The 576,716-nt window shown below is 40.6% G+C and overlaps 1 protein-coding gene and 2 long non-coding RNA genes across 5 annotated transcripts; 2 read left to right on the top strand and 1 right to left on the bottom strand.

The window, feature by feature from the left end:
* The first annotated feature begins 13,748 nt into the window (after window positions 1-13,748).
* On the top strand, window positions 13,749-17,708 carry LOC135187651 (uncharacterized). 2 transcript variants are annotated; one of them, XR_010307397.1, is made up of 3 exons: window positions 13,749-13,846; window positions 16,160-16,237; window positions 17,655-17,708. It is a non-coding gene; the product is annotated as an uncharacterized LOC135187651 (long non-coding RNA). The 2 variants fall into 2 exon arrangements; XR_010307398.1 differs by lacking the exon at window positions 17,655-17,708 and adding an exon at window positions 16,945-17,028.
* Window positions 17,709-118,329: 100,621 nt separating this feature from the next.
* Window positions 118,330-485,044, bottom strand: CNTNAP5 (contactin associated protein family member 5). 2 transcript variants are annotated; one of them, XM_064157679.1, is made up of 24 exons: window positions 484,656-485,044; window positions 390,516-390,626; window positions 383,801-383,994; window positions 325,486-325,633; window positions 314,493-314,696; window positions 311,629-311,813; window positions 308,268-308,411; window positions 294,376-294,640; window positions 291,289-291,438; window positions 289,707-289,878; window positions 269,362-269,468; window positions 251,352-251,471; window positions 233,463-233,660; window positions 190,481-190,637; window positions 181,235-181,362; window positions 180,835-181,005; window positions 177,843-178,061; window positions 165,436-165,675; window positions 163,704-163,928; window positions 141,671-141,801; window positions 140,200-140,284; window positions 126,206-126,424; window positions 120,268-120,339; window positions 118,330-119,157 (listed from the first exon to the last, which is right to left on the bottom strand). In XM_064157679.1, exons 1-24 carry the CDS (start codon window positions 484,729-484,731, stop codon window positions 118,961-118,963), a joined length of 3,918 nt encoding a protein of 1,305 aa, XP_064013749.1. In that variant the 5' UTR covers window positions 484,732-485,044; the 3' UTR covers window positions 118,330-118,960. The 2 variants fall into 2 exon arrangements, with proteins under 2 accessions (XP_064013749.1, XP_064013742.1); XM_064157672.1 differs by having other exon boundaries at window positions 233,463-233,663; window positions 484,656-485,043.
* On the top strand, window positions 144,969-145,856 carry LOC135182995 (uncharacterized). The gene is made up of 2 exons (XR_010305374.1): window positions 144,969-145,150; window positions 145,290-145,856. It is a non-coding gene; the product is annotated as an uncharacterized LOC135182995 (long non-coding RNA).
* Window positions 485,045-576,716: the final 91,672 nt, after the last annotated feature.

Raw genomic sequence — 576,716 nt, 5'->3', positions numbered from 1 at the left:
TTTTAAGAGATTATTTCTCACTTCATAGGAGGTTGTGAGTACAAATAAGTTTATGTATAATTTCTTCCTATTTCCTTACTCCTCCACAAAAGCTTGAATTCTATCTGCTGCATTTAGTATTAGCTATCTTGCAGAGCTGGGTACAATGTATAACACTTTTTTTTTTTTTTAATGAGATTTTATTTTTCCCTTCTGTTTGTGAACTGTTGGTGAACAGATTACTGTTTTTCATCATGAGAATAATTACAGACATTGAAGCATGAAGTGGAAATGGAAGGATGATTAGATGGCTGTATATAACTTCTTTAAGGGTGGTGTTTACCAAGAACTGAGATTCAGCATTGTGGTAGAGCATCACATAGGCCCCAAATGGCCGTGTTTACAAACCTATTCTTGCCCAGGCATGTTGTCCCCCCCCGAAAGGTGTTGTTCTGACCAAACCTGGGGAAAAAAAAGGGGGACAAAGGAGCACAATAAGCCTGGTGCTTTCGAGTCTGGGCTGCCTGCTTGCAAGGTTGAAGTAAACATGTTATGTAAGCTCACACACCCAGAGTGGGGATCCACCTGAGCCCTCTCCATATTTGGGGGTACCGGACCCATGGATTTCACTTTATTTGGTATGTTTTGGCCTGCTGCCAGACCCTTATTGGACAGAATTGTGGCCAAGGACCATCAATATCGGGCTCATATCATAAAAGAGGAAATTCAGTGTTCCTGCCACCCTCCTCCACCCACTGCCTCCAGCAGCTTTGCCGCTTTGGGACCATCGCCACTGCACAATTTCAACCCATGGTATTTCGCACCGGTCCAGGGGAAAATTCGGCCAAGGCGCTCTCAGCCAGCCGCTGCCCCAGCCCGCCGCTGCCCCAGCCCATCATTCCCAGCTTGACCGTACCTGTGGAGCCTCCTCAGACAGCGCACCCCAATATAATATGTGAACTGTCCAGGTCCACAAGGATCAACAGCATGGCCATTGCCACACGTATCTGGGACCACAGAGGCCATGACTCCAGCCAGTGAGTAACTGAGCAATCTTGATTTAAACAGGCATAGACTTTCAGTGACTTTACCTGTGGCACCTTTATTTATGTTACAAGACTCTCTATCCAAAATCTTTTCAAACCTCTACTAAATTTTCTGATTCTTGCTGTAAATAGACATTCTGTAAAGTAATTTCACAACTGCATACAAAGGACTGGTGTGGGATGACTGTAGATAAGTTTTGGGGGTGGGGGAATTCTATTTGTATATAATATTAAAATATTTAAACCCTTTTAAATTCGGCCTCATATTTAGTTCCCCAAAACCCAAACAAATCCCCTTCACAACAAACATTCATGCCTGCATCGGATTCCCTAACTTCAAGGATTTGTTTCTTGTGATTGAATAGTAAGAAATCTGGAATCAGCATAGCAGAAATTTACTAAAAAATAATTGCTCTCTGCATTAAATCTGAAATACTCCACAACTGAATTTTTGAGTTAAAAGTGAGCCCATGCATGAATTTGTCAGAACTTGGTGTTGTGACTTCTAGAGGTTTATGAATATATTTAAAGATGCTTATTTAAATGTTTGCTGGAAAATGTGCAGAACATATTTTTCCCAAGCTAATCCCTGGTTTATTGATGAAATAAATGTTTCTACAATTTTCAGTTGTTGAGGAAACAAATCCAAAAACTAATCAGGAGCCAGTCTACTATTAGGAGTATTGGTAATTAGATTTGCCAAATCTGTTTGTGAAGAGGTATGGAACTGAGAGAGGCAGTTTGTGCTGCCTCCATAATCCTTATCTCAGAGCATAGGCCCATGGGCTTCCTTTGAAAACTGCTTTCAAAACTAAGTGTGGGAGGCTGGGGCAAAGTGTGAGGCTTAACACTCAGCACATAGGGGTTTGCTGCCATTTGGACTGTTTTAGGATATCTGAGGACCTGTGTGCAGAGACATGAGGGGAAACAGGATCTCCAGTGTACCAGAACCTCTCTAAAGGAGCAACTAGGTGTCACATAAGCATATCCTGTATCTCTAGAATTACATTAAACATTCTTTTATAGAATCACAGCACTACTTAGATTGGAAACAACCTCTGGAAATTGCCTAATCCAAGCCCCCTGCTCAAAGTAGGGACAACTAAGGCAGGTTGTCCACATTGTACAACCCAAGCTTTGGAGACAATCATGATTGTACTGCTATGCATTAGTCTTTTGACAACAATACAGGCTTTAATTGACATAGGCACGCTCTGCAAGTATGCATTATCAGCATGACTTGCAACGTCTCAAGGACTATAGATCGTGAGAACTTGGTAAACAACTTTAGTGAAACTAAGATCCAAATAGAATAGGGAAGTAACTGCTTACTGTAACCACAAATAGGAAGACCATGCAAATGTAACTTTTTAGGCTTTAGCCAGTTAGCATTGTACAAGTGTGCATATCTTAATCAAATTGTGTAAGAACGCTGTGCTGCCTGAATAAACTTGCACTCACCTGGTAACTTATATTGAGTCTGCGGTGTCTTTCTTTATTCCTTTCTCCCGCAGTGATTCACTTCCCTTCCTGAGGATGCAAGTTTTTTGCCTGAGATTCATTTAGATCAACCAAGTCACACTGAGAGGCCAAAGGTACAGTACTATCAGGAGTGCCTGTGCCCAGCCAAAAGGCCTACTTTTATCTCACTCTGGGTTTTGTTTTAAAAATACTAATAAAGTTTGGACTATGGCTGTAGTCATGCCATGTGTAAGTTGGCATGGTAGTCCCATGGCTAAAGGTTTGCATCATATGCTATTCCATTCTGACTTCGATTGTGGTTTAGATTCTGGCCTATGGATGTCATTATGGAGCTGTCACACTCATCAGGGAAGTCTGAGTGGCCTCTGTTCCAGCCCATCTCTTATGACATTCTTAATTCACTATTTCCTGGACAAACTCACTCCAGGTAAGTAGGTTAACTTGCTGTCGAGGTGACTGTGCTTCCACTGCAGTAGTTTTCACAGTGTGATCCATTTGTATGTAATCCTGAGGTTATGATACATGTATTTTTATACTGTCTGTAAGGCCATGAATGAGAGAAATTCATCTGACTGGATCAATGGAAATTAGCATTGGGGATCATTTTAATACACCTCTCAAATAGATCACTTGTATACATGCTGCCTTCTGCACAGAGGCTGATAGACCCAAGAAGCCTGAAGGTCTTAAAGACAAGAGGATCTTTTCTCTCCTGTGGGTCTATGTACTCAGTCCAATAGGAAGCTTTGGTAGTTAATTAGTATTTACAAATACTCTAGGTCCCCGTTACCCATCTGCCTCTTTCTCACTCAAAATAACCCAGTCTCTGCTTGTGAAGAAATCCATCACATATATTCTGTTTCTGATTCCTCCAAGTACCTGGAATTTTTTTTTCCTGGAATTTAGTAGGGGATATGGGGATGGTACATATGGTTGTGAGGGCTTCTCTGTGTCCCTCATCAGCATCCTGATCTCCTTTTATGATCAGGTTACCTGCCTGGTGAATGTGAGGAAGGCTGTGGATGTAGTCTACCTGGACTTCAGCAAAGCCTTTGACACTGTCTGCCACAACAAGCTCCTGGCAAAGCTGGTATTTCATGGCTTGGACAGATTCACTCTGAAATGTGATGTCTGGATGTGTTCCTCTGTGATCTGTGTTAGATAGTATTGTCTTACTCTGGCATGAGGGTTGGTCTCGATGTTCTCCTTGGGTCCCTTCCAACTCCTAACATCCTGTGATCCTGTGAAATGGGTCAAGAACTGGCTGGAAGGCAGAGCCCAGAGAGGAGTGGTGGTGAATGGTGCCACATCCAGTTGTCAGCCAGTCAATAATGGTGTCCCTCAAGGATCAGTGCTGGGCCCAGTCCTGTTAAATATCTTTGTTGATGATCTGGACGAGGGGATTGAGTCCAGCACCAGTAACTTTGCAGATGACACCAAGCTAGGAGAAGTTGTCAATCAGTTGGAGAGTAGGAGAGCCCTGCAGAGGGACCTGGACAGGCTGAATGGGTGGGCAGAGGCCAATGGGATGAGATTTAACAAGGCTAAGTGCAGGGTTCTGCACTTTGGCCACAACAACCCCAAGCAGTGCTACAGTCTGGGGACAGAGTGGCTGGAGAGAAGCCAGGCGTGACCGGGGAGTACTGGTGATAGTAGGATGAACATGAGTCAGCAGTGTGCCCAGGTGGCTAAGAGAGCCAATGGCACCCTGGCCTGTATGAGGAACAGTGTGGCTAGTAGGACAAGAGAGATTATTCTTCCCCTATACTCAGCACTGATCAGGCCACACCTTGAGTACTGTGTGCAGTTCTGGGCTCTTCAATTCAAGAGAGATGTTGAGATACTGGAACGTGTTCAGAGCAGGGTGATGAAGCTGGTGATAGGCATGGAACACAAGGCTTATCAGAAGAGGCTGAGGGAGCCAGGGTTGTTTAGCCTAGAGAAGAGGAGGCTCAGGGGTGACCTCATTGCTGTCTACAACTACCTGAAGGGAGACCGTAGCCAGGTGAGAGTCGGTCTCTTCTTTCAGGCACCCAGCAACAGAACAAGGGGACACAGTCTCAAGTTGTGCTGGCGGAGGTATAGGCTGGATGTTAGGAGGAAGTTCTTCCCAGAGAGAGTGATTTGCCGTTGGAATGGGCTGCCCAGGTTGGTGGTGGAATTGCCATCCCTGGAGGTTTTCAAGAAAAGACTGGATGAGGCACTTAGTGCCATGGTCTAATTCAGAGGCCCTCAAACTATGTCCTACATGCTGGATACAGCCCCCCAGGATCCTTAATCCAGCCCGCCAGTATTCACAGAACTGTCCTGATCCCCCCCCCCCCTCCCCACCCCAGTGGGGGTTGGGGGAGGGGAACCAAGCAGCCACAGATGACTTTCTGCTACTTAATCTGCACGCTGGCCTCCTCAGCCTGCAAGCACCCACAGGAGCTGGGCTGGAATCAGCGCCTTGTCCTTGACCTGCCCCGCCATGGGGTGCCTCTCGGCTACAAACTGCACCGCCACTGCCCCATCCTCCTCCTCCTCCTATTTCTCATTGGCACTCCACAAAAACAATGATGTTCGTGATTCTGCACAACTTCTAATTTTCATTCATGGGACAAATGATTCTTTCGATTCCACAGAGGAGCTTGCTACACTGAAAAGCATCAAAGGAACAACTACAGGAGAGGATGTCTGTGACAAAATTTGACATACTATGAATGATTTGGAGCTGGACTGGGGTAAACTATTCGGTGTGACAACTGATGGTGCTCCTAGCATGGTGAGGTCCATGAAAGGAGTGGTTGCATGCATTAACAAAGAAATGGACAAACACAACCATTCACATCCAATAGCCATACACTGCATTATCCCCCAAAAAGCACTGTGTTGTAAATTACTGAAGCTGAACTCTGTCATGAAAATTGTGGTTTCTTGTGTTAACTTCATTAAAGCTCATGCACTAAACCACAGACAGTTTCTGGAATTTCTGTCTGAGCTAAATGTTGCCTATGAAGATATTCTATATCACACAGAAGGCTGTTGGCTGAGTTGAGGGAGAGTTTTGAAACTAATTTATTACTTCCACAAGTTTATGATTTTATGCTTTCTAAAAACAAATAAGTACCAGAGCTCAAAGATGCAGAATGGAAATGGCACCTCAAGTTTCTGACAGACGTAACAGAGCTACTCAACAATTTCAATGTCCAACTTCAAGGAAGGGGGAAGCTCATCTGTGATATGTATTCACATGTGAAAGCATTTCAAGTCAAATTAGACCTACTCATTAACCAAGTAAAGGAGGAAAACTTCTGCTATCTCCCCACAACTCAAAACTTGTCTGCAGAAAAACCAGCAGTTGCATTCCCAAACAAAACATGTATGGATGTACTAAAAATGTTGCAAAAGGAGTTTCAAATTAGATTTAAAGAGCTTCGTCTCCATGAACAGGACATACAGCTTTTCTGGAACCCATTTTCTGTTGATCTGATTTACCAATTGGAATTGGCTGAACTACGGACTTGTGACTCTTTGGAAGATGCATTCAAATCAAGCAGCCTTACTAATTTCTATGCATCTCTCCCCTCAGAGACATATCATAATCACAGGAACCATGCACTCAAAATTGCAACCATCTTTGGCAGCATCTGTGTCTGTGAGCAGACTTTTTCCCGAATGAAACATCTGAAAGCTCCATTCAGATCCAGACTAACTGAAGAACACTTGCATCACTTGCTAAGATTAGCAGTGACAAATATGGAAACTAACATTGACCATCTCAACCAAAAGCAGGTCCACAGTTCATGCTGAAATATTATTTGGTTTTGTTGATTAATTGTTCTTCATTTTAAATATTGCATTCTTTTTTCTGATTTTTGTGCACTACTACAAATAAAATGTGTTCAGTGTGCATAGGAATTAGTTCGTTTTTTCCCAAACTATAGTCTGTCTCCCAACAGCATCTGAGGGACAGTGAACTGGCCCCCTGTTTAAAAAGTTTGAGGACCCCTGCTCTAGTTGGTTGAACAGGGCTGAGTGATAGGTTGGACTGGATGATCTTGGGAGGTCTCTTCCAACCTGTTTGATTCTATGATTCTATGAATTCCAGTGGAATTCATAGAATCATTCATATGATTCTATGAATTAATGGTGGAATATGTAGGGCTGCTGGGATAGTTTCTGAGTCCTCTTCTAGATCATATCATCATAGCTAGTCTCTCAATATTTCATTTCAGGGTCCTTACAGATGTGCCGGACTAAACTAGAGAGTGATCTGTGTAGGATTTGATTGGGTAATTTATCTAACCTTTCTTGCACCTGTCTGTCTCATCTCTCTGCTACAACGAGGAGTTTTTCTAATTGATCATTTGTACTTAAAAGAGAAGCATTTTTATTTGAAATAAACATCTACTTGTTTTTCCAGTTTCCCTTGTGTCTCTTTCTGAAAAGCCAGCCATGTTTTAAGTACTTCATTTTCTGACTTCAGAGTTGTACAATCTACATTTTCAGTCTTTTTAGGGGATGGGAAACTTTTGATTTCTGTTTCCATACAAGAGAAGTGAGCCCCCAAAACTGCATGACTCTACTTCATGGGGGTTCCCTGCAACAGCAGGAGGAGACAAGGGCTAAACCAGCCCGGCAGGATTTATGCCTGCCCTGGAGTCCTGTATACCCCTAAATTCCTCTCCCTCTGTGGTTTGAATGGGAGAGGAAAAGGCACAAAAAGACCTGTTTCTCCCCCCTGCCCTGCAGGTGTGAAGGAGCAAGGGGCTCTTCTGGCACGAGGGGTGCCCGTGCAGTGCCCACGCTGGAATCGGGCTGGGGATTGGCTGTGGTCTTCGTGCCTAGGAAGTGGTAACTCTGCTCTTTGTCTAGGAAGGGTATAAATACTGGGGCACTTCCCAACTTGGGGTTCCCACCTTAGAGTTCACCCCCACCTGAGCATTCGTGCCTGCCTAAGAGTTCTTCCCCCCACCTGGATAGATCCTGCAGAAGGAGCCACCGGCGCTCTGCTCCATAGGACCGTAGGACAGGCTTCCCACCATTAGCACCCTTTAAGCAGGCTCAATAGGCCTTAACGACCCTCGGACAGCCTCTGAAAGAGAGCGAGGGGACAGGCGGCTGGACCTCCCTTCTTTCAGCCAGCCTGACTCACCTGTGAGTAAATTTTGGCTCAGCTTTATTATTAAATGCTATCATTTAATAGCTCAACAAGCCTTTTCCAACTTCTGACTTCCAAAATAGTCAAATTACTTATGGTATCCTTGTAGATCTTCTCAACCTAACTGAATCTGCTAATTAAAACTAAATTAATTTCTGTATATAGTTTTGGGGGCAGGTTTTTGGGAAAAAATAAATAATTCTATTTTCATATAAAATTCCTGACTCAGCTGCATTAATTCCCTGCCTCCACAACAGTGCCCTACCAGAACAGCAACATGTTCAGAAACCATGGTGGAGGGACAGTCTCTGTGCCTTCTTTCCATGAGCAGTGTGGACAAGATTCCTGCAAAAATACTTGCTACAAAAAGCTGAGGTTGATGTTTGATGTACTGTTTGCACTTGGTGTTTCCCAGAGATGAAGACTGAGTGCACTGTGATGGCAATGGCTTGGCATCTTCCTCTGTACCTTCAGGATGGGTTTGGTGGACAATTCAGATACATCATTTTATATTGGCATTATGTTGCATACCCTTTCACTACTAGCAGAAAGCTCTCAAACTATTTACTATGTTAAAAAGAAACTTTTTTTGGTGCCTTCATGTAAGTGACATGCCTTTGCCTTTTCCCTGGTTCTACATCTATTCTACGGACTAAAAATTCAGTTAGGCTAAATCATATTCAAGATACTGATATTCCATTACAGAAAGTTTCAGCTGTGTGTCAGTTACATATATTGAGGCTTTTTTTTTTCAATTGTATTAAGAAGCAGATGTCATGTCTACCCCAAGATGATGTAAAAGTTCTTAGATCCCAATAGATTATGAGAAATCAGAGAAATGTGAGGGTTCTTTTAATGGCAATAAAAATCTAGTTTGATTTTTATGGATTTTTTTATCATTTCAAAGAATTTAATTTGCACTTAAGTCAGATTTTCTGTCTTCAAAATCAAAAGGAATAAAATACACTTAGAAACAGTAAATAAGTAAGGAAAGGAAAATAAAGGCAGAAGTCCCAACTTTTTCAGTGCTGTTGGGCTTAAAATACCAAATATATTGAAGTGTGAGTTATGAAAGCCAGAAATGCCACAACTTTGTCTGGAAAAATGAAATGTCATTGAATGGCATATATCTCACATCTCATTAAAAGAAAATAAATCATTCATTCAAGAAAAGAATCATAAATATCAATCAACCACTGTTATTCCAGTTGTATGTGATTATTAATTTGTCTTTATTGGATTTTTTTTTACATATACATATATGTATATATATGTGTATGTATGTATGTATGTGTGTATATATATATATATATATATATATACGCACAGACTGCTTCTACTGAATGATTATGTTTAACCTCAAAGAACCATAAAAATTAGTCACTTTGTAAACCATTCATAAATACTAGGGGAAAACTAGTCTGTGGCAAAAATTACCCACTTTTTTTGTACTATTATTTTGTATTTAAGTTACTAGAAGTCCTTATTGCAGCCTTTGTCTTTTGTTCTGATGAATCCACCTCTGTCTTTCTTTGAATGGTATAACACAAAGGCACATAATTTAAAATATTTCAAAACTCTTTCTAGACATTTAATTTTGGTTTATTTTACTTCTGTCTTTGTTTCTAAGTTGCTGCCCTTGACAAGCAGTCAATCTTCAATACAAGCTTTCTGATTTATAGCGCATACAACTGGAGCAAAAACATTGTGAGATTCAGGTGGTTATATCTGTCTTCTCCACAACTACAGGATATAAATAAACATAGAAAATCTAGGCTGAATGAGACAACAAAAAGTCACATCTTGACTTGTGTCTTTAGCTACTAAAAGGTGTGCAAGAACATTTAGTATGTATAGATATTTCAACTCTTAAACAGAAAAAAATATTTATTGATTAACTGATAGGTGTAAGACTACTACAAGTGTGAACAAACAAAACCAATAATGAACTTAGATGCTACTATGAAACTCATTCCAAATGTGAAACTTTACAGTTTGGAAGAATCCATAATGTCCATCAGCTTAAAGACTTCATCTACTCTCCTTTATTTTAGACATGTGAAGCAGTTTTACATGAAACAGTGGTTCTTCTGCCTTCTTGGGACTCATTTATCCCTGTCCCAATGGGTTCTGCCCTATTTCCCATGCTGGGTATCTGTATAACTGTGTGGTACCCTGGTAGTAGATAGGCTAGTACTAGCAGAAGATGAGGAAGAGTATTATGACTTGAATGATACATATTTTCATGCACTTGTTTTGAGCAAAATAAATAAGCTGATAAGAAAAAGGCAATATAAAAGGGTAGTATGTAAGGCATGTCTACTGTTATTTGGCCTGGGACATATATGGCCATAAGTACCATCTTTCTGATACATTTTTTCAAGTACAGTTAGTCTTAGACAGTGATAGCTCTAGAATTCTTCCCTTCACATAAGCAAAGGTCAGATTAATTTCTATAGAGTTCTAGACCTGAAGAATACAGATGTGGCAAAAATGTTAGATTTTTTTTTTTTTTGGGGGGGGGGGGGTTGAGAGAACAGAGGGAAAAAATCTGAAATTTGAATAACATTTTTTTAAAAATTTTTTTTTGTAGATGAATCTCAAGAAAAATTACACTCTGAAATACAAAATTGAGATTTGTTTCCATCTTACTCCTTGCCAACATGTCACTTACATCTCTTAATCTCTTCAACTGTAGACTTCTCTGGCCTGGAAAATATTGGCTGAGTCCAGAAAATTGCCCTTTGGGAAGCTTTGAAGCTTACACACTAGAAAGTTAACACAGAAAGGCATCTGAATGAATGGCAGGAACGAGCCAAGTGGTCAATTTCCCTTTTTAATTCTTATCTAAACTTCAACAAACCTGGTAAGTCTTGGATGACCATTCCCAGTCAGTGGAAATATTCCATGTTTATGGAAATTTTTGGTCATTTATGGTGACTTTAATGGCTCTTGTTACAGTAGGAACCTTTAGGGAGCAGAGTGTTGAAAAGGGAAAAGTAAAGAAGAAGGCTGTATTTCTGCATTAGCTGAATTCTCTAAGCCATTTCCCTCACAAAATACCATTATGTTTTTTGCTCTAAAATGTCTCATCTCAAAGTGTTTGGAGCATGTATACCTGTTGGGAAATTTTGGGAGAACTGAGTCTGTTGGCTGGATTCTACTTTCTTCAAGTTGCTGAATTGCAGATGAGAAAAGTGTTTTTCTATTAAGACTTTTAATCACATGGAATTCAGAAGCTATTAGAAATAGCAGATAAAGAAACAAAGAAAAGTGAGTAGTAAAATACCAATCAAGAATCTATGACTAAGATTTTTCTCTGACAAAATGTCTCTGTGGAGAAAGTAGCTTTTTTTACAGAATGTATTTGCCTAGCATGTTTAGATTTCAGTATTTTCATATCTCTTTATTTTTAATAGGCATTCTTTTTAAGAACTGGTGGAAGTGGTTAAATTTTTTTCTACCTTGGAGAAAGAAGCTAATTCCATTGTATTTATATCTCTCTAACAGAGGTTGAACTTGATTTACTTAAAAAAATAAAGAGAGAGAGAAATAAAAGCTTCTATGGTCTCTCTAAACCTTTTACTTTTTAAACTTTCTGACTTCAAGGCTTTTATTCTATGGCAGATTTAAATCTGACATTTGGAGTGAATTTCAAGAGAGCTCAAAAAATTGTGAGCTTACAAATCTGTGGTACCCTTTAAAATCTAACATCTGAGTCACTCACTTAAGATCTGCATTAAAGAAAACAGAGATGGGTAATCTGATGTTCTCAGACTTCAGATTTGTGAACTATTATTGTTATTAATAATAACATAAAGAATTTGTCTATTCTGCAACACTATCTCTGCCACCCTAATGTAATAACAAATGTAGGGCTTCAACGATATAGAGCAATTTTATTTACCTATTGTAATATGAGTATCATAAACAAATTACAGTAAAATAGCAGTATGCCAACCCATGCAGACTATCTACCCTCTAACCAAGTCATCAGCATGTTGTAACAGCCTTTCCTCTTCCTGTAAGCTACACAACATTTTGTACCCCTTCCAGATCCCTCCATAACCTTAATCTGTTTCTCCAGTGCAATCTCTGTGACTGATCCCATGCCTTCTTATCCAGAAAATATTCTTGCATTTGCTTTTAACACAGACACCACAGACACCTTTACAGCAGCAAATGTATTCCATTACTATTTTTATTTAAAACTTTCCTTATTCATTCCTCCTTCTCTTGTGCTTAGTGTTGGACTTATCCCAGTGCATATGAGGCTTTTTCTTTGGAATGACTATAATCTCACAGTTTGACACAATTACTAAACCAGTATAGTTGCAGGTATATATGGTTCTAGGCTTACTCTAGGTTTTTAATTTTTTTTTCATTCAGCTGATTTGTCACTGAAAATTGAAAGAATAATGCCTTGTTCGGTGACTTGTTTGTACTTTAAAAAGTGAAAATGCTATAAGAGAACTAGATTTGTTTATGATTACTATTCTGGCTACTCTCAGTACTTTTACTGCATTGTGCTTTGGAAAATTTGTTTTTGTTTGTGTATCTGGATAATTATCCAACTATCTGCAAAACCAGTATTTAGGCAAAGGAAATATTGATTAAAAATGTGTTTGTTTTTTTCTGCTTTGTTTTTTGTTTTGTTTTAGTTTGACTTTTGTATTCATTGTCTCACTATCTTTTCAACAAAGATTTCTTAGCTTACTTGTCTGTGAGTAAAGATGATAATTTTTCCACACTGCTATAATTCAACAGAAGAGAATTTTGCTTTGTAGTAAGAACAATGCATATGCAATTTAGGGGATGACAGAATAAAAGATAGGAGACTAAATTGGAAAAACATACCAATGTCCTCATGCAAAACACTGTATTACTGCATACCTCAGTTTCCACAGCTATCAAAATCCTGTGTGCTGTTTTCCCCTTTTTTGCAAATACTGCTTACAGCAAAGGTTAAAAACTTATAAATCCATTATTTGCAAAACACGGAGTCAGAGTTGTGTGTTTTCTTTAAGTTAAACCTTTAAAAAAGCTGAGTAATTTGACATACTTGGTTACAAATCGCAGAAGTACAATGAATGCTCCTTTTCATTATTTTTAAATCATTTGCTTCAGCTCAGAAAACATCTCTCCTGTTTACACTTGACCATCAGGTTATCTACCTTTCATTTGCAATTTTTTCATTTTATTGCTGTGGTAAATGCAATATGCAGTGCACCTGTGCATTTTTGATTACTGTTCAGTTGATATCTCAGAGGCCAGCAGAGGTGAGAACCTTCCCCATGTAGAAGATTGATCTTTTGTTGATTTGATATCACACTGTCATGGTTTACAAATGCATGAAGTGAAGGCCTGTGTTTAGCCTGTCATGGCTGTTTGTAGCTGGAATCCTATGTCATTGCGGTTGGTATTTGAGGTTGTATGCTCTTCCATCAAGACAAGTCAAACACAGATTACCAGCTGCCTGACACTCCCTTCACAAAAATAGAATTGCATCTCAGTAATTAGCTTTGCTGCAGATTCTGTGAGCCCCTTGTCAGACCCAAAAGTTGGATTAGAGTTACATTTATAAGGACTAAAGGTCTTACCTGATATGTAGGACTTGTGCTGAATGTGTTCATGGGGATTAATAGTGAAATGAAAACACAGGTCCCTGTGGTGAATAGTCCCAAAGGACATAAAATGGGCTTAAGCATGTCCTGTCTTATTTACCTGCCTGTCTGCATTGCAGCCAGAGGCGGGAAAACAGGACAAAGAAACCCAGGCAACTTAGTCTGGTTTAGTCTGGTTGCCTGAGAGGGGTTTCATGGGGACTACTCCCCTGTCACATGCAAGGCGTAAGCACCCCCCATTTTTGGAAGACAACAGCCTGTGGGTTCTTCCATTTTTGGGTCTACTTGGGTGATCGCCAGAGGTGATTGGGTGATTGTGTGGCCAATGAGACCATTAGCCTCATCCATTACCCTATAAATGGGGGTGAACAGGTGAATAAGGTGCTGGCGTGCTTGTTCATTCCTCAATCACCTGCCGCTCGCCCGCCACCTCAGCCGCCTCAAGACACCTCAAGCAGCCTCAGCCAACTCAGCCAGCAGCTGATTCCACTTTGCAGCCCAAGTGGAATTTGCCACAGGACTTCTGTTGAATGTTTTCCTGCCTATGTTTGGGGCCGCGGACATTAGGACTAGTGAGTATTCTTCATTCTTTGTTCAAGTTGCTAAAGGATTTTAATCAACCTCACAAGTGATGAATTAAGCCACCAGACTCTCTATTAAAGTCATTTTCTGAAATCTTTCAAAATTCATTGTGTAGAGACATTCTGTAAAATAGTTCCGCTAATCGCATCAAAGAACTTGTGTGGATAGTTGTAAATAAGTTTGGGGTAATTATTCTGTGTATATTAATAAATTATTTAATAACTTTTAAATCAGCCTCATTGCATTTTACCCCAAACTCAGATTTCAACTAGTCTCCTTTATAACAGTCCCACAGAGGCACGTAAAAAATTGAACTGTTAAAAAAAATCTAAGAAAAATAGGACCTTTCTAATCATGCCTACAAGAAAAAAATGTCTCTGTAAGTTTTACCCCTAAAAACTGGTAATGGAACATTTGGAGTTTTTATTTTTCCTTATTTTGCACCCTGTATCTGACCTGTAGTTATGCACAGTTAGATAGATAGATAGATAGATAGGAACCAGCTTTGGATGTGTGTACTCCATATTACTATCTTATCTAGAAAGATGCTAATACAGATCAATGTATTTAAATAAAAGAATTTTCTTACAGGTTTGCAATGAATGTAAGTGTAGTGTAGATGTGATAAATAGTGCCATTTAAGGGAATTACAATGAGAATCACAGAATTTCAGATTGGTAGAGGTTGGAAGGGACCTCTGAAGATACAGTCCAGCTTCTTGCACTTCTTATTTCACCAATAATCTCTCTAGGAGGTCTGTTCCAGTGCTCTGTTAGTCTCAAAGTAAAGAAGTCTTTCCTCATATTCAGATGGAGCTTCCTGTGTTCTACTTTGTGCCCATTGCCCTTGACCTACCACTGGACCCCAATGAAAAGAGTCCAGCCCCATTGTTTTGACCCTTGCCCTTTAGATATTTATAAACACTGATACTATGCCCTCTTAGTATTCTCTTGTACAGGTTGAAGAGCACTAGATTGTTAGAGCCTCATCCTCATAAAAGAGATGGTCCAGTCCCCTAGTGAAAATAGGCTTGTTGAAATGGCCAATATGTTCCAAAAATTCTTCATCTTCTTTGGAAGTACAGAGATGACTAATCCACAAATAGAAAAGTTTCTTTTTTACTTCCCTAATCACTTACAACAAGCACCAGCTGCCTACTGGGTGAGTGGGTGGAGGAAGTATTCTGAAAGCCCCTAAAAATCGATTAAAATATTTTAATAAATTCAGTAGATGTGGAATCATCTGCAGTGAGCTCTGGAGGGGGAATGGTAAATCAAACCTGCTTAGGAAAGTTGTAAAATAGGCATTACTCTTCAGAAGTTCTTAGATCTCTTTCACATTAAAATTCGTCTTGTTTCCATATGGAATATCTTAGAAAGAAAGCATTTAGTGCCTTGCACTAAGGATAACAATATTTTTTCCTTATCCAAACTATTTGTCTAGAACCAGGTGTGCAGTGGAGACAGTCCAGAAGAGGACAAGAATGTCTAAAGCAATAAAATAATGGAGGAAAGAAATTTGATCTTTTTAGTTCAGAGAAAGAAAACGTATAGGAAATTGCTGTAATATTCCTCAAATATGAAAAAGATCACTGAAAAGGCAAAGAATAAACCAATTTCTGTGAATAGTTTGGGTAGCCACAAACTTATGCTGATTCAAATTACATGCAGGTTAGACACTCGGGAAAGCTTTCTAGTAGCAGAAATCAGGAAGCAATGAGGGATTGCCAAGGTGACACAGAGGACCCAAAAACACTAGACAAATGTCTATCAAGGGAGAGTTAGATAGAGAAAATTCTTCTCAAGTGTTGCCTCTTTTATCCTCAAAATGAAATGGTATATCTGTTGACTTGCAACACAAATTTCTTTTGATTGTTAATTATCTACTACCTACCCCTGAATTTTAAACAGCTTACATGTATTATTTTCACATTCATCTCCTATACTCAGTTTTATGACTGCCTCTGTATTGTAAGTTACCTGAATCTTCATTAACTAAAGGTAATCTTTACCTGCTTGCTTTCTTTTTTCTTTTTTTTTTCCCCTGAAGTCTGTACACAAATTCCTAATCTCCTTTTTATTAAATATTGACCCTGCAAATTCAGACAAGCAATAATGTTGTAAAAGAATTTTTGCCACCCTTCTCTCACTGAGCTTACTAGCTTGTCAGTTCTGGATTTGGTTATAATGCTGTTCAGTGAAGGTAGTTGACCTTATTTTTATAACTTTATATTCAAATTTTCTTTTCAAATTCTAAAGTAATTCTCATTTAATTTTATACATATTATTCTCTTTGGCTACCAGGAAGTAGGCAAAGAAGATTAATCCTCCAAGAGAAGAAAATAAAAAAAGGAAAAAATTAGTTCTGGAAGCTAATATCAGGTAACATGTATATTAATTCCAAACTCTGTTATAGCTCAAAGTGAAAAGAAAATATAGTATCTAGTGCTTCCTAACAAGAATGGGGTCTCTTGAATGCATTAAGTTATGACAGTAACAAGATAGCATTTTACTTTTTTTCTTCAATATCTTAAATATTGCTAAGTATTTGAAATCTGGGATGCATATAATTTATTCTGAATTCACGTTGCTGCTTGACAGAGGCAATAATCACCTCAGATCCTCCAAAGCAAAAATTCAAAACCAGTAGTAAGGAAAGCAGTCAAAATGATTTAACTACTTTGCATCATGGTTTAGTTTTATTGACACGTAAACTATCAGACTATCATTTAGAACTCTTTTATGGTAAAGATGATTTGTTTTTTGTTTTTCTTTCATAACATCATGTTCTAGTAATCTTTATTTTTGCTTTATAATCATTAAGAAATAAGAATTGCATTTTTTAATTCATTCATTTGATTTAATTAGAAGCACCTAGGCATACCTCCCTATCGGGGAGTGTAAGAGGGAAGAGTTGGTATGTGTTTTGATCAGAAGTTACAACAGGCAGATAATCACTAGGTTAATAGAGATAAGAAATGAGTTTTGCAAGTACGCACATGAGCAGTAGGGAAAGATGGCATGTAACAGATTCCAAACTAAAGAAGCTCTGTCCCAGCCTTCTGGAACATCCTGGCCATATGTCACAGAATTCTGAACCCACATATACCAAGAGCCTAGGTGGCTGGGTTGGAGCAGCACCAGTCTTACCATCGTGATGGTGTAGTTCCCAATGGGACACTTACCTTAAGAAGATAAGTGCCTGCCAGCCCTGTGATCTACACATCGCAGGAGTTTTGCTGGTCAGTTGGATAAGGTGAGTATAACATGCTTGTTGATCAATATTGTTATTCGGCATTCCTTGTCATATATCTTTCTCTCTATGATTTTAGTATTTGAGCTATAAGCATTGTAGTTTCCAGCATACTTTTCTTTTCATGGCTTTAGTATTTGAGCTATAATTAAATGTTGAAACTGTACCCAGAGGCAGTTACCCATGTATGTGATCATTCCCTGGCCCCAAGGAACTCACTGGAACAGGGAGTCAGGTCTCCTAAAAAAATGATATTCTGATTCCTGATAAAACATTTGAAGAGGATAAAATCCAATTTACATCTTCTAGGAATTCAGTCTAGTAGTGACTAACTCTCACACTGGATTTCCTAAAACTGTCAGCTCAACAGCAGAGAGCCACAATAGGTAAATGAGCCAAAACATGGTCAGGCAGGCCATTTGCCTTGAGAAGCATTGCATTGAAACTTTGTGCTTCCTTTGCCCTATGGTTTATTTTTTTTTTTGTTTTTGTTTTTTGTTTTGTTTTGTTTTTTTTTGTAATAGTATATCACTTGTACTCTTTCAGGAGATACTGCCAAAATTCTACCCAGTTCATACTGTTCTCAACCTGTCAGTAAGTCTCTTTAAAAAATCCTCAGTGGAATGTTTTGTATGTGAGAGAAATTGGCATTTATCAAAGACCAAGAAACCAAATGAAAAAAAAAAAAAAAAAAAAAAAGTATGACTTAAGTAAAGTAATAGTGTGAGGATTGCAAAATAACATAGTTATCCCATTTTTTGATTCCAGGCATGGGAAACAAAAATATTGACCTTTCAGGATGTTCCTTTCAACTCTACTGGAAGTCAAATTCTAGTGTAAAATATATCCTTATTTTAGAATTGAATTTTTAAATCAATTTTCTTAGGAACAGCACTGCTATGACTGACCTTGAAATGTTTGTCTCTCTATAAAACTTACTCTCATCCTGCCACTTCTGAGTCCCTGCCTGGAACTGAGATGTACCATTGTTAGTTTTTGGCATTATCTGGTCTGTAGAGTGAACTTACTGTGTAATTATATCTAGCAGTACCAGTAACTACCACCAGCAACAACTCAGACAAGACTACAGGGGAAATTAGTCCTTCATAGAAGTCTAACTTAGTTGTTCTTGCATTGAATCACTCTGTTCCTTCCAAAAATATCCCACAACCAATTACCTGCTGCTTCCTAATGGAAAGGGAATTATCGCGGACGGGGTATTCTGCCTGTACGCCGGTTGTGGCGGAGGCAAGAAATTAATTAACACGAGAGGATATTTATAAAAAAATATATATATTTATTAATTTCCAATATTTCAACTCTCACCACTCCCAACCACTGAACTTTAATATTAAATTGTTCTTTACACAGTTATGATGACATTATGGGAAAATATATCTACAGAAACTTATTAATAACTAGCAAACATAGAATCATAGAATCAACCAGATTGGAAGAGATATCCAAGATCATCCTGTCCAACCTATCCACCAGCCCTATCCAGTCAACTAGACCATGGCACTAAGTGCCTCATCCAGGCTTTTACTGAACATTTCCAGGGACGGTGCCTCCACCACCTCCCTGGGCAGCCCATTCCAATGGGAAATCACTCTCTCTGGGAAGAACTTCCAGCCTATACTTCCTCCAGCACAACTTGAGACTGTGTCCCCTTGTTCTATTGCTGGTTGCCTGGGAGAAGAGGCTACCCCCCACCTGGCTACAACCTCCCTTCAGGTAGTTGTAGACAGCAATGAGGTCACCCCTGAGCCTCCTCTTCTCTAGGCTAAACAGCCCCAGCTCCCTCAGCCTCTCATAGGGTTTGTGTTCCAGGCCCCTCACTAGCTTTGTTGTCCTTCTTTGGACACATTCCAGCACCTCAACATCTCTCTTGAATTGAGGAGCCCAGAACTGGACACAGTATTCAAGCTGTGGCCTGACCAGTGTTGAGTACAGGGGAAGAATAATCTCCCTTGTTCTACTGGCCACACTGTTCCTGATGCAGGCCAGGATGCCATTGGCTCTCTTGGCCACCTGGGCACACTGCTGGCTCATCTTCAGCCTACTATCTATCAGTACCCCTTTCCTCCTGGCTGCTCTCCAGCCACTCAGTCCCCATCCTGTAGCGCTGCTTGGGGTTATTGTGGCCAAACCCTGCACTTGGCCTTGTTAAATCTCATCCCATTGGCCTCTGCCCACCCATCCAGCCTGTCCAGGTCCCTCTGCAGGGCTCTCCTACCTTCCAACAGATCAACACCTGCTCCTAGATTGGTGTCATCTGCAAACTTACTGATGCTGGACTCAATCCCCTTGTCCAGGTTATTAATAAAGATATTGAACAGGACTGGGCCCAGCACTGATCCCTGGGGAACACCATTAGTGACTGGCTGCCAACTGGATGTGGCACCATTCACCACCACTCTCTGAGCTCTGCCATCCAGCCAGTTCTTGATCCAGCACAGAGTGAATCTGTCCAAACCATGAGCTGCCAGCTTGGCCAGGAGCTTCTTGTGGCAGACAGTGTCAAAGGCTTTGCTGAAGTCCAAGTAGACTACATCCACAGCCTGCCCCACATTCACCAGGTGGGTAACCTGATCATAAAAGGAGATCAGGTTGGTGATACAAGACCTGCCCTTCCTAAACCCGTGCTGGCTGGGCCTGATCCCTTGGCCATCCTGTAGGTGCTTTGTGATGGCACTCAAGATGACCTGTTCCATCACCTTGCCTGGCACTGAGGTCAGGCTGACAGGGCTGTAGTTTTCTGGCTCCTCCTTACGACCCTTCTTGTGTATGGGAATCACATTGGCCACTTCCAGTCTTCAGGGACCTCTCCAGTGAGCCAGGACTGCTGATAAATGATGGAGAGTAGCTTGGCCAGCTCAGCTGCCAGCTCTCTCAGCACCCTAGGATGGATCCCATCTGGTCCCATGGACTTGTGGGGATCCAAGTGTCTCAGCAGGTCCCTTACTTCTTCCTCATGGATTACAGGCAGACTATACTGGACCTTGACTCCATCCACCACTTCAGGAGTCCAGCTGTCCTGGAGACAACCTGTCCCACTATTGAAGATTGAGGAAAAGAAGGTGTTAAGCCCCTCTGCCTTTTCCTTATCCTTTGTCACTATGTTTCCCTCTCTATCTAATAAGGACTGGAGGTTGTCCTTGGCCCTTCTCTTGCCATTCATATATATTAAAGAAACATTTTTTATTTTCCTTGACAGCCGTGGCCAGCCTAAGCTGTAAATGGGCTTTAGCCTCTCTATTTTTTTTTCTACAAGACCTAGAAACTTCCTTGAACTTCTCTTGGGACACCTCCCCTCTTTTCCAAAGGTGATACACTCTCTTTTTAATCTTTAATTCCTTCAGTATCTCCCTGCCCATCCAGTCTGGCTGCTTCCCTCGTCAGCTCATCTTCTGGCTCAATGGCACTGCCTGCTCCTGTGCCTTTAGGAATTCTTTCTTGAAGTAGGTCCAACCTTCCTGGACCCCTTTGTTTTCAAGGGCTTTTTCCCAAGGAACTTTCTGAGTTAGTTCCTTAAATAGGCTGAAGTCTGTCCTTCGGAAGTCCAGTGTGGAGGTTCTGTTGATGTCCCTCCTGGTTTCTCCATGTATTGAAAACTCTATAATTTCGTGGTCACTGGACCCCAGGCAGCCTCCAACCACCACATCCCCTACCAGCCCCTCTCTATTTGTGAGCAGCAGGTCAAGCAGGGCTACTGAAGAGGCTGTAGCCATTGATCACAGCACTCCAATCATGCGAGTCATCCCACCACGTTTCAGTGATGGCGACAATATCATAGTTTTCCTCCAGCACCAGAGCTTCCAGCTCCTCTTGTTTGTTACCCATACTGTGTGCATTGGTGTACATGCACTTCAGCTGGGCTGCTGCTTGTACCCCTATCTCTAGCCTACCATCCTCAATTTCCTTTGATTTATCTCTAGTGCTGTCATGTTTAACCCCCTCCCCCTTCCACTATAGTTTAAAGCCCTCTCAACAAGCCCAGCCAGCTCATGTGCCAGGGACCTTCTCCCCCTCTGCATCAGTTGCATCCCATCTGTTTCTTGCAGACCTGTGGCAACATAAAGTTCCCCAATATCAAAGAATCCGAAGTTTTATTGGAGGCACCAGCCTCTGAGCCACTTGTTCATCAAATATGCTTTGCTATTCCTCTCTTCATTCCAACCTGTGACTAAGGGTAAAGATGAAAAGATTACCTGTGCCCTTGCTCCCTCAACTGCTTTTCCCAGTGCCTTAAAGTCCCTTTTGATAGCTTTTAGCCCTCTGTTATCAACATCATCATTCCCTGGCTGTATAATTAATAAGGGATAGCAATTAGAGGGCTTCACTACAGTAGGCAGCCTCCTGGTAACATCCCTGACCCGGGCCCCAGGGAGGCAGCAGACCTCCCTGTGGAAGGGGTCTGGCCGGCATATGGGGCCCTCTGTTCCCTTCAGAAGGGAATCACCAAGGGTACTTGTTCTGATGCAAGGGGGCAACTGTTTTGTTTCAATTGCCCTCCCAGCAAACTATTAACAGAGAGAGAGTTTTACCCGTGGCTTAATGCCTCTCGGGGTCTTACACTATAATCTGCTTTCTGCTTTATGGCAGAGGTAACAGAAATTACAGAGGCATTCAAGTATTTACTCACAATTCGGATTAATAAGAAATCACCCTCCGGGCTATGTCACAGCCTACTGCAAGTGTCCAGTTCTTCAGGGTCTCTGCCTGTGGACTTTGAGGCTGGAATCCTCTAGTTTAAGGGGAAATGGCAGTCTCTGATCATGCTGCTGATTTCTGATGGTGGCTCTTTCTCCAGGAGTATGTAGGCAAGATCTCCAGGTGCAGAGGCAGGATGCCATGCAGTCTGAGCACGGGTCTAATGCTAACTAAAGGCAGGCATAAAGGTGCAAGGAAGTACGCAGGCAGGCAAGCAAGCATGTGCCACAAGTAATGTGGGGAAGGCTGCACGTGAGCCTGTGCACCCCCATTTATTAAATGTGGGATGAGAGTTAATGGTCTCATTGGCCACTCAAATGACCAATCAGGTTGGCAGTCAGCCAAACCTTACCATACCAGGTAAAACCCACAGGCCTGGACTCCAAATATGGGAATCACATGGGCCCAGCACCAGGCAGGCATGAGCTGGGCATGTGGGGACTTACACAGTCAGGTGTCCTGGGCAACTGACTTTATGGCCCTGGTCTGTTGTGCCCCTTTGTGCTCGTTTACCCCTATTGCAGGCAGAGAGACATGTCCAGGCAGAGCAGGCATAAATAAGCCTGCTTTCGGGCCTACAGGCCCTCCACAACAGGAATTCACAGCCACAGTGGTTTCTAGATAACAGAGAAATGATGGCACTATCGTCTTTCCTGCAGGTATTTTCCAGGCTCCTGCGATCCTTGAAAATATGTGACACATTAGTATGATCTTTAGCAAGTGCTGATAATACCTTGTTTACAGTATAAAGATGCCACTGGGAAATCTCAGAGATAAGCAGCAGTTAAACTCATGATGCTTATTTAAGGGTCATATGCATTAGGTGTAGTGTCCATTGACTTTTCGGCCTAAGTTTTTCCTGTGATTACTGCATAAATCAGTAGTACATAAAAGGTAGTATTCCCAGGTTTGTCTATGCTACCAAAATGTGCACGTGTGATGCCTTTGAGCCAGTACTCTGTTCCTTCTTGTATGAATGTGAGGCGAATTTATACCTGGAAAGGACTACTCAAGCACATCAAAATTCCAATGCAGATACTCCAGCATACTTCAGCTGCCAGCTGTACTCATTCACTACCAAATGCCAGCATTGAACTTAGGTAGCATGAAGCATTCAGCAAGTAAAATGCTAATTTGAGAAGAAGAGCTCTCTATACATTTTTCTAAAGCTTCTTTAACACTGATAACACTGGAATGCTCAGTGAATTCAGCATCCAAATACCATATAAACAATTTAAGAGATACTGAGGAACACATTTAATATCCAGACACGCTAGCACATATACTGAGAGTGTATATTTCCTGTATCAAGGATATGTGTACCTTTAAGTTTTCTACTGTGCCAGATGCACACATGATTCTTGATAATATTTAAATACCAACACAAGCAGTATCATAGAATCATAGAATGATCTGGGTTGGAAGGGATCTCTAAAGGTCATCCAATAGTTCTGATATGATTTTATATAAGGCAGGTTTGTTCTACCAGATATTTTCAGGGATGAAAAATATAAGAATGCTTGCTGTTCTGTGTCATAGCAGTGGAGCTTTATTTGGTTATGCATGTAAGAATAGCCTAAGGAATTAACAAATGTGTTTGATCTGCATTAAGTGAAGAACCTTAAGAACCATAGCAATCAGCAACAAGGAGAAACATGTTAATACAGCAAGCAATTAGTAGCTGCTGTGTAGTTCTCTTTCATTAATACAAAGTCATCTTGTCTGAAAACCAGATGGTTTTATTTAGTTCTAATATGATGGCAAATCCATGAGCTGCAATCAGAGATAGAGTGGAGATCAGAACATTTTGTTGACTACAACCAATAGCTTCCAGGTCCATAGAATCTGTGAGGAAAGATTTTAACCACATTGTTTTTTCAGCCATACTCACCTCCTGATACTTCTGAACACAGTTTGCATTGCTTAATTTGTATACAAATATCTCAAAAGCCTATATACTTTGCTGTGTCACTCCAGGACAGTTCTCTCAATGGGAAATTAAAGATAACTCTGGCCCAAACTTTGGAGTATTTATTGACTGTCCTCTGACATTTCAGAGTCTGAGAAATGATTAAAGAGGGACTTGTATCACATCCTTGGAAATTCTTATTGAGGATGGTGGATCAGAAATTATATTGAACATGGATAATAAGTAGTCATCATATATCACTGAGGTTTAATCTCTTTTTTCAGAAAGAAGAAAATATTGATCAGAATCAGAATGCTTTAAGTTATGTACACCTTAAATGACAGTATTGACACCTAGACATGTACCAATAAGGATATTTTAATGTGTCGTATATTATTCTGTCCAAAGTATTTCACTGGCTCTTCTATCATCCTTCTAAAAACCTATTGATCTCTTATTTTCAGTTATTGGGTTTTTTTATGACAGGATGTTCTTTGTCGCATTTTCAATTATGCTTTTTTGTAGTGTTGTTGGAGTATCTCTGAGTTGGTTATTTGTCAATTCTTGGGTATAAATGCATAATGACTCTAATGGACTTCTTGTTTTCAATCTCTGTGCCTCTAGGTCTCCAGTGTAGCTGTGAAAGTAGTCTTACTTGGAAGTACTAGAATTATTATAAAATCAAGGACACTTCTTTCTAGTTTTAGAGCAATGAGGGACAGAGGAAAAGTGATTTTGTACTATATTCTACATTAATCTTCACAATTTTTGGCAATTTACTTGTTTTCAGAGGTGAACTCTTCTCATTTTCTGTCTTGTTCTTTGCTCTGATTAACATGAAGAAAATTGTGAGAAAGCACTGTTGTGTATAAGTTTCAAACAGCCATGAACATTAATTAAGTGTAAATGCAGAGGGGATATTTCTGTATTTCATCATTTGCAATTGGAGACAAAACAACTGTAAACTGTTGAAAAGGATATAACTCAGTTTTGTACTGTTTATGTTCCCTTTGTTCAAATGAAAATTTCAGCCTCTAGAAAATATCTCCAAACCTTCACATACATAAAAGTTTCTGCTCTTAATGTGTTAACAATATCTTCCTGCCACCAAAGGTGACTCATAATAGAAACAGAGGCTGGCTGAATAGACATTTACATATTTATGGGCAAATTTACAGATTTGCCACTTTAAATAGATCCATCTGGTATGGAATATATTTTGTAGAAAAGCTGCATTGTGGAGTTGGGATTTTTTTTATGGGTTTGTTTTTGGTTTTTTTTTTTTATTATTTGGGAAGAGTACTTCATTTATTTATTTTGGAGGGTGTTTTTTTGTTTGATTGGCTGGATGGGGTTTTTTAGTGGTGGTTCGATAAAGAAAAACAGAGCTTCTTCCATTCAATTTGTTTCATTTGAAAATCCCCTTGTAGATCAATCTTCAGAGTGATCATGTCCCAATTGCTAAATGTACCCTGTAAATATCATTGTTAATACAATACCCTGCTTGATTACACACACACAGAGACAAATCTTTTGCAGACAGGCTGCTTTCCTCATTTTGTATACAAATTTGTGGTACTGCAGGAAAAGGCTGGAGAATGATTGCTTTGGATCTGAAGGAAAAAAACCCTCAGAACTCACATTTTTAGGGTGAACAGGTGAGAATCATTGTTCACAGTTTGCTATTTAGTATTCCAAGACAGATATTGTAATTGTTCTTATGTCACTGGAAAATTTGCAGCTATAAACTGCTGGTTATTAGGCTGATAGCACAACTGGCTTGCTAAATCTGCATCATTTTGGTAATAATGGCAGAACAGCAAGAATCTGGTATTGTATGTATGATGTTATATCTTTCAGCAAACTAGAACTCTTTGGATATTAATTATGTTCCAGTGTCACTCACAATCTGTTCTAGAGCTGTTTTCTCTGAAGAAAAACAAAGAGTATTCAATTCTTCTACCATCTGTGCCATGCAGCTAAATTCACATAGAATACTTCAGGTCATATGCTCCTGTTGTGGTAGGCCTCATAAGCCCAAAATAGGCTTATACATGTTCTGCCTTGCTTAGGCATGTTTTTCTGCTCCACCAGAGAGGCAAGTGCAGGAAACGGACACAAAAGGATCTGGAGCCACTGAGTCTGGCCTGCCCAGGGCCCTGTGGTGTAAGGTGCACACACTTAGCTTGTGTCTGCCTAGTGCAAGGCCTGTGCTTTTCTCAAATTTGGGAAAAGCAAGCCTGTGGCTTTGCCTAATATGGTAAGGTTTGGCTAACTGCCAGCCTGATTGGTTATTCTTGTGTCCAAAGGGCAATTAATCTTGGCCCACATTGATAAAAGAAGATACGCAGGTGAACAACCTGCTTTTTCTTCCCTGCTCTTTGCCGTGCTCTCTCTGCTGTGCCCATTCATGCTGCTATTGCACACTGCCTTATTGCTTGCCTGGTAAACTCCACTGCTGTGAGTTACCAGGAGCAGACTCTGGATGTCTGCATGTGATCAGCCTGTGTGGCCAGCGTGACATCGTGCTGAGACTGCACCACATCCTGCTTTCCGCACCTGAACGTCCTGCTTAGAATTCCTGGACATATGTATATATCATCCAGAAGAAGCCAGGAGAACAAGGTCAGAGATTGTCTGCGTCCTTTCCCCAGAAGCCGGGAAGATTCAAGCCTCAATGTCCAATGAGACAGAGTCCCTTGAAAGTATTTGGACACTGTCTGGACTGTGGCTAGCCTCCGCGAGGGTAATAATAATAATCTGTGAGTAAATGTTTAAATGCCTCTTTGTAATTCTCTACTGCCTTCTGCCATAGAGCAGAAAGAGCTTGGGCCCATCTACTGGGCAAATGGCATATTTGCCACAAGTGGAATTTGACTGCGGGAATAGTCTCTTCCAGTTCAATTAATGTTTATATGTTTTGCTGGTTATATTAGATGTCATATAATGTTTCCATAACCATGTAAGAACCAAAACATTATTAAAATCAATGGTGAGAGTTCTGAATATCAAAAATAATTTTAAAAAATTAATTTTGGAAAATATCATCTTGCATCAATTAATTTCCCCTCCCCAACAGCTCCTTAAAGCATCAAAGTCAGAATGCTAGTATAACTTGCTGTTTGCCACTGCTGTTGTTTTTCCTGAAAATCATCCTTTCATGCAGACTGACAATTCTGATGAAATCGGAAGAAATCACAGATCCTGTACCAAGTTCCATTTTAAGCTATGTTTCTGTAATCTGTTAAACAAGACATAACATGCTTTGAATTGCTGCCTTTTAAATGAAACATTTTCTAAGATGCTATACTAATGTACTCTGTGATGGAAAATGGATGAAATTTAATTCTTTGGAATTGCCTTTGCAATAGGATAAATGAACTCACATGTCATCACAGAAGTCTGAATTACACATTGTATTGGATTCAGTTATGAACCATCAATTATTTGCACTTCAGGTAATTTTTTTTTTTTTAATTAGTTAGGAATGTCTCAACTCAACTGAGTATTTCTTGTGTACAATTTATGACACTGTGTTATGAAGGGGTAATTAATTAATGTGTGTTGCGGAGAGCAGGAATTAATATGTGGCCTAGTCAGGAATTTATCAAAAATAGTTATTTTTTATTTTCCAAAAAAGTTTAATAAGCAGATTCAGTCGCATGAGAATTAAACTACAGGGATACTATCAACAATCTGACTATTTTAGAAGTCAGAAGTTGGAAAAGGTTTTAGCTATTAATTAATAGCGGTTTATTACTAAATTAAGCTAAGCCAAATAACTCGCTCAGGCTGACTCGTGTGGTCTGTTTCTCTCTCTTGCTCCCTTTCAACGGCTGCAGTTGAACCATTAAGAGGTTGTTAAGGGTCGTTAGGTACACAAAGGCGTCAATAGGAAAGCAAATCCTTTGAAGGTCTCTGCAGTCCAGGCTGGGGGGGTGTGTGAGCTCAGGCAGACACATACGTCCAGGCACAGGCAAAACTCCAAAGCGGGAACCCCAAAGATGGGAAGACCCCCAATATTTATAACCTTCGCTAGACAAAGGGCAGAGTTACCACACCTTAGGCGTGAAAGCGCACGGCCAATCCCAGCCTGGCTCCAGCGCGGGAACTCATGGGGCAGTCCTCCCCCCCTTCACGGCTGCAGGGCAGGCGAGGGGGGGGGGAAACCAGGCGGCTTTTCCCCTTTCCCCCCGAAGTCCGGGCAGGAGAGGAATTTAGGGCTACAGGACTCCAGGCAATGTGATACTATATTTTTCAACAATTTTTATTAATTTTGATATTCAGTAATCTTGTCCTACTAATTTTAATAATAACTGGTTCTTCGTATGGTCATGGGAACATATGGAGGAATAACTAGATCTAGTAATAACTAGCAAAAAATAAAATAATTAATTGAACTGAGTTGAACTGGAAGAGAAGCTTCCTGAAGTCAATACATCACTTGCAGTCAATATACCGCTTGTCCACTAGATGGACTCAGGAACCTCCTTTCTGCTTGTGTCAGAAGGCAATGGTAAATTAGAAGAGGCTTTAAATATTTGCTCACAAAACATCTCCTGACTCATGGGGCTAGCTACAGTTTCAAACAGTACCCAAATGCTTTCAGGGAATTCTGTTACTGTCTTGTCAGCCACTAAGACTTCTGATTCTTCCCAGGCTTCTGGGGAAAGGAGGCAGGCTATTTCTGACCTGGTCCTCTGGACGATCTGTGTATCCAGGACTTCCTGTCTTGACAGGAGACTTTCAGGTGTAGACAGGGTGTCTAGCAATGTGCAGTCTTAGCACAATGTCACACTGGCTATGCAAGCCAATTGCATGGAGGCATCTGGAGCCTGTTCCTGGTAAACTCAAGGCAGGCAGTTTCCAGGCAGCTCAGGATACAATAAGGCATTGAGCAATAGCAGCAAGCAACAGCAGGCATGAATACAACAGCAGAGCACATTGTGTTGTTCTGGGGTATCCCAAATTCCTTTCTTCTCTACCCTGCTCCCTCTCGTCCCCCCGCCCCCAGGTTTGAATGGAAGTTCAAAACAAATGAGGTGGCTGGGCACAGCTGCAATCCTGGAGAGATGAATGGTACAGGCAAGCCCTATCTCTAAGGATATACAATGCCACCTTAAAGCAGCTAGAAAATTAGGAGCTAAGAAATTTGGTGCTGTGCATTACAAACCAGTCTGGGAATATGGCTCATAAGTCCAGCTGCAGTCACAGGAACCTCCAGGGTGGTGACTCATCTTGTGATCATGACTCGCATAGCAACTGCGGCAGGCGTAGAAGCGGCAGCCAGCCCATGGTGAATTCTGCCGTGTCTCCAGGCAAAAAGATTAACTCTTCCTCATCTTCCTGACAGAAAGCAAAAAATTGAGGCAGTGGCTGTGTCAGGCCCCTGTCACCGCTTTGTAATGGTCTGTCAATGGTCTGATAATTATGAGTCTTTTATATTAATCTCAACTGGAATTTTTAATTGACATGGGTGCTCAAACTAGTGTCCTAAATTCAGAATTGGCAAACAGCCTGAGAATACAGCTATCTTATAAAAGGATAAAAGTACTAGGTGTTACAGGGGCACCTAGTATCTGCTATCTAGCTAAAACAAGGGTGTGGCTCCCAGGGGACAAACACAGCACCTTGGTGAAAGTTGCCTTAAGCCCCTATGCAGGGAATATATTGGGATTTGATGTGCTGGCTGGCAAAAGATGATATTTTCCAAATGGCTTTATTTGGAGCTTCAGCTCCTACGGGGTGGAGTCAAAGAGGGTGAGAACAGCCAATGTAAATACCCTACAGATGGCTCTAGCATTACCCCAAGCTGGCAGTACCTATGTGTCTCAATACCCCTTACCTTCAGCAGCCAGGCAAGGCATCACTGAGGTGATTGCTGACCTGGAGAGGAGACAGATAATCTGTAGGACTCACTCTCCATACAGTTCCCCAGTCTGGCCAGTTAAAAATGCTAGATGGGCATTGGAGGCTGTCGTGGAGGGCCTGTAGGCCTGAAATAAGCTTATTTATGCCTTGTCCTGCCTGGACATGTTTTTCTGCCTAAACCAGAGGAAAACACATTAAATCGATAAAAGGGACACAACAGGCCTGGTGCCATAAAGTCCGGTCTGCCAGGACCCCTGTCTGTAAACAGGTTGTGTAAGCCCCCACACACCCAGCTCGTGCTTCCCTGGTGTAAGCTCATGTGATCCCCATATTTGGGAAGTCCAGGCACTGAGGCTTTTGCCTATTATGGTAAGGTTTGGCTGACTGCCAACCTGATTGGTCATTCTAGAGGCCAAGGCACCATTAATCTCAGCCCACAGTCAATAAATAGGGGCACACAGGTAAACAAAGTGCTCGGATTCCATTGCATAGCTCAAACTCCCATGCTTAGACCCTCATGCTCTGACCCACTTGCAGCGTGGACTCTCCCTGCATAGCTCAGATCCTGTACATCGATTGCCTGCTGTGTACCTTAGTTGCAAAGCTCATTTAAGCCTGCCTCTGTTTGTATATATGTGGAGCCTATAGTCTCCAGCCAGCTGTGCACATCTTCACGCCACTGTGTTATCAGGACCAGATCCTGTATTGCCTGCCTTACCTATGGAGCACAGTCTCCTGAGCAGTCATGCACACCTTGCATGCCTGCTGCCCTATCATTGCCTGGTAAGTGCCACTGTTGCTGACAGGAAGCAGACTCTGGATTGTTTGCACACAATTGGCCTGCTAGCCACGTGAAAACCTTGCTGAGACAGCACGACATCCTACTCCTGCATCTAAGATCCTGCCTGCTAAGAATCCCTGAACAGAGCATCCAGAAGAAGCCAGCAGCACAAAGGCAGAAATTGCATCCTTTGCCAGGAGAATCAAGTCAGAGACCATCGTTTCCCCACAAGCTGGGAAGATTCTCCTTTCCCCTCAAGCCGGGAGGATTCCAGCCTCAAAATCCACAGGCAGAGATCCCCTGAAGTTTGGACACTAGGCATAGGCTGTGACATAGGCCCAGAGGATGATTATTGATTAATAAGAATTGTAAATAATTGCTTTAATACCTCTGTAAATATCTGTTGTCTCTGCCATAGAGCAGAATCAATCTCCAGCCCACTCTGCTGGACAAATAGTGTATAGACCCCAAACGGTATTTGCTGCAGGGAAAACTCCTCTCTCTGTTTATAGTTTGAATGTTTGCTAGTCAATTAATAAGTTACTGTAGATATTTTATCCTAGAATGTTTTCATATCCGTGTAGAACATTTTAATATTAATATACAGTGGTTAGGGGTGGCAAGAGTCCAGAATATTGAGTTTAATAAAGATAATATTTTAATATAATATTATCTTGTCCCAATTAATTTCTCCCCTCCTCCAAAATCGGCGTCGGTGGAAGAATACCCCTCCATGACAGAGGCTTACTATAGATTATAGGAAGCTGAATGCTATCAGTCCTACCCTTGCAGCTGCAGTGCCTAGCCTAACCTCAGTGGTCACAGCCATTCAGGCTGCATCTCACTCGTGGATGGCTGCCCTTGATGTCTGAGACTTTTTTCATGATTCCACTGAGGGAAGAAGATAAGTCTCAGTTTGCTTTTACCTCAGTAGACTTTTAATTGTTTACTTCCAGGGTACAAGCACTCCTCTACAATTATCCACAATGCACTGGCCTCACTTCTGGACACCATCAAGGTCCCAGAAGGCATTGTCATTGGTGGATGGGGACAAGAAAGACCAGATAGGCTAAGTAGCAAAAGCTATCTGAGAAACGCTGACCCAGAACAGGTTAGACATCCCTTCTGCCAAGTGCCAAGGCCCAGGACAGGAAATCAAACTTCTTGGGGCCTGGTGGGTAGCAGGAACAGTGGCAGGGCCAGCTGATACCCTGGAGGAAATTGAAAAGGGCCAAATCCCTGACAACAAAAAGGAGCTGCAGAAATTACTGGGGACCCTGGGATACTGAAGAAAGCATATTCCCAGCTTCTCAGTGATTGCCAGGCCATTGTATGATTTGTTTAAAAAGCACAAGGCCTGGGATTGGACTGCAAAGCATGGTGAGAGTCTTAAAACCCTTAAGGATGAGTTAAAGACCTACCAGAAATTCGGCCCACTACATCCAAAGGACTCCTTAAAGGCAGAATTGGGCTTCTCCAAGCATGCTTCTCATTGTGGTGTTTATCAGAAGGGACCTAAGGCCTCACTAGAGCCCTCTTGTTTTCCTCTACAGTGTTTAAGGACACTGAAAAGAGGTAGTCTGAATGGGAAAAGGGGGTACTTTCCCTTACAAGGGCTGTTAAGGAAGCAGAGAATCTTAGCACTGCACAGCATATTGTGCTTCAAGGACCTTTCCTCTTGCTTAAGCTGATTCTCAAGGGATCCCCTCCACCAGAGGGGATAGCCCAAAAATCCACTCTAAGAAAGTGGTATGCATACTCAGAGGGAATTGCCCAGCTTATACCTCTGAGAGAGGATCCAGCCAAGGTGTCTAAGATCCAGCAATCAGTAAATCCAGATATAGCTTCACTGGGACAGCCCTACAAGCCATCTACAATAGATGTAGCTCCAGAGATAACCACAGACTCTGACGCTGAGGCAGAGTGGTTCACAGATGCCTCTTCCCAGAGAGTGGGATCACAGTGGCACCACAAAGCAGCAGCCTTGGAAATTAGTACAGGCAGGACTGTTACTGAAGAGGATGAAGGCAGTGCTCAAGTGGGTGAACTGCAGGCCCTCCTGTTAGCTGTGGAAAATGGTGCCAAAGCCATCTAACAGATTCCTATGCCACCTTTAAAGGAGCTACAGGGTCAGGCTAGTGGCTGGCTGGGTTTTCATGCCCAGTATAAAATGGTAAATGGACACTTTGTCTAGAAAAGGATAAATAGAGCAAAGGAGAACAGGAAAAGGTTCTCACCTTGAGAGTTCCCCACCTTGAAAGAGTTCCTCACAGAGTGCCCAACAGGACAGGTTCTTGCTGTGACTGCACCATTCCCACTTTTGGATGGCTCCAACCTTTTGTACAGCTTTCGGTTTTAGCCCATCCCTGCTTTTGGACAGTTGTCATGACTTTTGCACCCTTCTGTGCAAACCTGCAGGCTTGGCAAGCCCTGGGGTCCTTTGAGAGAGCTGCCAGTGGCATCTGGACTGGCCCCTCTCAGACCGTATCAGCAGACAACTTCCTGATTGCCTCCCAAATTGGGAAGATGCTGCACAGTTTGGCTCTCCTCTGCCACTGTTGAGGTAGCATTGTTCCGTGATCGTCCCACTCATGGAAGAAGTGCTCAAGACATTTCCAAGTTTGGCGGCTCTCCACTTGCCTTGGGCTTCTGCTGTGTAGATCTATACCACTGGATATTGCCTGCAGCATCAGAAGGCTGCTCCTCTGCAGAAGGCTGCTCCTGCAGAGGAATCCTGCAAGGAATCACTGTCAAGTACCTGTCTCACCTCTGTGAGTAGGACTCACTGTTCCCTTAATTCTCTGCTTCAGCCTGATTGATAGTGGGATAAAGCTGTGTTTAAAGCTTAGCCTTTTCCATTTCCTGACTTCCAAAATATTTAAATTTATATATAATATCCTTTTTGGAGAAATGACTGATCAAACTGAATCTGTAAATAATCTAAAATAATGTCTGTACAAAATTTGGGGGCTGGATTCAAGGAAAATAAAATAGTTCTATTTTTATAATTCTTGACTCAGCCACATTAATTCCCTTCCTCCATGACATGTATTTACCTGCTCATCTCTTTTTATCAATGTAGCCTGAGACTAATGGGCTGTTGGACACAGAATAGCCAATCAGAATGGCAGTTAGCCAAACTTGACCATATTAGGTTAAGCTATAGGCTTGCTTTACCCAAATCTGGGAAAAGCATATGTCTTGCACAAGGCAGGCACAAGCTAAATGTGTGTATCTTCTTTACCACAGGATGCAAACAAGTCTGGGCAAGCCAGAGTCCTTAGACTCAGTGGCTTCAGGTTCTTTGTCCTTTTTCCCATGGTTGCTTCTCTCCATAGCAGAAGGAGGAAGAGCAGAAGAACATGCCTGGGCAAGCCAGAATATGTGTAAGCCTATTTTGGCCTACTCAGGCCTATCACAACACACAGCTGCAAATTTATGGCTGTTTGAAAAAAATTACATTGAAGCAGCAATTTCTGCTACACACTTTCAAGCTGGATCCTTCTCAGCACAGAAGTGGTGTAGTGGTGTTTGATTTTGTCTGTTGCCCTAAAGACTTTGTCTAATACAGTAGCACTCAATCCCCTAATCCAGGTATGCTTTCAGGTACTGTAACGTTTTTTCTTTGGATTTCTCTTATAGAGGCAGAAGTTTTGTGTGGTCATCAGTGACTTCAAAGGGTATGGCAGAGATAAATTTTCATCATCTCCTTGCTGTCTCCTAGTAGTTTGCACAGCTTGTTGTGCTTTGCTGTTTGTAATATCCAGGAAGAAGTCAACTTTGCTTTACCACTGTCATCATTATCTGTTGTCTACTAATAATCTCTCACTTCTTGTCATGGTTCCCACACAAATAAGTTTATAAATGAAGAAGGGGCAGTCATTCTGCACACTCATTATTATTCTTCTACACAGATTGCCACAGGCTGGCTGGTAGGATCTGCACCTAACAGATTTAGTCTTAGTCCATTCTCACTGTATGCTTCCTCTGGATGTGCCAGCAGTGTTTCTGAACTACATGGCTTCAACTTTGCAAATCTCCATGCTAACACATCACTATGGCTTCCAGTCCTATGGCAAAATGCCTAGGAAAACAAACGGACCATTGCATTCAACACCTTGCTCTTCTTTGACCAGCCTTGTGTGGTGAATGCTCTGTACTCCTCAGACTTGTGTCATCAACTGTACTTCTCCTCAAACTATTGTCATCAACATTGTCATTGTGTAGCAATTCTACACAAGTTATACCTATCATAGCTCCATTCATAAATACATTACTGTTTGCAATCTACATATGCTCTTGTTTAGATGGGCTTTGAAAGCTTCAGAGAAGTCTTATCAGAAGATGTGGACAACAGACACTGAACTTTTTGCTATACACCCCAGTCACTGACTTGGTAAAGAAGGCAAGAGCAGTTTAGGGTAATTCCTGTGATCTGGACACAACTGAACTCAAGAGAAAGGATCCTTTTGCATTAACATTTGGATCAGGTCTCTACCTAAGTCCAGCTGAAGAAATAATCACCAAAGCTTTTCCATTGGCAAAATGTATTAAAGATCACTTGTGTTGTGGAGGGCCCATAGGCCCCAAAATAGGCTTATACATGATTTGCCTGGACATGTTTTTCTGCCCACACCAGAGGTAAGCACATTAAAGGAACACAGTACACCTGGTGCCATAAAGTCTGGCCTGCCCAGGCCCCAGGTTGTGTAACATGGTTGTGTAAGATACACACACTTGGCCCGTGCCTGCCTAGTGCAAGTGATTCCGATGTTTGGAAGGTCCAGACCTGTGGCCTTCGCCTAATATGGTATGGTTTGGTTAACTGCCAAGATGATTGGTCGTTCTAGTGGCCATTAATCTTGGTCCATATTTGATAAATAGAGGTACACAGGTAAACAACTTGCTCTTCTTATGCTTATGCCTGCCTGCCTACCTGCCTGCTCACCCGCAGGGCTTACTGCCTACCTTTATCTATGGAGCTATGGAGCCCAGCCAGCCATGCACACTTGCGTGCCACTGCAGCGAATTACCAGGACTAGATCCTGTATTACCTGCCTTTATCTACAGAGTTCAGTCTCCCGTGCAGCTGTGCACCCTATTGCATGCCTGCTGCCTTACCACTGCCTGGTAAGCTCCACTGCCACGATTTACTAGGAGCAGATCCTGGATTATCTGCACATGATTGGCCTGTATGGCCAGTGTGACAGCGTGCTGAGACCATACAGCATCCTGCTTCTGCAGCTGAGGTCCTGCCAGAAGAAGCCAGGAGAACAAGGTCAGTGATTGTCGGCATATCTGCATCCTTTCCCCCTGAAGCCAGGAGAATTCCAGCCTCAAAGTCCACAGACAGAGTTACCTGAAAATTGGACACTTGTATAATCTGTGACGTAGCCCTGGAGGGTGACTGATAATAAGAATTTGTGAGTAAATGCTTTAGTGCCTCTGTAATTCTTTACTGCCTTCTGCCATAGAGCAGAAAGAGCTTGGGCCCATATACTGAGCAAATGCTATATTGACCCCAAGCAACCTTTGGCTGTGGGGAAATTCCTCTCTCTGTTTATAGTTTAAATGTTTGCTAGTTATTAATAAGTTACTGAGTGATATTATTCCTAGGATGTCTTCCATAAGTGTGTAAGAATAAATATTAATATTAAAATTCAGTGGTTTGGGGTGACAAGAGTTCAGAATATTGAAATTAATAAATTACATATTTTTATAAAATATCATCTTGCATCATATTAATTTCCCCCTCTCTGCAAGAACTTGTTATATTGCTATCCTCTGTAGTTTTTGTTCGATAGGAACAAAATGCAGCCTGTTGAACTAGGCAAGCAGTCTGAAGATAGACTTCAGCCATTTAGGCAGGAAGTAGAAGGAAAGATCCATATGTGTTAGTTTGAAGCAAGCTAGAATGTTTTGGTAAAAGAACTAGATAACGGGCAGTGAAATGAAAAACAATTGTGTCTCCTTCTCTCACAGTCACGCTGAGAATTCTGGGAAGAAGAAGTAAACATTCTCCATTTTGTCTTTTCATTCTGCCTTTGCCTTCAGACCTAGTCACATCTCATTAACCTTGCTCCCACTAACCCTGCTCCCTAACCTCTTGGCTGCACCTCTCTTCTTCCTGAGAACTGGGGTACGGTTGAGAGGGGCCGGGGAAGGTGTTGGGGTGGTTTGAGAGCCCCTCCTGGGGACTCAGGTTTCTGGGAGGGGAGTTGTGCTTCTGTATTGTTTATCCTTTGTACATTTCTGTATATAACTGTATATACTGTAAATAGCTGCCTGTATATTTGCTGCTGTAACATAAATAGCTTCATTTATATTCCCAGAGGCTGTCTGAGTTAGCTGGGGCAAATTCAAAAGTGTGGGGGGGTGGGTAAGAGCCCAAACCATCACACCATATTATCTGGTTAGTTCATAGTTTGTGACAGTCTCTATCATATGAAGATGCTGAATAAATATCACAACTTTTAAAACAATAAAGGAATTCTTTTGATCCCACTATGTGACCTCTCTTATAATTCAGGTGGTACAGTTCCTCCACGTCTTTATCATGACTACCATTTCTTCAGCTGCACAGAAGTGAATCTGGGACATAACTGTACTATCAAAACATCAGATGTGGATGTCTTCATCTGCCACAAAAGCTCTTCTCTTACTAACAGAGTTTTTCTCTGCCTTTGGCTACTCAGTCCTCTGTGTTTCTGTTTTTGTGTATCTTTTCCATTTCTACAAATGAGGGGAAATCAAATTGCACAGTGACTGTATAAAATTTGCATGCTATGCATACTGTAGTTTCTCCAAAGGCAACATATCATCAGCATCTGTAAGTTATTTATTTGCAAAAGGTGTGAGATGAATTCCAGATGAATCTGTAATGCTAGGAAATAACTCCCTCCTCTAACACACACCAGCTGCTTCCCTTTTTCACCAGTGTTTGCATCATGTCACCACCAGACACCATTTGCCCTTGGAGGCTCCGTGAAGAAATAGAAAGGTTGTCATGTTAATTAGAGGAGAGTGATAAAAGCTGATGTTTTATTTATTTTCTTGAAGAGGGAGATGTGTGCCTTATCTTGTTTTATGGTAATATTTTCTAGGATTTTTTTTTTCAAGTTTAGTTCAGAATCAGTTCCCTTGAGGAACAAGTGCTACAGCAAATTACAGAGGCCTCCAATGCTTGAGATTTCTCATCAAAATTAGCCTATCTCTGACTACAGTTAGCAAAGAGTCATCACATCCTCAAGGACCCTAATTTAGTGATGATGCAGGTGGAATTAGACTTATATGCTATTGAAGCATTTATCTGTAATGATTGAAATGGGAGCCCATACTGTGATTAAACTCAGTAGTTTAGAAACACTGCAAATACCAGGAGGTTGTAGCAATTCATGCGAGGAAATGTACAGATTTACTTAAATTCATCTCACACAGGTTCAAGATCTGAACAGCTTCATGGATCTTGGCCCACGGTGGGTCTTCAGCCAGGTAAGGATCAACACTTGTGCAAAACTGAGTTTGGAATAATTAAATGCCATCAGGACCTGTGGGATTTGTTGTTGTATTGCTAAAACTGGTCATGCTTTAATGAGATAAGTCAGGATAAGAAGTCTGGTCATGGGAGTACCCCATTCAATTAAATTAGCATAGCGTTCCTCCTGGAAGAGAGCTGAACTAGGACCTATGGGGCCTAGAAAGACAAGAGTAAGACAGAGAAGAGTTTTCTATGGTCTCATGTTTATCATAGATCAAATTTAGGCTTCAGAGGAACAGATTAAACTGCCATACAAAATGCAGCATTTGTTGTCAATCAAAGTTTTTATTTCTTTATTGTGTCCAGAGAAATTAAGTTGTTAACAACTAAAAGTCAAATACCTGACTTTTATAGATATTTTGCTTTAAAGATCTACTTTGTGTTAAATAACTTGATTGAACCAATCCACACAGCAACCTTGGTATTCATATTATAACAGTACCTAAAAACTCCAACCAGAAAGATATTGTGTATAACTCAGAAAGATATAATTTCCACAAGCATTTATAACACACATAAAAAAAGCCTATTTAAGAAACCAAAAAGCCCAATAATAGAAAGACCATTTAACACGTACTAACATTAAGGGCAGATTAAAATCAATCAATATTCAGCAAACTACTTAGCATTTGTCACACTGAATTTAGCTCATCAACTATTTGGGCAAACAGTGTTTTACACTTGGGTAAACAGTTCACCTTAGAAGGATTCTAGTTGAAACATTTACAATATGAATGACAACAATGCTACTAATATGCCTCATTAATTCCAAAAATTACCTAAAAAAACACTTTCTCCCTATTCCAGAATTTATGCATTTTATTGTGGTTTCTGCTGAACTCCTGGATTTACCTTTGAGCTCTTTACCCTGGCTATGATTTTAATAAGGGGAAGGCTGGTTGTCTTATGCCAATTACATTAGCAACTTGCTGTCTGTACTTGATGTACTGCTAATAAAGTCACATATCATATAATGAAGTTAATAATGAAAGCAACTCTGTCATTTTCATTGTCTATACCACTAGTGCACACAGTTGAATAGAGACTGCTGTGATTTTGGAAAGACTCGATCATATACCAGGTATGGGAGGCTTAACCCATCAGATGTGGGAGCCTTTTTCCATAGTCTAGAACTCCTCTCCAAGTACATTGCTTGCTAAAAGTCTACTTTTAGAGTCTATTAAACCTTTTGTTTAATAGAAGAAAATGAGTCAATCCAAAGAAAATGCTATATTGGAAATTAATAATAGTTATGCTTTATTAATATTATTTTTTGTATTAATGGTTTTTATTAATATTCAAACAATCAGGAAAATTCCCTGATATTCCTTGGATTTTCAGTTGACAGGAAGTAATTGCACAGAATTAAACAGATCAAACAATCAGAACTTCTTGGTATTCACTCCAGCATACTCATGATGCTTTTGGTCACTGAGTAAGTCTCCTGTATCAATGACGCTTTCAAACTCACAATAACAATCCCAGGGTAAAATATAAAATATTCCAGGCAGAGGGGAAGGAGTTGCTGCTAAGCTGCTAGTGTTAGCTGCAACATATGGCTGCCTTTAACAAGCCACAAACACTGAGAGACAGGATGCAGAAAGGCATGGTTTCTAAACCACCCCCCTTTAAATTCTTCATTTTGAAAATCAAACTGGCCAATAGGCACTGGCACCATTGTTCTGGCCAATGAATTCAAAGCTTTGTGCCTCATTTGACCATGTAGGCACATCGAGGGCAGCACAAGACAACTGACACATGGTGTAAGCCCCTAGCCCTCAAGACTTTGCTCATCTGACTCAACTTCCCAGGAATTGCCTACAACAGGAGGAGAAGAGCAAGGGCTAAGCTGCCCTGGTAGGATTTATGCCCTGCCAGGACAATGGTACAAAGACTCAGATCTTGTTCTAAATGTCATGGATTTGAACAGTGTGTTCTTGCCATAAATTTAAATGCATCATTTTGTTAAATTGCTTATGCAGCATTTGAATTATTTGGGAAAAGTTTTATGATGATGATGAATATGTGAGACACTGCATCACAATAGGAAACCTATCCAGCCTCTGTTGTTTATTTTATTGTTGTTGTTTGGATGGTACACAATTTAAGAGCAAAACCACCTTCTCTCAATAAGATTTCAGTGTCTTTTTTTAGGTTTAATCTCAGCTCATAATTTTGAGATGTGATTATGTTTTTGAAATGGTAATTTACATGCATAATACTTTAGTTACCTGCACTTCATAATGAGCAGTTGACTTTATAATATACATAGAACTAATTTTCTTGCATTTAGGCTTGTGAGCTGTGTACTCAAGATATATGCTATAGTATTTCCTTGAAACACTTTCAGTTAACACTGACTCAGGACACACACTGACAACAGCTGTGGCTTGATCTGCACTGGAATAGCCCTTGCAATCAGAACTGCCTGTGTTTGTTTCTTTTTTTTCTCAAAGCTTTGTAGTGCTGTGAATTTTGACAAAATTTTGTCCTAATGTGTGTTTCCACCCTTTTGAGATTCTAGAAGGAATCCAAAGTACAATATAAAGCATAAAACCCTGTTGATCTAACTTCCATAGATCTAACCTAGTTAGACTTCTGTGAAGCTTGTCACGGTTCACTATAAGATAATTAATTCATTAAGACAAAAAACACCAGGGTTACTAGGAGGTCTGTAAGGTATCTATGAAACTGAAACACGAGAAGAGAAAATACTAGGCAGAGGGGAACTTTGTAGCTGCGATTCTCAAACTTCTATCTTGTTTGGTACTGTCCATTGCACTAGTTATTATGACTATAATAAATATAGGTGCTTTTGAAAAGTACTAATATTTCAAATGTAGAATGGATGCCAATAAAGAATAAGAATCCAAGTACCATACAGAATTTGCTGAGTGATCTTGAGGACCTGCAGTAATGGAAACAGAATGTCATGAATGCCAGAATTAATGCAAAATATTGGACACTGTCAATATTTAGCACTAAGAGGGAAGGAAAATGACCTGGGTATTTTGTTCAATCACAGTACGACCCTATAAGACCTATGGAAAAATGTAAATATTACTCTACCATGTCTCAGGAAAAATGTATGCAACAGAAATAGCAAAGTATTAACAACCCTATGCAAAGCCCTTATAGTTCTTATTTTTATTCCCTATACATTTTAATGCTCACTTATGTTAGAGAATGAATTCATTCTGAAATAGGTGCAGAAAAAAATCAAGGAGCTATTGACATCAAATTCAAGAATGAAAGATTTTAATTTTTTAACCCAATAAACTCAAGACTATGATGTCATGTATTAATGAATTTCGTTTGGAAATCAGAGGAAAAAAAACAACCACATTTTCAGAGCTATGATAGGATATTCTTTACTGAATGATGAGTAACAGGAATATGTAAGCACAGATAAGCACATGGCTACATTAACAGAAGGAATTATATCAAGTGGCATCTGTTGACAGGACTTTGATAGCCTGTGAAGGACCTGATGATTTGAGTGAATTGTGACTAGCTTTACACATGCCTCTTTTCCTGTGTGTCATGCTCTGAATATGACTTACTCTTGTGACCTTCCATTTTAGTAATTTCCCTATCATTAAAATGAGTTGTGAAAAGAGATATTTTGCTACAGACTGTCACCTTGTAAAATTTTGTGCTTCAGAAGTAACAGAAGAGATTATTTTTGATGGAGAAAACAGTAAGTTCCAGAAAAATCATAAGCATCTTTTTGTTTCTTTAGGTTTTGATTTTTCCTCACAAAAATGATTAAATTAGTAGATTTCCTATAAGAAATAAATGAACACATAGTTCTGATTTGGGCCAAAAGAAACTCTATACATGCATTAAAATGAGACACCTGACACTGCCTTGCTTATCAATAATGCCCCAGGTTTCAGGATCACTTCAGATGACACTGCATGGCAGCAGGTATATTTATTTTCCTCAATAGCACAATTAAGTTCTGGCACATAGAATCAATGAGGTTGGAAGAGATATCCAAGATCATCCAGTCCAACCTATCACCCAGCCCTATCCAGTCAACTAGACCATGGCACTAAGTGCCTCATCCAGGCTTTTACTGAACACCTCCAGGGACGGTGCCTCCATCACCTCCCTGGGCAGCCCATTCCAATGCCAATCACTCTCACTGTGAAGAACTTCCTCCTAACACCCAGCCTACACCTACCCTGGCACAACTTGAGACTGTGTCCCCTTGTTCTATTGCTGGTTGCCTGGGAGAAGAGATGAACCCCACCTGGCTACAATGCCCCTTCAGGTAGTTGTAGACAGTAATAAGATCACCCCTGAGCCTCCTCTTCTCCAGGCTAAACAGCCCCAGCTCCCTCAGCCTCTCCTCATAGGGTTTGTGTTCCAGGCCCCTCACCAGCTTGGTTGCCCTTCTCTGGACACGTTCCAGCACCTCAACATCTCTCTTGAATTGAGGGGCCCAGAACTGGACACAGTACTCAAGGTGTAGCCTGACCAGTGCTGAGTACAGGGGAAGAATAACCTCCCTTGTTCTACTGGCCACACTGTTCCTGATGCAGGCCAGGATGCCATTGGCTCTCTTGGCCACCTGGGCACACTGCTGGCTCATCTTCAGCTTACTATCTATCAGTACCCCCAAGTCCTTTTCCTCCTGGCTGCTCTCCAGCCACTCAGTCCCCATCCTGTAGTGCTGCTTGGGGTTGTTGTGGCCAAAGTGTAGAACCCTGCACTTGGCCTTGTTAAATCTCACCCCATTGGCCTCTGCCCACCCATCCAGCCTGTCCAGGTCCCTCTGCAGGGCTCTCCTACCTTCCAACAGATCAACACCTGCTCCTAGATTGGTGTCATCTGCAAACTTACTGATGCTGGACTCAATTCCCTCGTCCAGGTCATCAATAAAGATATTGAACAGGACTGGGCCCAGCACTGATCCTTGGGGAACACCACTAGTGACTGGCTGCCAACTGGATGTGGCACCATTCACCACCACTCTCTGGGCTCTGCCATCCAGCCAGTTCTTGATCCAGCACAGAGTGAATCTGTCCAAACCATGAGCTGCCAGCTTGGCCAGGAGCTTCTTGTGGCAGACAGTGTCAAAGGCTTTGCTGAAGTCCAAGTAGACTACATCCACAGCCTTTCCCACATTCACCAGGCGGGTAACCTGATCATAAAAGGAGATCAGGTTGGTGATACAGGGCCTGCCCTTCCTAAACCCATGCTGGCTGGGCCTGATCCTTTGGCCATCCTGTAGGTGCTTTGTGATGGCACTCAAGATGACCTGTTCCATCATCTTGCCTGGCACTGAGGTCAGGCTGACAGGTCTGTAGTTTTCTGACTCCTCCTTATGACCCTTCTTGTGAATGGGTATCACATTGGCCAGCTTCCAGTCTTCAGGGACCTCTCCAGTGAGCCAGGACTGATGATAAATGATGGAGAGTAGCTTGGCCAGCTCAGGTGCCAGCTCTCTCAGCACCCTAGGATGGATCCCATCCGATCCCATGGACTTGTGGGGATCCAAGTGTCTTAGCAGGTCCCTTACTTCTTCCTCATGGATTAGAGGGCAGACTATACTGGTCCCTTACTCCATCCACCACTTCAGGAGTCCAGCTGTCCTGGAGACAACCTGTCCCACTATTGAAGATTGAGGCAAAGAAGGTGTTAAGCCCCTCTGCCTTTTCCTCATCCTTTGTCACTATATTCCCCTCTATGTCTAATAAGGACTGGAGGTTGTCCTTGGCCCTTCTCTTGCCATTCATATATTTAAAGAAACATTTTTTATTTTCCTTGACAGCCGTGGCCAGCCTAAGCTCCAAGTGGACTTTTGCCTCTCTAATTTTTCCTCTAGAAGACCTAACAACTTCCTTGAACATGTCCACCAATGTACAAAAAAGGTGAACTGTCAGAGTTTTGTGATTCAGTAGAAATATCTAGGGTCAAATCTTGTAAGACTAAATAATGTAGAAAGTATTAGAGGCTAATCAACCACCATTAACCACCCAGCATTTGGATTTACCAATTACCACACTGTTCTGGCCATGGACCTGCTTGCTGTTGCTGACAACATCACATTAATGAACCTCAAGTCTTAACCTCATTGAATTAATGAATAACAATTTGACTCCATGTAACTTAATTACTATGAAACGAAAACTTTACATGAGTCTAAACATTGGTTATGAGGCTGAGATGAAAGACAATCCTACTCCATCACTGGTAATTTAGACTCATATAAACCCAAGCACCTGTCACAGTGATAAATGGGTTTTCTTGTTATCTTGCTGTCGATATCACTTCCAAGTCGGATTCCTATCAAGCACCCTGATAAGACTGTGGAAATGAAGGTACAATTGTCTTAATTTTATTTCTCTTTCTGAGTAATGGGTAAAAGTCACAAGAATCTTATAAATGTGATTGATTTCATTTTCTTTGAGTTATTCCCAGAACAGAGATTAATTTATTTGTATATACAAGCATAGGATTTTTATAGTCACTAAAGAATAAAGAGCTGTTTGTTATTTACTGACTCTGAGCTTAAGCCACAATTACCTTGAATCAGGAGGCACCCCAGAGGTTTACATTTTTCAAACTCCATTTAGCTGTGCATGGTTAAGGAAAAATCAAAATCTTAGTCTTTTTTACTTTAGGTCAGTGCCTCAAAATGTTGAGGGTGTCCTCAGCCTGAGGAATGAAGCCGGAAGTATAACTTGAACAAGCTTCTTCCTTACAACTCCAGTGTGTCCTCTCCTGCTTCCAGACATGTCATATTTTTCCTACACTTCTTAGTTCATTTTACTTTAAATCTTTTTGTTTTCAGCCCCTCTTGTGTAACAGAAGCAGAAAAGATGTAGGAAGGAAAGGAGGAAGAAGAAAAAAACCAGCTCAGTATTAAAAAACATTAACCTTGAAAGAATTATCTGTCTTGAGTTAAACAAGAAGTCTGAAGAGACAATTATCATGGACATTTCCGAATTTGGAAGGTACACACAAGCTGTCACTTGATATCTGTGTGAATTAATGGTCTCATACTGACCTATCTGCAAGTTTTTTTTATTAGCTTTATAATACTGCAAAGTGTTTTGATTCTTTTACATTTTCAGTGCCATACAACCAGCATGATTATAATGAACTGTCATTCTCTCTTGCTGGATGGTTATCTTAAAATGTTAACTTATACGTTTGTGGATTTTATTAGCAGTTGCAAACAATATCTTATGAAAATGGAATGAATCCTCCAGAGATTATAATAATACTGCTACTTTCTTTTAAGGTGTAGCTGAAGAAGGAGGCAGTAATTATGATTTTCTCTCTTTCATAGAAGTCATGAAATAAGCAGAAGACTCAAGTTCTTTCAGTCTCTACTTGTTGCTTTTCTGTACTTCTTCTCTCCCTGGAGCAATACAAATTGCGTACTATAGGTTGGTCTCTTTTGAAGCTGTCTCTGTGAACAAGAAAATATTGATACCATTTGATTATGAAACAGGTGGTGAGAGAAAAAGATTTTGCCTGACATTTAACAGGTCTCTCTCCTGTGAGAAGGTATGTTGGCTTTAACAATTGGTTCTGTATTTTAGCTGCTGGTTAAAGACATAAAAATCCTGGAGAAGACATTAAGAGGACCCTTTTCAAAAGGAGAAGTTAGATTGTTTATACATTGACAATAAAGTGATCCAATACTGTGTTCCTCAGGACAGTCCCCCGTGGGGGGCACAGCCTAAGGCTGGCAAGATGTAGCCAAGCCTCGCTGCTCTTTGCCAGAGCCTTCCAGCAATAGATGTGGCAGCTCTGCTGCAGTCTGTACAAGCAGCAAGCAAATCCAGCACCAAAAATTTGGAAGTGGAGACAGGGAAGTGATGAGATAACAACACAGTAAGTGCCAAATTGTTTTACTATAGAGTTTTTCTAAGACTTGAAATTGAGTGATGTCAGACATTGCAGAATATTGAAGCCATTTCTCAAATGAACCCTAAGTGTCTGTGCATCCAGGGCAAGCATGTGATACTTCCCCCTCTAGCTAAGTTTGGAAAGGAAGAACAAGGTGTGCTAAGGTCTTTGAAAAAAAAAGATCTTGTAAGACAACATTTTGGAAGCATGCTTTAGGCTTCAGTCTGACAGGAAGGGGGTTAAAAGATGGCTTTTCCATCTGTCATATTGCCTAAGATTTTCCTCTATGGCATGCTGTCTACTGTGTATCCCACCTGAGCATTTGAATTTTCTTTAAGATCTCTGTAAGAATTCAAATCCAGGTTCCTACTAGTTAGCTATTATAAGGTAATTAGTGAAATCCTTTACTTAATTGCATCTTGTGTGATTTATTATGCTGTGAAAGCCAACACAAAGAATAAAATATGTATGCCTATATGTTTCTTCAGCTTTCCTTTCCTCTTGTATCAATGGTCACACTAGGTAGTCCGTTATAACCACGACTCTTTTGAGATGCAAAAATGAAATTTAGCTGGAAATGGGTGCTCTCAGTTAATTGATTTTGCTCTTAGTTAAGTTGAATGTCATCCTTTCTTTGAAGAAGACAGAGAAAACAAGTAAGGAAAGTACAGTTTACCCACTGTATTGACATTTGGTTTTGGAAAGTACAAAAAATACATGAAATGCATATGCTATTAATGTTTAAAAAAATCCTCTCACAAGGTCTTTATATTAATCTCACAAGATTCAGCTCCTGGCTGCATAATGAAGATCTTACATATTTAATAAGAAAACTGAGGTATGCCTAAATGAGTGAACAACATTGCACTGTAAAAAGAAACAGGAAGGGGGAATGCTTGTCATATGAAGTGGCTGAGAAAAACCCTGATAATTTTATGTCTCTTATCAAATTTCACTGTGAATCGAAAGTGGAATGTCTTGAGCGGGGGGGGGGAGGGGAAATGCAGCAAGTTTCTATATAACCTGATGAATGTAACTCTATTGTTTCCATCAAATCATATTAAAAGGTCATCACTCTATGTATGAAAATACCAGGGCAGTTGCTCTATTGCTCTTTCAATTTGAAATAGGCACTTGAATGTCATCCAAGAGAAATAGCTGATATTCTAGAATGAAAAGTAGATTTTGATTTACAGTGGGGAAGATGATAAAAATGGATACTTACGTTTTGCTGATGTAGACACGCAGCTTATTCAGGAGTAAGAGAAACTTCCTGAGGATGAAGGGAAAATATGATTAAAATGTCTGGAGTATGAAAATGTGTATATGAAAGAAACTAAAAAAAAGCCCTGTTCTTGTGGTGCTCTGCAAGTAACTCCTTTGGGTAAAGCCTTTGCCATAGCAACAGATAAAACCTTTAAGAGGCTCAAAGTTTTGCTAAGAAAATGAAGGGGGTTTATAATAGTTCACCTGATGTCTTGAAATTAAGTCTGGCACGAGTATTTTGTGAATTATTGCCAGTTTAAAGGTACAACTTTAAAATTTATAGCAACAGAATCAGAGGTGCTTCTAGGGAACAAGGTGCAAAAGTGCTGCACCTTCCTGCTGGAGATGCAAAGCAGAAATAAGAACTCAAATGAACAGTAACTTCAGAGAATCATTGAAAGTTAGGGGCTGGAAGGGACCTTGAAAGATCATCTGGTCCAGCCCTCCTGCCAGAACAGGATCACCTATAGCAGATCACACTGGAACGTTGTCCTGGAGTCCTATATACCCCAAAATTCCTCTCCCTCCGTGGTTTGAACGGGAGAGGAAAGGCGTGAAAAACCTGTTCCAATCCCTGCCCTGCAGGCGTGAAGCAGGGGGAAAAAAGGGCCCTTCTGGCATGAGGGGTGACCTGTGCAGATGCCCTCGCTGGAATTGGGCTGAGGATTGGTTGTGGTCTTCGCACCTAGGAAGTGGCAACTTGACTCTGTCTAGGAAAGGTATAAATATTGTGGTACTTGCCTCCTTGAGGTGCCCTCCTTAGAGTTCTCCCCAGCCTGGATAGTTCCTGCAGAAAGAGTCCCCTGGCTCTCCGAAGGACAAGCTCCTGAGGGACAGAACCGTCCCTGCTTTGGATGGCGTTCCACCATAAGCACCCCCTTTATGCACACTTGATAGGCCTAAGGAGCCTCAGATGTCTTTTGAAAGAGAATGATCTGACAAGCACCTGGACGACCCTTTCTCTCAGACAGCCTAACTTACCTGTGAGTAAAGTTTTGGCTCAGCCTGCTTAATAGTGGGGAATGCTATGTTTAGTAGCTTAGCCTTTTACATCTCCTGACTTCTAAAATAGTCAAATTTATCTATGGTATCCTTGTAAGATCTTCTTAATCAAACTGAATCTGCTAATTAAAAGTAAATTAATTTCTGTATATAGTTTTGGGAGCTAGTTTCAGGAAAATAAAATAATTCTATTTATATATATATATTCCTGACTTGGCCACATTAATTCCCTGACTCCACAACAAACATATCCAGATGGTCCTTGAATATCTCCAGAGAGGGAGACTCCACAACCTCCCTGGACCGCTGGTTCCAGTGGTCCATCACCCTCGCACTGAAAAATTCTTCCTCAGTTTCACATGGAACCTCCTATGCCTCAGCATCCACCTATTGCCCTTTGTCCTGTTACTGGGCATCCGTATTGCAAATTAATAGTTGCCTATGAATTATTAATATTTCTGTGTTTTTTTATTATTACTGTTCGAAATTCAGGGAAAATCCCTGAGATTCTTTGGACTTTTGGTTGACAGGAAGTAATTGCACAGAGTTAAACAGTTTAAACAATCAGAACTTGGAAAACAGTAATGAGACAACAGGAAAAATTCTAACTATGCTCATGGAGTCTTGGCATTCACTCCAGCATATGTACACACAACATTTTTTGTCCCTGAGTATGTCTCTTGTATCGAAGATGCTTTCAAACTCGTTGATAATGATCCTGGGGTAAAATACAAAATATTCCAGGCAGAGGTAAGGAGAGCTGAGTTGCTGCTAAGCTGGCAGGTGCGAGCTGCATACAGGTGGCCTCTTTGATTCCCAGTTAAGAAGCCACAAATGGCAGAAAGGCAGAGAAGCTCAGTGTAGAAAGGCTGAATGCAGAAAGGCATAGTTTCTAAACCACCCCCTTTTAAATACTTCATTTTGAAAATCAAACTGGCCAATAGGCACTAGCACCATTGCTCCGGCCAAAGAATTCAAAGCTTCGTGCCTCATTTGAACATGCAGGCACCTTGAAGGGCAGCACAAGACAAATGACATGTGGTGGTAAGCCCTTAGACCTCAAGGCTTTGCTCATTTGACTCAACTTCCTAGGGATTCCACACAACAGGAGGAAGAGAGTAAGGGCTAAATTGGCCTAATAGAATTTATGTCCTACCAGGACAGCATCACTGAGAAGAGGCTGGCTCCATCCTCCTGGCACTCACCCCTAGTATATTGATAAGCATTTATCAGGTCAACCTTTAGTCTTCTCCTCTCCAAGCTAAAAAGCTAAAACCCCTCAGTCTCTCCTCATAAGAGAGATGTTCAACTTCCTTAATCATCTCTGCGCTGGACTCTATCAAGCACTCCTTGTCTTTCTTGAGCTGTGGGGCCCAGAACTGGACACGATACTCTAGGTGAGGGCTCACCAGAGCAGAGCAGGGGGAAAGGAGAACCTCTCTCAACTTACTAACCACACCCCTTCTAATATACTCCAGAATGGCATTGGCCTTCCTTGTCACAAGAGCACATCGCTGGCTCATGACCATCCTTCCATCTACCACAACTCCCAAGTCCTTCTCCCCTTTACTGCCCTCCAGCAGGTCAGTCCCCAAGCTATACTGATAAGTGGGATTGCTCTTTCCCTGGTGCACGACTCTACACTTGGCCTGGTTGAACTTCATTAAATTTCTCCCTGCCCAACTCTGCAGCCTAAGGCTCTCTGAATGGCAGCACAACTCTCTGGTGTGTCAGCCACTCCATCCTGCTGGGTGTCACCAGCAAACTTGCTGACAGGGCACTCCATGCCCTCATCCAGGTCATTAATGAATACATTGAATAATACTTGTCCCAGTACTAGCTCCTGAGGAACTCCACTAGTTACAGGTCTTTAGCTAGACTCTGTCCCATTGACCACAACTCTCTGACTTCTTTCCTTTGACTAGTGTTGTGGTAGGCCTGATAGGTGCAAAATAGGATTATATATGTCCTGCCTTGCCCCTTCTGCCCCACAAGAGAGGCAAGAGCAGAAAAAGAACACAAAATAACCTGGAGCCACTAAGTCTAAGGACTCTGCCCTGGCCAGGGTCCTGTGGTAAACAAGGTACACTTAGCTTGTGCCTGCCTTGTGCAAGGCCTGTGCTTTTCCCAAATCAGGGTAAAAGCAAGCCTATGACTTTACCTAATATGGTAAGATTTGGCTTACTGACATTATGATTGGCTATTCTGCATCCAAAGGGCAATTAATCTCAGAGGTACACAGGTAAACAATGTGCTTCTCTGTGCTCTGCTGTGCTATTCATGCCTACTGCCTTATTGTTTGCTGGTAAACTCCACTGACGTGAGTTTACCAGGAAAAGGCTCTGAATGCCTCTATGCAATTGGCCTGCATGGCCAGCATGACATCATGCTGAGACTGCTCATCTCAAGACACCTGAAAGTCTCCTGCTAAGGCTGGAAGTCATACACAGATCGTCCAGAGGATTCAGGAGACAAGGTCAGAGATTGTCTGCCTCCTTTCTCCAGAAACCTGGGAAGAATCAAGTCTCGACAGACATCAGGACAGAGTTCCCTGAAAAAGTTTGGGCACTGTCTGGACTGTGGCTAGCCCTGCAAGTCAGGTAATGATAATTTGTGAGTAAATACTTAAAAAGCTTTGTAATTCTTCATTGCCTTCTGCCATAAGCAGAAAGAGCTCCTTAAGTCCATCTACTGGGCAAGTGGTACATTGACTGAAAGTGGCATTTGACCACGAGAATCTTCTCTTCCAGTTCAATTAGTGTTTATATATTTTGCTGGTTATTACTAGATCTAAATATTATCCATGACCGTGTAAGAACTTAAATATTATTAAAATTAGTGGTTGGGGGTGGCAAGAGTTCTGAATATCAAAATTAATAAACAAGATTAATTTCAGAAAAAATATCATTTAGCATTAATTAATTTTCCCTTTGTAACAACCAGTTCTTAATCCACCTCACTACTCCATCACCCAGACCACACCTCCTCAGTTTAGCTATGAGGATGCTGTGGAGACTGTGTCAAATGCTTTACTGAAATCAAGGTAAAGCACATCCACCACTCTTCTATCATCTGTCCACCTGGTTACATTCTTGTAGAAGGTTGTCAGGTTGATCAAATATGACTTTCACTTTGTAGAACCAAGCTGACTGCTCCCGATAACTTTCTTGTCCTTGATATAGCTAAGCACAGTGCCGAGGATAAGATGCTCCATTATCTTTCCAGGGATGGAGGTGAGGCTGACCAGTCTATATTCTATGATTCTGTATTACCTGGGTCCTCCTTCTTACCCTTTTTGAAGATTGGAGTGATGTTTGCCCTTCTCCAATCTCCAGGAACCTCTCCCATCCACATGACTTACCAAAGATGATGGAGAGTGGTCTGGCAGTGACCTTCATCAACTCCTTTAGCACTTGCAGGTGCATACCATCAGGATCCATGGACTTACATATGTTCAGTTTACTTAACTGTTCCCTAACCCAGTCCTCATTAACCCAGTCTCCATCAACCAAGGAAGCCTCTTCCTTAACCTTGTCTTCCTCCATGACCTCAGGAGTGTGGGGGTCCTGAGTACAGACAGAGACAGAGAAGGCATTCAGCAACTCTGCCTTATCCGCATCCTCTGTCACCAAGGCAACCATCCCATTCAGCAGTGGACCTATGTTGCCTCTAATATTGGTTCTGCTTTTTGCTTTTTTGCTTCCATTCTCTTTTTGGAGGATTTTTAGCTCCTGCGTATTCTCTATAATTTCTCTGGATAGTCTAAAATAGAAATTTTCTCACTCTGTGCATTCTTATGAAAGCTCTTAAAGGCAAATCTACAAATATCTTTGTTGTGTCATCATCCTTTACACTGGAGGGCCTTAGCTCTTCCCAAGATACAGACAACTATCTCAGAAGATTAGGATGAGTCATAAGAGGATCCTCTGATTGTCTGACAGTCCTGGGAGCTTCTTGATATTTGTGTTCTTGGAATTTAAACTGCCAGATTTTCCTCAAACTAACCCAAAAATCACATTCTGTTTTCATCCTTTTTTTTTTTTTTTTTTTTTCTTTGCCATCAGGAGCATTATTTTGTGAATGGAAATGCTCTACAAATTGCTGAAGACTTTAACAAATGCCCCTTCTCCTTTCTGTGTTTCATACCCTTGGCTGTGTAGTTATTTCTTCTCTTTTGCTCTTTTTTCATTCCTCCTTGTATGAGGGATATGTCTTGACTCTGTGGAACTAGGGCTGCAAGATTGGGCTGACAATATGTGAAATGGAAATTTCTATCACTTTACAATAAACACTCTGCAATGATCTTTCTTGACTGCTATCAAATCTCTGAGCTACACTTCTATCAGATAGTCTGCACTTTTAAAAATTTATTTATTTCATCAGCTTGGTCCTCAAACGCTTTTTAAAAGCTGACAGGTCAGCTGAGCTTTCTCTCCTTCCTGTCTCAAATACAAATGCTCAAGGATTAAAGAAAGCATTGAAATGGAGCTCCAAATTCTGGGTCATGCTTTTGCACTGTGTTGGCAGTCCTCTGTATGGAAGAGCCTTCCCATTCACTGTCTGTGGAAACAGATGAACTCTAGGGAGAGCAGGGCAAAATGTGGCTTCACTTGGAGATCATCTCAGTTTGCTACTCCTCAGCATTGCCTTGTGACTGCGAGCAAAACCGCAACACTACCCTGCCCTTAAACTGGTTTGTGGGAAGTTTTGACTGACATGCAAACAGTCACAGCACAGGAAGAAAAGCCTACCTAGAAATTAAAACAAAATTACAAAAATATAAAAAGAAGTTATCAAAAATCCTTTCAGCCATTCCAACTCAAAACATCTCTTCCTTGCAAGTGTTTAAATATCCTATATGCTCTCTGTTTCTGAAAACATTGAGGTGTGTAATGAGACTTACTTTTCAGGGTAATTTTGGTATTGAAATACCTAATCTACTGCCTCTGGCACTTCATTTTAGGAAAGGAAGCAGAAAAGAAAATAGAAGTAAAATCAATTAAATGAAAAAAAAAATTTGTTCTTCAGAAAGCCATTTTTAAAAAATTAATCATCATATGATTTATTTCACTCTGGCAGGTGTGTAACAGTGAGGAGGGTAAGGTTGCTGATTCCTGGCTCTTTCTATTCTTCCAGTTCAGTGCAGACAAATACAGTTACTTATTTGTCCTACTTACATGCATACAGCCACTTGCCATGCTAGGAAGTGTGCATGGCTTTTGTCTGTTTGACTGTGTTTGGATTTATATTGTTATAGATATTAATAATTTGCCTCTGAATAAATAATTCATTCTTTCTCTAAACAATTACAGTGATTCCTAAACATTTTGTATGCATTACAACAGGTCTGAGATATGAAGGCTAAAAACCTGCTTTTTTATGTTCAAGAACAGTATCGAATGAAATTCATTCATGTCCCAGGGCAGGAAATTCTAGATTTCAGTCTTCTCACACAATATTGAGTATATTATTTTTTTATATGAGCAGTCTAATTTACCTTTTGGAACAATCAGTGGAATGACTACTGTTGACTAGACAGATAAGGAGCTGTCTGTGGATCAGGTAAGAGGATGTTGTACCCTCTGCTCTGCTGAATGCAACATGAGACAAGATAAAAGACAGAAGTGTGAGTTTCCACTGCCTAATAAAAGGTGTATATAGCACAGGGATTTTCTCTCAAATTCTTCTTCCTAGTGTGCACAGGACCTCATGTTTTTCCTCTGCAATAGAAGATTTAATTTATCTTCTTTTATGCAGGTGCATGGGGATCCTCTTTCTAATTCTCTCTGAAGGTCAGAGCTCTGAAAAAGGGCCTCGTCTTCCCTCTTCTCATAGGCAATTCCTGGAAATGGAGTGAGGTAAGCAAAACACAGCACCTGCAGGTGTGCATTCAATGAAAATGTCAAGGCTATTCAATGGATTGTTCTCTAGAGCAATTAGTAGCCCTGCATGTCAAACAAAGACCACCACTTAATCTTCAATTTTCTTAACATTGCACCATATGTTCAGTCTTTGATGGCTTGGCAAACAAGACTCTTATCACAAAAATATGGGCCATGTCTAGGCTTCAAAAAGGTCATCTGAACCTGCCCTGGGCTTGGATCCTCCAATTCTAAGGATGTTCAGGCAAAAGCCCTGTGGAAGCAAAAGAATCTGAAGCCAGATTTCTTTGGTCTCAGGGTACTGCTTTTATTTTTATTTCTCATTCTACAATGTTATGAATTGAGGTTTAATTATGATTTAGGAAATATTAATAACATTATTAAAATTTTTATTAGTGCAAACAAAATTTCCTGAAATTATTTACAGGGTCTTTCACATTCAGTTGTGCAAATAGTTTACATAATTAGCAAAATACAACATTAAGCTTTTGGAAAGAGATTCTTGTGGTGCAATATGTTACTCGCCCTCTAGGGGAATTTGAGAGGCTCCTTTCTGCCAAGGCAGAAAGTGCAACAAGTTACAGAGCAAACAAAATCAAAGCAAAGAGCTTTAATTGCAAAGCAGCTTTTTAGAATATTTACTCACAAATTAATATCTCTGGATTTCTGGGGCTGCATTATAGCACCAGACAGTACCCAAACACTTGGAGGGGTGCTGTCAGTAGTATGATACCTGTTGGAAGCTTTTGGACTTTCATCAGGATTCTGGCAGGGTGCTGGGGCTTGCATAGTCTCTGATATTGTCTTGGTGCCTTTTGTGGCAGATAGTGTCCTATCCAGGCCTCCAGGTGTGGTACAAAGGTTCCCAGGTGTGTAGGCAAGCACAATGTCCTGCAGCTTTGCCAGTAACCTGCCCTCCCTCACCACATAGGCTGCAGTGAGGTCTCACAGGAGCACTTGGCTTTCCTGATAAACCCCTTCTGGGTAAACCTCCTGCATGGTCTAGGCTGTCATTACCTGCCAGCGGGGTTGTTCACATTAAGGCTGGCCATCTTGGGTGGTTTTTGGTAATGATTCTTGCCTACACCATGAAGACACTTATTCCTCTCCCTGGTAAATGGATGCATGGCAAAGTTTCCAGGTAGACAAGCCTGAAGTGTCAAAGCTTCTTGTTAAACAGCAGGGCTGTTTTGAAGCTGCAAGGCTTCCTAGTACTCTAGGCAAGCAAGACAAAGAATGGCATGGCAAGGTGAACCGAGGCAAGGCAGTATAGCATGGTGAGTTGTCTACAACTTCTGGCCATATTTACCAACTGAATCTTCATTGCTCCATTGGACAACAGAGGTTCACCACTCAGAATGACACTTTGCCATAACTAACCATATTAGGTGAAGCCATGGGCTTGCTTCACCCAAATTTGGGAAAACATGGGCCTATGCATGAGACAAGTGTATGTATCTTGTTTACTACACAGTGTAAACAGGAGCAAAACAAGTCTGAGCAAGTCAGGTACTCAGACTCAATGTCTCCAGGCCTTTTGTCCTTTCCCTGCCTTGTTCCCACTCCAGAAGCAGGAGGAGAGTGAGAGATCATGCCTGGACAATTCAGGACACATGTTAGTTCTATTTTGGCTTTGCATGATATATGCATATCCTCCAAGGTTTTACTGAGCACACTTCTCATTATCTATTATATACTGCCATTGTAAATAATAGCTGAAATGCTTTCCTTACAGTTCATCCTTAACTGTACCAATTAGGCAATATTTTTACAGTGGTCACTGCTTTATTTGGTAGTATTTGGTGCTTAGCAAGCTCTGAGCAGAGCTCAGCCCTGGCTGAGATGTTCAGGCATATTCAGCAAAAGGCAGGATTCCCCATGCTGCCTGTGTTCCTGTGCAGCATGTCTGACATCTCATATGAAATATCTTCAGTTTAGTCAGTTAAGCAAAGGTACAGTATATCTCTTTGAGTAATACCTGTGACATCGTAATTTTTTTATGCTATTGAAATATGCCTAATAAGGCTCTGATTTTTGGCATTTGTGTCTCAGCAGAAGCAGAACTTAAAGTCCCTGGGTTTATGTATTTATTTAGTTTTGTCTAAGCAATGCTTTATTATGAGTGATGATTTAGTGTTTTCTGTTCCACATAAACTCTTCTAAGTGTCAGTGAATGAGCAGTTCAGCAAAAACAACTCAGGGTGTCACCTTTGTTTGAGAAATCTCAGTTTGTGTCTCACCCTGAGGATCACCAATCTTTGTGGTCAAACTAAAGGGAAAATCTAATAGCTCATCTTCCTCTGTGTGGTTAGAACTTTAGGCCTTTTGTTTTAATTTGCTTTTGCTGTGCATTTTCCAATATTGTTTGGGAACATGCAGGAGAAAAGACTGGGTTAGTTTAGTCTTTCAGATGAAAAATCCCTTGGCACTGACAAAACCTGCTGTGCTTGTGCCAGATTTCTAACAGCTTGAAAATCAGATTAGGCACAGAATTATTACAGATGCTGTTTGCTGTCAACAACCTGGAAAGCAAACAAACAGAAACAAAACCCTAAAAGGAAACAAAAACAAACAAACAAACAAACAAACAACAAAACAAACCGGGAAAAGCCTTTTCCATAAATCTTAGTAAGAATCATGATTCCAAACCCATTTGCAGTTTCTCACTACAGCTCAGGTGTTCCCTTTTTCCAGGTAACTAGGTCTGAAACAAGAATTGCAAAACAATGTTTTAAAAAGTAATTTTAAAGTGTAGCAGAGAGACTACATGCCCGCTTGAAAGTATGGCAGCAAGAAATATCTGAACTTGACTTGCTGGTGAAGAGGAAACCTCACTGGATTCACTCCTGATTGAGAAGGAAGGAAATGTAATATCAGTATTTGTCATATTTTCTTAGTGCAGTAGACTGTGCTGTGCAGTACAGCATTTTCTCATGGGGAAGCTGAATGCAAATGTATTGAAGGTACTTCAGCTATGGACATCCTTCTTGAATGTAAGACAAGATGCAATTAATCAGAGCAAAACAGAAAATAGCAGGCAGCAGCATGTGAGTTTGAAATTTCAATTTCAGAATTTTTCCCTTTTCCTCTTCCCAATATGCCTAAGCTGACTTGTCACATTATGTTGCTTGGATTTTTTTTTTTTCCAAGTTGTAAATGTAGTCTTGTCAATGTATGTTTACTGCTCCCCAACAGGAATGTAATGCAGACATTGTCAGTCGATGCAGAACTTGAATTTTTGTGTTGTTTTAAGAGAAAGAATTAACACTAAAAATAAATCTAAGAACAATAAGTTAATATTGAGCAAGAATCTTGGAGAAATATTTGTAAAACCTCAACTTGCCTCCTTGAAGTTTTTCAACTCTTAACTAGGTAGAGAAGATATGATGAAATGGAGCTTCCAAGTACGAATAAAGTTTGTAATTTTATGTTGTCACTCCCTTCAACATTTTGCATCTTTTCATTGTGTCATGTTGAAAGGAAAGTGTTTGTTTTGATCTCTATTTTTTCCAGCACAGTAGGCGGCTTGTTTTTTGCAATAGTACTTAATGCCTTGCAGGAAATCCTGTTGAAGGCTTTCAAATGCCTCTTGTTCAGTGACAACAAAAAATAGTTGGAAGAAGGGGTAGCACAGTTAAAAAATGAGATGAAGGTGAGGAAAATATTTCTAAAAAGAAAATTGATGAAGGTATAAAGGAATACTGAATGTTATGCTGTGGGTCATTTAAAACTGGGTAGTACAATATATCTATCAAAACATGAACTTGCTTTGGGCTTGAGGAGTAGATTAAACACTATGGTTGGCATTGGGGATAAAGTTTCAAAAGCAGTTAAACTACTTTTTTCTATTTAAGTGGTAATAGTGTTCTGCCAGCATTCAGCATGTTTTGAATATCCCAGGATTTGTCTCTGGTTTTATAAGCTGAATTTTTGGTTCTTTATTAAACCAAAATACCATGAACCCAAAGACAGGTTGCAAATATACATTATTACTTTGTAGTGTTTGAAAACCTGTCAGAGAATCCCATTTTTCTTATGTTCCTTGTATCACTGATGAACTGTGACCCTAACAGTCTATTAGGGTCAACTATCTTGTTTCCTTAGGGGTCCTCTTGTTGGACTGACTCTTGAAGTAAGATTACCCTGATAAATTGATCAGTGTTACTGTTGTGAACATCTGCATTTGTTATGTTTTCCTCTGTCTGTCAGTGGAAAGGTAGAAAAGAGCCTACATTTAAAACATTCTCATTTGATCACTCTTAACAAAAGGAAACAAAACTTTACAAAGACTCACTTGATTTTAGTTGAAGAAGAGATGGGAATGTGCTGTACCCAGCCTTCAGCATGTGCAATGTAGGAGAAAAGTCACGTGTACATCACAGCATTTCCTATCCCCGGCAAGCTCTACAGCATCCAATTGTTCTTTTCTTGCTAAATATTCAGCCTGAACCAGTTATAGCAGATGTAATTCTGAAGACAACTTTGCTGGGCTAAAAGGCTGGACTGAACACCTCCAGAGGTCCCTTCCAGCCCAAGTTTCCCTGTGACTATGATGTTTGAAGTAAGAGTCCCTTCAACCATGTTCTCCGCTCCTGTTATGATTCACTGAAGTTCTGTGTCTATAGTTACAAAACCACCATGTCTTCTAGGCTTTTTCCAGGCCTGGAAGTCTTTACTGCCCTACAGATGGATCCAAATATTTTCATATGCTGTATGTATTTCTTTTTAATTGAAGAGTTGAAAGATCTCCTGCACTTTTCCCCCTCAGGTACTTTCTTTGTTGTTGCAGCTCTGACTCGAACAAGCATCAAAGTACAATTTGATGGAGCTGAAATAAGACAGATATGAATTCTTAAGTATCTGTCAGATCTCTGAGAAATAGCAAAACCCAACAATCTACTGGGTATAGCTGAAGCACATAGCTTACGTGCAGCCCCACAGATGACACTTTCACCTTGTAAACTATATATTAACAAAGTTTGAATGAAAACAATGAATATCCAGTTTTATGCTTTTTTTTTTCCCTTTAGCATGATACCACATTCTCTAAACTGGTTATGTGCTTCTTTCTAGATTGCCTCTGGAGAGGGAAGAAGTCTGAATGTTTAAAAGACTGATAAGAGAGTAATCATTGGTTCATGCTGTTTCCCTCCAAGCAACATGATGTAAGGAAAAGCAACAGAAAAAGTAAATATACAAGACAAAGAAAGAAACAGCCTGAGGAGAAAACATAGTGTCATTTAGATGAACTATGAAGTTATCTCTCAACACATCTATTTCACAAGCATGTTTCTTCTCAGCCTTGTATTCATTTTCTGTCTTTCTTCATTACATTGGTGATACTTTTCCCTTGTCCTACTCTGACTGCAGTGTGAAAAACCTGCTTATTTTTTGGCTGTATTAGCCAGATTGTTTGTATTGCTATCCCGCAGCTGACCTAGCAGCTCAAACGAATAACACATATTTTATTGTCAACATCTTACTCTCCAAGCTTGTTGAAGATGTTTTAGATATGCAAACTGCAGTGATATATTCTGGGAATAACAACACAGAAGTGGAATTATTACCTTCTGGACCTATCTTTTCTTGCAACATTGAACTGGTCTAGATAAATGGTTTTATCACCCATCTTCCACTTTGTTTCAAAACTTCTGAATTTAATTATGTTGAGTTTCTTCCAGAACTCTTAGTCCGTTTTTCACGTTTGTTTCACTTGGTTTGTTTCCATATAGCAAGGTTTGTTCTCATATAGAAAAACCTGCAAGTTCTGGTTCTAACTAAAAATAGAATAAATTGAGATATTCCAGTATCACAAAGTTATGATTGGTTTCATTTACATTGCAAAGTGCCTGAGGCTCAGACATGCATTTGTAGGGTACCTATCATAATGAGGCTTCTCAACTAGAATGAGGAAACTGGTCTGTGCTTGAGATTTCTGGCACACAATTGAGGTAGAATTTTTTTTTTATATCCCACATTTACCTTATCACCAAACTTGAAGGAACATTGTACCTTCAAATCTGTGACAAATTTGATTGTTGAAAACCTCCAGTACAGCCAAAGCAACTGGACACAGGTCAGGATGCTCTTTTCCTTCTTGGCCACCTGAGCACAGTGCTGGCTTGTGTTCAGCTGACTGTCAACCAGCAGCCCAAGGTCTTTTTCTGTCAGGCAACTTTCCAGCCGCTGCCTCAAGCTATGGTATTGCATGAAATTGTTGTGACTCAAGTGGAGGACCCAGCACTTGGCTTTGTTGAACATCATATAAGTTAAGTCAGCCTTTCCCCATTAATCCAGTCTCTCAGGATCCCTTTGCAGCCTTCCTACCCTCAAGTAGATCAATGCTCCCACTCAGTTTGGTGTCATCTGTAAATGGACTGAAAGTGCAGCCAATTCTCTTGCCCAGTTCATAGATAATGAGATTAAAGAGAACTGGCTCTATATTGAACCCTGGGCAGCACCACTTGCGACTGGCCACCACCTGGATGATTTTGAATTATTTCTTTTTTTTAATGCTAATGCTGGACATAACTAGTGTTTTTATTTGGTTTTAATGTGGAGAAGCAGCCTCTAGTCACATTCATGCAAAAATAAAATAAGTTTGAAGTTCAATTACAAACCATTAGCATATCTACTCTAATTTGAGGGGTTTAAAACATGCAATTAACCTGTGTAGTTAGGCCTAATCTTGTAGGGTGCTGGTTTGTTTTGCTACAGTTTTCCACCAGTGGTTCAGGCTGGTTGTTTCAGATAAGGTCTGTATGAACATGTTAGCTCAGATGCTGTGCCTTGCACTCCATCTGGTTAGCCACACCACACAAACTGCAGCTCCAGTCTGAGCATCCCAGCTGTAATGTTATCATTCTGCTTGCTGGCTCCATCCCAGCTATCTGTGTGGTTACAGATGACTCCAGACATTGGCTCTGCAGACTCAGACATAGCTTCCTAGTCCTAGGTAGTGTAGATAAAAGTGTTCATTTCCCTGATAGCAGGGATATGAAGAAGATGAACTAACTATTTCCCCAAAGAAGCAAATCATACTTGATTTCTTTAGCTTAAAAAAAAAAAAAAAAAAAAAAAAAAAAAGAAAGGTGGCAACCCAGAAGGCACAATGATGGTGGAAAACCAAGTGTGTTAATATTATTAAAAATGGACATAAACTAGCTCTGGCTACACTTAAAACAGGGTTTGGATGATGGTTTCTGACCTTCAGAGGAACTTCCTTTGAGTAGCTGAATAGCTTTTAAGTTACCTGATTTGTTTTAGAAGAGTATGCATCCCTTTTTAAAGGTACTCTGAATAGCTTAATAATTTCCATTTTTCAACTGAGGAATAAAATTCACTTCACAGCAAACATTGTGAGGAAAAATTAATAAATGGCTGTGGGATGCTGTAGGCCCGAAAGCAGGCTTATTTATGCCTTACTCTGCCTGGACATGTCTCTCTGCCTGCACCAGAGGTAAACATATTAAACAAGCACAAAGGGGCATAACAGACCTGGTGCCATAAAGTCAGTTGCCCAGGACACCTGACTGTGTAAGTCCCCACATGCCCAGCTCATGCCTGCCTGGTGCTGGGTCCATGTGATTCTCACATTTGGAGTCCAGGCCTGTGGGTTTTACCTAATATGGTAAGGTTTGGCTGACTGCCAACCTGATTGGTCATTCGAGTGGCCAATGAGACCATTAACTCTCGGCCCACATTTAATAAATAGGGGTACACAGGCTTACTTGCTTGCTTCCCCACATTGCTTGCCTGCCTGCATATATACTTGCAGAGATCACTTGCGCCTGCCTTTCTATGATTACCTGGTGTGTGTCATTGCCACAAGTTGCCAGGAGCAGACTCACTTCTCTGCACATGATCGGCCTGAGTAGCCAGCTTTAGACTGTGTTGAGACAGCATAGCATCCTGCCTCTGCACCTGAGATCCTGCCTATGTATCCCTGGAGAGTGCATCCAGAAGAAATCAGCAGCGCAAGGTCAGAGACTGCCATTTACCCTGAAACCGGAGGATTCCAGCCTCAAAGTCCACAGTCTTCTCTCAGGTGGCCAGTACCAGAACAAGAGGACACAGCCTCAAGCTACGCCAGGGGAAATTTAGGCTTGAGGTGAGGAGAAAGTTCTTCACTGAGAGAGACATTGGATGCTGGAATGGGCTGCCCAGGAAGGTGGTGGAGTCGCCATCCCTGGAGCTGTTCAAGGCAGGATTGGACGTGGCACTTGGTGCCATGGTCTAGCCTTGAGCTCTGTGGTAAAGGGTTGGACTTCATGATCTGTGAGGTCTTTTCCAACCTTGGTGATACTGTGATACACAGGCAGAGACCCTGACGAATTGGACACTAGGCATAGGCTGTGACATAGCCCTGGAGGGTGATTATTGATTAATCAGAATTGTGAGTAAATTAATGCCTCTGTAATTTCTATCGCCTCCTGCCAGTTTTCAGCCCACTCTACTTGGCAAATAGTATACAGACCCCAAGCAGCATTAATCCGTGGGGAAAAATACTCCCTCTGTTAATAGTTTGAATGTATGCTAGTTGTTATAATAGTTAATGTTTGATATATACCCATAATGTCTTCATAACCATGTAGAACAAATATTAATACTAAAGTTCAGTGGTTGGGGGTGACGAGACCTGAAATATTTAAGTTAATAAATATATATTTTTATAAAATACTCTCTTGCATCAATTAATTTCTCCCCTCCATCACAACTGGCATAGGTGGCAGAATACCCCTCTGTGACAAATGTATGTGAGCCAGAGCATAGTGAAGAAGATAAGAAATAGTATTTTTCACACTCAGTGGATTCATGTAGGTAAAAGGAGCCATAGTATTTGAAATTACAAAATCATTAATATATCTTTGCATATGTTTAGCTGTTAATTTATATTCATAATTGAAGCAAAAAAATATGGCAAGAAGCAGATGACAGGTTTTCACCAAAGTGTCTTCTCCAATCTTTTCTAATGATAAAAGCATTTAGAGTCTAAAAGATGAAACAGATTTTCTGATCAACTGAAACAAGTATGAGAGTTAACAATGTGTGGAACAGGAAGAGAGGTTAATTTAGTGCACTTCAGTATAAAGGTTGAGATTCTTACAACAAAAAGATGTTTGTGATCAGTGAACCTGGCTTGACAAGTGGCTGAAAGAAAGAGTCATGTGAAGAGAAGACGGGTCTGTTTTGGTTAAAACTAATTAAGCAAGGGTTAAAAAAAAACATAGCCATGCAGCTTCAAAACATCACAGTATCACAGTATCACCAAGGCTGGAAGAGACCTCATATATCATTAAGTCCAACCCTTTACCACAGAGCTCAAGGCTAGACCATGGCACCAAGTGCCACGTCCAATCCTGCCTTGAACAGCCCCAGGGATGGTGACTCCACCACCTTCCTGGGCAGCCCATTCTAGCATCCAATGTCTCTCTCAGTGAAGAACTTTCTCCTCACCTCAAGCCTAAATTTCCCCTGGCGTAGCTTGAGGCTGTGTCCTCTTGTTCTGGTGCTGGCCACCTGAGAGAAGAGAGCAACCTCCTCCTGGCCACAACCTCCCCTCAGGTAGTTGTAGACAGCAATAAGGTCACCCCTGAGCCTCCTCTTCTCCAGGCTAAACAATCCCAGCTCCCTCAGCCTCTCCTCTTAGGACTAATGCTCAAGGCCTCTCACCAGCCTCATCGCCCTTCTCTGGACACACTCAAGCATCTCAATGTCCATCCTAAACTGGGGGGCCCAGAACTGAACACAGTACTCAAGGTGTGGTCTAACCAGCGCAAAGTACAGGGGCAGAATGACCTCCCTGCTCCTGCTGACCACACCATTCCTGATGCAGGCCAGGATGCCACTGGCTCTCTTGGCCACCTGGGCACACTGCTGGCTCATGTTCAGGCGGGTATCAATCAGCACCCCCAGATCCCTTTCTGTCTGGCTGCTCTCCAGCCACTCCGACCCCAGCCTGTATCTCTGCATGGGGTTGTTGTAGCCAAAGTGCAGCACCCTGCTCTTGGAGCTATTGAATGCCATCCTGTTGGACTCTGCCTATATGTCCAGGCGGTCAAGGTCCCGCTGCAGAGCCCTTCTGCCCTCCAACCCAGCCACATCTGCCCCCAGCTTGGTGTCATCTGCAAACTTGCTGATGACTGACTCCATGCCCTCATTCCAGATCATCTATGAAGATGTTAAAGAGGATGGGGCCCAGCACTGATCCCTGAGGTCACTGCTAGTGACCGGCCGCCAGCTGGATGTGGCACCATTCACCACCACTCTCTGGGCTCGTCCCTCCAGCCAGTTCCTAACCCAGCACAGAGTGCTGCCATCCAAGCCATGGGCTGACAGCTTAGCCAGCAGTTTGCTGTGGGGGACAGTGTCAAAGGCCTTACTGAAGTCCAGATAAACCACATCCACAGTCCTCCCCACATCCACCAAGTGGGTCACCTGATCATAGAAGGAGATCAGGTTGGAGAGGCAGGATCTGCCCTTCCTAAACCCATGCTGGCTGGACCTGAGCCCTTGGCCATCTCTCAGGTGTGCAGTTATTGCCCTCAAGATAACCTACTCCATCAGTTTCCCTGGCACTGAGGTCAGGCTGACAGGTCTGTAGTTTCCAGATTCCTCCATCTGACCCTTCTTGTGGATGGGGACCACGTTGGCCAGTTTCCGGTCTCCTGGGACCTCTCCGGTGAGCCATATTTTGAAGGTTATAGTACCAGGGTAAAGACCTCTCTCTAATTTTAATATTGACACCCCTCAATATGATAATGAGTCAGGGAAAGTACATGCTAAACATACATGACTATGTTACTCAACTCTCCACCGAAATCATGCTAAATGTCACACAGAGAAGACAGAAACAGACAGGATTTGGATGTAAAATAACATGGGAGGAGCAACTCTCTTGTGTAGTGGAGATGAGGTCAACAGAGGGTGCTCCTTGTCCTCCACCAAAGACAAGGATTCCTTCTCGATAAGAATTGCACGTTCAGCATATTACAGCTTAACTTCTGCTACCATTACCGTTTCTACTATATTAGTGCCGTGTGCATCCAACGTTGCTGGTTGTTAGCCAAGATTTATTAATTTGAGTTCAATCACTTGTAGTTAGTGCATTTATCACTGACAATTCTGAATCTGTTATATCTATCACTTTAATAAATTAAACCTATCAATTATTTTAGCTTTATGAACATGTGCCAGTGAACATCTTTATCAAGAGACTGGAACTGCTAATTTTGCCAAACATTAGGTTCTGTAAGAGTCCTGGGGCTCTAAACCAGCAAACATCAGGATCTTACCAGTAATGTGATACCATCTCCCTATGTTCATGGATATATATATATATATATGGATATCTGTCTATCTATCTATGAAAACCCAAAGCAAATAGCTTTGATGTACTCTAAGCTCTTTTTTTTTTTTTTTTTTTTTTTTTTTTGGGGGGGGTGATTGCATTATACCAGCTTATGGGTATTCTGTGAATCAAAAGTCTTTAGAAATGTGCAAATCTAATACCTTCCTAATAAACAGAAAGTGATAATACTTGGTTTCAGGGATCTCTACTGGAAGTCGGGGATTTTCCCTTCTCAGTCAATAAAGCTGTGTCTTCAGAATGTATCAAGTAGACATGGGAAAAAATAAATAAAACAAAAAATAAAGTGGTTTCTGCAGCATGAAAACAGATATTCTTAACAGGTGTAAGGTGATAATATTCTAACATGCCCTGCAATTACAACCCAACCTTCTCACTGTCTCCATAATGGTTAGCATTTTAACCATTCTCATAGGATTTCTTATCCTAATCTGAGGACAGGGAAAATGTTCCCAATGGGTTTATATTTGGTGGCAGATTGTGCTGTGGGCACCAGCCATATCTCACTGCATACTCTAGAAAGAAATAAAACCAAGTTGTTGCACATGAGTACTCATTCAACATGAAATTTCCATCTCATCAGGCACAGTGTTGGTGCCTTGAATTCTAAGCATTTGGCCTTCTGCTGCTATAAAGTTCTATGTGAGCCCTAAAGCAAACCAATTCATATTTTCCTTGTGTCAGTGTTTCTCCTTATTCTTATACCAAGATAATTTTTAGTGAAGTCACACAAGGGGACATTTCACCTTTAAGGAGCTGCTTCAGAGCTGACTGCAGAGCTCCAAAATTTGAACTGTGGCACTGATTTTTGTTTCTCAACAGGAAAGGGGGAGTTATGTGGAAGGACAAGACTTATTTTACTTCTTGTATCTTCCTGGCATCTTGAACAATATTGAATATGTCCATGCATTTGTGTAAAAGTACACAAGACTGAACACCTATGCCTTGTGACTAGCATAAATTAGGTCCGTATTTGGGTATCCTTCTCAAAAGCCTCCTTTTAGAAGAGTCAATTGCTGTTTACTGTCCAGGTCACAGAATTACAGAATCACAAAATTAACCACATTGGAAAAGACCTCTAGAATTGTTGTGAAGGTGTCTTGCTGGGGTTCAGCGGATTGATTATGAGGCTGAATTTAAAAGGGTTTAAATAATTTAATATTATATATGCAAGAATTTCCCCCCTTCCCCAAACTATATACAGCTAACCTACACAAGTCCTTTGTATGTGATTGTGAAATTACTGTAGAGAATGTCCATTTACAGCAAAAATCAGGAATTTAGCAGAGGTTTGAAGAGGTTTGGGTAGAGAGAGTCTAGTGGCATAAACGTGACACTGGTAAAGTCTGAAAGTCTATGCTTCTCGAATTAAGGCTGCTCAGTTACTCACTGGTTGGAGTCAGTTCCAGTGATCCCAAATATGTGCGGCAAAGCCACATTGTTAACCCTCGTGGGTTTTAATAGTTCAGTTCAGGGATTATTGGGGTGCGCTGTCTGAGGGTTCCATGGGCATGACCAAGCTGGGAACGGCAGGCTGGGAGCGGCGGCTGGTGCGAGATGCTGTGGGTCAGAATCATGCAGCAGCAATGGTCCCAAAAGTGGCAGGTGGAGGAAGGGAGAGGAGAGGTGGAAGGAACACTGAATTGTCCCTTTTATAAGATATGACCCCGAGATTGATGGTCCTTGGCCACAATTCTGTCCAATAGGGGTCTGGCAGCAGGCCAAAATACACCAAATAAGGGGAATTCCGCAGGTCCGGTACCCCTGAATATGGTGGGCTCAGGTGGATTCCCCACCCTAGGCTTGTGAGCTTACACAACGTGTTTACTTCAACCTTGCAAACAGGCAGGCCAGACTCGAAGGCACCAGTGTTATTGTGCTCCTTTGTCCCCCTTAATTTGTTTTCCCCAAGTTTGAGCAAGGCAACACCTTTCAGGGGGACAACATGTCCAGGCATAAATAGATTTGTAAACATAGCCATTTGGGGCCTGTATGTGACCCTCCACCACAAGGATCATCAAGTGTAACCTATCATCAAACCCTTCTAATTAACTAAACCATGGTATGAGGTGCCTCATCCAGCCTCCTCTTAAACACCTCCAGAGATGGTGAATCCACCACCTCCATGGGCAGCCTGTTCCCATGGGCAATCACTCTTTCCATGTAGAATTTCTTCCTAATGTCCAGCCTAAACCTGCCCTGGTGCAGTTTGAGACTGTGTCCTCTTGTTCTGTCACTGTGTGCCTAGATGAAGAGACCAACCCCCACTTGGCTACGACTTCCTTTCAGGTAGGTGCAGAGAGCAATAAGGTCTCCCCTGAGCCTCCTCTTCTTCAGGCTGAACAACCCCAGCTCCCTCAACCACGCCGTGTAGGGCCTCTGACATCAAAAGAAAGAATCAGAATCTTCATTGTTTCTTATTACTGTTGTAATCATGGATTTACTCATCTCTAAATTATTAGGAGTATGTTGTAGAGATCATTACATTTATCACTCTTGTGTTTAGAGTGGCTAAGCTACTGTATAGCAGCACCTGAGCATGTAAAGGATTAAAAGATAAACTCAAAACTATTTTATAGTTCTCTTCTAAGTAGACTTCATAATTCAGAAAATTACTTGATGCCTGTCTCAGTTACTCATCTATGATCAAACTATTTTGTTTGATTTGGTTTGTTTTGGACTTTTTGAGCAATGTAGCTGCAGTGGCATTTGATATACACAATGATTCTGCAGTCTTTCAAAGTTTTCTATAGCTGGAGGAACAGCTAGATGATAAGCCAGCTTCTTTGTTGTCAACCCACAGCATAGGCTTCCAAAGTGAGCTTGGCACTGTTTTCTTTCTTTGTTCCATTGATTTGTGAATCCATACTCATAATAAACTGTGATTTTATTCTTATTTCTCACACTTCCCCTGAGCTAACTGTAACTGCTATTGTATTTTGGATTTGGCTTCAGGTTCCAACTGAGATTTTATACCTTTGATATAGAGTGTAAATTAAAAGAACAGCAAAAAAAAAAGACACACCAAAAAAACCCTAAACCAAAACTGAAAACCTAACCACAAAAAAACCCAACATGAAACCAAACAAATGAACAAAACCAAAACAAAATTAAAAGAAACAGAAAAAACAAATTAAAAACAAGCAAACAAAAAACCCTACCCGAACCCCTTAAAAACACACAAAAAAAGCCCAAAAGGTGGCCATTTATTAGTCTAGTCTATAAGACTTCTTACATCATGTCTTATCCCCAGAGTAACCATGAAGTTGTGCACTTCATTTCATTAATATGGATTGAAGGGTGCACATATAGGAGAGTTCAGCTGTTCTGTAACCAAACTCCTTTCTTAGTGCAGGGCATTGTATTGTGTGTCCCTATGTCATTGTGCCATAATGTCTGGTTTTACTGATTGAAAATAAAGAGGAAGGAGAGGGACATGGGTGAAGCCTGGAATTCAGGAACAGGATTTTGGGGATTCTCTCCAGCAGGCTTCCCCTGCTTGATGCCTCTATTCCTCTATAAATATGAAAATCATTGCAGAAAACCTTAAACTTGGGAAAGTGTCAGGCTTCAATCTCCCTCAGACATGGAACTGAAAGATGTTTTTACTTTTGGAGAAGTGAGATGTTACTATGGAATCTAAGGGTTATACCGAATGGGAAATGATTGGATATTAGAAAGACATTAATGCTTATCTTCAAATAAATAAAGTTTATTCACTATATTCTATATGAAGTTCTTAGGCTCAATTCAGATCTCTGAGTGTAGCTGTGGGAAGCCAGAAACTCTTGTCTTATTTCTTTTAATGACACAATATCCTCACTATCTCAGTTTCCTTAAGTCTAAAATTGAAATAATCTATCTTCTAAGAGACAGCATGATGATGATTTGTTTCATATTTCATTTTAAAAAGTCATATTAGTATTAATCCATTACTTCTTGCAGTGAGTGCGTGATGATAAGGAATTGCAGTACCTTTAAGTAAAGGCAAAACATGAAACAACAGTTGCTGCTTTGGCATTGTTGAATTAACTTGGCTTGTTTTGCATCCCAAGCTATCCAAATTGAGGAACTTAAAATAAATAGCTCACATTACATTTCTCTGAGATTTCACCCTCTACTATGCCCTGGTGGTACCATACCTGGAATACTGTGTCCAGTTTTGGGCTCCCCAGTTCAAGAGACAGGAATCTGCTAGATAGAGTCCAGTGGATAGCTACAAGGATGACTACACTGCTTGAGTATCTCTCTATGAAGAAAGACTGAGAAAACTGGGGTATTTAGTCTTGAGAAGAGAAGGATTAGAGGGGATTGCAGAAAGGAAATTAACTAACGCAAGATGATTTTTTTCAAAATGAATATTGTTTATTAGTTTTGATATTCAGAACTCTTGCCACCCCTGACCATGAATTTGAATAATATTTAGGTTCCTACACGGTCATGGAAACATTCTATGGATAATATCCAGATCTAGTAATAACCAACAAAATATATGAACAATAATTGAACTGGAAGAGAAGATTCCCATGGTCAAATGCTGCTTGTGGTCAATATGCTGCAGAAGGCAATGGAGAATTACAAAGAGGCTTTTAAGCATTTACTTATAAATTGTTATTTCCTGACTTGCGGAGCTTAGTCAAAATGCTTTCAGGAGACTCTGTCTTGTTAGATACTGAGACTTAATTCTTCTTGGCTTCTGAGGAAAGGACACAGACAATCTCTGACTGTGGATGGATTTCTTGCTAACAGAGGACATGAATTGATAAACATGAGCAACCTGTGCTGCAGTGTGTCCTTGAGTCTATCCTGGAAGCAGGAATGAAGATGGTGGAACAAAGCCCCCCACATGCAGCTGCACGGAGGCAGTCTGCTGGCCACAGGAGGCTGACCCTGCAAGTTGTTTATATAAGCTTAACCTATCTGTACCTCACACATAATCTTAAGCCTATCTGTACTTTCCACATGTACCAATCCTAACTAAGCTAGCTATGCATGCCTCTTCCAAGTTGGCATATAAGTTGTTGTATCACTGCAATAAAGGAGATATTTGGAGAACAATGATACAACTATATAGGTGCTCAAATTGTTACGCTGAGGTGCAACACTGGCAAATGGCACCCGAACAGGGACAGCCTGAGTCAGGAAGGACCGAAGTATTGCTGACCGGCAGCATTCAAGACTGCAATTTTACAGGCCCGGGTCTGGAACACACCTACAGGACCACAGATATTTCGAATCAAAAATAAATGTCACCAGCAACACTGGACGGAGGGCACTGCAAAAAGGAGATAGTAGCTGGGAAGCCTGGACCGTAGACGGGGACTCTGTAGAAGCAGGTAAGGCTGCAGTGGAAGTGTAAGCATCTCTGCATTTACTGCCAAGCATACTCTATAAGAGAGGGATTGCGTCAGACATGAAAAAGCTCCATGAGCTGATCAAATGAGCTGAAAAGAAGGGCTTTATGAAGCAGATCTATATCATTTTTAGGCCAGAGAGCTGGAGAGAAGTAGGAGATGCAATGTAGGTGTGGTGGAGGGGCTGCAGCCCCAAAACAGAGGTTTCTCTATGCCTCTACATGCCTGGACATGTTTTTCTGCCAGGACCCATGGTAGTAAACAGGTTGTGTAACACACACACACCCAGTCCGTGTATCCCTGGGGTTTGCCCAGGTGATCCCCATATTTGGAAGGGTCCAGGCAAACAGCTCCTGCCTATTAAGGTAAGGTTTGGCTTACTGCCAACCTGATTGGTCACTTTAGATGGCCAAAAGGGCCACGAATCTCAGCCCACAGTCTATAAAGAGGGGTGCAAAGGTGCATCACGTGTTCAGACTTAGTTGTTCAGACTCAGCTCTCTGATCCACATTGCAGCTCTGACCTGCACCCAAAGCACTCAGTCACTCACACCCACATGCTTGGAAGCTAAAGCACTGCTCCGATGCGCACAGAGGCTTTAGATCTCTTATTTTGATCTCAAGGTGCAGTTAACCTGTCTGGGTACCTTTAGAAGCAGAGCACATTCACGCCTGCACTCGATACATATATGGGGAGTTGATAGTCCCCTGCCTAGAGCTAGCCATGCATATCAGCCAACTATCTTGATTTATCTACAGAGCTCAGTCTCCCAGCAGCCTGGCACACGCTGCATGCCCGCTGCTTTAGCCTGGAGAACCAGGACAGCAGACCTTCTAGATTGTCTGCAAACCCACAAACACAGCCTGCTAGCTGTGAAAGGACCGTGCCAGAGATTGCACGGACAAATCCTTCTCCTGTTCCTGGAATCCTGCCAGCTGACCATCCCTGGACACGCAGTATCCAGAAAACCAGCAGCAACGAGGCAGAGACCACCTCACACCAGAAGAGAAGGTTAGAGAAACCCTATTTGCCCCAGAGACTGGGAACACTTATCATTCCCCTCACAAGCTGGGAAGATTCCAGCCTCACAGAGATCAAGACAGGGCACAGGCTGTGACACAATCCCGGGAGGGTGATTAATAATTAGTGGCAACACATCTAAGTAAGCTTTGATTCTTCTGCAATATAAGTTACCTCTGTCTTAGAGCAGACAGTTTCAGCCCCTGCTGGACAGACAGCATAGTTGTTAAGAGGCATTAAGCCTGAGGGAAATCTCTCTCTGTCTATAGTTGATAATTTGATAGTTCATAATCAAATCCCTGTATATATATATATATACATATATTATATCCTAATTGTTTTCCTAATCTTGCACTAGAACTTATTATTCAGTGGTTTGGGGTGGCAAGAGTTTGTAAATATTAATTTTAATAAATAATTTTTATAAAAAATTAATACCGCCTCAATTTCTCACCTCCCCCTAATAAGGGAGGAATAGAGAAACCCCCTCCGCAACAGTAAGATTCAGTCGTTACTGATTGTAAAGACTCTAAAATCTGACCTTGTCTCCTGGCTTCTTCTGGATGACCTGTTATGTCCAGGACTTCCGAGCAGGACTTTCAGGTGTAGAGGCAGATGTTGTGCAATGTACAGTTTCAGCACAATGCCACACTGGCCACATAGGCCGATCACATGCAGGCATGCAGGGTCTGCTTCAGGTAACTCGCAGCAGTGGAGTTAATCAGCAAACAATAAGGCAATGTACAATAGCAGCAGGCAATGGCAGAGCATGACTGAGCACAACAGAAAGCATAGCAAAGAACAAAAGCACATTGTTCACCTATGTATCTCCTTTTATCAATGTGGGCTAAGTTTATTTGCCCTTTGGACACAGAATAGCCAATCATAATGGCAGTTAGCCAAATCTTACCATATTAGGCAAAGCCATAGGCTCACTTTTACTCAAATTTGGAAAAGCACAGGCCTTGCACTAGGAAAGTGTATGTACCTTGTTTACCACAGGACCCTGGGCAGGCCAGACTCAGTGAGTGGCTCCAGGTTCTTTTGTTTCCTTGTCCCACACTTGTCTTGCATAGAGCAGAAAAACATGCCTGGGCAAGGCAGGACATATATAAGCCTATTTTGGGCCTATCAGGCCTACCACAACAAGAGTCTTACCAAAATCTCTAATTAACTGAGGGGTAGGTGTCAAGATGAAGGTACCAGTCTCCTTTTGATGGTGCTCAGTGATAGGTCTAGGAAAAAAAGTTACAAAGTAGAACACAAGTTCCACCTCAACGCTTTTTTGTGGTAAGAGCGATGCAGCACTGGAGCAGGCTGCCCAGAGATGTTGTGGATTCTCCTTCTGTGAAGACTTTCAAAACCTGCCTTGACACATTCCTAGGTGATACTGCTTTGGCAGGAGTGTGATGGACTCTGGAGGTCCCTTCTAACCCCTAACATTCTGTGATTCTGTAATTCTTCAATTCTTGTAATAGAGCTCCTTTGCAGAGTTAATTATCAAACTTTAGTTTGGAACTATACAACATACTTTGCAACTTGACTGAAGTATTCCCATAAATGTAGTAGGTGATAAAAAGAGTTGGTTTTCATACTATTTTGAAAGGCTGAGATCATATCGTTATTCACGATTGAGTAAATAAATTTTTTATTCCAGGTTACTAACTGCACTATAAATGCTCACTTTAAGAGTTCTGGATCTTACCTAACTCTCACAGAAGTTGATGAAAAAAGTGTATCTTAATAGCCATGATATTTCTTTACCTAGGATGACTGTAATTTACCTTTTATTGGTCATTTGGGGCAGTATTTTCAAAACTGCCTTAAAAGAATAAGTTATTAAAAACCAGATGTTATTTGCTCAAAAGTTGTGTCTCTTTTTCTCCCCCCTGCAGTGAACTGATGGAGTGATTGTTTAAATGATACTGATTGTTGTGCCCCTTGTCTCATCTATTACAAAGGAATGATAAGACAGATCTTCTTTATAAAGTCCAGTAAATCTGTCAATGAATAACTGCTATGGAAGAGTTAGATATAGGATATACTGTGGAAGCTCCTATTCACTTTCATTTGTCCCTGACACTGTGCATATAATTGTGCCTCATGAGTCCAGAAACTCAGTTGGACAAAGCCATCTCCTGGATTTCACCTTGTGACTGCAAAACACCTTTTTAAAGTAAAAAGCACTGACACTGGCAATGCCCTGGAACAAGTTGTTTAAACGCGTTGTCCGTTTTCCATCACTGAGTATTTGGAAGAGGAGGACATAGAAACACCCACCAAGAAGAAAACCATTTTCATTGGTAACAAGCAGTAGAGTAGAAAGCAAGCTGAGGTCTCCACTGAAGAACAATGATTTTTTTCATTAAATTTCAGAAATAGCTTGAGACAAAATAACAGTAGTTCTATAACAAAGACCATTTTGTTGCTTAAATTGATGTTATTCTCACTGGTATTAATTCCAGCATTTGGGAAGTACTTGATGACAGGTGTTACTTTGGAAAAAAGTAGCATTGCAAGGAATGACTCCACAGTCCACACCCGATAGTACTGAACAGGAAGTCTGCCCTGCAGCTGTTCACCAGTAGTTACAAAGGATAAGGGAAGAACCTGTCAGGGAAGGTCATTCCTCTCAATCTCCAAGTTATTTTATTAGCCTTTTGTGCTAGTTTGAAGCAAGCTGGAATGTTTTGGTAACAGAACTAGATAACGGGCAGTGAAATGAAAACAATTGATGTCAACTTCTCTCACAGTCTCGCTGAGAGCTCTGGGAAGAAGAAAGACTTTTTCTCCATTTTGTTACTCACTCTTGCTTTTGCCTTAGACCTGGTCACATCTCATTAACCTTGTTCCTACTAACCTTGCTCCCTAACCTCTTGGCCGCACCTCTTTTCTTCCTGAGAACTGGGGTAAGGTTGAGAGGGCCGGGGGGAGGTGTTGGGGTGGTTTGAGAGCCCCTCCTGGGGACTCAGGTTTCTGGGAGGGGAGTTGTGCTTTTGTATTGTTTATCCTTTGTATATTTCTGTATATAATTGTATATAACTGTATATATTGTAAATAGCTGCTTGTAAATTCTGCTAGCTGTAAATAAATTGCTTCATTTATATTCCCAGGGTCCGTCTGAGTTAGCTGGGACAAATTCAAAAGTGTGGGAGGGGCGGGGTTACCCCCAAACCATCACACCTTTGCACAAGTCTAGTTGCAGGTCTCTGACTGTACGTGCAACTAGGTCTGATCAGAGCCTCAGTTATTTCTTTTCCTTGTGTCACAGTGGTGACACACCATCTAAGCTAAGAGCACATCTTAGAGCACCTAAGCTAAGTCACCACTGACACAGGACTTACCTATGTCATGGAAAGAACAACTTCAGCAGGGTTCCCTGAAGGAGAAATCAACTTTAACTTAGTCATTCCTTGCAAAGCTTTGTCTATTTCTTCATTTGGGCCACATCATAGAGTACCCTAGATAATATCTGAAATTAATCAGGAATGTACCATATATATTGGACTGGATGATCTTGGAAGTCTCTTCCAACCTGGTTGATCCTATTCTATTCTGTGTCTGTGTATGCATGTATATATAATGCGTATAAGTATCTCTGTAGAAACAGGGATGTCTATTTGTATGTGTGCCTTTATGTACACACTATGTATGGCCAGTGAAACTCCTGCAAATAAATGTCTAACTCAAGTTAACTAGTAAAGGAAGATGATGCTAGTTGTGGACAGTGCTTTTCTGTCAGGAAATGTCCAATATATCATTCTGTCACTAGACTGTGGACTGGAGTTCACAACATCTCTGAATATGTCCACTGCAAAATGTTGTCTCCTACAGATAAAAGTTGAGTGTCTATATCTGTGGAGGAATTTTGTCTCACTGAGCACAGATTTGGGACATGGCTGCACTTATGTGGACCTTGTTAATAGCATTTCTTAGATCATACCAGAGAGACTTATGACCTTCATAAAGCCAAGGACAAACAATGCTGCTTTAAAAGCTTTTAGAAAGTGGTCATTTTTCATGCCCACTTGTCTGTAACAGTTACAGTAAATTTGCTGTTCTCTGCATGGCTCCAAGATAGACTTCTCTTATTACAGACCCTCAACAAAAAACACTGTAGTAATGTATGATTCTGGCGTCAAATGCAGCTGTATTGCTTTTATTAATTTCCATTTAATTTAGTATTAACTGCATGCAAGCAGTTCTTCTGCCTTTAGAAGCTGACATATAGAAGTCCACAGAAAGGAAGTTTTTAATTTACAGTTTTCATAAACTCACATGTCCCTAGAAGTATTATTTTTGCTGCAGTAATTAAGTGCTCTTGTCATAATCCAGAATACTTTTTGCTCTGTTCTGCATATGTACTAAGGAAAAAGTCCTTGCACAAAGTCTTTACACCCTCAAAAAGTATATGATTTCTAGTAATTTTATTATCATTACTATTAATATACTAAGTAGCATGGTACTTCTCAGTCTTTGGATTTATTAGACTGGAAATGAATTATGAAACAGAAAATCTTACTGTCCCAGAAATAGGAATCCAAAGGATTTATCTAAACCATATGCAGACAGAAGAGTGCTTCTCTAACACCAAATATGTTATTATTTAAAGGTAAGACAAGATGAAATAGGTGCAGAATCCATGGAAACAAAAACAGTCTCACAGTAAACTCTTCTGAAAGCTCAACAGAGTTTGGCTTGATCTTTCTTATCAGTGCTGAGACATAAATAATTAACACTTTGGTACAACTGCCCTTCAGGTAGAAATACATAATTAAGTTGTCATTAACTTTGCTATTCTCTTCTTTTTTAAGAGTTTCCAAAACTGGTATTTGTGTTCCCTCTTTTAATGAATGGATAAGGAGAATTTATCAGGCAAGAAAGCACAAGCTTAACCATGCAGTAATTCCACAATGTTTATTTAGAGATGATTTGACATACTTTAATTTGTTTGTGTAGCAGTGGAATATGTTTTTGGTGCTGTTTTGTTTTGGTTTTTATTGATGTTAAACATTAAAAGTAATTGAAAAATATTCTCTCTTAGGAGTACAATTATGTGTAACATATTACAAACAAACAAAAACAAACTAACAAACAAAACAATAACAAATGAACAGAGGAACAAAGTTGCAGAAAGCAGGCCATTTTCTATTAATTTTGATAGCACTTATTCTCAAGATCTATTTAAACAGGATATATGGACATTAGGAGGTAGTACAGTCTGTTACAAAAAAACAATAAAGCAGAGAAAAATGAAAAGATTTTTTAAACTTCCCCCCCCAAAAGAAACCCATCAAAAAGCCCCAAGCAAAAAAACTCCAACCAAACAACAAACACAAAAAAGAAAAAAACCCTAACAAACAAAAAAACCTTGAAATCCAAAATCCAACAACAACAAAAAAATCTGAAACCAAAACCCCAAACCAAAAAGCTCCAACTCATAGGAGAGAGAGGAAAAAAAGTCACTTATGATATCTGATTTAGCATAGCAAAAGGGGGTGAGAAGCAACCTAGTCATTATAAGAATAAACTGTAAGAATACAATTTCTGTGTCTGTAGTGCTGTGTGTGCCCCTAATTCATATTTCCCAGTTAAGTAGGTCACAACCCTTTGAAGTAAACCTGGGGCTGTGGGCTGCAAAGGAGCTGCCCACAGTGGTGGTATCCTTAGTTTGCCTGACCAAAGGACCAAAATCCAGATACATTTGCTGTAGAGGTATAACTCAGGCAATGAAATACAAGGTAAGAAATTAATAAGACTATGAGATTTAATTTTTTTGAAAAAGGGAAGAAGAAAAACATCTGGTGTCTTTTTTTTTCCCCCTTGTTTTCTATTTTTGGAATAATAATGTTAAACAAAATAAACAGCCTGACTGCACAGACACTTATTTTCTTTCAGAAACAAGAAACATAGCTGAGCATTTCTGCAAACTGAGATGCTAAATGCGGCAAGAATCACAATAAATTATTAAGAGGTGGTAATTCTAGAAGATTTTGGAGCTGAAGGAGATGAGACCTATGACATGTGAGCCTTTCCTGCAAGTTCAGGATCATGACACTTATATACTTCACTTCACCAGGGAGGAGAAAATATTTTCTTTACAAACTGTGGATGGAACAAATATTCTATAGTTCAGTAATGATGATTCACAATGCAGTATCCAATATTAATGTTCTATAGGACATCTGGAAAATACTGACTGGAAAATTAAGATGAGATTAATGTTCCTTCTGATGTTTTTATCCTCTTCATGCCTCATCATCATGCCTACTGTACCATGAGATCAACAAGATTAAATATCTTTGAAACCTTCTCACCAGCAGAATGTGATATTCAGGCTGAGGTAAGAAGTACAGAACATCTGACCTGCATGATTAAGGTGACAAATGAGATGTCCAGCTGGACATCTTTGTTCTAAATAAGTGAGGTATGAATCCATGATGCATAGATGTGTTAACTTCTCCTCAGCTGAACCATAATTCATAAAAGCTAGAAACACAGATTTTGTTGCTGACTGCTCATGGTTCAAGGGACAATGAATAATATTGGTCAGCACAGAAGGAAGTGGAAAAGACAAAAAGAACTTTGAGTAAATAAAAGTAAAATGAAGATTAAATTAGGTATACATTAATTATATGGTATATTATAATATATGGTATATAAATAGTACATGTATTATATATGTATATGTAATATAATACTGTTTTTAACATATCATGTGCATATGCAAAAAATAACATATTTGCAGAATCCACATATAAATATAATAATCAAATAACCCATTGCCTATCTTCCTGGCTCAAGAAGTCATAGGCTCAAATTGCAGCTTTATAGACAACAGGAACAACTAACAACTACGCTTGTGGGTCACAGATCACAGGATCACAGGATGCCAGGGATTGGAAGGGACCCAAAGAGATCATTGAGTCAAATCCCCCTGCCAGAGCAGGACCATACAATCTATCTCAGGTCACAGAGGAATGGGCCTTGAAAGTCTTCAGAAAAGGAGACTCCACCTTTCTGAGGAGCCTGTTCCAGTGCTCTCTGACCCTTACAGTAAAGAGGTTCCCCCTTGTGTTGAGGTGCAACCTTTTGTGCAGCGGTTTATATCCATTGGTTTCTATGGTGTAGACTAGTTTACATTGCTGAAAACAAGTATGAATAGGATGGACAAATATTTGTCAGTCTTGATATTGCTATTTTTTATCCTTAAGATTACTTTTCAACATTCTGCCAGTCCTATGATTCTATATCCATCTAGACGTTCTAACTGAACATTAGTAATGTGTTTAACCAAATTGCTGCATCACTGAAAGAACAAATCCCTTCTTTGTTATATGTGTCATTAGAGGAAAAAAAGAAAGAATGAAAAAAAGGCTATTTAATGAAGAACATATCTTTGTGACCACTAGAGTCAGTTGCTGCAGGATGTATCCAGACGATAGAAACACAGAAACTTGAGAGGCGGTGCATTATGGAAGTGAAATAAAGTTTGGAAATGGTCATTGTCATCACTCCTGAGATAGATAGAAGGGTGACAAAAAAAAAAAAAAAAAAAAAAAAAAAAAAAAAAGGAAAAGAAGGAAATGCTGAATTACAAGATGTATTATGCTAGTAATTAAAGGTTTCATAAAATATAGGTTTTAATATGACAATGGGAAACAACTAAGAGACTTTCCTCTTCCTGGTAATTACTGGTTGTTTATTGCTCAGTGTCACGGAGGGGTATTCTGCCACCTATGCCAGTTGTGGCAGAGGGGAGAAATTAATTGGTGTGAGATAATATTCTACAAAAAATACATACATTTATTAACTTCAATATTCCGAACTTTCACCACCCCCAACCACTGTATTTTAATATTTATTCTTGCACAGTTATGGATGACATTATAGGAATATATCAAACAGTAACTTGTTAATAACTAGCATATTCAAACTATAAACAGAGAGAAGAGTTTCCCCACGGCTTATACCACTTGGGGTCAATATGTAGCTTGCCCAGCAGGTGGGCTGAACGCTCTTTCTGCTCTATGACAGGAGGCAACAGAAATTAGAGAGGCAATAAAGCATTTACTCACAAATTCTGATTAATCAATAATCACCTTCTGGAGCTATGTCACAGCCTATACAAGTGTCCAGACTTCAGGGGACTTTTCACCCGTGGACTTTGAGGCTGGAATCCTCCCAGCTTTAGGGGAAAGGAGAATCTTCCCAGCTTCTGGGGAAAGGACAGTCTCTGACCTTGTGCTGCTGGCTTCTTCTGGTGCTCTGTCCAGGGATTTTTATGCAGCACCTTCAGGTGCAGAGCCAGGGTGCTGTACAGTCCCAGCACAATGTAATGCTGGCCATGCAGGCCGATCATGTGCAGACAATCCAGGGTCTGCTTCCTGGTAACTTGGTGGCAGTGGAGCTTACCAGGCAATGATAAGGCAGCAGGTGTGCAACAGGATGCACGGCTGGCTGGGAGACTATGGGAGATTCTGTCTCCATAACAATGGCAATGCAGGCAGGCATAAATAAAAGCAGTGCTGGTGAGTATAAGCGAACACATGGTGGAGCCTGAACACTTTGTTTACTGTGTACCCGCATTACCATAGTAGGCAAAGGACATAGGCCTGGACCTCCCAAATATGGGAGTCACACGGGCCTAGGCCATGTGAATCACACTAGGCAGGCACGAGCTGGGCATGTGGGGGCTTACACAACCACCTTACACAATCAGGGGTCCTGGGCAGGTCAGACTTTATGGCACCAGGCCTACTGTGCCCCTTTGTGCTCATTATGTGTTTACCTCTGGTTATGGGCAGAAAAACATGTCCAGGCAGGACAAGGCATATGTAAGCCTATTTTCGGGCTTATGGGCCCTCCACAATACTCAGAAATGCGGAGTTACACAGGCACCTATGAGGAATATATCAAACCTTCTTTATGGCAGCCTTCAGAATACTGCAGAACATTCAGGATCATAGAATCATTCAATCAACCAGGTTGGAAGAGACCTCCAAAATCATCCAGTCCAACCTGTCACCCAGCCCTACCCAGTCAACTAGACCATGGCACCAAGTGCCTCATCCAGTCTTTTCTTGAACACCTTCAGGGATGGTGACTCCAGCACCTCCCTGGGCAGCCCATTCCAATGGCAAATCACTCTCTCTGGGAAGAGCTTCCTCCTAACATCCAGCCTATACTTCCCCTGGCACAATTTGAGACTGTGTCCCCTTGTTTTGCTGCTGGTTGTCTGGGAGAAGAGACCAACCCCCACCTGGTTACAACCTCCCTTCAGATGAAGAGGAAGCTGTTTGGAAAGGGCACCACTAAATAAATGCATGCTAAAATAAATGTTAAGTAATTCAATCAGCACAATGTATGAATAGAACAAGCTCTGAAGTGAAATGCAGTGACCAAAGAAATTAGTGGAGCCAAGTTGCTAAGCAGAGATAAATAGGGATATAATTGGTTTTATACATCTCAATTGAGGTACTTATCCAAGCGCAAAAAACTCACAACATTAAAAATAATTTGATTTAGAAATTGTTTTCATGGAAAGCATTCTATATGAAGTTTCTGTATCAATGTAATAGAGTGACAGCAGAGGAGAAGATATTTCTGATTAAACACTTGAAAGGTTCATAGTCATAAATTAGTCAGTAGGCAATGAGTTCACATGAACTGTGGCTCTGAATGGGAAAATATGTTCTTTTCGGAAAAATTAGGCAACTGAATAATATAAACATAATCTTCAAATTCTGATAGGTCAGTAATTATCTTTGTAGTCAAATGGAAATTATGCTTTTTAATGTTTATCTGCTGTCTTCTACTGGCAGATATAAATGTAGCTCTAAATTTTGGGGTGTCCATATAACTTAGGGAAGCAAGAGAAGTATTGTACATCCCTTGTCAACTACCTATTTAATATTATTTTTTATCAGTCAAAATCAGTTTGGGATGCCATTACACAGAACTTACCAATGGCATGCAGATAAAATAAATTAACTGGTAGATAGACTATCCAGTGTCATATCCTAATTTGTTTGCATTTTGGTTATTGGGTATTTTTGTTTGTTTTTTTCTCTTCTTTCCTTCTTAGCTCCTTCTTGCTGCTCAGTGGAACAAGAGGTAGTAACAGCCTATTTAATAACTGATGTTGGATGGGAGCCTCAAACCTGTTTCCACAAGATGAAGTTACACCCAGATATCTTACTGGATGAGGTCTTCTGCTGATAGAGTTTGCAAGGTTGTTTGAACTTGGTTATGGAAGGAGTCTCTGCTAGTCAGTGTGTGGTAGCTGTACTCTGACCCAACCTACTCCTTCACTGTATGCATGCCCTGACTGCTGTCACTTTGATACTTCATGGTCTTGGCATCATCAACGTGAAAGTTAATATACTGCATCCAAAAATGCTTAGCAGATGAGCATTTACTTTTGCAGGACTGAAAATCACAGGATTTGACCTCACTAGTGGGGAATCTCAGCTGTTGGCTACTCCTCGTTGGATACGTGTGAGCCATATTTCTGAATTCATCTGAACATGCTCAGATGAAGAACTGTAGCACTTAGAGTTCACCACAAGCTTCCCAGTGAGTTCAGATTCCAGCTTGGGTTTATATACTTCCAAACTGTCTGCTTATATTTCGCATAAAGAACCCTGTGGACACAAAGACCCTGTATTCATTGTAGTTTCAAGAATTACAAATAAGTAAAAATTCATCTCACTGAGGTAGTTAGTTTACTGCTAAAAGAGTCATGATTAAAGCAAAGGTTCAGTAATGCATTTGCTGAACCAGTCTAAAATGAAGTCAAACACTGACCTTTGAGATTATTTCTTAGATGGAAGCAAGGAACCGATGGGTGCTGCTCTATGCTGGAACTTAATGAAACATCTATAATTCAATGGAAAGAAAACAGTCTTCCAGTTGAAAAGCATGCTTTCAAGACAAAGAGATATGTCATACAAATGCTGACGTCAGTCATTTTTGAATTTTGAAATATTAAGCTTTAATTAAAATTGTATTTCATTTAATGGAAGGTTGTAATAGTTCATATAAAAAATTAACACTGAGATCTTTTCTAAATGGAAATTAAGCATGTTTCATAAAATTGCAACAAAGTTTTGAAATACATAATTTTGTTTCTCAAAACACACCAAAAGTTTTGTTCCTTTGAATATTCTGAATATACGTGTAAAGATTTTTATCTTCTGTATAATTTCCATTTTATGTAATACCCTGAAGTCCTCTTAGTAAGGAAAAAGGTATGTATAAACATATCTTTGGCAGGTCCATGTAATGAATACTGAAAGACAAGTATTATGGAATATAAAGGCTTTCCTTTTGTTATTTTGTTTTTCAAATGAAAGTGTATCATAGACCAGAAAGAAAGGATACCACTGTGGAAGTCCTATGGGTGTGGTGAAGACGTAGACTGATTCATCATATCTCACTTCAGAGTTTTGTACTGTGCACAGCAGAGGATTTTCCCAACTGAAGAGATGGAGGACTTTTTATGAAGTTTAAAATTGTTTTTATTACAAAAGTACCAAAGGGCAGAGACTGTCAGAAAGCCTACTATTTGAGACAAGAGTTCAACTTTCTATAGGTTACCTCTTATGCTTCTATTGTTTCTGGGTTTCATAGCAGAGAAACAATCAGCAAAAGACTGTTTAATTTGTCCACGGAAAGAACTAACTCAATACTCTATTTTTTTTTAACCTGCCCACCCTTAAATTTCATCAACAAGGGACTGTGACCCCCCCCTCCTTTGGGAGTCTGCTCCCTTTGCCTGAATTAACACAGCTATAGACAGTTTTTCTACTCATGTTTCAGAAAGGTTTATTGGTTTATTTCTCAAAAGTCAGAAATAGACGGTTAGCTGCTTTTAAAACTTGTGGAGCTCTGTAATTGGAATACTAAGCCATTCTGCGCACAATCCCCCCTCAGTTGCTACTCACTCACGACATATACAAAATTTTGGGAGGTTTTTATTTCTTTTTCTATAGAAAATGTATAGAACACACACTTTATAGAAAAATTACATTTTCTGAATAAAACAGAAAAACAAACAAACAAACAAAAACCCACTTTGTTTTTTTTCTCCAGCTTGATTTAGTGGTTCTAAAGCATGTATTTTTTTTCCTGCGGTTTGCACTGAACTGACATATTTTGGCCTCCTCTGCAGGTTTAATGTTGAATATATTCAGCAGGATCAGAGTTACTGTGATCTGAAAGAATGTTATATAGGATCTGTGCTTCATAATTAACATAATGGTTATCAGAGTTAAACAAAATGTTGTGGCTAAACAAGTATTTAGTGGAGTGTGATATACTTAGTCCATTGAACTGGATACATATTTCTTTAAAATTCTCTTAAAATACAAGATGGTGTTAACAGCCTATTTATAATTTCATGTATATTGTATATACATGTGTCATGGAGGGCCTGTAGGCCCAAAAATAGGCTTATTTATGCCTTATCTTGCCTGGGCATGTTTTTTCTGCCCAAATCAGAGGTAAACACATAATGAGCACCAAGGGGTACAACAGACCTGGTGCCACAAAGTCTGGCCTGCCCAGGGACTATGTTGTATAATGTGTTTGCAAACATGTTTGTGTAAGCCTCCACATGTCCGGCTCATGCCTGCCTAGTGTAAGGCCCATGATTCCCATGTTTGGAAAGTGGCTTTTGCCTATTATGGTATCATTTGGCTAACTGCCAAATCCTGATTGGTCATTTTAGTGGCCAAAGGGCCATTAATCTCAGCCCACGTTTAATAAACAGGGGTACATAGGTAAACAACATGCTCAGGACTCCCCCGATCACTCTTTATTAGACTCACCAGCACTGCTTAAGCTTGCTTGCTTTGTTGTTATTATGGAGCGCAGTCTCCCAGCCAGCTGTGCACGCTTGTATGCCACTGCGATGAGTTATCAGGACCAGATCCTGTATTGCCGTCCTTTACCTATGGCGCTCAGACTCCCATGCAGCCGCGTATACTATTGCACACCCACTGCCTTATCATTGCCTGGTAAGCGTGCCACTGCCGCTGAGTTAACCAGGAGCAGACTCCACTTGTCTGCACACAATCAGCCTGCTAGCCAGCGTGAGGCCGTGCTCAGACTGCACGGTGCCGTACTCCTTCTGCACCTGAGGTCCTGCCAAGAATCCCTGGACAGAGCATCCAGAAGAAGCCAGGACACAAGGGCAGAGATTGCATCCTTTGCCAGGAGAACAAGGTCAGAAGCTGTCATTTCCCCAGAAGCCTTTCCCCTAAAGCCGGGAGAATTTCAGCCTCAAAGTCCATAGGCAAAGACTCCCCTGAAGTTTGGACACTAGTAATAGGCTGTGACGTGGCCCCAGAGGGTGATTGATAATTAAAAAGAATTGTAAATGAATGCTTTAATGCCTCTGTAATTTTTATTGCCTCCTGCCATAGAGCAGAAAGAGCTTTCAGCCCACCTGCTGGGCAAGTAGCATATAGACCCCAAACAGTATTTGCCCAAGGGGTAAAATCCTCTCTCTGCTTATAGTTTGAATTGTTTGCTAGTTGTTAAAAAGTTATGGTTTGATATTAATCATAGAATGTTTTCATGACCGTGGAGATCCTTTTAATACTAATATTCAGTGGTTTGGGGTGGCAAGAGTTCAGAGTATTGAAGTTAATAAATATATATTTTTATAGAATATTATCTCACACCAATTAATTTCTCCCCTCCGCCACCATCGGTGTAGGTGACAGAATACCCCTCTGCAACAAACTGGCATATTGGCAGGATAGCCCTCCGTGACAACATGTAAATATCTCTTGGTGTGTGCATGTGTGTGCTATATAATATCCTCTGAGGCTAGCTAAGTTATAATTAGAGAACATCTTCAGAAAATGTATCTTGCATTAAAAGTTTTTGAGATGTTGAAACAAATTAGCCACTTAAAAACCACAATGTGTTCTAAAGCTACTGACTTTGGAATACCTCATACCAAATAATTTATAATCTTTCTTGAGGGCATATGTTAATTTTCTTACAAGAACTAGAGCCCAGCTTCTTAAAGGTATTTAATTTTCTAATTCCCAGTGAAATCAGCATGGATTAGACACTTAAATTGGCATTAGACTTTTAAATATATGGATATAGTCTCTTAACCACAATTTATAGCAATTAAGACAAATAATATGCAAATTATAAGTATGAAGTAGTTTACATTATTAACTAAAACTTATCTCTGTCAATACAGTTAAGGAAGGTGCTCCTAAATATGGAAGTATTTGGCTTGTGTATGAAAGATAATGGAATTGAGCTGTAGTCAACATCCTAAAAAAGGTCACCTGTTAGAAATAAAGAGATTTTTTCAGTATCTGTCTAATAGCTCCTTGGGGACCTAGCATATGTCATTAAACAGTGCCTAGTTGCAGACCTTAGCACTGCCTTAGTTATGCAGATGAGTAGATTAAAGGTCAGTTGTCCTGATCCTGTTATAAGGCACCTACTTGTCCCAGCTTCCCATATTTTCATTTAGGTGTTGCATGCTGTTATGTTTTTGCTGGCATTTTCTTGCCCTGCAAATATTTACTCCATGCTACTGGATGATTGTTCTCTTCTGCCCCCAAAGTGGCTAGATTCATCTTTGCAGTGGCTGAAATAACTTCTGAGCAGTATTTGTGTTCATAAAATATTCGTCAGTACCTGAGATGAAAGTGATAGATACATTGTAGAGGGAAGATAGTATTTTTCTCCCACCCAGCTATACAGGTGGCTGAGTTATGCTAGGTGGTGTAAATATACATATATATGCACACAGATATATTTATATAGCTTATGAAGAGGCCACTTTCTTACCAGTCCATTGTATGTTTTTTTCCATTTCAACTAATTTCCTACAAGAGTTCCATGCATTTACTCCCACAATCACTTTATTAATTCATTAATTCATTCATTTATTTATTTATTTCCAGCAATTGTCCTTTTAAATAGCTGCTGCTAATTAAACAAACTACAAATATCCAGATTATTGTGAAAACTGGTGATAGTCTATGGATTAAATGAATAAGGACAAATAGAAGTTAAGCTCATTAAGGCTTACAGGGGTTAACAAGCAGCAACATTAGGAATGTATTGCTGAGAATTGTAAAGAGGGGCTTCACTGGCATGTAATTTAATGCAAAAGCTACTTTTGACAAGGTGTATGGGGGCATGAATAAAATATCACAAGTGAGGATGAAGATTTGCAGAAATCAGCTACTTCGCAGCTGCTTTTATAGAATGGCCAGAATGTTGTGAAAGTGCACAGTAGCTCTTCCTGTTAAAAGGATGAGTAATGTTAACTGTCTGGTGCAGTGCCTGAGAGTTGTGGACATTTTTTGGAGGCAAATCTTTTGCATGGAGGCCAGGCACATCCCAGCCAGTAGAGCAGCCAATCACAAATGTTTTTTGCATGATGGAAAAGTCATGAGACTGATGCCAACTATCCAGGTAAGCCAAAGTAGCAGCTGGTCTCTTGTCACATGCAACAAGTCATAGGACAAGAGGAAATGGCCTCAAGTTTTGCTAGGGGAGGTTCATACTGCATATTAGGAAGATATTTCTTCACAGAAGAGGTTATCAAGCATTGGAACAGGCTGCCCAGGGAGGTAGTGGAGTTGCCATCCCTGGAGGTATTTAAAAGATTTGTGGATGTGGTACTTAGGGTCATGGTTTAGTAGTAGTGGCTTAGTGTAGTGGTAGGATTGTGAGCTCTAGACGAAAAGTTGGACTTAACAATTTCAAAGGTCTTGTCCATCCTGAACAATCCTGTGGTTCTAAATCTTTTGTGGGAGCTCAGTATTGCCTACACAGAGGAACTGTTGCAATACACTGAACTCTTGCTGCTTTAATGATGTATCAGTTATACATGAAACATGGGTACACCTTGGGCTACTTCTGCCTATGTCACATATATATATACACACACACACATATGTATGTAAAAATCATGCAAAGTTTTAGCTAACTGCTGAGTTTATGCTCCATGCCACACTATGGTACAACACAGAATAGGCAAACAGTACTCTGAATGTCCAAAACATCAGCTGCTGTAGTCTCCAGGTCAGGTTACTTAAACTAAATAAACAAAAAATCCTAAACCAAAACCAAAAGCAGCCCCCTTTCCTTGCTATTTTGGACAGATCCAACTAAATCTGATGGCCCACGAGTTAATAAATATTTAATGGATGAGTTCAGTCACACAAATGCTCTAAGTGAAATATCCAAGAGAATTTCTATTCTACAGTGAAGTGGCCACTATTTTTTGTAAGGCAACAAAACACACTTGCATTGGCAGGAGGTAGGCAATAAATGTCACTCCAATTCCCCCAGATTTGGATAATAAGAAGTAATATGAGAGTGGCTGGGAAAAGGACTAACAAACCTAGTGTGCTAGTTTGAAGCAAGCTGGAATGTTTTGGTAAAAGAACTAGATAACAGGCAGTGAAATGAAAAACAATTGTGTCTACTTCTCTCAAAGTCACGCTGAGAACTCTGGGAAGAAGAAGAAAACATTCTCCATTTTGTCTCTCACTCTTGCTTTTGCCTTAGACCTGGTCACATCTCATTAACCCTGCTCCTACTAACCCTGCTCCCTAACCTCTTGGCTGCACCTCTTTTCTTCCTGAGAACTGGGGTAAGGTTGAGAGGGCTGGGGGGAGGTGTTGGGGTGGTTTGAAAGCCCCTCCTGGGGACCTAGGTTTCTGGGAGGGGAGCTGTGCTTTTATATTGTTTATCCTTTGTATATTTCTGTATATAATTGTATATAACTGTATATATTGTAAATAGCTGCTTGTAAATTCTGCTAGCTGTAAATAAATTGCTTCATCTATATTCCCAGGGTCCCTCTGAGTTAGCTGGGGCAAATTCAAAAGTGTGGGGGGGCGGGGTAACCCCCAAACCATCACATTTTTAATTGGCTTTCCCAACGTGGGGCTAGATAGATATTTGAATGTTTGGGAAATCAGCTCTGGGAATTAAGATGAAGCTAATCAAGCAGCTATTGTATTTGGTTGGTGCATTGCTCTGGTCTGGTTTTGTTTTCTTGGCATTTAGTTGGTTAAAAGGTCAAATTGTTGCTTATTTCATTGATCTGGCTTATAATAAGGCTAAAGCTAAGGTTTCAGATATGTTCTGGAGCTGGGGTGATTTTATTCTTGGTTATGCTGGTTTTAATATCTCTGAGAATATTACCAAGGATATTACAGGAGCTCTGGTCAATAATGTGACAATCAATGGAAATTCTGCTTTAAATATGGCTCTAATGAGAGTTATTCAGCCTAAGACAGGAATTCCAACTGTTTGTATAGGCACATGCTCGTGTAAAACTGTTTTTCTTCTCACAGTTTTTAATATTTGCCTCATGATTTTGATATTCATATTAATTTTGGCATTATTGGTGAAAAATTCAAAACCAGCTTCTGTAAGAGCTAGGAAGAATTCTGTGTCTCAGAAGCAGTCTCTTTCACAGCAAAACAAGGGAACACAGTTATCGGCTTCCCCCTTGCCAGCCTCTGCCCCTCCTTCTCCAAGTGCTGGGAACACAGCCAATGTTCCTGCCAATAACATAAACAATGATAACAAAAACAAAAACAAAAACGGGCAGAGTTCGGTAGGAGCCTCAGGAGGACAGGCAGGTACCCAAAATCAGAATGTTCCCAGCAAAAATGATAACACCTCAGGGTTGGCAGGCATCCCAGGAGGACAGGCAAACAATCCCACTAGTGCTAGTAACGCTAGCCCAGTCAGTCCAAATCCTAATGACACCAGCTCAGCCAATTCAAACCCCCAGCCAGCAGACCAGAACCAAAATCCTCCTGTTAAAAGCAAGGCAGATTTGAACTCACAAGCTCCAGGTCAGACCCCTAAGGATACAAATGCTCCAAGTCAGACCTCCAATAATTCAAATGCTCCAGGTCAGACTCCTAAGGATTCAAACCCTTCAGGTCAGACTCCTAAAGATTCAAATCCTCCAGCAGACACATCCAAGTCTGTTGCTGCTCAGGCCCTTCTGGCACCTGCTAAGGCAAAAGCTAAGACAAAGAGTGGTTCGCAGGAGGATGTAAGAGATGGGACCTCTGGTGATCAGCAGCAAGAGGAGGAAGAGGAGGCAGTTAGTCTGCGAGACCTTGTAGATGTGCTGAGACAACAATACTCAAGTGAGAGGAGTGCTGTGAGGTTAGCTGCCAAGAGAGAGGATGGTTCCAATGAGTTTAGGAGTGCTATGAGGAAGATTGTGTTAGGCCCGGCACCACCAGAACAACAGGAAGAGGAGGAGGAAGATGACATCCAAGGCTCCAAGGATCCACTCAGAGAGGTCAGGGAAGTTAGGAAGGAATACACAAGGGAATCAGGTGAGCCAATCCTAAGCTGGCTAGTGAGATGCCGTGGCATTGGTGCTAATGCTCTGCAGGTAGGAGACAAGTCTGCCAAGCAGCTGGGACCACTCACTAAGGAGAGTGGAGTGGACAAACACCTAGCAAGTCCTCTTGGTAGGGTTAGCTTGTGGACACGCCTTCTGTTGGCTGTGGCTATGAGATATCCTTCCCGAGATGATTTGCCATGGGCTGCCAAGAAGTGGAACACTGTTGAGCAGGGAATTAAGCTTCTGAAGGAGTTTGCTGTGAAGGAAGTGCTTTATGGAGATCATGGTACTCATGAGCCTGACGATATTCCTTTGGGAAGAGGTCTCATGAAGAAGCTGATTAAGCTTGTTCCTTCATCCTATGCTAACATCTTGGCCAGTAAGTTTCTAGCAAGGAGTGATAATGGAAGATCTTTCACTGTTGGTGAATTCACTGACCAGCTCAGGCAGATTGAGGACAGCTTGTCACATTCTGGTATAATCTGTGCCATACAAACTATGACTGCTGAAATAAAGGGCATGAAAGATGGCTTTGAGAATACCATGAAAGAACTGAAGGAGGACCTTACAACCTCAATTTCCAATCTGGTAAAAGATACCATTCCTGCATCATCTGACTGGGTGCATGTTTCTGCAGTCCGGAACAGACGCCCACCTCCTGCAAGGCAATTCCAGCCCAGGAGGAGACAAATTCCACCCAGACAGCAGCAATCACGTGCGTCACTGTGGATACTTCTGCGTGACACATACGGTGAGAACATGAACAAATGGGATGGTAAACCTACTTCAGCTCTTTCAAAGAGAGTCAGGGATCTGCAGAGTGGCAGAAACAGAGGCAGCAATGCTAGAAAAGTAGCTGTCACTTCTTCAGCTCCCGAGAGCAACTGCAACTGTTCCAACAGTTGCAATTCCTCTTACAACAACACCAATCACTGTGTACACCCTACATGCCATGTTCAGCATTAGGGGTGCCCTGCCTCCAGCCAGGAGGAGGAAAGGGATAGTGGAGAGAACCGAATCTATTGGAATGTATTCATTAGGTGGCCTGGCAGTTCAAGAGTTCGGAAATACAGGGCTTTAGTTGACACAGGTGCTCAGTGTACTTTATTGCCATCTAATTGCAAAGGGACAGAGTCCATTTCTATCTTTGGAATCACAGGTGGATCTCAAGAGTTAACTAAGATACAGGCTGAGATCAGTTTAACTGGTAAAGAGTGGAAGAAACATACTATTGTAACTGGTCCTGATGCGCCTTGCATTCTGGGAATTGACTTTTTGAGACAAGGTTGTTTCAAAGATCCTAAGGGTCACAAATGGGCTTTTGGAATAGCATCTGTAGAGATTGAGGATGATAAATTGAAATTGTCTGTTAGACCTGAACTTTCTGATGAATCTGCAGTTGTGAGACATCATGACATAGAGGACCTGGAAGTGCCAATTGCAACTCAAACTGTTCATCATAGGCAGTACAGAACTAACCGTGACTCTTTGTTGCCCATTCATCAGCTGATTCGTCAATTGGAGAGTCAGGCTGTCATCGAGAAAGCTCATTCACCTTTCAACAGTCCCATCTGGCCTGTGCGCAAACCTACGGGCGACTGGAGACTGACAGTTGACTTTTGTGCCCTCAACGAGGTGACACCACCCATGAGTGCAGCTGTGCCGGACATGCTGGAACTCCAGTATGAGCTGGAATCGAAGGAGGCTAAATGGTATGCAACCATAGACATTGCTAATGCTTTCTTCTCTATTCCCATAGCAAAGGAGTGCAGGCCTCAGTTTGCATTCACCTGGAGAGGAATCCAGTATCAGTTCAATCGTTTGCCTCAGGGGTGGAAACACAGCTCAACCATCTGTCACTCAGTCATCCACAATGCACTGGAGAAAGGTAAAGCTCCAGAGCACATCCAGTACATCGACGACATCATTATGTGGGGCCAAACTGCTGAGGAAGTCTTCGAGAAAGGTAACAAAATCATTGACATTCTGTTGCAAGCAGGTTTTGCCATTAAGAGAGACAAGGTCAAAGGACCTGCCAAAGAAATTCAGTTTCTGGGAGTGCGGTGGCAGGATGGTCGCCGTTACATTCCTCAGGATGTGATCAACAAAGTCTCTACCATGGCAGTTCCCACCAGTAAGAAGGACACACTTTCTTTTCTTGGTGTGGTGGGATTTTGGAGACTACACATTCCTGGTTTCAGTCAGATTGTCAAACCTCTGCATGACGTAACTCGTAAGAGAAACAATTTCAAGTGGGGACCTGAACAACAAGCAGCCTTTGATCAAATTAAACGAGAAGTAGTCCATGCAGTGGGCTTAGGACCTGTGAGATCTGGTCCGGACATTAAGAACATTCTGTACACGGCTGCCAGTGACAATGGCCCAACTTGGAGTCTTTGGCAGAGAGCTCCAAATGAGACACATGGTCGTCCACTTGGTTTCTGGGGACGTTGTTACAGAGGTTCAGAGACAAATTACACTGCAACTGAGAAAGAGATTCTAGCAGCCTATGAAGGAGTGAAAGCAGCTTCTGAAGTGATTGGAACTGAGTCACAGTTACTTTTAGCTCCTAGACTGCCAGTTCTTAACTGGATGTTCAAGGGCAAAGGTTCATCACCACATCATGCCACAGATGCAACCTGGTCTAAATGGATGGCTTTGATAACCCAACGAGCACGAATGGGTAATCTTGACCAACCTGGTCTGGTGGAGGTGATCACCAACTGGCCGGAAGGCACAGACTGTTCCAAACCTCCAGAGGAGAAAATAACTCGTGCTGAGGAAGCTCCTCCCTATGGTGATCTCTCTGATCAGGAAAAGAACTATACTTTGTTCACAGACGGTTCCTGTCATCTTGTTGGGAACAAGCGAATATGGAAGTCAGCGGTTTGGAGTCCAACCAGGAGAGTTACCGAAACGAAAGATGGCGAAGGAGAATCCAGTCAGTTCGCTGAGGTAAAAGCTGTTCAACTTGCTCTTGATGTGGCTGAACGTGAGAATTGGCCTATCCTTTACCTCTACACCGACTCGTGGATGGTAGCCAATGCTCTATGGGGTTGGCTGAAGGACTGGAAGAAGAATGGTTGGCAGAGGAAAGGAAAGCCTATTTGGTGTGCTGATCTATGGCAGGACATTGATGCACGGCTGGAGAAAACTCCAGTGAAGGTGCGGCACGTAGATGCACACATGCCTAAGAGCAGAGCCACTGAGGAACATCAACATAACCAAAAGGCAGATCAAGCTGCTAAGATTGCTCAAGTTGATACCAACTCTGAACTTGACATTGACCTTGATTGGAAACACCGAGGTGAGCTGTTCTTAGCTCGGTGGGCCCATGATTCATCTGGACATCAAGGCAGAGATGGAACATACCGATGGGCTCGTGATAGGTCAATTGACTTGTCCATGGACGCTATCACCCAAGTCATCTATGACTGTGACATTTGTGCTGCTATTAAGCAGGCTAAGCGAATCAAGCCCTTATGGTATGGTCAGAGATGGTCAAAGTACAAGTATGGTGAAGCCTGGCAGATTGACTACATCACTTTACCTCGATCTCGTTCTGGCAAGCAGTGTGTGCTAACGATGGTAGAAGCCAGCACTGGATGGTTGGAAACCTATCCAGTTCCACATGCTACTGCACGTAACACCATTGTTGGTTTGGAGAGACAGATCTTGTGGAGACATGGAACTCCAGAGAGAATCGAGTCAGACAATGGTACTCATTTCAAGAACAATCTTGTAAAAAACTGGGCCAAAGAGCATGGTATTGAATGGATCTATCACATACCCTACTATGCACCAGCTTCAGGGAAGATTGAACGCTACAACGGTTTGCTGAAAACCACCCTAAAAGCCATGGGGGGTGGAACTCTGAAAAACTGGGACAAACATTTAGCACAAGCTACTTGGTTGGTAAATAGTAGAGGTTCAGTAAACAGAGCAGGACCTGCACAATCAGATTTGGTCCAAACAGTAGACGGTGATAAAGTTCCTGTTTTACGTGAGAAGAATCTGTTAGGGAAAACTGTTTGGGTATTTTCTCCTTCGGGCGAAGGGAAACCTGTCCGAGGGGTGGTTTCTGCTGAAGGTCCTGGTCACACATACTGGGTAATGCAGGAGAATGGTGAAATCCAGTGTATTCCACAGAGAAATCTAACCTTAGCTGAGAGAGTTTAAATTCAAACTGTTAGGAGTTTTTCTGTTCTAGGTAACATCGGCGCCCAACACTGAGAGAATCTACGATAGAAATCTACAGTACGTGAGCACGATCCCAACATCACCTGGGAGTCCCTGTTCTGAGCTTTTGAATCACCTACATCTGATTGAAGTGTGAAGTGAACTTGTATATATTGTTTTAGTGTAAATATTGGTTTAGATTAGATTGGATAATTCTCAGCGATACTCTGAGCGAAGTAGACAGGGGTGGATTGTGCTAGTTTGAAGCAAGCTGGAATGTTTTGGTAAAAGAACTAGATAACAGGCAGTGAAATGAAAAACAATTGTGTCTACTTCTCTCAAAGTCACGCTGAGAACTCTGGGAAGAAGAAGAAAACATTCTCCATTTTGTCTCTCACTCTTGCTTTTGCCTTAGACCTGGTCACATCTCATTAACCCTGCTCCTACTAACCCTGCTCCCTAACCTCTTGGCTGCACCTCTTTTCTTCCTGAGAACTGGGGTAAGGTTGAGAGGGCTGGGGGGAGGTGTTGGGGTGGTTTGAAAGCCCCTCCTGGGGACCTAGGTTTCTGGGAGGGGAGCTGTGCTTTTATATTGTTTATCCTTTGTATATTTCTGTATATAATTGTATATAACTGTATATATTGTAAATAGCTGCTTGTAAATTCTGCTAGCTGTAAATAAATTGCTTCATCTATATTCCCAGGGTCCCTCTGAGTTAGCTGGGGCAAATACAAAAGTGTGGGGGGGCGGGGTAACCCCCAAACCATCACACCTAGGCAGAACTATAGGTGAAAATGGCAACAAGGAATTGGAAAAATTAAGTCAAATGAGGCCTAACAAGAGCAAAGACAGAATACATAATTAGAAATGTTTGCAGTTCTCATCTTTGTGTTCAGTACTGGGCCTCTTAAAAAATGTTTGATATTAGCACTCAGTCTGAGGAGACGTTGGTGGTTCTAAGAACCTGTGTGAGAAGGAGCTTAAACTACCTGTGTTAAAGACTCAAGCTCGGAAATACCAGAGGAACCAGGAGTCATTTGCTTCAGGTGTTAACCATTCTTTAAGCATATTTGACTACTTCCTGGTAGAAATTCTGCAAGGGCTAGAGTGTATTGATTATTCTAGAGGAAGCTTACCCTAGTAATCATCTGAGAAAGAAAACAAATTGCTGATGACTTGCAAATGTTCTGGATTATCCTTAGTCTGTTTAGGTATGCTGGAGTATGCGGTCTCTGAGGCTCAACAGTTTCTTCCAGATTTCTCTGGGACCCAGAATTAACAATACACCCCAACAGGACCATACTTTTAATCTTAGCTGACCTCTCATACAGAGGTGTGCTGTTGCTGTTCTACATTGGTGATACTATCTTCTGTGCACAACATTTCCATGGGAAGGAGCACTAACAATATTTTAAAAATAAAAATATCCATTCAGTTCTCAGCAAAATGATTGCATTTGAAATTGGATTTGATGATTAGCACGTAAACAGGAGAAACAAATTAACCTTTGTGCAGCTCTTTTCTGTGCATCTCACTAACCTCCAATATGGAGAGAAATACAGCTGAATAAAGATGCAAAAATTTGGGTACTGAGGGATGCTGTGGCAATTAGTTTTGTTTGGGGTCTGAGGAACAGAGAGCAGCCAGTTTGAGTAACACAACAATATTATAGAAAGTTCCTCTCAAATAGTAACTTTCTACATTGAATTGCAGTATAAGATTGGGACCTCTGCAAGTGGCACCATCTTTGCATAATCTAAGACAAATTTTCTGTCCCAAAATGCTGTATCAAGATGGAACAGTTGGCAAATGTTTTACAAAGACCACACCAAAAGCCAGAAAATCTAATTTATCTGCAGGAAGATACCACATTTCTGATAAGCCTGAGTCATGACCCAGCCTATCTTGAATCCTAAACTGGAAAGTTCATTAGCCACAGGCCAACTCTCCCCTGCCTACAAGGGCTCATGATAAAGAGAACGATTGCAAGGAGCAAGAACTGAAGGGCCGCATTTCTAGGGTTTATTTTATTTTTTTCTTAGTAGTAGCTGGAATTTCTCACAAGCGACAAAGCAGGAGAGAGCTTTGCTTTGGGCAGAGTATTGTGGAAGCCTGAACCTTTGGCAATGATTTTCACAGAGATCTCTCCCCTCAGTGAAGTAACAGGTTCCTGAGTCTGTAATTCAGATAATTTTTCCCCACTTTGTGATTTATTCTTTTCCTTCATGCAAAATTACTTTTAAAAAAAATATATATATAGTTCAGAACCATAACTGGTGCAAAAATCGTCTTTTGAGATCTATCTGTTTTGCAGATATTTAAAATCTGGGGCAGAAAGATTCTGCACAGAAAACTCATCAAATTTTGGGAGTCATTACATAAGAACCTAGTGATCTTCAGTACCAAGATTTATTTCAAGTTGTAATTTCTTTAACATGATTAAAAACCACTCATTCCATTTTATAAAGGTCTGTGTAAAAAATATCCAAAGCAATGGTTCAAACCATATTTCACAGACAGTGCTTGCAGATATTTTGACTACTAGGCAGGGCATTATGCCTTTTTATTTTAAACTACTTTGAAGGCTATTATTACTGAGGGGAGATGAAAGTGTGCAACGTTTTTGCTTGGCTGAAGTAATCAGTCTCCTGATCAATGTGTGGGAGCTGTGGGTGTATGAAACACGGATGTTACCCACCTGCTAAGTGTCATTATGACTTGGTAACAGCAGTGATCAACACCACTAACATTGTGTTATGGGTCAGGAATATCATGTAAGATGACTTCTGCTAGGAAGCAATTAGTCTTCAGAAACTAGGAATGTGTTATCACAATGACTTCTGAGACACCTGCTACTGAGGCTCTTAACACTTTAGGAGATGCTCTGAGGTACTTCAATGTATGGAAATCTCCAGGTGAGAGATCTGGGATGGTATCTTCAAAGAGATATTTCAGAACTTACAATATCCAAAGGTACCTCAAAGGAGTCTTTAAACCTAATCTTTTACAAGTAACGGTTATCTTCTGCTTAGATATCAAAATTGTTAGCAAAAGTCCTTGACATTAAGCACATTTTGGACAGAAAAGATGAAAAGGTTCTTTCTTAAAACTAACTTTTAAAATGGAGGGAAGACAATTAGGAAAGGGAAAAAGGGACAAAAGAAAAGGTTTTGACTAAAACTGAATAATACATATCCTATTAATTAATCTTACAAATGATAACGTAGAGAATCAACCAACTCTAGTGTGTGTTCACAAAAATGTAACATTTAGGGAGCTTTTGTAGAAAATGATATGCAGACTCTGGGAATCAGTATCACAGTATCACAGTATGATCTAGGAGGTCTTGGTTTACAAAATATTCTTGTAAAGATTCAAGACTTTTCCTTATATGAGTGAAGAAATTGAAGCAAGCAGTTCCACAAGCAGAACACAGTAAGTCCTATTTCATGTGGCTTTGGATGTTGTGACTGAATTCTCTGCTCTCATCTAATGAAAATCTGGCTGAAGCTTTTCCTGGAGATGGTTCTAGCAGGTTCCTTTCCCCAGGTAGCAGAGTTTTCCTGTCTCACTGTCAAGGAGGGGTTTGAATCTGCATTAGGAGTGAATTGTAATGAGGCAAATATTAAATAGTTTATTAATTATGCAAAGAAGACTTCCCCAAACTTATTTCCAATTAACACACACAGATTCTATGATGCAGTTGGTAAAACTGTTTTGCAGAATGTATACAGTCAAATTAAATGATTTAGGAAAAATCTTTAAAAATTTTCATAACTAGAGAGACTTGCAGCACAAACTGCCCCTGAAAAGTTAAGCATAAACTTTTACAAAGTTGAGTAAAGAGAGTCAGGGTACTCACTGGTCAAAAGTCTCAATATTTGCACTCCAAAAGCATAAACAAGAAAATATATGTGGTGAAAGCCAGGTGATGGACTTCACGTGGTAATGATGCGATGCAGCTTTGCTGCTTGTTCAGTCCAAATTGAGCACACCGTCTGAGAAGGCCCACAGACATGAAAGAGGTCTTCCGTGGCTCCCAGGAAGTCATCGGGTGGTCAGCAGCCACCGGGGCAAAGCAGGGTGCCAGGTTTGCGGGCTGGAGCAGGCTGATCGAGTGCTGTGCTTTGCGAGGAGTCAGCCCTCGGGCTGGCACGGCGGGCTGGAGGGGCGGGCCGGCAAGTCCCAATGTCCAAACTGGTTGCTAGGTCATTGCAAGCGTCTTTGACCAATAGCAACAGGTAAAACCACCTCTAGAACCAATCCTGAATTATTTATCCAAAAAAGGAAAATGCACATGCCTAGGATCGTGACCTGTGTTTATCACAAAACAAAGCAAGCTGCAAAACAAGGCCAAATAGGGGGTCTGTGATAGCCTGAGAGGTGCCAAAGCTTTCCTCTGTTTTCCTGCTTCTTCCACCCGGGAAGAAAAAGTGGGAGGGGGGTGCAAAATGGGTATTTGGGCAGGTGTTTAGGCCATGTGATGAATATGTGTTCTAGGCATAATTTGGACCTTCCACCACACTCACACATGACTCTGTTATCTTGAAACTCATAGGAACACAAAACTGTTAAAAATGCACCCTGCCAAATACAGAAATAAAGGTTGTTACTGCATGTATAAGTAGATTCCCCGTAAAACACCAGTAGATGGCTCTTAAGAATCTGTAGCCCTGCTCCTTGTTTCTGCAACAGAAGTCCTCTTCCAGTCCACCATGAGGTATTTTGTCAGTGGATTGCTTTGTAATACTTCCAGCAGGAGCTGCCTCAAGGAATCTCCTGATGACTGGAAGCATCTGCACTTCCCAATTAAAAGTCACCTGCAGCTGAGGTGGGTGAAAGCATGTTGGTACTGTTAGGGGGTGTTGCTTTTATTTATGGATATTGTGTTTTCTTTCAAATACTAAAAGATGAATTGTTGGAATGAGAGAACACAGGTGTGCTTTACAAAATGGGCAAGCATACATCTGGTAAGTGAAGAGAAAGTCAATTACATAAGCTCCAAATGACACACAATGCACAGCCTAGCCTAGCTGTGCCATAGAGCCACTGCAGTGTGTCCTGGTAGGCCTGATAGGCCCCACATAGACTTAATATGTATCCTGGCTTGCCCAGGCATGTTTTTCTGCTCCACGAGAGAGGCAAGCATGGGAAAGGAACACAGGGGAACCTGGAGCCGCTGAGTCTGAGGACTCTGGCTTGCCCAGAGTCCTGTGGTAAATAAGGTACACACACGTAGCTTGTGCAAGGCCAGTGTTTTTCCCATATTTGGGTAAAAGTAAGCTTATGACTTTGCCTAATATGGTAAGGTTTGGCTAACTGCCATTCTGATTGTCTGTTCTGTGTCCAAAGGGCAATTAATCTTGGGCCACAGTGATAAAAGGACATACACAGGTGAACAATTTGCTCCCCTGTGCTCAGGTGTGCTTTCTGCTATGCTCTGCCGTTGCCTGCTGCAATTGCCTATTGCCTTATTGTTTGCTGGTAAAACCCACTGTCTCAAGTTGCCTGAAGCAGAACTTGAATGCCTTCATGTGATCAGCCTGTGTAGTCAGCGTGACACCATGCTGAGATTGCACATCGCACAACATCCTGCCTCTACACCTGAAAGTCCTGCTTAGAAGTCTTGGACATACACAGATCATCCAGGGGAGCTAGGACACAAGGTCAGAGATTGTCTGACTCCTTTACCCAGACACCTGGGAAGAATCAAGTACCATGGCCAACAAAACAGCATTCCCTGAAAGCATTTGGGCACTGTCTGGACTATGGCTAGCCCTGTGTTGTGGAGGGCCTGTCAGCCCGTACAGAGGCTTCCTTATGCCCCTACTTGCCTGGACATGTTTTTTCTGCCAGGACCCCTGATTGTAAACAGGGTTGTGTAACAAGCACACACCCAACTCCTGTATCCCTGGGGTCCACCCATGTGATCCCCATGTTTGGGAGGGTCCAGGCAAACAGCTCCTTCCTATTAAGGTAAAGTTTGGCTTGCTGCCAACCTGATTGGTCACTTTGGATGGCCAAAGGGCCATTAATCTCGGCCCACAGTCTATAAAGAGGGGTGCAAAGGAGCACCACGTCTTCAGATTCAGCTCAGTTCAGACCTGTTTAGATCAGCTCTGACCCTGTCTGCAGCGCAGCTCAGCTCTCTGATCCACCTGCAAGGATCAGCTATAGTTCTGACCTGCACCTGAAGCGCTCAGCCACTTATACCCACATGCTCAGAAGCCAAAGCATTGCTCCGATGCTTTCTGAGACTTAGACATCTTACTTTGATTCAATTTGCAGTTAACCTGTCTGTGTACTTTAGATGCCGAAGCTCATTTGAGCCTGTACCCATTCATACTTATAAGGAGCCGATAGCCTCCTAAGCCTAAAGCCAGCTGTGCATATCTGCAAACTATAATATATATCTACAGAGCTCAGACTCCCAGCTTTTGCCTGGTAAGAGAACCAGGAGAGCAGACCTTCTGGATTGTCTGCCCACACACACGGCCTGTTAGCTGTGCAGAGGACCGTGCCAGAAACTGCACGGACAACATGCTCCTGTTCCTGGAATCCTGCCAGCTGATAATCCCGGACATAGCTTCCAGAAGGAGACAGCAGCATTGAGGCAGAGATTGTCCCTTGCCAGGAGAACAAAAGGTTAAAGAAACCTGCTTCTGGGAAGATTTATCATTTCCCTCTCAAGCTGGGAAGATTCCAGCCCCACAGAGTCCACAGGCAGAGCCCCTGGAAGTCCGGATATTGGGCACAGGCTGTGATACAATCCCTGGAGGGTGATTAATAATTAAGAGCAACACTTACAAGTAAGGACTCAATTCCTCTGTAATATAAGTTATCTCTGCCTTAGAACAGACGGAGTTTTCAGCCCCTGGTGGGCAAATAGCAATAAGCTCCCAAGTGGCATTAAGCCAAAGGGAAATCTCTCTCTGTTTATAGTTGATGTTTTCCAATTATTAACCAGGTCCCTGTATATATTATATTTCTAAATTGTTTTTATAACTTTTCACTAGATGTAAATATTAATACACAGTGATTGGGGGAGGCAAGAGTTTGTAAATCTTAATTTTAATAAATTATATTTTTATATAAAATTAATACTGCCTCAAATTATTTTCTCACCTCCACCAAAGAGGCGTAGGCACTGAGAACCCCCTCCACAACACCCTGCGAGTCAATAGTAATAATTTGTGAGTAAATGCTTAAAAGCCTCTTTGTAATTGTCCATTGCCTTCTGCCATAAGCAGAAAGAGCTCCTTGTGAACATATTGACCTCAAGGAGCATTTGACTACAGGAATCTTCTCTTCCAGTTCAATTAATGTTTATATAATATATTTTGCTGGTTATGACTAGATCTAGATATTATCCACAGAATGTTTCCATGACCATGTATGAACCTAAATGTTATTCAAATTAATGGTCAGGGCTGGCAAGAGTTCTGAATATCAAAATTAATAAATAATATTAATTTTGGAAAATTATCATCTTGCATTAATTCATTTTCCCCTTCGCAACACAGTGCCATGGAACCTTCCTCTTCTATGTTGAGCCTTCTTGTGTCACACCATGCAGAAGCATGTAGGAATCAAAAAAAGGAGTCAGCTAAATGTGATAAATGAGGTTTCTCTGGAGCACATCCCTGTGTACCCTTGACACAGTAAGTTTGAGGTTAGAAACATAGTAAACTGGTATTCTTGCTTTGTGTAACATTTGCATGGAAGCAACATAACTTAGAACAAAGAACTGAAAGTAGCCTGTGCCAAGATAGCCAGCACCTCACTGTTATCCAATAAGAATGTTAAAAACAGTATTTTACCCAATTACTGTATTCCATAACTCGTACAATTACCACAACTTGTAGCATGGCATATAAAAAAAGACTGCTCTTACAGTAATAAACAGCTTCAGCTACAGCCTTGACTTCAGCTTCAGCTACTGTGTTTACATATTCTTGTGTTGATGTTATTTTGTCCATCACTAATTAATATATACATTGACATTAGCTTATCACCCTTCATTTGAAAGAAAGTTTGAGTTCAAGTGAAATATCACAATATGGTCCAAGATAACATCTGGACACAACTATCTTACAGTAATGTGATAATCTGTCACAACAGAAAGACACAAATCCTTTTTCAATGCACCCTGGTAAGACCTGATTCTTCATACTACCCTTCCTATACAGAGATCCTTTTGCGACTCTTGAAAGACAGACAATGGGTTTTATAAGCCTTAGCGGAAGATACCTGTATAATGGTACCTTCACCTCCTTGCAGTGGTGTTTCCTCCTCTTCTGGTCAAGTCATACTCCCAGCCTCTTCAGACAAACACTGCACTGGAAAAATAACATGAGCAGAATATAGACTTCAGAGAGTGGTGTCAGCAAAATAACATTAAATTAGGACCATTGATGGTCATGGGAATCAATACTGAAGCAGCCATACCTCCTCTGTGTGCTTCACACTGACATTTGAAGAGATCACAGGTATTTTGCAGCAAAACATGCTGGGTGGCACTTCAATGGCTGATAGAGTTCTGCCTGTTACAAGTAGATCTGATGCTCTGTTTTACTGCTCTGAATAACAGGCTTTAAGAAAGAGCAGAAAAAATGTCTACTGCCCTTGTTGATACTGTCCCCACACTTTCTCCAAAGCTCTGCAGCCAGTACTGTAATGCTGAAAGGCTTTTAAACTGGTTTGCTTAGCCTTTTTACATGTTACTTCTGTACTACAGAAGTCTAGTAAGTTAAATGTCTTGTAGCTAGTTATGCCTTCATCTGACAAAGGCAAGGATATTTATCTGAAAAAAAAAGGGGAGGGGGGGGGAGGGGAGAAAGAGAAGAAAATCAGGTATGTATGTATGGAATGTATGGATTTTTTTCATATATATGTGACTTACCATTTTCCTAGAAACTCTAAAACAAGGGACTTCAGAGCTTTATTTGGAGGCAAACACCATGTCTTAATGTGAGAGAGAAACTCTGCTAGCAGTTTGACAGAGTAATGGGCAAGATTATGCATTTTTATCTTCTGTAAAGGCTGGTGTTACAAAAGACATTTTGTCTCAAATGAGCACCTGAATGATATTTTAACAACTTATCGTGAAGAAAATGTACTATTTCTGAGAAGAGTTTTGTTTTTCTTTCATGTATTTGCATGCAATTTCTCCTTTACTCCATTGCCAATTCATCTGAGTACTCTTTTCTGCATTGATTAATATGGCATACTTCATATTGTGTAGAAGATTTTTAATAACATACTCATGAAAATACTGATGAAATTTTCACATTTCAGCAAACAGTTTATATGTAAATAAATTGATGGTTTTCCATTAAAACTACCTCCAGAATTCTTGTTATTACCCAGATTTACATTTGTTTCCTATAAGCCTTCTCTTGTAAGGTGGTTTTTAGAAACACAAATTCATGGAACCTTGCAACCACTCTTGGTGACTCAGATCAAAACGTTGTAATGCCTTAGAGTATTGGTTCAAAGAGAACAATATCAGCCAGAATATTTCCATGAATAAAGTTCAGACACAGACCCTTAGGAGTGAAGGGCCTGGTGTTCTACTCATTGAGACTGGGGCAATATTCCTACTGGCTTCAGCTTTTGTAGAAGCAGGTACTCCACATTTTTCACACAATCAGTCAGTTTTAGTATAACAGATTTCAAGAGTTATGCTATGCTACTACATCTTCATGCATTCACATAATTTAAATCCTGAAGAGTGATTGAATCATCCACTAACCTCCCACAATAAGGCCTAAAATATTTTATAAGATTTAGAGCCTTCTCCTTGCAGAGAGGTCAAATGGTATATGGTGACAAAAGGATGAAGGAGAAAAAGAGAGTGAGATCTTATTTAGGTCTAGTTGACCCTTGGGTACAGAATTAAAAATAAATAACTGCAGAAATAAGCAGCTATAGATAGAGATATAGAAGATTTTATGTCTCTGTGGGGGATGAGAATATACACTTGAAGGTGAGAATATATGTCTGTTACAACACAAAACACTTCCCAGTGTTCAGAGAACACCCAACTACCATTCAGCAAAACCAGAACACTTGTGGAAAGATGAAAAAGTGATAATCCTTCCAAAAAACCCAAATTTGTGTGTAAGCTAAGAAGTTGTCTGGGGAAAATCCTGCTGAGATATTGCGGTAGTGGTTTAGGCAATACAATAACTGTAATACCACACAGTCTGTGTAGTAATAACAAGGGATGTTAGCTCTGGGATAAATGCCCAGCTGAGTTAACAAACTGCATCACTATCTATTATTTGGTGGAGAAAAATATAAGCATGCAGTAGTAGGTGGAAGGAAAATAAAAAAATCAAAGAAAACCCAAACTGGATTTCTCTGAGGTCTCCAGGGATAAGGAAATGGAGGAGATAGAAAATAATTTGTTATATTATGTCATTTTATTTCAGCCAGAACTTTGTCAGAGTGCTACAAAGTGTGACTCAGCTTTAATCAGTGCAAATTCTGAGCATGATTCATTTTTGAGTAGCATTAAATTTCATTTGGTTTATACTGATATAAATGCAGAGCTCTCAAGGTGATCTAGTCTTTAATAGTTACTATGGATCTTGGCCTGAACATTGCATTAGTTAAATGTATTATAAAGATGCTAATGAAGTGAAGGGTTAGTAGGCAATTCTTTGCTAGCATAATTCCAATGAACTATGAAGGAATTTATCATAGTGTAATTTGTTTGTTCTGAATAGCTTGGTCTGTGTTACAAGTTAGTGGAAAGACCTTTGGCTGAGCAGAAGTAGTTAAGGCACCTGATTAGCAGTAGAAGGTGTTGTTTTTTTAATAAAAAAAAAAATAATAAAACCCAATCATAAACACAAGCATAAACATAAGCAATGTAAAAATAAAAAATCAAACACAATGACTCCATAAATGCAGATTTCAAGATGACAAAAATCTGAAGAACCTGAAAGAAGTGAGCTGGCCTGTTTGATGCTTCTGGCTAACAGTAGGAAAGCCACTGGAACAACAGCAATGGGAAAAGTTGAGCTTCTCTCTGACTCACTCAGCAGATATTTCTGACCTATTGAAGTCAAAGGAAAAATTCCTGTTGATTTTCTATGGGCTTTGACTTTGATAGCACATGAGCAGCAATTGGATGGAGTGGGAAGTAAGGCAGGGGGACAGTTTTGAGATTAGTTATTGGAGTATTCTGACAGCCCAGATGCAAGTGTTTGGAAAAGTAGTCAGCTTCACTGATTCACCTGAATGTCAGTAGCTCCAGCCTGTATAAAGTGAATATTGTCTGGAAAACATCTGTTCACATTTTTTTTTAAAACTACGTTGACTGTTTTTAGTTCAATGTTTCTTTAAACCTGAACTGCTGCCTTATCAACATACCTCTGAGAAATCTGCCTTCTGGCATTTCCACTTTGAAATTTGGGTTTTTTTTCTTTATCAGGTGCAGATGTTTAGCAGCAAACCTGGTTTTGTCCCTTACACTGAGACCACAAAAAGAAACTTCTTCCAGATTTCATGCTGTTCAAAAAGTCAGAGGGTTATCTGGCAAACTTAAGACTCCACCAGCTTTCCTGCCTGTGTGTGAGGATGTACAGGTTTGATTAAAATGGGCACTTGCTCTACACATCTCTGTACATTGCAGGAGATCATGCTTTGAAAGTGTGCAAAGGTATATGACATTGCATATGCTCCATGTACATGCACACGCACATAGATGCAGTTTTGCAGCTTGACATTGTGTTGGAGGAGATTCAGCTTGCAAAGTAGGGTATCTACATTTATTTGTTGAAGAGTTAAGGGTGACATCTGTCTGCATGCATACTGGCATCTGGTGCCATTGTAGACATTTTTTTATACAATACTTTTCTACCTACTATTTGAATCTCTCAAGAAGTTTTCTATCAGATCTGTCAACCATGTTTGTGCTGGTTATCGCAAACGGCAGTAGAAAATCTGCTGAACCCTTAAATTAGCTACTGCAACCTGAAATTGAAACTCATCCTTGTCAAAGTCAGAACAGATTTTTAATGTCACACTCACTTTTAACTTGCCAAATAGAGAACAGTGTCTAACCTTACAAAAGCATCAGTTTATACTTAATCATTAGAAGGACTCCTGTGTTGGCCTTTTAATTTATACCTCATGAGCACTGGTACTCTGTTACCTTCTCAATAGATGTATGTCCTTTCTAGTCTGACTGTGTTCCCCAACCTGTGCGTCATTTGGAGCTTATGTAAGCTGTAAGTCTGTGCTTGGATGCTCAGCTGGGTTTTATGGTGCATCTTACAAGAAAGCAGAAACTGTGTGAGTATGAGAACTAGATTTTCAAAGTATGTGTGCTATGATTTGCTGGTGTAAAAGACATGTTTTTCTGCATTATGCGTAATGTTAAACCTGCAAAGTAATACTGGTAATGACACTAATGTTTCTGAATATTTAGTGTCAGGCTCTCTTGCACTGAGCTCTCAAAAGCCCATAGAAGTGAATAATGTTTGTGTGGTTGCTGCCTACCAATTATGACCAAATAGATTAAATTAGTGCAACACTGGAACTTTAAATTTTAACTCTTCTGCACACTATGGGAATTTTCTCTGATTGAAATCCTTGCAGCTGAACATTTCTTTTCAGTCCTCATTCTGAATCCCTTTCAGATTTGTGGCACAAGGTGTATGTGGCACCTATGTTCAGAGGCCAGAAAAAGCTTGTTGTCTCTTTGTATTTTGGCAGACCACAAGTTAACTTGTCACACTTTTTCTCTAGAGACCTCTTCTTGTACAAAGATTCTACAATAAGACCAAAGTAACAGAAGTTGTAGTCTGAGACAAGCAAATATTGACAGTTTTTTGGCACAAGATAGTGGATGTCAATAGATGAGACAACATCATGAAGGTTTGGACCCCAAATACATAAAGTCTCAAAAGTATTCCGTCAATTAGCAGTCTTTTAACAAGATTTTATTATTTTATGAGAACATTGCCAAATCTAGTGCAAATTTAAACCTAGTTAATTCCCTACCAGGTTATCCAACTCCTCTGTTGTTTAGTTACACAAATACATAAACACTCTGAGCCTGAAACATAATGCTTACCCAGAATATCCATGTCAAATACGGATCCAGGTTCAGAAACCTTTCTTTGGTGCATGTAAGTAGCACTGCTGTGAATGTTTCCTACTTTCTGTCCTGGGAGAGATCCTGCCTGTGTGACTGTTAACTATGCCTTACTATGGCTGACAAATCAGCAAAAAAGCTGTTCCTGGTTCTGTCACACTCCAACAAAATTTGAGAGGTGACCTTAAAGAATAGAAAGTCCTCAGTAAGACAGTGAAAAAAAGAATCTTTCTGTCACTCCAGCAGCAGCAGTTGTCAGGGTTACTATATTCTAGGCATCAAACTCTAGGACTACCACCAAGCACTGATATCTTTATAAAAGCCCATTGTACATTTCATTTCTTTTGTTATCACTTCTATTCCTATCCCAAGGCCAGTACTGTGCCCAAGTACACAATCCTTCATTCAGGAAAAAAAGTCCTTCCATTTAACTACATGAACTTTCTAGCAGACTGCTAGGTTAGGTTTTTGAAGCTGAATTATTTCATCCTGAATCTTTCATTTGTTATGTAGCAGTTTGTTGCCCTTCGTACATTCATCATCCAAATATTACATTAGATCCTGTTCATTTCCTGCTCTGTCCCATTTGTTACACATTATTTTACAGTGAAGCTTGTAACACACAAAATATTCAATTCTCTTCCACATTAGAGATCTTTTTTTTACTCTGTAGTTGTAGCTTAGCAATGAACTCCTTATTAAATGAAGGATAAAGCAGATACCTTCTCACAAACCTAATTTATTCTTAGTCTGCTATTGCTCAACACCTTGCAAAGCAGGAATGAATTAAGAAGTAGTCTTTTGGACCACTGGCCACCCTTTTGTATTTCCTAGTGAGACAGAAGAACTGTAATCCATCACGTGGTGGATTTCTTGATAGAATAACACTTGGTGTGCCTAAGCTGCTTGCAGCAAACTCTAAATCATAGTACTATTGCCAGAACACATCAGTGTTCTGGCTTTGCTGCATGGCTTGGCCCCCATCACTGAAGAAGCCTGATGACAATTTTTTAGAGAAGGACTCAGGGAGTAGGGCTCAGAAAAATAAATTGGGGAGAGAAGAGAAGAGAAAAAAATATGTTCTGTAGAATAGCTACGTGACAGTGAATCCTGACCCACTGAGTGGTAAAATTAAGCATTGGGCTGCTTTTCTGTGCAAACAAGGAAGGCAGACATATGGAGCTGGAAGGATAAGGCATGGCAGGAAGGGATCAAACTGTTCTTTCCACTCTCTTGGGAATATAACAAACTGCAATGGGCTTAAATTGAGGCAAAGTCTATTTACTTGAGGCTTTGAAAAAGACAGCAAGGATCTCAAGCTAAGAATAGTTAAATACAGACAGCAATGGTGTAGGGTAGGTGGAGAAAAAAAAGACCTTGTATGGATGTTTTTGATGATTTCTTGCTAGGCTAACAGATATAGAAAAGTAAGCACTGACTGCAGCAGCCTAATACACACACTGTGGGGGAAGAGCAAAACAGCATCATAGCTAACTATAGCAGGGCTTCCCTGCATTTCTTTCACAGCAGTGCCCACTTAATGGTATTTGTCTATATACATTTGTCACTGGGCCTTTGGTTGAAGGAATACAGTTTTAACACAAAAGACTCACTGCTGATGCTGCAAATAAGGTGATTCTTTTTTCCACTCTGATAGAAAAGGCCAGCAGGTGCTGAGAAAGAGGGAGATTTGATGACAACTCATGACAACACCTTCTCCCCTCTTCCAGACATTGATAACTAGCCATAAACTGCAATTAATGATGCTTTGTCAGGCTGCCAAATAGATATATGCATTTCCATTTTGCTAGTGCAACTATTTAATGCAACCTTCTGAATAATGTCTTCAACTCATCACATGGGAGTTCAGGAAGATAGAAGCATAATGAATTAAAATAAAGTAAAATTTTAAAAGCATCTAGGCAGCTGAAACAGCCAACTAAAATGCTAAAGAAAAAAGTTCTCTCTGTAGTCAGAAAATCAGAAAACAAGTCACAGTGGCATTTCTAGACTCTAAGCAACACAAATTTAATTTCCAAGGATTGGATTAAAAATCAAATTATAGGAATCAGTACTTTCTATACATGCCTTTGCAGGGGTACTGTTCCCACTCCATTAGGTATGAAGGAAGGATGCAAGATTTACTCTTTCTTGCTAAGTATTTTCTTGAGAAAACTAACATGGTATGGAATGAATTTTAATACTGTTTCTGCTGTGTCAAGTGCTATCTAGCGCCCTCTCCTGCACACAGAAGAAACAAGGGGATACCAGGAGTGAGCTGTTCTGTACCTCCACACTGCATGCCTAGTTGTGGGCTAAGACACCTGTGATGGGCTGGATCAAAACTGCAAGGTTCAATCCCCAAGTGCAAAGCTGTCCTGACATGATAGTGTACCTCTACTCAGGACATGTTAACTCAGTTTTCCAGATGATAGTTAATCCAGAAAGGAAGTGGAAAACCCCAAAACCTCATAGAGAATTTCCTAATATAATGAGACACATCTTTGCTAGTATAAAAGCCTTCAGATGATTGAAACACAGAATGTGCAAGCACTGAGAGTGGGGGGTCACACCAAATCCAAGCATGTGAAACTCGTGAGAAAGAGTCCTTCTCTGTGAATTTAATATACTTTTCTATTTTCTAAATCGGTGTTTACTGATTCTTGGTCAATAGCATCAAAGACTGAGATTTTTAAAGTAGACTAAGAGATTATGTGCACAGTCCACATAGTGGGTTCCTAGTAATCAGTGGGATTGAAAGATTCTGCTAGGGAAATGCGTGAAGGTAGCAGTGTTTGAATGTGAACCCTGTGATAGCCAGAAGTGCAGTTGTGGCATGAGAGGATGTGGATGAAACAGGACACGTTTGCTGTTTATGTATGACAGTCTGGGGAGAGAGTGTATATGTGTGTGTTTGCACACATGTGTGCATGAGTACCTAGAAAGCTAGACAGTTGTAGACATGTTTCCTAACCACAGCTAAAGCATATCTCCAACATAACATTTAACTCCATAGGCATCTCTGCCCTTATACACCCCAAGGCAGGTTAACCAGTTATGCCAGGGATGTGAATGATGACCAAGTATCTTCAGAAAATTACTTTTAACCATAGTTGACATCAATAAATCCAGGTTAGTGGGCACTTCAGCTTTTATTAATATAAAGTGAGATCAAGTGAGTTGTTGTAGAGTTAACATGTGAACACCTGAAAATTAGGACTTTTTCAATGTCCACTCAGTTACAAGATAAAATAAAAACTCAGGAGGAGGCATTTGTCTTCCACACAAAATCATACAAAAAGTCTCTTTTTATTAAATATACATTATTTACAGTTTAAGTCTTTCTTCTGTACAACAGTAACCATAGAAAACCAAAGAAGCTAAGGCTAATTTTTTTTTTTCAGTCCCCTAACAGTGTATTAAGACATGTTACTTTGTCTACAAAACTGACTTGGACTGAGGCAACTTCCCATGGAATTCTCTTTAGAAAACCAGATAGTGAAAGGGGGATAATCTAAATCTTCATTTTGCTTTTTAATGTAACTGAGAGACTCTTGCATTATCCTTGAACAGACCATTAGCAGGAGAAAAAAAAAAAAGCAAGCTTGTTCGGTTGGGTTTTTTTGTTTGCTTCTTTTTTGGCTTTGCTACTGAAATGAGCAATGTTCTGAGAGATTTATTTAATATAATTTGAGTAGAACAAAGTAAAATGAACTATGAAGGGCCTGTATGTAGAAAGATCCAATCTTATATTATTACAAGTATTTAACCTGAGCAAGCTTTCATATCTTGTGAAACTGCCCTTCTTGCTCTTTTTCAGGTTTCTTTTGGGTGCTTTTGAGTACAATACAGCTCACCACAAGCCACTCAAGAGACTCTGTCTCCATTAAAATCCCATAAAATTGTCCCAAAATCAGTGGGTGGGCATCCAAGTTGGTTGGCAACACACCACCCACAGACCACAGTTCCCCATATATTTCCAGAAACTCCTGAAGGTGACTTAAGTCATATCATGGGCTTAAGTGGAGCTGAAATTCTTTGTCTTATGCCAACTTTTATCTGCAGTTCTGCTAGAAAACACATACACAACTGCAGTGAATGCAACTCTTGTTGACAACAGTAGGGGATGATGAACCTAAGGTCCTGACATGTATTCATATGTGTTGTGTGAGCCTCAGTTTACAGGAGATCATCACTGCCTTTGGCAAGAGCAATTCAAAACTAAATTAATCTGTGATGAATCCAACACTGATCTCAGCAGGACTATAACCAGGTATGAATCTGTCTGTTTCTTTCATAAAGCGGGTTTCAAAGCAGGGCAGGTACTACACTGTTTAGCTTTTCACTACCACCTAGATACAGTGGTCTATGTTAAATATGTAATTTGTAAAACTCACAGAGATTTTGATGGCTGAAGTGTTGGAAAAAAACACAACTAAAAGTTCATGTACCTGATTGTTCTCCTAACCTCTATCTGAAATTTCATGGGGATGGTTGGGTGTCTGAGTATCATAGATAGGACATGAGGCTGTGATTGGCTGTGTCTAAAATTTACTTCAGAAGCAATTAATTTTCTTTCTTAATGCTATGTGTGCTCAGCACTGGCAGCAATGACAAAACACCTCAGAAAATGGTTTGTCTAAATGATGCAAGAAGGAACTGTAAAGGGCATGAAAAAGTGACTAAATTTCTCATGCAAAAATTGTGTCAGATGGACTGTCTCTGAAATTTTTGACCCTTTGAATCCTTTGAATGAGGTTTAAAGTCATGAAGCAGGTAACAATGAGAATATCAAGAAGGAAATGGTGCTGCAATGTGTACAGCAGTCAGTAGTTTAGAATAAAACTGCCACAAGTCTCTTAAGCGAAGGAGAGATGAGGAGAGGAGCATCCCTATGCAGACAGTGGTTGGGATCACCTGTTGCATCCAATATTTTATGAAATGTTACAGCTGTTTGTGGGAAAACATCCCAGACTCTTCTTTGAAATATTAGGTAGAGCTCTAGTGAAACAGATGGAGAGATTCAGATTAATGTTGGCTAGCAGTTTGAAATTATTTTGCACATTTGAAGCCTATCTCTGGTACTTTACAGATACTCAAGACAATTAAGGCTGTGTTTTGGCAGGCTAACTAGCAATTCATTCCATGGCAAAAATGAATCATGGAAAAAGACCTGAAACCTCATATCTGATTGACAGTTACCATGCATGGTTTCCAACAGCATAACTGTTTGCCTCACTGCAACTGTAATTTGGAGAGTTAATGTCCCCATTCCCCCACAGAAGTCACCACTTCTAGGTGGCTAAATCTTCATGGGGGAATGCAGTCTCCCTTGGGGCTGAATGCCCAGCTGGCATTTTGAAAATTAAGCAATTTCTTTGAATTTTTGGTTTCTGTGACTGTCAGGAGAAAAATCATAACCTTAATCAGAATAGTAACACGAGTTACACTTCCTCCTACCACTAACATGACGACCCCACATGCTAAAGCAAAAAGGAGATAGAATGAAAGTAGTAGTTTACTAGATGTGGAGTGACACAGTTAACACAAACTGTTGCCTTAATCCTTCTTTAGCTTGGCTTGTAGACTCAGTACATTACAAAAAACAAACAACGAGCTTACAAGTTACAATAGTTCACCAGAAAGTGTGCTTTTTCCCCCCTAGTTTTGCTTTTTGTCAGAGTAACTTAGTGCAAAAGATCACAAAAGTAAGTACCAGTACATTGAAATGCCCAAACTGCTATGTGTGTGAATCAGAATAAACAACCAAAGGAAAACAGCTACTTTGGACCCAAAAGAAGAGTGTGTTTAGAAGTTTCATGCACAAAAGGAGCACAGATGAGGGGGCCGCCCACACCAAAAGGGGATGTGGAGAACTTTTTCATTGAAAAAGGAAGTGCAGCAAAGTATAAAACCAAATGGAACAAATAATTTTAAACTTGTGATGGTAACTTGTGAATTAAAAACCCAAAACCCCAAAAGAGCAAAGCCAACCAAGAGGCCTCTCACCAAAGTCAAAAGACTGTGGATAAGGCCCTTGGTGTGGCAGGGATGGAACCATATCACTTGACTTGCATGAAAGCTTTGAAATAGCAGTTGTCTTAGAGATCCTCAGAAGGTCTCAGCTTTTGTTCAAGTCTTTTACAAAACATTTCTTTCTGAAAAAGAAAATACATAAACATTTTTAGAAAACTCTTTGCATCTGAAAAGCTGGCAGTGCAGAACAATACCTAAACAGGGTCTTCAGTGTAAGCTGTCTGTAGGTGAAGCCAACAAACAATGGCGTGAGATGGTGGCACACAAGGGGGTCAAATTCTGCCTCCAGTTACACTGTTGTTAAGCTGAGGTGAATTGTTTGGCTTATACTGATGGAAGGGAAGTTTATTTTTTTCAGAAGATTTTTTTTTCCCAGCTGTTAACTCACCAAGAACTTTGGAGTTTTGGATGAGCACTTACTATAATTTGAATAGTCAACAAGTATCAGGCATTTCTGCTAGGGACTAGCAGTTATGAAACATGACAGAAGACTTGTGACCTTACTGAAGCTGCAGAAATACTGCTGAGGCAACACCTGAAACACTTTGCACTCCCCAATTCCAGAAAGACAAGGATCTACTGGAGAGGGTCCAATGAAGAGCTATGAGGATTATTAAGGGACTTAAGCATCTCTCCTATGAAGAAGGACTGAGAGAACTGAGACTGTTTAGTCTTGAGAAGAGAAGGCTGAGAGGAGATCTTATTAATGTCTATAAATATCTGAGGAATGAGTGTCAAAAGGGAGAGGACAGGCTTTTTTCAGTGGCACTTGGTAATAGGACAATGAATAATGGCTATAAGGTAGAACATGGGAAGTTCCACCTCAACATCATGAGAAAATTCTTTACTGTGATGGTGACAGAGCAATGGAACAGACTGCCCAGAGATGCTGTGGAGTCTCCTCACAAGCCTTTCAAAACCAACCTGAAGGTGTTTCTGTGTGACTTGCCCTAGCTGATTCTACTTTGACAGGGAGGTTGGACCTGTTGATATCTGGAGGTCCCTTCCAGCCCTTGACATTCTATAATTTTGTAATTCAAATGGTACCAGACACACTAGCTTTGGATTATGAAATCTGTGTAGATCTGCCTATGTGTATGCTACCTGGCAAAGCCTCCACATGAGGCAATGAAAGGATCTGGGATGCTGATTATAGAATGGACTGGAAGGAGACATATGTTAAATACGATGGATTAAGTCTGGCAAGATTAGGTTTTAAATCAAACAGAGAGAAAAACCCTCGTGTTTACATTCTGGCTATCAGTTTTAACCTAAATGTCAGGGGAATCTCATGACTGAACACAATACAACAGCAGTACAGACCTAACTAGCTTTTCACAGCTTTTCACACCTGGTTCACCCAGATGAGTTCTGGCTTAACCAATGTGAGTTAAAGACCTGTCTTTCATCTGCCTTTGTTTTCACTGCAGACATACCCAAAGTGCTTGGCCATGGCAAGAACAAGAAAAATAAATAGAAGTATACCTGTTAATAATGTTCTGAAAACACAATGTCTTTGTGAATAGGAACAGATGAAATACTGAAAATGACATAGGTGACTTATTTAAGATCGATATTTTATTTCCAAAAGAGAAATGAAAATGAAGTTTCAAAGTTATTTAAATATCTTGCACTATTTAAAAAAATTCCAAAGCATGGGTGAATTGGAAATCCAACTGAAATGAATTTCAGTCAAGTGCTCATCTTATTTAGTCATTTAAGAACTGCTACACCTCCTCAGGAGACTTAATTCCTTTGAAGGCCCACACGTCACTCAGACTGTAGCCTGTGTCATGGAAAGTTAGTGGGATTTTGTTTTCTGACAGACAGTCTTAATTTGTTTTCTATAGCCAGACACCAGAGTTCTCAGACAGTCTTTCCAAGCATTCAACTCAGACTTTGCATGACTAAATATCTTTATAAGTATAGCTGTTATTGGCCAAGTAATTTCTGTGAAATAGGAATCTGCAGGACTTAAATGCATATCTAAGTAAGTGACTCAGAAATTTCACAGCCTGAAAATCCCCAGCTAGCAATACTAAGTTCAGAAGTCACATACTATAGCACAGGGGGAATAAAAGACTTGGTAGCTCTCTGCTAGCCTGTTGGGTTTGTTATAAAATTTGTCTTAGGAGAAGAAAGAAGATTCCAAACCCCAAACAATGCTTCCAAGCAATTCTTTTGCACTTTCATGTTTTTCATTAAAGTAAATCCCAACATTTTATACATAAAAAGGTATCTCCCCCTGTGTCTACTGAAAAGTGTTATCTAGAATGATAGCAAAAAAACAAAAAAGACTCCTCCATTTAAAGAGCAATAAAAAAAAAAAAAGGCAGAAATACATGGGATGTAACACATAGGAAAAAAGGTCTAAGTTGAAATGTGGAAATGAAAACAATTTAAATGCAAGTAGTTAAAAAATATTTATAATTGCCTTCAATTGGTGCTGAAGTAATTCAAATTATGCCCTCAATAAAGAAAGCATTAGAAGAAAAACAAAAAAAAAAACCCAAACAAAACAAAAACCCACAAGAAACACCCAAAAAACAACCCCAAAACCCCAACAAAACCTACAAACAAACAAAAAGCCAACCAAAGAAAGAGCTACTATAGCTAGTATTATGGTACTTCAAATAGTACCTTTTAGCTACCTTTCAGTAAGAATATTGATACCTCAATTTAGAAGGTAGGAGTTTAAATGCTAAGTCCATACAAATGTGTTGGACACATTTGTCTTTAGCCCTGCAGCACACATATTCACACCTCATTACCTCCAGTGGTATAGATGCAGCTCTTTCTGTATACACAGAATGCATACTGATATAACTAAATTTGAAATTTCTTCAACTTGGGTTGCATTAAACTAGCACAAACAAAAATGGACAAACGAACCACTTAGACTGTCTTCCCAGGTCTAGGCTTGCACACAAGCATGTAGTTACTCCTGTTCTCTGGCCCAGGACTGAGTCACTACGCTGCATCTAAAATGTTTGCAGCAGCATTAATCACACTTGGCGATGGGAATTTGACCCTCCTTGAGAAATTTCAGCATCTTGTAGAATCAGACCCTAAGAGGGCTGAAAGGAATTTAGTAATTTCAGAAATGAGACGTTTCATTTTTCCAGCTACTCTCATGTTGGAGCTGCTTTGCACTTCATGGTAATTTCTCTTCTTCCTATTCCATTCTTTCACAAAGTTAGTTAAGCATACTAGGACTTCAGAGATGTTTGCAACACAGAGGCCATTTCAGAGATGACTCAAATGTGAGCAGAGCAGCTCAAGTGCTTGTTCATTCTTCCCCTTTCACTGTGCCAAACAAAGCACCTTTATTTAGGGAAAGGGAAGGGAAGAAGAAGGGAAGAGGGAAGGAGAAGTGAAAGGACAAAGGGAAGTGGGAAGGGAAAGGGGGGAGGTGAAGGAAAGAAAATAATAGGGAAAGGAAAAAAAAGAATAGGGGAAGAGAATGAAATTGCTTTGCCAGGATTTCACTGCAAAAAATAAAGTAACATAAAGGTAAACCAGCTAATGAGTGTATCATTACACATCTCATCATGCAGAAACACTCTCAAGTAATTATGTATCATGCAAACAACCAGCATGAGACAAGAGGGCTATTGTAACCCACACGACAGGGATATCATTCCAAGTTTGCTTTCTCAGCACCAGAATCTGCTTCTCATAAAGACTGCAAAGGTCTGTCAAGGTATCACCATATCCAAACTATCATTAATTTTTTTTTCCTTGTCTGTCCCCTCCTCCCATCACAAAACAACCAGCAACACACATTTACAATACACTGTCTGGAAAAATGGCACCTGCTGCATATGCAACCTCATCCTAGTATGCTGTAGGTTGTTAACTCATATTGCAATTCTCCAATTGTAATCTGTGTGAGAAGAATCATAAAGTGGAAATTCCAAGATGACTGCAGAAGGGTATAGGAGGCAAAGAAAGAGATTCATCTGCATAATTAATTGTCCTGAATTCATATCAAGAATATTTTTTCATTACTTTTTAATCAATTCCATTTCTAAGAGAAATCTTCAAGTCTGGCAGCAAATTCTACACACTCTTCAGAAGCCCTGAGAAAGCAGTGTGTCACACAGACAGAAGTAGGGTGTAAAAAAACTTCCTCAGGGGAAATTGTCCACTTTTTTCTGTCAAGATGTCTGTGACTGAAAAGAGGTTTTTTCAGCCTCACACTAAAACCATGCAGCAGAAGTAAAATGGAGAAGATTCAAGTGTTTAGCATTGTTCCCAATCAGGAAAGGACTGAAGACTTCATAAAAACAGAAAGGGCAGAAGACTTTAGAAAAAAAACAAATCAGAGTAATTTGGATGTTTTAAAATTTGTTTCCCTAACGTTCTGCTTATGATGATCGAATAACAACAATGATGATCAAATAATAACTTTTAAAGATCTAACATCAGACCTCTACTTAGCTTTGGAGAAGATACTCCAACTTCTACAAACAGGAAATACTCATCAATTTTTCATGCAGTTTTTTGGGGGGCGAGGGGGTGTTGAGCAGTTGGATTTTTTTCCTTTATTAGAAGAACTGGTAGAAAGTATGACTCATGTTTAAGATTAATCTTTGTTTGCTTTTTTTTCTTGTCTATGTACTTTTTTTTGCCACAACGTCAATAATGTTTAACTTCAGTGTGTGATTATCCTCCATCTAGCATGAACAGGTATATGCTGCATTTCTAACATTTCAGACAAATATAGAACACCTAAGTCCTAGCAGCCTCCTAAAACCCTTGGAGATTCAAGCTACTATTTTCCATGCTTCAGCTATACTTATGCTAGAGTATGTTGGGTCTACACAGTCAGCCTTATGAGATGGAGTGAAAAAGGTGCATGAGAATGACATTTATTGTTAATATGTATATTGCTGGAAAAGTACTGATAAGCCTAGAAGTTACAATAAAAGGACAGGAAGTTGGGAGAAGGAGCTTAATAAGGACAGTTTTATTTTTCCTTGCCTTATACCAGCTTCTCAACTAGTATAAATTAAAGTAATACCATTGAAATCGATAGATACATATCAATTCATATCATTTGAGAATTTGGCCAGTTCTTTATGATTGTTGTAAATAAGCCTGTAAAATAAGTCAGGAATTTTGGTCTTATTATTTCCCTCTATCCTGCCCCAGTATCTGTAGAAGCTACGTGTTCAGCTACATTACCTCTACTTCACATAGTCCAGTTCTAATGCAAAAGCAATGAGTTAAACGGCTCTCAAAAAAAACCCACAAATAAATGTTGGGACTTTGAAACATCCAGGAACCCATAGCAGAAATCAGGTGTGCATGTGCATCTTATTTTGTGCAGGGTGGGATAACAGATCTCTTGAGCTGCAGAAGTAAACTCTGACTGCCAGGTTCATTGTGCAGAGAATGAGGCACTGTGACTGTTATCAGTGTTTCCTGTACAGGGCGGTCTTTTCCAAATGAAAGTCAACAAAAAATGAATGATTAAAAGAAAATTACCAAATTTAAAAAAGGAAGGGAAAAAAAGAATAAAAGAAGGAAGGTTCGAGGAGTAAGAGCAAGAAGAAACTGCATTTTCCATCAGATGAAATATTCCCGTTTGCACTCGCTCACTGTGTTCTGCAAGTCTATGTCCGCTTTAAAGGAGCTCTCAAGGTTTTCTGGGTATTCTTTCTCCTTTGTCTGGCTACTCCGGTGTGCTTGTTTGTGCTGATAGAGGAATCTGCTCATGATGGCAATGATGCAAAAGATGATGAATATCACAACTGCTATTACACCTGAAAAGGGGTGAAACAGGAAGGAATGATAAAAAGAGTAAAAAACAAACCCAAATCCAAACCCCCGATGACATAAAAAATACATTACTAGTGCACAACAACTAATGGATATGACAGTCTGTACACTATAATCTGCTTTTATCACACCTTTCCTAGTAGTTTTTGTTTTTATTTTGTCTCTTTAAGTAAGAACTATAGCAGCAAGCATTGATGTAATTTATCTTCTAATTTCAGGCAGATTCTGCTTTCACTGGAGGTAAAACTTGGTCAGTGTGTTTGTTTAAAAAAAAAAGATCTATATATTCACTCAAGTTCTGGCTCTGTCATATTTTCTTGCATGTTATCTCTGGAAACCTTGCATGAGCCTTGTATACTTTGGTTTATAGCTTCTAGATACTATCAAAGGCAGCTCCCTGCAGGGCATCCTATAAAGTAAATAGAGGTAAATTACCTTCCAGGTCGTTAAAGGAAATAAAAACATACATGGAGATATGAGGACAATTTTCCCCAGTATATAAATGCTTCCACATAACCTAGTGAGTCACCATGACACTACCAGCTTGCAAAGAGAGAGCTCAAGAAATACAGGATATTGTGAATGCTGTGTTGAGGCTCTCCTAAAGTGGTATGTAAAACAGTTACTAGTTAGCATAGTCTTAGATCACTAAACTGCATTGAATCAGAGAATAGTTGAAGACAGAAGGGGCCTCTGGAGGTCAACTTTTCCAAATGCCCTGCTCAAGCAGGCAGGCAGACAGAGAAAGACTGGTTATATTTTAAAACACTCAGGTTGCCAATGAGCATTTTCTCCCTGTGGTGCGGGGACTGGAACTAGATGATCCTCAAGGTCCCTTCCAACCCAAACCATTCTATGGTTCTCTGGCTTTCTTTGTGTGCTGTCCGACATCACATGCTGCCGCTGTTGGCTTCACCCATAACACAGGTGCCTGTCTAGGTGGCCTGACAGACATGTGCTCATAAATACAGTAATTACTAGACCTGCATTAGATTACAGAAAACTTAAACTAGATTTTATGTGGTCCAGATTTAAGTACTGTTGATACCTTGACAGAATTATTTTTCAATTGTAATCTTTAAAAATGAACTTACCTCCAATCACCGCTGAATCGCTTCTGACTGCATTGGTGAGAGGTTCTCTTTCATCTGTCTTCCCAAAAGGATCTGCAGTTGGTTAAACAAAACAGAACTTATTTTTCTGTATCAACTATATTCATTTTTCCTCTGGCTTAGATAGAAGCATCCTCTTACACTTATGAATTCTAATCTGTTTTCAAAAGATGTGATTTAGGGGACTGGAGAATCAAACCAGAAAAGCTCTCAGAAAAAAAATAAAGTGACCTTGCAGGACAATTTTCTTCTACATCTTCAGGAGCAATGTCAGTTAAGGGTATATTTAAAATCAAATAGAAATGCTCACAGTAACATCTGAAATTCTGAAATTGTTCTCTCAGTTTATGGTAAAAGAATCAGACAGACATTCTAACTAAATAGCCTACTGGGAGCTTATCTCAGATTTTTTCTTCTGGTTTTTTTTTTTTTAATTCACTTAAGAAATTACATCAGAATAAAAGCAAAAGGAAAAGAAGGTTAGACAGAGTTAAGCCTGACCTACGTTTGTATATGTAGATATAAAAGTCAAATTTAATTCCATAAAAAGAAGCAGTCTCTGCTTGATATAGCTTCCTGTAAGGGATGTTTTGCTCTGTGTTGCAGAAATGCAGTGGTGAAACTGGATTCAAAACAGACAGGAGTCAGAAATTAATTCCTGTATTAAAAGTTCTTCAATGTTGGATGACTTGTACCCTCCCATAAATAACCTCTGTCAAAACACTGGACCAGAGAATGTATATAATGGCAGTTTCAAATTTGGGTTTACAAACTTGGGAGGTCAAGCCCTCCCTGAAGTCACTGGAATTCTAGCAGTGTACCTACTTTAGTCTTGCAAGTTTCACAATATGCAGTTTTTTTACTGCTAGTTGAATCCAGCTTTCCTGCACCTTCACCTTTCTTTTTTTCTTTTCCCTTTCAGCTTACCTTCTCTTTTGATGAGATTCCTATCTGTGCTCCCCTCCTTTACAAGCCTCCAGACTATTATACACAGAATCTACGTGAGTTACAGATGACTGTCTCTGACATATATTGTGTTGCTTTGCCAAACTGATCTTTCTGATGCAAGAGGTGGAAGCCTAACTGAGAAATACAGTGCTGCAAGGTTTGTTTTAATTGAACGGCCTTGCCTTATTAGCTAACTCAACTATATTTTGGTATCTCATTGACCAAGATATTTTTCATTGAAACAAGCAGGAATTTTGTATTTGTGTGTCAGGAGATAGAATTTAGTTTCCAAAAGGGGGAATTTTTTTCTTATTCTCTAAATCATTGATACCAGCCCTAAAGATGAGCAGAAGCCATCAGTGTTTTCATGATTTTAAAGATGTAACTCTCCTGGTAGCTCTAAGAGTGAGATTTCTCATCAAACACACACATACTGAAAAAATATGGTTCCCCAGTTCTGCAGTTCACTGACTGAGCTACTAGCGCAAATGGAACTTCTGTGGCCACGGGAACAACTCCTGCACATGCATTATCAATGTGACTGATGATTTCCAGTGACAAATTTGGACATTGAGGTTGAGACTTACTTACAAGAGGCCCCTTGCTTGGATATTGTGTGTCTACAGTGATGTCACCAAGAAACAAATGGCCATGACAAAGATTCACCCAATTTAATACATCTGTGGAACTGGGATGGGGGTTAAAATTGTTGGTTTACACATAAATCCATTTAATATCTTAGAAAATGTTAGGTTTGAAGGGAAATCTGGGTGTTATTTAGCCTAATCTCAAGCCTTTGAGCCTGAAATCAAAGCACAGCAAAATTCAAAATTCTAAATCAAATTCAGGTTGCTCATAATTTTGTACATCATGGGTAGGTTCATCTCCCTTATTTTTCAGTATCTCAGAGTTAGTTATATAAATCAAAAGGAGTAACTAAAAACATTCTTTTTATTCAATAAAATGGAGCAAAAGGGACTGCAGATACTTTATACACTAAGTTAGCTGTCAAAGATGGACAGTGTGATTTGCCTATTCCCACAAACTATAGGAGGACAGTAATCATTATTTTAGACCAAAGATGATTTAACTTTCAGATACTGGAAGTTTGTTGAGATATTTTCTACCCCAGCACTCAGCTGGCACAAGTGAAAATAGTTACAGTAAAATTTCACATCTGTTGAACACTAGTCTTCCTATATTAGAGAAAAATTTCCAGGTGGTATCTGGTGCATAGTATTGGTAAATAGAGTCATGAATGACTATTAATGACACATTAAAAAAAAGCATGAAAATAAATTTCTACCTTAAAAATTAAATAAAACATCATTCACACCCAAAAGATTATGTAAGATCTAGCAATAAATGTTATTCATAGAATCATAGAATCAACCAGGTTGGAAGAGACCTCCAAGATCATCCAGTCCAACCTATCACCCAGCCCTATACAGTCAACCAAACCATGGCACCAAGTGCCTCATCCAGTCCTTTCTTGAATACCTCCAGGGATGGTGACTCCACCACCTCCCTGGTCAGCCCATTCCAATAGCAAATCACTCTCTCTTGTGAAGAACTTCCTCCTAACATCCAGCCTGTACTTCCCCTGGCACAACTTGAGACTGTGTCCCTTTGTTCTGTTGCTGGTTGCCTGGGAGAAGAGGCCAACCCCCACCTGGCTACAACCTCCCTTTAGGTAATTGTAGACAGCAATGAGGTCACCCCTGAGCCTCCTCTTCTCCAGGCCAAACAACCCCAACTCCCTCAGCCTCTCTTCATAGGATTTGTGTTCCAGACCCCTCATCAGCTTTGTTGCCCTTCTCTGGACATGTTCCAGCACCTCAACATCTCTCTTGAATTGAGGAGCCCAGAACTGGACACAGTACTCAAGGTCTGACCTGACCAGTGTTGAGTACAGGGGAAGAATAACCTCACTCATCGTACTGGCCACACAGGCCAGGATGTCATTGGTTCTCTTGGCCACCTGGGCACACTGCTGGCTCATATATAAGAATATAAGGAGAGGAGTGCTTGTTACAGCAGAGCAGATGGCATGTGATGGCAGAACCATCTCTAGTGGGAACACAAGAAACTTGAAGCTAAGGAAAAGCAATGCTGTGTCTTATATGAAATCTTAACAGGACATCCTTCTCCTTTAAATAAAATTGATGATGTTACAGTGTGAATCACTGCATTTGGAAGCACTGCTGAAGTCAGAAGGCTCTTCTGGAAATTATCAGTCAAGTCAAGATCTACTGCAGCAAGTTTCCCAGAGCTTTATCCATTTGGATTTTGAATATATATCATGGATGAAGACTTAACATCTCTAGCCCTCCTGCCACTTTTGCTTCATTTCCCATTTCCCATTGATGGACCTTTTTTGAACTTGGAGAAGGTGATCCTTGAACCATCTCTCTGGGAGTGTTCTCATCAACAGAGTGATTCTTCCAAGCAGGTCCATGACCAAGTCAAGTGCTCTCCTGAAGTCTGGGGTTGCAGTCATACTTTCCATTTTTTTTTTAACTTCTTTTCAGGATCTCAACCTCTCTCATCTCATATTTGCTACAGCTAAGGCTGTCTTGGCATATGCATGGTCAGTTCCTCCTTGTTTGGAATTACCAAGTGCAGCACAGCTAGCAGAGTGAGACAGGGGCTTGCAGTGTTTAAACTGCCTTTCAGAAGAAAAGTTTTTCTGTGCAGTTTCTGATTTATGAAAGTTTTTGGCACGTTTTACTTTCAATGCATGATAACCTGCTCTTCAGCTAGAGTAGACAGATAGCTTAAGACTCCATCATTTCATATAGCTGAATCTGCTCTGGACTTTACAATATTTGAATATTAAAAAACAAACAAACACTCCAACTCTCCCAAACTCAAAACCATAGAAAAGTTCATTATCTCTATGCCATCAGTGTAGAATTCAGAATACCAAGCCCTTTACTTGTACCTTGGCAAACATGAAGTTGATTTGAAGATCTTTGTTAAATATCAGAACCACAGTAAGTTATCTTTTATTTTATGTTTCCTAATCAGAAACAGTGTGCCTGGATAACTGTGCTGTGAGTGAATGGATTTTATTCCCTATCTGTCTGCTAGGAACCTCTCTTGAAGACAGCAAATACTCCTTTCCAAAGGAAAGTTTTTCAATTGTTTTCATGTTATAAATATAGAAAGCCTTTTTCGCACATTTCCTAGAGGGCTTTTTTTTTGTATCTGTACATTAGAAAATCGACACAGACATGCACAGTCAACTTTGAAGTTCTATTTTTCTTCTCAGACACTAAATAATGAGAAACTGGGAACTGAGGAATTGAGATATGAGCAGTAAATTTGAAAGTTAATCCTTAACTGTCTTTTTATTTCTTCAAATGTGTCTTTTCCATGTATAAATGTAACTCTCAAGTACATCTATACAAAGTATAATTTGCTATAAATTGGATTTTTTTACAACAACAATCTACTGCCAAGTGCTCTTACTACAGCATAGAAAGACATGAAGTCTTCAGAACTAACTTGCTTGAAAGATCTTATTCAGGCTTTAATCAAATACAGTGTGACTTGTGAGACAATAGTGTCAGCTAATTCATCACATTGAGAGGCAATAACATTTTAAAGCAGAGAGTGGCAAAGATAGGCATGAAGTTTAATAAGAAGTGTGCATTCCTGATATAACAGTGCTTAACCTTCACAATCGGGTGTAACTTATTACAAGCTTTAAATATTGAAGTCCAAAGATGCTACACTCTGCTCTATGTTCTGCCCCACAGTTCCAATCCTCAGGTTTTCCTGTATTCAAACTCTAGAAAAATTAAATCAATGAAGTAACAGATCACAAGAAGGTCATATTTTCAGTATCATTGCCCATTTGGTATTTCAAGAGATTCTTCTGAGATCAGATATCTTAGATAACACTGGGTAGTGAGGAGAAAGTTGGCAGGGGGGTGGGGAAAAGCATAGACACAAACACTGGCAGCCACTTTCCATAGAGTAATCAGCAACTTTTTCTGTATGCAGAATGCTAAGAGCATTATTTGTTTTCTGTTGAATATCTTAGGCAGAAGCTGCAGGAAATGGGGATTTGATGCAAGTACAAATGTCAAAGAGATTATATTATTGTCTAAAACACAGTTTTATTAGTTATCATAAAAAAGAAAGTAGCTTCACAAGTTAAGGGGCAAAAAAATAGCCTTTAATTTGTACCCCTTTCTGGTCATTAAGAATTCTGCCATATCCACTGGTTAATAAAGCAGCAACTTGATTGCATTTATTCTTGGTGACAACATTTGCAACTGCTCTGAGTTTCCTTCTCTGCATACAAATTCACATATGAAAAATACTTAAGATTCCCAGAGGATAGTTTTGGTATTGAAAAAAAATAAATTAACTATTCTTGCTAGTACCACTCAAGTAGTGCTCCTTCTGTTTAACCTGAGAGAAAAAAGTACAAGCAATCAATGAAAATCATGCACACGTGTCAAGGGGTTTATTCAAGCAGTTCCTGTTCATTTCTACTAGAAAAGAAGAAATTTGACTTTTTTGTTCTTTGACTCCTATTACTTCATCACCACTGGGACACAGAAACTGTCTAACATCTATGTTTTCCTTTGAGATCCACAACACTGGAACTCTACAGAGTGGACAGGAATGGAAAATCAAATGCATAGCCATACTTCCAATGCCATTTCTGCTGTAGCTTTGGGATTTCTTTTGTTGTTGAAGGCATATTTTAGACAATCTAGGAGCTTAGGCTGAAAACTTTGGTTTAGTACAATGACTGTTAAAGGGATCTTGGCAAATCTTAACATCCATCCTCAGCACTCATAATTTTGACAGAAAAGGCAACTTCCCAGTTCTGAGTTGTCACAAGTGCATTTCAGGGAAAAAAAAAAAGGGAAAAAAAAAAAAAAAAAAAAAAAAAGGAAACCTCATTGTATAGTGTCCTTTAAATTCTTTGTTCCCCCTTGACTGTACATACCTGATGAGGAATATATTGATGTTACTGTGTTCACATCAGCTTCCATTATGGATGCACAGCTGGATTCAGTCAAAGAGCCTTTGACAGTCACAGGAGCAATGCTTGGATGGCGTAAGGCAGCTTTGAGGGGAGCAATGTGGTTGTACTGAACAGAGGACAGGCAGCCAGTGAAACCATAGGCATTTGCCTTTGATACTTCAGGATCCAGTGGCAAACTATCTGCATGACAATAGAAAAACACTCCAGGAATTATCTGGCTTAGAAAGACATTAAGAAATTAATCCTTTTTTGCCTTTCCACTTATTTTACTTCTCTTCATCCTGTCTCAACTGTTCAGGTTCTCCTTTAACAGTCTACAAGTCCTCATTGGCATGACTCATGAGGTTCCCATTCTCAGTCCCTCCTCTTCAGTGCCACTTGCTTTGAATCAAATTGGCTCAGATATAAAAGTCTGCATTGCAAACACAGAAGGACTTGTTGGGAAATGTAATGACTGGAGGCTGTCCTGAACACAGAGATCACAAAATTATTGTTAGTGTTCTCGGTTATTGAAGTAAAGAGGCAAGTCAGTAGAAGTGCACCATGGACTTCAAGCAGACAGACTTGGGCCCGTTTTAGAGACATGCCAACAGACTCCCTTGGGGGGGCAGTGCTGAAGAGGCAAGAAGGTCAAGAAAGCGGGACATTTTTAAAGAAAGAAGTTTTAAATAGTGAAATCCCCATCCCCATGTACTGAAGTATGAATCTGAGGAGAAGAAGGCTGGCCTGGCTGAATACAGAGGTTGCAGCTTAGAGAGAAAAGGAGAGCCTACGGTCATTGGAAGAGGTGCAGACCACACAGGAGGACTATAAAGTTAGTGTGTGACTATGCAGAGAGAAAATTAGAAGGACGAAAGTCCAACTAGAAATTAATTTGGCTTTGTCTGTTAAAGAGAACAGGATATACTTCTACTAATATATTAGCAACAAAAGGAGGCTAAGAAGAATCTCTGTCCTCTATTGGATGCAGGGAGGAATATAATGTCCAAGGATGAGGAAAAGGTACTCAATACTTTCTTTGCTCAGTCTTTAGCAGTAAGATCAGTTGTTTGCTGTACACTCAGTCTGCGATCTGGAAGATAAGAACTTTGCCCCTATAATCCAAGAGGAGATGGTTAGCGATCTGTTGCACCACTTAGACACACACAATTCTGTGGGGATGGATGGCACACAACTGAGGGCTGGGAATGAAAAGTAGTCACCAAGTACTTGAGGAAGTGCTTACCAAGCCACTTTCCATCACTGTCAGCAGGTCTATCTAACAACCCCATGCAAATTTACAGGCTAAAGAAAGATTTTTTTCTGGAAAGCTGCACAGCAGAGAAAGACCTGGAGGTGCTGATCAGCAGCCATCTGAACATGAACCAGCAGTGTGCTCAGGTGGCCAAGAAAGCCAACTGTATCCTGGAGTAGTGTGACAAGAAATACCAAATGATTGTTCCTTTATACTCAGCACTGCTTATGCCATATCTTGAACACTGTGTTCAGTTTTGGGTCCTCACTACAAGAAAAACACTGTTGTGCTGGAGAAGATTCAGAGAAAGGTGGTGAAGCTGGTAAAGGGTCAGGAGAACAGGTGTTAAGAGGAGCAGGTGAGGGAACTGTTTAGTCTTGAGAAAAGAAGGCTGAGGGGAGACCTGCCCACTGTACAATTACCTCAAAGAAGGATGTAACAGGGTGGGTGTTGATCTGTTTTCCCTAGTAACAAGCAAAAGGACTAGAGGGAATGATCTAAAGTTGCACCAGAAGAGGTTTAGATTGGCTGTCAGAAGAAACATCTTCACTGAAAGGATTATCAAACATTGGAATAGGCTCTACAGGGAAGTGGATGAATCCTTATCCCTGGAGGTGTTTGAAGGATTTATAGATGTGGAGTTAAGTAACATGGTTTATCACCAGACTTGGTAGAGTTAGATAATGGTTACACTTGATGACCATAAAGGTCTTTTCCAGCCAAAACAATTCAATGATTGTGCTTCACTCTTCATGCATTTTCTCTACTGTCTGGACAATATCTAACACATTGTAGGTGCTGATCATGGCAACAACTATAAGAATAACAAACAATAAAAATAGCAACATCAAATATCACAGGATCCTTGAAGTGATGCTCTTCAACTTTTTTTTTTTTTTTTTTTTTGTATCTGTCAACAACATCAGTTTCACAGATATGGAGCCTATCTTCAAGGTATTTTACCTCCACCACACTTTTAATGAAGGAATTTGCTATCTATTGTCTATTATATAATGTTTCATGTGACATAATACAGAATATCTTGCTAATATGGGCTCCCAGTCTTCTTAAAGAATTTATTATTCAGCTTACTTATGTGATGCTCTCATCCATGTTACTCAATTTTCATATTAAATGTTCCTAGGAATCTTCCTAGTTATGAGCCAGGCTTTATTCTGCTAGTCCTACTCCACCAATAGAACAAAAGTCAAACCTGTAGGTGTTCTTATCCAAATCAAAACCAGTATCTCCATGCTATTTTTCAGCCTGAATAGAGATTATGCAATAAATTTATCTGTTGTTCTATGTCCATTTAAATTTTACATAGAGAAGGTTGGTTCAAAGGTAAGTGTGGGTATTTTTATTTATTTTTAAATTTAATTCCACAAGATTTGATACCAAAGATTGTTTTGGAAAGTCAGTGCAGGATGGTGAAGCTATCTTTTGCTTCCTTCAAGCTCTCATTTATTGACTTTCTAAAAATTGACAGTCATACTGCTCAAAGGTCTGTAACATGATGTGTCTTTTATCCAGGTCAATCAAACAAGAAAAAAAACGCACACCAAAGACATCGAACAATAAGAATTCCCAGTTTCTCAAGTTTATTTTTAAAGCCTGAAAGAGTATAATAGTAAACTTCAAAATAAGGTCAATTTTTTCTAGTTTAAAACACAATGACTTCAGAAGGTCTCAGACAAAAGGATTTAGGGAAAAAGTAAATCTTTTCTTAAAACTGCCATTCCTACCTGTGTTACATAAACTTCTTTTATGTATATGAAAAGACAAAGAAATCTCAAAACTAGCACAAATCACACATTTATTGTTATTTTAGTTTGGAGATCAAGATCTGTGACTCTTGTGTGATCCAGTCAGAGGGAATTAGCAGAGAAAGTGTTCTAATTACGTTTAAATGTCTTCACAGAAATATAATGTGGAAAACTTTGGCTATTCCTCAGCAAAGCAAGGTCCAATGTGAGTTTGCTCTCTAAAGGATCATACAAGAGAGACGCTCAGTTTCCAGAGCTGTCTTGAGAAGACCATCTGGGTTGCAAGTAATTGCAAATAAAAGAGATGGAAAAGGGAAACAGGCTTTGTCACTGGAAAAAATGTAGCCTTACAGAGATTGACATCTGCTCGTCACAAAGTGAGTCGGAATTGGCTGCAGTTAGGTTTTTAATGAGATTTTGGCAGGGATGTTATAAAACAGACAAAGAATTGTTTCCAAGTTCTTGCAAAAAGGCTTATACAAAACTAAAATGCTGATTTACAGCATTTGCCATCTCTGTTGAATTTATAAAACCCTTTGTAAATGTTCATAGTCTTAGTCAGTTTTTTAGCCCTGATACAAATGGTGCATTTGTTGGTATCTTTTAGACATCAGGAAATCTAAATTGCTCTGTTCTGCCCCAACGTGCAAAAGGTAAAGTCTAACAAATAATTCTTTTTTCTTGGTGGAATAGTTTGAAAAGTCTAAGATACAGTACTTTTGAAGGCTTCTTTAAAAAAGTCAAATTAAGGGCCAATTCCAAGAGCCTTTTGTCAAAATTAGCTTTGCATGAATAAGAACTAAGAGATTTGCTGTTGAAAGGCTTTGAAACTTGAAGGAACAAAAAAAAAAAAAAAAAAAAAAAAATCATAGAACAAACCAAAACCAATCACAGAGAACTCTGTTAAAAATCCCAGTAGCACAGGTACAGATTGCTTTATTATATGGTTTAAGTGCCTTGTGTCTTTCAGAAAGTGGAGATTCCACCATTCTCAACAAGAGATCTGCATATCTTAGCTGTGCACAATTTGTGCTCCACTATGAATTCTTGAACAGATATGTAAGTCCGTGATTATGACAGGGTTACCCCTGTGAAGGCTTATTAAAGGCCATTCTGTCAGTCTTTAAATTATGACAATATATTTTTCCAAAAGTTATTTTCACTATATGACACAGCCCACAGTTAGGGAAGCAACTTGGTGAAGTTTCAAGGTCTGTGTTACAGCAAGGTCTTCCTCTGACCTGGTTATTATGCATTTGACCAGCCTGTAAAATGACACTGAAATGCTGCTGATGTCTCAGTTTGTTCTTCTGACATTTCAACACTGCATTTTTGTTCTTGGTACTGGAGACCAAGTTACTTGGGATGATTTCAACAGTGGGGGTGACAAGGCAATACTTTTAAGCTTTTGAGTAACTTAACTAACCATTTTCCACATATTAAGTTTACCCATCTTTTTAGAAAGCAATTTTAAATCTTCAAGTTTATGCCAGTTTTACTTCCTTGTTTTCCATGTATTTGCAACCAGAGCATTTTCTGTTATTAAGTATAACCCAGAGTTGTATTTTTAAAAATGTTATTGATTGTATGAAGATAATTCTGATGATTAATTCCTAGTTACCAAAACAGACATCTTGTTCTATTGCTGTTTCTTTGTGCATCTCTGTCACATACAACACATTTGTTTTATGATCTTAAATAAAGCAATTTTAAGTCTTAATATCTCAGTAATGAGGAATTAATTTTCACCATAAAATTAATTTTCACCATTCCACCAAGAATTCTCTAGAACCCAAAATTAAGCAGTGTATAAGCAAATTGACATAGTAAGTGATAACTAACAGGACAAGGAACTGGAATCAAAGAGAAAGCAAGTGTGATTTTTGTGCTGCAAGAGTAGTTCCAAAGGCCTTCTTTCAAAAGACAGCACTGTGGAAAATGGGATCATAAGCACTATCACTTATCTTTTTGCTCTTTCTTTATAAACATTAATTTCATGTCACTCAGAAACTTAAATGTGAGCCCAAGGCTTATTTGTGTGTTACTTATACCTATCACAGATTTTCTTAATGGAAATTTATTTTCAATGTTGGTGAGAGCAGGCATAGTCTTTTTTAAATGTCTGTGCCCTAATTAATTAAACTAAGTGAATTGCTAGTAGAAGCACAAAGGGTAATTTACTCTATATGCTGAAGCACTGGTTGTCCTTTTTTGGGTCTTGAGAAATAGAAATATGATTTTTATGGGAGTTAAAGTGTATCTATCACCTCATTTTGTCAAGGCACTGAACAGCAATGGCAAGATTACTTCATGGGCATCGTCACTAGATTGGAACCCATGACCTTGAAATAAAAGTCTTGTAGTCTTCACACTGCATCTATCTCAGAGAGTTGACTAGTGAGTATGCATAGTTACCTCAAAAAATATGCTGCTAAGTCCTTTGGCAAATTCAGTAAATATTACTTATGCTAAATTATTAATTTAGAAAAAAAAAAAAAAAAAAACAAAAAACAAAAAACCAGAAAACTTGTCTTGCATTAGAATGGAATCTACAAAAAGGCATGTTTGGAATAATCTCAGTTCCTGCTGTAAGCCTGCTACAAAAGCAGTGGAGTGAAAAACACAGACTTTTTTCTTGGTTAGAACCAATGAGCTCAACTTGTTGGGATCTTGCTTTATGATGTCTGAACATAACACAGGCTCCAGGCACCCCCAAGACACTTCTGAAAAAGGAAGGGGCAGCAAGAGCAAAGCAAGAGTACTTTTTCTTACAAGTTTTCCCAGGAATGAGCAGAAGGCACTAGGACTTGTTTGCTGGCAACTGACCTTTTTGTGCCATGTGGAACATTTGAGAATTCCTGTTTCATTGGTCTTAGCAGAGACAATTTCAGATACGCATTTACTAAGTTTTCTTAAAGACAGTTTGTCATTGAAAATGAAGCACTGCTTGGAGTCGCAACGTGAAATTTGTTACATGTCATGGTTTTTGACATTTGAATCCTAATTTGTCACAACACAGCCACTCCTGTTTGATTTTGCATGGGCTCAAAATACAATCTGTAAAATCAAAATGTAAGAAGGTGAAGAGACAAAGTGTAAAATGTACAATGTGCAAATTGTGGTCAACCTTTGCTTAACTGCTGCCAAATTAATAAAAAATTACTCTCCTCTTTTATCTTAAATAGTAATTTCCATTTTCCTTAATGCTTCACTAGGTTATAAGGAAGTAAACGTTAGGAAGCTATCTGTGAGAATCTAAATCGTCTCTCCCTTGTTAATCAACAAAAATAAAGATTGCCATTGTCTCTCTCTTGTAAATTAACAAAGATAAAAGTTGCCTTTTTTACCCTCCCAGACTCAGCCAAGGTTCCTGGCCAAAAGCTCAGGGATGCAAATCAACAGAGATACAGTGCCTTTGTGGACTTCCCGGACCTCAGCCTGGCTTCAATGCCTAGGATGTGCACACCTTATATCAGCTACCTTGAAGAGAAAAGGCTTATATGTGTTTGGGGTATGTACAGATAAGCAATGCAGGGAGGGGATGGAGGCCTTCCCTGGTGCCGCCGCCGGACCCCTGCAAACGCATGAATACACAGGAAGATTTCCTGGGAAGCTGCACCTGGACACTGATCTAAAAAAAGGTTTAAAAAGACATGATCAATGCCCGTGTGCTAGTTTGGCACTAGCTAGAGTGTTTTGGTGAGAAGGACTAGATTACAGGCTGTGTAAGGAAAACAGTGGTAATGTCTACTTCCCTCATAGGCTTGCTGAGATATATAAGAATAAGAATCTTAACAATGATAAGGCACTACGCAGATAAGGCACTAAGCCTGCTGGGGAGCTCCAAGCTGCAACTATCTCTCTAGCCTCTCTACTGTTTTGTCTGATTAATCCACCTTGCTTCCTAAGCCCCTGGCCAAACCTCCATTCTTCCTTGGGACTGGGGTAAGGTTGAGAGGGGTAGGGAGAAGGTGAAGGGGTGGTTGGGAGCCCCTCCTGGGACTCAGGTGTCTGGGAGGGGTGTTGTGTTTCTGTATTACCTTTTACCTTGTGTAGTTCTGTATATATTTATATATACTGTATATACTGTAAATATCTGCTTGTATATTCTGCTAAGCTATAAACAATAAGCTTCATTCAATTTCCAGAGCTGGCTGAGGCTAGTCTGGGTGATTTCCAAAGTGTGGAGGTCAGGTAACACACAAACCATCACATCTTTTAATTTGACGCCTAGTGTGGGGCAAATTGATTTTGAGTGATTGTTAATTAACTCTGGCAATCAGAATGAAGCTAATGAAGCTATTTTACTTAGTGGGGGCTATTTTGTAGCCTATCTTCTGTTTTCTTGTTTATAATTGGATCAAGGCACAAATTGGTTACTTTTTATTTAATCTAACTTTGAAGAAGATCAAAGCTAAATCTGCATCCATTTTTTGGAGTTGGGGAGATTTCATCCTTGGCTATATTGCATTTAACATTACTGAGTCTTTTAACAGTAACATTACAGGGGCACTTACCAGCAACACTACAGGAAATGTACTTCTTCTGCTTTATTTACAGCCCTAATGAGAGTGATCTTACCTAAGACTCCAGTGGCTGACCCTCGTTCAGAATTTTATTCACATCAGACTGTGGTATTTCTGTTATGTGTGATCTTAGGTCTTAGAATTTTTGATTTTATAATAATTTTAACATTATGTGTGAGAAACTCAAGTGTGATGCCTTTAAGAAGTAAAAAGAAGAGGCTAGTGTCCTATACGAAAGGTAAACAGAGTGAGATAAATGGCAATCCAACTCAAAAGAGTGATACCTTGGGGGCAGAGCAAGGGGGGGGGCACCACTACACCTCTTTCCATAGATTCTGGGAAGGCTGCCAATGTTCCTACCAAAAATGATATCATGGCAGAATGCCCAGGAACACAGGGAACTACCCAAACTTGAGATGTTCCTTCAACTAATAACTAATTCAGCCAGTTCGACTCCCCAGGCAGCAGAAAAAAATATATCCCTAAGGCAGATTTGAACTCACAGGCCTCAGGCCAGACCCACAATAGTTCAAAACCGCTAGTGGAGTCGTCAAAGCCTGTCTCAGTTCAGATCGTTTTGGCACTGGACAAAGCCTGAGTTAAGATGAAACATTTGACAGAGTCAAAGCTCACCTCCACCAGAAGAATTTGAGGAACAACTCCAAAAGAAGAACTCTTGATGAACTCCATGGAACATCCCTGGGCCACGCACACACCTTCGTCTGATGGTAATATAATCCCTGCTCTTTTCCTTCCCTGCTTCTTCTCTTTTTCTCTGTTATTGCCTCTCTCTCCCTCCCCCCCCCCTTCTCTTTTCTTCAACTTTATCCTTTCATAAAGTTTTGTGGTGATACATGGTCTCGTTTGCACCTTAGTTTCACAACACAGAAACCTATAAAAACAGATCTTACTCCTCTGGACAGAGATACTGTTAATCTCTGTTCTCTGGACCTTGACAGTACCCCATAATGCACACAAGAGATTCTTTTTTGGAGCACAGTCCTTCTAAGAAATAAGTATTTAGAGGGAGTCTGCAGCAAAGAGCTTTGCAGTGACCAGTATAGTCCAGCCTACATCTTTTGCAAACATAGACTCATAGAATGGTTTAGGTTAGAAGGGATGTTAAGGATGATCTAGTTCCAACCCCCTGCTATAGGCAGGGACACCACCCACTAGAGTAGGTCACTCAAGGCCTCATCCAACCTGGTCTTGAACACCTGCAGGGAGGGAGCATCCACAAACTCTCTGGGCAACCTGTTACAGTGTCTCACCACCCTCACTGTAAAGAACTTTTTCCTAACGCATAGTTTCAATCTCCCCTCTTCCATTGCTGTATTGTTAAAAAAACCTAAAGTACAACATTACAAGACTGTATTTAAATTTCTCAAATAAATTTTAAACTTGTGAGCTTAAAAAAATGGAATGACTTTCTATTAAAAAAAAAAAAAAAAAAAGGACTGAAGTCTTTTCCATAGAAATCCTCTACAAAGTGGTGCTTTTTCAGGGAAGATTTTGTATCTCAGAGTTAATGTCAATTTAACCCTTCTGATTTAATCATCCCATCATCATCTCCCCCAGTATAACATCACTCTTGGATGCACTGCAATCTTTCAGTGTGTAGATTCCATTTTCTTCTTGTCAACTTTTAATAAGAAAAGCTATTGTGGAAACCATACTGCACCTACATAATTATTTTAATAAAGTTATTTTCCAGATAAATTTTCTTCTCTGTATACTTCATACAAAAGCTGAAAGACTTAGTGAAAAGGCTCCCACAACAGAGTGTGTTTCAGCTCAGGCTTTTAGAAGTAAAGGTATCATGACCACATGCTAAACTACACAGTTCTTCACACTGTCAGTGTGGGAAGGTCTGCTAGCTCATTGAAGACATGCACAAATCAGGTCAATATGAATAGGTGCTAGCAATATCTTTGCTATTTTTTCCAGGGACTGTAATGGTGAAAGATTTAGACCTGTTGGGACACGGTTAGAAGTTTTCAAATATTCATTAAAGTTAATCCCCAAACAAACGAATTATGTTTTCTATTGGGATAGCAGCTTTTTCTAGGCAAGGTCTAATAATATGCAAACATGTCTCTGAGATCAGAGAGTTACGGAATCATTTAAGTCGAAAGACACCTCTGGAGGTCAAGCAGTTCAATTCCTTGTTCAAAGCAGAGTCAGTTTCAGAGTTAGGTCAGGTTGCCTATAGAGTTCATGTGGTTAAATACAGTGGTATGATCTCTGCAAGGAGTACTTAAAGTAAATGAACTTTTTATGGCTTTGCCATAAACTGTATGACCCCTTTGAAGCCTGAATCCAATATTCATTTAAGTCCATAGAAAAATTTCCCTTGATACTGATGAACTTTGGGTTGGTCTTTTTTTTTCTTTCCTTTTTCTCCCCTTTTTTTCCTGTCTTGGTTCTCTATTAGTGAAGTAAAAACGACAACAAGAGACAGGACAATAATATTTTTCTATTGCTGTTGGCTACTGTGAGGATGAATTCAACAAATGTCCACCGGCTACTTGATTGCTTCTTCTTTTTACTCCCTTGTCTTCAAAGCCACACTTATATTTAGATTGATCTTTCTAAGGCAGCTATATGGCCCCATTACTGTGGATCTGAACAGCTCACAGCCTTTAATGCTTTTATCCTCCTAGCACCCCTCTGATGTAGGGATGTTCTATTATCCATGCTTTACTGATAGAGAACAGAGATAGTAAAGCTCAGACTGGTTCCACTGGGAATACAATGCCTGCTTATCTTTATAACTGCACATAAATGGCTTGTCCAAGGTCATTCAAGCAGTCTGTGGCAGGGTGAGTATCCCTATGTTTCACATTCCAGGCAAGCCTACTCTGCCTTAATGGAGGGGTTTTGCCCCAGAATTCAAAAAACAAAGCAGATTCCAGAAGCAGAAAAGATATCTGAGTTTAAGTAGTTTTTGATCAAAGTACAATAGGGCTGGGAGTGAGTAGTAGAGTGGAAAGCATTACTATTAAAAAAAAAAGGCTACTGTGTAAAAGTTCACTTTTCAAAACTTCCAGCTGTGCTAAAAAGGTCATCATAAGAAAATCTGGTGAGGAAAATACTTCAAACTTTCATGATGTGAGTGGGAAATAAATGGAGGAGTAGAGAGAACATGGTATAATCACTTGGTTAAGCAGCTAGGATCAGGCTATTAGAGCAGACAAATAAGAAGTGGTGTGACAGGAAGGAAGACTGACAGATTTGTAGAACATTAACAAATTTTCAGAAGAGCACAGCACGGATATGTAGGCCATGTAGAATAGAAAGTTTTTTATATGGTTCTATTTCAGTGGACTCTTAAATTTTTTTAATGAAAGCCTTTAGGTACTTAAATCCCAGTGGCATCCAAAACAAACACTAAAGCTGTCGGGGTACGGAGGCTGGTGAGAGGCGAGATCGGGGTACTGACGACTCGAGACAGCAGCTTCTAGGCATCTGTGCATCAGTACATCAGTACCACTTTATTAGGGTAGTGCAGCGTCTTATATAGTGCTCAGAGGAGGTGTTTCCAGCCAGCCTGGGGCTGGCAGAAGTGGACAGTACAGATTGGCCCCAAGTTATGTGTAAGGCAGAGATACGTTTCCTGTGGTAAACAACCTGTGAGTACCACCCAGGGGGGCTGGCCAGGGTCAGCCCCCCTTGGGGCTGCGTCCGCCCCGGGGGCCGGCAGATTCCACCCCCTGACAGCTGTGCGTGGGTTGCTCATGGTTGCCAGCTTAGGCCCCTGGGAATCAGTAAGACCCAAGGACACTTCCCATCACAGGGCCTGATGTTTACATTTCATGCTCCGCTGCAGGAGAAAGCTTCCCACATAAAGCAATTCTAGGTCTTCTCTGAAGCATCATATGCCTCTGGGAGCTTACGCTTTGCTGAGGGCATGAACAATAGCAAGGCATAACATGGAGAACAGTATTCACTTTCTGATGAGCTATTATTTTAAAAAGTCATAGACATTCCACCCATACAACATCAGTTCTACATCCCTAAAATGACACGGTCCAGCTCTCCTCTGAATACAAGGAGGCAACACTCTTGACTTTGCAGCAGTAGGGGTTTTGTGGTTGTTTTTAATTCATTTGTGGTTTGTGGTTTTGCTTTGTTTTGCCCAGCATGGGACAGTGTGCAACCTCAGTAAGTTTGGAGATGATAGAAAATTGGGAGGAGCACTTGGTTGATGAGATAGCTGTACCACCATTCAGAGGGGCATTCACAAGCTAGAGAAATAAAAAACAGGAACTTGACGAAGTTCAATAAAAGAAACACAAAGATCTGCACTTGGTTTCACCAATACTGATGGGACTGACCACCTGGAATGCAGAGAATGTTTGCAGAGAATGACATGGGGGTCCTGGTGGACAACAAGTGGACCAAGCACCTTTGGAGCAAAGGCAGTGTGGTGGAGAGTTGCACAGGCCTTAAATGACTATATTTACATTTTTATTCATGGCCGGACATGTTGTCCCCCCAAGGGTGTTAAGGGGGACAAAGGGACACAATAGCCTTGGTGCCTTCCAGGCTGGGTTGCCTCCTCGAAGGTTGAAGTAAACACCTTACATAGGCTCACGCGCCTAGGGTGGGGAACCCACCTGAGGCCTCTCCATATTTGGGGGTACCGGACCCTCGGACTCCACCTTATTTGGTGTGTTTTGGCCTGTTGCCAAGCCCTCATTGGACAGAATTGTGGCCCAAGGACAATCAATCGTGGGGCCAAAACTCCTAAAAAGGGACAATACAGTGTCCCTGCTACCTACCTACCTTTCCCTCACATCTTGCCTCTCACTCCTTGCCACCCTCTACCACTCATCTGCTGCTCCTAGCCGCTTCTAGCCGCTTTTGGGGACCACCGCTGATGCATGACTACAGCCCTCAGCACCAGCCCAGGGAAGCTGACCAAGGCGCTCCCGGCCAGCTGCCGCTCCAGCCGCCGCTCCCAGCTTGACTGTGCTCATGGAAGCTCCAGACAGCGTGCCCCAATAAACCCTGAATTATTCAAACCCACGATATTTGGGACCATCAAAACTAACTCCAGCCAGTGAGTAACTGAGAAACCCGATTTAAGCCAGCATAAACTCTCAATAGTTTACCAGTGGCACTCTCGTGCCACAGACTCTCTTCCTAAATCCTTTCAAACTTTTGCTAAATTCCAATTTGTTGTACATAGGCCTTCTGTAATATAATCTTGGAACCGCATACAAAGAACTTGTGTGGGGTAGTTGTAAATAAGTTTGGGGAGGGGGGATTCCTTGTGTATATAATATTAAATTATTTAAAGCCTTTTAAAATTCAGCCTCATATTTCATTCCCCCAAAACCCAGACGAACTTCTCCACGACAGGCAGTCAACAATATTCTTTCATCCAAGGTTGCCACTGGAGTGATGATTCCAGTTCTGGCTTCCCCAGCAGAATAAAGACATGAACTTATTCCAGTAAATCCAATGAAGAGCTGCAAAGATGACTAAGAGACTGAAGCTGAAGAATGTTAGCTCCTCATATTTGTATGCAAAGGCTTCCAAGCTTTTGCAGATTGCTGCATTGTGAACCAGCAGTAACTCTAAGGGGAAAACAAGTTCCTGCCCTTGATGTACCTAGTAAAACATGATGCAGGGTACACTGACGTCATTATATACAATCATATTGCAGAAGTAGACTTTAGAGAATGTCTGTGGTTTCTGTCTAGCTACCCATTCCACAGGACTTGTGTGCTATTAATAAAACAAATAACATTCTAACAGATGTCAGGCTTAACATGGAGGTCAAATTCTAACAAAGGACAAAAATGTCTATATCCAAGGGGGTAATTAGAACCTTACTGGAAATGTGTAAGTCTCTTATGTAAAAATTTATTACATACTTGGCTACAAAACCACAGAGAAATTCTAATTTCCAAATTTCAAGTGAAGTTTTTCTGTTCTTGTAATGGCTTTGTAAAATGAAAGGCTGAAGTCCTAGAAAGTCCATGAATGGAGCGTGCAGAATTGTGGCCTCAGTTCTATAAGTAACACAGATATTCTCTACAAAACTGAAATGGAAAAGGACTGGGAGAGGATGAAGGTTCACATTTCTGTTCTTATCATTAGGATACAGAGATAGCTTAAGAAAAGTAAGCTGTAGTCAGCAGTTATACCATTAGGCTACAATGCCATCCTGTGCAGCCACACAGGCACTTTACTGCGAAGAGCAATGGGAGAAGTTCATGTTGCTATCAGCGCAAACAGGTAAAGCTGACAAATTTGCATTGATGAGATACATAAATAGGACTACTGGAATGCTCAGGTCAACTCCTAGAGTAAAAACAGACAAACAAAACCCCAATCCTATTAAAAACCCAACACATAGCAACCCACCTCCAGCACTATAACAACTGAAGAATCAGAAATATTTTTAGCAAAACTTACCTGTGACCTTGCCCAAGGTGAGTGATTTGATGGCCTTAAAATCAATCTCAGAAAAGTTGTGTTTAAGTTTGAGAACTTGATCAACCTGGAAGAGGTCAATAAAATTAGTTCATTAGAAAGCATGTTGACACTCCTAGATCTCTCCATATGGCAAATGTCTGGGAATGCTCTCAGCAACAAATCAGTTAATTCTGCCCCCAAGTGTGATTCAGTTTCCAAATATAGCAAAGTGAATGTGCTTTGATTTTAGCATGAGAAGCTGAAAGGTACACCATAACAGTCATACAAAGTGCTTTGAAGAAAATCCTCCTGCAGAAAAGCTTAAAATGTTCAATACTGAAATCCCCCTGCTTCCCAAAAACCTGTGTAGTCACTTCAGAATGAACTCAAAGGAGACCTCTGTAGAAATGTATTGTGAAGAATTAGTTCTCTATAGAAGAAAATCACAGTGCAGCAGACAATAGAAGACTGGTACTTGAGGAAAACCCTAGCTTTTAGCAAAAGATTCCTTCCTAGATAATCAGGCCTACCCAACCTAGCTACATGCTAACTGTATTATTATTTTACCACTCAGACATGGAAACTGTGGGGAAACTGTGTTTCTGTCTCCTTATTCTGTCCCTTAACACACAGCTTCTGTGTAGACTCAGACACCCTTCCCTGTCAAATAACCGCTGTCCAAATTAGCCAATTTGTTTGGTAAGATGAACTGCTGTAATTAACTTCAGAAGGAAAGCAGAAGGATCAGTAAGATGGTCATCTTCTCCCTGCCCTGGAAAAAAATGGAAATGCACGAAAACAAGACAGAGGAACATTCTTGTCTCCCAATAAGTTGTAACATTCAGGATAGATTGATTCTAGTAAAAGGACAGGGCACCATAATGCATACACATGGTGACTGTACCCTGTGTTACATCAACTCTTCCTTTTCTGTCACAGGATAAGGCAGTTGGGGTCACATTTTCCTTTGGAACACATACCCTAAATGAAACTACAGAATCACAGAATTAACCAGATTGGAAGAAACCTCCAGGATCACCAAATCCAACCTATCACCTAACCCTTCCAATTAATTAAACCATGGCATTAAGTGCCTCATCCAGCCTCCTATGTTCCTAGGTGTTCAGTCCTAATCTATTTTTCTCCCTTTGGCAGGTTTTCAATGATCCATATTGTCTGGATCCTCTGGGAGTACAGGTTATACAGATATCTCTAAGTCCCAGAACCACTTCAAAGGTCCAGACTAATTTCTGGTGAAAGGTTCTTACCTAATTTACAGGTTGTCAGAGACAAGGGAAGGATCATTGAACAAAAAACACCATAGTTGGGTACTTTTTGTAGCAGGATCTGGATGGAACTTTGACTTAACCTACAAGGTTGCTCTGCTGCTGGTTGTACCTGACTTATGTGAAACCTGTGACTCCTGCTGGTGATAAGGCATGAATATCAGTGGGTTTGAGACACAGCATACCTGAATGATGAGCTCTCTGCCTTCTCTGTTAATCTTCACATGGTGCAGCTCTCGGTTGGCAAAATTTCCAGAGTCAATGGTGAAAATGAGGAGCCCATCCTTATTCAACTTGTATCGGACTTGTAAACTTCCTTAAAAGTAGAGCAAAATTCCATATATAAGACTTATGTGACAATGAAGAGATGCGGTTCAATATCTCTACACAACATATTGTCGCGGAGGGGTATTCTGCTACCTACACCGCTTTTGGCAAAGGGGAGAAATTAATTGGGGTGAGATAATATTATATAAAAATATATATTTATTAAACTCAGTGTTCTGGACTCTCACCACCCCCAACCACTATATATTAATATTAATATTTGTTACACGGTTATGAAAACATTCTAGGATAAAATATGTATAGAAACTTACTAATTAACTAGCAATCATTCAAACTATAAACAGAGAAAGGATTTTCCCCTGCGGCAAATACTGTTTGGGGTCTATATACTATTTGCCCAGCAGAATGGGCTGAAAACTGATTCTGCTCTATGGCAGAGGAAACAGATATTTACAGAGGTATTAAAGCTTTTACTCACAACTTTCATTAATGAATGATCACCCTCTGGTGCTATGTGACAGCCTATGCCAGTGTCCAAACTTCAGGGGATCTCTGCCCATGGACTTTGAGGCTGGAATCCTCCGGGCTTAAGGGGAAAGGATGAATCTCCCCAGCTTCTGGGGAAATAGTGGTCTCTGACCTTTGTGCTGCTGGTTTCTTCTGGATGCTTCTGTCCAGGAATTCTGAGCTGGCAGGATCTCAGCTATAGGAGGCGAATATCGTGCTGTCTCTGGCACGGTTGTCACACGGCTGGCAGGCTGTGTATGCAGACAATTCAGAGTCTGCTTCCTGGTTGACTTAGCCGCAGTGGCACACTTACCAGGCAATGACAGGCAGCAAGTGTGCAGGATGTGCACGGCTGCTGGGGGCCTGAGCTCTGTAGGTAAAGGTAGGCAATGCAGGATCTGGTCCTGATAACACAGTAGCATGCAGATGTGCACAGCTGGCTGGAGACTATAGGCTCCACGTATATATATATATAGGCAGGCTTAGGTAAGCTCTGCAAGAAAGGTATGCAGACAGGTGAGCTGCAAGTGAGGCTTCGAGTGTGAGCAATGGCGTCTGAGCAGCTGAGCTATCAAGGCAGCGTCTGAGTGGCTGAGAATGTTGTTTACCTGTGCAGCCCTATTTATTGAATGTGGGCCAAGATTAATGGCTCCTTTGGCCACTAGAATGACCAATCAAGTTGTCAGTCAGCCAAACCTTACCATAACAGGCAAAAGCACTTGCCTGGACTTTCCCAAATATGGGGATCACATGGGCTTACCCCAGGGAGACACAAGCTGGGTGTGTGGGGGCTTGCACAACCTGTTTATAACCAGGGGTCCTGGCAGGAAAACATGTCCAGGCAAGGCAAGGCATAAATAAGCCAATTTTTGGGCCTACAGGCCCTCCACGACACGTAGAACTCATTTTCATCTTATTGTAGTGGTGTAACAAGGTTGAAAAATCAAGGACTTCAAACTGTAACCAAACAGTGTGAAAAGAAATGTACTGGAAGAATTCCTCTTACTAGCTAACAAACTCTGCTATGGAGAAATATAACTTAATTGAGCAACTAAGTATATCAAAGGAGAGTGTGTCTGTCTGCAGGTCAGATGCTGGCACAAAAGCTCATCTACATTAGTCTTAAGGATCGCTTCCACTAGAGGGCATGCAAGTCTTGCACTATTCTATTCAATTTTGGTGATTTTGCTACTCCTTTTCATCAAAATATAACACACAATGCAGAAGACGGTGACAAATGTGAAAATTATAACTTAATTTCAAAAATTGTAAGGCCTAGATTTATTAGAATTTATATGCAATAAACAAAAATATATATTGTAAATAATTACACAGAAAAATATTTTTACTTTGGTGCTCTAACATATTTGAAGAAATAAATATAATTCACTAAAGATGAAAAACAAATTCTCTAAACTTTTGGACCTCCAGTAGCCAAAATACGCCAATTATCAGTTATACCATAGAGTTAAAAAGCTCTTCTACTTTGTTACTGTGTCCAAGTAGAAATCGAATGCAAGTCACCACAACCCTGAGCAAAGAGTTCTTAATTTATACCCAGTTTTGTAAATCATAATAAAACCACTCACTCTCTTTCCATTTCAGCACTTCTTTAGCAATAATTCAAATTATTCCATGTATCACTAGATTTTGTAGAAGGCTACAGGAACATGTCACCTATGCTGAATGATAGAAGCTGACTGACTGTTTTGTCATAAAGGATGGATGTGCTCTAGAACCAGTTTCAGTGTCTGAAGAGGCAACATTCGTATAAACATTGTGTGGCAGCACCATGTCAGAAAAGTCCATGATACAACTGGAAGTGTGGTACACTAAACTGTTATTCAGAAGCAACTCTGACCCTCAAAAATCATAGAATCGTAGAATCAACCAGGTTGGAAGGGACCTCCAAGATCATCCAGTCCAACCTATCCACCAGCCCTAGACAATCAACTAGACCATGGCACTAAGTGCCTCATCCAGGCTTTTCTTGAACACCTCCAGGGGCAGTGACTCCAGCACCTCCCTGGGCAGCCCATTCCAATGGCAAATCACTCTCTCTGTCAAGAACTTCCTCTTATTATTCAGCTTATGCCTCCCCCGGCACAACTTGAGACTGTGTCCCTTTGTTCTGTTGCTGGTTGCATGGAAGAAGAGACCAACCCCCACCTGGCTACATTGTCCCTTCAGGTAGTTGTAGACAGCAATGAGGTCACCCCTGAGCCTCCTCTTCTCCAGGCTAAACAACTCCAGCTCCCTCAGCCTCTCCTCATAGGCTTTGTGTTCCAGGCCTTTCACCAGCTTCATTGTCCTTCTCTGGACACCTTCCAGTATCTCAACATCTCTCTCGAATTGAAGTGTCCAGAACTGGACACAGTACTCAAGGTGTGGCTGGCTGCATGTTCAGCCCTGCTTGGCTCCTATATTCAGCTGCATTAATGCTGCAAGACTGATTGCAGGTCTCAAGAGAGGACATACCTGCTCCTTTCAGCCTTTTGAATCCTCCCTCAATAAGGCTGGCTCTTGTCTACAAGCAACTGTAAAACAACTTTATAAAAAGTTTATAAAAATACATAAATTTCCTGCTGAGGGGAAATTTTGCCACAACTCATGGTGAAGTTGACAGTCCTTCCAGATTGGACCCAGACTCTAGTTCAGATCTTCTCTTTTCCTGTTTTGTCACCAGGATGTTTGGCTGCTCAGGCTCTTAAGAGCTCTACTTCTTGTAACATTCATTTTACTCCAGATGAAGACTGCTGCTCCCTGAGTTTTGGAAGATAGAAATGAAGCTTCTAAAAACAAGAAGGAAAATGGAGAATGAGCTACTTGGATGAAAGCTTTTCAGCTGATTGATAAGGCTGTTGGATTAGGTGAGCTTTTAAATGAACTTTTTAAAAAGAAATGTAAAAGGCATTTACTTTTTCACATATAGTCATGGATGTTAGAGGGGAATTTGTGAAGAGATCAAGGTCAGTAACAACTACTAAATTATTCACTGTCACATTACAGGGCTTGATTCAGCTGCTCTGAAACATATTGCAAAGCTCCCACCTCCTCAGGACATAGCCAGGACATGGAACTTCTGTCCATCACCATCAATGTCACACTTAGGATTCAAGCTTAAATCACAATCTTATTTTCTAGTAGTGATGGAAGATCCATCAACAGAGATTATCAGTAAACATCTTACAATTGCTTTACACTAGAAAGGCATGAGAAAAGAAGCCCGAATACAAGGAAGTTAAGGGACCTTCTTCATGCTTCCTTGTTAGGGCAGTGGGAGACATGATAACATTGCCTGACTCTGCACACCACAGCTGAGGTGACCACATAAAATATGCTAAAACTAAGATGCATTTAATACCAAAATTCATCCTGTTTTTAGTACAGAAAAAGTTGTCTGGCAGATTACATTGTTATTTTGCTACTTGACAGGCAAAATAAATGGATTATTAATTAGGACTATTATTAAGAATTTTTTGTTGTCCTCTGAATTTTGATTATCTGGTCTACTGACTTTCACCATCTCATCAGCCCGGTGTCACTAACTGCAAATAAAAAGCTGTATATAAACCAGCTCCATTTTCCTTATTCTTTATTCTCTCTCTATTTTGCATCATTTCTGTCTCATGATAGGGATTCATACTAATCATGAGCTGTGTAATTTTTGGTAATCTTGTGGCAGTCATGCCTGTCATCCTCTTTTCAGTTCTGTGTGTCTGACAATGCACACCTGGATTGCCATAATGCTCAAGCAACACATTGCCTGTCGTGTTTTCTTCCTTCTCTCATGTATGTGGAATTGCTGAAGGCAATTTCTATTAAGTCCATAAATGAGGAGGGAAGGAAAGAGAAAGGTATCTTGTTTCTGGCCTTGAGCTGGAAAATTTTATTGGGCACTTTAGCAGTTTTAGGTAAGAGTAGATTTACACTTGATTATTATATTAATCCATTTTAGTTTCAACTTCTATACAATGCAGACCAGCATGGCATTATGCTGTGCTAGCTCCACAACAGCTCAGGAAGGGAGACATAGGTTAGCCTTAGTGTTATAGACTGTAACATGGCCTCTTTTTAACACTTTGAAGGAAATGAGCCCATGTAGGCTCACATCCTACTATGATGAGACCACTAGCAGTATCAAAGTTGACTTGATACATATGACTATGGGCTTCAGCCTGTAATCTGCAGTAATGTAATCCATGACTATAAATAGAGATAAATGACATCTCTGTGCTGATATTATATATAGAACCATTTTCACACTCTTCCAGTTCTGGAAAATAGCAAAGGGCAATATTTATTGCCATGCTCTGCTGGTGACTATGTTGAGGATCACTCCACTGAAACAAAACACTTCCAGAACATTCCTTCAGTGGTCATGGAGGCCAAGGTTAGTACTTGCTATCAGTGTACAACAACTAGTGTAACCAATCCCCAGGCAGCTACAGGAATAGCATGATGTATTTAAACTGCTGCTTTTTGCTGAGGGCAAGAAAGATGTAATAGCAGCTCTTAAGACTAGCGATGATAAGGACACTAAATGAGAAATTTCAAAGTACTCAGCCTGAAGGATTAAAATATAGTCCCTAATATCAGAGTGTGAAGAAATATCTTGGCCATGATGTTACATATTCTATGTAAAAAAAAATTCTGATTGAATGTGTCAACAGGAATTTTTTTTTTTTTTCACTTGTGGAATGTCAGAAAAACTGCCCTCTTGTAAGATATCACCCTGTGTTACATTATTTGAGGAAAAGGGTTAAAGAAGCTCTGCAGAAAATAAAAAGTGGATTCCAGGATTTTGGTCTAAAACTCCATCATTAATAAGCAAGGTTCCTCTTACATAGGCCATCAGGACCACAAGTCTTGTGTTATTTAGTCTTGAAGAACAAAACAGCAAAGAAGGGAATGACATGTACTTGGGAGTCTGAGACTTCTCTACAGGACCCTCATTTACATAAACTGGTTTAAAATTAGTCATGATTGAACCCAACATCTCTGCCAACTTCAATGGCACTTTTTAATTACTTAAACTGGCTGAAGCAGCTGGCAAGACATCTTGAATCACCTGATGAAGTTGAGGTTAGTTCAATGAGCTCAGGGATAGTACACTCAAAACATACAACTTTATCACCATCATGTTATGTCAGGAAAAGTAATTTCACTCAGGGCACTCAGGGCAGCTGACAATTCTGATTTGGGAAAGATGTACATGTACAGAATAATGAAGCACCATATTAAGAAATGAACCACAGACTACCTCTCTATGTCCCCTTGCTTCAAAGGCACCCAGAAACAAAGGTGTTTGAGACCAACAGAACCACTTACTGCTGTCTCAGAGTAGTAGTCACCCTCGTCAAATTGCAAGGTAAGTATAGAACTGCATCCATCCTAGAACTCACCCTCAAAACTCATCTGAGCTAAAGAAAAAATAATTAAGGCACAACAAAACAAATAGGCTATTGATGCTACTATTATTAAAAAAAAAAAAAAAAATAGATCAGAAAGCCATTTGCAGCTTGTAATGTAGAAAATGCTTCCTGAACACAGAACAGCAAATGAAAGTTTATGGTTATCTCTGTGACAGAATATCTCTCTGGCAACTTGTACAGCTTTAGCATGACAGTGTCCCTTTTCATAGCCTAAATATTTTTAAATGAACTACCATTTTCTTGGTTTAGAGCAGTTGGCTAAGAAAATTGCTCTTTAATTAGCATCTTCTCCCCAGGGATATTTGCTCAGTAAATTTACTCTTCAGTGAAGTGCTGCTACTGATTTGAAAGAACAGAGCCTATCTCTTCAGTATCCAGTGGCATTTAACTGAGATAGTACTCACACATTTTTAGGAGGTGACTCTTGCTATTTGTTTTGCATGGAGAAAATGAGGTGAAACTGATGAACATGTTTGCTGAACATATGATTACTCAGCTACTGCATTTGCTCAGATGACACTGTTAGATAGATTAAAAAAAAAATAAACACCTCCAATTTTTCATAATCTTTCATAGCAGTGAAAAGCAAAGATGTCTATTTCTTATTTCCACCCACTCAGTGCTTGAGACAGTCAAGATTTAAGGATCATATTCAGGTCATGCTATATTTAAAAAAAACCAAAACCCACAAAACATTTCATGTTGCATTTCTTCAACTTTGAAAAAAACACACCCCTTCAAGCCCCTAAAGGAGCTTATCTGGAGACCCATGACCTCAGTTCACTTTGCAATCCCACTAAGCAGTTGGACTCAGATTGAGTATGTCACTTAAGTGTCAACAAATGTAGCTAGTTCCCTTACATGACTGACAAATGTGTTTAACCTTCACAGACATCTCATTCCCACCAGTTAGCTTAACACAGGCTGACCAGCAATTAAAAAGGAAGCGGCAGATGGTTTTTCTTGTTCTAGAGCTAGAAAATACTGCAAGTCTAAAAAGTGACTCAGAGGACCACAGTCATAGAGCTCATTATGCACATAGTAACTGGCTTAAATGTAGAGCTTATTCCAGTGATTCTTAAAGGAACAGTCATCTAAACAAAACCAGTGCATGTCCATGATGATGTGGCTGGGCCTAAAACAGGAATAGGGCTGAACCATAGACATAGGATAATACTGAACACTGTCTCTCCAGTTCATGGGTAAGCATACACAGTGGTGTATTTATGGAGGTGATGGCACAGCACTAACACAGTTTGCCATCTACCAGCATGATGATTGCTGACAAATTGTCTTCCTTCTTTATGTCAGTGTATCTGTCAGTGAAATAAATGGATGTTAACATCCTGTGGAAAATAAAAGGAAACCTCTGGGTGAACAGCAATTTAAAAACATACTCTTAGTCATCATCAATATCTCTCCTTTCCTAGGTAATTCTTTTTCATGAAGACAATGATAAGTGTTATTTTTACAAAGAGATGCTACATTAATTATAGTTTTTCCCTGAAAGTGACTTGTGGGAGAATTTTCTTGCTAACAGGACATGTGATGATAAACATGAGCACCCTTGATGCGAAGCGTCCTTGAGTCCATCTCGAGGCAGGACGCTAGGTGGTGGGGGCACCCCCCACATGTAGCTGCAGGAAGTGGAGTGCCAGCTGCAAGGAGCTGGGTTAGCCAGCCCAAGAGGTCGACCCAGCAGGCTGTCGACATAATGCTGCCAATCTGTACTTTCCACTTGTACCAATCTCAAACTAAGTTAGTTGTGCACGCCTCTTCCAAGTACCATATAAGCCGCTGTACTGCCTAAATGAAGCATACTGCTTGCAGCTAACTCAGACAGTGAGGGCTCGTCAGTACCCTGATCGATCCTGCCTCCACTGGATTCCTGTGACCACAGTGACTGAATGTAGAGGTGAAGGAAAGGGCTAGGGGCATCTGATGCAGCTAAATGTCCTTGAAATTACCTGCTCTCTGATGATTAGTTTAATTCTGGTAAATTTAAACCTATATCTTTTCTACATATTCTTTGGAATAAGTGTCATTCTAAGATCCTTCATTAACAAAAGCTACCTGCATGATACTATTGGATCTGATGCTCAGATCACTCCTGCTGTGTTTGAAAACACACACACATGCACTGAATGCCATTAGTCTTCCCATAGTCAAGACATTCAGTAGGCTCTATGGTTTACTCACTATTGTATGTAGAAGAACTTTACCAGGTTTTCATCTCTCACTGTACTTTTCATTTAAAACAAATGTGCTAGTTTGAAGCTAGCTGGAATATTTTGGTGAGAAGAATTAAATTATAGGCTGTGAAAAGGAAACAATGGTGATGTCTACTTCACTCATAGTCTTGCTGAGATGCATAAAAACAAGAACATAAACATAGATGACACAGCTGCTGTCTGTCTTTGGCTGCCTGCATTTTTCTCCCTACCCTGCTGTCTGTGTAAATAATCCTTCTCCTTTCTAACACCCCTGTCTGGCCAATCTTCCAAACTCGCCTTGCATATAAGTCAAAGTCTGGGATAAGGCAGATGGGTGGAAAGGAGGTGAAAGAGTGGTTGGGAGCCCCTCCTGGGCACTCTGCTTTCTGGGAGGGATGTTGTGGTTCTGTATTACTTTTTTAACTTGCATATTTCTGTATATAGCTGTATATATTGTAAATACAGTATATACAGTAAAGATGCTGGAAGGCCACTATAAGGTCTCCTTGAAGCCTTCTCTTCTCCAGGCTGAAAAGCCCAAGCTCTTGTAGCTTATCCTCACAGCAGAGCTGCTACAGCCCTCTGATCATCTTCGTGGCCCTCGTTTGGACTCACTCTAATAGTTCAATGTCCTTCTTGTGCTGGGAGCTCCAGAGTAAAGGGGGAGAATTACCTCCCTTCCCTTGCTGGCAATATTTCTCTTGATACAGCCCAGGACACAGTTGCTGTCTGGGCTGCATGTGCACACTGCTGGCTCATGTTGAGCTTTTCATCCACCCAGACCCCCAGGGCCTTCTCCTCAGGGCTGCTCTTCAGCCATTTGTCACCCAGCCTGGATTTGTGCCTGGAATTGCACTGACCCAGTGTCGTGGAGGGCCTGTAGGCCTGAAAAGAGGCTTATTTACACCTTTCCCTGCCTGGACATGTTTTTCTGCCAGGACCCCTGGTTGTAAACAGGTTGTGTAAGCCCCCACACACACAGCTTGTGTCTCCCTGGGGTAAGCCCACGTGATCCCCATATTTGGGAAAGTCCAGGCAAGTGGCTTTTGCCTGTTATGGTAAGGTTTGGCTGACTGCCAGCCTGATTGGTCATTCTAGTGGCCAAAGGAGCCATTAATCTTGGCCCACATTCAATAAATAGGGGTGCACAGGTAAACAACATGCTCAGCCACTCAGATGCTGCCTTGATAGCTCAGCCGCTCAGATGCCATTGCTCACACTCGGAGCCTCACTTGCAGCTCACCTGTCTGCATACCTTTCTTGCAGAGCTTACCTAAGCCTGCCTATATATATATATATATATATGCAGAGCCTATAGTCTCCAGCCAGCTGTGCACATCTGCACACTACTGTGTTATCAGGACCAGATCCTGCATTGCCTACCTTTACCTACAGAGCTCAGACTCTCAGCAGCCATGCACACTTTGCATGCTCGCTACTTAGCATTGCCTGGTAAGTGTGCCACTGCCACTGAGATAACCAGGAAGCAGACTCTGAATTGTATTCACACACGGCCTGCTAGCCGTGAAAACCATGCCAGAGACAGCATGATATTCTTCTCCTATACCTGAGATCCTGCTAGCTAGAGTCCCTGGACAGAAGCATCCAGAAGGAGCCAGCAGCACAAAGGCAGAGATTGCATTATCGCCAGGAGAACCGGGTCAGAGACCACTATTTCCCCAGAAGCTGGGAAGATTCATCCTTTCCCCTCAAGCCGGGAGAATTCCAGCTTCAAAGTCCACGGGCAGAGATCCCCTGAAGTTTGGACACTGGCATAGGCTGTCACATAGCCCCAGAGGGTGATTAATAATTAATAAGAATTGTGAGTAAATGCTCTAATGCCTCTGTAATATAAGTTGTCTCTGCCATAGAGCAGAATCAGTTTCAGCCTGCTCTGCTGGGCGAATAGCATATAGACCCCAAACAGTATTTGTCGCGGGGGAAAAATCCTCTCTCTGTTTATAGTTTGAATGTTTGCTAATTAATAAGTTTCTGTAAACATTTTATCCTTGAATGTTTTCCTAACCATGTAAACATATATTAATATTAATATACAGTGGTTGGGGGTGGCAAGAGTTCAGAATATTGAGTTTAATAAATAATATTTTTATATAAAATTATCTTGACCCAATTAATTTCTCCCCTCCACCAAAACCAGTGTAGTGGCAGAATACCCCTCCGTGACACCCAGGTGCAGGACCTTACACTTGGCCTTGCTGAATTTCATGAGCTTGGCCTGGGCCCACCTCTCCAGCCTGTCCAGGTCCCTCTGGATGGCATCCATGCCCTCTAGCAATTCGACTGTGCCACACAGCTTGGTATCATCTGCAAACGTGCTAAGGGTGCACTTGATTCCTCTGTTATATCATTGACAAATATGTTAAACAGCACTGGTCCTGGTGCTGACCCCTGAGAGACACCACTTGTTACTGGTCGCCAGGTGGACATAGTGGGCATTGATCACCACTCTCTGCATGTGACCATCCAGCCAATTTCTTATCCAGTGAGTGGTCCACACATCGAGTCTGTGCTTTTCCAGTTTGGTGACCAGGATGTCAAGTGGGACAGAGTCAACTGCCTTACTCATAGGTATGGCAGCGGATCTCTGTCACAACTAGTGCCTGTACTTTTCTCCCTTGTCTGCTTTTTATGTCACTAATCCTTCTGCTTTCTAATCCCCCTGGCCAATCCTCCAAACTCTAACGATGGTAGAGGCAGACAATGGCTCTCATTTCAAGAACAATCTTGCAAAAAACTGGGCCAAAGAGCACGGAATTGAGTGGATCTATCACATACCCTACTATGCACCAGCTTCAGGGAAGATTGAGCACTACAACTGTTTGCTGAAAACCACACTAAAAGCCACTGGGGGGGAACTCTGAAAAACTGGGACAAACATTTAGCAGAAGCTACCTGGTTGGTAAATAGTAGGGGTTCAGCAAACAGAGCAGGACCTGCACAATCAGATTTGGTCCAAACAGTAGATGGTGATAAAGTTCCTGTTGTACTTGAAAACGATCTGTTAGGGAAAACTGTTTGGGTATTTTTTCCTTCGAGTGAGGGGAAACCTGTCCGAGGGGTGGTTTCTGCTGAAGGTCCTGGTCATACCTACTGGGTAATGCAGGAGAATGGTGAAATCCAGTGTATTCCACAGAGAAATCTAACCTTAGCTGAGAGAGTTTAAACTGAGAGTGTATGTTACACGCTGTTAGGAGTTTTCTGTTCTGGGTATTACCTGGCATTCAATAAGACAGAATCTACATGGCAATCTATAGTATGTGAGCATGAACCCAATGTCACCTGGGAGTCCCTATTCTTGTCTCGTCTGTGAGGAGACAAACTGTTTGCTGTTTTCTGAGCTTTTGAATCACCTACTCCAAGATAGCTGTAATGAAGTGTGAACTGAACTTGTAATATTCGTTATTGTAAATATTGTTTTAGATTAGACAGTTCTCAGCAAAACTCTGAGTGAAATAGACAGGGGTGGGTTGTGCTGGAATGTTTTACTGACAGAAATTAGATTACAGGCTGTGAAAAGGAAACAATGGTGATGTCTACTTCAGTCACAGGCTTGCTGAGATGTATAAAAACAAGAACATAAACATAGATATGGCAGTGGCTCTCTGTCACATCTGGTGCCTGTATTTTTCTCCCTGGTCTGCTTTCTGTGTCACTAATCCTTCTGCTTTCTAACCCACTGGGTGATTCTCCAAACTCACCTTGCATGTAAGGCAAAGTCTGGGGTATATATAGCTTAGTCTTTCCCTTTTCCTGACTTCCTAAATATCTAAATTTATCTATAATATTTTTTGGGAAGATATTCCTGATTGAACTGTATCTGCTAATAAACTAAACTAATTTTGTATATAGTTTTGGGGGCAGGGTTTCAGGAAAATAAAATAATTATATTTTTTACATTTCTTGACTCAGCTATGTTAATTCCCTGCCTTCACAACAGTGATTTCTTAAGAATGGGGGGGGCAGGTAACACCCAAACTGTCACACTATCCTTTAGCTTTCCTAACCTGAGCTCTGGTTGCATGAACACTTTGTTTTTGTTCATCCCAGGTTACCTGTGTCCACTCTGTGTAGGCTTTCTTCTTACATCTAAGTGTGTCCAGGAGCTATCTATTCATCCATTCAGACCTCCAGGCATTCATACCTGCCTTCCTCTTTTCTCGGATGCATTGCTCCTGGGCCTGGAGGAGGTTATCCTTGAACACTGACCAGTTTTCCTGGGCCTCACTTCCTTCCAGAGCTTTTTCCCATGGCACCCTGCCAAGGAGGTCCATTGGCATACAAAGAATTGACTCATGTTCTTAAGCCATCTGATAGCTTTCACTTATCACTTGTACCTACTACAAGAACCATATAACAGTAACATTGTTATTAATCTTCTGTAGTAAAATACATGCTTACACACACATGCTTTCACTGCTTCACCTTCAAGTGTGTACTTCTGCAATCTTTCACAGAATCATAGAATGGATGAGGTGGGAAGGGACGTCTGGAGGTCATATTGTCTAACACCACCATTCTCAGGCAGGGACACAGACAGCTGTCCAGGACCATATTCAGGCACCCTTTGAATATCTTGAAGGAGGGAGATCCTACAATGTTCTAGGTAAGATATACCTATCCTCTGTCACCCTTAGAGTAGAAAAGAGAGTTTCCTGATGGTCAGATGAATTCATGTGTTTCAGTTTGTTTCTGTTGCCTATTGAGTGGCCTTGCAATGACGTCATCTTTCTTAGCACTTCGTACGTGCATCCTGTCAGGGATCATGGATAGATGTATGCTGAATTTGCTTAAACATTCTCTGATCTGATCCTTTTGCACTAAGCATACATTTGCCTTGCTCCAGACTTCTCTCTTGATCTCAGCCTGGGATTCCTGAAGGCCTCCCTGGCTTGTAAAGACTCAGGCACAAATGCCTGATTGCATCAGGAGAGAAGGACAAAGTCACCTTTCCAATATCCAACCGGCATAACTGATATGTTATGGGAAAAAACAGCATGCTAGTAAGGACACTACAAGCAAGATGGAGAACAGTTTGCTTGGAGCCAGGCTGGCTCCTTTGGGTATTATTAACTTGGGCTCTACATTGTGTAGAAACAGATACACTGCTCGCAAGGCAGCACTTGAATCAGCATTTCTAATAGGCTACACATCTCCCTACACATCCCTCTATGTCCATAATACACATAATTCACAACTGAAGAATAACTGAAAAATGACTGCTATCAATCCTCAGGGCTAAAGACTTTGGTAAAATGGGCTCTGGAGAGATCTTCATTTCAGAATTATTGAAAAGCATATCTGTAGGTCCAGCATCCATTCAAACATAGGGGCTTGTGACCCTCTGTCCTCCCTTTCCACTCCTTTCCGGACAGTTACACAAAAATCGAATAATAAAAATGATTGTTCAACTGCAAAAAGCAAGTAAGGTACTTAAGGCTTCAAGGAGATAAACATCTTCTTCAAGCAAATGGGAACATATGTTTTCTTCTTGGCTGATTATCTGCAGCCAGTGTTCTGAGGTTTTATGCCAGATACCACTAAGTTCAAAGACAGTCTGTATAAATGCAGAGCACATAGCAATTATTAACTGCATGCTGAGCCTTTCCTGCTCAATGTAATCCAATTACAGTTCTTTTGTTTTTCTCTCATGGATCTTCAGAACATTTCTTGACCCTTTGGTATGGCAAAATGATCTTCATGAGTACAACCATGTTCATGAATTCAGCTAAAGAGACAGATCTTTCAGTGCTCTCCTCTTGGAAAGCAGACAAAGAAATCTGCCGGAGTTCTTGGCTGAGTATTATAGTTGCTTCTCCTTTCATGTTAGTTTTGCACACTTTAAGAGTTTCCATATGCGAAAACAAACAAAAAATATATATAGGCTTTGAGTGCCAAGTCCACCTCAGAGGGTTTTTAGTGCTGGATTTCAAATGAAAATTCTAATCAGCATTGCTGTTTTCTGTGAAGCATGCTTGCATCAGGGAATCATCCAAGGGGCCAGAGATGTTTCTAACCAAAATAGTTTCTCTGTTTACATAAATGAACTGATTGGGAGATCTCCTGGCACCCCAGACCTTTCTACTTAGGGTGCCACAGACAGACTCCCATTTACAGGCAACTGCAGAAAATTTCTTTTACATTCAACATTCCCAATCAAACTTTCACTGGCTCCTCATTTAGTAAATAACAACAACTGCCTGAAATTATAGAGGATACATATTCCTATGTTATATGAAATAATTTAATGACAGTGAACCAGAGGTAATTTGGGAACAATTCTCAGTCATTCATAGAAAGTTGCTTGAAAACTAATATCCTCAACAAAGTTGTCTCCCACACTTTCCAACATTACTCACTTTCCTGATCCTGATCTGTTAAAAATAACTATACATGAACCTTGGCACCATTTTCAGTCACAGAAAAGGTGCAGATTGTTCAGTGAGTGTGGAAAGTCTATAAGACAGAAGGAATTCTCAAAAGACAAGACAACTGCACTAGCAATTGCACAGCTTAGAAAGTCTTTCCACAACAGTTAGTTACACCCTGTGGTACTCACTCCCTAAAACTACAATCTTCAAGGTTGTAAAGTAGAAGAACCAGTAAATTGACCCCTCAAATCCACCCCAGTGCTTCAGTAACTCCTCCTTTCCCTGTGAGGCTAATGGGACTTTGCCTCATTGAACTCCAGAGTGCACAGCACAAACAGAATCAAAAGATTCTTTACCTCAAAGGCTGAACTTTTTTTTTTTTTGTCTTTTTTTACTACTGAATGACAAAAGCTTTGGTTTTGCTCAAGAAAAGTTATTGGAGATGTAGCTCAACAGACTTCCAAAGCAAAACCAACATGGACAATTTATGTGTCTTTAACAGAAAGGATTCTTTTGACTCAAGACAGAAGGAGATTGTGATAGATTTCTAGTTTATTAAAAATATCAGTAGCTTCTCACTGATGACATTTACTTCTTTCTCGCAGAGTATTCATTCAGCTCACCTATACTACAAGTTTTAGTTTTTCTTCCTATTAACTTCAAATATCAGCTGATTTCAAGACCTTTGAGGACAGGACAGTGGAGTTGATCTAGCTCCTACTAATATATTCTGAGACTCAAGACCTAACAGAAGAATTACTCAAGCTGTTTTTATGTATACTTTTTGGTTTTAACTGTACCTTTTCTGTTGTCTTTAATCTCACCTATGACATTCCAGAGTCTTACTTCCCAAAAGAAATTGAGAATAGAGCTCACTGGTGTGGAGGGATTTTTGCTAACAAGACATGAATTGATAAACATGAGCAAACCCGTGCTGTGAGGTGTCCTTGGACTCAGGATAGCCAGGCAGTGGGTGCTGGCCTCCCACATGCAGCTGCAGGATGTAGAGTGCCAGTTGCAGGAGGCAGGGTCAGCCAGCTGCCAGGGGGCTGATCCTACAGGTTGTTGATACAATGTTAACCTATCTGTATCATGTACATAACCCTGGACCAATCTGTACTTTCCAGATGTACCAATCTTAAACTTAGTTAGCTGTGCACACCACTTCCAAGTAAGCATATAAGTCACTGTAACACAAAAAAAATTGGAGAACGACCATCTAACCATATTGGTGGCTCAAGAGTTGTTTTATCCCAAAGTGCAATGCTGGCACACTGGGATGGCAGTAAGTACTGTGCAGAAACAACCAAAAAGAAAAGGACTCAAATTGTTTAGTTTCTTATGATATCAGATAATAAATACAGATAAATTTTAAATCACTCTAGGATAGTTTGAGATTCTATCTTTTTACTTTGATGGTAGCTATCTGCTGTTTTTCCATATTAGGAATCATATTGTTTCCATGGAGAAAGCCAACAACACTGAGAATCAAAGTCCTGGCAAAACATTTTCTATATTATATATTTCATCACATTCATATCACATTTGATCACTTGCAGAGGGGAAGAAACATGCAGAAAGGAGAAGCACTTACAGTTTCTCTCAATATTTTTCTGCCCCATTAATTACTGTCTTTAAGACAATGATACTAATAGTGAGATACTGGTAACTTGGTAACTTGGTGAAATCATGTAAATTAAAAAATTTACAGTGAAAATTTAGCCTGAGAAAGAAAAGAATTTTTTTTTTGGCAGTAGCTTCCCATGACGTAGACTGACACACTGAAAAGGCTGATTAGATATATTTAGCCATTTTATGTAGCTTAGTAATGGGTACTAACAATATGAAAAATTTCCAGCACTGATATTAAAACTACAGTGCAAATTATTACATTACTGTTAATCTTTCAGAAGTGGAATCAATGAGACTATGAAAACTATATATACATAACCATCTATATATAAATATGCATTCCCATCTACATATAATACATACACGTTAATATGTATGCACAGTTTAAACACGAATAGGTATAATGTGCAAGATTGTAGAGAAGGGGACAATACTAAGTTATTACAAATGATTTTGAAAGATATATAGGATTTATAAATGTATTAACCAATGGTGGAAAGAATACCCAAGTGATCTTTAAAAACATTACATTTTTAAAACTTACTCATAGGCTGCCAGGATATGAGATAATTGATCAGAGGTAAGAACAACCTTGTGATACAGGTAAATTCTTTGGGTGGGAATTGTGTCTAGAAATATTAGCTGCTAGACACAACTGAGCATCGCCTGCTGTAGAAGGAGGACATCTGAATAGGTCATAGAATCATACAATCAGTCAGGGACCACAAGGATCATCTACTTCCAACCCACCTGCTATGGGCAGGGACACCCTACCCTAGATCAGGCTGGCCAGAGTCTCATCCAGCCTGGCCTTAAACAGCTCCAGGGATGGGGCCTCAACCACCTCTCTGGGCAACCCATTTCAGGCTCTCACTACGCTCATGATGAAGAACTTCCTCCTCGCATCCAGCCTGAACCTACTCATCTCCAGCTTTGCTCCATTTCCCCTAGTCCTGTCACTATCTGTTATCCTAAAAAGTCCCTCCCCAGCTTTTTTGTAGGCCTCCTCCAGATACTGAAAGGTCATCTCGGAGTGTCCTCTTCTCCAGATTGAACAGCCCCAACTCTTTCAGTCTGTACTCATAGCAGAGGTGCTCCAGCCCTATGATCATCCCAGTGGCCCTTCTCTGGACATGCTCCAGCACGTCCACATCCTTCTTGTAATAGGAGCTGCAGAACTGGATGCACTTCTCCAGGTGGGGTCTCACCAGAGTGGAGTAGAGGGGGAGAATCACCTCCCTCGGCCTGCTGGCCACACTTCTCCTGATTCAGCCCAGGATCTGGATGGCTTTCTAGGCTGCAAGTGCACACTGCTGGCTCATGTTGAGCTTCTTGTCCACCAGCACCCCAAGTCCCTCTCCTCAGAGCTGCTCTCCAGCCAGTCACTACCCAGCCTGGATTTGTGCTTGGGATTGCCTCGACCCAGATGCAGAACCTTGCACTTGGTCTTGTTGAACCTCATGAGGTTGGCTTGTGCCCACCTCTCCAGCCTGTTGAGGCCTCTCTGGATGGCATCCCTTCCCTCCAGCGTGTCTGCTGCACCACACAGCACTGTCATCAGCAAACTTGCTGAGGTTGCACTCAATGCCACAGTCCATGTCACTGACAAAGATGTTGAACAAGACCGGTCCCAGGACTGATTCCTGAGGGACTCCACTTGTCACTGGCCTCCACTTGGACATGGACACATTGACAGCCACTCTTTGGGTGTGGCCCTCAGGCCAGTTCTTTATCCATCTAGTAGTCCACCCATCAAACCCATGTTTCACCAGCATGGAGATCAGGATGTGGTGTGGGACAGTGTCAAAGGCCTTGATCAGGTCCAGGTAAATGACATCAGTTGCTTACCCCTCCTCTATTAATGTAGTGACCTGTTCATAGAAGGCCACCAGGTTTGTCAGGCAGGATTTGCCCATTTGCCCTGAGTGAAGCCATGCTGATTATACCCAATCAGGTCCAGAATTGTAGTTTCTAAATTGACATATGGTGACATCCAACATCTATTATCACTTTACCTCCCTCATGAACCATCTTCCCTCTGAGGCTCCATACACTCAAAGAGCTTTCTGTGTGGGCAGCATTGATCTGAATGGGTAAAATCATGAGTGGGAATGAGGCAATTTTATTTCCTTTCACAGACCTTACACTGGCCTGTTAGTTAACTCTAAATGAATCATTTTACTACCACAATTCTAGTGTCTCAATCAATGTGTACTGTATTTTCTAATGATATCACCTTTTTTACAGACTGATAGTGCAAAATGTGCCTGGGTTAAATTTATTAAGTTTACTGAAACTGATTGATTTTACAGGAAATATTTCACACCTGACTGGATTAGACCATATCTGCCTATACAAATTCACTCTCATAAGCCCCTTTTATTATAGTCTAAGTATGAATGAGCCTTGCAGACACTTAAACCTCTTTTATGGTAAATATTTAACATGGGAAGTCTGTCTGAATTACAGGAAACATTATTCTTATTGTCACTTTTATTAACTAATAATTTGCCTGGTTATTTTGTGGATAATAGAAAAGAGGAATAAGTAGTTTGAAAAATACATATAGATGTTGTACTGGTGTCCTGGATACCCAGTTTCCTCCCATCCAGTGGTTTGAATGGGAGAGGAAAGTTACAAAAAAACTGTTTCCCCCCTTGCCCTGCAGGCTTGAAGGGGAGGGAGCAAAGGGTCCTTCTGGCACAGAGGTGATCAGTGCAGATGCCTACGCTGAAATCAGGCTGGTGATTGGCTGTGGTCTTCATGCTGAGGAAATGGTAAAGTGTCTCTTTGTCTAGGAAGCTGAAAGATATTGGGGTGCTTCCCACCTTGGGGTTCTCCCCCACCTTGATAGTTCCTGCAGAGAGAGTCCCCAGGCACTGTGAAGGACAAGCTCCTGAGGGACTGGACTGTCCCTGCCTAGGATGGCTCCCCTACCGTAAGCACTCTTTTGTGCAAGCTTAACAGGCTTAACGAGCCTTGGATATCCTTTTGAGAGAGAGAGAGCTGACAAGCAACTGGACCACATTTCTCTCAGACAGCCTAGCTCACTTTGTGAGTAAACTCTTCTGCTCAGCTTGAGTTATAGTGGGGAAAGCTGTGTTTGTAGCTTAGCCTTTTCCATTTTTTGACTTATAAACCAGCCAAATTTATCTATAGTATCCTTTGTGAGATAGTCTCTATCAATCTGAGTCTGCTAATTAAACTAAATTAATTCTGTATATAGGTTTGGAGGTGGGATTTCAGGAAAATAAAATAATTCTTTTTTATATATTTTTCTGACTTGGCCACGTTAATTCCCTGCCTCTACAACAGAGGTGAGGTATCAAAGTATATAGACTGTTCCAATATAGTTTCTAAACAAGTGGAAAGGGTTTTGAGATTATGGCAAAGCACGTTACCCCTCATGACTTAAGTGAGAATGTCCATTCCTATGTTACCTGGGGTACAGCCTTTATTTAACCAATCAGTTATCCAGCAGGGACATGCTTAGGCCCTATTATACATTGCCAGACTCAGCAAGATTGTTTGAAAAAGAGCCAGTAAGAGAGCAGGAATTGTGCTCACTTTCAGTGCTACAAAGGACATTGTTATTCATCGTTCAGTAACTTTATTGCAAGCATAAACCTTTTGGAGGAACAAAGAGTAACATATCTGAATGTCATTCTCATTGGAATAATTTCAATTCCAACAAGACTAAGAAACAAAATGACATGAGATTAAAACAAAAAGATGATTACAACTGGGACAAATATGCATGACTGAAATGACTGTCTTAAAAGAATGACATAGAAGCGTGCTCAGTGTAACCCTGAAAGAGACTTTCAGGAGTTAACCAAGGTCAGCTTAGTAATTCTTTGTGCATAGTGCTACATTTTATAGTCTAGAGTTTTGGAACCTGACATCTCACCAAACCTCTGTTTTGGTGTTTGTTGGTTTGGTTTGGTTTGGTTGGTTGGTTGGTTGTTTTTGGTTTTGGTTTTTTTTTTTTTTTTTTTTTTGGGGGGGGGGGGGGTGGTGTTTGGGTTTTTTGTTTCTTTTTTTTTTTCTTTTCTTTTTTTTTTTTTTTTTACAAGTGAGTAAATAGAAGTACAAATCTGAGAAAAAGCACCACTGCTTCAGTTGCTTGAGTGTCCTGAGACACTTTACCTCCAGGAGTAGGAGACTCTCTGTCTCTATCTGAGCCAGAGATCTGCAGATGGTGCAACTGCCAAAAAGCAAAGTTTTTATCTCTGTTCCTGCTAGCATGCTACAACAGATCCTAGTGTCCTGACTCCAACCCTGTTCCCAGCTATCATTACTTGTGCCCCTTTCAGAATTTTGCAATTAAAGCCAGCTTATGATTGTATTTCATCAATAAAAGTCAATTGACTCATGTTTCTAAGGTTATTTTACACTATTCTGACAGCAGTAAAGGTGATTTAAATGAATATTACATTTCCAGTCACTTTAGGGCTATTTCCAATTGCCTGAGTGTCATCAAGAGACCTGAGCATAACTGAGAAGCAGATTCCAATGTCTGACCTCAGCAGAGGCTAACTTCTGGCACCATGGAGTTACGTACTGGAAAATTCATATATCTGAAAATCATAAACACTTGCATTTGAGACCAAATAAGAGATAGAAATCTAGTATTGGATAGGAAAGCATGGAGTTTCCTCAGTAGTTTCATTGCCTGGCTGCAACTTCACCTTGGGGTGATGGGTCTAGGCTGATGTTTTCCCAGCAGCCTCTACTGGGGATTTGGGTAGCCATCCCATGCAAGCTGGCGCATCAGCCATGTGGTATAATCAGGAGATAAACTACTAAAAAGCCCAAGTAGAGAATAAAATATTTTTACTTGTTACCTTTTTTTGTCTTCTTCTAGTTTCATTTGACTGGTACTTGAAAGCCTCCTTTTTTTGGGATTTACAAGGCTTCAGAATAATCTGGGTCGTTTGGTCAAATGTACATATCCAATCATGTAGCATTCATTTTCAATTGTTCTTCCAGAGGCTAGTGACTCAACAACATGCTTACTCATCACTTCCAGTGCCTGATAATTCTTCAATAATTCAAAAGTCCCCATTTGTCTAGGATGATATTCATCTGGAGTGAGTTTTCTGAAAGCACTGCAACAACTCTGAAGCCAGTCTTACTGAGAAGGCATAGAACCTATGCCATCAAAATCTTGGCATATCTTTAGAAAGGCCCCACATTGTCTGACTTTTAATAAAAAATGGATTTGCAGCTCATGTTTTCATCAGTGAATCTAGAACACTTTTACATTTTCTGGCTTTAATATTCAGGCATAATGGTCATATTCCATTGAAACAACCCAGTGAAGACCAACACATGTGCCAAGATAGAATGCAACAGAAAAAATGATATATTTCTGCACCAAGAGTTCTTGTACATTCATGGTATTTCTCATTGCCTTATCTTAGAGGCCTAATGGATCTCAGTGTGGAATAAATAGCAAAGGATTGCTATTGTACAATCTTGCCAAATGAAACTCAAAGCACATTTTAAGATCCAACAACATGATTATTCAAAGACTGAATAGGCAAGTGCAGCACTGAATGCCAAATAAAGGGCTATAAACAAGAGTGATAGCCAGTTGTGTGAACTGAATACCATCAAGTTAATAATGTTGCAGACACTGAAATGATCTTAAATCAGTGCAGAATTCTATACTATTCTCACAAAAAAAAAAAAAAAACCCTTAGCACAGCCACCCTGGTCTCTCTTTGGTAGCAAATCAAGAGCACTTACCATTCTTGGAGAGAATTACAGCCAAATATTCATGAAGGTAGGTGTTGATGTACAGCAGAAGGCTTGGAGTATGTGCAGTGAGAAAGCTAAATGCAATATTTTCCTTGGACATGACAGCATCCACATAAATGGCAGAGCTTGAGGTGCTTGCATTTTTTGTGACAGGATAAGGCTCTTGGAAAATATAGGTAATGGAAGTGCCAGCTTCAAATAATGCAGAAACCTCTGAAAGAATACATAAACCAAGGGAATAATTTCAGTTGCTGCATTTTCAGATATCACAGACAGGCATGGACATGAGCACACTGCCTCAGAAGCAGAACACTGCAAAACTCTTTGATCCAGCTGACGTCATTGTTCCTTATTTGGATGAGCAGTACATCCTTCCTTATAGTCTATCTGTGCAGCACAGAGAAAGATAGTGTATGGACAGAGATCTCTAAATTAAACTATTTTAGTGCTAGAAGCAGAGCTCCACAAGGTGGAATAGGCCAAGAGGTCTGTCAGCCAAATAAAAGCCCGGTTCACTATCTTCTGACAGTTGACATGTAAGGCAATATTCTCTATTTCCCCCCCACAAGAAAGAGAATATATTTGTGCTTTCCAGTCTCTTTTTTTAAACAAAGTCATTATTAAAGCAACACATTGAACAAAAGCCAACCACTAAGGGAAGCTGACTTTGATGACTCCAAAAGAAAAGAAACACCTTGTGCATACTCAGATTCCAAGAACTCCTTGCTCATGTTTTCAGTGCAGTCTGGCCATGACGTATGCAGGTGTGATAACACCTTCTTTTTCCTAATGTGATTAAAGTCAAGTCAAGATGGCAGCGTCTCCAGCTACAGACTGACTGCAACTGCTTTCTCCAGTACAGCATCTTCACCTCTACAGCAGTATCTAACAGGACACTGTGGTTAATATGCCTCTTTTGGCATTGGTGCAAATCCTCAGTTCATGTGAGTGAGCATAGTTCCATGGACTGCAGTACAACTAGGCTGATTTACACCAGTAGATGAAGTGACCCTCTTAATGAGGTAAGCAGCAGCCACAGTAAGTAAAACCCTTGCTGCTACTGAGCATGAGTTTTACTATTTCCTTCCTTTTCCAAAGCACGTGCTATCTAAATGAGATGCTCTTTATTTGCCCCACTCCTTTTTCTGGTGTTGGCAACATCTACAAGCCAAACAGAAAGGTTCATTGTGGACGCATTCAAGAGACTGAATGCTTAATGATTATTTTTAAAATCTCTTAACTTCTGAATGGGTTGTCACAGGAATGGTAAAAAAAAATAAAACTTGAAAGTTCACCTCTTCTCATAACACCATTGCTCAAAAACTCTGGAAAGAAAAGCCCTCAAGATCTTAAGGTGGGCAAAGCTGGATGAGGTTTTAAGAACAGGAAAAGTAAATATTCAGACATGGGCAGACAATGTTATGAAAAATTACAGCCCTGTTTTCTGATGTCTGGGCCAAGATACAGACAATTCAATACTGGTATCATAGTGGCATACAGTTACATTAATAGTACAACTAACAGCATTCTAATTTCTGAGGCCATTAATGGAGTCAGCAAAAGGAGGAATGACAGCCTGCTTAAAACAAACAGTAGTACTGAAGGGTCAGCTGATATTAGAGCATCTCCTTGTAACATGAGCGACATCAAGCTGACATGAGTCAAATTGTGCTGCAGTTCAGAGACTACTAAGAACCTGCAATCAAAGCTTGCTGCCTACCTTCCTTGCAGAAAGGTCCTTCATAGGCTGAGTTGGTGCAATCACAGGAATAACCATTATACTTCTCCACACATTTTCCTCCATTATGGCAGAGGTTACCATAACTGCTGCAATGTCCTGGACATCCAGGTTTAACACCAGGTGTCATTTTAGCTCTCTCTTCGAGGTCAAGTTTCTGTCCATTTATATGTAGAGAACGAATGCATCCCAAAAAGCCCTTAAGTCTGGAAGCTGTTCCCCCTGAAAAAGAGAGAAAAAAGGACATGCATTCATTGGTGAATTTGCACAGTAATCAAAGTTCTGATGTCCAATCCAGGGGCACAAGTATGAATCCATGAATTTTAAACCCCAAAATCCATTACATATCAATGCATACAGTGTCAAAAGTTGGCAGACTGACAGATCTGAAAACTAAAGGTCTCTATTTATCTGTATGAAAGGACTAAAAAACTGTATGAGACACATTCTTGTTGCCATTCTTCTCTTTTCTGCCTTATCTTTTGCCCTGTCTGGCATTTAAACTGCAAATTCATTTGGGAAAAAGATTAGCTTCTTTATCATATGCCTGCATATCACCTAATGCATGAGATATCTAAACCTAAAATGCTTTCTGTTTTATATTTTTTGCCATAGTACAGAGCATAAATAGCATCCTAATCCCAACAGTAGGTGAGTTACACACTCTGATGAGTCCAGATAGCAGGGATGAATCATGTTCAGCACCAGGCCTGCTGTCTGAAAGGAAATGATTTGAGTCCGAATTTATGCATGACTGCCCAACCTGCTGTTGTATATGAATGGTTGTTGCAGCCAAGAAACACGACTTCAGGTCACAGTTGTGTTATTTATTACAATTATTAAATATAATTGTGTGTCTTCCCGAAGACAAGAGCTATGATGATCTACACAAGACAGCAATTCAGTCTCTGCAAGCTAACTTATCTGCCCAATGAAACTGCTAACAGTGTTACAATGAAGACTTTTTTTTTTTCTGCAAGAGGTGATCTCTAGTAATGAGAATAATGATGGTGGTTAGAGTACATCATGAAAATACCACCACTTTTCTTATAGTAGGCTTTGTTTTGTTTAGCAGTTGCCAATACTTTGCTTTTGAAGACACTGCAATTTTGATTGTTACTAAGAAATCTAATTCTGGTTCAAGAGTTATCAGCATTTGCAGGCTCTGAAACGCTAGATTCACTGCAATGGTAGTACAAATAACGTTAATGACTCTTCTGCAGAAATTGGTTCTACACTAAGGTGCATGAGATAAGAGATTACAATATTTTAGTAAATCCTTGCAGAATAGCATCTGGGGTTTTGGTATTTGGTTGTTTGGTTTATTGTTGTTGTTGGGTTTTGTTGTTAGTTGTTTTTTTTTCCCCATAAATTGTTTAATAAAAAGAAGAGTTCAGCAAGCTAAGAGAATGAAGCAATGGTCTGAAAAGAACCATCTGTTGTGGAGGGCCTGTAGGCCCAAAAGCAGGCTTGCTTATGCCTATGCATGCCTGGACATGTTTTTCTGCCATGACCCCTGGTTGTAAACAGGTTGCGTAAGCCCCTACACACCCAGCTCGTGTCTCCCTGGGGTAAATCCATGTGATCACCATATTTGGGAAAGTCCAGACAAGCAGCTTTTGCCTATTATGGTAAGGTTTGGCTGACTGTCAACCTGATTGGTGATTCTAGTGGCGAAAGGGGCCATTAATCTCAGCCCACATTCAATAAATAGGGGTGCACAGGTAAACAACGTGCTCTGACTCACCTGCATGGCTCAGACCCCTGCACAGCTCTGACCCTCACTTGCAGCACTCAGCAGCTCAGACCCCCACGCTCAGATGCCATTGCATAGCTCTGATGCTCAGAGGCCCAGACCTCCTGCTCTGACTCATTCGCAGCTCACCTGCCTGCATATCTTTCTTGCAGAGCTCATTTAAGCCTGCACATATATATCTATATGAGGAGCCTATAGTCTTCTAAGCCAGCTGTGCAAATCTGCATGCTATTGTGTTATCAGGACCAGATCCTGCATTGCCTTTACCTACGGAGCTCAGACTCCCAGCAGCTGCACACTTTGCATGCCCGCTGCCTATCATTGCCTGGTAAGAGCCGTTGTTGCTGAGACAACCAGGAAGCAGATTCTGGATTGTCTGCACACACACACGGCCTTCTAGCCGTGAAGAACTGTGCCAGAGACAGCACAGATATTCTTCTCCTATACTGCAGATCCTGCCAGCTGAGAATTTCTGGACAGAAGCACCCAGAAGAAGCCAGCAGCACCAAAGGCAGAGGTTGCCTCTTTGCCAGGAGAAAAAGGTCAGAAACCTATTTCCCCAGAAGCTGGGAAGATTTATCATCTCCCCTCAAGCTGGGAGGATTCCAGCCTCAAAGTCCATGGGCAGAGATCCCCAGAAGTCTGGACATTACACACAGGCTGTGATGCAGCCCCGGAGGGTGATTAATAATTAGTAAGAATTGTGAGTAAAAGCTTTAATACCTCTGTAAATATCTGTTGTCTCTGCCATTGAGCAGAATCGGCTCCAGACTGCTCTGCTGGGCAAATGGCATAGGGACCCCAAACGGCATTAAGCCACGGGGAAAAACTCCTCTCTCTGTTGATAGTTTGAATGTTTGCTAGTTAATTAACCAGTTTCTGTACATATTTTATCCTTGATTGTTTTCATAAACGTGTATCAAAATTTAATATTAATATACAGTGGTTGGGGGTGGCAAGAGTTCAGAATATTGAGATTAATAAATCTATATTTTTATATAAAATTATCTCACTCCAATTAATTTCTCCCCTCCGCCAAATAGGCATAGGTACTGAGAACTCCCCTCCGTGACACCATCTCACCAAACCCATGCAGTTCTGTTAAAACATTCTAGTACATTTTGCTTTCTGGTACACTAATAGCAGAAATATTTGACGTGAACTAGAATAAATGAACTAGAGGTAGTACACATGAAACAGGTTTATTTTTAGCTAATTTTATGATGTCTTTCTCAAAGGGGAAAAAATATTTTCAAATTCCTCTCTAGCTAGCTATTCTTTTCAGGTAAGCAAATGTTAGCTCACTTATTTTAAAAGCCCTTTGAGGACCATAACTGGGCCCTCGCATTTGCTGCACTGTGCACACATAATCCTTTTATTTGGGGATTTTGCTCCAAAACCAAACATACCATACAAAAATGTTCTGTAATGTCCAAATCAGTAGAAATGTGATTTTCCCCTTTAAGGTTTCTGATTACTTTGGTTTCATTTCTGTGGGAGGTAATCATAAATATTACAAGCAGAAATGATGAACTATTGCTAACTATTCCACAAATGTAGAATGTCATGTTTATTGCATTACTTATATTCTTATTGCTCTCTAAAGCACTTTGTAAAGCCATGTAAAGTAAGCTCCTCTCTCTTTTAGTAACTGGAGACTATAGGGCTTAACTGAGATCATCAATATGATCCTAGATCTACATAGTATTAAGTAAGTATGTTTATTACTTGGACAGATTTCTTCAACTGACTAGATCTAATCTTCAAATACATTCCCATGAAGCAGAGAAAAACTCAAAACAAACAAAGAAACCTCCTTTCCAAACTAGGTTTTGCAGATTCTTCCTATTCCAACTGACCTGTTGAACTGGACAATTCCATGCATGTAACCTAGAAGTTTTATTCAGGAAAACAGTCTTTAGAATAAACCTCAGGACCATAAGCACCAAGGTTAAGGGGTGCTCTTTGCTGAGTGGAGGCAACAATCAAACGAGCCAAATCCTTTTCAGCAAGTTATTTATGCAGTTTTACTGAAAAGCTTTGGGGCAAGTCTGAGAGGAAGGGCAAAAAGCTCATATCTGACCACTGACAGCATAGCTTGGTGGTATAACTGGCTAAATTATTAACATTCTATTGATGAACTGAAGATTTGCTTTAAAAAGCAAAATACTTTTTCTTGCTAAGAACTGGATTAGGGAGGCTAAAGCAGTGTGAATAACTATCAGGAGCATTCTTGCTTTATGTAACCCATACAAAGAAAAGGAAATGTCATGGGAGTATAAGAACCATAATTATTATTACTCAGCAGGAGGAGAACCTGCTATCGCATTCCTCAGAAAACATCCAAGTTGCACTTGTTTGTCTCAAACTGAAAGTTGCACAAAGTAGTCAGGATACACAAATGAGCACTAGTTCCTCCTTCTGGCCTCTAAAACATCCTAAAGTGTCAATAGATCCCTTTAAAAACAACAATAAACAAACTACACTCTCTTTTTCTCTCTTTTTTTCTGTCTCCCAACAAAGTTTCTCAGATGTTGACTCTCTCTGGGGTATACTGCATTTCTACAATACAGAGAGGATAGTCACTAAAGGATTTCTTGCTCCCTTGATCCCCAAAAAAACAGGTAGCCAGAAACTTATCTTTGCCAGTCTCCCTTAATATACCACATAAACAGCACAAAAAAACTCTCATCAAGACTTTATGCATGAAATTAACATTTTAGGATTTCTGTTTTGCTTCCTGAATGTTACCAGTCTGAGTGGAAATCCTCTTCTCAAAGAGGTCTGTGAAGACTCTTATCATGCCCTGTCTCATGTTGAAGTATTATGGCCATGCTTTCTCCACTAGATAAGAGTTTCATTTCAGACTACACCATGACCAGAGGTGATAACATACCTCCTCCAAGACCAAAACGATGTACCAGGGGACAGCTGCAGTATCTAGAAGGATGTCACTCCTTTTGAATTAATCCATTGATGTCTGTCCCTTCAGAGCATGTAATATGTCAAACTTGCTTGTTGCTGGACATTTATTTGGTCAACTGGTATTATCTAGCCTGTACATTTGTTTGAGGATTGCTCCTTAAACTGTAATATTTTTAAATAAACAGAAGAAGCATCCAGGTGCAAGAATATCCATGTTGTGACCCAGGATGGTAAAGCAGTTAGATGCCCAGGACCCACTAAAAGGAAGTAAGAAATGGGTTTTTTTTTAACTCCTTTCAGCTCTTTTAAAATACAAGCTTGTTTGATTTTGAGTGTACTGGCAATGAAAAGCCAGCTCTGCCTCCCACTATGTGCACAAAGAGAGCTATCTCAGAAGCCTGCCACATACTTCATGCGTGCCAGTGTCAGCCTTAGACAAACTTTGTTTTTAAGCTCTTGGAAAAAGAGCAGACAGAAAAAAACTCTTTCTGTTAATGCATAGATAAATACACAGTCAAGTACATATTTAACACAACAGCTAATCATACAAGCACTTCTTAATCTACGCTCTGTCTCTTACTGAATCTGCAGCACTGTTTCTTCATAACAGTGAGAAAACATAACTGGATATTATCAGGTATTTGTAGGAAGTATTGGAATAAAACAAGATTTGAAAATGTGATTCCTGTCACATTGGGTTGCTATGGATGAGGAGATAAAAGGAGAGGGATTAGATTAGAACACCTCCATTTTTACTTCTCTCCTTTTGTTTTTTATCTTCAGACAGATCTGTTTAAGAAGGTAGCCAGGTTTTATGGTCCGTTTTGAACAGCATGTGTAAGATACCATTATTGCAGTAAAATTCTTGGAACATCAATATATTACAATATCTTACACAAGCTATTGTGGCATTCTGGCCAGAGCTGATGTTTGGGTTCTGCTCCCTCAAGGACAACATCTCCCAAAGATAGACATTCAAGGCAGACATATCAGCATGATGAAAGAACAGCCTTTGAAACAAACACAAAACAGAGCAGTGAAAGGTGGCAGGGCAGAAATGGATGGAAAACAGGTAGTATGGAAAGAAATTACATCCAAATTCCAGAATTTCTGTGATAAAAATGAATAGTAAGAGCATATGGGAAGAATATCTGATTCTAGCTCTGTCAACTTCCTTTATACATTATTGAGATATAAAAGAGACTTTGAGGTAAACAAAAATCACTACATGAGTGCATTTTTCCAAAAGATATTAAACTTTTGTGAATTTCTCTGCCTGTGGGGATGTACCAGCTCCAAAATGAAAGTATATTTGGGTGCAGGTAATGAATTACGCCTACTTCATTGTTATAAAGTCCAGCAGTGAGGAAACTTTCTCACAGATAGTACTGTTAATGTAGGTACTGTAACGTGAGTTCAAGCCCAGTAAGACATGCCTAACTTTCAGACAAACTCCACAGAAAATGCAGTTTAAAAACATTAAATACACAGTTACATCTAAGTACAAAGACCAAGATGAAAATGGATTTTTATCCTAGCAATGATGCAGATAGCCTTAAGTTTAAAAACGTGCACAATTCAAAATTAGCAAAGGTACAATTTAAGTCACAGTGAGACTTCCAGGTTCTACCATAGTCTCTGAAACTCTAGATTTCTCTGCTGTAATAAGCAATCAGAACATCCAAACATTGAATTCACTGTCATTACTGTCATGAATTGATTTGGACCTGCTGCAGTTATCCATACCATCCTGCAGTCATGCCAGCTTCAAAAATGAAAGTGCTAACTGGAGCAAAGTATGGGACTTGAACTTCAGATTGCAACATAAAAGGCTTCCTGTTCCAATTGCTGCTTCAGGGTTCCAGGTTCTTGCATGTTGACTTTTTTTCTGCAAACATGGCAGCAGAACAAGTGGGAGTCAGCTAATTGCTGGGTGTGGTTTTCTGTTTTATGCTGGGGTTTTTTTGTGTGTTTTGTTGTTGTTGTTTTCCCCCTGTGTATTTCACCGTGTTTCTTCTGCAAACAGGTTCAGCTAAGGTAATCATGCGCTGTACTTTTAGATTAATTAGATTATTAGCTAAGGTACTTAATCATTGTGCTTATGATATCTTTGGCTATATTAAACTGTTACCTCTTTATCTCAATCCTGATTTTTGTGTGTTACTCTTCCTCTCACTTTTGTGTTGGGGGAGCAGGCAGGTTAGCCCTTGCACTAAGCCATTACAATTGCCTATCAGTTAGTATCGCCCTGAGACAGCTCAAGCTCATGCTTCACATTCTACAGGACACTGATTTATATTAGTTTACAATCAGTATTTTTTCCACCTAAAATGACTAGGCTTCTGTTGTTATTTGGGTTTTGTAATTTGGTTTCTTATGGAAAAGGATATCTGTTCATTCATGTGGCATATTTTTACTTCTGAATCCAATCCTTTTAAATTCCTTGTCCAGATTTAAGAGAAAGAATATCATATCCTCTCATATTTCAGTTAAATTGGTATAAGGGTTAAAAAAGAAAGAAACAGCGTCAAGGTCTCCACTCAGGAAGACAGAAGTGTGAATTCATCTCTGACTGGACGTAAAAGCACCTACAAACACAATAGGGAAATTCTTCTCTGTGTTTAGTCACTGGAAAATATTCAGTAAAGCCCAAATCTCCCGAAACAGTCAGTCAGTCTGCAGACAAAATTCAAGGAAAGTCAGGTCTTCTTAACTCCTGTTCGTACAAAGTATTTTCAGACTGATTAACCTCCTCACAATGTGCCAGTATCGCCAGATCAGAAGTAAATGAATCACAGCTTCATGACTGCCTGCAAGTGACTGTGACCATTGCTGGAGAAGGCTTCTGTTTGACTTTCCTTTCTATAAATAATAGAAAATAAAGTCTGACAGGCCAACATTTTAAAACAAACAAATAAACAAAAACCACACTAATGTAAAACTTCCAAACTATATATAGCTATACCTAGCAGTCCCAGAGATATCTGGGGTTTAGGTTCACAAGGAAAAATCTGTCCAAAAAAGAAGTAAATAACTTCACAAAACATGCAGACACAGCTGAGAAGGAATTAATTGGTCCAAACTAGCAGAACCCTTTTAAAATTATATTATATGCCTAGTGTCTCTGTGATTGCATTTTACAAATTTCCAGATTTATTTTATATGTGTGATCTCCTGTATTTAACTCCCTAAAAGACAATGACACAAACCCACCTCATACATACGGCATACAGGCTGATATCTCTGAAGCAACAGGAAAACTGTAGTTTGAAAGCTACAGTTGGTCTCCATTTCCATCATCATAATGCTACATGATACTAATATAGATCCTTTATCCCAGAGGATCAATAAATCCTTCCAGAAGATAAAAAAACTACAATTAAATTTTGACATTGAGTCTTACTTATGAGATTTACAAAATATGTGAATTGATTCTGGAGAAAAATCAAGATTAAAACAAAAAGATTTTATCTTAATGACTGGCTACCTCTGATATGAAAAAACCCTCCCATGTTTAAATGCAAAGAAACAGGGAGATTAAATTAAAATATTTGGAACATTTTAAAATAGAAAGTCCTGTTAGTTATATAGGTTATTAATTACAAATATGCATACTAATGGTGGAAACCCCAAAAATACTGCCAGTATGCAGAATGCTGCAGAAACAAATACATTGAGGATTACAAGGGAAGTAGGGAGCAGTGTTATGTGATGCTCCTTCTTTCCTTTTTCTGATGTTGCTTATGCATTTATTTTTCAGATAGGATAAAATTCACTCTGCATGTCACAGAGGGGTATTCTGCCACCTACGCTGGTTGTGGCGGAGGGGAGAAATTAATTAATGTGAGAGGATATTTCTAAAAAATATATGTATTTATTAACTTCAATATGTTCAACTCTTGCCACCCCCAACCACTGAACTTTAATATTAATATTTGTTCTACATGGTTATGAAGACATTATGGGAATATATATCAAACATTAACTATTATAACAACTAGCAAACATTCGAACTATTAACAGAGAGAGTATTTTCCCTGCGGCTTAATGCCGCTTGGGGTCTGTATACTATTTGCCAAGTAGAGTGGGCTGAAAGCTGGCAGGAGGCAATAGAAATTACAGAGGCATTAATTTACTCACAATTCTGATTAATCAATAATCACCCTTCAGGGCTATGTCACAGCCTATGCCTAGTGTCCAATTCGTCAGGGTCTCTGCCTGTGGACTTTGAGGCTGGAATCCTCCAGTTTCAGGGTAAATGGCAGTCTCTGACCTTGCGCTGCTGATTTCTTCTGGATGCACTCTCCAGGGATACGTGGGCAGGATCTCAGGTGCAGAGGCAGGATGCTGTGCTGTCTCAGCACTATGTAATGCTGGCTACTCAGGCCGACCATGTGCAGACAAGTGAGTCTGCTCCTGGCAACTTGTGGCAATGGCGCACACCAGGTAATCATAGCAAGGCAGGCATAAGTGAGCTCTGCAAGTATATATGCAGGCAACCAAGCAATGTGGGGAAGCAAGCAAGTAAGCCTGTGTACCCCTATTTCTTAAATGTGGGCCAAGAATTAATAGCCCATTGGCCACCAAAATGACCAATCAGGTTGGCAGTCAGCCAAACCTTACCATTCTAGGTAAAACCCACAGGCCTGGACTCCAAATATGGAATCAGGTGGGCCCAGCACCAGGCAGGCACGAGCTGGGCGTGTGGGGACCTACACAATCAGGTGTCCTGGGCAACTGACTTTATGGCACCAGGTCTCTTGTGCCCCTTTGTGCTCGTTCAATATTTTTACCTCTGGTGCAGGCAGAGAGATCTGTCCAGGCAAGGCAAGGCATAAATAAGCCTGCTTTTGGGCCTACAGGCCCTCCACAGCACTGCATTTTTGAGGTATTAAATCAGTTGTTTTCTATTAGAGGTTGGAATGAAATCTTCAGTAGAGACAAATTATGCCACATCTTTGTATTGTTGGATTTCTACCATCTTTCCCTCAAGCACCTGAGGACAAACAGTGCCAGAATCAGGAAGTTGCCCAGGTTTCCATCTCTTCTCTTAGGAAAACTCAGGAAGTCACAAACAGGTTTGGCCCTCAATATGGTAGAGCTAAGGGTCAAAAAAATAACTCCTAGAAACATTCAGTTTTGTGTCCTTTTTAGTCAGGATTCAATAGAAGTGTGGATGGACAGTTGAACACCATCCAGTTACTGCATGATGAGAACTTTTCACCTCTTTGTTGAGACTCAGTAACTGTGTCCTAGAGTTTGCTTTAAATATTAAGTACAATCAGAAAAAAATAGGCAGGAAGTTACGGCTTGAGATCAGCCGGTCCAACCTGTTCCTAAAAGGCATGGCTATATAGGGTACAGATACAGGCTATATAAATGAGGTACAGATTCACTTCTCAACCAAAATCAGCAGGACCTTTGCTGCAGAGCTGCTGCCCACTCAATCCCCAGCTTGTGTGGTGCAAGATGCTATTCTGCCCCAAGTGTAGGGCTTTGCATTTGTTTTCGCTGACATGAGCTCCTGTGAGCACATTTTCTGTTGAGGTCCTTTGCTATCATGCAATTCAGTGATTATGTCACTTTATAACCACCATCAAGTTTATTCAGTTAACCTCTTTATTTTGGTGAGGCAGAGAAGCAAGCTTATAAGCAAACACATCTCACAGAGGTGAGATGGTAAGCGTTTAATATATATAATGTATTTAGTCATAGAATCATAGAATCATTCTGGTTGGAAGAGACTTCTAAGATGATCAAGCCCATCCATGAACTAGCACTGCCAAGTCACCACTCAACTGTGTCCCTCATTTCCACATCTACACAGCTTTTCAAGCTCTTCAGTGGTGGGGACTTCAGCACTTCCCCAGGCATCCTGTTCCAGGGTTCCAACAAGCTTTGCAGGGAAGACATTCTTCCTAATGTCCAATCTAAGACTCCTCTGGTGCAATCTCAGGCCATTTCCCCTTTAACTCTCATTCTGAGTTGGAGGACCAGACATATCCTCAGATTCTTTCTAGTCTCAGTGTTACTATGAGTACCTAAGCTTTCAAAGTGTTCTAACATGCAACAAATACTGTAGGCTGGAGTTCTCATCCTGCTACACATCACCAGAACTGGTGACACAAGGAGTTCACTGCATTACTGGATCTTAAATTACCTCTTTGATTTGAATGAGATTTTGCTAAAATAATACAGAAGCAAACATTTGGGTATTACCAGTAGGGGGCTTGAATTTCTGATGGATGACTTATGATAAATATTTAATTTTTACTCCTTTAAAAAGACAAACCCAGGATTTTTAAAAAGTCTATCCAGTCATTAAATTCTCTAAGTTTTCTAATTAGAAACAGTATCTTGGCTGGCTTTCCCTGATGTTTCTAATACGTCTAGCAGCTCAACACTGCTTTCTGGTCTGGTCTCCTGCAGAACATGTGCTTAGAATCATCTTAGCATTTGAGAAACAAGATACTAGCAGCATGATTCATACCTGAAAACAGAAACCTTTCACTGTGACAACCTTAAGTCACCCTTCTGCGAATTCTTCAGTGAACTTTCCTCCAAGTAAGTCTATCACGGTCATTTTAGGTATAAATCAATAGCTATGTAGGAAGAACTCCTGGCCATTGATGCAGCTATATATTTAATTGATTTATTCCTAATGTTCAGAGATGAGTAATTAATGCCTATTACTGTAAAAGGCTCAAATACAAAATCTTCTTAAACCAAAAGGTGCATATGTATGGGTAAACAAGGAATAATGAATACAAAACAGAACACAGGAGGGGAAAAAAATCTTCACTCTGAGGGTGGAAGATCACTGTAATAGGCTGCCCTGAGAGGCTGTGGGCTCAGTCTCTGGAGGCATTCAAAACCTTCTTGGGCATGTTCTGTTCCTGTGTGACTTACCCAGCTGATCCTGCTCTAGCAGGGCAGTTGGACAAGATAAGTCCCCTCCAACCCCCACCATTCTGTGATTCTGTGACAGTCTGACGTTTGCTGCAGAATTTCAGCTAAACAAGAAAACTCATTTTAAAGAATGAACCAGTAGATAAGTGAGTGGTCCTGAATAAAAAGCAGCTTGCAACTTACTCCATCACTGAGCAGATTACTCAGGACAGCAGTTGAATAAAGAAAAGGAGGAAGTGCCTTTGTATTCCCTGATTATATTATCTAACACAAACTGGCCTCAATGTATTTTTTCCTTTAAAAGATCACCTTCAGTTAAAATAACTGCGTTTGTTTTAACTATGTTCATAGTTCTTTCACACAAGCACTCTACGATCAAGTAACAGTTTTGGGAGGCATGCTGAAGGAACAAACTTTAAGACTATATTGTCATCAAGGTTTACCCCAGAAGTGTATATGGTGAATTTGTGCCTTTTACATTGCATCTGAAATGATAGATCATATTTACTATAGCTACATGGCCAGTGCTGCATAAGAAGAAATAATAGGAATTCTTTGGCAATAAATATGTTTCAAGAAATCTTAGATCCTAAAAATACAATCTAGTATAATATGATTAAGCTATGGTTAGTTCTTTGAGTGTAAAGGCACTAGTTTAGACTTACTTTACGCAGGAGTGGAAGATAAGAAAGCAAAATCAGGTCACCACACGCAAGTTCAATGGTAAAACAATTGCATTACCAAGGTATGGACATAGAAATACTGTACATATCTACAGAAAGCCTTAAACGGTCCTTACCTACAAATAATTGGCTGTTCAGCTGCAAACGGAAGTGCCCCTCATTAGGTGCCTCCAGGACCTTCTTGGGGAGGCTATCCACCTGGAGAGAGGTTTGCTTGAGGTTCCTCTCTGCTCGGATGTAGTGCCATTGGTTGTCATTCAGAGGTATGGGAGACTGCACAGTGACTTCTGTGGGGCCATTCCCAACATCTATGGAGAAGGTAATCTCTTTAGGAGCTGGAACAGATTAGCAAATGTGAAGAGGAAGTGAAGGTCTGAATTAAATCACAGTTCTGACATCAAAAAATCTTATATAAATATCGGGTCCGTTAATTTTTATGTCAGCAAATAGAACAGCATCATTTACCTCCCACACAGCAGCTTATACATAAATCTAACCCTGCATCCTCCCTCTTTGATCTCTGCTATGATTATGCTTGGCTGTGAATACTCCTCTTCTTTTTCCTGTAACAATTATAGACCTCTAGAAACAGTAGTCCTCTTTTTGAAGTAAAAGTGCTTCACACAGTGGTAGCAAAAGATTTTGGATAAATAAAGATGGGAGAAAAGATGAAGAAGCTCTTTCCGATTCTATCTTCCAAAATGCATGTACTCAACAATTACAAAACTTGGCTACATATGGTAGGAGAGAATTCTACAAGCATTTGTTTGCCTGAATAATCCTGACCCATGAAGCAAGGAAAAAATAGGTGAGCAGAACTAGTTCAGTGGTGATCTTAAACTAAAGAGGCCTATGTAACAAATGTCCAGAGATAGTAAGGCTCCTAAAAGTAATTGTAAGATAATTGAAAAACAACAGTCATATAAAGAAGTCCATCTTGCTCAGCTGGAAGCCAAAAAGGGGCTAGAACTTCTTAACGTTCTTGCTACTGATCATTTTTCCTCCTCCTAAAATGCTAAATACACCACAAGGACCAAGAACCAGGTTCACAGACCACAAAATCAGAGATGTATGGATTGAAAATTCATAACCCCCTGATATTTCAAGCCCAATAAAATGGATAGGTTTGGAAGCTCATTCTTAGATAGTTAAGATAGGAAACACTCCACAGAGATAAACAAAGATCTATACTGAGCCCTTGCATCTGCTTAAAGGCCGTCTCCTTTTGAAGCAGCTGGGTTGTGGATCTTCATTGATATAAGGCCTTTAAGCTGGAAATTCCATCTGGCAGCAAGAAACACAACATCAAACTACTAAATTTGAAAAACAAGACTTCCCCTAAACTTTCAAATAACTAATTTATCTAGGAGTTCATATTTAGCACACATGAAAAAGCTTCCACTGAACAATTGTCTTATCAGTTTACAGTATTGTCATGTTTGGTATCAAAATGTCATTTTTACTTCTATAACCCTGAGAATGAAATACACACTGAAGTACAACCAAATTGGACTTTGATGTGCAATTAATAGTACCTCATTACCTTGTGAAAATGCACCATGACATTAGCCATTGGTTTAATGAATCAAAGGGCCTTGGGGCCCTGTTTTATTAAATGTTATGTTTGGGCTATTATAAGCATATTACAAAATGTGTAGCAATCAGGGTTTTTTTTTTTCTGATGCTTGACAGAATTTGGAATATAGAAGTCATATTTCATGTCAAAACCACAGTATTTTGTCACTAATAAATATTTGAGCTCACCTGAACAGGAGTAAGACAAAACCTTCAGTAATTAAGTTCCCTGCTACTCTCCTTTATATACTGTGTAGCAGTTACACTGCAGTCACTATATTTTGAAGTATTCAAGATCATTACAGTTTGGGCTGACTTATCTTGCATTAGCATCATGACCCTCATAGACTTTCATCTTAAAGCTGTACCATTGTCCTGGAGTCCTGTACCCCTAAATTCCTCTCCTGCCCGGACTTCGGGGGGAAGAGGGAAAGCCGCCTGGTTTCCCTCCCCCCTTGCCTGCCCTGCAGCCGTGGAGGGGGTGAGCAAAGGGGTCCTGCCCACACGAGGACTGCCCCGTGCGGTGACCGTGCTGGAATCAGGCTGGGATTGGCTGTGCGCTTTCGCACCTAAGGTGTGGTAACTCTGCCCTTTGTCTAACGAAGGTATAAATATTGGGGTCTTCCCTCCTTTGGGGGTTCCCGCCTTGGATTTTATCCCTGCTTGGACGTTCATGCTTGCCTGAGAGCTCCCCCACTCTCCCCTCGCCTTGGATGCAGAGAGATATTCAAAGAACTGCTTTCCTATTGACACCTTTGTAAGCCTAATGACTCTTAATGGCCCACTGGATAGCTGCTGAAAGGTGAACGACAGAGGCAGACCGGGAGCAAGTCAGCCTGATCGTGAGTTATTTTGGCTCAATTTATTAGTAAGAAAAACACTATAATAGCTAAAGCCTTTTCCAACTTCTGACTTCCAAAACAGTCAGATTATTGATAGTATCCCTGTAGTTAATTCTCATGCGACTGAATCTGCTAATTAAACTAAATTAATCTTTGTATATATAGTTTTGGGGGTGGTTTTTTTGGGAAAATAAATTACCTATTTTTGTATGAAATTCCCGACTCGGCCACATACTAATTCCTGCCTCCACAACAACCGTACACACAGTTCTTCTGAAACACTGTGGCTGCATCAGCCTGGCTATGATGCTGATGCAGGAAAAAAAAAAGTAGTAACCATCAGAATGCTTGTATTGATATTTTCATCTTACAACCAAAACTACAGTCTAGTGAATATAATCGGTAGCTTTCTCTCCAAAAAGAAAAATATCAGTGTTAAAAACAGTAAATTCTATCTACTGTTTAAGAAAGATAAACTTAGACATAACAAGATTAAGTATAATGATGAAGGTGATACAGGGAAATTCTGACAGGAGCAATAGATAAAACTAGATTAATGAGCCCTTATCTCTCCATGTTATCCTCTTCAGGCACCTCCAACCATCTCAAGACAAGAAAATACATCCTTCTCATTTCCCTGCACCTGGCAAACTGGGCAAATACACCAAGATTTCTTGGCAGTGAAACTTACAGCTCATTTCAACTTGTATGAAGTCTTTAATTCCAAGGTTTTCCAAGAATACCCCAGAGATGGCAGTAGTTTTGAAGAAGAAGGAGATATCTGCGCTGACCTCAGCATGGAAGGTAGGGAAGTGCAGGAAGGAGGCCTCCGTGTTGAAGGAAGCAGCGTTCCAGAACTGCCCTGTGAACACAGCCCCCTTCTCTATAGTTAATTGGCACAGGATAGCAGCTGCAAACTGCATTGTGAAAAGCCACCTTTTATCAGATAAATACATTTAAAAAAACAGCAAAGAAACAACAACACAAAAAAGGCCCAGACAAACAAAAACAAGCAAAAAAAACCCACACAAAAAAACCCCAAAGAGAGAACATTCTGTACCTATGGAAACTGAAAAGAGCTAGGTACTTACTGTCTCCATAGCAACGCAGAGCGCCGATCTTCCAAGCAGCCTCAGAATTTGATCTGTTTGTGTCAGTGATCACTATCTGAGTTACAGGCAAATGGTCTTTGAATGCAAGGAGGCCAGTATCATTTGCCCTGGATTATAACAAACAGAAAGAGACAGATTAACCACAGACAAAATCCCCAACGTTCCTTATGCAAGGCAATATTTGAAAGACGCTTCTGTAAAGATAAAAGGCCTTTCACAGGATTACCCAGAAAGATTGTGAGTGGCACACACTGCTTAAGATATGTATGTGCACATGCATACTCTATGCTCATACATGGTACTGATGACTGAAGATGCTGTACTTGGACACATGATACCATCTGGTGCCAGGAGGATGCCCAGTGACAGGTCAAGGGGCAATGGGTGGAAGCTGAGGCATAGGAGGTTCCATGTGAAACTGAGAAGGAATTTTTTCACTGTGAGGCTAATGGAGCACTGGAACAGGCTGCCCAAGGAGGTTGTGGAGTCTCCCTCTCTGGAAATATTCAAGAACCATCTGGATGCATTCCAGTGTGATCTGCTCTAGGTGATTCTGCTCTGGCAGGGAGGCTGGACCAGATGGTCTATTGAGGTCCCTTCCAGACCCTGACATTCTATGATTCTATGACTGTAACTGCTCGACTTGTGCAAAACAATTGTGAAGCTGAGGCAGAGTGCTGCCATTCTGCCCATTAACTTAAACTGGGCTCTAGCAGGTTTCTTCAGCAGGAGGAATTTGATGTGGATCACTTTTAAATCCGTATATGCATCTCTGTTAAGCTGGCTGGAGACAGCTAATGGCATTTATGCTGGCTTTATGCTTTACCTGAGCAGAAAGAGGACACTCAATACCAGATTCAGCATACTGTTATCATGGGGCAGGCAGACAATACTTGATAGAACTTCAAGATGGCTGCTACACAACTGACTCAGCACACTGGGAAGATGACTGAATTGTCAGACAGAGATTGGACTGCATCAGCTCTTTGCAGTATATGCCTGTGGAAATTTTGTTCCAGCAACTGAAATACTGAAGGCTGATTTATTGCAATTGCTAAACTACGATCTCTTATCTGTATCAGCTGGGCTTATTCTTCAGCTGCAACTAACTTAAACACAACTGCTAGAAAGCAAGATGAAATAAAACTCCGAAAGGATCATTTCTATATTTTTACTCCTAGTGTGCTGGACAAATTGTTATCTTGAAAATGCATCATTGTGTTTCATGGCAGCCCTTTGGTCCCTAAACTGGTTCAGTAGCTTTGGCTCTGGCAGGAAATACAGATAAGTACTCATCCCACTGAACTGAATCCCTCAGGTATCCAGCCCTGACCTTGCGAGAGCTAACTGCTCTCTGGAGGTATTTCTCTATCAGTTGATTATACAGAGGTGAGTGCTACTGTATCTTATCTCCACAGTGATGATCTTTCTCTTCCCCTAGCTCTTTTTCTTCTCCCAGCTCTCCTAGGTCTGATGTGCATATGAGCAAATAAGCCTAGCAGAGCATCCTTTGTGGAGCCGAATCTCACTAGTTCTGGAGAGAAGGATACCTACCTCTGCACAGCCCAGCAATCCACATGCAGAGTCTGGACTTAACTCATCTGGCAGAGGTGAAAGGCTCCATTGCTTATTGCTCCAAAATGCCAATAACACCAAATTAACACCTACTGCTCTTTCACGGGGAGATGACACGAAGTCCAGGAAACAGGTATCACTTTTTGAGTGATACCACTGCCAATTAGTCTCATACCTTAGCAGGATCCCAGATTATCTATGCCACCTTCCAAAAATGTATCTCTCACTATAGTTCCAGCTGTGGAAAGGGAGTCAGAACTTGAGAAAAGAAATAATAAGCAGGATGAACATTGGAGCTATGCTTTGACACACAGCCTTGGATGTTTGCTTAGCTAAGTGCTCCACTCTGATTAATGTTAGAAAAAAGTAGAAGGGATATTTTTATCTTTTTTATACAGGCTGCATATATTTAATTTATTTTTCATTGTTTCTAATTGCATGCAGCACAGTTAATTGTCTCATAATTCCAAGGGGAAATGTAGAGGTAATCTCTCCAACCCTAAGATTTTTCTTGCTTCAATGAGTGTCTGACATGCAGATAATTACAGACAAAGTTCACCACGACAAAATTCCAAAGCATGAACCAGAATGATGCTTTTAGTCCAGACTCAGAAGGTAAAATACTATGAATCACAAGTACATAGCCTCTAAATCTCTTCACAGGTCTTTCTCAGCAGCATGCTCATCGAGCTTATCGTGTCAGCCTCAGAAAATTAGTGTAAATGCTCTCAAGAGACTATAAAACAGTTATAATAAATGCTGAACTATTTGATTATTTCTTAAGAAGATAATTAAAGAAGGTATTTCAGTGGGTGGGAGAAGGAAGAGTAGGGAAAATTAATAAAACAAAGGCAGAATGATTCAGAAAATGAGTAAACAAAATATGTGATATATACATGAAAAACTAAGCTGGAATTTACTTTAGAAAACAAATAAAATCATAAAATATTTAGGGAGTTTTCCCGCAAATTTACTTTAATTCAAAATAATAATTCAGTCTTTTGACTAGGTATGATCAGTATTAAAATAAAAATCAGTATCTTCCAACAGCCACTACTGAAGGTATCTACAGAAAAATGAAATGGTGACATTTTAAAGATACCTGCTCCATATCTCTGAAAACTGCATTGCTTATTAGATATTCTTTTATACTGCATCAAGTTCTTTTATATTAAATTTTATGACTCTCGAGTTTTCACTAGTTATATGCCAGTGTCAGAAAACTTTGGTAGCATAGCTGAGCTGCAAGAAAGAAAAATATTCTAGAACTAATAAAAATCTTCACTTTTATGTTAATGCCTTGAAAACTCAATCAAATTTCTCTTGAAGCTCATGAAGCACATTTTATGTATTTATTCTCTCACATATGGAAAAAAAAGTCTTATGTAAGGCACTGATATAAAACCTATTGGAAAAGCATCTTGCTCTTCAGAGAATGTGCTAATGACAAGAACAGTGTGGCTATTGTTGCAGTTTATTATTATTATTTCATGGTAGAAAATCAAGTTTTTGGTGAAAAAACAAGACCTAGCATGTTTCAGCTACGAAAAGTTTGAAGGTTGAGTGTCCTACATTCTTGGTATTTTTCAGACTCCATTCCTCACAAAGCACCATGATTCCTCTTCTTTTCATGTGGTACACATGACAGCCCCTCACATATAGTACATTACGTCTCAGAGAGGAGCAAGAAAGCTTTATGTACCTGTCTTATATTTTCCTGGAGGCACAGCTGTGCCACTACAAAATACAAATATTCCAGGGTTTGGAGAAAACATTTTGAATTTTGCCTGAAGAAGGCTTGGGGATCACTTTTATTGTACAGTTTTTGAATAAAAAGAGCTATTTTCTGATAGGAAGCAGTTGCACTATAATGTCTTTTTTTAATCAAAAATAAATCTTTGTTAGGTTAATTATTTTTGTATTTGTTCCCAGAGCTGTTTTTTTTTTTTATGTAGAGGTATTTTAATTTAGCAGTTTACACACAAAACCAGACTATATTTTTTCCACAGCTACTTCTCAAGATAGCCAAAACCACAACTTTATTTCCCTTAGTGGGTTTCACATCGATTCTGAGCACTTCCACTAAGCATGTCTTCTTGCGGTAGTTTAAAACTAACCCTTTATCCTGGTTCTAAATTATAAACATAGAATAAGAAAATTCCAAAGACATTGGATTAAAAAAAAAAAATAGTAAAAGGTAAATAAAATAGGGTATTGGATGCAAAAGAAAGATAAGAAATAAGTCTGTATCATTCTGTTTGCTTGCTGGTTTAATATATAATTTGCTGCACAAACTATTCTTCCCTTCCTTTTCCCTTCTTCACTCTGGCTACTGTCTAATCCCTATTTATGGCTTTGCTGACCTTGGCTGAGACTCTTGTTTATGGCTAAGTAGATAGTGGCCACGGGGCCTGATCTCCCTCTGGAGAGAGAGCTATTCTCTTGTTCCCCTGTCCAGAGGGGTGGGTTTGTTTTTGTGTGTCATTTCTGATTTGTAAATAACTGTAAATATATGTAAATATATTTTGTACATATACATTGTATTTCATGCTTTTAGATTTTAGCTTGCTTGTAAATAATAGCTTCATTTTGCTTCCAAACTATCTGAGCTAGCCTGGTGATTTTATTTTGGGGATAAATTCAATCTATCACACTTGTGTACCATGCTATGCCCAACTTCTCAGTACTGAGAAGTACACGTGGGTTCTGCCTGCAGGAGAAGTCCTGGTGGATGATGCTCTTTGGCCAGGAATATAGATTAAGTCCTGATTTCACAAAACTCAAAGCAGGTTTTGCCCCTTTCCTGAAAGACATCCAGTACCTGCAGAAAATGGTACAAATAAACTAATAAATTTGGGAAGTAGACCTTCTGCTTACCTAACTTGGCATTCAATTCACCAAATAGATGAAAAACTTAATGCTTTTCTGAGGGTGGAAGGCACCCTCAATGAACAGATGTTTCACTGAGTTCTTAACATAAGGAATTATATCAATTATTGCAATGAAAAAAAAAATCAACAAAATCCCCCAAATCTATAATGCCCTTTAAATTAAATCACTGAAATATTTTTAGCCATGGTCATTAAATACAGTTGGATATCATCTATTTATCCATGTCTGAAGATTAATGCCTATCTACTGGTAAGACTTCCTCGATAAGCTGTGAAGCATGTTACACATCACATGATCTATATATTTGGGGAGGTGAAAAGAGAAAAAAAAGGGAGAAATAAAGTTTGCTGCAAGTGCAGTAATGCTAAAGGTGATAGCACAGTAACTGGATACTTTAATGATGCAGTGCAGGCAATCTTTTCATTGGATGACAAGTAACGATGTTGATGGTAACTATGAGACTTTTTTTATCTTCTTGGATACTAATAAAAGCATGTTAAAAAAATCTCACTCTATGGTGCCCTAACAGTGTAAGACACCATAAACTGGTAATCTCTAGGTAGTTGTTTACATACATTTTCCAACAGATGGTAAAGCAGTATATAATTTCTTCTCATATGATCTCCTATTGGTATGCCTTCTCTTACATTAAGGAAAACTTTGGTAGGGTCTGAGCCTCAGTAGCTCAGATATTCATGATGGATTTTCACAAATACAGAACTCTGGAGGAAAAGAACACTGTCATCAGCAGATATCAATGAACTGCTTGAGAAACGGGCCAGTGAAACAAGCCTCTATCAGAAAAAAGTTTTGAGCCCTGTGCAGAAATATCATTAATAATCCAAAGGAATACATTTTAGTTTCTATCTTACCAACTAGCTGCATCAAAAAATGCTTTATTGGCTACAATAATGTAGAGAAACAATAAAGAAAAAAGCAAAAGCAGAAGGGGACACTTCTAATAGTTGAAAGCAAGATGCAGTGGCTATATTTTCTCAAATTAGAGAGGAGGTATAGAGAAAAAAATTGGTAATCATAGTAATGATCAGATTCCTGACACCTCAGGGGCCTGCTACAGTCATCTCTCTGTAGGCAGCTTTTCTAGTCTGTTGATAAATGCAGTCACAAAGGCAGATATCCAAGACAGCTCTGTATAGGCCAGGTCATGTCTGGCAAGGTTTATTTATGAGTTTTGCAGGCTCTGTGGAGTTGACTGCACTGCTTCTAGGGGAACAGATTCAGTATGGGATAGTGGCTGAGCATGCAAGAGCTGTCAAATCTGGGCTTGTCAGCTGCTGGGTTTCACTGACCTACTCCTCAGGTCTTCCAGTTTTAGCACTCTGGCTCTGGCATAGCTTTGCACAAATATAACTCATCTAAGGAGGGCTTCATTCACTTCCATGTGGCTTTGCTCCTATGCAAAGAATGGTGGATATTTGTCTAAGAAATGCAATAATAGCCCCCCTTTCTACCACTTTGCCTCTACTTCCAGAGATGCCACTCTTTCTGTACTAAATAAAACCCTTAAGTTCTCCAAATTCACAGGGTTTCCAGGTGAATGTAGTCAGTAAGAAATAGGTTTGGTTTGATGATTGGCATCAATCAAGTGTTTGCATTTTAAATGGAAAATGGATTCCAGAAAGAAAGACCAAAGCAGCAAATGGACTTCAGGACAGTCATGCACCACCATGGCATGAAAGAGGTTCCTCCCATTTAAATGAAAGGTTTGGTAAGCAGCAAGGCTTTCATTGCCAAGGAAAGAGAATTTTCCTTGAGTTGAAAGACAGCCTGGAAGAAGTATTTGAGGATCTGTAGGATCTCTAGAATGGACTTAGCATAACACATCCCTCTGTGCATTTCAGAAAGGCTTTAATCTTTGGGTCAGTTTATCACGTTTCCCCAATAATGTCTGCATGAAGAATGCACCTTCTGTTTGAAGTAGTGAATAACTTTTGAAAGACAATGATGAATCCATCTCTTCTATACATAACTTGTCCCAATAACTATTCTTAGTGTTGAGAAAGGGGAAGAGAAAATAAAAACATTTTCTGAACTAGATTTAGCTTCAGCTTGCAGCCACTGGATTTCTATGTACATTTCCACCAACTAGCAATAGCTTTCAACAGTCAGAAATCTCTTTTTTAGAGGTAGGCATAAACTACAGTTAAGTCATGCTCATCACCCTCCCAGACCCCAAAAGTGACAACTTGTGACTCTGCTCCCTCAGCAGAGGTCTTCTCCCATTCTCCAACAAATACCATGAAAATGCTCCACTATTCTGCAGTGACAGAATTAGCTGTCATCCTATTGTAGATTTTGGAAGCACAGTGAGGAGACGAATAGAAAGATATTTTTCACTAGAATGTATTTTTAAAACAGAAAGGTGAAAAACATACAAAAGCCTTCTCCATACAGCATGCAACAAATTATATTCCTGCTCATCTGGTCAGCATAATTCCAGGAGGACAAAACTGGTGCCAAGAAAAGAGCCCAGAGATAGCAGCTGGCTGAGGTATCTACTTAGATACAATTTTAAAGTCAGCATGCCTAGAAGTGCCTATTATATGATGCCAAACATCTGGCTCAGGAGTTCTTTAAGGTCTGCTTTTTCTTGTTTCTTCTGTTTCTTTTGCTGCTCTGAGGATTTAGTACCTCCTCTTGCACCCAAGACTTAGCCTTGGGAAACCAAGTCAAAGCAAAATGTTAAGCCTGTGTCCTTTTCAGAGGGATACTACAGCTATTCTGGTGAGTTTCTACCTTGAAGCTGCAGTAAACGGCCTGATTTATTTCAAAGGAGCAAAAATTATTTTCTGGTTTTCCACTCTGCAGCACCCATTTTATTTCATGCTGAGGCAAATAAATGCATCTATTGCACTCTTGCTCCTTCCATGATAACGTATAGCAGGTTAAAGTCACAGTTCAGATCTCAGTGGGTTTCAGATTCAAATGCTCATTATATATCAGGGGGTCAGTGTTCCAGTAGAGAAACACAAAAGCAGTGTTCAAGCGGCATGAAATTTCTTATGTTTAGAAACTCTTTGTAAAGGTCAGAGGATTTTAGCTCTTAAAAAGCCAACCTACAATTTAGACTACTACAAAAGTCCAAATTTCACAAGGATTAAGAATCAAAACAAAACACCTGAGGAAACTTACATCTTGTTATTATAATGAAATTAGGAGAAGCTATAATCTAATAGAAGTGTATGCTTCCTAACTTCTTTCTTGTGGGTTTTAATTGGCTTTTTGTCCTCTGCCTGGCACAAATTTTCATAGAATGTGTGATTTCTAATACCTTTGAGATTTCTCCTTCTCCATTAAAGATGTTTGAAATGTATCTGCTTGTTCAAAATCATTGGGTGTGGGGGGAAAACTGAGATAAACACCTGGAGCACCCAGGTAAACATCCTGCTCACGCTCACTCACGTTCAGGCTCATTATTAGACTTAGACTCACCAGCTTCTTGCTTATGCCTGCTTAAGCCTGCATTGCTTTGCTGTTATTACAGAGACAGAATCTCCCATAGTCTCCCAGCCAGCTGTGCATATTTGCATGCCACTGTGGTGAGTTATCAGGACCAGATCCTGTATTGCCTGCCTTTACCTAGAGAGCTCAGACTCCCGTGCAGCCACATACACTATTGCACGGCCGCTTCCTTATCACTGCCTGGTAAGTGTGTCAATGCTGCTGAGTTAACCAGGAGCAGACCCCAATTGTCTGCATGTGAACGGCATATGCAGCCAGCATGAGATTGTGTTGAGACAGCACAGCATCCTGCCTCTGCACCTGAGATCCTGCCTACGTATCCCTGGACAGAGCATCCAAAAGAAACCAGCAGCACAAGGTCAGAGACAGTCATTTCCTCAGAAGCCAGGAAGAATCTCCTTTCCCCTCAAGCTGGGAGGATTCCAGCCTCAAAGTCCAAGGACAAAGAGTCCCCTGAAGTTTGGACACTGGCATAGGCTGTGACGTAGCCCCAGAGGGTGATTGATAATTAATAAGAATTATAAGTGAATGCTTAAATGCCTCTGTAATATCTATTGCCTCCTGCCATAGAGCAGAAAGAGTTTTCAGCCCACCTGCTGTGCAAATAGTATATAGACACCAAGCAGCATTAGGGCACAACAAAAGTCTGAATCCGAGGAAGGTTTTGAATCTTCACAATCTAAGTCTGAAATTTCCCATGGAGACTGAACAAAACCTACAGAAGCCAAAGTAAGTCTTTCCATTTACATTAAAGACCTTAGTGCCAAATGTAAAAGCAAACTGAGGAATGTACAGATATTCTGTTTCAGAAGAAAAAGACTAAATTATATTGATAGTACATATTTCTTGTTCTTTTTTAATTGTCTGTACCTGAATTTTGCTGTCCATGACTCAACTTACAGCTCTGCTATGTACTAACCAACCTCTTAGAGCTTTTATTTGTGCAATGAACCAGTTGCATCATTGGACATTTTCAAACAAATAAAACCCTGGATTTGGCATTTAACAACTTTTTGAAGATGTCCCATCCCAGCAACTTGCTTCATCCAGATAACTCATCTTTGGTTCAAATAAGAAATTAAGATTAAATTAAATAGGAAATTAAGATGAAATCAGAAGTCCAAGTTCTATTTTGATTTTTTTTCTCATTTGATCATACTCAATCCATTCAAGCCTCCTGAGATGCAAATCAGAAAAAATACTTAAACCTTCTTGCCTTAGTTCATATTCCCAGCTCTCAGGCAGACACTACTATACACATATTAAAATAATTACCATTCTTCTCTATCTGCATCACAGTTGCAAAAATATCTCATATCCAGACAACTTTCTTCTAGTCCACATGCACACTGTTGAATGCCTGGAAGAGATCCTCCCCAGTAAAGATGCTTTTCATTGGCACGGCCAACCCACCAAGCAAATGGCATTCCATCTGGATGAAAGGGAAAAGAGAAAGAAAAAAAAGAGAAATGAGAAAAAGAGAGAGAAAGAGAACCTGGTAAGCAAATTGGATTCTGTGAGAATGAGAAAAAGAATGGAAGTGAACATCTTAAAAAATACTGAAATAAAAGATGCAAACTACAGATGAAGTATCAAACCACAAGCTTTGTCCAAGTTGCATTTTATGGAATACACACTGAGAAACCAACAGCTCTATGAAATCCCATATGGTTTGAGGAGCAGATGTTTTCCCCATAGGGTCTATGTGCCAATCACCAATGAGAACCTTGGCACATTTCACCTGAAAAGACTTTTGACATGCAAACCCAACACCCTTGACTGCAAGCTGTGTCCATTTTTTGTGTGTGATGCTAGAGGGGAGATCTGATCACTGCAGGAGTCTGAAAACAATTCTCCTGCCATGATTCATACTGCACAGCTAATGGCTAATAATCTCTCAAGATTCTACCCATCATGAAAGAGACTTTAGATCTTAGATTAGGATTTTTTACTTTTAAGACTCTCATTTAAAGGTACAACTTTTCAGAATAACACACAGGCTGACCTATTACTATGAGCTTAACGCAGTTCCTCTCAAAACTAAGAACAAAATTTGTATCAGTTTTCTAGGGGAACAGGAGTAGTAACTGTAATGTGTTCTCCAAGGGTGGAATTTGCCAACACAAAACTCCAAAAGATATCAAAATATCCTAGATTAAGGATTCAGGTAGGACATAAGTGGGGGGGAAACATTCCCTGCTTGGGAATTAATTTGTCTCTCTATGAATTTATTTTATATCTACAGGAGCTCTAAGATCTATGTATTTATATAAACCAAGATAGCTTGTGTTTAAATTTCATAATCCATTACACATCAAGAATTAAATATTAATAGTTAGATACAGTAAGCGGATTCAGATGTAATGAAATTCACGGATTAACATTTTTGCTAAGATTGACTTTGTCTTCCAGCTCAGTTAATTTTTCATTGACTTCTTAATCCTTAAATCAGGAAATGGAATCAGTTACACATTCAGGTAGATGGCAAATTTTAGCAAAATTGACATATCAAGACTTTTTGATCAAAGGAGACTGGAAAAATAAACTGCACTGCTAATGTAGGAAAATGTATCAATTTATTCTTCTGTTTTACTAACATTATTAGTAGGGAGTATTCCTCATTATACAAAGCAAGAAAGTGAAATGCAATCATGGTTAACTGCAGAGTGTAAGGGATTAATTAAAATGAGTTTTGGAATCACTTGCCAAAATTAATTCAGATTTGTTTTCCTTCTAAGTTTAGACTGATGAACTGTAAAATTGTGGAAAAAAAAAAAAAAAAGGAAAATAAAACTAGGGAGAGTAACTCCATTCTCATGATACCAACAATTAAGATATGACAAGTTCGACCAATACCCAGTGGTACTCATTAGAAAAGCACAATGCAGGAACATCTAAGGATTCATTTTACAAAAATGTGCACACTTATTTCAGGTCTCAAATTATTGGCAATGCATTTATGTTTTCTTCCTTTTTAGTTGTTTTCCTGTAGAAGTTGATTGTTGCAGCCAGCGAAACAGCTCTATACTAAATTATTGGGAAATTACTTGGTAAAGCTTGGAATAGTAAAGTTAATTGAATAAAAGGGTTATCAGTCTTGGAGTTGAAATAGATATTACACAGAAGTGTTTAATCTCATTTTGAAAATGCCCATTCTGGAAAAAAATATTTAGACCAAGATAAATCCTTCAGGCCATCAACAAATAATAGTATTCATTAATCAAATTCAACCTGTGTCAGACATTTCTGCAAGACATCATCATGTACTTAAACATTACAGTGAAATAAGCAATCATTCACAGTAACTAAGCATGAGCAGTTTTCTGATGTCTTTTTCAGATCTGTTGTTACTTGCTTTATCAAGCAATATGAAATGAACACATACACACGTGGATTTATGATGTAGACTGGGGAAGTGGTAGAAGCACCACAGTTTGAGTCATTTGCAATGAAATTAAATACAGTACTAAAAAATAGAGCATTCAATGTTATAAGTTTAGATTGTCAAAGGAAAAGACATAAAAAAAGTTGTCTTTAAAAAAATCTATTTATTAAGCAAGGTTCTGCCACCCTTTACACAAGTAAATTTTTCTCCCTAGCTAGTCCCTTAGAAATCAATTGTAGTATTAAAGAATACTGCACCTTGATTCTTAAAAACTCTTTTCCATGTGCTTAATTTTTAACACATGAGGAATCACAGAGCTATTAAGCAAAGCTTTTAAATATAAAGTACTTCAGCAATATCTGAAGTGCTTAGGAACTACAGAAATATATATTGAATGTTGCATACCTGTAATACTTAAAAAAAAAAAAAGCACTATTTCAGTAGGAATGCAAATCAATCTGTGTCTGAGCTCTTTCCAGATAGTTTACACCATTTCTCCTTGGCAGAGCTAGAGGTGTCTTGCATTGCAATTGAGTTTGGCCAACAGGTGTGTTGATAATTATCCTGCTAAGCCTGTAGATCTTTTGGCAATATCTTCACTTCTGTAATCACAGTATTACCCTTTTCCAAAGAATTATCAATTCTCCACCATGTCAGAACAAAATAATATCCCTCTTGTCATGAAGTCAACAATGTTAATCAAGGAGTTAATGTGGCCCCATAAACTACTGGGCACAGAGGCCAGTAGAATTCTTTAACATTTCTAAGCTAAAAAGGTCCATTTAATAAAATGTGCTACTAATTCTTCATTCTGTGCTTCCATTGTACTTCGTAACACATTATTTAGTCCAAAAAGGTAATCAAACACCTACTGCAGAACTAGAAGCATTATTTTCCCACATATATTTGTCCATTTAGAATGGGGAAGAAAAAGATCTGCTATAATGAATTTATTAAGGATGACTTTAAACTCCATTCTATGGGTCTGAAGGGAAACATGTGTGGAAAAATTCCCAAACGAAGTAAAACAAAAAGCTTCAAGTGAGTGAATTCATCAGTAAAAGAACAGAGACCAGTTTCTTTCAAGTGATTTCTTCCTGCACTACTCAACCTGCAGTTTTTAATTTTCACAGCAAAATCCACAAAAAAGGCAAAAACTTCTACACCATGCAGAGGACAATATCCTTCTGTGATTATTCTGTCTGGAAGCTTCTACAAACCACAATTTAATATGGTATTGAATAAAAGAACTGAGCAGGCAGAGAGTATTTTGTAACAAACCAGGTACTGCTACTCATTCACACTACCAGGCTCAGGATGCAAAAAGGTTGCATAAGTCTTCTGAAAGCAAAGAATAAGGGGTTTTATCTTCAGCTGATTGTCGTGGAGGGCCTGTAAGCCCAAACATTGGCTTCTTTATGCCCCTACATGCCTGGACATGTTTTTCTGCCAGGACTCCTGGTAGTAATCAGGTTGTGTAACACACACACCCCCAGCCCGTGTATCCCTGGGGCAAACCCATGTGATCCCCATACTTGGGAGAGTCCAGGCAAACAGCTTCTTCCTATTATGGTAAGGTTTGGCTCACTGCCAACCTGATTGGTCATTCTGGTGGCCAAAGGGCGCATTAATCTCGGCCCACAGTCTATAAAGAGAGGTGCACAGGACAGCCACGTGTTTAGATCTGTTCTGTTCAGCTCAGCTCTGACCCTGCCTGCAGCGCAGCTCAGCTCTCTGACCCACCTGCAAGGATCAGCTATAGTTCTGACGCTCATACTCACATGCTTGGATGCCATTGCATAGCTCTGATGCTCTCTGAGGCACAGACCTCATGCTTTGATTCAATTAACAGCTAACCTGTCTGCATACCTTGGACGCAGGGCTCATTCAAACCTGCACACATTTTTATATATATGGAGCCGATAGTCTCCCAAAGACAGCTGTGCATATCTGCAAGCTATAGCACTTATCTACGGAGCTTGGACTCCCAGCTTAAAGCCTGGTAAGAGAACCAGGAAAGCAGACTTCTGGATTGTCTGCCCACACACACGGCCTGCTAGCTGTGAAAGAACAGTGCCAAGAGCCAGCACGGATATTCTTCTCCTGCTCCTGGAATCCTGCCAGCTGATAATCCCTGGATGCAGTATCCAGTAGACAGCAGCATCAAAGCAGAGATCGTCCCATGCCAGGAGAACAAAGGTTAGAGAAACCTGTTTATCCCAAAGACTGGGAAGATTTACCCCTGGAAAGAGACCCCTGGAAGTCCGGACATTGGACACAGGCTATGACACAGCCCCAGGAGGGTGACTAATAATTAATAGTAAGATTTATAAGTAAAGTTTCAATTCCTCTGTAATATAAGTTATCTTGGCCTTAGAGCAGACAGTTTCAGCCCCTCTGCTGGGCAAGTAGCACAGTTCTCAAGCGGCACTAAGCCAGAAGGGAAATACCTCTCTCTGTTTATTGTTCAAGTGTTTTGCTAGTTATTAACCAGATCCCTGCATATATTCTGTCCTAAATTGTTTTCATAACCTTGCACAAAGAACTAAACATTGATACACAGTGGTTGGGGGTGTCAAGAGTTCATAAATATTAATTTGAATAAATTATATTTTTATATAAAATTTATATTGCCTCAAATTAATTTCTCACCTCTGCCAAATAGGCATAGGCATAGAGAACCCCATCTGCAACACTGATCACCTTGATTATTTCCCTCCACCTATCTCCAGAAGCTGGTTCTTTTGTGATCTGTTGGTCTATTCAACAGCTACTGCATGTATGTATCTGAACAGGTAAGCAAGGCTTTGGGATCCCTGGATAGGGGCACAGAGAATAAGCTTCTCCAGAAGTCAGTTCTTCAGCAGATCTCCATAAATTCTATCAATGTGCTTAACTAAACTTTCTTTGCTAGTTTTCGGTATGAAATGTTTCAGCAGAAGCAAGGCTGGCACAGGCTGTACGGTTCACAAACACAAGGACTGAGGACTATGAAAATAGCAGATATGCAGAGGTGGTTTCCAGTGATCCTTAGAAGGAGATGCAGATTGAGATCAAATTCATCTGCAATGCGTATCTGGCTGTTCTACTGACATGAAGGGCCAGACGTATTTGGTGTCTTTCTACCAGCTTACAATAAAATGCCTATTTTCTTCTGCCTTGTGCTAACAGTTCTTTCATTTTCTGTATCAGAAGGCATTAGCAATTAAAGCTGTCTTTAAAGGGTTCAGACTTCCTCTAAATAATAGAGATTTTTTTCAAAAATTATTTGCATAGTCATTCAGATGCTGAATGAGAGGGTAAAGCAGCATATTCCAAAAGCATTTAAGACTAACTTCTGTGGACTCAGTTTACTTCTATGTAGGCAGAAAGTCCTGGCATTAGCTCTTTGTTTATACAGCATGAGTTAAAACAAAGCCATGCATTTTTAACAGTATTATATTTAAAATGTTTGTCAAAATAAATCTGCATCATTTGTCAAGTCAATAATCTAATGATAGGAATATAACAAGATTAACTGGATCCTTTGTTAAACTCCTGTGCTCCTAAAGTCTGACTCAGTAATTACATAAACTTAACATACGTAAGGCTTTTGGGGCATGCAGGACACTGAATCAGGTCAGTTAAAGGTCTCCCACTATCAAAAGTCAATTTATTTATATCTGTCCATTGAAATGATACAACCACATTGCATTAAACCAACATTCTCCAGGCAGTCTTCTTGTTCAGTGTTTGTCTCCAAAATCAAATAGAGTTAAGCAGAATGGAATTTGTTAAATGTTACACCTACACATCCTATTGGTGAAAAGGTAGATTCATTTACGTGGGCACTGTTTTCTCTTAAAATGACAGTGATCACAATCAAGAGACGATAAAAACGACAGAAATATTGATTGTAGAACTGCATAAAGCAATCAAAGCGAATTCTTTGCTACTACACTCAAAAGCACAAAATATCTGTTTGCACAATACGAAATCCCACACACAGCTCACCTGATACACATGCTGTGAAATAAGCAGTTAGCATACATCTATCTGTACAAATACACACTCATCTGTGTATGAGGCAATTTCAACCTGAATAACTGAATCCAAAGGCAAATCCAATGTACACATTATGATCTCATATAACCCATTTTTAAAAGGGTCTTGAAAAAACTGAGGGAGGGGTTAAGACACTGAGAACAAGGGAAAACTGTGACACTTTTTTTCCAAGAGTTTATGGGGATCTTGTTTCACCATGCTTGATGTTTTCTATCACAACATTTTTTATAAGAATTTTAAATATTTACTTGAAGTAAAACTAATTTTCCCCCTTTGGCCTTTTCAATAGGGAAAAAAAATACACTTTTGATAAAGCAAAGAAGAGTTTATAATAATTCTGGACAAAGCATTCCCTATTTAATGAATAACACAAAATAAACATGTATTTAGAGTCTCTTTGTTGAGTGAAGAACCCTATGATGTTATTGACTGAATCTGTATTGCTCTAAATGACACTCAGACCTCTAGGAGAATATACTAGTAACACAAAGCACGGTGAATGCAGGCTGTGTTGCTCTAAACCTGTATGTGCTTACCCATTCTTTATAGTGCATGCTAGTACTTACCAGTGAAAATCATTTCTCTTTGATTTACAGCCCCCAGGGAGGGTCTTGTGGTTCTGCCCCAGCCAGAGGGAAGCAACAACTGCCCTCCAAGGCAGCAGGCTCTCTGCAGTTCACAAACAAAGCCCTGTTTTTAACTCAAGATCGGGTTATGTTGGAGAAATTGAATGTATGTAATATGGCCCAGGGGAAAAATGAAAATCCCCAGTGACACGGTTCCTCTGGACATCATTCACTGAGTGAGTCACCAAGTCATCCAGGTGCTTTGTTCCACATTATTTTGCTTCCATGTGGACACACACCTTTTTTATGCTTGGTTCCTCTCTTTTCAGTACAATCATAACAGCCATCTAACTCTTTCTCCCTTTTACTCAACACTTTCCTTGTGGCAGTTTACAATTTTTTGACTGTTCAGTTCTCTTTCTTAAAACTAGCTCACATACCACTGTCCTGATTTTCAGAGATGACAAACATGACTGCATTGGAAATCATAGTTGGTCAAACGCTATAACACTATGACAAGACAGATGGTACAGTTTATTTAGCAATGGTGCCAACCAGTGTTGTTAAAATACACACTTGAATTTTATTTCAATTTCTGCTCAGATTCTGTACCCCTTATTCAAAGCACTAATCTGGAAGTGAAGCAGTCCTCCTAATGTCAGTGGAGTTATTCCCTGGGGAAATGTTACTTAGTCATAAAATCCGTTCATCATTTTAAAAGTGTTTTGTTGAGTGTGGTTAGAAAAAGGAGAAAGTCAATACATTCTGACACTTTTTTTTCTTGATGTTATTCAGCTTTGCTGTCAAAGTGCACTACTTTCATACAGAGTCCCAGAATGAAGTAATTGTTTGGAAAAAAAAACCACGATGCAGCAGCATTTGTCTGCATCTCTTAAGTAGAGAAACAGCATTGCCTTCTGGAGCATCTGTTACCACGGTGTGCTCTTTTCTTCCAGGGACTGTTAAAAATATTCTCAAAGATGAGAATGGGCAGGGAATAAAAAGGTAAATAAACATGGACCTTTGCTGCTTCTGTATTTTAAATGAGCAGAACTGCTGAGCTTCAATGACAGAATTGTGCCAATGCACACTAACAGTTCTTCAGTAAAAGCAAAATCATCACCAACCCTTTGAGCAACAGATTTGAAGATGGGCCTAAGGGTTTTAGATATAAACACTTCTATCATAGAATCATAGAATCAACCAAGTTGGAAGAGACCTCCAAGATCATCCAGTCCAACCTAGCACCCAGCCCTAGCCAGTCAACTAGACCATGGCACTAAGTGCCTCATTCAGTCTTTTCTTGAACACCTCCAGGGATGGCGACTCCACCACTTCCCTGGGCAGCCCATTCCAATCACTCTCTCTGTGAAGAACTTCCTCCTAACATCCAGTCTATACCTCCCCCAATATGTTGAGGAAGACTGAATCTACATTCAAAATAAAATTTTAAGCCTTGTGACTGTCTCTGTTGAAGGCAAAAGAAGGCTGAAAATATTATGACTACTTGCATTCTGCTCTGCCAGCTCAGGCTGGGCTGTTTTCTCAATACATTTCTGGCAAAGTGATAAGTTTCCTGAAAGATGCAAGTGGGACTCCAGGCAGCAAGAGAAACTATGGGAACAGCTGAAGGCATGCAGGTTAGGAAGAAAATGCAACAATAACAACAAATAAACCCCAAAACAAAAAATGCAGAAAAGGTTTATGGTTTTCAATGACAAATGACAAAATCTTTGGAGTTTTGCTGAAGATAGACTGGATGTCTAAACCTACTGAAAGAAACAAACAATCTTATTTCCTTTACCTTATTCATTTCACCTCAGCTTCACTTCAAACCTGTCCTTCTTGCTTTCAAATCCTTTTCCTCTTCAGGGAACCACAGAATGGTAAGGGTTGGAAAGGACATCTGGAGATCACGTAGTCCAAATCCAAGGCTACCACAGGTAATTCCTTCTTCAGTCACTTTTCCTATTTTTTCTATTCATCCTAATTCTTCTAGGTAAATTCAGATAAATAAGCCCTGCATTGCCTTAACAAACAGGCCTATGGCATTCATGTATGTCCTGTCACACCCTTACTCAGTCCTGAGACTGGAAATTCATCAATGGCCTCAATTCAATTGCAAGTGAATAATGACCATGAAGAAGTCACAGTGGTCTCCAGCATGACACTGCCTGGATCAGAGGCTCACTGTTTGGAGTCTGGTTTTGGCTCACCACATATGACATGGACTGAAGGAAAGCACGGAAGTGATAAGTGAGTTTGTAAGTTTAGACAGATCATATGCTCTTCTTCAGATGCTTGTTTAAAAGCAAAATAATGGCTGTGAAAGGGCTGCAGGCTAAGGAGAGACTACTGAACTAATGCACCATATAAACTAATGCAAGGTGAGAGAAGCAGGTTATCACAGCGATTTTTGTTTTGGAAAGCTATTAGAGTTTTCATGTAGGAAAGCAATTTCAGAGCCTAGAAATAACATTGTGAAGGACAGAGGGGAATGGTTTAAGTGTCAAAGATTATGATTGGTGCATCAAACCATAAACCTATCATTTCACTACAAGAAAACCTAGCATTGAAGTATTATTCTTGGAAACACTGAAGTGAGACAACAACCTTTACAGAACTGTAAAGCTGCACTTGGAGCAACTGGCCCAGGAATGACTGCCAGGAAAAAAAACACTTTGTGGCTCATTGATTCATTATTGTTTTCCAGGGATAAAATGCACCTGACTCCAGTGAAATCAGGGTAGTCATATTAATTTACACTCACCAAGTATTAAGTTGTCCACAGGAGGACACAATGGTTGAGGCTGGAGTGTACCACAGGAGACAATTTAGTTCAGCCCCTGGCTTCAAGCTGTTCTGAAACATTCAGGCTGTAAGAATTCCTTAGAAAAACTGGCTGTTACTGAAACAGGAAAAGGCACTACCTGCAGTTGTGTAGCAACTGAAATAAAAATCTGAGTGATTTATATTTTTAAAGGGGTAAGAAAAGAAAATTAATCATATATTCGATTCACTTACTCTTGAGAGACCCATTGCAACAGTCCAAGATCTTTGGGACAGGGTAAAAGAGATGAGGAGTAACAGAAAGACTACCTGCTGTACTTTGCACCTCATCCACTCAATGTGGTGCAACGGTGGAGATGTACAGCAAAACCCCTGTTTCTGCACAGGTCCCAGGCTCATGTACTCTAACATGCATACCAGCCCTTCATCAAGAAAATCCACAAAGAACAAGGTCTACAATCTTGCCTAATGGCAGTCTGGAAGTCATGGTGCAGCTCAGAGCAGATTGTTCAACTTTATGGACACAAGTCAACTGGAGTAAAGTTGAGTGGAATCAACACAAGGTTTAATTCAAGTCTTGCAGAAGCCCATGGAAGGCTTGCTGGATCATGCTCACAGCAAAATGGAATTTGATAGACTAGAAAGGAAAAACATAGATATAATAGGGACATCTGGGACATTTAATAATAGATTGAATAAGTTTTAGAAAAACATGCTGTGGAAAGCAATCTTTGCTTGGTCCTTTGGGAGAAATTGCATATATTAATAACAGTTCTTCTTCCTCCCCTTTATTTTGAAAAGTCTCTGAGTAAAAATGGAATTACCTTACTCAACAGAACTATTTCCTGTATATGCAGTTTTAACTACCAGCATTAATAATGAAAAAAAGTATCCTTATTACTACTTTTTTTTCCCCTCCTGCTCACATTGCACCATGACAGAAATGGACTGTCTTGTGATTTGACAACCCTGCACAAAAGACAGATTTTGTTCCCATTGTGCTTGTGGTGGCAGCTTCTAGGAATAACAAAACCTAGATCTGAGTATTGAGAATCTTTATTAACAATATTGATTCACAAAGCAATGAAAACACACCTTGCCTTTCAGCTCCCAGTTTAATACAGCATGGCTGACAATGAGTAACATCTATTTACACCGAGTGAATCTGATAATGTCATTGGGACAATGTCATTTCCTCAGAGTGCCTTTTTGAAGTGTAACCACTAACTGGTTCCTGTAAGTGGCTGACAATAACTACTGAATTTCATGGCTTAGATGGATCCTAAAGAAATCAGATAACATAATCAGTAAATACAGTCAATTCCTGAGCCAGAATAAAAATAGCAACACAGTTTTAATAGAATGTAATTTAGAAGAGGTAATAACATATTGTTAATAATTTTGAAGCTGTAATCTCTAATTAAATAGAAAAATAGATTTTCTTAAGACTTACAATAGCACTCACAGGTATTACTGGGATACTGCTTCTGTTTTGGAAAGAATCCTTTGGAAAATGAGATGCAAACATCTCGAGTTCTCTGTAAAACTAATTGGGCAAATGGGCATCTTCAGTGAGAGGGAAATCCAGTATCCAGTATATTTGTTCTACATGGTTATGAAAGACATTCTAGGAATAATATCAAACAATAACTTGTTAATAACTAGCAGACATTCAAACAATAAACAGAGATATTTCCCTGTGGTAAATACCACTTGGGGTCAACATGCTGTTTGCTCAGTAGATGGGCTGAAGCTCTTTCTGCAATAGCAGGAGGCAACAGAGAATTACAGAGGCATTAAAGCATTTACTCACAAATTCTTATTAATTATCAATTGCCCTCCGGGGCTACATCACAGCCTATACAAGTGTCCAATCTTCAGGGGACTCTGCCCGTGGACTCTGAGACCAGAATCCTCCTGGCTTCTGGAGGAAGGACAGTCTCTGACCTTGTTCTCCTGGCTTCTTCTGGATGCTCTGTCCAGTGATTCTTAGGCAGGACCTCGGATGCAGAAGTATGATGCCATGCAGTCTCATCACGGTCTCATGCTGACCATATAGGCCGATCGCATGCAGACAATTCAGGGCCTGCTTCTGGTAACTCAGCAGCAGTGGAGCTTACCAGGCAGTGATAAGGCAGCGGGCATGCAATAGGGTGCACAGCTGCATGGCAGACTGAGCTCCATAGATAAAGACAGGCTTAAGCATAATAATGAGAGTGAGTGAGCGAGCATGTTGTTTACCTGTGTATCTCTATTTATCAAATGTGGGCCGAGATTATTGGCCCATTGGCCACCAAAATGACCAATCAGCTTGGTAGTTAGCCAACCATACCATAATAGGGAAAGGCCACAGGCCTGGACCTCCCAAATATGGAAATCACACAGGCCTTTCACTAGGCAGGCACGAGCTAGGGAGCTAGGCGTCTGGGGCTCACACAACCACATTACACAACCTAAAGCCTGGGCAGGCCAGACTTTATGGCACCAGGCCTATTGTGCCCCTTTGTGTTTGCTTATATGTTTACCTCTGGTTATGGGAAGAAAAACATGTCCAGGCAGGACAAGGCATCAATAAGCCTATTTGGACCTATGGGCCCTCCAGAACATAAACATAGAGAATTTTTGTTGTTTCTTATGTTTGTTTGGGGCTTTTTTTCTGGTTTTTTTTTTTTTTTTGGTTGGTTGTTTTTTGTTTATTTGTTTGTTCTTGTTTTGTATTAAGGCAGTGTGTTTACAATTATGCTAAACAGATGAAAATGTCCCTTAAAGAGCATGGAACATATTTGCTGTACTCTAAAAGATGAGCACTGTAAAAAAACAAAAACAAAACAAAAAATCCAACAACAAAAAAAACACCCAAACCTAAAACAAAACCCAAAAAACCCCCAACAACAAAAGCCACAAAAATGAAGCCAACACCTGAAAAAATTCTAGAGGATAATTGAGGCACATTTCTGTGTTTTATACTACTTATGAGCCAATAAGGCAGCTTGGACAAGCAGAACAAAAACCATGCTCTTAGACTAGACTCTCCTCTTACTCTTCTACTGCATCCCTGCTGAATTGAAATCTCACGGGGATAGTTGAACTGAATTGTTTATTATTTTACTCCCAAAGTATGTTAGTTGGTAAAAGACAACACTTAGCTGAATTTTCTACACTCATAACAGTACCCATCTGTATGTCCAACACAGCAGTAAAGAAAGTCCACTTTCAAGCATTTTATCAAAAGAAACACCCCAAAACAACCCAAAACATCATCAAACTGCATCTCAGTATCTCTGAGAGACTACAAGCATTATTGCAACTCATTAAACTTCTTTATAATTCGATGTGTTACAACATATCACAGAGCAATGCTAAATAAATAACTGCTGATTTGATGCTGCTTTCAACTGCTAAGCAATTTTGCTTTCCTCAATGTTACAATTAATGTCAGCAGTTAATGCCTTTAGTGGTGGGACTGGAAACCTGACTACAATAAACACATGTAGTCAAGTTCCAGCTCAAGGATATACCCAAACTGCATCATGGCATTGGTTCAGCTGTCTCCATCTCAGGCAGCAATTACAGTTCTGTTGGTCAGAGAAGCACAGGCATAATTTGTCATCCTAAGGAAGGTTGGAGTGCTTTGAAATTGGGCACTTTGGAAAAATGCACCTGTAGCAGAACATATGTATAGGCAAGACCATGAAATGAACTGGCTCCAAGCCAGCAAGAGAATATAAATGAAAAAAATTCATAGAATACTGTACTCAGAAGATGCTTCTATTGATATACCCTGACCAGCTTTAAAGGTCAAGATGACAACAACTTGTCTTCTCTGTGGAATAGCTTAATCAATTTGCAGTTTTTTTTCTTCACCCTGTTAGCAATAAGTTTACATCTTTCAAATAGACCTTCAATTTAGTTTTTGCTGTTTAATTGGTCTTGGCTCCCTGTACATCCTCTCTCTATACAACTGCAGAAAATAGAAGGATATATACATGGGTGTGTATATGTATTCTTGCTTGGACTGTACTGGATAGAGTAAGAACGGCTCAGCTATGCTCCATAGCTCTGCTGTTACTAAAAAGAGATTATTATTCAGCTCAAGAGAATGTTCTGCTTCTGGAACGGAGAGAAGAACTCAGTTGCAGCTTTACCACTACAGTGAAGGCTGGAAAAGGCAGCAGACAGAGGAACAGCAACCATTCAGCAACGAGAAGCTGCCAGTCCTTTCTAGTTTTCCAAACACTGAACAGGACTGCATTGGAAACACAGGCTCCTCATCACAGACACACAGGCTGCAGAGTGGGGTTTAGCACTTCCCTGTCTCTAGGAAGTGTATCACCATATGCCATGGAGCTTCACAGTTTTCAGATACAGTGCTTTCTGCCCCTGGGGTAAGATCAGGGCATCTTATTCCAGTACAGTAGAATATTACCTGGTCTCAGTATCTTTTTTTTTTTTTTTTTTTTTTGATTGGCAGCATTGGAAAACAGCTCTTGACTGTTGAGGGAAGTCCAGCTGACATATCACTCATGAGGATCAATCACATAGGCTGCAATGATGATATCAAACCCTTTAAAAAATTTCTTTCTTCCCATGGGATAGACAGTCAACAGGGTTTCAGTCCTTATTTTCAGAGTAATTAATCTTGTGTTCATTTAATCTGATTTTCAGCATTTACCTGAGATGGCTAACTATTGCCTTCTGTATTTAATCGAGGGAGAAAGAATCACCAGGGCAACATTCATCCAGCCCACAAAGAATCATAGAATCAACCAGGTTGGAAGAGACCTCCAAGATCATCCAGTCCAACCTAGCACCCAGCTGTAGCCAGTCAGCTAGACCATGGCACCAAGTGCCTCATCCAGGCTTTTCTTGAACACCTCCAGGGACGGTGCCTCCACCACCTCCCTGGGCAGCCCATTCCAATGGCAAATCACTCTCTCTGGGAAGAACTTCTTCCTAACATCCAGCCTATACTTTCCCCGGCACAACTTGTGACTGTGTCCCCTTTCTCTATTGCTGATTGTCTGGGAGAAGAGGCCAACCCCCACCTAGCTACAATGTCCCTTCAGGTAGTTGTAGACAGCAATGAGGTCACCCCTGAGCCTCCTCTTCTCTAGGCTAAACAACCTCAGCTCCCTCAACCTCTCCTCACAGGGTTTGTGTTCCAGGCCCCTCACCAGCTTTGCTGCCCTTCTCTGGACACATTCCAGCACCTCAACATCTCTCTTGAATTGAGGGGTCCAGAACTGGACACAGTACTCAAGGTGTGGCCTGATCAGTGCTGAGTACAGGGGAACAATAACCCCCCTTGTCCTACTGGCCACACTGTTCCTGATGCATGCCAGGATGCCATTGGCTCTCTTGGCCACCTGGGCACACTGCTGGCTCATCTTCAGCCTACTATCTATCAGTACCCCCAGGTCCTGCTTCATAAAGCAGGCATCAAGAACTTTACACACCATGTAACTTTCTGCCATGGGACTTTAATCACAGCTGATCAAAGACAAACATCTCTTGTGGGCTGCATCAAGGCTGTGAAGCAAAATCGCACAGCATCATCACATACAACCATGTATTTCCTCCCAACAGTAAGGTTCTTTAATTGAATACACTATCCTCAAGACAAGTATAACCTACTACTGATCCTATCTACTACCTGTCTATTACTGGTTTGGAGAGATGTAGGTTTCTCCCTCCTGTAGTGATGCTTGGGTGAAAACATATAACTGATGTAGACTTCTAAGACTGCCAAAGGATTTTGTCAAGTTATAAATGCATGTCACTAGAACTCTCCAACGGTTATGCAAAAAGGCTCAATCACTGCTGCTTAACTGTCTACATCATTTGTCTGCTCACTTTTCTAAATATAGAGCTGCAGGGGTCAGGGGTCAGAGGAAACAAAGTCATGGACGGTTTCAGCGCAAATATGTGTAATTCAAAGCCATTTCTAGACTGGACAAAAAGGAAATCCTTGAGAGGCAAACTAATTAAAAAATATACAAGACCCTGTTCCTGTAAGCTCTTCTCACTATGCATATGCCTGCATGCATATGCATAGCTCTGTAATCACTATGTACTGTTCAGGAAGGATAGACCAGCAAGATGAGGTGGGGGAGTTGCCCTCTATGCGTGAGAGCAACTGAAATGTTCTGAGTTGAAAGATTGTGGGTAAGAATTTTGGGATGTGGAAAAGGAGATGAAATTGTTGTAGGTGTCTACTATAGACCACCAGACCAAGAGGAAGATGCTGATGAGGCCTTCTACAGACAGCTGGAGGTAACTCCTTGGTATTCATGGGAGACTTCAATCACCCTGGTATTTGCTGGGATGATAACATAGCCAGGCACAGCCAATCCAAAAGGCTCTTGCAGTGTATCAACGGTAACTTCTTGATGCAGGTAGTGGAGGAACCAACAAGGAGAGATGCACTGCTGGACCTTGTATTAACTAATAAAGAGGGACTGATTGAGGACATTAAGGTCAGGAACAGCCTTGGAGACAGTGATCATGACATGGTGGAGTTTAGTATTTTAAAGGGTAGAATCAGAGCAACAAGTAGAATTGCAACCCTGGACTTTTGCAGAGTTAATTTTGTGCTCTTCAGGGACATGCTTGCAGAAATCCCATGGGCTAAGGCTCTGGAGGGCAAAGAAGCCCAAGAAAGCTGGCTAATTTTTAAAGACCACTTCCTCCAAGCCCAAGCTAGGCATGTTCCCCTGAATAAAAAATCAGGTAGATGTGCTAGGAGACCTGCATGGTTGAATAAGGAGCTCCTGAAGGAAATCTCAGGGAAGAAGGAATCTTAAAATTCATGGAAGAAGGGATTGGTCACTTGAAAGAACTACAGAGAAGTAGTCAGGGCTTGTAGGAAAGCAACAAGGAAGGCCAAAGCCTTCACAGAACTGAAGCTGGCAAAGAAGGTAAAACAAACAAGAAGAGCTTCTTCAAATACATCAGCAGAAAAAGGAAGAACAAGGAAGGTGTGGGGGCAGTGCTGATTGAGGAGGCAGCCTTGATAACTGAGGATGCAGAGAAGGCAGAGTTGGTGAATGCCTTCTTTGCTTCAGTCTTTACACCTAAGGCTGAACTCCCCTATGGACTCCAGACCCTGGATGAAGGAGAGGATGCCTGGAGAAGGAAATGCTCCCCACTGGCCAGTGCAGACTGGGTTAGGGATCGGTTATGCAAATTAAACATTAACAAGTCCATGGGCCCTGATGAGATGCACCCAAGGGTGCTGGTATTATTGCTCTACCACTTGTCCTGGAGTCCTGTATACCCCTAAATTCCTCTCCCTCTGTGGTTTGAATGAGAGAGGAAAAGGCACAGAAAGACCTGTTTCCCCCCCCCCCCGCCCTGCAGGCATGAAGCAGGGGAGCAAGGGGGCCTTCTGGCATGAGGGGTGCCCGTGCAGATGCCCGCGCTGGTATCGGGCTGGGGATTGGCTGTGGTCTTTGTGCCTAGGCAGTGGTAACTCTGCTCTTTGTCTAGGAAGAGTATAAATATTGGGGGACTTCCCACCTTGGGGGTTCCTGCCTTAGAGTTCTCCCCCCAACCTGGATAGATTCTGCAAGAAAGAGTCCCCTGGCGCTCTGAAGGACAAGCTCCTGAGGGACAGGGCCGTCTCTGCTTTGGATGGTTTCCACCATTAGCACCCTTTATGCAGGCTCAATAGTCCTTAACGATCCTTGGATGGCCTCTGAAAGAGAGCGAGGGGACAAGCATCTGGACCGCTCTTCCTTTCAGCCAGCCTGACTCACCTGTGAGTAAACATTAATGGCTCAGCCTGATTAATAGTGGGGGATTCTATATTTAATAGCTTAGCCTTTTCCAACTTCTGACTTCCAAAATAGTCAAATCTACCTATGGTATCCTTGTAGATCTTCTCAATCAACTGAATCTGCTAATTAAAACTAAATTAATTTCTGTATATAGTTTTGGGGGCGGGCTTTCAGGAAAATAAAATAACTTTATTTTTCTATAAATTCCTGACTCAGCCACATTAATTCCCTGCCTCCACAACACCACTCTCCATCATATTTTCCAAATTGTGGCAGACAGGAGAGGTGCCTGAAGACTGCAGGAGAGCCAATGTCACTTCAGTCTTCAAAAAGGGCAAGAAAGAGGTTCCAGGAAACTACAGACCAGTCAGCCTCACCTCCATCCCTGGAAAAATGATGGAGCGGCTCCTGCTGGAGGGCATCTCAAGACACTTGGAAGAGAAGAAGGTTATCAGGAGTACTCAGTATGGATTTACCAAGGAGAAGTCATGCTTGACTGACCTGATAGCATTTTATGATGGCATAGATTTTTTATGATGGTAGATTCAGGGAGAGCAGTGGATGTAGTCTACCTTGACCTTAGCAAGGCCTTTGACACCATCTCCCATGACATTTTAGTGAGCAAGCTGAGGAAGTGTGGGATGGAAGAGCAGACAGCGAGGTGGTTTAGGAACTGGTTGCAAGATAGAGTTCAGAGAGTGGTGATCAATGGTGCCAGGTCCAGCTGGAGACCTGTGACTAGTGGTGTCCCTCAGGGATCAGTGCTGGGGCCAGGCTTGTTCAACATCCTCATCAACAACATTGATGAGGGCACAGAGTGTCTGCTCATCAAGTTTGCTGGTGACACCAAGCTGGGAGGATTGGCTGATACAGCTGAAGGCTGTGTGGCCATCAAGAGAGACCTGGACAGACTGGACAGCTGGGCACAGAGGAACCAGAGGAAGTTCAACAAGGACAAGTGCAGAGTCCTGCATTTGGGGAGGAAAAATAAACTGCACCAGTACAGGCTGGGAGGTGATCTGCTGGAAAGCAGTCCTGTGGAGAGGGATATGGGGGTCCTGGTGGATAACAAGTTAACCATGGCAAAGCAATGTGTCCTTGTGGCTGAGAAGGCAAATAGGATCTTGAAGTATATTAGGAAGAGTGTGTCCAGCAGATCAAGGGAGGTTCTCCTTCCCTTCTACTCTGCCTTGGTGAGACCTCATCTTGAATAATGTCTTCAGTTTTGGGCTCCCCAGTTTAAGAGAGACAGGGATCTGCTGGACAGGGTCCAGCAGAGGGCTACGAGTGTGATTAGGGGACTGGAGGGCTGTTGTGGAAGGCCTGAAGGCTTGAAAGCAGGCTTATTTATGCCTGCTCTGCCTGGACATGTCTATCTGCCTGCAATAGGGGTAAATGAGCACAAAGGGGCACAAGAGACCTAGTGCCATAAAGTCAGTTGCCCAGGACACCTGACTGTGTAAGTCCCCACACGCCCAGCTCATGCCTGCCTGGTGCTGGGCCCATGTGATTCTCATATTTGCAGTCCAGGCCTGTGGGTTTTATCTAGCATGGTAAGGTTTGGCTGACTGCCAACCTCATTGGTCATTTGAGTGGCCAATGAGACCATTAACTCTCAGCCCACATTTAATAAATGGGGGTGCACAGGCTCACGTGCAGCCTTCCCCACATTACTTGCAGCTCCGCCACATGCTTGCCTGCCTGCCTGCGTACTTCCTTGCAGTTTTATGCCTGCCTTTAGTCAGCATTAGACCTGTGCTCAGACTGCACAGAATCCTGCCTCTGCACCTGGAGATCTTGCCTGTGTACCCCTGGAGAGAGCAGCCAGCAGGATCCAGCAGCAGTAAGGCCAGAGACTGCCATTTCCCCTGATGCCGGAGGATTCCAGCCTCAAAGTCCACAGGCAGAGACCCTGAAGAATTGGACACTAGGCACAGGCTGACGCAGCCCCGGAGGGTGATTGATAAGAATTGTGAGTAGATGCCTCTGTAATTTTTGTTACCTCTGCCATAAAGCAGAGAGCAGCTTTCAGCTCAGCTTTACTGGGCAAATAGTATAAGATCCCAAGCAGCATTAAGCCATGGGGAAAACTCTCTCTCTGTATATAGTTTGAATGTTTGCTAGTTATTAATAAGTTTCTGTAGATATATATTCCCATAATGTCTTCATAATCGTGTAAAGAACAATTTAATATTAAAGTTCAGTGGTTGGGGGTGGCGAGAGTTAGAATACTGGAAGTTTAATAAATATATACATATTTACAAATATTCTCTCACATTAATTAATTTCTCCCCTCCACTACAACCAGCATACAGGCAATACCCAACTCCATGACAAGGGCACGGCATATGAGGAGAGGCTGAGAGACCTGGGACTTTTTAGTCTGGAGAAAAGAATACTTAGAGGGGATTTGATAAATGTTTATAAGTATCTCAAGACTGGCCAGGAGCAGGAGGGACAGGCTTTTCTCACTTGCTTCCTGTGATAGGACAAAGAGCAATGGGTGTAAGTTGCAGCAAAAGAGGTTCCACCTCAACACAAGGGGAAACTTCTTTACTGTAAGCGTCTCAGAGCACTGGAATAGGCTTCGCAGAGACACTGTGGAGTCTCCTTCTCTCGAGACTTTTAAGGCCTGTCTGGATGTGTTCCTCTGTGATCTGTGTTAGATAGTATTGTCCTGCTCTGGCAAGGAGATTGGCCTTGATGATCTCCTTGGGTCCCTTCCAACCCCTAATATCCTGTGATCCTGTAATGGAAGTTTTCCACTCAGTTTTACCTTAAAGAATTAATGAATTTAACTTCACATTTATGGATGTAATATAGTCCTGAGGATTATGTTTTTTCTCACATTTGAAGAGCAGAACAAATGCAAAGGCAAATGTTTGCCTGAAGTATGCTTTATTACAGAAAAGACTACAGAAACAACAGTGATATGCAACCCCTTGCAAAGAAAAGTAATAACTTTGCCTCTGTCCCTCATCACAACATTGCTTTTTTTTTTCTTCCCTCATACTTTGACAAATGGCATTCAGCAACTCTGACATGCACCGTTTACTGTTCCACTGGCTAAGATAAGGCACAGATGCTTAGAGATATATGTAAGTTGCAGCTGTATTATGTTGTAAATTCAGAGATACAGAAAACTGAGGTGGTTAAAGGAAGCAACTCCCTAATACAGGAAGAAACACATTTGCCTGAATTTTTTTTGTGGTTTTTTTTTTTTTCTTCTTCAACATTTTGAGTAAAGGTTTTAATTGTACAGCTTTACTTTTAAATAAAATACATAAATGATGCACAAACAGCTGTCCTACTTAACACTTCTGTGTAAACATCTGTTCACATTCATGCATGCAAACAAGTGCATCAGCTAGCAAGTCTCTTAGGCTCAGATTAGTCTTTATCAAGTCCTTCCAGAAACCACTGGAATGGTGGCCAACCACTATGTGAAGGGGAAGGAAAAGAAATTCTAAAGATTGATCCTTGGAGAAAAGATGGATGATGGAGAATACCGAAATACACAACTCAAAAGCTTTCTATTTTTCAGTATATTCAATTGAAGTTTTCTTTCCTGTCTCTTTCTGGTGGTTTCTTACTTTATCATGTACTTTAGCCATTTGTAAAAATGTACATTGTGCCAAGTTTTCATTCCAGTTGATTCAAAACATCTTTTGAAAGTTCCAGGGATCCCAGGCCTGCTCCTACCAACTAAATGGGATTCTTGACATTGATGTGAATGGAAATGGGACTAGGTCAGGTGATGCCTCATTAGATACTCAATTCTATAGCACCCTCTAAAATTCTGAACTGTCCTTTTCAAGCAAATAAAGCCCAAACTCAAAGGCCATAGAATGTCACTATTACAATGTGACACTTCAACTGAAGTGCCTGATGAATTAGCCATCTCCTTGTTGGGCATCTTAGAAAACTGCAGGCCCCAGGGGATTTCCCCTGGCCATTACCACTTAGTGCAAAGTCAAAGAGAGAAAGTTAAGGTTATTGGTTTGCCTGTGGAATCAAAATATGCTGAGAGAGCATGTTATTCCCTAAACTTACAGGTTTATTGTGTTTCTAATTCACACCTAAGGTCACCATATGTCAAGTGAGCGTGCATTCTGCTACCATGGATACTGTCATCATTTTAACTCTAATGCTAAATAGTCCTAGACTGGAACAACACTGTCTTAGAAACAGCACATTTTAGTGCTTACAGCAGAAGACTGGTCTTCTGATTAGTAATGGAAATTAAATGTTCTGGTTCCACCTCTGGGTTTGTCAGACTCTCAGAAATCATACAAGTTAGTCTGTCATTTGATGCCTTAGTTTCCACACCATAAATTCAAAGAACTAAAACCTCTGAATAAGCAAGATGCACAAAGCCAGTACAGTATCAACTGTGTCTCTATTGTAGACAATTTGATCAAATTTCATTCCGCATTTAAAACTATGAGACGAGGTTTGAAATTAGTTTCTTGTGGTGTGATGTGATTATGCCATGATGACAATGCTTACCTCTGCATAATGCATTAATATGAATTTGATCACACAATTGTCATTTCTTGTCATTTAAGAAGTCTTACAGTTAAGCAGCCATAATGGGTGTTATCATAAATACACTAAAAAAGAAACTGAGTGTTTTCATCACAATATAGCTGGGACATTTTTTCAAAGATAATTTCTGTGTCTGTGAATTATTCATAATATACTTCAAACAGGCTCTTCTGGATAAGGTAATTGACCTTGTCTGCATGAAGTACCTACCACCTTGTCTTGGGATAATTAAATCTATGATGTTGTCCATTATTTAAAGGTAATGTCTTTTTATTAGATCAGGCAATATATTATCACTCAAGTAGTCACCTAATTCTGCATTTAGTGCATTTGAGTTTTCACTGTTTTGTCATTATAGCAATATCACAGTATCACAGTATCACAATATCACCAAGGTTAGAAGAGACCTCACAGATCATCAAGTCCAACCCTTTACCACAGTGCCCAAGGCTAGACCATGGCACCAAGTGCCACATCCAACCTTGCCTTGAACTGCCCCAGGGACGACGACTCCACCACCTCCCCAGGCAGCCCATTCCAGTGTCCAATGACTCTCTCAGTGAAGAACTTTCTCCTCACCTCAAGCCGAAATTTCCCCTGGCGCAGCCTGAGGCTGTGTCCTCTCGTTCTGGCGCTGGCCACCTGAGAGAAGAGAGCAACCTCCCCCTGGCCACAACCACCCTTCAGGTAGTTGTAGACAGCAATAAGGTCACCCCTGAGCCTCCTCTTCTCCAGGCTAAACAATCCCAGCTCCCTCAGCCTCTCCTCGTAGGGCTGTGCTCGAGGCCTCTCACCAGCCTCGTCGCCCTTCTCTGGACATGCTCGAGCATCTCAGTGTCCTTCCTAAACTGGGGGGCCCAGAACTGAACGCAGTACTCGAGGTGTGGTCTGACCAGTGCAGAGTACAGGGGCAGAATGACCTCCCTGCTCCTGCTGACCACACCATTCCTGATGCAGGCCAGGATGCCACTGGCTCTCTTGGCCACCTGGGCACACTGCTGGCTCATGTTCAGGCGGGTATCAATCAGTACCCCCAGATCCCTCTCTGTCTGGCTGCTCTCCAGCCACTCCGACCCCAGCCTGTATCTCTGCATGGGGTTGTTGTGGCCAAAGTGCAGCACTCTGCACTTCGAGCTATTGAATGCCATCCCATTGGCCTCTGCCCATCTGTCCAGGCGGTCAAGGTCCCGCTGCAGAGCCCTTCTGCCCTCCAAATCAGTCACATCTGCCCCCAGCTTAGTGTCATCTGCAAACTTGCTGATGACTGACTCCATGCCCTCATCCAGATCATCTATGAAGATGTTAAAGAGGATGGGGCCCAGCACAGATCCCTGAGGGACACCACTAGTGACTGGCCGCCAGCTGGATGTGGCACCATTCACCACCACTCTCTGGGCTCGGCCCTCCAGCCAGTTCCTAACCCAGCACAGAGTGTTACCATCCAAGCCGCGGGCTGACAGCTTAGCCAGCAGTTTGCTGTGGGGGACAGTGTCAAAGGCCTTGCTGAAGTCCAGATAGACCACATCCACAGGCCTCCCCACATCCACCAAGCGGGTCACCTGATCATAGAAGGAGATCAGGTTAGAAAGGCAGGATCTGCCCTTCCTAAACCCATGCTGGCTGGACCTGAGATCTTTGCCATCCCTCAGGTGTGCAGTTATTGGCCCCAAGAGAACCTGCTCCATCAGTTTCCCTGGCACTGAGGTCAGGCTGACGGGTCTGTAGTTCCCAGGTTCCTCCATCCGACCCTTCTTGTGGATGGGGACCACGTTGGCCATTTTCCAGTCTCCTGGGACCTCTCCGGTGAGCCAGGACTGCTGGAAAATGATGGAGAGTGGCTTGGCCAGCTCAGCTGCCAGCTCTCTCAGCACCCTGGGATGGATCCCATCTGGTCCCATGGACTTGTGGGTGTCCAGATGACTCAGCAGGTCCTGAACTAATTCTTCATGAATTTCCAGGGGAACACACCGCTCCCCGACCCCATCCCCCAGTTTAAGAGGCCATTTGCCTCCTCCTCCTCTCTCCTTACTGTTGAAAACTGAGGCGAAGAAGGCATTCAGGACCTCTGCCTTTGCTTCATCATCAGTTATAGTGTTCCCCTCCTGGTCCAGTAAGCAGTGGAGGCTCTTCTTGCCCTTCCTTTTAGCGTTGATAAATTTATAAAAGTGTTTTTTGTTAACTTTCACGGAAGTGGCCAGCCTAAGTTCTAGCTGGGCCTTAGCCTCACATTAAGTAGCACAGTATAACAGACAGCATTCTCTTCATAAATGGAAGAAGCATTTTGAAGACTAAAATGTCAAGATTTACTTCTGTACTTGTAATCTCAGTTGCCTGTGCTTGTTTCCTTTCTGTGGGTGGAAGAAACAAAGTGTGTCTATTCAGTGTTTGGTCAAAATGCAGCTACAACTACTGCACCAAGTGCTGATAGCTTCAGAAAATCAAATAGTATTCAGTGGGAATATTTATATGCTACTGAAACATATGTTAAAACTCATGTGTTGAATTCCATGATCTAAACTAGCTCAAGTACTTCTACAGAGTTTTACTTTGCTTGGTAATAAACCCTTGGTTGGCCTGACATCCAAGGATGCAATTAGCAATACCATCTGTTGACCAGCCTAGCTCTGAAGCATTTCAGCCCTCACTGTAACCAATTTCTAGAACTCAATCCTCCACTACATATTTCCTCAAAAAAATGTTGCTTGTGAAGACCAAAGTAACTGATTTTTAATGCATATACATGGAGTGAAATATTCTGAAAGAGAAAGTTAAACATTTGAGCACCCAATTCTCTCCTGTGATCCAACTTCTCGGAATCACTTTCAACAGAATAAAGCAACTCTGAATCTATTTTAGTCAGTTGCTCACAGAGTCTTCCTGTACAGGCAAACTCTTGAGTGGCACAGTAATCTGAAGGAGCTCCTGCCTCAATCCCTTTCCTCGCTCTGAAAAATGGCCAGAGAAGGTATTCGAATTTATGCTGCATCATTCCAGCAACTTGGCTTAAAGATGCTCTTCCACTTCCCTTCACTTTTGCATGGTACTTCTCTGTTCTATTATAGGAACAGTTTTCCCTTTTTCAGTCTGTCAGTGCTTAAGTGTTTAGACTGATTGCAAACAAGCTGTGGATGAACTTGTTAGCATGTCTCAATACATCTGAACTTCTACAGTCTTTCTGTGTTTTGTAGTTTATTTTACACTAAAGTGGAATTTAGTGAAAAATGAATTAACTAAGGACTTAATTCACCATCTTCCCTTCCCAAATCTGTATAAATATACTGAATCCTGCATATCTTTGAGTTTTGTATCTTTTTAGATGAATTATTTGATATTGTAGCGACTCTCAAGCTGTCCATTAATAGAATGTTATGATTACGTTAGCTATTCAAAGCTTTTTAATCATGTTATACAAACACAGTTCAGCTTATGAACCATTTATCTTGATTAGATACTGTTTGAGTGTTCACTTAAAATTATGAAGCTTTGTTTTAGAGCAGAAATAAAGACAAGGACATCAAAAAGACTTCAAGATGTCAGAGTGAACATCCACTCTGAAGACCTTTGGCTGAGTGCCTATTTGCATGAATATTCAGGACCAGTCTCTTCATGCCTCAGGAACATTTCTGCAGACACAAAATCTCAGAATTGTGTTCCAGAATAAGACAAAAAAAAAAAAAAAAAAGGTGAAAATTATTAAGGTGAAACTGAAATGAAATTCAGGTAGGATGAGAAAGAAATAGCTGTCATTTATCATTTTCCATCAGCTAAACCAAACTAGCCATGGAAAGTATTGTTCTAAGCAAGATTACCTGCATCTGGTCTGTCTGCTAAATCATATTTCATAATGGTTGACTGCTTTCCATTGTGTAACCACAGTTGTGTACTATACATTGATAGCTCCTGTGACTGTAATATGATTATGTTTACCCATTAGTTTCTGCTTTTGTGCCACAGTCCAGCAACTACAATATTACAATCGTCCTAATGGTCTGTTTCGCTTTGTTCATTTACCTATTAATTTTGGAAATGGCATATTTCATGGAACATAAATTTCATCCTCTGAAAACATGACAACCTTTAGTACAATATGGTCAGACAGATTCTGGGGCTTTGTATAAAAGGAAAATTAATTGTCCAGGGTGGCATTCTGAAAAGAACACAGCTCCCTCTGGAGGTATCATTGGATCTAAGGTGATTACTTCAGCAGTAATAGGATGCAATTATTCACTCAATAAAATTCTGCCTCTATTAAGTAGATACTTCTAATGTTCTGCAGATTGACTGGTGCCATAGCATGTCTCACAGAGGTGGGAAACAAAATGCAACATAATCTCTTTGAATTCAGAACATAAGTGTGCACTGGGAAGGAAGTGACCTAGAAATATGGCAGTGCATTGAACCTGTAAGCTCTGCAGAACAGGACTCCAAAGCAAAATGTACAAAATGGTCATTGCCAGGAGGACTTTCTCCAGTTTAGTGATAAATATTAAAATGGCAAAAACAAATGGGACAGACCAGAAGGCAGCAAAGGGAGCTGAAACAGAGCCTACTTCAGGAGAAGACTTGTTCTAGCATCCTACCCTCTGCTATTATGTTATCATACAGTCATGAAGAGCTCCTTCGGAGAAACATCCCTTAAACCCCTCCCACACATCAAAACCTGGATAAAATAGGAGAGCTTAAAACCACAATGACAAAGGGAGGTATACAAATACTAATGTACAAAATGCTGACTAACACTAACTTGTCCTGCAGCAGGCCTGGCAATGATGCATCTATCCCAAGAAGCTAAGTGCAGTTAACCTTCACTCTTCCTTATAACTATCTGAACATATAAACATAAACATGCAAACACATGCTTTCCCAGAAAGAAAAAGATAATTTTATGGAATATATTGACTATTTGAATCAAAAGGTAAAAGTTAGTATTTAAGGGAAGGAAAGCAAGTAACTGACATTACTGTTTCTTCAGAACAAATTTTCAGATCCCTGCTCATTTTTTAAAACATCACATGAGAGGCTTGGATTCATCAGTAAAACAATCCTGTCAGATCTGAATTAGGTTCAGCAATACAAAATTGACAGAAAGAACAGCCAGAAATCATTATCATCATCTCTTTCCAACCAACAATGGCCACTATGAACATACTGATCATGCCGAATGAAACAGTCTGAACAAAAAGAATAGAAAATGGCTACTGATTGCAGACTAAGCTACTGGGAGCACTTTCATGCACTGTTAATGTTAATATATTATACATGTTGTAAAATAGACAAGCCACTTTAAACATTTTTTGGCAAGCCAAAGCTATAGAAAAAGGAGGACATGGTAGTAAGCATCCTGGATAAAGAAACAGACAGTCCATGAAGCAAATGGGCACAGAAATCTAACATAGCAACATGTGTCAAAAGATCTATGAAAGACTGACAAGTACTTATGAAGTTAAACTGAGTATAGGATGTACATTTGGTTGAAGTTTTTGCTGCTGCGCTGAGGAGGAGATAGACATTTATGTATCCGGCATGATGAGAAAATATACATATCTGCATCCTATTTTAGTCCTTGTAGCATCAGGACGTTTGGAGCTGCATAGTACTTGAGAAACAGTATTGATTCTGCTGCACTCTAGATACTAATCTTAACTTCATTTTCTGGAGAAATTAGATGTACTGCAACATCCCACATGAATTTGTGCACGTGTGTCCATTGTTCAAGTAGCTCATGAACCCATCAACTAATCTACAGTATATCTGACTAAGAAATATGTTTCTATAGGTTTCCTACCTAAGCAGAAAACAGAGAGATTGTCCTAGTACCTGGCCCGAGAAAAGATTGGAACACATTTTCAATCCCAAATGGATATGAGACAATCCATACAGCTTTTCAATGCTAAAGTACAAAATCATAGGGAAAAAAAACCAAAACCCAATTTATTACTCTACCATTCACTGAACCATGAAATTAACCAAAAATAAACATCATAAGCTGCCAAAAAAAAAGCACAGATAAAAAACCTCAAACTGAATAGTTGAGAGAGATGCTGTTCATTAGACAGAAGCATGACAACATACACTATTTAATAGGTTTGATCACTCTCTGTTTAGAAAGATCTAAAGTTGAAAGTATCACTACTACCTTCAGTTGCATCTCTCTGCATAGAAGAACTCAGGCATTTACCTTGGGCTGAACATATAACCATAAGAGAGTTACAGTAAGATGACATGGATCCTATCCTGGAAATGGTGGCCTGCTTCCAGTAGCTCTACTAGAGGTCTTCTCCAAACACAATGCTGATATTGAGTCCCTTTTCCCCTTTACAAAGGAAGACATCACTCTTATCATGTAACTACATGGTATATTACAATAACAGGTATGACCTGTTGTAAAGGTCTCTAATTAGCCTGGGTAACAACAGTCATCTAGCAACAGCTGGATGAATTCTAGCATTGAATAGGCACTTCTGGAGGCAGACTCTGAAGATCAGATTACGAAACCTGCCTGCTGTCCTCTGCATATGTAGATTCGAGCCATCATGGCTCAGCTAATATTTTGTGAATGAACTGCGCTCATTCTCAAGTAAGCTTACCTTTTTAATAAAGAGATATGCTTGGGGTTCTCACACTTCTCCCTCTTACAAACAAAAAATAAAGCAAGGCAAAATCTAAGCACTGTCTGGAAGACAAAATAAAGAAATCTGGATGCTTTATTAGTATTTGAGACTGGTCATACCATTCCTAGGCTAGAGTGTAGAATCATAGCTTGCTTGTTTTATTTGGCTGAATATACCATCATACTCCACCCAAATACACCATTACCTCTCTTGCAATTTGCTAGGCCTATAAAAATTCATAGAATTATGCCTTCCTTGCCAAACCACAGAAACTGTGTTAACCATCTCACTACAAAAATCACATGTACCTCTAAGGGATGACGTACTAATTATTCCACAAGCAGCTAGAGGTACCTACAAAAGTCTCACTTAGAATGTAAGACTTGAGAGGAGTTCAGCTTGAGGAAACAGTCTTCTTACAGTTCTTTCTCATGGCTACACAAACTTGCCCATTGTTTTCAGGGTGGTATTTTGCCTGTATCATTTATAGGTAGAAGTGCCATCAGTAGCATCGATGGCTCAACTTTCCTCTCTGTGAAACAAGGTAAGAAAATTAGAAGAGGACTGCTTAGATTAACTAGTTAATATCTCTAAATGTTGCTAATCTTTAAAAAGAAAAATAAAGAAAAAAACCCTACCTCTTTCTAGGACTTTTGAGAGCAAAGGAGGTAGGCTTCTCATGTTACTTTGAGTCTTGGACAGCTCAGGCAAGAACACACCCCGTGGCTAAACCAGTCCCCATTAAAGTCTAAGCCTTCCTTTTATCAAAGTGGCTTGGAACAAATTTAGGCTCAAAAGTTTTTTTCATTTTTGTTCTCAATCTTTCTGGCCCCGCAGACAGAAAAAAAAAAAATTTAAAGCAAGTTCTAAAAGGGTTCTTTCCTTTCACTTCACCATATCTTTCTAGCTACTCAGTTACATCTGCCCCTCTACAAATTGATCTGGGTTGGGTGGAGGTAAATAACTCTGAGTTACTTTCAGATGCTTCCTGAGGGAGGGGGAACATACACAACTTTTTTTCCCAAAGTTATGAAGACATTTTCTCCCAGCATGTAACAGTGTCCTCTTTCTTTTTCTTTTTCTTTTCTTTTTTTTACCACAAGAGAATCAAAGACACTTATAAGAGATACTTATTTAGATTGTTTACATAAGCCAAAAAATGAACCAAATGCTCCAAAAGGTGGTTCATAGAATCATAGACTCATCGAATCAACCATAGAGATCTCCAAGATCAGCCAGTCCAATACTCACATAACCAGTGCAAATCTGACAGTTTGCATTAACAAAGTCATCCACACTTAGCAAAACATTGCTCATTTTAGCATTGTCTTATCCTTAGAGGCACAAACCAAGACAAGCTAGGAGGATGGACTGGAGTGAACAGGATGCTTGGACTACCTGTAAATACACTGTCTGTATTCCAAGAATCAGAAATTTAAATCCTTGGGGCTCTTACTTCTTTTCTTTGTGGAGTATTATCAGGTAATACCTAGGAAAGGGGTATGTGTACAAGGACTGGTGCCTATGTGTACATGCATATTTAATTAAGCTGTTGATGCAAGGTGTTCAAAGGTGTGAAAAGACTTTATTAATTGAACAAAACCTTAACTCTGTCTGAATTTGCTTATTTTTCTAGAAGCAATGGGCATGTTCAAAGGCTTAACATTTAGGAAGCTGCCTCACATCTACCATATCGGGGACTTAGTGCAGTGACAACTGTATCGGTGGCAGGGGTAGCTTGCTTTACAATATTTGGCTGACAGTCTGTCAAGTTCATAGCACACCTGTGTAGACAGGGACTGAGAAAAGAACAGTCCTAGAGCAAAATCAAAGAAACAGGAATGTCTTTAGGTGATATTTTTTTTTCCTCTCTTCTTCCTTATTTGTTTTCCCATTAGAACTTCCATACCATATCACCTCAAGCTTTGACTTGAAGTGTCCACTCTAAACTCTGCCTGAACTTTCTGCTTCTCCTTCTTAATATCTGCCAAGTCCCAGTATCATATGACATGCACCTAGATTGCCACCTCTGTTTTTCCTCTCTGCCTCCAATCCAGACCTGTATCTCAGTGCTGAGCTGCATCACATGCTGAGTCCAGGTCTGTGATACCTTAAGCCAGATGGCCACTTGTTCTCATCTGTGAATCACTGCATTTGTATTTCATATGTCTATTGTTAAAGGAAAGATGTAGTGCTTCTCCCAGACAACCAGTAAAAGAACAAGGGGACACAGTCTCAAGTTGTGCCAGGGCAGGTATAGGCTGGATGTTAGGAGGAAGTTCTTCCCAGTGAGAGTGGTTTGCCATTGGAATGGGCTGCCCAGGGAGGTGGTGGAGTTGTTGTCCCTGGAGGTGTTCAATAAAAGACTGGATGAGGCACTAAGTGCCATGGTCTAGTTGATTGGATAGGGCCAGGTGATAGATTGGAGTGGATGATCTTGGAGGTCTCTTCCAACCTGGTTGATTCTGTAATACTCATATGAGCTTCTTCGGTTCACTCCTGCAGAGGGATTCAAGGAAGTAGCATGGTTTCCTCCTAATTGGTTAGAAGACATCTAGCATGGATTTCTTCCCATTGTTTGGGCTCTTGGCTGAATTGTGATCTCAGAGAGGCACAAGGGGACTAGGGAAGAAGTAACACAAGCAGCTGTGATTCTTTCGTTGGCAGCTATAGCACAATTTAGCTCACTGTCAATCAGGAAGGATTGCATATGGCAATAGAAGCAAGGGGTCAAAACACGGGCTAATGATATTTCCATTACTCCCAGGTGCACACGTGCTAGATGCCAAGTTAGCTCCTTCATGCAGCAGTTTTTTTTTAGTTCTGCTGTGACCATCTGCATTTTAATCAATTGCATGCTACTAACAATGCAGCATTGTTAAAAAAATGACCTTTAAATCCTTCCCTATCAATAAAGGGGCATGTTGCTTTATTATGGTGAACTCTGATCCAAAGTCTCAAAACGTAGCACAAGTTATCTAAAATTGTGCTTGTAAGATGTCATCACTGCAACTTTCAAGGGCAGAGACAAAGCACAGTGGAGGAAACATGTATGGCAAGTCAATCATCTTCAAGAAAGGGATCCTAATTACCCAAGAATACAATCAGTAACTGCCATCTATCTATAACTCACTTCAATATGAACTGCTTTTTGAGAGAGGGCAGGTTGCCCTGCTCTGTTATTTTGTACAATGACAAATAGTCTCTTGGTAATGCAATAACAATTCAAAATTATTTTGCACGACGACAAATAGTCACCTGGTAATTCAATAACAATTTAAAGAACTTGGAATGGTAAAATTAAAATTATTTTTGAAAGGCTTAAAATAATGGTAAGCAAAACCTTAGTGGTAAATGTCTGCTTGTTATAGGTCATTTTATATCACCTCATGCTACAGCTATGTAAAACAGTTCAGCAGGTTTCACACTCCTTTCTCCAAAAAGATTTATACTGCTCTAAAAAGTGGTGTCTCCACTATATGAAACCTTGGTGGAAACCATTCCTCAAACACCGTGGGTGACTTCTGAAAAGCAAACAAACAAACAAACAAAAACCTAGAGCTAGTGAAGGTCAAAGATGGGCAACTGAAAGGACTACAAAATCAGTGGATGAGCACAGAACTGTGATTTTCCATATTCTACAACACCAGAATTCAGTACACTGAATTAACATTAGTTAATAAACATTAGTTTAAAACATATTAAAAAAATTAGTTCCATACATAGGTTGTACACTAGGAACAATTTCTTGGATGAGAGAGTTCTCAAGCCCTAGAAGAAGCTGCCCAGGAAAGTGGCTAAATCACAATCCTTGAAGGTATTTAAAAAATATGGTGCTTAGGGACATGGTTTAGCAGTAGAGCTGGAAGTGTTAAGTTAATGGTAGGACTCAATGATCCTAAAGGCCTTTCCCAGTTGAAATAATTCTATCATTCTATGTGCTTAAGACTCCAGACTTGTACACTCACTCTAAGTTGCATCTCTCGACCAGTTCCTATTGGAGGCAGCACCCTGCAGAACATTTCTTAGCATCTTATGCTCTGATGGGAGGTCTTGCCTAGAACTAAACAGAGAGCTTGAACAGATCCTCTTTAACATCTTCATAGATGACTTGGATGAGGGCATGGAGTCAGTCATCAGCAAGTTTGCAGATGACACTAAGCTGGGGGCAGATGTGGCTGGGTTGGAGGGCAGAAGGGCTCTGCAGCGGGACCTTGACTGCCTGCACAGACGGGCAGAGTCCAACGGGATGGCGTTCAATAGCTCCAAGTGCAGGGTGCTGCACTTTGGCCACAACAACCCCATGCAGAGATACAGGCTGGGGTCGGAGTGGCTGGAGAGCAGCCAGACAGAGAGGGATCTGGGGGTACTGATTGATACCCACCTGAACATGAGCCAGCAGTGTGCCCAGGTGGCCAAGAGAGCCAGTGGCATCCTGGCCTGCATCAGGAATGGTGTGGTCAGCAGGAGCAGGGAGGTCATTCTGCCCCTGTACTCTGCACTGGTTAGACCACACCTTGAGTACTGTGTTCAGTTCTAGGCCCCCCAGTTTAGGAGGGACATTGAGATGCTTGAGCGTGTCCAGAGAAGGGCAACGAGGCTGGTCAGAGGCCTTGAGCACAGGCCCTACGAGGAGAGGCTGAGGGAGATGGGATTGTTTAGTCTGGAGAAGAGGAGGCTCAGGGGTGACCTTATTGCTGTCTATAACTACCTGAGGGGTGGTTGTGGCCAGGAGGAGGTTGCTCTCTTCTCTCAGGTGGCCAGCACCAGAATGAGAGGACACAGCCTCAAGCTACGCCAGGGGAAATTAGTCTTGAGGTGAGGAGAAAGTTCTTCATTGAGAGAGTCATTGGACACTGGAATGGGCTGCCTGGGGAGGTGGTGGATTCACCGTCCCTGGGGCTGTTCAAGGCAGGATTGGATGTGGCACTTGGTGCCATGGTCTAGCCTTGAGCTCTGTGGTAAAGGGTTGGACTTGATGATCTATGAGGTCTCTTCTAACCTTGGTGATACTGTGATGAAGAGCTCTAGTAATATACAAGGCATAGATAAAACAACACTGAACCATCTGAGCAGCAGAATTAAGTCTAAACTTCAGTCTAAATGCAGAAATTAGGACATGCTCCCTGTTGTGAGGTAGCACTACATCTTTCCCTCCAACAATAGACATATAAAATACAAGCGTAGTGGTTCAAAGATGAGAGCAAGTGGCTGTCTGGCATAAGGGGTCACAGACCTGGAGACAGCATGTGGTGCAGCTCAGCACTGAGATACGGGTCTAGCTGGGAGGCAGAGAGGAAAAACAGAAGTGGAAATCTAGGTGCAAGTCATATGATACTGGGACTTAACATAGAATTATAGAATAGAATCATAGAATCAATCAGGTTGGAAGAGACCGCCAAGATCATCCAGTCCAACCTAGCATCCAGCTGTAGCCAGTCAACTAGACCATGGCACCAAGTATCTCATCCAGTCTTTGCAAAACACTCTCTCTGGGAAGAACTTCCTCATAACATCCAGCCTAGACCTCCCCTGACACAACTTGAGAGGATGTCCCCTTGTTCTGTTGCTGGTTGCCTGGCAATAGAGACCACCCCCACCTAGCTACAGCCTCTCTTCAGGTAGTTGTAGACAGCAATGAGATCACCCCTTAGCCTCCTCTTCTCCAGGCTAAACAACCCCAGCTCCCTCAGCCTCTCCTCATAGAGTTTGTGTTCCAGGCCCCTCACCAGCTTGGTTGCCCTTCTCTGGACACCTTCCAGCACCTCAACATCTCTCCTGAATTGAGGGGCCCAGAACTGGACACAGTACTTAAGGTGTGGCCTGATCAGTGTTGAGTACAGGGGAAGAATAACCTCCCTCATCCTACTGGCCATGCTGTTCCTGATGCAGGCCAGGATGCCATTTGCTCTCTTGGCCACCTGGGCACACTGCTGGCTCATCTTCAGCCTACTATTTACCAGTACCCCCAGGTCCCTTTCTTCCTGGATGCTCTCCAGCCACTCTGTCCCCAGCCTATAGCGCTGCTTGGGGTTGTTGTGGACAAAGTGCAGAACCCTGCACTTGGCCTTGTTAAATCACACCCCATTGGCCTCTGCCCACCCATCCAGCCTGTCTAGGTCCCTCTGCAGGGATCTCCTACCCTCAACACCTGCTCCTAGCTTGGTGTCATCTGCAAACTTGCTGATGATGGACTCAATTCCTTCTGTATTATTTTTACCTTGTATATTTTTGTATATAAATGTATATTGTAAATATCTGCTTGTATATTGTGCAAGCTGTAAATAAATAGCTTCATTCATATTCCCAGAACTGGCTGAGTCTAGTTTGGGTACCTTTTAAAAGTGTGAGGGGGTGGAGTAATACCTAAATCACCACAGTCCTCTCGTCCAGATCATCAGTAAAGTCATTGAAAAAGACTGGGCCCAGGACTGATCCTTGGGGATCACCACTAGTGACTGGCTGCCAACTGTATGTGGCACCATTTACCACCCCTCTCTGGGCCCAGCCTTCCAGCCAGTTCTTGACCCATATTAGAGTGTATCTCTCCAAGCCATGAGCTGCCAGCTTTGCCAGAAGCTTTGCTGAAGTCCAACTAGACTACATCCACAGCCTTCCCCATATTCACCAGGCGAAACTTGAACATAAAAGGAGATCAGGTTGGTCAGGCAGGACCTGCCGCTCCTAAACCTGTCTTAAGAAGGAGAGGCAGAAAGTTCAGGGAAGGGGTGTATAGTTTAGAGTGGACACTTCAAGTCAAAGCTTGAGGTGATATGGTGTGGGAGTTCTAGTGGGAAAACAAATAAGGAAGAAGAGAGGAAAAAAATATCACCTAAAGACATTCCTGTTTCTTTGATTTTGCTCTAGGACTGATCTTTTCTCAGTCCCTGTCTACACAAGTGTGCTATGAACTTGACAGACTGTCAGCCAAATATTGTAAAGCAAGCTACCCCTGCCACCGATACAGTTGTCACTGCACTAAGTCCCCGATATGGTAGATGTGAGGCAGCTTCCTAAATGTTAAGCCTTGGAACATGCCCATTGCTTCTAGAAAAATAAGCAAATTCAGACAGAGTTAAGGTTTTGTTCAATTAATAAAGTCTTTTCACACCTTTGAACACCTTGCATCAACAGCTTAATTAAATATGCATGTACACATAGGCACCAGTCCTTGTACACATACCCCTTTCCTAGGTATTACCTGATATACTCCACAAAGAAAAGTGTTGTGGAGGGCCTGTAAGCCCGAAAGCAGGCTTATTTATGCCTGCTCTGCCTGGACATGTCTCTCTGCCTGCACCAGGGGTAAATGAGCACAAAGGGGCACAACAGACCGGGGCCATAAAGTCAGTTGCCCAGGACATCTGACTGTGTAAGCCCCCACACGTCCAGCTCGTGTGTCCCTGGTGTAAGCCCATGTGATCCCCACATTTGGGATAGTCCAGGCAAGTACCTTTTGCCTAGTATGGTAAGGTTTGCTTGACTGCCAACCTGATTGGTCATTCGAGTGGCCAATGAGATCATTAACTCTCGGCCCACATTTAATAAATAGGGGTGCACAGGCTCACGTGCAGCCTTCCCCACATTACTTGCAGCTCCGCCACATTGTTTGCTTGCCTGCCTGCGTACTTCCTTGCAGCTTTATGCCTGCCTTTAGTCAGCATTAGACCTGTGCTCAGACTGCACAGAATCCTGCCTCTGCACCTGGAGATCCTGCCTGCGTACCCCTGGAGATAGCAGCCAGCAGGATCCAGCTGCACAAAGTCAGAGACTGCCATTTCCCCTGAAACCAGAGGATTTCAGCCTCAGTCCACAGGCAGAGACCCTGAAGAATTGGACACTTGCAATAGGCTGTGACGTATCTCTGGAGGGTGATTATTGATCAATCCAAATTGTGAGTAAATATTTGAATGCCTCTGTAATTTCTATTACCTCTGCCATAAAGCCGAAAACAGATTATAGTGTAAGATCCCAAGTGGCATTAAGCCACGGGGAAACTCTCTCTCTTTTGATAGTTTCAATATTTGCTAGTGTGGTGGAGGGTTGCCAAGCCCTCATTTGGACAGAATTGTGCCCCAAGGACCATCAATCGCAGGGTCAAAACCTTGCTCTGCCTGACCACTGCCGTTGCATGACTACAGCCCACGGCACCAGCCGCCGTTCCTAGATGTGGGAAAACTTCTCCCAGTGGGGCATGAGTTGTAAACATGAGACTTTGTTATGGGAAAAAGTCCTTGAGTTGGAAGGCACTGTGAGCACCTATGCACATCTGCTGGGGGCTCACCCTGCCAGCCCCGTGGGGTGGAACCAAAGGTTGTTTTTATAAGGAATAACCTATCTGTGCCTTACACATAACTTTGAGCCAATCTCTATTGTCCACTTGTGCCAGCCCCAGTATGGCTGGATACACCTCCTCTGAACACTATATAAGACACTGCATTACTTTAATAAAAGTGCACTGACCACAGCGCACTGCACCGTACTGCATTGCATTGCATCGCACCGCACTGATCGTACTGATCGACTCATCAGTGCCCCGATCCGCGTTTGGCCAGCCTCAGGACAGCCCAACACCCAGCTCAGCTTGTGCCCGTGGAAACTCAGACAATGCACCCTAATAACTCCTGAATTGTTCCAATCCACGATATTTGGGACCTTCAAACTGACTCCGGCCAGTGAGTAACTGAGAAACTCGATCTAAGCCAGAATAATCTCTCAAAAGCCTACCAGCGGCACTTTCAAGCCACAGACTCTCTTCCTAAATCCTTTCAAATCTTTGCTAAATTTCTAATTTGTTATACATAGATATTCTGTAATATAATCTTGCAACTGCAAACAAAGAACTTGTGTGGGGTAGCTGCAAATAAGTTTGGGGAAGGGGGATTCCTAGTGTACATAATATTAAATCTTTTAAACTCTTTAAAATTCGGCCTCATATTTCGTTCCCCCAAAACCCAGACAAACTCCTCCACAACAGCTAGTTATTAATAAGTTTCTGTAGATACATATTCCCATAATGTCTTCATAACCATGTAAAGAACAATTTAATGTTAAAGTTCAGTGGTTGGGGGTGGTGAGAGTTGAAATATTGGAAGTTAAAAAAAAATATATATTTTTATAAATTTCCTCTTGTGTTAATTAATTTCTTCCCTCCACCACAACCAGCATACGGGAAGAATACCTCATCCGCGATAAAAAGTAAGAGCCCCAAGGATTTAAATTTCTGATTCTTGGAATACAGGCAGTGTATTTACAGGTAGTCTAAGCATCCTGTTCACTCTAGTCTATCCTCCTAGCTTGTCTTGGTTTGTGCCTCTAAGGATAAGACAGTGCTAAAATGAGCAATGTTTTGTTAAGTGTGGATGACTTTGTTAATCAACGCAAACTGTCAGATTTGCGCTGGTTATGTGTCTGTGCAAAAGGCATGAAGTCACATGAGACCTGCAATTCCTGATCATAAATTATTAGTTCAATTTCCCAAAATCATGAGAAAGTCTTTGATAAACAAACATCTATTCAGATGTTCACAACCTGAAAATCTACCTGATGGCAGAGATATAAAAAAAAGTATTTCAGGGCAATTTAATTTTAGTTTTCAAAGACATGCTTGCAGCTAAGCTGTAGTAGGACAGTGAGGACTGATAAGGCTGTTCCAGACAGCAGGAGGTGGAGATGAGTAAACTCTTTTGCCAACTGCCAGATTGCATGTCTGACACGTCGTAGATGTAAATCCAAGTAACTGAATGAGGAGACTACCTTGAATCACACATGCTGGGGATGTGCCTATGTCTTCAGGGCAAGAGGCTGGAATAATTTTATGTAAGCCAAGAGCTTCCTTTGGTTTCTGTCTGAGGTACCCCAAAATGCCATGCTTGTCCTTTTGCCCAGGCACATGCCTGTTTTTTTTTATCTCTGCAAGTAAAAGCTATAAACCTGAAATTTGCTGGAGATTAACATTACGAATACAGAAGGAAAGAGAAATATTTTTATTGCTTGTCTGTGAAATATGATAGTGTTTAGATCCTAAAGACAAGAATTTTGGATGCTGGTGCTCAGATATTTCCATCATGTGTTCCATCTCCTCACAGAAAAAAAAAATGTCCATAACAGGAGGAACCTCAGAAACTGATTAATGCTTTTGTAGGAAGGAGAACTTTTATAGTTCTGTCAAGATCAGATATGCCTCTGAGAGATACCCTTCCCTCAAACACTCATCACTGGGACTCAGTTTGGGGGTAGTAATGAGTGGTGATATACAGCAGGCTGAATTAGGTCACGCATTGTTTCTTCCTGGCCTACGAATGCAGCATTGTCACCAATAGACCAATACACACCAATGCATTATATACTCATTTCTGAAAGGTCTGAAGCGTGGTTCATTAACTCTAATTACAAATTACGATACCCTGGAAAAAACAAAATAACATGAGTGCTTCAGGCATTCTAAAATCAAGGCCAAATCAAGAAAGAAAATCCAAGAGTTGTGATTTTTGTTCTGTGGCTCTGGCCCCAAATCATGCTCCTCCAAGTAACTTTGGGGCATAAATCACACAGGACTTCTGCAGTTACTCCATCAAAATGGCCAAAGGTTATTATTCACACTTGTTTAGGAATGGAAATTCTTTAAATCTTACAGTTCTAAGAGTCCTATAGTGTTCAGCACCACTGGATCTCAATATTATTCTATAATACAGTAGCAGTTCAATAATATCAATTAATAGAACAATTTAAGGCTTTGAAGGAAAATGTTGGACTTGATGATCTGTGAGGTCTCTTCCAACCTTGGTGATACTGTGATACTGTGATACTGTGATCTATAATCTATCTATAATAGTCAGCTAAGAATAAATTTATACCCATATAAATATACATGGTTGGATGTAATCTTAGAGGTCTTTTCCAATCAGAACAATTCTATGACTCTACAATTTCAAGAATTCATGTGATTTATTTTTGAGTATGTTCCATATCTTGCCAAACTTACATAGCCTGAGGCTATTGAGAAAGTTCAAGATGAAAATTCGTGCTACTTTGAGACAAATCAGCATAATTTAATGAGAGAAATTAAATTATAGGCTGTGAAAAGGAAACAATAGTGATGTCTACTTCACTCATAGGCTTGCTGAGATGTATGAAAACAAGAACACAAAACATAGCTAAGACAAAGCAGGAGAGTCGATGTGTGTGTGCCTCTGTCGCAGGGGATGTCCTGTGCTGCTTCTGTGTAACTAATCCTTCTGCTTTCTAACCACCCTTGCTGATACTCCAACCTGACCTTGCATGTAAGGCATACGCTGGGATAAGGTAGAGGGGTGGAAAGAAGGTGGAAGGGTGGTTGGGAGCCCCACCTGAGGACTTTGATTTCTGGGAGGAGTATTGTGTTTCTGTATTACTTTTAACGTGTATATTTCTGTTTATAGCTGTATATATTGTAAATATCTGCTTGTATATTGTACTAAGCTGTAAATACAAAGCTTAACTTCTATCTGGCTGAGTCTAGTCTGGGTGATTTCATAAGAGTGGGGGTGAGGGTAATCCCCAAATCATGACAAAAATTTAAACTACAATTAAAAATCATACAAAAGAAAGAAAAGTAAGAGGGAAAACTAAAGTGTCTGTCATTTGCATGGCACTGCATTTTTTTTTGTTTTTAATTTATCACATGAAGCTGTAGTGAAGAGCTACAGTTGCACAGTTCTTCGGTGCTCAACTGTCAGGAACACAGTGGTGCTGCAGGAGTTGCAAGAGCACAGGCTGGGCAGCTGGGCACTGTCCCCACCACTTTTTCCTTTGAGGAGTCAGTCACCATTTTGGAGAGGTGCCTGTTTGGAGTTGCCTGTTAGGAATCACCTTAGGCATTCTGCCAGATGTAGATGGCTTTAGTTCTGAAGCAGGATAGTTTATATACTGCCAATTTAAATGGGATTATTACTGCTGGGGTTTTGTTTTTGTGATGGCTTGTTTATTTTGGTGGGGTGCGGGGGGGGTGGTGTTTAGGTTGTTTTTTGTTTTGTTTGTCTGAGTTTGCTTTTTTGTTTTGTTTTGCTTTGTTGTTTTTTTTTTCTTGTTTGTTTAAAGGAAAATTTGATTTTGATCCTTAAGAAGTGTCTCTTGCATTATAGAAGGCATTACATACATGAGGTTCTTCATGTACGCATGAGGTTGCTCATGAGGCACTAAGTGTACCTTTCTGGATATGTACATCCAAGTGCTCACAGTAACATGTAGAAATAAATACATGCAGACCTGTGGCCTTCATCCTTAACTAAAAATATTTTGGAAATAATCAGTGTGTCATTATAGCTCATTAACGTGTCAAGTGTGGTGTGGGACACAGAAGACAGCAACACTGGAAGTATTTTTAAGCCATTAGCTCCCATTCCACATCAGCAGTTATGTCTGCATTTTGTTTTCCCTTTGTGCTAAAAAAAAATTTAAGAATTTTTTAATTCTTAAAAAAAATATTATCAACAGAAGCAGTTCTTGGCTAGTGATGTGGTTTTAGGGCAAGCTGCAGCTGAGCACCATGTGGCCCCATCCCCCACAGTAGGATGGAAAGGAGGAATTGGGAGCAGAATGCAAACCTCTGTGAGTTGAGGTAAGATGAATTTGATAGACTCATGGAATAATGAATTAATAAAAGAATAACAACTCTAGTAAAGAAGTAATACGTAAAATGAGTAATATAAAATGGGACACACTCACTTAACACTGTTGATGCTTTGTTGCCCATGCCAAACCACCAGATAACTGCCCAGATGATGCATCAGCATCTCTCTCCCAGCTCCCCACTTTATATAGTGAGCATGACTGGCTGCTCACCCAAAATTAAGTCCCCTTGCATTACACAGTGGACTTCTCCATCCTTCTGCATCATCCACCACATGCATTCAGGTCCTTGTGTAAAAGACAATCCCATGGATAGGTTTGCCTTTGCCTGAAGCAAGACTAAGCCAGACCATATTCCCTAATATATTCTTCATGTGCACTATGGACTTGAGCCCTTTCTACAGTACTTGGGAGTTTTGATTGGCAAGGCTAGTTTCACTGGCAGATGGCACTAGTTTGACTGGTGTGAACTAACCATGTGGATTGTGATAAACATTTTTCCCAATTTTCAAAGATCATATCCCCGTTAGTTTCAATGCAGTTTTTATCAGTTCATTGTAGCACTTGATTATCCTGGTGGCTGGTACATGGTAGGGAATATGATGCATCTACTCAGTGCCATGCTCTTCAGCCCAATCATCTGTGAGGCTATTTTGAAAATGAGTCTTATTGTTTGTCAGACTCAGTTCAGTTTACAATACACTTCCCTTTATACCTAGTTCAATACAGGGTTTGTGGTTTCTAAGTAATACTTTCCATTGCAGAAATTTTCAGAGCTTTTTTTGCTCACAAATTTACAAACTGGAAACTCCCTTGCAGATCTTCCATCAGAGGGCAGGCATTGCACACATATCCAAGAAGGCTGTGGTGGGCTGACACTGGCTGGACACTAGGTGCCCATCAAAGCTGTTTTATCACTCCTTCTTCTCAATTGTACAAGGTAAAGAAAATACAATGAGAGGCTCATGAGATAAGGCTGAGATAAGGATGTGGATAGATCACTTGCTGACTACCATCACAGGCAAAACAGACTTGACTTGGGGACAAACTAACCTACTGTCAATCATACCAGAGTAGGGGAATGAGAAAATTAAAACTAAATTCTAAAACAACTTTCCCCCTCCCTTCTTCCTGGACTCCACTTTCAATTTCTCTACCTCCATGAACTTCTCCAACATGAGTCCCCCCCATTGGCTACAGGTCTTCACAAAATGCTCCAGTGTGGGTCCCTTTCACAGGGTGCAGTCCTTCAGGAACAGACTGCTCCAACCCAGGTCCCCCACAAGTTCACAATGGGGCCCCCACTAGAGTGGGCTCATCTCCTCAGGACGGAAGCACAGGCTTTGAGCTGGGTTACAGCCTTCTTTGGGCATCCACCTGCTCTAGCATGGAGTACTCCATGGGCTGAAGGGAGATAGTCTACCTCACATGGTGACATGTGCTACAGGGGAATATTGCTCTAGCACCTGAAGCACCTCCTCCCTCTCTTTCCTCATTGACCTTGGTGTCTGCAGAGTTGTTTCTCTCACATATTCTTACCTTGCTCTTTGTCTGCAATTGCTGATTTGATTGGGTTTTTTTACTCCCCCATTCTTAAATATATTATCCCAGAGGCCCTACCACCATTGCTGGTGAGCTCAGCCTCAGCCAACAATGGATCTGGAGCAGCTTTTGGAGCCAGCTAGCACTGGTTCTGTCAGGCACAGGCGAAACCCCTAGCAGCTTCTCAGAGAAGACACCTCTGTAGACCAGCACTATCAAAACCCCAATATAATGTAAAAGACTTGTAACTCTATTCTGCATTGGTACTATTTATTTGTTGGTTAGTTTGTTTGTATTTTTTTCTTCCTTAGTCGCAGTGCAGACTGTACCTGCTGTATAGTCAATAAAAGCTAATAAGGAAAGATTTGGGATCATGGCACTTACTTGGAGTATTCAGGAGACGTGACTTTTTGCAATAGTAGGTTGCCTCCTGCTCACAGTACTCTGCATTGTTTATCATGGCTTCGAGCTGCTCTGCACTGCTGTTGTAGTTAAAGGACATGGTGTAGGGCTTCTCTGGATCAGCTGTTTGGACTCTGGTTAGCCTTGTATTGTTGTGCTGCACTGCAGTCCAGATCTTATCTTCTGTTAAGTGAAAAAAGAATGATCAGGAAGTTATCAGCAAAAAAACTTACAAGCAGGAAACAAACAAACAAACAAACAAAAAAACCCAAACAACTGACATCTAAAGCTTTTCTGCATTGTAGAACTCCAGGCTCCAAAATGTTTGCTCTTTGATGAAGACCTTTTACAGGTCAGCGCAGCCGCCAGAGGTGTTTCTCCTTGAAAAAAATCAAGAAAACACGACAAGCCTGTTAAGCTAGAGAGAAATGACAAGTTTCCCAGGAACAATGGGAGATCTTCAGTATCTTCTACTGCCAAGTACATGAAGAAAATTAGGTACCTTTCAGCTGGCTTTGGTCCTGAGAGAAATGACATAATACTACAGCTCATGGAGTAACATTCACCTTTTGCAAACATAGCCATACCTGAGAGCACAGCTCACGCTGATATAACACAAAATGGTAGTAGAGAACTGTGAGTGATGAGCTCACACAAACTCAGTACAAGCAGAAGCCATAAATTCTTATCAGAAAGCTGAGAGTGCATTCTTACCTCCTAGCTGGAAATCAGATCACTTATTTTACTCTGTTTGCAGATTTTTCTATATAAGTTGAATGATGCCTTGCTTGGATGATGGTACTGAACAATAAGTGACTCAGCATCTGTGGCTAACTGCAAACATTGACGCTTTTCCATGCTGGGGAGCTCATTCTGACCTCCTTCAATACATTTACTGGCAGAACAAGGGATTTTGTAGGTGACAGAAATAAGCATCTAGGCCTGAACACAACCCACACTGTAATAACCCATCTCATGACCAGCATCAGTGTTGGCATGATAACAAGAACATCACAATTAGAAGAAATTACCTTAGCAAGGAGGCTGTTTCCCAACTGGTTCTGGTGAGATAGCAATGGGCAAGATAACAAGGACAGCCTGAAAAGCCAATCTGCCAAACTGACCCATAATAAAAGGCAAACTCTTTAATGGGGATTAACAGGACTATGCACTGCACATGCTCCACAATGTTATTAAGAGCTACAATCAGTAAATTCCCTCTTTATCAAAGCCTCTACTTGCCTAGGTATGATACAAGATAGGATACACGGCAAAAAAATAAGGAAGCAAATTTTAATCATTTTTATGAGGAAGATTTCAGTCTTGCAGAAATTTAAGGATATTTACAGAGGAAGAAGAAAGATCCAGATAAGAAATTTCCATTTTGTTATTCATGCTTCAGCAGTGAAACCCTATATAATGCTGAACTGAATCTTTTCTAAACCAGTCTTAAAAGTGCATTTGAGTATTCAGGTAATTTTATCAGATTACTTTGTCTGCATTCTTGCACACATAAGGTTTCCAGTTGCTTTCCAATATCATGGCATGACAAACCCAGTAGCTCTGTGGACATTGCAATGCATTGGAATCAAAGTATTTTCTGTTGAACTACAAATATTCCACAGATTACTTCTAGTAGAACTGTAATAGGAGTATAAAAATCCTACATGGACTATCTATGCAAAGAAACTCGGGTAATCTAGCATATTTTCATTATGGAGGAAGTCAGATGACAGGCAAGTCACAACAGCTATCTAGAGACTACTTAAAGAGATCTGTTTCAAGACCTGGCTGCAAGTTAGGGAAAAATGACTCTTCCAGTAATGTATGACATTAACTGTAAGGACAGTAAACTGAGCAAATCATACATTCACTCACAACATTCTCATAATTTCTATGATAACAGATAGAAAGAGTAGATAGATCTGTAATTCCGTGCTTCTTACTGAGTCCAGGATGCTGACTATGGATCCTTTGAATTGGAGCCCAAAGAAACACTGCTGCAGTGTGTAGGTACCTTAAAAGCCAAAAACATCAAGATCTAGTAATTCAGAAGCAACAAAGGATTGCTAGGAAAAAAAATTATTAAAAGTAGCATAGCTCTTATGGGTTGGATTGGATCCCATCAGTAATCTTTTTTTTTTTTAAATCTATCCCCTCTTCCAGAACTTTGGAAGTAAAAAATTTTAATTGTATTTACAAAAGAAACTAAATATAAAAATAGAAAAGGTATTAAAAATGTACAAAGTATATTTATATAAATGTACAGCTTAACAACAGCACAGGCCCCCTGATGTCTCGTAATTCAGCTCTTTTATCCCCTCCTGGGGACAAAGGGTCCCAAAAGGCCATACAACTACACATGCTCTCTCTCCATCATTCCTGTGTCTTACAGAGTCCAAAATAAAGAAGCCACAAATTCAGAAGGAGAATAGCAAAGCCTGAACTGTCCCAAACCTCTGGAAAATTCTGTTTTCAGCTAAAATTTTATTCTCAAAATATACTAGTAGCCCAAACTTTCAAAAGTGCCTGAAATGTAATTAATTGACCTTTGAAATCAGAATGGACAAGCTACCAGTGAACATACCACTAGTGACAAGCACTCCTTTACAGATGTGTTGGACACGCTCTTTGACAAATGTTGTCCACATTACTGGACAATGCAACTTGTCTTTCTCTTATTTCTGTCTGTGACTGTTCATTAATTTTCAGTGGCCTTATCATTAGAGCTGCACTCAGCTGTCCCTCTGAGATCTGAAACTGACATTCAAGCACTGGTTTTTGGTTTTCTCCACAGGATTTTTTAGAAATAAGAAGCCAAGTGCAGATTTTCCATCCTCTAGTTTGTGAAGGGAAAGTAAAAACAAAGCAAGTTTCTTTCTCTACTCACAGTAATTGTGATTTAAAATGCAAGTGCGTCAGAAAAGAGAATTAAAAAAAAAAAAAAAAAAAAGGAAGGGAAGAATTTCAGACATAGTTCAGATATCTCCCAATCTATATGTCTGATCTGTTACACGTACTGATTTTACAGATCTGATCTGTGGTTTGCCAGTCACTTCAACAAATCCCTCTTTTCTCCATCTTTCAAGTAAAGCTTCTCAAAAAGCATGTATTTTTGTCTTTCTGATCTAGGGAAAGGAAAAGTCACTGCCATCAGCAAGCATACCTCTGGGACAGGAAAAGCTGCCTCCACTCAAAAGTTTGCTTCTTTTCCCTGTGACAACTGTCACAGAAAGAGCACAAAGAACAACACTGTCTGCTATATTTTTTATTTGAAAAAGAAACAAACATAAACCAAAACCCAAAAAAGCCAACAACCCAAAACCCCAACCCAACCAACAACAACAACAAAAAAAAAAAAAACAAACTGCCAAAGAAAAAAAATCAAAAACAAAAACAAAGCCACCAAAATCAGAACAATGAAAAATACTTCAAAAACTTGGGAGTCTGAAAGGAAGTCTTCAGACTACAAGGGTGACCCAACATATCAAAGATCACAGAATCACAGAAAACTTCCAGTTGGAATAGACCTCAAAGACCACCCAGTTCAACCTTCAAAATTATGAGGTCAACCCTCAGCTTTCTCTTCTCCAGACTGAACAACCCCAGCTTCCTCAGATGTTCTTCAGAAGCCACATGCTCCAGGCCCTTCACTGGACATGCTCCAGAACCTCCTGTAGCCTCTCACTACAGTCCTTCCTGTAGTGAAAGGCTCAGAACTGAACACAATACTTGAGGTGTGGCCTCATTATTGCTGAGTACAGGAGTATGATCACCTCCCTTTTCCTGGTGGCTGGTGTTTCTAATACATGCCAGGATGCAACTGGCTTTGTTGGTCACCTGGGCACACTGATGACTCATATTTAATCGACTGTCAACCAGAATCCTCAAGTCCCTCTCAGAGCTGCAGATTTCCAGCCACACATCCCCAAATCTGTAGCTTGCCATGGGGTTGTTGTGACCTAGGTGGAAGGAAGATGCAAGACCTGAAGAGCTGGCAACAGCAACATTGTAGAAAGAAAAGAAAGAGAAACATATTCAACCATTTCAGCCATGTTTCTTCCCACTTCCAAGGTGTGCTAGTTTGAAGCAGGCTAGATTACAGGTTTGTTGTAGTTTTTTTAAAGAGAGCTGACAGAGATTAAACTCTCAAATCAAATTGGAGAGAAAATACAGAATTATATTTAGAGAGAGAACACAGCAATAGACATTACAAAGCAATTACCATGGCAAACCCCCTTGAAGTTTCCCCCGTCCTCAAAAAAATAAATCTACACTCCCCAGTGCTCCAATTCTCCCCCCTCAACGCCTCCGCCATCCAAGAGGCCTACTGCTTACATGTTCCCGATAAATTGGCTCCTGCCACACACTCAGGGCAGGAGGAGGAGGAAAGGAGAGCGAACTCACCTTGTTGTCAGTCTATAAAGAGATAGCAGAATTATGGGATTGAATAGCAATCTTCTACTCCCAGATTTATATTTTTTTTAACCCTATGGCCTCAACCTGGGACATTCCACCCCTATATTCAATCCCATAATTCCTGCTCATCACTCTACTCTCCTAACTAGACACATATTCTCTATATAGTGAACAGTGCCATCCAAATCCTGCATCTTCCTGGTACTTCTCTTCAAATACATCTGGTGCTCAACACATCTGGACACAACTCTTCTCATCCAATGGGACTTCTTGGATGACATCAACTATCTAAAAGAAAGTCAGTAACAACTTGCACATACTTTAAACTCAAACTGTCTCAGTCCAAATCAAAACTCGCACTTGATCTTGCCACCCTCCTGCATTGCCCAGCATACATGTCCTGGACTTCCCCCACCAGGAAATAACCACCCCTTGGACAGGTTCTATCCCCACCCAAAGGCAGAAAACACCCATACAATTCTCCCAACAAATCCTTTTCACAAACAAAGGAACTCTATTCCCATCTGCATTGTGCTCAGCAGCACTCAACATCAAATAATGGACAGTCCCAGTCCATTCTCACTCAAATCTTTGCAGTCGGTGCATCCAAGCAACTGCCCACTGCAAAGTCTTAATTACTCATTGCAGATTTTCTTAGAGTCCTTCTTGGCACAATCTGGCTCAGCCCACAGTCATCTCAAGTCGTGTGTCTCCACCCCTGGGGCACACAAATGGGGCAACTAAGTCCAGTTCACTTCCATTCTTCAAGCTGTTGCTCCAGTTTGCTTCTCACGCGTGCAGGAGTGAAGATCCCTTTGTCACAGACGAATTCCATCTCTCTGTCACAGATGAGTTCCAGTATCTACAAGAGTCCCATGCTTCCACTTGTCTCTTGTACCAGGCCATCCACCACCGCTGAGGGTACAGTCCTGCAGTTCCTCCGTTATAGCTGCACAATCAGAAGTGAACCCCCACACCACCAGTCCGTGCCCTTATCTTCCTCCTCCAGTCTACTTCAAATTTATTTAACCCTTCCCAGTACCTCTCCCTCCACCTTCTCAACAGACAACTGAAGAGGAGGTTCTGGTGGTGGATGAGGAGCAGGTGGCAGAATAGGGAAGAAAACGGGATCAGTGCCGTTCACAGCAACCACTGCCTGACCAGGAGCGTCCATCCTCACCACTGCCTCACCAGCCATAGGAGGCGCTACTGTCAGGATACCCTTGCGGCTCGCCCTGCCGCTTGAGCTAGGCACCAGAGCTGCCGCTAATCCTGGCTGGCCACTCTGTGCAGAACCAGGCAGTGTGCTCGGCAAGCGGGGCAAACCCCCTCCCCCTCCCATGCTCGGTACCGCCAGTTCCGCCACTGTAAAGTTAAGACTGAGTCGCAGAGGGGGAAGGGAATCCTCATCGCCGCTCTCCGCATTTTCCCCAGCAGGACACACTCCCAATGCAGGCTCTCCATCTGCAGCCTCAGCCTGCCCGCACACGCTGTCTGTGCCGGGACAAGAAGGGTACCAAGGCACGGCCGTTCCTTCCGCAGCCACCAGCTCATCCCCTGAATAGGAGTGGCTGCGCTCAGCAAGAGGATGGCCACCACGGCCGTCAGCCCGCCACGGAGGACGGCGCTGCTTACGCCTGGAGCCATCTTCGAAGCGCTGCCTGGAGCTACGGGTCCAGGGGAGGCAACCGGCACGGCCGGAGCCGCCTACGTTTCCACTGCCCACATTTCCACCGGCCGCGGATTCCCATCAAGAGGGGAGAACTTACACAGGTTTGCCTGCTCCGCTCTCTCCCACCCCTCCAGCTCGCCCTGTGCAGGGCCGCTGGGCACCCTGCTGTGGGTCAGCAAGAGCCGTGGCCGCTTCAGGGGCGGGGGTCCCATAGCATCATCAACCACCTCAGACCTTTCAACTCGCTTCTCGCCGTTTCTCTTTCCCCGCTCCGCCACCCAAGAGGGGAGCAGCTCACTTCTCCCATTTTCCCTAAGTTCTAATTCTGTATTTTTCTCCAATTCAGTCATGCACAACCAACCATCTCGATTCCCCGTACGGGCCACCAAAATTCTGTCGTAGTTTTTTTAAAGAGAGCTGACAGAGATTAAACTCTCAAATCAAATTGGAGAGAAAATACAGCAATAGACATTACAAAGCAATTACCATGGCAAACTCCCTTGAAGTTTCCCCCGTCCTCAAAAAAATAAATCTACACTCCCCAGTGCTCCAATCCTCCCCCCCCCCAACACCTCTGCCATCCAAGAGGCCTACTACTTACATGTTCCCAATAAATTGGCTCCCGCCACACACTCGGGGCAGGAGGAGGAGGAGGAAAGGAGAGTGAACTGACCTTGTTGTCAGTCTATAAAGAGTTAGCACAATTATGGGATTGAATAACAATCTTCTAGTCCCAGGATATTTTTTTTTTTTAACCCTATAGCCTCAGCCTGGGACAAGGTTGTAAAAGGAAAACAATGGTGATGTCTACTTCGCTCACAGTCTTGCTGAACAAAAACCAAAAACATTAGATAGCACTCTCGCCGTTTTTCTCTCACTCTTGCTTGGGCTGCTGGCTGAGCAACATCTTACTCCCTAACCTCACCTTCCATTTGGCCTAACCCACTTTGCTTCTTAACCTCTTGGCCGAACCTCTATTCTTGTTTAGGACTGGGGTAAGGTTGAGAGGGGCAGGGGGAAGGTGCAGGGGTGGTTGAGAGCCCCTCCTGGGGACTCAGGTTTCTGGGAGGGGAGTTGTGCTTCTGTATTACCTTTTACCTTGTATATTTCTGTATATTTCTGTATATACTGTAAATATCTGCTTGTATATTGTGCTAGCTGTAAATAAATAGCTTCATTCATATTTCCAGAGCCGTCTGAGTATAGTCTGGGTAACTTCTAAAGTGTGGGGGGGCGGAGAACACCCAAACCTTCACACAAGGGAAAGAGTAAGTACTTCCATTTTAGAAAGAGGGGTGTGAGATATAGAGTGGCCCTATGAAACATGCATAAAGTCACACAAAACTTGTTAGAAGAGGACGAGATTGCATTCACATCACAGTAAAATAAACAGAAAAAAGTTTCTTTTTTCAAAAGGATATCCCTTTGTTTACATGTGGCAAGTGAGCCTAAAAAAATATTTCAATTTTAGTTTCAGACAGAGTGGAAGAGCTGATACTGCTCCCTCCTGCATCTCAGTTGAGAGTGAAGTAATTAACATCTGAAGGGCAGTCTTCAACCATTCCAAGACAAGAACAAGACCATGTGTACCTGCTTCTGTAGATCAAAAACTACCCAAAAATAATCTCAGTCTTTATTCTGAAGATCCTTACCATTCAGGTCAACTCTTGAGTTTTATTAAAGCACCATTTTCTCTACCTCAATCCTGGTAGAATTTAGAAAAAGACCATACTGCTTTCTAAAATTCACATGCAGAAGTTTATGTGGACCAGCATGTACTCTGAAGCTTCCTGAAAACAGTCTGTGAGCTTGCACTTCAAGTGTGCTTCAGGACCTAGCTTAGAAATACAGCTACGTTCTGGACATACGCACAGATCACTACAGCTAGAAAGCAGTGCAGCAGCTGCCTGCAACTTAGTTCCATGACTTGCATATGCTTTTGCAGAGGCATGCCTCTACATGGATTATGCATAAGGCTTTTGAAAATGGGGCTTCAAATACTGTTCCTCTTTCATAATATGAAGATTTTTTAAATTATTATTATTATTAAGATAAAATATTCTGGTTTGTTTTCATTATATTTTTAAGCAGTGACACTGTAATCATAGATGGACCTGAGTTGAGTGCCACTAGATCCTTCTAGCCATTTCCACATCTAGGAACTGTGAAATTAGCCAGATAAGGCTCTTTTCCTTTAATTCAACAAAGTAGTCATCATCATTTTTTTTACGTCTGTCCATATTATATGTTTTTTTCCCCTTGTTTACTCAATGTAATGAACTCTCTCTGTATTTGTGAATTTGTGATGAGAATGAAAAAGCTGTTCTCCAGGCAAAGGTCACAGTTTATTTATACCTTCTATCATTCCACTTTATCATTTTATTACTTTTTCAGCTTGGTAAAATTTTGAAAACCACACAAGCTGAAAGTCATTCAATACCCAGTAGGGGAGTGTAGCCACATCTTCCACTGCATAACCTGGAATAGTTACATGCAGCCTTGAAAAGTAGATTTCCTAAATACTTGTTAAATTGTTCCATAATTTAAAGGTGACAATGCTTTAATTTCAGGGAAATGCTACAGCTTTATGACCTCATAGTTTTATTTAATGGTCCAATTTAGGAGGATATTATGCTGTCTGTATTTGGTCCTAAGAGATGCTTTCACAGCATGGGACTGCAATGCATTCAGCACATTTTAGACCCTCTATTTGGCCTCACCCATAGTTCTATCATCTTGCTGGAAGCCTCCAAGTTGCTTTTGATGGCACACAAATTAAATTGTGGGAAATCAGAGCAGCTGGAAAACTGGTTTTCAATAAGTTCTGTGTTGTCTAATTCTCATTTTTATTCTTCAATTTGAAATATCTTTGTGGAGCATATTTCACCCATATAAACTGCATCACTCCTTTGTGATTTAGAAGGTTTGTCACAAAACAAGATTATTCACACTGATTAAATTACCAACAAGACAAACATACGGTAAATGCTATGTGAGAAAGAAAAATTGCTCTGAGAGCTCATGTGATGCATTTGTTTTATGGTGCTTCACATTGAATGCCAAATGTTATCCTGAAAGCTGTATCTATAACTACAAAAGTAACCACAGAAAAGACAGACTTTCCTTTTTGAACATTACACTACTTTAAGTTGTAGTGGTTAAGACAGTCACTCTAACATACATCCTTCAAAGAATATGAAAACACAATTTCTCATTACAAACAGCTTTAACTCACCATCTCCAAGGAGGTGTTTCCTGAGCCTTCTGTAAAACCTACCCATTTTTTTAATCTACTGTTTTTCCTGTCTGCTGGCAAACTCAACAATGTGTCTTTTAGCAGGTTGTATTGTGCTCATCAGCCCCCTCCTAGTTTATGATTCAGTCACTTTAAGTATGCCAAAGCATCTCCATGAAAACAATTCTGGGGTGGTTCCCGTTTCCCCAGTCCTATCCAGCTCACTCTCCAACGCTACTGGCAGATTACACCTGCAGGTGTGCATTCCCCTGGGATGCTCAAGCATGGAGCCATTCTCCATCTGTAAATCCCTCTTGACAGCAGGCAGCACTAGGAAAGCATCATGCCCCTAGGTGTAGAGACACGTTGCCCCTGTCCTGGCAGAGAGGGAAGTGCTGGGTTCCCAACTCTTTCACACCCCAGACATGAAGTTTGATCACTATGAGCCCACAGTTTGAGGCATCTTTGTCAGAAGAATGACCATGCCAGACTGTTCTTTTGTGTGAGAACAAGACATCTTGTCTGCAACGTTTTGCACCCTCATCCTTCATGTTGTGTTGAAGTCCAGGTATTATCCTGCCAGCCTGCTCCATGATAATACTCCATCTCCTTACTTCCTCTTATACAGAGTATCTACCTCAGGCACTAAAAAAAACCTGAAGCAACAGTCACTGAACTACCTCCTATTACAAAATGGACACTTCTTCACTATACTCAGATTTGTGATATCAGGGTAGTTCTCTCCAACTCAACCTCTTCATCTTACCACAAACTTCTGAGCACTGAAAATGTGTCAGGGCAGTGATTAAGTTGCAGCAACCCTTGATTAAAAGACAAGGTCTAAGAGAAAGTATCTACTGTGACATTCTCCTGTACTAAAACTTCCTTGTGGGGGCCCTCCTGTGTGACAGTGAAGAAGGCCTGCAGAACTTCTGATGTGATGCTCCTCAGAAACACAACAATATTGCTGTAAAAATAAAGGCAGCTGCTGACAGCTCAATGCATTTGACATAACATAAGAACTAGAGAATTTTCATTTTATGAAGTTCAGAAATACTTAATAAAAATTCAAACCAGAAATGCATAAACTGTCAGAACTACAGTGCCAGAGGACCTGCAGTGTTTGAGGGGATAAATTGTAAATCTTTAAAGGCTGTCTTTAATCTACAGTAGTAAATAATTCGTAAAGGATTCCCATTTGTTGTTTTCTCCAGTGATTAAGTCCATCACAATTACAGAGAGCAGGCTGCACTGAAAACAAGAAAAAAGAAAAAAAAAAGTCAAACAACAAACAAGAAAGACACTCCAACTTCCTTAGGAAGTTCAGAGCTGTAAAACCTTATCTAGTTCCTTTTCAGAACTGCAGGGAGTTTCACCACCTAAGTTCTTGTTCCACAGACAGGTGATAAAATCAGAATGCAGGGCAAAACAACTTCTTATCCTCCTTCTCTCTGTTATTGTCTCAGTCTAAGCAGCAGCAGTCCATCTTTCCACATGAAAGTCTGCCAAGCTCAGGGAAATGTAACAAGAGCTGAGTCACATGGTGAATTCTTCATCAGTTAAATTGCTATACAAAATAAAAGGAGATGATTTCTCATGAAAAAATCGATTCATAAGTTACATAAGGAAATTAACTGAGATCCATGTGTGGAAACAAAGGGAAAAGTGGATGCTGTGGACAGTAATACCACCAGCTCTATGATTATTTTGGACACACTGATGGTGATCCCTACTACAAGGACTCAGGTACAGCCAGCTCTGTTTTGTAGTACTATTTCTCTGTTACTCCAGTCTGCTGCTTGTTCCCAGTGAAGTGAGTGAGTTAAACCTCTATTGCATTTTCCTCAAATAGCTGATAAAATATTATATAATAAGAGGGACTATTCAGACACTTAAAGTATTTAGATACTTCAGTCATAAAAAAAAAAAAAAAACCCACAAAAAAACAACCAAACAAAAAACATCTAGAGGCAATTTATAAATCATAGCAAGTCTAACTTTGGCAATCTTCTTCACATCTTTCTAGAGCCCCTTTGTCACAGAGGGGTATCCCGCCACCTACGCTGGTTGTGGTGGAGGGAAGAAATTAATTGATGCAAGATATATATAATAAATATATAACATATATATTTATTAACTTCAATATTTTCAACTCTCGCCTCCCCCAACCACTGAACTTTAATATTAATATTTGTTCTACATGGGTCTGAAGACATTATGGGAATATATATCAAACATTAACTATTATAACAACTAGCAAACATTGAAACTATTAACAGAGAGAGTTTTCCCCATGGCTTAATGCCGCTTGGGGTCATATACTACTTGCCCAGCAAGAGTGGGCTGAAAGCTGTTTTTCTGCTCTATGGCAGAGATAATAGAAATTACAGAGGCATTAAATTATTTACTCACAATTCTGATTAATCAATAATCACCCTCTGGGGCTACGTCACAGCCTATGCCTAGTGTCCAATTCTTCAGTGTCTCTGCCTATGGACTTTGAGGCTGGAATCCTCTGGTTTCAGGGAAAATAAGAGTCTCTGACCTTATGCTGCTGAATTCTTCTGGATGCTATCTCCAGGGATAAGTAGGCAGGATCTCAGGTGCAGAGTCAGGATGCCGTGCTGTCTCAGCACTATGTAACGCTGGCTACTCAGGCTGATCATGTGCAGACAAGTGAGTCTGCTCCTGGCAACTTGTGGCAATGGCGCACACCAGGTAATCATAGCAAGGCAGGCATAAGTGAGCTCTGCAAGTATATATGCAGGCAAGCAAGCAATGTGCGGAAGCAAGCAAGTAAGCCTGTGCACCCCTATTTATTAAATGTGGGCCCATTGGCCACCAAAATGACCAATCAGGTTGGCAGTCAGCCAAACCTTACCATACGAGGCAAAAGCCATAGGCCTGGACTCCAAATATGGGAATCACATGGGCCCAGCACCAGGCAGGCACGAGCTGGGCATGTGGGGGCTTACACAATCAGGTGTCCTGGGCTACTGACTTTATGGCACTAGGTCTGTTGTGCCCCTTTGTGCTTGTTTACCTCTGGTGCAGGCAGAGAGACATGTCCAGGCAGGGCAAGGCATAAATAAGCCTATTTTAAGGCCTACAGGCCCTCCACAACACGCTTACTTTGAGATTTAAATGCAGTTTGTATAGAGCTTTCTGAGTTGGAGAAAATAAAGCTTTACATTTCTTGCATCAGGAAAAATAGGAAATATTTGCATTTTGAGAGGATACTGCAAACCAGAGATGATCTGCAAAAAAAGACCTATCTTTTTGTTCATTAATGAATTTTTCATTATAGTTGTTTAAAAATCAGACCTTAGACTTGCAGCAAGACCTTGCATAAGGATTCATTCTGCACGTGGAGGAGAAATATGTAAGAAAACAAAGCAAAACAACCAACAAAAAAATGACAACCTATTTGAGGACATGAAAAATATTTGTCAAAGATAAAATTAACCATTGATCTAGTTATGGCAATTTCTAAACATTATTGATTTGATAGCTCAAGATCTGCACGCAGTAAAACAGCATCAGTAAAGAAGTACAGGGACAGAATGACTCAAGCAAATCTTGCAGCTATCAAGGGTAAAATTCACTGTGGAGGAGACGAGGAAAGGTTACTAACAAACACTTTCTGTACAAGACAGCAAAACAAGCACATGAATGTAGATTGCATGTCTATAGACTGTGGAGAATATGATTATTAGCATTACTCTAGACAGATCAATAGATTTCTAAGCAATAAGAGAAAAATAATAAGCTTCATGATGATAGAAAGACTGTCAGGCTATCAGTTCAGAGGGTCCATTAAATCTTTTATCTATTGATTACTATCAGCCACTTCAGTGGGATGTGAAGATTAGTTCTATTGGGCTAATTATCAAATAATCAGCCTATAAACAATATTTCTTTCACCGTGCTGGTGGCTGTTCATTACTCCAAAGCATGAAAGTATACATTCCTTCTGTACTTCATGCACAACAGTGCGGGTGTAGAATGCTATGAATGACGGGAGAATCCTGGTAAAACAAGCAGAGGTAGTTCACTTTCCTGTGTAGATGATCCTGGAAGCAGTCCAGCTATGTTCTTATGGTGCTGAATGCAATCATCCCAAATTAATAATCCCTGAATGGACCCACACAAAATACTCATGGTGCCTGAAAACATCCATCAATATACTGTCATGGTTTGGACCCAGGTATCTAGTTCGCTTCCCTCACACACCTGTGTATTTGATGTGGTTTCCTCACTGTTTTTTTCAAATTGACATTTTTTTTTGTAGAAGTGATATTTTGTGTATAATGGGGATGCAAGGTGAAGAAAACATTATGTTAATAAGGTGCAGTCTTTATTTTTTAATCTAGTTTTGAATTTGTTGTCTTTCACTGTCATTGAACTGTTTCTCTACTCCTATTGCAAAAAAATGCTACTGAATATTGTCTCTGTTAATAAAGCCCATTCACTTCGGGTCATCCCAATCTAAACAGCCCTGGATTATTTATTTCTAACCTCTCTTTGAAGAAATACCTTTCTATGCCTTTAATTACATACATTACTGTTCCTGACAACCTTCTGTTTCAACAACATATTTTACTTTTACTAGAAATAAACAGCCTTTCTGAAAAGTCCTTCCAAAGAACAGCACACACTCTTCCCTCTTCCTGACCAACTTAAATAATAGCATGTCACCTACAATTTTTGTCACCTTGATTTTTCAGACACTCCTCTAGACAATGAATAAATACATTTATCTATTCTGGTGTTAGTAGATATCCTGTGACAGTCTAGTGCTAAATGTCTTGCCATGCTGAAATTTGGCTTCATATTTTTTAATACATTATTTCTCTTTTTTTCTCCCTGCAAAAATTCCCTTTCCTTATTTCTCTCTCTCTCTTTGTCTTTGTAAAATTGTCCAATTCTCTCTCAACACACAAAACTGCAAATTTCTAGTTACTGCAGAATTTTTATACAGCAGTGGGCTGTTAAAGTTGACAGGGTGCAACTAAATCACTGGAACCACAGACACAATAAATTAACTTGGAATGTTGATACCTCCCATATCCACATCACTTACTGTATGCCTATGACCAGACATCAGTATGTGAGAAAGTTGGTGTTAATCTGCCCCAGCCAACAACTGGCTACAAAACCACATCATTATCTGTGTAATTACATAGGAGACAAATAGAAAAAAAAATAAACAGATGTAAGAGAACACTGAGGAACAACACTGTTCTCTAAAAGCAGTGATGGTGCTCATTTCTGATGAACCAATTCTTTTTTTGAATTCAGCCTTCACAGGTTCAAGGCAATGACATCTGTAATTCCCAGAAATCATTAGCTCACTGCACTTCTACTCGTAAAAGTACTGAGTCATTTCCCCAGATTTTCCATTACACCTCTGAATTCTTCAGCCTGAACACATCTTGGGCATAAAGAGGTCACTGTTTCTTGAACTATATACAAAAAGAACTGTCACTCTGAATAAAGCTTCATTTAGCCCAGAACCCCATCTCTGCCCTCAAGGGTGAATAGACACCCAGAGAATTGAGGGAAGGCAAAAGGTTGTCCTGGAACTCATTCCTATTTTGCAATAATCTTTGCCTCATGGGTCTCTGAGCTACCAGCTGCAAGTACTAACTTTTTAGCTAGCAGGTCAAGGAAAGTGATTCTTGCTGCTCTATTCTTATCTAGTGAGACCTCACCTGAAGTTCCATGTCCAGTTCTGGAGTCCAAGGTACAAGAAGGATATGAACCTGTTGGACTGGATCCAGAGGAGGGCCACAAAAATGATCAGAGGGCTGGAACACCTCTTCTGTGATGAAGGGCAGAGAATGTTTGGGTTATTCAGCGTGGAGCACAGAAGGCTCTAGGAAGACCTTCTTGTTGCTTTTCAGTACTTAAAAAGGGGCCTGTAAGAAAAACGTGGACAGACTTTTTTTTTTATATCTAAGGTCTGTTGCAACAGAACAATTGGTAATGGTTTTAAACTAAGAAAGGGTAGATTTGGACTAGATATGAGGAAGATTTTTTACAATGAGGATGGTGAAACACTGGCACATGTGGCCCAAAGAGCTGGTAGAAGCCTCATCCCTGGAAACATCCAAGGTCAGATTGAATGAAGCTGTCTGTAGCCTGATCTAGTTAAGGATGTCCCTGCTCACTGTGGGTGGGCTGGACTAGATGAACTTTAAAGGTCCCTCCCAACTCAAATAATTCCATAATTTTATGAATTAAATATTCTCATTTAATTGCACCTTCTGCATCTATGAGACAAAATTAGGGCCTTTTCCAGCCTGCGTATTCACTCTCTGTTGATACACTGGTGTCATTGATGCCCTGCGGTAGTTAAGTTTCAAGTTGAATTATTAATTGCATTAGAAAAAAAGAGAAGAAAAAACTCTTAAATCTTACTATTTAATAATTTAACTGTCCTTTGGCTCCTATATGATGAAACAGAATCAATCTCCATTTGCTTTCTCTATGTCACGTACTACATGTACTGTCTCCATACCTTCCTGTAATAGTTCCTTTCATCACCTTTTTAATTTGTTTAGATTCTGAATACATTAAACCCATTCATGCATCTGACTGTCTACCTTTTTTTTTTTATTCACTGGAGGTGTGATATGTATTTAAGTCACTGAACTGTAAAAAAAAAAAAAGTGACTTTTTTCTTTCTCTGTTTTCTGCATTTCCTCTTATAACAACATAGTTTTTTCCTCGCCTGATTATTGATGCTTCCTGAAAACTGCAGAAGCGTTATTCAGAAAGACTAACAAATTCAGAATCCATCCCTGTGTACACAGAATTATTTCTTCCATACTTTGCACATCTATTACTAGGATGTTTTGGGTTGTTTTGGTTTTTTTTTTTTTTTGCAACAATAAGGTACGTTTGCAGAGAGACAAGAAGCTCTTGTGATTAAGGCACCCAAACCATATTTAGATGACACGGAAGCATAACACAAATGTACCTCAAACTCTCTGGATAACTGTGAAATTGTTCATTTCTTTCTGTGTCTCAGTCCTCTTTTATGCAACAGGAATAATGACTTTCCCCCACCCCAAATGAGACATCTAGGGGAAAAGAAGAAATAAAAAAAACAAAAGGTTTTCCAGGCTAGAGGATTCTGACAGTTTTTCTATCTTCACTTTTCTTGTAACCAAAATAAAATAAGAATGTCAGCAAGTTCGTCACCAATAGAATGTAAATTAGGTATATGCCTTCTGGATTTCTGCCAGATAAAATTTGAGGAAAGCAGATGCTTTCTGCAAGGAGTTTGTAAAAATCCTATGTTTTCAGCAGAGAAAAAAAGCACTGACAATGTTTTGATCACACATATTTATATGATAAATAATAAAAATAAGCACATTTCCCATACTGGAGATCAAGGCAGGATATTCAGACAGAAATGTGAAACTCTGTTTCAATTACTATGAGACTCAACAACAGTGATGGAGACACATCTCATTAAATATTTGTTACACTTGAATAAAAAAAATACTTAATAATTAACCATTGTGCATTTAATTAACATAATGATAGCCCAATTAAATCCAAATTAAATTTTAATTTGAGACACTTTAAGTACAAGGAAATTAAGGATAAAATACGAATATCCCAATTCCTTAGTTTTCAGGACTGTCGAGGTGATATGTGACAAAGTAGATCAACCTGAATTAACAATTTATAATGGGTAACAAATGTTCTTTCGTCCACATCTGGCCACAGGAAGCAAAAAAACCCCAAACATTAAATAGTAGACAGTCTAGGAAATTTCTTCCCCATTACAAAAATAAAAAGCAGAAATGATGCTCAGCCATCTACTCTACTCCACTCCACAACAAAGGCTGTGTAATCTTTTCTTATACCGTTGCATGACAGTCTGATATGCAAAATGGGATCTGCTTAAGGGGAGCGTTTACCAGACAAGTACATTCATTTGAAACACTTCTTATTTTAAAACTACAGAACTGTAATGCTGAAAGGTCTCAGCTATCAAGTCACCTGGCCAAGCTCTTGCTCCACTACCTGTCTCTTTGGTGTCCCTCCTCTTAACAGTCTTCTGCTCCATACAGATACTCAGGACAATCAAGATTTCTATTTTCTGTGACATCAAAGGCATCAGTCATACCAGGAGACTGCTTAAGTAAGGCTGGAAGTGTTTACAGATAACTCAGTGAAAGGAGTTTCATAATCATTACCAGTTCTAGTATTCTAGTAAAGCAGATAAACAAAAGAAGATTTGAATTCTAAGCTTCCTCATATTCAGTGAAAAGCATAAACATCTTATTAAAAGTTATGATATTACACCTCTATAAGGTGTAAATACCACTTAGCAACAGTGGAAGTCTTTCAAACCTGGTTTGAAAATCACATTTACACCATATTTAAGGAAACACCTCAGAGTCAAAACTGAGCTACTACCAGTTCTCCACTAACAAGAGACCTACAGTTGTGCTGTCTTCTTAGCAACACAAATGAGTAAAGTAAGAGCTGACATAAAGCATCAAAGACAAGGTAAGGTCATTACCTGTTATATTGCAAAAGACACGGAGTGGTGCAAGTGGTCCGCTTCCATCAGAATCGATGTAGAAGAAACCTGATGTCTTCCCTTGGTGTCGGTAAGCCTCACAAGATTGTTCATAGATAGCTTTAAAAGAGAGTGGTTGTGTCAAAAACAAGGAGAAAACAGACACATATGTTTTATACATGAGTACTGCTTCAGTCACCATCATAAAATAAACCAGTGGTTCACTGCTGTTCAGCATGTGAAGAATTTACTGCATTTGAACTCAAGTCCATGCTCTAAATTACATATGTATTTAACTGTTTCCTCACACTTCACATATGCTGGCTTTAGAGATGCATTTACCTTATTTTGGACTCATGATTTGCAGAGCAAGTGCAGAGAGAACATTAGTTCAACACTTCTGAAATGCAGTCCGAGCACCTCCTGCAGAAGGCAGCAATTGATCTGCACCAGCAGGAAGCAGCTTCTCATTCCCATTCCTGTGCAAACAGACTCACATCCCCCCTTTCCCTTCATATTTAAAAGTAGTTTCTCTAATGAAAGAGAGTTCAGAAAGGCTTAAATGGTCAGCCCGAAGTAGCCTTGTCTGTTATTCTGAAGAATGCTGTAGAGATAGTACATCACTCGGATTTTAATGAAATGTGAACATTTCTTCACTTCTCCCAGAAAAGCAGAACCATAATCTGATGACAAACTGGTTATGAATTAGGAGTCCCACCAGTCAATTACTTGTACCACTCAAGCACATATGCTTTCCCCTTGTACAGTTCTCTCCTGACCAGACATGTTTAGCAGGCAGAACACTGCTAAGTGCTAAATATGCACAGCATTACCCTTCCTGGAGTTAGAAGCTGCTTAAGGTATTCAGCACCTGGTGAGACAGTGCTTTAATTAGTACCTATCCTATAATAAATAGAATTAAGAATGGGTCTTCCTAGCAGTCATTAGCCTGATGTAGAAAGCACTGTAGGAGTCTAGAAGATCTCTAATTCCTCCTCTGATAGCTGGCCCAAAGTACATGTTAAATGCAAATAAGGTAAAATCCCCAAACCAGAACCTATTTTTCCAGTATTCAGAACCTGAGGACCTATAAGAGGGTCCCTCAGCCACCAAAGTGCTGACAAATGCAACTGGGATATGGAGGGTCAGGAGAGAGACCATAACAGGTGATTAAGTAAGCAATCAAGGAAGCACAGTTTGATCAATTTGCAAAGTTCTCAAACTGCAGTTCACTTAGTGAATTTGCTGTCATCATCATTACAGGACACTCTTCTCTTGTCTCATTAGGGACTATGCTGATTTTTTTCCTTTGAATTGTTTTCAGAGTATTTTTATAGACAAATGACAGTCCAGTGGGCAGCAATGTAAAACTGGTAGGTTGTCAATGAACTGGAACAGCTAGAAACTCATCACAAACTATTTCAAACTAAGTATTTTGCTCCTTCTTGACTGCCAATTTGGCTGGAGGCCAGATCTACTTTTTTTCAAATAAGTAACAAAAGACATGAAGATTCAGTAGATGCAGATGATCTACTCATCTTCAGGTGGCCCCTTTGTCCCTGCAAGTTTGGAAAAAAAGAGGTTGTATACAACTAAAAATCAGGCTAGGGGTACTCAGCTGGTATAAATCTGAAGGGATATACAAGGTTCAATGAAAGTGCAGTTAGTCTGTCAGAAGAAAATATATCCTGAGATGTTTTCCTCTTGGTTATATGAGAATTCCAACATCAAATAATAGAAAGTAGCAGGAAAAAGTGGAAAAGTGCTAAAAACTCAAAAACTCTAGCACATAAAATATATTCTAACCAACATGAATTACAGAAAAGCTGTTTTGATGAACAATTTATTTGGTAGCTGCACACTGAAAGTTTCCCGTGTCTGTATCTTAAGCATTTGCTACTGCATTCTTCTAGACTGGATGAGCCATTGCTTTTAGTTCTCTATTTTTTGCTGTATAATACATTAAGGAGAAAGTGATACATGCTTTCCAGCCACTGGCAGATACCATCACAAACATTTCAAGTGCACCATCCACTCCAAGCTCTTCTCAAGGTCTTTGCAGGTTGAGTCAATCACTCATTTCAGAATAAAGTTACGCAATCCCATTTGCTGAACAAGGCCTCATTACTCCAGTAACAACAAGCTGAAGCTGTCTTTATGGTTCAATGAAAGACAAAATCTCTTTGCAGTGATCCTTCTCTTTATGCAGTCAGAAATATTATACAAAAATAAAGACCAGATGAACAGTCAGCTGTGACTGCAAAGATGACAGAGCCCTAAATTTGAACATTGTCTTCACATTTATATTCTGTTTTGTGTGAGACTTGTCTGATGTAGATGGAAGTGTGGTTGTTTGGGGGACAGTAGGAAACCATTATTGTAGTTGTCATTAAAGAGTCGCTATTTATATATGTAATGCAGCCTCACTTCCAAGAAGCGACCACCAAGTGTAATTGTGGATCTGTCAATGAATGCATACATTTTAATACCAAGTGACGTTTGCAGTAGAAGTACCCCTTTTTAGTAAAGGAGAGGTATTAATCGGTTCATTCAGAATAGAAACTACCAACAATGTTAAAGTATTATTTATAAACAAAAAAACAAACAAACAAGACCAATACCACAATCAAAAAAGTAATGATTTTATTCCTTTCTATGAAGCATTTTAATAGTTCCCTAAAGTTTGTTTTCAAATTTTAAAATAGTCACAAACATGGGACCAAACCAACACAAGTAATGTTCTTTATGGGCTGCTCATGAAAAGCTTGTGTCGTGGAGGGCCTGTAGGCCTGAAAATAGGCTTATTTATGCCTTGTCCTGCCTGGACATGTTTTCCTGCCTAAACCAGAGGTAAACATACTAAACGAGCACAAAGAGACACAACAGACCTGGTGCCACAAAGTCTGGCCTGCCTAGGGTCTATGTTGTACAAGGTGTTTGTAAACATGTCGTGTAAGCCCCCACACGCCTAGCTCGTGTCTGCCTAGTGTAAGGCCCATGTGATTCCCATATTTGGCGAAAGTCCAGGCAAGTGGCATTTGCCTATTATGGTAAGGTTTGGCTGACTGCCAACATGATTGGTCACTCTAGTGGCCAAAGGGCTATTAATCTCGGTCCACATTCAATAAATAGGGGTACACAGGTAAACAACGTGCTCGGACTCCCTGCAGCTGTCGTGGATGGGGTATTCTGCAACCTACACCGATTAGGCAGAGGGGAGAAATTAATTAATGTGAGAGAATATTTATAAAAATATATATATCTTTATTAACTTCCAATATCCCCATCCACAAAAAAGGTCGGATGGAGGAACCTGGGAACTACAGACCCGTCAGCCTGACCTCAGTGCCAGGGAAACTGATGGAGCAGGTTCTCTTGGGGCCAATAACTGCGCACCTGAGGGATGGCAAAGATCTCAGGTCCAGCCAGCATGGGTTTAGGAAGGGCAGATCCTGCCTTTCTAACCTGATCTCCTTCTATGATCAGGTGACCCGCTTGGTGGATGTGGGGAGGCCTGTGGATGTAGTCTATCTGGACTTCAGCAAGGCCTTTGACACTGTCCCCCACAGCAAACTGCTGGCTAAGCTGTCAGCCCGCGGCTTGGATGGTAACACTCTGTGCTGGGTTAGGAACTGGCTGGAGGGCCGGACCCAGAGAGTGGTGGTGAATGGTGCCACATCCAGCTGGAGGCCAGTCACTAGTGGTGTCCCTCAGGGATCTGTGCTGGGCCCCATCCTCTTTAACATCTTCATAGATGATCTGGATGAGGGCATGGAGTCAGTCATCAGCAAGTTTGCAGATGACACTAAGCTGGGGCAGATGTGACTGAGCTGGAGGGCAGAAGGGCTCTGCAGCGGGACCTTGACCGCCTGGACAGATGGGCAGAGTCCAATGGGATGGGGTTCAATAGCTCCAAGTGCAGGGTGCTGCACTTTGGCCACAACAACCCCATGCAGAGATACAGGCTGGGGTCGGAGTGGCTGGAGAGCAGCCAGACAGAGAGGGATCTGGGGGTACTGATTGATACCCGCCTGAACATGAGCCAGCAGTGTGCCCAGGTGGCCAAGAGAGCCAGTGGCATCCTGGCCTGCATCAGGAATGGTGTGGTCAGCAGGAGCAGGGAGGTCATTCTGCCCCTGTACTCTGCACTGGTCAGACCACACCTCGAGTACTGCGTTCAGTTCTGGGCCCCCCAGTTTAGGAAGGACACTGAGATGCTTGAGCGTGTCCAGAGAAGGGCGACGAGGCTGGTGAGAGGCCTCGAGCACAAGCCCTACGAGGAGAGGCTTAGGGAGCTGGGGTTGTTTAGCCTGGAGAAGAGGAGGCTCAGGGGTGACCTTATTGCTGTCTACAACTACCTGAAGGGTGGTTGTGGCCAGGAGGAGGTTGCTCTCTTCTCTCAGGTGGCCAGCTCCAGAACAAGAGGACACAGCCTCAGGCTGCGCCAGGGGAAATTTCGGCTCGAGGTGAGGAGAAAGTTCTTCACTGAGAGAGTCATTGGGCACTGGAATGGGCTGCCTGGGGAGGTGGTGGAGTCGTCGTCCCTGGGGCAGTTCAAGGCAAGGTTGGATGTGGCACTTGGTGCCATGGTCTAGCCTTGAGCTCTGTGGTAAAGGGTTGGACTTGATGATCTGTGAGGTCTCTTCCAACCTTGGTGATACTGTGATACTGTGATATTGTGATATTTTCAACTCTCGCCACCCCTGACCACTGAACTTTAATATTAAATTGTTCTTTACACGGTTATGAAGACATTATGGGAATATATATCTACAGAAACTTATTAATAACTAGCAAACATTGAAACTATTAACAAAGAGAGTTTTCCCCACAGCTTAATGTCGCTTGGGGTCTTACACTATTTGCCCAGCAAAGCTGAGCTGAAAGCTGCTCTCTGCTTTTGGCAGAGGTAACAGAAATTACAGAGGCATTTCAAGTATTTACTCACAATTCAGATTGATAAGAAATCACCCTCCAGAGCTACGTCACAGCCTATTGCAAGTGTCCAATTCTTCAGGGTCTCATCTCTGCCTGTGGACTTTGAGGACAAAATCTTCCGGTTTCAGGGGAAATAAGAGTTTCTGACCTTTCTGCTGGTTTCTGCTGGCTGCTCTCTCCAGGGGTACGCAGGCAGGATCTCCAGGTGCAGAGGCAGGATTCTGTGCAGTCTGAGCACAGGTCTAATGCTGGTTTCTCAGGCCGATCGAATGCAGACAAGTGGCTCTGCTCCTGGCAACCTGCGGCAATGGTGCGCACCAGGCAACCATATAAAGGCAGGCATAAAGCTGCAAGGAAGTACACAGGCAGGCAAGCAAGCAATGTGGCGGAGCCACAAGTAATGTGGGGAAGGCTGCACGTGAGCCTGTGCGCCCCTATTTATTACATGTGAGCCGAGAGTTAATGGTCTCATTGGCCACTCAAATGACCAATCAGATTGGCAGTCAGCCAAACCTTACCATACTAGGTAAAACCCACAGGCCTGGACTCCAAATGTGAGAATCACATGGGCCCAGCACCAGGCAGGCACGAGCTGGGCATGTGGGGACTTACACAGTCAGGTGTCCTGGGCAACTGACTTTATGGCACCAGGTCTGTTGTGCCCCTTTGTGCTCGTTTACCCCTGGTGCAGGCAGAGAGACATGTCCGGGCAGAGCAGGCATAAATAAGCCTGCTTTCGGGCCTACAGGCCCTCTACAACAAGCTTGGACCCCGTACATTGCTTGCCTGCTTGCATACTTAGTTGCAGAGCTCAATTAAGCCTGCCTATATATATGTGGACCCCACAGTCTCCCAGCCAGCTGTGCACACTTGCACACCACTGTGTTATCAGGACCAGATCCTGTATTGCCTGCCTTTACCTACAGAGTGCAGACTCCCAACAAGCCATGCATATCTTGCATGCCCACTGCCTTATCATTGCCTGGTAAGCGTTATTGCCACTGATTAACCAGGAAGCAGACTCCGGATTGTCTGCACACAATTGGCCTGCTAGCCACGTGAGAACTGTGCTCAGACTGCATGACATCCTACTCCTGCACCTGGGATCCTGCCTAAGAATCCCTGGACAGAGCATCTAGGACAAGCCAGCAGCACAAGGGCAGAGAGACTGCATCCTTCACCTGGAGAACCAGGTCAGAGACTGTCACTTCCCCACAAGCTGGGAAGATTCATCCTCTCCCCACAAGCTGGAGGATTCCAGGCTCAAAGTCCACAGGCAAATACTCCCCTGAAGGTTGGACACTAGTAATAGGCTGTGACACGGCCCTGGAGGGTGATTGATGATTAATAAGAATTGTGAGTAAATGCTTTAATGCCTCTGTCATATCTGTTACCTCTGCCATACAGCAGAATCATTTTCCAGCCCTTTCTGCTGGGCAAATAGTATATAGACCCCAAATGATATTTGCTGCAGTGAAAAATCCTCTCTCTGTTTATAGTTTGAATGTTTGCTAGTTATTAACAAGTTACTGTAGATATTTATCCTAGAATGTTTTCATGACAGTGTAGAATCATTTTAATATTAATATAGAGTGGTTGGGGGTGGCAAGAGTTCAGAACATTGAGTATAATAAATATATATTTTTATAGAATATTATTTCACCCCAATTAATTTCTCCCCTTAGCCAAATTTGGCATAGGCAGCAGAATACCCCTTCGCAACAGCTTGTTTTTTTAAAAAAAAACCTTAACCAAGAACTTTAAAAAAAAAATCAAAAAATGAACTTTCCAAGTTTTGTTTTGTCTCAAAAAAGCAAGATCAGTTTTCTTTCTCTAACTTTCCCAGTCATTTTTCGACTAATTTTGACTTATACCAGCTATTGAAAACAAAATGACAGTTTTGAGTAATGCTTGTTTCACTAAGCCAGAACCACCGAAAATCAGTTTATGATTTTCAGCCACTGCTGTGTTTCCTCAGGCCCTTTTGGGAACAAGCTTCACTATTGTGAAACAGCTCTGCAGTTCCTGCCACTGAATTCCCACAGGCACTCAGGATAAAGCTATTTGCTTCATGGAGTTGCATTACGAATGTTCTCAATGGAAAGAGATGTCAGTAGCATGCCCCTGCAAGTATGGCTTGCACCTCACAGTCAGGTATGGCAGGTAAAAGCATTAAAGTAAGCTACAGCACAGATTAAAATCAAAGTGTAAAAGGTGTAACAGGGGCAGTGCTAGCTGACAGTGATGCTTGTAACAGTGACTATTCCAGGAAGACAAAACATGAAACAGGTTGACTCCAAGGTCCCAGATTTAGTAAGGGAAACTGGACATCAGAAATACCTGCTTCACTTAGTCACAAAAAAAAAAAAAAAAAAAAAAGGTATATTCTGTTGCCCTTTATCCATTTATTTTTCCCCCAGAATCACTACAACATTGGATCTTGGGCTGATTTTGTAGTGCACTCTTTAAATATTTTTTTTGTAAAGGCTGCTGCAATGTTTCATAAGAAGTTCACAATCCTCCCAGAGATAGCTACAGAAACTGATGCAGCCTGAGAGCCCCATTCTTCATACCAAGAGATGTTTCCAAAAGTACTGTATGTGCTCTTGCTTACCTGCTAGGATGAGCCATGCTGATGGTATTCCAGGATGCACAACACTAGCAGCTTTCAAGATATCTATCTCTCAAGCCCTTATAATCCTCTGTGAAACACATATACCAAAATTCTCTCTTAGGTATCTCTTTCAGCTTTAAGTACCTCAAATTAAACAAGCTTTTCAGATCACCAACTCATCAAATTCAGAGCGCTTATTCTGAACATGGCTTTACTAACTGATCATAATGGATATCTTTTCCTTTAGTTTTCTTCTCATTTTCCCAGGTGCTTAAGAAATCACAGAATCATAGAATCAACCAGGTTGGAAGAGACCTCCAAGATCATCCACTCCAATCTATCATCCAGCTCTATCCAGTCAACTAGACCATGGCACTAAGTGCCGCATCATCCAGGCTTTTCTTCAACACCTCCAGGGATGGCAACTCCACCACTTCCCTGGGCAGCCCATTCCAATGCCAATCACTCTCTCTGGGAAGAACTTCCTCATAACATCCAGCCTAGACCTCCCCCGGCACAACTTGAGACTGTGTCCCCTTGTTCTATTGCTGGTTGTCTGGGAGAAGAGACCAACCCCCACCTGGCTACAGCCTCCCTTCAGCTAGTTGTAGACAGCAATGAGGTCATCCCTGAGCCTCCTCTTCTCCAGGCCGCACACCCCCATCTCCCTCAGCCTCTCCTCACAGGGTTTGTGTTCCAGGCCTTTCACCAGCTTTATAGCCTTTCTATGGACATGTTCCAGCATCTCAACATCTCTCTTGAATTGAGGGGCCCAGAACTGGACACAGTACTCAAGGTGTGGCCTGACCAGTCCTGAGTACAGGGGAAGAATAACCTCCCTTGTCCTACTGGCCACACTGTTCCTGATGCAGGCCAGGATGCCATTGGCTCTCTTGGCCACCTGGGCACACTGCTGGCTCATCTTCAGCCTACTATTTACCAGTACCCCCAGGTCCCTTTCTTCCTGGATGCTCTCCAGCCACTCTGTCCCCAGCCTATAGCACTGCTTGGGATTGTTGTGGACAAAGTGCAGAAATCTACACTTGGCCTTGTTAAATCTCACCCCATTGGCCTCTGCCCACCCATCCATCCTGTCTAGGTCCCTCTGCAGGGATCTCCTACCTTCAACACCTGCTCCTAGCTTGGTGTCATCTGCAAACTTGCTGATGATGGACTCAATCCCCTCGTCCAGATCATCAATAAAATCATTGAACAGGAAGGGACCCAGCACTGATCCTTGGAGAACACCACTACTGACTGGCTGCCAACTGGATGTGGCATCATTCACCACCCCTCTCTGGGCCCAGCCTTCCAGCCAGTTCTTGACCCCTATCAGAGTGAATCTGTCCAAGCCACGAGCTGCCGGCTTTGCTGGGAGCTTGTTTTGGCAGACAGTGTCAAAGGCTTTGCTGAAGTCCAGGTAGACTACATCCACAGCCTGCCTCACATTCACCAGGCTTGAAAAAATGTTTTTTCAAACTTTTATCAGTATTTATAATGTAAATACTTAATCCCCAATCCACTGTCAACCAATTCTCTTACATCTCCTGGTATATAAAGATTCATAAGCTCAAAAATCAAAATTATGGAAACATACATATCTCATATTTTTTCATGCCACACACAGTAAATCTGTAGAGAAGCACATTAGTGAAGCTATAAATATGCACTTTGACTGACTGAGGTTCAAACTATTGATCCATGATTGAGCCTTCAATGACAGAAAGGCATCAAGTTTTTAATGCCATTGTAAGAACCTGTTTTGACCTTCTGTGTACATTGAGCTACAGAATTTCATTTTCTCATGCCTGCATCAAGACCCTAACAGCTGGTCAGACAGAGCACACACAGTACACTGAAAGCTGTAATCAATTCTAACTAGGCTGCGATCTCTCTTAGCTTTATTCTACAACTGAAAATTCAGACTTGATTCACCACACTGCAGGAGCCTGACAAGTTTTAAATATGAGCAATTTCATCACTGTTCAGCTCTCTGAAGTATCTTGAATCTATTAATCCAAATTAATTACAGTCCTTAAAACAGAAGAGACTATCCCTGTCCTAGCTGAAATCTTTTATAGCGCATGACTGAATACAAACATTTGCTAGGTCAACCTTCCATCCTTTCCAATAAAACATATTTTTATTCAGCTTTTCACTGACTATCTGTTGCTATACTGACATTTGCCTTTCCATCTTACTTTTGCCCTAACAAGCTCACCTGCAGTCTCCATGATAACCTTCATTAAGCATATGCTTACTGTTTCATTGTGAAGCTACCTGGTAGATAAGCCTTTAGCTGCCCCCATTTTTTTTTCTTTTTCACTTAACAACTCTGTTTCCTTTGGCCCCATATTTCTAACTTGTAAAACCTCTCCACTTTCTCAGACCACTTTAATTTCTTTTTTCACCTTCAGCCATATTTTGGCTAAAAAAAGGAACAAAGAAGACTTGAAATCCTGCAAATGATAATATTTAAAGTCCTTTCTTTCCAGTGGATGAATGGATATTTGATTCACCCAAGTACATGCCTTCTTCACCCATATGTAAAATAGTTCTCGCTTTTGGACTTAGTGCAGGGATTACAGTAATACCCAGACTTCAGTTTTACTTCTGTGAGACCAAGAAAGGTAAATATCTTGCCCCTCTACCCAGTAAACTGTTACCTATGTAGATACAACCAAGAGCATAAGCCTCAAATGAACAGCAGTTTGTTTAATTGTGGATTTTTGTTTGTGGGTTTGTTTTGTTTTGTCTTTTTTTAATCAGAGAACTCTGTCCTTTTCTGTATTTAATGGATGACAAGATAATTTTTCTCAAAAAAATAAAAGCAAATCTTAAAATTCTCCATATTTCTTTCTTACTGTACTTCCAGTTCATTTGGAAACTGATCACACACATTCCATTGAAAATACTCTGAGCTGGAGAATCAGAATTTGAGCTGTACTAGTTATGATTAGTGAAATGAATCCTCTAGCATTGTAGTTTCTAGACTGGATTCTCACAATCTAATAGAAATAGCTGATAATTTTAAATTTCTTAGATGGAGATAACATTTTATGGGAATACAATATATCAAAAACATTACAGAGGTGTAAAGAACTTGAATTCTTGATTAATTAAATCACTCCCTGGCTGAAACACAGCAGCAAGACAGATGCTGCTATGCACTAACAACTGCACAATCATGAAAAATTTCAGGCAGAACACTTACTGCCAGATCATTTGGGACTCATTTCATTGCTTTACAATTCTTTGCACCCTAGATGCAAAGAGCAATAATAGGCCTTTAATAATTATTGTCTTCTGAGGTGAAAAATTACTTATTGGTTAGACTGGAAAGCCCAGTAAGAGCTGGGGATTCAGCTTGGATATGCAAACATCCCCGGGCTGACATTGGACAAATGGCAGGAACAAATGCTGACACAGATTGAATTAAGCATGCTCACGGAAGTGCTTAGAGCTCCTGAAGGCAGACTGGAGATGACTGTTCCACTCTCTGCCTGTACACCTCAGACCTGACAATTTTGTTCTTACATTCTTGGAGTAATGAGTGCTCGATCAAGCATGTTTCTCAATAACAAATAAAACAACATGCAATGGGAGCTTTCTCTCTCTTCTCACTCCAACAGCAGAGGGATTAGCATAGGCAATGAAGTCTGGAAATTATTATCATTTTCACCTTTACAATACAGTTGTCTTGTTAAACATCAGGAAATGAAATCCGTACTCTCAAAAACTGGATTTTGACAGCTCTACTGTTGACAGACTAATGCAGTCCCCACTGTGATGTGCCTGGATGACAGATGGCTTATTTTTTTCCTTTTTAAAAATATGTATTTACTCATCTGATAAAGAAAATGTTATTTTTCATAGATGGCTTTAAAATTACTTTCACCAAAATGTCACCTAAATGGATGCTTGTGAGGGATCCTTCCATTACACTTGGGGATTAGACAATTTCCTACAATTCAAACTAAGACTCCCCTCAGCTGAGGTACAAAAGGTCATGTCAGCCTATCCCCATCTGTCACTTCCCTGCTGAGTTTTGAAGGCAACTGTGTCAGTCACATACCCCAGCAGCCCCTGCCCATTGCTGGCGCAGGGTGACCTGCAAGTCCTGCAAGTGCTGCAAGAAAGCAGGAAGACCTACATCATTTTAAGAGTAATGACCAAGAGCATGGTATTTCAGCTTTGCTCTTCAAATTAGTGATGCTCCTATGCTGATGATCATATCTAATGCAGACAAGCTTCAAAGAGAGATTGAGTTATTCCCCAACATGCTCAGTTCTGAAGTCCCAAAGTGGAATATCCTCTTTGTTATTTATTAGGAAATGTCAGGCACAGGGAAAAACTTTTTTTTAAACTTTTTTTTTTTTTTAAATGAAATGCAGATGTACAATTTATAGATACATGACGTGAAGGGAAAGCATTAATAAGACAGCAAATTATTACAAAATTCATATGCCAGAAGCATGGTGTGAACAAAAATATCAAGTAAAGTACCAAAGGCTTGATACGAATATTAATCATGTTATGTTTAGCCAAAGAACAACAAGGTGTTTAAAAACACGTGGAAAAAAAACCTGCTCCATGAATCTCAGACAGGAAAACTGGTTACTCAGGACATGTAAATGACATGACCACACTCACTTTTAGACATCTGGTGGACTGAAACTTTCTGTGCCTCATTTGCCCAGGCAGCAAATGTGTATGCATCTCCCTACGTTGGAACACAGTAGAATTACCAAATCCATGGCTGGCACTTTATGATCCAGCTCTGGTATTGCTAACAATCTGGCTGAGGCTATATTAAGCTTTGAAGAATAAAAGTTACGTATATGATAAGCATATTAATACTAAAAAGTATATTTGCAAAGCCTGAAGTTATGTTATTTCCTATCAGTGACTTTTGCATGATTGGATGGAGTTACCTAGGCCAATAAAACATATGTCTCTATGTGCAAGATGGACCACACACCAAAGCAAATATCCAGAACTAAACTACACTGTTAATAATAACATTGCAAAGCTTTGGGGTGTATTGACATTGCCAGAATATGAAGAATAAAACCGTTATGATGGTTCTCATAATCTTCTATACCAATATTCATCATCTAAGAGTAAAGGTCATCTGAAAATTATCATATCTAAAAATAACAGAAATACAGAAGGGGAAGATGAGGCTAAGAAACTAGCACAAGTCATAGAAAGAAAAGATTACTAATCATTATCTTGCAGTGAAGTTAAAACATTTTGTATCTTGGGGCCATTTTACACTGCCCTACCGCTTTCACTATTATAATTACAAGGAGAATTAATAGTAAAAGAGAGATGCCTATGCAGGTTTTAAACTATGAGTTTTCAGTTTAAAATATTTTGTATAAATTCACATTTACAATTCCTCCCCATCTATTTCTCTCATTCTCTCTCTGATTCTGATCTACCTTCAGCTGCCTACTGCACATCTAATCTCCCTGGCGTGTTTAAAGGTGGTTGATGAACTTACTATGGACATCCTATATCACAGTGAGATTAGTCAAGTTCTTAAAACAGCTCACAGAATGACACAGTCACAGTATCAGACAGCAAAAACTAGATGAGCTGAATCCCCACCCAGGCAATTTTCTCTAGCTGCATACTAACAGCAGTGTTTCTGCAAATAGAAAGCAGACATTACATTATTATCTCTTTTGCTATAGTTCATACATGTGATTACATAAAGAATCATCTCTTATCTGGATTATATCAGGCTACTCCAATACCTGTTGTATCAGGAGGCTACCCATCACACTGCAGAACTGGAGAAAGTATCTCTTATTAAAAAGGCTTCAGCTGAGCTAATCTTCCAGCCTATTTAAATGCAAGCTGCATGAAGCACATTTAAAAGATAAGCCAAAAAAACCAAACCCATGCATTTCACAGGTTTGTATCCTCAAACCACTGTTTTAGCTACAGATCAGCTCAAGCAGCAGTCAGCAAACAATAGTTTAAAAAGAAAGAATCCATACCATTTTGGTAGACAATATAGATCACATACCTTCTAATATACCTGCAAACTAGACCTTCTTCCCCAAAGAGGTGGAGAAACTAAAGCACAACACACTTGTACACGAGCAAATGTAACTCAGCTACCACTGGCTTAATATCCTGTAGGGTTATTCCTAGTTTCCCCAAAGTGCGGGCAGTGAAATGGGCACATGGGACAGTCAGTGCAAGTTCTATATCCCTCATTGAGTTACATGTCTTTATACACTTGTGTCAGCAAAACATTATACCATGATTTGGAGTTTCACAACTACAGGTAATGCAGACATGAAAACACTAATGAGTGCTGCAAGTAATTGGCAAGAAGATGTGAATTGCACGGGAAGCTGGAATGATGAGAGGTAAACACAAATCCTCTTTCCCCCTTGGAAGAAAAAAAATCTCATCTCCCCCCAAAAAAACCCAACAAAATACTTGGAAGGTATCAATAATATTCCACAAGCAGTATTCGAAGGAGGACTGACAGTTATTAAAGAGAGAATGGAATCATGCACCAGATAATAAGCTATTGTTTCAGTCTGGGCCATGAGCACAGCCAGTTCTGGAGAACAGAATCACCCCTACCCCTTTTCAAGAGTAAGAATGAGGATGCTGTATGCTGATTGGAAGTTTAGAGAGAAATTCCATTCATAAAAGCATATATATACAAGGCAATCAAGTATGATAAGTATAAAACCCACTAAGCCCAAACTGGGCTTCTAGAATCCTCCACCCTTTCCACCCCCAAGTCGGCCTGTAAGGTAGGCCAAAGATGCCCCCCACAAACAGCACCTACAAGGCCTCAGTGGCCCAAATCCCTGCTTGCCAGCTCTCCCATGAACCATGAGATAAGAGGAACACGTGCATAAAACTACCTTGTAAGCTGTGATGCCAGAAAGGGAATAGAATAACAATTTTACAATACCCTGGGACAAGCAGGTCCATCCCCCTGGGATGGCTCTCTGTCCCTACGGGTTTGTTTAAGGGAGACCTGGGATGCCTCAAACTACCACAGCTATGAAAGAAACAACCTGTTCAGAAATCATTCAGAGTCTCCCCATATGTTACCAAAATCCAGAAAACACCAATGGGTTTTACCTAATAGTTAAGTTCAGAGAAGTAAAGAGGAGAAGCAGGACATGAGGAGACTTCAGGGTGAAACTTGCCTGTCACAGAATAGCTGTTTATGGGGACATAATCCTATACCCTTCCAGTGGTGGATCTTCATCTGGGTCAGCTAGATTGCCACATCTCCTGTTAAAGTTTAGGAGCTTTCAGGATCAGAAAGGATTTTGAGTGAACAGAATACCTGAGGTTTGCAGAAGACTGCTTCTAGGAAGATTATATTAAGACAATGACTAGACCCAGCTAGTTATTTATGTGTGTCTTGAGATGTGCACTTTTGCTTTATCCACATGTCTTGAATTTCAAGTATACCCATTTTCAGTCATGACAGACACAATTTTGTCCCCTGTATCTGATGTGGTCATGCAAACATTGTCTCAGCTCTGTCTTCTATCACCTTACTGTTCTGCCTTGTAAATGTTTACTTCCTCCCTGTTACATCAAACTCAAATTATTTATATTTGATTTTCATGACATATTTCCAACCTATCTACCTGTTATCATTCTGCTATTTGCCTTGTCAAAAATGTCAAACTCCTCTGGTTACAAGCTCTTCTTGGTTTTCAAACATTTTTGCCTTCTCTCATGTCACTTCTTCGTGCCTGTAAGCATTCACTTTTTTCTTCTTTTTTAATTTCTATTTTATGATTTTTTCTTACAACAAAGTCTAGCAATAATTATGTACCTGAGACTGCCAGACTGATACTGCCACCTAAGATGCTGACGAAGATTTCCTGTCGCTCCATCACTTGCTCCAGCATGATTTTCTCTGTCATAAACTTAACAGCAAAGTCTTTGGAGCTGAGATAGTCTGCATTGTTAGTTGGTCCTCACAGCAGAATCCAGTGTGTCCATGAATATTTGGAAGAAAGCAGTAAAACTGCTTATGTATCAACCACAAAATGTATTTCAACACTTTACAGATGATAAAAGTAAGTTAGGGACAGTGCATTGTCTTCAGATTTCTGTTCTTAAAATTATAAAGTCTCCTATTATGAGCTGATAAAACATAAATTAGGTTTGTAAATGCATATCATGAAGTTCTTTCTAAAAGCATAGCATATTAACCACCTCTTACAAGCACCACACACAAAATTCACATTGCAGCTCAGACAGAAAAGAAATCCATCTGACAGTGAAAATATTTACATTGTGTCTGACTTGGAGCAGATTGCCAGTTAAACCTCTCCACTGTTGCTGCATGGACTTGGGTCTGAAGGGTAGTTTAATAAATGAAATTGCCTCTCCAAAGTGGTACAAGTTCAATTTCAGGCCTGTCAGCCTCAGTGTTCTAGTCAAAATCAAAACCTGTTGAGATAATGTTTCAAACTTAAGAAATCAGATGGTTTACTTTGATGGAACTACACTGAATTACATGATTGGAAGAGTTGTCTGTCATTGAGGATACTCTGGAGTTGTGATCGGATCTGTGGTTTTCATTCACCTGCTGCAAGGTAGTCCTGTACATCAGCCACTATCAGCTGAGTGATAACATTTCTTATTCTGCAGGTTTCTTATCAACCGTTTGCATTTGCCCACCAGCTTTGAACTGGTGTCATTGCACATTCCAAGCACACAAACGCATTTCTGCAGACTAACGTTGCAATTTATCAGCACTTCTTGGCTTGCAGGGCAGCTGGCTCCACAATCTAGCTGGAATCAAATTAGCTGTTGATAATAGGGTTGTAAATAAGCCGAGCAGCTGAATAGCTCTACATCACACGCCTGTACAGCTTGATCTGCTTAAAAAAAGATCTTTCTGAGAAATTTTTCTGAGTACTTTTTACATCAGTGAACTCCTAATAACAGCAGCTATGTATGTGCCTTTGAGAGCAGGAGAGTTTTCACCAGCTCCACGAAAATGTCTACAGGGAAAACCAGTAATGAATCAATCCTCTGCAGTGTAAGGTGGTCTCCTTTGGACACAACTGCACTGAACTAGAAGAGACAGACACAGAGTGAGCCTCAGACCCCTCAGCTAATATGACAGAGCAGCTGTAGCCTAGAGGTTAGCATCCCTTATTGCATTTGATGGTCCATAGCAACAGGCTTCTTCGTTCCCCAAGGAGCCTCTCCCTCCTCACCAGTGGATTTGGCCATCTAGCTTTGTACCAGCCATCAGCTGGTGTAAATACTCTGCTATGGCCTCAATCACTGCATGTGGTCTGTGTTGGGTTTGAAGAATTTAAAGAGGAATGACAAAAAAAATTGGACAAAAGTAAACCCTCTTCCCAATCTCTAAACTCAGCGTTTTTCTTCCCACCTTTCATTTGACTTGACACGATTTCTGTACCAAACTCTTAACTTCTTTTGTGCTTACAATGACACTTCAGATGACAAATCTATGAATAAGCCTCTCAAAGACATCTCTCTGTCAGCTGCAGACCCCACACCTAAGCTGACTTCACCATTAATTATAAAACCATTAAAGTATCCAGAATCAGGGTACAGCTGGAAACATTCTCAGGTTCAAACCCCTAAGTACATTTCTTTCTCTTCTTATTTTTAACTTAATAAGGAAAAATGTATCTCATCAGTCTGTGGTTTGAGTTATGCTAACTTACTCTTTTTTCTCTTTAATTCCAGTAACAGAATAGAAAGTTTACCTTCATCTTCTATTTTCCCTTTCAGTCAGCTGTATAAACAGACTTTATACTGGCTTCTCTGTTCTCTATTTTTTTAATTAGAATATCCAGCATGTTGTGCCTCTAGTGTTCAATTTATTTACTTTTTAAAACCCTATAAAATATCTTTAATGTTTCTTAAACTGTGGATTTCCATAGCTGAATGCTGCATGTACTGTCTCTTGCTAATAGCAGCAGCACAAATAGTAATTCAGCAAAATTGCAAACTAATAAATAGCTGAAAAATTAATTATTGCAACATGAACTTTCGGATCACCTAAAAGTAAAGAATATTATCTTGCTAAAGTGACATATAGCTCCAAACACAGAGCAAAATCATCTAGCTCAGCCCAGCTAAATTCAACTAAATTTATAATGACCAATGTGTCTGTTACATGTATGTAACATGACTGAATTTAATATTCGCTCAGGGAAAAAAAAAAGAAGAAAATAATCTGAATTTGATTTCTCCAAAATATTTGTCAAGAAACATGTATATTTAAAAATGGATTCCTGTGTGGTTCCAGCCCTATTCTTGAGTTGTTTAAACCATGTCAGGACATGCTACATCCTCCAATAAAATATGACCTCTGACAAAACTCATTTCTAGTTTCTGTGCCAGTTGAAACAGATTTGATATACCAGCTGCAGTAACAAATACTGTACATGTGAATTTACTTACAGTTATGACAGGTAGCTCCCATGTAGCCTGTATCATTACAATCACAGTAAAAGGTGGTCCAGGACTGAGAGCATTTTCCTCCATGTTCACAGTAGTTGGGTAAACATCTAATTGGAGACAAGGTCGGGTTTTGTATGGGTTTTTTTTGAAAAACAAAAACAAAATTATAAACATTTCAGTAAAAATTATGTGCTGGAAAAAAAAAATGTTTCAACTCCTCAGTCAGGCAGGAGTTTCCTATGGCTCAATCACTGTATAGTACCTGAAATCATTACTTATTCCTCTGATCACTTCAAATACAAATACTGAAAACAACAACATTTAATGTATCCAGCAAGTAGGTAAAGATCACTCCCAATAAAAACATGCCATTTGTCCTCCACTTGTTAGCAATTAAAGTGTCACAAACTTTCTGAGCAGAGAAAGAGCAGAGAAAGACAAGTTGCAGATGAAAATGCCATTGAAATCTTTTTTCAAAAGAGAATCTCCTGTTCTCTGATTAAATGGTCATCATTGTTATTACAATTAGGCCAACTTACATTCATGGTAACACAAACTGCATGCAAATCTCAGAAGTGAGAAGAAAAACATGCTTTAATTATGAGTTCTGTATGCTCTCTTCTTTCCCCTCATTTTAGTTGGTATGCCTCTAAAGTATTATTGTGAACAAAATTATTGGAAGAAGAAAGAGACACAATAACATGCAGCTTGGGAAGTGAACGGAAACAAAAGCTGTGGGAGATAAATTCAATCTACAAGACAAGACGTGAATGTTGATCTGAAGTACGCTGATGTAAATGCAGGCAGTGCCATGGAGTTACACCAGCCTAAATGGAAGCAGATTGTTCCATTGTTTGCTTTTTCTTTCCTCACCTCCCCAAATCCCACCCCCTAACATATATTAGATAATCTTTTTTACATTGTGTGTTAGGCTTTTGAAAAATGAGTAACATGTTTATACCACTAATTCAATTGTCATGGGTGGGTGGATAGAAAACAGGCAATCAATTTATCTTATACAACCAGTAATCCATTAGGGTTTGCTTTGCCGTAAATTGAGTTTGAAATCCTTTTTTAAAGTCCAGGTCTTTCAGTTGTGTTACTGGTGAAGTCTAGCTGTACTACTTGAAGATACGATTTTATTGTAGTTCATCTCATTCTTAAAATATTTTTACATTTAACTGTGACTTTCAGTCTGAGATTTTCTAGAATCCTTTAAATTAAAATGCATTTCACACATGCAAGCAGAAAACCTCTATGTCACTAACAGTCATCATCTTCACCAGCCCCACCAGGCAAGGATTCATCAACATACTTGAGTATAAGGCTGTTTAGAGCTGCCAAACACTGATTTTGGACATAGAGGCCTATTAGACTAATCTGTTGTCCTCACTATGTTGCATACAATTGCATACACACACAGTTATACATACATATATATATATATGTACAAACCCATCTATATGCGTGAGTCTAAGATTTGCTATAGAACTGAGGTTTTCTTGGGTTTTTACACCATTGTACATAACATTTTAAGCTCCAATAAAACATTAATATGAAATATTTATTTTGATTAATGCTTACTTAATATTATTTAATATTCAAATACTAGAGACATAAGGAATTGAAGAAGAAAGTATGTTATTCCTAACTATCTGTAACACCTTTTAAGACAATTACAAGCTATACTGGTCTTCTAGAAGTCATGGTTATGGCTTCTATTAATCATCGGGCTTAAATACAAAATGAAAAGAGAGAATAGGAAACAGATGTGTGGTTCACTGTGGCTCACCAGGAAGCTTTTTACATATTTGTGCAGAACACCTTTTTAGTAAAACAAAACACACAAAAAAAGAGATGGCAAAAACGAATGGGTTTGTCCCATCCTTGTAAAGAGAGAAGTCTGAGAAGGGATGGGATTTTGGCTTTTAATTGTGTGATATGGAAGCAACCAACAAAACTTAACACAGTTTAACATCCAGCCAGCTCCTCTGCCATTACATCCACATGTCTACGATGAAGAGAAATTTAGAGGCTTTGTGTCTATCCTGAAGAAAGCAACAGCTGCCTACAGAATGGCATAAACAGAGGTGGTTCATGTGTGATCTGCAACCAGCTATGCTCTGCAGGACAACACCAGCTCTCTCAAACCAGCAACTCCCCAAAAGCTTTGTCCCAAAGGCTAACGGAGAAGCACAGGGGTTCAACAGCTTTATGGTGATATGTATGGATTTTTCCCATGAGTAGATCTGCAATAATTTGCGCTTAAGTAATGCCTGACTTTGCCCTCAGCATATCACCCTTACTTCTGTCTGATTTACGGTGATAAAAATTCATTTATATCTCTTACACAATAGCAGCAGTTGTATTCATATCACTTGGGTGCTAGCAACAAGAGATATCTGATATTAATAGAGCTCTTTGGAGAGGGGTTAAAAAAATGGTATTATTACCACAATTTATATCATCAGTGTAACAGACAAATATGTTTTCTACCTATTTTAAGCTACCTTTTGTTAATTAACCCAATGCAGTAGACCTAATTACTAGTCATTTGTGGTTTGTATCAGAAACTTAGCCACATTTATTCCCCTAAAACCATTTCCTTTCAAAGGCTTTACACAAAGTTGAAGGTCAATTCTCATTGTTACTTGTCTTACAAATGCAGACACTTTTTCTTCACCCAACAATGAACAAAATGCAAGTTAAACTAAGTCTTGTAAACTTTAAATGATATTCAGAAATTTAGAATTAAGCCTTTTTTATTCCTTCATCTATTTGCTTTAATTAGCACTAACAGCATTGATCTTGGTTTTGGTCAGATAACCAAACCTTCTAGGAGCTTATGAAACAAATTTCTTTGCAGCTTTAATAATTACCATAATCCCATTCCAGCTGAACAGTTGTGTCTTCATTAAAAGCAAAATTTATCCTAATTGTCTGAGAACTCTAAATTAAAAAATAGCTATGATTAAAATTGATCAAGGAATAGATAAATCACACATTGTTCCATTTGCTAATTGTCTTGGATTCTCATGGCGAAGGATTTAAATGCATACATTTTAAAATATAAATTCATATTTGCATTCCAGTAGAATCAAGTAATGTTAGCAAAAGGAGTGGTATCACGGAAGGCTTAATAGGCAAAAAATTGCAGCAGGCAGCCTCTGGCCTATTTGCAACTGAAACAAACAAATACATCAACTCAATTTTTGCAATTATCATAAATGGAACACTGAAATTTAATTATTTGCCTAAGACAGTTTGTGACAGAGCAAGGGACTCTGATCTTCCAGAATCCAGAGTAATTCATCGAATATATTACAGTGAATGAATCTTATAAAAAATAAATGAAGCAAATAAAATGTTCCCTCCTTTAGCCAAGCTGGAAAACACACACCTTAGCCAACTAAGTGAGCAATATGCAGAGCTTGCACAAAAGCATTCACTGTCCTTAGATGAAACATTCACCTCTAAAACTGTATGTGCACTTCTTTTGAATTCAAAGGACAAGCTGCATAGATATTAGAGGGCAAAATTTGGCCCTTTGATAGGAATGATGAAGAATTAACAATGGCAAAATTACTTGAGTGGGAAGGCTGAAGGAGTTCTATCCATTTAATGTTACACTTGACTGGAAATAAATCCAGTACTTTCAATAAGCACCTCTCACATTTTCTTATAGTCAGCACAACACATCCTGCCTGTACCACTCTATTCTTCCTAAATAAAGAGGAAAAAATAGAACTATTAGAGACAGAAAAAGGAGCACATATTCTGAATATTAAGGCTGTCAATATACAAAATTTGGTGACAACCATTAAATCCCTAAAACTCAATAATTCACTAACAAGAAAACAAATGAAATTTAGAAGTTTCTCTATCAAGAAAGCATTTGCCTAAATCTTACCTCAAACTAGTTTCAATTCAGCATGTTTTCCTCTCTATGAGTTGCAGTTATTTCATGTACAATTAACAAATATAACATTGACAGGGATAAAGTAAGCACTAACATTATGATGAAACTCATGGTGTTATTGTGACAGCTGATACTTTCCTTCAGTAAAATGGTGTCTTTCCACTAATTTCAATAGATTGAGGCCAGTTGTAACAATCTTGGCATTGCTCCACTGAGCTGGAAACATACAAAATTCCTTGCCAAACATTATTTTGGTTCAAGAAACAGATACAAGGGGATACCAGACAAGCACTCAAAGAGAAATCCACCAGTGTTCCTACACAAACAACAAGTAACTTCAGGGATTTACCAAGGAGAAAACAAATGAAGACCAGAGTATTATAAAAGAAATACCATAGGAGCACATAGAATCACAGAATTCTTTTGGTTAGAATAGACCTTTAAGATCATCAAGTCAAATCATTAACCTAGCACTGCAAAGTCACCACTAAACCACATCCCTCAACACATCTACATGTCTTGTAAAAACCTGCAGAGATGGTGTTGTCACTACCACTTCCTTAGGCAGTCTGTTTCAATGCTTCACAACCCTTTTGGTAAAGATTTTTTCTTAATATTCAACCTAAACCTCCCCTGAGGCAACATTAAGCCATTTCCTCTTGTTAAGATGGACTGATGCCCATCTCACTACACCTCATTTCAGATAGAGAGAGTGATATGGTCTCACCTGACCCTCCTTTTCTTCACCCTATACAACCCCAGTTGCCTCAGCCACTTCTCTTGTGGCTCCAACTCTTACAGTGTTGCACTTACAGTCTTGTTTCCCCCTAGATTTCTGTTTGTGGCAAAATAGTGGACTAGGTTTCCTTAACTAAAAAGAACTACAAGAACCAGAAGGAGGAAAAGATAAAAAGGAGAAAGAGTATAAACAATATTAAGACAAGATGCAAAAGAATTAACACTCCAAATCTTTGGCATTCCTCAGCACACATTCCCTTGATCAGCATCAAATTTCTCAGCCTCACTATTCTCTTGCAACTTTAGACAACTGAACATCAGATTTTTAAAAGGTGCTGTAAAACACTTCTTTTTCTCTTTTTTTTTTTTTTAAAAAAGCCATCTACATGTTCTTCCCTTTATTTATTATGTCATGAGAAGTCACAGAATACAAACAGAACAGTAATGTGAACAAAGACAATTTTTCTTTTCCATGCTGGAAATCATTTCCTTTATCAGTGTGAACAGATGTAAAATAAATCTAAAAGAAAACAAAATCAAGCAAACAAACAAACAGGCATTTATGCAATTCTAAAAATTTGTCACAAAGCTAAGTTTTCCTTCTTTCTGATATTTGAAAAATCTGATGACTGAACTTTTAAAATATATTTCATGACTGGTCACCTTCTCACACTCTGCACTTGCATATCACTGTGAAAGCAACATTTTGAAGATCTGAATATTGATGCCAACTGCTCTTAGGCATGTGGCTGGGACAGAATCGTGGGAGGGAGGAAGTTGTGCTGCTGTTGGCACACGTGAAGGGGAAAAAGCCTGTTACCTATGTCTTAGGTAAAAGGCCTTTTTTAAAGATATGATTGCTTTGTTGTTATAACACCTACATTTTTAAGACAGGTAACTGTGCTGACTGACAGCTTGGCTTGGCATCAGCAGAAAAGATGTAATGCAAATAAATCTAGAAATGAAAAAAGGAAAGCAAATAAGCCACCCTGTACGGACAGCTGTTCCATTTAGAATTCATCATTTTACAAAGCAAAAGCCATCTGCAAAAATCAAACAAACAAACAAGCACAGGACATTATATTCTACATGCATCCTCACAGATGGCTTTTAATTTATCATGGGGCTGCACATCCCTTGACTTTTGACTCTAAAGGAAGAGCAAAGGAGGTCTATTCAGGTACTGCCCCAAAACTCAATTTCACATTCAAGCTGGATTTCAAAAGCCACTTAAGTAACCTTCTACCAACCCCTAAACTGCCTTTTTACCTTCACATAGGTCTCATTGAGGGCAATTTTTTTTTTCCAGAACTAGCAGAAAGTCCTTTCACTGTATTAAAGACAAAAGCTAAGTATCTCAAACTCAAAAATCTTTCCACATGTACAAGCAGTTTCAGTTAGAGAAAGGAGTTCACCCTGTTTAAACTAGTTCTATAGTTCCCTTAGAGAATCTATTGAATGTATTTCAAGGGACAGATCAGCACTGCTCTTAGTTATTCTGCAGTGGTATCAGCGAAATGAGATTTGAATTCAGAACCATTGCATTCCTTCATGTGAAAATAAACAAATTGTCTGGAAAAGAATAAGGCAAATTTAAAACACAATCTGTCTTCAAAACAGATCCAGTGATGTGAATATGGGAAATTAATGTGAAGAACCTGTCTTTGTTTTGCATTCTGTTTCTACAGACAAGTGCTCCCTTTATGAGCCTGAATCATTGTTTTCTGCAGCTGCTCTTGCATGTGTTAAACAAAGTCAGGGAAAACAAAAACCCATAAAATTAAGGCAGGCCAGACAAAACCAAACCATGGCATACCTCAAATAATCTGAGCATTCTCTCCCATTCACATTAAAGACACACAAAGGGCAAAAAATCCCTCCTCTTCAGAGGCAGTGTCTTCTATTGTGACTGACTAGTTTTATAAACTTTGCTTTGTACAAACATGTTCTTCTTTTACAGCGACTACAGAGCAAACTCAACTGACAGTAAAAAGTTCATACACTACTTCAAGTGAAGTTTTTCTGTGTCTTGTCCATCCACCCTAAAACTTGTGTGGTATAAAGGGAGTTTTCAAGATTCACACTCCAAAATGAGCTACCTCCTCATGGTTTAAATAGAATTACAGAATGGTCCACATTGGAAGTGACCTCAAAGATCATCTAGTGTCCCCCCCCCCCCCCCTCGCCATAGGCAGGGACACCTCCCACTAGAACAGGTTGCTCAAGGACACATCCAACATGGCCTTGAACGTCTCAACAAAGGGAGCATCCACAACCTCCCTGGGCAACCTGTTCCAGTGCCTCACCACTCTCACTGTAAAGAACCCCTTCCTAACATCTAGTTTGAATCTCCCCTCTTCCAGTTTAAACCCCATTACCCCTCGTCCTGTCATTACAAGACCTTGTTAATAGTCCCTCCGCAGCCTTCTTGTAGGTCCTCTACAGATAGGCCAAGGCCACTGTAAGGTCTCCTCGAAGCCTTCTCTTCTCCAGGCTGAAAAGCCCCAACTCTTGTATCCCCTCCTCATAGCAGAGGTGCTCCAGCCCTCTGAGCATCTTCGTGGCACTCCTCTGGACTTGCTCCAACAGTTCAATGTCCTTCTTGTATTGGAGGCTCCAGAACTGTACACAGTACTCCAGGTGGCGTCTGACTAGAGCAGAGTAAAGGAGGAGAATCACCTCCCTTGCCCTGCTGGCAACACTTCTCTTGATGCAGCCCAGGACACTGTTGCTGTCTGGGATGCACGTGCACACTGCCAGTTCATGTTGAGCTTTTCATTAACCCAGACTCCCAGGGCTGCTCTTCAGTCATTTGCCACCCAGCCTGGATTTGTGCCCGGAACTGCACTGACTCAGGTGCAGGACCTCACACTTGGCCTTGTTGAATTTCATGAGCTTGGCCTGGGCCCACCTCTCCAGCCTGTCCAGGTCCCTCTGGATGGCATCCCTGCCCTCTAGCAAGTCAACTGTGCCACACAGCTTGGTGTCATCTGCAAACGTGCTGAGGGCGCACTTGCTTCCTCCATCTAGATCACTAATAAAGACATTAAACAGCACTGGTCCCAGCACTGACCCAGAGAGATGCCACTTGTCACTGGTCTCCAGGCAGGCATTGTGCACTTGATCACCACTCCCTGTGTGTGACCATTCAGCCAATTCCTTCTCCAGCGACTGGTCTACCCATTGAGTCCCTGGTTTTCCAGTTTGGCGACCAGGATGTCATGTGGGACAGAGTCAAATGCCTTACTCAGGTCCATGTAGATGATGTCTGTTGTCTTTCCCTTGTCCATGGTTGTTGTGAGGTCATCATAAAAGGCCACTAAGTTTGTCAGGCGTGATTTGCCCTTGGTGAAGCCATGGTTGAATCACCTCTGTTTTGTCTTCCATTTGCCTTGACAGAGTCTTTAGGAGGATCTGCTCCATGATCTCATCAGGCACAGAGGTGAAACTGACTACAAGCTTCAGTGCATGCCCTGGTACTTGTAAATATGTCCAGTGAAGTCTATGTTGGAAATAGGCAAGACACAAAAGCTCAGGGGGAAAATAATTACTCACAGGACTGAAATCATCTTTTTAAGGTGATACAAATGATCAAAAGCTGGGTCATCTCATTTAACCTATATTCTTACCTTGAAATGTTAGATTACATGATCCCTGAGGTCCTTTCCAACCCGGTATTCTATGTATCTATGAACTCATCCTACCACCCATTCATTTCCTACCATCCAAACTCAAATAGTGTTATCTGAAAACATCTGACTCATTGCTATAAAACCAGGAAGGGAAAACGTAAGAGGATTTCCTGAATTGAAAAAAATAATCTAGAGTATGAAACAATTGACATTTCTGCAAGGACACAAAATGCTGAAAATAACAATGCTAGAGAGGATGACAAGAATGGATGCCCAATTGTGGGTGATGGTATATTGTGTTGGTTTCTGGGTAGGGTTTGTTTTGGGGTTTTTTTGGTAGTGGGTTTCATTTTTTTAACAGTTTCTGTAATGCACTGCAGGTATTTGTGTGAGAGTGACTGTAATATTAAGTGTTTGCTTTTTCAGTCCCACCCTGGGACTGTAATAAATAAAATTAAAACTCACTGGGCATAATTAGGCAGAATATTTTCTCATTTGCATGGCCAACTTTGAGGGAGCAGAGGGTGGGAAATCTAAAAAAAACCAAAAGTTTGGTTTCTGCTGCAGGGCATACATTACATCTTAGAGGAGATTTGGGAAACACAAAAAAGAGACTGTGCTTTCATCAGATTTATCCTAACATCTTTCACCTGTAATAGTAATTAATTTCCCAAAGGCCTATTTTGACAGTACAACACATGAAGTGATGTTAAGTTGCTAAAAGAAAAGGAAGAAAAAGTTAAAAAAAAATATTTCTTGCAAGCAAAAATTAATAGTAAAATCTAAAGAAATCTACAAAGGAAGTAGGCATAAAGCAAGATTTAAAAGGTCAACTCCGTTTAGCACGAAAAAAAGAACACTTTAAGCTAATTTAGTTAGAAAATGTTATGAAGAATATTCATAGATAAAACACTGATAGGGACAAAAGGATAGAGAATAAAGACACAATCTGTTCTCTCTGACTTGAGTAGTACTGAGAAGTAAACTCATGAATCGGCTTAGCTTGCTTCTTCCCAATGAGGTAAACTGTAAATGCCAATTCCATTGCAATGATTCTTATGAATACCACCGCATCCTGCCTTCTCCAATTCTTTTTTGCTAGAAGAATTGGAATACACAGATGAATCCTGGTTTAATCAGTATGGTAATATCAGTGTGTGCTTGTGTCTGCCCATTGATGCTACAGAGATGAAACACTGCAAGATTCATAAGAAAATATTAAGTCAGGTTTGTTTTCCTTGTTGCAGATCTCTGGAATTCCCAGGGTGTCCTGCAAGACGTGTCATCTGACCATCTGCCAAGGTGGATTCAACATAAATCTATTTTTTTCCCTTTTTTGCTTCCCCAGCTCACTTCAGCAAACTGAAGTTCCCCGTAGTGTCCTTGACAAGTACTGTTAGTATTTGCTATAGCAAGGGCAAGGTGCCAGCCAAATAAAAATAGGATAACTCAGTCAAAGCTTCATCAGCACAAAATCAAAATGAGCTGCAGCAATCAGATGAAAGCACCCTAGCAGTTGTAGACACTGAGAGAAATGCATGCATTTATCTATGCCTTCATGCAAATCTGAGCCTAAAGGAAAGCTGACTCCAAACACCCTCATAGCTTATTTATGAATAATGACAGGTTCAACACATAAATGGCCTTCTTAATCCCAAGTCTACCTAGCCTCATATACTCTACTACAAATGGTGTATAGTACTTAATATAACAGTGCATGTACATGCTTTGCATCTTCATCTGCCTTAGTACTACCCCTTTCAGGTTTGATACCAAACATTCTAGGGCTTCAAGCTATTTCAAGAGTAGCAAAATAATGAAATTTCAGGCTCCTTAACAGAGTTTTCTCTGTCACTGGCCAGTTTAAATACCACATCCTTTGTTGTGGGGAGCTTTCTCCTGCAACGAGGTATGGAACGTAAACATCAGGCCCTGTGATGGGAAGTGTCCTTGGAGCCTCACAGGCTCCCAGGGGCCTAGGCTGAGGACTATGAGCAACACACGCACAGCTGTCAGGGGGTGGGATCTGCTGGCCCCTGGGGCGGACACAGCCCCAGGCGGCTGACCCTGGCCAGCCCCCCTGGGTGGTACTCACAGGTTGTTTACCACAGGTAACCTATCTCTGCCTTATACATAACTTGGGGCCAATCTGTACTGTCCACTTGTGCCAGCCCCAGGCTGGCTGGAAACACCTCCTCTGAGCACTATATAAGACACTGCACTACCCTAATAAAGTTGTACTGATGCACAGATGCCTAGAAGCTGCTGTCTCGAGTCATCAGTACCCCGATCTCACCTCTTGCCAGCCTCCGTACCCCAACACTTTGTGACAAGGTTTGAGGAGTTCAAAGTAGTAATGTAACCAATGCCATCATTAAGGATGTGACTCAAGATGATGCATCACATCACAGGATGTGCCTCAAAAAGTCTGATGGAAGTCCATCCTGAAGGGCAAAGGACACAATCTGCATGAGACCTGTCAAATCAGAGGAAAATGAGGCCAGTTTCCCCCCCAGCTGTTTGGCACAATCTATACCTACTGTAATGATTCTGAAGCACTTTTCTTTACAGAGTTTGGAGGAACTGGTAGGGGAAACTACACCAGATCTTGCCTCTCCATGCACACACAGAGTGCCAGAACTTCTGGAAATGGAAACTTCTTTTCTGTGACTAATGATTGCTTAATAGTTTGTCCCATTGTTTGCAAGAAGTGGATGAGATTAACCAACCCATGCCTACATGCTTCAGGCAATACCATAGCCCTTGACGATGTATCCCACACAGCCCTTGTGCTGTATTCCAAGGGGTACATCTGCTATAAGAGCAGACAGCCTTGCTAAGCCCAAAGGGAGCCTCTGTGTCATATGATGAAGGGTTGAAAATTACAGTGTTTCTGGACTGAGATTGAATGATTTTCCGGCACATTTTCATAATATCCATGGCAATTCTTGAGCCACAGTATCTCTTGAGCCCACATTCCTGCATTTATTCTCTTAACAGAGCACCAACCACAGCAAACAACCAATCAGCCTCTGGACTGAAGATAGTACATCTCATTGAAAAATCTGCCATTCTAGCCAGTTGCTGAATGGGAAATCCCAGAGCTTCTTAACAGTGTGGCCAAATTCGTGGCATCTGCATATTTGTTTTCCTACCCATTTAATTTATTTTTAAAGGAGAGGCTGCCTGAATTTCCTCCAGGCTATGCCTGCCATTGTTTGCCCACACATGTACAAACCCATGCTCCCATTATTCCACATAAGAAGAGAAAATGTAGTGCAGAAAATACTAGTACTTGGCAAAATACACAATTAGATACCAATGTATTTTGAGATTAGCACTGCTATGGCAAAACATTTTGGCTTTGAACGACAGTGATACAAAGATCTGCTGACAAAGAAAAGTTTCTTTTTGAAATGGTAAGGAATTTGGGCTTTCTAGTCCTACAGTTATCACCTCCCTTTGGACTTCAGATCAACAGTGCCTCTCCAATTTCCTTACTCTGACAGTGTCACAGCAAAGATGAGAATGAAATAAGAGTACTCTATTGAATAATTTGCCAGTTTCCAGTTTCTTATGGATTCATGTATGCCTTACTGGCTTTTCCCTTTATATTTGACCTCTATCTACAGCATCTAACAACATCCAATTTGATGCTGTGTAAGATTTGAATTTGTGGTAAAGAGAAAATTCTTTTTTATTATTCACTGACTCTTATAGTCTGAACTGCACTTGGAACAACTTTTAAGTGGCTCAGAGAGGATGTACTTCTTGTAAAGGACTGGTAAGGTCAAGGTTGAGGTCCGTGAATACATCCAACTGGATCTGCATTTCATCTTTCAGCAATTGAAATATAGATTGCAAAGGGGTCAATACACAGTTGCTGGTTTGATTTACTAATGGAAAGATGTCTCCATAGTCATCCAGTGCCTCAGCACCCATTTCTCTAATAGCTTAAAGACAAAGCACCCATTTCTCTAAAGCTTAAAGATCCTCATTTAGGCCACATTTGAAAAATGGAACAGACACCTCAACTCCAAGAAGCCACAAGATAGTGTGAAAATGAAGAGACAAGGGAGAATGGAGAGAAGGAAATCACGTTACTGTTCATCAAAAACAAAAACACAGCCTAAGATGAACATTTATAGGCATCATGGAATCTGCAAAAAAAGAAATTCCAAGAAAAAAGAAGGCAACGTATTTTTCAATCACAGAGATCCATCCTGCTGCTGCAGAAATGAATGTCTTTCTTGAAGCAAAAAGCAAATCAGGGAAGTGATAAATGAGTAGTAGCTGTTGCTCCTTCTCCTTCATTTCCTTACTCTACAAAATTTAACACATATATATCATGTTAAAAAAAAAAAAAGAGGAAAAAAAAAAAGGAAAAAAAGCTGCAAATGCATTATCTCTGGGTTACATGGTCCCCCTCCCGACCATAGCACTGCCTTTGAGTGAGAGATACATCTATCAAATAAGCTTTCTCACATGTGGGAGAAATCCTGAGCTGAATTCCTGAAAAAATATTTCCATGGTTTTGGTTTCTTTTGTTATTTGGGTTTTGCTAGTTTTTTGGGTGGTTTGTTTTTTTTTTTTTTTTTTTTTTTTCTTAAGCAGTGTTATTGTTGTTGACATTTCAGAACTCCTGAAGCAACAACAAGACACAGATGTTCCAGCTGAAGGAGAAGCCTGAGAGAATGCAACAGAATTACACAGAGCTGGAGGGAACTCAGTAGATCACATAGTCCATGCTCACACCCCAAGGCAGATCACCTATACCTGTGTTTGTTGTTTCTCACAGACTCATCTAACCTATTCTTAAAGCATTCCAGTGACAGAAACTTGACAGTCTCCTCAGGCAGCCAATGCCGTGACTTCCATACATTCTTGTCAGGAAATATGATTACTCCCTTCTGCACTGCAGCAGCCTTCCAGCATCTGAGGACCATAAGGCTGCCTTCCCTTAGCAATCTCTTGTGGATAAAGTAGCAGAGCTTAATAAATCTTCAAAGGTTATGTTTTCTAGATCTATTTTTTTTCCATATAGACAGGGGCATTCAAGAAACAGTTTGGGCTTTAAATATACTGAATATATGCTTAGAATTGTCAGTTACCACAAATTTCAAAATAAAGGCTGTACATGCTAAGACTTTGATATCTTGGTATCAATATTATATCTCAGGAGTCAGGTTTACACCAGCAAGCAACTGATCTGAGGTTGCTACACATGACAGAACTGAATCAGAATCTCAGATCTGAAAATCACTACTAGCACTAGAGAAAACAGTACTTCTGTTACTGCTCTCCAAATCCACAGGTTATGTTTCTTTCAGTTTGAGAACCCTCCATTCTGCCACACACATATGCCAGGGAAAGGAAGCATTTTCATCTCTGGAGACAGCAGCCTCTTTCCTTTCATCAGTGTTAAAAAGACTGAAAGGAGAGCTGTGCACCAGCCACACTATCCAGACGGCTGCTGCATTAGATGCTGCTGTGATTTCTTACCCTGTTGAAAGTTTCTAAACCCTCATCCCTAATCCATATCCATGAGGCTAACAGGCTCAAGAAGTTTTTGCAAATACTGTAATACACTGAAGGGAGAAATGTGTTAAGTGAACACATCATTAGGAAAGAGACATCCTGTTGTATTGGTTTTGTGTTTGTGTTTTTGGGTTTTTTTCCTCTAAACTGGATGTACTTAGGAAAGTCATTCCGGCTCCTATCTTTAAGCCCCTAAAATGCTATCTGTAGGTTAAGGACAGGGAGCATAGCCATACACTTAAAGCCAGAAACTTATTTGAGCTCAAAAAAAAAGGGAGTATTCCCTTCTAACTTACGGCTTCTGTGAAAATTGGTTTTTTTTTATACTGCTTGCCACTTCCCCATCCTCTGACACTGACATCTTCCCTACAGATTAAGGGCCAAAACCAGAAAGTATTATTCTGTTTTCATTAGACTTTCTTATTTGAAAGCTTTAAGGTTTAATATGCCTTCCCCCAAGAAGATGCCTCCTTTCCTGAAAATTACTTACAGTGCAAAATACAGAGAGTAAAGGCTGCACTGTCCCTGTAGCAGTGAACTTCATCTATATCACTCTGAACTGAAAATAAATTCAAAGTGAGTCTGCATTTATTTGTTTGGGGCTATGCCAGATGGCTTTTGGTTAGAGATGGCCAATGTAGCACATATACTGATGCAAAATCTTCATAGACAAAGATATTTCTTTTCTTCAACAAAAATTCTCTGAATTCAATTTACTTCTACACAACTCTGTGTTGTTATTTTTTGTTCTGTACCATGTCTTAGAGGGAAATGTCAGCATGCTGTAAGAAAATATATTTTCTGATATATTAATACACCAACACCTGCAAACAACCTGATGTGTACTTGCACTCCTAGCCATGCAGAAATCTTTACAAAGCAGCAATGAAGAGCAATAAAGTTAAACCATTTCCCTTTATATATGGAGTAGACAGATGTCACAGCATGATGTTGTCTCATTTTGTATTTGCCTATTATTAAAATGGGTATAAATGCATTGCAGGCAGCTATGACCTGTAACAGTTTTTAACAGGACCAGTGTAAACACCACACTTTGCAACATCCTGAGAAAAGACTAGTCAACTTCTGCACTTGGACAAATACAGAAAATATAAATACTATGAATTAGGAAAAAAAAAAGTTGGACTAACAACAGGCAGTGGGCATAATGTCAAGAGTCCTACAAATGCATTACTACAGGAAAAAATGCTTCTTCCTATGAATTCTACTTTCCTGTTCAGAAAGGCACAGGGAAGAGTTTACAGAATAGCTTCTTCTTTGAAGGAAGTCCAGCTTTTTAGAGCTTGTGGGGAAGACACAGCTGATACCAATAGAAAGTGGATGCCTCTCCTTGCACAGATTGTGTCACCAAGGGACAACATGTAGGTACCATACAAGGGGAGGGCAGACCAGAGATGACTTGAAATCATAGAATCGTAGAATGGTTTAGGTTGGAAGGAATCTCAAGGATCATCTAGTTCCAACAACCCCACCGCCCCTGGCCATAGGCAGGGACACCTCCCACTAGAACAGGTTGCTCAAGGACACATCCAACATGGCCTTGAACGTCTCAACAAAGGGAGCATCCACAACCTCCCTGGGCAACCTGTTCCAGTGCCTCACCACTCTCACTGTAAAGAATCCCTTCCTAACATCTAGTTTGAATCTCCCCTCTTCCAGTTTAAACCCCATTACCCCTCGTCCTGTCATTACAAGACCTTGTTAATAGTCCCTCCACAGCCTTCTTGTAGGTCCTCTTCAGATAGGCCAAGGCCACTGTAAGGTCTCCTCGAAGCCTTCTCTTCTCCAGGCTGAAAAGCCCCAACTCTTGTATCCCCTCCTCATAGCAGAGGTGCTCCAGCCCTCTGAGCATCTTCGTGGCACTCCTCTGGACTTGCTCCAACAGTTCAATGTCCTTCTTGTATTGGAGGCTCCAGAACTGTACACAGTACTCCAGGTGGCGTCTGACTAGAGCAGAGTAAAGGAGGAGAATCACCTCCCTTGCCCTGCTGGCAACACTTCTCTTGATGCAGCCCAGGACACCGTTGCTGTCTGGGATGCACGTGCACACTGCCAGTTCATGTTGAGCTTTTCATTAACCCAGACTCCCAGGGCTGCTCTTCAGTCATTTGCCACCCAGCCTGGATTTGTGCCTGGAACTGCACTGACTCAGGTGCAGGACCTTACATTTGGCCTTGTTGAATTTCATGAGCTTGGCCTGGGCCCACCTCTCCAGCCTGTCCAGGTCCCTCTGGATGGCATCCCTGCCCTCTAGCAAGTCAACTGTGCCACACAACTTGGTGTCATCTGCAAATGTGCTGAGGGCGCACTTGCTTCCTCCATCTAGATCACTAATAAAGACATTAAATAGCACTGGTCCCAGCACTGACCCCTGAGGGACACCGCTTGTCACTGGTCTCCAGGTGGACATTGTGCCACTGATCACCAGTCTCTGCATGCAATTATCCAGCCAATTCCTTATCCAGAAAGTGGTCCATCCATCAAGTCCATGTTTTTCCAGTTTGGTGATCAGTAGTGGTAAGAACATTAGTAATGCAGGTAGTGCAGATGAGGACTAGAAACAAGCAGTCTTTTAATAGGAGGTAGTGCTAACTAGCCTTCTTGCCTTCTTCCATCATCAGGAATGTTCATATTGCTGTGTTTAACTCCAGACTGCACAACATCTTAATGTCCTACCAAAAGCATGACTTTTCAATGCATCATCTGCTAATCCCAGCTCTTGCAGATACATCCTCAACTACTCAGGACCAGAGTAGCTACTAGAGGTGGCCTCATTCACAGGATCACTGAGGTTGCAAAAGCATTTAGAAGTCTCTAGTAAAAGCCCTCTGGTTATAGCAGGTCAGCCACAGGGTCAGATCGATGTTGACCTTCATGTCTCCATAAGCATCTTCACTTGGCTGGTCCCTCAGCCACCAAATGGAAAGACAGCAAAACTCAATATATTTTATGGACAACCTCATTTTTCGTGTGTACTTTCTGATAGCTCAGCTAGTGATAAGGCATTGAGATCCCAAGAAATAGTTACTGACAGATGGAACTAACAAATATAGGGAAACAGAAGGCATTCATGCCAAGTTCACTTGAGCACACATATAGTTCAAACACTAGAGATGAGATTTGATGAGATATTAAGGTTTAGTCCCCACAGACGGCTCCGTCCTGGGGTGGAGAAGGTTGTGGGAGTGTATAATATGCCTACACAACTAGATTCTCTGTCAAAAACATACTGCTGGCATCAGTTGTAGTCCCAGTTTATCATTTGTCAAAACAAAGTCATTAATTCTCTTTTGAAGATCAGGCACAAGTTGCAGTGACCTCCCTAACCACCACTTTCATGAATGATCTTGGTCTACAAGCCTGTAACAAATAAACTGCTTTCCAAATAGTGGCATATTCCTCAAAAGAGTTTTTTTGCTTAGATAACGAAGACAAATGTGCCATTTACATGTTAATTAAACTACATAATTCCCACGTGATAACATTACAAAACCACATGCTTTACAGTGCACACAGCAGTAAATTGTAGGAAAGGGGAGATCACTTTTTTTCTGAAAGGAGATGCTTCTACAAAGTTTTATTACACTTTACACAGAGTGAATGAGCAGCTGGATATTAGGCAACTGGAACCAGACCCTAACTTTCCTATACTGCACTGCTGTGATACAGAGCACTAGTTGGTGACTAGTTGAATTACCGTGACTGAAAGTATCAGACATTTTGTGCAGTGAAACAATCTGAACAAGATTTGAAAACAAACCCAGCAGTACACCATGCAGGCTAGGTAGCAATTTACATTTGAATTAAAATCTCCTAAACCTTTTTATGCATAGTTTCTGGTAACCAATTCATAGAATAGAATCACAGAATCAACCAGTTATGCTGCAATACTGTGATACTGTGTGATACTGTAATACAGGTTTGCAGAACCTAGAATTTTCGTAAATGGTTAGGAGGGGCACACCACAACGTGGCAGGCTTCTCTCTTCCCTTTCAGGGCACATCCACTAAAATGCAAACCTAGCCAAAAGAGAATCACTTTTGCCAGTTGCAAAGGAAATCTGTTTTTTCCCCCTTTTGTAATCTAACAGGGTTTTGAAATCTTGTCTACTAAATAATCTAGGCAGTGATACCACAGATGCCAGCCACTCCTCCAGCCTCCTATCATCAGCAAAATTGCTTGTTCCTTCATCCAGCTCCTCGATGAAGATGTTGAACAAGACTGAACCAAATATTAATCTCTGGAGAACAGCACTAGCTACAGGCCTCCAACTAGATCATGCACAATTGATCACAACTCTGTGCACTCTGTCATTCGGCTACTTCTCAATCCACCTAACTGTCCACTCCTCTAACCATCTAATCCTACTCTTACCTATGAGGATGTTATGGGAGACAGTTTCAAAAGCCTTGCTGAAGTTGAGACAAATAACATTCACTGCTCTGCTTTCATCTACCTAGCTGGTCACATCATCATAGAAGGCTATCAGATTGGTCAAGCATCATTTTCCCTTCCAGAATCCATGCTGACTATACCTGCTAATCTTCCTTTTCTCCATATGCTTAGAGGTGATCTCCAGAATGAGCTATTCCATCACCTTTACCACAGCACCTCTGAATCATAATAGAAGAATCATATTGTTTCAAAATATAAATCATCGAATCAGAGAATCAACCAGGTTGGAAGAGACCTTCAAGATCAGCCAGTCCAACCTATCCCCCAGACCTATCCAGTCAACTAGACCATGGCACTGTCTCATCCAGGCTTTTCTACAACACCTCCAGGGATGGCAACTCCACCACCTCCCTGGGCAGCCCATTCCAATGGCAAATCACTCTCTGTGTAGCCACCTGGCTACAGCCTCCCTTCAGCTAGTTGTAGACAGCAATGAGCCTCCTCTTCTCCAGGCTAAACAACCCCAACTCACTCAGCCTCTCCTCATAGAGTTTGTGTTCCAGGCCTTTCACCAGCTTCATTGCCCTTCTCTGGACACATTCCAGCACCTCAACATCTCTCTTGAATTGAGGGGCCCAGAAGTGGACACAGTACTCAAGGTGTGGCCTGACCAGTGCTGAGTACAGGGGAAGAATAACCTCCCTTGTCCTACTGGCCACACTGTTCCTGATGCAGGCCAGGATGCCCATTGGCTCTCTTGGCTACCTGGGCACACTGCTGGCTCATCTTCAGCCTACTATCTACCAGTACGCCCATGTAGAAGGTACCTTAGAATGGTGCACTCATTCTTAAAGAATCTGTTGTTTTTTTTTTTTCCAAGAACACAGCAAAATTATTTTTCTTAGTTCTCAGGAAAGTTTACATTTTACTTCCTCTTTTAAATCAGCTGCATCTTGCCAGTTCTATTTGCCATTTCACACACACCAAGTGTGAAATTCATATGACCTTGAATTCAGCCATTGTTAAACATGGAAACAGATGTGATTAGCAGAGTCAGTATTCTCTCCATAAAAGTTAACAATCATAAACATACAAAATGAGCAGAAAGATCTCCCATAACACAGGTTTTGCCCACATTCAAAAGACTGCAGCTCCAGCAGGCTGATCTCTGCTACAGTAATCAATAATGGAGATTGGCTTTCAGCTTCACCTAAGTAACATCCAAAAAAAATTACATCCAATGCTTAAGTTCCTAGCACTTTTCCAAAATACCCTGCCTATTCCCTTAACTGAAGCACATGCAATTTACAGTAGTTTCATTTCCATTTTCAGTACTTAGCTTGATTTAAAAAAAAAAAGACAACTAACCATTACAAAATCAGAGCTTTTTATTCCATGTGCTAACTTCAAATAACACATATGCAGAAATATTTCAGAAATATTTAGATATTAAAAATCCATAGGAGACAAAGGAGAAATTATTAAATATTTTTAAAAGTCATTTGATTATTTTCCCTTTGTTCTTGCTAAGAAAAAAATCTGTGTTTCTTTTCAGGTTTCAGTTTAGGAGAGATTCGCATCAGTATTTAAACTGAGATGTGTCTCTGGCAGATATAGGCATTCAATCACATTGTCCTACTGAACAGGTAGTATGCCACAGGAGGTGTACTGTATCTTGATGATAAATGTGCTATGCTAACAAGAAAAACTGTAAATGAGCTACTTAAGCAAAACCAGCATTAATATGCTAAGCAGGTGACACATTCTGATCAATCAAATAATTTTTCCTTCTCTTTCATTTCACTCTAAAACTTCAAAGTAATCAAATGTTGTTTATGCATAAAATTTAATCCTTTCACCTATCTGCAGATAGATTGAATTTGCATACTCTATTTCCTACATATCAATCTGAAGTCAGCCTCCTGTAAGTGAAGCTATTTCCCCTCCACTTCTACTATCCTTGCTGTAATTTCTATTTTCTATTGTATCTCCATTACCCATAATGTTGCCAGATCAGAATTTTCACTTAATGTATCTGTATTTAGAGACAGCAAGAATGAAAAAAAAAAAAATAATACAAGAAAGAGGAAACAATAATTACCTGTCTTTGATGCCACACAGATCAATGTGTAAATCGCTAAAATTCCCCAGGGAACCTTGCTGAACTAAAATGAGATCCTTGGGCTGGTTATCAATAAAGATGAGCCTCATACAGCCTTGAAAAGCAGTAATGGGATTTAAACATTGGGAATCAGTGAAATTGTCAGGGCACCCTGTGGGAAAAAGAGAAGAGGCTGAGAATAATATTGGAATGTTCATCTATTTTTGTTGGGATTTCCTGATGCAAGAACTTGGAAGACATTATTCCAGGTGTTTCCATTCCTTGTACTATGCAATCTTCTGTTCTATAAATCCTTCTGTAAAGAAGAAACAAAACAAGACAAACAAACAAAACAAAACGAAACACAAAGAAATGTGGAGATTGTAAAATTATTAAAAATTAAATTCTGCTCCTGAGGCAATGCAGAGAGTGAAAGGATGAAATCCTGTGGACAATGAGCAAGAAAACCATTTGTATCTGAGTTCCCTCAGCATGTGGCCAGCTCTGAGATCCAAAAGCTTCTGCGCATCCTCACTTAGTGCTATATCCAGAGAGTTCATTGAGATTAGAGCCTCACTATGGTAAGAGGGCTGGAACACCTCTCCTATGAGGGCAGACTGAAAGAGTTGGGGCTGTTCAGTCTGGAGAAGAGGAGGCTCCCTGGTAACCTTATTGTGGCCTTCCAGTATCTGAAGGGGGCCTACAAAAAAGCTGGGGAGGGGCTTTTTAGGATATCAGGTAGTGACAGGACTAGGGGGAATGGAGCAAAGCTGGACATGGGCAGGTTCAGACTGGATGTGAGGAGGAAGCTATTCACCGAGAGAGTGGTGAGAACTCAAATGAGTTGCTCAGGGAGGTAGTTGAGGCCCCATGCCTGGAGGTGTTTAAGGCCAGGCTGGATGAGGCTCTGGCCAACCTGACCTAGGGTAGGATGTCCCTGCCTATGGAAGGTGGGTTGGAACTAGATGATCCTTGTGGTCCCTTCCAACCCTGACTGATTGTATGATTCTATGATTCTAAAGAAATGTATTAGATAAAAAGACAATTGATAATACTCCCTTTAAATAAAGTAATGCTTGCACTCTGAAAAGGAAAAGGTAGTATTTTTCAAGACAGTTCTGTTTTCAAAATTGAGGTAAATATGCATTTGTTTCCATGAGAGCACAGTACTTAAGTATCTCTGAGCCTTATGTCAATTAAGCTCTGAAATCTAAAGTGTCTGAGCATGATCAGGACAGTGATATCTACAGGAGTATTAGCAAGACTAATAGTCTTCAGACCTTTTAACTAGAAAAAACACTTGTGGCTAATACAGCTATCAAGCTTTTGCCACCTAGATGTAGGTACTCACTGGCTACTGCTATCAGGAGTCCATTTTACAGCTGTGCAAGCGGTTCTGCTCATATTCTTCAATCTTCTCTCCTACATTTATGCACTGCAGCTCAGTAGGGGGTCTAAAGTCAGTTGTTAGAACCTTTGCTCTGAGCTGCAAACAGAGTGCACCTGAGGAGACCTTCAGTGGTGAAAATCTAAATATCTGCATCATGAAAATCCCATCCTTCATCTGTCTGAATCAACCTACCTCCAAAATAGTAGCTGTTCCCAGAGTAGATCCTTGAGACAGTGGTTGCATGGCTAGCAGTGGCAGCATTGTTATCTAGTGTCAGTGTAATGCGATGTCTTCTGGCATTGATGTTAACAGAATGCCAAAGCCCATCATGAAGGTTGGTGCCTGGCAAAAAAATAAATATGAAATGTGAAAATAGAGATGCATGAGACGAGTGTGTTCTTCAAACCTCCTTTTGCTTCCAACTTGTGACTACGAACGTGGACTTGACACCAAGAAGGGAGAACAGTCAACTGAAAAATCATTATCTCTGGAAGGAAGCCATAACTGAAGAAAAGACACAAGAAAGGGAAAGTTTCTGAGAGTAAAGTCAATCATCTCACCTTCGAATATAACCTACTTCTGGTACTACAGGGACTCATCAAACTAGCCAGGCCCTTTATCTTCTTGGTAGGACATTATCATCATTTGGGGGTGGAGTTATGTCTATCTTCAGTCTGTCGGGAAATGCTCAGAGCTTACAGGAGCTCACAGAGATCACTGTTTTGCTTCTGATACTAAACACATGACTGAGACTGCAGAGGATTAGATTCAGTGAGATGGCCATATCCTATCTCAGAGTCCATTATAAAACCAGACCAATTCCAGTATGCACCAGTAAGATATGTATTTCTTAAAACCCTTCAGCACTATGCCCATAGTCCTATTGATAGATGTATTGGAGCCTTTCTATACTGGATTTCCATATGGGTCTTGTGAGAGCTGGAATTGTTGCTCTGATCAGGAACATATGAAGGTGCATAAGATTATTTTAGTACTGGGCATCTTCTTTCTCTCCTAGACACTTGTGCAAAGTGGGAAATAATCTCTCTGTTTCCTTATTCTGAACATCAGTGTTGCATCTCAAAGCTCTTGAAATAGCACCACACAGCTACAAATAAATTCCACATTCTGTATTTTAACAGCCATGAAAACCAGTGAACAAGCTTCTGAGCTCACACACATCAGTGCAGGTCAAAAGTAACCTAATTAGAGTTCAAAATGCACCTTCAGGCTAGAGTCACTGAAATCAGGCAGTAGCAGCTAGTATTTATGCCTCTCCCTAATGGAGTATTTTTCACTAATGTAGCTCTTGGAAAAAAGCAAACAAGAACTTAGTGGCACAAAGAGGTATGAGAACAGTTCAAAACAAAATAATAAAAAAAGTGGGTGTTATATGTATGAAAAGCCATTTCATTATGAATTTGAAAATGAGACAATTTTCATAGTAACGGCTGCTAATGCAGGCACGATTTCCATAGAACAAGAGGCTGGTTTCCCAGCAAAAATGGGTTACTTTTTCATCTAGTACAAGTTCGTTTTGAAGTGAAATATGTTATTGAAGTTTTAAAAGAAATCAAAACAAAGTAAGTCCCATTTGGGGCACAAATAGGTCCATTCTTGAGCAAGCATGAGTTTATTGTGAGTACCTGACATCTGCAGAACATGGTACTTGCAATTTCTGCACATTCTCCATGAAGAGTAGACTGTTAAGCCATGTTTTGGACGGTGCAAAGGCTGGGCTCAGGTTCGAGATTTCAGAACTACACGAGAACAAATACACCCAACCAAATATTGATATTATCTCAGCTTTGTCAACAATTTAATTAGGACTGTAATAAAGGCTGGAAACTGGGTTTTCAGCATTCAATTGCAGCAAGCTAAGGCTGTAGCAATCTACATGAATCAGGATAGATGCAGGGCTACCTCATTTTCTGTCATAAAGGGGAATGAAACATGCATATGGAACAGCTCTGCTTTGACAACTCTGTCAGATTTTATCTCTGTTTCTTTTAATAGACACATCTGTCCTCTTTTAGTCTGTACTGGGAATATTTGAATATTATACAGTTCCAAACAGCTGCTCTTTTAGAAATTATTATTATTATTATTATTACTATTTCCATCTGAGTTCCACCAGTCTATTATACTTCTGCCTTTGGAAACTGGGTATTGAACCTACACAGAAAATTAATTTCCCAGTGTCCCAGACAGCATGGCTGCATAGCAGCAAGAGATGTGCAGAGGCTCTGCAATAAGAACATTTCTGTTTGAGATGACAGCATGGCTTATATAGATCACACTGGAATGGTATTGGCACTACTCTGGTCTTGTCTCTGTTGTATAGCCTGAAATTGTTTACCTACTGTCTCTTGGAGCCAATGAATTGCTGTTATGGTAAGTGTTTACAAGGAATTTCCCTTGATTTTAACTCAAGAGAGCAGCAACCATATTTCAACCTGTTACATCCCACCAGCTGCACTGAACAAAGATACTTGCTAAGAGAGGGTGTGAGGAGAGGAAGGCCATGGTCAATCTCTTTTCTGAAGTAACATAAATGAAGAACGTAAAGCTACAATTGGAGGAAAGAAATTAGCTCTGAGGCTGTCTTAAATTGTGCTAGGAAACAGTGCAGTCGCTGAGCTTGTTCCTAGCTAGCAATGCAGTGCAATTTGAGAACAGGAAACAGGAAGGACTTTATGTGATCTAACTGAAGGAAACTTAGCATGATTGTTTAAGAACACAGAGGTTGAGCTAATTGTCAAGTAGACTGAGTCTGGAGATCTCTGGACAGCAACTTCTCATGCTTAGATGTGCCTCAAACTCCACAGAGTAGTTCTACTACTGGAAATCAAGGTAGGTGCTGGTCTCTTCTCACATGTAATCGGTCACAGCACAAGAGGGAACAGACTCAAGTTGCACCAGGGTAGGTTTAGTCTAGACATTAGGAAAAATAATTCACTGGTAGAACACCCAAGCATTGGAACAGGCTGCCCAGGCAGGTGGTTGAGTCACCATCCCTGGATGTGTTTAAAGTTCATTTAGATGTAGCACTTAGTGACATGGTTTAGTGGTGAACTTAGAGGAGTAGGGTTAATGGTTGGACCTGATGATCTCAGGGGTGTTTTCCAACCTTAAAGATTCTATGATACTATGATTCTATGAAATTTGAAAAGAAAAAGGAAGATGGGCTGCTTCCTTATTTAACCATCCTTTCATCTGTTGGAGTTAGATCTTTGTAGTGGAAAGGGAGTCAGGTGAGATGAAACAAAACTTAAGTACCTTCACTGATTTCCACCTGGTTCTCCACTTCTTTCTGAATAAGTAGTGTCAATCTCCCACCACGAAGGTAAACCAAGAGACCTCCTGAATTTTCAGATAATTTGGTGAACAGAAGTAAGCCATTTTTATTCCATGTTCGAAACTGGAAGCTGACTGACAAACCATCAATTTGAGGAGTGCCAGGTAGTAGCAAATAGCTTCGATTGGTGCTGACAAAAGTGATAGGAACAATTTGTGGTTCTGAGCAAGAAAAGGTCACATTCCCCTGCAAATAATAAAATAAAATGTAATCAACACAACAATTTTTATTTTGGGAGTCATTTCAAAACATTCATGATTAAATAAGCTTATTTGATTTCTAGAGGCCCTCAAAAGTAAAACAGGTATAGTTATAGCTACAAACCTTGGAACTCCTTAGGAAATGTATCTGTCCATTCTGGGAAAACACAACTGACATCAAAATTTTACTTTCACCTCAAATAGGGGGCATCAAAAATCAAACCTTCATCCCTTAGAAGGTCCCTTGTCAAGATCATATCTGCATGCAGAAATGTTTCTTTGTTAGTCTAAAGAGATCATCTCAACGTAGTTACATCTGCTCTTAGTTTCCCAGCACCTTCCATTTCAAGTTCAAGCTTAGCTTTACACTAAGAAAATCAAACCCGGTTGGATCTGTGTTGACCTCAGGAACTGATATCAAAGGAATAACAAACTGCTACTGATATAGCAGTGGGAAAGAAAAACAAAATAAACCAACAAAGAATCATCTAATGCACAGAGGTCCTATCAGACAGATTAGATTTAGTCTAAGTCTAAGCCAAAATTGAATCACTAATGATAATACTTGTTGTTTTTTTTTCCCATTTACAACAATGTTATATATCTGTGAAAGTAAAAACTCCCTCTTTTGCTTAACTCTTGAAGTCAATTTCCTGGGTTTGTTTCAAATAATACATAGTTTGCAGTAACAGTACTGGCTACATTTTTTTTCACTTGGAATGAGACAGCCCTGTGCTACTCCAACTAACAAAGGACCACATAATAATGAGAAGTAATTATTCTGAAATTATTCTAAAACTGATGAGGAAACTCAAAGAAAAGTTCATTTGATATAAGACTTTTAGTGGGCTGAAACCACAGACTTCCCAGCCAGTGCTAGATCCCAGTTTTGAGGAATTATTAAAAAATTACATATACGATAAGAGTGGAGAAATCCAAAAACATTTCAATGCCGAAATTAGCTGATTACCTCTGTCTTGAGCCTTGAAACCTATGATGCTATTTGACCAGAAAAGCAGTGCATTTACTCAAAGCAGTCAGCAAAAGCTATACCAGCACGTAGCACTGTAGTTTGCAGAGGAAGTTACTCCACCATTTTGTTCAGCCATTGTAGGCTACCCAACTAGGCTATTCAAGCCACGCAATAAAACCTTTAAAATTCACAAAGCCTGGACACATTTAAGAAGCCATATCTTTCAAAGCCACTCCAGGAGACTGTTGCAGCCAGCTTTCCTTGAACTAGACTACTTTGCAAAACACCAACTGGAATCTGATAAAAATAAAATGGAAGAAATGTCTTTCTTCATGGTACCACTACCAGAGCCAGTACCTTGCTTTAACAGCATAGTCACCACTAACAGAATCAGACAAATGAGCAGGAAATGCAAAGTACTCAGAGAATTCTTTTCTGAATTCTCAAGACAGATGATGGCATTGCTCCTTATCATTTGCCAATGCCTTTCTTGGTTTTGTTTATTTTCTATTTTAAAATAAAGTGCCATAAAGAGAATGAGTTACTGGATGAAACACCTCCTGATAGACAAATATTTATATCAAGCTAGTTACATATTCCCTGAAGTGCCAAGTGCTGCATACCAGATTTAACAATAGTGAAAGCTATCCGCGGGTACTATCACGTTACAATGAGTTTTGAGATACAATCCATAGCTAATATATACTGACCCAAATGTTAGACAGGTGGGGAGTGAGATTGAAATTTGCTCTCAAGTTTTAATTTTTTTCTACCATCTGCTGGGTTTTGCCTGTGCAAGAGATGCAGGCTTTTGTTTGTTTTCGTCATTGTTATATTTCCACCTTAATTTTTCATTGAATTTATGACTAATTACAGGAAACAGTCAACTGCAGTTACATAAAGAAATATGGCTAACTTTCTCTAGAGCTTTGGAAAGGTTTAGACATGTAAAATTACAAGTTTTCTTTGACATTTCAGACATTTACAGTGATTCAACTAACTCCACACAAAGCAGTAAGACATTTACAGATCTTACACAGATATGGAGCTTGGTGGGAAGTTCAAACATTATCTGAGTGTGCACTCACAAGTATCTAATTTCACTGATAGTGGGAGACTGTAACAAAATACAAGACTGTAGAGGATTTGCAGCATTTGAATAGGATTTTTATATCAAAGCTCTTTGCAGATTTTACCATCAGCAGAACAAGCCATGCCTAGACTGACTGTAGTGGTGCTGGAGAGTGTGAATGCAAACATGAAAAAAAAAATGTTTGAATGCACAAAAAACTATCAAATGACCTTAAAATAAGCCTGTAAAGATTGCTGTGTCTTCAATATGCTTTCAGCTGTTTGTAGTAGCACCACAGCAAAGTATCCCTGATGCATAGGCATAGGTGCAAATATAATAGCAAATCTCTGCTTGATTTTGATACAAGTTCTCAGCATGTGCACCTAGGTCCTGAACTCACGGATAGCTGCAATCCCTTGAAAGACTCTAATCATTCACTCTAGCTAGCAATTCATGTCATCTGGGAATGATGGCTCAGAAATCATGAGCAGTAAAAAGTGCTGTATGCATCCATGGCCAACGCTGGGACACAGAGACAGGATCTACATGCTTTTTCCCCATGTTTAAACCTGGGGGGGCTTCAAGCTCTCTAGAGTCTCCATTGACTATGCTAAAGCTGAGCAAGCGTGATCCTACATTTCACAAGAACAAGAAGGTGGGAATGCACAAAGGCAGCGCTGCAATATTCTGCATAAAGGGAATTAAGGGTACATTTTGGGAGATAGAAGAGACATATCAGCCTTTTGGAGGATACTTTCATCAAGGTATTTCTGTTACACTTATTGAAGAATTCAGACCTTCATGATGTAAGGGCCACAACTAAGTTTAGTCAGAACTAAAAACAATCCAGGATATTTGCAGGAAAAATAAACACACAATTGATTGCCATGGAAACTTGTTTAGGGGAGGAAGACCTTCTTGAAGAAGCAAAATCAAGTGATGTAAATACACACCAAGGAGAGCTGCTGACATTGTTAGGCTAAACAATGCTGTCTACTGGCTTAGAAACAACAACATGAAAGTTAAAAAAAAAAAGCACAATGGTTATTTTGAAAACCATTTGTTCAGTCAAGTGGAATAGATTCCCATTAAAAAAACTAAATTTGCCCTCAATGTTATTCTCAAAAAAATTATTCCAGCAGGCCCAAGTTAGAAGTAAATCTGCACTGATCCAGAGGATTTCACATTAATTGGCAGTAGTTCTGGAATTCCTCAGGGTACATGGAAGATTGCTGGCTGGCACTTAATTTTATAACTAAACCCAGTTTAACTGAAAAGTAAAAGCCCATTGGCTAGGAAAAGTGATAAGAAGAATCTAATCCCAAGAGAAAATAAAGGAGTCTACCCAGATGTTGAAAATTCCAGATATCATGTGGTATTTGAGGAATTCATTGAGTCCAACATCTCTGGACTGATTAATGACTCCTCTAATAAGCAGTGAAATCTTTCCAAGACAGTTCACATTATTTGGCAAAAGAAACCTCTGAACTTAGAAACTCAATGAAGACATTTACAATTTGTTCTCTGGATGCTGTGACATTTGGCTTAAGAGCTCAAATACCCCAGCTTTCTGCAGGCAAGGTATGGTCGCAAAGGTGATTCTTGTTCAAGTAAGCTGCCGAGTGAACAGGTGACAGCATGTTACAGCATTTTAAGGAAGAATCAGAGCCACAGTTGCTAAGTGATGAGGGTGAAAGCTGTTTACAAAGAAGATCCTACAAGACCCATCTAAAGCTGACTGGAATCCTGCCAGTGACTTCTGCAGGATTTCAATAAAACCTGTATAACTTTAATTATTCAGTCTTTTTCTGGCCTTTCTTCATGTGTATAATGTATCGTTGAATGAAGAGAGAAGATTGCTACAACACTGCAGTTAGGGCAACTGGTGACAAGTTTCTTAGCCATAGCTATCACTCTCACTGAATACTAATCAAAAGTAATACGTACTTGGGAAATTATTCAAAATGACAGCTGAACAGAAGTCCTCAACACTCAGCCTACCAAAGGATATAGGCCAAGATCACAGCTTGAACAGGAAGAATAATAAATGAGTATTCCTGAGCTCTCACTCTACCTGCAGGCTAGAGTATGAAATGGGCACTTACTTGGCTCATTAATCACTCTGTGGATACTATCCAATAAAAAGGACATCTTGTTTTCTACAGGAGATTATAAAGGAAGATTTCCTACAGTAGGTAAGGAAAATAAAATCCGACACTTGGCTGAGATACAAATGTGGGTAAACTGGCAAGAATATCTCCATCTTGGAAACTGGAAGACTATTTCTACCTGTGAAAAGACTGATGGATCAGATGAATCTGCAGAGGCTAACAGAGGAAAAAGGTGATTCCTGATGCAGTTTTAAAAGGATAAGGTGGAAGTTTATAATTCAACTCTAAGTGACTGAATCTCAAGAATTGAGGAAGCCCTTTAAAATTCTTTTTTAAAATTAACTCTCTCAAGCAGAACAGTTGTCAGGAGACACACACAGATTTGAAGTACTTCTCAAATAATTGCTAAGCATTGAATGAAAAGCAAATCAAAGATACCAGCTCCAGCCTTCTGAATGGTGCAAAATGTGCTCAAACGGGATGTGGAAGCACCCAGATGCATGGACTAGGCCACTGAGTGAATCATTAGTCTATCCCATGAGTAGGACTCATACTTTCACAGAAGGTCCTGTACTGAGGTGGATCTCTCTTTCTCTGAGCAAAATTTCATTATGTTAAGTCTAAAAACTTTTCTGCTCGAACTTTCATTCGTTAATCACCTCAAAGAACTTCATTCACTCTACATATCATGCACATCAATAAAATGCTGTTTACCACTGTGATGGTTTGGGTGTTACCTGACCCCCCACACTTTGGAAATCACCCAGACTAGAATCAGCTGCTCTGGAAAGTGAATGAAGCTTTATATTTACAGCTTAGCACAATATACAGGCAGATATTTACAGTTATATACAGAAATACACAAGTTGAAAGGTAATACAGAAACCAGAGTCCCCAGGAGGGACTCTCATCCACCCTTCCACCTTCCTCCCACTCCTCTACCTTACCCAAGACGTTGCCTTACACCCAAGGAACATTGGAGGGTTGGCCAGGGAGGTTAGGAAGCAGGTGCATTAGTGTCCCGGGTTGAGACTATAGGATTAAAAAATCTTCTGGAAGATTGTTATTCAATCCCATAATTTTGCTATCTCTTTGTAAACTCACAACAAGATCAGTTCGTTCTCCTTTCCTCCTGCCCTGTGTGTGTGGCTGGAGCCACTTTATCGGGAAGAACATGTAAGTGGTAGGCCTCCAGAGGCTTGTTCAGGCCTTTTTGCATGGCAGAGGCATTGTAGGGGGAGAGGATTATTAGATTTAGTTTTCGGGTTGGGGGAAAATTCAAGGGGGGTTGCCAGGGATGTGGTAATCGCTTTGTAATGTCTATCTCTGTAACTCTCTCCAAATAGAATTCTGTATTTTTTTCTCCAACTCCATTTGAGAGCTTAATTTCTGTCAGCTATCTTTAAAACCATGACAATTAGTCATACACACAGCAGGTTAAGTTAGAGAGACAAATGCACCCAACAAAGCCCAGAGAGCGACTCTGTTATCTATGTTTTTATTCTTGTTCTTATATATCTCAGCAAGCCTGTGAGTGAAGTAGACATTACCACTGTTTCCTTTTCACAGCCTGTAAACAAGTTCTTCTCACCAAAACATTCTAGCTAGGCTCAACTAGCACAACCACATTGACTTAGGTTGTTTACATTAAAATAATGCTAATGTGTGAAAAAAGTAGCATTTAACAAATAAAAGAAAGCTTTAAAAAAATTGAAACACTGTGACCATGCCAAACGTAGGGATGAGATAGTTGGCAGATGTTTCTGCACATTTTTTCTCTCAGGCTTCTAAGCTGACTGTGTTCCAGATGTGGAAGAAAGGATCAAAGGATTTTATCACTTTTATGTCCATAGTAACTGTACATTATTGTTTCATTATATGGTACAATAGATAGTGCTGCTGACAATAAAGTAAATACAGAACTAAGCTGGAAAAGATTGTACAGAATTTCCCTCAGAAAAAGGGTGAAAAAGAGCACAGGAGGAAACCCATCTCTGTGGTAGGCTGACCATGGCTCATTGCCAGGTGCCAATTAAGTTGCTCCATCGCTCCCCTCTTCAGCAGGACAGGGAGGGGAGAAAATAAGATAGAAAAAAAAAAACCAACTTGTGGGTCAAGATAAAAGCAGTTTAATAAAGCAGAAGCAAATGAAAACAATTTAATCTCTAATTCCCAAATTCCCATCATGTGATATGGAATATCCCTTTGGTCAGTTTGGGTCAGATGGCCTAGATGAGTCACCTCTCAAGATCATGTCCATCCTCCAGCTTGCTGGGCTTGGGTGGAGGGGATGTTGGAGAGACAGCCTTGATACTGCTTAGCAGTAGGTGTGTTAAAAACACCTTTCTAGGTGACAATACAAAGCACTATGAGGGCTGATATAGGAAAAAATCACTCTATCTCAGTCAAACCAAATACACACCTCCTTTGAACAACAAACCGGAATGAAATCAGCCTTCAAATTCACTTTGTCTGACTAAGACATAAGATAGATGTCTTAGATCAAAATGGCCAATTAGCACAATTCAAGGCAAACTTTCATTTCAGATGAAGGTAAATTGATCTATAGCTTTTATTTGCTGGAAAAAACAAAACAAAACAAAACAAAACCCCAAAATGAAAACAACAAACAAACAAACAAACACCCACCAAAAACAACCAAAACACCCAACCAACCAACCAAACCACACATCTGTAAGACTACCATGGGGCTTTTGTTTGGGTTTTTTAAAATTTTTTATTATTGTAATGGAAACAGAGTCACATCCACCTCAAAACAGAAAAGTACATAGCAAGCAATTCTTAACAATGTGAGGTTTTTTTCATGTATTATTTTATTTTATTTTATTTTATTGGATTTTCCTCTTGTAAATTCCAATCGTGGAAGCCTAAGTGATTGGTATGAACTGCACATCCTCCAGGCTCTTGACTGTCATAGGGTCAGCTTGCCCCTCTCTGTTATCCAAGTACCAGGTAGTTCCCGAGGTCTTAGCAACTGGAATAAGACCTTTTAAAAAGACATTTAAAGGTTGGCTTTACAGCAAATTACATTCTCCACTTTCCTTATCCCTTGCTAACTGCTATAAAAATAATTAGTCACCTCTCACTTCTACAGGCACTAACTGCTGTATCATCTTTTGCCTTAAAACATCCTTCTGTGCTCAGCAGGTACTAACTACCCTGTTCACTCAATTTGACTACCCAGATAATGTAGTAAATTAAATTCTGAACATTTGTTTCTAACCTGCGATTTGCTGAAGGCTAATAATTCTCAAATAGGCCTTGTTTACTGAAAAATGTGTCATTTATACCTGCATGTCACCAGTCAGTCTTACAAAAAATACATTTTTTACTCCCCAGAAGACTTGCTTGACTTGTGGTCATGGCATCTATCAAAACCCTAACACAAACAAATTTTGATATCAAGAAAAAGAGATATAATTATTGTAGCCACATACTGGATTCAACATTTACAGACTAAAAGTCTTCAGAATGGTAGACAAAGACAATTGAAATCAATGAGCAAATTGTCACTTAGACTTAATTTCAAGATGATCGAGAAGACACATCTAATTTCTTTCAAAACCACCTGATACACCACTCAGTGACAATAAAATGTGACCTCAAAATAAATGCTGTTTATATGCACTTTCTTACTATGCCACATTTCAGGTAGGATGTGAAGGAAGACCCAGAGATTAGACAGAAAGATAGAATAAACCATAAACAGCTATTTTAACAGGAACCAAATAATCCTGAAATCTGAATTCACCTGGCTTATCTAAAGAATAGTCAGTTCAGTTCCTTTTTCAATGTGTGTGACTCATGCTTTCATCAGATAATTGCATGCAACTTTTATCCTTTCTTTTTTTTTTTTAATATATTCAAATTTAGCCCTATGCGAAGTTGTGGGAAAATATCACCAAACATTTCCAATAGTTTTTTACATTTATTATTACAATAGTCTGATTGCAGTGCAAAAATTAATAAAGTGTAAAATGTATTAATTAAAAATAAAACAAAATGAAATTTAACTCCGGGTTCTGAAAATCCTAGCAGAGGCCTTCACAAATCAGCTACCTGATATTCACAAATAGATTGACACTTGCAATAGCACTTTGGTAGAATGAGATGTGTAGACAAGTAAATTCTTCTCACAAGGAAGGCATCTCAAATCAGTTTAATAAAATGGTATTTTTGGATTCTCTATAAAGGGAATGAATTAATAGTTTACACTCTCTTGTCACCAGATATCTTTTCCCGGTCTTTGATGCTGGCAATTGGTTATTTCCCTAAGGCATTACACTGATGCATTTACATGTCAACACATCCCTTGCTGTGCTGGGTTGTCACTCCCAGATTCAACATGGCAGGCCAAAGCAGAAATTCAAGCATATCTGAGGGTTGACAACTTCTGCCTTACAAACATCCTGCACTCCTTTCAAGTCGGTGCAGTTTTCTCTGCTAAATAAAAATACAACTCCAAATCCTATCAGTCAAAGATAAGAGAAAAGCAGGTAAGGTTTTCCTCTGCTTCAGTGAGTGTGTGGGGTGGAACACTGAGAAGATCAAACACAGCATCTTTTCATGACCTCTGAATTTCTTCAGCTAGATAGGTTCTTATTTTGGCATCACAAACCTGTGACATACTTTTAAAAAAGACTTAACACCCTGGCCACAAGTCACAGTAGAGCAATTTCTAAAGGTGCGCCCCGCATCTAGCAGTAGGTAACCACTGATGGCCAGGATATTATAGCTGTTTTCAGCAAGCTATAGCTATTTTTCTCTAACTACTCCCTCAGCCAGATGTATTAATTCTTAATGGACTTCTTTTCCTAGAACATCCTCTTCTGCATCTGCATACACTCTTCACAAGCACAAAGTCCTTCAACAAGGACTTCATCCCAGGTAACAAGAAGTGAAAAGTCCTTTTGTGAAGGACAATTCCCCTTCTGCTTCTTGTAAGTGAGAGTCCTGCTAGTGTATTTTCCTGCACCTAACTAATTGCCCAAGAAGCATGAGTAGCTGGTCTATAATTTGTCATAATGGGCAGTCTGAATTTATACTGTGATAACAAGGCAGCCAGTAAATAAGGCAGATCTTTAGATCATTATTTTAAAACATTTTCTGTGGTTTCACAAGGGTCCAGCCCTACAACCATGACAGCAGTAACTACAGAAATTTGACTTCTCATAATGTTTTGCAATTAAACTCAGTAATTGTTTCAGAGGAAAATTAAAAAAAAAAAAGATTCCCTATAATTCTACACTCTCAATGACCTAGGAGAGGAAAGAAAATACCATAACAACACAACAGAAAAAAAGCCACATCATACCATTAGGGACAGAAGAAATCCCAGAGAGAAGATGGATAGGCCTGTACAAATAGATAGGGCTGGTACCTACATAGGTTAAGTATCAGGCAATATAAAAATGGAATTCTGAAGGCAAGTTCCAGTTCAAAGAGACAGGCTACCTTGTTATCTTGAGATGTTTTCTCAGGGGGATTTATTGCAAGTCTGACAACTGCAAATGAGTTACAAAATAGAATAGAGGGAATGATAATCATAGCCACCACCCAAGAGTACAATACATGGTACAGTACTCTGTTATTGATAATCTGTAATTTCTTCTTCTGACTTTAAATACACCTGACTTGGAACCATTATTTATATGGATGAGGAATTGCTTCATAAGAGGAAATCTATACCTGCAAACCTGATGTATCATTCTCCTCCTCATGTGAAATATTTCAACAGTAAAAAAAAACACAATGCTGATGGGTACGAAAACCCAGAAGTTTGGCTTATTGACTGGGTCAGTGTTTACAAAGGCACAGAGAATGAAGCAGAGATTAAGTATTGAAATCAGCCTCACTTCTGAAGGCAAAACACAGCATCTCCAAACACTGGGCTTTCTAATCCCAAACCAGTCAGTTTGTTCTCAAATATCTTTTGTTAGGAGACTAAGGTATTTTGGGGACTAAAAATGCAGAGCCAGTCTCCAGTTGTTGGTTGTCGTGGAGGGGATTTCTCTATTCCTCCCCTGTTAGGGGGAGGTGAGAGATTAATTTGAGGCAGTTTTGATTTTTTATAAAATTATTTATTAAAATTAATATTTACAAATTTACTCCACCCCTAACCACTATGAAATCCAAGTTCGTTTGCAAAGTTATGAAAATAGCTTTGGGATATATTTACAGGGATTGATTATTAAATGGAATTATCAAATTATTAACAATTATTGACAGAGAGAAAGATTCTTAGGCTTAATGCCTCTTAACAGCTCTAGTGTTTGCCCAGCGAGGGCTGAAACTATGTGTGCTCCTCAGATAGAGGTAACTTATATTACAAAAGAATTGAAGCTTACTTATGTGTGCTGTTCTTAAGTATTAATCATTAAATCACCCTCCTGGGAATCTGTCTCAGCATGTGCCCAGTATTGGGGTCTTGGTGAGCTGGAGTCTGTCCCGGCTTGCAAGGGATGATAAAGCTTTTCCCAGTCTCTGGGGTAAATTGAGTTTTCTCTAACCTTCACTCCTGGGGTGATCTCTGCCTCGGTGCTGCTGCTTCTTCTGGAAGCCATGTGTCCAGGGATGATCAGCTGGCAGGAATTTCCCGATGCAGGAGAAGGATTTGGTCTGTGTAGCTTCTGACACAGTCTGGCAGCTAGCAGGCTGCGTTTGCAGGTTTGCAGACTGAGGGTCTGCTGAGCTCTGGGTCTTTCCAGAGTTACAGGATAGCTGGCAAGTAGTATTTAGGCCGTGCTGCGGGAAGATTTAACTCCGCAGATGAATCAAGATAGCTCTAGGCTTTAGGCAGGGGGTCTCTCGGCTTCCCATATATGTATGGTGCAGGCATGAATGTGCTCTGCTTCTCAGAGGGCATGCAGATAGCTTGGCTGCACCTTGAGATCAATGCATGAGGTCTAAGCCTCTGTAATGCTTGCAAGTGAGCAAGGCCTGATCCTGCATCTAGGCCAATGCAAGCGGGTCAGGGCAGCAGGATGCTGCTGTGGATCAGAGCTGAGTCTAAAATGCTCTAAGCTTCTGAACTGGTAAACAGTTGGGATCACCTGATTGGACTGAACAGGACTGAACGTCTGACCATGTGGTGCTGCTGTGCACCCCTCTTTAAAGGCTCTGGGGCCGAGATTTGTGGCTCGTTGGACATCTAAAACGACTAATCAGGCTGGCAGTAAGCCAAACCTTGCCCCAATAGGCAGTAGAGGCATGCCTGGACCTCCCAATAGGGGATTACCTGCCCGGACCTCAGGGGCACACAGGCTGGGCGTGTGTGTGTTACACAATTTGTTTGCTGCCTCGTGGGTCCTGGCAGAAGAACATGTCTGGGCATGTAGAGGCATGGTGAAGCCTCAGTTCTGGGGCTGCTGCCCCTCCACCACAGTGGTGAAGGAACACAAATGCACAATATGTTGTTGGAAGAAGTGATTCAAGTCCTGTTATGTTTAATTATTCCTCTTTGCTGTTCCTTTCACCGCATTTCCACTCCAGACAACCTTAGCGACTACCAAAACACAAAGCAGAGCTGCTTGCAGCACCCTGAGGATATGAATTGTTGCTTAAAAACCTCAGTGAACTTTGAGTAAAAGGATGTAGTGCAGAGGAAGTCTGTCAGGTAAAAGACTACATTTAGCAAGAACAAGTTATTTTAATTTGAGTAAGTAAATTGCTAAGGAGTTGGGAAGAGCAGGAAAATGGAGGAGGGACATCAGCCAGTGAAAGATGGAAATACCTGAGTGCTTCTAGAAGAATTAAATGGCTGTAATGGAAAGGACCTTGGAAAACAACAGATTTACAGGGCTCTTTTCTATAGAAGGGTATTAGTCTAAGATTAGGAGGCATTGCAAGTGCAGCAACCTTCCCATGCACTTTTGATAAAAATGTGTCACAGGCACAGCACATAGCAACTCATAAATCTTGCAAAATGCAGTACAGCAGCCAGTCTTTGACAACTACTGCATTAAAATCATCACTTCTGTGAGAGAAACTGAAAGATGGGGACACATCCACACTACCTTATATTGATGAAATGAACAGGATGCCTAGACCTTTGATCTAGCACTGGCTGAACCAAGTACTGTGAGTATCCTTGCTTGGGGCCATGTTATACCTAGACAATATTTTTCTCCTTTAGGAAGGCAAAACAACCAGCTGTTTAATGACCTAAAAAGCAAACCTGGGCTCTTTGATTCCCTTAGAAAGCAAGCTGAGTGCAAGAACAATTCAACGCTGTTGCTGTGCCTCAGAGTCCTGAGTCAGAACAATCAAACTTGAGGTTATTAAACACAGTCTCAGACTCAAGCTAGGAGAGCATCCTGCAGGCAGTTCTTGACAGCCAGCAATACAACACAAGACTTCTTATCACCTTTCCATTTTTCATTTTCTTGTGCATTCAATCTCAGCCTAGGCAGAGAAAGTCAGGAAAGCAAGGTCTTCCTGTGGTCTTTTGTCTTACTCTGTTGTAACCACAACCTGTTTATACACATTGTTTGAGACCAGGATGCATGAGGCTTTGAGCAACCTGGTCTAGTGGGAGGTGTCTCTGCCCATTGCAGAGGGGTTGGAAATAGATAATATAATTCTATGATTACTACAAACTAGAAGATGCCATAAGAGCAAGAAGCAGTTTGGCCTCCACATTCTCCAAAGACATAGCATTAACCAAAAGGCATATTTCAAAGCATGGTGGAGGAGTGAGGCTCAAGCTAAACAAAAAGTTGAATTATATACAATGTGTCAAGGCTTCATGGGAGTGTACTGATACTTGTTCTTATGAAATAATATGTTCTTTAGTTTGCTCATGATATATTTAAATGTATCTGTAACTCCAGACATTATTATTTATGAGTTATGTTTATATGTTATGTTAGCAGGATGGATAAGGCTGTGGTTCCTTTTGTTTTACCTGTACCATCTCATATTCCAAGATGCTAGTATCAGGTCAATGGCTTTCAGAATTGCCAATATACCGAATATAACAGGCAGCACAAAAGTAACTATTTTTAATAACAAAATAAACATTGCCTTTTGTCTATAACACCAACTCAAATAGCAAAATATTTTTTTTTTTTGCTAGAATGGTAAGAATGGTTTTGAAAATAAAATCCAAGCTAACCACAGAAAGGAAAGTCAGCATGACTTCTATTGTGCCATCAAAAAGACACATTTTAATCTTGGAAAACAAACTACAAAGTTTCTCCAAACAAATTCTACTGTACCTGAAAAGTTAGAGAAATGTATTAGCTTCCACATGTTTTTCAATAACCCTCACCACACACTCAACCACTCTCAACACTGGCTGGTGTGAGCCTCAGCCTAATTTTAACAAGCTAATTATGCTTTTAGCTAACTAAATATGAATTCCACTCATCCAGTACCACCGGCAGTGCCAACAACATGGAAGTAAAGAAGGAAAGGATATTTTATTGTCTCTTACCACAGTATAGATCTGAGGTTTGCGCCTCTTTGCTAGGTCAATTATATTGACTCCGTTGTAATAAAGGTTCTCAATGCATCCGTGGAAATTTTTCCTCTGAAAGGTTCCTGGTTTCCCTGGAACAGGAATCCCTCCAAAGCTGAGCTTTTGGATTAAAAAAAAAAAAAAAAAAGAAAAAAAGAGCTGTATTTAGTCATCAGCCCAAAATCAAGAGGACAGAGCCCCAATCCGTGCAGCCATATGGGACACTAGCTAAGAACTGAGTCACATTTACAGCATCATCTCAGAGTGTGAAGCAGAGCCTGGCTACCCAACATGGTAATCAGAGGCTGTATGGGATTCCAGATGTTGGAGAGCTGTTGCTGTCACAGACAGCTCGCCAGTTGGGAAACAGCAATTAGGTGCCCCAACATACCAACTTGACCAGCCTAATACCACTGGTCCTCCACCTAGGAGCACCCACACAAAAGGTGATGTTCAAATGGTCTCCACTCTCTACAGCCCCCACAGTTCTGGAGGTCTGCCACCCATCAGCAGACCACAAGAACCACGAGGCAATGGGGAATAATCTCTTCCAGCCCACAGAGCACTGGGTTTTTCTGCAAGCTGGGTCACTCCTTTCCATCAAGCATGTGTATGAACAGTTCAGGTTTCAGCCAGTGGAGGGTAGTATCACACACACAAACTACCTCATTTGCACCTTGCAGTCATTTTCCCTCAGTTTCACTGTGGTTTGGTCTTTACAATACTGACACACGGTATCTGGGACTCAGAAGCATAACAGAGAAGTTCTGCAGGTTACACATTTAAACAATGCTTTTTCTGTACTATGTATTGGAAGATGTTAGTATCGTGCAAGGTGCAACTCATCACCTAAGTGGAGGGACAAAAGCCCTTCAAGAAGAACGAGCCCAAGAAAAGAAAGATAAAATCCTTGGACTGTAAATACTCTAAATTCCTAAGAAATAAGCAAATAAACGAAAAACCCCACAAACAAACACATAAAAAGCCCATACCTACCCCCCACAAAAAAACTTCTAATGATTTTTTTTTTTCCATCTGACACAGATAATTTCTAATTAGCTCTACTGTTCTTTTTTTCACAAAGTCTAACTGGTAAGACTCTTGAGGTTTTATTAATTTTCACCATCATGCACCATGAGTGGTATAATACAGGTGGGAATCCTGCAGCCAGCACATGTGACAGCGGCTCCAGTGCATCAGAAGCTGTGTTGCATCCTGCTGCATCCACTGCAGCAAGGGCACACACTGCGGACACTGATGGCTGCTGGAACCTGGTCAGCCTTACTCCTTTGTCATGACTCTTAACAGCTTGCCTCAGCTCATTACTACAAAAATAAAGAGAAATTTGGGGGTTACATTTTCTCTCACTCCACCTAGCAAGGGATACACAAAAAAACAAAACCTGCCTCAATAACCTTGAAAACAAGTCCTTAATGACCTTGCACCTCAGATGTATTAATTGGTCACTTCAGAGAAACAAAAAGTGAACAGACTGCTACTTCACATTTCTTGCAGGTTCGTTACTGTCATAAGGGTTTAGACAGTAGCAATGTTTTTTGGTTTGTTTTAGTTTGTTTTTTTTTCCCAGGGAGAATCATTAGTTCTTCCTTAAAACACCAGACTTTTCTTCTTTCCTTCCTTAAGTCTCCTTCTTAGACACTCTGTACTAGGTTTCAAAACAGAATAATAATGAATATCAATTATACCACTGCATTATTAAGAAAATAATTTCCTTTGTGATAGGTAATAATTGTAATTACCAAACTAATAGGCTTATCACCCATGGTAAGGCCTTTAATTCCTAAAATCTTCTGAGAGAAACTTTCAGTAGACCATATTGCCATAATATTTAACTGAAAGACTGCCTCAGTGCAAGTGGAAAGAAAACATATTGTGTGAAAACCTAAGTACCAAGGGGTGAGACAGAGTGTCACAGAGGATAATGGTGATGATTTTACACTAGCTGAAGATTTCTACCATGCTCCCTGTCTGGGATATCTAGGAAAATGTTCTGCGGAGTACCTTGAAGCCTAAGCCTAATTGTCATCAATCTTGTAGCAGGAAGCAAGGAATTTTATTACACTGAAATCAGGAAAGCTGATGACTCAGTTGTTTGGCTTTTCTCAATCCCATCTTATAAGTAGTTACATCTTTGGCCCTTGCTAGTGGAGCCTAAAGTAGTTTTGAAATCTCAGTGCTCAAATGTGCTGTCTCTACTAAATGTGTTTGTGATTTGGAATAGCAGTGCCAGGGGACTGGTACCACTCTTCACCTTGCTTTATGGAATGCAAATACATTATTTGGTCTAACATGAGTGAAGCAGAGATCAAGTACCTGCCACTGCTGAGACCTGATTTTGTGCTTTGGGTGCTCTAAGAATTGACCCTTTCCACAAAAATGAATCCAAAGTGCAGAGGGGAAACTTGTGGTCTCTTAAGCAATGAACCGTGCCTGCTCAGTGCATTCAGAGTGATGTCTCTGACTGTGCAAGCATGACCCTGTGCCTTGTGAGCTAGTAAGGCTTGGCAGACAAGTGTGTGGGAATAAAAACGAACACAGACAACTTGCACACAGGTGTGCATCGATGAGGGGAACAGAGAAGGAACTGTCTTGCATGTACATAAGATGATATAACCACTTTTAAAAGGTATTTTTTACCCACTACAAGCCATGAGCACTAAACTGCTGGAGCAAAACAAACTGCAATCTGCCACACTTTGGCCTCACAGAGAAGCACATCAGCTTTAGGTTTTACATGCAGGCAGGATGTTTCCTCTGCTCAGTCATTCATTGACTGCTGTGTCTCCTTAAACCATCACAACCCAGACATGAAAGAACATGAGTCAGAACTAGATGTCTTGAAAGCCATACTCAGGGTCTTCATTCTTAGTAGGAAAACAATAGTCTTTACCTCTAAGTGGAAAGCTGTAATTTGAAGAAGTGGTGGCCGGATAGAGGTACAACTCAGAGTTGATATGCCCATGGTCATGTCAATCAGATACAGGGATTGTGCAATATGATCCCATTAAAATCATATAGGAGAAGATCATACAGCACCTTTCTCTACAGACCTATGGTTGCTCAAAGTCCACTGTACTTGTGAATGTAAGCATAATCCCGTGTGTATTTCTTCAGACACTAGCCAGTTTTTGAGACTGTTGTATACACAGTTGCACAGAATCTGTGTTTGTTAACTATGAAAGGAGCTCTCTGGGAATGAAATACTAAATAAAGATCTTTGATGAGGAAAAAAACAGCTCATAGTGTGGTTGTTCTCCATCACATTAATCTCCTATCAATTAATCTCCTAGGTTATAACTTAAGGGGCTTCACACACCTCATAATCAATATCCAAGTGATCTGAATCACCCTTCGTTCGGAAGTGCTGGGTGTGCTTGTCCACTGTGAAGTTCACTTGCTTGTTGAAGCGCTCTATGAGAACCGAGTGCCAGTGCTGGTCATCCAGGAGGCTGCCCAGGGTGACAGATGTGTGGATATTACTGAAGTGCAAGTTGGAATCCCCTGGATGGGCAGAGACAGGCAGAAGACATCAAAGTTACCTCCAGGCCCTTAGCTCAAGCATGGAGATTCAAGGGGAGCACAGACCAATGCTTCTAGATGCAAACTGGATATCTGCCCATCAGAAAGAGTTCCTTGTCAAACTTTTTTGGCCCCTCTCTTGTATATGTGTGTATATGCACCATGCACACATTTTTTCCCCCTGAAATCTTTGAAATAAATCAGGAAGTTTTCCCAGCAATGCACTCACACATCACAGCATACAGGAGTTCACCATTCTGCCTGTGCCCTTGGTTCTGTTACACATTCAAAGCCCTGGTGTTTAAAGAACTCACTTCAGGCTGCACCAAAATCTCCTGTCTATTCACATTAACTGATGACTCCTGACACTTCATTTTCAGAGAAAACAAGCCACACGTTGGTGAAGCAACATGGACAGAGGTGGCTTGCTTAGCTCAGACTCTTAAACCTGGCCTCAATGTCTAACAGGTTAGATGAAGATTCATAAAGCATTTAGGCCCTAGCCCTGGTGATTTCAAGCATTTTTTAGTTTTCCAACTGGCTACAGTCTAAACACTTCAGAGCCTCTCATTTAAAAGGAATGTACATCCTTTTTTGTATTCCAGTGGAACAGACAGAACTGTTTGGTAAGATGCAAACAGATTCAAGAGCATACATCAAAACCCTTTCCCGTGATGTATGACTACAGATAGAGGACTTTAAATGGCTAAAATCAGTACATTTGGAGCTACTAGTGAAAGGAGGAAAACTAATTCTTCGCACTATCTATTCACAACAGCATCATCTGGAAGACAAAACAAACTAACTGTACTATACTCTTACAGTAGTATAAAACATTTGTAAGAGGTGAACAAATCAACAGAACCAAAGAATACCACATTCATAGGTTCCAGATGTAGTCATCTACCCAAGTAAAATCAAAATATCAAAACAGAAAGTGCTGCATTATTATTTCTATTGCTTCGGAAAAGGAAATAAAAAGAAAAGAAAAGCAAAAAAGGAAAAGGGCAATGATAAGGAAAACAATCAGGAAAAAATAAAAGAAACATAAATAAAAGGGGAAAAGGAAGAGGAAGAGGAAAATTAATAAATGGAAAAGGAAACAGGAAGGAAAATACCAGTTGGAGACTAAACAGTTAACGAGATTACATAAAAACAACACCTAAGAGCTGTGGAAAATTGTTACTGGTACTTAACACAAACATAAATAGACTGGAGGGGGAAAATGCAGAAGGAATTATCAATTAATTCTGTCTTAGTATTTCCAGTTTGCTCCATTAGTTTATGGTTTCCTTCCATTCTCCAGGCTGCAAACAGGGGAATGACATACTGCACCACTGCCTGCATTATCTGCTCTAGACAAACTTCTCACATTATGCTGCGACTGCTAGTTTGAGATGTGCCCCTGCTAATGCTACATGTCACCAGATGTGTGATGCTTGATCTCTCATTTTTATTAGAATCAGTCTTAGCAGTCTAGTCAGCATGAACAAGAGCTGAGATCAGATCACTTTATTCATCGAAGTTATTAAGACAGAGTGGCAGTGAGAAAACTTGGACCTTAATGCCCTCTCCTCCTTGCCCACACCCTCATGGTCAAACAGGGGGAGGTTTGCTTCAGCTTTCCACCTTGACACGCCACTGAGACTTTCAGACCAAGTTCAACACAGAAATAGGGTAAGTGCAGCTCCTGTGCTGAATTACGTACAGCACTGCAGGCATGAAAACTTCTGTCCAACTCAAAACTCAAACCCTTCAGCATGAGAAACTTAAGTCAACAGAGACTGCTATGGCCCGTATCATGTGTCACTCACAAAAAAAGCCAATGAAGATTTTGTAATCATGCTTGGAGAGGAGGTATGATCACCCCTGCCATTATCAAAGTGCTGTAGTGTATTCACCATGAAAATGCAAGCATCCTTCTACAGAAACACATTAAAGCCAGGCTTTCACCTGTTCCTGTGGTCCAGCATGATCATGCAGTGAAGTAATGGCCAGATACTCATTTTTTTTGATTGAAAACACCTCTAGAAGCAAAGCAGTGCCAGAGTACACAAAGTTATGACCAGAATGTTTAAATTTAAATCATGTATTCTCAGCTCATTTCTGATCACAGAATGGAAAAAGTAAGACAGAAACCAAAACCAATTCTACTCCAAATCGAACTTCCTGGGAATACTAGTCTAAAAAAAATAAAACAACAAAAAACCAACCAACCACCCAAAAAAAACCCCAAACCAAACCAAAACAAAATCCAAAAAAACATAACCCAACAAATTGGATGAAGAAGAAGAAATGGAGAAACAGAGATTTTTTTTTTTTAATGTAGTCACTACTTGAAAACACTGTCGAGCAGAGGTCAAAGTTTCAAAATTAGGCCCTGAGCTGTTCAGCCTTAGTCAGCACTACTTAAAAGAGCCAAGGTCTCTTTGTGGCTAAGCTATCACATACTGCATGAAATCAGTCATGTCTATTCTTTTTTGCTTCCCCTTGCACCTTCTTTAACCAGTATTGAAGCTGTGAGCTGTCTGAGGCACTCAGCATACTTTGTGGATCTTAGCTGAAGTATCTAGATGACGTCCAATATAAATATTTATAAAAGCAAAGCAAGACACTCCTTGTTACTGTAATATGTGATCCAATAATCCTGATTACCCTTACCCAGGTTGATGTGCAAGGAGAGCTTCCCTTTCTGTAGTTCCAAGGTAATGTAGTCTCCACGCTGTCCTTCTCCATGGAATAAGACTCCATCCCCCTGCATGCTCTTGAACTTCAAAGAAACGACATCTTTGAATGTGCTCATAAGTTTCTGATTAAACCGGTACAGAAGTGAACTTCTGCCATCGAAGTCTGCAATATCTGACTCTGAGAGAAACAGGGTGACAAAGTGAACAGGAGAGACATCAGGAGAGGAACTCTGTGCTTTCAGGACCTTTTCAAATATCAGTTGAAGCCAGATATTCTCAGAAGCATACATCTACAGGACATATGTGACATTTGAGCAACCACATTTTACCCATTTCCAACCTCATTTCTCTGTCCAGTGAAAGGGAATGTTGCAATAAAACCACTCTTCACTTGCTCTCGCCTCTCTGCTTTCTCATCCTACTTTTTAGTCCAGAAAAGGTGTCTTCCACTATACTCAGATCTCCAGAGTACAATGGATTTCCTCACCATATTTGTCATTTGTCTCATGTATACACCCAGGACATTATTTGCTACTTTAAACACTTCAGTTCTCCATTTTTTGTAGCTTCAGAAGTATCTTTTGATCTGATTCTGTGTGCTTGCCTTACCTGCACCCACCTTTGCATCCAAATATGCATCATCTTTTCCTCTGTGTGCTGGCTTCTTGTTTGTGATGGAATTTATTAACTGTGTTTCTGCATGCAAATTGACTAAGCTGGCAGGAATAGCCAATTCAAAAAGCTCTTGAAGGGATTTCATGGGAACCAGGCTCCTAAACTGATTATACACCTCCAAAAATCCTATTAGAAGCATATTTTTCCCTTCAGCCAGGTTCTAAAACCCAATCGCTGTGATAGGAAACAAGCTTTTAATACTTTAATTGTAATTAGTATTTCCTTTGGCAGTAGCAGTACTCTCTTTGTTTTACAAAGTGGTATTTTAAGTAAAATGGATTTCCAATAAACTTTTCCTTTTCTAAAACAAAATAATTGGAACATTCCAGGTAGCTTTAATTTTTTTCAACTAATACAAGGCATTCAAACATGTGACTAACATATATAAATTCAGTTCCAGCTTGGCACAAATTATGGATAAAATATCTATTCTAAATAAGAAATCTATCTGTCAATTGGCTGTTTTTTTTCAGCAAAAATATTAAAGGTCAAGAACATCAGATGATGTAGAATTTGAATAAGAGTTTAATAAGATGCATGTCTAGTGGAATATGCTCACAAAGACATAGAATACCTTTCAGTCACTGAGACAAGCACAGACTACCCTTGCAAACCACATTTTAATGATAATCCAAAGCTATCAGTTTTCCATTTTGTTTTTCAAAATAATTGTAAGGTCTGTATACCAAAAAATCAAAAATTTCAGGTCGGTGACTGCATTGTGACTGAAGTGAGTGATTTAAGTAACCTAAGCTCCCTTGAATGTTCTGTCTTCTCCAGCACTAATGGTAGTTTCATTTGTTTCTCTTTGAAAACAGAAATCATAGGAGTTAGGTGTTTGTTTTTTTTTTTTTCTTTCATATTCCCCCCTTTTTTAAAGTGGACAAAGATTTAAAGAAGTTTGCTATAAAGAACTATAGTAATCTGAGAAAATAAATTACCTGGTAATGATTTGCTACCATGAAAATCACCTTTGATAACTTCTGCATGTCAGTCTGACAATTTGTACAGAAGTCTAATGAAACACAAACTTCAGGGAGCTCAAAATTTAAATTTGATGAAAAATTACATCACTCCAAAACTGATCCATCCCAAATCAGAAGAAGGCAACTGATTATTTTTTTATAAGGATATAACCACAAAGAAATTGAATCCTGTTAAAAAATCACTCCAGGATAAATTAAAACTTACTTTTTATCTGTGATATTAGAATTTTCACATGCTAATTAGCATCATAAATGGAACAATTGCTAGTTTAGGAAGTATCATGAATACAAAAGTATTCATGGCAATTGTTTTACTCTTTTTTACTTCTGAATTACTTGTTCAGAAACATATCCTTCAGACTTGCTGATTACTCTCAGTTGACACTGACTTTATAGTTTAGTTTCTATGAATTTCCCCTACCTACATTCAATACTTCAATTTCTTTAAACTACACTGAAAGTGTGTCATGAAAATTAATTCATTTTAACAGAGGCAGGAATTAGGAAACAGCTTATAAAGATGTCACAATCTTTGATTTCTAGTGCATTTTGCAGCTAAAGTCGATAGTCTTCCTAGCTCTCAAAGATACTTAAGAGAGGACTGATTCAATGATGCCATAATAGTGGCCCTTTTTCCTACTTATGATTTAAGCCTTCAAAGAGATTGAATTCATAATTTGGTGCTTTTTCTTAACTCTCCACTAAGCCAGAAAATAACAGAGTTTCTTGAAGTGAAATCTACAGACATTTGAGTATAACACAAAGGAAAACCTGTTTCTGAAAAGTTCTGGTTCTCTAATTATCATTTGTGAGTACACTGGCCAATAAACAGCCCTGAAGGAAATGGGAATATGTCAAATAAATGCTAATACTGGCAGCCAAAATCCATTAGTGTCAGTTTGCAAGACAACAAATCGTTGGCCTCCTTTAAAAAACTGAAAGACATAGCAGAATCCTAATACAATCACTCCTGAAAATCTGCCTGTTTGTTTAGTGTTTATTTAGTCCATAGATGTCCATAATCCACTCGCAGTAAGAGAACAAGATCACAAGTATTGTAAAGTCCTAGAAAACCTGCAGGAATAAAACTAGAACACAACAAACAAGTTTCGTTTTGCACTGCTTGCTGGTTTACTTATGCTCCCTGAAGACAGACTTTACTCAGTCTTGGTACACTTTTCTACACTGTCCTCACCAACAAAGATGTAAAAGTCACCAAAAGTGAGATCAGGCAAATGATTATGTCATGCTCCTTTCCTCCTCTGGGCAACAATTCAAACAAATGCCTCTGCTGTAAATATGCATGCACTTACACTTACAACTAAAGAAGTTCCCATAAAGTAGAAATCTTTTATCATAGGGTTGTTTGGTTGTTGTTTTTTTTCCTGAAATACAGTAGAATTCATACTGTCAGGGGTCCTGGTTACACTATTCCATTTGAATTTCCTGCCCCAACATAGTGGAGAGGATACACATCTATTCTAACAATATGGTTCTCCTCATGGTTTGGGAAAAAGTGAACACTTGGCCAAGATTTCCAAAACACAAAAATATTGTCTAGGAACAGTTGCAATTTGAGACAGGGACTTTTTGTCTTGCATCAGTGAATGGAAGCTTTAAGTCCCTACAGGAAAGAGGACTGTTCCTCATCTGAACAGATGTCTCTGCTGGCCAGTCAGGCTTTACTGGCTTGAGTGAGTCTGAAGCAGTTTGACATCCCTCTCCATACCCTTCTCAGACATGAAAACAAGGGATGAATGTAGATGAGGACCTCAGAAGTTACTGTTGTGCTATGCAGCTTTATCATAAATCCATGTCTGCCTCTGGGTAAGCAATCATTTGGGTATTTATCCAACATGACTGGTTACCAACACTACTCATCAGTATCCATCAGACATTAAGTGGTTGTCTGCAATGTGTTTTTTTCTATCTCATAGAAGACAAAGAAGAAAATGGAGGAAGGTGGGGAGAAAAAAAAAAATGAAAAAGCACAGTATCAGATCATATTCCTTGAAGCAATGACAGCAAAAGATGAGAAATCAGAGCTTTGACCTGCAAATTAAGAACTCAGATCTCAAAAGTACAAGATATTCTGTCTCACACCCTGTCATTGTTTCTCCTGTGATTTCTCAGCTTGTTAAATGCATGTACACTTGATTGTGCTGATGCATTTTGGGCTGCTAACCAGTTAGAGAATATGACCAGCATCTTCAAAGCAGCTATAAATCTTATCCTATAAAAGCAATTGTGTCAGCAGATTTTTATTCCTGCACTAAGCTAACAAGACTTTTCCCAAGTATGAAAGATATTCCCCCCTTCACCGCCCCCAGCATTGAAAGCAATTGGTTTGTCATTTGCCTGAACGTATCTTCTGTTGCAGCTCTGGTTATCTGTTACAATCACACTGCTGCTGGAGCCTCTGCTGCAAAGGGACAGTGAGAGTTTACACATACTTCTGTATGGAAATTTCCATTTAATTTTTAAATCCTTTTCTGAACAGGAAACATCAGCATATATTTTCAGATCAAGATCATCTCTTGCCAGGGTTTGAGCAGGATTGAGTAGAAATGAACAGTCTGAGAAATAAGAAGAATAGGGCATGCTAAGGCTAAGGTCACTCTGATAAGAAGCACAGCTGCAGGGAGGTGGCCTTGGTGAGGCTAGCAGAGAAGAAGTTAGCTGCTATCTGTAGCTGAGCTGTGCAAGGGGGCTGTGAAGGGGACAGGCTGGTCAGCCCTGGAAACAGCTAATGATGGAGCCTATCAAAAGTACATGCCCCTGTACTGAATCCACTATATAAGTATCACTCTTAGCTTCAATAAATGGATTGACCTTCTATGTGTCATATTGGTATAAGCTCATGTCTTTCTGGTCTCCCACACGGCCTTTGAGCAACCCAGCAATCTCTTTCATATTTCAGTACCTATTTTGAGGATGAGATGGAATCTTGAGGAGGCTTTCAAATAAATGTAATTAATTTTCATTTAAATACACACTTCCTGTGTAAGAAAGTAAACAGCAATTAGCACATGTCATCTGTGCATTCCAGCTGATCTGATTGCCTTGGAGTGCTTTCTTGCACAGGAACTTCAATCTGTGCAGGACTGGGTCAAGCATACTCACATGTCTCAAACAGCTTTGCTGTTAAAACATGGGTTTATGTTTCAAAGAAACATCTACTAGCAGCCAATTAGAAGGTGACAAGAAAAAGTGGTGGGGAAAAAAAAAAGGCAAGCAAGCTCCCTTGTTTGACAGCACAGTTTTTGGAATAAATTTATAGAAGTAAATTATGTCTAGCAGGAGTAATAAACAAGAGCCAGTGCCATTCAGCAGCATAGTGCAATCACATTAAGTTAGTCACTTTGGCATCCACTGCACATAGGACCTAATCTCTAATAGGATTCATCAGTGTTTTTTGCTACTGTGTCCTAGCAGAGCATTTGGTGGTCTACAAGCCCTGATGACTTCCACATGTCCCCTACTAAATAGTCATTGAAAGCTGCATTTGCCAAAAGTCAGCACAAGGTTATGCTCCTGGGACCTCTTCAGCAGAATATGCTGCACAGGACTGCATACTCCAAAAATAAGAGGTCAGAGCCTTTGTGCTGGCACATGCACCACCACAAAATGCTTAAGTAGCAAAGCCACAAAATTCTCTTACAGCTGTCATCTTCTGCTCAAATACGCAAAGTTTAGAAAAGGATCTGATGTGAGCAGGGATCACCCAAGGAACCACAGGTTATTTTCCACACCCTGGTGTATTACAGCAAGGTGCTCAGATGTATATTTGGCAGTAGTCCCAGGGTTTTAACAGATGTGCAGTAGCACATGAAATTCTGGTGGCCTACACAGTCAGTGTCTGCAGACATTGTATAAACCAAGCAATGAATGTTGCCGCTCACACATAAAACATCTCCAGCTTGCTTGTAAATGGAAACTGCAGTTTTCTGCCTCAATATCACTATAAAGTAATTCTGTTTTCAGATCAGGTGTTGTGCTTCTGGGGCAATGTTTTCATGGAAAGGACAGCCAGCATCATGTGAATTTCAACCTCCCTATACCAGTAGGTTAAGAGGTAGAAATGAACCCTTAGCCACGCGTGCACCTTAGTCCAGACTTTGGTTCATATGTGTTCCTCATGCACATGTTTTCTTTTAATCTCATACCTCAGAAATTGGATCATCCAAAGTTCAAATACCAGTGAAAACCCTTTCTTCAACTTCAGAGGACTTAACATCAAATATTCTGGGTTTGTTTACCTAGAGAAGTCTTTAAGTCACTCCAACATTTTGTCCTGGTAGGGCATAAATCCTGCCAGGCAGGTTTAACTCTGGCTCTCCTCCTCCTCCTGTCGAGCTGGCTCTGGGAGTGAGCCAGATGAGCAAACAATAAGGGTTTAGTCCCAGCAAAGCCTTGGGGGCTAGGAGGCTTAGCACTTCGTGTCAGGTGTCTTGTGCTGCCCTCAATGTGCCTACGTAGGCAAAGGAGGCTCGAAGCTTTGAATTCATTGTCCAGAACAAGGGTGCTAGTGCCTATTGGCCAGTTTGGTTTCAAAAACAGGTATATAAAGGGGAATGATTTAGAAAACCGTGCCTTTCTGCACTGTGCCTTTTCTACATTAGCCTTTCTGCACCATGCCTTTGTCTGCACGGAGCCCTCCTGCCTCTCCTCGTTTGTGGCTCGTTAAAGGTGGCCATGTGTATGCAGCTCACAGCGGCCAGCTTAGCAGCTCTCTCCCCTCTGCCTGGAATATTTTATACGCTACCCTGGGATGACATCGCAAGTTTGAAAGAGTCTTTCATACAGAAGACTTACTCAGGGACCAAAAGCATCGTGAGTAGATATACTGAAGTGAATGCCAAGACTCCATAGGCATAGTTAGGATGTTTCCTGGTTTTGCATTACTGTTTTCCAAGTTCTGATTGTTTAAACTGTTCAATTCTGTGCAATTGCTTCCTGTCGACCGAAAATCCAAACCACTTCAGGAAATTTCTCTGATTTTAATAATAATAATAATAATAATAATAATAATAATAATAATAATAATAATATGGAAATTAATAGCCATAATTCATAATGATTATTATTTTCCAGTACATATCTTAAAGATGATTGGACATAACTGGGAATTACACTCTTACAGATGAATTTGTACCAGCTGAAGCCTTTGGTACAGGTAAGGGACTATGATGTCATTCCTCCTCCCAGCCTTACATCCCTTCTTTCATATACATGCAGACACTTGTATGAAGGGCCATCTCTTAGAGATGCTGCATGTTTGGGGCATTTCTTCTCCTTCCAGATTAATTCCCCTCCTGGCTTGTCCAACAGCCTGTCTCTTTTTGGTCGTTTTAAAAACTCTTCAAATTATTAATGTATTTCTTGTGACAGAACTGAACATGGATGAGTCTGTACACTGTCAAACATTACAAAATGCAGTTATGTAGGTGTACACCAGCTCAAGATCTGCTGCAGATATTCTGTCAGTATAACAGTATTTATAAATGATCAAACATCTTTCGTACAGTACTGGAGCGCCTGGCTCAGGCATAACCAAGGCTGTGAAACTAAGCAAAACTCGTAGATAGGTATTGCTTGGCATATGCAATTTGCCAGAGAGAAATTTGAATGGCACACTTTATAAAAATTGAATGAATATTTCAACATTCTGTAAAACTTTTATGAATCCTTTTATTTCTTTTCTTCAATCTCCTATCTTAATTGTGCACAACCGTTTTTGTTTCCTGTAACTGCAGGCTACAGGACAAAGATGAAGACTTAGATGATATAAGCACAAGGAAGGAGCCTGCAAGTGCCTTTGAAGTCTTCACATGATAGAAGACACAACCACAATCTGACATGAAAGTAGAGCCTGCACAGTATTTCACGTGGACTAGAAGCAAAACACACTGAGCTACAAAAGTTTCAACTTTCATTTCAAGTTCTATTTGCTTCACATCTGTTTGGATTATACTCTTCACTGCAGAGGTTCATTCAGCTCTAACAGAAGAAACCACTTTGAAAATAAATGAGATAGTTGCTTTGGAATAATGTCATCAAAGGCAGTTGGCTTTGATTTATCGGTTTTATGTCCACTGTCAGGACTAGAAAAGGTCTCTTGCCCTACTGACGATCATTCATACTAGGCTGCTACAGGTCTGCACTTAAATAAGTAATAGTTCACAGTGCCTGAGCATCAGTGTAGGTGGAGAAGCAGCATTTTTAAATTTTTAAAAAGGTGGATGGATCTTTTGGATCTATACATGCACCTTGAGAGACCACAAAAAGGATCTCCCCATGAAACTCATGAATCACTGCTAATCAGTCAGGCTTCTCCTGACGTGTTTAAGGAGGTAGCCAGACTATGCAGGAGAAAAATTAGAGAGGCTAAGGCCCAGCTAGAACTTAGGCTGACACTTCTGTGAAAGATAACAAAAAGCACTTTTATAAATTTATCAATGCTAAAAAGAAGGGCAAGAAGAGCCTCCAATCCTTACTGGACCAGGAGGGGAACACTATAACTGATGACAAAGAAAAGGCTGAGGTTCTGAATGCCTTCTTCGCCTCAGTTTTCAACAGTAAGGAGGGAGGAGTTCAGGGCAAGTGGCCTCTTGAACTGGGGGATGGGGTCAGGGAGCGGTGTGTTCCCCTGGAAATTCATGAGGAATTAGTTCAGGACCTGCTGAGTCATCTGGACACCCACAAGTCCATGGGACCAGATGGGATCCATCCCAGGGTGCTGAGAGAGCTGGCAGCTAAGCTGGCCAAGCCGCTCTCCATCATTTTCCAGCAGTCCTGGCTCACCGGAGAGGTCCCAGGAGACTGGAAAATGGCCAACGTGGTCCCCATCCATAAGAAGGGTCGGATGGAGGAACCTGGGAACTATAGACCTGTCAGCCTGACCTCAGTGCCAGGGAAACTGATGGAGCAGGTTATCTTGGGGGTGATAAGAGCGCACCTGAGGGATGGCAAAGGGCTCAGGTCCAGCCAGCATGGGTTTAGGAAGGGCAGATCCTGCCTCTCCAACCTGATCTCCTTCTATGATCAGGTGACCCGCTTGGTGGATGTGGGGAGGCCTGTGGATGTGGTCTATCTGGACTTCAGCAAGGCCTTTGACACTGTCCCCCACAGCAAACTGCTGGCTAAGCTGTCAGACCGTGGCTTGGATGGCAACACTCTGTGCTGGGTTAGGAACTGGCTGGAGGGCCGGACCCAGAGAGTGGTGGTGAATGGTGCCACATCCAGCTGGCGGCCAGTCACTAGTGGTGTCCCTCAGGGATCAGTGCTGGGCCCCATCCTCTTTAACATCTTCATAGATGATCTGGATGAGGGCATGGAGTCAGTCATCAGCAAGTTTGCAGATGACACCAAGCTGGGGGCAGATGTGACTGAGTTGGAGGGCAGAAGGGCTCTGCAGCGGGACCTTGACCGCCTGGACAGATGGGCAGAGTCCAATGGGATGGCATTCAATAGCTCCAAGTGCAGGGTGCTGCACTTTGGCCACAACAACCCCATGCAGAGATACAGGCTGGGGTCGGAGTGGCTGGAGAGCAGCCAGACAGAGAGGGATCTGGGGGTGCTGATCGATACCCACCTGAACATGAGCCAGCAGTGTGCCCAGGTGGCCAAGAGAGCCAGTGGCATCCTGGCCTGCATCAGGAATGGTGTGGTCAGCAGGAGCAGGGAGGTCATTCTGCCCCTGTACTCTGCACTGGTTAGACCACACCTTGAGTACTGTGTTCAGTTCTGGGCCCCCCAGTTTAGGAGGGACATCGAAATGCTTGAGCGTGTCCAGAGAAGGGCGACGAGGCTCGCGACAGACCTCGAGCAGAAGCTCTACGAGGAGAGGCTGAGGGAGCTGGGATTGTTTAGCCTGGAGAAGAGGAGGCTCAGGGGTGACCTTATTGCTGTCTACAACTACCTGAAGGGTGGTTGTGGCCAGGAGGAGGTTGCTCTCTTCTCTCAGGTGGCCAGCACCAGAACAAGAGGACACAGCCTCAGCCTGTGCCAGGGGAGATTTCGGCTCGAGGTGAGGAGAAAGTTCTTCACTGAGAGAGTCATTGGACACTGGAATGGGCTGCCCGGGGAGGTGGTGGAGTCGCCGTCCCTGGGGCTGTTCAAGGCAGGATTGGACGTGGCACTTGGTGCCATGGTCTAGCCTTGAGCTCTGTGGTAAAGGGTTGGACTTGATGATCTATGAGGTCTCTTCCAACCTTGGTGATATTGTGATACTGTGATACTAATGCCTAGGAGTAGTGATGAGGCCACTAAGAATCCTGGAGCTCTGTTCAATGGTATCACATCAGTCAAAATGTTTAAGACACTTTGCTCTTTGATTCTGCTCAGATAATGTCTCCCAAATAGGAGTTTTTTCATTTATTATTTTACAACCCTTTTTCTGCATGTGGCAGCAGATGAGGAACTAAATGGGCAAGGTACAAAAACAGTAATGTCACTTGATGACAACTTGTGTCACGTCACATTGAACTAACTTGTAAAATGCTGTTAATCTGAAATCTCCTCAGCAAAACCTCACCCATCTCCAGCAGTATCTTGTCACATTTAACTATTTCAGAAATAAATTCACAGTCACCTGAGAAACAAATACTGCAACTGCGTTTCCTCATTTGTAGACTTGTTTTGTGCAAGGCAGTGATTCTCCTTCTTTTTCTTTATGTTTGCACTCTTCCATGATGATAGGCAGGGCACCAACATGTATGCTAGTGAAACACCCCATGGCAACAGCATTTATAGGCTGTTCCAAAGCCTGTGCGACAAAGTGCTGCAGATGATATTTTAGAGGATCATCACCATGTATTATGAAGATGACTGCCAAAGAAAACACTCATGCAAAAGCCGTTAAATCAGCAGCTCTCTCAAGTGCTTTAAAGTCATCAGCCTCAAATAGAAGTACTAGTACTAGTTGCTCAATTGACAAAACTTCCCTCAAAAACTAGTTAATTTCCTTTAAAATCAGAAATTAACTAAGCAAAAGGTAAGTATCATTCCTGTACAGACAATTCCAAGAATCTTTGTATCCTCCAGCAGGGCCAGAAATTTTGCTGCAACTCACTGCCTTGCACTCACACAAAGCAGCAAATAATTTTGTGGTAGGCTCAGCTCTCAGGAAGCTTCACTAGCTGAGCTAGATACATCAGCACGTCCCCAAGCAGAAAGACAAGAACAACTACTGAAAAAATGTGATGGCTATGTATTCCACATTACATTTTAACTCATAAAACTTGTGCTGGACCACTCCCACAGCACAAAAAGATCTTTCAGAAAGCATAAGATGTAGCCACTTACTATAGGAGCAGCCGAAGACCTCAACTCTCAGTCCTATCTGCCCACCGATGTTCCACTTCAGAGGGACAAAGCGCAAGAAACGAGCTTTCACGGAGTGCAGAAATTTGTGGTGTACCACACTGTCAGCATTGCTGTTGCCTGTGAAAACCTGGAAGGACAGAAAGCCTTGGTGAGACACTTTGCATCCAGAGGTGAACATGGCATTCTGAATTAAGGCTGTGAACTGCAAACCTGATTCTCGGTCTCATAAATTACTCAAAATTCTTTAAAATTACTGTTTTCTTCTAATTGCTGTGTCTTTTATAGAGGGAAAGGAGGGAGACAGAGGCTCACAGAGGACCTCAGCAGAGTGTATACAGGGAGTTACAGAAGCAAGTTGCAGAAGACGCTGCATAATTTCTCCAAATTCAGCATTATTCCATCAGCCTCTAACATAGCCACAATCCCTGCAGCACAAGTGAAGGATGTGGCCCCGGTGTGGCTTTTGGTACATTCACCATAGAAGAAAAAGATGGTCACAAGGCACTGAGGTTGGCTAGAGCCTGGAAAGATGACCAGGAAACTAGACGCATCACAGAAATCTCAGGCAAGGCATAGGAAGGGATGAAAGCCTGAGTGAGTACACAGGAGAGACAGCATTTTGATTGTACTAGCACCCAAGAGGGTTAAAGCTTGCAAACAATAATAATCTAACTCTTTTTCTTGCCTATTTGATTAATTGCTTGCAACTTGAAGTCAAAATTAATAGCCCTACTCAGAATTATCACTTAACAACAAGAAATCCTCTCATGGATGAAGAATGACTGCAGAATTTCAAAGATGCTGCATCCAAGCTTTAATCCTAAGCATTTTCAATTCATCTTTAGCCTCTTAATCTGTAGTATCAGGCTAGGGATATCGTGGACTTCCTACAATCTTCAGAACAATTGAGTAACTCAACTGTGATTTAAGTTTGAAGCTAACAGTTTTGTAAAACATGAAAACTGAAGTTGGAACTCACACAAAACCTCACAGGAAGGCCGTATTTGTAAAAGAGGTCATTTGCTTTACAATTACAAAATTTCATCACAGGAAGTTGTATCAGGTTTAAATGCTTCTGCATTCACCTATGCAATACAACTAGAAGCACAAACTGGAATAACCCCAGTAAAGTAGTCTGGAGGAGAAAAAAAAAATTAAAAGAACTACTTATCAGCTGCTTAATTTTTTACTCAAGTGCAAGTACTGCAACTTTTCCCAAATGTAGTTAAAAGTGGTGTAAAACTTCAAACTCGCGGTGTCCTTGTGTTACTAAACCCAATGTGCTATTGTTTTATTAAGAGCTATATTCAATAAAAAGAAAATCCTTGGCACACTTCCATGACACAATAATTTGAAGACACAACGTACTTATTTTATTCCACCATAAAAACTCTAACTTAGGAAAATTATTTTGCATACAGTAAACTTTATTTTCACACACACACATGAATGTAAAAAAAACAAACAAAAAAAACCTCATGTATCCAAATTCCTAATGTTTTGCAACTGCATTTCAGTGCCAGCATTGCTTGCCTCTGGTAAAATATCATCTCACAATTTCAGTTACCTCAGTGATGAAACACCCTTCAAAACATGATTTGTAAAATTAGTTTTATTAAGAGCTTATGAGGCTGAAAAGATCATATAATTCAGCTATCCCAACTGTCCCCAAAGCTTTCCTTAGCATACGTCCCTTCTCCTAGTCATCAAATGCACAAGTAATATGTAACTGTTAACTAATCTCTTGGAAATACAGATTTTTAAAAATCATTATGTTGGGATGGGTGTTCCTGTTGACATCAATTCAGTTAACCACACACAGCAGTTCAGCAATCTTGCCTGTCAGATATTCTTTGAGGAGGGTCACAAGTAGTACTTCAAGATGTCCTGAGCTTACTCGTACTGCTTTACCGATAAGAGACAAATCCAAATTCCAGCAAAGAGTATTTTGGAGGCTTTTTCCACACATTTCGTGTGAAAAAATCCTGTTGTTCTCAGTAATGAAACTGTCAGCAGAGACTAAAACTCAGAGTTAGAGCTGTGGTAAGGTTCACATTTTTATTAAGATACTCATATCAGATGGATAAGAGAGTGTTGCTTTTGTTTGTTTTTTAGAAACTTCATCCTTGTGGAATGATGATAGGAAAAGCTTAAAATACAATGACTAGAATGCAAGCAAAAGTTGAAAATTAAGAGGCAAAAAGAAAACTACACCTTAATATAACAGTACTGTGAAACAAGGGTTTGTGTGGTGTTGGGTTTTTTTGTTTTTTTTCATAATCTCCTACACAAGCCTGTCGATACTGCAAATTACATGATGAACCCATGAGAAAAGAACTTCTTGTTTTGTATAAATAGAAAATATTTTAGGAGAAAAAAACAAGTTGAAAAGCACAATGTCTGTAAAAATACTTCTTTGTAATTACAAAATAATAGGAACAAAGTGATTTGTGAATATGACTGTGTGCTAAACAGCCCACACATGCCTGCTTGGAAAGTAGGTGAGAATGCAGCCTGCACTGGCACACAGCAGCACACTGTGACCTGTGGGCCCTTGTGGCCACTGGAAAACCATAGGGGAAGTCACAACTATCTGTAACTATTACTAAAGGCAGCCTTGACACCCCTCTTGCAGGGCAAACCCGTACAAACTTGTTTTGTGAAGCCTGTGCATGGCACACATCCAAGTACAACGTATGGGAGCATCCCCGCTGCTGGCAGAAGCAAAGGCAGCCTCTGCCTCCAGGCAGGTGATGTGTACAGTACACTTCAGGGACTGCCTGTGTAGTCGAAGGAGCTTTGTGGTTTTGCTAGGTAAAACAGAGACAGCTGTACCTCACTGCCCAAGAGCAGACCCAGATGCCCACCCACAGGCATCTGTGCTAGATAGTTTCCTTCACAACACTTCAAGGAAGCACCAAAATTATCCATATTGAGTCTCCAAATCAGTTGTCTACAAATCTGATGTGCAAGTATGTAAAAACATCATTCCCATGTTGAAGCAGCCAAGTTGATAAAAATAAACCCTTCAAAAGCCCAATATATCCCTTAGAGTAGTGTTTCTCAAGCTTTTCTAATAACCAAATAATCAATGACATTTTTGGGGGGGGGAAATTCAACAGGCAATGCTGTACCCATCGATCTGTGCTTAACAGATGGTTCTGCATGCAGTTGGCACATCACTGCTAACTGCAGGGTGTCACTGTGTATGCCTTTAGGATTGATTTGATTTTCACTTCCAGCTCCCACTGCTATACAGATCACCTTCTGATGTTTTATGGACCACCTGTGGGCTGTAGACCATTGATTGAATAACACCAATTGCCACAGATGGTCACTTGAAAACTTAGATCCACAGCTGACACTGAAATAATCCATCCATTAAAGAAGATGAAACACGGATGCAGGAAAAGATTTCATAGCCCTGGAGGTTCAAATATTGATTAACAGTAAACTTATCAGTAGGAATAGCAGAAATACTTCCTCTTGAGAAACAGCCTCTACTAGAACTTGTTGCTGGTAGGGATTAATTCATGGGAAGAAAAAGACAAACTCACAAGGAAAACAAAGCACCCACCTGCCATTTCCAATGCAGCACAGAAGCTGTGGACTGGACATAACACTGAAATCTATCAGTTCTTACAAGTCCTGTAAACACAACAGACTGATGATTTACCTAGGAAATTCTGCTTCTGGCATTCTGTGGGCTTGTAAATCCAAAATTTCCATTAGCATCAAATATTGCCATCAGCTTCTTGAAGGCAAAAGATTTTCCCTAGTGCTGAGGTCTGTAAGGTTAACAGCTTGCCATGGGCAGGGCTGACTTTCAGATCAAGCCTGTTTCACGATGCCTGTCTGCATGGTGCCCTGCTGTGACACAGACCATGGCACCATAGTGATATTTTATGAGGCTTTTTTTTATGAGCCAGCAAATGCAGGTCCCACCGATATGAAGAGGTGAGATAAGAACAGCTGCAGATTTGGAGCAGGCTGAAATCAGCCCAGTGCTGCCTCCTTGCTGTCAGCTTTTGGTATCCAGGAAAGGGTAAGAACAAGACAAGCATATGCAACACTTTTCCCAGTGCTCAGTCTACCTGGTTCATAGTTTATACCAAAGCAGAACAAAACAAAGTTAAAGTTTAGATGTAAAACAAAACTTCAAATTTCAAGACCACCATCATTACCTGTAATTTGGGTGTATGGCTCTCTTAGGAAAAACAACTATTCAAATAAATGGGCTGTTTATAGAACAATTCAGGAAAATGTCACACAGCTGTGGTAAAATGTGACAGTTCAACAACCCTGCAGACACACATTTGTTTCCCTGCCTCATGTATTAATTCTGATCTGTGCCACACCACACCAGTGAAATCTGATATGCTGAATTTTAGATTGGCCTTTGGCCAGACTTTTAGACTGGCCTAACCCTAAAATAGACAAGTGAAACTGTGGGTAAGTATAGTGTCTGCTCAGGAAAACCTAATCAATTCAAAAGACAGGATCAGATGCATGACTTCATCTCAGTCTCTCCTGCATGCACACTCCGCACAGCAAATGGCAACTTATTTACAGAGCAGCAGAAGGTGGTTCCCATAATGACTCTGCTGAATGTATTTTGCTCTTTCACTTTGTTAGGCAGGTAATGGGACGGGTTCAAAATGAGTATGCAAGCAGCATCATGGGCACAATCAGCCCTGAATGGTGAGCAGACCTGATGTTAACTACCTTCTACGGGAGCTATTTTAAGACATATTGAATAGTCTCATTTCTGCCAAACTCACTCTGATGAACTGAGCTTAGGTAAAAAATAAATAAATTAAAATCAGATTATGAATGTGCAAAGGGCACATAACACAGATGTTAGCAATTTACAACATTTCAGCCTTCACTGAAAGAAATATAAGCACAGAAAAGAGCACTCCACCTTCAAATCTCACCCATGACATCACAGTATGCTGCCTCCAGTGTCTAAAGAAAAAAGGACAGGAACACAATTCAAGCTATCCAGCAGCTTAGTGAAGGAATCAAGATGAAACAAAAAGCACTAAGTCTATCATAAATCTCAGAAATGAAAGAGATAAAAAGGCAGTGTTATTTTCCTCTTTAAACTTCCTTACTAGGATGAGAAAGATCAGGAGCTAGGCGTTAGCACTGTGATACAGAACATGTTTGCTGGCATAAGCCTCCCAAAACCTCCTCAAATATTTGAATATATGTGCACATTAAAGAAAACAGGATTTTTTGGCTAAGAAACAACACAAAAATCTGAAGCATGAAGGAGAATGCATTGTCCAGCTTTTCTCATTTTCTGGGTTGGCATAAACTCTGACTCAAGGATAGCTTTTATGTTCTCCAGAGGCAACAGGGTTACCTGGGATGCAATTCAGTGGGACTACTGAGTGCAAGTATTAAATACGCGTTTTGGGGAAGCAGGTGACAGAAACAAAATTACAGCAAGGGCCCTTTGTCTCTGCATGCACATGTAGAAAGAGATTGAATGCTACCATGATAAGGACACAATACAGCCACAAACGCACCATATGGAAACTCAGCAGCCTCTGACTTGAATAGAATGCTACAGGGTATTTTTCACATAACAATTATACTGCATCAGTGCTTGCTAGCAACACCTTGGGCCAGGACAGGTCTGCAGTGACATTTTGTAACAATAAAAAAAATCTATTTATAGTTTCTGCTGTGGAACGAAAACAACTGTCAGTTCAGGCAGTTCCAGAATCTCTCCCCTTCAACTCAGCCCTACCCTGAAACATAATGTAGGCAGATTGTACACAGATGAGAAACACAATTAAAAAAAAAAAAAAGGGGGGGGGGGGGGAGAGGGAGGAAGGAACCTCACAGCTGAGAACCTCACAGCTGAGAAGTCTAAATGTTCATTTCACATTTCACCTTCCCTACATACTGTACATGTCAATGGTGAAGAACACTGCTTTGCTTATGTAACGGAAAAAGCCCTGCCCAACACATCAAGCCAGAATTGCTAATATCCTGTCACGAAGAAACACAGTGAAATGGCTTTGCTGTCACCTCAATCACCCCATGTCGAGACTGGAAGCTGCTAAAAGCTCCACTTCATTTGGAGGCTGCGTTAAGAGCAGCTCTCTAGCGCGGGGGTTTATGGCAGGACCTGGCCCCTGGGAGTTGCCCTGTTACAGCATGTGGCCTTAAAAATCCTTTTGCTATTAGAGGGAGTCAGACCATTGCAAGAAGGAAAAGATGACAATGACGATTGCTTGGCTACAGCTAAAGAGCTACAGTTTAGATCTCTGTTTTCACTACCATGTAGTACCATTTGGTACATGGACAGCAAACTTATGCATTCTATTTTCTGATTTCTCTTTCTCAAGAGGCAATTTTAATTTTGTTTCAATTTTCTTTTGACCACTCTCTTAAAAATGAAGTGTGTTTTTACTTCAAGTACAAGAAACCTGCCTGCTCTTGAGAGTCAATGACAGTCTTTTCCACTGATCTGAGTAGGTTGCAGCCTGAGCCAAAGTCAAAATGACTGCTAGCTTGGTCTAGGGACTGGAGGGCAGGTTGTATCTTCTTAGCACATCATGTGCCACTGAGCATCTCCTTCTTCACATCTTTCTTTCCTGTTAATGCACCATGGTCTTCATAACAAAAGGGAGTCAGTCATTTCTGGTTTGCCATCTTCTTATCTAAGCTGCCTGTTTCCAGGCTCACACTTTTTCTTCTGGGCTGAACACTGTGACTCCAGCTAGACTACAGCCTATACACCATTGCAATGGATTATGCAAAATGAATAATCTGTATTAATTTTGATATCCAGGCAATGATTGTTAGTGTGCTAGTTTGAAGCAGGCTAGAATGTTTTGGTGAGAAAAAGTAGATAATTTAGCTGTGAAAAGGAAAACAATTGTGATGTCAACTTCCCTCACAGTCTCGCTGAGATGTATGGGAACAAGAAGGGAAAACATTAGATAACACTTTTCGACATTTTGTTTTCACTCTTGGGCTGGGCTTTGACTGAGCTGCATCTCCCTAACATCTCCTGCCACTCACCTTTGCTTCTTAATCTCTTGGCTGAACCTCTATTCTTTCTTAGGACTGGGGTAAGGTTGAGAGGGGCAGGGGGAAGGTGCAGGGGTGGTTGAGAGCCCCTCCTGGGGACTCAGGTTTCTGGGAGGGGAGTTGTGTTTCTGTATTACTTTTAACTTGTATATTTCTGTATATAACTGTATATACTGTAAATAGCTGCTTGTATATTGTGCTAGCTGTAAATAAATAGCTTCATCTATATTCCCAGAGTCTGGCTGAGTTAGCTGGGGTACCTTCTAAAGTGTGGGGGGGCGGGTAACAGCCAAACCACCACAGTTAGTAACCATGAAAACTGTCTATTAACATTGAAACTCACAAAAAAACTTATTTACAAGGTTCAAAATGCAGAGTTTGGAAATTTGTACGTGCAGGGAACAGGCAAAACTAGATCACTTATTTCTTAAAGTGGTGAACACAAACTTTATCCTGGAAGAGAAGATTCTTCCAGTTGATTATACCGCATGCGGTTAATTATACCGCTTATCCATTAGAGGACACAGGAAGCTCCTTTCTGCTTATGGCAGAAGGCAAACAATGAATTAGAAGAGGCTGCTAAGTATTTACTCACAAAATAGTACCAGACAGTACCCAAAGCATGTGGAGGGGTTGCTGTCAGAGTTTCTTAGGCTGTTTTCTCAGGAAGATGTGAGTCTATAGCATAGTCTCTGATCTGATACATCTTGATTCTTGATTCAGCAGAAGCAGAAGGCAGGCAGGATGCAATGTGATGTACAGTCTTGGCACAATGTCATGCCGGCTATGCAGGCTGACTGCATGTAGGCATTTAGAGCCTGTTCCTGGTAAGCTTTTCAGGGCATGGAGTGTCCAGGTAAATTCAGGATGCAATGAGGCAGCAGCAGCACACCATGCTACCAATATCCGCCCAAGACTAATAGGACTTTGGACATAGATAAACCAATCAGAATGGCACTTTTTGAAGCATGACTATATGAGGTGAAACCAGGGTTTTCTTTTGTTCTCTTTCCCACAGTTGCTTCTCCCCAGCACAGAAGGAGGGAGAGGAGGGAAACATGCCTGGACAAGCGAGGGCATGGATAAGCTCATTTCCGGCCAATCAGTCCTACAATAACAATCATCAGAAAAAGAAGTCTCCGTTCCACTTACATTTCTTATCTTCTTTCCTAATAGCATCTATATTTTCCCTTTTGCAATATTAATTCTTGACAAAAACCTCAAAACCAATATCCCCTGGCACAGGGTCAGAGCTACAATTAGGAAGAAGCAGAGGCGTGAGGTGAGAGTGTGGGGGGATATAACCTCTGTTATTCTCACAACATATCATCTGAGGAAGTAACAGCTTCTCTTCCCACTCTTCTACCCCTTTCCCCCCCTCCCCCCTCCCCCAAGAAAAAAAAGGAAAATAAAGTAGTTTAATTGCTCTGTACGGTAAGGATTATAATGAATGGTTGCAGTATAGGGTCATACTGGGAAGATATGCATTGCATTTGTCACTTGTTGAGTGGTGCTTCAGCAATGCAGCATCTGCCTGGGCTCCTGAGCATCAGTTTATCCCCACTGAGCCACTGGCAATTTTTGCACATCGCAGGGCACACAGTCCAGGGTGAGAGACGATGCAATAATGTGGCAGTGTCCATACCACTTCATCACTTCCTTGATTAATCTGCGCAAGTGGGCAGGTTGGTTGCCTCTAATCTGCTGTTTTACACCAAATGCATACCCTTCTCTCTGTTTAGCTGCTTTCCAAACACAGGAACAAATACTGCTAACAACATTATTAGTCTCAGACAGATGACTGCCCAGAATAAACCATTTTTATACAAAGGGGCTTGTTTATTTGCCTTCTGCTAACAGTTAGTAGAAATACACACAAATTCTCCAATAAAATTTTTACATTGTCAGAATATTTTCCTTTCTTCAAAAATTCAAGAATATCCATTAAGACAATCAATGTTATAAACAGGTCTGTATCAATGCAGAAAACATCAGTTTAATGCTGTTGACATTAAAAATATGAAACTTCCTGGGTCTCCTCAGGACAATATAACATTTCTGTTTAGAACAAAAGGAAACAAAGTACTGCAGAACTTTTTATTTTTTTATGCCTTAAAAAAAGTCTCTTTTTCTGATTTACTCTTATAAAATTAAAATTCATTTTCTTGCTTTGCTCACCAACACATCTCTAGCTGCTACCTTTCTGTAATGAAATCAACAGTTTGAACTCCAGTTTGAATTACTGTCAATCTCTATCCAGAGTCTCACAGACTGTACCTTGGCAACATCTGAGGTAAAGTGTCTACCAGAGAACACTCCCAGTAGGCATCTTGAGTAAAAAAAAAAGAAAATTTATCAAATGGATAATAAACAAGCTACATAACTTGACCTCCTGACTAGAAAATGGTCCCTGTCTTCTTCTATTTACTCATACAGATATAGCCCAGGTGTTTGATCCAACCTGTATCTGGGCAGGCTGCCCTTCTACTTCCCAGCAACGAGCCAAGTGCGGTTTCCTCACCCTACTGAGACACACTTTGCATACATATGTGATGTTACATTTCACACAGCTTCATTTCAGTGATGGAGAATTGATCTTCATCTTTAGTTTATAGAACTGGGTCTGTCTTTGGAGCACCTGGAGGTGAAACTGTTATTGCTGTTATTATTATCACTGCTACATAAATTAATAATTATGGAAGAAAGATACAAGAAAATTAAACCTATAAGTTACAAGTCTAAGATAATGTTGGCAGCTAATTCCTGTTTCTACCCAGCCTCCTGCACTTTATCTTAAAGACAATCTTACACATAGATAGTATTTTAAGCTGTATCACAGCAAGGATAAATATTTCCCCAGTACCTTGACTACATTAACCTTAGCCAACAGACTGAAATTGCTCTTTCCGCTGCCAACGCTAATCATAGATTTCAGATGTTCTTCTGCATAAATCTCATGGAGACCCTCATGCTTTACATTAAATTAGAGGGATTAATAGTGCAGTGAATGTGTTTGTGTGTGGCAATGTTGGGGAACTCTGAGAACCTTCCCTGTATTTAGCTTCATCAGAGTGAATTTAAAGAGCTACTGCTGTACCTCTCTTGATATAATTTAACAGACAGATCCAACAAGATGACACTGGAGAGGTGGTAGTTATTCCATGGAACAGTAACTTCAGATGAATTTTGTGCTTTCATTATCTTACATTATTTCCCTGTTACAAAGTTTGATGGCATTTTCATTTGGATTACTAAAGTAATATCCTGCAGAAGAAGATAAATAGGTAGGTGTGATTTTCTCTACTGTTTTATAATGCACTGAAATGTATATGCATACACTTATTTTTATTGCTATCTGTTGCCCTCTGCACCATACATCTGTGTTCCCTCCACTCACCAGAATGCATAGGGCAACCCAGAAAGAGCACCCATGAAAACATGCATCTGTACAGGTCTCAGGCTGCAGACAGTGCCAGAGCTTTTCACTGGTAATGGACGGCAGAACTAAGAACAGTTGTGTGAGGTGTGAGCAGATGGCCAATCCGCTCAGCCTGCTGGCAGAGCTATAAGAGGCAGTAGAAAGGCTAAAGAGTATCAGGAAGTCTGAGAAAGAGACAGCATCATTTCATGAGACCATGCTCTGCCCTCACTGAGACTGAAACACAAACAGGCAGCAGAAACCCCCCCGAAAAAACAGTATAGAAAGGACTATGTACCACATGCCCACCAGGCAGTAGCTTAAAATAAAAGAATCAGCAGATGCAAGTCTACAGTCTGGGAGGCAAGTGAATGCCTTCCTTGCACAACTATACAACATGTGTGAAGCTCTGGATGTAGAGGGCCAGTCAATGGATGTGGATAATGGTCCATGTACACCAGAGGTGTTGCCAAGGTCAGAAAGGATCAGCAACCGGACAGTAAATGAAGCCATGACACGTTTAGTAGGTCCAAGATCACAGCAGGTCATAAAGAAAATATGTTCCATAACTTCTATTGTGAAAATGGAAACAAGACTGGAACTGCTTAGAGGAGAGAAATTTCAGGACTTGTAAAAATGAGCATGAAAACTGTGCTGCTGAACATGAGGACTGCGGAAAATATTTCCCACAACAAGAGGAGTTTCTATGCAATGGAAGTGTTCATAAATATGTAAACTAGGTGACATTATTCTGGCCTGTCCACGTGACTCAATAAGATTTGTACTCTCGTCTTTTCTCCAAAGAGAATCATCTTAGAGAATCTGTCTTTGCAGCTTCTAACAGCAAGCTAAGCAGTGCTGATTTACACAAAATGATCAGCTTTTAAGCAGTTGTTAAGGGTCACCGATAGGAAGGTAAACAAAACTCGCTAACTGTCAGCCTCTGCTACATCATCTCCATTTAAGAAAAGACAACAAAGAGTGAGGAGTGGAAATATTCCTAAGCCTTGCATTCTGTGACACTAGGTTCAGAAGCCTTGCCCACCATCTTAAAAGATGAAAGAATATTAAGATAAGTAGTTTACTTCCTTGTAGACCTGCAGTCCAGCACTTACCTTAAGGAATAATTTTAAAGAAACCAAATCAGAACTATGGCTTAGTGAAGGAGAAAAACTTAAGTGAATGGACAATGAGAACTACATTTTTAAATATCATATCAATAATTTCAATATCATGACTCTTAAAATTATTGGATATTTTTCTTTCCCAGAGAGTTCTTTCACCACACTTAATCTGCCCTTTCACTTCCACAGCTTGTCACAAAATTGTAGCCAAGGAAACACCTAAAAGCTGTCAGCCCGCAGCTTGGATGGCAACACTCTGTGCTGGGTTAGGAACTGGCTGGAGGGCCGGACCCAGAGAGTGGTGGTGAATGGTGCCACATCCAGCTGGTGGCCAGTCACTAGTGGTGTCCCTCAGGGATCAGTGCTGGGCCCCATCCTCTTTAACATCTTCATAGATGATCTGGATGAGGGCATGGAGTCAGTCATCAGCAAGTTTGCAGATGACACCAAGCTGGGGGCAGATGTGACTGAGTTGGAGGGCAGAAGGGCTCTGCAGCGGGACCTTGACCGCCTGGACAGATGGGCAGAGGCCAATGGGATGGCATTCAATAGCTCCAAGTGCAGGGTGCTGCACTTTGGCCACAACAACCCCATGCAGAGATACAGGCTGGGGTCGGAGTGGCTGGAGAGCAGCCAGACAGAGAGGGATCTGGGGGTGCTGATTGATACCCGCCTGAACATGAGCAACAGAGTGCCCAGGTGGCCAAGAGGGCCAATGGCATCCTGATCTGCATCAGGAATGGTGTGGTCAGCAGGAGCAGGGAGGTCATTCTGCCCCTCTACTCTGCACTGGTTAGACCACACCTTGAGTACTGTGTTCAGTTCTGGGCCCCCCAGTTTAGGAGGGACATTGAGATGCTTGAGCGTGTCCAGAGAAGGGTGACGAGGCTGGTGAGAGGCCTTGAGCACAGCCCTACGAGGAGAGGCTGAGGGAGCTGGGATTGTTCAGCCTGGAGAAGAGGAGGCTCAGGGGTGACCTCATTGCTGTCTAAAACTACCTGAAGGGTGGTTGTGGCCAGGAGGAGGTTGCTCTCTTCTCTCAGGTGGCCAGCACCAGAACGAGAGGACACAGCCTCAGGCTGTGCCAGGGGAAATTTCGGCTCGAGGTGAGGAGAAAGTTCTTCACTGAGAGAGTCATTGGACACTGGAATGGGCTGCCCAGGGACGTGGTGGAGTCGCCGTCCCTGGAGCTGTTCAAGGCAAGGTTGGACGTGGCACTTGGTGCCATGGTCTAGCCTTGAGCTCTGTGGTAAAGGGTTGGACTTGATGATCTGTGAGGTCTCTTCCAACCCTGATAATACTGTGATACTGCGAAAAACTAGAAACCTTAGCAGTCTCTCCAATGGTACCAGTATTTTGCACTGAAATACAGAAAACAAGACGAGGTGGAAATAGTTTTTAAATAAATAAATAAATAAATACTCAATTGCTGCTTAACAAGCCCTTCTCCTGCAGTCTGAAGTCTAGCACAAGGCTGTTTTATTCTTTTTAATCTTCTGATCAGAGGTGAACGAAAGAGCCATGAAAGAGCTTGCGTTTAGAACAAGAAATAGAAACACCTAACTTTTTTTGAAAATATTAAAATGAATATATTATGTTTAAGATTTTTTTCCCCCATAAGCAGTATGAGTAACTACACCTTGAAAAGTAACAAAGTATAGAAGTGGTTTAGACAATGCAACCCACAGAGAGGAAAATTAACCTATTACAACATTTCCTTTACAAAACTTCTGCATACTGTGAAAGCTGCATAATAAGCTGTGATAGGATGTATGTTCACTCTTCGGACTTCAGTAAAGATGAGCTCATTTTCTGCCAAAGACGAGTGTGAAAATATATTAATTTAATTGCTAATAAAGGTAGACACTGGTATATCCTCAACTTCATCTGCATTAATACTGTAGTCTCAAGCACATTTGAACTCCTCAGGTTTCTGCTATATAGCATTAATGAAGACCTGAAATTGGTCTTCATGCAGAGAAAACACAGCATTAAGACAACAGTTATTTAAAATACCACTAAATCAACACATTATGACTAAAAGAACATGCAGTGATTCTGCAGGCTCTGAGATCTTTTATTATATGACATTCTTGGAGCGTTCTCAGAGAGTCTGATTTCCTTTTGTATGTTGGTGTTTATATGAATCATTGAGAAATGAAGAGAGAATATTTTATCCTTGATTACAACACAGGACAGAAATGGTCAAAATGCACACATTTTAACCAGTAAATGCATGTTCTCAGGAAGGCAAGTCTCATTTAAGCAGAGCATGTCTGAATACAGTTCTCTAGGGTTATGTGATATGTATACATGCTAATTCTGGAAGGCTAACTTGGGTGAAAGCCATGTTTGTTTGAAAAGGCATCCTCACACACATGTTGGGAGCTTAGTAGAAAGAAGACATTTAGAGGAAGTAGTACAGCTGCAGGATACAAATGACACAATGACTGGAAAGCATTGGTGAAAGAAAGGTCAGAACCTGAAACAGACAATGAGTCACCGATTCATCATCCTCATATTTTTATGGATTGAGTTATCAAGAGCAGGTGATGTTACCATTTCACACAACAGAAGATACGGCAATTTAAAAGATCCATGAGTAGAGAAAAGACCTCTGAATAGAGTGGGTAACTCATAGTGATTTAAACTACAAATTTTAGAGAACAGAAAGGCACATTGCTGGAGTTGGTAGGCAAGGCACCTAACAGAGAGACACAACATTTGCTTGAGACTTAAGCAGCGCACAGGATGAAAACACTGCTATTGAGGACCTGCTCTACACCACCAGCCACATTATACTGAAATTCAACATATTTGAGTGCGGAGATACACACACAAAACAAAACAAAATATTTGTTTAACCCGGGGCTTAACTTTAAAAAGAGGAAATGCATAAAAATTAGGACTAATTGGATAGAAATTAAAATAAATTGATAAATTATTTCAAGCATTTTAAAAATATGTTAAGTCATCATATTTATTAGAGATTCAAAATAAACACATGCCACTTCTGAAAACAAATTTTCCTAAAAGAAAACAGTCTGGTAAAACAAGAGACTAAAATGGGCTATTTTAAGTAGAAAGATTTCCTCATGAAGAAGTAGCCACAATGAAATAGTAAAAATGGAGGATCAGCTCTACAATTACAGAATACCAGCAGAATGTTAAAATAAAAAAAATGTATTTAATATATGCATCAAAAGTAGCAATAAATGTCTCTTTAAACACGTGACAGGAAGAAAACCTGAGGAGAAAAAAAAACCTGCAAGACAAGCTTGGAGAAAACAAGGTTGGAGAAAACAAGGTCATAGCCAAGATGCTAAAGGAATTCTTTGCATTAGAGTAGGATGCAGTTTAATATAATTTAACTCAGTCCTTTCTTTTTGGGGAATGTTATGAAGGGGAAATTAATTAATGTGAGATTATATTTTTTCCAAAATTAATACTGCTTATTAATTTTGATATTCAGAACTCTCACCACCCCCAACCACTACTTTAAATAATAATAATCTGTTCTTCACACGGTCATGGAAACATTTTACAGATAATAACTAGATCTAATAATAACCAGCAAAGTACATAAACATTAATTGAATTGGAAGATAATGTTCTTGCAACCAAATACTACTTGTGGTCAATATACTGCTTGCCCACTAGATGAACTCAAGGAGGTCTTTCTGCTTATGGCAAAAGGCAATGGAAAATTATGAAGAGGCTTTTAAGTATTTACTCACAAAATTATTATTACTCGACTCACAGGGCTAGCCACAGACCCAGACAGTGCCCAAACGCTTTCAGGGAACTCCATCTTGTTGGCCACTGAGACTTGATTCTTCCCAGGCTTCTGGAGAAAGGAGGCAGATAATCTCTGACCTTGTCTCCTGGCTACTCTGGATGATCTGTGTATCTCCAAAACTTCTTGTCCTGGTAGGAGACTTTCAGGTGTAGGCAGGATGTCCTGCAACATGCAGTCTTAGCATGATGTCATGCTGGATATGCAGGCCGGTCATGTGGAGGCATTCAGTCTGTTCCTGGTAAACTCATGACAGTGGAGTTTCCAGGCAAACAATAAGGCAGTATGCAATAGCAGCTGGCAACAGCAGGCATGAATACAATAGCAGAGCACAGCAGAGCACATTGCGTTTACCTGCATATTTCCTTTATCATTATGGGCCAAGATTTATGTCCACAGAATAGCCAATCAGAATGGCAGTTAGCCAGTTAGCCAAGCCTGATCATATTAGACAAAGCCAAATTTGGGAAAAGCATAGGCCTTGCAGAAGGCAGACACAGGGAATGGGTGACAAAAACCATTCTAAATTACAGTACTGAATTAACATATAAAACTAACAGAAGTAATCCACTAAGATCTTGTAATACTCTTCAATATAAAGCTGCTGAACTATTAGCTGCAGTGTCTATCCATCCTGTCAAGGATATAAACTTAATTACCAGAGAAACAGAGAGTAGGAAATGCAGCAACACTTTTTAAAGGGCTTTGAGACAGGCCTGAGTGCTTGCATACAAACAAATCCATGAATTAGTAGAAATTATTTTAAAAATCAGAATAAACAAATAGGCAGTTCATTCTATAATGACCAAAACACATCTTGCTTTTTCAGAGGGAAGACAGATCTTACAAATTTATTTAAAATCTTCAAAGGAAGCAGTTTATGTGTTGACAATGATGATATAATTGTAACTCAGCACTTGCACTTTCATCAAGTTTTTGTTGCAATACACTGAAAGATAAAAAGCAAACAAACCATGCTTACATATAACAAAATGGAATAAGCCTTTATAGATTAATTTATTAGACAATAGGGAAGAAAGATTGGTATGAAAATTTTCAGTGGACACTAGAGGGACCTATCTAGCCTGATCAATGCTATTTTTCAGCTTTGTACATGCCGCATTGAAGAAACCATGGGATACAGAGAACTGAAACAAGTTTATGACGATGTGAAATTTGGTAGTTTGTAAAAATAAAGTCTGACTGAAAAGCTGCATAAAGATCTGATAAAACTCAATGATCAGGCAGTAAAATGGAAAATGAAGAGCATCAGCAAAAGCAAAATACCAGAGCACACAGACAAAATCACCGTCATCACACACACTCCCTCTGAAATAGATTGCAAATCTTTTATCATCATCCAGGAATCTTGAAGACTCATAAAGTGTTGGATGCAAGCATTAGTTCTGGTCTCAAACATGGCTAAAAACCCAAAAAGGTTATTAGGCATTACTAGATACAGTAAAGAACAAGCCAACCAGAAAGCATCCAAATGGCATTGTATATTAAACAGCCATCTGACCATGACTTGAAAACTTTTATCTCGCCATCTGACAAAGACACACCTGGAATGAAAAAAATACAGCAAACATCAACAAGGTAGGCCAATAGAAAAATATATTTTTGGAATGTGGAAAGATTAAACACATCAGGATTTTTCAGTCTAAAAAAAATAGTATCTGAAGTAGAATACAGCATAAAGCTATAAAATAATGAATGGCAGACACAGCAGGATACTGGGGAAATGTTATTCATGATTACTAGCACATGGAAGCCAGACAACTAACATCACTTTCAGAGACCTTGTGGACCAAGCAGCTTTTGTGCTACTAGAAATTTCTGGACATGAGTTTTCTAGTCAGATTTTTAGAACTGTCTATATGAAACATCAAATCTGCTGCTAAGTTTTGCCAATCTCTTCACCAGCTCTCCAAAGGAAAACAAGAAAACAGAAACTACAAAGCACATAAAACATGTAAGGTCTTAGATTAAGATGGGTATATTGAGATCAGAATTATTCAGTGTTTCAGAACATTTACTGACAAAGGAGTTGAAAAACTTCTATTCCTTTTCCCTTAGTGAAAAAGACTACAAAAGTTTCTTATTTGGAACTGATAACATTTCATAGGAAACTGTGCATTAAAAAAAAAACCAACTAATTTTATTTCTGAATTATTTATTCATTGGCTCATATTCCAACAATTATACTGAGCAGAAGGAATCTGAAAAAACATTTACAATGTAATTTAATTTCAAAATTTCTATTTGAAAAATATCACTGAAAATGTGTTTCTTTCCTTTGAACAACAACAACAAAAGGTACTGACACAGGTCATTTTACAGAAGGAAAATTTCTCCATGAATTGAGTAGTCAACTTAATCCCTTACAAAGTATCACACTTAAGAAGCATCAGTAGCTACATGGGCATTCACACTTCTGAATAAATCAGCTTAGTTTAATGACATTCTACTTTCTCTGAATACATTCATTACTTCAGATGGGTATGTCTGCCTCAAACTGATCCAGAATTAAAGAAATTAGTAACTAAATATTATTTCAATAATTTTACATGGCTCTTGCAAAGAAATTTTGTGGGTTTAGGGTGCTCCCCAAGAAGTGGTATATGGTAGGTAGATGACCATCCACCTCCCCATCATGGCTTCCCAGGCAGCTGTGTGCAGCTGCTGCCCACCACTGTGGGGGCATTTAGAGCCTTGGGGGCCCTTTGATAGAAGTGGGGCACAGCACAGTGGTTGCCATCACAACTTCACGTGAACCCAACTCTCTCTGCAGACCAGGTGCACCTCTACAATGTGAGTTCACACTACACATATAGAAATCATGTGATTGCCCAAGGAAGCAGATGATGTGGGTGGTGGCAACTCCTGCCTGGCACCCACAGAACCTGCTGTTGGCCGCTTTTAGTGGCAGCAAGTTGTGTGCTTTTATACCACATCATCCATCCTAATTGGTCTGGGCACCTGAGACCCCTTCAAAGCAGAGCAGATATGTGGCCAGCCCAACTCTGGCCAATGGCTGCTTGCCTCAGTGTGAGCAAAGAGCAGTGAGTACAGCCCACAGCACCCTGTATACTGCTCAATTTACAAGTGGTTAAGTCTTGTTTGTCTGTGTCCTCCCTTGACTAGACTGATGCTACAAAAGCATTCCCTTTCTTGAATGCATTCAGTTTATGTCATTGTTCTGCCATGACTTAGCTCAGCTGCATCCCAGTAAGAATGATTGCCTACTTATATTCCACTCTGTCTCAAAGGCAAAGGGCTTTATCACAGCCACTGCAAACTACCATGCTTTGCACTCTCAGGTTTCGTTGTTCATTGCTAACTTTGTCGAAGGTTCACGGTTCAAATGGATGGGAATAATCCAGTCTCCAAGCCCAGCAGCTACTAGCCTTCCTTCACCCTATGCAGAGTAGCTGTCAGAAGCCAGGAGGGCCAAGATGCATTTTTGAGATTACTGAGAACTGCCATTATCTACTAAAAAGAAAAAAAAAAAAAAAAGAAAACCAGATCTGAACATTTTAAATTAACTATTATTTCACTGGGTTGTACCATAAATGCATACGTATTAAAAAACCCTGGCATGATTTTTTTCCTCAAGTCACCTTTGGCATTAGTTTTCACCACATTTGGGTCTTACTGTCTGAGGCACAGTCATATCACACTGAATTAAAATGTCTTCAAGAATCTTCAGATGTTTAATATGGCAAGTTCCCATCTTAGAACAGCCTGTGAGCTGATGCATGCCCCAATTTAGATGAAGCAAGTGAGAGCCAGAAAGCCCTACCCAAGAGTTCTGCTGCATCAAACAGAAAACCAAACTGAGCTGGAAGGTCTTTGGGTCCCATTGAATATCATATGTTATGAACTCCTTTGGTTGTTAGAGACTAACCCCCACTCAGGATGTATTAATTTCACTTATATGAATCCTGTGAGCTTTGCAAAACCACTTTTCTCCTAAACTAGTACAAAAATAATAGAAAAATAAGACATTGGTGGCCTCCTAGACAAATAGAACTATAAGTTTAGTTGAACAACTGTAGACTGAGTTGAAGATCTCTTTGAAGGAGAAACAGTACCATCTGTTAGCTTTGTTTCAGCACTCCATTTGCCAATTGATTAAAAAATCCTCATCTCGAATCAAAGATCCACCAGGAATTTTGAAAACCATCCCATCACACAATCTACAATTCTAAACTAGATTGAAAGGTGGATGAACAATTAATCTTGTTAATTATCTTTAATCAATTCAAACAGATTTCTCTTATTTCAATCAGGGATATTCAGTTTGTGAGTTTTCTTAACTCAAAAATATAATGTTTACATATGTGAAACACCCTAAAAAACTCAAGTCTTCTATTGGACAAGCTTCACATTTGTAAATCTAAAAATAAAATTTATAGCCATATAATTAAAGGAGATTGAGACCTAAAAGAGTTAAAGAAAAAAAAAGGCAAGGCAATCAGAAAGTTTAAAACTCAGTATTTTGATTGCTATGCCATTCTAGGCATTTTCTATTACATTTTTCTCATTTCCACAACTTTGACTTGCACATGCTCACCCGGCCCTTGTGTAAGCAAAAAGTTCTCCACATTTGTCCAAGAAACTGGTTCTATAGCATGAACTATCTGTTTACTCACTATGCTGATGCTACACTTATTTTCAAATAGCCACTTGGACTCCTGCAAAAGGCTAACAGCAACATAAACAAACCCAGATGGCATTGTTTTGACACATGCAAAATCTTGTATCTGCCATCAGAGGGATGTGAGAAATCTCTAGCTTTCCTCCATCCAATTAAATAAAAACAGCCCGTGCTTTAACACTCAGGCAGATGCTTGTATAGCTATCTCTGGAGACATGTTTTGTGCATTTTAGACCCTCCCCAAAGATCTAGAAATCCCGAAGAAAGAACACGAGGGGAGAGAAGGCCTCACAATAAAGGGATATGCACTAAAAACCTGGCTTCTTCCCATCTATAATTTCTCAATTTTGATGTACCCTTTTTGTACCCAAGCAAGACATCATTAAACACATCTAACACCTACTTGCAGCACTGGTGGTACTCACCTATTCCTCCTGCCTGAGTCTAATGGATTGAGCCTCTTTTGAATCACCTAATTCTTTCCCTGCCATTTTTCCTACTGTGATGATTTTGCAAGATGGTTTAATGAACTATTTAGATATTTTAGTCACAGAAGCAAAACAAGTTTCAACGATTCCTGCTGAATTTTGTCTGCCCTAGTAATGCAATCTCAATAAAATCCTTATTTCCTATTATAATGTACTTCAATGTTCACATTTCCAATTCAGAAAGACCTTTGGGATCACCCACAAGCAATATCACCTTTCTGCTTCCTGGGGCATCCCCTGTCTGCTTGGAATAAAACTCAGAACTTTTCAGTCCTCAAATTCCAGTCTGTTTGAGGCAGACCCACATCCAGAAGCACGGTCTGTAACAGTCTGTGCAACTACATACACCTGACACCCCTGTTCTGGAAACTCCCAGAAGCCCTACGGTTGAAGGACCTGTAACAATTTAGATAATTGACATTGTATCCTATTGCTCCTTTCTGGCAGATTAATACCATCTGGTCCCAGAAGTCATTAATAATATAAGTGATTTGTGTCTGTAATAATACATTTGCTTAATGCACCATGGGAAGAATGTGTTTAATTGAATTACATAAATGGGAAGATTTTTCTCATTTGTTTGATTTTTACCCTTTCAAGTTATTTTTCTATGTTTGCTTGCGCTTGCAAGTCTTAAATGTTAGATGAAACAAATAAAACAAGCAAAAAAGGAAATAAAAATATATTGAAAAAATGAATGCAATGTTGCTAGCTATTCATTTGTCCCAGATAGCATGACAGCACACTGATAAGTCTTCCACTATAATACAGAAACCCCAAACCAGAAGTCAGATTGCATTTTGCCAGGAACATCAAAGCTTGGTCCTTCCTTACAAAACTCTCCCAGTCCACACCAATAAAAGAAAAGGTTGACTGCAGATAATTCTCATCCCTGTTGGTACAACAGGTTAGTGAACCACAGAGGAATTTGTCCAAGTGAATACAGGAACCTGTAGCAGGATGTAAAAATCAGTACTTTATCTCAAAACACAACCAATTGAATTAAATAAAAATAAAAAACAGAGCATGTTTTTAAACAGCTATTTGGTAGGAACAAAATTTAAAACTAAACATTTTGGAAGTTTAAAAAGTCTAGATAACATCTCCGATCAGGCTCCTCACCGCCAAAAGCAGGAACGATTGGGTAGTGGAGTAAGGTCCCACAGAGTTTGTTTCAAATCCTAACTCCAGTGAAATCTAACAGGCAGCATCTTTTTATGTCAGCATATCTGTGACAATATCTTGTTTCTTAAATGTGTTGCTGCAGTAAGTGACCTACTATGAACTCATCAGAATATAATTAACATCAGTTCATAACTATGAGCTGATTGTCCTTTTTAGACTATTGTAACTACCTTTTAATTCCTGTCTATGCTTTGCTGCATTATCTAGATATGTAAGGAGAGTAGGAATCTCTTATCTATTTTAAGAGCTCCCAGAGAGATACATCTTTTTGTATGGCAAACTGTGCTGTACTCTCTTTGATGACAATGACAAAAAGGGATCTCAAATCTCATAAATAACCTTCTGAATCCTTACGCGGAGGGATGTGGTTTTAACAAGGTTTGAAAAATGGTGCATACTAAACAGAATAGTACTGATACTGATTTTCAAAAGAAGAGAATGAGGAAGTTCCAAAAGCTGCAGGTGTTTTGGTTGATTGGTTGGTTTGTTCAGTCAGGGTTTTTTTGTTGTTATGGATTTTTTTCATGGAGAGTATAGAGGCATCAAAGTTCCAAAATTCCTAGCTGTGAGAAACATACCTGTCCTATACTCAGGAGTCAAAAAACCTGCCCAGCTGACTATCTGTGATGCTATTCTAGGTCACTGAAACTTCAGCCCATTGGATTCTGTACTGACATCCAATTACTATTACCAAATGCTGGAAGCAAGGAAGCCATTCCATTGGTGATTGCAACAACCACTGGCAAGGCTTTTTAGACATCTGTTATAGCAGTGACTTATCTCAGTGATGCTGATTTAGCATTCTTCACCAGTAACTCATAAAAGTACTACCAGTCCTTGAGTCTGTTCATTGGAGGAGGATATTGTAATCAACCTGGATTTGCAATGCAACATGGAGAGAGAAGGAGCAAGGGACTCTATTCAGCAAGAAGCAGTGGCTGAAACACTGCTATCAATGTATGAAGTTGGCTCACACCACCAGGCTTATGATGCTCTAGATGACCACATTGCCAGAGTGAACTACAGCTGGTGAATATGCACACAATGTACCCTTCCAAGTGCATGATTGAAGGATACTGCTAAAATGATTCTCAGCAGTACACTGTTTCATCACTGAAATTCTGCTCATTTCACAGGGAGATATTTTAATTCACACTTGCAGTTTGGTTTAGAGCCACTACAAAGAGCAGACATTGCATTCATAACTAGGACTCTCAATTGGAGATGTGTGGATGAGAAAGGAAAACTGCTTTACTCACACCTAGACTCTTGCATCTTACACCTCATAATTCAGAACTGCATTTCTTCAGTCGTGTTCATTATGTTTTGAGTGGACATACTTGTTAAAGTAACATGAAATATCAGAATGGTACTGCAGCAAAGTAGCTTCCTGCTAAGACAAACAATGCGCACTGCAGATAATAAAGAGACTCCTGGAGTCTATTAGTAGAAAAGCAGCAGTACTGCTGAAATGTGCTTTAGTAGTTGAACAGGTGTATTAAAATGCACTTAGGTAGGCAGAGATGGATAGCAAACATTAAAAAAGAACCAAAACAAAAAAAACAGACAGCTTGGATTCCATAATATGCAGGAAGGTAGACTGTTGGTGTGAGTTTTTCTACAATGGCTTTAGCCTCCATTGTCCCTTGAAATAGTATACAAGAAAATGACTTTTTGCAGTAACATGAAACCCTACACTGAACAACAAATGAAATGGAAAGATTCTCCCAGGCTACAAATTGGCAGCAAAATTTCCAAGACAGCAGCATGCTCATCTCACCTATCCCACAAACTTCCTGCTTATGACCCCTAGTATCTGCACTTTAAAATTTACATTCTCAGTTTCTTGCATTTCAGTGCTCAGTGTATATTAAAGTAACTCTGTTTTGTCCTAAATGACTTACCAAATTTGCATAATGCTCAGCCATGAATAAAAAACATGAATTAGATTTAGTATTATTACAGATAGTCAAGAACTCATACTTCCTCTCACAAGTGATCTTCACTAACAGCCCATCCTGTGCTGAACGAGTCTTGAGGTACTCACAGAAATTATACGCCTTATGTGCCACTGAACTACATCTCATTCTGACATTATAATCACCCAACTCCAGCTCATCTTGGGTCACACACAAGGAAGGCTAATTCAGCATTCCTATGCAGGGGCCTTCCAAATGAATACCACAAAGTGACTCGTTTATCTGTTGTATCTCTAGCCAAATTCAAGCCATTGTGATGCCACCGAAGTTAAGAACAGAGCATACGAACCACCATTGTTTAGTGAACTGAAGAACTTTGTCTGTTTCTCCCAAAAGCAACATGCTATTTCTACAAAAGAGTATTACAGGGTTGGTTTTTTTTTGTTTGTTTGGTTTGGTTTCTTCCTGCAACACTAAAATAAATACCTTCTAACAGTGAGAACAAACATTTTTTAACAGATTCAGTGTGTGAATAGTCTTGGCATTTGCCAGTTAAGAAGCAATGTACAACAAGACTGAAATTTTCACAACCAGACATTACAGGTCTTAAGAGGCTAAGTGCTAGAAGAAAAGTTCATCAGACTGTAGTTTAATATATCTAGACTGCTCATCCGCTGGGCATAGTCTTTCAGGTGGCATTTGAGGTGCACTTATCAAGTTCCTTAGTCCAAAATGCTGTACTGGCTGCTTACCCATCTTTTTCCAGCTTTGACATCCCATTTTCTGTGACAAAGAAACATAACATCATAAGCCATAAGAAATGTCTAGCATGTTCCAGATCCAGGTTCCTGAATTAAGCAACACAGTACAACAGGACCTAAAGAGCCACATATTGGGCTTTTGCCACCTAATTCAGACAGTCCTGGCTTTGCATCTCTCAAATAGAGGTAATAATATCTCATTCTTTTTTTCTCACATACTTACAACCTCTCTTAAGCAGAAATCATCTCACTTGACAGATGACTGTGGCGCATGGCAGCGCACTTGCCTGATCTTAGTTGAGATCGCTCTATATACTCCTGTAAAAATGCTCTAAAGTAACAGCAATGTGACAAAAACACCTCTCTGTCTTGCTAGAAAAGCATTATCCACAGTTCACCAAGCAATTACCACTAATTGCAGGTGTCAGGAAATTCGAGAACACTGAAAATCACTAAAAATGTAAAGAGCTTGTAAAAGGAAACAAATGGACAGAAGGTATTTTGATGCATACACACACAACTTTCCATACCCATCCTCCACACCCCTCCCTGCCCCACCCTTTCCCACCCTAAAAAAATAGAAAAATGTCTACCTTCAGAACAGGTTGGAGAGCACAACATTTAGGAGAGCATTTAGGAGAAGTCTCTCACATGTCACACAAAGTACAAGACAAATTAAACAGACAGGCTCACTCCAGCTTGTTCCCAAAAAAGTACAGACCATTTCCTTATTTTAAAAGGGACTTCAATTATTTCTTGATAAATGAAATAAATGTGCTGGGTTGAAATTATATGTATGTGTTTAAACCTGGAGTAACTTCTATTTTTTGGGGAAGATAAATCTGCTGTTTAACTGGGTAGAAACTGAAATTACTGACACAAGTTAGAGTGTCACATTTCAGTGGATTTAAGTGTAATCCAGAGACTATTATTATTCTTCTCTGTAGCTGCTCTGTACATTTTTGATTGAAGGCAGAATTACTTGCAATTAGCATGCTAAATTTTCCATCACAGATTAATCCTTTCCTCTCTCAACAGACAGATTTCTTTTTGTAAGGAGGCATCCTGGGGAGGATAAGTGAGAGCGTCTCTGAGGATTACAGTTGCCTTTGGATCTGTTCTCCTAGGCCTTGCCTGCTGATAATGGGCAGATTATTCAAATGGTTTATGAAATCCAGAAGACTGTAGAGTTTATAGAGTTTAACAGAAGAAACAATGCCATTTCACTGTGACCTTTCTCATTTCAAAATTGTCACCTAATTTTTCAGGACCTTCTCCCAGTGGCCAAACAAGGAAAATCAAGGTGTTCCTGCTTGTTGAGGACATTTTAAACCAGCAGATATGGGCCTTTCAACCTAGGTTTTAGTCAAGCAAGACCCAAGGACACTATGCAATAAGACTAGCCCATTCCAACTATTTTTATTGTTTCTGGTTTGTTTGTTTGTTTTTGCTAAAGCAAGGACCTACTTGCACACCAACACACGCACACTCACCCATCCACCATTACTTGTCAAAATACTTAGATTGCCAAGGTCTTCTCCTATATTGCATAGTCAGTTATTATTTCTGAGGACACTAGTTTCAATCAGCAGTGAAGAATGTTTCTAGAAAGCTCTACTGTTAAATGCAGTTCCTCAAAAAAGTAGGTGCTGCCTCCAACACCTTCATCCTTCCAAAACTTGAGGATCAGGAATAAAAGAGCGCGAGGAGAGGAAGACAGAAAAAAAGTTTAATTCATAAGGCCTAGGAGAACACACTTCAATCCCACCTGCACCTCAGAGACAGAACAAAGTACCAATTATGAGATATCCATTTTATGGAGACAAATTACAGGTAACATACAATGACGAGAGGTTTTTTTCTAAAATACCTTTTATATTTAACAAAAAAAATGCTGGGAAGAAATTGTGCAGTATCCTGTGACAGCAAGTGAGACTGATAAGTTAGGGCTTTCAACCACAGTTTGGGAATTCTAGGCTCAAATCCTTGTTGACCCTTGCTCACACCTTGAATGCAGGTATGAATGTGGAAATGAGAGGACCATTTGGAATCCTGTTTTGAGTTGTGTCTTAAGAGATAGAGAATCTTCTCACTTCATTCAGTGCTGTTGTCTCTGTCCCCTTGCTTTAAACAGTAATCTTGTTACGAGATTCATCTGGAAGCAAGAGACTCTGTTTCAGTGTTCCCAAAGTCAGGTCACTTCTGCCTTTCAGACAACTATACTACTTTGCATAATTATTTGGGTGAGGCCACCTTGTGAAACTGGTACAGCTGCAGGAAAACCATGCAGATGGAAATGCCAAGAAGAAGCAAGCATAACCCTCCTCATCAGCAAAGGTTCAGGTCCCAGCTGCCATGAGTATGCTTGTATACCACCCAATATTTTTTAACTGCAGAACAAGTATCCATTCCTGGGAATAGAGAAGGTATGTTTATTTTGATAGCTGTCTCTAACTAATGCCTGACTTGGACCTTCTGATTGACAGAAAGTGATTTTAAATGCAATTCTTTACCATCTCAATGGTTTAGTGCCTTGATGGCATGGCTAGGGAAGCAACATCTCTCTTCAGCACAAGGAGTTTTTGCTCCCACTTGTTTTTCCCCTTAAATAGGTCCAAAATCTTGCTTTCAGGCTATGTGACGTGGGCAAAAAAATATGTATTTAAAATAGTGTGACATAATTGGTTTCACCAGGTACTATACGCAACTGAAGCAAAATGAAATGTTTCTTTAAATGCACAAAAACTGCTGAAAGACAGCTTTATTTGTCTTAAACTAAGCCTCCAAATCAATGCATGTTTCTTTCCTTTGTGACACAATTTGCCATCTGAAAAACTGTAATAAACCAGCATCCTTTTTGGATGGCATGAAAATAAACAAATATTTGTTAAATAAATACTCTTGCAAAGTGTACTTCAGAATTTCCCATCCAGAAATGAGTAATTATGGTTTTTTTTGAGGTAGGTTTGAAGAGTATACAATGAATAAAACTTAAGGCTGCATACTGAGGAGAAAACAAACTATTGAATAGTTGGTTCATTAATTAAAGACTATCTGGTTTCTATTCTGAAAGGAGTGGAAGACAGTGTGCAAGAAATAGTTTGTGATCAGGTAATTAAAGCCCTTCATACTGCATGCACGTTAGGGGGTCTAATTAAGTTTGCAATGACATTGTCTATCCTCCAGGTTTCTAACTTCACAGCTGAATATATTCTTTAATATTGTTCTTCATTTGTAATAGCTCTCTACAATGTCCCAACAAAACACATACATTAAAATGTTATATATAAATGCATCTGCTTTTGATTTCTTTCCTCTTTTTATTTTTTTAAAGAATTTTTGAGTCTTTATACCACAGACATAAAATGAAATATGTAGCATTTTCTTGCCTACAAGGAAATTCAATATCTCCTTTTTATCCCAGACACTTTGAGCCTCTAGAATATGCTGTGAGATCTCTATATTCAGCTTCACACCAGCTTTGGAGTTAACAGCTAAAGAGCTCTCAGTTACAGAAGAAACAAAGTTGATGACATCTGTACAGATAGGTGGCACTACTATAGAAAACATCCATTTCCCAGGCTTTTTCTAAAATTCGTTCTTCCCTGCAGAGTGCTCTGCTTTTCCTGAGTCTGACAAAGTCTTGTAAGAGCAGGAAAATCTTCTATTTCGCTTTTCTTCTTTCTCCACTCTTTTACAGAACCAGTTTAAAGGAAAGAGTATAAATTCAGATTTAAATTGCACAGATACGGGAATCTCCAAGTGTGTGAAACACTCCTGACCCAGGATTTTTTCACTAAGACTTGGAAAGCATCAGTTATACCTAGCTATAAGTTAAGAAACATGAGAATACAGACCTCATGACTGAGTCATCGCTTACTCTCATGCTGGTGAATGCTATCTCTCACTACTGCCCTCTTTGCAGGAGCTCTGCTTGTCTCCAGATATTCTGATAGAGGTGACAGTAGCCAACAATCCCAGACACCTTTCCCTCTTCCACATTTGGAGGTGCTGAGGATGCCTAGGGCTGAACTGCTCGGCTGTGAACTCAGTGCTAGTGAAAAAATAAGGAGCATAACCTCCATCCTTCCCCTAGGATTAATAGAACCAACCAGCACAGCTTAAGTACAGGTTACATGTACATTAACAAAAGCATTGCTTATAAATTACCTCTTTTCTGCAGAGGACAGTTTATGCCACCACATCTTCTTATCACCAAGATTTTTCTCTATCTAATGCTATTTGCTGCTCCTCAGTGACTATCAACAATAACTCATTTAGTTTTAATGACATTAAAAGTAGAGTCTGTCCTTGAGATAGAATCTAATTTTTCTTTATGAAGGCCAACATAAATTCTATCTATGAGGTCTCTGACAGACTGGTAATAGAGGTGTTGTGGAAGTGAGCTAAAAATACAAACAAACAAACAAAAAAGTATCTTTGAGAGGAATCATTAGAGAAATTGATGAGGTCTGTTTGCTTTCCTTGCAATCTCTGAGGACACATTATGTATATAAGGCATGGAGCTAATACTAAGCCTGTCACACAAAGATACTCCTTGGAAAGAAAGGTCAAGATCTGTTCATCTATGCAATAGAGACAAAGGTTATTACAGAGGCAAGAGCCTCTTATTAAAGTTATCTCACATTTCATATGAAAATTAGTAAACATGTAGCTATTTTTTTTTCTCACTTGTGATTATTTTTGGTATTACCTACTCCCCCACTCTTATGAAATCACCCAGACTAGTCTCAGCTGAGCTGGAAATTAAGGAATGAAGCTTTATATTTACAGCTTGCACAATATACAAGCAGATATTTACAATATATACAGCTATATGCAGAAATAAGCAAGTTAAAAGTAATACAGAAACACAACAGTCCTCCCAGAAATCAGAGTTCCCAGGAAGGGCTCCCAACCAGCCTTCCACCTTCTTTCTACCCCTCTACCTTATCCCAAACTTTGCCTTATGTGCAAGGTGAGTTTGGAGGATTGGCCAGGGGGTTAGAAAGCAGAAGGAAGGAAGCAGGAAGAAAAGTAGAGGCACTCAGAGACACATAACAACTGTGTTATCTATGTTTATGTTCTTGTTTTCATACATCTCAGCAAGCCTATGAGTGAAGTAGACATCACCATTGTTTCCGTTTCACAGCCTGTAATCAATTTCTCTCACTAAAATGTTCCAGATAGCCTCAAACTAGCACACCTCTTTAGCTATCTCCCATGGGGGGAGGAATTAAAAAAAAATAATCCTGCCTTTAAGTCCTAGATCAAAATGAACATAATTAATGGAACCAAACTAATGTTGCCCAGGCAACTAGTTCTGCTATTTCCTAACTTTCTACTTGACTTTGTAGCCTTGCTATTTATATTTGTACTTAGCAGTGTATCTGAAAGCAATTATTAATAGATTTGTGAGATTGTGATATGCACCACTGAGTGTTCCCTACTGTGATGAGTGAATTTATCACTCATTAATGACAAAATTAACAGTACAGTCCTGAACTATACCTACAGTCTGACTAGAAACAACAATGCAATCCATAGGGAGAGTTTACCTATTTAATGCAGGATGAGACATGATTTCACTGATGAAATTATATCAAACTGCTTTCACACTCTCAAGAGATTTTCCCAGGGGATCTGAGGCCTCTGCAGTACGGTAGAGAATGGGGTGAAGGAACAAAATTGCCCTTATAAACTGAGATACGGAGAAAAAAGAGCTGAAAACAGAGACAGCTTATCATAATAACCCATTTGTAGAACTGCTTCATTCAGTGTGGTGCTAACCTCAGAGATTTGCTCATGGTCACTTCTGTAAGGGAAACACCAGCCTGTGCTTTCTTGGAGAAGGAACTGCAGTCCTGAGCAAGGACATAACTCAAGTTGATTAAATAGGAACATAAAATCTCCATCCATATGCTAAGCAATGCAAACTGTCAAAAGCTTCATAATGAAAAAAAACCAAACCAAACCAAAACCACCAACCAAAAAAACCCCACCCCAACCCACAAATAAAATCTGCTGAGTGCAGAGTTTTGTAAGAGAGAGAAAACACCAAATTTACATATTTCTCAGGAATAGCTACTAGATAAGACAGTCTGAAAATGTGGCACATCCATGCTGTGCCACCTGAAGTAATATTTTTTTTCCCTTCTGATACCACACGCTTTGCTAACAGGCTGATTTTTCTCAGCACTTTTGCATATTTAAATTGCTTGTGTATCTCAGCAACTCAAGATTACCAGCACAGTTTACCTTGTGCAGTTTTAAGGTAATACCAGGAATAAAACTCAAGGGAAAATATAATTTAAAAAAAAAAAAAGTTTTGCTGAATTTTTTAATATATTTTATCAGGAACATTAACTGCATTCTTGGTTTTGCTTTCTGCGGGAGAAAACAAATTATCTTATTTACATAAAAGGCTGATGAGTCACAGAATCGGCTCCTGGAACAAATGAAAATCTTGTAGTATGTCAGTGGTGCATTTCACCATCCTAAATGTGATGCATGACTTTATAGTTTGCCATACACTTGTCAGCCCACAATAAGGAAAGCACATTCTTGAAGCTGCCAGTCATGATTGCTAAGATTCTTCTTACATAAAATCCTCCTGAAGTCTGAATGTACAGTTACAGACACTTGGAACTGCATAACAGGTGGGCATCACAGACAGCCCCATTGTCCCAAACCCCTGATTGTGCCCACTGGAAGGACTTTTGTTTGAAGTTACCATGTGCCACTCCAGGCCAATGTACCTAGACTTCTACTAGCAATATGTATGCCTGAAATGATGATGGAGAGGAGGATGATGTAGCTCAATCTGCTATTTGGGCTAGAAAAGATTAAAGTGCATGGAGGACTGCAAAATCCTGATTTTGGAGTGGCTTCAGAACACTGGCATGTCTTAGTTCATGTCCCTCTTAAAAAAGACTCAAATACATGTAGTTTCTTTCATAATAAAGACCCAATCTATTTTTAAGAACACTGATGGGTACATAAAGGAAGCACCAGTCTCACTGAGCCAAGGTCAGTCTCGTCTCTGCCCTGCAAGATCACGGAAGCTCTGCTAAGGGACATGAAAAGCAAGTTAGTGATTTGTAACCACCAACATGGTTCCACCACAAGAAAACTGTGCTTGACAAGTTTGGTGGCCTTCCATGACAAGGTAACATCACTGATTGATCAAGAGGGACCTTCTCAGGCTTGAGAGGAGGGAAAATGCCACCTTACTAAGTTCAACAAAGCCACGTGCAAGGTCCTACACTCCCAAGTGCAGGACAATCTCCAGCAGAAATTCAGGATGGATAGAGAGATGTCCTAAGGAGGAGAACTGAGTGCTGATTGATGGGAAGCTCAGTATGAACCAGCAGTCTGTGCTTGCAGCCCAGAAAGCCAGCTGTATCCTGGGTTGCACCAAAAGAAGGGAGGTGATTCCTCCCTTTTACTCCACTGTCATGAGACCCCACCTGGAGTACTGTGTCCAGCTCTGGAGCTCCCAACACAAGAAGGGCATAGAACTGTTGGAGCGGGTCCAGAGGAGGGCTGTGAATATGATCAGAGAGCTGAAGCATCTCTCTATTTATAAAGACAGGCTGAGACAATTAGGGTTGTTCAGGCGGAAGAAGAAAAGGCTATGAGACCTTACTACAACCTTCAAGCATTTGAAAGGAGACTACAGGACAGCTGGAGAATGACTTACAAAGGCATGCAGTGACAGAATAAGATTCAATAGCTTCAAACTGGAAGATGCTCAATTTAGATTAGACACTGGGAAGAAATTCTTCCCCATGAGGGTAGTGAGACACTGGAACAGGTTGCCTAGAGAACTTGTAGAGACTTCAAGCCTGGAAGTGCTCAAAGCCAGGTTGGATGAGGCCTTGAGCAACCTGATCTAGCAGCAGTTGTCCCTGCCCATGGAAAGGAAGTTGGAGCTAGACCCCTTCCAACCCAAACTATTATATGATTCTATGAAAACTAGCTTAGGCTTCATGCATCCACCCCTCTAAACTGAATAGATATGGAGTGATACCTGATGAGTAAAACTCTCCATTACAAAAGAACAAGCCGTTCTTACATTTGATTTTTGTTTTTGTAAGACTTCAAGGAATTATTTTTTTCTGTTTCTGTGCTGCAGTTTCTCCAAGTTTGTTTCTTCCCTGGGCAGCAACAGTGACAAGTACTGAGCTTTACAGCAACAACAATTACACATCTGTTTAAAACAAAGGTATTTGTGTTACTGCAAACTATTTCTCACAGTGTAGATGGAAATTCAGCATGCTTGGAAACAGAACACAATGATTATGGGAAAGATAATGGTACACTGTAAAAAATGAAAGTAAAGTGCATATTAGAGTAGCCAATTATCTCCAATAAAGATTCAGTGCCCCACTGAGTTTCCATTGCACAATATGACTTTCATGAATGCAATCTGGAAAAAGCAGGTGGAAAAGACCTTAGAAACAAATTTCTAATGACAGTTGAAAGAACTGTTCTGCCAAGAATCAGTAACTTGCTTTGAGTCTGCAAACACCAGCATTTTAATAACCCAGATGAGCAGTAACCTTTGGCAGTTTTGGGAAGGTAGGGTGTAATTAATGTAATTCCTCCTTTCTGAAAAAAATTGGTTACCCTCCCTTTTGTCATGGGTACCAAAAGGTCAAATCCATCCCTGATCCCAAGCATCATTACATGTTTCTTAATGCTTCTAGGCCACTAAGATCATGAAATCTAAAATAAACCATTACTGCTAATGTGCATGTTATTTCTGAAGGTATCTGATAGCCTCAGGAAAAAGAAATGTCTCTCTTGGACACCTGGCAAGAATGTATTATAAATCCAGATCTATGTGAACCTGCAGTAAAATTCAGGCAGTTTGTAAAGTCATGCTGCAGTAAGCACTTAAACAGAATAACATTAATTTGAAAATTGGTGATTAGCTAGCAGTGATATAGGAAAGTTGAAGGTCATGATTTTGCCCATAAAGAGAAAAAAATAGCCCCTCTCTCTCTTTAGGAAACATGTCAAAACCTAAACAAAACAAATCAAAAGGTTTATAGACTAAAAAAAAAAAAGATAGATTTTTGTACCACTGGTGAAGCTTGCAATGTTTATTTTCTGAAGTGAGTAATAAGGATGTCTTTGGCATTCTAGATTCATGTTTTGCTAATGGCATTGCAGGACTACATGCTGAAAATTGATGATAAAGTATATTGATCAATATAGGAGGCAGCACATAACTTAGGATCCTCCCAGTTAGGTAGCCCTAACATTCTGGCAGCCTTTTTCTTCTCCTATTAATTGTAAATGGGGGGGGAGGGGTAAGAAAAAAAAAAGGTTTGCAGCCCCAAACCATAAACCTTACTAAACAACCACACTGCCTAATTTTAAAAGTGTAAAGATTTTCTATCTGATCAAAATATTTAACAGAGTAAAAGTTAATATCAGTATACAACAGACTTAAAGATCTTCTAAGCATCCATACACACTGTACTATCCTTTGGGTCCCTGTATTTTCACTAGCCAACACTGTATTGTCTAGAGTTTAACTCCCCTCTTCCTCCAAATCTTACATCTTTGGCTTTGCTCCTGACATTTTGGCCAGGACACTAGTCAGGACCTTCCCAAAATGAAATTCAAGGTATGTCTTACTCCTATGTAAATGTTTTTGACGATGAGAGCAGCTTAAAAATTGGGCAACACCAGCACAAGTTCATGATAACATTGACAACGTAAACAGGGGTCAGAACAGATACCAGAGTAAGAAAAAACAAGCTTTTATCAAAGTTTGAAGAAATCAAATTGCAAATTCAGACTCAACTATGGCATATTAGCACATAACGAGTACTGCGTTCAGTTCTGGGCCCCCCAGTTTAGGAAGGACATTGAGATGCTTGAGCGTGTCCAGAGAAGGGCGACGAGGCTGGTGAGAGGCCTCGAGCACAAGCCCTACGAGGAGAGGCTTAGGGAGCTGGGGTTGTTTAGCCTGGAGAAGAGGAGGCTCAGGGGTGACCTTATTGCTGTCTACAACTACCTGAAGGGTGGTTGTGGCCAGGAGGAGGTTGCTCTCTTCTCTCAGGTGGCCAGCTCCAGAACAAGAGGACACAGCCTCAGGCTGCGCCAGGGGAAATTTCGGCTCGAGGTGAGGAGAAAGTTCTTCACTGAGAGAGTCATTGGGCACTGGAATGGGCTACCTGGGGAGGTGGTGGAGTCGTCGTCCCTGGGGCAGTTCAAGGCAAGGTTGGATGTGGCACTTGGTGCCATGGTCTAGCCTTGGGCACTGTGGTAAAGGGTTGGACTTGATGATCTGTGAGGTCTCTTCCAACCTTGGTGATACTGTGATACTGTGATACTGTGATAAATAGCATTATTCTGTAAGTATTTCCAAAGGATTCTCTGAAGTTTTGTTTGCTGTTTAGCAGGTCCACAAGAGCCTCAAACATGACAACTGCAGCCCACAAGGACTAGTGAACCTTGCAAATGACCCTAGGGATCACAGAATGAATCTCAAGGTCCAGTACAAAAGACACAAACAAAAGCTTTATCTAGAGATTTCTTTTTGAGAGAAGTGGTGGACCAGAATTTCCATTTGTATCCTTAAGTCAAAGGAAAATGAAAAGGTTCCTCTCCAGATATTGTGACTATGTCCTCCAGCAAAATTAGAATATACTGACTTTCAGAGAACTAAGTTTGATGCAACTAAGATTATTTTTCTCTTGTTTTTTTTTGTTTGTTCGTTTGTTTTTAATTTCTGAAAACTTGAGTTCATGCAGTTTCTTACAAGGTTGGCAACAAAGTATTCCCCCTGATACTTATCAGACTGCGTTTTTTTGCCTGCACTACACAAATGTTTATTAGCTGAGTGGCAGAAAAAAGTCTATGCTATAAAAGGTAATGCGAACACTACAAGAAATAAAATGTATGGAAATTACATCCTGCACAATTTCTCAAGAAAGACTAAATAATAGAAACAGCAAGGTTACACTAAAGAGTATATATATATATAAAAAAAGAAACCAAGAAATTAAAGGTGGAAGAAAGAGTCTTCTACAGAAAGAGCTCTGCCAAGCTCTGCAAGCAGGGAAGATGACTAATTGATTTAAATAAGCACAGAAATAAATGTGCAAACACCTTCATTGGCATACCCTCTCCTGTGCCCTTCAAATAACAGCTCTTTTACCACTCGCAATTTTTCTAGCTTTCACTTTCATATACAGTTTATCTTTTCACTGAATGAACAGCCCCAGAAGTGTGGATCCTTGGCTCACAATATTCTTTTCATCCATCTAAAAAGACAAACAAATAAAAAGAACCCATATGTTACATAGTTTGAACAGATCTGTTGCCTTACTATCTCGTCCATACACAAGTTGAGGGCATTTCATGCCAGCCCAGGTGTTTCGCTCAATGTCACCAACCATCTCACACCTCATTATGCCAGAGGCCCAAGAAATCAGTGTCTGCAGCATATTTGTAAAGAAAAGGTCACGTGTCCCACACTGAATTAGCCTTGCAGTGCACACAATCAGATTGAGCAGCCTTTGCTCCTCTCCTACTCCTGAATCTAAGCCCCGCTAACTACTGAACTCAAGTACCTGCCCCTAACATGCTCTTCTTTACCTCTTCTGGGGATGTGCAGAGGAATGAGTAGTCATGAGTGGCAGCCTGCATGTGAAATTTAAAAAAAAAAAAAGGGCAATCAAAATGAGTGTTTTTTTGGTTCCTTTATACATACTTATAAAATGTTCTGATCTACTACCCAGAAAAAAGGTGCCTCTGGAAATCAGAAGGGGAAGAAAAAAAAAAGGGGGAGGTCTGAATGCAAAAGCAACTTGCACACAGTAACTGGAGTTTTGCAGTGAGCTCTGGAAACCAAGACTCCAAGACACCGAAGGACACAGCTTCAGCCCCTACAGCAAGGAGATTGGCAGGGGAAACCATTTATGCCACTTAGTAAAACGCAGACACATTTGCTCAGACAAGAAATGACTGAGTAGGTTTAACAAGCAGGATAATAGCTTGGGATGTTTTTTTGATCTGAATACATAATTAAATGGGATCAAGAAAAGGCTCAGGTTTAGAAGTGGCCTTGAATATCTGCAGCCTAATTAAGATTGATTTTGCCAGTCACTGCTCAGAACATGAGTCTTCCGTTTGCTCTTGGTTTCCAGTAAAACATCTCAGCTGCCTAGACATAAGCAAGCAGGCATCACCCACATTGAAAATACAGTGAGTTCAGACCTGGCCTAGGATGGTTATACACAAATCCTATGGGTTGCTATCTTTTTGCTTTGGATTACTCACAACAAGTACAATCAATAAGGCTTGTTAGCCTGGGGCTCAGAAGGGCTGCAGCTATTTTTTTTTCTCAGCCTGTATGCATAATATGATAGGGAGGCAAGAAAACACAGATGAAGTGGTTTGTTATTTACGACAATATCAATCAATGCACTCTATTACTAAATGAATTAAGTAGCACTGCAATAACTGTTTTTTCTGCTGAAACTTTGGTTTTTAAAAATTGCATGGAAGGGTGATATTGATCTGCCTATGTCTACTGCCATTTCATTCTAAATTTTTTTTGATGAAACAGAGTCCCTTCTACCACTGTCCCAAAATTTATGTAACCATAAAACTAAATTTATCTAAAGATCCACAAAAAGGGCTTGAGCAGATCTAAGCCTTGAAAGTTTTAAACAATGATTCTAAACGTGTCACCAAAGCATCACCCAGGAGATTCCTAAACTCTCTGACCATTTGACATGAAGATTCCCCAATTTTCTACAGCTTACTTTCTCTGCATATCCAGACCTGCAAGTCTGTACACTCAGATATTTTGCTGTTGCATAACACTGGATCCACTGAATGCGGATCTACTAAACAGTGTTCTCCAGTGATAGCAGTGCCCTTGGTGTTGTCACAAATGGAAGTGGTTAAAAAAAAATAACATGACATAAAAAGAAACAGGTGCGTTGGAAATGAAAACACTATGTTCATTTGGAAGTAAGGGATGCAGGTTCAGCTGTGCATCTCATCCTTATTATGGAGCCATCCTTTGCCCTGTTCAACACTACTGCAAGAAACATTTCATTCTGGCCCATTGGACCAGAAGATTAGAAAGCAACAGGGAATCCAAAGGCAGATCTGGGACACTCATCTTATAATGGAAAAACCACAGGAGTTGAGGGGTGCCGTATTGACCAGGTGTTCTTTCATCCCTGGAGGAGGTCCAAAGCCTGGAAGAATGTCCCACGGTAGCAGCTATATCCAGTTCTGGAGCCCCCAACACAAGAAGTACATGAAACTGTTAAAATGGGTTCAGAGGAGATCCACAAAGATGACCAGAGGGCTGGAGCAATTTTCTTATGATGACAGGGTGACAAAGAGTTTTTTCACCTAGAAGATAGAAGCTCAAGAAAGACCTTATTAAATACTTTCAGTATTTGAAGGGAGCCTATAGGACTGCTAGAGATGGATGAGGTGCTTTGTAAAAACATCTGTAGGGACAAGACAATGTGCAATGGCTCCAAACTGAATTAAGCTAGATTCATATTAGGTATTTGAATGAAATTATTCCCTATGAGAGTGGTGAAACACTGGAACAGGCTGCCCAGAGAAGTTGTAGAGGCTCCAAGCCCACAAACATTGAAAGCCGGGCTGGATGGGGCCCTGAACAACCTGATCTAGAAGGTGCCCTTGCCCAGAGCAGGGAGTTCAAACTACATGATATTTAAGGTCCCTTCCTACCTAAACCGTTCTATGATTCTATGATATGGCTTCATAGCGATGAAAAAAATCTGTTTGATTTGAGCATTATGAATGCCAAGATTTCAGTCTTTAGTGAGCTAGAAAGAATGCGAGAAAACTTCAGCCTATTTGCCAAATCTGAATTACAGTGAACCAACCCCACGCAATGCTACAAGCTTGGGGGGGAGTGACTGGAATGCTGCCTGGCAGAAAAGGACCTAGAGGTGCTGGTGGACAGCCAGCTGAACACGAGCCAGCAGTGTGCTCAGATGGCCAAGAGGGAAAACAGCATCCATGCCTCCATCAAAAATATTGTGGCCAGCAGGAGTAGGGAAGTTCCCCTGTACTCAGCACTGGTGAGGCCACACCTCAGATTCAGTGCTCAGTTTGGGGCAGTGCAGTATGGAGTCACCATCCCCTGGAGGTATTAAAACAAAAATGTGTAGACACAGCACTTCAGGACATGGTAGTGTCACATCAGTGGTGGGACTACAATCTTAGAGGTCTCTTCCAACCTTCATGATTCTATGTTTCTATAACCATATATTTAAGAGATAGTACGTGTGATTGGCCCAGGAAAACAGTGATAAAGAAGCATGTCTAATTAGGGATTTAAGACAAACTGATTAAAGACAGGCCACAGCTAGACATCTAGGACTGACTGCCTTGCTATTTCATCTGCAGTGTTGTGATGTTTTGTTTATCACAGTGCCTGCTGCTGCCCTGACAAAGAAACCCTCTGGGATCATTTGATGCTGCATTAAGTTTTGTGCCTGAATGCATAAGGGTCCCAAGAAGGCAGCAGGAAGTTGTAGTTATTCTGTAGTGTTACAGGATACAGCAGCAGAACTAGTGCATAACTTGACACTCAATTGCATGATAATATACAGGAATTTGGATATATTTCATCTCACACTTCAAGCTAATGGCATTTTCAATTTTGGGATGGTCTATTTGGGGAGGGTGGAAGGGTTGGGACAAAATATTTTCTGGCAGCTACAAGGCTATCAAAAATGTGGTCTAGGACAAAATAGCTTTAAGTAACAACAGCCTTGGAGGCCACGAAATCAGTAAGCATTTTCCCTGAATGACAACACCAGGATGGGGACCATGAGGGAAAGGCATTGTTGGGCATGGAACCAAATGTTAAACCTGGAGACCCTAAATTTGATGTAACTGAACTTTCAGGGATGCTCTGAAATGTGAAGAGGCTTATTTTCAGATATCCACTGACAGCATCTTCAAAGAGGAAATGTAGGTATGCTCTTTAGTCTGATGCTTTTTTGAAACCTGGAAGAATAAACCACCACTGCAATTCATAATAAAGATTCTGTTAGTGTAGAACTAAGTCTGACTTGGTATATGCAGATGAAGGAAATTTACTTCCTTCCATTTCCCTTTTACAACCAACTGAATGAGATAAGAGCCTGGACTAAGTCCAAGGGACTAAACCAATTATGATAAATAGCTAAATTTGTGAATATGTAGAATCAACTGATCATTGCATAATTACTTATACTCCCGAGGCTATGGTAGAAACATGGCAGAAGAAACATCGTTATTTTCATCACAGTAATTATAAATCATCACCTTTGCAGATATGGCTGGATGAATGCCACCTGAAACTCTGCCTTCCCTGTGTGCTAGATTTGCTTCTCCACTGTCCTATGAATTTATTTTTATACACACACACAACTGCTCTGCATGTTTGCCAAATAATTCTTCAAACCTGCCTTAACTATCTGTGAATCTTTAATTTCATAATATCGGTCCTTGCAGATCGCCATTTCTGCTAACCTTTATAATGATGTATGTGTTACCACAAGCACACATTTCTCAGGCCGAAATAGCACACACATTTTACAATGCTAGAATCAAACAATATCCATGGATTATAAACATAGGTACCATTATAAAACTTCAAATACTAAGGCTAAGCACTAAAAGCTGACCTCCAGCTTAGCAGAGGCAAAAGAAGAAACAAAGTTAAATGAAGGATGGTGAAAAGTCAAGGCATTATTTCACAGCAATGTAGTGCTGCAGCTTGTTTTAGTAATTCAAACTGCAGATCTACATTTGCTTCTAATGACTGTGGCCAGCCAGGGAGTATAGGCAAGAAGAAACACCCTCGTGGTGAACAAATAGGCAGAAAAAGAGTTCTCCAGAAAAAAATGAGGGAAAAGAAAAAAACAAACAAACAAAAAAACAAAACAACAAAGGAAAACAAACTTCACAGTCAATGAGAAAACTCTTTAAGTAACTTTCAAGTTCAACAAGTATATAAGTGTATAATCCCTATTCTACAATATGTTATGTTCAATACCTAATTACAGGTGCAGGATGCAATTCTGGCATCACTGCAAATTTTATTATAGAGTTATTTGAAATCAACATTTCAGATTTCCCAATTTCAAAATTGTTATGCTTCATGGCTCATTCTGCAAATGTAAATGCATGAGTTAAGTGCTCATATGTTTGCCAGATCACGGGCTAAAACCCTCATTCAGATGAGTAGTTACTTGTATGTGAATAACCTCACAGATTTTTAGAAAGCATTGTTCACATTGTGCAAAGTCAGTTACTACTTCCTTTACACAGAGGTAACAGAAAGTGGTCCTGGTAAAAAGGAGACATCAAGAACTTCCAAAACCTCAGTAACTATCTTCAGATCCTTTTCCACTTGGTAATTTCAACAGAGAAATTAAGCATCTTTCTGAACTATACAGATTTCACCTGCTGGAAACACGGAGCATGTTAATACAAAAGGATTCATATCTATTCTCCAAGGAGGCAAGAAGAGGATGAGCAGAAATAACAGATCCTTGGTTTCTGTTGATGCTGGATGAAAAACGTCTTTATTTCCATCTTAAGTATTAAAGTTCTGGTCATTAACTGTTTCTTTCTACCTCTGTGTCTCTTCTCTGGTCTCCTCATCTCCATTTCAGGTATTAAGGCAATTCTGTCCTTTCTCATCTTCTCCCTCCCTGGTACTCACCAGTTCTGTAGCATGTCTTATCACTAGGACCTGGACTGCGTATCACATTCTTTTCCTTAGCCAATACTCTTTGCAACATCTAATATTTTAAGGAAGTTCTGGTCCTACAGTAGGTTACACTGATTTGTTCATAACTTATGTGTCATTTCCACTAGTCAGAAGCAATAGTTTTCAAGTCTCTGTTCTCATGTCTATGGGAAAAGTTTAGAAAAAACTCAGAGCAAAACAGGTACAATGTTGCAGCAGTTATAGGACAGAAACCTCAATTTGATTCAGCAGAACTGGTAATCTAGTTGCTAATTTGGATTAATCTAAGAGCAAATTAGTAGAAGAGATATGCTTTTTAGCACCAACACAACCTGTTTTATTGTATAGTACATGATAGTACATTAAGAGTACTCTTGTTAGCCAGTTTCCCAAAAGAAATGGCTGTTGTTGAGTTGTTCCAATATGTATCAAACAACTGCAACGAAAATCACTGAGACCTGAGCTCTGGAAGTATATGGATTGAAGCACTATTTGTTCCACATTTGTTTATAATTTGCAAAGGCATTTATTTCTAGTTTCACATACCAGAGAACACAATTTGCAATCAATAATAATGAAACTGGACTACAGATAAAAAAGAGTTGCTGGCCAAAAGCTTCTGTCTGAGAGAAAATGTTCACCATCACAGAACCACAGAATTAACCAGGTTGGAAAAGACCTTTGAAATCAACAAGTCCAACCTATAAACTATTGTCCAGAACAATCATTTTAGCATGCTGCCACTAACATTTATCCTCTTAGTAGATGCCCAGAATCAAAACCAATTGCTTTGTAGATGTGGCAAACAAACATTCTGGAAATGGCTGGAAGACACATATATTTTAAGGCCTGACTGCACCAACCACTCCTTTTACTCCCATCTGTTAGGGCCAACAGTATGGAGTTATCCTTACCATGAAGCAGGGTAGAGACAAGATCATACAGAAGATCTGGGATGAGATATCAAGGAACATTTCACAGCATTCTTGTGCTAAGCAGCTACAGAAAAGGTACATTTCAAGCAATTTGCAAACGAATAAGAGTGAGAGGTCAGTGACTATGGCACAGACTGCAAATAACCATATTTTCTAAAGTTTCCTGAGTTAGGGTGAGCTGCTGCCAAAGAATTCCTGAAGACATTACTGATGGATACTGCATTAAGATCAGCATTAAATTCTCTAGACTCCACCTTAACATCACTTTACAGTTAACCAACTGTAAAAGCACGGTGTAAGGTCACACAATACACACTAAATTCAGTTAGCTTAAGGCTAACTTAAGTATCTCAACCCTAAAGGGTAATTTGCAATCCAAGTATATCCATTTTATTCAAGCATAAATCCATACAGAGTGCACTTAACAGAAACAGATACACTGACACTTTGAATTATCCTCCCAATGGGAGACCTACTCTGGCAATATCAAGGTAGACAGGTTTCTTGTGAAGATGTTCAAGAGGGTTGGTTTGCAGTCAGCTCAATAAACTAAACCAGAATTAGAAAAAAATTAGTAACACCCAAATGACATCTCAGAATCAGTCTTAAATAAGAACAGTCCTCAATACAGCAGATGGGTAATGGTTGCCTGTAATAAAACAGCTCTTACAGGAAAAGTGATGATAATCTCTGAAAACCTTGCTTCTCTGCAGCAAGACTGAACTGGTTCCTTCATTCCCACCTAGAAGTAGCAGTTTGCTTTTTCTTTGCTTCTTAAAACTGAATGAAAAGAAAATAATCCATAGATACTTTGAATCATACTGGGTTTGGGTTGGAAGGCACTCCAAAGATGATGTAGCTCAAGACCTCTGCTGTCTTGAACAGGGGCAGGGGGGGTGGCAGTGAGTGGGGCTGCGCAGGGAGGGCTGTCACTCTAATGTCACAGGGCCATCATCCGGCAACAGCAGTGTCAATGTGCTCGGATGCGATAAAAGACATCATCCTGCTGCATTTGCTGCCACAGCTGGCCCAGGTAGGAGGGGGGAGGGGGAAGGCAAGAGAGGAGCAAAAGACGAGAGGAACAAAAGGAGCAAGAGGAGAGGGAGAGAGGGAGGGAGATGGTGGGAGAGGAGATGCATAAGCTGGGAGCAGGGAGGAAAGGGAAGGGTGTGAGGACAGGAAAAGCAGGGGAGAGGGAAGGCAGAAGATGGGGAGAGGGTGGGCAGAGTGCAAGGAGAAAGGGGAGCTTGTTTCCTGTTGCCACTTTCCGAGACTGTGTGGCTTTCTGTTTCGTAAAATATACCCCTTATTGCTTAATACCTATTTGCCTAGCAATAGTTACTGTGCACAGAAGAGTAAATCTATCTCAACGCTAGTAGAGCAGGAAGCATTACAACAAGACAAGTTGAAGCTCTTCCTCTAATCCAAGCAAACAAGGTAGGAATTCTCATTGCTACAGGTAGGATTTTGTTCTGGCCTTGCTTGGAGGGTGTTAGGACTAGAAGCTACAAGATGCTGTAGAATAAATTAGGGCAACTATAAATCTGACAAGAAGATTCATATTCTAACTACGTTTAAGATAATTAACTCACCAAAATAGTTCCACAATCACTATCCAGACAGAGTAAAAATGGGAAAGTTTACAGCACTTCTGTAGATTTATAAGGCAGTTAAGAGTGACCCTCTGGATTTCATTAGAAAAGTCTCTGGTTCAGCAAAAGCTCGTATGTGCAAGTGAGAATTTTCCTCAGGAAAGGGGATACAAGGCATCTTTATCATCTCTATTAAATGCATTTTCTGCTGCCCTAAGAATTACATATTCTGAAAGCATCCTCAGTCTCCTTTCAACTCTCCAGCCCTCACACAGCACTGTCACACATGCAAGAAGTGGGAATGACATTTTGGTACTTCTCTGTGAGGAAAACATGTGACATGGTCCAGCATTTGAGATGCATTTCCTGTCTTGTGATGCAGCTTTAGGGTTAGGGCTTTGTGCTAGTTTGAAGCAAGCTAGAATGTTTTGGTAACAGAACTAGATAACAGGCAGTGAAATCAAAACAATTGATGTCAACTTCTCTCACAGTTACGCTGAGAACTCTGGGAAGAAGAAAGACTTTTTCTCCATTTTGTTTCTCACTCTTGCTTTTGCCTTTGACCTGGTCACATCTCATTAACCCTGCTCCTACTAACCTTGCTCCCTAACCTCTTGGCTGCACCTCTTTTCTTCCTGAGAACTGGGGTAAGGTTGAGAGGGCCGGGGGGAGGTGTTGGGGTGGTTTTGAGAGCCCCTCCTGGGGACTCAGGTTTCTGGGAGGGGAGTTGTGCTTTTGTATTGTTTATCCTTTGTATATTTCTGTATATAACTGTATATAACTGTATATATTGTAAATAGCTGCTTGTAAATTCTGCTAGCTGTAAATAAATTGCTTCATCTATATTCCCAGGGTCCGTCTGAGTTAGCTGGGGCAAATTCAAAAGTGTGGGGGGGCGGGGTAACCCCCAAACCATCACATTTTTAATTGGCGCCCAACGTGGGGCTAGATATTTCAGTGAGTGGAAATTAGCTCTGGGAATTAAGATGAAGCTAATCAAGCAGCTATTGTATTTGGTTGGTGCATTGCTCTGGTCTGGTTTTGTTTTCTTGGTATTTAGTTGGTTAAAAGGTCAAATTGTTGCTTATTTCATTGATCTGGCTTATAATAAGGCTAAAGCTAAGGTTTCAGATATGTTCTGGAGCTGGGGTGATTTTATTCTTGGTTATGCTGGTTTTAATATCTCTGAGAATATTACCAAGGATATTACAGGAGCTCTGGTCAATAATGTGACAATCAATGGAAATTCTGCTTTAAATATGGCTCTAATGAGAGTTATTCAGCCTAAGACAGGAATTCCAACTGTTTGCATAGGTACATGCTTGTGTAAAACTGTTTTTCTTCTCACAATTTTTAATATTTGCCTCATGATTTTAATATTCATATTAATTTTGGCATTATTGGTGAAAAATTCAAAACCAGCTTCTGTAAGAGCTAGGAAAATTTCTGTGTCTCAGAAGCAGTTTCTTTCACAGCAAAACAAGGGAACACAGTTATCGGCTTCCCCCATGCCAGCCTCTCCACCCTCCTCTGTAGGTTCTGGGAACACAACCAGCGTTCCCGCCACTAACGGAAACAATGATAAGGATAACCAAAACAAGCCGCAGAGTTCAGCAGGAGCCTCAGGGGCACAGGCAAATACCCAAAATCAGAATGTTCCTAGCAAAAATGAAAACAAGTCAGGGTTGGCAGGCGTCCCAGGAGGACAGGCAAATAATCCCACTAGTGTTAATAATACTACTAGTGCTGGTAACGCTAGCCCAGTCAGTCCAAATCCTAATGACACCAGCTCAGCCAATTCGAACCCCCAGCCAGCAGACCAGAACCAAAATCCTCCTGTTAAAAGCAAGGCAGATTTGAACTCACAAGCTCTAGGTCAGACTCCTAAAGATTCAAACCCTCCAGCAGACACATCCAAGTCTGTTGCTGCTCAGGCCCTTCTGGCACCTGCTAAGGCAAAAGCTAAGACAAAGAGTGGTTCGCAGGAGGATGTAAGACAGGGGACCTCTGGTGATCAGCAGCAAGAGGAGGAAGAGGAGGCAGTTAGTCTGCGAGACCTTGTAGATGTGCTGAGACAACAATACTCAAGTGAGAGGAGTGCTGTGAGGTTAGCTGCCAGGAGAGAGGATGGTTCCAATGAGTTTAGGAATGCTATGAGGAAGATTGTGTTAGGCCCGGCACCACCAGAACAACAGGAGGAAGAGGAGGAAGATGACATCCAAGGCTCAAAGGATCCACTCAGAGAGGTCAGGGAAGTTAGGAAGGAATACACAAGGGAATCAGGTGAGCCAATCCTAAGCTGGCTAGTGAGATGCCGTGGCATTGGTGCTAATGCTCTGCAGGTAGGAGACAAGTCTGCCAAGCAGCTGGGACCACTCACTAAGGAGAGTGGAGTGGACAAACACCTAGCAAGTCCTCTTGGTAGGGTTAGCTTGTGGACACGCCTTTTGTTGGCTGTGGCTATGAGATATCCTTCCCGAGATGATTTGCCATGGGCTGCCAAGAAGTGGAACACCGTTGAGCAGGGAATTAAGCTTCTGAAGGAGTTTGCTGTGAAGGAAGTGCTTTATGGAGATCATGGCACTCATGAGCCTGACGATATTCCTTTGGGAACAGGTCTCATGAAGAAGCTTATTAAGCTTGCTCCTTCATCCTATGCTAACATCTTGGCCAGTAAGTTTCTAGCAAGGAGTGACAATGGAAGATCTTTCACTGTTGGTGAATTCACTGACCAGCTCAGGCAGATAGAGGACAGCTTGTCACATTCTGGCCTAGTCTCTGCCATAAAAACTCTAGGTACAGAGATAAGAGATGGCATCAAGGAGAGCATGAAAGAACTGAAGGAGGATCTTACAACCTCAATTTCCAATCTGGTAAAGGATACCATTCCTGCATCATCTGAATGGGTGCATGTTTCTGCAGTCAGGAACAGACGCCCACCTCCTGCAAGGCAATTCCAGCCTAGGAGGAGACAAATTCCACCCAGACAGCAGCAATCACGTGTGTCACTGTGGATACTTCTGCGTGACACATACGGTGAGAACATGAACAAATGGGATGGCAAACCTACTTCAGCTCTTTCAAAGAGGGTCAGGGAACTGCAGAGTGGCAGAAACAGAGGCAGCAATGCCAGAAAAGTAGCTGTCACTTCTTCAGCTCCTGAGAGCAACTGCAATTGTTCCAACAGTTGCAATTTCTCTCGCAACAACACCAATCACTGTGTACACCCTACATGCCATGTTCAGCATTAGGGGTGCCCTGCCTCCAGCCAGGAGGAGGAAAGGGATAGTGGAGAGAACCGAATCTATTGGAATGTGTTCATTAGGTGGCCTGGCAGTTCAAGAGTTCGGAAATACAGGGCTTTAGTTGACACAGGTGCTCAGTGTACTTTATTGCCATCAAATTGCAAAGGGACAGAGTCCATTTCTATCTTTGGAATCACTGGTGGATCTCAAGAGTTAACTAAGGTACAGGCTGAGATCAGTTTAACTGGTAAAGAGTGGAAGACACATACTATTGTAACTGGTCCTGATGCGCCTTGCATTTTGGGAATTGACTTTTTGAGACAAGGTTGTTTCAAAGATCCTAAGGGTCATAAATGGGCTTTTGGAATAGCATCTGTAGAGATTGAGGATGATAAATTGAAATTGTCTGTTAGACCTGAACTTTCTGATGAATCTGCAGTTGTGGGACATCATGACATAGAGGACCTGGAAGTGCCAATTGCAACTCAAACTGTTCATCATAGGCAGTACAGAACTAACCGTGACTCTTTGTTGCCCATTCATCAGCTGATTCGTCAACTGGAGAGTCAGGCTGTCATCGAGAAAGCTCATTCACCTTTCAACAGTCCCATCTGGCCTGTGCGCAAACCTACGGGCGACTGGAGACTGACAGTTGACTTTCGTGCCCTCAACGAGGTGACGCCACCCATGAGTGCAGCTGTGCCAGACATGCTGGAGCTCCAGTACGAGCTGGAATCGAAGGAGGCTAAGTGGTATGCAACCATAGACATTGCTAATGCTTTCTTCTCTATTCCCATAGCAAAGGAGTGCAGGCCTCAGTTTGCATTCACCTGGAGAGGAATCCAGTACCAGTTCAATCGTTTGCCACAGGGGTGGAAACACAGCTCAACCATCTGTCACTCAGTCATCCACAATGCACTGGAGAAAGGTAAAGCTCCAGAGCACATCCAGTACATCGACGACATCATTGTGTGGGGCCAAACTGCTAAGGAAGTCTTCGAGAAAGGTAACAAAATCATTGACATTCTGTTGCAAGCAGGTTTTGCCATTAAGAGAGACAAGGTCAAAGGACCTGCCAAAGAAATTCAGTTTCTGGGAGTGCGGTGGCAGGATGGTCGCCGTTACATTCCTCAGGATGTGATTGACAAAGTCTCTACCATGGCTGTTCCCACCAGTAAGAAGGACACACTTTCTTTCCTTGGTGTGGTGGGATTTTGGAGACTACATATTCCTGGTTTCAGTCAGATTGTCAAACCTCTGCATGATGTGACTCGTAAGAGAAACAATTTCGAGTGGGGACCTGAACAACAAGCAGCCTTTGATCAGATCAAACGAGAAGTAGTCCATGCAGTGGGCTTGGGACCTGTGAGATCTGGTCTGGACATTAAGAACATTTTGTACACGGCTGCCAGTGACAATGGTCCAACTTGGAGTCTTTGGCAGAGAGCTCCAAATGAGACACGTGGTCGTCCTCTTGGTTTCTGGGGACGTTGTTACAGAGGTTCAGAGACTAATTACACTGCAACAGAGAAAGAGATTCTAGCAGCCTATGAGGGAGTGAAAGCAGCTTCTGAAGTGATTGGAACTGAGTCACAATTGCTTTTAGCTCCTAGACTGCCAGTTCTTAACTGGATGTTCAAGGGCAAAGGTTCATCACCACATCATGCCACAGATGCAACCTGGTCTAAGTGGATGGCTTTGATAACCCAACGAGCACGAATGGGTAATCTTGACCGACCTGGTCTAGTGGAGGTGATCACCAACTGGCCGGAAGGCACAGACTGTTCCAAACCTCCAGAGGAGAAAATAACCCGTGCTGAGGAAGCTCCTCCCTATGGTGATCTCTCTGATCAGGAAAAGAACTATGCTTTGTTCACAGATGGTTCCTGTCGTCTTGTTGGGAACAAGCGAATATGGAAGTCAGCGGTTTGGAGTCCAACCAGGAGAGTTACCGAAACGAAAGATGGCGAAGGAGAATCCAGTCAGTTCGCTGAGGTAAAAGCTGTCCAACTTGCTCTTGATGTGGCTGAACGTGAGAATTGGCCTATCCTTTACCTCTACACCGACTCGTGGATGGTAGCCAATGCTCTATGGGGTTGGCTAAAGGACTGGAAGAAGAATGGTTGGCAGAGGAAAGGAAAGCCTATTTGGTGTGCTGATCTATGGCAGGACATTGATGCACGGCTGGAGAGAACTCCAGTGAAGGTGCGGCATGTAGATGCACACATGCCCAAGAGCAGAACCACTGAGGAACATCAACATAACCAGAAGGCAGACCAAGCTGCTAAGATTGCTCAAGTTGATACCAACTCTGAACTTGACATTGACCTTAATTGGAAACACCGAGGTGAGCTGTTCTTAGCTCGGTGGGCCCATGACTCATCTGGACATCAAGGCAGAGATGGAACATACCGATGGGCTCGCGATAGGTCAATTGACTTGTCCATGGATGCTATCACCCAAGTCATCTATGACTGTGACATTTGTGCTGCTATTAAGCAGGCTAAGCGAATCAAGCCCTTATGGTATGGTGAGAGATGGTCAAAGTACAAGTATGGTGAAGCCTGGCAGATTGACTACATCACTTTACCTCGATCTCGTTCTGGCAAGCAGTATGTGTTGACGATGGTAGAAGCCAGCACTGGATGGCTGGAAACCTATCCAGTTCCACATGCTACTGCACGTAACACTATTGTTGGTTTGGAGAGACAAATCTTGTGGAGACATGGAACTCCAGAGAGAATTGAGTCAGACAATGGTACTCATTTCAAGAATAATCTTGTGAAAAACTGGGCCAAAGAGCATGGTATTGAATGGATCTATCACATACCCTACTATGCACCAGCTTCAGGGAAGATTGAACGCTACAATGGTTTGCTGAAAACCACCCTAAAGGCCATGGGGGGTGGAACTCTGAAAAACTGGGACAAACATTTAGCACAAGCTACCTGGTTGGTAAATAGTAGAGGTTCAGTAAACAGAGCAGGACCTGCACAATCAGATTTGGTCCAAACAGTAGACGGTGATAAAGTTCCTGTTGTACGTGAGAAGAATCTGTTAGGGAAAACTGTTTGGGTATTTTCTCCTTCGGGCGAAGGGAAACCTGTCCGAGGGGTGGTATCTGCTGAGGGTCCTGGTCACACCTACTGGGTAATGCAGGAGAATGGTGAAATCCAGTGTATTCCACAGAGAAATTTAACCTTAGCTGAGAGAGTTTAAATCCAAGCTGTTAGGAGTTTTCTATTCTAGGTAACATCGGCGCCCAACACTGAGAGAATCTACGATAGAATCTACAGTACGTGAGCACGAACCCAACATCACCTGGGAGTCCCTGTTCTGAGCTTTTGAATCACCTACATCTGATTGAAGTGTGAACTGAAACTTGTATATATTGTTTTAGTGTAAATATTGGTTTAGATTAGATTGGATAATTCTCAGCGATACTCTGAGCGAAGTAGACAAGGGGTGGATTGTGCTAGTTTGAAGCAAGCTAGAATGTTTTGGTAACAGAACTAGATAACAGGCAGTGAAATCAAAACAATTGATGTCAACTTCTCTCACAGTTACGCTGAGAACTCTGGGAAGAAGAAAGACTTTTTCTCCATTTTGTTTCTCACTCTTGCTTTTGCCTTTGACCTGGTCACATCTCATTAACCCTGCTCCTACTAACCTTGCTCCCTAACCTCTTGGCTGCACCTCTTTTCTTCCTGAGAACTGGGGTAAGGTTGAGAGGGCCGGGGGGAGGTGTTGGGGTGGTTTTGAGAGCCCCTCCTGGGGACTCAGGTTTCTGGGAGGGGAGTTGTGCTTTTGTATTGTTTATCCTTTGTATATTTCTGTATATAACTGTATATAACTGTATATATTGTAAATAGCTGCTTGTAAATTCTGCTAGCTGTAAATAAATTGCTTCATCTATATTCCCAGGGTCCGTCTGAGTTAGCTGGGGCAAATTCAAAAGTGTGGGGGGGCGGGGTAACCCCCAAACCATCACAGGCTTACACCCCCTCTTATACCCAAAACAATCTTATCCCTTCCATGTACAGTTGACAGCAGTTGTGTAAGAGGCTTCACCAACTAACAGTGAACTTCAAATTCATCCTTAATATCTGCAAGTATGTGCATGTTTTTTTTTTCCATGGAGTATGAAGCACCTCCTTGTTATCTCTGCCATTTTCTACCTTCTGTGCCTGCACAGATTCAGGGTTCTAATGTAAGAGTCTTCTCTGGCACTGTCATAGCAGACTCCCTTTGTCTCCAATTCCACAATTTACCTCTTCTCCTTTCAAAACTCTCTCTAAAGAACATCTCTTTTCTCCTTTTGTTGCATACATATGTGCCAACTGTATCCCCTTTCCTTTGTGTCTTCCTGCATAATTGCGTTTTTCAACTGTGTAAAGTGTTTTTAAATCTAGATAGCAAAAATCTACTATCTAAAATTAAATTGTGTTGTATCACAGCCCACACTTCTGTCCCAGTAATATACACAGTTTGGACTGTCTCAAGTTGTGGTGTGTATGCAGGTAAAGTAAATTCTGAATTATTCAACACTTAAAAAACACTGAAAAATCATTTACTTGTTACAAGCAATAAGATTTATGTTTTCTGTCTCCCAATCAATAGCTAGTGTGTCCACACACAGCTGATTTATCCATAGTGAAAATATAATTATAAGTCTAGTTTGCTCTGAACCAGAGAGTCCTTTTGTAACAAGATTATTTAAATACAAATGGGGTTGGAAAATTGGTTTTAAATGGCTAATCTGTCTTGTCTTCAATTCCGGCTGCAGAATTTACTAACATCATAAACACAGGCTGAGTGAAAATGTAAGAGGTTTTCTGATTCTCCTTGCGATCTGTCTATGCAGCACTCATTAACGGTGAAGTTGATGGGAGCTGTATGCATGTCATGAGAGGAGGATAATAAGCCTTGTAATCTCTATAAAGAGAAAGGGATTTTTACTGGTGATATGTCATATATACTGGTGTGAAAACTCCCTCCTGACAGCAGCCCAATAAATTTATGTACCCATGTTTCAGATGCACTAAAGGACACATATGCTGCATAGGTGGACAAAACCTACACCTCAAGGGTTGGAAATAACTCTTCAGGATCATCACTTGCAATGCAGAGCCTTGTGAAGCAACATGATTAGAAAGTTTCATCCAGGCAGATTTACTCAGGAGCTACTGTCTTCTTTTGGTTTCCAACAAATATGGATGATGACATGTAACTGGGAAAAGTAACGCCAGTAGGTGCACCTCCAAGAAAGCACTGCAGCAGAGACAGCTGAGGCATTGTCCATAGGTCATACAGATGGGCTGCGAGAAATTGAAATTCAAATCTAACTTGAGTTGATTAAGAGATTGTTGTGGAGGGGAAATTAATGTGAGATGATATATTCCAAATTAATATAGTTTATTAATTTTGCTATTCAGAACTCTCACCACCCCCAACCACTCATTTTAATAATATTTTGGTTCTTACATGGTTATGGAAACATTCTATGGATAATATCTACATCTAATATAACCAGTAAAATATATAAACATTAACTGAACTGGAAGAGAAGGTTCCTGCAGTCAAATTCCGCTTGCCCAGTAGATGGGCTCAAGCTCTTTCTGCTCTATGGCAGAAGGCAGAAAACTACAAAGAGGCATTGAGCATTTACTCACAGATTATTATTACTACCCTCGCAGGGGCTAGCCACAGTCCAGACAGTGCCCAAATGCTTTCAGGGGACTCTGGCTTGTTGGAGGTTGAGACTTGAATCTTCCTAGCTTCTGGGGAAAGGACACAGACAATCTCTGACCTTGTCCTCCTGGCTTCTTCTGCATGATCTGTATACATGTTCAGGAATTCTAGGCAGGACCTTCAGGTGCAGAGGGCAGGATGTGGTGCAGTCTCAGCACCATGTCACGCTGGCCACACAAGCCAATCGCGTGCATGCATCCAAGGTCTGCTCCTGGTAACTCGCATCAGTGGAGTTTACCAGGAAAGCAATAAGGCAGTGTGCAACAGCAGCATGGATGGGCACAGCAGAGAGAGCATGGCAAAGAGCAGGGGAGCAGAGCAGGGAAGCAAAGCAGGGAAGCAAAAGCAGGTTGTTCACCTGCGTATCTCCTTTTATCAATGTGGGCTGAGATTAATTGCCCTTTGGACACACAAATAGCCAATCAGGATGGCATTTAGCTAAACCTTACCATATTAGGCAAAGCCATAAGCTCGCTTTTCCCTAATTTGGGAAAAGCACAGGCATTGCACTAGGCAGGCACAAGCCAAGTGTGTGTACCTTACACCACAGGACCCTGGGCAGGCCAGACTCTCTGACTCCAAGTTTTGTGTCCGTTTCCCATGCTTGTCTCTCTGATGGAGCAGAAAATCATACCTAGGCAAGGCAGGACATGTATAAGCCTATTTTGGGCCTATCAGGCCTACCACAACAGAGACTAAGGCATTCTGTCAAATTAACAAACACAGTGGACAGGAAATTCCAAGACCCTGTTTTCCTTTGCTGGAATGCAAATAAAAGAAAGTTAAACCTCATACTATCTAGGTCCCTTATACTAAAATACATAATCCCTCCTTTCAATAGCTGCAAATAAATGATAAACAACAATGAGCAACTGGTGTGACACAGTCGGTAACATCTATGCAAAAACTCACAAGCTTTCAGCTTGTTTTGCTAAAGCAGAAACTGTATAAGTGAATCTGACAATTCCAATGCATACCAATGTCATGTATTGATACAACAGATGTCATCTAAGGATTTCCACGCAATAATTATTCTGATTTCACAGACTCATCTGAGCTATGAGTCAGTGTTGGCCATCTCTTAAGCTAGGAAGAGCACAGCTTTCTGAAACAGAAAGCAATAAAGCAGGTAAACTTCTAACCCTTTTAGCTATTCACACAAGAAAATTAAAAAGGATATCTTAAAAAGCTCAAAATCCTGAGGAACATAGAGAATACTGAAATCCTGTCCTAAGAACAGAGGAAAAAAGCTTCAAAGTTAAAGCCCATGTGGGAAACATATTTGCCACCAAAACTGAAATGCTACAGTTTCAACAATAACCTCGGTTTTAACACCACCACTACTTCCATGTGGTGAGAAGTAACCTGTTAACTTGCCACCTTGTTCTGACATAGGAAACTCCTTTCTTGAATCACGCTCTGACAGACCACCCTGCCTACCTCAAAAAAAAAAAAAAAAAAAAAAAAAGGAATGGAATACTGATTCCTAAGGTTGAAACTAAAAAAATTGTGACAGATTGCAGCAGTGAAGGCTGCCCTGGAGTGCTGCTTTCTCCTACCCCTGTGAAATGGTCCATTCCACTGTCTACCTTTAAGTCAAGGCTGATGGTTCTTTCCTCTAAGCCTGCAATGTAGAACTTCCCTTGCAACTATTTAACACTCAGATGCTTAAGTCAAGGACCAGAGAATCATAGAATAATTTTGGCTGGAAGAGCACTTTAACAGCAAGTTCCATGCTGTGCTTGACAACATATAATCTAATGGTCTGACTTCTATAGGAAAATCTTCAACATACAGCTGGACAGTACACTTCTTCTTATAAAAAGTCCTAAGGAACAGATTACTGCCAACAAAATAGAAACACTGCAAAATTTGAAATAATAATTCTACACATGCTTCTGAAATCCTCTTTGGTTTTCCTCTTTCTGCTCTGAATGGCTTTCAAGATCTAATTTAATTCAGTGAAACAAATCCAAAAGTGACAGGAAAAAAAAAAATCAAATCTCTCTTTAGGTAGAATAAAAATTCTGCAAAAGAATTCCTGATCATCACTGATTCCATGGGCAGGCATACAAAACTCCTAGGCATTAATGAGACTTGCCAGTTCAGGTGAACTGTAGAGTCTAATGAAATGTCAAATGAGCCCACTTTAGATTTTTACTATCAGATACTTTCAGTGGCACAGTTTGGCAAGATATTCAGACAATCTCTTCAATAATTCTTCTGGACAGGAATTATGCTACTGGCTCACATGGTCAGTGTCACTTGTAGAAACTAATGTGAGATGAAAAATACTCAAAGCCTTCCCCAGCTTTACCTTTTCCACATCCAAATTCTATTCCATTTTTCTTCAGTTATGTACAAAAGCATGCTCTGTAATCCATGGTGATTTCCATTAGAAACATGTACAAAACTTACCCCCTTTGAAGCCTTAGATCTTGTGCCAGGTTCTGCTCTGAATGAACTTCATGTCTGACCACTTAGTAACATAACAGAGTTCAGGTTCTTCATAAATCCTAATCCACTGCTAAATGCCTGCCAGGCCTGTCTTTATTCTTGTGTGCAATACCAGGTGCCAGATCAGAAACTCACAAATTTGGATCCTTAGGGCATGAAGATTTGTATGGTAAATTGCACATGTTGTCTTTCCAAGTTTCCCTTTTTAAAAAGTGTACTAAAGAAAGTAAAAGGGCAAGGGTTTCCAAAAAGGAAAGGACTGAAAAGATAGATATGTAATAAAAAATTAATTTGTCTAATGTAAAATTTTAACAAGGCACATAATTTTTTTAGGAAAGAAGGCACTTAATGACATCAAGTTTGTAAAAATATCTCCATTCTGGATTTCTGAGTCCCCTGGGCAGAAGTCAAGAACCAAATTAAATGATTTCTATATTCATTCCAGAAATAAATTCCACTTTTTAAACATTAACAAAAAAAAAAAAAAAAAGAAAAAGAAAAAAAGAAAAGTGGAAGTATCAGAAGCAAAGCCAGGCTAATATAATTTTACAAGTGACAGGTAAAGCAGAACTACACTTGACAACTTTATCACTATCTTTGGGCCAAAGTTGCCTTTCTAAAAGAAGCAAGATTTCTTTAACTTTCTCTAAATCAAACAATGATAAAACAGAGACAGTGACAATACAATGGATTTTAAAGCCAGAGGTTAATCTCCCTGTGCATGCATCCCTACTACTTGCAACACGCTCAGTAAAAAAATTAACCATCCCTTTTCCTCTCTAACTGCTTCACCCACAATTCTCTTCATTCATAGTCATTATATTCTGGAAGAAAAATCTGTGTTTTTTTCACAGTATCACAGTATCATCAAGGTTAGAAGAGACCTCACAGATCATCAAGTCCAACCCTTTACCACAGAGCTCAAGGCTAGACCATGGCACCAAGTGCCACGTCCAACCTTGCCTTGAACAGCTCCAGGGACGGTGACTCCACCACCTCCCCGGGCAGCCCATTCCAGTGTCCAATGACTCTCTCAGTGAAGAACTTTCTCCTCACCTCAAGCCTAAATCTCCCCTGGTGCAGCCTGAGGCTGTGTCCTCTCGTTCTGGTGCTGGCCACCTGAGAGAAGAGAGCAACCTCCTCCTGGCCACAACCACCCCTCAGGTAGTTGTAGACAGCAATAAGGTCACCCCTGAGCCTCCTCTTCTCCAGGCTAAACAATCCCTCAGCCTCTCCTCATAGGGCTTGTGCTCAAGGCCTCTCACCAGCCTCGTCGCCCTTCTCTGGACATGCTCAAGCATCTCAGCGTCCCTTTTAAACTGGGGAGCCCAGGACTGAACACAGTACTCAAGGTGTGGTCTAACCAGTGCAGAGTAGAGGGGCAGAATGACCTCCCTGCTCCTGCTGACCACACCATTCCTGATGCAGGCCAGGATGCCACTGGCTCTCTTGGCCACCTGGGCACACTGCTGGCTCATGTTCAGGTGGGTATCGATCAGCACCCCCAGATCCCTCTCTGTTTGGCTGCTCTCCAGACACTCTGACCCCAGCCTGTATCTCTGCATGGGGTTGCTGTGGCCAAAGTGCAGCACCCTGCACTTGGAGCTATTGAACGCCATCCCCTTGGACTCTGCCCATCTGTCCAGGCAGTCAAGGTCCCGCTGCAGAGCCCTTCTGCCCTCCAACTCAGTCACATCTGCCCCCAGCTTAGTGTCATCTGCACACTTGCTGATGACTGACTCCATGCCCTCATCCAGATCATCTATGAAGATGTTAAAGAGGATGGGGCCCAGCACTGATCCCTGAGGGACACCACTAGTGACTGGCCGCCAGCTGGATGTGGCACCATTCACCACCACTCTCTGGGCTCGGCCCTCCAGCCAGTTCCTAACCCAGCACAGAGTGTTGCCATCCAAGCCACGGTCTGATAGCTTAGCCAGCAGTTTGCTGTGGGGGACAGTGTCAAAGGCCTTGCTGAAGTCCAGACAGACCACATCCACAGGCCTCCCCACATCCACCAAGCGGGTCACCTGATCATAGAAGGAGATCAGGTTGGAGAAGCAGGATCTGCCCTTCCGAAACCCATGCTGGCTGGACCTGAGCTCTTTGCCATCCCTCAGGTGTGCTCTTATCACCCCCAAGATAACCTGCTCCATCAGTTTCCCTGGCACTGAGGTCAGGCTCACAGGTCTGTAGTTCCCAGGTTCCTCCATCCGACCCTTCTTGTGGATGGGGACCATGTTGGCCATTTTCCAGTCTCCTGGGACCTCTCCGGTGAGCCAGGACTGCTGGAAAATGATGGAGAGCGGCTTGGCCAGGTGTTAGCTAACAGAGAATTAAAAACAACTTGATATCTACTTGGTCACCTTTAAAATGTTGCCTTTTGTTTTCATGAAGAATGTGCTTCATTTACCACCACATGCTCTCATGCTACCAGAGTTACTGATCCCCAGAACTGCAGAATACAGCACAGAGAGGATGCCAACATTCATTCTCAGTTCACATTCTTCATATGAAAGGAAGACTTGAAATTTATCCATATGTGAAGTAACACTGCTATCATGCACAGCCCTGCTGACAGCACCTGGCATGGTCCCACACTGAACTAGTGACACAAGTGTCAAGTCCACATTAAAATTTTAGGAAAAGCCTTGAGCGCTTTTAGTGTATCTGCCAAATCATCCTACAACACATGCTGCAGCTCCAGCCTCCTCCAGTCGAGGAGCAATTTACCACCCACCTACCACAGCACGAGCTCTGTTGTTCTGGCCAGCAAGTCTTCATAAGACACGGAGTTAATTTCCCTGTTTCTGGAGAAAGTATGTAGGTGATTAGTCTAATTTACCCTGGTGTGCCTGAATCCAAGCCAACGAGGCACAGAAGTGTGCAGGTCATTTTGTGCGCCTTGAGCCTCCTCATAGATTGAAAAACAATGTAGTCCTGAGGGCCTAAACTTGTATTACACTGACAGTTAGTGACATAATCCGTTTAGATCAAAACATCCTGTAGAGCCACTTGTGTCTGCTTTCTCATCACTACAGCACTCCTCTGATCCGAAACCAAAGCTGTTTCTCCAAATGCCAAAATAAGCCTGAACCAGAAATATCTTGGGCCAAAGGCACCCACAATTCAGACCTACCCAGATGATGTCGTCCTGTCTGTACTGTTTCCAGTTGTGGCCAGTGTCGCTGAACATCAGCATATAGCTGGTTACCCAGTCTGAGCTCCCATACCTGCCCTGGGTAGCGACCGCTACAATCTCCACTCTGTCTCCCAGATCAACCTGGAGCCACTGTTGCTTGTTTGACTCCAGTGGGGACCAGCCACCTGCTCCTGAAAGACATTGAATAAAGGTTACTTAGATTACAATGACAGCAAGAGAAATTATACTTGTGAAAGAACCATGTTATTTCAGGTCATTGGAAAGGAGCCTACTTCTTGAACATATACCTGTTTCTTTGTATTTTTGTATTAGGAAACAGTACCTGAGGTGTGTGCTTCCTTGAGACATTATTAATTAACCTAGAAGTCATAAAGAGTTTTTGATTTCTACAAAATTTTAAGAAAATTTATTCTTTATCACCTGGACAAATGGTTGTGAGGTTGGCACACCACAAAAAAATATCATATCTAATACCTTCGCATGCTGGTGTGAATCTAGGAATGATGAATTATAACTTCTAATTTGCTTCAACATTTTCTTTTTTGTTATGTTTTGAAAGACATGAAAAAATGTTAGTTATCTTGATTTCAGTCCTATTAGGTATTTTAAAGAACTTACAAGTCCTTACAAGTCATTACAAGTTGTAAATGCACTTCAGATAATACCACTCAATTGAACAACTAAAAGGACTGTTTTCACACTGGAGAGTTCCCTCTTCCTTACACAAGATGCTTGTAAGTGACCAACTGCAACAATAGATGAAACTTCCAAAATAACCACTTTCATTATTCGCTTCTCCAGTGAGGAATGGAGACATCGGAATCTGTGATGGTGTGGAAGCTGATAGCTTGTAACTCATGTTTGTCCTTTAAAAGTAAAAATAGGTACTAGCCCTTGAATTCTTTAAGAGATTAAAGAGGTCCATTGTAACGCCAAGCCAATGAAACACAAAACTGCAGCCACTGCTTGAATTTTGCCACTTCTTTCACTACATTAAATGTGATCTTATGGTTAAAAACAAATTCTCCTGAACTAGAATATATTATTTGATGTTCTCTTGCTTTCTTTTACACCCTTAAATTATAGGCTATGCTTGCGAGTTTTTTTAATGTGTTTCTACTCGCACACATTTATTTTTTTGCATACTCCCAGCACTCACTTCAGTCTTACAAATAAGTGAACAATGCAGCTACAAAGAATACAGAAGGCATCAACAAAGTATCCAAAGCAGCAAATTTTCAGTTTGCCACTGTTTCTGCAACTAATTGTCTTGTTTGTTTTGCTGTTATCAAGTAAGTTTAGAAAATTTCATTTCTGTGTGGTCCCAATGTGACTGTGTTCACTATAATGGAAAGGCAAAAATACAGAGTTGAGAATAAAGCATTCACAATTTCTCATGTAAACTACAAGTTTTTTTTTCCCTGAAACATATTTGGAATAAAAGAAAGAAAAAGGACAAACAAAAACTATCACTGAACTCTGGTTTTATTTTTGTATTTTAATCTTATTAACTGATCTACATCCAAGTTGCTCTATGAAGATTTTATTTAAGTGAATTGCGATGAAAAATCAATAAATGTGGTTTCTATCAAGGAACTCAATTTCAGTGACTTTGCCCTTTAAAACATTTCTTGATTTTCCTGAATTGCATTGTATTTTTCAATCCACAACTGAAATTCCTTTGTCTAAGAACAGGTGTTAGAATCTTCATTATTTCTGGCTTTAGCCCTAATTCCTGAAACAGAAGCATGTTTATTCTGTAGTTAAAACTGAGTATTGTCTCTGCTCCCCTGGATGACTCAGTTATTATTCATCTCCAGGAACTCTCCAGGTAAAATAGTTTTAACCAAACCAATGCATACTACTTGCTAGTGCCATGCTGTTTTTTACCTTTTTAAAATCACAATAGAAGTCTTTGTTGCCATTATCCTTATTTTATCTGCCTGAAAGCGAGTATTTTCTCCTATGAGCATGTCATGAAGACCTAATGAGAACATTAGTAATTTCATCAGTCAATTCTTTTCTACTTCATTGCTCTCTTTTAACTCCATGGCTTAAATAAGACAATAGTACTACCTCTTCAAAATTTTAACATTTCTTCTTCCTCCTTGTCCATTTTTCTTAATTTTACATGTCATATAAAAGAATATTTGTCTGGCTTTTAAATTGTGTAACTGTATTCAAAGACAGTAAGCTGAATATTTCTCCTACATGGAATTGTGACTAATGTACACAGTAGCCAAAGAAAAATTTCCTTTGGATTCCAGTGTCCAATATCTGAAATGGATTCTGACTGAACATCATAGTTGCTGATTTGATTACAGTTTTCTCTCATAAACTGGCAGGACACAGAAATTCAGTTCAAAAGTTCTGTCATCTTTGTGACAAAATGTTCCTTTCAATACTCCAAAAAGTTTATTTGACATGTTTCCTCTAAAACTTAAAAGAGAGATGGGCATTTTAATCTTTCCTTTATTGTCATTTTACAACATAAACAGCAGCAATTAAATGGAGGAAAATCACTTACAATGAGCAGTTTGTTTGGTCCCATTAAGATAAAAAAAGAATGGAAAAAACCCTTTGATTTCTCTGTTCTAGTTTACATGCAAGAGTGCCTGAACTTATTACCACAGTTCCTTTCCAGTAGTTTGTTAAATATCATCACTAATATCTTTTCTATGTAGTTTATGCTCTCTCTTTTCTGCTGCTAGAAGTGGCAGAAAAGTGATATAACTTCCACAAAAGTATTTGGGTTTACTATACACTTCTATTATCCAGTTTGACCATGGCACAAGAGGCTTTTATTTTTCAAGCCAAACAAACAGTACATTCTGAATGGAAATTTGGAATATCTGTGGTGATCTCCAGCCCTCAAATCACAGAGTACACCGCATCTCTGAACTGCATCTCTCTTCACATAAGCACATTTGTCACTATTTATATCTATAAGCACTGCATGACACAGCAGTGGCAACACTCACAGCACCACCTTTTCTAGAAGCTGGTCTAGCGAGACATTAACAATTACAAACCATGTCTTTATTGATCTGTGGCTGCTTCATACACATTTAACTCTGGGGAAGAAAAACTTCACTGTCTTTCTCTCCCTCAAACCTTCCACCATTACCATTGCCACATCTGAGCAGTAATTCTACTCACTTCTAAGTGTGGTGGCTAAAAAACCCTGCAGCAGCAAAGCTACATTGGCTGAGTGACTGAGGACAGAACTAAAGATTTTCCCATTGGGCTCTCACTTCTGATAGAAAAGCAAACATACAACTTCTGCTTACTTCTGTGGGTATCCCAAATCCCCATCAAATACTGCTGTGAGTGCCAAAAATCAATAGATGTTCTTTCTCCTCCGAATTGGCTCTGTTGTACAGAGCAAGTGCACCTACTTCGAGTGCAATCTATGGCTGCATCTTTGTTTTGGTATGCCATTCCTTATAGCATGTCAACACCCCACTCCATAATTTTCTTAGTAAGTAGCAAAACAGCACATCTAAAGTATAGCAACTATTTTACAGCCATTTGCTCCTCTACCCACCAGCGATGCTCATCCTGGGGAATATTTGTCCAGGTAGGCCCAAGGCAAGGACGTAAGACGCAAAGGCTGTAACAGGCAACATCAAGGGCTACTGAAGACACAATATTTACTCTGACAACAGTTTCCTGCAATTTGGCACAAGGAAACTGAAGAGGTCCATGTACCTTTTATTAATAGTGTGTCATAAAATAAAACAGTCAAAATGTGGCTCTGATTACACCCAGATCTGTGCATTTAATTTAGGTAATCAGGAAAATACCAGTGTATGAAGATGCCACATTGTTTTACTCACAAAAAAAAAAAAAAAAAAAAAACCCAAACAAAAAAACCCAACAAAAACCACCAAAACAAACAAAACAGAGGATACTTGATAAAATAAACACTTGTTTGCAATTTGCATGTCTGAGCGGCATACAGTGACCTTGTTCTGCCCATAAGATTCCTACTGACACTGGGAGGATTCTGCACATTGCACTACATCTTCATTCCTCACTGTTCACACATTTCACATTTTCTGTGGATCAAGGGAGAAAATGCCCTAATGGAGAAGCAGTGCCAGAGGAATCTGGTAATGTTGCTCATTGTCAGCAGCAAATAATGCTAGAAATGTGAAAAGAACAAAGATCTTATGGTTTCTCAGCTGGAGATTCATATGACTCCATGAAATATGATCAAACTTTTTTTTTCCTTTTCTCAGAAGATTTGTTTATTTTGGCATAATTGTTCGAAAGTTGCATTTATGCCTAGTGTTACATACTCAGTGGTCAGGCTGCCCATATTTATTTGCAGTTTATTAATACAAAGCAAAAGGAATGATTGTTTCTGCCCTACAGTGCTGTAAAAAAAAGAAAAGCTCAACCAGCTTTATATTGTGCTAAAAACTCTCAGACTTCATGTTGCAACTAAGTGCGTTGCTGATGTGGAATCCAGTGCCTAGATCAAACATTTCCAGGCAATACAACAAATTCTTTTTGACATTATATAGGTTTTATATTCCCATACATAGTCTATATGACTATTCAGGCTGAGAGCTAACAGAGAACAGAAAAAGCTTAGTTGATACAGTCATACTGTTCTGATTTTCTTATTATTTTTCACTATTTATTTAACATAAACAAAAAAAAGTTGATTAATCTCTCTTATGTATTTCACAATTCAGAATAATATTTATTAGAATTAACTACTTTACTATTACCAGTACAGATTTATCAGAATTCTAACTGAGCACTTTCAGCAGTTCACACAAGCTTTATTTGTGGGTACTTTGTGTGTTCATTTTTTACTGGCACATTTTACTGCTGCAGGCCTTTTTTTCTTTTTTTCTCAAACAACAGCCATTTAGTTATTGTTATCTATTACTGAATCAACTTCATGAATTAAAACTTTCCCTTGATGTAAGTCTGGATTGTATTTTATAAATTCATCTTCATCTATTGCATTTATATTAACCAATATATTTATCTAGCTTTCTAGCTGGAGGCACTGTTACTTGCAGCACTGTCTTATCAACTGCAAAGCTAAGCAAACTAATCAAAGTACTCCAATATTATTAGAAAGCCATGCTACAGACCTTGTTAGTGATTATTTTTTTGTGAAAATATCTACTGTTTGCATTCAAATGTCACCCCAAGACAATTCCTTCAGCCACTGTCTACCACTGGCATTTCATTCAACACAAGGTGAGGTAGCCATATGAATTCTGCTGGCACTACATCTGCACATTCCTACAAAAGCCTGTGAAACACAATAATTAGGCAAGCTATAGAATTTAGATTCTAGCCCCCTGCATTGGGCTTACTTCATCAGTTATTGGTTAAGATTCATAAAAAGTTGCTGAAACTTTTTCAATACTCTATCTTCCTGTTCCCCTGATTTGTGCTGATGAACAAAGTGGACCTTACCGATGCAATACTGTCTGTCTAAAAATCTAGAATTCCTGATCCCCCAATGCATAGCAGAACTACTGCAGCACAGTTGAGTAAGACCTATTTAATTTTCAGCTCTTAAACTGAAATTATTGCCAATTTATTTAGATATTGTTAGTATCATTTTAAAATGCAATACAGTCAGTGCTTGACTTGCAGTAATATTGACATTGAAGAGCTCAGAGGAACTGGTAAGTGCTGCTCAAGGTAAGAGAGATACCAATGCATCATCACTTTTCTACAGACAAAAAGTCATTAGAGCCATTTGCCAACCATGTAAGCACATCTAATCACTGTCCCAACTAGCAGGTGGACACAAAAGCAGGGCAAACTTCAATATCAAAATTAACGTTTATAAATTTATCTTGCACAACTATCATATGACCTTTTACTTGCTGAGGAAATCTGAGTCAAGGGTTTAAATATCATGCAGTACCTTCTACCTTGTATTTCTCTAACAACCTAGCAAGTCAGGCATTTAAAAGAGAATCTATTGATTTAACAAACAGTGTTTGATCAAAACAGACATTTCTGATTAATTAGGAAAATTATAGTTTATTTTCAATCAAAATCTCTTTTCTAGTGGCATACTTTCCAGTCTTTTTTATAATGAAAATCATATGTAATAACACAGGGCTTTTTTGATGTAGAGCTCTAATTTGAGAATAGATGGGAGCCAACAACCCAAACTCACAACATGATGACAAACGATATACTAGATACTGCTAACTTCTCTTTTCTGGTACCATGTTCACCTTGTTTCACCTTGTGGGTGAACTCACCTGGCCTCAAAATCTATTAATTGCAAATGTCTGCAATTTTTTTTCAGTAATTTTCACTCTTTCTGCAGAGTTGTGTAATCATTACATTCCACTGCATACACACTTAATATTTAGTTTCTACTAGTCTTAACAAACACCTACTTTTTAGAACAGAGCCTCAAGCATGGTGACACTCAAGCTCTAAAGACTATTGGAACTCTTCAAAAGAGAAAACTGTCTGAATGTCCTTCAGGATGTTTCTGCAAGAGAAGCAGAGAGCTTCAAATTTCAAATATTTTTATAACAAAGGAAGGAATTGCTTCTAAAAAAAAGCGCTTGCAGAAGCATGAATTAAAGCCTCTATTCAACCTGGCTCCAAGTGCAGTGCACACAAACAGCATAAAAGTTATTCTTTGTAAATGTGATAAAAAACAATAGTTTAGGCATTTTGACCTTACCATCTCGCCTGTTGAGCTTTGCAAAGCTGGGACTGTGAGTATTGAAGAGCTCAGAGGAACTGGTAAGGGCTGTTGAAGGTAAGGGAGATACCAATGCATCATCACAATTATCTAAAAAAAAAGAAGGCAAAAAACAAAACATAGAGAGGTCATCACATGAACAACAAATACACCAACTTCTGCTATCTTGAGGTGGTGTTTGTGTCTACTTAGTAGGCACAGACTGGAGAGAAAGCATACTTGATTGAAAAGCTGGAAAATGTTTTCATTTTAGTGAATGAAATCTGATGATCTGCTCTTCAGTTAAAGAGTAATTGCTCTTGTTGCAAAAGCCACTGGAAGAAGGTAGTAATGTTCTGGCAGATTTTAAAGAACACCCTAAATGTTGTGTTCAGTAAAGTCTCTCCACAGAGAAGATACATAATGTAGGCATTACAACTTTATACAACTTCATGTGTGTACAGAAAATTAGCCTGATTTAGAAGTTTGTTCACAATGGAGACAGAGGAGTCCTGTAAAACTTTATTTGAATAAAGGGAGAGCCCACCGAACAGATGCCTATGGGAGTCCCTCAAACTGCTGGAAGGCACAGCTTCCCTTTTATCCTAAATTGGATGCAAACTTCCCATTGGCTGAGGAACTCTGGATTTACAGTCTTCCTGATACATGCACTACATGTACCCCCCTTTACAGGTAACCCCCTTGCATCACACATCCTATGTTCATATAAATTTGGTTTTTCACGTTTCTGGGTGGAGAAGTTAATATTCAGTAGTCTGTTGAGCCTGTGCTCTGTCCTAAAAGTTCAGAAGTTCAGGCTGTGTTCAGTACCTGTTATCTTCAGACAGCCCTCACTGATTTACTGCAAGAACCCAAACAAGGCCCTTAGCAGAGGCCCATTATGATCTACATACACACAGATAAGGTGAATTGCCTGATTCTTTCGTTGTTATTTCAAATCTCTCCACAACTCTTCATTTGTAAAAACACTACCCACCTTAATCCTGTCATATGGAAGTGACACCTGGCCTTTCACAACATGAAGAAGGGTATTGTGTGCTTCACAAGAGTCCTGTGCTGCACTGTAATTCCAAAACCTAAACACTTAATTTCTTTCCCAAGCTCAAACACATATACCTGGCCAAATCAGTTTTATTTGTTCAAACGAGCAAATATGTCTTTCCCCTCTGATTTTCACATCTTCATCTGAGGACAGATGGGCTAGGCTAACACTCAAATTGAATTTATAGGCTTACTATGTTTGAATAAGGATGAAATCAGGCAAAGTACGTTTGAACATTACAATGTTGTGACATACAGCATCCATCCTGTCAAGGTCATGTTACATAGGTCTTTGAGTAACCTAGTCTAGTGGAAGGTGTCCACTGCCCACGGCAGGAGGAGTAGAACCAGATGATTTTTAAGGTCCCTTCCAGACCAAACCATTCCATAATTCCCTGATACACACTCAAGAATATAAGGTGAGATTTCTGTAGAGAATAATAAAATCCTCTCATTTTTAATTGAATCTCCCATGGAGCAAACACAGATCTAATTACTGGAAATGTTCAGCCCATAAACAGGACCTCAGGCACCATGGTGTTCTTGCACTAACAGAGTAAATATACAATTTGCCGAGGAGGGAAGGAAGTGATACATTAACATTCCAGGGCTACAAAAGACAAGGAGTAAAAGCAAAAAATTGCTTTATACTCATGATAGCAGATGTAAACTGAATGATACCTTTTCCATGATGAACCAAATTACATTACAGTATTTCTCATCTCTTTCTATGATTGTGTAGAACAGCCCAGATACTTTCATAATGAAAATCCAGTTCTACATGAAAAAAAAATGTAATCAATAACATTCACATCGGCACATTGCCTGAAGAACCTCAACAAAGTCCTTTTCCTCTCTTCACTTACCATGAACGAGAAGGCCTGACAAGATCTGAGTTAGACAAATTAAGCTCAAGAACATTATCCAACAAAACAAGTTACAAAGATCCTGAGCAGATTTTCTACTACTTACAGCCTTTGAACGTCAAAGACAACTTCTGACTGCAATGCATAAAAGGTCTGTGAAGTGTTGTGTTCCCTGGTAAGAGTGGGGCCCTGTTTTTTTCTGCCTGGACTTTAAAAAAAAAAAAAAAAAAATTTAAAATCTGTAAATCAAAACAAGGCTCTTAAATTCACATGTGACATGAGCAGTGATTTAAACAGACTTCAGATGGTAAGCATATCAGTGGACAAAGGTCACCTAAACTTCTGTGTTCTTTATTATAAACCTCTGGAAGTTTTGGGAACCTCTCAAAAGAAAGTTCAAGTTTTAGCAACAGATCTACATGACTACTCAGCAACATTTAAAGCTGAAATCAGAAATTATGTAATGCAGAATTTTCTATTTAAATAGTGTCTAGACTTTGTTCTCTTCAGTTCCCTGTGGTAGCTCCTGGACCACAAGAGAACTCCACACTATGATCCCAAGGTTTTCCCTGACAAGAGTCACAGTGACAATCTGTAGGTTCTCCCTGTCACTTGAGGCTATGACTGGATACCCCCAGGACATCAAGTGTCTCAACACAGCAGGAAGTGTAAATCATTTCAGAGCAATGAAGTGAGCAATGAGTAACTGGGATCTCTGGAGGATCCAGCCCAGGAAGTGACAATTACCTTTTCCAACCACCAGATGCTTTGTCTGCAGTTCCCACATCCTTTGATTCTGTCCCTAGACACACTCCCCCGGATCTTATCTGTTACAACACTAAAACATCATTTTCATATCAAATTCTGATATCTTTATTTGGTTTTACTCTACAAACAAATAAGAAAAAAATCCCAATGCTACTGCCAGGAGTCTTTCCTGGAATAAATACAAAACCATGCTATTTTAAGGCTTCAGGATTTAGAATTGTGTATAAAAATTTGCAGACTGTTCTGAGGAAGATTTGCAAGCAGAACTCTCTTCCAAGGGAAGCTAGTTTTCAAATGAGCACTCTGACAAGCTGCTGAAGCTGGTTTTTGAATGAGTACTCTAACAAGATGCAAGGTCTCTTCTGCTCTTCCTTCAGTCAAAACTAACCTTACAACCTTACATGCAGACACCTAAAACACAGGACATGGCACAGTTTTTACATGCTAAATGCTATTCCACAGTACAGTAAAGTGCTTGGGATGCATTAGACAACTTGTAAATGCAAAATACAGATATCACAGTATCACAGTATCATCAGGGTTGGAAGAGACCTCATAGATCATCAAGTCCAACCCCTTACCACAGAGCTCAAGGCTAGACCATGGCACCAAGTGCCACGTCCAACCTTGCCTTGAACTGCCCCAGGGATGGCGACTCCACCACCTCCCCGGGCAGCCCATTCCAGTGTCCAATGACTCTCTCAGTGAAGAACTTTCTCCTCACCTCAAGCCTAAATCTCCCCTGGCGCAGCCTGAGGCTGTGTCCTCTCATTCTGGTGCTGGCCACCTGAGAGAAGAGAGCAACCTCCTCCTGGCCACAACCACCCCTCAGGTAGTTGTAGACAGCAATAAGGTCACCCCTGAGCCTCCTCTTCTCCAGGCTAAACAATCCCAGCTCCCTCAGCCTCTCCTCATAGGGCTTGTGCTCAAGGCCTCTCACCAGCCTCGTCGCCCTTCTCTGGACACGCTCAAGCATCTCAATGTGATGCGTTCCTTGACAGAGACACTACTTATACAAATTTCTACAGATTTGAGATTGATATCTCTTTGCAAAACTTGGATGAAATAGACTTTCAAAAAGGTCAGATGTGCACATACAGCAAGGATCATCCCATGAGCCTTGCTTCCATGAGAAGGCAGAAAAAAGCCAACAACAAACCAAACAAAACCAAACCAACAATCTGTTGCGGGGCTCTTCAGCCTGGAGAAGAGAAGGCTTCAAGGAGACCTTATAGTGGCCTTCCAGTTTCTGAGGGGAACCTACAGGGAGTCTGGGGAGGGACTATTTACAAGGCCTTATAATGACAGGATGAGGGGTAACGGGCTTAAAGGGGAAGAGGGGAGATTTAGACCAGATGTTAGGAAGAAGTTCTTTACAGTGAGGGTGGTGTAACACTGGAACAGGTTGCCCAGAGAGGTTGTGGATGCTGCCTCCCTGGAGGTGTTCAAGGCCAGGTTGGATGAGGCCTTCAGTGTCCCTGCCTATTGCAGGGGGTTGGAACTAGATCATCTTTGAGGTCCCTTCCAACTTAAATCATTAGACAAGACAGAAAATGTTTTGTACTTGCATAATATCAAAGGAGATCCAAGGTAAAACTAAAAGCAAAGCCAAGGTACCCTGACTCCCACTATATAATCCCAGCACACAGATTACAAGAGACCTCATCTCCCTCACTTGGTGTGACAGAAGCAGACCTTTAAGACTTTTCTTCCAGGTGCTTCTGCTCTACTTTCTGCCCCTTCTTTTTGTTTTGGCAGAACAAGAAATTTGCGGCTTTGAGCCAACTGCATTCTATGTCTATTTAAAATACTGTTTTTAAAAAATTGTACACTAGAGAGGAATCTAAAATATCTACAAACTAATCCATTTGTTTGCTCTTATGTTTCCTTGATGATCAGATAACTAAAACAACACAAAACCCAACTAAAACCCCACCAAACAAAAACAACCAACCAACCACCCACCACTGGCTAATTGTTCCTATAAGCCATCTTCTTCATGCAAATCACGTAACAATATAGATCTGACTTGGATTTGAGACATGGGTGACAATCTTGACTATGCTGATTTCTTGGAAACAGACAGGTTTTTATAGCATTTACAATGTCATGCATGTCACTAGAACTGTCATCAGTAATGTTCCTTTAAAATTAAGCAAAATATTCACCCATATCAACTGATTTTTTCTGATATAATTTACTTCTAATTTTTAGAAAATAATACTAAGTTAACAAAAACCAAACAAGATAATCACTAACCTACTCCAATGTTTTTAATTAGGTTTGATTCTCTTTTTATGTACCTTGTGTTGTCCTCCAGTAAAAGCAAATAAATTCTCTTCTTTCCCCAAGTATTTTAATTTTGTCCAAAACCATTTCTTTTCAAACACAAACATAAATGTTATCAGTTCAAAAGTATCCAAGTGAGATTTAGATGCTAAAACTCTTGGGCCCCTTTGAAACATGTGATATAATAACCAGCTTGAGCTAATAGTTCATTAAACAGTGAACTTCAGTAAAGGTCTTTTGCCCAAATATCTAATTAAGCTCTATATTTTGTGATGGCCTTCAACACCTGTGAAAAGTAGGGGGAAAATGAAGCAAAACAAACAGCAAAACACTGAGAAAAACAGATCTGAGTCCTAGAAAAACAGGACTGTAAATGGTTTGAAAGAACAACACTCTTCTGAAATGCAGCTAACATTACCAAAATTGTGTTTGCACAGAAATCAGAGATTCAGCCCAACTTTACTAATTTTTTCTAGTGCACCTTGGTATGCATGTCATGATCCACTTTACAAATTTCTTCAAGCTTGAGACAACATTCAACAGCAGCAAGCAATATAAATTTAGAAGATTTCTGATTAGTGGATAATGAAGATATTTAGACAGTCATAAACCCCAGAAAAAAATCACTGTGCTCACACTAATTTTTCTTTCATCCTGTTCTTAGAAGAGGATCAATCCCTAGAAGACAGACAGGGTCACTACCAGCCATGTTATTATCTATCCTGTTACTATTTTCCTTGTCCACTTGAAAAGTCTGTAGCACAAAACACATTGATTTTCACTTGTGAAAGCCATACAGAAAGGTCACTAACATTTCCTTGATGAAAGTTTTGATGAAAAAGACATGATCAGTGAAAGATCACCAATCTTTAGGCTCCACAGACTTCATGTATGTCAGATTTGGTGATCTATGCTGCAGTTACTCTATTAGAGACATTAAGCACTATAAAATAGTCATAAATACTGTAGCCATACAACTGAAAGAAGGGTAAGGAACAGGACCCAGCACCTACCCCTTTTTTGCAAATTGAAGAAGAGGAAGAAGAAGAAGATCAAGTTACAACCCAAGAACTGGTATGGGTAGGACTTACAATGAAGTTTAAAAGACAGATTCATAAGAGAGTAAGTGACATGTCCTGGGGACTGACCTATTGGAAGGCAGTGAAGAGAAAAGGATCTGGGGGTCCTAGTTGATGGTATGTTGAGCATGAGCCAGCAATGTGCTCTTGTGACCAGGAGGGCCAATGCTATTCTGGGGTATATCAGAAGGGGTGTGGCTAGTAGGTTGTGAGAGGTTCTCCTGCCCCTCTACTATGCACTGGTGAGGCCACATCTGGAGTACTGTGTCCAGTTCTGGGCCCCCCATTTCAAGAAGAGATTTCAGAGTAAATCTGAGGCCTTGTAGCTTCCTTTTGGAGTCCTCACTTGGACCTTAAGGGGGATTTTTTTGTTGCCAAAATATAATTTTATTCATTATTAAAATACCAGCAGAGTTGCAGATGGCACTGAAGTTAAATTGTGTGCATCATTCTGATTGCAATTGTAAATTGTCTCCATACCAAGATTTGAAGTTGAAAAGTTTCACTGCTATTTACAGGGTAAATAAAATTCCTCTTAGCATTAAGCACTTAATGGAGAAATTTATTTTAAAGATGTAAACCATGCATTTTGTACCATGCCTCTAACAGTGCTCAGGAGTAATAACTGATGCCTTCCCCTTCATCTGTTTTCCTCCTGTCTCTGTAGTTACAGTTCTTTACAAAGATAAAAAAACAGAAATATTTGGACTTGCTGTGGAAGTTAACCTTCCACCTTTACAGTCCAATGAGATGCATGTATATGGGAGGAGGAGAAGCTTCTGGGGGGGGAATACACACAAGATACTGGAAAGGCAGTAGCACATTTATTTAATGTGCTATTTAAATGCCAATAATAGCTACACAAAGCATCTTGCCGGGACTACCACATGCTACTAAGTTCTTCTACAATGAAAAACTTAGTAAGTGATTCTTAGTAAATGGAGACACCACCACCTCAAAAAACCCCAAAACAAATAAACAACAAAAACTAAAATACAACCACCAAAAAAAACAAACCAAACCAAAACTAAAACACCATGAAGCCACCAACTGCTGATAGCAAAAAAGATTTCCCCCCCTTTTTTTTTTTATTTGGGTCTTTTTTTCCCCATTTCCCCTTGTCCCAGAGACTGGCTATACTCACAAGCGCAGCTGTGAACTCCATCTGTTAGCTCAAAGGCATGGCATATTTTTTCAAGATGTAAGACACTAGAAAAAATACTTAACACAACATTTCTCTTTCTATCCTCACTATACTGCAAGTAAACATCAATAGTTAAGCTAATCATGAACTCTTCCTAAATCAATGTAAATTACATGTGTTCCTTCATGTGCTTGTAAACCTTGACATAAAAGTATTACTCAGTGCATCCTTTTATAATGCAGTTCGCACATATAACCTTCTGTCACAATATTCTGATTTGAATTAGAACTAATTCAGTTCAGTGATTTTACTTTTCAGCTCAGTCTCTTCCAAGTAACCACACTGTCTGCAATTAAGAGCATGTTTTCACAGCAGTGTCTGCTTCTAGCAGTGATAATGTTCAACGTTTCTACTTAGCACCGAGGATTGGTGTGCAGACCAATGTCACTGTTAAATCTTGTAGGTGCAGAGTAAAAGACCACATCTGTGGTGAAAAGTGGACAGGACAGATGACCCTTAACTGACCAACTAGTCATTCCATACACCTCATATTCACTGTAAAGCTGAGGGATCATGAGGGCTCTCCTTCAATGGCTGACTTTGCAGGAGAACTCTCTCTGTTCTCCTGCCTTCAAACTCAATCAGTGATTTCCTGAATTCAGATGTTGAATCTGATTCCCATCTGCCACCAAGTCCGATCTAAGACTTCCCCAATGTCTGCCACAGTATCAGTGGTGATCACAATGAAATTTCTATTAGGAGGCTCATACTGGTTTTGTAAATACTTAATTTTATTGTTATTAAATACACTAAAGTAGTTTTACTTTCCTTTTTTTCCAGTCCGTAAGTCTTTTTTCCTTACTTCCTTCTCTTCCCCCATGGGAAGGGAGAGGGGTCAATAGCATCTCATTTAGTGACTGCCCAGGCCTAACTCTTGACACAAAAAATAGTCAAGTCTGATTTTTAATACCTTGAGGAGCTCACCAAAAACTCTGATTCAGTATCTAGTCTTATTTATTTTTTCACTTAAACAAGTGTGTCTGCTGTGTAACTCCCACTCACAAAGATGAAGCAGGAGTCAAATCTGAAGAACAGAGCAAACATGTGAGACTTGGACTTATTAAGCTAATATTCAAATTTCAAATAGCCATCAATGCAGCTCCAGTAAACTAACATACACAAGCAATACCTGCACCAAGAGGGTCAAAGAATATCAGACACAGATAATTATTTTTTAAAAAGTTAGGTAAAGTTGGTTTTGTGTTTAGGGAACAAATGCTCTCACATGCCAGCTCTGTCATAATCCATGCCATTTAGGTGGGTCATGACGCATCTACAAAATGTAAGTACCTGCCACATTATCTTACACATTACGCTTTCCATTAGACCACAGATATTTTTAGGATAAGAATGAGCTGCTGCCAACAAACAGGAAATCAGTCACAGAAATCCACTGCATAAGAGGACAATCTGATAATTCAACAGTTACTGAAATGGTTTATTTCTATTTGGAAAAAAAACCACACAAAACAACAAACAAATAAACAAACAAAACACACTACATTAAAAGGATGTAGTGGTTCAGCTGGTCAATGTTTATGTTCAAATTAATAAACATGCAAAAGTACATCATTGTCCAAAGCTGTGACTTAACTCTCAAGCAGGTGTAACAGCAGCTCTTTTCAAAGGTTCTTACCACTTTCTAGTCAAAATATAATCCTTCTTGCACTTCATTCCTTTTTCTTCCATATTTGTGATATTCTGCTAAGTTATGAGTGCTCTGATCTTTGACTTAAGATCACAAAGATACAAAGCTGACCAGCAGATGGAATAGGGTTTATATCTGAAGTTTACTCTTTTGACATGTAACACACTTCAGCAGACAGATAATATAAATCCCTTTAATCCATGGTGGGCAATATATTAGAGGATTGCCTTTCAGTATAGGAAAACAAAAGGACTTTGTCAGCACAAGGCAGTTTTTATTCTGTCACGAAAAATGCAAGAACATAGAGGCCCTGTGCTAGATGGCCACAGAGCATGACAAACATCCTTTTCATCATAGCTTGTATGACTCATTACTTGTGCATTTCAAAGTAATTGACATATTCCACAGATCAAGACTCTCTTCTGAATTTGCAGAAGTTTTAGCAGCACTCTAAAATGCACACTTGATGTCCTCCAAAAATGTAAGACTTTGCTACAAGCACTGCCTGTTCTACAGACATCATCAGTGAAGGAAGAGTTTAGGACTCTATCAATTAGACCATGGATTACAAAAAGCAAAACAGCATTTTCCTTAAAAAAATCATAATATGTACAATTAACACTGAAATTGTGTGTGTGTGTGTGTGTGTGTGTGTGTGTGTGTGTGTGTGTGTATAAAAAATACCCAACAAACCAACACAACATTAATGGATTTACACCCACCAACAAGGCTTCCAGGCTCATTATTAGATGAAAAAACATGATAATGATCAGAGGCAGCTGGATTGAGTTCAGTATAGGCATTCACCAACATAAAATTAAAACACAGAGGAAGTGAGGATGATTTTCTGCTGATATTACTCAGTATGGTTCAGGAATTCATTGGTGAAGACATTTTTTCCAAGTTGCCTATATACAGGTTTTTTTTAATGGGAATGTAGATACCTGTTTCAGTGAAGACAAGGTTCATTGAAAAAAAAAACCCAACAACAAAAAAAATGACAAATCAAACCAACTAAATAAACAAAACTGCTGCATAACAGCAGTGGCAAACAGGTTACCACACTGAGTGGAATATGAAAACCAGTTCAAAGAAACACAGGTGCTGCATTTGCAGAAGTGGAAAGAATTGACCATCTTAGCTAACTAACACTATCTGCGAAAAATTCTTTCTCTAGTCCAGTTTGGAAACAGAATAGCTTCAGTACCATGCCACTTTCTACCACCTGATAGTCAGCTCAGTGAGACAGAAATGCAGTTCTGACTGCTTCTCCAGCCTGAATGAGCCTTACCTATAGGTAGACATCTATGCTGTTCTCTGCACCTTGAACAACCTTCAAATTCAGCATGCTTGCAGTAATACTGCTGCAAACTTCAGTGGAGCATCTCCATACCAACTGCTTAGCACCTTTACACCTATTGCTACAAATAAGGTCAGGCCCTTAAATGAGGTCTCACATTGCTTTACTTTGGCTTTGAGAAGGTGCACAGGGTTAGTTAGAGAACAAAACCACAAATGTGATTGCCATGGTGAGTTTCCTTTGGAGGACTCACACTTGACCCTGATTTCCATGAGTTCAGGCATGAATGCAATAAGGGAAGTTAAAGGAGAAAAAGCTTTTTATAAGTTCTTGTCACTTTCTGCTTCTCCAGCACAGTACTATGGTTCACATGTTCTCAGTTTCTTTGCAGTGTTACAGTTTCCCCCTCTTTGGAGTAAGAACCGTGAATATCTGCATCAGTGTGTGGCGGAGGGGGATTCTGCCGCCTACACCAACTGTGGCAGAGAGGAGAAATTAATTGATGCCAGTGGGCATTTTTATAAAAATATATATATTTATTAACTTCAATATTTTGAACTCTCGCCACCCCCAACCACTGAACTTTAATATTAATATGGGTCTACACAGTCATGGAGGGCATTATGGGAATATCTCAAACAGTAACTTGTTAATAACTAGCATACATTCAAACTATTAGAGAGATTTTCCCCACGGCTGTATGCCGCTTGGGGTCAGTACACTGCTTGCCCAGCAAGGGTGGGCTGAAAGCTCTTTCCGCTCTATGGCAGGAGGTCCACCACAACACAGTGTAATGCTCCATTTTCATTCTCTCTCTTTGAAACCCAACCACTGTTTCAAACCTTTGTCTGATAAGGTTATTTTGTGCACAACTGAATTTACAGTTGTTGTCTCTAAGCAAACAGCAGAATCAGCTAAGCAAGCTGTGGAATATTGATGAATTTCACAGACATACCCTGCTAACAATGCACAATCATTTAAAAAAGCCATCAATAACCAAGAGGCTGTCCCTTGAAATTTCAAATCAAGTGAATTAATTTTTTTCTTATTTTTTCCTTTAAATCTTTGGTGAACTCTTGGATAACACTGACTAAAGGGAATTAAGTACATAACATAGGGTTCACTAAATATTTTCTGTTTGGAAGAGAACCTCTTCAAATCATGTAACATGAAAGATGACATACTGAAAAGCAATTATAACTCTGAGAATTTCAGTGCATCCTGTAAGGCTTAGAGCATGTTCAATTTGCAGGTTGAGAGCAGGGATTAACAGAGATGAAGGCAGTAGTAAATGCCCATGTACCATTGCATTTAAATGTAATGTCATTTCATGCATGATAAGTAATCATTTCATGTCTCAATAACTTCCAACAAAAATGCCTCATTCAGCCCCAAACCACCAATTTTTAAGAGTTTTCTATGCAAGTCAATGGTTTAGATAAGGGACAGGATTGAAAAAAGTTTACAATTCTCATTCTTAAATAAGGTGAATACAACTTTATTGTCAGTTTAAAGATGAAAATTTTCAGCCAGATATTTCTTATGGCAGTGTATTCTCTCTTTGTCAGTTGCAGTGGCATTTTTAGTGCCACAGGAGGAGAAAACACATACATCCCGTGGTTTGAACATATCAAATAAGAAAGAGAGGTCATACACAGTATTTTATTTTTCTCTCCAACAATGATTATTTTGGGAATCAGTATTGAGATCCTCACCATATATTCTTTGCCACAATCTTATGCTACATTAGGCAAATCTGTGCTTTGAACAAAATACTTGGCACTGAAAGGTTACACTCCTCAGCATTCACATCATTACAGTTTTGCCCCATGACTTTAGACTCACTTCTGCATGCCTGTCATTGAATTTTCTTTCAAGTGGAAACTATGTCCTAATTCTGAGAGAAACTTTCACCGCTCACTGACATTAACAAAAGTTAAGAGATGTTAGTCTACAAAGGACAGAGGACTCTCCAGCAAGCAGTCAAAATACCAGGTGGGGAACATGAGGGTGTTGTTAACGTCATATTTCCCAGTAATGCCCTACCCACCAACCTCAAATACAATCCTGAAAGTATTAGGAAGGATGAGCTTGTGGTCCAGATACTGAAACAGTAAAGATATTTTCAATTACCAGTTCAGCCACAGAGCCAGTTCAGGATTTGAGCCTTGCTGAGCTCAACTTTTCAAATGTATTATTTCCTGCCCTCATTGGTCAGGACAGGAACAATTTGAGGAAAAAGTGTTTCTCGCTCTTGTAGCAAGCACGGGTGAGTAGCTGCCTGAGAGTACAGAGGACTAGCTGAATGTGCCCTCAGCTATTCAGCACTCAGAGACTATCAAAACCTAAACTTTTTTTTGCATGCAGAAATAGAATCCTTCTCAGTCAATATTGAAAATGCTTTAGCAAACAGATATGCCCAAAAAGATACATTAAAAATTGATATTTATATTTTCTATTATTAATAGATTCAGCATACATATTTTCTTCATTCAGGCTGATGATGCTTTCAATTCAGTACCCAGGAATATCTGTATGAACTTTGGAATGTCTCTGAGGATTCAAAAAAAAATGCAATTTTTGCCTTAGTGGAAATCTTAGAAGCCAGCCAGAGTGGTGGTGTCAAGGCCACTCTTGTCAAGGCTGGTTAGTGGCTCATTTCCCAGTCCTGTTCAAAATCAACTGTAAGTTTTAGATGTGAAGACACAGATTGGATACAAACATATCCCCTAATTGTCACAATAATTTGGATCCATCTGATGTTTTCTGCACCAAAGATTTTAAAAATAGATCTATTACCAGTAGCTGTCCTGGATTTAATACAGAACACAGGAGGACTGGTGGACGGCAGAGGAAAAGCTCATCACTTATGCAAGTGCAGCATAATAGAAGGGAAAGGACATAACAGGACTATTCATGCTAGGGTTTTCCAAAATTCATTCTGCAACAAGGTCACAAGTACTACCAACAGAATTAAAAGGTAAAATACACTAAGGGTATCAGTGTAGCATTTCTTTCACATGGGATCAAATAAACCCAGGCATTCTTCATTTTAAGAGACACAGTGAGAATTCACACAACTGGAAACCCAAAAAAGCAGAAATTCAACAAGATGTCAACTTCAAGTATTGATTAATGTGTCAGTTTAAAAGCCAGTAGAACTCTAGCAGTCAGCTACTTTTTATTTTATATAATGAGGCCCTTTGTTCACCCAAGGAAAAGGGTTCACATTCTATATATATCTGTAGTCCTCCTTGTGTTGAACTTCACACATGGAAAATAAATAAAATCTCAATTAAAAAAAAAATCAAACAAAAAGCACCTATGTCCCACTGTCCCCCATCAAAAAAACAGGACTATAAATAAACAGAGCCATCTTTGCAAAGTTGCTGTAAGGAGCCTTTGTAGATACAACTGTCAAACATGGAACAATCTGGGTAATAACCTGATAACTTTCTTTTCAGATATGACAAACAGACAATTTCCCCAGGCTCCCTAATTGCTTGTCACTTTGTTTAGACAGATTCTATTCCTTCAATACTGAACAACTAGCTCAAATGCTTTCATATATAACTGTGGCTCAGTCAAGGCATGCATCCTTAGAAACAAGGGAACTGTATATATTAAAGTAATAATCTTTTAAACACAGACAAAAGCTCAGCTGTGTATTTTTTTACTCTTTTTAAACCAGATTCAGATTCTGCTTAGACTTCTGCTGGTTCACATCCCATTTTAATACAAAAACTCCCACAGGTTTTAGCTCTTCTACAAAGCAATTAATAATGTGTGGCTCAAGCCATTAAAGGCTTGGTTTGTGCCCCTCTAGATCCCTTGAGATAAATCAGAATTGATGTTTATTTTGAGTCTTTTGAAATTTGAATCATTTCTGCAAAGTCCTGCAGCCTTGAAACTAAAATCTAATTACCTGCAAGTGTTTGCAGATACTAGTATACATTCAAGCTCATTCCCCTGTGTGGCAAGCTTTTTAAAGATCAAAGAGTTACTTTTAGGCTTGAGGCTCCTTGTTTGAAAATGCATGTTAACATTTAATGGTGTCACACACCAAAGCCCTGAACACTGCTTTGAAAACATACTTGTCAGTGATGGTAGCAGCCTTCCTCCATATTAGAACTATGCAAAGGGAGCAAGAACATATCTTCAGAAGATCCATGGCCAAGGCCTCCATCTCAAGAAACAGAAAGCCCAGTTGTCTCACAAGCAGTTATTTGCAGTATCCTGTCTCAGTGCATCAGCCCAGCAACAAGGTCTAAGAAATGTGTTCCCTTTGATTTTGCTCTGGAGGAGTCAACAACAGCGTGCACTTGCAGCCCAGAAGGCAAATCGCATCCCAGATGCAACAAAAGCAGCATGGCCAGCAGATTGAGAGGGGTGATTCTGCTCCAGTAAGACCTCAGATGGAGTATTGTGTCCAGCTCTGGAGTCCTCAACACAGAAAGGAGACAGAAGTGATGGAGCCAGTCCAGAGAGGGCCACAGAGGTGATCCAGGGGCTGGAAAACCTTTCCTACAAGGACAGGCCGAGGGAGATGTTGTTCAACCTGGAAAAGAGAAGGCTCCAGGGAGGCCTTCCAGTACCTGAAGGGGACCTGCAAGAAAGGTGGAGAGGGCCTGTTTACAAAGGCCTGTAGGGATAGGGCAAGGGTCAATGGCTTTAGACTAGAATAGATTTAGATTGGATGTTAGGAACAAGTTCATTATCATGAGTGTGGTAGAGCACTGGAACAGGTTGCCTGGGGAGGTAGTTGAGGCCCCATCTTTGGAGACATTCAAGGTCAAGCTCAATAAGACTCCTGAGTAACCTGATCTAGTGGAGGATGTCCCTGCTAACTGCATGGAGGGGTTGGACTTTTGAAGGTCCCTTCCAACCCAAACCATTCTATGATTTTATGAAACTCAGAACTGAAGACAGGCTGTCATTGCAAAAGAGCCCCAGAGGTCATCTTTTCCAGTCCTCTTGCTCAAGCAGGGTCCCCTGTTGCAGATTTACTGAGATTGTGTCTATATTTAAGTTGGTGCTGGTAAGGCTTTCCCCTAACTTCCCTTTAAGAGAAGCAAGTGCCACTTTTGTAGATACATTGTATCGATCCTTTCTTACAGTAACATATGGCACCCAGGAATAAAGCAGCTCTTCCCATGTCCCGTAGACTGGAGAAACTGTATGAAAAGCCACATTCTGTGATCCTGCTAAGCTCAATGGAAGTCAGAAAGCTTCAGATAAATTAATCTTCCAGGACATAAAAACAGCAAAAAAGCAAACAAACAAAAAATTGCTTTAATTTGCTAATCGTGATTTTAATATTACTATCTCAAAAATTTTGTTTATATGGTAATGCAGAAAATCAGACTAAAATTATGACGATATGGAACTCATCTTCAGGGAAGGCTTAAAGAGGGCAGATAATTCTCTTCATGTCTATTCTTCATATTTGACCGTATGCTATTAGAGATCCTACAAGATACCACTGGCTTCTGGAACTTTCAAGCGGCTCGTCACCTAGACTGCTAATAAAGAGAATAACAGGGAAAAGTGGTCAAAGCCTTCCCAGCAAACCCAGGAAGCTCCAGATTACCTGAGCAGTCCCTGTCTCACACTTATCCCTGGAAGGTTAAATGAATTTTGATGAAGTCATCAGCTTCAGCCACAAAGAGCTTGAGTCAATGCCAAATGAGGTTGAAGGGATTTTTTTCTCCTCCATTAGCTTCAACAGGCTCTGAATAAAACCCAGCAGGCTTGTGCATGCTTCCTAATTGTAAAGGGAATTAGAATCACACTTGAAACCAGAAATTACATGACAACTTGCATATCTCTGTGTGAACCACTAAACTCATGCTGGAACCATGACAATGCTCCAGAATTTAGGAATATCACCTCAGGCAATGCAAACCATTATCTAGTACAACAGATTAATTCCTGTCGCCTTGAATATCAGAGCAATAATTCTTCATAAGACCAAGTGACTATGCATTCACATCAACCCTCCTAAATAGCCTCTTTTGCTCTCAAAGGTAATCTGCTTTCCACAACGATTTTGAAAGTTTATTGGTATAAGAGACTGATTCAAAGGCTATGACATTATGTATTTTACAAATAAAAATTATCAAGTGAGAAAGGCCATGTATAATCTATTTTTTTACATAAAACTAGACCAGTTTGCTAACCAAATGTACAGCACAGTGACAGACAAGCTGTTGCCATACAGATTTTCACATCAAGACACTCTTTAAATGTTGGCTGACAATACTATACTACATAGCAGTTATTTAATTATCAACTGGAGGACATCCATAACATTTTGTCGTTGCCTTGTCTAATGATCAAGTATGATAGGAGTCACCTTATTTCACTTATCTCTCATCGGCACAAGTGTTTCCAGATTGAGTGCACATTCCTGTGACATTCATAGATACACTCAGCAGACAGTTGCCCTAGCAGGATTACAAACAGTAATGTCTGTGGGCAGCACATACGAAATTGTGTCAAGCCTAGTTAAATGAACAGAAGTAAATTCAAGCTAATTTGTTATTGAAATAACATACAGTACTCCCAATAACTACTAGGAACTGTGTAGAGTAGGAGATGCATACAGCAAGAGACCACTTTAGAATGATGCTTCGTATAATATGAAGTCTGATTTCCCTTTCTCTAGCAGAGCATGTTACTTTGGCTCCACTTTGCAAACATGGAAATGAGACATGAGACAGAAATCCTTTGGGATAAGTGGGATCTGAACTGCCATCTCTAGCTCCCCAACACCAAGCTGCTCTGCTTCAATTATTCCTTTTTCTTGTTGTCATAGAACCACAAGAACAAGTGATTTGAAACTCATCAAATACATGAAAAGTGCTAGAAACGAGACTGGTAAAAGGACAAGGAAGCTAAAAGGAGAAAAATAAGAATATGGGCTAAGGAGCGTTCAATAGGACAAATACAATGGGAAGAGGATAAGCCAGAACAGTTACAACCTTACACTTTTCAAATGGTGTGCTATGAGGATGGTAGAGTAGGAGCTAATTTAGGTACACGTCTAGAGCTTAGGCTGATTAGGCCATTCACAGCCTGAAGCTTTCTGGTCATAATAAAGCCTATTCCGAACCAACCCCGCTGTGTCTCACTTCTGTTTGACTAGTTCTGTTCACGGTCCAGATTTGGCAGACTCTGTTCCCCCTAATGTGCATTTCATTTCCAACCATCTGCTGAAAACTCAGAGCCTCCTCTCTGAAATTTGAAAGACTTAATGACAATTAACTTCAAAATACCCTTTATTAACAGATTGTAGAATCAAGAAAATTCACAAGGAAAAAGTGTATTAAATAGTATTGCCTTTCCCCATAACTAGACCTGCCTACTAAGAGATATGTACAAGGCATATATGAGGAGATGCAAAGCATTTAAAATTCAGAGCTATGACACTAATCCTGTAAGATTAATCACAATTTATATAGATACATATGTATGCATGTATAAGTGTGTGTATCTATACATATATAGTCTTGGGTTAGGGTGGATCCCTCCCCCAGTAAAATAAACTCATTACAACATGGATTTTTTTTGGCAAGTCAGGGAAAAATTAAATCCGTGACATCACTGCACAAACCCTCTTTCAGCTTTAGAGTAATTCATGTCCTTGACAACCTTTAGAAACTCGAGTCATACTGGTAATGCCGTAAAACAAAGCAGATGTAATTATGCCCTGAAAATATATCTTTCCTAAACTTTAGCAGCATCTCAGGCATCAACTGGATTAGTTTTGCCTTTCCAAACTACAGGTGGTCAGGTCAGATATGTCTCAAGAATACCTACCTGCTTAGGAGTTCATGTCCGATAAAACTAGTATTTCTTTCAAAGGAGAAACTACCTCTTTTGGTATACTTTGAACCCAAAATATTTTATTTTTTTTCCATTTTGAAGAGTCATCTGATCTTTCCCTCTGCAAGCTTATTCCCAACTTTGCTTTACAGACTAATAGAGAGAGGTATAGCTCCAGTCTATGACCAGATTTATTTAGCACTAAGGTTACTCCATATGCCCAAGCCACTTGTTCTGCACAGGACCATGCAATCAGTGCATCTCAAGTCTGCTCTCAAGAATAGTTTCTCCATAAAAATCATACAGGCCAGGACTCCTGAGGCTACAGTCGAGAGAGAGGCAGCACTTCAGAAAATCTGGTACACAAAACAAATCCACACTATTTTGGGAACTCTGTTTATCTTCCAGCCCTTTTAACCATGTGCTCTAGAAATCTTTAGTTTTAATAGGCTGAGGATAGAAGTCAAAAAGTGAGTTATCTGTGCTCAAACAGGTACTTTTTTTGAGAAGCAAGGCACAAAGTTTTGCACACCCTGCTGTTTCCCACGAGGAAGCAATTGTACAGTGTCTCTTATTGGAAAAACAGCTTCACTATTTTTGGAAGTGTAGGGTGAGGAGGTTGGATTTTAGAGCTAGTGGAAAAGTAATAGCTAATAAGCCAAGCAACTTCAGTGTGAAAATATGACAGGTGGAAAATTAACTTCTGTATTTCCATGCCAGCCAGAGCATGCTTACTCATTCATAATTAAGCTTTTCACACCTTACATAGCCCAAACAGACTTCTGGCAATGCTTACTATCATAACACTTCTCTTAACAGCAGAGGCTTCAGTAAGAAAAAGTGGCTTTTGGTCACACAAGTAGTGACTAAACGTCTGACTCCTGCTCTCACATTTTGTATTACTTTTTAAGCACTAGTAATCAAGGCTTTAACTTCCTCCTGTAATTAAATAATATTTCATAGCTCAGCAAATACATAAAAACGTAGGCAATATGGACAAGTGGAAAAGTTTTGCAATTTTCAAAACATTTTGAAACCCAGCTCATTTCCAGTCTTGTGAATTAGTCATTCTTCCCCCAAACAGTCCATAACCTTTTACATGAAACCTTACTAACATCTAATTTTAAAAACTCAAATGTTGTTACACTTCGCTATAAACTTGGCATGTGAAGTGAGCTGTACTTATCTCTCTATAATTCAACAAAGTGGCTATTGAGACAACTCCAATCAGTAACTAAGACAGAGAAGCATAGCAGCAAACTAGAAGTTTCCAACACTTCCTCTAACAAACTTCAGTATATCTATCTGCATTCCCTTCCTGGGAGAAGAGAGATGAATCTATGTATTTAAATCCTATGAACATTCTAAACTAAATATCCAGTTGAGGACCACATTTTAAACAAATACTTCCACAGAATTTTGTATTTTTTATGAAATTTCTCATTTTATGGACTTACACTAGAAATCTGTTTTCATGCAGCTCTGCACCAGACCTGCCATTTACATGTTTGATGCATTTCATCATCATTTCAGATCATTTAATCATCTGACTCAAATAAACTACGGATTGGAATTTAAGTTTCAAACCTTGAATTACTAAGAGGCTCCACCAAAAGTTCAATTTTCTTTAAGCATGATTTTTTTCTTTTTGTGAAACTTACCAAGTGATATCATTTATACTGTTCTTACATCTTCTTCAGGACTGGACCATGTTTAGGCCTTACTAAATTACTCTTTTTTGTACTTTAAGATGCTTCTGTTCTTCATGGCTATTAACATTCATAGTCAACAGTCTTCACTCCTTCTTTGCATTAAGCCACAGCTCCTAACAACCTCCGGCACCCAGTGATCATTTACATCTTGTTGCCTTGAAGATAACAGCCTGCAGAGCTGGTGGTACCCACGTGCTCCGCTCTTCCTTCTTCCTAAAAGATCAGGAAACAGCTAGCTGAACAGTGAAAGTCTCTCAGACAAGCCAAAGCCTCCTCAAGGACTGAAGAAAGCACTGTCACTACTGCTCCTGCATCATCCCTCACTTTTCAAAAGCAGCAGTGGAAGCATCTTGCCTGGTGCTGCACTGCAAGGCCCGTTTGCTGCTACTGGAAATCAGCTGCCCGCGGCAGAGTAGTCTATGGCATAACCCTGGGAACCTCCAGATTTGCCTTTACAATGTGGATTGCAGTTCAGAGTTTGTCTCTAAGATACTTCTCTCTCCATGACAACACGCCCCAAGCAACTATCCATTTGCGCTATCACTCCTGTTTTTAACTAGAAAACAGACCACCACATAATATGTCAAGTTTGCTTTTAGGATATTCCTTCCTGATTCTGCATCAGCATGCAAACAAAGAGAATCACATGTCTCTGGTTTGCTGAACTAGATGCACCAAATGCTGTCACTGACTTTTTCCACCAAGGTATTTCACTGCAGGTTTCATTTCCTTACTAACTCATATGACACAAAAACAAATCCCAGAGGATTCATTTATACCTGGGATTAGTCCCAGCAGACTATCAGTTCTGGGTGGTATGGAAAAAAGTTCTGAGCAGTATATCTCACACTGTCTTGCTCCATAGTTAGATCTACACATTTCTGAGACTTCAAAGGGACTGTTACACACCGCCTTGTTTAACCTCCAGCCCAATTCAGGCTCCACAACCTTGCCTCACCATTCTTGACACCAAGCACAGTAGAGTGCTGTCAGATACAGTGCTGGAAAACTTATCTGAGGTTTGGAGGGCTTTGAGTTTTCAAATTAGGGGGAGGTGTTTTTTTTTTTAAACAAGTCTGGGTGTTTGTTTTTTGGTGGTTTTTTTTTCTTTTTTTATAGAAAAGAGCAAATTACCAAAAATAAATACAAGACCTTACAGTATGTTTTAAATGCATGAGGTCTTTTTGTATGTGCAATCTTGTGCTTCCTTCCCGCACTCAGAATTGCTGTAATCCAACCATTATTTTCATCTTGAACATTTGCAGGGTCAGCACTGACTATATCCAGCTCCCCAAAGGCAATTCTGAATATGTTCCTGCACTTTTCCTGCATAACAACCCTAACAAAGGCATTATTTAAAGATCCCTCCAAGCCACTGCATGGCATCACCATGTAAATGAACGGAAGCAAAGCTGTGCTGACAAGATGACAAGGGGAAAAAAATCAAAACAAGAAATAATCAAAACAGACTTCTACACATGATTCAACTGCTCATATTTTTCATGAGAAGAGCAAATACATATTCATATGAACTGCATTAGACCTCTGTGATACTAATCCTTATTGGTCAAGATCTCTAAACACTTACATATCTATGACATTTTGCAGACTCTGCTGATAAACAACCAGAAGAAGGGCACAGGAAGAGATGCATTAAGTAAGAAGATTTTAATATTAAGCTGATACTGCATCTGGTTGCTATTTCAGGGAGGGTGGAAAAACCAAAATCAAAGAAAAGCCCTTGGTGCTGCTGCTGTACAAAGCCAAAAACACCAGTAAGCCTCACAAGTTCTCACCTACTGAAGCCAGCAAGGGTTTTTCCATCAGTATCATGCAGCTCTGGAAAGAGGAAGTCTACAGCCAAGAATGCAGAATTATGCTATCTGCCAGAAAACAGAGAAACACAATGACAAATGGAGTCCAAGAGAAGGTTGGTGGGGTTCTGTTCTTTTTAAAAGATGAATGATCTCTGCTTCTGGAGGTCTGAGACTCTCCACTTTGACTGCGACATACCAGGGTGGTAATTTTTCAGAATATCATCATACTATCAACCCAGAAAGCAGTGGTCCTCTCCAAGTCTTACATACCAGAGAGCAATCAATAAACAGAGAACAGTTGTCTGCAAAGCAACTTGCTTCCTTCACAAGTGCTTCCAAGTGGCATACAACAGGTCAGACAACTGCAGATGTGGAGCTCAGGGAGAAGTTAGGCAATGGTCTGCCAGCACTCCATGGGTAGGAGTGCAACAAATAGAATACTATGAGCAACAAAACGATTAGATAACTGCCCTAGAACTTACACAATGTCATGACAATGGGTAAACAAAGAGTAAACAGAAAATGTTATCTCCTAGCGTCAAGTGCACACACATAATCTGTTTTGCTTTATTAGTATTCTTTCCTCCAACTCCTGTGAGTTCTTGTGAAGAATACGACTAAGAAAGCCTTTTTCTCTTTTGCTTTCTTAATTTTCTAAACCCTGATTCCTTCAAGACCTAAAGATTGTAAGGAATTAAAAAAAAAAAAAAAAATGACACGCCTGCAGAAACAAACAAAAAAATCAACCAAACACATTTTGGATTTTGTAGAATATTTGAAACAACTTGAAAGTCTGTTCTGCCCTTTGATATGGTGTCATCAGGCTGCAAACACCTATCCCCCTGACAAAATCAGAGACTATAAACATAACAACAAATACTCAAGGTCATTAATCTTTCTTGTTTCTTTCTTACTGACTATTTCAAACAGATGTCACAGGTATTCACACTGAAATAGCATAAGGTAGGAGAAGGCAGGAATTTTCAAAGTCAAGTACCTTTCACAGAGAATTAAAATTACTTCTTTTAAAAAGGGGACTAATTATTCATTAGATACATCCCCCATTTTGTTTTATATTTTCCAAAATGCAACTCTTCATTGTAATGTTTCTTTTTTCTCCTCCCCATATACCTAACTTCTCAGTTTCTGAACTCATAAATGCAGTCATCCACTTTCTTTTACCATAAAATCAATCATCCATCACTCGCAGCAAATTGCACATAGCCCCAAGTGTTATGCAAACTGTCTGGAGAAGCCACACAAGTTTCTACAACAGAGTTCAAATGAAAACAGTTTAAAGAGGTTTATCAACAACATGGCACCTACTTCCACCACCACCTTCCTCCACCAAGAATCCCTGTTATTCTTAATTGCTCTGCCATTTCAGCTGTTGGATCTTAAAGACATTACTATACTGCTAGCAATAAACTCTTCAGGGTAATTTTATAGCAATGTCTTCCCATTCAACACAGCTTAGTACTGGGAGAAAAGTAACTGAATTTGCTTTATCAGTTTGTATTTTAATGTTACATATTGAATTAAAGTGTGGTTTTGGGGGAGCTACCACTAGAAAACTACAGCAGTCCAAAATGACTTGTCAGAAGTAATAACTTACTCTATACTCAGTCAAAGCACAGATAATTCGCTTGGTTGGGTTTTGGGTTGGTTGGTTGGTTGGTTGTGATTGTGCTAAGTTTTCAGATATTAAATAAGCATTCTGGGTGCTTGAGGGAAAGGAAATAAAATGTTCACCTGTGCCAACTCTTTCACTCAGTGACTCTATAGCTTTATAGGTGTGTTGGCTTTGTGTCTGGTGGGGTTTCAGTAGCAGGGTTACTAGCCTGGCTCCTGTTAGAAGCTTCAAGAAGATCCCCCAGATTCCTGGCAGCCTCTGGCCAAGAGCAAGCAAATCAGCACCTCTGTGATACTGTATTTAACAGAAGAAAACTTGTTGGGCAACTTCTTCTGTTTTGGAAACTGCTTTGTTTCCCAGAGGAGTGGGACATGATTGAGAACCAGGAAGGTCAGTGATAAAAGACTGAGGGAGGTGCAATGGAGCCCTCGGCCTCTGGTGAGATTCAAGGCTGAGAAGTGGAGAAGAATCCTCTCTGCAGCCTGTGAAGGACCCTAAGCTTGAGCAGGAGACCAATCATTAGGAAGTCCACAAGACTAAGGGAAGACTGCCAGCCCACAGAAAGAGACCCATATTAGTTGGGGAAATCCATGCAGGACAGCCTCCTGTGAGAGGAACACTGCACTGCTGCAAAAGACGACCGTGAGTTTTCTCCCCAAGGAAGAAAAAGCCACAGAAGTAACATGAAACAAAAGCCTCCATTCTCTGCTCTGCTTGCATCACTGATGTAGAGGATGTAGCACAACTGGATCCAAGAAGAAGGAATGGGTGAGGGCAAGGATCAGGTTGTATTTATCACTGTCCTACTCTGATTAAGTCAGTTAATTGGCGGTGGGCTTGCATAAATCAAATTGATTTTGCTTCTCCAAGTCAGTTCTGTCTTTTGCCCACAACCATATTTGGTGAGCATGCTTTCTCTACTCTTTGTCTTGAGCCTTTTCTTGTATTTACTCCTCCCCACCCCATCAGGAGGGGATAGGAGTGAATGGCTTTGTGATGTCGATTGGGTCAGCTTAAACCACAACACGCAGGAATATTATCTAGAAGTTGTTGTGAATAAAGTATGAACACAGACATGTGTGAAGCATCAGAAAGCAGCACAAAGGGGAAGAAAAATGTCACAATTGATAAGAAAGAACACCTGCTAGGAACATACTGTTTATGGCATAACCACAAAGCCTGCACTCTGACACCAAAGCATAATGGCTTGTCCACAGAAGACTCTGTATTCCCCCAGACAAAAGATGGCACAAACATTCTAGCATATGATGTACACCCATCCTTTTCTTTTTAACCACAAAAAGGCCAGATCTTCTCCATATTCATAATGAGTTAAAAAAACAGACAATAAGCAGCAACCCAGATGAAGATTTATGGAAGCTGCAGTCAGCAAGATACCGAGTCAAAGAATCACCCGGCAAGAGCTGATGACTCATAGGGACTGTAAATGACCTCTCCAGAAACTAGTTAGTCACCACTCTCACCTCAGTGCTTGCAAGCACACAGATGTAGCAGAATTTAATCCAGGATTGCAAAAGTATTAACACTTAAAATCAACTTGCTTAAACATTTTGTAAATAAATATGATCTTCCCTTTTCATAAGATCTCACTCGGAATTTTATTACGCTATTTCCCCACATGTTAGGGGCTGAGACAGATCTACTAGAAACTCTTCAAGCGACAGGGAGAACAATTAGTTCCCCAGGGAATAGGCAGGAGTCTCGAGACTCTGTATCTTCCTGGAATGCAGGCATACTCTTAGCCTGTACATTAAGAACAAATATCAGCTGAGAATAAAGATGTTTTCTCCATGCAGAAAGCTGTACTGTTCCTAAAAAAAGCCTCAACTGGAAGCAAATAAGACCCATTTTCATGCGCTTTGTGGCCATGTCTCAAAACCAGACATCCCTAATTGCTACTTCATTGTGATTATCAGTTCATGCAGGGATGATGCATAGCACATAGTAAAACACGGCACGGCCCTGCCTGCAGAGAGCACATAATACTTACAGTAAGATGGGAGAAATTGGTAATAATTGTAGAGAAGATGTCAGGCCCAGCTTTATTGATACCTACATTTGGGTAGGCCCAGGGAAAATGACACCTCAGGGAAATATGAACAAAATACAGACCAGTCAGGTTCATTCCTACAGTGTTCCAAGCAATGTTAGGAATAGAAACTACGTAGCTGCTATTATTAGGAAATTGAGGATGTTAACTCCTAAAAAATACATCCCCTGAGAGAAAAATACACCTCTTTTCCACCACCCAAAATTCTTTCAGTTCCTTGTGTCTGAAAAAGTCTTTGGTTTTTGGTTTTTTGGGTTTTTTTGGGGGGGTTCTATTTGTTTGTTCAAGGGTTTGTTGTCTGTTTTTTGGTGTTTTTTTTTCCATGAACGATGCAATTCATGTACAAGGACAAGCTCATCAGACACAAGACCTAAGGAAAAGCCACACATGAATAAGACACATACAAACATACTTAGTCACTCAGCACTTACCCAGCTTCACTGGTTATAATCAGATTTCTATATCCTGGAATGCTCTACTGACTTGCTTTGCTAAGAGATGTCTCCAAAAGTGGGCATTTGCCCCTCATTGTCCTACGATTAATTCTCTCAAAATCTGTACATTTACTAAGTTTTCTTTTATTACATGGTCACCTTATTGACTTGGGAATAGTCAATTTTAAGCTGAAATGTGACGGAAAATCCAACTTAAATTGTGAGAAAATGGAGAAAGAGGAGAAATGCCCTCCTAGGAACACATATCTTAGAATCACAGAATCAGCCAGGTTGGAAGAGACCTCCAATATCATTCAGCCCAACCTATCTCCCAGCCCTATCCAATCAACTAGACCATGGCACTAAGTGCCTTATCCAGTGTGGTGGAGGGGCAGCATCCCCAAAACTGAGGCTTCTCTATGCCTCTACATGCCTGGACATGTTCTTCTGCCAGGGACCTATGGCAGTAAACAGGTTGTGTAACACACACACACCCAGTCCGTGTACCCCTGGGGTCCGCCCAGGTAATCCCCTATTGGAAGAGTCCAGACAAACAGATACTGCCTATTAAGGTAAGGTTTGGGCTTACTGTCACCCTGATTGGTCACTTTAGATGGCCAAATGAGCCATGAATCTAGGCTCAGAGTCTATAAAAGAGGGGTGCAAAGGAGCACCACATGTTCAGAGTGTTCAGAGGTTCAGACTTAGAGGTTCAAGCTCAGCTCTCAGATCCATATAGCAGCACCCTGCTGCCCTGACCTGCTTACATGGCCTAGACACAGGAACAGGCCTCACTTGCAAACATTACTGAGTCTCAGACCTCTTGCATTGATCTCAAGGCACAGTTAAGCTGTCTGCGAACCCTTTGAGAAGCAGAGCACATGCACGCCTGCACTTCATACCTATATGGGGAGCCGAGAGCACCCTGCCTAAGCCTAGAGCAGCTGTACACACTGGCTTGCTGTCCTGCATTTATCTACGGAGCTCAAGTCTCCCTGCAGCCCGGCATATACTGCTTGCCAGCTGCCCTGTAAGCCTGGAAAGATCCAGGCCCAGCAGACCCTTCCAGACTGTCTGCTAACCTACAAACACAGCCTGCTAGCTGTGAGACTGACTGTGCTAGAAGCTACAAGGACAAATCCTTCTCCTGCACCTGGAAACCCTGCCAGCTGATCATCCCTGGACACGGCATCCAGAAGAAGCAGCAGCACCAAGGCAGAGACCACTGGAGTGGCACTGCCTGGAGTGCCAGGAGAGAAGGTCAGAGAAATCCTGTTTACCCCAGAGACTGGGAACACTTAGCATTCACCTGCAAGCCGGGACAGATTCCAGCTTCACCAAGACACGAATCCTGGGCACACACTGTGGCACAATCCCGGAGGGGTGATTAATGATTAATACTTAAGAGCAACACATCTAAGCAAGCTTTAATTCCTTTGTAATATAAGTTACCTTTGTCTTAAGAGCAGACACAGTTTCATCCCTTGCTGGGCAGACAGTACAGTTGTTAAGAGGCATTAAGCCTAAGGGAATCTTTCTCTCTGTCTATAGTTGTTGATAATTTGATATTTCCAGTTAGTAATCCAATGTCTGTGAATATATCCCAGCTGTTTCCATAACCTTGCACATAAAGAACTTATTATTCAGTGGTTGGGGGTGGCAGATTTGTAAATATTAATTTTAAGAAATAATTTTATAAAAATTAATACCACCTCAAAATTAATTTCTGACCTCCCACTAATAGGGAAGGAATAGAGAAATCCCCTCCATGACATCCAGTCTTTGCTTGAACACCTCCAGGGACAGCAACTCCACCACCTCCCTGAGCAGCCCATTCCAATGGCAAATCTCAGTGAAGAGCTTCCTCCTAATATCCAGCCTATACCTCCCCCAGCACAACTCAAGGCTGTGTCCCCTTGTTCTGTTGCTGATTGCCTGGGAGAACAGACCAACTCCCATTTCTTTAATTTTGCTACTTCCTTCCATTACTACTTTTATAGAGTTTTAAAAATGGATGTTTCAAAGGGCAGTTACCCTGACTAATATTTTTCAGAAAGTCTTTATTCTTCACATGAATAGGTGATAATCTCAGCATGGTCATGCACTAAGGAGACTATGTTTATGTCCAAAAATTCTACAGGGCTGAGCACAATGTAAGTTTTTGAAGTACTTCTTTTCTCAGTAAAAAGAAAAAACTATTGGTCCCAATATATCTCTAAGATGAACTCCAGCATGGCTTTTGGTTGTGTACTGCTTTAATTTATTTAAGTACTATTAGCAGAAGAACAGAAAATGAAATGTCCTCATCAAAGGCAGCTAGTTCACCATGAAGGAACAGAGATAATCCTTCAAATTCAACTGCAATACTTAGTAACTATCTTTTCATAACCAAAGATGCCTTTGACTACTGATTTGCCTCTGCCCACCAGGTATTATCTATATATATTAAAAAAAAAAGTATCTTTTTTGTACTGAAAGTTGTCATACATGCAGGAAATTGTCTTTAACTCCAGTTAGTTTAAAATGTATTTATTCCACAGATATTTCTGCTAAAAAATAACACGGATGCCAAGTTTAAAGCTTGTTTTCACTTTGGGCAAATTTGAGCAAATGGTAGAAAAGGAGGGGAAAAAAAAAGGAAAAAAAAAAGTAGTAATTTTTAAAATAATTAAAGCCCAAAGCAGTTGACTTAGATTTGCACACTGAGGTAGCTACCTTATTTAATATATTTTAAAGATATTTTCACTGTACTAAACAAAAACCCTCTTAGGTCCAAACTGGAATTAAATGTACTTAATCACTGCCAACACAGAAGTGAGTATTTCCACAGTGAACACTGAGTGGCGAAGTGGAGCTTCACAGAGATAATGATAGTAATCAAAACACACATGGGCAACAAGCAGTGAGCTATTTCACTGGAGAGCACTTACAAGTGATTCATTACTATAGAGAAGTAAGTTAGTTCAGGAACATATTTAGAGCTATTTAAAGGGGCTATAATCAACAGCTAGTACATTTTTTTACAATAAACAAAAAGTCAAAGTCCCAGAAGCATCAGAATGAATTGTTCATGAGATGCTGGTTCAACCCTCTTGATTCTGGTCTTTCATTACATAGCGCTAGGATGACAGCCCAGGAACTACAGTGGGACTCCTCTGTCACTCAGCACACAAGACAAAAATTAAGGCCAGCATAATGAAGTCTGTAGGGCGAATGATAAAAGCAGTCATCATTCTCGGGAGTTTTGTTACTTCTCCATGCTTATGTTGGAAAGTATGTAGTGGGCAGAAAATAGAAGAGAAAGGCAGTTTCAACCCTCACCTCTGCCCAGGAGATCTTGTCAGCTGAAAAAGTGTGCTAGTTTGAAGCAGGATAGAATGTTTTGGTGAGAAGAACTAGATTATAGGCTGTGAAAGGAAAACAATGGTGATGTCTACTTCCCTCAGAAGTCTCGCTAAGAAGTCTGGGAAGAAGAAATGAAAACGTTAGATAACACTCTCACCATTTTTTGTCTCACTCTGCCTTGGGCTGCTGACTGAGCTGCATCTCCCTAATGCCACCTTCCATTTGGCCTAACCCATCTTTGCTTCATAACCTCTTGGCTGAACCTCTATTCTTCTTTAGGACTGGGGTAAGGTTGAGAGGGGCAGGGGGAAGGTGCAGGGGTGGTTGAGAGCCCCTCCTGGGAACTCAGGTTTCTGGGAGGGGAGTTGTGTTTCTGTATTACCTTTTACCTTGTATATTTCTGTATATAACTGTATATATATGGTTGTATATTGTGCCAGCTGTAAATAAATAGCTTCATTTATATTCCCAGAGCTGGCTGAGAGATACAAGAACAAGAATCCTAACATAGATAGGGCACTTCTGCTGGGGAGCTCCATGCTGCATTTCTCTCGCTAGCCTCTTGGCCATTTCTCTGATTAATCCACTTTGCTTCCTAACCCCCCTGGCCAAATCTCCATTCTTCCTTGGGACTGGGGTAAGGTTAAGAAGGAGGGGGGGAAGAAGGTGAAAGGGCAGTTGGAAGCCCCTCCTGGGGACTCAGGTTTCTGGGAGGGGAGTTGTGTTTCTGTATTACCTTTTACCATGTATATTTCTGTATATAACTGTATATACTGTAAATATCTGCTTGTATATTGTGCTAGCTGTAAATAAATAGCTTCATTTATATTCCCAGAGCTGACTGAGACTAGTCTGGGTGCTTTATAAAGAGTGGGGGGGCAGGGAACACCCAAACCATCACAAAAAGTAGCAAAACAGTTTCTAAAAGGTAGTCTTACTTCCTAACTGCAGACAGGCTTAGCACCAAGGTGGGCAAACACAGGGGTTTGAGAGGGCTGATCTTCATGTATCTGCTCACTGGCAAAGGATTTCCTCAGTTTAGAGCACATAAAGGTAATTTCTGCTCTCAGCCATTCAGTCTCATACAGAATCACAGAATGCCGGATTGAAAGGGACCCCAAGCATCACCTGGTCCAACCTTTCTAAGTAACAGTATAGTTTAAACAAGACAGCCTTGTTAAGCTGTCTTAAGAAGCTGTCCAAAGTAGAGGAATCTACTACTTCATTCAGGAGACTGTTCCAATACCTAACTGTTGTTGTGATGAAAAATGTCCATTTGTAATCTCCCCAGGAGTAACCTGGACTCATTACTCCTTGTCTGTTCCATATGACTCCTCATAAGATGGGAGTTTCCATCCTCCTAGTAGCCACCTTTATGTGCTGGTGCATGGTAATAAGGTCTCCCCTAAGCTTTTTCCTCACTGCCTCACTGGTTGTCACCAGTTCAGTGAACAAATCTTAAGTAATTTTATTAACTTTATCGTAGCAATATTAATGCTAGTCTCACAGCAAGATGCAGGCTTTAAGGGCTCAGTCCTTAAAACTTTGAAGTGTCTTCACCACCCTGGAGCACTTTTCAATCAGCTGTCAAGTAAAGTAACCATACAGCAGAGTTAACTACTTAGGGACTTCCCAGGGTGAAGGTGGGTTACAGGCCAATGTCATCACTGATCTGTCCCTGTTTTCAGTCTCCTGTGTACAAGGCACTAAACTATTAATTGGTTTAAAGACTAGACTGGATGAGGAAGAGAATATTATCAACTACTGTTTTTGATTGCTTTGGTCTTAAACATAGCTTTGGATACAGTAAATTTATGTTTGACATTCCCTTCATTTTTTAACAACTGCCACAGAAAACTTTTCCAACAAAACAGCTCAAACGATGTCTCTTCTAAAAGTTCCAATAGGAACAACAACAAAAAGATTAAATGTTCATTTCTCTACCAAGATCTACCTGATCTTGATGAAGATCTAAAAATTAATACTCTACAATAATAAGCATGTCTGCATGGAGGACAGATGAGCACAGTCGATCTGATGTAAAGTACCAGCTGCTGAGACCTAAAACTCAAATTTACCAAAGATGGTCTAAAGTTCTGTTAATCCTCCAAAAGCCACGAAGGCTTTAGAAGGATTTTAGCGAACAGAAATTGAAGCACTCCTGCCTTCAGACAAATTAGGATGGGAAAATCTCCTCAGTTTAGTTGGTCTTATATTATCAGATTCAAAATGATAATTTAACTTCTGTTGTGTCTCACTCCCAAGGTCTGCAGGCAACTGTGTTTCAAAATACTTTTTATCATTTAAAGTAAGCATTACAAGCATAAGCACATCTGAAAGTCAACCAATTTTGTATTTTCACATTAACAATTCTATGCTAACTTTACAACCCTGGTACTGATTTAAAGTAATCTTTTAAGTGAGGACTAATAAATATGTATGACATTCATCATCAGAAACATCATTGCACTTTCTTGTAGATTATAATTCACCTCTGCAGTGAGAAATATGACTGGAGGCTTTCAATTTCTTCCATTAAACAATAAATTATGCAGAGGTAAACAAATTAGATGTCTGCAGTTCTGGTCTCAGCTCACAGTATAGAATGAAGACATTCTGTCATGCTGCTGTACAAGAACTGATTGTATTTCCATTTTCAACCAGGACCTTGAATCATCCAAACTGGATGAAACTAGAAATGAGAAAGAGTATACAGTAAAGTCTACAGTTATTTCTTATGTCTTTAGCTGATTTAAAAATTTTAAAAGGAGATTTTAAATAAGATTTCTAATAATCATGCCACTGTTTCTCAGAACAGTGTGGATCACATATAAAGTAGCAATATATTTCCACATCTCTTTCAAAGACAAGCTGTGTTGCTAGGAATTTAGCCTGACATATTTCCATCCTCATGTCAATTACTTCAGCCAGAAGATTGATATGACATATTTAGAAAGGAGTTATTTTTATTTAATGCTTAGCAGGCAAAGAAAGACAACTACTGAACTATGAACAAGATAGCAGAAAATACTACAAACATATCACTAAGTTCAGCACAACACTGAAAGCTGATTATCACAATGTTATTGTATTTCATTCTATGAAGGTATAAAACAGCAAATGGAAGTTAAAATCACTTTTCTATATTCCTAGAATTGTCAGATTTTCTGACATGATTTCTTGCTTATCAGAAACAATTTCTACAGAATCTCAGTCTTCTATGGAGTATGTTTCCTCTGACCGAAAACCAAAGTGAAATCTGACTGTATCATTTAAACTGAAGTCAACTCTTTTGTTCATTTTTCTTATTCAGCAGACTGAATTCAGAACTTGGAGAATCAAGCTCTTCCTTTTCACCAGTTTGCACTTGCTATTCCAGTATAAATTGGTTAAGTAAGGACTAAGGATGTGACCTCTAGCTTACAATTACAGAGTTTGAGATGACATCAAGATCCCTTTTCTTTCCAGGTGAGCTTGTCAATTTTTCCTTATAAACACAGTCCTTATTAAACACAGCAGAAGTGCCTGGTCAGAGGCTTCAGCTGGCACTTTTTAAAATTAGCCTTGGGCTTTTGTGTAAAAGAGCACAAGTATACATTTCTATATTGAGATGGTGGCACTGTCTGTTAAGAGTGTTACGGCCCCAGAAGAGTTATAAATCATCCTAAAGAACATAAATATTCTCAATACAGTAGAGTACATTCAGTAAAATAATTATCTCTGCTTTGGTTAAGGAAGCATCTAAATGAGAAAAAGAGAGAAGACACAAAGGTAACTGAAAAGTCCTTAACCTACAATAGCCAACACCAAGAAAATATGAAGGACTTGAGCTCACCTCAAACAGTTGCCAGGTATAAATATTTTAACTATATATGCACAACTGCCCAAGTATATAGAGATAAAATAGATAGTTATACTTTTTCATTGTTACACTTATCAGCTTATGCTACTTGTTAAACTAAAGATCTACGAATACAACTTCAATGCACTTAAAGTACTGAATACCTATTTCACAGGTCTGTAATTTGAATGCTTGCAGGACTGCCAGCCTACCAGTAGCAAGAACACATATTTACAAGCAGCTATCATTCACTTGCCCCTCAACTGTAATGCAAGCCCACATACACTTAGCTCCAGTCTCCATAACTAGAATTCAGCTTTTATTATGCTATTCTGTAGAACAAAGGCATTTCTTTACAGCAGAAAAAATTAAAGTACCTGAACCATAAGCATATACCTGCATTCTATTTTACGCAGCTGTTATTGTTCATGTAGAACATGCTGATATACAAATTTCAGACAGTTCACATGCCAGGTTTTGTGGTATTCACATCAAAATGCACAATTGTGCCAGGGTGAGGATGAATGCTGAGAGCAGCTGCAAGACCAGAACTGAACCTGTCTGATGTTTTACATCAGCAACATTTGATAAGAGGAAACAGCACTGAGGAAAATTGTTCTTAATCAAATCCCAGGTGATACTCAAAAGGGGAATGACGCCAACTATGTTATCAAGGAACTTCCTCAGCAAAAAGAAGCCAAAGGTTCCTCTGGCTAAGATAAGAATATGACCTACTAAATTTAAATTTCTAGAGCTATGGTAAATTTAAAGCTGGTAGAATGAGAGAGATTGGCTGCAGTGAAAATGAATTTCTCTGTATACTTAGAGAAAGAACTAAAACGTAGTTGGAGCAGAGCTAATTTTCCCTTGCAGAGCTTGTCTTGATGGTGTTATTTTCACCTTCACCTACATGTTCAGCCTAAAGCTGAAAGGCTATGAATGCAGTAGCAAAGATGTGTGAAAATCATAAAACCCTCAGCTAATCCACAACTCTTAATAAGAAACAAACAAAAAAACATTCCACGTCCCAATGTGTGATGGTTTGGATGTTACCCACCCCCCACGCACTTTGGAGTTCACCCAGACTAGACTCAGCCGGCTCTGGAAATTGAACGAAGCTTATTATTTACAGCTTAGCAGAATATACAAGCAGATATATACAGTATATACAGTTATATACAGACATATACAAGGTAGAAGGTAATACAGAAACACAACTCCCCTCCCAGAAACCTGAGTCCCCAGGAGGGGCTTCCAACTGCCCTTTCACCTTCTCCCTCCCCCCCCCACCCCCCCCCACCCCCTTCTTAACCTTACCCCAGTCCCAAGAAGAATGGAAGAATGGAGGTTTGGCCAGGGGGTTAGGAAGCAAAGTGGATTAATCAGAGAAATGGCCAAGAGGCTAGCGAGAGAAATGCAGCTTGGAGCTCCCCAGCAGAAGTGCCCTATCTATGTCAGGATTCTTGTTCTTGTATCTCTCAGTAAGCCTATGAGTGAAGCAGACATTCTGTTTTCCTTTTCACAGCCTATAATCTAGTTCTTCTCACCAAAACATTCTAGCCAGATTCAAACTAGCACACCATGAAATCGTACTTTAAGCTCTTACAGACTGAAACAAAATGCTAAGTTGTCCTACAGGCATAATCTTATTTCTAATTGAAATATATGCAAGTGTTGAGTTTGCTGCATTATTAAATGCAACTCAGCAATACAATTTGCCTTAATGAGAACTTTATAATAACTACAACGAAATATCACATATGATGTTTTAATGAGGATTATGGTCTGTTAATTTTTAACTGAACAATAGGAGCATGTAATGTAATCCATGCCTTGTGTACAGTTCAACAGCTGCTAACACGTTGGACTGGTTTGTACTTGTGCCTGACACAGAAAAATAATGAACCAATTACAGAGCTGCCCGCTACATCTATTTATGATGCCAACTACTTTTTTCAACACTGAAATGCAGTCATAACAACCCCCTTCAACTTCTTCCTTGATCTTTTGTGCTTTTACAAAATGAGGACAACATTAGCAGTCTTAGTATACATTCCTGCAACTACTCTACCTTGGGAGCACACAAAACAACCACCCAATATGGGGTATATTGACTGGACCTCAGGTAGAGATTCAGCTATTTCTAAAGAGTTTATTTTGCACTCCACACACAAAGTTTCACTTCAATTGTTATTCTTCTATACTAATGCACAAGTCTGAAATCAGCTCTTCATGGTCATTTCACACAGAATCACAAAATGTGAAGAGTTGGAAGGAACCTCAAAAGATCATCTAGTCCAATTCTCCTGCCACAGAAGGATCACCTAGAGTAGTTCACACAAGAACATGGCCAGGCAGGTTTTGAATGTCTCCAGAGAATGAGACTCTACAACCTACACTTAATAGGTGATGTTCCAAATGATCAAGAAGGGACTTAATTTCACATGGTCCAAGTGCAGTTGTAGTTTTCAATGCTAATATTATAGCACATCAAATAGTTCCCACAAAGTACAGAGCTCTACAGTGTAGTCTGCACATGAGACACAATGAAATGCTACTGCAAAGGAAGTGGCTGTTCGTCATCTTGTTCTCACTAAAATGCAGTATCACTGAACAGACCAAGCTGGCACAAGCAGCTCATTGATCTCTCTAGGGAACTTCAAATGAATAAAAGGAAGATAGGTTCTCCTTGAGGTGCAGGTCAAAGCTGCCACATGTTACAAAAACACCTAAATAGCAGGAGTCGTATTCAGAGATAAACACTGGTTTTAGAAAAGAACAAAGGCATTCAAAACCAAAACACACAACAAGAACAAAAGCAAACAGAAAAAAAAAAAAAAAAAACACACAAAAAAACCCAAATAAACAAACACACAACAAAAAACACCCAATCAAACAAAAAGTCCACAAACCTTGCCAAGATCTCCCAAAAGAACCACAGAGAACACAGTCATCCTCACACTGCAGAGCCACACCCTCAGCTAGAGATAAACTTCGGCCTGCAATACCCTGGACATTGTGAAACAACAAACAGGGCTCCAAACCTTGACAATGCTGATGTCTCCTGTCTCCACAACCAATATGTTCAAATTTGAATGAACCTGGTGCAGCCTTTAGCAAGACCTTCACTTCAAAATAGCATCATTAAGACTTGGCATCATTTTATTAAAGAAACCACACATCTCTCACTGGTATTTAGAAGTAAATCAAGGTCTGTTTTATCACAGAAAGACTAAGTAGCTGAGTTCTCAAAATCATAGAATCATAGAATCAACCAGGTTGGAAGAGACCTCAAAGATCATCCAGTCCAACCTATCACCCTGCCCTATCCAATCAACTAGACCATGGCACTAAGTGCCCCATACAGTCTTTTCTTAAAGACCTCCAGGGACGGTGCCTCCACCACCTCCCTGGGCAGCCCATTCCAATGGGAAATCACTCTCTCTGTGAAGAACTTCTTCCTAATATCCAGCCTATACCTATCCTGGCACAACTTGAGACTGTGTGCCCTTGTTCTATTGCTGGTTGCCTGGGAGAAGAGGCCACCCCCACCTGGCTACAATGCCCCTTCAGGTAGTTGTAGACAGTAATAAGATCACCCCTGACCCTCCTCTTCTCCAGGCTAAACAGGCCCAGCTCCCTCAACCTCTCCTCATAGGATTTGTGCTCCAGGCCCCTCACCAGCTTCGTTGCCCTTCCTCTGGACATGTTCCAGCACCTTCTCTGCATTTTCAGATGATTACATGACAAACATCAGGCTAATGTAAAACAAAACCTCTTTCCATGCTAGGAGCTTATTCTAGCAAAGATTATGACATACTTTTTCATCTGAAAAAAAAAAGCGCCAAACTAATAAACAAGCAAGTAAGCAAATGAAAAATAACAAAAAAAAAAAAAAAAAAAAAAAACCAAAAAAACAAACCACTACATAGGAAAAAAAAAACAAAACAAAAAACAACCACCTAACCAAATCATTTAGGATGACCAAAAAAATTCCTATCTCACAAACACATAGGAGTAATGATTGATATTCCCCTCCTGGCTTAATTATCAGATGAAATCTGGAAGTTTAGAAGTGTTATTTAGAACAAACAAACAAAAAAAACTTTCAATCTATAATATTTAGAAAAAAAAATTAAACCTTTTTTACATGGATAAATACTTCCTTATGTCCTTTCAATTTTAGAGATTCAAAATGTCTAAAAGTAGAAGCAGTAAGAGGAAGGGAAAATTCTTCACAGACCAACATAGGTGAGACTCAAGAGAGGTTTTTCAATGGTTCTGTTCTTCTTTCCTCAGGAATACGGAATTTTCAAAAGTGGTATCCACAGATGCCACCCAAATCCAGTAGGTTCAGTAGTACTTTTTTTCCCATGCCAGTCTGAAGGATTGAGTTTTTTTAAAGGAAATATGAAGCTCAAAAGAACTTACCTTCAGATTATACTTTCAAGCAAAGAAAGCTGAATTTGTAAGAGAGAGAATTTAAGATGAAAAGCTATTTTACATAATGAAATTTGAAGAAGCAGTAGTGAGGCTGGTGAAAAAAAAAAAAAACAAACAACACACAGTTGTTTCAGAATCTTGATTTTAGTAAATCAGGTTTTGGTGGGCTTCCTGGTTTTGATTTTTAATTAAAAACAAACTTAAAGTTTTATTGAAATCTCTGCCCAAGAAAGAGAAAAAGCCTTAGCTGACAGTTTCTGTATCTAAGCAGCAGCTTCCAAATTGTTACCAGTAAAACCTACTCTCTTTTTCCCTCACCTTCAAAAATCACCAAAGTTACAATAACCAAAACTGCTTCTCTTCTCTGTTATTTCAAAAGGTCATGAATTTACACAGGATGTCCAACTTCTTACTCTCTACATTCTTCCATAATGTAGACTGAAAACCAGGAGGTAGACTGAAATGAGGTTTCCACAGAGAACTGTGCTGGAAATAGAATGCCATACTACCAACTTCAGAGCCATCAAATTACTCAACCTACCTAAGCAACCTCTCACTGAAAACTCAAAAAATCTCTCCCTATGGATCTGGGTTGTGGATAGTGGGCACAGAGAGACATTCCCAAGTTGAGTTATCCTGTTGACCCTCCTCAGCTTCCCCAGGCTTACTGTACTGCAGTCAAACGCAGATCAATTAAATCAATGGCTGTTTTGAATGATTTAGGATTAAATTAACAGGCCATAATGTAGCTGAACATGCCAGAAATTAAAAATGCAGAATGTGGGTGTCTACAGCTGTCAGGAATTAAAACAGAAGGCTTCATGAATGTTTATTATTGTATCAGCAGCTGGTTACTATAAAAGGAGAAAGCTAAGCTCCTTGCAAACACGCTTGTCTTCCTATGCAAATACTAAGCAACTGTATTAAAAGTGTAACTGCTACAATCACTGTAAGAATATGAATGCCCAATGCAGTAGATTTTGTACTGCATAATTCAGAAAGCATGTGTTTTCTGTTAAAAATATACAAAGAGGAAAAAAAAATCCAAGGGAATGAGTCTTTGTGGTTTCTCCTCAAACATACCTTTTGTCCTCAATATTTGCATGCATTGAACTCCACCACAAGAAACCAGCAATGATAATGAACTAAGTTTTCCTTCACCATTTGACTTACAGCTTCTGGAGCACCTGAACCTACTTTGACAAGAACAGAGTAACAAGAAGCAAGCAAAACAGGAACCATTTTAGCTTTATCCTTCCAGTCCTAAAGCTCCAGACATCCCATCTTCACAGGCACCTGCCCTTTGGGAAAGAACCTGCAAAGACCCACCATCCAGGATTGGAAGGTGGAGAAGATGCACAGGGAATTCACACACACAAAAAAAACCCCAACCTTTAAGAGAAGCGAGAAGCATGTGGACAACAACATAGACAACTTAATTAGAAACAGAATTGGCAAAAGTTGTTTAGTCAGCATTGCCACAGAACCAGGAAAGATGCATTTTCATAACAGTTTAATTTAATTTTGTAAGATATGCAGCCCACTTGTGTAACACTGGCAGAAGTTGTTATTGAGATATTAGGAAATATTTTCTTTCCCCTTACTGACAACTCACTAATAACATAGTTTATTTACAGAAATAAACAGAAAAAAAGAACCACTCCTTTTTCTCCTTTGCCTTGGGAAAGAAAAAAAAAAGAAAAAAAGGAAAAATAAAACAAAAAACTACAATCAAAAAACCTTACATCTTAACTGTAGAGACCATCACAAATGTGATCAAAGTCGTTCAAAAAACATTTAAAAAAAAAAGAGTAATTTCTCCTCCAGAGCAGATGGAGATAGCTGATACTTTTTAAGCAAGTTAAAATCCTTCATTTGCTGTAAAGGCATTGTCCCACTAAAAGACAACAGCATAACACAAAGACAGAGTGATAACATAACCATGTTTTACGAAGAAAGAGAAGCATTAGAAAAGTAATACATGTTCAAATGCTTTGGAATAAAAACCCACTAAACACAATTTATGGAACATTAAAATCTATTGAGTCAGCTACTATGATTTTAAATTAACAAAGTTAGTATTTTTTGCAAGTCCTTTGCTGCATTCAGATTATTTCAAGAGTGTCTTGCACTACAAGATCAAGACACTAACTGCGACAGTTTAGAATTATAGGGTATTGTACTTCAAGTATTTCCTAAGTGATTTTCTTCATTGCATCTACCTTTATTTTGTGAGTTGATAACCCCATACTAGCAAGGTGGGGTTTGACTCCATTTTACCCCTTTTCAGACACAAAGTGCCTGCCTGTATTCTCTGTAGATCTTTTAATGACTGTCCTTAAGCTTTCTTAGAATTGGATATTCTCAGTAAGTCAGACAGAGCACAGCTTTACTGCAGCACAACTTGTCCCATCAATAGGCTTTGAGATTTAAGGAAATCAAATATGTGAGACACTATTAGCATATACTCAACCACTCACTGTGCTAAGGACCTGGCTTGCTGTAATAACAGAATCTGGAATGAGTAAATGCCAGTTATATTGTGACCAAAATTTTTAAAAACCCAAACAAACAAACAAACAAAAACCCAAACACCCATCAAACAACAGACCACACACATCCTCCAGTGTAACAGAAAGAAGGTGATGCACCAAATGCTATGTGTCTTTTACTTTGGAAGATTAGCTGGTTATTGTCTTGCCCCATGTAACCCGGATGAGATGGCACAAAACAGACTTTTTTACTAGAGCAAGAATGCTGCTTTATCAAGTAATAACAGATAAGCACAATAACAAGTGGTCTCTCTCAACAATCAAGCACCAAAAGAGCTGTAAATTGGCTAAAAGATTCAAGAAGCAATAGATATTTAAGTGAGCAGTTGTGTTGGACACAAGAAGTGCCAAAGACTGATATTCCCCTACCTATCTACTACAGGAAAATAGAACTAGTTCTTTAAACTTCCCCAGCAAAGGTGGAAGTTCTTGTTGTGACTTTATAGTCGGGGTTCCTTTCACTGGCTGTTTTGATAAACCATCACACACTACTTTCCATCAGGTAGCTTGTCTGAATGCTTTGGGACCAGACTGCAGCTGCAAGAGGTCACAAACATGCACAGACCACAAAGATCTGGTGATGGCATGTCTATGACCCTTCACCGATCCCTGTTACTGAAAGCTCTACAGGTACCTCTAAACAGCACACTTCAGTCCTTCAGAAACATCTTACCTTAGGGCACCAATTAAAAAAAAAATACCAAGCAACGAGAAATCCTACCAAACCTGGAGGAGTTACACCTGCCGTATGAATGATTTAGGTGAAAAATAACAGGAGCAAAGTATTTTTAGTAACAACTTGTTTTTCTGTTTACCTAATTAAAGAGCTTTAGAAGCCAGGGCGGTATACTTTCACATTTCCACCACAAGTGGCTGTCTTCAACTAGCGAATTAGCTAACAAGCACCATTTCAACAACCACTCAGTTTAGATTCCCAGTGCAGCAACAACTACATAAATCAGTCATTACTCTGACTTTTCAGAAGAAAGTTAACCTAATTACATTCCAATATGTCACCTGAAAGAATAAGGAGAGGAAAAAATAAAAGAAAAAAGAAAAAAAACACTCAATTTATTTCATGGATATCAGTTCTTTTTTCCTCCCACTGTTCAGCGACTTTCTACTGCAACAAACAAATTCAGATACTGCCTTCTCCCCAAACTAGTTATCTTTTAATCTTTGTGCTTTCTCTTCCAGTAATAAATACTGCAAAAAAAAGTGTTACTTCACTCTCTCTGCTGCTTTACTAACTTTTATTACAGCTGAGGCTTCTATAATTCATTTCATTTCCACTCCCCGTTCCTTTTCCTAATAATACGCATAAATTCCCCTTTTTTCTCGGGGCAGCAAACAGAATATCTTCTCAGTTTGCCTCATTATTTTTGACACCCATCTTATTCAGTGCATATACTCTGCAAGTCCATGCTCCTGCTGGTTTTGTTTGCAGCACTATATATTTGAAGCCTCTCTGGATTGTGGCGCTTGCACTGCAATCTCTGAAAAATTCATTTAAAAAAAAAAATCAAAAGGAAAAGTAGACACGTGGGCAAAGAAATACCTGCTGTTTGTCTAACTTGTTGCAAACACTCACAAAGTCCCTAGCTCCCATGTAATTAAGGAAGGCAGCTTTAACAATTTAAATATTAAAAATGCATTTTATTATTTAAACATTTCATAAGAGGAACACAGAATCTCTGCAGCAGACAAAATTGAGGTATAGTTAGAATGCCAAGTGCATAGTAGGCTGTCAGAAAGAAATAGGGTTTTCCTGTATTTGGTACCATTTAAATTTACAAACCCTGCAGCACAAAGAGGGCAATTGCCTCATGTTAACCTTAAGCACAGGGTTCTGGAACAAAGCTTTGGTCACAGCTTGTGAACTCTCAGCCTTGCAGCCATCACAAATTCACTGACAGTGTCTACAGAGATACCATTCAGTTCAAACCCAGATACCACCTAGGGATTTTCTTTTTTTTTTTCTTTTTTTTCCCCTTTCAATATTATTCTACAAAATATATAAATGTCTCCTTCCCTCCTGCTCCCTGCCAACTTCCTCAGCTAAGCACTGGCATGTACATCTGGAGGAAATGTGGGGAGATCGTTTTGTTTGGGGATTTTGTTGTTGTTGTTGCTGTTCAATTTCAGGGAGGGCAGTTTGAGACAAGAAATGGTAATTAAAATTAGAGGGCAGAATAGACCCAGATAAGCATCTATCCTAGTTGATTCCTCCAGAGATTCATTTGCACACAAACTCCAACTGCCAATTTATCATTAAAAAACATTTTTCACTGAGTTGACAGAGCTACAATACCAGTACAGAGTCATCTGTCTTGAAACACATACGTTACTTAGACTGTGCCTTACTTCAAAGAAGTAAGACAGATGATGTGGTGGCACTGTTCTCAAACTGGCCTTTATCCAGAACAGGAAACTCAAAAAGTAGGTAGAGATAAAGGTCATTAACTCCAGCTTTGACTTACATTTTGGTTTCTCAGCTCCCTACTGTGCTACGTTCAGGCTCCCAGGTAGAGCTGTCAGCCACACAAGCTGAAGACATTTTGGACAGGGACCAAACTAACTCTTGCCCTGCTTTAGCTAACCACACCCAAGTGGTACTGGTCTGTTAGCTGGCATCTTTGCAAATTCAGTTCAGTCTCACTCATATCTTTCCTATCATTTACAAAGGCCACAGTCCCCAAATTACTTAATTTCAAATATACGCTCCCTTATATCACAAAGAAGTGTCAGCTTTCCTTTCCTTCCGCAAAAGGTTTTCAGAACTCTGAAGTTCTTTTGACCTTTTATTCTTTTGCAAATTAAGGCTGGTAGCCTGCTTGAGGCTGAAAAGAAGAACATGGTTTTCTCCATCGCCTTCTGAGCATCTGAATGTCTTTATCTCTAGCTGTTATATGCCTATCTTTATTGGTTTTCACACAGATCCCATTAAAAGTTACAGTACTAGGCATTTCAGCTAGATGTGCTTAATAAGATATCCACAGCTAGATGAGCTTTAAATCTCTGACAGATCTCTTCCAGACCCATATTGTTACTTTATGTTGTTATTCAGAGACCAACACTTCACAGCACCTGTACAAGCTGTGCCTCCACACTCATGTCAGATATAAGCAAGTCAAAGTTAATTTTCAAGGAACATGAGAGATTCTGACTAAATAATCGTCTACTGAAAGATGCTCAAACACCTCCTCCAAACAGCTTTTGAACAAAATGTCTGCCACTTGTGGCAACTAAAAGCTACCAGACTTCAGGATAATATGGCATTTCCAGGATGCCACAGGGCATCACAAAACCGCCCTAAGAGACATAAAACATTTCCTATCCAGCAGCTGCTGCCACCTCTTTTCCTGCCAAGTAGCAGCACCCAGAAAAAAAAAGAAGTACAACACTGGCCTTGTACAGGTTCAGGACTTCTCCTGAAACTCCAGATTATCAGTTTATTCCACTTTCTTACTAGTTCATCAGTCTATGCCTCACTGCTACATCTCAACAGCTTCGCCTCAAAAGCTCCTGTCAGCAGACTTCCCCTGAAACCTATCCTAATCTAGCAAGTGAAACCTCTTTGTAGACCAGGATCTCTGCCCAGATGCAAAAGATCACCTAGTTGATGAGAGATTATATTTTCCAAAATTAATAGTGTTTATTAATTTTGATATTCAGAACTCTTGCCACCCCCGACCACTAAGAATACTTCAGTTCTTACATGGTCATGGAAACATTCTATGGATAATAACTAGATCTAGTAATAATCAGCAAAATATATAAACATTAACTGAACTGGAAGAGAAGGTTCCGCGGTCAAATGCCGCTTCGAGTCAATATGCCGCTTGCCCTCTAGATGGGCTCAAGCTCTTTCTGCTCTATAGCAGAAGGCAGTAGAGAATTACAAAGAGGCATTTAAGCATTTACTCACAGATTATTATTACCCACTCGTGGGGGCTAGCCACAGTCTGGACAGTGCCCAAATGCTTTCAGGCGGCTCTTCTCTTGTTGGATGTTGAGACATGAATCTTCCTGGCTTCTGGGGAAAGGACACAGACAATCTCTGACCTTGTCTCCTGGCTTCTTCTGGACAATCTGTATATATGTCCAGGAATTCTAAGCAGAACCCTCAGGTGCAGAAGGCAGGATGTGGTGCAGTCTCAGCACGATGTCACACTGGCTACACAGGCCAATCATGTGCAGGCATCCAGGGTCTGCCCCTGGTAACTAACAGCAGTGGAGTTTACCAGGAAAGCAATAAGGCAGTGTGCAATAGCAGCACGGTTGAGGACAGCAGAGAGAGCATGGCAAAGAGCAGGGAAGCAAAGCAGGGAAGCAAAAGCAGGTTGTTTACCTGCGTATCTCCTTTAATCAGTGTGAGCTGAGATTAATTGCCTTTTGGACACAAGAATAGCCAATCAGGATGGCAGTTAGCCAAACCATACCATATTAGACAAAGCCACAGGCTCACTTTTCCCTAATTTGGAAAAAGCACAGGCCTTGCACTAGGCAGGCACAAGCTAAGTGTGTGTACCTTACACCACAGGACCCTGGGCAGGCCAGACTCAGTGGCTCCAGGTTCTTTTGTGTCCATTTCCCACGTTTGCCTCTCTAATGGAGCAGAAAAACATGCCTAGGCAAGGCAAGACATGTATAAGCCTATTTTGGACCTATCAGGCCTACTACAACACTAGTTAAAGCAGAGAAAAGGTAATTAGGTCACTCTTACAATCCTGTCACTATGGGCCAGACCACAAAGAGCTAAAGCATTTCCACTGTCATAATCAAGATTTCTACATTTTGCCCGTGTTTTGCAAGCACTTCAATTTAACTGTTTGTTCAAAACACTGCTACAGGCTTCTGAGCAGTATGGAGCAGCAACAAGTAAGTAAACTCCACTTCATTTTATTCTTTATGGGGTGTCCTGGAAGTCCTGTGTACCCCTAAATTCCTCTCTCTCCGTGGCTTGAATGGGAGGGGGAAAGCCGCCTGGTTTCCCTCCCCCCTCACCTGCCCCGCAGGCGTGAAGGGGGTGAGCAAAGGGGTCCTGCCCGCAAGGGGAGTGCCCTGTGCAGCACCCGTGCTGGGATCTGGCTGGGATTGGCTGTGTGCTTTCGCGCCTAAGGTGTGGTAACTCTGTCCTTTGTCTAGCAAGGGTATAAACTGAGGGTCTTCCCGCCTTTGGGGGTTCCCGCCTTGGATTTCGTCCCTGCCTAGACGTTCATGTTTGCCTGAGACTTGCCCCCCACCGCCCTCGCTCGCCTAAGCTGAATACAGAAAGCTTCAAAGAACGGCTTCCCCATTGACACCTTTGTAAGAGCTTAATGACTCTTAACAATCCACCTGCGACTGCTGAAAAAGGAACGACAGAGGCAGACCGCACGAGGAAGCCTGACCGTGAGTTATTTTGGCTCAACTTTATTAGTAAGAAAACCGCTATTAATTAATAGCTAAAGCCTTTTCCAACTTTTGACTTCCAAAATAGTCAGATTATTGATGGTATCCCTGTAGATAATTCTCATGCGACTGAATCTGCTAATTAAACTAAATTAATCTTTGTATATATAGTTTGGGGGCGGGTTTTTGGGAAAATAAAATAACTATTTTTGTATAAAATTCCCGATTCGGCCACCCATTAATTCCTGCCTCCACAACATGGGGTATTTGGATGTGTTTTCTCATGCAAAGACTTATCTCACCTTCAAGTTGTGAGCCAAACATTACTTTACAAACTAGACCACTACCACATGAATGAGTAAAACAGAAATACGAGCTCCTGGCCACAGCCCAGGGAGTGCCTGAAAGCTCAGGGACTGAGCAAAGCAGTAGGGGACTCTGAATAAAATGTGCAAGTGGTACATCTTCCTAAAGCATTGAACAATGATAGCATTAACAAGGCTTATTTCTCTATATTCTACATCACTCCAGCATGCATTACACGAAAACAAACTCCTGTGCTTTGGACTGTGATGCAGCACTAGAGAGCAACAGTCTACACCTATTTTGCAGTGTCTTATCTGCAAGCCAACATCTCAACAGCAAACTTCAACCCTGAATATAGACTATAAAACACCTCAGGAAGCTACTGTGCCATAGGGACAGAACATAGACATTTGAGTCAGGCAACAACATGAAGCATTCCAGGTGAACATTTTTGCTTGGTCTCCATGTCTCTACATACTCAGTGAGATTTTACAACAGTTGTCTTAGCTTTATTTTTCCCTATCCAGTCATAATCCAGTCTACTAGCCCTTCCTTATTTCTGCATTACCACTCACAAGATTTGAGAAAGGATATTTACCCCTGGATTAAAACCAAAACCACACTTAAGCATACTTGAGACGTGAAGGACACAAGTGATCCAATTGTAGGCAGTGAAATAGAGCATAAATCTCATTTTTCAGGATGCCAGCTGTCCTAGTTTTTTTTTTCCTATTTATTTGATGACATTTTAAAGCAAAATGGAAACTCAATTTCTTCTTGAAATTCTATAATTTTGTAATTCCACTCCAAATAACTATGACACAAGACCAAGCTTTTTGACAAGACAGGAAAAATCAGACTTCTAGAAATTAAGAAATATCAGCTTCTTCATCAAACTATATCACTCTGACTTGTTGAAAGATTATCTGCCCATGATCCAAGTTCATCTTTCATGATGCTTTGTGGATCAATCAGATAGGATGAAGACAGTAGTACATCATAAGACATAACTAAGCCAGAAACCCTGATCCAAGTAAGAGAATAAGCACACTAAGAACCCAAAGAGAAATCCAATTTTGTGATGCACCAAAGCATGTCCTACTTGAGTATTTAATAGCTGTAAAACATTTTGAACAAAATGCTTAGTGTTACTGCAGAAAGAAAATTATAAAGATGAGCTTCTGGGAAGGTTTCCATTGAAGAAGACTCTCAAAGATATTCCAGTCTGAAAATACTTAGAATGTACCAACACAGAATATTTAAAAGTCCATTCAATCAATCTCAAAATTGTGAGAACGAGATGAAAAAAAAAAATACACTTGAAAGAACGACAAAGGCTAAGATGCTAAGTGATATCATCACCAAGCTATACCAAGTATACCCTGAATGTATTTCATTTCCACTATGTTTGTTTGTTCCCATATTATTTTATATACATGCTTATAGGAATTCTTTGCAGACTATTTTCATCTAGTTCATACAGAAATAATGGTAATTAACTTGATGTACACTTGTACATGCTCATCCATGTATTTACCTTGCTTAGCTCCCAAATATTAGATCAGTTATTTATGAGGTAGAATGGAGGCGAAGGAGAAAGGTATTTGCAGCTTCAGATGGCAAAACTGTCATTTTCAGAAAGAAAATTTACAACTGTCCTCTTCATGTCTTAGCATTTTGAAGGTTCCTACATCCTCTACTTGTCAGGCACTGAATACTTCCTACAATTCTTCTCCCTACAACCAAAAGACTTGTTGAGGTGTGTGGTACTAGAGACACTTAGATTTTTTTTTAAAGGGTTAGAATTTTGTTCTTCTTTCATTTGCATTTATTCCTGATAAAGTGGAAGATTTTCCATTTATTCCCTCTTACATTCCTTGGCTTCACTTTCTAATGCAAGCAGCCATGTAGTTTGAGGTCTGCATGCGAAGTCATTCTTAGCAGTCACTTCTGTAAAAATGCATTGCTCAGATGTGCTCTGTTAGGTTGAGCTACTGATTCTTATTACACAGAACAGGTTATAGAACTATACTCCTGAAATACACATGCATCGATATATATGAGGGGAAGAAATTTTCACACTCCTGCAATGATCTATGGAGTGAAGCTGGAGATGGGCAGGTTCAGGCTGGATGTGAGGAGGAAGTTCTTCACCACGAGAGTGGTGAGACCCTGGAATGGCTGCCCAGGGAGGTGGTTGAGGCCCCATCCCTGAAGGTGTTTAAGGACAGGTTGGATGGGGCTCTGGCCAGCCTGATCTAGGGTAGAGTGTCCCTGCCCATGGGAGGGGGGTTGAAACTAGATGACCCTTGTGGTCGCTTCCAACTCTGACTGATTCTATGATTCTATGATCTGTTTTGGTTGTGAATGGTATTTGATTATTTATAGAGCAAAATGACCATATTCCAAACATGAGTTTATTTCTTCAGCTCCACTGAAGTCAGTTCATGACTAGTCACACATTTCACTGTAAGAACATGTTCTTCTTGGTGACACTGATAGATGCTTTCATAATATGTTAGAATGTGTACCTAATCATCTAGAGAAAATGGAAATTATCATATAGCCTTCAACTCTTGTAATTTACTTCCTTGGTAACACAGAAAATAATTTTCCTGGTCATTTCTCCCTCATTATGTTATTCTGAATTTCATGGATCTTCTTATTCCGGATCTATTTCCTTTCCTCTGTACTTATTAAAGCATCTCAAGACTAAATCTATGTATGATAGCATGGTAGGTCAAAACCAGCTCTACTCATACATTTTTCCATAAGTTCTACCAGCTACAAAGCAGTGTCTACTTTCTCATGAACAGCCTCTTTTGTAAGCTCCCTCTCTGATCTAACATATTATGCAACAGATCAATATTTAACAGTACTATAAGTAGAATGCAAACATCACTTTAATTTATAAGTGACCATGTCTTTTTAGATCTTAACTGACAAGGCTGACTGCAAGTGGAATAAAACCATTTTAAACTCATTTTGGTAATCACTGTAAAATGATGTAATAGTGCAGATCAGATTGGGTTTTCTTAATTAGCTACTTCACTCCAAAACATAGTTCTTCTTAATGCATGAAGGGTCTTTTCCGCTAAAAATATGAAGAAAGGTAGACCCATGCTGGATTGTCACCTGTGATGCCCTCTAAGAGAAAAAAACAACTGGTGGGGGCAGGGGGGGGGGAATTAATACCCTATTGATATACTGCAAGAGCATATCTAAAAGTACAAATGTGTCTCTGTTGGATCACCTATGGTTGTGTTTGCTTCACGGATCAGGATGATTGGAACGTCAAAAGCGAATTCCTATATTTATAACTCAGGAAGTTCACTAGCAGTCAGACAGCAGTAAAATTTCTATACGAAGATGTGGCAATTTCAGATGCTTGTGACAATGTGTTTGGTTCAGAAATTGCACCTTCTTGACTCTGATTACTGTGAAGCCCCAGATGACTGTTTCATACTGATAATTTTCATAGCACACAGTCATTTACATGGGCTCTGTCAATTATTTTCCTGCTGTGCATTTTTACTTTTCTGATTGAAGGAAACAATACTGGGTAACTGTTTAAACTCACAGATTTTTTTTTTAATGAGCTCTACATATTGCTAACTAATCTAATTTTATTAATAATCTGAACTACAATATGCCATTTTCATTTGATTGCTAGTCCTCATCTATAACATATAAAGACTCTTCCTGCTAAAAGTGCAATGGAAATTAGAGCTAAGAAATACTCTGTTTTTTTTTTCAAAACAGCAGGAAATGTATATACAACTTGACAGGCAGTAATTGCTCTAAAGAAACCTGAAAAAAACAGTCAGTTGAACTGAGTCATATTTATATGGACAAGATGTTTATTTTTACATTAAATTATGTGCCATATGTAGTTACATGAAATAGATCCTATTTAAATTCCCTGAATGATGTCAGTGCACACTTACATACTGTTAGATGGTGGATTTTCCACTGAACAAACCAAGAATATAGCAATACCATCTTAATTTTGTTGCTGTAAGACATGAAAATATTAACAAGATCAATATTACACATACAATTGTGAAACATGAATGGTCAAACAAGAAAAGAAGATGCACAGGATGCAATTATGAGACTCCAGTGAAGTGAGGAGCACAGGTCAAAAACGAGAATCCCCCTTGGATTGCTCAAGCTATCAGTGTCCTTGGACATCCCAACAGGTCTGCTTTTCTCATGATCTGAACCAGTTCTAAACCAGGAAGCAGGAAGGAATTCTGAGGGTCTTAAAAACACAAAGATCTAACAGATAATTACCCAAGTGAAGAGAGATATATGAAAGTATACTTTCTTCCATTTTGTGACTAGTTTATTTCCTGATCAGTGATATTGCTATATTTAAGTCAGCAAATTACATGAGCTACAGAGGAGCACTAAAAAAAAGATAAGAAGAATGGAAGAGGGGCAGTGTTGTGGAGGGCCTGTAGGCCCAAAAGCAGGCTTATTTATGCCTGCTATGCCTGGACATGTCTCTCTGCCTGCACCAGGGGTAAACGAACACAAAGGGGCACAACAGACCTGGTGCCATAAAGTCAGTTGCCCAGGACACCTGACTGTGTAAGTCCCCACACGCCCAGCTCGTGTCTGCCTGGTGCTGGGTCCACATGATTCCCATATTTGGAGTCCAGGCCTGTGGCTTTTACCTAGTATGGTAAGGTTTGGCTGACTGCCAACCTGATTGGCAATCATTAGCTCTCGGCCCACATTTAATAAATAGGGGTGCACAGGCTCACGTGCAGCCTTCCCCACATTACTTGCGGCTCCACCACATTGCTAGCTTGCCTGCCTGCCTGCCTTTATATGGTTGCCTGGTGTGCACCATTGCCGCTGGTTGCCAGGAGCAGAGCCACTTGTCTGCATTCGACTGGACTGAGAAGCCAGTGTTAGACCTGTGCTCAGACTGCACGGAATCCTTCCTCTGCACCTGGAGATCCTGCCTGCGTAACCCTGGAGAGAGCGGCCAGCAGAAGCCAGCAGCAAGGTCAGAGACCCTTATTTCCCCTGAAACTGGAGGATTCCAGCCTCAAAGTCCACAGGCAGAGATCCTGAAGAACTGGACACTTGCAATAGGCTGTGATGTAGCTCTGGAGGGTGATTATTGATCAATCCAAATTGTGAGTAAATACTTGAATGTCTCTGTAATTTCTGTTACCTCTGCCATAAAGCAGAGAGCAGATTATAGTGTAAGATCCCAAGTGGCATTAAGCCACGGGGAAAACTCTCTCTCTGTTAATAGTTTTAATGTTTGCTAGTTATTAATAAGTTTCTGTAGATACATATATTCCCATAATGTCTTCATAACCGTGTAAAGAACAAATTTAATATGAAAGTTCAGTGGTTGGGCATGGCGAGAATTGAAAATACTGAAGTTAATAAATATATATGTTTTTATAAATATCCTCTCGCATTAATTAATTTCTCCCCTCCGCCACAACCGGCGTACAGGCAGAATCCCCCTCAGCGGCAGGCAGCAGAAAGCAAATAGTTCTATTGAAGCAGGTTCGCAGTTCCACAACTACAGCTGAAATCCAAAAGCAAACCCAGAAGTTGTAGAACGCACTTGTCATTTTTCAGTTACAGCAGTATGAGACAAGGGATTCAGGACACTTTGCATGGATGTTCTTCAATAAACAATTTGAGATCAGTTCCAGACATAATCATTGCTGCTTCAGACACCTAATCTATAACATCAAAATTAGCAAACAGAGATAATTACACATATCAAAGACCTGAGTAGCAGAGAAGATATGTTTGTCATTGATCTCTCTCCTTGCCTTTGATGGTACTACAAAAGCAAATCCCAGAACATTTTTAACAGCAGGTGGTAAGACCCCTCAAAGGCCCCTTTCACATCTGTAGATACATAACCTGTTTAAAGAAGGACTTCTATAGAGGCTGGCAGAATAGACCATGTCCTGGTAGGGCATAAATCCTGCCGGGCAGGTTTAACCCTGGCTCTCCTCCTCCTGTTGTACTGGGGTCCGGGAGTGAGTAGACTGAGCAAACAATAAGGGTTTCAGCCCAGCAAAGCCTTGAGGGCTAGGGGCTTAGCACGTTGTGTCAGGTGTCTTGTGCTGCCCTCAACGTGCCTGCATAGTCAAAGGAGGCTCGAAGCTTTGAATTCGTTGTCCAGAACAAGGGTGCTAGTGCCTATTGACCAGTTTGGTTTCAAAATCGAGTATATAAAGGCAGATGATTTAGAAAACTGTGCCCTTCTACACCCTGCCTTTGTCTGCACAGAGTATCTCCTCGTTTGCAGCTCGTTAACAGGCAGCCATGTGTGTGCAGCTCACTAGTGGCTTAGCAGCATCTCCTTCCTCCTCTGCCTGAAATATTTGGGTTTTTTTACCCCGTGATCACCTCGAGTTTGAAAGCGTTTTTCATACAGGAGACATACTCAGGGACCAAAGGCGTCATGAGTATATGCCAAGGCTGCATAGGCATTAGTTAGATTTTTTTTGTGTTCCTGCATTATTATTTTCCAAGTTCTGGTTCATTAAACTGTTTCATTCTATGCAATTGCTTCTTGTCGAACGAAAATCCAGAGAACCTCAGGGATTTTCCCCGATTTTAAAAATATTAATAATAAAAAATAATATTCATACAGAAATTAAGTCATAATTCACAACTGATTGTTAATTTCTAATACACTCTGTTTTCTGAACATGTAGCTAATTTGCTGTGTATTTACCCAGTAATTTTCCCAATTAGCTTGGTATACAGACAGTCTATCCTGAAAACCACTTGGAAATCTAATGGTGTCAGGCATGACTACCTTTTACTATCTTCACACTGAATGGCTCATCTGCAAAATTTACAAACTAAACTTAGTCAATATCATCATAACTTTCCAACTAAGTGAGCTACTCTGAACCTAAAGGACACCACAGGAGCATAAGTTAATCTTCCCAAAACTTGCCTCTACAGAGCTGCCATGAATCTGTCTTAAAAAAATATACCATACTATTGTTCCCAGGAGCAACAGAAAGACCAAATAATCTATTACTGAAGCACGCTGAGGTCGTCATGACACTACAGACCTAGGAAAATAAATTATTTTTTTTTTCCACGCTTAATAGACTGTTAGAACAAGAGCACCTATAAGTAAGTTTGTTAATTACAGGTGATAGTAAGGTTTTAAGAACTCATTAGAAAAGAATTATACTTGTCACACAAAAACTAAAGTGTACAGGTTCCTCAAAAACAAGCTGAAGTTAAACATTCACCAACACAGGACCATATTTATGGCAAAACACGTATAAGGGACCTAATAAATGGATGAGAATCCTTTGTGCAGGGATATTGGTGTTACGCTTCAGAGTAGATTTCTCAAGACAATCTGAGGGCACCCGTTACTTCGCAGAGACACCCATCACTTCTAGAGATAAACAATCTTATGGCATTCCTCGACTCAGGAAGAGAGCAGTATCGAGGCTAGCTCCCCTGAAAGGTGCTTTTATCAAAGCCTTTTTGAAGTTTTTTTTCTTTACTTTGGAGCTCACCCGATTGGAGACACTCAGACAGAAGCAGAGAAGCGCCAGGCGCGGCAGAGTATGTGGCGTACGTGCACGCTCGAGGGTGACGCAGCAGGGGTGGCGCCCGGCGCGCGGGTGATTTAAACGAGGAGCAGCAGCGGCGCAAGACTGATTCGGGAAGAGAGCAGCTCTCTGCTGAGCCCAGCCCGCAGCGTGCCGGGAAGAAAAAAACAACGAAACACCCAATCAACTCCCGTTAGTGCCTCGAAGGAAGAGAGACATGGTGAAAACTCGGTCAAAGGTTATTGTTTAAACTGTGGGCACCCAAACAGAGCCCATCTGTAGGCACGCAGGAGTCCAGACAACTGGCTGAGAGGAGTGTTGGAGCCTGGCACTCGAAGTGGAGGATGGCAGAGACAATGCCTGCATTCGGTGTGAGCAGATCGATAGTCTGCTTAACTTAGTGGCTGAACTGAAGGATGAAGTGGAAAGGCTAAGGACTATAAGGAAATGTGAAAGAGAGCTGGATTTATGGCACCAGGCTCTGAAGACGCCCTTAGCAGAGGGAAGTGGCCCAAGAAACAAGGGAGAATGGACACAGGTGCCTGTCAGAAGGGGCAAGGGAAAACCCTTCAGCAACCTTCACCTCCTCAGTTGCCCTTGCACAACAGACACAGGGCACTAATGATTGAGGGTGAGGTGGTTTTAAAGACAGAAACATCACCATCTGGGGGGTTGACTAAAGTAAATCAGTTGCCCCTTGCATCAGAACTTGTAACCAAAATAAAAAGAGGAAGGTAATTGTTATTGGTGATTCCCTTCTGAAAGGAACAGAGGGCCCCATATGCTGGCCAGACCCCTCACACAGAGAAGTCTGCTGACTCCCTGGGGCCCAGGTCAGGGATGTTACCAGAAGGCTGCCTACTGTAGTGCAGCCCTCTGATTACTATCCCTTGTTGGTTACACAGGCAGGAAATGAGGCTGACACCAGAGGTCTAAAAGCAATCAAAAGGAACTTCATGGCGCTGCGAAAAGCAGTTGGGACCGGGGGCACAGGTAGTCTCTTCATTTATACCCTTAGTCGCAGGTTGGAATGCTGAGAGAAATAGGAAATCATACCTGATTAACAGGTGGCTCAGAGGCTGGTGCCACCAACGGAATTTTGGATTCTTTGATCTTGGGGAACTTTATATGGCCCTGGGTCTGCTAGCAACAGGTGGGGTACAACTGTCTCAGAAGAGGAGAAAGATCCTGACATATGAGTTGGCTGGGGTTGTTGAAAGGGCTTTAAACTAGACTGGAAGGGTGACGAAGTTAAACACAACATTACTAGACACAAACTGAAGGAGACTGAGGATGGTAGGCCAGAGATAGGGGTAAAACCAGCAGCCCAGCTGAAGTGTATGTACACTAATGCACACAGTACAGGTAACAAACAAGAGGAGCTGGAAGCCTTGATACAAGAAGAAAACTACAATGTTGTCGCCATCCCAGAAATGTGGCGGGATGACTCACACAATTGGAGTGCTGTACTCAATGGCTACAGACTCTTCAGGAGAGACAGCAAGGGAGAAGGGGTGGAGGAGAGACCCTATATATTAGGGATGCTCTGGACATCATGGAAGTAGAGATTAAGGAAGATCAGGTTGAATCCCTACAGGTGAGAATTAAGGAGAAGGCCAACAAGGCTGACATCCTGGTTGGAGTCTGTTATAGACCACCCAACCAGTAAGAAGAGGTTGATTTATTATTTTTAAACAGATGGGGGCTGCCTCAAGATCACCTGCTCTTGTTCTTGTGGGTGACTTTAACATGCCAAACATCTGCTGGGACTTAACACTGCAGAGAAGAAGCAGTCTAGAAGGTTCCTACAGTGTGTGGAGAACAACTTCATATCTCAGCTGTTACATGAGTTGATCAGGGGTGCAGCCCTGCTTGACCTGCTGTTCACAAATAGAGAGGGGCTGGTGGGAGATGTGGTGGTCAGGGGCTGCCTGGGGTCCAGTGACCATGAAATTATAGAGTTTTCAATATATGGTGAAACCAGGAAGGGCATCAACAAAACATCCACACTGGACTTCTGCAGGGCAGACTTTGGCTTATTTAAGGAACTAACTCAGAAAGTTCCTTGGGAAGCAGCCCTTAAAAACAAAGGGGTCCAGGAAGGTTGGACCTAATTCAAGAAAGAACTCCTGAAGGTGCAGGAACAGGCTGTTCCATTGTCCCAGAAGATGAGCCAATGAGTGAGACAGCCAGATTGGATGGGCAAGGAGCTTCTGAAGGAATTAAAGAAAAAAAAAGAGGGTGTATCACCTTTGGTAAAAAGGGGAGGTATCCCAGGAAGAGTTCAAGGATGTTGCTAGGTCTTGTAGGAAAAAAATAATAGATGCAAGAGCCCATTTAGAACTTAGGCTGGCTACTGCTGTTAAGAAGAATAAAAAATGTTTATATAAATATATTAATGACAAAAGAAGGGCCAAGGACAACCTCCAGTCCTTATTAGATGGTGAGTGGAATATAGTAACAAAAGATGAAGAAAAGGCAGAGGTACTTAACACCTTCTTTGCCTCAATCTGCAGTAGTGAAACAGGTTGTCTCCAGGACAACTGGCCTTCCAAACTGGCAGATGGAGTCAGAGACCAGTACAGTCCCCCTGTAATCCACAAGGATGAAGTAAGTGACCTACTGAGCCACTTGGAACCTCACGAGTCCATAGGACCAGATGGGATCCATCCTAGAGTGCTGAGAGAGCTGGCAGATGAGCTGGCCAAGACACTCCCCATCATTTATCAACAGCCCTGGCTCACTGGAGAGGTCCCCAAAGACTGCAAGCTGCCAATGTGATGCCCATCCACAAGAAGGGCCAGAGGGAGGAACCGGGAAATTAAAGACCTGTCAGCCTGACCTCAGTGCCAGGCAAGGTCATGGAACAGGTTGTCTTGAGTTCTGTCAAAGAACCTACAGGATGGTGTCCTGGAGTCCTGTATACCCCTAAATTCCTCTCCCTCTGTGGCTTGAAGGGGAGAGGAAAAGGCATGAAAAGACCTGTTTCCCCACCACCACCACCACCCTGCAGGCGTGAAGCGGGGAGAGCAAGGGGCCCTTCTGGCACAAGGGGTGCCTGTGCAGTGCCCGCCTGAGAATTGGGCTGGGATTGGCTGTGGTCTTTGCGCCTATGAAGTGGTAACTCTGCTCTTTGTCTATGGAGGGTATAAATATTGGGGGACTTCCCGCCTTGGGGTTCCCGCCTTGGAGTTCATTCCCGCCTTAGAGATCGTGCCTGCCTGAGCATTCGTGCCCATCTTGAGACTTCTCCCCGCCCCTTGCCTGGCCTGGATAGATTCTGCAGCAGGAGCCCCTGGCGCTCTGCTCCGGAAGACTGCTTCCCACCATTAGCACCCTGTGTACACCTGAATACCTCTTAACGACCCTCTTAACGATGGCATCAGAAGAGAGCAAGTGCACAGGCCACTGGACCAAGTCAGCCTGACTGTGAGTTATTTTGGCTCAGCTTTATTATTAAGTGGGAAACGCTATTCATTAATAGCTAAAGCCTTTTCCAACTTCTGACTTCCAAAATAGTCAGATTATCTATGGCAGCTGTGTAGATCTTCTCAAACAAACTGAATCTGGTAACTAAATTAATTTCTGTATATAGTTTTGGGGGCGGGTTTTTTGGAAAATAAAATAACTCTATTTTTGTATAAATCCCTGACTTGGCCACATTAATTCCCTGCCTCCACAACAGATGGCCAAGGGAGCAGGTCCAGACAGCATAGGTTTGGGCCACATCCAGTTTGCAGCCAGTCACTAATGGTGTTCCCCAAGGATCAGTACTGAACCCAGTCCTGTTCAATATGTTTATCAATGATCTGTACCAGTAAGTTTGCAGATGACACCAAACTAGGAGCAGGTGTCAATCTGTTGGAGGGTAGGAGACCCTTGACAGGCTGGATGGATGGCAGAGGCCAATGGGATGAGATTGAACAAGTGCAGGGTTCTGCGCTTTGGCCACAACAACCCCAAGCAGCACTGCAGGCTGGGGACAGAGTGGCTGAGAGCAGCCAGGAAGAAAGGGACCTGGGGGTACTGGTAGGCTGAAGATGAGCCAGCAGTGTGCCCAGGTGGCCAGGAAAGCCAATGGCATCCTGGCCTGTATCAGGAACAGTGTGGCCAGTAGGACAAGAGAGGTTATTTGGTACTGGTCAGGCCACACCTTGAGTACTGTGTCCTGTTCTGGGCCCCTCAATTCAAGAGAGATGTTGAGATACTGGAATGTGTCCAGAGAAGGGTGACAAAACTGATGAGAGGCCTGAAACACAAACCTTATGAGGAGAGGCTGAGGGAGCTGGAGTTGTGCAGCCTGGAGAAGAGAAGGCTTGGGGGTGACCTCATTGCTGTCTACAACTATTTGAAGAGAGGTTGTAGCCAGGTTAGGGTCAGTGTCTTCTTCCAGGCAACCAGCAACAGAACAAGGGGACACAGTCTCAAGTTGTGTCAGGGGAGGTATAGGCTGGATGTTAGGAGGAAATTATTCACAGAGAGAGTGATTTGCCTTTGGAATGGGCTGCCCAGGGAGGTGGTGGAGTCACCATCCCTGGAGGTGTTCAACAAAAGCCTGGATGAGGCACTTAGTGTCATGGTCTAGTTGATTGGATAAGGCTGGGTGCTAGGTTGGACTGAATGATCTTGGGGGTCTCTTCCAACCTGCCTGATTCTATGATTTGGTTACTGTCATAATTAGGGCAACTCTCTTTCTTGTATGTGATCTTCATGATTTTTTTAAGTATATGACTAGGAGACAATCATTCATATATCAAAAATCCCTACTAGTTTAATAGAAAAAAACCCAAACAAACCTCGTTTTCAATATTTATGCATTTTCCTTGCTTCATACATTTCTTATGCTGTAGAATAATAATATTTTCTAAGTGTCATTGACTGAGAATGTCATTGATCCCCAGAACCTGTCACCACTTGCCATCTGGATATTACCTCTCACAAACTAAGCAAAAGGTTTTACAACTTACCCGTTGTTTGCTCCAGAATATATCAGCTGGTCCAGCCCTGAGCAGCTCACTAACCCCAGACAGGTTGTCCAAGTGTAGTGAAAAAAAAGCTGTTATACAGCCCCCAGTAGCATAACTGTGATAAAGGCAGTGACAAGTACAGGGACTTATATGAAAAAGAAGTGTGTTGATGTCTCCAACTGGCACAGCTGTTTACCTTAGGAATGTCTGTTCAGTACCTTAGACAGCAAGATGAACTTTAAAAAAAACCCAAGGGATTATGTTTCAGTAATAGCTGAGATTCTGTTCCTGGTTCTGCCCCTTCTTTTTCACAAGGGTAGAGGCAATTAATCCATTTTCTCTTGTTTAAAAAAATGGCAATAACTACATTTATTGATTCACCTTAGAGTTATGAATATGATTAGTTAATATCTGTGTAATAATGTGAATATGTCAACTGAGCAATAAAAACTAAGTATGCTTCACACCTCCATCAAGAGGCAGTTCACATCCATCCATAATGTATGAAATATGTATTTAATGTTTTAAAGCTTCCTTCAAAATTCATTCCCATTTGTCCAGAGGAACCCATATGGATTCTGGAAAAGCCCTCACTGACATACAAAGCCCATACTGACATACAAAGCTCCCAAATACAGGCACTCAAGCACAACTTGATATGCTCAAGCAGGAATGTTAGATTTTAAATCACATTTTCTGATGTCATAATGCATAGTTTATGAGGCAGGAAGAAAATAGCCTTATTTGGGGCTATAACCATGAGCTTCATCCTACTGAATAAAATGTTTTCCTCCTGTGTGTCTCATTATTTGACTTGGGAAGGTGGTTTACTTTTTGTTTGTTCATTTGTTTGGTTTTTTTTTTTCATGATTTGGGTTTTTTTATGCACACACAGCCAGAAATTCAACTCAAATTCTACATTATGTAAAATATTGGTGAGGCCCACAAAAACAATCAGGGAGCTTGAACACTTCTCCTACAAGGACAGGTGAGGGAGTTGGGGTTGTTCAGACTGGAGAAGAAAAGGGAGATCTAATAGTAGTCTTTCAATACCTGAAAGGGACCTACAGGAAGGCCAGCCAGGGCCTGTTTACAAAGGCCTGTAGGGATAAGATGAGAGGCAATGGTTTTAAATTAGAGAAGAGTAGATTTAGTTTGGATGTTAGCAACAAGTTCTTTACCATGAGGGTGGTGGAACACTGGAACAGGTTGCCCATGGAGGAAGCTGAGGCCTCATCCCTGGAGATATTTAGGGTCAGGCTCAACAAGGCTCTGAGCAACGTAATCTAGTGGAGGATGTCCCTGCTGACTGCAGAGGGGTTGGACTAGATTACCTTTGAGGTCACTTCCAACCCAAACCATTCTACAATTCTATGATTCTAACTTGCCTAAGTCAACCTTTGTTTATACATCATCATTACAGGATCACTTTATGGCTAACCAGCTAATAGATATAATGTAGAAGCCTTTCATTTAATGGAAGCTTCCTACATATTGTTTCAAAACTACTGTGGTATTAATGAAACCTATTACTAGCCACAGCCTAAGTGCAATTAATGTAAATGCCATGAAGATCCTGCTCATATTTTTTCCAAAACTTCATTAGGATGCCAAGAGTTTTAACGGCACTGCACCTCTTTTCCCTAAATGAAGAAAATCTCATTGTCCTTGTAATTCTTACTTTCATTACAACAGCAGCATGAGAGATGGATTAGAACCCTAATGAGCCTTTCAAATGAACAGACTCATGAACTTGCTGAGCCACTGTAGTGAAAAATGTACATTAGGCTGTGGCCTTTACAAATTAGCAAAAACTCAACATGATCTTCACCCTCTTCATTATTGCATTAATTTTTGAAATGCAAGGTGCTGAGAAAAAGGGAGAAAACAGTCCCATCCCAAGAACAACTGTAACAAAGCATGTCATCCATCACCATCAGTAGCCTCTAGTGTCCTTTTTTTACCTTCACATTTGAAGACCATGTGGTGGAGGGGCAGCAGCCCCAAAACTGAGGCTTTTCTATGCCTCTGCATGCCTGGACATGTTTTTCTGCCAGGACCCATGAGGCAGAAAACAAGTTGCATAACACACACACGCCCAGCCCATGTGCCCTTGAGGTCCGCACACGTAATCCCCTATTGGGAGGTCCAGGCATGTCTCTACTGGCTATTGGGGCAAGGTTTGGCTTACTGCCAACCTGATTGGTCATTTTAGATGTCCAACGAGCCACAAATCTCGGCCCAGAGTCCATAAAGAGGGGTGCACAGCAGCACCACGTGGTCAGACGGTCCAGACTGTTTACCAGCTCAGAAGCTTAGAACACCCAGACTCAGCTCTGATCCACAGCAGCACCCTGCTGCCCTGACCAGCTTGCATGACCTAGACACAGGATCAGGCCTTACTCACTTGCAAGCATTACAGAGGCTCAGACCTCATGCATTGATCTCAAGGCGCAGTCAAGCTATCTGCGAATCCTTTGAGAAGCAGAGCACATTCATGCCTGCACACCATACATAAGCCTAGAGCTATCTTGATTTATCTACGGAGCATAAGTCTCCCTGCAGCACGGCATAGACCCTGCTTACCAGTTAATTCTGTAACTCTGGAAAGACCCAGAGCCCAGCAGACCCTCAGACTGTCTGCAAACCTGCAAACACAGCCTGCTAGCTGTGAGACCATGTCAGAAGCTACATGGACAAATCATTCTCCTGCACCTGGAATACCTGCCAGCTGATCATCCATGGACACGCACAGCATCCAGAAGCCGCAGCACCGTGGCAGAGACTACTTCACTCCAGGAGAGAGTGTTAGAGAAATACTGCTACCCCAGAGACTGGGAAACTTTATCATTCCCTACATGCCGGGACAAACTCCAGCTGCAAAGACCCCAAGTACTGGGCACACGCTGAGACAGATTCCTGGGAGGGTGATTAAAGATTAATACTCAAGAGCATCACACCTAAGTAAGCTTTAATACCTTTGTAATATAAGTTATCTCTATCTGAAGAGCACACAGTTTCAGCCCTTGCTGGGCAAACACTAGAGTTGTTAGGAGGCATTAAGCCTAAGAAGTCTTTCTCTCTGTCTATAATTGTTCATAATTTGATATTCCCATTTAATAATCAATCCCTGTAAATATATCCCAAAGCTGTTTTCATAACTTTGCAAACAAACCTGATTTCATAGTGGTTAGGGGTGGTATAAATTTGTAAATATTAATTTTAATAAATAATTTTATAAAAAATCAAAAACGCCTCAAATTAATTTCTCACCTCCCCCTAACAGAGGAGGAACAGAGAAAACCCCTCCACGACAGACCACTGGATCAGAGATTTCAAATTTGATTATGTTAAAATTATGCATTAAGTAACATCTTGCCATTTAATTTTATTTATCTCTTCGCAAAGATAAACTTCCTCGCCATAAAAGAAAATACTAAGAGCAGAGCTAGGAACATGCTGAGTTTTATATTAATGAGAGCTTTAGCCCATGTCAGTAGTTCACACTGGGGGAGAACTTTTAATTCACATTGGAAATCTGCATATTTTTATCTGTGTGATTTACTGTCTGTCAAACTAAGCATAATCTGACAGGTGTTGAATGAAGAATTTTTGCTTTCTTGACTTTAAAGGCAAGCCACCCAAAAGATAGCCCTAAAAGTGACCTTGAAGTATGAGTTTGTCTTTACAGTGTCACCAGTGAAATCTTAACAACCCAGTGCTTTCCCTCCATGAGCAAATTTTACTGAATCACAACACATGCAATGTCTCTAAGCCCACACGCAGGCCTAAAACATCTTTAAAATTCTAATAGTGCTTACAAATTTCTCTAATACTGGGGAAAATTATGTACAGTACCTCTCACTACACCCACGTTACTGATTACATTAAGAAGCACAAAAGAAAAATAGATATCACAGTATCACAGTATATGACCAGATATAAAAATATATCTAACACACAAAACCTCTTTGCATTTCTCCAGTCACTTCTCAGTGTACACATGCTCAATACCTATTAGCAACAAAGCTGCTTAAAAGAAAGTATTTATCTTGAAATAATTCTGCAGCTAGAAAGAACAAGCTCCACCTCGTCAGAGAAGGCAAACTGACAAGGGTTTCCCTGGGGCACAGCTGATGCTGATTTTCATAAATTGAACTTTTCCACAAGGAAACTACCAGGGAGCAGAGTGATGGCTCAGACCACTGTGCCCCAGACCTTCTTTGCATTTCTATCCACTCTGAGATGGTGTCCAAAATTCAATCTCAAGTACTGAAAAGATGTTGCAGCAGGATGAAATGCAGGAATTCAAAGCAGAATTGCAACAAATGTATGGAAAGGCATAGGCCCATGAGGCTTTTAAATCCATGCAAAGTCAAAATCTCCATACCTAGCCTCCATAAAGCTACTCCAATGGGATGCCACTGTGGTAAAACAAGATGTGGATCTGGTGGCATGCCTGCCTCTTCTCCCTGAAGAACATCCACAATTCTGTATGGCCTTCCAATATGTTTGCAGACAAATTAGAAGAAAGAACATTTTAAAGTAAAGAAAACTAATACAGTGGGTAAGGAAATAACCTGTCCATTTAGGATGCTGTAGAAAGATGGACAAGTTATTTCCTTAGGCCTTTTACCAAGTCTGGCATGTAGCTAAAACTTTAGCAGTCTCAGTCTTATGAAGACTTTTTACAGACTTCTCTAGGCTTCTAGAAAAAGCCTGAATTCCTATTAGGGAATTGCTGTATGTCTGATAACTGCACTTCTAATGCCTTGTGCTATTTGCAGATACATGACTGTGCTTCCTCAGCAGGTTCTTAACAGGCTCAACCGCCTCCTTCCCTTTGCTCCAGTCTTGCAGCTGTATTGCAAGGAAGAGCCCATCCCCTTTCCTTCCTCCTTCAAAATGCTTTTACAGTAAGCAGCCTTCAACACTGCTGTCAAGCTGCAATTAACAGATCACAAGAAAATCATCCATACTGCTCCTTCAGGATTTGGAAGGTCATTGTTTTTAGGCAACACAGTAGGATTTGAAAAAGTCGTAACAATTAATATTATTTAAAGATGCCTTGAAAATGAGCAATGTAATGATAAAATTGCTGGCAGCTGTTTCACAATTATTTTCAAGCAGCAAGACTGTATCTGGAGAACTAGTTTTCAATCAGGGGAAGATATGTGATACTGTGTAATTACCATGCTATCACCTTGATAAAGACTCCCCAAGCAGTAAGAAACAACCTGGAAAGATCTCATTTTACCCTGAGTTTAAGATTATGTCTCTATGTGAACCTGCTGCAGCAAATCCAGGAGAACAACAAAGATCATCAGGAGGCTGAAGCACCTCTCCCATGAAAACAGGATGAAAGAACTGGCATTGTATGGCCTGGAGAAGAGGGCTCGGGGTAGACCTTATATCAGCCTTCTAGTACCTAAAACAGGCCTATGAGACATCTGAAAAGAGACCTGTTACAAAGCCATGTAGTGACAGGACAAAGGGTAATGGTATTCAGTATTAGGAAGAAATTATTCACTATGAAGGTGGTGAGGCACTGGAAAAGATTGTCCAGAGAGACTATGGGTGCCTTCTCTCTGGAAGTGTTCAACGCCAGGTTGGATACAGCTTTGGGCAACCTAATCTAGTGAAAGGTGTCCCTGCCCATGGCAAGGAGATGGAATTTTTAACTCAAGCCATTCTATGATTCTATGTATAATTTAATGTCTAAAGGTGTTTTATTAGCCTGGAGAAGAGGAGGCTCAGGAGTGACCTCATTGCTGTCTACAACTACCTGAAGGGAGGCTGTAGCCATGTGGGGGTTGGTCTCTTCTCCCAGGCAGCCAGCAAGAGAAGAAGGGGACACAGTGTCAAGTTGTGGCAGAGGAGGTATAGGCTAGATGTTAGGAGGAAGTTCTTCACAGAGGGAGTGATTTGCCATTGGAACAGACTGCCCAGGGAGATGGTGAAGTCACCATCCCTGGAGGTGTTCAAGTAAAGCCTGGATGAGGCACTTACTACTATGGTCTAGTTGACTGGATAGGTTGGACTGGATGAGCTTGGAGGTCTCTTCCACCCTGGTTGATTCTATGATATTGGTACATTTTAGAACAAAGTCACTCAGTATCAGGAGATCAAGAGTAATGTGAGAGGGAGAACACTGTGCAGAAGGTAGGCAGTATTTAAAAAGTGCTTATCTAACCAAAACAAAAGGCTTTATCTCATGAACATTGCAATCAAGGCTGCTGGAAACTTCAATTTAAAGATAGTTACAATAATTAAAAGTAAAAACAAAACAAACAATATTAAAGAAAAAAAGCTACCATCATGGATTCAGTTGACTGATCATATTCAATGCCATGCTGCCGTCATGCCAGTTTCAAAATGAAAGTGCTGGCTCGAGCAAAGTGTCATGGGGCTTGAAGTTCAGATTTAAGATGAGAGGCCTCTTGTTATCATTGCTACTTCTGGTTTCTGGTTGTGGGGTTTGTGTCTTTCTGCTGAGTGGGCAAAACTGGTTCAGCTCCTTCTGCTTTTTGCTGTGCTTTTCTGTAAATAGACTCAAGTAATTGTGTATTGTACTATCTCATTATACTCCTTACCTCCACACAGGTTTTTTTGTGTTACTTCCCCTCCCATGTGCATCAGGGGATGGGGGGCTTGAGAGAGCAGGCTGTGTTAACCCAGGACAGCTGCATTCATATGATCTCGGTTTTCTAAAAAGATTCCTAAGCCAAGGCATCTAAGTTTTAGCAATTAGATAAATGTCCATTTCAGTTTTACAACTTGTCACAACAAATCCTGTTAGCCAAACATCTAACAAAAAAGAGGCAAATGAAAGGTCTTTCCTCAACAATCCTCTTAATAATAATATTTCTTTGAAAAGGCAGAAAATGAAGTAACTAATATTATTCACATCTATTGGCACATATATGCTAAAAGTCAGACCCAAATACCTCTTCCCATAATCCCACACATTTCTGTGCACACAGAGAACACAGAGGCTGCTCTGTTCCTATGTTCAGAGGGAGCCACAAGGTCCAATCCCCTCAAGAGAAGGGAAAGGCAGGGCAAGATGCCTGACAACAACTACATCAGACTGATAGATTCCCTCCTCAGTATACTTGCTGTTCTTCATATGACAAACAAGTGCTAAATAGTTCAACCTGGCACAAGGTAAAAACATACACCAAATCCCTCTCAAGTCTCCCTCCCAGGCAAACACCTGTGGCCAGACTCTCTCACTTTTCCATGTAAAAGCAAAGCCAATGGTGATTGTACAGGTTATCTTAGCTCTAATCAGTCACTACTGGATGTTTAGTCCAGGTCGATGTCAAATGAAACTGATGTGCAGCATTTCTAATGCATCACAGTTCAATTGGTAATATCATCTCTGCACGAGTTTTTTTTTATCAATTATGTTTCAATTAATTCAATTTAAAGCTGTTTAAATATAGGTGCTCCATTAGTTCATGTATTAATCAGGAATTAAGTGTACATTTGTACAGGGGGAGTAAGAATCGCTAGAAAATACTAAACTGTGTTAGAAGGTTGGATCAGTACTTGAGATGTATTCAGTTATAAAGGCTGCCTTTTTTCCCTGGATTTATTTTTCCTCGGTGGATTGCCTGATAACTTGCAGGTTAAGATTGTTCTAACTGGCAGATCACATACTGATTTTGAATCTGGAAAGGGTGAGACTTCTCTTGCTTCATACAGCTCATTGCAAGCAATTTTCTCACATACATGTACTCCGAAATCCATGGAAGCTAAGAAATATCCAGTGTGCCTTTCTGCATCCACAGTCTCCACAACGCTGGCTCTATAGGGTAACACTCGAGGGGGAGTAACCCTGAACCTGACCCTAGGTGGTCTTGACCGCTCCCCAGGGGTGGGTGTGAACAGCACCAGGTGATGGTTAGCCCATTCCCCCTTCCTGTCTAGAGATCCATAAAAGCAGGGGGACTTTCTGTCTTCCCCTCTCTGTACTCTCTGCTCCCTGCATACCGGCATTACCATCTCTTCCTGGTTTCTCTTTGTTTTACCACGTGGCCATCACCATCAAAACTGGGTTGTATTTATACCTTTTGTATTTGCTTTCCATTCCCAATACCTTTTGTAAATTCCCTACCTCAGACACCTTTTAAATTTATTGTGTTTTTTTTTTAACTTCCAAATAGAGTGAGATTCATTTATTTGGGTGTGCTTACTTCTCTCTCTCCAACTAATCCCTTTCTTTTGGGAAAGGAGGGGGAAGAGGGAAGGGCACTCTATAAAAATTGTTATTGGTTTTATCAAATTTATTTCAGTCTCTGGAAATTTAAACTAGAACCAAGACACTGGCAAAACCAAATGGTTTCCTTTGGCAACAAACCTAAACAGATATAACCCGGATGTTATCCAGGAAGCTGGTATTAGTATCACCAAAGTACAGCTCTGATGGAGTGATTTTTCTGATACTATAAATGCTTCTGAACCTGCTGCTCACTTCATTTCTCATCCACTGTTAATATGGAAGCAATTAAAAAAAATCCAAACCTAGCTACCTGTTTTGTAAAGGTGAGTGTAGGTACCAAGGTAAACAACAATCTGCTTTCTAAATTGTCTGACAGGGTTTAGAGTTGGTTTGATGTTGTGAGGTTTCTTTTGAAAGTAAAAATTTCATGAAAGAGTTGAATACATGTTAAAAAGATCTACAGCCTGAAAAAAAAATGTTAATTCCATACACCTGAAAGGGTGCTGAGTGGTATTTATGGCCAATTCTGGAAGCAGTGGTCTGTAGACTAACTGTGGCCCCCTACTCCAGTCATATAGTTCACAGAAACTTGTATTCATTTCATGTTATTAACAATGAATGCTAACACATCTCTTAAATGTGTTATGAAAGATGCTTGAGAAGCCTTTAGAAAGGAATAGGTTTCCTTTCACCCCTGATGCTGTGCATGCAGAACTCAATGTGCAACCAAAGCCAGACAGCTTTAGAAATTGTCTCTTTGTCCATCAATACACAAATCTGATTTACAATGATACAAATATACAGGGAAGTGTAATATGAAAAGTCTTGAACTCTTCTGGAGGTCCAACAGAAAGTGAGAGAGTAAAAAAAAAAACCTTTTACAGCACAATAAGAGAATTTCCTCCAAAGGTACATTCAATCCCTGTGCCAGCCTCATAATGTGGAGCTTTCCTCTGGCACTCTTCCAGCCCTGTCGCTGCTTCACACCATATTGTAAACCCTTATGTATTTAATGTGCACTACCTCTAAACCCATTTCCTAAAACCGTTCTCATTTTGGTTTTGTTTGTTCTAAGGAACCTTTGTGAGTCATAGGGAAGATTTAACCAGACTCCTAAAGGATAATGCCATCTTTAGATCACGCTCATTATAATTCATACGTACTTCTCCACTTGACAGCTCGGTGGTTGCAGTTTCAATCTTACATTAGTTTTTTCTTGAGAGCCCTTTTCAATTTTCCACATTGCTAATAGAGCCTGAGGCAAAGCTAAAAATCATTTGGGCTTCTTGAAAGGATCAATAATTTTTGTGTGCCATGCATTTTAGAATACACAGTATCACTGACAGAAATGCTGTCCCTGCACTGATAAATACATCAAATAATGTCAGAAGTTTCCACACAACATTTAAAAAAAAAGATAAATTCAGTACATACCTGCAATCTCACATGCAGAGTGCAGTGTTAAGTATATCAGACACACATACACACAAAAAAAAAGGCTTAAAAATTAAGCTACCAGAAGCCTAATTGAATAAATTATCTGTCAGACAGTAATTTTCTGTGTTCTGGCTGATGAGAGACTACATAGAGCTAGAAGGTCTAACACTTGCACTACTTTTAGGTTTATACCACCACCAAAGCTGATAGGAAAAAGTTTATTCAGCTTTGTCACCCATCCAAATTGTCAATGATATCTGATAAGTGCTTATACATGCTGTACTCAGTTAGCTCAATGAATTATTCATTCAGCACCATGCAGAGCAAATTGTATTTTAGCTGGACAGCGTTTTTGCTCAAAAAGCAGCAAGAAAGAAAGGGAAGAAAAGGATCACTAATATAGAGCTGTGTTTTTCTCAATTTAAACCTTCTAAGGAAATTGCTTGCAGATCATGATGGGGCTGAAAAAGTGCTGTTCTTCTAGTGTCTCTTTAAGCCTTGCCGAGAGCATGCTGCTTCACTTACGACATGCTGAAGCCTCTTCAGACTGCCTGGAAATGCAAGTTTCTCAGAGAAAGCAAGCAACATTAATCAGACCATATAGCAAACATGGTTTCACATGAAGAATTCTCTGTATCATATAAATGTATCATAGGAATATAGTATAAGGAAGAAAAGAAAATACAATAACAGACTCTTGTGCTGCTTCTTTTTAACCCAACTACGCTCCATTCTTTACCACCATTTCCAATACAGACTGCTTCACCAACTCAGTGCCTATGATTTCCAGCCTTTGTTTTAATTTTCCACTGTTGTATTCTTGAGATCAAATAAGAAACTGAGAATTGGAATATTAGATTCAACTCTTTGAGCAGGTCCTGTGTGCAGGCACCAGAAAATAAATAAACGTCAAGTGCTGATGTATTAGCATTTTGCACGCACTGAGCTGTTCTTCCCTATGCAGCGCTCAGTAGGGCAGAGCATGTGTTGTTGTATTTGTATGTCTAACTTCTACCACAATTAAAAATACTTTCCTTAACTGAAAATGCTTTGCTGAAGAAAGCTGTAATGAAAGTATCTAAAACTGGTCAAAAGCCTTTACAAGACACATTATTTTTGACAAAATATTATTCAGAAATTCAAAAGGAGGGAAAAAAAAATCTTATTTGAACAACAAAATACTTCTAAAAACTGAGTGCTGCATCTCATCCCAAATGGAAAAAAACAAAAATTCCCAACAATTCAAAAGTTTCTTTTTTTTTTCCTCTCTTAGAGGAAGAAAAAATGAAATAGGATATGGAGAAATAACTGTTATCTGTATTCAAAGAACAAGGTATCATGGGTGGGTTATATTTGGTCCAAATAATTTGGATGAGACTAAAGCAGATACTAAATTAAGCCAACTCAATGTAAATATCTGCCCAAAATACATTTTTGCATTTTCATCAGTCAGGGAAGCTCATTACTTTTTCCCTCCAGCTTTTCTAGCCTGCCACATGACCAGTGAGAGACCAATCCCTGCCCTGTTCGAGGTTTTCTGCATGCTGGGAAGAAGAACTGGGCTTCAGCTTTCAGGTCCAGAAGCATTTTTCCACTTGGTTACACATCGCTGTTTTTCAGTGTTGGGAGAAGACTGAGAAGCTTTGAGTGGCAGAAAAGGAAGGTCACCAGTGGGAGAGGGTCAGGCACCAAAGATGGGAAATATACAGGTAACTGCCCATACCTTTTAGTTGGAAGAGGGCTATAACTGGAGCTATACTTAAACTGGTCTGTAAGCAAGCATGGAAGGATTACACAGTGATCTGCTGTCTTTTGTCATGGGATGTACATAGGTGGTACTAATTCAAGGGCTGAGATATCTTGAGATCCACTTAGCCCACAGTTAATGATGATTGTACTTTTCCTCCCAAGGAAGGTGTTCTAGCACTTCATTAACCTGACTGACAGGTCCCCATTGATTTAGATGAAATTTGTGAGGCAAAATGAGATTAATCTATGCCTCACACTTGAGTAATTTTGAGGAATGGCCTCATCTCACCACTGCAGAAGTCCAAGTAAACACATCATCTATCCTGTGTCTTTTTCACTGCGGCTGCCTATTTCTTTTGCCTGAGCTGTTCCTTTGCGGGAAGCCTAAATTTTTACTCCAAATTCTTAGGAGACATGCCTTTAATAACTCCCACATTTATTCTTCACTTATGATGCTGCCACCCTTTCATCAGATCAGCTTGCTTTCATCATTGTTTCTGAGCTCATTATTCAACATTTAGCTGAACTGAATCACATTTACCATTCATTAGGTATTTCTGAGCCTGAGATGATCATATGAACCAATGCTTCCCAGATTTCATTGTAGCTTGTTATGAGCTATGTTCCCATGGTTGCGTGGTATGTTTAAATTTGACTTTGAATACCATCATTGGGAACAATTTGCATGAATAGCACAAACTGCAAGACATGAAAGATAATGTAGAGAAGCAATAGGAATCTCTATTGCATCACCTGCTCAAGCCAGCATGCCAGCGATGCCAACCAATCTTCGGTCACTTTGGTGACACAAGGCTGAATCTGTGATCTGATAAAAAGAGGTTTGAGTCCACTACTATCAGCATGCTAAATGCCAGAGACTCCAGCACAAACATATGCATTACAGAGAGTTTTTTAAATGCTAATTTCCACTTGAATTGCAATTTTTTTTTTTTTTTTTTTTTTTTGTTAAAAAAATAGACACAAGTTTTGTAGTGAAAAACAATGATCAAGCCTGTTGTGGAGGGCCTGTAGGCCCGATAGAAGGCTTATTTATGCCTTGCCCTGCCTGGACATGTCTCTCTGCCTGCACCAGGGGTAAATGAGCACAAAGGGGCACAACAGACCTGGTGCCATAAAGTCAGTTGCCCAGGACACCTGATTGTGTAAGTCCCCACATGCCCAGCTCATGCCTGCCTAGTGCTAGACCCATGTGATTCCCATATTTGGAGTCTAGGCCTGCAGCTTTTGCCTCGTATGGTAAGGTTTGGCTGACTGACAACCTGATTGGTCATTCTAGTGGCCAATGAGCTATTAATTCTCAGCTCACGTTTAATAAATAGGGGTGCGCAGGCTCACGTGTTTGGCTCCCCCACATTGCTTGCCTGCATGCCTGCATTCGATCAGCCTGAGTAGCCAGCATTAGACTCGTGCTCAGACTGCACGGCGTGCCACGGCACCTGAGATCCTGCCTACATATCCCTGGAGAGAGCACCCAGAAGAATCCAGCAGCATAAGGTCAGAGACTATTTCCCCTGAAGCCGGACGATTCCAGCCTCAAAATCCACAGGCAGAGACCCTGATGAATTGGACACTAGGCATAGGCTGTGACGTAGCTCTGGAGGGTGATTATTGATTAATCAGAATTGTGGGTAAATAACTTAGTGCCTCTGTAATTTCTATTACTTCTGCATAGAGCACCCTTGCTGGGCAAGTAGTATATGACCCCAAGAGGCATTAAGCCACAGGGAAAAATACTCTCTGTTAGTAGTCTGAATGTATGCTAGTTGTTATAATAGTTAATGTTTGATATATATTCCCACAATGTCTTCATAACCATGTAGAACAAATATTAATATTAAAGTTCAGTGGTTGGGGGTGGTGAGAGTTGAAAATATTGAAGTTAATAAATATATATATTTTTATAAAATATCCTCTCACATTAATTAATTTCTCCCCTCCACCACAATTGGTGTAGGTGGCAGAATACCCTCTGTGACTTGAATTGAAATTTTCTTTTTTTTTGTTAAAAAAATAGACACAAGTTTTGTAGTGAAAAACAATGATTAAGCCCTTGCTCCCAGCTCCTCTATTTTGCTGGGAGCTCCCAGCTCCTCCTCCAAATTAAGAGATTTTTAAGAGATTTATTTTCTTTCTCAAACTACTCCAGCTCTGAGAAAATTATAAAGATAAGAAACAAAAAAGGGAAGAGAGGGAAAGCAAGGAAATGAAGGAGCTAGAAGAGAAAGTCTAACTGTCTGGCTCTTTGAATTAATAATAAAACTAAATAAGAAGTCTCACTTTTATTAATAAATAAAAGTCACCCCATAGTAACAAAACAAACTATTAAACTTCTGGATATAAAAATATTTTGAAACATACTTAGACTTCTGCTCCAGTAGGACTGGAGAAGAGTAATTACTTCTCTGCATTTTTTTTTCTGCATACATTCCCTCTTTTAATAGCTTTTGGGCTTCATGTCCCTATAAAAGTTTAAGAGGGGATTTAAAACTGTCCCCTCCTCCTTCATATCTCAAATTACCTCTGTTATAGTTCTCAGCAAGGAGGCACATATCTACATTTTGTTTCCAAACTATATTTAACATTCATATGTAAACTTCATCCTTCTCAGTTTTCTACCAGCAAAAATACTCCTGTGAAACTCACTATGCTGTGGGAATCTTCAGCTGCAGTCATGGACTCTGAAACTCAGGTCCATTCCTAATGTAACATTTCCCAGACCAACAGCTTCACATGCTTAATACTAACATCAGATAACCTACATCGTTCAGTCTTCATGACATACTGAAGTCTTAGTTTGGGTTTCATACTGAAATCAGAAGTTAGATAGAACATAGGAAAAGAATATTCCAGGTTTCATACTGATTGTTTTTTATAATTCAGATAGCTAACAGTTAGGCTGCCCTGTGATACCTCTTTGGTCAGCTGAAGTGTTGGAGAAAGTTTCAGAAATCCTGCCACCATGCTGTTTTCTCCTTTTCAGCAATGGAAAGGAAAAAGACATCACTGACCAAACACCACATTTCTATGGCAATCCTAGAGTGGTCATATCAGCCCAGACACATGATATGGAACTGGAGATGAGAAGAAGGTCATTTTAGAAATGCTACAGAAAGGCAGGTTTGAAAGAAAACTCTAATTGGAAAGATTTGTGGCGGTAACTTCATATACCAGTTGAAAAGTATCTCTCAGTTTCTCCTGTGCCAGTGTTTTTCTGGATAACACATATGCACCCAAACCACTGCAGGATTTGTCACAATCAAACTCAAAATAACACAAGTGAATTTGTCTTATTGGCATATGTAAGTCTTGTGCAGCTTCCTGTAGAGAATGCAAGATTAGAGATGAAAAATAAGATACTGAATAAACCCAGAAAAGCAAAGTATGAGACACCTGAGGGCAGCTGTGGATCATTTCATTTAAGAGCTGTGTTTGCAGTAAGAACGAGCAAAGTAAACTGTGGAATGCTTACAACCAATAATATGTGTGGATATAGCACATGGAAGGGCTCTGGCACAGTGCTTCCAAAGGGCTTTCAGGGCTTTCACTTGTTATTTGACATACAGCATGTATGGTGTAGTAGGCTTGTGTGCACTTCAGAATATTCATTAGAATCTGCTTTTTTCATATTGTATTTTCTGCTGTGGTAACTACTTTCCCATCATGCAAAAGGAAAATTAAGTGGATTTTTGAACATACTGGTTTCAACAATGATATTTATTTACCTTAATAGTTAACCACATTCTAGGCAATCACATATTTATGACCATGCTTCACTCTCACAAATCTGATTTATATATTCATCTTTATAAATATGACTGTCGTGGAGGGTCTGTAGCCCTGAAAAGAGGCTTGTTTATGCTTGCTCTGCCTGGACATGCTTTTCTGCCAGGACCCCTGGCTGTAAACAGGTTGTGTAAGCCCCCACACACCCAGCTCATGTCTCCCTGGAGTAAGCCCATGTGATCCCCATATGTGGGAAAGTCCAGGCAAGTGCTTTTGCCTATTATGGTAAGGTTTGGCTGATTGCCATCCTGATTGGTCATTCTAGTGGCCAAGTGTCATGGAGGGGGCCTCTGACACTTATGCCGGTTTTGGCGGAGGGGAGAAATTAATTGGGGGGTGTGGTGGAGGGGCAGAAGCCCTAAAACTGAGGCTTCTCTATGCCTGTACATGCCTGGACATGTTTTTAGCCAGGGACCTATGGCAGTAAACAGGTTGTGTAAGACACACACACGCCCAGTCCGTGTACCCCTGGGGTCCGCCCAGGTAATCCCCTATTGGGAGGGTCCAGGCAAACATCTACTGCCTATTAAGGTAAGGTTTGGGCTTACTACCAACCTGATTGGTCACTTTAGATGGCCAAATGAGCCACAAATCTCATCTCAGAGTCTATAAAGAGGAGTGCAAAGGAGCACCACATGTTCAGACAGTTCAGGGCATTCAGAGGACCAAGCTCAGCTCTCTGATCCGTATAGCAGCACCCTGCTGTCCTGACCTGCTTACATGGCCTAGACACGGAGTCAGGCCTTATTCACTTGCACACTTATGAGGCTCAGACCTCTAGCATTGATCTCAAGGCACAGTTATTCTGTCTGCGAACCCTTCGAGAAGCAGAGCGCATGCATGCCTGCATTTCATACATATATGGGGAGCCGAGAGCCCCCTGCCTAAGCCTAAAGCAGCTGTACACACTGGCCTGCTATCTTGCATTTATCTATGGAGCTCAAGTCTCCCTGCAGCCCGGCATATACTGCTTGCCAGCTGTACTGTAAGTCTGGAAAGATCCAGGCCCAGCAGACCTTCAGACTGTCTGCTAACCTACAAACACAGCCTGCTAGCTGTGAGACTGACTGTCAGAAGCTAAAAGCTGCACGGACAAATCCTTCTCCTGCACCTAGAAATCCTGCCAGCTGATCATCCCTGGACATGGCATCCAGAAGAAGCAGCAGCACCAAGGCAGAGACCACTTCACTCCAGGAGAGAAGGTCAGAAAATCCTATTTACCCCAGATACTGGGAACACTTATCATTTCACCTGCAAGCTGGGACAGATTCCAGCTTCACCAAGACCCGAATACTGGACACACCTTGTGACACAATCCCGGGAGGGTGATTAATGATTAATACTTAAGAGCAACACATTTAAGCAAGTTTTAATTCCTTTGTAATATAAGTTACCTCTGTCTTAAGAGCAGACACAGTTTCAGCCCTTGCTGGGCAGACAGTATAGTTGTTAAGAGGCATTAAGCCTAAGGGAATCTTTCTGTCTATAGTTGTTGATAATTTGATATTTCCATTTAATAATCAAATCCCTGTAAATATATCCCAGCTGTTTTCATAATCTTGCACATAACGAACCTGATTTCATAGTGGCTGGGGTTGGTACAAATTTGTAAATATTAATTTTAATAAATAATTTTATAAAAAATTATACCCCCTCAAATTAATTTCTCACCTCCCCCTAACAGAGGAGGAATAGACAAATCCCCTCCATGACAGGGGGAGTTAATTTTATATAAAAATAGATATTTATTAAACTCAATATTCTGGATTCTCGCCAGCCCCAACCACTGTATATTTATATTAATATTTGTTTCCACGGTTATGAAAACATTCTAGGATAAAATATGTACAGGAACTTATTAAATAATTAGCAAACATTCAAACTATAAACAAAGAGGAGTTTTCCCCGCGGCAAATACTGTTTGGGGTTTATATGCTACTTGACCAGCAGAGCAGGCTGAAAATTCTTTCTGCTCTATGGCAGAGACAACTTATACTACAGTGGTATTAAAGCTTTTACTCACAACTCTTATTAATTATTAATCACCCTCCGGGCCTACATCACAGCCTATGCCTAGTGTCCAAACTTCAGGGGATCTCTGCCCGTGGACTTGGAGGCTGGAATCCTCCCAGCTTGAGGGGAAAAGATGAATCTTCCAAGTTTCTGGGGAAATGGTCTCTGACCTTTTCTCCTGGCGAGAATGCAATCTTTGCCTTTGTGCTGCTGGCTCCTTCTGGATGCTTCTGTCCAGGAATTCTCAGCTGGCAAGATATCAGGTATAGGAGAAGAATATCGTGCTGTCTCTGGCATGGTTGTCACGGCTAGCAGGTGGTGTGTGCAGACAATCCAGAGTCTGCTTCCTGGTTATCTCAGCAGCAGTGGCACACTTACCAGGCAATGATAGGTAGCGAGCATGCAAAGTGTGCATGGCTGCTGGGAGTCTGAGCTCTGTAGGTAAAGGTAGGCAATGCAGGATCTGGTACTGATAACACAGTAGCATGCAGATGTGCACAGCTGTCTGGAGACTACAGGCTCCACACATACATATATATGCAGGCAGGCTTAAATGAGCTCTGCAAGAAAGGTATGCAGACAGGTGAGCTGCAAATGAGGCTCCGAGTGTGAGCAATGGCGTCCGAGATGGGGTCTGAGTGGCTGAGCTATCAAGGCAGTGTCTGAGTGGCTGAGCACATTGTCTACCTGTGCACCCCTATTTATTGAATGTGGGCTGAGATAATGGTCCCTTTGGCCACTAGAATGACCAATCAGGTTGGCAGTCAGCCAAACCTTACCATAATAGGCAAAAGCAACTTGCCTGGACTTTCTCAAATACAGGGATCACATGGGCTTACCCCAGGGAGACACAAGCTGGGGGTGTGGGGGCTTACACAATCTGTTTACAACCAGGGGTCCTGGCAGAAAAGCATGTCTAGGCAGGGCAAGGTGTAAATAAGCCTCTTTTCAGGCCTACAGGCCCTCCACAACACCAAGGGCCCATTAAATCTTGGCTCACATTCAATAAATAGGGGTGCACAGGTAAACAAAGTGCTCAGACCCCTGCATGGCTCAGCTACTCAGACCCCCACACTCAGACTCCATTGCATAGCTCCGATGCCCAGAGGCTCAGACCCTCATGCTCTGACCCACGTGAAGCTGCCTGCCTGCGTACCTTAGATGCAGAGCTCATTTAAGCCTGCATATAAATATATATGAGGAGCCTATAGTCTCCAGCCAGCTGTGCACACTTGCATGCCACAGTGTTATCAGGACCAGATCCTGTATTGCCTGCCTTTACCTATGGAGCTCAGACTCCCAGCAGCCACGCATATCCTGCATGCTTGCTGCCTCTCATTGGCTGGTAAGCGCCACTGGTCGCCGAGTTACCAGGAAGCAGACTCTGGATTGTCTGCACATGCTATCGGCCTGTCTGGCCAGCTTTAGACCATGCCAGAGACAGCACAATATCCTACTCCTGCACCTGAGATCCTGCTAGAGTCCCTGGACAACACATCCAGAAGAAGCCAGCAGCACCAAAGCAGAGATTGCATCCTTCACCAGGACCACTGTTTCTCCACAAGCCGGGAAGATTCATCCTTTCCCCTCAAACCGGGAGGATTCCAGCCTCAGGGTCTATGGGCAAAGATCCTCTGAAGTCTGGACACTGGCATAGGCTGTGATGTAGCTCAGGAGGGTGATTAATAATTAATAAGAGTTGTGAGTAAATGCTTCAAAACCTCTGTAAATATCTGTTACCTCTGCCATAGAGCAGAATCAGTTTTCAGCCCATTCTGCTGGGCAAATAGTATATAGACCCCAAACAGTATTTGCCATGGGGGAAAACTCCTCTCTCTGTTTGTAGTTTGAATCTTTGCTAGTTAATTAATAAGTTCCTGTACATATTTTATCCTAGAATGTTTTCATAACTGTGTAAAGAATCCTTTAATATTAATATACAGTGGTTGGGGGTGGCGAGAGTCCAGAATATTGAGTTTAGTAAATATATATTTTTATATAAAATTATCTCGCCCCAATTAATTTCTCCCCTCCACCAAATCCAGCGTAGGAGGCAGAATATTCATCTGCGACAATGACACAACATGCTAAATATTTTATCTTACAACTATTCTGCCTTAAATAAATAAATTCTAGCATATTTTATAAAATAAGCTAGCTACATCTTAGAAGGACTAAAAACCTTGTTCTCCTATCATGTGAAAATTTTAATCTTGAATGCTTGTTTGTTGTCATTCCATTCTCTTCCCACTCCACTCCAAAACAGAAAATAAAGTGAAATAATAAAACCAGTTTACAAAACAAGATTTTTTTTTTTTTTTTTTAATTTAGACCATTTAAAAATAAAAAGGAGCAATAAAAATGCCAGTTCAATACACTGGGTAACTTTAACATTATGTCAGAATAGCCCTTGACAGGTCTTTTGTGGCTTGACTGAGTCAGCATTTTTGAGGGAGGAAAAATGTGATTAAAGCACTACCAAGCCACTCTCCTGACTTCTGAATACTGTGTGTGAAGATCCAGCAGAAGGTGGCTTAGTAGCTGCAGTAATCCTTATTAAAATCCTTATTGCCTCATAAGCTAACCACCTAGTTTTCACGTATAAGACAAGCTTGTAGACAACATATTTATGCCTTAGATGTAACTACAAAATCTTTTACAACATTATAACCAATTCAAAATTCACTATCTGATTTTTTTTTCAGACATGGTGTTAAATGTGACAAGCCCTACAGTAAAGCTTAGGCTCCGCTTCATAAAGAGACATTAGAAGAGATGCAAAGACTCTCCAATCTCCAGAGAAGCACATTACATTCTACTAGTTCTGTAGCAGTTTATACTATTTTTTGAGCATGCACGTATGAAAGCTGGTACATAACCAATATATATAAACTGTTTTACTTGTAGGTTATATTTGCATATGAATGTTTGCATACATAACATGTGTATAATTACTTCTGCATATTTATATACATATACACAATTAAACCTATGCACAAATAAAAGAGCACTCAAAGGAAATGAGAACTATCTTTGAATGTCAGGTTCTATAAGATTTTGGACCTCATGGCTCAGAAGAAAGTGCTTTCCAGAGCCAAATAAGTAATAGATATAGAGAAGAGACGGCCATATTGATAAAGCAGATAAAGCAGACTCTGATGTTCCTCTGAACTGTTTATTTAAGCTGAACATCAGCAAACCTGATCTGCAGTTTCAGATAGAATTTTATATTGTTCTTCTCCTAACAGGGGCTGTCTCTTTGGAAGGCAATTTTCCTGAAATCAGAAGTATTATTAGTGTTTTTCATTATTATTATTATTATTATTATTATTATTAAATTAAAAGACCTTCAGTTTCCTCTGTGTTTTATGTAGACTTCCACCATAAAGCAACACTAGGGAGAGCAGAAAATTTCTACGCATGGATTTTATAATGAAATATGGAGGGCTTAATCATAGCTCTCTAGCTCACAGTCTATTTTTCTTGGTGTTACAGAGCATGAGGAGAACAGTAACCATCATTAAATCAGAAGTGAAAAAGTCACAAATTAGAGAAATTCCTCAAAGGGATTGCACACAAGAGTCAAATTACAAATGATTCACTTAAAAACAAAAAAGATGTCTGATTAAACAGAATATTGAAGATACTGAAAATACCCAATCTTAGAAAGTAACTCACTTCCCTTCCAAAAAAGTGTAACAAAGGCAATAATAGAAATGGAAAATAATAGATTTTGTCATGAAACACTCTGATTCCATCATCTCATTTTTTGCTTTCAGTAATTTTGAAGAAATGGGTTTCCAGTTATGGAAAGCAACAACATCTAAAATACTGTCCTGGTCTGTACAAAGAACTGAAGGTGTGAACACATACAACTTCATTTAATGTCGTATATAGCTTAATACACAAACAGAAGTCAGTAGAAAGGTCTGGACATCCGTATTCAAGATCAAATTTTCCAGTGCCCCATTTACAATAGGAAATTTTGAACTGAATAGTCACCAGAATCCAAGAGAAGCATATTTTGAGGACTTGATGTCTCATCACAACAGCTGAGCATTCTTTATTTGATTTCAGGGTGGAGGAATTAACATTTAGATGTCAGGATGGGAAAAAAAAAGATTTTAAATTGCCCTAAAAGAAGGGAATATGTTTTCATCAGTTCTATATTTTTTTTCCAATATTCCCAGTCTGTTAGGAGGTATAAATACTTTTCTCACAGTCAAACCATTCTGGCTTCTGATATTGGTTACTGAAGCATTTGACTTCAGTGAACAAACTGAGTACTCTTTGCAGTTCACCATTCCTTATGTGTGCTATTAATCTTCTAAACAATATGCCACCAATAAAATTCTCTAGACTCAAGAGTTTATACTGTAAAATCTAGCCCAAATAGTCTTAATGAAATTCTGTAACCATTTGCTTTTCAAACTACAAAGGCAGGTATTTAAATGTTAAATAAACAAAGCATCAGGCACAGAAACATAACATGACCTGAAAAATTAAGATAATTTCCCTAAAGTTTTTTTTAGAAATAGCACCAGAAGTGCTTTCTCACTTGTTCTATCATCAGAACTGACCAACAGCCTTAGAAAACTAACAAGCAACTTCTGGAAGACATCCACCTCAGACAAATCCTTTACTGGTCTGTAAAATAAATATTAGTGGTCCTTTGTATTCAGTAAGCTATTTTCTACTACCTTACTTATTTGACAGGCACTTGATTGTAACAGGATTTCAGTGTTCAAAGGATTCAAATTTTAATCTGCCTGCAATAATACTACTACACCTAAGTTGCTTGATATTGCAGCCTGTCAGATTTTAGACAAGTTGGTATAACTGAAATTGCTCTGCCCAGAAAAAAAGAAGAAGAAAAAAAAAAAAAAAAAAAAAACAGAAAAAAAAAAAAAAAAAAGACAAGTCTGAGGAAGAGAAACATGCAAGAGCAGCTGTTTCTGATCTTGCTGGCTCCATAAAGGGGACAACTGAAAACAGCAGTTAGCACAGATGGGAAAATATAAACTCATGAAGAAGGTGGTCCTGTTTCTTTCCTGTTTGCACATCTACCTCTGTCTTCAGCAGCCACCAAATTTCCAAGGCTGTAGCAGAGATAAATAGACATGACTTACTCTTCTCAGATCCCCTTGAATTTCATTTTAATTAAACTTCTCTTTCACTTCACAAAAGCATAATCAAAAAAACAACCTATCAAATTACAGACTTAACATAGGCACTGTCTTGTGCATTTGCATGTCTGATGACTGTTTCACTTTGTTTCATCTTCTTGGTCAGTTCAGCAACTGAAGTAAGGCTATGTTATTCATAATACACTAAGTATGAACCTAAGATTTATTTGCTAGTATATGTAAGAATATTACAGTTTGTAATCACTTTGACAAAACTATCATGGAATGGGATTATCATAGGTTGCATTCAGGTTTTACACATGCTAGTATTAGCCTCAGACTTTCTACAAAAATGCCCTTCATGAAATAAATGGATTTCTAGATTAATGCAGTGCTCTGGAGTGTAGTAAATGACTCACTTTCTTCTATATATCTACACTCAAAAGTAGGTTACAGACATGGGAAGTAGGAACAGAGGGGGTTTCCATCACCATTACTTCCTAGTTGAGGAAAATCTATAGGTATACATTAGATTGCAGGTACCTAAGAACCACACTTTGCTACCTTCAATATCAGCTTAGTGAGTTTCTTGAATACTAGTTAAGGGCTATTGCAAAAACTTTTCATTTCTTGAGAGGTGAAAGATTGGTTTACCAGTTCTAGACTAGAACAGTCTGGCTGTTCTCAAACTAGTTATTTCCTCAAAGTCACCAGACTGCCACCAGACAGTGACATACTTACAAATATGCTGAAAAAGCAGAAGACTTATTTGCATTTGTAAGTAATCTCCAGAGAAGAGACTTGACTGTTATCAGTGGCACAATGAGATATTCCTACTAGGATGAAGACCTGGTGCTTCAAATTAATACAGAAACCCCTTTCCCATCCTCAAAGAGTCCAAATCAATTAACCTTCTCTGTGGAAGAACAGAACAGGCATTTCCACCTATGAACTGTTATTCTCCTTGCCTGAACACCGAATTAAGTGCCTGTCTTGGAATTTACAAAGCTTACCTTGAACATGACTTTATGGATTTGCCCTAAATTTCCTCTAAGTTAAGACTGTAGCTTCCTTTAATGAAAGGAATAAAAGGGAATAATCCTTCTCTCATACAGTTCTTTTGGCTACCTCAAGACAGTACTTTATGGTTATATTTAACTAGATATTTTTTAACTTAACATGAACATATCACTTGCATCACACAATTTTAGTTTAGCCTTAGTACAGGCAATTTGATGCACACTTACAAGCTCTACCCATATGCCATGCAGAAGAGACTGGAAGGGCAGAGTGCACACAACAATTTGTTTTGTTTTCCTGGCTATTAGCCTATAGGTCTCACATTGGAGATTGCATAATTGTAGATTTACACAAAGATCTTGAAAATTTCCACATGCAGACCTCTATGGAAGCCACCAAGGAAACTCAGTACAATCACAATGTTTTAGACTCCATCATGCATTGATGCAGTCAATACTTTTAGAAGAAATATGCCAATAGCATTATTACTGCCTAGCATAAGGGCCTCTTTCTCTAAAGCAATTAAACACGTCCACCTAATGTTGCCCAGGAAAACTTTGAAAAAGTCAAGCATCAAACTGAGACATTTCAAATTTGAAGAATGCAACTCTTCCCTAGTATGCACTCTTGCATTCTAACACTTACGGGCTTTATGTTAATTTTCATATGCTACATTTTTCAGTGCAGTGGAAAAACAGATAATTGCACTTGTAATTGTGGTGTTCCCTTGTAAAGGCTGTCAGGTGCTAGAACAGTGACCCCAGCGCCTGTGCTAATTAGATGAAGTTGCAAAAAAAAAAGCATTATAAATCAGATGCTACTAAGGTGTGTGTGTGGGGAAGGTTGAAGAGGATAGGCGAAAAATCTGTTCCATTTTAGCTCTGACTAATTGTCTACTTCTAATCAGAGAAAGACTGTCAAATCAGGACTTCCTTAATTCACACAAGTCATTGATGTCCAGAGCCAATGACAGAATTCATGATGTTTGGATGAAGCCTGTCAGAGCAAGTGGAAATGAATGTATTTGCTATGAAATGTGATGAGTCATGGTGGCTGATACCTCTTTTCATAAGCTCAAGTGGAAAATTACTTATGATTTGCTGAGATCTCTTCTACTGAGATCTCAAGAAAGTAAGCCACTTCTACAACACTGGCTGAACTTGCCCAAAGCCAACCACAGCTCCTAAGCAAAATATGCAGATGAAAAACACATCTCTGTTGCATGCCTGAAAAAAATTAGGCTTTTGCAAAGACTCACTGATGAATGTGGATGGGTGAATGAGTTTATAATCCAAACTCATAACAATGCAGGAAATGGATTACTTCAACTCATGTGCAGCCTCTCTGGAGGAGGCCCCAGGGAACAGTACCAGCTACCAGATGTAAATTTCTAGAAGAAAAGGCTTTATAACTTTTTCATAGAGACTGCATATTTGGTCTATCAGCTTTTCAGAACATTTAAAATGTTTGCTGTAATGCCTGTAAAAAATTATTATTGTAATGTAATTCTGTGTGCTATAGAGGCTCGTACTCACCTCAAAAGAACAAGGAGGACCCAAAAACCAGAAAAACTGTTTGTAAAAAATGTGAAAAAAATGCACAAGTGTGTGTAATTTTAATATTGTGTGCTGTCAATAAATTGGACATAAGGTTGGCATAGAATATAACAGAAGAGCAGGCCAATGCACTCTCACGTGGTATACTCAAAAGCAGTGACCGTAAGGAAAATGAACAGTTCTTTGTACTGACAGACACAAATAACATCCTGTATCGCATACACTGCCAGACAGGTTTTAAGGAAAATATACTTCACAAGAGAATAATGACAAGGATTTACACACTGGATGAACTGACTTCTAAGATAAACATAACCAAAATTCAAGTTCAAGTCATGCCCTTCATTTTCAGGAAGTTTAAACCAGGTCCTCGATGACCTGAGCCTGCACAACAATTCTGTGAATAACTGCCTAAGAATAATGAGAATTATTATTACATATAGGATGAGCTCTGCACCTAAGAACCAGAGCTGGGTAAAGGGAATTTGATAATGTATAAATATTTGAATGCTGCAAGCTACATCTGATTGAAATTCATCACATTTTCATTTTCTTTTCAAAACAAACAGTCTCTGTGAAAAATGCCATAGCTGTTTAATCCTGCTTGGGGTTGCTGAAAGAGGTTCTTCTTCTAAAATTAAAATGCAAAATATTTTGATACAAATCTAAAAAACAATAAAACAACATATACCAGCATCTATGAATTTTTTTTGGAAGGTAGGAAGAAGCCAAATAGCACTGTTCTCTGTGTAAGGTTTATCTTCTTCCTTTTCTCTGCTACCCTGTTTAGTGTCCACATAAGCAGATGCACCAAAATTAGGACAGCCTATGGATAAAATGCCCACCTAGTTCATACTGTATTTTTTTCAGAGGCATCCTTGGTAGCTATAGACAAAACATTTTAGCACTCCTGAGGCACCAGTCTCTGCAGAAGCTTATGCTCCTGCTTACATGAATGTTCATGTCCAGGAGCACATGGGCAGACACCCATGAGTATGCAACACCTTTCATGTTCCAGACATTGTGCTCTGGATAGAGGAGGTTCACTGCAAACATCTTCACAGAAATGTAGAGACCATGGGAAGACCATGAACCCTTACAGCTTCTAAAAAGCCACTGTCACTACTCATGAAGGTAGTTTCCCAAATATTATTTATATAGCAGCTGCATTATAAGTGCTTTCAGGGCCAGCTTTAGAAGATGATATCCTGTGAACAGATGCTCCCTCTCCATTTTGCTTGCTATTTCTGTTGGGTTTAGCTTACCCTCTGCAGTATGGAGAATGAACGCTCCTTAGCTCATTACCCTGTGGGGCAGGCATTTTTTATAATCTATTAAAAAATTAGACCTTCATATAGGAAGTAATGCTGCTAACTTGTTTGACTTAAATTACACCCCACAGGCAAATCAAATTAGAGAAGATTTGAGTAAATCTACCTTTTAAAACAAAAGCTGATTTTCTCTGTGTTCAGCCATTTGTGGGATTAACTTTTTAAATGGGTTCTTATGTGCACTGCTTTTGTTTTCATGGATACTAGAATAGGATGAATTATTCATCAGGGGGAAAAAATCTGCAACATGCATTTTCATAGCATATTTAGTCCCTTTTGTTCTAGTCATAAATCAATCCTGATTACTACAAATGAATGAGTTACAATTTGCCAATGACTCACTTGGACCATTAAATGAGACCTCCTCATTGTGTACATTAGAAAGCTGTCACTAGTAATAGGAAATTTGGAGAAGATTCTTTGAGATCTGTTCTCTTTCCTTACAAAGAATATACTCCATATTCTTCTCCTTGTTTTATAAACATACATATATTCTACAGTAAAAAAAAAAAAAGCCATTTCTCCTCTTGCTCCAGTGAAAAATTTACATGGAGGGAAGGATGGAAACGGCCTCATTAATGCTCAGAAGGTTGTTTTTAGGACCTAGAAGGAGAACAGAGGGCAACAGTTCATAGTATCTACATCAGAAATGGCAGCAATTTAGGCCAAAGCATATAGAGACATCACTGAACTAATACAGGAATGACTACAACTATGGCACTAGTAACATAGATCACAAGGTATTTGTCTATGTTCCTGAACTGCTGAGGAGCTGTCATCAGTGAAGAACCATTGTCATCAAGAAACAATACTTCACCATTTAGAGCAGAAATAAATGGAACTTGACAATTCTTATCCAGGCAATGCAGCATTTATCAACTCCTTACTGCCCAGCTGGGAACAAAGACAGGATTCTACCCATTTGAAAATTATTATTATTATTATTATTTACTGCTATATTGGCAACTCAGTGCACTGAATAGTTTTAGATGAAAAATTTATGCTCCAGAATTCCTAAGAGTGAACACTCAATCCTTCTCAATACACACAATAAAACAGAGAATGAAAAACATTTATTTCTTTTCCAGTCCAATTGCTACTGTGCCACAATGGTTAGTATTGAATACCATCTTGTTTCTTTCATGGGTTGGAGCACTGTGCTAAACTCTGATTATCAGTGTCAAAAGGAAAGAGTTCCTCAGAATGATACCACAGGTATTCTTTGCAGTTTCAACTGCTGTTGTTGCTAAATATCTTCTAAGGATTTCTGGGTACTAAGCTGAAAAGAATACAGTGTGGTCCTACTCTCCCTGGGTTTTACGGTCTTTCATTCCATAAAGATCACCTAGATCCCAAGCAGTTAAGTTTGGAAAAGCGTACATTAACAACTGCTGAAGCCTTGAACAAGCAATTACAAAGCTAGCTTTTTCCTTGCTATTGCTCTTAGGAATCTGTATAACACTGATGCTCATTGAGAGCATCCCTTAACCTTAAATTTGGAGTTGTGATGTCTACCACAGAAGCAGTACTGGCATGTATATGCTAATCACTGCTGTAAGGTGTGATGTTCACTATGAAAGGAGGGAGTTAGAGAAACTCGTCCCAGCAAATCTCCAGCACCTACATCCAACTCATCAATAATTCAGCTGCTATGGTAAGGAATCTGGATTTCCTCTGGCTCAATACAAGTACAGCAACACAATCTGGATGTGAAAGAGCCTCCAGACCTTGAATCATTTCAAATTTAGTTCTGTAAGTAATCACCACTCATGACACCAGTGGTGTCCAGTAATAGACAAGAGGTAGCAGTCACAAACTTGAACATAGGAAGCTCCATCTAAACATGAGGAGCAACTTCTTTATTTTGAGGGTAGCAGAGCCCTGGAACAGGCTGCCTAGAGAGGGGTGTAGTCTCCATCTCTGGAGTCATTCACAAACCATCTTATACAACCTGCTTTAAGTGAGCCTGTTTTGATAGGAGGCTTGGACTAGATGATCTCCACAGGTCATTTCCAACCCTATCATTCTGTGATTCTTTGACAGAACAAAGCATTGAGCTGGAGCTGATATTATTCAAAGATAGTTTCAATTAGACTCAAAAATTCCAGTTACCATTTGCACTCTAGTTCACTAGGAACTTCCTCTCATCTGCAACACTCCACCACTGTTGCGGTAGGCCTGATAGGTCCAAAATACATGTCCTGCCTTGGCTAGGTATGATTTTCTGCTCCACCAGAGAGGCAAGCACAGGAAACAGACACAAAAGGACCTGGAGCCACTGAGTCTGGCCTGCCCAGGGTCCTGTGGTGTAAGGCACACACACTTGGCTTGTGCCTGCCTAGTGCAGGGCCTTTGCTTTTCCCAAATTAGGGAAAAGCGAGCCTGTAGCTTTGTCTAATATGGTCTGGTTTGGCTAACTGCCATCCTGATAGGCTATTCTGTGCCCAAAGAGCAATTAATCTCGGCCCACATTGATAAAAGGAGATATGTAGGTAAACAACCTGCTTTTGCTTCCCTGCTCTCTCTCTGTGCCCAGCTGTGCTATTGCCCACTGCCTTATTGCTTGCCTGGTAAACTCCACTGACGCAAGTTACCAGGAGCAGACCTTGGATGTCTGTACACGGTTGGCTCGTGTGGCCAGCGTGACATCGTGCTGAGACTGCACCACATCCTGCCCTCTGCACCTGAAGGTCCTGCCTAGAATTCCTGAACATATATACAGATCATGCAGAAGCCAGGAGGACAAGGTCAGAGATTGCCTGCATCCTTTCCCCAGAAGCCAGGAAGATTCAAGCCTTGACGTCCAACAAGACAGAGTCCCCTGAAAGCATCTGGGCACTGTCTGGACTGTGGTTAATTCCCACAAGAGTAACAATAATAATCTGTGAGTAAATGCTCAATGCCTCTTTGTAATTCTCTACTGCCTTCTGCCATAAGCAGAAAGATCTTGGACCCATCTACTGGGAAAATGGCATATTTGACCACAAGCGGAATCTGACCATGGGAATAGTCTCTTCCAGTTCAATTAATGTTTATATATTTTGCTGGTTATTAATAGACCTTGCTATTATCCATAGACTGTTTCCCTAACCATGTAAGAACCGAAATATTATGCAAAATAGTGGTTGGGGGTGGCGAGAGTTCTGAATAGTAAAATTAATAAATAATATTAATTTTGGAAAATATCATCTCGCACCAATTAACTTCCCCTCTCCAACAACAATAGATCGGTTTTATTCCATGCCCAACTCCACTCTGTTATTTGCCATGTGCATAGAATGATGAAAAAAGTTACACTGCTATGCTGATGATACAGGAGTCTAAGGAAATAGTGCTGCTTTTGCCATTTGAGTAATTACTTGATATTTATAACACTTCTTTTCAATCAGGAAAGCCTCCAAATACATATACAGTGTCTGAAAACAGCATCACACTTCCACAATTATTTACACCGACAACTTTTGCCATGGAAGAAAGCATCACACACATCCACAAACTCTTTGCATTCTGTTGCTTTGTCTGTAGCACAGTTCTCTTATTTTAGGTTATTCAATGCCTGTGCAATCTCTGGCATTGCACTAGAGGCTGAAAGGTTGAACATTGGTGAGGTCTTTATTATGGTGGAGAAATACAAGACAGAATAAAAGTTACCATTACCTAGAAGACTACTTTGTCTCTAAACCTGAGTTCAGCATCTATTTTCAGTTAAAATATTTTCAGTTGCACATTCAAAAAAATCAAGTCTACAAGCTGTTAATTCACAGGTTACAAAATAACAATAGTACTTGAACCAACCAGTACTCTAATATTCATTTACTAATGTAAATAGGTTCACACCAACTTTCCCTGCTTTATTCAAAGCTTGTATTGATAATCTCCGAGCACCAAATTCTGTAGGAAAAGGACCAAGTTGTTTGAGTTCCAGCATATGTTTGTTAGAATGTAGAGAAAGAGCTAGCATCACAAAAAGGCAAAACACAGCCAGAAAAACAGGGCCTTCTCTCCTGGAATACAGATCAAGTAAGATCTTTCATGACATTTAAAAAAGGATACATGCTTTCTCTTTTGCTAAGTTACTTCATTTTTTGAGAAAATGTTAGCTATAATCTGAAATAGTTTCTGCATATCTGTTTAGAAGGACAGTCAGATCAATACATTATGAATGACTGTGGGTTTTTTTTTTCCACTTACGAGAGCAGATCATTAAAAATAAATAAATGTTTTGGCATCTCTTTTTTTCCTCTAGATTCTACATTGCATTGTTTTCTTCATTTAAAATATTACCAGTTGCACTGATCCAGCGAACAGATGGTATTATCAGCCCACAAGAATCTGCATCAGGCAATTAAAAAAATTCAGAGACAAAATTAATACAAGGAAAATTAATTATCAATTACATAAGTCCAGCACTGTGTACAAATATTTCTTTGTTTTCTGCTAACTGGACATAGACATGCTAACAGATTTACTGATGCTTCATCCCCAAGAACTGCCTGCAATTTCAAGCCTGTGTTACATCAGGACTATACTACTGTCTTCTCTTTCTTGGTTTAAGTAGAGGGAGTTTAGTAGATGAAAAAAAAAACAACATTTCACATCCCTTAATGACGCCTTATTGATAGCAGAAATAAAATATCCAAGCAGTTTAACAGTTATTTTATCTTTGCACCCTTCCTCTCTGCATAGACCCAGAAGAGATGTGTCTAGTGAGAACCACATTGTAGAGACATGAAGTAAATGTTGCCCTTTCATCTATAAGACTGATGATAACTAGCAGCCTGAAAATTAATGCTACGGGACCAGAGTATCTTTCCCCCAGTTCTAGAGGTGGCAAAAGCTAGCAGTCATAAATAAACAAACAACACAGCAAGTTACCTAGTGCCCTACACAGACATCTCACTCCCTTGAACATCTGGTACGACACTGGAAATTGGTAGGTAAAGGAAAACAAATGCATACAGAGACCTTCATGTGCTATGCTGGCAGATATACCTGCAGTTATGTGTTTCCCCAATTCTCATCTGTTTCAGAGCAGGGGGGCTGCAGTGTATATCTAAGACAGTAACTGGAATTTACCAAACGAGTCATACCTTTAGAAAATGCATCTGGGGTCTATAAATAAATAAATAAATGTCATCCCACACTCCCATTGCCTTTGGATTCTCACTCACTTCAGTATTCCGATATCCAAACTCCACTTGCTTCAAATAGCAGCAGAGAAAGAGGAGGAAGAGGGATGTAATTTGTGGATTTAGAAACAACTAAATATGTCAGGGTAAATATGAATATGATCTAACAAGACACAAGACATGATCGCACCAAGTGGGGTCAACTCAGTTGACTCCAGACTTAAATGTAAAGTGGGTCTGAGGACCTATGTCCAGGCAAGCTTGCAGCACACTGCCTCAGTTTCCAACTAGTAAAAAAAGTTACAGGGATTTAAAAAACATTCACCAGTCCTAAACTCACTGGGGTGCTGGCAGAACTCTGCACACAATGTACTGTGAGAGTTTCACAAGTGGTTTTATACCTAAAATCACCATATTTTCTACTTGAAGTCTATACTTTGTACAAGTCTACCATACACAATTTAAAACAATTTGTTCTTGCTGTTAATTCACATGAAAAATCCTGCTACATTTGTACTACATTAAGTGCAAAAACAGAAAAATGAATTAATAATGAATTTGATACCAAGATTACAATAACCCTGGATAGATTCCTGTAGGCTGGCAATGCCATCTGTCTAGTGGATGTAGAACCCAAAGATCATTGTAGTCCTTGAAAAGGCCATCTTTAAGACTAACTCAAAGCCAAGGAATGCTAGTTGAGTCAAACTGACTGAAAGCTAGATAACGACAGATACATAAGAGAGACACAGATCAGCAGTGGGTCATTCACAGCCCTTCTCAGGAAATCTCATTACTCTGGACTATTTCTTCATTGTTGCATCTGAAGGCATGACAAAGCTAATATTTAAATGTTTTTCTCTCTGTATGGGACAAAAAAGAGAAAATCAAGTCTGAATACTAATCGTTTGTACAGAATATTTAAGTGCTTGAACCAGAGGAAATGTCAGGGATGTGTCTGGACCCTTCTATTCTGCTTGCAAGCAAATGAGCTACAAACAGATAAGATGATCAATATTCTACCTATTTCAGCAGTTCTCGTCAAAACTTCGCATTTCTGACCACATAGATAGAAAGGTCACTGTTTAAGAGACCTCTTGCCTTTACCACTACTGACCTTACAGGTCTCATTTGTGCTGTTACAAGTTCCAAATACACCTGCTGATCCTGATGGCCTCAAGTATCCAGAGTCGCATTTTCTCCTGTTAAGTTTTCACTTACACTTCTCTGACTTCTGTGCAGTTTCCATCATTTTGTATCACTGCAGAGGAAGATTAAAATCACACTGAATATTTTTGTTGCCTGAAATAAAATCTTCTTGTGCATACATTGACCATGTATTTCCAGAAGTTAAACAGGAGATCTGTTTCTACCAAATGCAGAATTTCTGCAGCTTCCACTGACAGTCCTGACTGGGTTTAAGTAACAGGTTTGAAAGTGTCATAATCCAGTAAGAAGTGCAAGTGAGCTGAGATAATAAATGTTAGTGATTCTGTGCGAAGAAAAGGAGGCTTGTGTTCAGAAACAAAAACATGTAATCATTTCTGAGAATAACTTTCCAACAGAAGTTAGAAAGTGCTGCTTCTCCATAAGATGTTTCAATACGCTACAGCTTTCTGGACATATGAGGAAAGACGGTGAAGAAAGATGAAGAGAGGAGTGCCATAATGTTTAAAATAGCAATAGGAAAAATTTCTTAAGACACATGACACCAAATCAAATGGAGGATCACTAACCAAGAACGCTCCTGCAATTGTCTTCTGCAGCAGTAGGCTAGCCCTTTACTGCTGTGTCAAAGTGGTTAGAGAAAACGAGTCAATTTCTGTTTTTGCATTTTCACTATTTCCCTCCCTCCATCTTTAAAAAGGAAAAATAGAAAGGAGGAAAAAATCTATAAATGTACTCAACAACTGGAAATTCAGACTTACCAAGGCTACTAAAGTTTCCAGATCACAGAATATGCTGCTAAAGGGCAACTAATTTGTTATATAGCAGGCAAGGCTTTGCGTGTCCTTGTCTACCTGATAAATGGAGAAGTCTCAGTTCCCCCAGATATTGCATGCAACACATTTCCAACAGCATGTACATGGCTATTTATTAATTTTCTAGAAAATAGTATCCTAAGGTGAAATCCTATTGCCACTCAATTTACCTAATGTAATAAAGTATTGCAGAAGGCTAAGTGGAAGGAATTTTGTATGTTTTATTAGATTTGGTAATTTTGATCTTTCTAATTATGTTTACTGACCCCTATCCTGTAGATGTGTTTCAAAGCAATTTCTTCCACAATTCTTAAATTAATTAAAAGCTGTTACAAAAGAGGAAACTGGAATCAAATATCTCAGTGGTGGGGAAGATTTTGACTTTAGAATTTTAACTTTACAGAAAATAAATGAGAGAAGAGTCATTTTTAAGAGTGGCCTAATATAGAAGAAAGAAGAAAAAGGATAAATTAGATTAATGCCATCAGATATTAAGGAGAAACTAACTAAACTACATTCTTCCTCAGAGATGCAGTCTCTTTCCACTGTAAATACTGTTCCCAGTTCTGTTCTTGTTTTCAGAGTCTGTCAAAAACAAGAGTACTGTTAAAGCCTTTACAGATATGCTGCTGTAGGCATCTGAATTGGATTACTTCAGCCAAACTGTTCAAACCAAAGCAAGCTTCTCCATTTACACTTTGGCTTTTATACTGAAAGACCTCACCTCCCAACAGTGGGCTGCATTGAAGCTTCTGCACTGAAGCTTTCCATTTGCAGAAACTAGCAATTTCTTTTGGAAAGTTTACTGGGTACCTGGGAGTTCAGTAATCCTTAAAACCAATGGTACTTTTATGCATCTATTTAAATATACTTCAGGATACTACTTATGGCACATAATATTCAATAGTTTTGCCCATATATAAGCCCTCTCAGCCTAAAACCGAGTGAGGGAACACAGCTTCCCTGAGCACCAAGAAGCAGAGATGATTTATTTAAGACGATGATGAATTTGCATACTGGATGTAATTATTGAGGTCTATCGACACACACAGGTATCTTCACACACAAATCTAACAAGGTTTCTAGGGAAATGGCAGCTATTACCGATTCATAGGCTCCTTCACTCAGCTCCCGGGAAGGCACTTACAGCTGATTCCATGCTAATTCATTGCTCAATGAATAAGTAAAATCTGTACAGTATAATAAAACCATTGATCATTATGCTTTAAAAAGATCGACTCCTAAATATTTAGCAAGCAGTGTGTATTCAGTGGAAATGTTTATTGGCACTGGGAAATTAAACTGTCACCCGTGAAATAGTAAAACTCATTAATGCAGAGTTTCTTTTTAAGTGTTAGGAATTAACTTTATGACTGCATCAGTAATGGCAAGCCTCAGCCTTAAATCGCCTGCCATTTAGTATTAGTGAACATTATTAAAACATATTAACCGTAATTTAATTGACTGAAAATTAAAAGAGGAAAAAAATAAAATAAAGAAGTTGTCCGCCTTCCGCGTGGGAACTCATCTGGAAGCATTCTGGCAGCGGGAGGTCGGAGAAGGCCACGCAAGCAGCGCCGCTCAGCCCCGAAGGCCTCAGGTCGGGCCGGTCCAGCGCAGGCAGGACGGGGCAGCCGCCCCGCGCCGCCGGCGGGGTAACAGCGCCCTCTAGCGTCTGCTGCGGTCCGGAGGCCGCCCAGCTCCGCCCGACGGGCCGCGGCGGCGGCGGAGGCCGCGCACCGTGGAGACTGGCCTCTTGCGGCACCGTCCGCTTCCTCTCCTACTCGCACTTCCCCTTGTGGGGCAAGTCACAGAGCATGTCCTCCTCTAGGCTCCAAGGACCACCAGCGCCTAAGGCCCCCGGCTGCACCGCCTTCTCCATAGCGCGTCACCCGCCGCGGCACTACAAAGCTCAGCGGCGAAGGAAGGTTACTCCTGCTGGGGCAGACCCCGCTGGCACCGCCCGTAGGATTAGCAGCATTAAGGAGGAAACTCAGGAGGGGATCTCCCGAGGAAGAGGAAGCGAGCATTGCTTGCACACTCGGAATGTTCGGGGAGGGAGGGAGCGGGGGGGGGGGGGGAGTAGCAGAGGCGGGGAACACGACCCGGGACCTTGTCACATCCGTGGGAACCGACGGCACCTGCCGGGCTGCCGTCCCCGGTGCTACCCGCGCTGCTCCGCCAGGCTGGACCGAGGCTGCGCCCACAAAATTCCAATACCCACGACTCATGTGAGAAGAACCGACCTCTTCGAACCCAACAACCAGAGGCGCACGACCCCAGCCCCGTCCCAGACGGCGGCCCGCAGCTGAAACGGGGTGAGCAGCAGCGATATTTGCCCCAGGAAAATGCGGCCAACAGGACAGAAAACCGTTAGGGAGAACCAGCGAGCGGCTGGTGCAGGCGCTAGCGGTTCCCATTCACTTTCATGTCCACACCGGCAGGACGGTGGCTAGCGGTCCCTCCATATGGCCGCAACTTTGCATTTCTGAGCTCCATTAGCAAACTGAGGCCGGGCTAACTTTCTTAGAGGTCGTGTTGCAATAACCTCCCTTTTCAGGGAGTTTTTTCCTGTCTCTTTCATTCCCTTCGCCCCAATCCCAGGTAACTCCTTGCACTCTCGCTACTCACAGTTTATTGCAGTTAATCCCACGTGCCAAAAGCTGAAAAGCAGCAGAGTGAAGCCTCCCAAGGTTTGGGAATCCATGTCCAGCCCTGGAGGGGGAAGCCAGCCGCCTGCCTGTTTCCGCCGGTCCCGGTCTCGAAGCGCCTCTCAGCCTCAGTGCGCTCCTTCCTCATCCGCTCATTTACGCCATCCAGCATCCATGCACTCCGGGTGAAGGGGGACCTGGAGCCAGCCAAGCAGCCGCTCCAAACGCCGGCGGCAGTGCCTGAACCGAGACAGCTCCCCAGCTGCTGCCACAGAAATTCACCTTGCGAGCTGCGGCTAGGAAGCAGCAGCCCTACGCTGGGCACCTCCTTATAGGCGAGAGCCGCGCTGCACTCCACCTCCTCCCAGCCCCCTGGAAGTCACTCCTCCTCGCCTTCCAGGGAGGATCCTTATTGCAATCTTCACGCGCTGTTGATAAGCATCAGAGTCACGGAGAAAATCAGATGCCTGGAGGGGGGGGAATATATCTTTTTTTTTTTTTTCTCCCGTCTCCTTTTGGCACTGCTGTGGCTGGAACATTTTAAAGAGTTCCTGGCTCTGTTGTTTGTCTGCTTACAAATACATATGCTTTGTACTCCTATATTATATATATATGTGTGTGTGTATCCTGGAATATACAGTGCCGACATAGCCCGAGGAGCCCAGCCTCTCTCTCTCGAAGCTCAGCCTCGCCCCGGGAAGAGGAGATGGAGCCTCAGATGGAGCTGATATTTGATATCTCTCTCCCGTCTCGGCTGGTTCAGAGCTTCCCTGGCTAGCCCACCTGGGAGCGGCCCCGGGGGTCCCAGAGAGCTTTCGTCACTGTTCCAGCCCCAAAAGGAAAGAGGCCCCTGGAGTTGTGGACCAGAGCAGACCTGCACCCAAGGGCTGCAACCCACTCCTAGCTGACGAGGCATCACGGAGGCATCAAGCCTGACAAAAGCGGATTTCACGACTGACCGACTGATTGATTGATGAATTGAGTACCCGACTGCTTAGCACCTGAACAGGCAGGGATTATCTGCCAGAAGAGAGGTGCAGGAAAGCAGAGATTAAAGAGCATTGTGCCTTCCCTCTGCGGTCTGTGCACAGGCAGCTGGAGCACTCAGAGCTGGCAACTTGAGTCGAGCTCAGCCACCTCGCTGCACGCCTGCACACATGGGAGGCAAACGTCCTCCCAGGAACTCCAGCTTCATCACCGCTGAGATCTAACCTTGTTGCTTTGCTGCGGTGTCACCCTACATCAGTAGAACGCTACATCAAAGTCAGGTCAAAATTGCATTAGTGATTCTGCTGTAATCTGCAAGGAGAATGTCTTTCGACCATTAAAGTCTTTGTGAGGGAAAAGTCACTGGTCCTCAACCCTAATCCCTCACAATAGCAAGGGATAATCACAATACCAGAGTGCTCACCAAAGCCAACTCGACTTGCCAATGGAGAGTGAAGGTTTAAATTGTTGGCGTGCTTTAAGCCTCATATTAAAAAGTAAGGAGAGTGGAGGAAAGACATCACACATAGCTATTAGGAACTTTGTCACAGAGAGGTGCCAGGGGTTAGCTTTAAAAGAGTAGTCAGCTTGGAAAGCAAAAGTCTATATTTAAAAGATGGCAAAATTATTTGACCGACTGTTGTTACAAGTGATGCAAGGTTAAACAGGAAAGATAGGTGCCTGGCACTGAGGCTTTCAATCAGAATCAGTAAAGGATTTAGACAGAGAAAAGTGAGACTTCGAAGGAACTTAAAAGCCTAGTGAGGTCTTCAAGTCTTTTATTTTGGGCTTTAAATAGGTCTGCACACACCAAAGTTTCATCTTTGCTCATGCAAAGACTTGACCCAGTTGCTGTTCTTTGCTTACATCTGAGCCCAGTGAGATTTCAGAAACCTTGGGTGAGAGTCAGTTAAAGGCTAACAGAATAGCATGGGGTGTCTGCTTTCCCTTCCAAAGGAGGTGTTCAAATAATCAACTAGGGAATGTTTGTGTAAGGACAGAGACACCATCCTCTCTGAGAAGGCTTACTTTGTAGGCAGTGAGCTCTGTCTATTTTTCTCAATGTGTGTAAAGAGAGTGTGTCTCACCATCATGTTTTCTGTTCCTAATCAGGAACATCTCACTTTCTCCATGCAGACTGTCATCGAGAAACTAAGCACTATATTGCTTTGCTGCATTAGGCCAAGAGCTCGGACATAAGTTATTAACTTTACTTTTTCAGGTGAATAATCAGCCTTTAGAAGTGTTTCCAGAGCTACCATTTGAGTAAAACTAAGCAATAGAATATATCAGAAAGTTGAAAGACAGTGTGGTTTTGCACTGGAGACATACAAGTCTTTGACAGTCAGAACTTTGCAACTATATATTCTGAAATTAGCAGAGGAATTCAGAATGAGATTAAATAAGGCTGGTGGGTGGGGGTTTTGTGCTGTCCTTTTAAAAAATGACTAAAAATAAATGGACTGTGTTTCAAATATTTTCAGTGCCTCTTTAAGCTATCTGGCACAATGGTACACTTTTTAACTGATTCACTGAACTAATTAAGTGGTTTGTTTATAGGAAAATAGACGTGGAAATGAGCTATACAGACTAATTAAAAGCTACCAGTAAATACATCTCTGATCCTGCAATGCGTCCCACTGATTACCTATATGGATTTGATTGCAGGATCAGGACACCAATTACACTTCTGGTTTTCAAATCACACTTATGAAACATACTTCTTCCGTAAGATCCTTTGTATCATAATTTCCTGGCAAGTGCCTTAAGATTTGTGAATTTTTGGGTGCAGAAGCACTACAACTGGGAAGTTATGACCAAAGTGGAGGGCTATGCAGCTGTTTGTTGCAGGAAATTATGTAAATAATGTCATGTTCAAGGGCTTTTTGCCAGCAAGGATTTTATTAGACTACATTTATTAATCACTATGAAAGCTGTTCAGACAAAAAATGTGGCTTATCTTCAGCTACAGATCTGCATTTCTTGAGTTTTGGGAAAACACAGGTTTAGTGTATCTGGACCTTGTTCAAAATTATTGTGATGGTTGCTACTGAAGCACTGCAAGCCTTGGCAATGAGTGAAGGCTTTGTTATACATACTACTCATTCTAACTCAGCGATGACTCCTTTCTAATTCTCCCCTTTTTCCTCCTCCATGAAAGCAGAGCTGATCTTAACAGCAAAGTCCCTGAGAACTTTCAATTCTTGCATCTTCTTTGTCACATTTCATGTGTTACCTTTTGTCAATAACTCGATGTTTACTTCCTGTTTGTTAAATAGTAGCACACACTACCTCATCTCATACAGAGGAGAAATATCCATGTCTGGCACATGGTCAGACTCTGCAGTCATGGTGATTGTATGAATACCTTCATGATTTCAGAGGCATTGTAGATCATGATTAGGTCATCTGAGATTGCATAGAAAGAGCTATACTGGTTCTGGGTTAGAAAGTTCAACATGAGAGTTCTGTTTCCCTTCTGTCTGGCAACGACTGAGTGCTTATGTGAATTGTTACTTAAGACAAAAAGAGCAGATAGCCTGCATGATGGGGAGAGGAAGATGAGCAGCATCATACCAGTAGCTGTTCCTGTCACAGTCTTAGTGTCTTTACAGTGCGAGCAACAAATCACTGAAAGTAAACATTTATGTTTTCAATCCCAGTGTCCTAGCCATGTTTGTTCTGCTGGTCTGGAGCCTTGTTATTTGAGCAGAAAGAACCATTTCTGTGAGTTAGATGACAGAATATGAAGAGGAGAACAACAGAAAGTCACAAACACTGAAGAGCATGTAAAGCTGGCTGCCACGAGGAAGGAAAAGGGTATGCATCTTTCAGGGAGAAAGTTTTTTATTTAAATGTTCATATGAGAAGGTAAGTTTACCTGTGATAAAATAAACTTGTTTTCTTTCCTAGTTTCAGTAAAGAACCTTAGTACTGTCATAACCCATGTTGAGTTTGTCACTGGAAACAGTAACAGTTTAGCTCATGAATTCAATTGATCCAGCTGTTTGGTTAGTTGCATCTGGAAGTTTTATGTCTTACCTCAACCATATAGCATTTAGGGAAGGAGAATAGTATTATAGATATGAATTTTGAAGAGCACATATTGCTACAATGTGTACCATCCACACAGGCCAAAGTCCAAGTTGTTATGGAGGCACCGTCCCTGGGGGTCTTCAAGAAAAGACTGGATGAGGCACTTAGTGCCATGGTCTAGTTGATTGGATAGGGCTGGGTGATAGGTTGGACTAGATGATCTTGGAGGTCTCTTCCAACCTGGTTGATTCTATGATTCTATGATTCTATGATTCTACAAACTTTATTGTGCATGGCTTTTGGATCATATACTGTTCCCTGTTGATAACTAGGATATTTTTTTCTGAAGAATGACATGTTTTTCATTTAAAAAAAAATCCTGTCAAAAAACTTAAAGGTCACATTTATTTTCCTTTTCCCTTAGTAAAAATTCATTCATTAAAGAGAATATGTGGGGAGCTTTCATAAAACATATCAACCCCAACCAGGTGAGTGCAACAGCAGGCTGCTCATTATCCTTGGATAGTTCCACAGCATACATAAGTCCAGAAGATAAGAAAATTTAATGATCTGCTGGGATAATCTGATGACCAGTAGCATTTTTGAGACGCATGCTGAGATTAGGGCAAAAGAAATCAGATGTCAAGCTGTGCAGTGATTATTGGAAGACAACTAAAATCACCTCTTCCTCTCCATTGCCTTTCCCGACATCATTTTACCACTCTCTGCTAGTATTATGGCTTTCATTATTTTATCTTTTCTGTATATGAAGATACTTGTGTCAATCACAGACAAATACAGCTACTAGATTTAAAAGATTAATCATCTGGTTAAATAATAGTAAAAAATAGCTATGGCTGCAAATTACCAAGAGACTTCAACAGGCAGTAAATTGGGCGCAATCCTCTCTGGTGACATTGTACACTAAAGTTCAGGACAGGATCACATGTCATAGAAGACACTGTCCATTGGTCTTTTTTCTGTGCAAGTTGGCCACCAAACACAGTGATCAGCTCCAACTGGGCCAGCCATAATTGTTCCTGATCAGGACTGTATTTTTACTAAAATTCAGTATAATCCTGGCACATTTCTTGTCCCAGAAGCAGAAGTCAGTCAGTGTTCAAAGGAAGGAGAGACTTCAGGAGATGCTGGCATAAGTGCAAAACCTATTCCTGTGATCTAATCAGCTGCAATTTGTCCTGAAGAGAGAACTCATATGCAAACTAAACAATACAGGTTTTTTTTTAACCTGCTTTGAAGCTGCACAAATGAGAATGAAGAAACCCCCAAAAAGTCCCTGGACAGTTAGGTGTCACAGGATACCTTGGAGCACAGCTGAGTAATGGCAACATACTGTAATAAGGACTGAGTCCCAGCTGAGGTCAAAGCGCAGTGTCTGCCTTACAGTATTTTGAAACCTCAAAGCAGACTGAAGACAGAAAGAAAAAAAAAATGGGACAGAAGGGGAGAGGTGTTTTAGCAGAACTCTCCATTTAATAGATGTGCCACTTCAGACCACACAGTCAGAAGAGAGACAGTGTTATCTGTGTACTAGTTTGAGCCTAGCTAGAATGTTTTGGTGAGAAGAACTAGATTATAGGCTGTGAAAAGGAAACAATGGTGATGTCTACTTCACTCATAAGCTTGCTGAGATGTATAAGAGCAAGAACACAAGCACAGATAACAGAGTCTCTGTCTGGGCTTTGGGCTGAACTTCTCTCTCTCTCTAACCTAACCTGCCGTCTGCATGACTAATCCTTCTGCTTCCTAACCCCCCTGGCTGACCCTCAAAACTACCTTAAACATAAGGCAAGATCTGGGGTAAGGTAGAGGAGTGGGAGGAAGGTGGAAGGGTGGTTGAGAGTCCCTCCTTAGGACTCAGGTTTTTGGGAGGGGTGTTGTGTTTCTGTATTACATTTAAACTTGTATATTTCTGTATATAACTGTATATGCTGTAAATATCTGCTTGTATATTGTGCTAAGATGTAAATATAAAGCTTCATTCAATTTCCAGAGCCACTGAGTCTAGTCTGGGTGATTTCCAAAGTGTGTGTGGGGGAGTAGGTAATGCCCAAACCATCACATCTGTTTAAATGCCTCTTTCCATACATAAATAAGGCATCTTTATTTGTCATTTATTAGTGGCTAACACATCTCCATTTTGCAGAGATTCAGTTACGGATTTCTAATATTTGCTATGCCACTGATGCAATGACTTACAATGAATAGAAACTGGGATAGATTTTCAGAAACAATTAGTGATTTTGCTTGAGCTACCAAGGTATCCCTTAAGGGACAATTTTTTGGGATGATTTGGGCTTTTTACCGTCTGAATAGCACTGCTATGATCCATCTGTCCAAGCAGGACAGGTGAAAAGAGAAGCATTCAGAGTCATTAGCCTCCATTGAACACTTGCACCTCAATGAGCCACTAATCCATAGTCTCATGCTTGAGGAGAGAAACAATCACCTGGGCCTATATACATAATGAACAACTTGAATGTCTCCTTCATTTTGCAGGGAAGGTTCACAAGGAGTGAAAAAGAGAGCTAATTTCTTTAAATAAATCATTTGTGGCAAATGGCTCATCCAGTGTTAGCACTCAGAAAATTATTATTAGCAACAGCTGGGCTGGTTTGACTACCTATGTTCAGGCATTCGTTTTCCTGTTCTTCCTGTCCTTCACTAGTCTCTGCTGTGCATAGAGGTTGGAGAGGAGTGAAAAAAGTTGTGTGGAAACTAATGCAATCATTAGGTAATTTTTAACCTTGTTGCAATTATAATAGAGGGAGCTAACTGAAAAGAGTGAAAGATAAAACTAAGACTATTATTTATATTTCCCTGAAAAAGAGGAAGAAATCCTCTCAGAAGCCACCAGGGTTTCCAGGTTCAATCCCATAAGAATGTGCAGCTTTTGAGCACTACTGTGTTGCTCGCATGTCTAGCATAGGCACAGGAGATTCAGAATCTTTGACCTGTGTTTTTTTCAAAAGCCTGCCTTTCTAAGACTCGTGCTGTCAGATTCTTGGATACAGACACTGAAGGACATGGAAGAGAAAATGGAATTAACTGAGGTTCTTTAATCATAGTATCACTAAGATGCTTCTGGACAAAGTCCTTGCTGAGGGCTGGGCTGGAAGTTATTCTGGATTAATCTACAAAAATTCCCATATATATGTTAATGTTCTATATGTAGAACATGTGTATGTGGGAGTGTTGATCTGTTTGAGGGTAGGAGGGCTCAATAGAGGGATCTGTACAAGCTGGATAGGCTGGCTGAAGCCTGTTGTATGAGAGGTTCAACCAGGCCAAGTTCTGGGTTCTGCGTTTGGGTCACAACAACCCCATGCAATGAGTGAGGAACCCCATGGGGATGAGTGGGAAAGGCTTCCTGGCAGAAAAGGACCTGGAGATATTGGCTGACAGACAGCTCAACATGAACCAGCAGTGTGCTCAGGTGACCAAGAAGGCCAACAGCATTCTCACTTGTGTTAGAAATGGTGTAGCCAGCAGGACTAGAGAAGTCATTTTCCTTCTGTACTCAGCACTGGTGAGACCACAGCTTAAGTATTGTGTTCAGTTTTGAGCCCCTCACTACAGGTGAGGTGCTGGAGATGGTCTAGAGAAGGGGAACAAATCTGGTAAAGTCTCTGGAGAACAAGTCCTATGAGGAGCAGCTGGAGGAACCGGAAGTCTTTAGTCTGGAGAAAATGAGGTTCAGGAAAGACATCCTCAGTCTCTATGACTACCCAAAAAGAGGTTGTAGTGAGGTGGGTGTTGGTCTGTTCTCTCAAGGCGCAAGTGACAGGATGAGCAGAAATGGCCTCTGGTTGCAGCAGGGGATGTTTACATTGGACAGTGGGAATGATTTCTTCCCTGAAAGAATTGTCAATCCCTGGAACAGGCTGCCCAAGGACATGGCTAAATATTCATTCCTGGAGGTTTTTAAAAGACATATAGATGTGGTCCTAAAAGACTTGATTTAGCAGCAGACTTGGTAATGTTAGGTTTATGGTTGGGTCAGATGATCTTAAAGGTTTATTCAACCTAAACGATCCTATGATTCTCTATATGCACGTGTGTATATATATAATGTACATGCAGGCAGATATACACACATGGATGAGACAAGAAATAAAACAAACCAAACTCACCTCTCACTATGACATCCATTTATTTAACACTTAATGACTAAAAATGTTGATTTCCTCTAAGAAGTGGATACATTTGCATCAGAACAAAATAATTCCATGTGGACCTACCACTGTCTTTTCAAAGCAAAGTGACTTTAACTCTGTGAGGGATCACTGATTACACTGTAATGTGTAGGCCTGAGTTACAGACACTCATATTGTTTCTGACTTGAGCCAGTTTGAGGCATAAGAACCTTCCGCTTTCTGCCAGTCTGGATTGCAGATTACACTGGGGTTGATGCATCCCTCCTACTCAATAAGACTTACTGACAACATAATAATATTAGCTTAGTGTAGCTATGTAGAGAGGTGGATATTCAGAAGTTCTTTTGCAATCAATCTATTCTGCATTAGTTTAAAAAGAAATCGGAAGTGATATCGAGCAACAACTAAAAAAAAATAAGCCAAAGTAAAATATCCTACTCAATGCACTTTTCTCCTGACTCTCAGGGGTTTCCTTTTGCTTGTTCTAAGGATGATTATTTGTACTTGGATGATGTTTTGAATTCCAGGATAAGGGAAAAAAATCAAACTTGCTGTTGAAACTTTTTATGCTCAATATTTAAACTGAAGCAAACAAATCCCTCTAGGCTCCCATGAAGAGGGAAAATCACAATCAAGCTTTCTGTTAACGCCTTAGATGTGTGTTGAATCAGTTGAGGTTCAGACAGAAAATGTGAAACAGAACCACAGAGATTTCTTTGAGCTCATGTGAAAGGAGGCCTTCTTGGATGTGTGCAGGGAGGAAGACAGGGGTGAACCATGCTTTGGAACTCACTAAACCCCCAGACTTTATAAACTACCATCCACAGAGTTTTAACATGAAGTGAGTTTAAGGTTGAGACTGGATCCAGGCTCACTTTCAGAGCTTGCAGAGAAGTATTCAGGGTCAAAAAAATAGGATAAAGCCACAGAGAAAGAGTGCAGTAGAGCCAGTCCAGGCTGTCTTTGCTTTCTTAATTGTAATCTATGTCCTCTATTATCTCTCCTTCAGTTTACAAACCAGTTTCATAAATTCAAGAGGATGATAGTCACCTGCAACAACAGCATAGTCTCAAATCTTTTCCAAAGAGACAGCGAAGTCTCTTTGGCATAAACACCTTACCTGGCATTATTTCTCCATTTTAGGGATTAAGCTGCTCATCACAAGCAGATCCAGGCAACAGAGAATTTCAGCAGTGGCAGGAAGGCCACAGGCACTCAGATGTGCTCTATAGAAACCTCTAGCACTGTCGAGTACAAAGAAACAAATGTGGAAACTAGCAGTATGTATTGACATGTACCCTCTACATGTGTTCGTACCACTTATGTCATTGCATTTATTATAAGTAACTCAGTTCTCACAGTGCAATTATAACAGATGGATAAACAAGATGCAATACACTGTTCATTTTATGACAATGATCACATAATTCTGGCTCCACTGCTTTTAACTGGTTGCACGAAACACTGATTAATAAAGCTTCAAAAGGCTACCAGACAAGGATATATGAATGTGTATGTGATACAAATGGAGTTATTTCCCACTATAAATATCTCTAACACTGCAGATCTAGTGAAGCTCTATCAGGAATGAATGTAATCTGTTGTGTTCATCAGGTTTGCCTTGATAATGGATGAGAAGTGATTAAACCAGCTGTAATCATTATTCACCACTTTCCTTCTTTTTGTATCTATTTTTGTTTTAATTTAGACTATAATCTTTTTAGGAACAGCCCTTACTTCCCCATTTATATGTGTATGCTCTAGTCCTGACCCTGCTGTGGAGTCTGTAGATGCATGCACAATACTGCCACAAGGCAGTCATTACAGAGACAGTTACAGCAATCTGCACGCAAGTGTTCAAAAGTCGCAAGAAGGAAAAGAACTAAGAGTCACAAAAATGTTTAGGAGGATGGAGGGTTAATTGATTTATCACAAAGACATGGTAGTGGAGCATTTTTTCATGGATTATCATTACTGATGCATGCATTTGATTAAGTGGATGCAGTTGTCTGCTGACATACTCACTTGAGATGATTGCATTATTGATGCATCTCACCATAATTGATACCAATTTATGTCAGTGATTTTAGCACAACTACAACCTAGTGGCTTCAGCTTTGAAGATTTTGAAACTTTTTAATTTAAAGAATGGACTATTTAACAATCATTTTGGTCCTGACTTAGAAAACATAGGTTTTAAGAATTACATTATTGGCAGTGTGATGAGAAAAATGGGTGCTCAAATAAAAGATATCTGGCTATATCTAGATGAATCCCTTCTCTTTTCAGTGATTGAAATGAAGGTTCTATCACTATCGGTGATAGTGGGCCTCTTTGGTGAAATGCCATGGCTAGTGTATGCTTCTGGCACCTGAGATTTCCAAATTTCCATAATCATTCCTTTCTGAGAATTATTCAGTTCTCAAACCTATTGAACCTCTTGCCCTTGGGAACTGCAATTTTGAAAACTACTCCTTAAACTTTCTGTGTTACAACATCCCCCAACAGAACTGTACATACATAGCTCCAACTAACTTGAATGCTGGGTCACATCAGCTGGATATTGTAGTGTGGTACAATAAAGTGCAGAATGTAGATTCTAAAGAGTTTATCATCTTAAGCTACCTGGATAGATCAGGAATTTTTATCTCTGGGGATCTAGTGTTAGTTTGTCTCACATTGATACAAAAGAAGACAACAGTGAATGAAGAGGACATAAAGCAAACAGATTTCTTTAAGTCTTCACTACTCTTCATAGTTGTTTTTCCCTGACTTTTTTTTTTTTCCTTTCATAAGCTCTTCTTGAAGTGTAGATGATAGGCTACTTACTGGGAATAATCCTGTTAGGAGCATAGTGCTATATACACACATATTGCTCTATATCTCATTCTACAGGAACAGGAATATTTGAAATCAAAAAGTGATTCCTAGCGCTGTTTTTTTTTAGAGATCTCACCTTTCCTACATTACATAATCTGTATCTGTGAGGTTAAATCATGAAGCATAAATCATAAGGCAAAGGTGGAAAAGACATTAAAAAAAAAAGTTTTGTCTTTTGGACGTCAAGAGGCTGAGTCAGAGGGCATCATGCAACATATTCAGTACGTGGTGAACACAAGATGTGCTGGTTTCAGGCTAACTGAAATATTTTACTGAGAGAAATTAAATCCTTAACTATGAGAAGAAAGAAAACACAACAAAACAAAACAAAAAAAACCCAACAGTACCCTGTATCACTCATTCTTCTGCTGAGAAACACAACTAGTCAAAATATAGATAAGACACTCACTTCTCACACGCTTCTCAGCTCTCAGTTCTGTTTCTTCTCTCTGGTGTTCTGGGTGTGTGGCTGTAGCTGCCTGAACTCTTTAATCCAACCTAACCCTTTTTTGTCTAACCTCCTTGTCATCTTTTTGACATCTCACCTCAGATCTCTCCAGATTTATCACATGAGTTATACAGGGACTGATTTGGTTATTTCTGAAGGAAGGTAAAGAGGGGGTGTAGTGGAGGGGCAGCAGCCCCAAAACTGAGGCCTATCTATGCCTCTACATGCCTGGACATGTTTTTCTGCCAGGACCCACGAGGCAGTAAACAGGTTGTGTAACACACACACGCCCAGTCTGTGTACCCCGGGGGTCCACCCAGGTAATCCCATATTGGGAGGTCCAGGCATGGCTCTACTGGCTATTGGGGCAAGGTTTGGCTTACTGCCAACCTGATTGGTCATTTTAGATGTCCAGATGAGCCACGAATCTCGGCCCAGAGCCTATAAAGAGGAGTGCACAGCATCACCAAGTGGTCAGACGCTCCAGACCGTTCAAACCGTTCAGAAGCTTAGAGCATTCAGACTCAGCTCTGATCCACAGCAGCACCCTGATGCCCTGACCTGCTTGCATGGCCTAGTCACAGGATCAGGCCTTACTCACTTGCAAGCATTACAGAGGCTCAGACCTCATGCATTGATCTCAAGGCGCAGTCAATCTGTCTGCGAACCCTTTGAGAAGCAGAGTGCATGCACGCCTGCACTTCATACATATATGGGGAGCCGAGAGCCCCCTGCTTAAGCTCAAGAGCAGCCGTACACACTGGCTTGCTGCCTTACATTTATCTACGGAGATCATCTCCCTGCAGCTCGGCATAGACCCTGCTTGCCAGCTGTACTGGAAGTCTGGAAAGACCCAGAGCCCAGCAGACACTCAGACTGTCTGCAAACCTGCAAACATCCTGCTAGCTGTGAGACCATGTCACAAGCTACACGGACAAATCCTTCTCCTGCACCTGGGAGTTCCTGTCATCTGATCATCCCTGGACACATGGCTTCCAGAAGAAAAAGCAGCATCGAAGCAGAGACCACACCAGGAGAGAAGGTTAGAGAAATTCTGTTAACCCAGAGACTGGGAACCCTTATCCTCCTGCAAGCCAGGACAGATCTTCAGCTCCACCAAGACCCGAATATTGGGCACACACTGAGACAGAATCTCGAGAGAGTGATTAATGATTAATACCTGAGAACAACACACCTAAGTAAGCTTTGATTCCTTTGTAATATAAGTTATCTCTATCTGAAGAGCACACACAGTTTCAGCCCTTGCTGGGCAGACACTAGAGTTGTTAAGAGGCATTAAGCCTAAGGGAATTTCTCTCTGTCTATAATTGTTCATAATTTGATATTCCCATTTAATAATCAATCCCTGTAAATATATCCCAAGCTATTTTCATAAACTTGCATACGAACCTGGATTTCATAGTGGTTGGGGGTGGTATAAATTTGTAAATATTAATTTTAATAAATAATTTTATAAAAAATCAAAACCACCTCAAATTAATTTCTGACCTCCCCCTAACAGGGGAGAAACAAGAGGAACCCCTCCACGACGGGGCATGGGGGAGAAGGCTTGAGTCAACACCCTCTTGGCATTCTGATTGTTTGGGGAGGGATTTTGTGTTTCTGTATTAATTTTAACTTGTATATAACTGTAAATATTTGTGTATATCTGCTTGTATATTGTGCTAAGCTGTATATAAAAATAAAATTCATTCCTTAACTTCCAGCCAGCTGAGTCTAGTCTGGGTGATTTCTTAAGTGGGGAGGGTGGGTAGCTCCCTAACCATCACACCTTATTTTGACGCTTCAATGTGGAGCTAATTCTACTTGATCAATTGCTAGTTAAGTCTAGCAGTTAAGATGAAGTTATTTTACATTTTATTTGCTACTTTTTTTTTTCATTAGGAGCATGTTTTTTCTACCATTTGTTGACAGCAAAAAATTGGTTCATTGATTTTTTATATGGTATGGAGAAAGCTTAAAGGGATGTTTTTGGACTTCGGAGACCACTGTTTGGGTTGGATAGGCTTTAATATTACTGAAATTATTACCAACTCTGTTTTTAATAAGTCAGGAAGTATTACAACTCCTCTTTCTGCTCCCACAGCTTTAATGCATGTTGTCTGGCCAAAAACTGAACTTCCAGACCCCTGTAGTAAGTTTTACACACATACTACAGAACTCTGCTTATCATATATGAATATAGCCCTAATAATTCTGGTTTTAGGGCTTAGGGTAGCACTGTGTATGAAAACTTTTAACACAGCTGCTTTAAGAAAATGAAAGAGGCAGATTTCTAAAAGTTCACAAGCTCCTGATATAGAAGGAAAACAATCTCTTTCATCTTCTATAAACAAAGGTTCTAAAATTCCTACAGGAGGAGATAAAGGGGACACACCTACCACAGATGCTGGGAATTCGGCCAAGAGTACATTATCTACCAATAACATGGCAGATGGCCAAAGGGCTTCTTTTCCTCAAGCTGTCCATGTTTCAGCTGTTTTTGATTGTGCTGTTTCTTCACCTAGTTTAAATCCACAGACTTCTAACCCGAAGCTAGATTCAAACTTACGGCCAGCAGTACAGACCCTCAGTGAATCAAACTCATTAGAAGGAACATCTGCCACCTTTCTTGCTCCCACAAAGGTGCAATCCAAGTCTAAACATTTGGCAAAGAGTGATTCAAGAGGGGATTTAGGGGAGGGGACCTCTGGCACAAAAGAGGAAGAAGAGGAGAAATACAGCCTTAGAGATTGGGCCAATATATTCAAATTGCAATACAGTGATGAAAAATGCTATGTTAGATTGGAGCCAGGAAGGAGGATAGCTCTGAGGAGTTTAAGAGTGCTCTTAGGAAAGTTCTGGTTTTAGGCCAAGGGCAACCAAGACAACAAGAGTAAGAAGATAAGTAAGACATCCAGGATTCAAATGATCCCCTGAAAGAGATCAGGGAAGTTAGAAAGGAATACTCAAGGGAATCAGGAGAACCAATCCTAAGCTGGCTGATGAGATGCTGTACTATTGGTACAAATACCCTACCCAAGCAGATAGGGTCACTCACAAAGGAGAGTAGAGTGGACAGATACCTGGCAACTCTTCTTGGTGAGGTTATCTTGTAGACACCTCTCCTGTTGGCTGTGGCTATGAGATATTCTTCCCGAGATGATTTGCCATGAGCAGCTAGGAAGTGGAACACAACTGAGCAAGGAATTAAGCTTTTGAAGGAGTTTGCTGTGAAGGAAGTGCTTTATGGAGATCATGGCACCCATGAGCCTGATGACATTCCGTTTGGAACAGGTCTCATGAAGAAGCTTATTAAGCTTGCTCCTTCATCCTATGCCAACATCTTGGCTCATAGGTTTCTTTCAAGGAGTGATAATGGAAGGTCTTTCACTATTGCTGAATTCATTGTCCAACTGAGGACAGCTTGTCACATTCTGCCAGGCAATTCAAGCCCAGGAGATAAATTCCTCCTAGGCATCAGCAATCACTTTGGATAATCCTTCATGACCAATTTGGTGAGAACATTAGCAAGTGGGATGGTCAATGTACTTCATTTCTTTTGAAGAGAGTCAGGGAACTGCAAGTGGTAAAAACAGAGGCAACAATGCTGGAAAAGTAGCTGTTGCTTCTTCAGCTCACCAGAGTAATTGGTATTATCCTAATAATTATTCTAATAATTGCAATTACTCTCACAACCACACCAATCATTGTGCACACCCCACATGCCATGTTCAGCATTAGGGGTGCCCTGCCTGCAGCCAGGAGGAGGAAAGGGATAGTGGAAATGTTGCGGAGGAGGGAAAACTAATTGGTGCAAGATGATATTCTATAAAAATATATAATTTACCACCCCTAGCCACTAAATTTTAATATTAATATTTGTTCTTACACGGTTATGGAATACATTCTAGGCATAACATCAAACAGAACTATTATGATCTAGCAAACATTCAAACTATAAACAGAGAGAGGAATTTCCCTGCAACCAAATGCTGCTTGGGTTCAATATGCTGCTTGCCCAGTAGATGGGCCCAAGGAGCTCTTTCTGCTCTATGGCAGAAGGAAATAGAGCATTACAGAGGCATTAACGCATTTACTCACAAATTCATATCAATTATCAATCACCCTCCAGAGCTACGTCACAGCCTATACAAATGTCCAGTCTCCAGTAGCTCTGTCCGTGGACTTTGAGGCTGGAATTCTTCCAGCTTCAGGGGAAAGGGCAGTCTCTGACTTGTTATCCTGGCTTCTTCTGGACACTCTGTCCAGGGATTCTAAGGCAGGACCTTCACATGCTGAAGCAGGATGCTGTACGGTCTCAGCATGGTGTCACACTGACCATAAAGGCCGATTGTGTGCAGACAATCCAGGGTAACTTGCGGCAGTGGAGCTTACCCAGCAGTGATAAGGCAGTGGGCATGCAATAAGGTGCACGGCTGCATGGGAGACTGAGCTTCATAGAGGCAGGCAAGACAGGATCTAGTCCTGGTAACTCACCACAGTGGTGTGCAGGTGTGCATGGCTGTCTGGGAGCCCATGGGAGACTCTGTCTCCATAGAGAAAAGTAGATAGCACAGGCAAATAGCAGTAAGCAGGCAGGTAGGCAAGCAGGTGAGCACTGCAGGTTAGCATTGTATGTGAGCGGGTAGGTAGTTAGGCATAAACACTTTGTTTACCTGTATACCGTCTATTTATCAGATGTGGGCTGAGATTAATGGTCCCTTGGCCACCAGAATGACCAATCAGCTTGGCAGTCAACCAAAGCATACCATAATAGGCAATGGTCACAGGCCTGCTTACCCCCAGATTAGGGAAAAGCACGGGCCTTGCACTAGGCAGGCACAAGCCAAGTGTGTGTATCTTACACAACCATCTTGCACAACCTGGGCCCTGGGTAGGCCAGACTTTATGACGCCAGGTCTATTGTGTCCGTTTGTGTATTTACCTCTGGTGTGGGCAGAAAAACATGTCCAGGCAAGACAAGGCATGTGTAAGCCTATTTTGGGCCTGTGGGCCCTCCACGACAGGAAAAAAAACAGATCTATTGGAATGTATTCATTAGGTGGCCTGGCAGTTCAAAAGTTCAGAAATACAGGGCTTCAGCTGATATAGGTGCTCTGTGGACTTTGCCATCAAATTGTAAGAGGCAGAGTCTATAATTATTTCTGGAATCACTGGTGGATCTCAAGAGTTAACTAAGTTGCAGGCTGAAATAAGTTTAATTGGTAATGAGTGGAAGAAGCATGCTATTGTAACTGGTCTGCACTTTGCATTCTGGGAATTGAGTTTTTGAGACAAGGTTGTTTCAGAGATCCTAAAGGTCACAAATGGGCTTTTGGAATAGCATCTGTAGAGATTGAGGATGGTAAATTGAAGTTGTCCATTAGACCTGAACTTTAAGATGAATCTGCAGTTGTAAGACATCATGACATAGAGGATCTGAAACTGCCAATTGCTACTCAAATTGTACACCACAGGCACTACAAAACTAACTGTGACTTTTTGTTGCCCATTCATCAGCTGATTTGTCAACTGGAAAGTCAGACTGTCATTGAGAAAGCTCATTCACCTTTCAACAGTCCAATTTGGCCTTATGAACAAGCCTAATGGAGACTGGCATCTCACATAGGACTTCTGTGCCCTCAGTGAGGTGACTCCACCCATGAGTGCAGCTGTGCCGGACATGCTGGAACTCCAGTACGAGCTGGAATCGAAGGAGGCTAAGTGGTATGCAACCATAGACATTGCTAATGCTTTCTTCTCTATTCCCATAGCAAAGGAGTGCAGGCCTCAGTTTGCATTCACCTGGAGAGGAATCCAGTATCAGTTCAATCGTTTGCCTCAGGGGTGGAAACACAGCTCAACCATCTGTCACTCAGTCATCCACAATGCACTGGAGAAAGGTAAAGCTCCAGAGCACATCCATACGTCGACGACATCATTGTGTGGGGCCAAACTGCTGAAGAAGTCTTTGAGAAAGGTAACAAAATCATTGACATTCTGCTGCAAGCAGGTTTTGCCATTAAGAGAGACAAGGTCAAAGGACCTGCCAGAGAAATTCAGTTTCTGGGAGTGCGGTGGCAGGATGGTCGCCGTTACATTCCTCAGGATGTGATCAACAAAGTCTCCACCATGGCAGTTCCCACCAATAAGAAGGAGACTCTCTCTTTCTTAGGTGCAGTGGGATTTTGGAGACTACACATTCCTGGTTTCAGTCAGATTGTCAAACCTCTGCACGATGTGACTCGTAAGAGAAACAATTTCGAGTGGGGACCTGAACAACAAGCAGCCTTTGATCAGATCAAGCAAGAAGTAGTCCATGCAGTGGGCTTGGGACCTGTGCGATCTGGTCTGGACATTAAGAACATTCTGTACACGACTGCCAGTGACAATGGTCCAACTTGGAGTCTTTGGCAGAGAGCTCCAAATGAGACACGTGGTTATCCACTTGGTTTCTGGGATCGTAGCTACAGAGATTCAGAGACAAATTACACCCCAACAGAGAAAGAAATACTAGCAGCCTATGAAGGAGTGAAAGCAGCTTCTGAAGTGATTGGAACTGAGTCACAATTGCTTTTAGCTCCTAGACTGCCAGTTCTAAACTGGATGTTCAAAGGCAAAGGTTCATCACCGCATCATGCCACAGATGCAACCTGGTCTAAATGGATGGCTTTGATAACCCAAGGAGCATGAACGGGTAATCTTTATCACCTTGGTCTGGTGGAGGTGATCACCAACTGGCAGGCACAGACTGTAGAAAACCTCCAGAGGAGAAAATAATCCATGCTGAAGAAGCTTTTCTGTATGGTGATCTCTCTGATCAGGAAAAGAGCTATGCTTTGTTCACAGATGGTTCCTATCATCTCATTGGGAACAAGCGAAGATGGAAATCAGCAATATAGAGTCCTAAAGGGAGAATTACTGAAGCAAGAGATTGTGATGGTTTGGGTGTTAACCACCCCCCCACACTTTTGGAAATCACACAGACTAGACTTAGCCAGCTCTGGAAATTGAATTAAGCTTATTATTTACAGCTAGCACAATATACAAGCAGATATATACAGTATATGCAGATACATACAGAAATATACAAGGTAAAAAGGTAATATAGGAACACAACAGCCCTCCCAGAAACCTGAGTCCCCAGGAGGGACACCCAACTACCCTTTCACCTTCTCCCACCCCTCTCAACCTTACCCCAGTCTCAAGGAAGAATGGAGGTTTGGCCAGGGGGTTAGGAAGCAAAGTGGATTAGTCAGAGAAACGAGAGAGGGGAGAGGTTAGAGATGCAGCTCAGCCAGTTCCCCAGCAGAAGTAGTTGTGTGTTATCTATGTTTTGATTCTTATTTTTATACATCTCAGCAAGCCTATGAGTTTTCCCTTCACAGCCTGTAATCTAGTTCTTCTCACCAAAACATTCCAGCTAGACTCAAACTAGCACAGAGATGGTGAAGGTGAATCCAGTCAGTTTGCTGAGGTAAAAGCTGTCCAACTTGCTCTTGATGTGGCTGAATGTGAAAACTGGCCTGTCCTTTACCTCTACACCGACTTATGGATGGTAGCCAATGCTCTGTGGGGTTGGCTGAAAGACTGGAAAAGTAATGGTTGGCAGAGGAAAGGAAAGCCTATTTGGTGTGCTGATCTGTGGCAGGATATCAATGCACTGCTTGAGAAAATTCCAGTTAAGATGCAGCATGTAGATGAACACATGCATAAAACTAGAGCCAATGAGGAACACCAACACAACCATCAAGCAGATCAAGCTGCTAAAATTTCTCAAGTTGATGCAAGCTCTGATCTTGACCTTGTTTGGAAACACTAAGGTGAACTGTTTTTAGCTTGGTGGGCCCATAATTCATCTGGACATCAAGGCAGAGATGCATCGTACAGATGGGATTGTAATAGGTCAGTTGATGCTATCACCCAAGTAACACATGACTATGACATTTGTGCTGCTATTAAGCAGCTAAGCGAATCAAGTCTTTAAGGTATGGTGAGCAATGGTCAAAGTACAAGTATGGTGAAGCCTGGCAGATTGACTACATCACTTTACTTCGATCATGTTCTGGCAAGCAGTATGTGCTAATGATGGTGGAGGCCAGCACTGGATGGCTGGAAACCTATCCAGTTCCACATGCTACTGCACGTAACACCATTCTTGGCTTGGAAAGGCAGACCATGTGGAGACATGGAACTCCAGAGAGAATTGAATTAAACAATGGCACTCATTTCAAGAACAATCTTGTACAAAAACTGGGGCCAAGAGCACAATATTAAGTGGATCTACCACATACCCTACTATGCACCACCTTCAGGAAAGACCGAATGCTACAACAGTTTGCTGAAAACCACCCTAAAAGGCATAGGGTGGTGGAACTTTGAAAAACTGGGACAAACATTTAGCACAAGCAACCTGGCTGGTAAATAGTAGGGGTTCTGTAAATAGACCAGGACCTGCACAATCAGATTTGCTCCAAACAGAAGATGGTGATAAAGTTCCTGTTGTACATGAAAAGAATCTTTTAGGAAAAACTGTTTGGGTATTTTCTCCTTCGGGCAAAGGGAAACCTGTCAGAGGGATGGTGTCTGCTGAAGGTCCTGGTCATACATACTGGCTAATGTGGTAGAATGGTAAAATTCAATGTATTCCACACAGAAATTTAACTTTAGGTGACAGTGTTTAAATTCAGAGTGTATAATACAAGCTGTTAGGACTTTTCTGTTGTAGGTATTACCTGTCGTCCAATAAGACAGAATCCGCAAGAGAATCTACAGTACATGAGCACAAACTTAATGTCGTCTGGGACTCCCTGTTCTTGTTTCATCTGTGAACAGAAACAAACTCCTTGCTATTTTCTGAGCTTTTGAATCGCCTACATGCAAGATAGCTGGAACAAAGCGTGAACTGAAGTTGTAATATTCATTATTGTAGATATTGTTTTAGTTTAGACACTATCAGCAAAACTCTGAGTGATATAGAGGGGTGGATTGTGCTGGTTCAAGGCTAATTGGAATGTTTTACTGAGAGAAATTAAATCTTTGGCTGTGAGAAGAAAAAAAAAAAACTAACAGTACCTTATATCATTCATTCTTCTGCTGAGAAACACAACTAGTCAAAGTATAGATAAGACACTCCTCACACACTCTCAGTTCTCTTCCTTCTCTCTGGTGGTCTGGGTGTGTGGCCTTATCTGCCTTAAGTTTTTAATCCAACCTAACCCTTTTTGACATGTAACCTCAGATCTCTCCAGATATATCACGTAAGAGATACAGGGACTGATTTGGTTATTTCTGAAAGGAGGGAAGGAGTGGGGAGAAGGTTGTTTGTATATTGTGCTAAGCTGTAAACATAGATTCATTCCCTAACTTCCAGTCTAGTCTGGGTGATTTCTTAAGTGTGGGGGGGGCAGGTAACTCCCACACCACCACACAAGTTACCCTGCATGTCAGAGGTATCTGAAAGATCTTGAACTGAAGACATTAAAAATTATTGCTTTGATTTTAGTGGCTTTTTTGTTGGCTTCTTTAGTAAGCTTCTTTTTCTCCTAAGTATGGGGCCAACTTTTCCTACACCAGTATGATAGGCAACAAATATCCCACAATTCCAGAATCCTCTGAATGCAAGAAAGATCACCATCTGGCCACAAGCTCCTTACTATTTGACTTTTTGTCTACTGAATGACTGAATTACTTGGGTTTTTTCCTCTATTATATACTTTTCTGAAGATAAACAGTTATTTTAAGGGAGCAGGAGATTACATAATCATTGTGAAGTCCTTGAGCTTTCTGCTGGCTGCGGATTTCTCTGTTCAAATCCAGATGAGCTATACAATGCAAAAATATATCTGCTAAGTTTTTCATTGACATTACTAGGAAAGTGTGATGACTGTCAGCCTCATGTCAGTGGGAGGTGCTGTCAAGAAGGGGAAAGAAAAAGAAGCCTCAAAACCCCCTGCAGACACTCAAGAAGAAATCTTGTACTGTTGAGTAATTACAATTCTCAAAGAAAAAAATAGACTTGGATAAACCTGGAGGCACCTTTATGTTTTTCCTTTGAAACTCTCCATCTCCCTGACACAATGGTTTGCTGTTCTGTCATTTCTGTCACCATGCCATGCTGGGCTAGTTCTTTTTCAGGAAGGAGGGGATATTTTTGATTCTTAGGGGTCTTACTGTTCAAATATTTAAAATAAACAAAGTATTTGTTGAGATTTTTAAGAGGTCATTTAATCACAAAGCAGATATGTTTTTTGTCTGTTGGAAGAGAAGCTGCAATTACCAGCAGAATTTAATTTCAAATGGTGCATACGTTCTTCGTGTGGGTGGTAAGGTAGGCAGGCATCTCAGTGGCAGGTTATAGTCATGTTTATTATATACTTTGAATGCTATTTTGCCTGTATCGGTACGGTGGTTTTTTTCTGAGGTGCACAGGAAGCCTGGAGCAGTAGAGTCTCCCTTCCATGCCATTTTCCCACTTGTAAAGAAGTCATGACTGAGATTGCAATTGTGAAAGTATGCAGCCACAGAAATTGCATCCCAGGGAGGTGCAGTGCCTTGCTGCAAGTTATTGCTGTCCTTTTGTCTAGACAGAAAATGGCTGAACCCCTCTGTTACGTTGCACTGTTTCATCCCATTCTTTCCTATGTCAATCCTTTTCATTGCTTGCTTTCCCACTAACTTTCTTCTCACCACTCTATTAACACCATTTTGTCTTCTCAAGTAATTTATGGGCCCATCAGGTCATGTGCTATCAAATTATGCTCTTCCTCATGATCTCTTTTACTCTCATATGGTTTCTTATATCATCAATCATAATTAGGTTTGTTTTGTTGTGTTTTTTTTTGGGGGGGGGAGTTTTGTTGATTTGGTTTTGTGTGTGTGTTGTTTGTTTGCTTACTTGCTTCTGGTGTTTGTTTTTCTGACTGAAACCAATTTTCCCTTTAACTGCTTCTTTCTTTCCAGAAAGTCTATTATACTTTCTACACTGTTTCTGTCTCTGCTTTCTGTCTTTTCTGTTAGTGCTCCTCCAGGCTTAGAGAGCTCCAGTGAGAGCTCTGCTATCTTCAGTTTGGCTTCCTGTACTCCACTTTGGGAGAAACACTTCTTTTCCTCTATGGATAATTTTCCTATTAACTCTTTTTCATTGCTTTACACATTGTTTTGTTATTGCTATCTTTATAAACTTATCTTCACTTGTCACTGTGTGCCCTTGATTTAAAAAATGGAGGGCAGGCTGCGCATCTTACTATGTGGAGGAAATATTGCTGATAGAAAGCTGCAGGGCTGAAGGCAATGGCTAAAATGCTCAAACTTTTCTATGCAAGATTTCCTTACGCCCTCCTCTTCTTGATCTATGGCTGTTTTATGACAGTGAAGCAACCACAGATTAGATTTATCTGTCCTAGTGCTTTAATATTTCATCTCTATATATGTTGAAAAGTATTTGCTATTTGCTGTATTTGCTATCACTCTTTTGTGTTTGATGAAGTGGCTTCTTTCCATCTCATAAAGGCTCTTTGGGTGGGACTCAGTTGCCTAAGTTTGGGCATTTAGTGTTATTTTAAACATTGTAAGTTTCCTGTTTGGACAGTTATTAACAAGCCAGAGGGGTGTGAGGCTTGCGCAAGTTGTGTGCTCCATGCAGATGCCTCATCCTGCTGTGGAATGCATTACCCTGGTGCACATACCCTACTGCATCTGTGTATTAAATGGCTGTGACTCAATAACACAGCATCTCTCATCTTGCCATCTTAAGCTTCCTCTGGCACCTTTTCAGGCAGCCATGGGAGTCACATTTGTGCAGAAACCAAATGGAGGAACAAATGTGAAACAAATCCATACTACAGACCAATACTTTCCTAAAGCAAATGCCACTGAGTGAAAATGTACAGTCACGCACCATAATAAAAGAGAAAAAGAGAGAAAATGAGTAAAGTAAAAATAAAACAAAATAAACCATTAAGAGTAGGCTTATAAGAAAGCCCTCTTAAATTCAGCTTAGAGTTCAGACTGGACTGCTACTTCTTTCTCTATGACTGCACTTCTTTCTCTATGACTTATCTTAATTTAACCCTTATCTTAAGAAATACCTCCTCAACTCCATGGATCTTCTGCTGGAACCCTTCTTCCCCCCTCCCCCCTATTCTAATCTTAAATATATTTCCTGTATCAGTTTGTAGTCCATTACAGAGTAACATTTCTGACCACATTAAATTGAGGCTGGCATACATTTGTCTATTACTACAGAACCAAAAGGATTTTTGCAGCACCTTTTTAAAGATCTGAGAACCACTGTAATTCCACTGAATTAAGCTAATTTATATGAGAAACTTGCCCACATTTCTCTCTCACAAAAGATAGGATATTTCTGCTGGATAAATTGGAATGTGAAATATACCTCCTTTTCCTGGAATATATTTTCCACTTCCTTTTTGGACTTTGTATCTCACACAAAAAAGATAAGACAGAATTTTCCACCTATTCTTAAACCACCAACAAAATGCTCTGTAATTACGGAGTCTCAAAATGTTAGAGGTAATATTGAAATGTTGACAGGCATCTGACTTCTACTGGGAGGGAATGAGCAATTTAGTTAGGATGAGCTAATAGTGTATTTCCAGTGGTAAGTAATAGCTCTCTGTTCTGGATAAAAATGATTATTTTAATAAGGCTTGCAATTGCAGACATGATATGTGCTGTGGTAGTATGTAGGATGAACCAGTAATAGAAAACAAAAAAAAACCACTAAACTGAGCTTGAGCAGGGATCCTCTGAGGGATTATTAAAGATTATAACAATAGTCTGTTAGCCATTGAAATTAGATTTATATGACTTTGCATGAAACATTTCTTTGCAATCTGAAAAACAAAACAAAACAAAACCCAAACCCACCACAATATGCAGAAGGCTTTTTTTTTTTTTTTTTTTGTATTTGCCTATTTTTGTGGGTTCGTTTTTGTGGGTTTTTTTGTTTCCTTTTTTTTTTTTTTTTTTATGTTTTGCTGTTAAATATTTAAAAATACATTTTCCCACTCTTGCTTTTCCTCTTATCAAGGATGATATACAAGTTAATTCTACTAGTCTTTAATGACCAATATATCACAGAGAATCATGGTGATAGTGAAGGAGGAGTCTGGCTTTTTCAAGGTGCAAACTGGGGTTGCTGTTGATGTCCTTGTTGTGTGTTATAATCAATCAATCATATATTAGATGGTAACCATCCCTGGAAGATGATCATGGTCTTCTGTAAAGCAATTTCTGTGGTAGGTAGCCCATGACCTTCCTGGTAGGCAGCTATGTTACTTAAGGCATATCAACTTTGCTTTTTGTCTCCCCTCATGCCTCTTTCATTTGTAGATTAAAAGCTCTTTTGAGAGAAGGTGACAAAATCTACTACACAAGGCTGTGCTTGGCACAGCAGGACACAGATCTTGGCTGGAGTTTTTTGTCAATACAGTGGTACAAATACTACATTGATAATAAAGGTTTCACATGGAAAGATCAATAGGTAAAAGACATTAGTTCTTTAAAGCCTCCTCTCTTTTATGATTAGTAGGGAACAATTCATATGCAATCCATCACCCTCATAAGACTTTTCTGAGAATTAATTACATAATGCTTGCACAGTGCTTTGAAGATGCCAAAGCAAATCTCTGGCTGTGCTCAAGATCAGATAGATAGCACAAGGTAGCCTAATATGACCACAGCAAAAAATCATATACAGGATTTCTTAGCTACTTGGAGAGGTTGTGGAGATTATTTCACCGTCACACCTAACCTGTCTGTTAAGACAAGAAGCCTCCTGCCTCTCTAGACTCAGCACTCCTTAGGGACAGACTTGAGATAAGCTTTTGGCCTGAGGATACTCAGTTCCTCTGTAAACTGTCCTTTATGTTATCTGGATAGTGCAGAACATTAGAGCAAAGCACAAAGTACAGTCCATAGCATATACCCAGCTCTACATTAGCACAGCATTTGGCAGTACACTTTACAGAAGGGTTGCAACTGTCAGTGTGTACTGAAGATACAGAATCTGAGAGCCAAACATATCTTGAGCTTTCTTTAGTCCTTCAGTGTGGACATAACTGCAGTGGCCCAAAAGTTACTATAGACTTCAGTCTATACTACATGCCTCCTCCTCCACCACCTTATTTTCTCTTCCATTGCTTTTGACACTAGATCTAACTAATGAGTTTCAGATTCCATGTCGTGGGTATATATAAACTATATTTCACTCCCAGAAAATTAACTCCAGATTCAGCATGCGTCCATGAGTTATATCTATGCCATTTGAAATTGATGGGCCTAAGATGGGTTTCAGTTAGCATGAAGAAGGCTGTAGGGAAGAAGTTCGCCTTTTATCTGCCAAATCTCATCTTGCTGGAGCCTTTTGTGTATGTAGCTTCGAGTATTTAAAGTCACTGTCTCCATGTCATGCTGCCATTTGTCACACTGTTGAAAGTAAGTGTGAATGAAAATGAAAATAAATACATAAAGCAAGGTCACACCAAGAAAATAGATGTATAATAAGGAAGAAGAGAGACTTTTGATAATGTGCTATTATCAAGTAAAAATCTGAGGAAACCTTTTCTTTTGTTTTTTTTTTTGAAACACAACAGACCAAAACAACTCACATTGACTTGTGTTCATTTAAGCTTTTTAATGGATCTAGATGGACATCTTTCAAGACTTGCACATAACCATGAAACAAGGTAAATTCATGCCTTCCTGAGAGCTCTTAAAAAAAAAAACCAACATCAAAACTGTAAAGGAAAAGCATTTGAGAAACAGAAAATAGAAGATTTCTATCTGCTTCTTGTGGAGGCAGGGAATTAATATGGCCGAATCAGGAATATATATAAAAATAGAATTATTTTATTTTCCTGAAACCTGACCCAAAAACTATATACAGAAATTAATTTATTTTTAATTAGCAGATTCAGTTTGATTAAGAAGATCTTACAAGAATGTCATAGACAAATTTGACTATTTTAGAAGTCAGAAGATGGAAAGGCTAAGCTACTAAATGTAGCATTCCCACTATTAATCAGGCTAGCCAAAGTTTACTCACAAGTGAGTTAGGCTGTCTGAGCAAAAGGGTGGTCCAGATGCGTGTCAGCTCTCTCTCTTTCAAGGGACCTTCTAGACTCCTTAGCTTGCACAAAGGGTGCTTATTGTGGAAAGCCATCCAGAGCAGAGACGGTCCTGTCCCTGAGGAGCTTGTCCTTCGGAGCACCAGGGGACTCTTTCTGCAGGAACTCTCCAGGCAGGGGAGAGCTCTAAGGCGGGAATCCCAAGGCAGGAAGTACCCCAACATTTATACTTTTCCTAGACAAAGAGTTGAGTTACCACAACCAATCCCCAGCCCAATTCCAGCGCTGTCACCTGCACAGGGCCCCCTCATGCTGGAAGGGCTCTTTGCTCCCCTCCTTCACGCCTGCAGGGCAGGGGGGGAAACAGGTTTTTTGCACCTTTCTCTCCCATTCGTACCACAGAGGGAGAGGAAATTTGGGGTATACAGGACTCCAGGACACTGCTTTAGAGTAAGTCACTGGGACAGCCTGCCTAGAAAACAGTGCTTGGGATCCTCTGTTAGGATTTGGTGCCTTTCTAACAGTAGGGTTTAAATGCTAGAAGCCACTGGTTTGGCATAAGAGTAACTTCACAAAAAAAATCTGTGGCTTGTATTATGCAAAAAACCTTAGAAGAATTTATTTTCTGACTTAAATATATATACATGCATTAATTTCTTTTGCAGTAAATCCAAGCTCATCACCAGCATTCACCTATTTGTGGTGCAGAGCTGGAAACAGATCCTAATGTCTTCTGATTCTCTGACAGCCTGTGCAGTTGTTTTGGACTAGGCAATGGGAGAACTAGTTCTCTCACCATCAAATAATGGGTTTCGGTACACAAAAGTGATGGCAATTGTTATAGAAAGCTGTGGTATTTTTTCCAGAAGCAAAAAAGGTAACAGGAGAAGTGGAAACCAAGCCCTCAAAACAGTGTGAGTGCTTTTGATGTTCTGATTTTGACCAAGCATAAAAAAGTGAAGAGCTGCTTCAAAAGCACTTCTTGTGCTCAATTGACTGCCATTAAGAAATACAGTTCTCGTTATCCTGAATAACACCTGTGTGCGTGTGCTTGTGTGCGTACATATACAGATAGCTGCAAGATTTCTCATCAGGGAGGATGGCACAGGCTGACAAAGCCCTGCTTGCACCAGGTCTTACCTAGACTCTCTTCCGTCTTCAGAGCACCCTTCTCTTTCCTCTTATTTAAAACCTGAAGACTTCTAAAGAAGCTGCTTCTTCCCTGAATGAGGCTTTATACAAACACACACACACAAATATTTTTTAACAAATAAAAGCAAATGAACAAACAGAACACTTCTATGAGTAGTTGCACAAGAAGGCACGTGAACAAGAGAACAAGACACAAACCTCCTCAGGATGGACGTGTCCTAGGACTACTAAACAAGATTTAATGTTGGTAATGTTAAGATTCAAAGCAGTCTTTGCTGTTCTATATGTCTGTTTAAATTGCATGTATGAGTTGTTCTAAAAAAGAAAATCAAACCAGAATGTTCCTTCTCTAAAAAATACAATGATTTGTATTGGTTTCCATTTACAATAAAAAGGCAAGTTAAATATCCTTCTTTTTAATATCAGCACACAGAGATTGGAAAGTTTTGAATTGATGATGTTAATATGGACTCTTGAGGATGTCTCACATGGGAAATATTCTGTTTGAAATTAATTTTCTTTCCCTGAAGTAATTTTATGAAACTTTAGAATGTTCTTTTCAAATATGTGAAGGAATTTTTTGATAGGAAATGCTCTGACAAGTCAATAAAAGACTATTAAGATCTACTGTAGATACTAAAGAGACAGTATGAGTGAAGCCAGCATCTGAAAAAGAGAGGATGGTACAAACTAATTCTGCTTAGGGTCATGGGCCTGGTCATGTTTTTCTCCTAGGAAGGGGTCTGTGGCAAGGGAAAACACAAAGGTTAGAGCAGCACACTGGACCTTCTGCCCTTAATTCCTGATAGGCACAATTTTCAAAAAACCTGAAGACTTCTCATGTCCTTCCAGCCAATATAACTGTAGATATTCAACTACTGGAGAAAGTGTCCTGTCTTGTTAGGGAGCAGTCTTAAAGCTTTTCTCAGTACAGGTTCTACTATTTGTACAATAGAACTAATGACTACTTGCTTGCTGCACAGAGACAGATAGTAGTTGGGAGATGCAAATAATTTTGAAGGATTTTATGTTTCTCTGCAGAGAGTCATTCAAGTGGGAAAATAGTATTACTGTTCTACTACCATTTTAAAGAGATTTTTCAAAGGTTGTTTTAAATAGATGGAAATATTGATTTAAAAGTCAGGAGACTAGTTTAATACTACAAAGCCAAAGTTATCCTCTCCTTTTTATACTCATTGTTTGAGGTCTACATATGTTTTTTGCTCATAGATACTGTGAAAACAAAATGAAAATTTTACAATTAGGCATTTGGAACAGCCTCCTTTATCAGTGTATAATTCACAGTGTATCAGGGACATCTTAACAACATCCTATTACAGATCACTTATCAGACAGTTCTTGAGTTAACTACTATTATCTTCTTTGTCATCCACCATAGTTTGATGTGAATAGATTCTGATATTTGCAGGATGATAATAACCTTCCTACATTGTCATGGAGCTCTTCTTTCATTTTTATAATTCACTTTCTGTTTCTGTTCTTGTTCAGTTTACATTATCACCTGCATGTAGCACGGTACAGATACTACTTGATGCATGCTCTTTCCTTATACCCTTTGCATTGGCCAAAGCTATATCCCAATACATTGAGCAAGACTGACTTTGGTCTGGTTTGATATAGCTGCTGTTAGATTTGCAGTTGCTTCTGGCTTTCTAATGCAGGTGCCAATATATCCAGGATGACTGAACACTAAAGCTCCTGCATTAGCACTGCCTGTCTGCAGTGGGCATTGTAATTGTATTTAATGTTCCTACCATTCTATTATTTAGGCAGCTGACTGTGGCTGCCTTTAGCACCTGTTGTTAACTAATGCTACGTAGATGTGTGTGAGTACCAGTTTTGGAGATTTATTTCCCACTCCCCTCATACTTCCCTTTAACTAGCAACATTCATAGCTTTTTGACTTGTTAAACTCTGGGACCACTCTCTACTGCTGCTCTCTGGGACACCCACCAGCCCAGAGGGGTAGGGGTTCTGGGGAATGGTGAGGGCATCTTTCACTCCCAAGGCCAGGTACCTGAATACCTACTTTCCACCAAGAGCAGCTACTGCTGTTCTGCCCTCCAGAGTACCTTTCATGGAGCAGTCAGCTTCCAGATTTGCTTGGAAAAGCTGTCTGCAGACAAAATTTAGGCGCACATGGGAAGAGGAAGAGGAGGTGCAGGCTCCATGGTCATCAGCCAGTCTCTGTCTGGCTATCTACCTTTTCACAGCAGGAAATCAGGCAGAACAGTCAGAAAACTGAGACCGTGAACTTTATTTGTTAGGAAAAAAAGTTTTGTGCCTCTGTGATCTCTTGGATCAGTCAATGCAGGCAGTTTTCAGCACATTGAGCAGAGTCTTGAGGGTTATTATGCAAACTTATTTCTTATTATTTCCTTTCAGTTCTGATTTTTAAGCACTGATTATCAGGTACATCAGTACTACAAGTTTCTCAGTACATTATAGTGCATATTGTGTCAGTTATAATGTCTGGATATAAACCTGTTAAAGACACCTTGAATTTTCCCACACTTGTTTTACCTAGGAATTTAATTATTAATTGCACTAGGCAATAATTATATAATGCTTTCTCACCAACTGACCTAAAGCTGGAGTGCTTAATGCATCATTAGTACTCTTCAGTACAGCAGGCCTATGCTACAGTGCTAATATTCCCACCTGGAAATACCCAGCACTCTTGTTGCAGTTCTCCTTGTGAAATACTCATGAAAAATACTTGAGAATATTTCAGGATCATTCATAAGAAAATAACAGAATATCTTGTAGTACCTTTTATTTCCCCCCCCCCCCCCCCCCTTGTACAGATACTAATGCAGTACTTGGCTCAATTCATCATAATGTGCATGAATGCATTTCCTAATAAAAAGTGAAGTTTCCCTACAGGAGCAGTGAGCTGTCAGCTATCTTTCTGCATCCTTTTATTTATTTTTTCTGTCTTTCCCTTTTGCTAGCTCTTGTCAAATTTCTCTGGAATGCTTTTTCTCTCTTTGCTGTTCCACAAGAGCAGAAGAAAATAAAATGTTGGGGGGGCGAGGGAAATAAAGGCTTTAAAGTTTGAAAAATAAACACGATTTGGGAGATGTAGAATCAACTGTTAGTTGCACAGGTCATAATTTACTAGGACACACACGACTGTGATTTACTAGAACGCATATGAGTGTAGTCAGCAAAACTGGCATTTGCTTGAGTTTGTATTTCAGGGATCTCACCACTTTTAAAACTGGCATATAACAAAAAAAAAAAAATCAAGGAAAACAAAGGAAAAGGATGGTTTGTGTCATTTTTATTCTAACAAACTTGTAAATTCCCTTTCTTCAAATAATGTGTGATTCCTTCCATTTTATGATCACGGTTGTCATTCTGTGAATGTCAGCTGTCAGTCTAGTCACCAACAGCATAGACACATGGAAGCCTGAGTTCAGCATAACAATGACTGTGGACATGGAAGGTTTATGAATTAGGTGAAAACCTACATTTGCTTGTCTTGACTACATTTCATTTCTCTTCCAGTAACATGTCTACCTAACATTAAAAGATCTTGGTGAGAAAAAGCTCACTTGCAGGGTCCCACTCTAGGGACCATCTACTCCTCTGCTTAATATTAGGAAAGAAGGATCACATTTCAGGTGCTGGGGAATTCAGAAGCAAAAGAGATCATTTCTTCAGTTCAGTTCAGATCCACCAGCTAACAAAAACAAATTTACCTGGGGGGTTTCTTAGCGTGTTGCTTCATTGAAGTGCATCAAAAAGTGATGCTGAGCATTCCTCCCATCCCTTACAGCATCCCTTCTGTCTGGACCTGCCACTCCATTTGAAGAGGCAAATTCTACCAGCTATCACCAGGGTAGAGTAATTATACATGTGCAATTAGAGGCTAGCTGTGACATTGTTCAGCTGAAATGTCAATTGTGTGTAATTACTGAAATGGTTAGTGTAAAGCAGGTACAACTGAACATGGTCATGTTTGTTTATAGATCTGGAGCACAAGGGGTATGGAAACAGAATGAAACATGTTCCTGGTATTAAAGAATGTGCTAAAAAAGTTCATTGCAAACCACTAACTTAAAAGCTTTTGCCCCAGAATGGATATTTGATATGTTTCCAGTAATGGAAATCCTAGTTCTTGAGAGGGTCCAAAGACTTAGCACGAATCCCATGAGACACAGATGAGTTCAGATAATCTGGTTTAAGTCTCTGCTCTACCACAAATTCTTATTTAATCTTGGCAAAAGCCTGAGGATAAAATTAAGGCTCTTAATTAAAGACTGAAGGAAGATAGGTCCCCTAATTACTGCAACACTTTTGGAAATGTTTAGTCTTTGACCTTCTCTATTGTCAAAACAAGCTTCAAAGTTCCTCCTGATAACATTGCCAGCAAAAAGCCTTTAAAAACTGTGATGCTCACAGGCGAGAATGCAAATAGCTGTGGTATCCTAGTAGCAAAAAAAAGTAAAAAACCCAAATCAAACAAAAGACCCCACAACCTTTTTTTGTGGTTGCAACTAGGCTTCTAAACAAAATAAGTCGCTATTTGAGACAATGTGACTCTCAAACAACTGTGAGTACAGCAAATAGTGCTTATAATTTTTTTTTCTTGCTTTCACCTTAAAAATGACTGCAATAAGTGAAAATTAACCCCATTTACCTTGTAAGTCACTGTTCATTATGAGATTACCTATAAATGCTATGCTGCCACAACAATATCTGATCAGATAGATATTCCATCAATATAACTGAGCCCAAATAATAAAAATAATGGGATGAAACAAGAACTAAAGATAAATTTTGTAATTAAATATTGATGTAGAAAATACTATTTATGTATCCTGGCTTCCCTACATTTAGTACTTGTTAACAGTGTCCTGCACTCGTGAAACATTAATGCTCTATTTTTAAAGCTCATCTCTGTTCTTAATCTGAGTTATTTTATGATACTGAGGATTCAGTCTGCCTACTGATCTCTATTACTATTGTCACCTCAGGTGCAGCAATTTTTTTAAAACTATTTTTAGAAGGAAGAATAATCTTTGTTACCCTCTGCAGTTTAGCCTTTGTGAGAGATTTGAATCTGTCCATGTTCTCAGCCTGCAGAACATCCTCCAGACATTGCTTCGGGTGTTATACATCTGCCACAATGGTAAATCTTATAAGCCTTGAAATATGTAAAGTACTGAATCAATGCAAACTCAAATGCACATGATATCAACTATGAAGTCATAAACATCATGAACATCAGGACTGTCACAGCCAGACTGTGGTCCATTTAGCTCAGCATCCAGTGTACAAGCAGGGCTAGTAACAGATAATTGAGTACTGCAAAGGATGAAGGGTGCAAGCAAGAAAAGAATAATGCTTTCTCACTACATCTTCCCAGATTTCACCTAATCTCCATCTTAGAAACTGATAACATCTTGGTTTGACAGCCTTTGTGCAGTTCTTTATTCATATATTTCTCAAAATCATTTGTGAGACACACACTGTTCTGCAGCACCAGCTCTGCAAACATATCCTAATTTCTCTTCTTTGTATGGAATGCATCATTTGAACATTTAATTGGATCCCTCCAAGTTTTGTGTTTTGAAAAGCAGTGAGCAATCATTCCTCACTGACTTTCCCTGACCTGCTTGTGATCTTTTGTCCAGTGCCTCTTTTTGACACCTGAGTCCTAGTAATTTTTGTCACTCCTCAAAAATAAGCTATTCCATAGCCAGGAACTACTGGCTATGATTTCTGCACATTTCTCCTTTTTTTTCCACAGCAGTTCTGTTAATATTCTTCTACATCAAACACTATGGGGAAATTTTACTCTAAAATATCTTCGGTATGACTGATTTTTGGTAAAGGAATTTGATTTTCTAGAGTCTTGTAAAACTTTTCATCTTGCTTATGTGAAGAAAAAAATGGAGCAGTTCAGAGGAGATCTCATCCTGGGGTAAGTCTAGTGGCTCCCACAGCTGGTATGTATTGATGTAGCTCTATCGATTCAGAGTGCTACACTGATTTATATCAGGCAAGAATCTGGACCTCTGTGTCCCAGCAGGACCCAGTGATAAACTTTGTTTTAAAGCAAGTTAGGGAGAGTAAATCTGTTTATCCACATCCTTGCATCAGGTGCATGCTGCTAATGAGGAAACTGTAGAAGTTGCTGACCTTAGAAAGGCGCCGTGTTAACAGCAGCATATCTCTGATGTGACCACAAGATGGCGCTATTTCGAATACAGTTTGGCAGGCGTGTTAACAGCGCAGGAAGTGAATTTACTCGTTTCACATGGAAATGGCAGTCACCAGTGACAGTGACATTGTGCTTGAGGCACTTACTATGTCTCAACTGTCTGTCTAACATCACTAAATACCAAAACCTGCAGGAATCAGCAAATGCCAATATGCTTTAATAGAGGAAAGTAGCCTGGAGGTTGCAAGAAGTGTGTGGACTGAATGTGATCCCTTTTACCTCACAGATGACAGATCACACTCTAAATTTAGCTGTGCCAGATTATTTGTTGGTCTAAAGATGTCTGCCATCAAATCTCTGCCTCTTAGGCGTAGCAAAACTGTCCTATGCAATTTGTAGCACTAACAAAAGGATGCACTTGCATGGTGCATCACTAGCTGTCAAAAAAAGATAGAATCAAGATATATCCCATACATAGTTTGTCCTCATGTTTGAAGGCATGATGTGGCCAAGACAATGCTGATCTGCCCCAGGTTATTAGATCAGCAAATCAATTAACCAATGTGGCAAATCAATCATTGCAAAATCAGAGTGTGTCCCTACTGATAAATGATAGCTTTCTGGTAGGTACCAGATTGGTAAATGTGGAAGAATGCAAATAACTTTTTAGTCTTTAGGGATATGTGTGTGTGTACATATATACACATATATATATAAAATAATATATAAAAATATATTTATATATTATATATATGCATATATAATGCTTTCATTTTATAATTAGTAACTGCAAATCACTCACTAATCTTTCAGTGATCAACTGAAATTTGCTCTTTAATCTATTTTACCAATTTACATTTTATTAAGAACTTCAGTGGTTTAAGTATCTGCCTGTTTATTTACATGCCCACTGACTCATGCAATAGAGGAATAAAGGCACAAGTGAGAATTTGGAAATTTAAGGGGTTGTAAATCTAAAAGTGTTTAACTGAATATGTCTTTTTCAGCTGCTATACCCATTCCTCACAGCTAAACAGAGAACATCACTGTCTCTGTGTTTACCTGCAGGCAAATGAAGCATATGTATAAACCAGGCCTGATTCAGTTCACAATGGAGTCATCTAAAGAAATCCCACTTTGACTTCAGTAGGGAGGATGGAAGAAGCAAGAACAGGTTTGCAGTAACAGTCCCTGTTCACAGGACAAATTGCATGATGAACTTTTGACCTCTAATCTAGTTCCTCAGATGACTGGCTGCCTTACAAACTTCTCTTTGACCCCAGTTTAAGAGTACATACTTAACCACATGATAACTTCAGGAATGTGACTTAACAGGGCTACTTAGGAGCTTATATAGATGCATGTTCTCAGGTATTCTGCTATAACTCCATTTACTCTTTAAATAGACCTTTCAAGTATTGCCTTTTCCTTTTATTTCTCAAGGTATATTGGAAAGATAAAAAATAAACAAGAATCCAAGCAACAGAAGCTGATGTTAACTTGCAAAGCACCTTCCTAGTTATGACTATTATTTTGTAACTATGACAGAAATCAAGAGATCATCAATAAAATAGATTGTCTTCATAGCTTGTGCCACCCTCAGTTAGATCATAAAGTATGCTTTTGGAGTGGTTCTTTGATATAAATGGTTTTATTGATTGAAAAGCAATGATTCCAAACTACATGAGCCTTAGAGATCCCAGACAAGCACTGAATAAGCAGTCATACAACAAGAACATGCTCCTGGGCTGCTACAAAGCTTCATCTTCATCAGTCCCTGTCCAGCAGTTTGATTGGCATCCTTTTCATAGAGCTATACTGTGCAATGCAGGACTGAGACCAGGAAACCCACAATTTCTCATGTTTCAGAAAAATCCTCAATTGTATTACACAGACCTGCAAATAAAATAGTTGCAGGAAGTAATTTCTGTATGTCAGCAGGCTAGCATTTTAACACTATAGAGATTCCTTGCTTAGCTGTAGATAATTGGAGCACGCTTTAAAATGCACATACATTGCAATTCCAGTATTTTAAGAGAAGTAACAAAGCAAATATTAAGGTGGCATACACCTATTATTTTCACTCTGATATTTAGAATTAGGAAGGAAAAAAGCAATTTGCAAGTGTGTATTTGAATTAGATCAAGAGACTGGTGAATTGCCAGAAATGCTTTCTGAACAGTGTGGGTCTCACACAAAAACAACTCAAACATCAAATACAAACAGTATGTGGAGTGGATACACTGTTCTGATATCCCCACAGCAAAATCCCAGATGCATGGAAAATAAATGGTATAGAGTATTTCATGCTCTCCTGATCATTATGTAGTGTTTTCACAGCCTTCATAAATTTTAGACTTCAGGCAGGACTTTGTGAACACAATATAAATATGTGGAACCAAAAGAAGGCACTCATTCTAATTCCATGAAAAAATAAGAGAAAACAGGTGAATGGCAAAACAAAATGGAATAGAATATCTGACAGTAGAGTAAGTCATGGTCTGAAAACTTACTTGTCAATATTTTTTATGGGCATCTGAAATACATTTTAACAGAAGAACTGACAGAGGACAATGAAGCAACTCTGTGGTTTTTTTGGGAAACTTCTTTCAGACAGCAGAAAAGAACGGCAGGAGGACTGTAAGTGCTTCCTTGAAAATCTAACAAGTGAATAGAACGGAGACCGAGACAGAGTGGGAAGAGTGAGTTCACCTATCCTTAACTGATGAGATACAATATGGAAGGCAGACTGGAAAGAACTTTACAAGAGGCACAACTAACTAACACTTAGAAGTTTGAACTAAACTGCTAACTATTAAATCTGTTATTATTAAAATTATGGCAATTCTGAATCCTCTTCACTAAAAGAAGAAAGAAGTCACTGACCAAAGCAGCAGTTAAATAGACATTCATTCCACTGATCATTATTAAATGCTCCTTACTGCCCCTCTGCTATACACTTTGGTTGCATGACCTCTCCTTAATCTGCTTCAAACAGACTCATTAAACCATTAAGGAAAGTGAATTGAATTTACTCCACTCATTTCTCCTGAAGCAGATTAGGGAATGCTAATCCATTCCCTACAGATTTGGGGTTACTAAACCTTCCAACATCACTATAAAATCTGAAAGATCATGTTTATTTATGGTTGCATTAAATAAATAAATAATTATTGGGCCTGACATATCCTTCAATGGAACAAATGATTTAAGCTTCTACCCAGCCCTATAGCTTGTGACATCTTACAGCAGCACATACTAAGGCATAGGAGTACCTGGAATTGCCTTTATGCCACTGAACAGACCCTGGGGCCTTATTGCTTTCTATAAGGTTGGTGAAACTACACAAGAGAATAGAAAGTTCAAACCTGACTACATGAACTGTGGATCTTGGGAGTCCTTGTACCAGTGTTGGGAGCAATGTGGACAGAAAGTCCTGTAAAAGGCAGAGCTTCACTAAATGTGGAACAAGCTCAGTGCAGAGCAGTAACCATTTTACAGGAAACCACATTCTTTCCTACTCCGAATTGCTGATTCACCTCTCACTAGCTTCTGGAAAGTCATCAGTTAAATTCAGACATGTTTGCAAGCTTCTCCATAAGAATCTTTGTAGGTAGTAGGCTGAAGATGAGCCAGCAGTTTGACCAGTGTGCTAGTTTGAAGCAAGCTGGGATGTTTTGGTAGAAGAACTAGATAACGGGCAGTGAAATGAAAACAATTGATGTCAACTTATCTCATAGTCTCGCTGAGAGCTCTGGGAAGAAGAAGTAAACATTCTCCATTTTGTTTCTCATTCTTGCTTTTGCCTTAGACCTGGTCACATCTCATTAACCCTGCTCCTACTAACCTTGCTCCCTAACCTCTTGGCTGCACCTCTTTTCTTCCTGAGAACTGGGGTAAGGTTGAGAGGGCCGGGGGGAGGTGTTGGGGTGGTTTGAGAGCCCCTCCTGGGGACTCAGGTTTCTGGGAGGGGAGTTGTGCTTCTGTATTGTTTATCCTTTGTATATTTCTGTATATAATTGTATATAACTGTATATATTGTAAATAGCTGCTTGTAAATTCTGCTAGCTGTAAATAAATTGCTTCATTTATATTCCCAGGGTCCGTCTGAGTTAGCTGGGGCAAATACAAAGTGTGGGAGGGGCGGGGTAACCCCCAAACCATCACAACCAGGTTGCCAAGAGAGCAAATACTGGCCTGTATCAGGAACAATGTGGCCAGTAGAACAAGGGAGGTTATTCTTCCCCTGTACGCAACACTGGTCAGGCCACACCTTGAGTACTGTGTCCAGTTCTGGGCCCCTCAATTCAATGCATCCAGAGAAGGGCAAGGAAGCTGGTGAGAGGCCTGGAACACAAAGCCTATGAGGAGAGGCTGAGGGAGCTGGGGTTGTTTAGCCTGGAGAAGAGAAGGCTCAGGGGTGACCTCATTGCTGTCTACAACTACCTGAAGGGAGGTTGTAGCCAGGTGGGAGTTGGTCTTTTCTCCCAGGCAGCCAACAGCAGAACAAGGGGACAGAGTCTCAAGTTGTGGCCGGGGAGTTATAGGCTGGATGTTAGGAGGAAGTTCTTCACAGGGAGAGTGATTTGCCATTGGAATGGGCTGCCCAGGGAGGTGGTGGAGTCCCCATCCCTGGGCTGGTGTTCAAGAAAAGACTGGATGAGGCACTTAATGCCATGATCTAGTTGACTGGATAGGGCTGGGTGATAGATTGGACTGGATGAGCTTGAAGGTGTCTTCCAACCTGGTTGATTCTATGATTCTATGATTACAATTACATTGAAATATGTTAATGTAGTAATAAAAAGAACCCTTTCAGAACCATAGAATGGTTTCGTTAGAAAGGATCTTCAAGGATCTTCTAGTACAACCACCAATCCTCTTCCCATTCAGCAATTAACAAGCTTCAGGAAAAGGCTGTGCATGTTATTTACCTAGGCATTAATAAAACATTTGACACTCTCCCACAGCATCCTTCTGGAGAAACTGGCTGCTCATGGCTTAGATGGATGGATGCTTCTCTGGATTGAAAAATGGCTGGATGGTCAGGCCAAAGAGCCAACCATCCAGCTGGTGCCCAGTCACAAGTGCTTTTTCCCAAGGCTTGGATCTGGGGACAGTCCTGTTTAACATCTTTATCCATGATCTGGACAAGGGAATTAAGTGTACTCTCAGTGAGCTGGAAGACATGAAATTTGGTGGGAGTGTTGATCTGCTTAAGGGTAAGAAGGTTCTACAGAGAAGTTTGGATGGACTGATGAGCTGAAGTCAATTGTATGAAGTATAGCAAAACCAAGTGCTCGGTCCTACACTTGGAATGCAACAACCCTATGCAACACTACAGGCCTGGGGAAGAGTGGCTGGAAAATTGATCAGAAGAAAATTGATCAAAGAATTGATCAGATAAATTGGCTGACAGTTGTCTGAACATGAGCCAGCAGTGTGCTCAGGTGGCCACAAAGGCCAACAGCATTCTGTCTGGTACCAGAAACAGCATGGTCAGCAGGAGTAGGGAAGTGATTGTGCCCCCATACTCAGCACTGGTGTGGATGTGTGGCTGCACCTCAAATCCTGTGTTCAGTTTTGGGCCCCTCTCTACAAGAAAGACATTGAGTTGCTGGAGCTTGTCCAGAGAAAGGCAACAAAATTTGTGAAGGGTCTAGAGATAAAGTCTTATGAGAAGTGGCTGAGGGAACTGTGATTGTTTAATCTGGAGAAGAGGAGGCTAAGAGGAGACCTCATTGCTCTATATAAATCCCCGAAAGGAGGTTGTAGTGAGGTAGATTAATCTCTTCTCCCTACTGTCAAGTGACAGAGTGAGAGGAAATGGCCTCAAGTTGCATGAGAGAAGGTTTAGATTGGATATAAGGGAAAATATCTTTACTGAAAGAGTGGTCAGGCATTGAAGTAGGATTCTCAGGGAGGTGGTGGAGTCACCATTCCTGGAGATGTTAAAAAAATGTGCAGATGTGACACTTCAGGACATAGTTTAATGGCCGTGGTAGTGTCATGTTGATGGTTGGACTCTACAAACTTAGAGGTCTTTTCCAACCAAAGTGATTCTATGGCTCTATGTAACAGCATTCCTGAATGTTCACGTGTCTTGGAAAAAACCTAAAGTTCATACTTTGAGCTTGTGGCCCAATCTTTGCCAGTTCTGTAAATTTTAAACTGAAGTTATGTCCCTAAGCTGAGAGAACTGAGAGCTGTTCAAGAGAAGAAGAGCTATAAGAAGGATATGTTTTCTGGGGCTGGGCAGAATGGAGCCAGGAGGATGAAGGGGAATGAAGAATGGCCTTTGACACCTTCATAAAAAAAGGCTTTTCATGAAAAAAGTGCCTGATTTCAGTTGTAATATGGTTGGTATTGTTAAACCTGTAATTAATCTTACAGGTGCCGAAGTGTTTAACAGCACACGATGCAGAAATAAAATTAGTAAATGACTTGTTGAGCTTAATAGAGAATCCCAAGGATCATCCTTCACAAAGGTCAGATAATCTACTTAGAGAGATCATTAGATAACCATCTCCCTCTTTAAAACGAGCACCTGATTATTCAAGTCTGCTTTGAATTGTCTCCTTTGTACAAGTGAGGTGATATTTAAGATTTGGTTTAGCGATTGTACTTGCATTTAAAATCACCTTTGTACATAATCTTTTACTATCTCCTTTTTAACTTGTACAAGAGGGAAAGGAAGGAACTCCTGACAGCTTTTTTTGTTTCTCATTTGGCATACTGCTGTAAATTGTACATGTAAGCTTTCATAAAAGCTTTTATTGAATACCTTCTATAAGAATTTTTGTGCAAGTGTTTGCCTGTATTTAGAATCATCTATATTTGCATAAAAGGGAAGAGGCTAGCATCCAGGATAAAACAAAAAAGAGAATGTGAACCTTAGCAGTCTGAGAATTCAGCTCTAAAATGGTTAGGCTCTTTAAAGAAATTAGACTAATTTATGAGGTGGTTTAACTCTGAAACTGCCAAGCTATGGGCATTTGCTTATATAAGTCATAAAATCATAGAATCAACCAGGTTGGAAGAGACCTCCAAGATCATCCAGTCCAACCTATCACCCAGCCCTAGCCAATCAACTAGACCATGTGACAGTTTGGGTGTTACCTCCCCCCCCCCCCCCCCCCCCTTTATGAAAGCACCCAGACTAGACTCAGCCATCTGGAAATTAAGGAATGAAGCTTTATATTTACAGCTTAACACAATATACAAGCAGGTATTTACAATATGTACAGCTATATACAGAAATATACAAAGTAAAGGTAATACGGAAACATAACATCCCTCCCAGAAACCAAAGCCTCCTGGAGGGGCTCCCAACCACCCTTCCACCTTCTTTCCACCCCTCTACCTTATCCCAGACTTATGTTCAAAATGAGTGTGGAGGATCAGCCAGAGGGATTAGAAAGCAAAAAGCAGGTTAGGGAGAACAGTACAGGCACCAGCTGCAGCAGAGAGCCACACTGCATTATCTGTGTTTATGGTCTTGTTTTTATACATCTCAGGAAGCCTATGAGTGAAGTAGACATCACCATTGTTTCCTTTTCACAGCCTATAATCTAATTCTTCTCACCAAAATATTCTAGCTAGTCTCAAACTATCACACTCATCCAGTCTTTTCTCTAGGGACAGCAACTCCACCACCTCCCTGAGTGAATCAGTCCCGCAAATCAGTTAACAAACCAGATTTCTCCAACAATCTTTCCATGTTTTTCATGCAGTTTTCCCAGAAGTCTGATTTATTGAGATGTTCTGAATTAGAATTGATTGCTCTTTATAACTATTATGCTGAGCACATTTACAGGTGTGTAGTGCACTTTAGAAATACGAGGTAGCACTATCTAAGCGCAATGTATTTATTCAGTGTTGTAAATATACATGGTCCTTCTGATGTCAATAACAAATTATATTGTGCTCTTGGTTACAGTGATACTGATCTTTGATTATTCCACTGCGTAGTGGTGCTCTGGACTTTACTAAGTGCAACTAATACAGAGATACGGCCTAGGTAAGAAAAGATGGACATTTAATAATAAACAAACAAATAAATAAAAAGTATTGAAGTACAAAGCTTTTTCAGGCTCCCTGTTCATTCTGCTCTGAGATCCGGCTTAGAGCTAGATGACAGGCATTTTGTAGTCAGACTTGAAATTGAAGCTTAAAGTGACTGCCTTGGGAGAAACTGCAGGCATGTAGAAAACCTTTGTATGTGCTGTTAGTCATCTCTAAGTACCTGGAGAAGGCTGTTAAAAAGTAATTGCTGTTTGCTAATCGGAGCTCTAAACTTTCTGATAATTACTGTGCCAGTGGATACTCAGTGAATTAAAATAGTTAATGTCACCATTACAAAAGATGGAAGAGGAGAAAGAAGGGAAATGAGCAAACTTTTGTCCAAGCTATCCAGACTGTCCAAAGTTGTTAGTTAAGGCACACATTGCCACTGTTATTTGCATAGTTGCAGGTGAGTGCATTATTGCTCCCTTTCAGCATCCCTTGCATTTCATTGGGAACTCTACAGAGTCTTCATATTTTAGGTACTGGAAAAGTCATATGGTATGTTAGGAAGTGGCAGATGAATAATGGTGAGTCTGAGGCTCGATACAGATGTATATAGCTGGAAAGCAAAGGTTTGCTGTAAAAGCACTCTGTAATAGCTGTGACTTATGGTTTTTGAAATCAAGTAGTCTGACTATGACTTTAATGGTAGAGGGTGCAGATTTTGGACTTGCCTGCAATACCTGGGGGTTTAGGTAGAAGCTGGAAGAGCTGAGACTGGGCACACACAGCTGATGTCTATTCTGAGAGATCTTTGCAAAAGTGTAAGGTGAAGCTACTTCTTGTTGCCCTCCTTTTCATAGAATCATAGAATCAACCAGGTTGGGAGAGACCTCCAAGATCATCCAGTCCAACCTATCAGCCAGCCCTAGCCAATCATCTAGACCATGGCACCAAGTGCCCCATCCAGGCTTTTCTTGAACACCTTCAGGGACAGCGACTCCATCACCTCCCTGGGCAGCCCATTCCAATGGGAAATCACTCTCTTTGTGAAGAACTTCCTCGTAATATCCAGCCTATACCTCTCTTGGCACAACTTAAGACCGTGTCCCCTTGTTCTGTTGCTGGTTGCCTGGCTTTTCTTTGCTGAACAATTTTTTATAATGATATTAACAGAGAAAAAATAATGGGTTTGTTCCTTTTATATTTTGAACAGACATGATGGCCCTACCTCATCTTCAGGAAAATCACATTGTGCTAGTTTGAAGCAAGCTAGAATGTTTTGGTAACAGAACTAGATAACGGGCAATGAAATGAAAACAATTGATGTCAACTTCTCTCACAGTTACGCTGAGAACTCTGGGAAGAAGAAGAAAACATTCTCCATTTTGTTTCTCACTCTTGCTTTTGCCTTAGACCTGGTCACATCTCATTAACCCTGCTCCTACTAACCTTGCTCCCTAACCTCTTGGCTGCACCTCTATTCTTCCTGAGAACTGGGGTAAGGTTAAGAGGGCCGGGGGGAGGTGTTGGGGTGGTTTAAAAGCCCCTCCTGGGGACTCAGGTTTCTGGGAGGGGAGTTGTGCTTTTGTATTGTTTATCCTTTGTATATTTCTGTATATAATTATATATAACTGTATATATTGTAAATAGCTGCTTGTAAATTCTGCTAGCTGTAAATAAATTGCTTCATCTATATTCCCAGAGTCCGTCTGAGTTAGCTGGGGCAAATTCAAAAGTGTGGGGGGGTGGGGTAACCCCCAAACCATCACATTTTTTATTGGCGCCCAACGTGGGGCTAGATATTTCAGTGAGTGGAAATTAGCTCTGGGAATTCAGATGAAGCTAATCAAGCAGCTATTGTATTTGGTTGGTGCATTGCTCTGGTCTGGTTTTGTTTACTTGGCATTTAATTGGATAAAAGCTCAAATTGTTGCTTATTTCATTGATCTGGCTTATAATAAGGCTAAAGCTAAGGTTTCAGATATGTTCTGGAGCTGGGGTGATTTTATTCTTGGTTATGCTGGTTTTAATATCTCTGAGAATATTACCAAGGACATTACAGGAGCTCTGGTCAATAATGTGACAATCAATGGAAATTCTGCTTTAAATATGGCTCTAATGAGAGTTATTCAGCCTAAGACAGGAATCCCAACTGTTTGTATAGGCACATGCTCGTGTAAAACTGTTTTTCTTCTCACAGTTTTTAATATTTGCCTCATGATTTTAATATTCATATTAATTTTGGCATTATTGGTGAAAAATTCAAAACCAGCTTCTGTAAGAGCTAGGAAAAATTCTGTGTCTCAGAAGCAGTCTCTTTCACAGCAAAACAAGGGAACACAGTCATCGTCTTCCCCCTTGCCAGCCTCTGCCCCTCCTTCTCCAAGTGCTGGGAACACAGCCAGTGTTCCCGCCAATAACGTAAACAATGATAAGGATAACCAAAACAAGCCACAGAGTTTAGCAGGAGCCTCAGGAGCACAGGCAAGTACCCAAAATCAGAATGTTCCTAGCAACAATCAAAACACGTCAGGGTTGGCAGGCATCCCAGGAGGACAGGCAAATAATAACACTGCTAGTGCTGGTAACGCTAGCCCAGTCAGTCCAAATCCTACTGACACCAGCTCAGCCAATTCGAACCCCCAACCAGCAGACCAGAACCAAAATCCTCCTGTTAAAAGCAAGGCAGATTTGAACTCACAAGCTCCAGGTCAGACCCCTAAGGATACAAATGCTCCAAGTCAGACCTCCAATAATTCAAATGCTCCAGGTCAGACCCCTAAGGATTCAAACCCTTCAGGTCAGACTCCTAAAGATTCAAATCCTCCAGCAGACACATCCAAGTCTGTTGCTGCTCAGGCCCTTCTGGCACCTGCTAAGGCAAAAGCTAAGACAAAGAGTGGTTCGCAGGAGGATGTAAGACAGGGGACCTCTGGTGATCAGCAGCAAGAAGAGGAAGAGGAGGCAGTTAGTCTGCGAGACCTTGTAGATGTGCTGAGACAACAATACTCAAGTGAGAGGAGTGCTGTGAGGTTAGCTGCCAAGAGAGAGGATGGTTCCAATGAGTTTAGGAATGCTATGAGGAAGATTGTGTTAGGCCCGGCACCACCAGAACAACAGGAAGAGGAGGAGGAAGATGACATCCAAGGCTCCAAGGATCCACTCAGAGAGGTCAGGGAAGTTAGGAAGGAATACACAAGGGAATCAGGTGAGCCAATCCTAAGCTGGCTAGTGAGATGCCGTGGCATTGGTGCTAATGCTCTGCAGGTAGGAGACAAGTCTGCCAAGCAGCTGGGACCACTCACTAAGGAGAGTGGAGTGGACAAACACCTAGCAAGTCCTCTTGGTAGGGTTAGCTTGTGGACACGCCTTCTGTTGGCTGTGGCTATGAGATATCCTTCCCGAGATGATTTGCCATGGGCTGCCAAGAAGTGGAACACTGTTGAGCAGGGAATTAAGCTTCTGAAGGAGTTTGCTGTGAAGGAAGTGCTTTATGGAGATCATGGCACACATGAGCCTGACGATATTCCTTTGGGAACAGGTCTCATGAAGAAGCTGATTAAGCTTGCTCCTTCATCCTATGCTAACATCTTGGCCAGTAAATTCCTAGCAAGGAGTGATAATGGAAGATCTTTCACTGTTGGTGAGTTCACTGACCAGCTCAGGCAGATTGAGGACAGCTTGTCACATTCTGGCCTAGTCTCTGCCATACAAACTATGACCACAGAGATGAAAAATACTATGAAAGAACTGAAGGAGGACCTTAAAACCTCAATTTCCAATCTGGTAAAGGATACCGTTCCTGCATCATCTGAATGGGTGCATGTTTCTGCAGTCAGGAACAGACGCCCACCTCCTGCAAGGCAATTTCAGCCTAGGAGGAGACAAATTCCACCCAGACAGCAGCAATCACGTGCGTCACTGTGGATACTTCTGCGTGACACATACAGGGAGAACATGAACAAATGGGATGGTAAACCTACTTCAGCTCTTTCAAAGAGGGTCAGGGATCTGCAGAGTGGCAGAAACAGAGGCAGTAATGCCCGAAAAGTAGCTGTCACTTCTTCAGCTCCCGAGAGCAACTGCAATTGTTCCAACAGTTGCAATTTCTCTCACAACACCACCAATCACTGTGTACACCCTACATGCCATGTTCAGCATTAGGGGTGCCCTGCCTCCAGCCAGGAGGAGGAAAGGGATAGTGGAGAGAACCGAATCTATTGGAATGTATTCATTAGGTGGCCTGGCAGTTCAAGAGTTCGGAAATACAGGGCTTTAGTTGACACAGGTGCTCAGTGTACTTTATTGCCATCAAATTGCAAAGGGACAGAGTCCATTTCTATCTTTGGAATCACTGGTGGATCTCAAGAGTTAACTAAGATACAGGCTGAGATCAGTTTAACTGGTAAAGAGTGGAAGACACATACTATTGTAACTGGTCCTGATGCGCCTTGCATTTTGGGAATTGACTTTTTGAGACAAGGTTGTTTCAAAGATCCTAAGGGTCACAAATGGGCTTTTGGAATAGCATCTGTAGAGATTGAGGATGATAAATTGAAATTGTCCGTTAGATCTGAACTTTCTGATGAATCTGCAGTTGTGGGACATCATGACATAGAGGACCTGGAAGTGCCAATTGCAACTCAAACTGTTCATCATAGGCAGTACAGAACTAACCGTGACTCTTTGTTGCCCATTCATCAGCTGATTCGTCAATTGGAGAGTCAGGCTGTCATCGAGAAAGCTCATTCACCTTTCAACAGTCCCATCTGGCCTGTGCGTAAACCTACGGGCGACTGGAGACTGACAGTTGACTTCCGTGCCCTCAACGAGGTGACGCCACCCATGAGTGCAGCTGTGCCGGACATGCTGGAACTCCAGTACGAGCTGGAATCGAAGGAGGCTAAATGGTATGCAACCATAGACATTGCTAATGCTTTCTTCTCTATTCCCATAGCAAAGGAGTGCAGGCCTCAGTTTGCATTCACCTGGAGAGGAATCCAGTATCAGTTCAACCGTTTGCCTCAGGGGTGGAAACACAGCTCAACCATCTGTCACTCAGTCATCCTCAATGCACTGGAGAAAGGTAAAGCTCCAGAGCACATCCAGTACATCGACGACATCATTGTGTGGGGCCAAACTGCTGAGGAAGTCTTCGAGAAAGGTAACAAAATCATTGACATTCTGTTGCAAGCAGGTTTTGCCATTAAGAGAGACAAGGTCAAAGGACCTGCCAGAGAAATTCAGTTTCTGGGAGTGCGGTGGCAGGATGGTCGCCGTTACATTCCTCAGGATGTGATCAACAAAGTCTCTACCATGGCAGTTCCCACCAGTAAGAAGGACACACTTTCTTTCCTTGGTGTGGTGGGATTTTGGAGACTACACATTCCTGGTTTCAGTCAGATTGTCAAACCTCTGCATGATGTGACTCGTAAGAGAAACAATTTCGAGTGGGGACCTGAACAACAAGCAGCCTTTGATCAAATCAAACGAGAAGTAGTCCATGCAGTGGGCTTGGGTCCTGTGAGATCTGGTCCGGACATTAAAAACATTCTGTACACGGCTGCCAGTGACAATGGTCCAACTTGGAGTCTTTGGCAGAGAGCTCCAAACGAGACACGTGGTCGTCCACTTGGTTTCTGGGGACGTTGTTACAGAGGTTCAGAGACAAATTACACTGCAACTGAGAAAGAGATTCTAGCAGCCTATGAAGGAGTGAAAGCAGCTTCTGAAGTGATTGGAACTGAGTCACAATTGCTTTTAGCTCCTAGACTGCCAGTTCTTAACTGGATGTTCAAGGGCAAAGGTTCATCACTGCATCATGCCACAGATGCAACCTGGTCTAAATGGATGGCTTTGATAACCCAGCGAGCACGAATGGGTAATCTTGACCGACCTGGTCTGGTGGAGGTGATCACCAACTGGCCGGAAGGCACAGACTGTTCCAAACCTCCAGAGGAGAAAATAACTCGTGCTGAGGAAGCTCCTCCCTATGGTGATCTCTCTGATCAGGAAAAGAACTATGCTTTGTTCACAGATGGTTCCTGTCGTCTTGTTGGGAACAAGCGAATATGGAAGTCAGCGGTTTGGAGTCCAACCAGGAGAGTTACCGAAACGAAAGATGGAGAAGGAGAATCCAGTCAGTTTGCTGAGGTAAAAGCTGTTCAACTTGCTCTTGATGTGGCTGAACGTGAAAATTGGCCTATCCTTTACCTCTACACCGACTCGTGGATGGTAGCCAATGCTCTATGGGGTTGGCTAAAGGACTGGAAGAAGAATGGTTGGCAGAGGAAAGGAAAGCCTATTTGGTGTGCTGATCTATGGCAGGACATTGATGCACGGCTGGAGAAAACTCCAGTGAAGGTGCGGCACGTAGACGCACACATGCCTAAGAGCAGAGCCACTGAGGAACATCAACATAACCAGAAGGCAGACCAAGCTGCTAAGATTGCTCAAGTTGATACCAACTCTGATCTTGACATTGACCTTGATTGGAAACACCGAGGTGAGCTGTTCTTAGCTCGGTGGGCCCATGATTCATCTGGACATCAAGGCAGAGATGGAACATACCGATGGGCTCGTGATAGGTCAATTGACTTGTCCATGGACGCTATCACCCAAGTCATCTATGACTGTGACATTTGTGCTGCTATTAAGCAGGCTAAGCGAATTAAGCCCTTATGGTATGGTGATAGATGGTCAAAGTACAAGTATGGAGAAGCCTGGCAGATTGACTACATCACTTTACCTCGATCTCGTTCTGGTAAGCAGTATGTGCTAACGATGGTAGAAGCCAGCACTGGATGGTTGGAAACCTATCCAGTTCCACATGCTACTGCACGTAACACCATTGTTGGTTTGGAGAGACAGATCTTGTGGAGACATGGAACTCCAGAGAGAATCGAGTCAGACAATGGTACTCATTTCAAGAACAATCTTGTGAAAAACTGGGCCAAAGAGCATGGTATTGAATGGATCTATCACATACCCTACTATGCACCAGCTTCAGGGAAGATTGAGCGCTACAATGGTTTGCTGAAAACCACCCTAAAAGCCATGGGGGGTGGAACTCTGAAAAACTGGGACAAACATTTAGCAGAAGCTACCTGGTTGGTAAATAGTAGAGGTTCAGTAAACAGAGCAGGACCTGCACAATCAGATTTGGTCCAAACAGTAGACGGTGATAAAGTTCCTGTTGTACATGAGAAGAATCTGTTAGGGAAAACTGTTTGGGTATTTTCTCCTTCGGGCGAAGGGAAACCTGTCCGAGGGGTGGTTTCTGCTGAAGGTCCTGGTCATACTTACTGGGTAATGCAGGAGAATGGTGAAATCCAGTGTATTCCACAGAGAAATTTAACTTTAGCTGAGAGAGTTTAAATTCAAGCTGTTAGGAGTTTTCTATTCTAGGTAACATCGGCGCCCAACACTGAGAGAATCTATGATAGAATCTACAGTACGTGAGCACGAACCCAACATCACCTGGGAGTCCCTGTTCTGAGCTTTTGAATCACCTACATCTGATTGAAGTGTGAACTGAACTTGTATATATTGTTTTAGTGTAAATATTGGTTTAGATTAGATTGGATAATTCTCAGCGATACTCTGAGCGAAGTAGACAGGGGTGGATTGTGCTAGTTTGAAGCAAGCTAGAATGTTTTGGTAACAGAACTAGATAACGGGCAATGAAATGAAAACAATTGATGTCAACTTCTCTCACAGTTACGCTGAGAACTCTGGGAAGAAGAAGAAAACATTCTCCATTTTGTTTCTCACTCTTGCTTTTGCCTTAGACCTGGTCACATCTCATTAACCCTGCTCCTACTAACCTTGCTCCCTAACCTCTTGGCTGCACCTCTATTCTTCCTGAGAACTGGGGTAAGGTTAAGAGGGCCGGGGGGAGGTGTTGGGGTGGTTTAAAAGCCCCTCCTGGGGACTCAGGTTTCTGGGAGGGGAGTTGTGCTTTTGTATTGTTTATCCTTTGTATATTTCTGTATATAATTATATATAACTGTATATATTGTAAATAGCTGCTTGTAAATTCTGCTAGCTGTAAATAAATTGCTTCATCTATATTCCCAGAGTCCGTCTGAGTTAGCTGGGGCAAATTCAAAAGTGTGGGGGGGTGGGGTAACCCCCAAACCATCACACACATAATGAGATTTCATTGCTTAAGTCTTAGATGGATATCTTTACCTTCACCAACGTACACTATTGGTGTTGACTCCTACATCTTTGTAATCAAAACTTTCAAAGCATTGTAGTTTCTTGATTCTGAAAAAAATGTAGAGATGAAACTTTAAGAAATAGTCTGCAAATTATGAGATTTGTAATAACTCTGTACATGAGTAACACCATTAAGTTCTAATAGAAATTGATGTTACCTGTTCAATCAGTTCATATTAAATCATGTTCTCATTTCTTCATAAACTGATTTTTTTATTATTCTCTGAAACTCAGAGGCATTATCTTTCCTTCTATAAAATAGGATTGATATATTGCAAAGGCAGACCAAGCGTAGAAATTCACAGATGTTTTACAAGTAGTTTATGGACTGATACAAAATCAAAGGTAATACTTCACATAGTTGTAGTTATTTAATAGCTGACCTGCTGCAGTAAAGGTATGACTACAGATCACTTTGCTGAGTGCAGCCTGTGAAGGACTCTAAGGCTATTTATCTCAGACACCTGTTCATCAAATCTTATCTTTAATATTAACAAATCATGTTCCTGTTCCTTTCATATCCCATCTTAAGAAAAGGCACATGAATTATGGATTTCCTTTTCAAAGCCTTCTGTGATTTCTTTAATGGTCATAAGACACACTGGACTGATCAGTTTTCAGAATGATGTCCTTTAAGTGTTAGGAAGATATATAAAAGTTTCTGCATTTTGTCATTGCCTGCTGCCTTTCAATCAGTGAAGCGCCTTTAAGGTGCAAATACATGAGATGGTTTATGAGTCCTCCACTTAAGCTTCCTGACCAATGGGGCACATGTGCATGCTAAACTTGGTGATGGTTTCAGTGATATGAATCAAGAGTTCTCAGCCTTTCTAACTCCTTACATCCTCATTTCTTAAAACACAGTCAGAGGCTTAGGAAAAGCTAGTTGTTTGGATCAGTCTCCCAAAGTTTTGTCTGCACCTCTTTGGGAAATTAATGATCCCAAGGACAATAAAATACAATATAACTTCATCTTGGTTTATGTAAGTTGAATTGCTGAAGGGCAACACTGTCTGGTCACACTTACAGAGCCCAGCATGAACTGGGAAGGGTTGCAGGGGCCTGTAATTAAAAAAAAAAAAAAAAAAAAAAAAAAAAAAAGAGATTCCCTGCATTCACAGGATGTTCTGCTCGTCATTATATTTCTCCTTCTTCATGGCATTATGTTTATATTGGCTAATTCTGTAAGCAATATCTTTATCTTGCCCTCAGTATCTTTAGGCAGGGAGCCCCAGAGCCTGCTCTGTGGAGCAGTAATTCATCCTGTGCATTTTACGTCTGGATAGAATAATTTCTTTGTTCTGGGAGAGAAATAATGTTAGATTTACCTTCCTCAGGTCATGTCTGTCTATTTTGTGATTTTTCTGACTCTGCTCCTCTCTAAAAAACATTAAACTATTTCATTTTCTTCTATCACTATCCATAATGGACTTTCAGAGCTTAGAGATGTGAGAATAAATACGAGAAGAGATCATTGTTTTTTTCACAGATACCTGATCACATAACTTTTGTTTTACACAGCTCTCAACTGTTTACTTATTTACTGATTTAAGAGAGGAATAGGAGGAGGTAGCACTGACAAAAACAGATATAGTGAGAGGGTAGCATAGCTAAATAAGTTTACAGAAGAGATTGGAAAGGAAAAAGTGAAATCACTAAGCAAACATCACAATGTAGACTGCAGGACCTGATTAGCATGGGGGAAAAAGCATGATAAATACAAAGGAAGGCTATAGTGGGCTGAACTCAGTTACCTGAGTAGCACTAGCTGAAATATTTGTAATTCTGGAGAATGTTTTGCTTCTTGTGATCCAATGGTAAATGGAAAATATAGACCATGTCCAAAACATATAAAAAATCATATTAATTATTAACCATTGTTAATAAATTCCCTCATTAGGAAATATTTTTTCCATTGGTATATCTATATTATTTCACTTTAAAATAATTATTTTGTCCACTGAGAAATCAAATGACAAAAAAAAAAAAATCCAATAATACTAAACCAGATATACTATGTGTCCTAAATAGCTGAAATAATCCATTAAAACAGCGGGGACACAAATAGCTAGACATGAACACCAGACATGAAGAGGTACAGAAGAAACTAAAACTTAAACATGCTGATTCCCTGTATTTTCCTCTAATGACTTAGCACTTTTTAATTAACTCTGTTTTATACCCATAAACATATATATATATATATATATTGGGGGGCAGAGGGGTGGTATTGATTGGTTGGTTTTGGGGATGTGTGTGTTGTTTTTTTTCCAGCCTGGATTATTTATTTTTACAGTCTACCATGAAGAACACTGGAGAATTCTGGAGTTCCCTGTGCTTTGGTAAACTCTATGTTTTATAAACACTAGAGAAGAAACTGATGTTCTGCAATAACTTTATAATCTCTGTATGACAGTATTTCTGCATTGAAGCTGTCAGGACAATTTCCCCATAGAATTCCCTATAGTCACTCCACAAATATGACTGTAGAAAATATCCTACACAGTTCTTTGGTTTAATGAACTAGTTTAAACAGAAGGGCTTTGGGAACTGACCAGCAACTTTACTGAGGATGAGCAAAAAGCAGATGAAAGCTCATTTTCTACTCTTTTATGCTGAAATGTGTGCCTAAATGGAATTAACAACTGTACCAAAAATAAAAAATGAGTTCCAGTTCCCTTCCAGCCAGCAGAATGAACTATGTTTTGCCTGGTCAGGTCACTGAAGTAGTGAATGATTTGGGGTTTCATGCTTAGTAGAGTTAATAGAACATTTTGAAGAGGATCACAGAATCACAGAAACATCCAGGTTGGAAAAAACCCTCAGGATCACTAAATGGTCACCAAGATTCACCTTACACCATATACCTAAGCACCACATCCAAACCACCCTTCAAAACATCCAGGGTCAGTGACTCCACCACCTCCCTGGGCAGCTCATTCCAGTGCCTGACCGCTCTCTCCATGAAAAACTTTTTCGTAATATCTTGTCTAAACCTACCCAGTCTAAGCTTGAGGCCATTCCCTCTTGTTCTGTCTGCAGTTACCTGTGAGAAAAGCCCAGCACCATCCTCTCAACAATGTCCCTTCGTTAGTTGTAGACAGCAATGATACCAGAGCAAATGTCCTACCTTACTTTGAAGTTGCAGCTTTTGGGAAAGCATTTTAGTATCATTTTTGTAACTCTTGTGGAAGAATTGTGTATGAAGGCCTGCTTACTACTGTCATTTAATATAGATCCCATTAAAATCAAGAGAACATTCAGATATTTAACTGTGTTTTTTTCAATTTTTACATACATCACTGTCCTGGAGTCCTGTACCCCTAAATTCCTCTCCTGCCCGGACTTCGGGGGGAAGGGGAAAAGCCGCCTGGTTTCCCCCCCCCTCGCCTGCCCTGCAGCCGTGAAGGGGGCGGGGACTGCCCCGTGAGTTCCCGCGCTGGAGCCAGGCTGGGATTGGCCGTGCGCTTTCGCGCCTAAGGTGTGGTAACTCTGCCCTTTGTCTAGTGAAGGTTATAAATATTGGGGGTCTTCCCGCCTTTGGGGTTCCCACTTTGGATTTTGCCTGTGCCTGGACGTATGTCTCTGCCTGAGCTCGCTCACTCCCCTGTGCCTGGACTGCAGAGAGACTAAGGATTTGCTTTCCTGTTAGGCACACCTTTGTCTGCCTAACGACCCTTAACGACCCTTAACGACTCCTGCAGCCGCTGGAGGAGGAAGACAGACCCCACGAGCCAGCCTGAGTGAGTTATTTGGCTTAGCTTAATTTAGTAAGAAACCACTATTAATTGATAGCTGAGTCCTTTTCCAAAATCTGACTTCAAATATATAGTCAGATTATTGATGGTATCCTTGTAGATTAATTCTCATGCAACTCAACCTGTTTATCAAACGAAATTAATCTTTGTATATATAGTTGTGGGGGCGGGTTTTTGTAAAAATAAAAATATCTATTTTTGATAAATTTTCGACTCGGCCACGAATTAATCCTGCTCTCTGCAACATTATGGCGCAGTGTACACAGGGTAGTTCAATCATAGAATTTCTACATGAAAAGGGATGCCTAATCACAGGACTTGATTTAATTTGGGCTCAGCAAAATTGTAAAAATCCGGAGAAAATCCTGGAGAAATTAGCTGAGCGCTCAGACCCTGTGGTTACTGAGTCTCCAACGGAGCATTTCTCTGTTGTTCTGGGGTCAGTCGTGACCCAGACTCTGGCCGAATTTGAAAATTATGAAAAAAGAATTCAGGCCTTGGAAAAGGATTTATTAGCAGAAAAAGCTAAGAGCCAAAGTATCTGGGAAAGCATGCTGGCGCAGACAAAGAGCCTGACCGCGGCACTGACTGCCCAGATGAAAGAAAGGCTTGTAACGCCTGCAGACACTACCTCTTCGGTCTCTGTGTCTGAATTTTTGATAAATTTTCGACTCGGCCACGTATTTCTGCCCTCTGCAACAATCACATGAACATAAGAAACAGAGCTGGAAGTAACAGATACCAAAGTAGTCCCAGCCACATCAGACATAGACATCTAGGAGACATTTCTCAAAAGCCAGGCTTTTATTGTCTAGGCTTAAATTAGTATTTTAGGAGAAATAGCAATGTCATCTGAGGCAGACTAAGAAGCAAGATTTCTTTACCTTCTATCTGGATCTCTTATTCCCCTGCTATTCACGCACAGTGACTCCTATTTATCTGTGTTTTCTTCTCTTGTCACCTACCTATACATCCAAGTTCTATTTTAAGGGATTTATTTGCACAGTGTTGAGCATATAGAGCCTGACTGCAGTAACTATTGCTTCTATATTGTTTTCACAGAATCACAAAATTATTGAGGCTGGAAGAGACCTCAGATCATCAAGTCCAGCCTATGACCTAACACTACCACATTGACTAGACCATGTCACTAAGTGCCACCTCAAATCTTTCCTTAAATACCTCCAGGGATGGTGACTCCATCACACCCTGGGCAGTTGTGCTAGTTTGAAGCAAGCTGGAATGTTTTAGTAACAGAACTAGATAACGGGCAGTGAAATGAAAACAATTGATGTCAACTTCTCTCACAGTCTCGCTGAGAGCTCTGGGAAGAAGAAAGACTTTTTCTCCATTTTGTTACTCACTCTTGCTTTTGCCTTAGACCTGGTCACATCTCATTAACCTTGCTCCTACTAACCCTGCTCCCTAACCTCTTGGCCGCACCTCTCTTCTTCCTGAGAACTGGGGTAAGGTTGAGAGGGCCGGGGGGAGGTGTTGGGGTGGTTTGAGAGCCCCTCCTGGGGACTCAGGTTTCTGGGAGGGGAGTTGTGCTTTTGTATTGTTTATCCTTTGTATATTTCTGTATATAATTGTATATAACTGTATATATTGTAAATAGCTGCTTGTAAATTCTGCTAGCTGTAAATAAATTGCTTCATCTATATTCCCAGGGTCTGTCTGAGTTAGCTGGGGCAAATTCAAAAGTGTGGGGGGGCGGGGTAACCCCCAAACCATCACATTTTTAATTGGCGCCCAACGTGGGGCTAAATATTTTTGAGTGACTGGAAATCAGCTCTGGGAATTAAGATGAAGCTAATCAAGCAACTATTCTATTTGGTTGGTGCATTGCTCTGGTCTGGTTTTGTTTTCTTGGCATTTAGTTGGTTAAAAGGTCAAATTGTTGCTTATTTCATTGATCTGGCTTATAATAAGGCTAAAGCTAAGGTTTCAGATATGTTCTGGAGCTGGGGTGATTTGATTCTTGGTTATGCTGGTTTTAATATCTCTGAGAATATTACCAAGGACATTACAGGAGCTCTGGTCAATAATGTGACAATCAATGGAAATTCTGCTTTAAATATGGCTCTAATGAGAGTTATTCAGCCTAAGACAGGAATTCCAACTGTTTGTATAGGCACATGCTCGTGTAAAACTGTTTTTCTTCTCACAATTTTTAATATTTGCCTCATGATTTTAATATTCATATTAATTTTGGCATTATTGGTGAAAAATTCAAAACCAGCTTCTGTAAGAACTAGGAAAAATTCTGTGTCTCAGAAGCAGTCTCTTTCACAGCAAAACAAGGGAACACAGTTATCGGCTTCCCCCTTGCCAGCCTCTGCCCCTCCTTCTCCAAGTGCTGGGAACACGGCCAATGTTCCCGCCACTAACATAAACAATAACAATGATAACAAAAACAACAGAGCACAGGCAGGTACCCAAAATCAGAATGTTCCTAGCAAAAATGATAACACCTCAGGGTTGGCAGGCATCCCAGGAGGACAGGCAAATAATACTACTAATGCTGGTAACGCTAGCCCAGTCAGTCCAAATCCTAATGACACCAGCTCAGCCAATTCGAACCCCCAGCCAGCAGACCAGAACCAAAATCCTCATGTTAAAAGCAAGGCAGATCTGAACTCACAAGCTCCAAGTCAGACCTCCAATAATTCAAATGCTCCAGGTCAGACCCCTAAGGATTCAAACCCTCCAAGTCAGACTCCTAAAGATTCAAATCCTCCAGCAGACACATCCAAGTCTGTTGCTGCTCAGGCCCTTCTGGCACCTGCTAAGGCAAAAGCTAAGACAAAGAGTGGTTCTCAGGAGGATGTAAGAGAGGGGACCTCTGGTGATCAGCAGCAAGGAGAAGAGGAGGAGGAGATAGTTAGTCTGCGAGACCTTGTAGATGTGCTGAGACAACAATACTCAAGTGAGAGGAGTGCTGTGAGGTTAGCTGCCAGGAGAGAGGATGGTTCCAATGAGTTTAGGAATGCTATGAGGAAGGTTCTGTTAGGCCCAGTACCACCAGATCAACAGGAAGAGGAGGTGGAAGATGACATCCAAGGCTCCAAGGATCCACTCAGAGAGGTCAGGGAAGTTAGAAAGGAATACTCAAGGGAATCAGGTGAGCCAATCCTAAGCTGGCTAGTGAGATGCCGTGGCATTGGTGCTAATGCCCTGCAGGTAGGAGACAAGTCTGCCAAGCAGCTGGGACCACTCACTAAGGAGAGTGGAGTGGACAAACACCTAGCAAGTCCTCTTGGTAGGGTTAGCTTGTGGACACGCCTTCTGTTGGCTGTGGCTATGAGATATCCTTCCTGGGATGATTTGCCATGGGCTGCCAAGAAGTGGAACACCGTTGAGCAGGGAATTAAGCTTCTGAAGGAGTTTGCTGTGAAGGAAGTGCTTTATGGAGATCATGGTACTCATGAGCCTGATGATATTCCTTTGGGAACAGGTCTCATGAAGAAGCTGATTAAGCTTGCTCCTTCATCCTATGCTAACATCTTGGCCAGTAAGTTTCTAGCAAGGAGTGATAATGGAAGGTCTTTCACTGTTGGTGAATTCACTGATCAGCTCAGGCAGATAGAGGACAGCTTGTCACACTCTGGTATAATCTGTGCCATAAAGACTATGACTACAGAGATGAAGGATAGTATTGAGAATGGCATTAGAAATGGCATGAAAGAACTGAAGGAGGATCTCAAAAACATTACTAATCTGGTAAAGGATACCATTCCTGCATCATCTGAATGGGTGCATGTTTCTGCCGTCAGGAACAGACGCTCACCTCCTGCAAGGCAATTCCAGCCTAGGAGGAGACAAATTCCACCCAGACAGCAGCAATCACGTGCGTCACTGTGGATACTTCTGCGTGACACATATGGTGAGAACATGAACAAATGGGATGGTAAACCTACTTCAGCTCTTTCAAAGAGGATCAGGGATCTGCAGAGTGGCAGAAACAGAGGCAGCAATGCCAGGAAAGTAGCTGTCACTTCTTCAGCTCCTGAGAGCAACTGCAATTGTTCCAACAGTTGCAATTCCTCTCACAACACCACCAATCATTGTGTACACCCCACATGCCATGTTCAGCATTAGGGGTGCCCTGCCTCCAGCCAGGAGGAGGAAAGGGATAGTGGAGAGAACCGAATCTATTGGAATGTATTCATTAGGTGGCCTGGCAGTTCAAGAGTTCGGAAATACGGGGCTTTAGTTGACACAGGTGCTCAGTGTACTTTATTGCCATCAAATTGTAAAGGGACAGAGTCCATTTCTATCTTTGAAATCACTGGTGGATCTCAAGAGTTAACTAAGGTACAGGCTGAGATCAGTTTAACTGGTAAAGAGTGGAAGACACATACTATTGTAACTGGTCCTGATGCGCCTTGCATTCTGGGAATTGACTTTTTGAGACAAGGTTGTTTCAAAGATCCTAAGGGTCATAAATGGGCTTTTGGAATAGCATCTGTAGAGATTGAGGATGATAAATTGAAATTGTCTGTTAGACCTGAACTTTCTGATGAATCTGCAGTTGTGGGACATCATGACATAGAGGACCTGGAAGTGCCAATTGCAACTCAAACTGTTCATCATAGGCAGTACAGAACTAACCGTGACTCTTTGTTGCCCATTCATCAGCTGATTCGTCAACTGGAGGATCAGGCTGTCATCGAGAAAGCTCATTCACCTTTCAACAGTCCCATCTGGCCTGTGCGTAAACCTACGGGCGACTGGAGACTGACAGTTGACTTTCATGCCCTCAACGAGGTGACACCACCCATGAGTGCAGCTGTGCCGGACATGCTGGAACTCCAGTACGAGCTGGAATCGAAGGAGGCTAAATGGTATGCAACCATAGACATTGCTAATGCTTTCTTCTCTATTCCCATAGCAAAGGAATGCAGGCCTCAGTTTGCATTCACCTGGAGAGGAATCCAGTACCAGTTCAATCATTTGCCTCAGGGGTGGAAACACAGCTCAACCATCTGTCACTCAGTCATCCTCAATGCACTGGAGAAAGGTAAAGCTCCAGAGCACATCCAGTACATCGACGACATCATTGTGTGGGGCCAAACTGCTGAGGAAGTCTTCGAGAAAGGTAACAAAATCATTGACATTCTGTTGCAAGCAGGTTTTGCCATTAAGAGAGACAAGGTCAAAGGACCTGCCAGAGAAATTCAGTTTCTGGGAGTGCGGTGGCAGGATGGTCGCCGTTACATTCCTCAGGATGTGATCAACAAAGTCTCTACCATGGCAGTTCCCACCAGTAAGAAGGACACACTTTCTTTCCTTGGTGTGGTGGGATTTTGGAGACTACACATTCCTGGTTTCAGTCAGATTGTCAAACCTCTGCATGATGTGACTCGTAAGAGAAACAATTTCGAGTGGGGACCTGAACAACAAGCAGCCTTTGATCAGATCAAGCGAGAAGTAGTCCATGCAGTGGGCTTGGGACCTGTGCGATCTGGTCCAGACATTAAGAACATTCTGTACACGGCTGCCAGTGACAATGGTCCAACTTGGAGTCTCTGGCAGAGAGCTCCAAATGAGACACGTGGTCGTCCACTTGGTTTCTGGGGACGTTGTTACAGAGGTTCAGAGACAAATTACACCGCAACTGAGAAAGAGATTCTAGCAGCCTATGAAGGAGTGAAAGCAGCTTCTGAAGTGGTTGGAACTGAGTCACAATTGCTTTTAGCTCCTAGACTGCCAGTTCTTTACTGGATGTTCAAAGGCAAAGGTTCATCACTGCATCATGCCACAGATGCAACCTGGTCTAAATGGATGGCTTTGATAACCCAACGAGCACGAATGGGTAATCTTGACCGACCTGGTCTGGTGGAGGTGATCACCAACTGGCCGGAAGGCACAGACTGTTCCAAACCTCCAGAGGAGAATATAACTCGTGCTGAGGAAGCTCCTCCCTATGGTGATCTCTCTGATCAGGAAAAGAACTATGCTTTGTTCACAGATGGTTCCTGTCGTCTTGTTGGGAACAAGCGAATATGGAAGTCAGCGGTTTGGAGTCCAACCAGGAGAGTTACCGAAACGAAAGATGGAGAAGGAGAATCCAGTCAGTTTGCTGAGGTAAAAGCTGTTCAACTTGCTCTTGATGTGGCTGAACGTTAGAATTGGCCTATCCTTTACCTCTACACCGACTCGTGGATGGTAGCCAATGCTCTATGGGGTTGGCTGAAGGACTGGAAGAAGCATGGTTGGCAGAGGAAAGGAAAGCCTATTTGGTGTGCTGATCTATTGCAGGACATTGATGCACGGCTGGAGAAAATTCCAGTGAAGGTGCGGCACGTAGATGCACACATGCCTAAGAGCAGAGCAACTGAGGAACATCAACACAACCAGAAGGCAGACCAAGCTGCTAAGATTGCTCAAGTTGATACCAACTCTGAACTTGACATTGACCTTGATTGGAAACACCGAGGTGAGCTGTTCTTAGCTCGGTGGGCCCATGACTCATCTGGACATCAAGGCAGAGATGGAACATACCGATGGGCTCGCGATAGGTCAATTGACTTGTCCATGGACGCTATCACCCAAGTCATCTATGACTGTGTGTGATGGTTTGGGGGTTACCCTGCCCCCCCACACTTTTGAATTTGCCCCAGCTAACTCAGACGGACCCTGGGAATATAGATGAAGCAATTTATTTACAGCTAGCAGAATTTACAAGCAGCTATTTACAATATATACAGTTATATACAATTATATACAGAAATATACAAAGGATAAACAATACAAAAGCACAACTCCCTGTCATGGAGAGTAGCAAAAGGCTCTCTAAGCTTTTTGCTATATTGTGTAGTTTCTAGTGCCTCACATTCAAGCCAGAAGCATCGAAAACCCAAAACAATCTTTCAGTCCCATGGGAAGATTTCTCCCCAGGGTAAGTGAAAAGGTAAACACTGGCCATGTTTTCCCTTCCACTTGACCTCGCTTTCCAGACAACAGGGTATTGTTTTGGTTAAGTAGAAACGACTATCTCAGGCCTGCCCAGCACCTGCAGGTGGGCTGGCCTGAGGAGTGGTCTTTATATTGTTTGAGTAATATTATCCAATTATATAAATTGCTTACTGGTTTTTACCAATGTATGTGAACAACGTAAAAGTGGTCTGAATTGTGGGCTAGTCTTATTTTGGAGCATTATAAAAATGGTGGACAGGCCAGGATCGAGGCCCTTGCGCCCTTGCCCTAGCCTTCTGGGTCTGCGTCTTGTCCTTCTGGGTTTTTCCAGCCTTTCTGTTTTTTTCCCGGACTTAACAACAACAAACTGCTCGCCGATCTAGTCTCGCCTCAGGCGGACGCCGAGTCGCAGAGGCTAAAGCCTGCATACCTGGACCCTCATCAGGAGAAAGAGACTCCTACCAAGCTACAGACTGTGAGTAGCTGACGAACTATTAACTCAAACCACAGAAACTCAAAAGAACTCTCTTTAAACATCATAGACTCTTTAATTTGCCATTTTCGGAAATGTTACTTTGATCTCAATCAAAAAGAATTCACAGTGGTGGTGTAGTTTCGGGAAGAGGGAATCCGCATTCTTTGCAATAAATCACTGATAAAATAGTCAACGCCTCGCGTATTTTCCCCATAACTCTGCCGCGAAACTGCGTTCCATGACACTCCCCTCCCAGAAACCTGAGTCCCCGGGAGGGGCTTTCAAACCACCGCAACACCTCCCCCCGGCCCTCTCAACCTTACCCCAGTTCTCAGGAAGAAGAGAGGTGCAGCCAAGAGGTTAGGGAGCAAGGTTAGTAGGAGCAGGGTTAATGAGATGTGACCAGGTCTAAGGCAAAAGCAAGAGAGAAAAACAAAATGGAGAAAAAGTCTTTCTTCTTCCCAGAGTTCTCAGCGTGACTGTGAGAGAAGTTGACATCAATTGTTTTCATTTCACTGCCCATTATCTAGTTCTGTTACCAAAACATTCTAGCTTGCTTCAAACTAGCACACTGTGACATTTGTGCTGCTATTAAGCAGGCTAAGCGAATCAAGCCCTTATGGTATGGTGATAGATGGTCAAAGTACAAGTATGGTGAAGCCTGGCAGATTGACTACATCACTTTACCTCGATCTCGTTCTGGCAAGCAGTATGTGCTGACGATGGTAGAAGCCAGCACTGGATGGTTGGAAACCTATTCAGTTCCACATGCTACTGCACGTAACACCATTGTTGGTTTGGAGAGACAGATCTTGTGGAGACATGGAACTCCAGAGAGAATTGAGTCAGACAATGGTACTCATTTCAAGAACAATCTTGTGAAAAACTGGGCCAAAGAGCATGGTATTGAATGGATCTATCATATACCCTACTATGCACCAGCTTCAGGGAAGATTGAGCGCTACAATGGTTTTCTGAAAACCACCCTAAAAGCCATGGGGGGTGGAACTCTAAAAAACTGGGACAAACATTTAGCAGAAGCTACCTGGTTGGTAAATAGTAGAGGTTCAGTAAACAGAGCAGGACCTGCACAATCAGATTTGGTCCAAACAGTAGACAGTGATAAAGTTCCTGTTGTACATGAGAAGAATCTGTTAGGGAAAACTGTTTGGGTATTTTCTCCTTCGGGCGAAGGGAAACCTGTCCGAGGGGTGGTTTCTGCTGAAGGTCCTGGTCATACATACTGGGTAATGCAGGAGAATGGTGAAATCCAGTGTGTGCCACAGAGAAATCTAACCTTAGCTGAGAGAGTTTAAATTCAGAGTGTCTAATATAAGTTGTTAGGAGTTTTCTGTTCTAGGTAACATCGGCGCCCAACACTGAGAGAATCTACGATAGAATCTACAGCACGTGAGCACGAACCCAACATCACCTGGGAGTCCCTGTTCTGAGCTTTTGAATCACCTACATCTGATTGAAGTGTGAACTGAACTTGTATATATTGTTTTAGTGTAAATATTGGTTTAGATTAGATTGGATAATTCTCAGCGATACTCTGAGTGAAGTAGACAAGGGGTGGATTGTGCTAGTTTGAAGCAAGCTGGAATGTTTTAGTAACAGAACTAGATAATGGGCAGTGAAATGAAAACAATTGATGTCAACTTCTCTCACAGTCACGCTGAGAGCTCTGGGAAGAAGAAAGACTTTTTCTCCATTTTGTTACTCACTCTTGCTTTTGCCTTAGACCTGGTCACATCTCATTAACCTTGCTCCTACTAACCCTGCTCCCTAACCTCTTGGCTGCACCTCTCTTCTTCCTGAGAACTGGGGTAAGGTTGAGAGGGCCGGGGGGAGGTGTTGGGGTGGTTTGAGAGCCCCTCCTGGGGACTCAGGTTTCTGGGAGGGGAGTTGTGCTTTTGTATTGTTTATCCTTTGTATATTTCTGTATATAATTGTATATAACTGTATATATTGTAAATAGCTGCTTGTAAATTCTGCTAGCTGTAAATAAATTGCTTCATCTATATTCCCAGGGTCCGTCTGAGTTAGCTGGGGCAAATTCAAAAGTGTGGGGGGGCGGGGTAACCCCCAAACCATCACAGCAGTCCATTCTGATGTCTACCCTTTCTATGAGGAAGAGCTTCCCTGCATCCAACCTAAACCTCCCCAGCACATCTTCAGGCCATGCCCTCTTGTCTTGTCATGAATTGCCTGGGAGAGGAGCATGATCCCCACCTTACTACAACTTCCCTTCAGGTAGTTGTAGAGTGTGATAAGGTCCCCCTTGAGTCTCCTCTCCAGGCTAAACAACTCCAGCTCCCCCAGCCTCTTCTCATAAGACTTTTCCTTCAGCCCCTTCACCAGTCTCATCACTAACAACAGTGCTTATGAGGACACAGTGATGTTTTGTGATGCAATTATCTCATGACCCTTGGGGGAAAAAAAAAGTAAATGAAAATGTTTTCAAGTGTCCTTTCCTTCTCCACCATGATGCCTGGAAAAAATAGAGTATAAACTAGATACTAGGTCTAAATATCTAGACAGAGACTCAGATATTATTTTCAGAAGACATTTCCTGAGATGAAGGAATGGAGGAATTCCACCTAAAATTTCATAACTACTCTAGATTTGCATCTTTATGAAGAAAAGTGCAGTATCCCATCAAATAAACCAAGATGAGTAGAAAGCCCCCAATATAGATATATATTTAACCCCCCCACACACAAAAAGGCAAATAAAAAAAAAAGAAACAACCAAAAATAACAACATAAGAAAACAGTGAGAAGGATCTAAAGAAATTTAAGTTCCTAAGGTCTAAAGAATCAAGCTGAGGATAACATCAGTGATGTCTGTTGGTTTCCACTGAGCCTACCATAGTACTCTGAAGAGCTGGGAAGGGAGTGGATACAAGTTCCAGTCTCTACACTCACTCCATTCAAAATAATAATTAGGAATAAACCAAAACCAGGGCTAAGTTAGTATCAGGTAATAGGACTGCATCCAGCATATACTGGATGTACCCTGGCAGGAAGCTTTGTACAATCTGTATGCCCTGATCAGAAATTACACTTCAGTTTCTTAGGTGGTGAACACGCAGCAGCCCCATCAAAGCACCTTTGTGCTCTGAAGATGGAGAGCAATTGATCCTGCTTCCAGAATAGAATCATAGAATCAGCCAGGGTTGGAAGAGACCACAAGGATCATCTAGTTTCAACCCCCCTGCCATGGTGCCATGGGCAGGGACACCCTACCCTAGATCAGGCTTACCAGAGCCTCATCCAGCCTAGCCTTAAACACCTCCAGGGATGGGGCCTCAACCACCACCCTAAGCAACACATTTCAGGGTCTCATCACTTCCATGCTAGGGACAAGGCCAAATATCTGTGATTTTCTTGTGCTCGTCTTGCTGTTTTGGTCAAAAATAGAGATCAGGCAGACACATGAAGACTGTTATTGTCAGCTACTGTTAATCACAGTGGTCTGAATGCAGCCTGTTGAAATATCTTTGAAGTGCTGATTGATGAAGGCTGGAAGGAGAGAGGCAAGGGAAGACTAACTCAGATTTTCGATTTCTTTTACTTTGTGTCAAATATTTACACCTGTAGACAGAACTACAATCCTGAGCTACCAGACTATTTAACTTAACCCTTTCTGCATCAGTTCATTCATATGCATCTGTTATTTCTTTAATTTACATGAGCCAGAAGAATCTCCTCTGAAGGGGGTTGTCCTGAGTCATCTTGAATTTTAAGTTTGAAATTGAGTTGCTTCAGCATGAAATTTGTGTTAGAAAAGGTCTGGTTAATTCCACTGAGCTAAGACAGTGTGGGGAGGACCAATCTCCATGGACTCAGAAGCTGTTTTCATGTAAAGTTTGACAGATCCATTAGTTTCAGTGGTTATATGCAGACTTGGAAAATACATTACATGGAATGAGCTTGCCAGTTTTGCAAGCAAGCAGACAGAAAAGTGTCAAACAAACATTGCGTAGGGTCCTAATCTGAGTCAGAGCAATCCCAGGCACCGATATAGGCTGGACAGTGACTGGCTTGAGAGCAGCCCTGAAGAAAGACTTGGGGGTGCTGGTAGATGAGAATTTCAACATGATCTGCCAGTGTACACTTGCAGCCCAGAAAGCCAATGGTATCTTGGACTGCATCAAGAGAAGGGTGGCCAGCAGAGTCAGAGAGGTGAGCTCCACCTGGAACACTGTGTCCAGTTTTGGAACCCCTATTACAAGAAAGATATGGATGTGCTGGAGTGTGTCTAGAGAAGGGACACAAGGATGATCAGAGAGCTGGAGAACATCTCCTATGATGACAGGCCCAGAGAGTTGGGGCGTTTCAGTTTGCAGAAGAGAAGGCTCCAAGGAAACCTTATTGGGGCCTTCCAATAACTGAAGGGGGCCTAAAAGAAAGCTGTTTGCTGTGGAGGTTTGGGATATTAATTGGCCAAGGCAGGAATTAGAAAAATAGAATTATTTTTATTTTCCTGAAAATCCCACCCCCAAACTATATACAGAACTAGTTAAGGTTTATTTATAGATTCTGATTCAGTCAGGAAAGACTTCAAAGGATGCTTAGGGACAAATTTACTGATTTGGGAAAGTCAGAAAATGTAAAAGGCTAAGCTACCAACACAGCTTTACTCCACTATAAATCACGCTGAGCAGAGAATCTAAGGGAAGTAGCTTTTACTCACAGAGGTGAGATAAGAAATGGAAGATGATCCCTTGCTGGATTTCTCTATGGCTCAGCTGCCTTCTGATGCTGCAAGCAATATCCAGTTGTGGATCCAAACAGCAAAAGTCCAAGGCGAGTGGAAAGACCCATGTGGTGGAGGATCACATAGGCCCGAATAGGCTTATTCACAGGCCTATGCTTGCCTGGACATGTTTTTCTGCCAGGACCCCTGGTTGTAAACAAGTGGTGTAAGCCCCTACACACACAGCTTGTGTCTCCCTGAGGCAAGTCCATGTGATCCCCATATTTGGGAAAGTCCAGGCAAGTGCCTTTTGCCTATTATGGTAAGGTTTGGCTGATTGCCAAACTGATTGGTCATTCTAGTGGGCAAAGGACCATCAATCTCAGCCCACATCTGATAAATAGGGTGATTCAGGTATACAAAGTGCTCCTGCCACCATCCTCCGCTCACCTCTCCCAGCCTCTTCGTTGCCTGGGGCCACTACCTTTATCCGCTGTGTATGACTTTGCCCCATGGTACTTGGGCAGTGATCCTTGGGCGATCGAGCAGGGCATTCCCGGCCAGCTGCCGCTCCAGCTCGCCGCATCAGCCTGATCAGGCCCGTGGAATCTTCACAGCCCACCCCAAAAATCCAGGTTGAATTATTTAGATCCACGAGGATCAACTACGTGACTCTCACTACACATATTTGGGACCACAGAGACTGTGACTTCCAATCAGTGAGTAATCGAACTCTCTCAATTTGAGTAGCTAAGAAATTTCATTGACTTTACCAGTGGCACTTTATGCCACAAGACTCTCTGACCAGAACCTTTCCAAATCTCTACCAAATTGCTTAATCCTGCTGTAAATAGATATTCTGTAAAATAGTTTCACTAACTGCATACAAAGAATTTGTGTGGGTTAGCTGTATATAAGTTTGGGGGAAGTTCTCTTTGTATATATTATTAAATTATTTAAAAACCTTTCAAAATCAGCCTCATATCTAACCCCAAATGCAACCTCAAACCCCTCCGTAACAACCCAAAGTCAAAGGTGTCTCAGACACAGCTTCTGTGAGTGGGATGATCATGGAAGCAGTGTTGCCTCAGCAGCACAGTGGCAGGGGAAGCCAAACTGCTGATGTCTTTCCCAGCTCGGGATAGCAGCAAGAAGTCACACTGCAGTATGATGCGAGAGAAGTCAGGTCTGAGTGGCACCAGCAGCTCTCTCTCAAATGGACCTAAGGATTTGCTGGGCTTGTAGACTTGCACAGAATGGTGCAGAAGTGTGGGATCATCCAAAAGCAAGGAGGGTGCAAAAACAGGAGCCATGCAGAAGTAGGAGCTGTCCAAAGAGGAGATGGTCCAAAGATGAGAACGCTGTAAGAGCAAGGACTCTGTCAAGGTGGGAACAACATGCCTTTTCCCTCACTCTATGTATGCTTTTCCTAGACAAAGTGTCCACTTGCCAACCCAATAATCCAGCCAACCACTAGCCCAATTCCCAGGTGGGCTTCCACACGAGTCAGTACATGCGCAGAGAAAGGCACCTTTTGCCGTTCCCCCCTTCAAGCCTGTGGGGGTGAGGGGAAAACAGTTTTTTGTGCCTTCTCCCCATTCAAACCCTGGAGATGAAGGGGTGGGACAGAAGGAAGGAATGTGGTGTGCTCCACAACATGGGTGAGGGACTTTTTAGGGTGTTGGGTAGTGATAGGACTAGAGGGAATGTATCCAATATAAAGGAGAGGAGATTTAGATTAGATGTTGCGCAGGGAGGTGTAGACACCCCATCCCTGGATGTGATTCTGGGAAATCCGATCTAGTGGAAGGTGTCCCTGCCCATGGCAAGGGGTTTGAAACTAGATGATCCTTGAGGTCCCTTCCAACCCTGACAATTCTGTGATCTTCAAGTGTATCAGTCCTTGTTGGCTGAATTACACTGAATTTCAGAATTTTACTTTGATGTAATGCTGTATGATGTGTGACTTGCTGTTCACTATGGTTGTTAGAAGGACATATCTGCAAAATAATTGCTTCATATCACACCTGTAGCACAAGAAGGTATTTTTTAAAAAAAATGTTGGTTTCAAAGGAAATCTGCTTTGTGTTCCTCATTTCAAAAGGCAGTGCAAGGTTCCCTGAGTGTATGTAAAACTCCTCTAGCACTTAATGTATGCATAAGAGACTACCTTCAATTTAGCTGGTTGCATCCCTCATTTCAAGGTACTGCAGTCTATTAACTCTGAAGTTAAGCTTTCTTAAGAAAGCTAGTGACCTTGCTTTCTCACCCAGAAGTTTAACTATAATTTATTTATACTTGGTGCTATATGGTACTTTGATCCTGCAGGATACAACATTGTTGCTGGATACAGTTTCAGCAGGCCTTTATATGGCCCAGAAAATGCTCCATCAAATACAGATGTTTGAATACACAACCTGACTTTTCAAACTACTGTTTTCATAATAAACCCATTACTGCTGGGAGCCTGACTGGATGTGAAGTCATCCATTGCATGCACATCAGCCTCATGTGGAACCAGCTGCAAATGCAGGGATAGCACAGAAACTGTAAATGCTTATTGAACAAAATACTGCCCTTGACTTTGGCTCAGTATAGATCAGTTTGTCTCCTTTATAGTCTGGCCAGGGAAAAGGATAGTGTGCAGTGCTTCTTCCTAAGGATAGGTTATATTAGCCTTGGCAAACTGCTGTGCTAATGTCCTTTGTCTACTACACTGAGAATTAGCTAAGGCATTTTCTGTGTTGTGCTTCCTAAGTCTCAACCACCTTCATGCTCAGGAGGTGTTTCTCTTGAGCAAGAGAAAAATATTGAATAATTTGTCACATACTGCTGTTTTACACACACTCCAGGACATGTTTGTGTGGGAAAACTCCCACTCTATTGTACAGCATCAGATGAGCTATAACTACACCTGGCAGGGGGCTGAGTAACAGTTTTTGTTTTCCCAGCATAAGGACCACATCCTATTTGAATGGAAAAACTGAGTCTCTGAAGCAAATGTGTAGAAATTTTAAAAACCTGTTTTAAGAAACTGGGGTATTTGTTTATGTGTCACCATGTATTTTGTCTGAAAACATTCTTAGCAAGAAAAAAAAGCAATGCTGATGAGAAATCGTTTTCCCTCTGTGAGTGGCAGCATTATTTATCTGTGTGATTAATTCTGTGACTATTAAAGAAACTGCAAGGCACTCTCCATTTACTTAATATCATTAACAAATACACATCTGTCACTCAAAATTCTGTGTACTCAACAATGTTGTTCTCATGAAATTAAATAGTAAATATTTATTATTATTGTTATTTCAGCTAATTTATTGGCTTGCATCAGCCAAAACCATGCCAGGCAGTCTGGGGAGGAAGTAGAAAAACAATTTCAAACCAGCCTGCCTTAAAGTGAAGTGCTTAAACAGAACATTAGATATTTTGGCCTCTATTCACAGAAGACCTTTTCACCATATGTCCAAAATCTACAGGGTTGGTGTCAAGCACACGCTGTAGTTATTTGATGAGGACAGAAGGAAGTATGAGGGGGTTTTGCTTGATCAGACCTGTGGCCCATGGCTAGAAGCATCCTGCCTTTTGCTAAACAATAGCCTTTACCCTCAGGTAGCACTGGAAGAGGGAGTAAACTTTGGTACAGATTCACAGATTGTTTTCCTGTGAGAATATTTCCAGAAGATGGATTTTGATATTGTGTTTACACATTTACCTCTAACTACTCACATTGAGAACAGAACTGCCTGATAACAATTCCTGTCTGACACGTGGCCTGTGATGCTGTGGTGGTTTAGGTGTTCCCTGCCCCCCCACACTTTAGTAATACCCAGACTAGACTCAGACGGGCTCTGGGAATATAAATGAAGCTATTTATTTACAGCTAGCACAATATATAAGCAGATATTTACAGTATATACAGCAATATACAAAAATATACAAGGTAAAAAGTAATACAGAAACACAACTCCCCTCCCAGAAACCTGAGTCCCCAGGAGGGGTTCTCAACCACCCCTGCACCTTCCCCCTGCCCCTCTCAACCTTATCCCAGTCCTAAGGAAGAATAGAGGTTCAGGCAAAAGGTTAAGAAGCAAGGTTAGTGGCAGGAGATGCTAGGGAGATGTAGCTCAGTCAAAGCCCAGCCCAAAAGAGAAGACAAAATGGCGAAAGTGTTATCTAGTGTTTATCCTTCTTGTTCCCATACATCTCAGCGAGACTCTGAGGGAAGGAGACATCACCAGTGTTTTCCTTTCATAGCCTATCATCTAGTTCTTTTTACCAAAACATTCTATCCTGCTTCAAACTAGCACAGATGCATTCACAGATGACCTCATCAATCTTTTAATGCATTTTTAGGACTTACAGCCTTTGTACCTGTTTGGACCTGTGATTCCAACAGCAGAAATTTAATGGAAAAGCAGGAAGTAGCAAATGAACTTACAATAAGAGTAACTTAGAAGAATGTCTCTGATGTAACACATTAATTTATGTCCAAAATACATGCATAAATTTTGAGGTAGCTTTTATGAAACTTCTATTAAATTATGGAGGAGTACAACTATAGCAAATATTGCTTATCATGTCATTAGCTTCATTTTCTTATAATTTTTACAGAGCTATGATAATAATTGCAGTGAAGTTCAATTTCCATGCCTCAAAAAAGTTTTGACAGAAAGTTTCTCTTCATGATGTAAAGTTGTTTCATTTTTCAGGCTCTTCGCCTTGCCTGTAACTTCTTACTCAGGTGGCATTAAGTACAGATTTTAGAGAGACAAACCAGACTAGATAGAACTAAATGAACATTCATCAAGTACTTACTGTAAGTAATGAACTTGCAAATTGTTAATGAAGCTGGGAAAGAAATTCCAGGAAAAACGTGTCTTCTATGTATTGTACTCTATTGTTTTCTGCCTAAAGTGGCTATTTTCTGTTGCATTTGAGTTACATTGGCTTATATACATTATAAAATGAAATTTAAATCTATTCTTAAAGCTATTTTTTTCACAGGTTTTGATAAATTACTATATTTCCACAGACTTCACTGAATTGCCTTTAATTGAGACCATTTGTTGTGAGATGATATCCAAGCTCAAGACCAGTGGCTAGGTTTTCTCTCCAAAACACTGCTCCCAGCAAGTAATCAGAAAGGAATCTCCTCAGAAACAGAGCCTTTTTAAAACTAGCATTATAACTCACTGGTAAATATAGAAGGTTATAACATCTTAAAATAATTTATGGTACTGTCAGGCTTGAAGAGGAAAAGACTTCTCTTGGGAAGCAGTTTCAGCAGGAACTTCAAAAACTGTATGTTTGATGAATAGCACCACAACTAACAATGTTCAAAGTGCAAGGATCAAGGGAACTTTAAATTAGGAATTTAGACTCTCGGGTCTACATAAAACTATTATGGAGGGAGATGCTATGACCAAGAAAAAGACAAAACATTTGATCCGTCAGTGAAATCAACGTGAGAAACATATCTACTGATCTTTTGGGAACTGAGCTTTGACCTGTCTGTATACAAGGATGTCACTGCTAAAAAATACGAATTTTTATCCTAAAAGAACAGTGTTTTCTACTCATCTAAAAATTTTAGAATCCTAAACATTTGCATATCTCATATTCAGGCTCAGAATTGAACATGTCAGAAAAGAGAAGACATTAATGGAAATTAGTAAGCCACAAATTAAATACTAGTTATGATTTTGCAACCCTTATCTTGCTGCATTTGAGCTGATGTGTTAAAACAATAAGTTCCTTCTTTTGGTAATACTGTCAAAATTAAATGACTGAGATGAAAAATCTTGACCTTTAAAAAAAAAATTAAGCCAAATTGCATGAAGAGGTCCATTGAAAGAGAAACTGATGAAAAATGCTGCTTCATACTAACTGGCATTTCCCAATGAAAAACATTTTATTGAAAGACTCCTGATAAATTCTATCTCTTGTGATAGCCTAGTGTTTCTGGGATAAATGCATTATTGAGGACCAGGAGTCAAAGAAAGGTCCACTTACCCATAGGTTATCTAAAGATGAAAAGATAAATGTGCTTTAAAATCAGTTGCTCTTCACAATAGCAAAATACATACAATGTTAAGTTTCATTAAGGTTCCTTTCAGCTCTTGTTGAGATAACCAATCAGCATTCCAAATTTACACAACATCTGCATTCCACTACTCTTAGTTCCTTTGCTAGGACCATATGCTTTGACAGAAATAAGAGAGAGGGGATTTGCTGTTTGTGAATATTCATTGTAATGGTAATGAATGAGATAACATTGATTAACAGAGAAATTAAAGTTCTGTTCTTTGCAGAACAAGGTACCCCTCTTCATCAATCCATTTAAGTATTCAACATTGAACAGGTGAGTTCTATTGAGCTCAATTTCTAGTTTCAAACCTGTTTTAGTAACACATGAAACTTGCAACAGCTTTATTTTTCATAAAAAATCTTAAAAATGAAGCTAATCAGAAACAGGAAAAATATTTTTTTGACAAAATGCACAAAATTCATCCATATCTTCATGAGTGTAAACAGTTACCTAAAGTATGTTCTGCATGCCCACACCTCTGTATTTGTGAGTTACCTTCTTTGGTGGTACAATGCTCTTCTTCAAAACATTTTTTATGCTGCAGTGTTTAGAACAAACTTCCTAATTTCCCATTTCAATCACTGAGTCATGGTATCGATTTGAGGGTATTTCTACTAAGGAATCACTCTCTTTTGGCAGATGACTACAGCCATAGCATTTCTGAGCTACCAGTATCTGGGTATCAGAGAGATTAGTAGCATCTTTTGTGTCTAAGGATGTGATGTTTCAGGCCTCATGAACAGTCAAGGGAGAGGCCAGAGCAATAGCTTCCTACTGAAATGGCCTAAATGTCACACAAAATATGGGATAGAAAATATTGCTAAAATAACTACAATCTCTGCAAATCCAAACCTTTGGGATTCAACCAGTCCTCTGAATAAACATCCAAATACTCACACAAATATATTCCCCTCCATACACCTATGCCACTTGTATTCTGTAGCAAGTCCTACAGGGGTGGAAACAGTTGTCTTGCATCTGATTTGCATAATAACCAGTTGCATTGGGACCATCATAGCAATTGTAACACAAAAACCTTAGAATTTGTCATTTAGCCTCATTCCTGAAAATGGGCACAGAAACACGTTTATCTCCTAATATTTCTACCAAGCTAATCACTAAGGACAGGTATGCAGACGAATTAAAGTGATGGGAAGTTTGTGTGTTGAGATGCAAGACCAGAGTGAAAGTAGTAGCAGTTCTTAGAAGAGAGGTTGCTTAAGATGCACTGCAAAGGTGCTCCTCAGGAGCAATAGATATGTTGCCCATGACCTGACTTTAAAAGTAAAAAAAAAACCTCTAGAAATTAACTTTTTCAGGAAAAGTTTTCCATTCATCCCACACAGGGCTCATTTTTCACTAATTTGTTAGCTTCCCAGTGTCTGTCTTTAACTGTCTCTTGTTCTCTCAGCAACTGAAAACTATGACAGGTGTTTTAAATGTGTGCTGAATCCCCCCATGCAATTACATGTATAAAAAGCAGCCAAGCAACACTCAAAAAGCAGTCTGTCCTCTTTAGGGTTGCTGTTTGTCAGTTATGGCACAACAGATCATTTATATCCTAAGCTGCACTCTTTGTATGTTTCTTTCTCATTTTGGCAGTTTTAGGATAAATTAACTGTGCTGGATAAGCTGTGATCCGAAACGCAATGTCAGGAGCTACAAGAGCAAACTCATTTTAGTACGCATTACCCTTATGTGGTCCCTCCAGAATCTGAACAGTCTACATCTGAGAGGAGTTTTGCTGATGTGGTCCTTTGACAGCTAGATAATCATCTCTTAAAACCAGGCCTGCAGGCAGGCAACTATGTCAAACAAGCACATTATCTTAAAATGTCATCTTCAGAGTGTTTCCAGACCCCACACTGTGATTGCAGGCTGCTCGCACTCCCCCCACTTCAACTGAGAAGCCCTCTCATGCTCAGACTTCTGCATACAATGAACTTTGGCATTTCCAAACAGGTTTCTCTTGTTTAGAAAAGAGAACAGGTTTCTTTTTCTTTAGAAGAGTTATTGCTTCTATGTAGACTGCTGCATTTCAAGCAAATCTTTAATGCATTCATTTGTACATAATTTTACCACAGTAAAATTCACCATGGGAATACCAAGCTGCTGTCAGCACCATGTATTACAAGAGTATCAGGCATAACCTGACTGGGTAAGTAGTCATCACCTTCAGAAAGATTCAGTAAAGAGATGGCAAAAAAGAGAAAAGTTTTGGCATATTAATCATGCTCACCTTAGGCTTGTTAGGCCAGGTATGGGGAAGGCTGCAGCATATTGCATGTAGTAACATAATACTTCTATGATATTGAAGTCACTGAACCAAGGATGAGGATAAAACAAGGTGGAGAAGGAGAAATCAAGACTCTCAACAGCAAGGTCAGCCCTATGAGACTCTTCTTCACCCTCTCCCATAGCAGGGAGGTCATTCTACCTCTTCTTTTGGAGTGGTTAAATTCACTCCTGCAGATAAGAGGACTGAGTGCTTAGACTACTTTGAATCCAAAGAGAGTCAAAGTCAATTTCAAATAATCTTAATGTAAATTTTGCACTCTTGTGGTAAGATTACCTCATTATTCAGGGATTTGAAGACACATCTGCAGCTTTTTCAAACTGCAATAGATTGACTTGTCCCAGCCTGGCCTGTTCAGCTGCCCACAGCCTTAGAAATCAAGACCATAAATCACATTTTTTATAAAGATTAAAATGAAGTATGCATGCACATATCTCATCAGATTTTGTAACAGTAAGCACTTTTCCCCCCATTTTCTGAGCAGTTGAACATGTAACAGCAAATTATTTATCTATCCCTTTCCCCCCCAGTGTCTTTTAATAGAGGGTTAGGACAGATCTAAAGAAGAGGTTCAGGGTTTTTTTTGTGGGTTTGTGGTTTATCTTAACCAGTCAAATATCAGCTGTAGAAGCTCCTACAAAACAAGATACAACCTTAATTTATGCAGTCTTTGAGAAAAGAAGGGATTACTGCAGTAATTCTCAACCTAGAAAATTACTATTGTTCAGAAGGAATAATAATAATGAAAAAAAGATTAAGCATCCATATGCAGGCTAGAATTGCTATTGTAAATGAGGCTGTAGACTGAGGAACTGATCCTTTTAGACAGAACAGGTAATTCTTTCTGTGAATTATGGCACACCCCTAGAAGTTAACATCTATCTATAGCCCAAGATGCTTCATATTTGCTAAAGAAATGATGTGCTGTGATGTAGACCTTCCCACATATGTAATCTAGAGTATGAAATGAAATGTTCTTATAAAGTAGCTGAAGTGTCCCTGACAAACAGTAGACCTAAGGAAATGATTTTGAAATCTCAAGATTCTGAACATATGCTTACATTAACTTTAGAGAATCAGAAGGGAAGCCCCACTGCCACATTCTGCCTATCACACATCTCAGAAAGCACACTGCCATGAATCTTCTGTTTTGCTTTGACTTTTCATAGTGCAAAAATTTCTATTCCAAAAATTTCTCTAGGAAGCCTGAGTTTCCAGAAAATCATGAAAACTGATATGATGGCTACCTTCAGGAAGCTTTATGATCCCAGGCTTAGTCTTCTAGAGTCAATGCCTGTACTTGTGGCACAGAAACACATATGCTTCTGTAGAAACGTGCAAGGCACAGTCATTGCTTGCTTTGGACAAGCCTGAGATGCCAGAGGAAGGAAACATTTCTTTTGTATTCATTATGCAGTGGCACTCAGTGAAGTATTCCCTGGTGGCAGGATGATGTCTTGGGATGCCGAAGATTCAAGTTCATCTCCCTGGTTCACTGCAAAGGCAGCAGAAAGGAATAGTATGTGTCCGCATTTCATCTGCTCTAGTTAGCAGCCACGTGTGAGCTTAAAGGCACCTTTCTTACTCAGGCTGACAGACAAAAATGGTTAGTTTTAACACAAATTGGTTACCATATCATCACTTCCAAAGTTAGGCACCCCTTCAGAAACTTACAAGTGTCATGAACTAAACTGAAAAGCAAAAGATGAGCAAAATATATTCCCACTGATCTTGCTTAAAGATTGATGTCTACATTATTAAACACCGCATAAGGCTCTTTACCCTTTGATTTCTTATTGTATCTTCAGACTTGTCTGTAAAACACTGAACACAATTTTAGCACTATATAAATCATAGGAAAGAAAAATAGTTTCTGATCGTTTACATTATATGATTTTTTTTCCTTAACCTTCCCTTTTTGACAGATCTCCTTATAGGCTTTCATATGGTTTTAAGATTTATGTACTTGTGACTGCCTCCTAGCTGTCTCCCACACAGCTAAACAATTATTTGAATATTGGCTCTTTGATATTAATACTTACCTTTTATTGCTTCATCAATCTGAGCACAGGGTGAAATAAAGCCACTGCAGCTTTTTAAGACTTAGAGATCATAGTCATGAAGGTGATAGACTCAAATTTACCTTGTCTATAGTTTATGACATTTGTGCTATTCCTTACATAAGTGAGATTTTTTGGCCTACTAAATTCACTAAATGCACCTAAGGACAGATGTTGCAAGTCCTCCTGGTGAGTAAACATCAAGTGCCCTCAAAGGAGTTACAACACAATGAAATCAGATGTGCAGAGTTTATTTTATGAAGAGAAAAAAAATAAAAAAAGACAGCTTCTGCAGCAATGCATTGTCTTACCTCGCTCCTTACTGGATTCACTCTCTTCTTTGTATACCACATTTTGCAGTATTTTTGGCCAGATTCTCAGCTGGGAAAATTTCAGCCCCAAATAAATAAGATGTTGAAATGTTACAAGGAAAGCAATTTAGTCCAGTGTCAGTAACTGTGCATGTGCTTCCTTATCTGGGAATGCAGTTGTCATCTTTTAAAAACAAATGAATAAACTCCAGAGAATATCTTTGTTCTTTCAGGACTATCCAGGACTGTAGGTAACTAAACCTGTTTGCATGCTTATCTTCTGTGTGTTGTTTAAATGAGATATTAATTAATGAGAGCATATGAGATCATTGTTACATAGTAATGCATGAAGCCAAAGATCAATTACAAGAAAATACTCTAATACAAGTAATAGAATTAATCAGGTTGGAAAAGACCTTCGAGATCATCAAGTCCAACCTATGGCCTAATGGGTTTTAAATTAAATAGTTAACCTGGCAGCTCTTGCGGTACAGCAGAGTAATATCAGCTGAGAACCCAAACAAAGGAAGTCTAAAAGCAGTAAATAAAAAGTTTGCAAATTTGCTCAGTTCAAGCAGTGCTCATTTGTCAAGCACTGATCATCTGTCATCCTGTTACTGCAAGACCATTTACACAGAATAGTTGAGGAAATAGTCGGAAATGACTGAGGCTTTCCCCTCAGAAAAGGTATGGGGGAAAAAAATCACAAAATTATTTAATTGTAAAGGGCCTCTTGAAATCCTCAGATTTGATTGTCTTGGTTGGTTAGCCAGAGAGTAGTCACACTCCCACACTATTTAATAAAGTCTGTCACTCAAATGGGAGAGCATGGTACAGAAAGCATAAAACAAATAGGACAGTGTAGATGAGAAAACATTGAAAACTAATTATGCTTCTTAGTAAATGTTTTCCAAAGAAAAATTTTTATGGGTATTGGGTTCTGATTAAAACTATTTTTGCATGTAGTATTTGTCTTCACAATTTCTTAGCTTTAAGGAAGCCAATCAGTCCCAAAGGCTTTCTTTTTATTCTGAGGAATTATATTTCTAAAGTAAATATGTAATTAAAATTTGATAAAACATACATGCATTTAGATATTTTAGCAGATATTAATACATAAAAATAGGCTAAACCATAGCAGTTATTCTATCACCCAGTTATGCCTTCCCAGCAAAGACAGGGAATCAGGAGAGAAGGGCTGTAGGTCGAAATGAAAGCAAACTTCACAAAGCAACAGACTAGTACCAATGACAATACAAAGTACACAAACTTAGGCTCATCCCAGCAAACACACAGCAGCCGCAAAATCCTCAAAAAGAAGGACCAGGATAAACCTAACAACAAAAGCAGACACCCTCCCCTCAGCAAACTTCCTTCTTTATGTAGTGTCACAATTATGGTACTGGATACACCTGTAAGCCAATTTAGGTCAGCTGTCATGGTTGACTCAAAGCTGCTAATGATCTGCAAATCATTGCTGGACTATTATTCTGTCCCAGCAAAATCAGGACAAATAGAAAATAATTTCCAAGTAACTTTATAATTAAGGATTAGCCTAGACATAGTTAAAGTTTTCTTCACATAGATTCCTGTTGCTGAGGTGTCCAAATACAGTTGCCTTCTGGAAATACCAAAGTCCTCAGTCAATGTAAGCGTTTCAGCAAAGTGCCAGAGTGTGTTTAACCCATCTGTATGGTGATTCTACCTTTTTTTCGGCACTGTCAGTAGCACAGCTTCCCACAGTGAGGACGTATGGCAGGGGCAAAATCAGCCACCTGTGCACACATTCCAACCACTTAGAAATACTGCTAAATATAACAGAATAAAAGCTTCTGAAAATAAAAAAAAAAATGCTATTACACCTTAAGAAAACATGAAGTGGATTAAATGGTCTTTCCCACAGGAAACAAATACACAGCTCAAAGATATTAAAAGCAGTGACAAATGTCCATCCTTATTTATAGAAAGATTCCTCTCAACAGGTTTTGATGAGGAAAAAGGAAGAAGTGATTTAATTTCCAGAACTTCCTCTCAGCTCTTTCTCAATAATGTAGGACTTTGCTTGTCCCCTAATGAGTCGCTCCAGACACGAGCATAACACAGAGCTGTCTCAGCTGGCCACATGCAGTATCTATCTGCCTTGAAGGACAGCACTGCAATAAGAGACAGAAGCACTACATGGTTAGGGAAGCAACAGCTGAACCATGGAGAATTAGTTTCAAGGTAGAAGAAACTTAGCAACATAATAATCCATTTCCCCCCAATGTTTATAATGCCAGGGGTTTGTTGATTTGTTCTTGTGCTTATTTTTGTGACACTAAATTTGATTAGAATGAACGTTTCCTCTGGGTGCATTGGCAAAACATAAAGTAGAGATACACTGAAGCCTATTATAAAGTCAAAATCTATAAATAATTTTAGAGTTACACAAAACAATGCTAGGCATACTGAGCATTTTATTATTCAATATGTCTTTTTGCTAGTGGCACATCTACTTAATTCTGAGAGATCTGTGTTTTACTAAGCCCAGCAAGCATTTAATAACTAGCACTTTACAGCAACTTCTGTATAAACAGATATTCAAAGATGCTTTTCAAAGATTCTAGCTCTTCTCTTCGGTAAACAAATGGAAATGTAAAGCCCTTTGGAAGGTCATGGACATTTTCTAGACGGTGGGTAAAAAAGAAACTTGAATCAAAACAGCTCAAACTGAAACCTATGACTACTTCCAGTGGAGCAGAATGTTTTTATATAGACAAATCTATAAACTTATGTGTAGTTTCAATACCCAAATTAGATGTTTGTGATTCTTTCTTGAACAACAGAGCTTTCAGTTTACTACAACTAGGTGTTTTCTCTATTTCTTGTATAAATCAACTCAATCCAAATCAAAGCTCTTAATTTTGATGCCTAATGCTGAAGGTTCTGGATATCATACACAGCTAATTAGCCTATCAGGGCCTGTGAGTTCCAGAATTCCCAAAAGCAGTGGCATTCAGACCTTGCTGTGCAATCTTTGGTTGAAGAGAAGCTATCCACTGAGACCTATCCTCCAGCTAAATCTGTGGACTTGAAAGAGTACCTGTGCATCAAAACCACAGCTCTCTGAAATGCACAACAGTTTCACTAATTTAAACAATATTTTCTTGGCTTGCATCAAACCCAAACTACTATAATGAAATGGACTCATTTACACTCTGCATACTCAAAGTTAAATAGCTAATAGATTGGACCTCTTCCAATTATAAGACTTCCTCTGTCACCATAATTTTGGAGCTACTCTATACAAAGTTGAAAGGAAGACACTTTATGTAATCTGAATTCCATGATAGCAAAAACAGTTGCAGAAATAAAATGAGACATCAAGGGGTTAATGTCAAAGACCGTTATTTTCATAACTGAGCATCCTTAGTTAGGGCCTGCTTTTCAACTGGACTGGCAACAGACAAATCGGACACAATGGAATCAACTGTAATCCTCCACATGTCTTTGAAATATAACTGAGCTAAGCAGGAAATCTCTGTCCATTTTGTAGCTTGGGTAACCAGGTCCCTCTAACTCAGTGATAAAGGGAGAGTCCTATCTCCAGCTGAAAGACTGACATGAGACTATCAGCTGAGGTTCTGTCTTGTGGATTTCCCTTCACACTTTTATATGTGCTGAGTAAAGGCAGCAAGTACCACAGTCCTTACCCAAGGAGAAGGTGGGGAAAAAAAATCATTAAACATCAATTTGGAAGAAAATTTTTTGAACATTGTAGTTATGACCAACAGAAGCTATAAATGACTATATTTATATTAAAGCCCTGGCAAATGCTGTTAGGTCCGAAGCAAGATGAGCCAGCAATTTTCCAGATAGAAATGCAGCTAGATATATAAAGATGGTTGTGTTAATAGTATTCCAAATGGAAACTGTTTTGAGCTTGGTAAGTTTCACTTTGTGAGCACTTCTAGATGCAAATGGATGAGTCCTAAAGGTAAATATGTAGTTTATTCATAGGCCATGCTAAGCATTAGACTTGCAACTCATAATTAACTGATTTTGATGATATAGAACAAGTAGCATTATCAACAGACCATCAGCCTTCACAGAGTCATAAATGCAACTGCTTTGGATAGTCAACAATTAATGCATTAAGCTTTATTTAAATATCAAATAATGCATATTCTTTTTAATATTTCCTTTTATTGCATTTTCTTTCTAATATATTAAATCTATCTCTTATCTCCTTTTGTTGTACTCCATACAAAATTTCCAACCTGTAAATAAATTAACACAGTCCTTTTTACTCCTTGCACTAACTTAATTTCTTAATGGAGATAAACATGAGCCTGCTCAGAATGTTACCATATTTTACAAGAATATGGTGCATTCATTGTATTTACTGTTCTGATGTCAATTAATCTTTAAATTAAACACACCAAGCCAAATGCCATTGGCACATTAGCATATATTCCAGGCTCCAGGAGTGGTTCATAGGCACAGATAGCCTATGACTCTGGAAGTATCAGCTGGGAGGTTGAGTGTGATCTGCCGCATGAAGATTGTAAAAGGCTTTTAAAACAAACACAAATAATTGCAGCTGGTTTTTGGTTTTTTTTCTCCTAAACTGTAGTAAATCAAAATCTCGTATGAAATAAGACAGGAAGGAAAGAGAATTCCTTTATATCAAAGACACAATCCATAAAATCAGATAATATGTGCCATCCATTGTATTTTTTTTCAACTTTTTAGTTTTCTGGCACCTTGGCAGTCAAAACTGCAACACCTTTTGGTGCTGCAGTGATTTATATTGATTTACTGAGCTGCAATTTTCATTGTCATTGCCATGATTGCGTGTGGATTTGTTGAATGGAATTAAAAAGTCTCAAGAGACTATAAGTTTGCACCAGAGGAGAAAGTTGATAGAGAGGAGCAGTTTTCTGCTTCTGTAATGGTTACTTCATTTTTGTATGTTTAAGAATATCTGAAGGCTAGTTCTGCAGCAGAAACTCAACAGAAGTAGCCATGATATTTGCTCCCTGCTAAAGTAATTTGAAAAGAGTTTTCCAATCTGCAGAAATCACTGCTGAACTAAGAATCTGTGCTTTCCCCGAGAAAACAAAATTTAAATGGGCAGTTTCCAGTCTGAGCATGTCTTTGTGATAATACTTGAAATCAAATGTATTTGGTTTTACTTGTGCCAGGACTGAAGTTGCCTTGTTGGCTTTATTTTTTTTTCCCTGAGCCTTGTGATCTTGAGAGTGGAGTAATGAAAGGAGCTGTCTAGCTATGCTGACAAGCAAGGATAGCTCAGGAGAGAAAGAAAATAGAAGCCCACACAGTAATCCTAAGAGTATTACCTCCTTGCCTTTGAATAGATTTTGCACTATAGTGAGATGAGCTCTGAGAAAAGTCTGTGCTTTATTTTGAATATTTATTTGTGGGTTTCAAATATTTATTTTTATTACACCCCAAAGACAGTAAACAATTTGTTTATACTTGATGCTCTATGAGGTTGATAAGTATGCTGTCACAGACTCAGTGACATAAAATGACAGGTCTCAGATGGTGCAGGTCACTGATATCAGAGCGTTTATTTTCCCTATAGCAGACAGAATTCATCCTATTACAGCATTTACTTGATCATAAAACTGTTTTATTTGGTTTATTTAAATGTAAATGTCATAATATTTTTATCTCTAGACTTCTAAATTCTTTATCTAGATTTCTTTTTTGAGGTATGGTGTTGGTTGTTTGGGCATTTTCTCTTTGTGGGTGGGTTTGGGTTTTTTGTTTGTTTGTTTGTGGCTTGAGTTTTTTAATTTTTTTAAAAACTTGACTGGTGTTTAGTACATTTGATACTTTGATTTAATTTCTAACAGAAGCAGGGATGAAAATCTAATACTTGACAAATAACTCCAAATTGCTGTGTATTATTAAAAGAAAATAAGGATTTAAGTTAGTGCTGACAGGAAGTACTAGTATCAGAAGAAAAATATTTCTGTTTCATGTCTTTGAAGAATTAAGCCTTGACATCTTGGTACCCATTTTATCATCCTTAAACATTTTTACTTTGTACATCTCATTTTATTATATTTTAAGCATGTAGAAAATGAGGCCTAAAGGAAATGTATACTGTCCTATTAAGTCAAATCCTTATATTACATTCTACAGCCTAGGTTTTGTCTTGGAAAAAAAACATTTAAAGAGCTTTTGTGTAACGTTAGATATTATTCATGCAGGTACAACAGGAGAAAAGGCTTCTTACATAGCTTATAAGGAAAGAAGTTCACTTGTAGGCATGTAATTTCTGAGGAAAACACATTTATTATTCACTTAGTGGTAACCTGAAGGAAAACAGAAAAGGAGAAAAAAAGCTAGCCTAGGGCTTTTGGGAAATGCTGCTCTCATCCTCTTCTCAGAGGAAATTTAAATGAAATTAGAACTAGCATATTTTCATATAGCATTTATGAACATGTCAATATGGGGGGAAGAATTATGATCTGTTTTGACTAATTACCATAAAACACTTTAATTTGTACAACTATTCACAAAATTCAAGGCACTCATACTCGGAGGTACCTCTGGGTAGCTACTTGCCCCCTTGCCCAGGTGATTCCACATCATTGATCTGCATGTCTCTGTTTACTGAGGCATCTCTGCCCACACCAGCTTCTTGAAAGTACTCCAGTGCTAATGCGTGAAGGAAGGTCAGAAAAAACTAACTCTCATTTAAAATGGCTAAGTTGATCCCTTACCCACTACAAAGCAGTAAAGTCTGGTGAACTGGCCACATGTTTTGTGGAGGCTAGAGGTGTTGGGCAGCCCCTGCAAGCAGGGAAGTCCCCCAACTCTTAGCATTAAGTCAAAGAAGAGCACAGTGTAATAGAAGACCCCAAGATGGAGATATTACATTGATTTACAAGCTGTAGCATGTGATGTTTCCATTTTAGAGAAGAAATTTGAAATATCAAAGGATGGACTAGTGCTGAAATGGAAGCTCTACTTGAACAGTGACCACAACTATTGGAAGCATGTCCCGCTTGCTGTAAACCTTGGATCCATCACAGAGCCTTAGATTCCACCACGGGATATAAATTTCCTTGCTTTCAATATTTTTGTTTTTCCTTTTTTCCCCTAAGATTTAAATATTTCACCTGAACTAGGTGGAAAATTTTCCTACCTTAATATCTACCAGTCTTCTGAAAAATTATACCTATTCAGAGACTCCCTTTTTACACAAGTATTGAAATGAACAGGAACATCATGTAACTTCTTTCATTATTTTCTGTAAAGATATACAGGCAAGTTACAGCCAGTCTTCAAAAACTACATTCTCCCATCTGCAGCTTGAAGTTAGCTCATTTCTCAAGAAGGAAGTATCATGAAGTTTCTATGCAAACTTCATAATTAATAGCTCATGATGTTAGGCTTTTCTTCATTTACAGATTTCTAAGTATTTTCTAGTGCAACTGCAGGCTCTTGTACTAGAAATGCAAGCCTACTGGCCACAGTCTGTCCATTCCTAGCTGAGAGGAGACCTCATTGCTGTCTACAGCTACCTGAAAGGACATTGTGGAGAGGTTGGTGCTGGTCTTTTCTCAGAGGTAATTAGTGATAGAACTAGAGGGAATGGCCTCAAGCTGTGACTGGATAGGTTTAGAAGAGACATTAGGAAATATTTTTTTTCACAGAAAGATTGCTCAGACATTGGAATGGGCTGCCCAGGAAGGTGGTTGAGTCACCAACCCTGGACAAGTTTAAAAGTCAGTTGAATGTGGTGCCTTCGGATATGGTTTAGGGTGAACCTTGTACAGAAGAGTTACCAGTTGAACTTGGTGATCCTAAGGGTCTTTTCCCACCTGAATGTTTCTGTGATTCTATGATACAGATGGTTTGGAAATATTAGATCACTTCCCTTGTGTCTCTTGATTCCAACTCTCTTAGACTTTAGTTCAGTAAATGGGTTAGGTAGCATCAAATAAATATGCTGTGTCCCATTAAATAAACATATTCAATGACTTTGATTTAAAATATAACTCCTTATGTTAAACATCAGCGAATACTGATATGTGGTTATGGATTGGAGCCTTAGCTATTAAACCCTTTTAGGCATAACTTGTATTTGTACCACTTTCATGCCACAGTCTGCTCACACAATAGCAAAAAAACAAAGATGCTGTTGGGCACTCCTAACTTTTCCATTTATAACTGGAGTATACTTGGATGCATGTACATCTCAGATATCTACTCCAATAAATTAAGGAGAGAATATTTATACCAAACATCATTGCAAAATTAATTACATTTAGAGGTCCCATTAAGGTCTAAATTATTTCTGCTTGTCTGTGATATCAATGATCTTCATTTAGGTAGTAAATTTAATTTGCAATATTTAAGACCATTGTGCTGGCATTTTTTAAAATGAGGCAGCTAAATGCAGAAAAAATTATAGATGCCCTGAAAAATGTGCTCATTTATAAAACTGATCTTATTAACCTTGATTAGATACATTACTTACATGGTATGTCCATTGTCTTGTACTGAGTTCTCACAAGATTATTGAGAAGAGTAAGTAAGCAGGAGAGAACTTATGATTAGCTCCTGTGAGGAAGATGACAGTCTATGAGACTAACCACATTGATTCCCAAGGAACCTCAGTTTACAGAGGAGTACCCTCATGGCAGACATCAGTTGGAATGCTCTCTAGTCCCTTATTCCAGAAGTACTTCTTTTTAATTTTAAAAACATGGACATAACTGCATAAATGATTTATTTGTTTCCATTCTTTTTCTCATGAAGCACTTAATGATAGATACAGGAGAATTCAATCTTATTTTTCAGGGTTTAGTGGAAGAGTTTAGGTTTCTTTATTTTTCCCTGTGTCCAAATAAAGAGTAGATGACAGGATGCTGAATAATTGAGGAACAGAGAAATGATTGAGTGTTGGGTTCTTTTGAACAGTAGAGTACAAAAAAATAGAACATTTTTTCTGTCCTTAAATTCTTCTTGCCATATCAATTTAAGTAGAGACTACAGTTCCTGTTTCAAAAAATAAAACCAGAAGTATTTCGAATCCTTTGAACCATCATGGAAATGCCAGAAGGTGGCCTATAATACAAATGTGAAGGTATTTATTCAAAGGATCTTCAATTTATAGCCAGATCCCTCCCACAATAAGCTGTACATGATTTCTTTTTACCTTAGTAGTGGCTTTTATATAGAGATTTGAATTATATTTAACTTTAGTGATTCATTACTATAGTGGGAGAGAGTTTAATCAGAATATCTTCAAGTTAAATGCAGATTGCAAACCCACACTCTCCAAAACTGGAGGGTTTTCAAGGATCTCACATTCTGTCAGGCTCACCCACTTAGTTTAATCATGCAAGTAACTAATGAGGTTAGTGTAAGAAGAAAATTCAAGCTGAGTATCCAGAAAGGAAAAACAATAATCTGGACAGTGGTGATGCACTGAGCCATGAAATTAGCCTCCCTGAGGGATGTGGAAGAAACAAGAAAATTTTAAGATACCGGGAAGTTGCTCTGAGGCAAGGAACTAGGATGGAGGGATCTGAGATCTCAGACAGGCATCCTCTGTTTGACTCCTGGAGTGATTTAACGTGCTACTGTACTTGTCCTTCTACCAGACAGGATCACCTCCAGAGCAGAACCAGAAGATAAAATGGGAGGTTTATCCACTTCAGCACTCAGACTTACTTCCTAAGTTGAACAGCTAATAAAATGGGGTTAAATTCATGGGTCAGGCTGTCAGTCAATGTGATGTGTAGGCTCTTTCTGCATTATTTCAAGTCTTATGCTTAGCATGGGGGAGGAGAGAGAGGGGTAAGCTTAGGAAAAAAACACGTTTTAAACCTCCTTGGAAAATTTTGTCAGAAGACACTTGTCAGAGCTCTGACAGGTTTTTTTGGTCGTTTATTTTTTTTTCTCTTCCATTTTTGACTTACAACTACAAAAAGAATAGTGAGGTAAAAAATAGGCTAAGATACACATCTCCAGAGATAAAGAAGTGAAAACAGATTTAAACAAGTAAATAAAATAGTTAAAGACAAATTCACACAAATTGTCTTCCACCCACTTCTAAGTTGGTCGCCCATATTTAAAGACTTTCCTCAGTCTCAAGTGCTCCGGTGATAGCTAGAACAACTATTCTTGGCTCTATTTCCTTCCTTCACACACTTTATTAGTCAAGAAAAGCTGCCAGAAAGTGGGAGTTTTATGAAAGCAACCATAAAATGTTATGGGTAATGCTAAAAAAAAATTATGTATTACTCTAAAAAAATGGCTACTTTCCTGATAATCATTTCTAACAAGCTAATAGTGATTTGATATCTTGATGTTCTAAAGAGCAACATGCATTTCCACACATAAATGAAGTTCAGCGGCCTACCCTGGGATTCAGGAGATCTGTTCATTGCTTTTTCTTGCTGTATAGTTGCTAAGGCATGTACTAGGAGATTTTCCTTTTGGTCTATCAAGTTCATTACTGCTTTTCTAAGTGGGAACTACCCCTACACTCCCCTGGTGTGATGGGACCAATTAATCAGGACCACTACAGAGTTCCTATAAAAGACAGTGCTAACAATATTTGGGCTGTTGGTTGTTACAGCTTTTTTCCCTGGATTGTTTTGTTTTGTGTATGCAACTCTATTTCAGGCAATTTATAAAGCTGTAGAAAGTAGCTCAACAAAGTCCAGCTCTGACAGTCAGCATAAGCCCTTTCTTACTGTTCTTATTATAGAATCATAGAATCAACCAGGTTGCAAGAGACCTCCAAGATCATCCAGTCCAATCTATCACCCAGCCCTCGCCAGTCAACTAGACCATGGCACTCAGTGCCTCATCCAGTCTTTTCTTGAACACCAGTCCAGGGACAGTGACTCCACCACCTCCCTGGGCAGCCCATTCCAATGCCAATCACTCTCTCTGGGAAGAACTTCCTCCTAACATCCAGCCTATACCTCCCCCAGCACAACTTGAGACTGTGTCCCCTTGTTCTATTGCAGGTTGTCTGGGAAAAGAGATTAACTCCCACCTGGCCACAACCTCCCTTCAGGTGGTTGCAGACAGCAATGAGGTCACCCCTGAGCCTCCTCTTCTCCAGGCTAAACAACCCCAGCTCCTTCAGCCTCTCCTCATAGGGTTTGTGTTCCAGGTCTTTCACCAGCTTTGTCACCCTTCTCTGGACATGTTCCAGTATCAACATCTCTCTTGAATTGAGGGGTCCAGAACTGGACACAGTACTCAAGGTGTGGCCTGACCAGTGCTGGGTACAAGGGAAGAATAACCTCCCTTGTCTTGTCCTGCTGGCCACACTGTTCCTGATGCAGACCAGGATGCCATTGGCTCTCTTAGCCACCTGGGCACACTGCTGGCTCATGTTCAGCCTACTGTCTACCAGTACCCCCACATCCCTCTCTGCCTGGCTGCTCTGCAGACACTCTGTCCATAGCCTGTAATGCTGCTTGGGGTTGTTGTGGCCAAAGTGTAGAACCCTGCACTTGGCCTTGTTCAGTCTCATCCCATTGGCCTCTGCCCACCCATCCAGCCTGTCTAGGTCCCTCTGCAGGGCTCTCCTATCCTCCAACAGATTCACACTTGCTCCTACCTTGGTGTCATCTGCAAACTTACTGATGCTGGGCTCAATCCCCTTGTCCAGATCATCAACAAAATATTGAACAGGACTGGGCCCAGCACTGATCCCTGGGGAACACCACTAGTGACTGGCTGCCAACTGGATGTGGCACCATTCACCACCACTCTCTGGGCTCAGCCTTCCAGCCACTTCTTGACCCATATCAGAGTGAATCTGTCCAAGCCATGAGCTGCCAGCTTTGCCAGGAGCTTCTTGTGGCAGACAGTGTCAAAGGCTTTGCTGAAGTCCAGGTAGACTACATCCACAGCCTTCCCCACATTCACCAGGCAAAACCTGATCATAAGAGGAGATCAGTTTGGTCAGGCAGGACCTGCCCTTCCTAAACCTATGCTGGCTGGGCCTGATCCCTTGGCCATCCTGTAGGTGCCGTGTGATGGCACTCAAGATGACCTGTTCCATGACCTTGCCTGGCACTGAGGTCAGGCTCACAGGTCTGTAGTTTTCTGGCTCCTCCTTACGACCCTTCTTGTGGATGGGCATCACATTGGCAGCTTCCAGTCTTTAGGGACCTCTCCAGTGAGCCAGGGCTGTTGATATATGATGGAGAGTGTCTTGGCCAGCTCATCTGCCAGCTCTCTCAGCATCCTAGGATGGATCCCATCTAGTCCCATGGACTTGTGAGGATTCAAGTGACTCAGCAGATCCCTTACTTCTTCCTCCTGGATTACAGGGGTACTCTACTGGTCCCTGACTCCATCTGCCAGTTCAGGAGTCCAGTTGTCTTGGACCTGTCCTTCTGAACCATAACTGTGGTAGTAATATGGAGAGTTCTGAAGTACCTTTCCTCTAAATGCAAAGGAATTTTAGAAACTGAAGTGAGACTTTCGTAGTATCTGAAGTACCTCAGTGCCCAATCTTAACATCTTCCATGAAGATGATCAAAGGGCTGGAGCACCTCTGCTATGAGGCTACAAGAATTGGGGCTTTCAGCCTGGAGAAGAGAAGGCTTTAAGGAGACCTTACAGTGGCATTCCAGTATCTGAAGGGGACTTATGGAATGGCTGGGGAGAGACTATTTACAAAGTCTTGTAATGACAGGAGAGAAGGTAATGGTTTTAAACTAGAAGAGGGGACATTCAAACTAGATGTTAGGAAAGGGTTGTTTCCAGTAAGGATAGGGAGACACTGGAACAGGTTGCCCAGGGAGGCTGTGGATGCCCCTTCCCTGGAGGTGTTCAAAGCCAGGTTGGATGAGGCCCTGAGTGACCTGTTCTAGTGGGAAGTGTCCCTGCCTATTGTAGTGAGTTGGAACTGGATGATCCTTGATGTCCCTTCCAACCTAAAACATTCTATGATTCTATGATTTAGCTGGCACCATAATATGGAGGTGAAATACTTTGGCTGCCTCAAGTTCTGTTTCTCCAGAAAATAAACTTAAAAAAAACCTTCTGGTCTGGCTTAGACAAGAAGCATCTGGTTCCTCAGCCCTTTGTAGTCCACACATTAGGCATTTCTCCAAGTATCATATAGAGATACTCAATTCAGAAAGTGTGGTTGGAGCACATCTACCACATGGAAGTATGCACAATATGCACCCATCCAAAGTATTCTTCAGTTGTGGCTGAAAAGGAGAGGACCTGAATTTAACTCTTCTTTTTGACATGCAAATCCACTCTCCCTGAGAGTGCAATAACTACTAATCAACTGGCTAATATGAGTTGGCATTTTCAATTTCTCCTGTAAAAATCTATTCCACATTTCACAAAAGACTGGAGGGAATGGGAGAGAGTGCAGCAGAGCCTGACTTCATATTCTTGTGATAGGCGCTCACCTGGAAACAGAGTAATGTGGGTCTCTATCTTCTCTTAAAGTACTGTTTATGCATTTCATTCCATGACTATTTAATGCAGAAGATATAAAATTAGGAGTCCATGAAGCATTAATTAATTTATTACCATTGTTCACTGGCTTTCCTCCTCTGAGAGCTGAACGTTTTGTGCTCTGGAATATGAATGACAAGTGCAGCTTCCCTACCCTCTTTTTGCTTCCTATTTTACCATGTGACAAGATCTTTTACATAGACTTGGAACTTCAGACTGCTTCCATAACGACTTGTTTCATATTATACCATAGGAGACACATGGAGAGTAACTAGTGCAACAGTACGGCAGATAAATAAAAGGTGTTTCCAAAGGCAATACTTCTAGAACGTGAATTTTCAGAAGCATCACAAAAAATTCAGTTCATCTTAGCAAATTTAATATATATCTGTGAAGTTCTTAAGCTTTAACAAGGAACATGTCCGTGGCACATCTTCCCTTCAAGCTAATCCCTATCATTGTTGCAAACTCTAAATGATTGAAATGATAAACATTCACAAATCCTGAAAAGCAAGATTTACTATGTGTTGTGGAGGCAGAGAATTAACATGGCCGAGTCAGGAATATATATAAAAATAGAATTATTTTATTTTCCTGAAACCTTGCCCCCAAAACTATATACAGAAGTTAATTTAGTTTAATTAGCAGACTCGGATTGATTGAGAAGCTCTTACAAGGATACCATAGATAAATTTGACTATTTTAGAAGTCAGGAAATGGAAAAGGCTGAGCTAATAAACACAGCTTTCCCAGTTTCAATCAGGCTGATCAGAAAGTTTACTCACAGATGAGTTAGGCTGTCTGAAAGGGTGGTCCAGATGCTTGTCAGCTTTCTCTTTCTAAAGACATATGAGGCTTGTTAGGCCTATTAAGCTTGCACAAAAGGGTGCTTATGGTGGGGAGCCGCCCTAAGCAGAGATGGTCCTGTCCTTCAGGCGCTTGTCCTTCGCAGTGCCAGGGGACTCTTTCTGCAGGAACTATCCAGGTCGGGGAGAACTCTAAGGCGGGCACCCCAAGGCGGGAAGTACTCCAATATTTATACCTTTCCCCAATATTTATACCTTTCCTAGACAAAGAGTTGATTTACCTCTTCCTAGGCATGAAGACCACAGCCAATCCCCAGTCTGATTCCAGCGCAGGCATCTGCATGGGTTGCCCTCTTGCTGGAAGGGCCCTTTGCTCCCTCTTCTTCAAGCCTGCAGGGCAGGGGAGGAGAACAGATTTTTTGTGCCTTTCCTCTCCCTCCCATTCAAACCATGGAGGGAGAGGAATTTGTGGGTATCCAGGACTCCAGGACACCATGAAATTCCAGAACAAAGTTATGCTTTTATTGGCATGATGCAAAGTGCAGAAATAGGCATTGTGGGGATAAAACAAACAGCTAAATTGTGCACACTGTTTGGCTTTGCACTTATGTAATCCGTTCTGTATAATTGTCTTCCTTTTCTGACAATTCTTTCTGGACCTTTATAAGAAATTGAGATAATTTGATTACTTTTACTCACTGATATCTGTTCCTTCATCATTGAAAGGAGGTGTGCTGGTTTACAGCCACGAGATACCAAACATCAAAGGACAGAAATTATATTTACTCCTTCTGGGGAGTAAAAATTAAAAGTGCTACACGCTGGTTGGAATTTTAAAGGGAGATTCTCTTTACAAGTACTTACGTACAGAAGGCATTGAGGTAGAATCAATACGTTCACAAACTAGGCCCAGCTCACTAAATCATAACCTCCTAGAA

The sequence above is a fragment of the Pogoniulus pusillus genome, chromosome 2 (genome assembly GCF_015220805.1).
Source record: "Pogoniulus pusillus isolate bPogPus1 chromosome 2, bPogPus1.pri, whole genome shotgun sequence".
Classification (NCBI taxonomy): domain Eukaryota; kingdom Metazoa; phylum Chordata; class Aves; order Piciformes; family Lybiidae; genus Pogoniulus; species Pogoniulus pusillus.
This window is presented reverse-complemented; position numbering and strand designations above follow the sequence as displayed.

Excerpts from the sequence above, each read along its gene's own strand:
- CNTNAP5 (XM_064157672.1), bottom strand. The coding sequence starts at position 484,731 with ATGGATTCCCAAACCTTGGGAGGCTTCACTCTGCTGCTTTTCAGCTTT. Across the intron at positions 325,634-383,800 it reads GACAGGACGACATCATCTGG|GTTTTCACAGGCAACAGCAA; the intron begins GTAGGTCTGAAT and ends CTGTCCTTCCAG. Across the intron at positions 141,802-163,703 it reads TGTAATTCTCTCCAAGAATG|GAAGTTTACAAGTCCGATAC; the intron begins GTAAGTGCTCTT and ends TCTACTTTTAAG.